This window comes from Pelecanus crispus, chromosome 7 (assembly GCF_030463565.1).
Source record: "Pelecanus crispus isolate bPelCri1 chromosome 7, bPelCri1.pri, whole genome shotgun sequence".
NCBI classification, from domain to species: domain Eukaryota; kingdom Metazoa; phylum Chordata; class Aves; order Pelecaniformes; family Pelecanidae; genus Pelecanus; species Pelecanus crispus.
Genome location: NC_134649.1, coordinates 31,687,810 through 32,264,525, shown reverse-complemented (window position 1 = coordinate 32,264,525; position 576,716 = coordinate 31,687,810). Strand labels below are relative to the sequence as shown.

At 41.2% G+C, this 576,716-nt stretch overlaps 7 protein-coding genes across 13 annotated transcripts; 5 read left to right on the top strand and 2 right to left on the bottom strand.

The window, feature by feature from the left end:
- Nucleotides 1-56,305: 56,305 nt before the first annotated feature.
- On the bottom strand, nucleotides 56,306-65,327 carry CISH (cytokine inducible SH2 containing protein). The gene is made up of 3 exons (XM_009479084.2): nucleotides 64,713-65,327; nucleotides 59,885-60,108; nucleotides 56,306-59,424 (listed from the first exon to the last, which is right to left on the bottom strand). Exons 1-3 carry the CDS (start codon nucleotides 64,757-64,759, stop codon nucleotides 58,922-58,924), a joined length of 774 nt encoding a protein of 257 aa, XP_009477359.1. The 5' UTR covers nucleotides 64,760-65,327; the 3' UTR covers nucleotides 56,306-58,921.
- A 9,608-nt stretch (nucleotides 65,328-74,935) lies between these two features.
- Nucleotides 74,936-123,970, top strand: MAPKAPK3 (MAPK activated protein kinase 3). 2 transcript variants are annotated; one of them, XM_075713977.1, is made up of 11 exons: nucleotides 74,936-75,172; nucleotides 110,175-110,314; nucleotides 111,158-111,222; nucleotides 113,432-113,511; nucleotides 115,285-115,411; nucleotides 116,922-116,997; nucleotides 117,177-117,301; nucleotides 119,370-119,455; nucleotides 122,159-122,239; nucleotides 122,751-122,865; nucleotides 123,737-123,780. In XM_075713977.1, exons 1-11 carry the CDS (start codon nucleotides 74,948-74,950, stop codon nucleotides 123,778-123,780), a joined length of 1,164 nt encoding a protein of 387 aa, XP_075570092.1. In that variant the 5' UTR covers nucleotides 74,936-74,947. The 2 variants fall into 2 exon arrangements, with proteins under 2 accessions (XP_075570092.1, XP_075570091.1); XM_075713976.1 differs by lacking the exon at nucleotides 122,751-122,865 and having other exon boundaries at nucleotides 123,737-123,970.
- Nucleotides 123,971-200,258: 76,288 nt separating this feature from the next.
- Nucleotides 200,259-405,450, top strand: DOCK3 (dedicator of cytokinesis 3). The gene is made up of 56 exons (XM_075714594.1): nucleotides 200,259-200,307; nucleotides 201,058-201,141; nucleotides 212,488-212,528; nucleotides 214,879-214,934; nucleotides 218,658-218,754; nucleotides 254,313-254,461; nucleotides 262,666-262,750; nucleotides 273,823-273,864; nucleotides 275,128-275,282; nucleotides 299,901-299,982; nucleotides 306,477-306,537; nucleotides 308,799-308,946; nucleotides 316,835-316,923; nucleotides 320,541-320,666; nucleotides 330,632-330,756; nucleotides 336,161-336,323; nucleotides 336,809-336,915; nucleotides 337,643-337,814; nucleotides 338,506-338,603; nucleotides 340,489-340,572; nucleotides 340,928-341,028; nucleotides 342,359-342,440; nucleotides 348,782-348,952; nucleotides 350,233-350,319; nucleotides 352,634-352,826; nucleotides 354,679-354,806; nucleotides 355,826-355,972; nucleotides 358,086-358,184; nucleotides 360,342-360,436; nucleotides 362,001-362,076; nucleotides 363,006-363,106; nucleotides 363,392-363,450; nucleotides 365,651-365,799; nucleotides 367,931-368,016; nucleotides 369,889-369,915; nucleotides 370,036-370,131; nucleotides 371,898-371,958; nucleotides 372,428-372,521; nucleotides 373,236-373,384; nucleotides 378,307-378,393; nucleotides 380,930-381,034; nucleotides 384,539-384,680; nucleotides 386,022-386,188; nucleotides 386,741-386,827; nucleotides 387,296-387,475; nucleotides 388,303-388,386; nucleotides 389,377-389,493; nucleotides 390,791-390,912; nucleotides 392,511-392,646; nucleotides 393,148-393,295; nucleotides 395,287-395,439; nucleotides 399,017-399,135; nucleotides 400,096-400,183; nucleotides 403,628-403,750; nucleotides 404,365-404,447; nucleotides 404,944-405,450. Exons 1-56 carry the CDS (start codon nucleotides 200,259-200,261, stop codon nucleotides 405,448-405,450), a joined length of 6,462 nt encoding a protein of 2,153 aa, XP_075570709.1.
- A 12,341-nt stretch (nucleotides 405,451-417,791) lies between these two features.
- Nucleotides 417,792-422,649, top strand: MANF (mesencephalic astrocyte derived neurotrophic factor). The gene is made up of 4 exons (XM_075714123.1): nucleotides 417,792-417,879; nucleotides 420,458-420,585; nucleotides 421,414-421,555; nucleotides 422,465-422,649. The coding sequence occupies exons 1-4, from the start codon at nucleotides 417,792-417,794 to the stop codon at nucleotides 422,647-422,649; spliced, it is 543 nt and encodes a 180-aa protein (XP_075570238.1).
- Nucleotides 422,650-423,162: 513 nt separating this feature from the next.
- Nucleotides 423,163-426,189, top strand: RBM15B (RNA binding motif protein 15B). Its single transcript, XM_075714061.1, is given in 3 exon segments — nucleotides 423,163-423,473; nucleotides 423,475-423,553; nucleotides 423,685-426,189. Coding segments are annotated over 3 exon segments (2,631 nt in total). The 3' UTR covers nucleotides 425,926-426,189.
- Nucleotides 426,190-431,944: 5,755 nt separating this feature from the next.
- On the bottom strand, nucleotides 431,945-486,791 carry DCAF1 (DDB1 and CUL4 associated factor 1). 6 transcript variants are annotated; one of them, XM_075714517.1, is made up of 25 exons: nucleotides 486,753-486,791; nucleotides 481,196-481,313; nucleotides 476,378-476,454; nucleotides 475,556-475,629; nucleotides 474,466-474,579; nucleotides 472,228-472,365; nucleotides 470,738-471,241; nucleotides 469,412-469,513; nucleotides 468,075-468,233; nucleotides 465,384-465,563; nucleotides 464,287-464,496; nucleotides 462,928-463,097; nucleotides 460,940-461,064; nucleotides 457,990-459,250; nucleotides 456,858-457,056; nucleotides 456,100-456,182; nucleotides 455,077-455,161; nucleotides 453,388-453,621; nucleotides 452,743-452,836; nucleotides 452,160-452,264; nucleotides 451,221-451,294; nucleotides 449,920-450,024; nucleotides 444,156-444,164; nucleotides 436,674-436,929; nucleotides 431,945-432,926 (listed from the first exon to the last, which is right to left on the bottom strand). In XM_075714517.1, exons 2-25 carry the CDS (start codon nucleotides 481,303-481,305, stop codon nucleotides 432,868-432,870), a joined length of 4,527 nt encoding a protein of 1,508 aa, XP_075570632.1. In that variant the 5' UTR covers nucleotides 481,306-481,313; nucleotides 486,753-486,791; the 3' UTR covers nucleotides 431,945-432,867. The 6 variants fall into 6 exon arrangements, 5 of the variants coding, with proteins under 5 accessions (XP_075570632.1, XP_075570630.1, XP_075570631.1 ...); XM_075714519.1 differs by lacking the exon at nucleotides 444,156-444,164 and adding an exon at nucleotides 433,780-433,835 and having other exon boundaries at nucleotides 432,889-432,926; XM_075714515.1 differs by lacking the exon at nucleotides 444,156-444,164.
- A 36,635-nt stretch (nucleotides 486,792-523,426) lies between these two features.
- RAD54L2 (RAD54 like 2) lies at nucleotides 523,427-576,456 on the top strand. The gene is made up of 23 exons (XM_075714521.1): nucleotides 523,427-523,457; nucleotides 531,725-531,928; nucleotides 542,989-542,996; nucleotides 557,407-557,594; nucleotides 559,042-559,181; nucleotides 560,855-560,986; nucleotides 561,749-561,981; nucleotides 562,711-562,893; nucleotides 563,175-563,308; nucleotides 564,579-564,775; nucleotides 565,308-565,650; nucleotides 567,347-567,524; nucleotides 568,126-568,377; nucleotides 568,988-569,106; nucleotides 569,403-569,518; nucleotides 570,540-570,639; nucleotides 570,981-571,186; nucleotides 572,440-572,615; nucleotides 573,387-573,583; nucleotides 573,699-573,895; nucleotides 574,373-574,462; nucleotides 575,001-575,093; nucleotides 575,299-576,456. Exons 2-23 carry the CDS (start codon nucleotides 531,781-531,783, stop codon nucleotides 576,285-576,287), a joined length of 4,419 nt encoding a protein of 1,472 aa, XP_075570636.1. The 5' UTR covers nucleotides 523,427-523,457; nucleotides 531,725-531,780; the 3' UTR covers nucleotides 576,288-576,456.
- Nucleotides 576,457-576,716: the final 260 nt, after the last annotated feature.

The following is a 576,716-nucleotide window of genomic DNA, read 5'->3' as shown; positions in this document are numbered from 1 at the left end:
TCAAGAAACTACAACTAAGATGAATCTGTCTCCTTCTGAGATCTTCCACAAATTCTTTTGTACTTTCTATCAATTTAACATAGAGGATAGTCTGTATGGGTGTCGTGGTTTAGCCCCAGCCAGCAACTAAGCACCACGCAGCCGCTCGCTCACTCCCCCTGCCCCAGTAGGATGGGGGAGAGAATCGGAGGAGTAAGAGTGAGAAACACTCCTGGGTTGAGATAAGAACAGTTTAATAATTGAAATAAAGTGAAATAGTAATGATAATAATAACAATATAATAATGATAGTAATAATAATATACAGAGCAAGTGATGCACAATGCAATTGCTCACCACCCGCCGACCAATACCCAGACAGTTCCCAAGCAGCGATCGCTGCTCCCCGGCCAACCCCCCCCCAGTTTCTATGCTGAGCATGACGTCATATGGTATGGAATAGCCCTTTGGTCAGTTTGGATCAACTGTCCTGGCTGTGCCCCCTCCCAGCTTCTTGTGCACCTGGCAGAGCATGGGAAGCTGAAAAGTCCTTGACTAGCATAAGCAGTACTTAGCAACAACTAAAACACCAGTGTGTTATCATCATTCTTCTCCTACTAAATCCAAAACACAGCACTATGCCTGCTACTAGGAAGAAAATTAACTCTATCCCAGCCAAAACCAGGACAATAGGATATAGTCAAAACAAATTTCTATATGTATTTCCATTTGTTTTCCTTTCTTCCTCTGCCACTTCATTCTTCTTTCCCTCACGGCTTAAATGAAACCAAATAAGGTGCCTGGTAAGTGTTTTACTGTTTTAATTCCTTTTCTTTGTAACTCTATTAGTTAATGTAAGAAGCTTTTGCACATTGAGGAGCTATTTTTTATTATATTAGTTCCAGCAAAACAGCAATAACAGAAACAAAGGGCTCAAATATCATTTGCCTTCCCTTTTTGTTATTGCTTACTCCAAACCAAAGCAGTGGATGTAATTGCAGTGGATGTAAAAGAGGACTGAAAGCATTCTGAAAAATGAGTAGTTGTAAACTTGCAAGTTTTGCCCTGAGTGCATGCTCAGTTTTGTAACTTTCATTTTTGTGAGGTGTTTGGGCTTAGAACAGTGGGTCCTCAAGAGTTTGTGTATTCCTGTAAATCATACTCAGAAGCTGTCTCAAGTATGGACATTCCAGAATAATGGAAATGTTTGGAAAATGTTTGCTGTGTCTTTTTACATTGTGTCACTGTCACATCTCCTCTCTGCTGCCTGTATGAGTTAGCCACAAAACCATGTTTAGCCTGGTTTACACAACCTCAAGGGCTGCCATATAGACTTGAGAAGCTTGTAAAAGCAAACAGTGGGTGTCAAACCCCACCCTCAGTTGGATGGAAAAGCAGACATCCATGGAGCAACCCAAGCCAGCTTCTGCAATAAGAAAAGAAAATTGAATGGTATTTGCTAGTTAGCAGAGATAGCTGGGTTGAAAGAAATTTTAAGGCGTTTTTTCTAATCAGGGTGTCCTTTTTCCACACACAAATGCACTCCTGCTTATCCTGTCAGAATGACACACTCAGCACCTCCCCCAAGCTGAGTTTCAGTCTTTTCACTTACTTATGCCCGTGGTGAGGGTCATTGCAAAGAGTTTCTTCTTGAACCTGTTCAGCTCTTGTTGCATTAGCTTCAGTCTGACAATAAGTAATAAAGGGTGGAGCATGTGAATCCCAAAGACTGTGTTCATAAATTCAGCCTGAAGAAACTGGTTGAGTTTGGAGTGTGTTGCACAAGATACATTGAAAAACCCAGCCACACTTTCTCTGTAATCTGAATGCTCCTATTCATGATTGTCAAGATTTTTCCACTAAAGGATAAGATCCCTGCACTGAATAATGAAAGGTCTTTATCCTAGAAGTTACATTCCCCACTTGTGGCTCACTTAGGACATTAGTGCAACTCTGATATAAAGGACACCCCATCTCCTGTCCTATCCTCCTACCAGTCGTTCCTGTCTCCACAATTAGCTTGGCAGCTGGGGTTATTCTTTGTGCCAGTGCAGCATGTTCGCTTGCGCTGAGATGGTTTCTTGCTGCCATGAAAGAAAAGGTTAAGAACTAAAATGAGCTCTGCCATCATCTGTAAGGCATTAGGAGCCCAGTGCTGCTTCTGCTTTGCAGAATTCCAGCACCTGATGGACTGAACCTTGCCGCCGTCTCTGAAAGACAAGCCAGCTACGAGGGATTTATAAATACCCTTCTATACGGCAGATGGGAAGCGTGGCAGGGCAGAACTCGGCACATCCCTGTGGCTTGGTTCACATTCAAGTGATGTGAGCCTGTTCTCGAAATATGTCAATGATAACCAGTGCCACGGCATCATATTTTGTACCACTTTGTCTAGAAGTATCTGAGGGGGCAAATCTTGGTCATTTTGGATGTGGAGGGCCTCCCATGCTCAGTTCAATCACTGCTTGCAGTCTCATTGTGCAGCAGATGAAAAGAGGGAGCAGATGGCATTAGAAGATGGATTAATAAAATGAGGAAGAAGGCTGCTGGCAGTGGGGATTACCCCCATCTTTCCCTTTTCCTGGCTAGGCGTCTGCTTCTAGAGTCTTTGTAATACAGAGCTCAGTGCCTAGCTGAGAAGTATGGTCCAACTATTGAGGTGGACGTAGTTTTTAATGTCCACTTCTCTATCTAGGATTATGGATAATGACACTTCTCTTCAACATCTGAATGAAAGGCAGTCTGCATTCTGTGCTGTCTGCTGCCCAAAGGTTAGATTTAAATGTAGCTTAACAGTCACGGAGTAGGAGAAAGGGATGTTTGTGTGATGCTGAAGTCTGTGTTCAAGGCAGTAGTGCCGAACTCTGGATAGGAAATCCACTTGAGGAAGTGAACTAACATGATGTACTGCTCTGAGAGAAACCTGTACAAATCAGCAACTACACTAGCCTTAGTGTTGTGCCTTTTGGTCTGGCTCTTCTGTGCTGCTGTTGACCAGGAGGAGCAATGCTAAACAGTCCCTACAGGTGATGAAGCATCAGCCTTTTATTTCACTGGGTCAGGGTAAAGGATATCATATAGACAGAGGACATCATCTAGTAAAAGTTAAGTTTGGCTGCAAATATCATGGTATATCACGGTGATATTTGTGTGAGGTGCTTCTCTTCTAACCTGTTACTATGAAGGTATAGTGCTCGTTTTAACCACTTTTCTGAAGTACTTACACCTTCACCATGCTTGAGCCATTCACACTGATGCCTTTTGGAAGTATCTGAAATGCAGACTGACCTGTTACACAACCTTGGTCTACAACACACCTGTAATTTTCCACCTTAAATCCTAATACTGCTGGGAGGGGTTAATGGCAGTGTGACTCATGACCTGCCTGTTGCCTGCCCAGCTCTGATAAAATCTCTGCAAAGAGGGTTTGGAGGATGACTTGCTGTGATCAGACCAGCTCATGTGGGTGCTTGTCTCCAAACTACTGTCTCTGCTGGCAGACATCTTACTTGAAGATTTGAAGTTGACAGCTCACATCAAGCTCATGGGCTTTTCAGTGACTTTAGCAGAAGGATATCCAAGAACTGTATTTATGATGTAACATATTGTGTCATAAGTTGTCGAATAGTTTGGGATTTTTTTTCATCCTCTTTGAAGTGACAAAAAAACCAGCGACCACATTATTTGAAATATTCTGGTTCTTGAGCCTGTGTCTGTTCAGTTCTGCCATGGCTGTGCAGAGCTTGGTCCATGTTGGGGATGGATAACCTCTGTGAAGTATTTAAGTGACTGGATTGGTAACTGGGGGACACCTGTGACAAATGGCCTTTTTACCTGGCTGGTGAGAGCTGCTAAGTGCTTGCCCTTCATGCAGGTGTCACTCAGAACCAGGCAGATGCTAGGTGTAAATCAGGAGTATGTCTCCTGCATAAAGCACATGGAGCAGCTTGAGCACAGGTCTGGTCTGCAGTAGTGCTTCTTTACATCTTTATGGCAGAGTAAGGTGTCTCAAAGTAGGCATGAATTAATTTTTCATCTGTCTGACCTCTTTTCCTCACTGACAGAGTAGTAGAGAGGCACTGTGACATGAGGATGAAGCAAATTGATCCGTTCTGGTCAGCATGATGGTGGTGATGAGGCTGCAACATTGTGCTGACAAAATGGCGCTGCATTAACGTTGTGTTGATTTATTCCAAATGCTAGCACTGTTTGTTCCCATGCAGTCAAGGAAGGAAGAAGTGGAGAATTGTGCTTAATATTCATATTCAGTGTTGCAGTTAATTGTAGAGTTCTGTGAAAAGTGAATATATTCCCTTTCCTAGTGTTCCCCCCTCTGTTAAACTTAGCATAGGTGAAAGCATCGGCTTCCCAAGGTAACTATATCAGCACAAGGTCATTTTTGTTTTGTCTCACTGTTCCATGTGTATTAAAAGGAAACAAATCCAGCCTTACTAGTGTTCTTGAAAGATGAGGCTTAAATATAGTTCTCACTTCTTTCTTTGGAAAAGGGAGTCAGACCAACCTGATAGCCTTTGAAAACTGAAATGTTTGGCTTTTAATATATGTAGAAAAGCAAAGGTTTTATGTAGATCTGCACAAGAAATGGAAAAATAACTATAGTCCTTAAAAATGCTGGGAGAAAAAATTATTTTCCACAGAATTGAAAACATTTGATTTGAATAAAAAGGCCATTCTTTAAGGCAACGTTCCAATTTAAATTTTTTACTTGAATTGATTCCATATTGTTGCTAATTTGCGGTTTGAAGAGCACATTATGCATGACACTTAACTGTAAGATGGTTATTGCAGCTTAGATCACTCAGAGCTCTGCTTATCTGTATGTCATATCTGTACCTCAGCCTGGTTCAGACTTGCAGCAGGTATTTATGTTTACTTGGTAGCTGAGATCAACTCTTTATTCTTTGTGATCTAATAGGAGATATAGAAGAGAAAGGATAGTGTGTAAAATAATAATATGCGTAGTACAGCTTTTATATAACAAAAATTGTATCAGGTAGACAGTGATCCACTTTACAGTGGAGCATGAAAATGGGCTATGCTGAAAGCTTTGGGAAAGGAGAAGTATCTGTAGGAGAAAGTAAACGCTTACCAGGATTGCATGACAAAGTTACCAATTTCACTTCTGTAGCAGTGGAATGACAATATAAGCAGCTATTTCTTTTCTTTGAACAGTGTTGCTGGGTTTTAACAGGCGAGCATGTTTTGTTTAGAAGGGTAGTGCCAGGTTTCAAATAATATCTCAGGTATCTGTGATAAAACGAGGACCTCTGAGCTGCTTATTTCCTGTCTTTGTTCAGATTAAACACTGTGGCCCGATAAATGTGGGCTGGCTCAGTCTTGTGCTCTGTAAAGTACAGTGCTGGGACCTAGTATCACTCACAAAAATGTATATAGTCCTTATATGGTTTGGTGGTGTATTGAATTTTGTTACTCAAAAGATGCACTGAGATGTAAAAGCAGGACTCTACATCACATTTGTTGCCCAAGAAAGTGTCTCTTTGTGCTCCAGGCTGCTATATATTCAGTGGTGTTCATGCCTGAAGCACACTAGTGAAACTCTTCCCCAGCGAGTGATCCAGCTGTGGCCTGAGCCCCTCCTGTCTTTCCACTTCCATATGTACCAGCACCTGTTCTCCGTGTTGTTTTCTTACCAAAGGCATCTGTAGATAAACTGTGGCTCTGAGCATTAGAGTCAAGTTTACAGGGTGTGGACTGAACAGGGAAACAAGGAAAGGCAAAGCACTTGAACAGTCCTGCACAGCGAGGCTTACAGGACTCTCATAAAAATGGGAAAACTTTTTTGGGTTTGATGGGCCTCCACAACAGTAGACAGCAGAGACCCTCTACTGACTCGGGAAGCTGCGTCATGCACAAAAGCCTTTGTGGTGGCCGTGAATGTGCAGCATTTAGTGATGCCACAGCGCAGAAGGCACTAAGTGTACCTGCCAGTGAACCACAGGGCTGGTCTCAGTGTGCCAGGGAGCAGGGACCACAGCTCTGAGCAGGAGTCGTCCATTCTTCACGCTGCCTGGGAAGTTGCCAAGTGTATCCTTTTAGGATTTCATCAGGCACAGCAGGGACAGAATGAGGGGGAAGGGGGAAGTTGGGGGTGTCATTCCAGAAGCACTGCAACTCCTGTGAAGCACATCAGAAGGTTCTCACCTTTGGAGTAGCAGCAGTTCCTGGTTCCCACTGAGTTCCTGCAAGGTCAGGAGCTGCTGCCTCACTGAGGAACAAGTGTTTCATTCTTTCCACTTTGAGGAATCAGCAAGAAAAGAGTGTGCTGGATTTCAAAATGGGGCAGTAGTCACTGTCCATATCATACAGCAAATTGCAATGTAAGTCCCCCCTACCTCCCAGTCCGGGGGGATTTATGAGCTCTAGAAAATGCAGAAGCAGGCAGTGAACAAGGAGCTGCTGAAAATGGGCTCAGCTGCCATGGAGAAAGGAGCAGAAAGAGGGTTAAAACCGTTTTTTGACTAACAGACTGGGTAGATCAAGCCCTTTGCCTCTGATCGTTGAAGGGCCAGCAGAATAAACTTGGTAGAGTCACAGAATATGAGCCTACAAACCTAAGAAATGATGGATCCTCCAGCAGAGCAATCTGGGCACTGACAAATTAGTATAAGTCAGATCCAGGTGGAATGTATCTTTCTGTTACCACTGACCCTCAAAGAAGCTCCTGTTGTAAGAATTTCAGTTAGATGTCTGCATTTAGCTGGGTCGATATAGGCAGCAAGGGCCTATACTAGTCTGTGCTGAATTAGTTTTTTAAAAAAAAAAGTCTGATGGGTTGTTTAGTGAATCATTTTTTCCTGGAAGAAGATATTCCTAAAGAGTGAGATTACCTATTTTTTGCTTTCTTTGTACCAGTTTCAATAGTGTGAATGGAGCCAAAGTGGTACACAAGTCCGGGCAGAATCCTCTATCAGATGTGAATTTCAAGCAAGGTAAGTCACTCCCCTGCTTTAAGATCGTTATGTGATCAGTGCCGTGCTTTGTGCCTTGTGGTAACTGTAAAACCTGCAGTACTGGGGCGAGAGAATAACACTTTTTTATGCCTTTTCTGTTCTGATGGGCCCAGCAGGCCTAAGATACCTTGGGGTACTGACCAAATGAAACACAGTGCTTGGCAGGAGCTCTGGCAGGTGGAAATTGCTGAGATTGTTTCTAATGTGAGGTACGGTGGGTACACAGCTCCTGCCCTACATGCTGCCCTCTGAGTTGGGGCTTGCTGGAAGGGGACTCCTAGGAGTGCCTTAAAAATAAGGGAAGGCCATGCAAGGAAATAGGAGGGGATGCCCAAGGGTCTCCCGTCCCCTTATGCTGTGTGCCAGGGGAGTTGTCTTTGGTTGTTGTCTCTTGCTTTGTTCTGCATCTGTGTTTTTTATAATGGGTTTTGTGAACATGCTTCCCTCAGAGTTTTTTCCTGTTGATATGACAATGAAGTAGAGAGACATGGATAAAACACAGATGTTCCTCCCAAAGTACTATTTCTGTGCACAGGAGAATTCAAGGCAGCAGCAAAGCATCATGAAACCCAGAAGGTACTGGTGCTATATTACAATATCAGCTGAACAGCGCTTGTTGGTTGTGTTTGGTTGGCTGAGGAGCCAGGAGTTAGCAGCAAGTGGTAAAAGCCAATCTGTTCCAAGGCTAATTGTTTAAAAAAAAAAAAAAAAAAAAAGAGCACTTATATGTGATTGGCTGGGATTTTTTTGGCTGAGAAAAAAATCAATTTACATTTAATAAATCTGTTTCCTCTCCCAGTTTCTCAAAAAGCTGTTAATTTTTAACAAATTCTGTGTGTACATGTAGAGGTAAAAAAGTGTAACGTTTATTTGAAGATGGAGTGTATATATTTAAGCTCTAATACTCTTGGGTATCTGGTAAATGGTGATGTAAATATCTCATGAACAAAATTTCATGAGAAGAACTTTTAGGAGTAGCTGCAGCTCTCAAGACTGCAGAGCTCCATGTGAGCAGGATGGATCAATGTGTGACAAGCTGAAGAAATGGGCCTTTTGGCTTTAGCCTGACTTCTCCGGATTGGTTAGTGAATACTGCTTAAAGAATCTTCCCCCTCTTAGAAGTCAGTTAGCATTTCAAGTTAAAACTTATTTCAGTTAACACAGAGTAATTTTAAATTAAAGAAAGGACTGTTCAGAAGGGACAGGCGAGGAAGGAGGGGTGGAGGCGTTGCCCTCTACGTAAAGAAATCAATACAGTGTGAAGAGCTGTCCCTGAAGAACAGCCATGAGCAGGTTCAAAGCTTATCGATAAGAATCAGAGACAGAGGCAACAAAGGGAACCTTGTGGTTGGTGTCTACTACAGGCCGCCTGATCAAGGGGAGCCTACTGATGAAGCCTTCTTCCTCCAGCTCCAGGAGGCTTCACGCTTGCATTCTCTCGTCCTGCTGGGGGACTTCAACCACCCTGACATTTGCTGGAAAAGCAACACAGTGAGATGTAGACCGTCCAGGAGATTCCTGGAATGCATAGACGAGAACTTCCTAAGCCAGGTAATAGACATCCCTACCTGAGGGGACGCAATACTGGACCTGATGGTCACCAATGCAAGTGAGCTCATTGGTGATGTCAAGACTGGAGGCAGCCTGGGCTGCAGTGAACACGCGTTGGTGGAGTTCACGCTCCCGACGGACATGGGAAAAGTGAGGAGTACAGTCAGGACACTAAATTTTAGAAAAGCAAACTTCCAGCTCTTCAAGGAGTTAGTCAGAAGGACCCCCTGGGAGACGGTCCTCAGGGACAGGCAAATGGAACAGAGCTGGCAAATCTTTAAGGACACCTTCCACAGAGCACAAGAGCTCTCAGTCCCCAAGTGTAAGAAATCAGGCAAGGAAGGGAAGAGACCAGCATGGCTGAGTCGAGACCTGCTGGTCAAACTAAAGAGTAAGAGGGAACTGCACAGGCAGTGGAAGCAGGGACAGGTGTCCTGGGAGGAATACAGGGAAACTGCCCGGTTGTGTAAGGAGGGGGTCAGGAAGGCCAAGGCGAGGATGGAGTTGAATTTGGCAAGCAATGTAAAGAATAACAAGAAGGGCTTCTACAGGTATGTCAGCCAGAAAAGGAAGGTTAAAGAAAACATACCCCCCCGATGAACAAGAATGGCAACCTTGTATCAATGGACGAGGAGAATGCCGAGGTACTCAACAACTTCTTTGCCTCAGTCTTCACCGGCAGCCTCTCTCCTCACCCCTCCCGAATCAATGGACCAAAAAATGGGGAGCAGGGGGGTAAAGCCCCTCCCACTGTAAGGGAAGATCAGGTTCGAGACCACCTGAGGAACCTGAATGTACACAAGTCTATGGGACCTGATGAGATGCCTCCCAGAGTCCTGAGGGAATTGGCTGATGTAGTTGCCAAGCCATTCTCCATGATATTGGCAAAGTCATGGCAGTCAGGTGAAGTCCCTGCTGACCGGAAGAAGGGGAATGTTGTGCCCATTTTTAAAAAGGGAAGAAAGGAGGACCCTGGGAACTACCGACCTGTCAGCCTCACCTCTGTGCCTGGGAAGACCATGGAACAGATCCTCCTAGAAGCTATGCTCAAGCACATGGAGGTGATTCAAGACAGCCAGCACGGCTTCACCAAGGGCAAGTCCTGCCTGACCAGCCTAGTGGCTTTCTATGAAGGAGTGACTGCATCAGTGGACAAGGGAAAAGCAAAGGATGTCATTTATTTGGACTTCTGTAAAGCGTTTGACACAGTCCCCCCCAACATCCTTCTCTCTAAATTGGAGAGATATGGGTTTGATGGGTGGACTGTTCAGTGGATAAGGAATTGGCTGGATGGTTGCATCCAGAGGGTTGTGGTCAGTGGCTCAATGTCCACATGGAGACCGGTGACAAGTGGAGTCCCTCAGGGCTTCGCACTGGGACTGGTGCTATTTAACATCTTCATCAATGACATAGACAGTGGGATCGAGTGCACCCTCAGCAAGTTTGCAGACGACACCAAGCTGAGTGGTGCGGTTGACATGCCAGAAGGACGAGATGTCATCCAAAGGGACCTGGACAAGCTGGAGAGGTGGGCCTGTGTGAACCTCATGAGGTTCAACAAGGCCAAGTGCAAGGTCCTGCACCTGGGACGGGGCAACCCCCGATATCAGTACAGGCTGGGGGATGAAGGGATTGAGAGCAGCCCTGCGGAGAAGGACTTGGGGGTACTGGTAGATGAAAAGCTGGACATGAGCCAACAATGTGCACTCGCAGCCCAGAAAGCCAACCGAATCCTGGGCTGCATCAAAAGCAGCGTGGCCAGCAGTTCAAGGGAGGTGATTCTGCCCCTCTACTCTACTTTGGTGAGACCTCACCTGGAGTACTGCGTCCAGCTCTGGAGCCCTCAGCACAAGAGGACATGGACCTGTTGGAGTGGGTCCAGAAGAGGGCCGCAAAAATGATCCGCAGGCTGGAGCACCTCTCCTACGAGGCCAGGCTGAGAGAGTTGGGGTTGTTCAGCCTGGAGAAGAGAAGGCTGTGAGGAGACCTTATTGCAGCCTTTCAGTACTTAAAGGGGGCCTACAGGAAAGATGGGGAGAATCTTTTTAGCAAGGCTTGTTGTGACAGAACAAGGAATAATGGATTTAAACTCAAGAAGAATAGATTTAGACTAGACATAAGAAAGAAATTTTTTACAATAAGGGTGGTCAGGCACTGGAACAGGTTGCCCAGAGAGGTAGTGGAGGCCCCATCCCTGGCAACATTCAAGGTGAGGTTGGATGGGGCTCTGAGCAACCTGATCTGGGTAAAGATGCACCTGCTCACTGCAGGAGGGGTGGGCTAGATGACCTCTAAAGGTCCCTTCCAACCCAAAGCATGATTCTATGACTGTGGCTGTCATTGCTGAAAGCTAAAAGTACAGCTAGAGCAGAAGTAAATAGTCACACACCCTAAAAGCTACATGCTGCAGCTCTATAAGCTCCCACAAAACCCACCTTTTCTCATAAATGGCTTTTTCTTCCCTGACTTCTCCTTCCTGAAAGCTTGAGTAAATAGGAGACTGTGCAGCATATCTTAAATTTTGTCACACCCAGTTACTCAGAAGAGAACAGGACAAGGTCCAGAAAGAAGGACAAAAGCTCTTTGGTTTCCTCAAAGAGGTTTCCCATTGTCGTGGTTTAGCCCCAGCCAGCAACTAAGCACCACGCAGCCGCTCGCTCACTCCCCCTACCCCGATGGGATGGGGGAGAGAATCGGAGGAGTAAGAGTGAGAAACACTCCTGGGTTGAGATAAGAACAGTTTAATAATTGAAATGAAGTAAAATAGTAATGATAATAATAACAATATAATAATAATAGTAATAATAATATACAAAGCAAGTGATGCACAATGCAATTGCTCACCACCCGCCGACCGATACCCAGACAGTTCCCAAGCAGCGATCGCTGCTCCCCGGCCAACCCCCCCAGTTTCTATACTGAGCATGACGTCATATGGTATGGAATAGCCCTTTGGCCAGTTTGGATCAACTATCCTGGCTGTGCCCCCTCCCAGTTTCTTGTGCACCTGGCAGAGCATGGGAAGCTGAAAAGTCCTTGACTAGCATAAGCAGTACTCAGCAACAACTAAAACATCAGTGTGTTATCAGCATTATTTTCATCCTAAATCCAAAACACAGCACTATGCCTGCTACTAGGAAGAAAATTAACTCTATCCCAGCCGAAACCAGGACACCCATTATGGCAAGCATTCTCACAGCCCCTCCTCTGAGTTCCCTCTGCACAGAAGAGAACCTAAGAAAGCATTGAAACTAATTGCCTTTCTCCTGGATGAAGGGTCAGGGTGCTGATCTAGAAAAACTTATCCACAAAGACTGCTTTTTACTCTGGGCAACAGCACAGAATCCCCTGATCACTGTTAATAGTGTTTCATTCCTGGAGACCTCTGTGGTCTATAATAACTAAGTCATGGCAGGTGAGGGGAAAGGGAAGATGCCTTGTGATTTTGTGGTGAATCTGACCAATGGTGAAAACAGCCCTTCATGTCTTATGGGGTGATGTCACTGCAAGTAAGGACGTATCACAAGTAATGTGTCAGCCAGCTGACCTGACCTGAGTGGTGGTTGCTTGCTAAACCCAGGCCATCATCAGAGTCTCAGAGATGAGGGGTGTTGGGCTTTTTAAGGCTTTGGAACAGACTTGTCTCAGATAAGAGAGGTTAAGTGAGACCCAAAAGGCATAAGCATTCCTCACGGTGTTTTTGTTGTGTAAATGAATGTTTCCAATAGATAGGAACAGCCCTGAGTACTATTGTTTCTGTTCATAGGTAGCTAGAAGAGCAGCATGTAGCTATCTTCATAGACACTGGTATTGCACAGTTACCCAGCTCCAAGTTACTCCGCTGCAAAGCATTGAATATGGGACCAGACACTGAAATCACTCTGAAACTGAAGCCAGCACAAAATAAGAGCTGCTTGTTGAGCAGTGCGTCATGGAGAGAACATGTGGCAACAGTTTCTCAGAACTCATATTGGCTTAAGTGGTATCAAAGAGGAATTCAGCCTGTGGTTGTAACCTGTGCCAAGGGTTCCCAGATTTGTGTTGCTGTAATGCACAGGCAGCAGCAATAGCAACCATAGGTATTGGCAACAGCCATCATTATCAGTACTGGAGACAAGGGCAGATCATGAGACAGCGGCCGCTGGAAAGGTGGTGTTTCATGCATATAGGAAGATGTGCCTCTCATTTCCTGTTTGCACCCACCTGTCGTATACTTTTCTAATCTTTAAGCTACCATATTCCAGAGGGACCCATCCTCCTTGTCCTGAGTCAAGACCTTCATTGCACCCTTTCGCTTATCAAACTCCATCTCCACCAGCTTTAACTGTGCCCATGGAGATGTTTGCCCTGTGGCCTGGGCACCTCGTCCTTCAGGGATTTCAATACGACAACTTAGGAACCGCTGGCATATGTGTTCATAAACATACTGAGATGATCTCTTTACCTCTTCACTTTGGGAGAGTACTTTCCCTGCAGCAGGTGGATCCAGCTGAGAGATGTTTCTCTGTGGGTTTTACACAGAGCCCTGGAGATAAGATTAACTTAGGAGGCCAGGCCATTGCTGAGAGGCACTAACCACTGACTGCCAGAAATGTGTCCCGTGTAAACTGCATTGCATTAGTAACAAATTAAATGAATTGCTGAAGTATCAAAACAGCGCAGGTTTGGGTGAAATATAATTTGTAAGTGGAAAAGACAGTGGTGAGTGAAAAAAATCTTCAAAATAAATCAAGCCACATTGCCCTTTCATGATTTTCTAGGGCTGTTTTGTTCTTTAACAGCTTTATTAGGTCTATACAGGTGAGCTGACTGCAGCACAGAATTGAAATAAAAACAGTGGATAGGCACTAGTGCCTAGTGCATTAGAATGTGAAGGTCATGACAGCTTTTTGAGTTTGCCTGTGTTCAACCAGTTTAAAGAAGATTGCAGTGGAGAAAACTTAAAATCTTCATAAAATACAGGCAAGCAATTGCATTTAGTAAAGCACAAAAGAATTACAGAAAATAAGGCAGGAAAGTCCGTCTCTCTTGCCCTAGGGCAAGACCAGATCTTTCCAGACAATCCCTGTCGAATCTCTGACCTTTTAACAGCCTCTGCTGCATAGGTGAAAAGTCTCGAGGACAGTCTTTAAGTGAAGAACCACGCATTGCAAAGCAGACTCCTCAGAGGAACACCTGCAGCTTCAAAATACCACAGGGTGAACGTCTCAGGTGTTTTGTGGTAAAGTAAACCTTATTTACTCTTCATAAAGTTACTCATGGGATACTGCGCTTGGTAGATCCTTGCTTCCAAAGGTAGAGTAGTGCAATGTTCTTCTCCATTTTCTTTTTTTTGTCCTTTTAAGGTTACCTTTGATAATGCAGGCAATCAAGCCAGAGAAGAGTGTTGTTCTAATAACTTGTGAGGCTAAATGACATCCCAAAAGAACTTGAAAATTTGAACTGAAGCACTGATAGGAAGCTAATGGATAATGACTGCAGGGCATACATACTGTAGGATGTACTTTGTGTGTGAGTGAACGTGTACAACATCCACAGAACATACCTGGGTGAACTGTGTGTAGAGGGAACTGGATGCTTTATCTTCTGCTGTACTTAATACTGTACTCAGTGCAGGGAATTAAAATCCCAAAGGAAAGTCTTACTTCTTGGCATCCATGGTTTTGGTAGTTTAGAGTCAGACTACAGTGTCACCAAACATGGGTTTATTTCTCCGCTTAGTTCTTCAGTAAAAAACTTTTGAAAACCAGACATATCAAGATGGTAGCAGATTTACTCACTGTTTAGAACATTTCTCCATTTGTGTAGTATAAGATGGAGCTGAAGAGGTTTTAAAAGAAATGCAATTGCATAGTATGTTAATCTGAGATAATTCTGTAGTGACTTCATGTTGTTTCTGTAACTCAGATGTATCTAGCATTGAAAAGACAAGCTTTCAATTTTATTTGATACTATATTATTGCCTGTGAGTGTAGTGTACCATTTGGAAACCACGTAAGGAAGCTAGAAGGTCATGAGGGAGCCCTTGGCTGTTCTCCCTGCTGGTAGGCTGCTCTCCACATCCAAGAGTAAGCACCAGTTTGGCTTTCAAGAATTGTGGTTGAACTGTTGTCCTGGTTTGTAGCAATACTTTACAAATGAGAAAAGCCCATTTGCAAATGCAGCAGTTTATTCCAGTATTTAGTCTATTCGTATATGTCTCCTTTTGTGGCCTAATTGCAGACCCTGTGTGTCAGAATTCGTATGGACAAAGACCTGAGCAACCTGGCCTACCTTGGAGGTTATCCCTGCTTTGAGCTAACTTGATGGACTAAATGAAACCCAGAGATCCCTTCCAACCCAATTTATGTTATGACAGACATATGGAATTGCTCTGATGCTGGTTGTAGCACTCACTTCTTAGTGGCTGGTCATGTAGTGAGAAGGCTGAGAGGCTTTGTTTAGCTGCTGACAACTGTCTTTACCTTTAAGTCTGAATCTTCTCCATGGTAGTTTTCAGCAAATGGGTGTATTCTGTGATCTTTGCTATATTCTTCAGGATCTGTCTTTGGGAATTCTTGTGCAAAACATGACAAGACAGGAGAGAGAGGGCTGGGGAAAGCAGAAGAGTCAAAGTCCTGGCACAAGACAAGCCTTCAAAAGAACCTCTTCCTTAATGCTACATAATGGATTTTTGTTTGTTTGGTTTTTACTTCATTTTGAAGTCTTGTGCACTGTCAGATGTAGGTAAGGATTTGGCTGGCTCATAGCATTGATCCTGTTTGGCAATTTTGGGGGGCAGTTTTTAAGCCACCCTGATTTTTGTGGTTAGTTCTGAACACACCAAGTACCTGAACTTCTTTAAGATCAAACCACTAATTTGCCCAGTGAGATTCCAAACCCAGGGTTTTTTTCTACCTCTTTCTACCCTTCTCCGAGACCAGAAAATGCAGCTCTTCAAAGAAGAACTTTGAAGAATCATTTCATACTCTGACCTAGGAATATTAGCAAGAGGTATTAGGCAAGTATCTTTTTCGGTTGGGGCCAGAAGTATTCCCACAGTGAGATTTAGTGGAAACCCCAGTTTCCTGGGCAGAAGGGCTGATGGGCCTGACTTCAGCCTGCTGGAGGTATCTTGTGCAGTTGGGGCTGGCCACTCAGAGGGGGTTTGTCTTTGGCTTTGCACGGGATGGTTCAGTGAAGGTGCCAGGAGGGAGCAGTTTGACCAAGCACTTAATCGAATGCTGAAAGCAACAATTTCTTGTTGAAGAGCATGAGATATCTGTGGTCTTAGAAGCTTTTAGCTTCTCAGTTTTTACTGAGTTATTTGTCTGACCCTTTTGCATTCTTATTTTTCTCCTCTGGGTTCCACCTAGAAGGGTTCTGCCCCAAAGAGAGACCCAATAAGGTATTTCTACTCCTTTCACTGATGTTCTCTTCTCTTGCCTTTCCTTTTGTCCTTGCTGGAGTCCCCCAGGGGCAGTGGCATCTCAATCCCTAGCTGTCAGCCTGCATCATGATCAGCACTGTGCAGAATTCAGGCTCTTTGTCCCGCTCTGGTATTTTCCAGCCATGAAATTTTTCATCCCTTTCTTTCACACCCATTTTGGGAGCACTTTTTTGAGGTCTAACTCTAAGCCCAGCACCCAGTCAAAGCAGCAGGAGGATGCTCTGCATGCCAAGGAGAGCAGAAATGTTCTCACTTGGTGGTGGGGGTGGAGGTGCATGTTAGTCCGTGCTGCCACATTGACTCAGTGGCTGTTGTGCAACTGGAGTCCAGGAGTCTTCATCCAGAGAAGACAACTGCATGATGGTTACACAAATCAGCAGGTGCAGTCTCTCAGAGTGGAAGGATTTATGTGCTGCTTGGCCTTCAATAAATCATTGAATAGTGTTTTAACAGACCCAGCACATCTGGGAGCAAAGGATTTCAGAGCTGGATTGGAAGTCGGTAGTATCTGCATGACTGCGACCTCATTAAAGATAAATATAAATAAAAAGGAGACTTTCTCAATGAATAATGTAACATATAATTTACCCAAAGTTAAAAGACTTTTTGAGTTAAACTTGGGGAGTGTTTTATAGGAAAAATTCTTTATGCATTAATAATGTGATAGAATTAGGTTTATGTTTCTTTAAGAACAGTGCATTATATGGCAAAGAACTGTGATTCTGCCCTCAGGAAAGAGGCATCTTCATAAAAGCTGATCATTGTTCAGTGGTGGAGACAGCATTAGGAACAAAAAAGTAACAGCAATGTGAAAGGGGAGGGAGAGTGGGGCGCAGTTAATATAAATTAGAAATGAAGTGCAGAAAAGTGGAAATGAAAAGGAAAATGTAAAATTATCCCTGGCTGCTATCTTCAAGGATGATAAAGAGTTTAAACATTCAGCTTGAAACGGAAAAAGAATTGTGTAAGGCCTCTTTGAAATGGAAATGGTGCAATTGTTAATGACGATGAAAATAAGTAGAAGTATTTGGTAAGTATTTCTGATCTGTGTTTGGATGACAGCAGAATAATATGCTAGAATCACAGGAGGATAATGAATTAATTTCTAAATTATTAGGCCTCAGGAAAAAAGTAGTATAAAACACTGACTAGTAATAAGCATTTTGGAAAGCATATATTCAGGTAACTTGCAGGCAAGAGCTCCAGCAGAGGTGCTAAGAAGATAGGTGGTTTGCAGGTGGCAATTTTTAATACTGGGAAAATCCAGAACACTGGATTTTTGGCTGAGGTTTCAATATGCCAAAAGGGAAACTGGATTAGTCAAGCAAAACAATAATGTGGGGAGTTTAGAGTGAAGGACTGCTTCCCTGGCTCCTTCTTTCTCTGTGGGCTTAGGGACAAGCCCTGGGGGAGATGATGCCTTTGTGTACCTGTCGGATTTAAGGCCTCTCATGACTCTTACAGGACAGAATGACACTTCAGCTTCTTTAGGAATAGGTCATTCAGAGCCATTGAATCAAAAAGAAAAAAGGCTCTGGGTCAAAAAAGGCCACAGAGTGCTGCTGGTTTGAGAGGGAAGTGAGCTGGCTGAGATTCAAAGCCATCATCCCCCAAAGCAGTATCAATTTTGGATTAACTGTCAGTGGGAGCTGGTAGCATGCTGGTTATTCTTGGATATTCTGTCCGCCGGTGAGTTAAGCTCCTGCTTACTCATGAATTAATTTCCTTTGGAAAGATTCAGCAGATGCTGAAACAGTAATTCCTCTTTTGATGGGCTAGGAAGGGAGCGTGGAGTCTGTACAGCTTTGAGCCTCCCTGCTAAAGAAGAGGTGTGCTCGCTGCTGAGCTTTTGCGCTTGCCATGAGACTGTACAGCTGCAGGGCTCAGATGCTCTGTGAGAGCATGCCTATGAGCTGAGGGAATTTTACCGCCTTTGCACCCACTCCAAAAAAGGATTTATAAGATTATAGGAAGGCCTTTCTACGTGCTGGCTCCCCTTGTCTCCACTAACAAGGGCTTGCCCGCTATGGGCTCAAGGGCTGGATGAGATGTGAAAGCCCAGACGGCTCCTACATAACAAATTGGAGCATGAAAGTGTGAGATGTTGCCCGAGGAAGCTCTTCAAAGGTACAGGAAAGACATGCCTGAGTGCCACTTACAGCCAGTGCCTTTGAGCTCCTCGAAGCAAAAGCATGCAGCAGTAAGGGGAAGCCTGTTCAAAGGAACAGCATGCCATTGGGGAGAAAAAGAAGGCAAGGCTAAGGGTGAAGTATTAAACTAGTTCACATGCTGATTCTGCTTTGAATTGTATGATAAGAGGTATTTATTGTCTATACACAGTCCCCCACCTCCCCATCAGCTTTGCCTCACAGCTTCTCATTCACCCTCTGTTACAGCTCTGCTGTCCTCAGCTTGAAGGGGTTCACCACAATGGCAGAGGCGGTAATTCCACTTCTATTTCCTTAATGTTGCCTTGATAGGAAGGTAACTTGGCTCTTCTTAAAACACTGGAGTGTGTTTCCCTGAATTGCATTTGACATGTATTTTTCAAATGCACTTACGTCTCCAGTTAGTGTCTCGTAATTTAAGAGTAAATGATTTCTTCTCGTTTTTTTTTCTAGGAAATGCTAGTATCTGTGAATATTGAGAGGCTTTGGTGTTATCAGGGTAACTTGGAGGTTAGGGCAGTCAGTTTCTGCACTCTCACACTCTGCAATTTGCACCTGATATTATTAGTCGCTATTCGTTATAAATAAGATTCTCTGCCTAATCTTTTGTTCCTACTATCAAGCTGGTATCTTTAATGATGATGTGAAAGCAATATTAATTATTAGATGAATGGAAGGAACGAAACTAGAAATGTAATTACAAATTGAATTATTAATATTTATGGAAATTTAATTATGCTATAATGTTTTGTAGACCTGCACTGAAAAAGATCTGCGCCATACAAGAAACACTTTCCCTAATGTGGCTTTACGTAATAAATTCTTAGTATCTGGAGCTTCAAGTGAGTGGTTTTTAAATTCAGTTTTAGAGCCAGTGCTGCTTTTCCACTGGAGGGTGACTGCAGGGAGAGGAGCTAGCTGAGCCCTTCCTTCTCAGCTGTCTTGCCTCAGGGTGAATCGAAGGCACAATGTCTGATATAAATTTTTGCTACTGTTGTCTCGTTCCCGTATCCTATTTCTGTCCTTACTTTCTCACTTTTTCTGCTCTGTCCTCACCTTCTGCCTCCCACAGTAACAGAGAGTGGGAATGCAGTATGTGAGACCAGTGCAAGGGAACTCTTTATCTTTCTACCTCATCTGTCTTGATCCAGTAGACATCCCATGTTATGCAGGAAAAATTTGCCAGGAGAAGTCAATAGCTTCTGCATGTGGGAAGTGAATTCAATCCTAAAACTTTTTTGGCAAAAGCTGTTTGGAGGATGTTTCTGGGGGCATACTCTCCGCGTGACAGGCTGTTCCATCTGTTTGCAGAACAGTTGCAGACAGTGAGAGCAGAAGAGATGGGGAGGTACAACTGACCTCTTCAAGGGTATTGCCAAAGCTAGAAAATACAACTCCAACATATTTAAAAAGACCTTCCTCTGACTTAGCTCTGCATTCATGTCTTTGCATGTCCTATCTGACAATGTGTGGCAGTGGCAGCTTGTGATGCTGATATTGTAGAAATGCATAAAGTAAAAATTAGAAGATTAAGAAGAAAAGGACAGAAAATGGAGTCTTCTAGTTTATTTTGTAAGTCCTATTAATAGTGAGTATGAATGAGCACAGTGCTGTGGGCTCCTGCCTTTCCTCGCTTTGTTGTTAAGTGCTGCTGCAGTATGATTGCTGCCCGTTTTATGCATTTTGCAGGTTGTACACTGGATTTGTCTTTCGGTCACTCCTTTCTATACCTGTTGCTGTTCACAAAAGTCGCTGACAGAAACAGATTAGCATTATTGCAGAAGTACCTCCGACCTGTCGCTTCCTTCATCTGTTAAGGGTAGGGGTCTGAGGACATTCTTATTATACAGTGGATTGCAGACAATAAAAGTTGTATCTGCTCAGTAATTCCTTGTACATGGGCTACGCACTCTGAAGTGTTTCATTCAATCCCTGGCCTGGGTCACTGTGAAGCCACATTTAATTTAAACAAGGGTACATTCAGCTGGCCAGAGTGTGTGTCTGGAGTTTAAACTCATGGTGGTTTCCTCTTGCCTCCATGGGGCTGATTACCACACATTCCTTTCTTTTAATTTCAGCCCTCTGCAGTTCTAGGAAAAGGTCCTTGATTAAGTACTGAGAAACCAGTCTATTTGTGGGTCTAATTTTGTTGCTTCAGTTACATTACTGTATGCTAAATATAGAAAGGCACCAAGCAAATCCCAGTTCCTGGACTGAACAGGGTGTTCAAGAGCACTGTTCAAATTTAAATGGTGTGGCTTGGGCCTCTGTTTAATCCTAGCTAATGAACCAATTTCTCACGGAGTGTAAATCAGCACATCTACATTGATTTATAGGCAAGTAGCTGGGTCATCACAGTTTTGCACAGCTAAAAATGAGCCCAGTGCCCAACTCTTCACTTCCTAACTGAAGGTAGCAGAGATAAATGGTGCATCATGCTGGTGGAGTTTAGAAGTCCCGGAGGGACAGCAAAGTGCTTCAATCTCTTAGCTGGTGTCTGAGGACCTAGAAATCAGCAAGTGGAAAATGCTCAACAACCTGTAAACTGGTCTTGTAGGTTGCTGCTGACTCTACGTTGCTTTCTGTGCTGTTCCCTGGGTGGGTTTTTTTTTTTATAGCCCTGAAATCCACAAAAGGTAACGATGAAGTCTGCTTGTCTTCTAAACATGTGCGTATGGCCTTGGCATTGCGGGGAACTTCAGAGTCCTGTGTAACCATGCGGATTGGCATTTTCCTTTTGTCCAGCGGGTGAAAAAACCACCCAACAAACAGAAAACCGCAGCATTTTAAGTGCATGGAACACTTGTAATAGGTGAGAGACTGATTGCGCTGGAGACAGACGTCTTATCTGCTGAACAGCTACTGTATATCTCAGGGAACAGCTTCTCCTGCCATGCCTCTGTGGCAGCATGCCATGGCCCTGTCCTGGGGTGACCAGTTGTTAGTCTGAGCTGCTTTGTGGCCCATTCATTCCTGGGACCGCTGGCCAAGACGCCTGACAAGGGAGCCAGTTTGCTGGGTGCTCGGTTGAGGCCTACCAACCGAGATGTCACAGGCTTTCTTTTATTTTTCTGCAGGGCCAGACTCGAGTCTGTATAAATGATGGTGCGAATTCTCATCCAGCCGTGCTGCTGACTGCAAACTTTGCACCAGGATTTCGTCCTCTATTCACAGCTCAGTTGCTGCTGCCTTGTATTTCAAGGGCAGTTTGCGGGGAACCGTGAAACAAACTCAGCCTGATTCCTGTTTTCCTTTTTGTGTGCCTTGAGGCTATCCTTACATTCCTCACAGCTGGTGACTGCTCTATTTCCCTGAATCTCCTTCAGAGTACTGTACCTACAAGCCAGATACTTGTCATCTCTAAAAGATGTTTGTTTCCACAGAAGAATAGCAACGAGGTTACTGTCTGCTCCCTTCACAGTCACCCAGGCTGGGAGAAGTCCAAATATCCAATCATCCCTTGGAATTCTTATTTCATGAAGATAAAGCAGCCAAAAATAGTTTCCATGAGCTGGATGGTTCTATAGCTTTCTGTGTTTATCTAACAGGAAAATGTTAAGAAGTACAGTAGGTCATGCACTAAACTGAACAAAATCATGGGGCATGTGGGAGCTCACTGAAATGAGCTTATCATTTATTTATTTGATTAACTTAACCTCTCTCTGCTTAAGAATTGCCTGCAGTTTTCTTATGTTGCTCTTATGTTTAATTGATAAAAGGAAAAACCAATCCAGCTGTACTGTGAGGAATTAGAGATACTGAAAGATGCTTTTGGGGAGGGGAGGAGGGAGAGAGGAGAGCTTGCACAGCTCTGCCAGAGCCTTATTTTTTCCTGCCTTCCAAGAACAGGGCTGTGTTCCATCCCCTGCCGCCCCCTCAGCTGGTGCTGGGAAGAGCAGCTGAGTTTAGCTCACTGTTCCTGGAAGTCACTGAGACACAGAGCATCGAGAAACCAGCATTTTTTGTAGCAGGCTGTGCTTCAATGGAAAAGATGAGCTGATCTTCATCCCACTGGTTCACTAGCCTGGATTAACCCTCACTGCACCAAGAGAGGCCACAGAGGCTACAAAATATGCCCTTATGGAAAGGGTCAAAGGCTTTCTACATTCTTTGAGGCCAGGTGTTTGGAAGCCACTCTGAAATATAATGTCACATCATCAGCCAAATGTATCCCTGATGTAACTCAGGTTCACTAGATTTATGCTAGGACCACCTTTTATTTTCTTATCTTGCCTATCAGAATTGAAGCATGAGCAGCTGTTCAGCCAAGCAGACTGCTCCAGTGGCCATGTCTTCCCTGGGCTCTGTGCTTCAGTAAGGAAAGTGCCTTTTGGAGTGCAAAGAACTTCTCGGCCACAGACTCCCCCAAAATTGTCCTGGTTCAGGTATGCCTTGAGAGGGTAGTTACAGCATGGTGCTGTGTACTGATGCACAACATGTTTGATAATGTGTTTTAAGAAGCATATAAAGACTGTGTGTGCCGTAGGGTAAATTCCAGTCAGATAAATGAAATTACTTATATGGAGGTCTGCATTTGTGTTACGGATAAGGAGGAGGAGTTTGTAGTTTATAATCTTGTAATTTGGGTTCTGTTTCTTGCTGCATGATTGGGGCCAAGCACTGTTCTCTGATGCCTCAGTTTCCCCTCTGTGTAGTATAGGATGTACTGATACTGTGGTTCAGTTGGGGATCATGAGGGTTTATTAATGCCTGTGGGGTCCCCAGGCAGAGAGCTCTCTGGAAACACAAACTATTACTAGGTCACTGGAAATGCACTGACTCATTTGCTTCTTTCTTCAGGCTGACTCAAAGCTTGTTATTCCACAGCTGTGACTGTCACAGCCATAGCCCCAGTGCCAAGTTTATCTGAGTCTGATGGCTGTGATGAATCTGATGAGATCCAGAAAACAGCTTAAGGCGACCAGAACATAGCACATGTAGGCATTTCCATTGCTATTTCCATGGATGCAATTAGCCAAAGATGAGTAGTCCAAAGGTTTTACTCTTTCAATGTTTTTGGCTTGCTTTATTCAGGGGAGAAAGAAAATCCCTTCCTTTCCCTCTGTGCCTAAAATTGGCTTAGGCTTCTCACTTGACACAGGTCGTCACATTGATTTTGGTCAGCCTGGGGGCTTTACTTTCTCAGTCGAGTTCTGATGAGGGCTGGCCCCTGATTTCAGCTCCTCAGTGCATTAGTCCAGGAAAGAAAACGAACCCACCCTGAATGCCAGCATAGGCATCTGTCAAAGTGCACATGAAGAAGGAGAGAATGAGAAGGGGTTGGGGTAACCTGGGATGTCAAATTCACTGTGTCTGAGCTGGCACTTGTAGTTGCGTGTAATGAGATGACGTTTTTTGAGATTATTTGTGCAGAGTTCATGGAAGTGACTGATTTTTTTTTCCTGGCATGGGGGGTGAAGAAAGAAAGGCTGAAGCACTGGGATCTTACGAGTCTCTGCTTTGCCCCATCCTGTCCTCTAAAGGAATTTAACTGCTGTTCAAGTTTCAGGCTTCGTAGTCAGCAACCTGTAGTACTGCAAGGCAGAGAAGAGGCTGTGGTGTGTGAATCCTGTCTGAGAGTATGGCCTCTTGTGAGGGAACTGAGTGAACAACCCTATCTCCTGCCTTCCCCCTGCCACCGCAGTGGAAGCACTGTGGTTTGGTTAGTTGCCTGGATAAACAGCAGTGGGGAGGTTTTTCTACTTGAGCACATATTCTGGGGAAGTGTAACCGCGTGGTGCTGGAGGCTGCCCGCCGCCTCTGGTGTCTGCAGAGGTGCTGAAGGTGCTGTTGTTGGCGGTTCCCTGCACACGCTGCTCAGCCCTTCTGTTGCGTGTGGTCTCATTTTGGTTTTTGCAAATTCTTGCTACAGCGTGGGAAGTTGCCAGAGCAGTGATGTTCATGCTGCTGATGAGCCTGTAAAAGTTTCTTTGTTCAACTGCCTCAGTTCTTGGAATTGATCTAGGCTGGGCAGCATCTTGAAAAACAGTAACTAGAAAAATGAACTCTTCCACCTGATACTTTCCTATTAGCACAGATTCAAAGGGAAAAACAGAGCCGCTGCAAAACAGTGCAGGCATCCTGTGTGATAAGGAGGTATCAGCAGCTGAGTCAGGCTCACAAAACATCATTTAAACAAAAATCCATGAATACCTGCTCAGCTGGACACGGCTTCATCCCTATACTGTGCCCGCAGGGTGGGTGAGTGTTTGCAGGGGGCAGAATAACTAACACATGCTTATAATGCAGAATAGCAATAGTTTCAGCCCTTGTACTGTGGCCTTACAGATACTGCCTACAGGAACAAAGTGTAGTTGTCCTATTTCTGAGTAACAGACTGATCATAGTGAAATAAGGAATTACAGTATAGGGTCTCACTGAACCATGATAACAATCACAAATTTCCAGCAAACTGGGTTTCCAGCAGCCTTGAATTTTCATGGGTGAGGAATAGGAATTTCCTTTGATTTGGGTTTTATGATAAAAATGTTACTTTTTTTGTTACCAGAAGTTGTAGGGTCAGTTGCCTGCTCCCCTGTGCACAGTTCTGATACACAGCTCCTCTTCCCAGGCTCGGTAGCTCTGGGACGTTAGGTCATACAAGCTGTGACAGTTGTCCTAGAAATACCAGGCTTGAAACTTAAAGTGCTTATTATTATTTCCATTACAGAAGCATTTAGCATTTTGCAGTCCGGGATGCATTTACGGGCGTATACTGTCCAGCAGCCAATGCCTAGGAAGCTTGCATTCGATACCAGCGAGGCAAACAAAGGGAGAAAAGGGACCCGGAGCCCAAGGACACACAGTGGTTTGTCCCAGGATAGCTGACAGGTTGGGGCAGAAATGGAAATAGGCTTTAGGTCTTCTGAGTCTCAGCCAGCACCTTCGCTGCCCTGCAGTTGAGTGTAAAAGTCTCTGAAATCGATGGTTTGATCAGTTCTGGCTTCTGACTCAAACATAAATAGCATAACAAATTTGCAGTTGAAAGACTGTATGGTATTTTTTAGTGCCATGTTGTGCACGGTTAGGACGCTGAAACAATGCCTGGAATACAGTTTAGATGTACTTCAGATGGACAGAGGCTCTGTGCAGCTGCAGCCCCAGAGCGTACCTGCATGCTGGAGCATGAAGTTCTCTGGGAAGCACAGAACAGTCCCTTCTGAAAATGATACTTCTTGAGAGTGAATTTCCTGAATAACCAGGCCTCCATTTCCCTAACTTGTGCTGTGTTCATGCTTGTTTAGTGGATTTTGACACTGGTGAGCTGGGATAGGACAGGGCCTTTTCTGACTCTGTGACAAGTTTTTGTGAAAGCCCGTGCGTAGCAGCAGCATGCGCTCTGGTCTGCGCGCATGCCAGCCGTGCCTGTGCTGGGACAGTGAGTGCTTCCTTCTCTCTTTGTTCACATTCAATAGTTTTTTTTTGCAAAAGCACTTTTGTAGGCATGGTTTTGTTTCCAGGGAGCAGAGGGTGGGAGTTGGAAGTTCAGCTGGCATCAAGCTCCCCGAGGTGCCTGGGAGCTTTCCTTGTACAGCAGAAATTGCCAGAAGCCTACTCATGTCCCAAGACCCTTTTGCACCAGGTGCTGTACTGACACAGGCAAAGGGCTGAGCTTGTGAGTGCTAACACTGCTTGTGCCTGCATTCATTGTGAGGAAACAAGGACAATCCTGTATGGCTGAAAAAGGGTGATTTTTTTGTATCTTGTTCCGGTCCCCTGCTTTAGGGCTCTGGTTGTTTTTCAGGAATGGCCCTTACACAGGTGAAGAGAGACCCAGAAATGCAAACTCTGGCTCTGGTGTGTACTGACAACTCAAAATGGATGGTGGCCTCTTTCCCTCAGTGTAATGTTTCTTTGCTTTCTCAGTCCCGGGGGCATTTAGGTTTTGCTGTACCTTCCTCATCACTCCCAAGCGTCTCTCCCTATGATCTTGCCTTCATTCTCTCTCTGCCCTCCTTGCTTCCCTTGCTTAGCATACACTCTTGGCTTATTTCCTCCCGGTATGTCATGTACCTCTCTCCCCAACTGTCCCCTCACCGGTCCTGACCACACAGACTGTTGCTTCCCCTCCTATTGCCACCACATTTGTCCTCTTCTTCTTTCTCAAATTCTCTCTTTCTTAAATCGTCTCCTCTGCTTTATGGCTGGTTCCTCTGTTGCTTTCAAGTACTTATGTCCCTACACTCTCTGTCTGTGAAAGAAGAACAAATAGACTAAACAAGAGGCTTGCCAGGTCTTTGCTGTGCTCTTGATAAATTCACTGCTTCTGTAGCTCCTTCTTGTCCTGACAGCACAGGCAGGGAGCCCAGCATCCCCCCGCCTGTGCGATGAGCTCACAGGGAGCTGTCACAGTTTATTCTAAGAAATCAGCTCATGTACAGTACTCAGCAGAGGCACCCCTCCCCTGGGAGGATCAGCAGAATTAGGATGTGCAGTAAATTATCTTGGGGATTACACAATCTTATCACCTCCTCCAGGGCACCGGGCAGCCTTGAGCACCGTGGGCTCTGAGTCACACTTCCCCTTGCGTCGCAGTACAGGTTTCCTGACTCGCTTCCTCCCAGGAGTTCTGTTTCCTTAGTTCTCTGCACCAACATCACAAGCAAAAAAAAATGTGACAGAGAGAGGGAAGTCAAGGCAGCCATGGCCTCCAAGCCATGGTAGTGCCTGCCCCGTGCTCCTTGCCTGTTCTGACTTTGGGTGGGAAGCCAGTGCTGCTCAGCAGGCAGTGCACAAAGAGCCACTCCCTGCTCAGTGCTGGGGAGGCAGCAGGAGTTTTATTTAGCTTGCTGAGACTTGGGACCTAGCTGAACATTTTCAGCTATGTGGCTGGTTTGTATTTTTTAACTCTGAAAACATCATACATGTGCACACGAAACACATACAGATGATCACCCTCCTGTGGTAGGCAACTTGTTCCTGTATCATCTGAATCTGGAAGGGAGAGAATGGGTGGGAGTTGGGAGATGAGATGCTGTGGCACAAATCCTGCCCTGGGAGCCAGCTGGTTGCTAAAAGCAGATCTTCTAGGCAGTGATGGTGGGCTTGCCTTGCTACTGGCTCTTTGCAAGCTGAAACTCTCCAGCATCAGGGGGATGTTCCAGTAGTTGTTAGCTCTCTGCATACTTACTGTTTGTCTTCAAGCCTCTGGCTCTGGATTCATAATTCTGTCTCGTGATGAGATAGTCTATGATTTTCTTTTTTTGTTTTTAAAAATAAGATTCTCAGCCCTTGTAGTGACAGGGAGAGCTTGGAAAGTATAATTCTCTAAAGGGTCAACAGTCTAAAGACCAATAACTAGCCACATGCAACCATTCTATCCTGACGCCCCTACTACTAGCATTTTAGTCCATTGATTTCTTGAGACCTGACTCAGGGTGCTTGGAACAAGCCTCGTGTCGCTCGCTCACCTACTTCGGTGGAGTGGGAGGGGAATGCTGAGTTACTGGAATAGCTGTCTCTTCAGTACCTGGAAATATTCTTTCTCTCTGCATCACAGTCTAGTTTTAGAGCACACCATGTGACATAAATTAAGTTCAAGTTGCTAGTGATCCCCAGGGCTCAATTTTGTCAAGCCTTTATCATAGAATCATAGAATGCTTTGGGTTGGAAGGGACCTTTAGAGATCATCTAGCCCAACCCCCCTGCAGTGAGCAGGGACAGCTTTAACCAGATCAGGTTGCTCAGAGCCCCGTCCAACCTGACCTTGAATGTTGCCAGGGATGGGGCCTCCACTGCCTCTCTGGGCAACCTGTTCCAGTGCTTCACCACCCTCATTGTAAAAACTTTCTTCCTTATGTCTAGTCTAAATCTATTCTTCTTTAGTTTATATTAGAGAAAGGATCTGTATGAAGCCTAAAAGGTCCTGCTTATCTCCACAGTGACCGGACTGGCAGTGTGCATTTCTAGGACACATTGATAGAAAGTCAGAGCCCAGTTTGGTGTAGCACTCCCATGCAGAGCTCTAGATCAGACTGTAGCAGCTGGTGGACTTCCTGACATCTGCCCCTGATACCACCCATGTGTGCTTTTAAGTCGGTAATATAAAGTCATCCTACTGACCTGCTAGCTTGTGTCTCCCTGCTGTTAGAGAACAAGTGAAAATGAACAGGCCTTTCCATTTTGTTTACTATGACTTCCCTGAAAACACTAGAAGGAGCTTAAAAGAGTAAATGTGACACCCAGTTCTCGTGTTTATTTGTGTGCTTGTAGTTCGGCTGAAAGACACGAGAGGGAAGTGTGACTGTGTGAGACTCCGCTTGGGACTCCTTCATCCTACCTGTGATGTGCATTGTTGAATGAAGATCTACTTGCACTAACTAGTGAATAAGTTGTCCCAGGGAACGGGACGTGGGTTACTTCTTTGGGAAGTTTGGCTTTCTGTACAGGTCAGTAGGACGGCATGGGATGACCAGGCTCTGCTGAAAAGCAGGCAACTTGCATTCTGCCTTGCAAATTAACACTGTACAAGGGATGAAACACTGGCCTGGATTGAGCATATCGTTTTCTGTTACTCTGACAGCAGAGATGATAGAAAGGTCTTTTTTTCTTCTTTCTGTCTGTCTGTCTTTTTCTTTTTACTAGCAGGAGCATATGCTGCTCATCTTGTTAGCTACTAATTACCCTAGGAATGCTGCGTCCCAGCAGTGATGGCCCTGTGCCTTAGCCAGGAGATAACAACAGTCCTGTTTTGCCACTCAATTACAGGTGTACAAAGCCAGGAACAGTGCTGATACAAGAATCACAAAGTCAAGTACTAGTTTGAGAGTCTTACAAGAAGGAAAGATACCAAAGGTTCCCCAGCTTCAAGCTTTCAGAAGGGGAAAAAAGAAGACCCTGAAGCACACCTACCTTTGGAAAACAGGAGTAAGAGCATTGGCCTCTGCTTTGGGTGGAGGGAGATGGGTTTGGGAGTCTCAGCAGCAGGGGAATAGGAGGGCCCTGTTGTGGAATATCCCAGTGAGTGTCAGGTTTATTGCTGTCAAAAGGAGGGATTACAAATGTGGTCAGACCTTAACTCTGAGCATGTGAGAAGACTGGCATCTCCTCTCGGAAGTACGTAGCAGCTGATTACCATGCCCAATTTTGTGTGTATTATGTGACTGCATTTTTCCATTTCTTTTTGCCCCCTATTTAGTGACCTACAATGTTTGGCCTTTAAACAAAAAAGCTGTAGGATATAATAGAGTGTTGAATTTATATTGAGTGACATAATTTTACTGTGACTGCTATAACTGTATCTTAAAGGGCCTCTTTAGCAGGAGAAGCCTGACCTAACACAGCTAGTTCTACTGCAGGCCCCTCTTCCCCTGTACACCCACAGGGTAGCTTGTGTTTTAGGACAGGTGGATGGATATAAAGGGCAAGGAATGGCTTGTATGTGCCCAAGGCATTGTGACTAGTGGAGGAGAAGCTCCTCTGCTAACTTTGGAAAACAACCAGTATGGCTCTAGCTGTCCCAAGTTCAGAGGGGTGGAAGGATTTCGTAAAAGCACCTGATCTCATTCTTCCTTTCCCCTCTGATATCCCTGAGTACTATCCTGGAACACTGGGAATTTATCCCCCTGTTTCTGCAAGGATTTTCTCCGAATATATCTGACAGTTAAAGAAGTAGTTTTACAGTCTTGTCTTATACTTATGGAAAGAGTCCTTGCTTGGCACCTCTTGCAATCTAAATAATGCAAGATAAAACTACAACAGATAAAACACAGGGCACAAATCGAAGGAAAGGTTAGCAAGAGGACAATTTAGATGTAAGCAAATTTAGACATACTGAACATCTCCCCCCCAGCACTGGAAAGGTTGAAATGAGTAATGTGAGTGTGAGGAGAGGACTTTCCTTGGAGGCTTGTGTTGAGTTTGCAGATCTGGCCAGAATAGAGCCCTTTGCCCAGCTGCTTCCATGCCTTGGTCGGCTAAACCTGCAAAAGGGGAAAGTCTGCGCAGCAAACAAAAGGCAGCTTTGACGTCAAGACCTGGGACCGTTGCCCTGACGCTGGGCGGTGGAGCGCAGAAAGGAATCCGCAGCTAATAGGCTCTGGACTGGAGTGCACTTTGGCAGAGGGACAGCTACTATCCCTTCTTTCCAGGAATAATATTGTTTATTTCTATCTCACTCTCTCTGGCTAAAGTTACCCTAGTCAGGTTTCACTTCACCTGTCTCTACCATAAAGTCATCAGAGCCCAGGAAAAATCTAATCTGCAGACTCCCCATTCTCCATACCCTCTTCCCTGAGGAGCTACACTGCGTATTTCTTTTGTTTCTTTGCTTTGACGAGTTCATAACTGTGACTTTCTCTTACTGAAGCTTTTGCTGGTACAATTTAATAACACATACATATGCAGTTTGCTGTGTTTGTGTATGGCTGCACACGTGTAGATGTTCAAGTAAGTATCATTCCTGCCTGCTAAGGAGGAATGGTCTCTGCAGCTGTGTGTACGTACATAGAATTCACTGTGTTAACAGCAGCGGCTATTTCTGGTTTGCGCAAATGGCTCTGTCCTGTGGACAAAAGCTTTGTTCTGGGAAGTTTCAAAATGTTGCAATGCAATGCGGTAACAACCTGAAGTTCAGTGGATTTGTTACATGGTTTTGATTGGCTCTGGATTTCTTAAAAGAGGCACTATTTTTACATCAGTTTCAGGTTGCCAGCCTTTCCTGGGCAGACTTTACAAACTGTTGAGTCATGGACCAAACCTTTAGTAAACTGTCCCGTATTTTCTGTTTTATTCATCTTTCCTAGCTCTGCAGCGCAGGTCAGTGAGTATTTGCCCTCTGTGCACTTATGAACACTGTGCAACCTTTGAAAGTTTAGGAGCTGAATCCCAGCCTGTGGACAGGATGGCAAAGGCATTCTCAGGTGTAGCTGTATTTGGCTGCGTAGGAACCAGGAGGAGATGAAGCTTTGGAAAGCTTCTCTCAGTAAATCAAATGCAAGTTTGTCTCAGAGTCCTATGAGTTGTAATCCCTGATCGCTTGTTCTTTAGGTTGGCAGCAGGGAGCAACCTGTACATAAGCATTCCCAACACTGCACAAGGCAGTACCGCTACTCAGACTGTTATAGTTACAGATTTTTTCACCAGCTCTCATTTAACCCTTCTGAGATTTAAGATCGTGAAAGTGCGTTGCCACTCTTTTTATGTATGCATACGATATGAATTAGAAGTATTGAAAATAGGTCTACAAGATATTAGAGGAGTGAGAGTTTATAGCTCTTTTTGGTTTTGATATTTTTGAGTTAAATTCACCCCTTTAAAATACATTTTTTCCATTCGCAGTCAGTTACTCTAGATTGTCCCTGGTGAGATCGGAGTTGCTTTGCTGTGTTGGCAGTCATTTGCTTTCCCCTTCCACCTCAAATCTGAGTGTTAAATCATGGTGATTATCTGTGTCCAAAAAAAAAAAAAAAAGTTTAACCTGAGTGTTCAGCAGCTTCTCAAATGGGAAGATTTAAAAGGGGTTGTTTTTTCCTCCTAGTTCTAGTACGAGCCTGTTGCTCTCATCTTATGACATGCGCTTGAGGATCTGCAAGATTTCAAGCTCGGTTCAGAGCTGTCTCCAGTTCTCTCTCTACTTCCCTAATCTGAATTCCTCACTGTGTACATGTTGTAAGAGTTTCTTTGTGTGTCATTCTACACAGAAGCCAGATCCTGAGAAGCAGTAAAAAGCTTCTTTTTAAAAAATGAGTTTCCGCTTACCATCTCTTGCCCCTGCTGTATGATCGGGTGGTTGGCAGATGAGTGATTCTGCTCTTGTCTTGTCTGATTTCCTGGAAGAGCCTGGCTGCTGGCTGAAGTGACCGCAGGAAAGAGGATGGGAGGGACTGTCTTGCAAAAAAGCTGGTGGCAGATGAGTGCTAACGGAGAAGAAAGAGCTCTTGGATCTAGTTTAATTTCCCTGGCCTTCCTAAGAAAGGGAGGAGAATGAGTGCAGCTTTCCAAGGCTGCACTGTTCCAGCTGCCTTCTGCCCTTCCAGATAGGCACTCGCTCAATTTTTCCACGTTGAGCAACAAAGGAGATGCTTCAGTCTGGACTTAAAGCATCTTAACACTTTAGATTATACTGTGGTTTCTCGCTCTGTTTTCCACTGCATTTTCATTAGACCTTATATTATGTTACTTAGAGCCTTTATCGTCTCTTTAGACTGCACTGTGTGAAGGGGCCACCCAGATGTTTCGGCAGCAGAGGAAGGCAAGGTGGGGCACTTGGAGACACAGGAGAGGACTTGAAAGATGAGCACGCTGGCTGGGTGGTTCTGATAAACTGACTGGCAGTGAAGTAATTGGCACTGGCACACTGCCATCACTGAGTATTGATGCAATTCGCTTGGATCAGGCTTTCAAGGTTTTTTGCCCAAGTCCTGGTCCTAGCAACCCCACTGGAGAACTGCAGTTTGTCACAGCAGAGGGGAAACTAGTGTGATAAATCGTATGGCTGCCCAGCTATGATAGTTGTAGCTGGGGGATGAAAACAGGCAAGTGGAGAATGTCTGAGTATTGATAAGGGCAAATCCTGGCAATCAAAACCCTGTTTGGAAACCAGCTCTGTGGGAAATGGCTTCGCATTTTATGCTAGCTGGGCAGAAATATGTGCTGATGATGTGTGTAGAATTAAGCCCTGATAGGTGAGCCTGTGACATGAGTGGTTTGCTGGAAAAATGCAGCAGTTACCTTAGCAGTGGCTGAAGAAGTTAATTGAGAAATGGGCTGTGTCTGTTTTGGACAGACTTTCAGTTGGTTTTGTGCTCAAACTCTGAGAACCCAGAAGAAATAGGGAGGGGCATGGAGAACAGCAAGAAAGGCAAAGATGCTATTTTGTTGGGGTTTTAATTTTTTTTTTTTTTTTAAACCATGCAGTGGTATGAGGTCAGGTAAATGACTGACTGCATTTGCAGTGGCTGTTCCTCTTAGTTTAGAATATGTTTCTGCATTTATCCTGGGACTAGAAGAAAACAGGGGCACATAATTGGGGGAAATAAAGGATATTGGAAGTCCCCTGTGGAAAATGGGTAAGATGGGGAGGGAATGTGTGATAAAAGAACCGAGGGACTCTGTGAAGTCTAGAAATCAACTGAGGAGCTACTTTCTTTTAAAAAGAAAGAGTGAAAACAATGCAGGGAGTGAAAACAATGCAGGGAGTGAAAAGGGTGAAAACAGCAACTCTGAAAGAAGAGACTGAGAGGAATATGGCCTGAATAAAACAGGGGGAAAGAAAGCAGCAAAAGCATGTGAATTGATATGGTTTTTACATTTGGTTCTGTATTTCATTGAATTTCTATGGCACCTGCTAATGTCAGACTGCTTACTCCTTTATGTACTTTACATTGCGTGCAAATGTGCAGGAGCTTTTTTGAAAACTGCCAGGCATACGGTACAACGTGGGTCACTTTGACCTCAGTGAATATTCAGGGCATCTTCCGGTTCTTGGCAGGGCTATGGAGGGCTGGTCGGGATGCGAGCAGCTCCATCCTCTGTGCTGGGGGCAAATTCTTCACTGGCTTGTCAGGAATTCAGGGTGTAGTTACTAAAACCTACTGCAGACCTGCTTTTTTCTCCTAGATGTTTCCTTTCTTACACCTCCATCACATGGGACATGGTATAAGAGGCAGGTGTCTGATGCTGTAGCAATAATGAGCAAGTTTAATCACCATCTTGAGGATTAGGTATTATTTATAGTTTATGCAGTTAGGCCTTGATGGCTGCAGAAACAGTATGTCCAGAATGAAGAAATGAGAAAGGAACATTTTGTTCAGCTAATCAGCCATTCTCTGAGAAAAGGTGGAAGCTCGGCGGTCCTGTTGTAGTCGAGGGAAAGCAGCAGCACAATTAAAGTTGCGGAGAAGGAATTAAGGACAGCCATTTCCCAGGCTTGAGTACAGCTGTGTGTGCAAATTGGCAGCAGTGATCGTATACTCTCTATTAAGAGGTCAATACACAAAGGAAGGGTTATGTGCTGGGTTTGTGCAGTTTTGCACTGCCTGGAGGGTGGAATCACATCTGTTTCGTTTTTCTTGTATTTTGCTGCTGGGATTCAAAACTTCACTGTTTTGGCTAGCTGAATTGGAGTGAAGGATAAAAAATAGCTGGTTTTCTAAATAGAAAGGAAAAATGGTTTTCTTGGAGAGCTTCCTGCATCTTTTTTCTTTCATATCAGTAAAATCACCTAACTTGCTTTGCCTGAGTGAGAGTTAATTTAGCTTTATTGTCTGTAACTTAATAGCCATTTGAGTTACAGCAACTGTAACGTAAAAAGCAGATTTAAGACGTTTTCTATGTAGCTGTATGCTTATTATAAATATTATATATTTATACCTCATATACCATACATTAATACTTAATGAGTAGATTTCTACTAGGCTCATCATAGTAGAGCTGAGAAGGCCCAGCTGCCACCTTCTGCCAAGAATTGTCCTTAAAGCTGTTGCCCAGCTCATTTGATGCTGTTCTCCTGTCGCTTGAAAAAGGATTCCTGCTCTATGTAATGTTGGTGCAGTCAGAGGGGGTTAAGAACACGGTTAACCTTTTCACGTATCTGCCATCTGGGAAGAGTTTAGGATCTGTTGTATTGTAGTCTCAGTTTTAGAGATGATTACTCAAGGAAGCTGCTTGGAATTTAACAGGAGGAGCTAAATTAGGAAGGAGTGAATATAACTCAGTATGTAGGTGGGAGGAGGAAGAACATCACCTGTCAGCCCCCACCCAAGGCATTCAAAGACTCAGAGAAACTGTCTGCAACTCATCACCTACGGTACCGGTTGTCATCATTTTCGACATGAATAACTCAAAACTTTCCATCAGAAAGTCGTTCTGACGGCAGGCTTCCTCTAATTAGTCATCTTTCATGGATGTCAGCACTAATTAATGGAAACCCCCCAAGTTCTGAGGACTGCAGCTTGAAAACCACTGGCGTAAGACAGCTTGATGATGCCTCTGGTGACATTGGTATGTTTCATCAAGTCTTTTCTTCTTCCCTTTCTGTGTCAGAAAGGGGCTTGGGTCTGAGGGAAGTCGGAATCTGCATTCCCATATGGTCACTGTAGTCATTGTGCTGCTGGGTCAAAGCCAGTGCAGGTTTGTCCAGAGACACTGTTGGTGGGACTTCAGCATCAGCTCATGTCCTTGCCTCTGGAGGTGTCTCAGGAGTGTGGAATTTTGCCGATTGTTCTCTGCTTGGGTAGGGAAGGATGGTTTTCTTTTGAGTTGTTCCTTCTGGAAAAGTGAGACCAAGTTGAGGACCAATGTCAGGCTCCCAATCCTCTTGATTTCCATCTGTTTCCGTGGCCACTACAAACAGAAAAAGGACTGTCACCAAATAGACTGTGGAGTTTGGGCATGTGGAGAGTAGGACAGAGCACCTTTTGGATAGTGTGCATGCTTGATGGCCTGTTTTTACAAACTATGGCACAGGGTGTGTAAGTACATGAAGTTCCAGCCTGTGGAGGTTTCCAGATAAAGTAAGCTGATAAGCCATGCCAGCGTTTTTTTGGCTCCCATGGAAAAGGCAGTGTTGCACATGACTTGCTTACTGCAGCTTCTGCCCACCTATTTAAAGTAGTACATGAGCACAGTAGCCCCAGGTATGTGATCCATAATAACAGTATCATAGAATCATAGAATAGTTTGGGTTGGAAGGGACCTTTAAAGGTCATCTAGTCCAACCCCCCCCTGCCATGAGCAGGGACATCTTCAACTAGATCAGGTTGCTTAACTGACATCTTCAACTAGGTCAGTGCTTATTGCTAGAATTCTTCTGCATAGATCAGCGTGAATAACTCCCTGGATGTGCCTGACTTGTCTGTGATAGGTGGCTTGAGAGGATCAGCAATGTGTTCTGGGAACATTGTAAAGTCAAGTCTAGATCTTGACTTTTTCTTCTTTTTCCTCTTGTGTGTAATAAATAATTTTTATAAAAGCTGTTGAGAAGGATGTGGCATGAGACTGAAAGCCTTCTGTCTTCCAAGAGCACCCCCCCACACTCTATATGTAAACAGAAGTAAATATTTTTCACTGCAACTATGCCATTTGGTTTAAGATCGCGAAGGTGAAAGTCCATAGTAAACTTTCTGTGTTACCCAAGTATGCTTCTTTGACCTTATGAAAACCAAATAAACACCCTGTATTGTGGCCTTGGGGACAGGCCAGGAAAAACTCTGTAAATGGAGCAATATCATCACCTTTCATTGCATTGCAGATGATTGAAGGAAAAACGTGTGCTGTCAGAACAGGGAAACCTATTTAGTTTATTTACTTTCTTTCAGCTCCTAATTTTCATCCACCATGTTCTGGGTTTTTCTGGCTGTTATTTTCCAGCCAGGTACTCTGAGAGCTTCCTTCTGAAAACCCTAAGTCTGTCTACAGCTAAATGCTGTGCTGAGGAAAAGCTGGACTGTGGGCCAAATTCTTTCTCCATCACCTTGGCACAGTTTTCTTGAAGCAAGAGAAATTGCATGTGATTAGCTAAGAAAAGAATTTGGTCCCAGACATGTCTGGCTCCCACTGTAGACATCTAGTAGATGTCTACTCTTCCCTAGGAATAGATTTCATAGGTAGGTGTGTGATGGGCTGTACACACAGCTGCTTAGAGCAGAGTTAGGAGCCAAGGTGGCTCCATGCAAATGCTTGAGAAAGCCATGATATAGAAAAGGTGTTACATAAAATGAGCACGCTGTCAGAAGTGTGATGACACGACTGCACTAGCACGCAGCCTTTGCACACAGCCGCCATACGGGGAGCTGGTAATGGAGATCATTCCCAGCGTAGATTGCCTGTGTTAGGCTCAACCTCATTTAAACGTCACTGTTGTGTGGCAAATTTCCTTCTTAATGATATTTGTTACCCCTGACGTTTCCTGATATAATGTGTGCTGACGCTTGGAAAGGAGTTTCGGTGTGATACCTAGGCATGGCTGCCGCCTCTTGCAGCGTCATTTTCAAATGCAGGAGCTGGAATTACTGAAAGCAAACCTGAGGAGCAGGGCCGCAGCACTGGGCAGAGGAGCTGGGGGAGAGGTGGGAGCTGCTGCTGCCAGCTGCCAGTCCAGATAGGCTGCACTGGGCTCATCCCGTGCTTGCCAGCACTTAAAAAGTAAGGTAAAAATAATCCTCCTGGGATTCACAGGAAAAAGGAGAGGAGGATGTCTGGAGTGCTGAAGGGTCTGCACAACGTGGTCTCTTTCCTGCCACCCTTCCTCCCCCTCCTCTTCCCCCCGTCCCCCTCAGCCCCGGGGGGGTGAGCGAAGGCCCGGTGGTTCTAGGAAGAGCTTGCCCGAGTCAGCAGCCAGCAGTTCTGGGAATTGCGGCCCCGGGCCCCGCGGGACGCTTCAGGGAATTCTCGCTGCCATTCCAAGGATGGCAAAAGAGCTCGTCCAGTGACCTGGGGCTCCCCAGTGGCAGGGGGCAAAAGTTTGGAGTCACGCCATGGGACTGGGAAAATTACCAGAGACGCAAGGGCCTGGAGATTTATGCCCCGCTCAGAACTGTACTACAGTAAGTTGTTTGGCTTCTTGGGGGAGAGGGAGAAAGAATTTGCTACACAGGAGATACCAGTAGTGACCACAGGAATTTAGAAAAGGGATATGGAGTTAAAAGGTCAAAATTTCCTGCCATCAGTCATCATCTCCTTGGTAGAAGTCGGAGAGGGTGCCAGATGCTCAGACAGAGATTCCAAGACCCTGAAACCTCCCACAACCACATGACCCTGAATAAATGAAACCAGAAGCAGCAAACTGGGGTTGAGCCGTGCTTGTGCTGCTGTCCCGCACTTTCTGCTTCCCAGTGCCGTGGCTCCCACCAGTCATTTGCCTGTTCTGGGTTCAGACCTGCGGCACGTCCCTTCCTTCCGCAGCAGGAGACGATGGGAACTTTTCTCCCAAGCCCTGCAGAGCTTCTAAGGGAAACACTCAGCATGACACTGACAAATTAATGTTATTCTTGCTGTCCATTTACAAGATAAAATTATTTCACATGCTGCTGGCAGCCTGGGAGGAGTGAATTTCTCACAGCCCCAGGCTTTAAATACATCTTCTAACATGTGGTTACTGAGTTGCTCTGGGTTGGCTTCAAATTGTCAGAGATCTGAGGAGAGGACATGTTGAAGTTGGATATTGGCTTCCAAGGTACTTCTATAAGTCACTGTAGCAATGCTGCAGGCTGCAGGTAGTGCCTGCTTTTTCTGGTTTTGTATAGTGCGCACATGGAAGGGTTGGTTTCCTGGAAGAGGTGGCCTAACCCACTATGAATTGTTCAAAGAGAGGAGGCAAGGAGTCACTTTTTCTGGCCTTCTCCTAGGCCAGACCAGATGGGTCCCTTAGGCCTTGACATCATCACTGCCATGAATTTTATTGGGATATTATCGTTCTGCACACTATTTTGAGTCTAGTCCTACTCTTTGAAAAATCCTATGAACTCTGTTCCCTCTCTGACCCTGAGTTTTGCTGCTCTTTTTTGACTTGAGCTGATAACCACAGCTCAGGTACGTGCTCCAGCCAGCAAGTTTGTTGTCTTCTGGTGGTGTTCATTTAATGCTGTCAGCTTTAGACATCATAGCAGATTGTTTCTTTGCTTTTACATTTAATGCCATTCTAAGGTATCAGTCAGCCCCAAAACCTCTTTCTTCCCATGTATTTATTGTCATTCTGCTTCTAGTGTTGGATCAGACTTTCTGATACTGCTTTTGTGCCTTTCCTCATTTCCTTTTTTTGGTTTTTTTTCCTGTGTATTTTTCCACTGTGGAGAAATTTTCATAAAATGAGAGCTAGCAAAATCTTTTTAACACGCATATGCCCTTGGTTTGGGAAGAAGCATATGCTCATGTTTGAGGTGGGAGGCAGCTGTTCTTGCTCTTCATGTAAAAGACATTAATGGATTCACATGATTATGCTGCTGGAGTTCCATCAAAGCCATAGCAACTTCCTTGTTGCCTTTCATTTTCTTACGCTATTAGATGTATTTGGGTTCTATGAACAACTAAATAAAATGCAGAAGAGTCGCTCTTTATTAAGGTTTTATTAACATTTAATTTGCTTTTTAGTTTTTGGTAGGAGATCAAAAAGCTTCGCTCTTTCCTAGAAAGATAACAAAAGGGTTGCAGTGCTGTACTAGGATAATCTCCCTCTAATAACTTCATGTGCTCTGCAAAGATATGGGCTGAGACCGCTGCCACCAGGGGTACATGAAAGGAAGGCACGGTGGGGTTGTGTGCCGGTGGCCAAACCAGAACCTGGGAATCCCCTGGTGCCACAGGCAGGAGCAGCTATGCCGGCTGCACTGAAAGTATCCTTCCTAGCTTCAGCATGGAGCAAGTCCTGCACACTTCTTGCTCACCTGGAAGCATGTGAAATCCTGAATTCAGACCCTCCAGAGTCCACCCTCCCTCAACCCATCTCCTGTACGTGTTGCTTCCCCCCTGTTGTGCTTTTGTACCACATGGGTGAATGCTTAGTAGAGGGTGATTCCTTGTCACAGCTCCTTCACGGTCTCCTGAGTTTTTGCTGGTGTGTAGTTGATGGCAGGGTCTGATGAATGAAAGTGCACATACTTAGCAGCCACCTTTCAAAGATTGCCTGTAGATTTTTCATCTGGAATCTTCTTTTTTCTCCTAACAGGTTCAGTTTCTTTTTAGTTACCTTTCTGTGCTAAGTCCTTGAGGGACTGGGAGAGCAGTATATTCGGGTTGTTTGTAGATGCTGTGCTTTAATGGAGTTATTCGCAAGCCTTTTAGGGTGTCTTCACTGTGCCTGAATGTAGCTAGAACAGCATAAATAGCTTTTTCTTTCATGTCTCCATTTTTCCCTCCTTCACCAAATATTCTCCTTTTGGAGGCAGGCACACGTTTAAAATACACAGGACTCCTTGGTTTTGTGACTTGTTTCTTTGCTGCAGCAAAGAGACAGGATGGAGCGGAGGGAAGCCAAGAAATTCTATACCAAGTTAAAAAAACAGCAATCTTTATTGCTTCTCTCTTTCCATTGCTGCAGCTGGCATAAATAGGTGCAGGTGCCACATGTTATTATTCACTCAGCTATATTCAATGTCAGCAGCTACTGCTTACGTGGATAGAACCTCCATTTCAGATGTTACTTACTGCCAAGATAGAGGGGTTTTTTTGATGACAGAAACTTCTTGCTGCCATCACAGATCAGTGGTATAGTAGTAGAGCAATTATGATTTTTGTTTGTGAAGTCTTGAGTGATTTTTGATCCATCCGTTGTTGCATTTTCTGTTTACTTTCCCTCTAGGAAAGGTATGGTTTGAAGTTTGCACAGAACTTGTTTATTATGTGCATCTCCAAAAGGTGAAACGAGTCTCAACGTTAGCTTTCAAACAACCTGTGCAATCATTCCTCAAAGTAGCTATCAATGAGTTAACTTTTCATTAATTTGTTACCTAATCTGGAGGATAAGGAAGATGATCAGCTTGCTTTTCCTGTGGGAAACTGGTATCCTAAAGCAAACAGACCCTACCCCTCCCTAAGCATACAGATATATTGCTATACTACTTCCTTTGTCTTGTCAGAGAAACCCTCTCTCTTCCAGACATTAAATGCATAGTTATTTCCTGCCTGAGCAAGTTTCCTTGCAAGTGATGAGCAATGCCTGGGATTGAGAATCTGAGCATGGTGGTGTTCTCTGCAATTTGGACTGGTTGTCCACGGCACGTTGGCTAACTGAATTGTGCCACGTGCTATTTTGGCTCCTAGACTAAAGCAGCTTTTGCCCTTCCTCCTCTTGGGTGTTCTCTGTGCCATGTTGTCATGCCAAGAGTTTCAGTGGAAAATCCTTGCTGGACTCCATGGAACCTGCAGGCTTGACAGTAGGAGCTGGCACAGCAGGGAGTTTGGAGCAGCTGGAAAGAAGTGGGAGTAGTTGCAGCATAATATTTAAAAACTGCACCTGTCTCTTTGTGGTGACCTAAGAAGGGTACAGAAGACATGAGACTCCTTGTTTTGTTAGTCATGGGAGACATCTGTCCAATCTGAAATTAGCGCTATCATTGGAGGAGGCTTTTCCCTGCAAACTGGCTCTCAGGTGGGGTTTGGGGAAAGCCTGTGCAGATTTCTTGCTCAGCCAGTGGGCAGGAAGCTTCCAAAGGTATTCACAGCACCATATCGTTGCAACATGCTCTAGTGCCAATGTATTAACTCCCTCCTGATACTGCATATCTCTCCCTATTTGTTTGCCTTCTCACTTGTTAGTTTATTCTCCTGTTGCATGAGACTGTCTGGGAGAAGGTTGGAGGGAACAGAGGCAGGTGTGAAAGGTTTAGGAACCTCACAATATCCTTGAGTAATGCATTAGCAGTTGTCTTTATTGGTGCTTCTCAGTCCAAAGGGGATGTTTAAGCAGCTCGAAGGCTGTGGAAACCATCTGTGATAACAGTAAATCACAATGCAGAGGCCGAACCCAAGCTGACACAGCCCTCACTAACCCCACAGCTGGAACCTCGGGTCCTGCATTTCGGTCCGGGTCCTGCACTTTGGGCACAACAACCCCATGCAACGCTACAGGCTTGGGGAAGAGTGACTGGAAAGCTGCCTGGCTGAAAAGGGCCTGGGGGTGTTGGTCGACAGCCGGCTGAACATGAGCCAGCAGTGTGCCCAGGTGGCCAAGAAGGCCAACAGCATCCTGGCTTGTATCAGGAATAGTGTGGCCAGCAGGAGCAGGGAGGTGATTGTTCCCCTGTACTCAGCGCTGGTAAGGCCACACCTTGAATACTGTGTCCAGTTTTGGGCCCCTCAATACAAGAAAGACATTGAGGTGCTGGGGCGTGTTCAGAGAAGGGCAACAAGGCTGGTGAAGGGTCTGGAGCACAGGCCTTATGAGGAGCGGCTGAGGGAACTGGGGTTGTTTAGTCTGGAGAAGAGGAGGCTGAGGGGAGACCTTATTGCTCTTTACAGCTACCTGAAGGGAGGTTGTAGTGAGGTGGGTGTTGGTCTCTTCTCCCAAGTAGTTAGTGATAGGACGAGAGGAAATGGGCTCAAGCTGTGTCAGGGGAGGTTTAGGTTGGATATTAGGACAAATTTTGTCATGGAAAGGGTAGTCAAGCATTGGAGCAGGCTGCCCAGAGAGGTGGTGGAGTCACCATCCCTGGAAGCATTCAAAAAATGGGTAGACATGGCACTTTGGGACATGGTTTAGTCTAGTCTGCCCTTGATTGGTTTAGTGTGGACTTGGTAGTGTAGGTTAATGGTTGGACTGGATGATCTTAAAGGTCTTTTCCAACCTAAACGATTCATGATTCTATGATTCTAAATGCTGAGCCTCTAAAACTGCCTGGATGCAAATGGGGTATGTTTGCATGATTTGCACCCTACCAGCAACAACTCACTTTGACAGGAGGACCTGCTGGTGCTCCACTGACATAGCTATGCTGCCTGCAGACCAGAGCAGGAGAGCACACGCAGAGCAGTGCCTTTGCAGCTGGATAATCTGCTACAGTGAGAACATTTGCACTGAACTCTCCTTCCCTGCTCCTAGGTCTTCCTGGGGAGAGCAGCCACATCTGCAGTGGGCCATTTGTGGTGTTTCCTGCTCAGAAATATTAGGAATTTGGTAACGCCGTTTTCTAGCTGCAACTGCTGGAGGAATTTAAATAGAATTCATGAATCTGGCAGCTACACAAGCCTTTGTGTGAATTTACTCCCATAAATCGAAGGTATCAGGGAGACATTGAAGAAGATGTCTCAACTCCGTTCATCCTTCAGCTTGATGATTATCTGCCTTTCAGCTGTGCCTGAGCCCTTCGGCTTGCACAGGATTGGGGATCCTCTGTTCAGATGTGAGAGATGAGCACTTACAGTCAAAAAGCCCAAGACAATATAATGTAAAAAAGTGAGCAATAATGTTTGCATCCTGCCCAGCCTACGTTTATGGATAATGTGTTTCACCTCCCTAAATTCCTTGTGAATACTTCCTGACTTCCAGTTCCAAACTGTGGTCTGGAGATGCTGCCTAGCAGTGAATTGCTGTCTTTGTTTTGTGGGATAGAGACGTATGGAGTAATTCCTATATATCCTTTAGTGACTTGTGCATCAATATGTGGATTAAGGATAAATTCTAGCCATGCTAAAATTACACCTATGCTGAATTTGGCACATTTTCTTAAAGCCTTGAGAAAACCTCAGGTTTCTACAGAAGAATCTGTAGAAAGCCAATTGCTATAAATAACTGTGGTATGTCACTATATTTCTATTTATCTTGCCACTGCAGTGAGAGCTATGACATGTATGAGGTTTCAAAGCTTGTTTCCTATCTGCTCCATCTTTACATCCACACCTGTGACCTACAGCAGTGAGCGACCTATTCTCTTTTTAAAGTCCAGAGAAATGTTTGCATACTGCACTAAGTCATGTTGCAGAGGTGCTCAAACCGGAGCTAACCTGAGCTTCTGTGTCCATTCAGTACACAGCCATGGTGATACCAGCTTGGGTCCCAAGAGCAGTGCAGCTCTCTGCGGGACCCTGTGTCCCCAAGCTCGTAAAACCATGGCCAGTGCCTGACAAGTGCCTTCCCATTCAGCCCCATGTGTGCTCTGGTTCCTTCTGAGATAGCCTTCCACATCTGAGTGGGATTGTAAAGAGTATAGGTGGGATTGAATGGGGTCATCTTGTATATCCCAGTGGTATATACCCTTGCACTTTTTAGGAGATCAAAGTATGACTCTCCCAACCTTGCAGTGCTCTATGTCCTTGTAATGTTGTGATTAATTTCAGAACCTTGGTGCCGCAGGAAGGTAGGTTGCTTTACGAGTTATTACAGTACAGAAAGGGCAATTAGAGCTCTGCAAATAAAGAGTGTGTGCTCAGTGTCCTTGGCCTTACTTCCACCACTTCGGTGTGCTAATCACTACTAATGGGTTTGTATAGTGAATAGCAGTTCCTGTCACGTAGTGAGTTCTGAGTCATTTTTTGCCCCACAGCTCGTGCTGAAAAGTGTGTGTAAAACTGCCACCTTTCCCCTTTTCCAGGCATTGGTCCCCAACCCGAGACACCCCTTTGACAAAGGTGTAAGGTGCAGGCCAGGTGTGGGCCTTGTATCCCTTCCAGACACCAGGTGAAGTTCATCGTCAGCTTTCTGTGGTTCCCTAAACAATATTTCCAGCTGATCCTGTGCCTAGCATCTTGCCCTCTGTGTTTTCTGTGTTTCGTAGAATTTGCCTGTAGTGCAAAGCGGTGGGTGTTGGTTATTTTTCTTTTCTTTTTCTTTTTTCTTTTTAATAAAACATGTTCAATTAGCTTCCTTAGAAAAACCTCCCTCAGTGCTCTGATTGGATGTCTGGCAGAGGAGGGACCGCTGTCAGCATGTCTGAGTTCCTGGAAGAGCTGAAGTGCAATGAAAATGACCCCAGGGAGCAATGGGCTTTCCACAGAAACCCGACAGTCTGGGGGAGGGCTGACTGAGACTGGACAGTTTTAGGAGCTCATTTAGTTTCCTTTCTGCAGCCTCACAGAGAAATGGAGGGAGTGACAGTGCTGCACACAGCCTCAATCACATCCTTCACAAGTAAGGTCTTAATGCTTCCTGCAGCATTGCGCATGGTAAAGGCATTGGGCCATCCTTCTGTGGCTTTTCTGTGTGCCGCAGGGCACCCTGCGCATACCGTCAGCATCCTTCTCATTTCTGGACACCCAAAAGCTCAGCAGATAACTTGTCCACTCCTTATTTACACTATAGATTTTTAGTTCTAGATCAGATTCCCATTTGTATGATGTTTTCCTTCACCTTTCACTATTTTACTTGCACTGTACTTGCTTCTCTGCTTTTAAAGAAAGAAACATGAATTGCAAATTTCATAGCTGTGATTTGGTCTTTTCCTTGGCTTGTACTTCTGGGCTGATCTGGTGGTAGGGCCTGTTCTCATCTTTTTGGATCATTGTCATCTCACAGATGTTCTGATATTTACAGAGTCATTTCAGGTTTGTATCTTCTTTTATCTGAACCAAATGCCCTTCGCCTAGTGTTTGAGGGCATTCAAGGAAGAAGGGAAAAATACCACCTCAGTCCTTATAGCAGAGGCCTAAGGGAATTAACATTAAATGAAAAATCTGCCTATGCTACAATCTGGAAATAGAACAGCAGTGGAAAGGAAAGCTCTGGCAGTTGCTTTCCATCCCTGCTTGCTTGCCTTTGAGTGCAGAGACCAGTGTCCTCTGGGTGCAGCCTGAGACGTGAGCAAGCAGGGGAAGGTGCTCCTGCTTTGGTGCTGTCAGACTGAAACTGCTGTGTAGGAAAATGCAGGCACCTGCTTTGCATGAGAGCAGTCTTGATTGCCACGTGTTGCAAAGCAGGAAGACAGCAAACCTTTGGAGCCTACAGCTTCAACTGCCCTGAGTTCAGGAGCTTGTCTTTATCAAGAAGTCAGAGTGCACTAAGCCAGTGCATGGCTTTATAGCGTGCTTGCTGCTCTCTGTGTATTCACAGTGTCTTCCAAGAGGTCGATTTTATGTAACTTAACTAACTCACTGAAATTATTTAAATACCTTGTGTCTGAAACTGAGACCAGAACTGTGGGGGGCTTGGGGTACTCTGGTGGTGCAGGGTTATGCCATCCTCCTGTGGGTTCTGCCAGGCTCTGAGCATGACAAACTATTACCCTGAAAAGTAACCCACTCAGGATTTATTCCCACTCCTTTAGTGTAGGGCAAGCATCATCTCAGACTGCAGGCCCCATTGGCACTAAGATCTAAATTGTTTTCTTGCCTGCATCGGTGGTTCTTCAAAGTTTAAGTAGAAGAAGGAGGCATGCTGCTATTGATGTTATTTATGCTTGATCTGTGGATGGATCCTGCTCAACCAACAGTAAATATAACTCTGCTTCTTGGCTAGTGAAAAATCAGAAATGGCTCTGCTTTTGTTTCCCACCCTAGGATGCATGAGCAGCCCAGTAACATGGGTTTCACCCACTGGTTCCTCCATTCCCACATCAAAGCCTTTTCTTAGGCTGTCTGCAGCCACTGCTGCACATAGTGGGTGTGACACTCCTTTCCCACACACTTGCATAGCTTGGGTGACTTAACTGGGAGCTGCACCAGGTTTACCACAACATGGGAGCAAAATCATGTCCAAAGTATTGTGCACAGGTTACAAAATATTAGTACACCATATGGAAGAGGCAAAAAGTACTTTTCCAAGTAGGGGAGGTTGAGTACAATTAAAAAATGATCTTTCCAAGCTCCTTTGGTCTGCTTCAGAGACTGAAAAAAATAAGTGTACACATAACAAAAGTACTTGACATTAACAGCACAGGGAAATGAAACTAATTAGATACGGTGTATGAAGACAGCAGGAGAGAAATGCTCTTTTGTAGTTGGTTTCTTTCCAAGCAAATCATCTTAGTCATCTTCTGTCAAGCAAACGCAGGGTGGAATAGGTGTTTGTTGTAAGAAGGGTGTAGCTAGATATAATTAGTAACAGAATCCAACTTTCCATGAAGAGCTTATCAGCTGACGTGAGGAGTCAGACCTGTTCAGGTACTCTAATGTTACACTGCTCCTGGTAAATCAGAGTGAGTTTCCAAAGAGCAACTGTGATTCACCACGGTCAGTAGTTGAGCTACCCACTACCACGATGGGGAAAGGGTGGGCTGTCTTTAGCATGCGGGCAAGCAGAGTGCCTGCGCTTGTGCAAGAGCAATAAAAACACAGGGTGCGAGCTGTCGGATGAGAGGTCAAGTCGGAGTGTTTTCCATTTGAGAGGGAAAGGACCAAGGGAAGACCTTATATGGTCAGGAGCCCAAGAGACAGCTTTAGTTCCCAAGCTTATAAAGCCAGGCTTAGAAATGTGGGTATTTTTCTCTGCATGGGGATATGTCATTGATTGCCCTAGGGACAAGAGAAAAGACTTAGTTAAGTCACTTGTGCTTTCCTTTATTGTCCTACCAGTCTGATGGACTTGTCTCTTCGCTGGCAGTGCTGGGGAGAAGGGAGGTTGGGCCGCTTACAAATAGTTCTCGCTAGGATTTGAGGCAGCATTGCAGAGGGCAAGAAAAAGTCACCTTTGTACAGAATAGCTTTGGGTCTGACTTTCTTTTTGTTAAGGTTACTCGTATCGGTTTGACCTCAGTGGAGGCGGTAGCGCAGGGAACCAACCCCTTTGTGCGCTGGCCGTAATCGTTTCTCCAGAATTGTTTTTGAGGTTGTTTTTAAATTGCACTGCAGGAGACTCTTCAGGCTTGGGTAGAGCCACATTAATTTTGGTGACGGGCTTTTTGCCCACTGCTTGTAAAGGGCATTCCCGTTGTGGCGGTTCCCAGCCGGGTGCATGGCCCGGGGCTCTGCACGAGGATTTGAGCTGAGGTTTCTGGTCAGAGAAGGAAGTCTGGAGGACTTGAGCTCAGTTTGGTCCCCTGCACCCCTCATCCACGGGACCTCCCCAGGCCACCCATGGGCAGCCCTTGTCTCTGCACCACCGCATGTAAATCCACTGACCAAATGTGAAGCACTGATGTAGTCCTCTGTCATCCCTGGGGATAAAGGAATAATTTGAACACCTCCTCTGTTCTTGGATTGTTCAAAGGATTTTGAATAAGGTGCAAAGAATTACTTTTAGCTTAAGATAGCAATAGGCACTGCCTGATAGCTAGAATAACTGGTGTAAGTGAACACAACTATGGTCTGTTTTGAATTTGACGTTGAAGAAATGACCTACTTTCTGCAGGGAGAGCTGTCATTTTAAAACAGACATTAAATTGTTACTTGGTAACTGTGTAGGCTTTGAAGGACCTTTAATAGTCCCACTTTGTCCTCAGCTGCTGAATTTTGTAGCTGCCTTTGTCTCTCTCAAGGTCAGGCTGGTCACTGCTGATAATTTTGTATCACTCCGATATTTTCTGATCATGTGGAAGCAGATCACCAGTACAGGGAACAGAAAAGAGAAATGACATGAAAACTCCGCTCATCCAGGCACTTCTGTCAAGTACCATGTAGGAGATGTACATGCAGTCCTTGTGTCCTCATGTGTCCTCAGCCTCTGAGTTCCTGCCTCCCCACTGGAGGCCATGCACACAACACACAAAGCCCCAACATCTCTCTGCCTCAGAGGAACAAGAAAGGAAACTTCCTTTATCTGCCAGTTTTTCTTACGCTCCATGTACGTGCACCAAAAAAAAAAAAAAAAAAAAAAAAAGTTGCTGGGGTTCATAGATTTAAATAATCAAATCTAAAAAAAGTTATCCAGAGACTTTTCTATGCAGATTGCTGATGTCTGCCATTTTGCTATACAGACTTCATTGCTTTAACTATTTACAGATTTGCTAGTATCCGTGTACCACCATCCTGTTCCTTGTTGCTGTTAGAAAGTGTCACAGCCATGGTTCTTTCAGGATAGGGGGCAAGTTAAGAGGTTTGTGTCCATGGAGTAAGACTTCAGAATGTGTTTCTTGTTGATTTTTAATGGAATCATCTCAGCACACATACTGATCCCAAAGTTTAGAAACTGGGGCTGGAAGGTGAAGCTGAAGAGAGCCTATGTGCACAATATTTGATCACTAGCATTATTCACACAAACACACACACACACAAACACACGTATGATTTTGGGTGTGTCTTCCACAGTAATGAGCTGGGCTATTTCTTTGGCAATGGTTCCAACTGGCATGAATGCCTTAATGACAGAGATGGTAAAGGGCCTATTTTTTCCCCTTTTCCTTTGGTTGATAGCATAATGTATAGGTCTCATTTGACTTTATCTCCCTTTGCATCAAAAAGCCATGTCTACAAGGCAAAAGATACATGAAAAATCAGTGTTTCCTGACATAATTTGAAGTGCTTCCTTTTGTAGGCTTTAATCATCCATTGCCTCCAAAACACCACTGCTCTACTGACTATGTCAGCCATAGGAAGGGCAAGGGTAAAAAAAAAAAAATTCCTTTACACTTTGTTTTCCTGAGATAGCGTCTTTTGAAGTGCCCGTCTTAGAAAGCAAACATACTGGAACAGCAAGGCATAGGGAATATTTATATCTCTGTAGCTGGTCAAGGTAAACCCTATGAGGAGTGTTGACCTCAGCTAGCTACGTCATCTGGTATTTGTTGGGTCATTACATGAGATTGCTGGCTACCTAGAATCCACCAGTGTCTGTAATGTGTTCCCTTTTCATTATCATTTGTTTTGTCAATAACTGCAAGAGAGAACTTCTGAGAGCTTTCTGTTTTGCTCCAGTAAGAATTAATGATGCTAGGTACAGGGATCACTATAGGATATACAGCATTTGCTGTAAGCCTTTGGGGTTTTAATTCCACCTAAGTAATAGGCTGAAAAGGGATGCTGGCTGCTGCTGCTAGGGGAATGGGAAGAGATAATTAAGAAACAGCTTCTTTGACAGTTACCTATTTCCCTTAATCCAAGCATAAGAAGAGAACGTTTCTTTTTGCTCACGGGAAAAGGATAGTCCTTGGTTTAAGAAGCTGTTTGAGAGGAGTATTGCTCTTCCATCAGCTAATTCTTCTAAGAGCTGAGACAAAGGAGGTGATTATTAGAGTGATAATAGGCCAAAAGGAAAATACAAAATAAACTGCAAAATTAACATCCAAAATCTTCTGCTTGTTGCCTCCTGCAAATGGGGTAAAAAGCATAAGCAACATAATAGATCTATTTTTATTGTTTATTAGTCAAGTAGGACTGGATTGATAATATGTGGCAGGGGTTATCTGATTGTGTTATAGAGTGGACCGTCTCTTTCTGAACTCACCTCTCTTCCCATCCAAAACTGAGTGGAGTATTTCCCTTTCCTGTAGTTGTGATGGATCCTCCCTTCGAAACCATGATTTATATGAAGAAGTAATACCAACATGATGTTCAATGCATATTTTCTGTCAAAATCTGCTAATACACTTCTATGTTTGGAAACAACAAAAGCCAGCATGTGACATTTTCATTTGCTACACAAGTCTGTGTCACACTGTGACTTCACACTAACGTGAGTTATTTTGTTTTCAGCTGCCTGCCTGATTTGTACTGTTTTGTGTAATAAAGGCTCATCTTTTCAGGTAAGAGAGGCTGTGTATTACCAGGCAGTAGAGAGCTAAGGGACATAAAAAATAACAGCCTTCAGGTACCTTCTTCATACAGCACATCCAGGCAAGAAGGACCTGCATACTAGGGAGTGTGCCGATCTGGCCTCCTCCCTGCCCAAAACACAGATTGGCAGGGCATGATGAAATTCTTTCCTTAACCCAGAGCCAAGCTAGAAGGTTGTATGCAGCCTGGGGGTGCACAAGTATGTCAGACGGAAAATTATGTGGATGAAGAGAGATGGACTGAATCGAGTAACAGGCAGCTGTAGGCGTGGCATACCAGTCCAGTTTGTTGTCACCTGAGTGGTCTGCATTGCAAGTGGAAAGTGCAGCTAATTCGTTTGGTAACAGAATCAACGACTTCTGCAGAAAAGTGTTTCCTCACTACCTTAATGACCAAACTCTTCCTCCCAGCTAGTTTTCAATATCCTGAGGCACTGAGGTTGTTACGACATTTGCACGCTCTTGCTTGGAACTGCTGTTTGTGAATACCCCTGAGTCAGCAGCATGGCAGGTCACACTGACCCCACTCCTCACTCCTAAGGATCTGACCAGCAAGAAAAGGTTTTGTATGCACAGGGAAGCCTTCAGCTGCCAATATTCTTGCAAAGAAAAGAGTAATATGGAGTCCCCATGTTGGCCCCGTATGGGGACCATTCAGACCGCAGCTGATCCACCTCATTCCAGCAGTTTTGCAGTGCTATTTTGTACGTGTTCTTTCCAAAATGTTGCCCGGTGCCTCTCAGCCAAGATGGCTTTCATAGCACAGGACTGGAGGGAAGGGAATTAGAGGGGTGAATTGAAAAGAGTTTTAGAAGAATGTAAGGAGTATTCCAAAACCAAAGGCTTAGAAAAAAAGGAGGTATTTTCAAAAAGAGTTAGAGATTTTTCCAAAAGGTTCCCTCAAAATAATATTAGGTCATGTTTTAGGCTTTTTCAGATTTACATTTTAATCATAACAACACCTTTTACTACTACTTAACACTTTCAGACATGTGCAAACACATAGCATGTGCACTGTGCAACATTTCTTAACATATTTACAGGCTTGGAGGTAGTGTTTTGAACTCTGCCTCTGCAGTGTTTGGCAATGACTGCGATGACACTTGCATGATGGGAAGAATCGTTGCCAAGTTGGGTAACTTCTGACAAGTATAAACACAGCTCTGCCTTCTGTAAACTAGATTTCAAACCATATTGCTGTTCTGGGGAAGAGACACTCCTGACATTAAAGAATATACAGTCTCTCCGATCAGCTAGTAAATCTCTCTGCCGGTTTGCATTGAGTGAGCCTATGAAGAACAAGCAGCAAGGGACAGTTGGATGGGATGGGTGCCCCAGGAGCTTAGCACTGGGTCTTGCTGTCTCTTCATCGCAAATATAACCCAGATCTATTGTTTTTAGGAGTTGTCATCACCGAAAGCTCTGTCTTAGCCAACGTGAAATGAGTTTGCTGAGATCAATCCAGGTTTGTCTGTTCAGTTTTCCACAGACTAATGTTTACATCCCGAAGTGGCATTGCAAATGTTCTGACTGGCATATCTGTAGGTGAACTCAAGTGAAGCCAGAACGTAACCATACAATGCACAATGAGCTTTCCTTTTGCTTTTAATAAAGAAATGTCCAGGTTAGGGTTTGTGCATGCTGGTGGGGCAGTGTGTGAAGGAAGGTTTTTCTTGTTAAGTAAGCTGCACTTCAGGGTTACAGTTTTCTCTAAAGCCAAATTCACGTCAGAATTACACCAGGGATAAAATCCTTGTCTGTGAAACCTGGAATATCAAGTGGACCAAATTCAGCCCTGAAGTGAGTGAGTTCCCATCACACTCAATGGGAAACGAACCTGGATTTAGTCCATTTTGTTTTACAGGTTTCACAAGCAGGGCTGTTTCGGTAAGAGCAGCACTTCTGACAGCCGCAATTCGAAAAGTTGCAGCATATCTTCTAGATCAAGGCAATCACATGATGGAGTTACGCAGACTGCCAGGCTGGAGTCCGAGAAACTCAAGTCCTGGCTGAGCTTTGCCACTGATTTTTGGTTGACCAGCTCTTCCTTTGTCCTTCCATCTGGCATATTTATATCTTAGGTCTTTGAGAAATACCAAGTCTCTGATTATATGTTTGGACAATCTAATGCTGCAGTAGCCAGTATTATTTCAAGTTTTTATTGTCGCTGTAGTTGCATGGTGGTACATTGGAGCAAATGCCTTTCTTGCCTAGATAGAGTGCACTCTCAAAATAGCTATTTTTACAAAAACTGACACTGTATTCATTTTTGCAACTCAAATATGAGCTGCTGCAAAGTGCAGTTACACTACATTTAGGAAGTAATGGCATTCAGGAGAAAACCCTTGCCAGTAAGGTCTGAGAAAGAGGAGCAAAAGGTTGAAAGTAGTTCCTGTTCGCAAAACTAAACCCTTTTCTGCAAATCTAGGTTGGTATGTCAGACTGGGAGCGGTTCTGACTGGATCCTTTCCTCTGCTGGGACAGGCTGCTTTCTGGTCTTTTCTACATTTAAATTATTCAAATGATGATTTTGCAAGAATGCAAGACCAGCTTTATGTGGAGCTGACCTGTGGGCCATCTAGTCCAACAACGTGTCTCCAGCTGTGACCACTACCACAGCTGGTTATTGCAAGGACGAAGCCACCAATGATTTGCAGTAAAATTTCCTTTTTCATTGAGTTTCCTCTTTAATGAATATTAGCTACAGTTCTGAAGCTTTGTTGTATTCCCTCCCCTTTCCCAATCCAAAAGCCCTCTAAATTATTATGTTAAGACTGTTACGTTATTATGTAAAACCCAAATTGCATTTTCCTTACAGGAATCCTTTTCATAGTTTCCCTTTGAACTTTATTGCCCAGGCTAACAGTGAAGCCGTTAGAATGATTTTTCTTCTATCTGGTCTACATTTTGCCTACCAGTATCCTTTTTCTTTGAACAATAAAACCTTTTTTTCAAGTCAAAAATCCCCATGTTCTTGCTAAAACTTGGAAGAGTATGTTTGCATATACTCATCGGTCTACATGATGTGAAAACTGAAAACCTCTAACCTAATTTTATTCCTAGGCCCACTTTGTCATTTTTCTTTAAACTTGTTTTTTGATGTATAGCAGAGGTGATGATGGATGTCTGATTAACGTTGCAGCATTATGTCTGCTCCCGAAGGCCACTTGCCTTACTTGTTTGTGCAGTGTGTAGCGGAAGCCACATGATTGTCATGTTTCTCAGGAAGCGTAAGTGGAAGATCAAAAGGGGGTTCACATGAGGCAGCATTAGCCTCCAGCTAAAACCATGCCTCCACGTGTTCCTATTCCCTGACACTCTGGCACCTGTGATTATTAAAAAAACCAATAAATAAGCAGGACTGGGTGTGGGCAGAAAATAGACATGTCTCAAAAGAAATTAGCCTGAGTCTGAACGTGTTATCAACACACTTAGCAACTGCATAGCCTTCGTTTTGCTGTCATGCTGTTAGGCAATACTGGCAGGACTGGGCTCCCTTGTACTCCCTCTTAAAAATTCAATGCTAGGTTGCTGTGAATAGAAAAAGGCAGAAGCATGAACGTTTCTGCCCAAGGACAGGGCAGATCTCTTTAAATAATACCTCATTTTTACCTTTGGCTGGTTTGTTTCATAAGGAGCTGCCTAGTCTGGTGGTTTTTTCTTTCATTTTCTCCTGTGAGTGATAGGTGGGGTTCACTGAAAATGAGACATAGATGTTGTGACAATGCTGCTAGGAACTGAGTTGGAAGATGTTACTTGGCATCCAGAGTTGCTCTGGCACATCTTTACTGGATATTGCTTTACCCCATGCTCCAGACCTTTGGACTGCTGATGAGTTCAGGGGTGGGAAAGAGGATAGTGCATTTCTGTGAGGACTGCAAGTGTTTCAGCAGTCATTAGGGAGAGACCAGAAAGGACTGGATAATTGGCTTCTGACAGATTTGACCATGAGAATGTGATTCAGCAGAGCAGAAGAGCCATACATAGAGTGTCCAGTTCATTTTTATTTTAATTTTCTTAATTTCATAGTTAGCAGGTAAGACTGACAATGGAATTTGGACTAGAAATGCCATGTAATATGTTGATAGCTGGAAACAGCTGACCCTGTCTGTTGTAAGAGAATTAAATACACTCTGCTGATTCACTTCATTTCTTGCTGGTTCATCTGGCTTGGGCTAAGGGAAGTTGTGCACTTGCGAGGGTCATGGGGAAAGGAATAAGATTTCAGTAAGTTTGAAAGGATAGGAATGTGTGCACATAAATGGGTTATTTTTCCCTTGCATGTGTTGCTATTTCAGAAGGCCGATTATTTAAGACAGAAAATGATACCATATGTGCCTGACAAACTGCAGGGTATTTCTGCTGTGGCAGTGAGCCATGGTAGCATGGTTTCAGTCACGGCCTGTGATTTCTATGCCCGATCCTATCAGTCTGCTTTTCAGACTCTCAAGTGAGGGCTCCACATCCATGTTTCTATCTGTAGTCAAGAGAGAATCAACCAAGTTGTCATGTATTGGCTCAGCAAACTATACAGGTGTTGCTGGGAGAGGTGTTGCAGCTGTACTTCAGTGATTGTAAAGGTCAGTCTGCATTTCCATGAATGCTCCTGTTTCCAGAGATGTGGAAATCAATTGTAAAAATCAGTTCAGTCTGCATGGATGTTTGGCACAGGAGTTCTCAGAACACAAACCTGTTTGCTTTAACAAAATGTGCTGAAGATGCAGGAGTGGGAGTCATTAAGGTAACAGCCGATGCAGTAAAAGCATGTGTGACTGCAGTTATGTATTGGCTTGACTCATGCCAATCGTTTCTGCCTTCAGTCTGTGGGAAGGGAGCAGCAGGGTTTCATATATGTAGCTAGGGAAAGAGTTTAGCCCAGCTAAGAAATTAAGAAATTACTTAATAATGTGTCAGAAATGCTGCATCTTTCTTTTCAGTATTTTCCAGGGTTTTCAAAGTTCCCTTTTAAAGATGGATGCAGCTTTTTCTTCCTTTTGTTTTCATTTTTCCATTTTGATTGTGTTTTGTTTCTACCCCGTCTAGCTCGCTTTCCACATTTCCCCTAAAACCAAGAGGGATGGGATTGTTTTTAACAACTTAAACTTGAGCAGATTATTCCGTTGCCAACATTTCCGGGTTGGTGTGCAATGGAAATCTACCCGTGGGCTCATGTTGATGAGGTGGTGGAAACAATGTTGGCTAGTGGATGCCAGCCCCGTGACTGGCATAGAAAGGACAGCACGTGCTTCAGAAATACTTTAAAGCAGTATTTTGAACTTTGAAGCTAGTGGATTCAGAAAGGGAGAATGATGGAGAGGAACTAGTTGAGCTTCTGTTTTTTGCTTGAGCATGTTTTATTGTTTCCAGTGGTTAAGAGCATGCTGTGCCTTGCTTTGGGCAGGATGGGGGGACTGTGCCATGAGCATCTCTCCTGGGAAGTAAGTGCAAAGGGGCCACAGTGGAGTCATGTGCCAGTAGTGGGGTTCCCTCAGTGTATTCCCCGCATTTCACAGAGGCAGGACAGATGGGGAGGCCTCTGACACCGTAGGGCAGATCCAGCTCCCTGGTGGTTTCCCTGCCTGCGGTGTCTGGAGTGTGAGGTGATGAGAAGGGGAAAGGGTGCTGGGCCAAACTGCAAATATGGGGAGACCGAGTCCCAGCAGCAGCAGAACATGAGGCAAAAGCTGATGCCATGAGTCTCGCATCCAAAGCATGGTCTGCCTTTCATGAACTCGTCTTTCAACACTGCCGTGAGCAGAATTTTTCTTTGGGGCCAACTTGAAGCCTGCTGTAAACAAGCTGACAAACTTCGACTTACATTCCATCTCCTTTCCCCTAGATTGTAATGGTTTTCTATGGCACACAGAAGCAACACAAAAATTATTCCTGTGTTTTTCTACATCATTAAAGAATGTTCCTTAAGCCCTTGGTAACTTGGGACTTAGGGTCTGCCGCTGCTCATCTGTATGCCGTAGAAACCGGGCCCACACTGATAATGATTTTGGTGTTAACTCTCCCAGTATCTGAAGGGCTTTTCTTTTTGTTAAATTTTTTTGTGTCTTGTTTGAAAAAAATGGTCAAGATTTTGTCTGTTCTTCTTGGGGAGAATTTCTGTGAATAGGAAATGTATTAATCCATTTGATTTTACCAAAGACTTCTACATCGGGCGGCTTTAAAATATATTTAAAATGTTTATTTAAAATCCAAGTCAAATGATTTTTAACAAATTGTCTCAAGATAGACGGAACTGACTTTTTGGAGTAATGGTATTGTTTATTCTTTGTATTGCAGTAGCACCTAGAGAACCCTATCGTGCTAGATGCAGAACAAACATGTAACAGAGATGGTCCCTGCCCACTTGAGCTTACAGCCTTCAGCTTGGCCTCTGCATCGTCCTGCTGGGGCATTAACCAGGCATTCATTCTTCTTACATGCTTCTGCCATTTTAGCTGGCATTTTAGCTGCCCCCTCTCCTGGGGCAATGAGGTCAAACCTGCAAGCCTGATTCCTTCAATACCCCCAACAGAGAAAAGGTCAAAGTAGGAGGCAAGTTTCAGAGAGCTGAACAACTTGCCTTATCCCACTGCACATTTCTCAAACTGATTCCTCACATGCTGTAGATACCAAGCCTGTGGCCGAGCCATGTGGGCTTCCTGAGATCACTGCTACTCCTTGAAGAGCTGTGGTTTCCTTGTTCCCAGTGTCCTCAGGTAGATAGAGGTGTTTGGATAAAAGGAAGCCTTTTCAGTGGTTTATGGTTTATATTATTTTTTTAAAAAAAGTTTTCTTGTTTGTTTTACCTTCTAAGTTTTCCTTCTCATTCAGTACCTTCCAACGGCTGCTGCCATTTGGTGCAAGGGGGAAGGATATAATAAAAAGCAAACCTGACATCACACATGCACACTGTCAATCATCAAAGTATCAAAAACAAAGCTTGCAAGAGCACAAACTTGTATAAATGTGGAGGGGGAAAAAAAAAGGACACTGACTAAGCACATCAGGCCAACTTGCCCCTTTTTTTGAGGTTGTCTCCTGGGTCACCATCCCATCCTTTCCACCCCCTCTCTCAACCCTCAGGTATACCTGGGCTTTGTCTCTTCTAATTCACAGAGCCTTGGAGAGACAGTCCCAGGGAGGGATGAGCGAGGAATCCTTAACATTGGTTCATGCTTGATCAAGTTATGGGGTCTTAGGGGCAAAAGAAGCCAAAAGGTAATTTCCCTAGATCTGTCTGTTCCCTTCTCTACTCTCACTCAGTGGCATGGACTGGCTCCTACAGGCTGGGAAGGTGATGGGATCATGTGAATGAAGAGGAATGGGCAACTTCTCTGTCTATGCTTGTTTTTGGGCAGATCCCATCTGCTGTTTATCCCTCCTATCCGCAAAAGAGCAAGGGAGAGCCATTGTGCTTCATTTGCAGGGGTGTGAAAGGGATGGGGTGCAAGACCTAAACCCAGAGAAAAAAAAATCTAATTAAGGATAACAAACATGTAACTCAGGGAAAGGGAGAGGAGAGGTCTGGACCTTGGCAAACAGAAAAGTTGAATTGTGGTTTCCAGTGTGTGCTAGAGCCTAGCTCTGATTGAAGCCACGTGGCTTGTGAATAACGCTGGCAGAAGCAGAGCAACTGGCACTTTGGCATTGTGTTAGCAGAGGGGAAGGACAGCTCTTTCTACTGAGGTGCTTCTAACTTGTTACCCCCAGAAATAAATAAATAAATATCCTGAAGCTGTGCATGTCTTTGGTGCAGCCCAGCAGAGCTGTCTCTGAACCCCTGGTCAAGGAGACCTCATTCTCGCCCCACGTCTTGCAAGGCAAGGGCAATGTCAGGGAACAGCACTTTCAAAACACAAGCCAAATGCAGAGTGCTCTGAAACCAAATCCCTCTGCTTGCAAATAAGAAAGTTGAGTTTCTAATTACTTGTTTCTAAATGGTTTCTCACAAACTTCCTTTGGAGATGGGGAAGATGAAAGAAAATGGGATGAGTGCTCCCTGGCCCAAGCTCAATATCCAGAATCTCTGCTTAGAGCTCTCAAGGAAGAGGGGCTTCCTCAAAGAAGTCTCCTGTCCAGAACCCATGATGCAGCATGCATCTCTGGGAGATGCGGAAGCTGCTACCAGCGTGCTTTGAGGTTACGATACCCAGCCCCCTGTGGCTAAGGAAGAAAAAAAAAATATTCTTTACCTCTGTAGAGGCGGGTCTAGATACAGTCATCTGAGTCCCACCTACCCCACAAGTCTGGGGGAGCTTGGATGTGGACTCCTGTGACCTGTTACAGGGACAGGCTCAAACAGGTACTACTTGGATGTGAATCCAAATCCAAATTCCCACAGATTTTTGGCTGCCAGTTGGCTGGGAGCCTTTATTCTATCTCTAATTCCACAAAAGAAAAAGAAACAAAAAACAATAAAGTAAAAGGTGCTTTTAAAATACCATGAGGAGAGAAACTGCAATGGAAATAAATAGTGAAAAAAACAATGTTAACATTTTCGGTGTCACAGCAACTCTGAAATTCAAGTAGTGTGCACATGCTACAGCACTTTCTCATGGCCACTATCGGCGCAGCCTGAGGTTCAGAGCTCAGATTGTGTCCCGTTGTTCACTGAAACAACCAACTCCTCCCTGGCGCTGGAATGGATTTAGAGAGAAGGGGAGAGGAAAGATGGATGCAGTCTCTGCTGATAATCAGGTCTTTCCTGTGTCCACCTGATGCTGCGCTTTAGCGGGACAAAGACACAAAGTTCTCTTATTTCTGTCCCTGTCTGTCATGCCTGAGATATAACGGCCACGCTTCAAAGTTGGAAAGGGTATTGCTTCAAATAGTCCCCCATCCGCCTAGGTAGAGGGAGCTGGTCCACGTCAGCTGTAGACTTGTTAATCCGTAGCCGGCACAGGTGCTGTAGACTGGGGATGTTGTCTTTGCGGCTGAGCGGCCGGATGAGTTTCAAGTGTACTGCAGCTGCTGCCATCTCTTTTTGCATGGGAGGTAGAGGAGACGGAGGTGGGTAAGGAGCCTCATTCTTGCTTTCCATTGTGCAGGACGTGACATAATGCTGGATAAGACTGACCACATCTGGGAAGGCCAGGATGCGAGGTTTAGACAAGTAGTTTGAGTCTAGGCGGAACTTGCTGTCAGCATATTCAATGCGCACGTTGGTGGGTCCTCGGTTTGTCTTGACAGAGAGTGTGAACAGGTAGCTGGGGTGGGTGCTGTCCCGTACCAGGAAGGTGCCTTCAGGCATCTTCTGGAGATGCTGTTTGGCCTCACTGGCAGTGATAGATCCCCAGTACCAACCTGGAAAAGCATCCCAGAAAGAACTTGTTAGGGAAAGAACATATTAAAGGACTGGCAGTGTATTTAGAGAAGCCTTGAAGCCTGCTGAGTTCAGGGCTTGGGAAGTAACCAGGGTTTCCTACCTATGCTTGTCATTGCTGTGCTGGGGCTTGGGATAGGGCTGAGTCCTTTTGCAGCTACTGCAGTTTACAGAGAAAGGGGACTTTTTGCAATTCTTTCCCCTGACTCAGCTATAAAAGACAAAGCTGTTGCTTACACTAGTAATAAATTACTTCATGATACAAGTTTGTAGAGACGGAAAACACACTTGCTGCATCCACAAGAGTCAGCCATGGCTGTGACAGGACCAGGTTCCTAGCTGAAGCGGGATCAAGAGATTCGTCCTGGAGCTCAGATTGCAGAGTTGGCTCCCTGCTCCCTGTAGCCTTCTGACCCCTTGACTTTGAGAGTTGAACCTTACCAGATTCTCGCAGATAGGAGAAGGTTTTTGCAATGCAGAGAAGGTCTTCTTCAGGGTCTCGTGTCTGAGGTGGGTTGCTGTCTGGAACTGGTACTGCAAAGGCAGGTGCAGACTCCTCCTGGAAGGCCATAACTGGGAGAGGCTGCATGATCGGCTCCGACAAATCCACAACACCCCTGAGTGACAATCTCCTGATCTTTTCCTCCGCCAGCAAAGGATGAGGTCTGAAATGAAGGACATACTCTGCTATTTTCCTTGCTTTGAAACAGGTTCCAGCATCTGTTCAGTGCATGCTACATTGTACTGTGACGTTATGTTTTGTCAACAGATCCTCAATATGATTATGTTTCAGAGAGGTGAGGGGGGAGAAACTACACAGCTAAAGATGAGCCCTTAGAAACAGGGAGAGAGAGTTGGCCTCTTTTGCCTTATAAAAGGTGGTCTATCTTGCAATTTAGGTTGCTTTGAAACCTGATATTTTTAGATGTTGCCTTTTAATATGTAGTTTTAGAGGCAATAAGTTTCATAGCAGCACTACAGCTTCACTTACATCATTACAACATTGGAGCATTTCTTTTTCTGCCAGTGAGTGTGTTAGTCATTTACTGTATTATAACAAGCAGAAAGGGGAGTAGCTTGGGTTTTGTCCTACCTGCTTTCTGCTCAAGGTTGACCTGATCCTAAATGTGTCTGTTGCAACTCACGGTGAGCTGCTGCTGTAGTACAATAATGGGTATTCTTGTTTTAGCCAAGCCTGTGCACTACACAAACACTAGCATTCAATGGCACGATGGAGATCTCAGTGCAACTGTAATCCCTGCAGGATTACGGCGGTAGGAGGTTCTGCCATGACTGGGCTGCTATGAACATTAATCCCTCTGTGACCCAAAGAGAGCATTAGTGTAGCCATTCAGCATCTAAGTGGAGTTTCACAAAGCCTGGAGCTCTTGTGGGCCATGGGTGCTCCTTCTGTGCAGCATGGAGATTTCTAAAGGCAGGCAGAGCTCCAGGGAGAGGATGGATGTTGGGGGTCTGGAAAGTCTTCATTCCCAAGCAACCTCCTGAGCAAAAATATTAGTTTCTGTCTTTTCTTCTAGGCTTTTTGCCTTTGTGTGCCCTATACTGCTGCATGTCCTGTGTTACATCACCCACATACACTCACTTGCTTGAGACATTCTTTCAGGCACTTAATATAAAAGATGGCTGAGTTTCCAGAGAAATACAACACAGTCCTCAACGTGAGACCATCACAGCACCATTGGAGCTGATGGTGATTGCAAAGGCAGCAGCCACCTCCTCCCGCATCACTGAAGAGAGAAGCGGAAGGAGACTCTGAAGTCATAAGCACTTCCCTTCTGATCTTCCTCCTTCTCAGTGCTTTATGTGAACAGTGACACTTTAGATACGTACATAAACGTGTTGTAAACTGATCTGCACTCCACCTTCTCAAACTGCCGAGTCTCAGGTATGGGATGGGGAGCAGGAAGAAGGCATTTGGCGAAAAAGTAGATTAGAGATAACCTCAAAATGACTTCACAATGATTTGTGAGAGCCATGATCAGTTCCATGACTCTGCATTTCTAATAGAACGATGTAAGTTTGGAGGAAGGTTTTTGTAAAACTGCTGGTAAAATTGAATCTATGGAGAGACACTTCTTGCCCATGCAATACACGGCAAAACCCCACTATTCTGTTGGTATTTAGAAAAGAACATTCTTCCTTTTTCCAAATGTCAAATCACATTTCAGAAGCAGGATATCTACTCGGCATTCATGGCATTTGATCCTCATTTCTTAATTTCTATTCATGGGTAGGAAGCCAAACCTAATGAAAGTGATTGCTGGCCCTTATCTTCACCAGGCACCCTTTATCGCAGGGACTGCGTTTTCAGTGGCTCTCACAGAACAGTGGATCTGAATATACTTTTATACCTGGCGATCACTGTTGGGAAACCTCTGAGTTCTCTTTTAAGTCCCACCTGAGCTACATTTGTAGGTGTTGAAGGCCACATTTTTAAAGATCTTTGGATGTCTCCCTCTTACTGTCATGGTCTCCATAAATGTCTAGCTACTTGCCTTCTTGGGGAAAGGAGACTCCTGATTCTCCATTTCCCCCCTTTTTGAGCAAGGAGGACTATAAACCAGATCCTTCACTGTACTGAACCTAACATAATAGTTCACGCTGTGCAAAGAGGGTGTTACACAGGACTGTTGGCAGAGCATTCTCTCTCAGGTGCGTTCTTATACCAACTCTTCACTGAGCTGAAAATGACTGTGACCAATGTTAAGTAAAATCAGTCCTGCGCCACTCACTGCCCGCTCGCTCCCCAGAACTTGAACACCGCAGTCCAAATTCCAAATCTCTCTGAACTTATTTTCTCCTGGAAAATTTTTCTGGCCTACCCTTTGGGAAAGGTTTTGAACACAAAGAAAACTTTTCTTGTTCCTAGCATGGAACTACTTTTTTTTTTCTTTTTATGTACCTACTTTGGAGAGGAAATTGGGAATTCGCTAAGAGACTGGGAAGGAAGGGAGAGATAGCAAAGCTATGTGGGGAAATGTACTCCTGTTTCATTGCAGAAAGTTTTTAATTTCAAGGGCTGTACCAGCTCACAGTTTGGTCCTCCAAAAGACGCATCAACTATGTGAATTTGTCAGTAGGTTTCTCATATAGAGCCACTGTGGGTCTCTCTGAAGCAGAGCCCATGTGCTTGAGATGAGGTTTCCCACCGTGCTTGCTCTCTGCTGCCTTACACTTTCTGCCACCTGAAGCTGAAGGAGCCCAAACCCCATGCAGTCGCTGCGGAGATTCTTCCACTGCAGCCAGAGAAGGGCCATGCTTATACTCTTCCTATTTTCCTTCTATATACTTGCCTAATGCCCCTGTCTTTCCCTACAAAACGTCCGAGCGCAGCTGTAGTCTCAAAGGAGCACTGTAGGATTAGAAATTCTCATAGACTGGGAGGTGCTGGTGTCCTAAACAACTTTGTACATAGGCTGAAGAAAAAAGAGCTGCTACCATGACCAGAGCGGCTCCAAGCACAGGAAGAGGAGAGCAGAGGGATCAGCGAGTAATGGCAGACTACTACTTTTAATGCAAGTACATTTGCAAGAGGGATAAAAAGAGTTTGCTGGGATAAGGACATGTTGAAAGAGGTATGCTGACATGAAAAAGTCAGCCCTTTAATGGGGCAAAGTAAGTATTTGAAAATAATTAGTGTTTGTAAGGAAGAAAGTAGAGGAGAGACACGTGAAGGATCAGGACTGAACAGAATGAAGTGTTAGTACAACAGCTGCGATGAGGAAGAAAATAAATATATAAAATTTGGCATGTCTAGCTGGTAGCCTATGTGGAGTCTCAAGAGAATCAGCAAATGAACTTCCCTGTGCTTTGGCAATTAGCATTTCAAAAAGCCTTGGAAAGCCAAGAAGGTTCAAGAGAATCAGGTATGTCTGATATCATTTAGTGTTAGCTTTGCAGTTACTTTGCTGATAAGCTAAACTTTGTAACACAGTACAAATAGCACAAGAAAAAGTGTGTTGAGCTGCTCTCCCTTCCATCAGCCATGTCCCAAGACTCCCATGGGAGCTTGGTCTGAATAGGAAGGAGAGTATGGAGTCCAGGATATATGAAATCCTAGAGGATAATGAGAAGTGAGCAATAAATGGTCATAAAAAAAAGGAATTAAGAGACAACCATCTACACATCTGGCTACATAACCCGTTCTTAGTGGGTGAAGGGAAGCAGTAGCTCTGGTATGTTAACACTGGAGAAAAGCTTCAGATAAGGGTTTCACAAAGACGAAGCTGAAAAATGAATTCCCTTTTGTGTTGGCTATAGGAACTGCAGCAGTAGGCTGAAAATAAGAGTGAAAAGAAACCCACTTTAGTAGGAAAGTATTGGTAAGCATGAGCTCCACTTGTCTGTGGAACAGATTTTGGGGGAAAATGGCAGAAAAATCCCCATGCTTTCGTCTTTTAAAGCAGACAAGGCAAATGCATTGCTTCTGAGGAAAATCCGCTGAGGGCAGGAGGGATGGGTAATACTGACATTACGGATCAGGCTGAATCAAATGCTGACACTTTCCAAATATGCAGCATATGTAAAAATGCTGGATGATTCCTGCAGACCAGGTATTTACGCGTGTTGATGACCTGAGCTGATCATACAGACACTGAAGCGCCAACACACCGGTACCAGACATCAGTACCGGAGAAGGGACTTGGACGTTACCTGTTTTACTAAACAAAGTTGGTGCAACTATATATGTGCCCCCTATGGCCTTCATTCTACAGAATGCTGTGTATGTGTAAGTCTGTATATATGTACATACACTTCATCTTACCCATAAAAGCAACAGAAAGAGGAAATGATGTGTTTAGCATAAATATTTACTTAGAAATGGACAACATCTGAAATCTGGGGAAGTTCTTCCCTGTAAGCAGTTTGTTTCCACCAGGACATTAGTGAACACCTACAGTCTCAAGTTTGTATCCCCGCTGGTGCTGCACGCGCACCACTGAACAACACACTCCGAGTTTTTACTATTTTTTACTCCCCCAAAGACTTTGAATAACATGTAGTTTTTCAGCAATAGAAAACACGGAAATCGGGAATACTTTACGGTCCTATGATTTTGGCCATGGAATCTCAAAAGCAGACACATAGGACACACACGGACAACTTAGTGCTCACCCAGCGTAAGTCATTCCCGTTCCTTTACAAGCACACATGGCAACTCACACGAGATGAAAAACTGTCCCGGAGAATCTTACCAATTACAATTATCAAACCACGGCTTTTAAAAGAAGGCTGCAAAGTATCTTACCCCTGAACACAGAGGATCATGTCACTCCTGGACCAAGGAAAAAGCATGAAGTCTTCAAGAAGGTGGGAAATGCTTTCTCCTCTTCTCTTTTTTTCTTCTCGTCTCCTTTTTCTTTGCTTCCCAGGAGGAGCAAGCTAGTTCCAGCGTCTAGTTAGGGGTTCACGGTGGGAGAAGGCTGGAGAGTCCCAGCAAACCCCTTCCGCAGTAGGTTGTGTTTCAGACGCAGAAAAAAACGAGCAGAAGGCGAATCAGGCTGTCCGAGAAAGACTTTGTGGATTGTTTAGCAACTTTGGCCAGGAAAATGTGTGCACTCTCAGTGCTTCAGGAAAGAATGTATTCTTGTTCTGCCTTTCAGAAAACGACGACAAGAAAAAGTTTTAAAAATAACCAGAGAAAAGGGAAATTACATATATTTAAAGAGAAAATAATCTTCCTTGAGAGCAATCTTTTAGAAAAAATATTCAGAGCACTCTGAAATAATAATAAATAGATACCAATAAATAATATCCCCCCGAATGCCTGGGGGGGGGGGGGGGGGAGAGAGCCGGCACAGCAGCAACCTGCTTTTTCACTGACTCCAGAAGTAATGAAGCTCCGAGGAAAAAACCCAACCTACTAAGTAATCTTTTGTTTGCCCCTTTTAATCTGTTCCAGGAAGTGAGGGATTCCTGGAATCGTATTGTATTCGCATCACTCTTCCGATATCAGCCACGCGGGGGGGGAGGAGAAAAAAAAAAAAAAAAAGAGAGCGTATAAATAGATGTGTCCATAACGGCCACGTTGATGTCAGCACCGCTCGCCGGGGGAGGGGAGGGGAGCGGAGCCCTCCCGGGAGGCCGGGGGGGGCGGGCAGGCTGCCGGCCGTGCGGAGCCGCCGCCGCCCCGCGTGTTCGCGGAAACGCCTTTGATCCATTTCCAAGAACTTTCCAGGAACGCGGGGCCGCCGCGGCGGGCGCTGCCAATGGGCGCTGCCGCCGCCGCCCGCCCGCCAATGGCCGCCGCCGCCGCCGCCCGCCCGCCAATGGCGGCCGCCGCCGCCACCGCCCGCCCGCCAATGGCCGCCGCCCCCGCCCTCCGCATGCGCGGGGCCGCGGAGGCAGCGCGGAGGGAGCGGCGGCAGCGGCGGCAGCGGGGCGAGGGCAGCGGGGTTCCCGGTTCCCGGTTCCCGGCTCCCACCGCCGCCGCCTGCCTGCGCTTACGCTGGGCTCCCCGCCTCGCCCTGCAATACATTTGCAACGCTCATTTATAGAATCATAGAATCATAGAATCGTTTATGTTGGAAAAGACCTTTAAGATCATCCAGTCCAACCATTAACCTACACTACCAAGTCCACACTAAACCAATCAAGGGTAGACTAGACTAAAATTTATTATTATTATTATTATTTTATTACTTTATTATTATTTATGCACATTTATGCCTTTCCGTCTGCTTTTCTGCATTTGCAGTTAACTATTTTCATTTTGTAATTTTTAAAATTTAGTTCTAACGCCCTCCTGGCATTTCCACGCTCTCCCCACGCCGGCAGCGTCTGTCGGGGTCGCAGGAGCGCTTTCGTGCTTGGGGGCCAAGGGATGTGGCAGGCCGTGGGGCTGGGGCACCTGGGTGCAACAAGGCAGTGTGGCTCACCTGGCGTGCCGCCTGCCCGCACGAGCAGGGGATGGGCCACGTTCCAGTGAACGCAGAGGACGGTGCGCTGAACCGTCTTGTAGTCTAGGCAGGGAAAATACACTTGTCACACTGCACAGGGTGGCCCCGTGCCTCGGGCATCTGGGAATCCCCTGTGAATTTGGATTTCAGCTCCGTTAAGTCTCCTGGAAAGGGTTGTACCACCACCAGTTTGTCCTGCGTTTATAGGTCATCGTCAAGTTAAAATTGGGGGACCCAGGAGGAAATATTTCAGTTACTTTTAGGGTTATTGAACCTTCTGTTCTTCAACACTTTATAACAAAAGCTTGATCATTCTTTTCTGGCCACGAGTTGCCACCTCTTCACATAGACGAGAGAAGAGAGAATGCAAGAGTGTGCTGTCTGGCACCTCCATTGAAGTAGACTGAATATTTTAAAATATTAGTAATCATTGTGCTGTTCAGAACCAAAGTGGATGGGGCCGTGGGGGGAGGGGAAGATGATGATAAGGGTAAGGTTAGAAGGATGTTCTCATGGGCAGGACATGAGCCTGAGAGCAGGAAGCCTATGCTCAGCTCCTGACTCAGCCTGTAACTCCCTGCTGTTTCATTTAGCAGCGGTTTGGCCTTCTGCATGCTTCCATGCATTGTCTTTACCACATCAGGGACAGTGCAGTAATGAGCACTGCTGATAATACTGAGCTATTCAGAGAGAGAGGTGCTGAGGGCTATCTAAGTACCTGGAGGGATGGGGAATGTCATCATGCATGCAGCCCTTGACCAGTTTGCTTCTGATCCTAAGATGGACTTTAGCTGACACTTCATCTGAATACGTGTAAATTCACAGGAGAAGCGAGGGGATAGCAGGGGAGAGAGGAATTTCAATCCTCACCTTTTCAGTGCACCCATGCACAACAGTCAGAAGATATTCAAAGGCTTACTTTTGCAGTTCTGGCACAGGGTTGCGGGGAGACGCCTGCATGTATGTGCTCCTTCAGATCTAAATTCTGCGTTATTTAAAACCTGTTGTTGTGTTGGTGGTGCAGCAGCATGATAGATTTGAACAGAGCTGGACTAGCGAGTAGGAAGTGGCTGCTGTCTCCTGCAAACTGTAGTTAACCTGCACATTCAGAAGGTATTTCATCTTCAGCCTTGGAGGGGGCACTGAGATCACAGCTGTAGGGTGCCGTAAGGCAGGAGTGCTGCAGCCCAGCACAGGCACTGAGAAGCTAGCTTTACATGTTCTTTTACTTAGAATTGGGCTCCATCTAGTGATCTTCTTCTGGAAAAGTCTTTGTGTGCAGGCTCTGTGCAGTTGTTCAAGTAGCCATTTGTATCTCCGGAGCAGGAATGCAATGCGAAGAACTGTACAGTGGAAACATCCCATGCAGAAACAGGTCTCAGTTGGCTGCTCTGTGGAAGCAGCATAAGTGTTCACACCAGTGCAGACACTATGTTGTTCAGTATGCATTGCATTCTGATGCAGTGGTTTTCCACCTGCAGTCACTAGATCCATGCCGCTCTTTTAATGAGTCCTACAGGACCCTGAAAGATGACTATTAAATTGAAGTATCTAATGTATATGAGAATTAATGAAAGGAGCTTTCATTTTCATTGGAAACTTTTTCAGGGGTCCACCTCAAAAACATATTCAGGCTAATGCCTGGGCTATTTTATCTACAAAAATTAGTGATCAGTTTTACGTCAGGAGTGTTCAGTAGTACTTCATCACTCTACCTGAGCATTTTGCCCCTCATTGGCATTTCTCACGCACATGGTAATGCCCTAAGTAGGAAACAGAACAGTGTGCCCAATTTGCCAATGCCCCAGGCCTTGTGCAGTGCATAGGCAGCATAAATTGCTGCCATTCCAACAAATCACTTGTTTAAACCCAGTTTGTACTAATATAAATGGCTCTCCAGGGTTCAGTGTTGCAGAGGCAGTTACAAGAAATATTGTTGAGCGATATCGTTGAGTGATAGGCTTTACTTATCAAAGGTACCAAAGAAAGCTCACAATAAAGTCAGGGAGGTAAGAAAATCGAGAAATCGTGAGCCAGTTAGTCCCTTAGGAAAGTTCACCAACACAACAGCACCATCTACTGATAAATGCGTGTTTGAGAAGCCAGGCGGCCAGAGTCCCCTCTCCCCTGAGGCTAAGTTATGCTGCTTCAGCTGTACAGTTCAACAGTTCCGTAATCTTGTAGAGTTGTTGTAAATGTAAAATGACATCCAAAATCATAACTCTTGAGAGAGGTCTGTGTGTCTGGAGACTAGATTTATCTTCACTATAAATTTGTATATGAAAGACTGAAAGAAAGTTGCCCCTCTGGCTGCTGTGTGGCCATAAGGTCATCTCTGACCCTTAATTCTGTGTTGTAATGTAAGAAATAGCATGCGACCAAACAAACATTAACAATAGTAAGCATCTATTCCTTGTTTAGATGGGCCATCTCGTTATTGGAGTAGGGCACACCTATTTCTGTAATCAACAAAACACAAGAAGGTGATGAACTTACTGTTGTGGTTTTGATTTTCTTTTTTTTTTTTTTTTTTTCTTTTCGAGAAGTCTGAGACAGACACCTCCAGAGCAGAACTGAAAGACAGGCGAAAAAACATGTATATAGTCTCTGTTTCAGACCATGTGTACATGACAGACTAAACTAAAGCTCCTACAAGAAGCTGCTTTTCTTCTCCTTCGTATCACAACATTGTTCTGTAGAACTGCCCTTTCTTTCTTTTAGTATCACAGCTTCTGAAGAACTTCCTGAGAGATTTAATAAGGTTGTTGCAACCACCTAGTCAGATGAAGCTGTGTCCTCACTTCAACCTGACATAAGCCTGACATAAGCCTGACATCTACACATCTATATAATGCATCCCAGAGAGTGGATTTTTCATAACATCAGAAGAAATATATAGCTGTTACTCAGAGGAAGCAATGTTTCAGAAAAACAAGTCACTATATTCTCAGCTGATGGTGATATTTTCTTTGTTGTAGCTGATACTGATTTCCACAAGACATGACTATCAAAGGACTAACTTCTGTGCAAATCATTTTTGTAAATAAACTCAGGTAACTGTAGCATTCAGGTAAGTATCGCTTCTGCAAAATACCCCATCCCTCAAAGAACGTTTGATGACATCAGCTTTCCTAGCTCTCCAGATGAGAGCGAACTCAGATGTTTAATTTTTGTTAAGAAATGAGATATTTGAAAGTCTGAAATGTCTTTGATCCCAAATATTACTGTTACTGAATTGCTACAGCATGGCAAAAAGGCACTGAAAATACCCAGTGGGATAGCCAAAATTAACCTTCTGTATTTAAACAGTAGTGCTCTCTGTGTAAACCAGGTATCTGTGATATCCAAGACACAACAAAATCAGGAACAGCGTATCCAGACTGCAAGCTGGCTAAAATACGAGGCTTCATGGGTTTAACGCACTAGCTTAGAGAGCCAGGGCTGCTGCCCCAAAGCTTACTACAAGATTAGGGCCTTATTGTTTCGTTATTTTTTCCTATAAGCTACTGTTCTAGTTTGGGGCAAGGCAGGCATAGCTGAGCTACTAAATTCTCTCCTGAAATAAGTTGTTTTGTGATGTTGCTGTTGGGGATTTTTGCTAAAAACAGGATTAATATTTAATTTACAGTTTTAGCAATTTTTGTGAGGATGAAAGAACTTTCGCCATAGTGGGCTCTTATCCTGTAATAGTACTGGTTTTTTTTGAAGACTTCAAAAAGCAAACATCAATAAATAAATAAAAACATCTTTTTCAATGAATAATGTCCCCTGGCACAATAAGCTGCAGCGGGCCTGTCAGCGTGTTCTCCATCAGCATCTCCAGAGGATGCTAACATGGCTCAACCTGCCATGAGCACAAAGAGAAGCCACAGGATCCACAGAGTAAGTTTTTGATCATATGAGATGTAATTCCCAGGGAGATCTAAAACTGGCATTTGAAAGCAGACATTGTGAGAAATGCTCCCAGAGCTAGACAGGGGCACAGCTGCAGCCAAGGTAACCGCACTGTGCTCGCTTGCCTTTAGGATGTCAGAGGTGTTGGGGCTATGTGGTTAACCCAGTTGATAACTCCAAGATGTGTGCCTGGACCCAGCATGCTTGTGCCTCCCGCAGAGCTTTTGAGAGAAATTATAAAACTTTAAGCAGCTTAAGAAAAGGATATTGTACAAATGACTGTTCTCAGCTCTGTACAAACTGCGTGTGGATTGCGAAGGCTGGGATTTACAAGTGCAGGAACTTCAGAGTGGGCACCTGTCCTGGTTTTGGCCGCGATAGAGTTAATTTTCTTCCTAGTAGCAGGCATAGTGCTGTGTTTTGGTTTTAGTAGGAGAAGAATGTTGATAACACACTGATGTTTTAGTTGTTGCTAAGTACTGCTTATGCTAGTCAAGGACTTTTCAGCTTCCCATGCTTTGCCAGGTGCACAAGAAACTGGGAGGGGGCACAGCCAGGATAGTTGATCCAAACTGGCCAAAGGGCTATTCCATACCATATGACGTCATGCTCAGTATATAAACTGGGGGCGGTTGGCTGGGGAGCAGCGATTGCTGCTCAGGAACTGTCTGGGTATCGGTCGGCGGGTGGTGAGCAATTGCATTGTGCATCGCTTGCTTTGTATATTATTATTATTATCATTATTATATTGTTATTATTATCATTACTATTTTACTTTATTTCAATTATTAAACTGTTCTTATCTCAACCCAGGAGTGTTTCTCACTCTTACTCCTCCGATTCTCTCCCCCATCCCACTGGGGCAGGGGGAGTGAGCGAGCGGCTGCGTGGTGCTTAGTTGCTGGCTGGGGCTAAACCACGACAGCACCCAACACGGGTTTGCAGGTACAGTCACCTAAGACTCCACACCGGCTCACTGGAGCAGAGTTGTTTCACTAGTGCAGCACCCAAACCAGACCGCTTTGGGTCTGCCCAGCGTGGTCGGAATAACATTCAATAAAAAGCATCAGCTAAGCAAAATCAGGGGAGAAGTCTGGTGGAAGAGATTTAGAAGTTTAGTACAAGAGCATGGGATACTTTCGGCTGTTACTTACAGTATCAGGTTGCCACCTTGCTACTTGTGAAACGGTCTGTTGCAAAGACTTTTAGATATTGAGAAATACTGTCTTTGTCACCAGTTTTAAGGATTTTCTGCATATGATATTCATGTTTTGCCTGGGGTAGAGATACGCTTTTTGCTCAGACAGCCTATCTAAGACAAAAAATGAAGACAAAAAGCACAGAGATATATTTGGGTTTTGTTCCTCAGCTGTGGTCATCCTTGTGTACAGTGAGGCTATTTGATACTTGGGCTGGTGCTGGAAAGGCTTTTTCAGAGTTTATGATGGGTGAAATTAGCAGAAGGTTGGTGTAAGGCCTTATTAACCATGAGTCACACCGGATTTTTAAGGTCTTTGCCCTGTTTAAACTTACTACTGGTTGCTGGTAAAACAGTGAACTTTGCTAAGAGCATATATAGACAATATCAAGTAGTGAACTCAAACAAGCTTAGCTTTCAGTAAGATATCATTTCAAACAGTGACTTGAAAAATGTGTTTTGTATCCTACCAGTTGAACTCTTCTCAGAATCCTGTCTTATTCCCTCATCTTTCCTCCTTACTTGCCTCACAAAGCTTATTTTGTAGAAACTCATTCTTGTAACAGTTAGAAAGAGTCATAATTTCTTAATGAAATTCCTTGCTTCTGACACACACTGTAAAAAATAGCAACCCCTTAAGTAGACATCTGTTTGGAATTTTTGCAATGTTTAATATTTCCCAGAATAGGGCCATAAATTGCCTTCTGCTAGCTTTAATGTGCTAGCCGTTGTAGCTGCTGTTTGCTTTGGTCAGCCATAGATTTTTGTGTACGAGTTACACGGAAATATCAGAAGTGGGGCTGTGAAGGGGAGCTACAAATCGGTGTGAGCAAGTCTATTTCTCACATTATGAAATACAGAAGAGAGCTGAGAGATTTAGAAGTTTTTTGAAGGGTCTGGCCCCGGGTGACTGTGAGCTGGGAAGAGGACTATAGTTACCTGTTGCAAAGAGAAGGAAATTGCCATCCAGGACAAATAGAACAGAAGCCATGGGAAGGAAAATAAGAGCAAGCTGCTGACTACAGAACAGTGTTATTGAAGGTCTGCAACCTGGGAGCTTACCGCTATGTATATGTTTCCCTGAGATTGCCACAGTGGGAGGTGGTGCAAAGCCTAAGGAGGCTGGAAGCCAAACCTGAGAAGGAAAGGTTGGAAATAGCTGTGTTCCTCTGGGATTTGATTCGCCCAGAATAGGTGAACTGAATCAGGGAACCAGGCTGTTCGGTAGCTGAACTGCTGAAAGCCTGGAAGGGAAACCTGAGGCAGAATAGCTGTAGCGTCACATCACGTGGCGATATACTGCAGATCTGCATCCTGCTAAGTTGAACTACTTTTTATCCCTTGGAGAAGGGACTCATTAGCCCTTTTAATTATTTTCCTAATGCTAGAACTCCAGATGCCATTGTGTTATGTAAAATGACAAATGTATTTTTAACTCGTAAAGCATGTGAACTTTAAGCTCTTTCCAGTGATACAAATACAGCTCCATTTCAATGCATGACTCATCTTCACATGTAGGAGAAACTCAGCATTTCACATCCTCATAACCACACTCTGTGCACCAGCCATGAGCGACAGTTGCTGTGGGAACCATCACTTTTAATATCCTGACTGTGCATGCAAAAGTGCAAGGAAATACTGACTGCTTCTTTGGCAGAAAAGGTCGCCTTTAGTAACAGCGGCGACTGTTTCGGTAGCCATAGTGCCTGAAGGATCAGTTTGGCCAGTACCGAGGCTCAATGCTTTGCTCCATAGCAATGGCTTTACTGGTTTAAAACAGGTTTTAGAGTGTACGTGTCAATCCTTTCCCCTGCGTTAAACGAGCGATCGGGGGGCAGGGGCCGGCGGTGCTCCCGGCCGGGCCGAGCCGGGCCGGGCCGGGCCGGGCCTCCCCGCCGGGCCCCGCCACCGCACAAGGCCGGAGCCGCCGAGGCAGCTTCGTCCCCCTCTGGCAGGGCCGTTTACCCTCACAAATTCATAACGCGGCCCGGTGCCTTCAAAACACCGCCCCTGCGCGGGGGATGTTCTCCGCCAGCCGCTCAGCCTTCCTCAGGGAACCTGCCGCCGGGCACCGCCCGCTCTGGCCCACGCAGCCGCGGGAGGGGGGATGAGGCAGCTCCCGCCGGGGCCTCCCCCTCCCCCTTTAGCCCATGCGTGGCCCGCACCGGCTCGACCCCGGGGGAACGGAGTTCCCCCGGGGTCGAGCCGGTGCGGACCACGCCGCGGGCGGCCGCCCCTCAGCGCAGGGGGGAGGCGGCGCGCACCTGCCCAGGGCGTCGGGGCGGGCCCAGGCAGACCCCGCCTTCCGGGACTCCGCACCGGGAAGCCTCGGCTGGGGCCGCGCCGCGCCGCCACAGGCAGGTAACCGTCCTCCGGCGGGGCCCGGCGGTGGAGCCCCCCCACGCCCCCCCTCCGCTACCGTCCCCCCGCCGCCGCCGCCCCCCTGCGCGCCGTGGGGTCCGCCTCGCCTCACTTCACCTCACCGCAGGGGTTTCCCGCCTCGGGGCTTTCCCGCCCTCCGCCTCGCAGTGCAGGGGGGCTGAGGGAGCTGCTCCCTCGCCCGGGGCGGCTGCCTGAGGGGCAGGCCTCGGGCCCGGCAGCCCCCCCCGGCGTGAGGAACGGCCCTCAGCTTCCCCGGGGCGCTTCGCTGGTGGCGTAGCCGTGTTAACGGGACTGGGAGGCCCTGGCACCTGTACCTCCCCCGGGGCTGCGCTCCTGCGAGGCCAGAGGCCCTCTGGTCCCCAGTGGTGTCAGGCAGCGCCTTGGCTTTAGGAGCCAACGCTGTTGCACCTCCGTGTACCTGAGTTTTTGGGTGGTTTGATGGTCCCCTAAGCAATGTCGCACCTGCCCCTCGCTCAGCGGACCATGGCGATTTGGTTAGCGCTGGGCTAGCATCAGGTCTGATGCCCGCCAAGGTGGTGCCCCTCTGCGGTTTAATCCAGGTATTTGTGGTTCCCTTGCATAACTTTGAGCGTTGGGATGAGGCAGAGGCACCACTGTGGAGATTTCTACACAAAATGCTGAGGCAACAAGTTGTTGATGCAGGCTTATAAGCTCCTCGAAGCAGAGGCCATCTCTGTTCTGTTGCGCAGAGCTTAGCTGAGTAAGACTTTAGTCCAAGACTTAGCACAGACACTTGTTGCAGTAGAAGCAGTAATTTGTAACTGTGGATTGGTAGCTGTGTGTATTGGAACTGGGGTGACTGGTCCGTAAAGCTAAACAAAGTGTGCTTTCCTGAGGTGAACCTCCACTTTTGGCCTCTCTAGCGCCTGGTCATCTTGTTAAGAAAGGAAGAGAGAAAAGTGGTTAGGTGAGAGAGCGGTTCGTTCACATCAATTGCTAATACTCGTTTACATTTTTACTCAGGACTAAATGGCAAGCAGATGGACTGTTTGAAGCACTGGGTTTGATCGCCTAAGAGGAGGGACTTCACTGAGGATACCCCACAGGGAATCTGTTGGGTATCTTTGTCATCTCAGACTCTTCCCTGCTATGGAACAAAGTGAAGGTGAACAGGAATCCCAGCCAGAGAGTCACGTGGATAGCAAGAGCAGTGTGAAATCCTTGCCTGGGGGAGCGGCCCATGTCAAACTAGAGATAAAAAAACATGCAGTTACAGATGACTACAAACTATCCAAACGGGTGCTAGGGTTAGGAATCAATGGCAAAGTACTGGAGTGTTTCAACAAGGAGACAGGCCAGAAATGTGCTCTGAAGGTATGTAGGCTTTTTCTTTTTTTCCCTTATTTATGGTTTGGAGGCCAGAGTTCACTTCCAAAGCTCTGTAAAAGCTACTTGTTCTGTTGCTTACATTTCACAGAGTGCTGCGTGAAGAATTTGAGTATGTGGAGACGTTTGCTATTACTTATAACACTGTAGTCCAAACTTGAGTCTTTTCCAGAATATTCTGTGTGAGTTTCCAGAAGAATGTTATTAGCTGTGAAATGCTCATGTTCGTATTTAAAAGACAAAAAAGCGGGGGAGAGAACAGTGTCTTGGTGTGTTCTGTGAGAAAGCTTGCTAGATTTTGAATGAACATATTATGCAATACTTGGGAAGGAAACTATTTTGGATCTTGTGCAATGAAATAGGCCTAAACTGGGAAGTATTTAAATGTTCATTGGTCTTCAGGCTTTCCTCCCTTTGAAGACTTTTCTTAAGGGGCATTTCTAGTTGTTTACTCACTTACTCTCTTTATTTTTGTGATTCATTTACAGAAGGGTATTAGCTGGGAAAGCACTGACTACACCAGTATTGGCAAGTAAGTTTAGTAGATATTTGTGGTGATAAGTACCACTTAAATAAATGGAGCAATAACCATTCATTAGAGACCGTAAAGCTTACCTGCCTTTTGCTCTGCAGCTTTTGAACTTGAAGATTTCCCTGATGCTTTTAAACCACATCGTTAGAAAAAAGCAGCTCAAATGAGAACCAGAATAGTTCTCTATGGTAAGACTGAAAACCAGCCAAAGTAATTGTCATGAGAATTACTTAAGAACATTGCCAAGTCCTTGCTGGTGTTAATCTGATTAGTTGGGATGTCTAAAAGGCTTTCAGGTACCCTTCCTTTTCTTAAACCTCACACTCCATGTTTGCTGACAGAAGGACAAATCTGCTAGTGGTCAGCTGGAAGGTCTGCCAAGGTCTGGATATGGTCTTACTAAGCTAGAACTGCTATCCCCAGCAAAGCCTTTGCACTTTGATAGACTAGAAATATCCGGTAGCTTTGTGTATTGAAGAGATTTTTGATAGAGGAACTAGAAAAGCTTATAATACAATAACATGCTGATGAATTCACATGTTTCCAACACACTCATTTTCTTTATCATGCTGTTTTTTGTATTAGCTTCATGTAGCTGACTCACAGAAGTTTATCATGGGGAAACTGGAGGTTTTGGCAAACAGACTGGAAGTACTGGGGGTTTGTGCCTGCACAGGGGAGTGTCAGGTTTTTACAACTCTGAGATGATCCTTCTGAAGTGCTATCAACATTAATTTCTATACTTAGCATACTGTGATGAAGGATAATAGTTAATACTGAAGCTGTTCTGCTGTTTCTGAAGAGTTGAGCGGCTTTGCTGGTTGTATACCATTCATACTTCAAAGGTTGTGCAGTGATAAGGGCTGGAAGCATTTTAAAATTGAAGTTGCCATTCCAGAGCACAATCCAGTGGCAACAGGTGTGCTCCAGAGCAAATTCTGTAGCTCTGGAATCAAATAGGAAATACATTCCTATGGATACTAGCATCTGTAAAGTATTTTTTTAATTCAGTGCTCAGAGTTGGGGAAGGGGAGAGGAGTGATAAAGTTGCTGTACCCTGACAGAATGTCCTCTGCCTGATGGGGAGGAGGAACCTATAGTAGATCCTCTAATACCAGTTTCTGTTTAGCACTAATTGAGTTGGCTGATTTTTTCAGAACTTTTAAAATATAATAAGGACCAAAGCACACCACCACCACCACCCCCCCCCACGCTTCCCAAACTGGAGTTTTGTCAGTAATGGCTAATATCTCGCTGAAATTACGTTATATATGTGTGTGTCATCCTCCCCCCCTGCCCCAGCTTTGGAATGTGTGCACTTTTCTTCTGAAAGGGACAGAAATATTAAGATGTTTACGAGTTCTCTAGGGAGTTTAAATGGCAGATAATAGTTTGCTGCTTGCGTGTATGTATTTCTCATCGTTATGAGTTTAAGTGCTGAATAAAAAGTTAAATACGCAATTAAGTAAAACTGCCAGCAGTCCAGAGAGAATCTGCTATTCTCTCCAAAGATGGTCTAATGAGAAGATTACCCAACAAGGAATGATAAAAACTGTGGTTGGTTAATTGGCAAGAATAGAAAGATCTTTCCCTAGCCCTGAAGATATTTGCAAGGATGAAAATATTCAGAAGTTTTTCCGTTGTTTCTCATAAAACCTGGGCTACGCAAGTCCCAAACCTGCTCCAGATGAAACTTCAGAGCAAACCATCCAGTCAAAACAGTTATGGAAAAGGGACAAGAAACTTGGAAAAAATGTTCAGAAACAGCTTTAGTGCAGAATTCTCTATGTAGGGACAATAGGGCCTTGGCGTTTCTGCCTTGCTACTGTTCATCCTTCCTAGGTGTGATGGCGGGGTTATCATTCACTTACAGGAATAGAATGTGGAGGCTGATGAAGCTGTCACAGAAAAAAACAACTGGTCTGCCAGGTAAAGAGAAATTTGAAGACTGAATTGCAAGTTGAACGGGAAAAAAGGGATGCTGGACGGATTTTTTTTTTTTCTGGAGGTTGCTTGTGCAGTATCCATTGAGATCTACGTATATTTGTGGACGAATACTTCAGGCGTGAGTATGCTCACTGTAACCTACTCCGGGGAAGGGAAAAACATCACTCCTGCTGCTGAAGATAAAGCGTAATAGTCTGTTCTCCTTCACACCAAACTTGCCCATTAAAGCAGCTTCTGACTTGGCAGATGGCACTGCTTTCTGCCTGCAGGTTTTCTTTTATATGGGAACAAAGCCAGCACAGCCAGGATCTGGGCAGAAATTACTCAACGGAAGGAATTTTAACTGAGGTACTCAAGAGGAAAGGGCTCGAACAGACAGAAACATTCATCCCCAGAGCCATGTGTCAGTCAAGCACTACATACTGTAATTGGGAGGTCCCTGTTGTCATCTTTATTCTGTGTCCATAATTGGAACTAGTTAGTATTTCACTAATCATTTTAGAGTGGGAAAACACAAGACATCCTCTCAGAGATACTGCATGGCTTTGGTTATTTTCCTAAAGTATTATGTGGCTTAGTTTACTCTGCTTGGCATTGTGATTTGCACACACTTTTACAATGTGCTGTCAGCTTTGTTTCTGTTAGATTGAAATGCCACACACATTGCTGTCCTGCTCCAGAAAATCTAATCTGGTTACTCAGATGCATAATGACATTTTGGCTCAACAGCACTGTTTCCAAATAGTGAGAATGCAGTGATTTAGAAAAGTAGAAGCATAAACAAAACTGCTGTGCAGGACTGTGGCCTTCTAGAAGGCAACTATATTTTAGTCTCTCTCTCCCTTGCAAATAGAAAACCTTCTCAGATCTCTTTCCATAGTTGATCTAGAAATAGCAGTCAAGTGAAGTCTAGTCACTCTTCTATTTTTATCTCCTCTTTGCCAGCCTGCCCCCTTCTGTTCACTTTACCTTTTGGGGCTAAAATTTAACCTCCACTCCTTTAACACTGTCATCAGCCTGAGCGTTCTCTGCTGGTTTTCACACTCCTCTCTGGTTTTAGGGAGAGGAGGAGACCAAAATAGCTGACTACCTGAGAGGATAAATGTGGACTCCTGGGACTTGCCTCCCATTAAAAAAAACCCAACGTGCAGTTCCTTGTTCTTTCTTTTTCCCTCACTCTTTTTTTTTTATTTTGGCACTAATTCCTGCTAAGTGGTGTCAAAATAATATTTCAATGGATTTGATGACCTACTTTATTTTTGTGAAAGATGGTAGAAAGGGCTCAGACAGAGTTGGGATCAAGAAAAGAGAGCTAGAGAGCATTTTGCTGGGGTATTGGGACTTCTCTGCATCTGCAGCTTCAGGATTTTGGTGTGGATGATTCAGGATGTAAAAACAGTGTTACATGTCATTGGCATACTATTCACCTTCAGTAAACAGATGTTGCGACTTTCTAGGAGAGGAAAAGGAAGCACAATTCAGGCATAGCAGCAAAACAAAGACCGTTGGAACTTCAGGAAAATGAAGTACATTGGTTCTGAGTGTATTAGTACTTTTGATATGAAAGCTCTCCTGAATGACAGTATAGCAGTTGTAAAGTGCTTCTCCCCTAAGCACTGTGCATGTCGCCGTATACTGCGTCTGCCTTCCGGTCATCTGAGACTTCTAGGTTAAGGTGGAGTATGTATCAATGGACCCGCTAGTTCATAGGTCTTATCCTCTACAATAAGTAATGAGTTAAGCCATGACCCTGCCTCATGGAAAATGTCCTGTGCTGTGAAGTGCCAACAATACAGTGTACATAACTTGCTGATTTGAAGACAAATAGGTGAAACCTGAATGTTAAATAAAGCAAAGAGCAAACACAAAAATGAACAGGCTCCTTGCCTTTTAGATTTAAGGAACTTTTGGTGAATGATATAAATGGTAATCATAGAGTAGGAGGCTCTACTGTTATCTGTAAGAGTATTAGCATTACTTTGTGCTCAGGAGGAAGGAAAGAAGGTAATGGAGAAAGAAATTTTGAAAAAAAAAAAAAAAAAAATTCCCAAAATGGTTCTTGGAAACCACACATGGGATTATATAGAGAATGTTGTTCTGCTTTCCAAAGTGGAGTTGCTGTGGAGAAAGATAGTCATTCTGCATCACCTTAATTTAGTTTCTGCCTCTCGCTCAATTTAATGTTTCTGATTATGTTAAATAATACTGCATCACCTAAGCTAATTGCTGGATAGTCAGTCCAAAGTATTTGTTTTGCAAGTTATCGAAATAGCTGATACTTTTAAAATACCTTGTTTATTGCCTGAAATAAGACGATGATCAAGGAAGAGAATACAGCAGTGGAGAAAGCAATGCATACAGTGAAAGCGAAGGTTATTTTAGGCTGATGATTGATTGTAGAATAGGAAATGTTAACAAGCTTCTTAGATGCTATAGATTGCATTTTTAGAAGAGAAGAAAATTATGCCAGATTAGGAATGAAACATTTCAATATTTTTAGAATAAGGAAGAATAATGTTGTACTAAGCTAGAACTCTGGTGGGAATTCAGGGGAGCCAAGTGTAATCGTTGGTTAGGTTTTGTGCAGGATGAAGGAGCTCTTGCTTTACTGGAGCAATTGCATGTTTCAGGAGGAAATTAGCGCTTTCTAGTGAAGGATTCTGTAGTTCCTTCTTACCTACCATGTTTCCTGCAACCTATTTATACTGGTTTATCTCATGCTACAGTAAATTCAGTGTCAGTAACACAGCTGAGTATGAGTAATAAACTCCAGGAGCTATGTGTTGTAGATCAAAGCCAGATACAGCATAGAATGAATATGAGTTCAGAAAAGTTCTAGTTAAATGGCAGCCCCCAGTGTATGGAGGAGTACCTAAAATACGGATGGCATGAGATTGGTCCTTGATTTTTATCCTTCAGCGCCAATCTTGGTAAGTATTACGTAAATATGCGTAAAATACCTAAAATAACATGCAGTTGATTAAAAAGTGGGTCGTTTCTACTGCTATAAGAATTGTTTTTAAACCAGTGAGTCATTCAAGACCCGAGTCTTTCAGCACTTTGTATGTATTTGGGCCAGAATGGCACCTTCCAGAGTGTCAACTGGACTAGTTAATTTGAAAAAGATGGACGTTATCAATTTACTTTGAAGATCTGACATTCTTGACCTTATTTGAAATACAGCAAATAATTTAAAACCAAACAACCAACCAAAACAAAAAGATGGGCTTGGTCTGAAATAATAAAACTCTGTTGTAGTACATTCTTACTAGGTTCAATGGCAGTTTATTAAGCCTATAAAGTGCAAACAGAAAGGCAAATGCTCTAAACTATTAAGTGATCTTGAAAGAACAAAACTATGTTGATGCAACTTTGCACCTTCTGTGTTCTCTTCCAGTCTGCTAGCAAGCTGGCACAAGTTATACCCTGACTTGTGTAGCAGCAAAGCTCAGGAAGATCAAGGTGTGTTCCCCTGCCTTCACCCAGGTTCAAAGATCTGAGAAAGTATTATAGATAAGTGTCTTATTTCAACTGTGAGGAAGGTGCTTAAAGGGAGAGCCTGTGTATGTATTGGTCAGGCACGATTAATCACTTGACACCCTCTTTAGACTAGAAGACCCTTCCCTTTGTCTCTCCCACCTCCCTTTACAGCCTAAATCCTCCTATTCCATTTAACTAAAGTAAAACCTCGCTGATTAATGCTAGCTGGGAGTCTCATTACAGATAACTGGATTTTGCAAATCATCTTTAGTGCAAGGGAACAATAAGCAAGAATTTTAAAGTTCATTTACAAGACAAGTGTACTTCAGCCTCATTTACTTACAGTAATACCATCTAGAGAGATGCCTAGACTGGAAAAACCTGATAACATCTTTTATAACTTGGGAAGAATCAAGGCCACACCTGAACGTCACGGCTCACACACATCTTTTTTTCCTTAGTATATGTTTCTCTGTCTGTGGTGGCACCCTCTGTAAGAGCAGCCTAGTCTGAGAATAAATGACTTCTCATGATAACTTGCTGCCAGTTAAGTCTCAACAGAAGAAAAAGATTATCTGCATGCTGTGATAAATTCACGGGAAGCATAGAGAAGGAAGATGTCACTGTCATTGGGGGCAAGAGCCAACATGAACTTGAGAAAGTTAATAGATTAATCTCTTGCATATAAAGACTGTTTTGTGTTAATCTCTTAGCTGTATACAGTGATTTTTTTTCCTAAAAAAAATGCAATCATTGATTTATTTACATAATCATATGCAACATGATAATTTCAGCCTCAAATGAAGCTGTGATCCTGCAAAACAAGAAGTGCTAGTGACTACTTGGATCTGCTAGAGATTTTCTTATTTCTCTCAGTTTTAATATGCCTGTCAGAGTTCAAGGAGCATCTGGACAATACTCTTAGTCATATGATTTAGTTTTAGGTAGTCCTGTGAGGAGCAGGGAGTTGGACTCGATGATCCTTATGGGGCCCTTCCAACTTGATATATTCTATGATTCTATCCCATTTCTCATATGATGTGCATGTGTTTCCTTGTTACGGAATTTTTTCCATGTTAAATATGTCTTTAGAATGCCAGACTTTAGGATCGTGTGTAATATTCCAATAGCAACGGTATAGCTGTCTGTGTAGCTATCCTCATTTCCTTGGGTACAGTGGAGTTGTTTGAACTGTTTGTGCTGTGGCTCTTACATTGTAAGAAGACGTGGTGACATTCATGAAAAGGAGAGTGGCAGAGATGTGGCCAGTGTTGAGGTGGAGAGTAGATGACCTGTTTATGTAATTGGAAAACCGTGAGAACTTCTTTCCATCATCACCAGTGAAAGCTGGTGGTGCAGTCTGTCTGGATTAGAGTGTATGAACTGTGTGTATTGTGGTATTTTACACAGGCTTCCTAAGTACTTAAGATGATTCAAAGCTCTGTAATTGAGATTAAGCTATAACGCTCCAGCATTTTAATACCTCAGGAGTGAAAGGGGAGAGAATTCTTGCTCAGCATGTAAATCATGCGTGGCCTCCTAGTTCCTGATTCTTTGTAATATATGGCATTTTGCACTGAAGCTTTCATGGCCTTTTTTAAGAGAAAAAGCAAATAATAAATGTGTGTAAAATTAATTTTTCTTCCAGAAAAGTTTGCTTGCTGAACTTAAAATAACAAAACAAACCACCCTGAATGTGCCATCTTTACAAGTAATTTCAGATGTTCTGGCTAAGGAGCCAGTCTTATTAAAGCTGCAGTGTTCACAGATCTTAAGTCTTGCCAGTTCAAACTCTGGCTCTCTGGCTCTTCTCCATGGCCTTTTTCCCAGGATTCCCCCCCCCCCCCCCCCCCCCCCCCCCCCCGCCCCTTGAATACTCTCTTAAGTACGCTGGCATTCCAAGTAACAGGGCCTAAGGCAGCTCCTGGGATCTGAGTCAGCTAGGGCTGAGGACAGACTTATTAAGCCCATTGTAAGGGGAAAGCTCAGAAAAACTTCTGAGTTTGTTTGTTTTTTTGGATGGCACTTCTAAAATATATAAACTGTTTGGAAACGGTAGGGGTTGGAGTGACTCATGCTCTTCATCCACTGAACTTTCTTGTGTGGTGAAATTTTGGCTGGGGCGAGGAGTTTGCCTAGGTGTGAATCAGCTGTAAGCCCTTATGAAAGCACTTGAGTAGTGATTTGTAACTGCAGTTGGTTTCTATTATCCTGTGGGGTTGATTTGATTTTTGGTTTTGTTTTCAAAGGAGAGAAGTTAAAAACTGGATAGGGAGCAGCCGCCTCGCACACCTGTGTTCTGCGTGGGACTCCTGTGTACCCCTTAGCATCACATCTACCTTGTATTTCAGGGATGAAGAGTCCTTAAAGTGCCATTTGCAGTGCCACAGGGCCTGGCATTTGCTACTGCCATAGCTGTAGCTCTGATGAGAAATACTATCCTTTACTTGCTTCACTTTTAACCAAAAATGTATTTATTTATTTTTCTTGTAAAGGATTAATTTATCTTGGGGCCTTATTCCATTTTCCCACATGTTGCTTTTAGTCAATGTGGCTTTGTCAAAAGCAGTCTGGTTTCCACAGCAACGGAGTTGTTAACACCAAAGATTCAGTGCTCAAAGGTAGGGAGGGGAGGGGGCTGCATTTTCTGGCTCAGCTGCCTCACCACGGTAGAGGCCCTTGCTACAGCCATGCTACAGTACAACGTCTCCATTGTCTTTATGAAGAGTAAAAGCCTTTCATTTTGTTCTACTCTTCCCTTTCCAATCAATTTACAGTCAAAATTTGACACTTGGGAGGGTGACGAGGCTTGATGGTTCCTTGATGCTTAGAAGCTTCCTGTTCTTTCAAGCCCTGTGTTCTGAAGGGCGCTGCTCTGTCATCTGCTTTTTGCAGAGTTTAATAGCACTTGCATACATGCAAAACCTGTAGCAGTAGATTTGTTATAAAGGAGAGTAGAGCGCTACTCTTTTTGAACCATGTTCAATGTCTGCTTATGAATGATAGCATGAAAAATGATCAGTCCTTTTACCTTGCCCAGTAATGTGAAACTTGCTCCAATTAAACCTGCTTGGATGGGTTTTCTGAGGCACCCATCCTCTTAGGGTGGGAACTAAGCCTTGCTTCTACTGACCTTGGAAAATTTCATTGTTTAAAAGTATTTTCTGAAACATAGTTAACCTGTGAAATTCATTGCCTCAGGAGCTTAGTGGTAGTGATGCTGTGAAGAACTTGAGAGAAAACAGCGCTTCTCTGAGTATTGCAAATGTGAAGAACCACCCTGTATTTTCAATATACTGTATAAATTTGGCTGTGGTCTTCTAGATCCTGTTGTTACAACTTATAATTACAAAACTGTCAGGATAAGTAATGAAACTTTGAGCTTCAGAAGGCATCTTATTGCTTCTCTTGTGGTAAGCGTATTGCTGCTGCAGGTGTAAATATCCTCCTGTCCAAGGAGAAGGAGGTAGAGTTTTGGTCTCAGCTTTGTAGATGGCTGTAGCTCTGGGTAATGTCCATCACTTGCATAATAGTTTCATGTAAGGGTGTGACTTCCTGGACAAGTTGTTCTTGTCTAAAGTAGGGTGTAAACATAAAGTGAAATAGATTTTTCACAACAGCTGTTCATATTTAGATCCTCCCCCCACCCCGCCCCCGCTTATGGAGGGGAGGTCAGGAAACCACTTTTACCAGACACGGCCCATGCAAATGCAAACAATGTAATGTTGTTGAAACTTCTTTTCGGGCATGTTCTACTGCTTATTTTCACCTTTAATAGAAATTATGGTAAAAAACAACTGCTGAAGACAGTTAAAACCAGAAGCTGAAACTTCAGAGAAATGGGAAGTTAATGCTTTAAACTGTCTCAAATACATGATGAAATCATGTATCCAAATGCAGATGTGGTTTTAATGCAATTTTTTGTATGCCTATTAATGACTTTTAAAGACTGAGCTTTGTATCTGCAACTTAGAATAGAATAGCAACCTGCTTTTGATAGCTGGTTGTATTCTCACTGTTTATTTCTGTCACTTTCTTAACAAGTATCTGGCTCTGTGTTGGAAGTTTATGGTATACAAGTCATTCTTACAAAGGGCAAAATCTCTGGAAGGCAGTGTCTTGTCTACTGGAATTAGGTGTTTTGCCAGGTTTAGTTGGGTGGTTTTTCAGTTTGTTTTCTTTGTTTGGAAACCTACACAGTAGCATCTCGCAGGATTTCCGGCACCAGAGTGCAGGGAAGCAGGCTGACAAAGTGAGAGTGGTGGATGAGGAAAGGTCAATTAATTTAGAAATGGTCTCAGTTCTGGTGGATTGGTATCAAGTGGAATTTTCCTCCAGTCTCTCAGCTCTGTAATAGCTTTTTCCTGTTGCTGAGATGCTGTGATTAATGGCCTCTTGAGGGTGGAGGGAGTGTGAGAGTGACTTTTAGTTCCAGTTGCATTTCAGAAACCCTGATTGCTGGGCACGCCTCTATTTTGGCAGGTGAGTGTGACTGCCTTGACTTGGGCTGGGGATTCTATGCCTGTTATGGTTGAAAAATAGGATATGACACTCAAGATCTACAAAAACTAACCTCTCACTGCAGTAGGGAGGAGGAGAAAACAGCAATGTATATTATTGATAAAAGGCTTTATACAAGAGCAATTAATTCTGAGTCTTTCCCACCTCTCTGCTGTCTGAATCACTGTTGTGGAGGTGTAAGGGAGGGTGAATGACTGCAATGTTGTGTGTTTGTGCACAAAAGCCAAGTCTCACAGGGGAAATATGGAGAAAGTTCTCAAAAGTGTTGGTTCAATAAAACATCCACACAGCAATAATAATTTTTTGTTAAATCAAAATACCCCAAACTGGTTCTTGGTGTCTGTGACAGTCTTGATTTTTTGGCAATATGAGCTAATAACTGTGTAGGACTGTTTAATTTAAAAACTAAAGCAGGAGTTTGCCTGCATCCTACAAGCAAAGGATCATGTTTCACAGGAGGGCAGTTCTGGGGAAGGGGAATGGTTTGAGCTCAGAGCCCAGGTAGAGTCAGTGTGTGAAAGGGCTGTGTGGCAGTCCTCTAAGGGTAGGATGGGAAAGCATCCATGACACTGCTGAATGTGAAGTTTCTCACATGTCATCTTTCCCATCTATCCCAAGCATCAGAGGTCGTGGGGAGATTGGTGTTCTCTGGTTTTGTTCATGTAAACCTTCTAAGTTCAAACATCTGAGCCTGTTCAGTGTGCTATGACTTTGCATTGTGTGCTGAACAACCATTTCCTAACGCAAGTCATGTGTGTTCCAGATATGATTTCTTCATCTCTCTTTCTTGAGGATGCTCTGACTCGGCAGACCAAAATGGTCATTTCTGTCTTTTAAAATGGATCTACTGACCTGCATTTGAGCAAGTTTAAAATAGGGATGACTTGGTGGGGGAAGGTATTGTTAATATCACTGCTAGTCAGCAACTTCTCGTGTGCACAACACACCACCTACGTCACTAAGGAACACTGCACTGTTTTATATTGACAATGAATAACACTAATGTGTTCCATCTTCACTTGGTTTCCTGCTGCGTAGGGGATTACCAGTGGACAACTGCATGTCGTTACTCCCTACTTTATGTGCACAAGAGCATTAAATGCTTAATCTCTTTGGTTGAGATTAACATTGTTAATATATTATTAATATGAATCAAGGTTCTGTTTTATGATTGCTTCTTATTACCCAAAGGTTCCTCTCCTTCTCTGAAGGATGATATCTTTCAAAGCTCCCTAGTACATCAGGTTTTTTTATAAAACAGTTCACCAGAGTAGAGCTCTCTCAATTTCAACTACTTAACTTGAAACAATTCAAAGGAGGAATTACTTTTCTAATGTGGTGACCCTACTGAGAAATCAGGCTGCATTGAGTTGTCTTAAGCTGTCTGTTCAAGCCTTCAAATAATACTTAAACTTTAATTAAAAAATAAATTAATTTTAATCAAGATAACTTACACTTTCATACCACATTTAATCTAAATCTGCAAATTATTCATCTAAATACCTTATAACTTTGGACTGTAGTCAAATCTTTAGATTCCTATGCACATTTTGTTGCACGATCATACAGAAATCTTGGGTGATGTTTTGCACTTCAGATTGCATCTATATAGTGATTGGTGTCCCTGCTACAAAACTTGTGGGGATTTTCTTTTCTATTTGCTTTTTAAAAATGGGTTAATTACAGAATTTTCCTAAATAAATAAATAGAATCCTATGCAGATTCTGAGCTGTGTGTTAGTGTGTATTGGTCACTAATTACTGCCACTGAGACATGAGGAGTAATGATCTTTTTTTCCAGTTCAGTATGACGGATTACCATTAATCGTTTGTAGCTGACTGCTTGTTCTGTAGGGAATATTTCTAGGGAGCCCAAAATCAGTATTCCTGGGACCTCTGACATCCTCCTCCATGCTTGGGAGAACTTCGTCTGCAAATACTTGTGGTTTTGTGCTTTCAGTCAGTTTATTCCATGCTTTTTAACTTTTTTCTTCTGTGTAATCAGGGCAGAAGTTGATTCCCTTCTCTTCCACCCCCACCCTTTTCCTGCTATTCATTCCCTGGAAGGATTACATTTTAACTGCTAAATGTCAGTAAATGTCAATTTTTCCTTCCACCCCAAAACTTCCATTTGATTATTAAAAATTATATGAGGGAAAAGTAATCTGTGAGACATCACTCTTCGCAATTTTTCCCTTTTTATTCTCTCAGGTCCATTTAGCATTCAATAAATAGAAACTGTACTTCGGAAGTATGATTAAATTTACTGTTAATCTTTTTCCAAACTACTATATTTGGAGTTTTCAGTATCAAATTTTTCATTTAATAAGGCATACATTGAAGAAGAAAAAAATAAAATTGCTTTAAAAATAAGTTTCTGCATTTGAATTTTTCCTGAGGCCAGGTAGAAGTATATTATCTCTCTACTCTGCTTTTTCTTTACAGTTGATATGCTGCCCAATTAGTTAGTTTTTAACTATTCCTAATTTTTTTTTTTTACTAGTTCTATAGAAATGTGAGCTCTGGTATATTATTTGCATGTTTCCTGTCTTCTGAAATCATAGAGCTTGTTAGCTCAAAATAAAATACATTGTTTTGCCCTTTTTGTATGTTTGTACGTATCTTTGTGTGAGAACATGAGACCCAAAATTTATATTATTTTAAAAAAGGGGAACAAATAAATATTAATTACTGGGAACTGTAGCCCCCTAGAAGCTTGTTAGCAACCACAAATATACAACAAAATCAAACTGGTAGGATGAGTCACTAAAACAAAAAATTAGATTCCTTTCTGCCTTTTTCCTGAAAAGTCTGTTGGAGTTTGGCTTGAATTAGGAATTCAGTTTTGGCCTTACATTTGTTTTCTCACTCACTGTGAAAATAGAAGTCAGTAAGCATTGCCATTTTTAGGAAATACTCAGGCTTCCGTACATAATATAAATCAAGGATATAGGAAAAAGTAGTCCCAAAATACATGGCATGCTACTTCTGCAGTTCAGCATAACTGTACTGCATTTATACTTCTCATGACCCTACAGTAACCCAAGTTTCTGCGATTTAACACCAGGCCCATGAGGTCTATGTTCCAATTTCAACATTTACATTTTCCTGTCTATCCACACAGGATTATAATTTACATCTTAAAATCTGTCAAATGTGTGAGGAGAAAAATTTGGATATATAAGGATTTTACTCAGCAGAATATACCAAAGTTTACCTAGTTATTTTGTTTAAGCACTCCTATGGGAGACTTGGAGAAGCTATGAGGCATATTTACCCAGTACTTCTACTGTTTGGCCAAAGTACTTTTCACATGCAACTGTTACTTTTATGTGCGATTTTTAAAAGGCTTGGAGAGCACTGGCGAAGCATCCTCTGTGCATGCTTCCTGCTAGGCTGTATTACAAGTTACATGTGTTGTGCTGCACAGCATGGCTGCCTACCTGCCTACAGAGCTGTTCCAGAGTAAATAGCACAGTCACTGCTCCCAGAATGACTCCCTGTGAAGGACAGGCTGTGATTACACGAGAACAAGGGAGTATTCTGGGATTTGTGTTCTTCCAATGCACATGCTCTCCGCTGATCTGAGTTTTCCTTAATACGTTGTCAGGTAGGTCTTCCAGGATGGCATCTCCCCTGTCACCTCCCAAATGGCTTCTCTGGTGAGGTGACCCAGGTACCAGAGTGGGAGCAGGTAAGTTGATGAGGATGATATGATATGATTATCCCACGGATGTGCCCTACTCAGGCTCTTAGTGTGAGGGCTGTAACGTGAAATTGAATACAGGTATCAAAGACTGTAGCCTCCTGTAACATGAAGTTACAGCATCTCATTCTGTGCTAGCAGTAACGATTTATATAGTGTCTGTAGCTAGCTGATTGAAAACATGAGCCAACTGTTAGCACTGCCTTCCAGGAAGCTTGGCTGCTCCAAGAGCTGCTTCTACACATTGTACATCAGCCTGTTTACCTTTTTCTTGCTGTTGCTGCTGAATTGGGGTGTCTCTGCTGGAGCAAGAGACATAAGTGTCATAAAAAGCCTAGCATAGAATTGGCCAAATACTCTCAGACTTCTTTAGCTTGACTACGTTTATTTAAAATTCTCTTCTATTCTTAAAATGTAATTTGTTGTTAATTGCCCCAAAAGTAAGGAAGCATGAAATAAATATCTTCTAACTTCACCCATGTTATTGTTAGTTTGAAATGGGAGAATAGGAGGCAGCAAATTACTTATCTGTAGACTTCGTATGACAAAGAAATAAGGCATGTGAATGATCTAGTGTTGCCCAGTAGAACTGAGGAAAATAAAAACAACTAATAAGTATACTGGGATTGAAAGACAGAGAGATAATGACCATTGCTGAAAGAGGAGAGCAATCAGATAAATGAGTCTAAGAATTATTGATTTTAATTAAAATACACCAAAATCAGAGTGGTAGAAAATTATGTATTTTTTAAAAAGCAATGTAGTGGCACAATTTTGTGCAATATAACAGTGAAATAAAGATAATGCTTAGTTTGGATTATTGGATTGGGCAGGCATTAATAAAGTTAGAAAGTCTTTTATTCAACTCTTTGTTTCTTTACTACACCCATCTTCCTAGAAAAATTAGACTGAATTTGAACAAAGCAAATGAAGAAGTTTACAGTAAATGGTGCTGAGGGTTGCAAGTCATTGATTCCTCTGTTTTTGTAAGTTATTTTCAAGCAGAAGTAAAAGGTACAGAATAATAACAGAGTAAAGTAATCAATATAATGTTGCAAAATCAAAATGAAGTAGAAGGCATGTAGCTCTCCAGAAGATGGGAGAAATAGGCAGAAGTAAAATATTGAGAATGATACTTGAGTACAAGTTTATTTCTTTTGGGGATGAATTAATGACGGCACAGCAGCATTTTAAAAAGTTAAAGAACTTTCTATGCAGCTGCACTTGGAGACCCTCAGTTACATTTGGTGCGTCAAGGTTCATGATTTGCTACAGTAGTGCTGGTGTTGGAACTAGTTAACATGTGGACGGAACTACCATCTGCACCCTGCAAATTTCAGCATCAAGTGACAGATACCGCCTATCAAGAAAGACAGGGAAATAGCAACTATCTGAATTGTTCCAAGAGTAGATCGTTCTGGATAATGGGTGTTTGCAAGGGTGAGCAATGATGAAAGCTGAATATATATGGTTTGAAGGCAGCATCAGGAAAAGGCATCAGATAAAATACTGATTACTTTTCTGATGTAATTAGCTTCTCGGGCAGTATCACAGTTAATTGTGGAAAGAAACAAAAATAACTGCCAAAGTCATTGTCCTTGCTCAGGCAAAATATCTGTTAAGTTAAGAGAGCACTTTATCTTGGTGAAGACATCAGGACTGTGACTAATGTGATAAATCTCGTGTAAAAAGAAAAAAGTAGACGTCAGGAAAAATGATGATACTGTGAGGTCAATGCTGTGAGTGCTCTTACCAGGGAACTCTACTGTGCCTCTGGAAAGATGCAGAATTGGGCTGGATAAAGCGCTTGCCTGTAGGCAGGGCTCATAGCTTAGCTTCCTGGTGGGATTGCCTTGCTCTACATGGCCTCTCTCATCTTAATATTCTGACAGACTTGAAGGATGGTATTCCCTGTGCTGACCAGAAATAGTTTGCAAGAGTTGTTCTGGCAGAAATTTTTCAACCATTTCCAGTAATAAGACTAGAGGAAATAATTGTTTTGCCTACATAAAATACACATTAATTTTCTAGTGATTTGCCTGTTACTTGGATTTGAAGTTTATTGAGGGCTCAGTTTTGTTCTAGGAGTGTCTTGCCCTGTCACCCTTAAAATCATCCCAAGTTCAGCCAAATTCTAAATCTTTAATGATCAATAGAGATGTGTTCAGTTTTAACAGCTGATTTTCCCAAAGGTGCATTTGTGCTGGGCATGCTGCGGACTACAGCACAGCAAGTATTTTCCAGGGATTGAATCCCTGTGCTCCTGAAATCTGTCCCGACTCTGGACACAGGTACTAAGAGAAGCAATCTCTAGTCTGGCCTTTGACTCTCCCAGTGTCCCCAAAAGCACAGAGGAACAGAGATCTGCTGGGTACCAGCAGAGAGAATGGGGAGCAGAGAAACTGGGACCTGGAGGTGATAGAGAATGAGATCTGCTGAGGAGGCGTAGCTGAAGGAGCAGGCAGGGTGCAGAGACAGGAGCAATAAGATGATGGATGGGTCGCAGAGGGTCAAGGCCAAATTTGGATGAGAGGAAGACACAGGGAGCCGAGGGGTGCAGAATGGGGAGGGGTAAAAAAAGTAGCTGGAGTCTTGGAGGTAGAGAAGCAGACCACAGGAACCAAGGAAGAGCTGACCAAGTAAGGGCTCTGGTACTAGTTTCAAGGGGTGTGAAAAGAACTCATTGGGTGAGTGGTGGACTTGGTAATGTTAGGTTAACGGTTGGACTGGATGATCTTAAAGGTCTTTTCCAACCTAAACAGTTCTATGAGGCTCGGTAGGGTTTTTTGCAGAAGATAAATAGAAAGCTGCCTAGCATAGTGCTCACCCCTCCAGGCAGGACTGCATCCCAGAATCTCTTAGTTTCCTGGTTTCTCTCCAGTCATCAAGTAGCTGTAAAACTCATTGGTATAAAATGTTTTACACCCTCTGGTTTATGCACAGTTGTTACATTCTGTTACTGTCATTAGCTACTTTTTTAGCTAACAGGCAGAGGTCTGCGCAGTCGATAGGTGAGCTTTAGCTCTGCAGAGAAGTCATGAGGGATATCAGTATGAAGATGTATAAGGGGATTTGTTATTTTCAGGGTTATTTTGCTGTTACTTTAAAAAAAACAACAAAAAAAACCCCACCAAAAATAACACGCCACAAAAACTAGACAATCTCTTTCACATTCACGAAGCTCCTTCTTAAAGTAGCAGTTTTGGGTTGGGAAACAGCATTCAGATGTAGTAAATGTCAGTATCCATGCTATGTATATACTTTGACTATCTTGCACTCTGTATTTTCTACCACACTTCAGCCTTTTTCAGTGCACAGACAAAATTATTAGATTGGTTTCAATAACGGGTTTCATTGTCGTTGTTCAGCATATGGACAAGGCTTCTTTACTTCAGGTTATTTTAGACCTACTCTGAAAATAGAGGTTTTTCGTTTCCTCCTGGTTGTGCTTTGTGGTGTTTTCACTATAATGGCTGGATCACTGTTATTTTCACAACATTGCTTTAAGATAAGTTTGTATCTTCACATATAGGGAGCAGAGAAATAGGGTAGACTTCTAAGAGTAGAAGTGTCCACTGAATTTTGGGACCTCAGTCTGAAATATCTCGGATGAGGGTGGCTTGGTTTTCGGACCACCTCCCCCCCACCCCCTCAGTGTACTGAGTAGCAGATTGCACTTTAACTCAAGCCAAGCTTTTTAGACCCCAGCTCTGTTACAGCTGGGACTGCCCAGAACTTCTGCAAATAAGGCTGCAGTTCAGGCTTCTAAGAAATGAGGTATAGGCAATTAGTGACTACCTGTTTGGCTCCGTTGACTTCTGAGCATTGCATAAGACATTGGAAAGGGACAAACATAGAATCCAGATTTTTGAGAGTAGCATTCAGCTGTGGTAACCACAAGACCCTTCTTTCTTACATTACGCTTTCCAGTTTCTATGTAAAATGAAGAGGAGGTGGAAGAGGCTACAGATAGCAGTTCCTGTCACTCTGCATCCTGACTTGCATCCCAATCAGGTTCAGGTTGTACTCTGGCTGTTGTAAGGATGAAGTTGAAGAGGGAAGAATACTGTGTTTAGTATACGCATACAAAGGGAGCAATATTCGGGTTACTCAGGCACCTTAATCCCGGAATTCACTAATGTTAGAAGGTCTAAAAGGGCAATTTTAATCGTATTATGAAATCTGTATTCTGTTTTTGTTAATTATCACAGAGGCCTGTTGATAGCAAGAACAAGACAGACTAATGGTTCTTTTACATCTGCAATATTTTATTCATTATGTATTTATTGAGGGGGGTATTAAATGGTTCCGAGAAAACAATTTAGAGAAACAACAGAATGATGAAGTTGCTAAGTTATGTTGTATGCCTCTGTCATCTCTGTGTTGGAGATTCTCAAACAATTTGTGCCAAAAGCACCCCGTTGCAGTAAAACGTGAGGGAAGTGACATCCAGAGACAGTTTTGGTTCCAAAAGAAGTCTGTGACCTAGAAAAGGATCTGAGATTCCTGAGTCCAGTCTCTTAATGCCAAAAGCATAGCCTCTTAACCATGCCATAGCAGTTCATATAGGCAACGTGTATGTAAATTACTCTGTCAGAACAATCCATGGTGTAATCTTACAGCCACTTTCCAGGGCCATGAGCTGCAGAAAACTTGCAACATGTAAAGACTGTATGGCACAACAGCTTTCAATAAACACTTCTCAGAAATTCAACTGCTGGTAGGGTTATTTTTAATTCTACTATCCATCACTTCCAATAAAGCATCACTATTCTTCCTCTCTTTCACTGAAGCCTTTTCAGTGAAAACTGCAACCTGGGCCTAAAAATTTGCTGCCTTTTTTTTTTTGGTCAGGAATATGCAAAGAAGACTCAGCTTTCATTTATTTTTCCTTGCTTTGTTTTACAAAAGTTACCTCATTTGCCTAGACTGGATCAGAACTTCAGGTTTTTGAACTGCTATGCAGTTTCTTTTACGGGTGCTTCTAGGTGTGTGTAGCAGTTACAAAACACTGCAAATGGTCCTGTTGGGAAAATAAGCTATTTAGGCTGTGTTTTAGTGGCATGGCTTTGACAGCTTAGCTATGTAAAAGAATATCAATGTATCTGACAAATCCAAACATCGCTTGGAGTTTTTAAACCTGCAGCCCTGTGTGTTCTAAGAAGTGAAAAGAGTTCGTGTTAGAGTATTTCAGGAGAGACAGGAGGCTCTACACGGGCTAAGACAGAGGGAGGGAATGGGAGGGAAGGCACAGGATTGCGCATGTGATGTCTGCTTTCTTTCATGTGTTAAATTGGTAGGACTACCACAGTGAGCTTCTATGCTAACTTTACCCAAATAATAAAAACTTAGGATGTCTAAGCTAAAGGTATAATAAATAATAAACACACACTGAACACAATAGATTATTGATAATAAGGAAATCTATGGCAACAGTATTTACAGGCTAACAGCATGGAGATCAGCAGAGATAGGAAGAACAACGTGACTATTGACTGGGTGTACTGAATTTCAGGACAGGCAACAACAAATGTTTTTTGGAAGGTTTGTGTAGTCAAAGGAGATGATGTTATCAAATGTGGCCTAGATGAAATCTGGACTGAGGAGTACTGCAGGAATCTACGACACTATAGAGTATTTATAATCTATAAATCTGAAATAGTTAAAATTGATAGTATCTTTGCAGAATGGAACCTTTAAAATTCACCTTTGAAGTGCCAGAGCGCACTGCTGGATCCTGGGATTTAAATATCTTTGTCTCTTAGGCTTCTGCCTGATATTAGTTGGGTTTTGTACCTTTTGCAAGGTATGTAAGACAACTGGGTGGCTATATCTATGAGAGAACAAAGTTACTGCATGTATTGCAAAACAGCAGGAGATTGATGGCCAAGGCCTGCAGGGTTGTCAAGGAGTAGAGCTCAAATGGGGTTAGTATTTATTTACAAGCTTCTAAAGACATGTAGGCTGTGCAGCTTTAAAAGTTGCAGTCAGGCCTTTTTTGGGCAGACCAAGAGGTGGGATTATGGGTTGTGGCTAAATGTCACAATTTCGAGTTTCCAGATGTGTCTCTAAAGGATGATGGTGAGCTCTGTTGCTCCCTTCATTTGATGCACATTCTTGGATTGGTTTTTGTTGAGTTTAGCTTCCCTAAATAATTGTGTTAATTCAAATCTGAAGTTGTATGCTTTATAACATTGCATCAGACTTGTAACTTGTGGGTGAATATGGGTCTCTCTTTAGCTATACTGAACCTATCAATAAGGTTGATTGCTTTTTGGGGTTTGTTTGGGTTTTTTGGTGCTAGTGTGGTGTAGCCAGAATTGGGGTAATGAAAAATAAATGCTTAGTCATTTGAGCAAGCATCCAGACTTCAGTCATGTTTCTGCAGCCAAGCCTTATTCCATCTCTCTCAAAGAGCAAGAGAATTTTTCTTTCTGATACAGAGGCTGAAAGACCCTTTATTAGAAATTGCCTTGGTAAGCATGTTGCAGAGTTATGAAAAGGCTTCACTTTCATATTCCGAGTCCCAAGTTCTTGTGGTCTTTTTGCCTAAGGTTCACAGGGATAACTGAGCAAAACAGGCATAGGTATTTATGTGACAGTCCTTTGGGAAATGAGCAATATTTTTCCAGTAGTGCTTGCTGTGTCAGTGTATGCTCTAGAAACCAAGTGCAGCTATTGCGTGGCATCCCCCAGAGACCCCCTGAGAGTCCTGGCGTGCAGCTCTCCAGTTCTGCCAGCATTCATGAAACTTGTCTTAGGGGTGTCTTGTTTTCTTGGGCTTTCTTCTGAATCCCCCTCATGCTGCATATAATGAGTGCATATACCCCCAAAGAGGTTTTCTTGCTAAGGCTCACCTTTTCCTTTCGTGATAGTTGTTTTTAGTAATACCTCCCTTAAAACTGAACAGCAAATGGTATTTTGACTGCATCAAATCAAATACAAAAATTGGTATTCCACACATTTAGAAGCGCCAAGGAACTTTTAAAACTCCTCATGAGAAATGAGAATAGCCATACCCAGCCCAAAATAGACAGTGGTTCCCACTCAGCTGGGATCTGAGAAATTCAGGGCTATGTCCCTACTTTGCTAACTTGTGTTTCAGTAGTGGAAACTGGGAGATACAGCACACTGTAGACAAGCAGAGTTCTCAGTAAGAGCTGTAAGGACACAGGTAGTGAAGTGGAAGACCCTGATCTAATTCAGGCAGAGCAAGGATCTGGAAGTGGATTTCTGCACCTGGACTTGATAGGCAAATAAGCTGTTGATTATCTGATATTGTCCTGGTTTTGGCTGGGATAGAGTTAATTTTCTTCCTAGTAGCAGGAATAGTGCTGTGTTTTGGATTTAGGATAAGAAGAATGCTGATAACACACTGATGTTTTAGTTGTTGCTAAGTACTGCTTATGCTGGTCAAGGACTTTTCAGCTTCCCATGCACTGCCAGGTGCACAACAAACTGGGAGGGAGCACAGCCAGGACAGTTGATCCAAACTGGCCAAAGGGCTATTCCATACCATATGACATCATGCTCAGTATAGAAACTGGGGGGAGTTGGCTGGGGGGCAGTGATTGCTGCTTGGGAACTGTCTGGGTATCGGTTGGCGGGTGGTGAGCAACTGCATTATGCATCGCTTGCTTTGTATATTATTATTACTGTTATTGTGATATTGTTATTATTACTACTACTATTTTACTTCATTTCAATTATTAAACTGTTCTTATCTCAACCCAGGAGTGTTTCTCACTCTTACTCCTCCGATTCTCTCCCCCATCCCACCGGGGCAGGGGGAGTGAGCAAGTGGCTGTGTGGTGCTTAGTTGCTGGCTGGGGTTAAACCACAACAGATATGTAAATGCAGGGTCTCTTGGTGGTTTTGAATGGTGGTTCTTTCCAGGACCTAAGAATGCTTTTCTATCAATCTGTTTTATATTTTCATGTGGAAACTTTTAGTTTTGACTAAAATATTTCTGATCTTGCAGTTGGAGCTACAGCTAGTGATGGATAATTATGAATTCTGGCAGAGCACCCCCCACGTTCAAAATATCACAGCTTCTTAGTTTAGAATAGTCAACTGCTAAGAAGAAAGCGAGACTTCAGGAGCTTTAAGGTTTAATGCATTAAGGTTTGAAAAATATCTCCAGATTGTGCAATAGTTGGTATAATCATTTAGTATGAAGAAGTGTTTTGAAAGTGATCACATTTGACCTGGTTGAGCTTGTACTGCATAGTTGTATGATGAGAATGATATACCACTGTCTTGATGTTCTTTCACCGGACCTTCAGGGGTTCTCATCCCTCACCCAAAACAGAGCAAATGAGAATCAAGAAGCTTGCGGTGGTAGGGATGCTGGCGTGCTCTTCAGAGCAGGTCTCTTGCTGGTTGTGAGCAGCCCTTATAACTTCCATTAGTAACTAATGGGGGGCAGGAGGGTCACAAGTGTGCCTGTCAACTTGGACAAATAACCTGTTCCTTCATCTTATGACACGTGATTATCAAATGGTGAAGAAAAACCAAGAGATGGTTTCTAGAGGTTTTCAAAGTGGCTGCTGCTTGGAAAAGTGTTATGTGGCCATATATAAATAAATACACAAGCATTTTTGGTGATAGGAGAAGGATTAACCCATGAAAGTTAAAATTACCACCACCTGACAGGCCTTGGACAAAATCCTGGATATTAAGCAGGTATCATCCAGGTCTTGTATCATCCAGGTCTTGCAGAATGCTGCATGATGTTCAAAATCTGCAAATTTCCCTTACCCTTCCTGTCTCCACTTAGGGATCTGTCTTCCCGACTGATGGGAAGAGCATCATGGCTGAGTGCCTTCTCCCCTTGCCACTGCCTGCTGTGAAGTGTTGAATCAGTGCTGTTGAGAGACCAGCAGCTGCACAGCTCAGGCAATCTGTTTCTCTGTTAACATGGCTTTAGTGCGGGTATGTTTTCCTGATTCCCTGATGCGTCATGTCTTGGAGAATGATACAGGATGGCACATTGCTTCTGTGAAATCATCACCCCAGAAGTCATTAACACTTTTGTGGGGCAGCTGCTTCCATGCTACTAATGTTAGTTGGAATCGGGCAGGTGACTTTAGGCCAGAAAAATCTTCTGAGTCCCTTTCCTCCATTGCCCCAGCTTTCTCACTCCCTCCTCCCCCTTCCTCAAGCCCAGACTTGTCTCTTTCAGGCATGCTGACTTGTGGAAATAAGCCAACGTTGCAGTGTACCACCAGCAGATACTGCTGCAGGGAGAGGGAGGAAAGCCCGGTGTCTTAAGAGAGGGAAACAGATGTATGTTTCAGCTTGGAAAGATGAAGAGGATTGAAATTCCTGGAATGATTTTTGTTCAGCAGTGCTTTTGCTACACCTCATTTTTCTGACCCCTGCACAGTCCTCAGCATGGTGCCACTTCAGCTGAGACATCAAAACATTAGACTTCCAAATATTTGTGGGATTCTCTTCCTCTTCCTTTTGCATGTGTAGTCATGAGGCAGCCAACACAACGCAGGAGCGGAGAGGAAATCTATTCAGGAATGTAAGGGAAATGCTCTTGATTTTGGCAAAAACCCACCCTTCCATTTAAGCTGCTCTGTTCTACCTTTGTGGTGTCTGACTGCTTTCTGTCATCTGCTTGCAGAGAATGTGAAGCAGTTCCTTCTAACGTCTATCAAAGAAATGGAATGTGGATGTTGAGGAGGGAGCCCTCTGCTCCCATCTCTCGCTCCACTGTGTATCCTGGTATAGGGAAAATCTTTAGAGGGAGGATAGGTGGCTAAAAACTGTAATAAAGTGGGCAGCAAAATGGAAAGATATTCCATACCCTCTGGATCTTAGGGGAAATACAGTCTGATTGCACAGAGTAGCTGGGAGCAGGGACTTGTCGGGGGCTAGCAGAAGTTCTCAGCTGCTAAAGGAGAGCCTCCAGGGGTTTGGTGCTCAACCAGGCAGGGTGGGAGTCTGGATGGGCAAATAACTGAACAGGTTTGGATGAAGAAGGGGAGCTGTGGCTCAGGATGGTTTTAGATTAGAAGGATGGGGCACTTATGTGGTGAGGGGATCTTCCTTAAAGGCAGCTTGCATGGTGTTCCTTGAAGGTTTCTGAAAGGAACTGGGAAGGACTGTTAGGCTGTGTGTGAACTAGCAGCTCCCAGTTGTGTTCTAAGAAGTGTGTGTTTTCCAGCGTCCTGGATATTAAAGACCACTTAATGAAGTAGTGAGTGCTGTAAGGCATTAGCTGCTCCAGGAGCGTGCTGTGGGGCTTGGGAGAAAAGTAATGTTTTTGATTGCTAGATTCTGATGCCGTTCTGGCAAAGCAGAGCTGTAACCCTGGGTGGCTAGGCTAGTGCACCAAGCAAAATGAATCAATGAGAATTGCAACATAAATAACAGTTTTACTGCATTGTCACTTGCTTATGTTGGCTCCATCTGTTGAATTTCCCCTTCCCCCAGTTTATTTCTTTTCTTTCCTATGTAATAGTTTACTTGGCTTTAGAATGTATATTCAGACAAAATAAGCACAAGAAGTCTTGGGAGAACAATTTGCTTTCCTCTTTGTCTTAATGGTTTCCTTTGCATTTCTAGCCTCTGCTGAATGCTGCATTGTTTTGTTTCCATTCACAGTCACACCATTTTCTTGTCATATCTTGGCTGTACACAATAAGCAGTTCCAGGGATCTTCATGCCTGATGGACCTTTAAACCATTAACTGCTGAGCTATCTACTGAGTTGTGACTTAGAAATAGAAGTATTTTTGCTTGAAAATGCTAACAGCAGAGCTTGCACAAACATTGAGTGTGAAAACATATATAGCAGTGATTTGAAGCACTAGAGAAATCTTACAGGTGTCCTTGCTGAAGATTTTAGGGCTTTGTTTTATTTTTGAAGACAAGTCAAGTTCCTACAGGTGACAGCTTTCAGGAGTGAGTGTTTGATGTTATGCTGGCCAGAGTCACTCCAGTTAGATTCCCAAGAACTGGGTGAAATCTCAGTATCTCTTCTGTGAGGGATGTGAGGCACAGTTGCTGTCAGTGCCACAGATGTCTGGGATTTAGCAAGTCTCCCCTTAAGGTAATGCTCAAAAGAAGTAGATGAGCCCTGTGGAATGGGAGACGGAAGATTTGAGAGTTCTTTGTTTATTTCTGGGTTCTTATGTTTGGATGATTTAGGAATACTTGAGATAGATGGTGCAACAGAGGAGAGAGACACTGCTTGGCCTGGTAGGTTATGTGACAGAAAGCGCAAATCATATGTGGGTGTAGAGAAAGGAAATGTGAAAGAAGAGGAAGAACAGCAATATATGAGAAAGAACTGGCCTGGGGTGGCATATTGTTTTGCATGCATGGATGACAATCTTAAATTCATGTGGAAGGGGAGGGGAAGTCAGCTAAAAGGGAGTTTAGGTGTGCAGGCAGTGGTATGAGAGGACGGTATCTTGATTCTGAATTCTGCTGCCAAGTGGTGGGGCTGTAGAGAAGAACATAGCTGCAGTTGTGGTGGGAAGCTCATTAAAGTATTAACTGTCAAAAAGTGGGCCTGGGGTGCAGAGCAGAGTGAAAAGACAGATGCATGGAAAGTGCCTACAGCACGAATCCGGCACGCACCCCAAAGAGCCTCTGTGTATTGGGGAAGGATGTCAAAGCCTTCCTGGGACTTCTTGAGTGATTTAATCATGACTGCAGTCACACGTGCAATAAATACAGAGAAAGGCTGGGGGGCAGCACGGGTTCCTCTTGGAGCTACTGTTATCTGTGGTTAATGAGATTAAACACGTTGCTAATTTTTGCTTCTACCTTGTTCAGTATTATCACTTCTGTGTTACTTTTGATACTGCTTATTAGCATGAAGATTAGGAAAGAGAACATCAGACTTTTTCTGGTCTGTGCCTTCTGTGACATTCTGCTCCAACAAAGGTGTGCCATGCCTCACTAATCTTGGTATCATTGTCCTGCTGTCCCACACAGCTGTACAGGTGGGTTTCATGTGGGTTAGCACTGAAAAGAGCATTAAGCACTCTGAATAACGTTTGTGATATTTGCTTTTTCCACTTCTTCCTGTGGAAAATGTGTGTAGAGTGCAATGGCTATTACTACTAGAGTAATTAGGTATGTTGTTGGGGGTTTTGTGTTTCTTTTTTTTAAAGAAAAACAAAAGTGTAAGACTATATATAAAACAAAAATGTCATCTCATTGGGAGTGGGGAGTGTTAGGGGTGGTTAAAATGGAATTTAGCAACTGTGGCTGTCAATATTGAGAAGCGTGTGAGAGGGTCACATCGTGGCAGACACACATTCCATCCCATTTCACGACCATGAAAAGTGCTAGTATGTTTTTTGGAGGTATTGCTGCATCACAGTCACTGCACAGGAGAAAGGCAAAGCTAAGAAAATACAACTGGCACTTAAAAAACAAATGGGAGAGTTTTTTTGTGATGGCCATAGTTCTTGTGGAAGTCTACTTCTCCATCTCAGATTGGGCCCCCAAGATGGGTCTGAGTCCTGTACAGGCAAGTTGTATCCTCATTGTGGGAAATTTCACTCTGGCAGGGTAGCATAACTGTTGGCCGTAGTGTATGTCTCAAAGTTTTAAGTGATCTTTTATGAGCTTTGATTCAAGCATATAAAGGTGTTAGATACCTAGAAGATCAAGATTATAGTCTTGAATTTGTTTTAGTGTTCTATGAGTAGTTAAAGTCAAAGCAGAGGGAAAGTTTGATGGGCTCATGATCTGAGGAGGTGCCACGGCATTTTGTACTGCTGGAATTTTCTTAAACAGCGAAGTTTCACAAGCAGGCTCTATTACTTTTGACCAGCCAAGGACTGAGATATATGAATTACTGAAGCCAAGTCACCTGAATCCTTGTTATCAGAATTTATGAGCTTATAGCTGGCAGGAGTGAACTTTTTTTGTTGAGGGGTTTTTTTCCTCCTTTTTTCTTTTCCCTCTCAAAGGCAAACCTCGTATCAGGCACTAGAGTGAAACTATAAAGTAAAAAGTATCATAATTTTCAGCTGGGATTTTCGATTTGCTTTTCCTCAGCTCAGAAATTTAGGAAGAGTAAAGGAAGTAGTGGTAGAGCTACGGATTATTTTATTTTAATCACAATCCCAATTTATTGTAGGTATTTATGGCGTACAAGATTTTGGAAAATTTGGCATTATTCTGGTAACCTGAGTATGCTGTAGGCAGAGCCATGTTGGCACATCAGGCTGCACAACCTGTGTTTTAGGTGCCGCAGCTGCTGGGCGTCCTGCACTGTGTGCATGCGGGCACTACAGTCAAAATCCTGCTCCAAGGAAGGAGATGATGGTTTGGTGGTGAAGAGCATCTCAGCATGGAGCAAAGCCATATCAAGGTCCTTGTCGTGATTTTGGCTGGGATAGAGTTAAATTTTATTCCTGCTAGCTGGCATAGTGCTGTGTTTTGGATTTAGTAGGAGAAGAATGCTGATAACACACTGATGTTTTAGTTGTTGCTAAGTACTGCTTATGCTAGTCAAGGATTTTTCAGCTTCTCGTGCTCTGCCAGGTGCACAAGAAGCTGGGAGGGGGCACAGCCAGGATAGTTGATCCAAACTGGCCAAAGGGCTATTCCATACCATATGATGTCATGCTCAGTATATAAACTGGGGGGGGGGTTGGCCGGGGAGCAGCGATCGCTGCTTGGGAACCGGGTGGTGAGCAATTGCATTGTGCATCGCTTGCTTTGTATATTATTATTACTGTTATTATGATATTGTTATTATTACTACTACTGTTTTACTTCAATTATTAAACTGTTCTGATCTCAACCCAGGAGTGTTTCTCACTCTTACTCCTCTGATTCTCTCCCCCATCCCACTGGGGCAGGGGGAGTGAGCGAGTGGCTGTGTGGTGCTTAGTTGCTGGCTGGGGCTAAACCACGACAGTCCTACAGACCAAAGATCAGACATCGGAAAAGTGTGAACACAAACTCTGTGGTTCATCGACTTGTCCTGCGTTTCTGCCTATCCCTGGAGAAAGGGAGGTTTTAAAATGAAGGGTGGAAAGACCTCTAGAGCACTTCCCAATTTTGTTTCATCTCAGATGGTCGTAATATGCACGTTAAAGAATCAAGGAAAGAAAGGATGTTTTGTAGTGTGTCTGGGTTTTGGCAAGGGCTTTGCAGCAGATCTCCCCAGATGCTGAATATTGACTGCAGGTATTGAATGCAGTTGTCAGTGCTGGCTAAACGGCAGCCGTTTATGGTAGAAGTTGTCCTAAGGACAAGGTAGAGAGAGGAAATGATCTCTAGGCCTTCTTGTATAAACAAGCATTCGAGGATGATCTTGTCTGGTAAGCATGTTAGTAGCTGTTGGTGATTTGTTTTTCTTTTAAAATGCAGCTGCGATATTTTGAATAAAATAGAAGCCACATGTAGCTGGTTTGTAGCCTGTCACAACTGAGTAGAACTGGAATCTTAAGGTGCCAGTTAAGAATTATTTTTCCATTCACACAGCAAAGCAAGCGCAGTATTAAAATGCGAAGTAATCTTATGGATGTAGCAAAATGCATAGCATGCTTTTTATTTAAATCTATATATACCCCATAGTACTGAATGTACAGTTGCATACTTCTGGCACTGCAGTTCAAATAAATTAATGTAATATTATCAGAGTATTTATCAGGACAGAGCTTTTCTTCATGGGCATTTTTTGCTCATTTTTGTGCCTGCCTTTTATGCTAACTTCACATGTGCAAGGGGGTACCTTTGAAATGTATACTGGCCCACTGCTTTGCCATTTCAGTTGTATTTGCCATATCACCACTAACATTTATGAACAAAGACAGTTGACCTTTGCAGAGCTAATGGCTAGATGCATGTGTAATTAGAGCATTAATAGTGTTATGTCTCATTTATTTACCTTAGGTTGTAGAGTCATATTGAGTGCCTGGTGGTGATTTGAATACTGCAACAATAAATAAAATTCAGAACCACACCAAAGCTATTTTTGAGAGACCTAGTTGATTCACTGTAGGAGAGAGGCTTGGAGCAAAATAATATTTATGTGGTGTGCGCTCTCTGGGGATGAAGAAGCAGGAGCGCTTGGAGAGCTAAATTCTTCAGTGGATTTGCTGTACATCCAGTGTGCAAACTCTTACAAAAGAGCACATCTCTCTGTTAACCTGTTCTTTTTATCTTTGTCCATTCTATTCTTTCCTCTTGTTTTCCCCTTAAAACGTGTGCTTAAGAAATTTGAAGCCTTGTGTGTCAGCAGGAAATTAGTTTCAGAGTGTGACTCTGACAACGACACGCAAGCGTCCTCTCTGAGTCCTCTTTGTTCTCGCTTATGCTGGCAAGATACCAAAGATCAGTTGTAGCTTTTGCCATTTCAAAAGATAAGCCAAGTAGAGATTAGAAGACCGGAGAGAAGAGGTGGATAGAGAAGGGTCCCTCAGTGCAGACAGTAAAACTCTGATAGTCAGTACGTTGAGTGAAAGGATTAGATACCACAGGCAGGAGTGTTGCAAAGTCACGCTACTTGACTGTGCTCTATTATTAACATGGAGAAACGCACCTCTGGGACTGGCTGTCTAACTGAGCACTGATGGAGATGCCAGTTAATGCCAACTGTGGTAGCAGCTTGGGCAGCTCTGCAGGAATTGGGATGACAGTTGGTTTCAATGAAGCCTCCAAGCAGATTTAATTTCTAATAGCATAAACTGGATTTGGAATAAAAGCAGAAAAGTGGAAGATTTAGTGATGACCCACCTGTGCCTACCCCGGTTGTATCCCTTGTCTGTAGATTGATGCTTCAATACTAAGTAATTCGAGCAGAAATGTGTTCTGTTTTTTATTTTAAGAGAAAATTCAATGCTTTCTTTGAGATTTGCATGTGTGGATTTCCCTGCTTGCTGGGCTGCCATTGCAAAAAGACACATGCTTCTTGCTGCAGCTTGACTGACTGGCGGTGCTGATGCGTGAAGAAGAAAACCTTGATAATTTCAATTCCTTTAGCGTTCTAACACAAAGGATGGCTTTATCCCTTATGAAGAGATCTGGAAACAGATAAAGATTGTTAAGATGGAATTAATAGATGTAGTGCAAGTAATCAGGATGTAATAAAAGACAAAATGTCCAAAGCCATAGTGATAGCTCTTTTTTCTTCCCCCCCCTCCCCCCCCCCCTTCTTTTTGTAGCATAGGGGAGGGAGGAGATGAAAGAAACATTATCCAAGCCTCCTTTTGCCATCAACCCCTCTTGAATAAAGAACGACTGGAAGAGCTGCTCTGCAGCAAATGGTGTTAGTTTCTGTGCATCAGCGTGAATTTAGATTCCAAGGCTTATTTGTAGGATTCAGCATTTTTGTAACAGCTACATGCACAGAGGAAAGAAAGCAAAAGAAGTTAGACATTTACCCACTTATGCCTGAGCAGAGACTTTTTTTCCCATCTAGAAAAATAAAATTATCTATATTAAAGTGCCTATATATTAGTATTACATGTTGAGGACCCCTAGGACTGAAAGTTTCTGCTGGTCCCGCTTCTGTTTTAATAATGGGAAGCCTTGCTGTGAGGAAAATAGCATAGAGATTATAAAACTGATTGTCTATTGAAGGAGAGTTCAGATTCCGGAACTGGTGCAAGTAAGTAAAAGATGCTTGCAGTGTCAGATGCTGCTTTAACGTGGCATGTGCAGTAGATGAGAACTGAGCCTGTAGCAGGTCTAATCCAAGCACTGCAACTGTTTGGAACTAGGAGGAATTGCTGAAGTTTAAAATAAATAAAAAAGCATATGTGGGGGTCTTAATCCCCTATGTAGGGAACAGGTAGCAGGGTAATAGTGATCTGTGTAATCTGCTAGTGCATATTAAAGAGAAAGTCACAAAGAAGTCAATGCTTGCTGTCCTCAGCCTGTTTCATACCTGTGCCCATGGGTATCTCCTCTCTCTGTTGTTACAATGTCAGAGTCCAGAAAATCACTTGCTGCTCCCTGGAGTCCTTAGAAGTCTATTTCCTCTACAGATCAGACCATTAAGGTATGAGGGTTCCTGCTATCCTTCCTTGCTTACACAACACTGAATCAATGGAAAAGCAATTAGAAGATACTGTGTCACTTTTTAGTCTCCATTTTTTTTCCTATCAAGAAATTCTGCACAGGGAGAAATTTCACAGAGCTGGCCTTCCAAGCTGCAGTTTAGAATTTGTTTTGTTTTGCAGGCTCTTGCTAACCTGAGTTAGGCCATTACCCCAGCACTTAATGTTCAGGCTTCCCTCCACCGCCAGGCCCTGAATTACCAGGGCATCCTGGAGCGTCTGCTGGCATCTTCCCTGTTCCTCCAACACAGGCAGAGCACACCCCATGGTGCAGCTCCCCTCTCCAGCTTTTTCAGATTATCGAGAAGAGTTGTGTGAATCACTAGGGGTTAGGGCTCTAGAGCTCTTGTACTTCCTTGCCTTCCATCACCTCTGTTTTTGTTGATCTCCCTGTGAATAACACTTAATACTTGCTTCACCTGCTTCTTTTAGGCAGTGGTTCGGTAATGCTGAACTCCAGCAAAAATAGAGTTTTGTATTGTGCAGCTCCTGTTCCAAACAGTGTTGCCTGACCACACACATGGGCATCCCCTCACTGTTATGCAAAGACTACTGTGCATTGTACATTGGATCATTGATCTGGCTTCATGAAAAATTGGGAGATGTGGCACGTTCCTTGGGTTTGTCTTGTTTTGAAGTTAAGGTGGTTCATGATCCTGCCCACAGCCCATCGTGACAAGCTGTGACTCAGCTGAACTGTGTGGGAACTCTAGGGGGATGACTGAGGGCTCCTTGAGCTGATACTGTTTGACAAAGCGGCTCTTTCCTCAAGCCAGCGTGAACCAGCAGTGCTGGAAAACTTACCTGAAACTCTGGCTTCGTTCACAACTACCTCTGCACTTTTGTAGAATGTCAGGGGAACCTGGTCATAGTCTTATCAAATCTATTGCAGCAGTAGAAGTGCAGTCTCTCTTCAGGTGCAGGAAGATGGCAGAATGTTCACTTACGGTTTTTTGCAAGTTTGTTATATTAACGCATACGGCCAGAATTTCAGTCTGTGTTTCTAAATCATCACCTAAATTTTATAGAAATTGGTGCTTTCAACCCTGCCTGGCTTTCGTTTTACAGGTGTCTCTGTCTCTAAGATGTCTTAAAAGGTATAGTTATGGCTTCTAGTTTTAGACATAAGGAAAAGATTTAATTTATTGTTAAGGCTCAGAAGGAGAAATCCAAAGGTTAACAGTTGGTTGATATATCAGATGTTGCTTGGTATGTGTATCTGCTCTTTATTTTTGCATTTCCTTTTCTCTGCTTCTCCAGGTGTCATCTTGACATAAGTACGTTCAAGCTTGGCACTAAGGAGTATATGAAACTTGCTTGTAGGGGTGGAGAAAAGAAACTGCAGCATCCTTGTGTGTATCAAAATGCCTTGTAAAAGCTCTTTAGCGAGTGAGAATTGAATTCTGTGAAACAATTTTCATAAGCACTTGGTACAAACATGAAAAAACATCTCTGCACACTGTGCAAGCACAAGATACACAGATTATAGTGCAGTTAACATTAGTAAAGAGAATGGTTATGTCTAATTAGTAGCACAGGATAGGTGAGAAGGTTTTTGAAGCATCGTGCTCAGAAGTGGCATTAATCCAGTAATATCCAAGCAGTAAACCCTGTAATGCTTTTCTAAATGGCCTGGTTAGTCCTGAGGGTGTTCAGGCTTTATTGTTGCACACGTAATTTAATGAACTTTTAAAGAGACCTCTAGGCAACAGCCCAAACTCAGAAGGGCAGAGGGGAAAATGCTGATAGACAGTCCTACTGAGCTAGAACACAGTGGCTGTGAAGGAAATGCTGCTGAATGGGCTGATGGCTGAAAGAAATAAAGCAACTGCATTTGGACTCGCTAGTGGGCTTTTCGTCCAAATTGGAGCCATCTCTTTCTTTAGGAAGTTATTTGTGTTGGAAATCAGGCCATAGCCAGGCTGGAGCAGGAAGGAAGAGGCGGATAGCTGGTGATCTCAAAAGGGTGTGCTCTGGGTGCAGAACGACAGCTGTGGAAGAAGTAGGTTGGCCGCGAGGGCATTGAACTTGGCAAGAAAGCTTCTTCAGCTCCTTGCGCTGCTGAAAATCTGGTGTCATGCTAGAGCCTTTGGAGTGGAGCTGAGGGAGCCTGGAGGGTGGGCATGGTGGTGAGGCTCGCTGCCCATTCAGCTAAGGAGCCAGCAGCCCTCCTGAGGCCACTCGTCCCTTCCTGCAACCTGTCTGTGCTTCACAAAAATACAAAAATGTGCACTCAGCAGAGGAGTACTGTTCCCAGTCTGGAAAAGAAGAGAAGCCTCTTACCTTCTGTCCAGTGGTTCCCGAGTACTTCCCCAGCATTTCATAAAGTGTTTACAGGCCTTTCCCACCATCTTACTGTGTCTGCTTTGCTGAAAGGGATGTTGAAGCAGCAAAGAAGTGTAAGCTTTTTTTTTCCAGTGATGCAAATTGTCTGTATTGGAGTCAATAAAGAAACCAGAATTTGTGACTGACTTCCTGTGACCTTTAAATCATGCATTTCCCTATACTGAGAGATGCCTCTGACACCATTTGTGCCTTAGTTAGGCAATTGGGTGGAAAAGCAATCTCATTTTCCTGGGCTGATTCATAGGTCCCTAATGACAGGTTACATGTTAATACTTGTTTTTAGCAATTATCATGCAGTTGTGTTTTGACTGGGACCTGATAGCAAACATGAGTGAGAAGAGCTTCAGGCTAAGGCCTAATAGTGCAGCAAGGATTCTTTTTGTTTGCCTGTTTGAAAACAGTTCCCCCCACAGTTGTTGTAGTCCTTTTCTAAGGTGACTAGATCAAAGGTGATTGCTCTTCACTTGTTTTTTATTCTGTTTCAATGCATTTGACAATGTTTTATATAGCACCAGTTTTGTTGTTCCTCGATCATTACAATGATTATTACTATAGGGCATAAAGTATCAAACTCAAATCACAGCTATATTGTGTAGGAACTGTATAAATGTGCAGTAAAGAGAGTCTCTGTCACAAAATGTTAGTGGTGTCTAGAGAGATGAGGCAAAGAACAAAAGGCATGATTCAGCAATGTGCCCCTGTTGCACAAAAGCTCAGTTGCAGTCTGATACAGAGCAGTTCTTCAAATGAGAAGGACACATTTCTTGTGTACGAGGTTGCAGGATCAGGAAAGATGACCTCTTGTCTGCCTTCTAGAGATTAGCGCCTTTAAAATAAACTGGTCTTGCATGTGACAGAGAAAGAAGTTCAAGCATCTAGATAGTCAAAGATCCCTTTCTGACCCTGATGGGGTCAGAAATTTGTGTAGTATTTAAGAAGCACATTTAGAGTCAGTGTGAAAGTCCGTATTGTTTTACATCTCACCAAACTTTAAGGATTTGCACTGCACCTAAAAGTCTCTTCTCCCAGCAGCTGGGGGGCAGGTGGGAGGGTTATTGTCCTTCGCAGAGGGATTCTTCTCTGTTTGCAAGTACTGCAGACAAGTAGGAAAAAAAAATTCCCATCCAGAGGTGGGTGAGATCGGTCTGTCTCCATCTCAGATTCAAAATCTCTCCTCACTGCCACTCAAGGTCCTTCCAGTTCAAAGGGACCAGTTGTTTCTGTATTCCTTCATCTAGGAAGTTGGTTAGCCCAGAGATAGTGAAAGTCTTGTGACGGACTGGGATCCTTTGCCTGAAGAAAGTGCTAAGAGTAGCCTTTGCCACCACCTTTGAGCTCAAATGCATGTAGGTGCCAATTTAAAGCAGAATGATGCTGGCTCACTGACGTTGCTCTCTCCCATTTCTTTACAGCTCCTGTATGACAACCCAAAAGCCCGTCAGGAAGTAGAATATCACTGGCGAGCGTCAGGGTGTCCCCACATTGTCCATGTCCTGGATGTTTATGAGAATATACATCATGGAAAGAGATGCCTCCTCATTGTCATGGAATGGTATGGACCAGCAGCAGCCCTCCACCAAGCATTGCTCTTTGAGGGGTTAGAGGGAGTGGGAGAATGTGTTAACTTAGATGAGAGTTAGGTGAGCTTTTTCAGCAGCACAATTTTAGTTTGCACAGCAAACCTTTTGTTGTCTTTATGGAAGTAGTAGGGAAATGTATAGCTGCTCCAGCCAACTTCTATGATGGAAGAATGAGGAACCTTAACCAGAAAATAAATTTTCCTTGTACTCCATGACAATTGCCCTCATTAAAGCATTGACTAATTAATGCAATCTCAAAAGATATGTCTCTACAAATATGATGAGCTTTGATTGTGATTGGCTTCCAACTTCAGGTGTAAATCCTATGATCTGACATGATCCTTTCTGCTGCTATTTTGACTCTAACTTTTCCTATTCTCTCCTTGATCCGTAATACCACAGTTATTGTCTTCTTCACTGGGGACAGATTAATAATCCTTTTCAGTATCTTTGCTTCCTTCTTTCTTTTTTCTTCATCTCCAACCCTTACATAAAACAAGATTACTGTCCCAGTGCTAGTGTATCTGACTTCCCAACTATGTGTGTCATGTTCCTTGTGACAGGGTACATTAAACTTGAAAGCATCAAAACTCCTTGGTCATTTTGCTTTCTAATTATTCCATATCAGAATGGCTTTGTGCATTGATTCAAATGAGTGTGATGTTTAGGAAGCATTAGCATAGGAGGCAGCCTGTAATCTCTTCTAGTCTGTTCCTGTCATGGTTCTGTGCGATTATATGGATGCACAGTCAGGTGTTAATTTGATCTTTTCTGCTCATGTAAGGTGGTGGTGGGGGTTGTGTTCTTTGTTTCAGCATGGAGGGTGGAGAGCTGTTCAGCAGGATCCAGGAGAGAGGAGATCAAGCTTTCACTGAGAGAGGTGAAAAATCACAAGTTTAATTTTAAAGTTTGTGAAAGATTGCTTCTCCCTTTCTCTGTCCCTTGGTTAGTTCCCTTACAGCAATTTTTCTTTGATTTGATTTTTGTTTGTAATTTTTTTTTCTATCCAACTCTGTATTAAACAGTTATTTTTAAAAGTTCCTGAAAATCAGGAATTACCAGAATTGGCCAAGTTCAGGCACAATGTGGAAGGTTTAGAGGAAAATTCCTCAAACAAATCTGCTCAGCTTCTTAATTTCTGAACCTCTCTTATTATATTATTCCTCTTATTCTAGTCACTGGTCTCCTGCCAGACCACCTCTAACATGATCAATGCAGCTCCTCCTGTAATTTCTCTTCTGGCTGTCCCTTAAGCAGTATCACTGTGCACAGCTATACTGTTAGGTGATGAATATAACAAGCAGCGCACAGCTATACTGTTAGGTGATGAATATAACAAGCAAATCACGTTTGATGAAACATGTCTTATTCAAGGGTTTTAAAGTACTACTTGAAAGGAAGTGTTATTAGCCACACTGTAAACAAGCCTGCTCATCTACAATAGGGACTATGTGCAAGTTTAAAGACCTGCTATGAGTCAGTGACAGAGCTTGCAATAGAATAGTCTTGCCATGTTTATTGTCTTCGCTATTTATTATTTGCAGAGTACCACAGGTGTGCTTGACTGTGGTTCTTCTTGCCCATTCACAACAGAAGAGAGTAAAAATGTTAGTGTTTGTAACTAGCATTCTGACAAAACCATGTGAAGAAGAAGAATTTATACCTGAGCTTGTAAATTACTGTGACTGGTTTGCAAGCCTGGTATAGAGGCCAGGCTTTTTTTTTTTTGATCCTGTGATCCTTTGTTTCCTAGCCTGGGATGAATCCTTTAAGTGGAATGAGAGACTCATGTAGGGAAAATGAGCATTTTCAGGAACTTTATTCGTCCCTCTCTAAAATACAAGATTCCAGGGAGGAAACTGTTCCCTGATCCTTAGTGACTCCACTCTGCTAAAAAACACGATTTTTCTACATTAAATACCATTGTATAACATTCTAAATACTTACTCAGAAATCATCTGGGAGTATCAAACAAGAAAAACCCCCTTCATTCTTTCCTGGGATAAATGAGCCCTGTTCCACTGGATTCCCCATGTTTGCTGACTGTTTATATATCAGCCACAACTTCCCATTAGGAGCCAGGGTTTTTGGTCTGGGCCAGGATGGAGGAGGTTGTGCAAGGTTTTCCTCAAAGAAGATGAGTGTTTCTGCCTTCTGATTGTCCTTGCCTGAGATTGTGTAATTTCAATCTCAAGCCATGTGAAAAAGGATTCCAGGTTACAGTACAATATTTTCTACTTTCTCTCTCACTACTGCAGTTGAGGTTTCTACCTATGCAAAAGAGAGGACTGGGCTGAAGTTGCTAATTCTGTTTCGCTGTCAATGGAGATGTAATACAGTGCTCACTTGGTACAATGGGAACATCACTCCTCCCTGCTCTGAAACCTCTCCCTATGTAACTGAACTCTTCCAGACTTCAAGAGTACTGCTGTTGCAAGGCAGCTCACCAACCACTAGAATTTCCCACTGGGGTTATGTTAAATTTTAGAAACATATTATTTCAAAGGTGGCAGTTTGGGCTTTGCAGAATAGAACTGTTGATTTTGTTTCTCCTGAGGAAAAACTTCTGAAGACAGTGAGGAATGAAGATGTGACCTATCCTAAAATTATTATATTGTTAAGTTGCTCTATTTTTAGAAAATCTGTTAGATCCTGCTATTACCCCTGAACTAGAAGCTGAAAGTTAAACTTCTGTCTCGGACAACCAAGGACATGTCCTGGACAATCAGATATGTCCTGGTTGGGGCTCCTTTCTCCACAGTCTTGCATGTTGCTTGTGTACCTGCTCTGCTCTTGCTGCTTTTCTGGTGAGCAAATTAAAGCACAAATTTACAAGCTCATAAGAACCAGGAGTCTCAACTGTTCAGTTGCAGTGCCTGCTCAGGAGGAGGGCTGAGCAGCTGGGGAAATGGGGGGTATGGTTGCCTGCAAAACCAAAACACAGCTGTTAAGGCTAATTTTAGGTTTTCTAGTCTTGACGCTAGCCCTGTATTCCAGCAAGCTGTTTGTAAGTCATAAGCATTCCCAAGCATGTCCCTGAGTTACAGTGGGAATGTTAATGTGACCTTTCTCTAAAATTGTATTTATAGAGGCCTCTGAAATAATGAGAGACATCGGAACAGCCATCCAGTATCTGCATTCAATGAACATTGCCCATAGGGATGTCAAGGTGAGGCCTGAAGGTGTGTGGGCAGGGAAAAAAGATCATAAGGCAGAAAAATAAATGGGTGGTAGTGGTTTAAATAGAACTAGGAGTACAATCAGATGGTCAGAGTGTTTCTATTCCTCTGCCAATGTGACAAGGGATCTGTTCACAACTAGTTTGCAACTAGTCAAAGGTCAGAATATTCATGTGTGCTAATGCCTTCCAGTTGCGTACGGAATACAGAAGAATCTGGTGATAGTCACGTGGTTAATTTAAGAGGTACTACCAACTAGCAATCCAGTTAATTAACAAGACAATAACACTGCCTGAAGTGAACTTATACTAGATGCTATACCTCTATGTACAGTCTTTGCCAGTTATTAGCTGTTTTCAGAATCATAGTTGCCTAAAAAAATAAAACCAAACCAACCAAACAAAAAACCTAAACAAACACCAAACCCCCCTTCAGAAACAGGAGAAACTGCACATGTGGCAGGAATAATACCAATTCCATGCATCCAACCCACTTTGATAGTATATGTAAATATCTGGGCAGATGGGAAGATCTCAGTTACTACCATGTGGAACAATGTGTTTTTATTAGCTAAAGTTTGTACCCAAATCTTGTTGTAGAGATTTGACAGGGTTTGTAGTATTGTATTTTGTTTTCGTTCTGTAAAGTGTGCAGCATAAGCAAAGACAATATAGCTGCAACAAGGCATTTCTGGTGCAGTGATACGGCAGTGTGATGGAATGTGCTGGAGAGCAGGTCACATAATGATAGACTGAGGCATCTGATTGATTCCGCAGTTCTGAGTTTGTGAATTTTCTACAGATGCTTCTGTGTGTTTAGCTGGAGGGAGAACTGCCATTCCTTGGTATCACCGAGGGGTATGTTTGAGGGTTCTTTAGGGTAGGAACTGGAGAATGACTTAACAGTTCAGAGACTGAAAATCTATTCACTGTTGTAGAGCTATGTGCCATTGCCTATCACCAGCACAGAAACGGAAGCACTTAGACCCAAACACCACCTACACACGCTCAGTGAACTAACATAGAAATGGTTCAAATTGCTTAATAGATCCTAAGTCCTGTTTTCTTTCAAGCCCTTCTTCCTAAACACTAGCACGAGGGAGGGCATAGCTTCCTTATGACTGAGAAACTGGAAAACAAGTTCAAACCATTGCAGATTCTGGAGATGTGCTGTTCTCCCTGTTCTTGTGCACAAGAGCTTGTACTTCCCTCTGTGCCACTTTTGGTTTTTGAGAGCCTTTATGGAGCATGGAGCAAGAATGGAATTAACTCAGGTTTCAGGAGATGGAGGGGGGGAGCAGGAAGGGAACTATGTCTGTATCAGTTAATTCTGATGGAATCATGTCAGTTGCTCATAGAGAGTTTGGCTGATGACTTCTCTTGTCTTCCACCTCAGCTACTTGAGTGCGGTACAGAGTGCTGTCAGATCAACTGGTGTTGATCAGGCAGAACAATCCTAGTAAGTGCAGTGAACTAGAGAGAGGTTCAAGAAGACATGTCAAGTTCACTTGACGCCCATTGGACCTGATGAGAGTCTTGTGATTTGCTCTCCTAAATACCGTGTTGAGAAGGATGTTGATCCTTAGTCCGAGCAAAGATGCTACTTGTTGGGAGGGAACTTTCTGGATGTTATGATGGGAATGTGAGAAAAGTAAGACCCACATGCTGGTGGTGATCCGGGCAAGCAGAAGTGGTTTGACCTTTCAGTTTATTAGAGACATCTCTTCATTGTCCAGTTTATCCTTTCTCTTGGTGGCCTTTCAGCCTGAAAACTTGCTTTACACCTCTAAAGAGAAGGATACTGTACTCAAGCTCACAGACTTCGGCTTTGCCAAAGAAACCACTGTACAAAATGCATTGCAGACCCCCTGTTACACTCCTTATTATGTGGGTAAGTTATCCAAGATGGATTTCTTTTGCGTTTCAGTCTGTCATCCCTCCCCTTATAGTGGGCCTATGGACTGTAGGAATGGATGGGAAATCTTCTATTTTGGATGTAATGCAAAGAGGTAGCCTGCAGAATTTAAACTGGCACCTAACCAAAACCTAGTCTGGTTCTGGTACAGTTCAGTGCTCCTGCTTTCTTCCTTGGTTGCAGAGGAAACAGCCTTAACGGGATGCAAATGAGGATCAAGGAGAGAGAACATGTTGCTTCTGATTACACTTGAAGTAATCCTGATGTTTCCTCTGAATGATGCAATAAAAGCCGTAATTTGAACTCAGCTTCATGATTATTTGGGTGTTTCCTTGCAAAACTTCCCTTAGCTTAACTAATGCAATAAAAGAGAACAGGGGGAGTATTGCCTCAGCTGTAAAGCTTCCTAAAGCTGGCAAATGGAGGAATTAGTAATAAAACACCAATGTGACTTAATCACAACTGAATTTTTGCCTGCGTTTTGTCCAAAGACAGAGCACTGTGTAATGAATGCCACAGTAGACTGTCCTTTATGCACTCATTTTACAGTACGTCCCTTTTGGTCTTTGAGTTAATAGTCATTCACCATATGGTATGACTGAGGCAGTCTGCGCTTGGAATTTCTTTGGAGGAAAAAGGGCTTAGTTTTTTGGAAGAATTAGTTCTCTTCTACAATGTAAGTTTTTTATAGTTTTTTTTGTATTGAAAGATACTGTTATTCATTGTTAGCAGAGAATTATGATAGCAATGTTTTTCTCTGATGCTTTCTTCTATATTTTTGTAAGCTGGGATTAGTGATAAAATGTTAAGGAATTTATGCATATATGTTTTTATGCCTTCATATTTGTACATAAAGATGCTGACATTCCCCTTCTCAACACCTTTTTATAAACCAGCATGATTGCTCATATGTTTAGAGAATCATTTTCCTTACAAAATCAAGACCCCTGCCAGTTCACCTGCCCCAGGGGGAAAAAAAAATCCCCTCTAAATGTATCTCTCCATAATGTTGTTACTTAGTGAAGAAATGTAATGCTCTAGAGGCCAAAGAAAAATACATTGCTCTGTAGTTGCTGGAGCTAAACACACTCTACCCAGGTACTGATCAAAATTTTATCACAGCTCAAGTAGGTCCTTTCTGTTCTGATTCTTGGAACATATGCTCCTGCCTCTTTCAGTGCAGTGTCTCCCTGTACACGTTTAACTATAGCTCCTTCTGCTTTTCTGTAATCTTAGTACTCTTGAGCAGAGAGACACTGAGGTGAAGAGTAGGGCATTTTGCCAGCTCCATTCCTCCTTTTTAAAGCTACATTAGATGTGTTTAGGGACTTGTCAATAGAAAATACTAGCCAGTTCCTGCAGTGAGTTGCATTTTTTTTTTAATGCCTCCAATATTTGTTGTTGAAGTGTGCTGCTACTTACAAGGTGATGGAGATGAAAGGAAATATCTGGTACTCTGTTAATTTCTGGTTTTAATCTTCTTCAGCCCCAGAAGTCCTTGGTCCTGAGAAGTATGACAAATCATGTGACATGTGGTCATTGGGTGTCATCACATATATTCTGTAAGTATTTGGAAAGAGGCTTGATGAACGGAAAAAGGACACACCTTATTAAATCTGCACTTAGAAGTAATTAGTCACTAGGATCATGTAACCTGCAGAAGAATATAAGCTTGTATGGGACTTTTTAAGAGATGAAAGGACTTTCCTAGTTATAATAGTTCTTTTGTCCACTCTTACAGCCTGTGTGGGTTCCCTCCATTCTACTCAAACACTGGTCAAGCCATTTCTCCAGGGATGAAGAGAAGAATTCGGATGGGGCAATATGGATTTCCCAATCCAGAGTGGGCTGAAGTATCAGAGGAAGGTAACAATGCTCACTGCCACTGATGAGTATGTGCATGGTGTGCAGTGGTGAAGTGCTTACAAGAGACTATTTCTAAAAACCTGTCTTAGTTTTTGTTTCCCTTTTTTTAGAATTCAAATTACTTTTTGTAAAGTGATACAGAGAACGACTGGGAGCTCAGACACTAGCCAGCCACCTAAGTACTACAGAAAGTAAATGACTACTGAAAACTTTCTTTCACATTCCAGCTAGTGCTAGTGAATGCTGAGATTAAACCCACTGGGAACAAAAGTCTTTAATCCTGAGAAAGGAGACTGCCAGGACAGCTGCAATGCAAGCTGAGTTGGAAGAAAGGCAAACTGTCTTAAGAACTCATTCAGTCTTTGCCCGCCTCGGTGATACAGCCAGCAAGGATGGCAAGTTTTCATGCTAGCTTTTTGTGATGTGGGAATTTGCCAGCCACCACTTAAATCAAGGTCAACAATTTATTTTGTATAAGTCATTGACCAAAAGCTGCTGCTGTTCAGCTGTGACCTAGATGGGCTCAAACCAGTGTCCTGAAAGTGGCTGGTTTTGATTCCCTCTTATTCTGACAGTCTCATAAGCTGGAATTCTCACCTGCCCGTCATATTAGAGAGAAAGGTTAGCAACCTCTGGGCACATCTTTTTTTCTAATAAGCCTTTTATACTGCTGTTGCTAGCATCCTATTATTGTCTGCTGTTTAGCAATAACAAATTATCATTGGGTAATACTGTGATCTGTGGCATTTTAACCCCTCATTGGATCTCATGGTTGCATGTGCAGCATAGACTACTGAACATTAATGATGAAAACTAACGTGAAGATGTTTTACCTATGGGTTGCTGGCTTAATATTTTGTCTGCCTTGGGTCTTGTTCATATTACAGCAGTTATTAAAATGCTAGGGGGACTTGATGAGAGAACATTCACTTGGAAAATCTGTAGGGCTTCCGTATGCTTGCCTGAATGAAGATAGGTGCCCTCTACCTTTGAACTTATTAAGGTCAGCTAGTTTATGTGCACTCTTTTAGGCTGATCAGGCACCTTCAGCAGACTGCTTCTTTTTGCCCTCCTTTATAGTGTTCTTGTCATGGTTTTCTTTGTCTAATCATTCCTTCATTACATCATCTATGGAGGCTTTGTGGAAATTCCCCACCAGCTTCCTGTAATTATCTTAATGGGCTTTATTTGTGGTCCCCTCCTTTTGTTTCCTTGTACATTTTAGACTCCAGGTAATCTCTTCTGTAAACCTTCTTTGCAGCCTCTCTTGACAAACTAAAGTATCAACTTGTACTTCTGGCAGCTTCTTACAAGCATTTAGTCATCTTGCATTCAATGTTTCTAAAAGAGAATTTCTATTCAAAAGTTTTTCTAGGTTCCCTCAAGGAAGTTCTGTTTAAGTCTTTCTAAATAATGTCCCTTGGATGTAGTGTTTCCTGTCTGTCCACCTGCATTAATGAAACTTTTGTCCAGACTCCCATCATCTCATATCTCAGTTAGTACTCTTGCTTTGGCAGATACCATGTTTACAGAAAGCTGCTACGGAGCCTGTTTGTGCAATCCATTTCTTTGACTTTGTTGTCCTTTTAGTGGCCTCTCAGTTGTCAAAGAGAAGTTTATTGTCTTTTTTTTTTTTTTCCCCACCAGTCTGTGCTAGTTTTTGTCTTCTGTCATTTCCCAAAACTTCAGCTTACACATTCATTCAGACCATAATGCCAAGCTTCTTGCCATCTTTCAGAGAGGCAGCTTGGCAGCTTTCTGTTCCTACGTTTCTTTTTTTCTCAAGTTCATGCTCTCAGAACAGTTGGTTTGGTGATGTAGATAGCATAGATGGAATCTCCTATCCTTTGTCTTTCCTTCTTACCTCTTGTTTGGATGTTTTCATGCTCTGCCTCTTTAAACATAATGACCGACCACACTGTACATGGCTTCTTAACATGGTAACAGCAATAGGTAGGTGTTTTGACTTCTGCAAAATTATTTTTCATTCAGCAGGTCTTTGTGTTCTCAAGGTTATTTGGGATCGCAGTAGTAGACTACAACATACCATGTTGGTCCTGTTTTTCAGCCAAGCAACTGATTCGCCATTTACTGAAGACTGACCCAACAGAGAGGATGACAGTTTCTCAATTTATGAATCACCCTTGGATTAATGTGAGTTTCATATCTCTTTTTACAAGGGAGCAAGACGAATTCTTACATGCAGAATTACATGTAGCTCTACATACCACAGCAAGAGAAGGATGATGATTACTGTTAATAACTTAATTAACCTACTGTGCCTCCCACAGAGGGTCATCTGCCTGTAGAACCGCAGTTCTTGGTGTTACCAGAGGACACACAGAGACACCCGCAATAGTGTCCTTGGAAGCAAAAGCTAAATGTATCTAGATACTCTGTGAGCAGGCAGTCCTGTTGACTCTGCAGCATATGCATGTGTTACTCTCTTTAAAAATATAAAAATAAACTGTATGTACTTACTTCATCGATGCAGGATTTAGAGAGAGCTATTATTAGTCATCTCAGGCACCATTGTGCATAGCTGTGTTAGTGTGAAGAGAGTCCTATGCTTAGTGGGAATTCTTATCCTTGGCAGAGTTTGGAAATGTGTGTGGGAGGAGCAAGGGTCTCGGCTTACTGCCCTGCAAGAGATTGGCAGATAGGGTGGTACACAGAGCTATTAATGGTCCCAGTTCAGGTTTCATTCTATGACTTGGTTGAATTTACTTTTCCTTAAAAAATACTTCTTGGGGAAAAAGACAAAAAGACTCTAATAATACAGTATTAATTATTTCAAACAAGAGACAAAAATCCCAGGAGTTATCCGGCTGTTTCAGGATATCATCTCTGCTCTGTAGGTGTCACTTAAAATAATAGATTATACTTCTCACATTTGTGCCTAAAAGGGCACCAGTCTTGTTCTTGCTGCCCAAAAAAATCATCAGCCAGGAACAGAATCACTTGTGCTGTAGAATGCCCTGTTCTCTCATAGTGCTTTGTCTGTGCTGATCCTCAGAGGAAGGGGCAGAAACAGAGGCATGACTAATAGTCAGCATTTTTATAATGCCTGTTTGAAGATCTGAAAGCCCTTACAATCATACAGAAATATAGCTGTATACCGTCCTGATGTCTTCATTTAGAGTTGTGAAAGCTGAGGAGTTAAGGTAAAGACTCTATAGAACTGGAACAGAACCTAGACAATGTTTCTAAGTCTTTTTTAACCAAATAAAAATGTAATCACTCTTCAGAATAAATACCTTCAGCTTTAAGTGTTTGAAGACCCAGGAAGGAGGTGTTCCAGAAGTCAGCAGGCGATGAATTTCACAGAATGAGTGCCTAATAGCTAAGGAAGCTACCACCTACAGCGACACATGTTACTTGAAATATGCATATAACCAATTAATAAGGAGGAGATTAGAGACAAGGTCTATAGACTCTGCTGCACCAAAGAGCCGTGCTAGAATACCTTTCCTGGAAGAATGTTCTAGGAGCTGCAGATTGGCATTTTTTTCTGCTGAACCTATTGTTCCCATGAGGCAGAGGGAGGGAGAGGGAAAGACCAACATAGTGAATGTCTCTGTTCTTCCTTTTTTTTTCCTAAATCCCTAAGTAGGAACACGTATGGGGAGATGCCTCACAGAAGCAGTGGAGGAGGGTGTTTGTCTCTCTTCTTTTTTTTTCTTTTTTTTTTTTTCTTTTTTTTTAATCACGTGGACGGCAGAAGTATTGTTGTGGATGATGCAAAAATTGTCAGTTTAGCTGGATCACATAATCCACTAGTTAGCTTGTGGGTAAGATTTATTTAAGAAGAAGTAGCTCACAGCAGATAGGAAGGCAACTTCAACACCTGCTCAGGGACACCACTAAAGCCAGCCTGCTGGTTTTCCACTTCCCTCCTCCTAGCTGTACTTGATAAAACTATACCCTGGCCAGCTAGGGTCCTTTTCCAGCAGATGCAGAGATGCAGGAGTCATGATTTCTGCTTCCACTTCTGTAACTACTGCAGTGGTGCTGTTAGCTTGGTGGAGAATAAGCACTGCTACAATGTAATGCTTATTTTACAAGGACATATACAGGGATCTCCTTAGACTTTGTTGACATGCAGCAGCCTCTGGTGTAGAATGCAACAGCAGTAGACAGCAAGTTTGAGTAGAAAGCATAAGGGAGATAGAATACGAATTTATAGTTTGGGTTATGGACTGGCAAGAAATACTGTGATTCTTGCTGAATTTAGCTAGGGAACTGTGCTTTCGTGCTTTAGAAATTGTACCTTATTCTAATTTAAAGTATCTACTGATCTTTCATGGCAGATGAGCATAGATCTCAATTTTATGTGGAAGAACATCTTAAGCGATTCACTGTCTTCTGAACTGTGCCTTACTCTGAATAATAGTATAATTTCCTCTTTGGGGCACACTTGCGATCTGATAAACTGGTAATCTCGGTTAATGTATATGTACAAGAAAATGTGTCCTACGACAAATCCTACAAGATAAAGGTCAAATGAACCACTTTCAAACATTGACTAATGAATAGGGAAATGGCAGTTAAAATCTAAAATGTACATAAAAATGTATCCAGCACAGTGTTATTGATTGGACTGGAAGGGAGCAGAGTGAAACAAACTCGGCACTGATTTCTCTCTCCTTGTTCTTCAAAGATACTGTCATGTGTGGACAGTCCTTTTCTACCTCACACGTGAATTAGCTTGTACAGTGAGTGAAAGCATGAATAATGAAGGCTGCTGAAGGATATTAGATAAACTTTTATGCCCTCCATAGACATAGAAGAGCAAGCAGTCACTTCCCAAACATGATTTTGCAGAACACTTCTTTTGGTATTTTTCACTTTTCTCAGAGATCAATGGCAGTGCCACCAACTCCTCTTCATACTGCACGGGTCCTGCAAGAGGATAAAGACCACTGGGATGAAGTTAAAGTGAGTTAATCATAGTTTAGATTTCTTGAAGTCAATTCTGATAAGAGATTAGATGGGCTAGCTTCTCTGCGTGTGCTTATTTCCTTGGAGATTATGGCTATTTTGAATACAGCCGTATTAAACAAGGGAAGCATAAACAGTCCTGGTTAGAACAGTAGTGTATATGATGACTGTTTAAAAAAGAATGCTATTTGAGCTTCATCCGACAGTCTTACATCTGTGCGAAATATCAACAAAGATTATGTTTATGATGAAAGTTATTAATGATGCTGCCTGCTGAGCCACTGTATGTAACCACAGAGGAGAAGGGACAGTGCTGAGGGAGCTTGAAATTCATTGAAGTGAAGAATATAATGAAAATGTAGGGGGATGGGGTGGAAGGGTTGAGCTGCATTCTGGTTTTCTACTCTGTTCTTGTATTGTAAAACAACGTTAAATAACCTTAGCCTTGTCTTGTGACATTTGGCAAGGGGAGATAAAAACGTATCTGTCTTTCCCTTAATCTAACCAGGTGCCTCACCTACTGTTTGTACTGATGACAGTTGAATGCTTCCTGCAAAGAGAAACTATAGGGCAGACTAAAAGTTGTTTGCAAGCTTTAACTCTTTCCTGCTGGCCTTTATCAGGTTGGCATGCTTTTACAATTAATTCTGAATTTTTTGCACTTACAATGCTTGGTATTTTGATAATTGCAACATTCCTGTAGTGTATTTTACTGATTACTGATTTTATTTAAATTACTGATGTATAGTCTCAGCTGTTGAACTATATAATGGTAAAATTTCATAGGACCTAGGCAACATTTGCCTCCCAAGTCAAAGAGATCAAACAGATAGTTTCACTTAGCATTCTTCATTTCCATGTTTCTGAGAACTTCTTATCCTTGTGCTTTTTATAGGTCCAGAGGTATTCCCCTGGGCCACCGGCATTCCCATAATATTTAATTGGTTTTCCTTTCCTGAACTAAATGCATAGACATTCATTTACTTGAGCAGATTTTTGCTCAAGTCCTTATTAAAAAGTTTAAAATTTGCCCACACTTAAAAATTAATTCAAACTAAGGAAGCATGTGAATTTGAAGCACATACTTTTAAACAATTTTGTGTGGATTCTTTATTTTAGTTCCTGCTAATCTAGTTTGGTAGCAGAGCAAGGAAAGCAGCAGTCTGCTGTAAGAAGCCCAGGCTCAGTAGCTGGTAAAGGCCCAGAGCCAGCCAGTAAGAAGTGCTGGGCATAGGGACAGAGTGGAATTTAGGCCAGCAGAGTGTGGTCCTGCATGCTCACATATGAAACACTGTGTGAATAGTTCCTCCTGAAAGAGTCCATGAGTAGAACGAAGCCTTTAGTCATAGTCCAGTGCAGCAGAAAGGGCTCAGCTATTTCTGGCCATAGTGTAACAGAGGGTTCCTTTTTGTACATTCATCTCCTGGCAGTAGTGTGGGGTGGTTGTGCACTCTCTGCCTCGGGGTTTTCAATAAATGGCTTCCTTGGTTTCAGGAGGAGATGACCAGCGCTTTGGCTACCATGAGGGTGGACTATGATCAGGTGAAAATCAAAGACTTGAAAACGTCCAACAACCGCCTCCTGAACAAACGCCGTAAGAAGCAGAAGCAGGCAGGCACCTCTTCTGCAGCCCCAGGGTGCAATAACCAATGAGAAGAGAAGCCGAGGACCTGTGGGTGGAGGGTAAAAATTGAAAGGAACACTTTAAAATCAACATGATTGACTCGGTCCGTACCACCAAGGCAATAAGACCGTGAAGAAGCTATCCTGCAAAAAGGGAGCAGTGTGAAAGATTACATTTTTATAACTTGGATCAGGGCTTTGCTTTTAAAGGCTGGTGTATATGACATGATTCTGCTGTATATTGCTAGGGAAGGTACAGGAATACCAGAAATGTTACGGGTTTTTGTTTTGGCTTTAAGTGTATCGGACAAGAGGAGAGAACAGGAGGCAGTCGCAGCATACTAATGCACTGAGGCTTTAACAGCCATCTAGAAGAGTAACTTCTGCTACCGTTTTAAACTTGGGAATAGAAAAAATGCCAAGTGTTCTGCTAGGAGTGTTTTAGTAGTTCAAACATGAGTAGTGAGTGAGGAGAAAAATGTCACCGCTCTTTATACAGGTTGCACATGTGTAGTTCTATTGTGGATGCATCTGGACGGCATTTCATGTTAGAATTGGTAATAGTCAGTATTTCCAAACTTACCTCCTATAGTTACAGAATATCACCTAAATAGTAAACAGTTATTCCTGTTACAGGAAATCCATCCATACATTTCCATTTTCATAAAGTCTTCATGTAGTCTCATGTGAAGATTTGAGTTTGCCATGGATTCTCATTTGATAACATATAAGTTTTCTAAACTGTAACCATTATGTGGTGTCTATGCCACTGTTGGATCCCTCTCTTGTAATGTTTTTAATTTAAATGGTACTTTATGTGATGAGTTTTAATAAGGATTTAATTAGTTGGAAGTATCCTAAAGAGAATATTGCTGTTCCTCTTGGATCCACAACTTCTAGGGCGTGCAACTGGACATGCAATTGTAAACAAGAGATTGCTCTAGAAGAGAGACTTCTGAAATTCGGGAAGAAGTGGCAAATGCGTGTTCTCTGAATGGACCTTGGTGTCTGCCAGCATCCCTTCTGGTAATTCTCTCCAGATCCTGTGCCTAAGATGTGCCAATAATAGCAAATTTTGGGGTGCTGGGGTTGGTTTGTTTCCTGGGGTCAGGGAGGGGGGAGGATGCTACTTTATTTGCAGTGTTTTGTCAGTGTTTCTGGATCCGAAGATTTTTCACCACCTAAGGGAGATTACCTAGAAGTGTACCCACCCATTGTTTTTTTCCTATTCTAATTCTTGTTTTATGGGATCCTAGCCTTGGTTTGCTAATTTGTTTTACTTTGTGATCAAAATATTTCCTCTCGCTGCATGTTGGGTTTTAGTTTTAGTTGAGGTGAAGCAAATATTTGTGAAAGTACTATCAGAGTCTAGGATGAAAATGATGTGCTTCCAGTGATGCAGGCAAAAACTACTTTATGGTAGGCACACAGAGAACTGGTGTGTTAATAGGCTGAGAAGAATGTTAAAAGACAAAAAGGAAAACAAGGCTCCAGAGAGGATCTTAATCGTCAAATCTGACTGCCACATAGATCTTGTAACCTCCAGCAAAGATCACCTCAAGGCTTTGGACCTTGCCTGGGGAGCCCTATTCCCATCTTCAAAGTGCTGGATGAGACCTCCATTCTTTGTGAACTGGTCCGAGGGTTTTATAAACTGATTTTAATAAATTGTGTTACAACATTGCTTCCTCCTGTCATCCCTGGTTTTTGTTGAGATGTTGCAGAGTTTGTATTGCTTTGTGAGGTACGTTTGTGTTGAAGGTGATGGGAAAAGGGAGAAGTGTTCAATGATGTCCACATTCAAAGGCTACCCAACTTTGAGCGTTTTTTAAGATTACAAGGGTTTGTTTTTAAATATCAATCTCTGCAAAGTTTTATTTTTAAATTATTTCATGTTTATCTAGGTAGCTGTATAATTATAACGTCTTGTATATATTTTATCATATTACTCTGATGAATTATGCAAATATTATTCACTACCTGTAAATGATAATACAACGAATGAAGAGTTGTGACGTGTTCAGGGTGCAACAGCTGGGATTAGAGCCAGATCCAAGTTTCTGTCCCTTTATCCAAAGTTTTTGAGGGAGCTGTGTACATCACCCCTACCTTCCCGTTTCTGTGCCCCATCAGGGTGACACCTGCTCCCACTATCCCAGTTAATAGGGCAACCTGTGTATAATGTGGCGATGTCCTGGCTGCCTTGGGTAGAGCGGTATTGAAACACTTGCAACGCACGTTTTTGCTTCTGTCCCGCCCAAAGTTTGAGCAGGAGTTCTCAGTTTCCAGCTGGCGCCTTCTTGCTTGCCAGTTCAGTTTGGAGCTTGAAGACACGTATCTGTTCCTGAGTAGTTTTCCACGGGGAATCCTAAAGCACATCTGGACCTGATTCCTTCCTGTGCGGTTCCAGTCTTTACCGCACTGCAGTTCAGAAGCTGGCGTGATGGCACTTGGGCACGGCACTTTCAGCTTCCAGTCCCTGTATAGTCGGACAATACCGTCTCGTTAAAATTGGGCTAATAATTCTTGCATTCTACCCTGCAGTGACAACGTCCAGGAATGCTGTAAAGCCCGGTGGGAACCTGAGGAGGGCCTCAAAATGGCAGACGCGGAAGTGTATGCAAGTATTGTACAGCAGCGCTTGTGCTTATTTTACAGAAGAAAGGAGGCAACTCCTTGGGAGCCGGGAGGCCGCTGACGCGCGGGGTGCCCGAGCTCCGCTCTGGTTTTAACCCTGCCCGAGTCAGCCGGAGCTGTGAGGGGCTGCCGGCGACCAGGCCCGGAGGCCGTGCTTGTTGCCGCCCCCGACGGTGGGGGGGTGGGGGGGCGCAGCCGCTGCCCCCGCAGCGCTGAGGGCGGGCGGAGCCGCGCGGCGCCCCCCGCCCCGGCTCCGCGGCGCCACCTGCTGGCCGCGGGGCTTTCTGTCCCCGCAGCTCCCGCGGTGCCGGGAGCGGGCGGCAGCTTAAAGCTAAAAGCTCAGGGGTCTCGGGGCCCGTGCCCCCCTTAGCGTTCGTGCCAAAGCCTGCGGGGAGCGCTGCCTGCTGCTAGGACGTGCGCTGTGCCCTGCAGGAGCCTGTGACGAGGTTCGGGTGCACGCCTGGCAGAGGAGGTCTCCTTCTGGCTGCTGGCTCTGCTGGAAGAAGGGCCCGCCTTCTAGCTGCATTCCCGCACGTTATAAAGCACTCTGGTGTGCTGGTGGTGGCATTTGGGTCTTGCCTCTTCCCCCAGCCATATAGTATAATAGTCTCTTTAGAACCCGCTGCTTAGGATCCAAATTTATAGCCTGTTTTTAGAAAGGATAGGCTATTAGAGAACTGATTATGCATTTGCATATTCATCAGCCATATAGAGGAGGTAAAGAGCAGGGAAGGGAAAGAAGAAATGAATGGTCAATAGAGAAGGCTTCGAGGAGAACACAGATTAAAAGGACTATTTATTTTTTTTACAGCAGAAGCTAAAAGAGGGCTGTGCCCAATTCCCCACCCCCATTCCTTTTCATAGCAATTGCTTATGGGCCGCTGCCTCCCCTTGTATTTCTCTGCACCATACTCCCCATACACATGTATTCTCGGTCGCTCACTGGCAAGTGCGCTTTCTGATTCACACGCAAGTGTGTACGCAAGCACAGGTAAAATTCCCTCCCTCCCTTTCCCGTTTCGTGCACTACGCGCTTCCTTACCTCTGACCACACGTGCCGTATGATGAACCTTTTTTTGACACACTACAATTAAAAACTAACATTAACGGTAAGCTCTTGGCCTACTTCTGTGTTTTTCTATTTGTCAAAACCCAGCATGCGGTCCTGGGATTGCTTTTCTCTCTTAACACTTCACTGCCTAGAGTCTAGTTACGTAACTGCTTCTGACTTGTCTGACATGAGGGATAATGAGAATGCTACATACTCAGTTTGATCTAATTTCCCGTCCTCTTTTCAATTCAGACTTTATTTGGCCCATGTTTAGACAAAGGTGCTTTTGAGAAAAAGGAAGATTTAGTGAGGAGGAGAGAACTGAAGCTTTTAATTACTTGCATATAGTCATGAGTACATGTACTGTTTGAAACCTCTGTTAAAGGTAGGGAAGAGAGCTTAATCTATGTCCAGCTGCTCTGATATATTTGCATGCGTAGCTTAAGGGTGAAGCCAGCCATGGGAGCCAGCTCAGCTGTACTTAATGGGAGGAAGACTTGCCCTTGAGGACGCACCCGCATGCCCTGGCTCATTCACCAGTGCCCTTTCACACTCACTAGCAAACCACAGGGACAAAGGGAGTGATGGCGAGCAGGGAACGAATTTGTATGTGGGAGAGCTCCTTTCTTCCAAGAGTGCATGTTTTGGAGGGGCTTTTGTGGAAATACCGGAATTCTCTTTTTCCTGGGTTCCAGTATTTCTCCTCTTCACCTGGCTGTTCTCAGTAGTGGAGCTGGTGTAGCTGTGAATAAACATAGTTAATTCTTTTTTAGAGAGCCTAAAGAGGATGAAGACAAGGAAGAAAACTTAGAAGGCAGAGAATACATAGTCAAAACCTCAAAGAAAAAAAAAAAATTTTTTAAATTCTTGCAAGCTAACAAGCAGGTTTACTTCAGGTACATACTTAAACACATCTCCCATCTGGAAAATTGCGGTTAGAGCAATCCTAGGTTATAGCATTTGCTGAAGAATTGTTTCCCTGAAATCTTTGCACTGGGTAAGAAAATGCTTTTTGAGTATTAAAAGTACAGCTTTAAAATAGGATTTATATATATATATTTTTTTTTTTTTTTTTTTAGTCTGTGTGGTTAGAAGAATTAAATGGGGCGAAGGGAGTAGAAATGGGGGATGATATGTCACATTGAAGAATAAGATAAGAAATGTCTGCTGTTGTATTCTACTCCAACTTATTTTTTTACTGCAGGTGCTCCCTCTGTACAGATATAACAGGAGAGATTCAACTTTTTATTAGTATTTTTTACTGCTGGAGGAGAATGATGTTGCTGCACTCTAGGGAAATGTGGAAGATAACCCTGTGACTGTAAATGAACACCTGTATTGGTAAATCTGTAAATGATGCCTAGCATTAACTTTATTTCCAAATTTCCTGCCTCATGAATCTACCAGGGGCCAAGATCTCATAGGTCTGCTCTAACTGCATAAAGGCACAGAGGCATCCTTGTCAGTAGGTTTCCTCATACTACTTGAAAGTGCAAAAAGAAGCACTTGCTGAAATGTACTGTAGTGTTTTTAGCTTCCAGGAGCCAAAAGAGAAAAAATGCAGCTTTCAAATAGCTGGAGGTGACATGAAGGGCCAGGCTATCTTTTGTCTGAGGAGGGGTGGTACTTGAAGATAGTATACAGGTATCTTGACCTTGCTTCAGTTCAGCTTCCAGATCTGATAATAAACATAGAATCATAGAATCGTTTAGGTTGGAAAAGACCTTTAAGATCATCCAGTCCAACCATTAACCTACACTACCAAGTCCACACTAAACCAATCAAGGGTAGACTAGACTAAACCGTGTCCCGAAGTGCCACATCTACCTGTTTTTTGAACACCTCCAGGGACGGTGACTCCACCACCTCTCTGGGCAGCCTGTTCCAATGCTTGACTACCCTTTCCATGACAAAATTTGTCCTAATATCCAACCTAAACCTCCCCTGACACAGTTTGAGGCCATTTCCTCTTGTCCTATCACTAACTACATGGGAGAAGACACCAACACCCACCTCACTACAACCTCCTTTCAGGTAGTTGTAGAGAGCGTCAAGGTCTCCCCTCAGCCTCTTCTTCTCTAAGCTAAACATGTTTCAGCTGTGTGGGGCTGCAGGCCCAAATTACAAGTCTCTGCTGCTTTGACAGCATGCTGAGTTTTTTCCACTGTTAGCTACTGAAATGTACTTATTTAGTCCATGGTTGCAAACCATTTAGTATTCTTGGTCCTGGGTCTGCACGGAAGCTGAATAATTCAAAAAAAGAGGAGTTACATAGTTTTCTTCCATGTTAAGCTTCTAAATTTATTTCTGTTGAATTTTACTGCATTCAAGTTAATTACCAGTATTGCTAGTGTAACAACTGTTTACTTTCTTTACTGGTTAACCATGAGCATAAGTGCTTCTTTTTGGGGGGTGTGTCTTTTTGTCTTTTTTTGTCTTAGGAGTTTTATTCCAGTTTTGAAATTAAATGGCATGGTTACTTTGCCTAATACTGTTCTCCCAAATCTTCCAGGCTAACCCATTTGGGAAACATGGAAGATGTTCTCAAGAGATATCTTATTGCTTAGCTACTGAAACACCTGCTAAAGCTGAGCTCTTTAAAAAAACTGAAAATTATTTAAATGTGAAAAAGAGTGGGTTGATCTGGAAAAGAAACTTCTCAAAAGCCTAAAATTAGAGTGGAATGTGTTAGAAGAGAAATACTGGTGGGGGAGGAGGACTAAGGTTTTTTAAAATAAAAATGCTACCACTTGAGTAATGATCAAGGAAATTCTGGTTAGGATATTAGCTGCTGCTCCAACCCAGAGCAGTTCCTGAATTCAGAAATAATTATGTTTCCCTAAAGATAGATATGCAATACAGACTCCATTTTTTTTTTCTGAGGTAGTCTAAAGCAAGGCTCAGCTTGATGTTTATAAATGAGACTTTTGAGTAAATGCTGTTAGTATACCAAATAAATGGCCCTTTTTTTAGAGTAACCAATAACTGAACAAATACACTTTGCAGATTAAGTTCTGCTCTCCCAAAGTTGCCTAGGTGAGCTCCCTTTCTGCTTGCAGAAACCTTGTCAAGGTGAAGTTAACTTTCTTTTTTGCTTTCAGAGATTTTGCATTTCTATCTTGCAGTTCATCACTGTGTGTTTGACACTTGTCTTGAGTAAAAATCTAATTTGTTGTCTCAAAGCTGACCTTCCATGATGCAGTGGTTTTTCTTTTTTGGCTCAATTACAGTTGTACCACCTCTTCTCTTATATCTGAACTTCTTTTAGTGCTGTAAAGTATTGGGAACATTTTCAAGGGATCCCACTGCCTGGCAGGAAACAAGAAACTACATTGTATGTAAACACTAAGGAGGAAAGATCCAAGCACTGGGTAATAGTAGGAAAGATATCCCTCTGAGGGTAATAGAAGATCTCTACAAAGAAATGAACCCAACTAGAACTTAATACTTTTTCTTACTGTTTGAGAATGAGTTGTGGGTATATTCTCCAATATTTATGTGTGCCTCCTTTAGAGATAACTGAAAGGATGCTGGTCTCCCTTCAGAGTCAGAGAAATCCCCTGTGTGATGGCGTGGCGAGCAGCTCTGCCATGCTTGCCTCACTGAGTCTTCTCCCAGAGGCTGATGCACTTCCTCCATCATCATTGCTCATACCCAAGGTGCGGTGGTGAATGGGGGGGTGTAAGTAGAGCCATCGGCCCTTTCAACTCCTGCACAGGATGTTTTAACCTTTGCTGTTTCTCAGCTTTGTTCAGAAGAAACATGTTTAAATTTCTTAGGAAATTGTTACTTTAAAATCCCATTTCCCATGGAAGTTTAGCTTTTTTCCAGTCAGCTCTGTAAAGCACTGTGCTAGTGTCCTGGGTCATAGAACTGTTATTCCAAAATCTCTCGGTGCTGGTTGTACATTATCTCACTGAGAAGTAGCCACTTAGAGCAGAAATACTTTTATTTCCTCCTCCTGGCTTTTAAGTCTTTGTGTGGAATACTTAGCTACAAAGAGTAAAATGAGGTGGACTAGTTATCTTCCTTTTAATACTTTGATTTTCTTCTCCTTAATTTTGTTAGATTGATGTATTTTACACTTTTTGGAAGTCATGAGTACTTCCTTTAGAGAGACTTGACTGCAGTATTTCAGTTTCTTCTCTAAACAAAAAAAAATCCTATTGAAGCTTTTTGCTATAGGATATTTAAAATCTGAGGAGTAGGAAGGAATTGAATTTCCTGATTTAAAGTGACTCAGCTAGGTCTGCCTACTTGTTTCGTAATAGATTCTCTGCACCCAACTCAAACCTTGGCTGGCACTCGGTAGAGCTATCAGATGTTTTCTCGATTAATTTGTTGTTCCTGCACAAAGTCAGTTTCTAAGCTGTTCTTCGAGGATCCTGGAACAACTATCTAGTAAGCAATCATTAGCTCCAAAAGTACACGACTGTGTCATAAGGCATCTGGTGCTATCACTTGAACTTTCCGTCATCTCAAGTTACAACAATTATGTGCCTGGCTAACAGGAACTCAGTAATAATAAGCGATTACTTTAGTTTGTTAATATTGTTTGCTTTCATAGCATGTCTACAGTCATTCACACACACAGACACACATGCATCAAGCCTTCTTCCCATAACTTCGGTCTAATATAAAGGGTTGCTTCGTTTCTATATGAAACCTAAATGGTGGTGGTATTCTCTACTAAGCAAATTAATTTTAAAGCATTTCTTTTAAGCCTGAAACTTTTCTTTGTGGGATTCCTGAGACTGAGTATTTCCCTTTGGAGTAGATTTTGTTCCCAACTTCAGAAAATTATTTCCAGTGAAAATTTAAAAAGAAAGTTCATATTTGTTAAAAAGAAAGTTGATATTTGTGTGCTATGTATGATTGCATATGTAGAAGTAATAGTGTGGAAGAATCTAATTAGTCCTATCCAGGCAACTGAAAACCTTGAGCTTGCTTGATTAGAATTAACTACTGCATACATGAAAGGAGAAATGTAATTCAAATTTCTATTAATCAGAAATATCATTCTGCCAAAGTGATTTTTTTTTTTAAAAAAAAGACATACTAGTCTTCTGTTTGTATGATGATGATTTCTATGTCAACAGTGACTTTGCATGCTTACATCTTTGAAGTTATAGATCCTGAAGTTCAGTACGCAAGAAAGTATTTCAAGTGTTGTGGTCCAAATGCTTTCAATTCAGAAGTACGAATCAAATAAGTATTTACATATGTAGAGAGATATACTCTGGCACGAAGCCTCAAAAAATTTAGTCTCAGCTTTTGTTGTCAAGTTCACTTATTTTCCCTCCTACAGCATCATTAAAGTAAGGTTCTCACTGCCAGTAAATGTGGTGTGGTTTCATGTCTCTCTCATCTCCTTCACATCTGCCACTGGACGTTGCTTAGTCCGAAGACGAGAAGGAGAGAAACGGTGGGGAAGAGCTCTAGCTGGAATTGCCTGTGTTACTCTACACACACAGATGAGGCATGGCAGGTCAGCTAAAGGGACATGGAGTTAGTTGTCTGTCTGTACTTATTGCTCAGTATCTGTACCCCAGCTCTGTAGGAAACTTCAGTTTTGTGGGAAGCTGCCTGGCAGATCATGTCCTATCACCCTCTCCCTGAGATCGGACCCAGTCCTAGTAGGCGTGTGTCAGAGGTTAGAAGGTATTAGCACAGAATGAGAACCTGTCCTGTCATATGAGCGGTGAGCAGGGGTGAGCAGTATGTCTGCTCTGAGGGTGGACCTCTCATGCTCATGGCACCTGGATGCAAGACCATCGTCCTCCAGCCAGGGTTACTAGCAGCCCTCCCCACGTATGGTCTACTGCACTATGTGGCAGAGGAGGGGGAAAATAGACTGTCTGTGATGGAGTGGTGGTTAGCACTTGGGTGACCACTTTTAACTCATACTCTTGGGCTTTTTTTTCTGTTTTTCCTAATACAATTGGATTTATAAGAAGAAAACTATGTTCTGTTGAAAGAGCCTTACAGAGAGTTAGGGAAAGGCTATTTTATTTGCAAATGCTAGCTTTGTGTTGATTTGTGTGTCACAAGCTATCAAGGAGCCTGGTAAAATACTAACTCTTGATCTGAAATGCTGCCAGCCACAAAGATGTCAGTATGTTTGTTGGGCAGGGCTCAGAGCAGGTGTGGAGGCTGCCTGCCTGTCTTTGTAAGTCCTGAGAAGTCCAGGTGACACAAGTCAATGTGTTGTGGCAATGTCTTAGACCAGTGATGTCCAGTCTTTCTGTCCAGCCCGGACAGCATGGACAACACATTCTCATCTACAAGGACACAGGGAAGTACACAGCAGTTTCTACAAGTGTTTGAACATACATTAACCAGGCACCTCTGTGTGACAATTGGCAGGGACAAAACCTCATATGTGACCAGTTGCCACAAAAGTGGAAATACACCACTCGCATGATGGGGACATGTACAAGCTGCTGTCCCATTATACAATGGGAGCAGGAAAAGAAATCATCAGGGAACGGCTGAATGTTGGATTTCATGTTCTGTTGGACTGTACGTTTAGCTCAGGGGTTGAACGTCAGCCCTCCTTGATACAGAAATTAATAGATTCTCTTTGAAAGCAGATCAGAGAAGAGTGTGTTCAACTATGTGCCGAAGTGCAGAAATATAAATGTTCTACTAAATTCCAAAATCTGAGCGTACGTAACAACAAAGGGGAAAGAGTGTATAAAGTGCACACGCAGAGCTAGCGTCATGCCTTATTTTGAAAATAATCCATAGTAATCTGAATGTTATTTAGAATGTGGGCATTAAATACGTGTTCTATGAAGAAAGTGTGCAATATTCCTATCCTTGAAAGTTGAAAGGGACTTATTAAACACCATACAGTGTTTAAAATAATAGTCCTAAGATTTAACTCTGTATATGCTTTTGAGGGAGGCAAGAAAAAGTTGATTCTGTGAATCCAAAAGGAACTGGGATGAAGCATGGGCTGCACCGAGCATCAGTTCATCTGTTTCTGTCTCTGCAGCTGTAGGACGGCAAGGGAGAGTAAAACCCAGGCTTCCATGATGGCAGAAGTTAGACCTTGAATTCCTGTAATTCCTGCATTGGAGGGCAAGACTGAGGCTACAGTAATTTGTTTCTCATTTAGCCCTTCATCTTCTATCTTTATTCATGTCGCTAGAGATAGGATCACTCTGACAGCTCTAAAGGAGGGAGCAGGACATTTCAGACAGTTGCCTGCCATATTTGTGATAAATGAAGAGCCCTATCCATGCGCACAGAGCGAACTGCAGAACTCAGAGCACATGCTAAGTCCCAGCACAGTGCATATAAGAGATCTGACCTTGTGCTGCTGGAGACGGGGTTCTGTGTCTGGCATCACAGCCCTTTCATGTTTCTCACACCTTCTTTTTAATCATTTTTTAATAGGAAAGGTGTGGTCATGTAAAAGCCCCCTGTGCTCTTTGTTTTCACTTGCATGTATGTTCCCTTCCACTGTTTTCCTGGACTTTCTATCACATTCACACTGTCATTGGGAGTGAACATTCAGAGATCATCCTCTGACCACGTAGTGTAATCACTGGCAGACCCGGGCAGCAGCTATTGACAAAGAGGAGATAATGTCCCTTTGAATGTCCCCAATTAGGATAATTCTGTTTTTTAGCTGTTCATTCATTAGCAGAGAAGTAAAGAGTGCAGACAGAAGGTTGTGAAGCAGGGTGTTTATTCACTTGTTTTCTAGCCTTCTCTGCGGATTAATGAAATGACTCATAGACAGTAATAACACGCTTGGAGGAGAAAAAAAAAAAGTAATAACTGGAGGTGGGACATGTGAGGCCAAATCTTTCCATCAGGACACTCATATCCTACCATACCGACATATATGATTTGACTCTTTTTGTTAAATGCAAAGAATGGGTCGGTTGTAAAGATAGCCAAAACCCCCAGGGCAAAAGAATCAAATGGGCATCTAGTAAGTGCAGGCTGGTTTAGATATGTGTGAAAGAAAAGGATTGCTGGTGAGAATGTAAGATTATGCAATTTCTTGTAAATGACTGTGCAAAATTACTTTTAAGTATTTTCCTACCTTCTCTTCTCTGCCTTTTTGACAAAGAGGATGAATGTTGTGCCTCACGTAGGTGAGTAATACCTGTTACATCTCTGCCTTTGTATGCTGCCAAACATATTTTCTGTGCTTTTTCTAAAATGCTCAAACCCTTACCAGTCTTACGAAATGGCGAAATTAGAATAGTGAGACTATTCTGATTTCAAAGATACTCAAGGACTTACTGACCTTTGAGAATCTGGAACTGAAAGACTTGGAAAGGTTACATGAATTGTGGGCAGAGGAGGAACCTGAACACAAAACTAGGTATCACAGATGCGCTTTCAGTGCCGGACCACCTCAGTCCTCTCTACTATAACCTCTCAAGGAACACTCAGACCCATCTTTGTGAAGATTATGTATCTGCTTTTGAATTGTTTACTAATAAAAAAATCTATGAAGTTTCCATATTAAAAGCTACATGAGTGATAAAGCACAGGTATGTTTTAGCTTAACAGCAGGATTCTTTAACAAGATTCAACAAACTGAAAGCAGGACAAGAGAGGGATAATAACTGTGGAAATCCTGAGAAGGATTAATTATAGCGTATACTACCAGGCAACTCTAATGTTGAAACAAATAAACTGAGATGCACCTATGTGATACTTTGACGTACAGAAAATACTGCTCAGCATTTGTATTAGATTCTGAATTAATAATTTCTAACTGTGTTATCTAAGGGAAAAAGTATGTATATAAAGACCTCTCTGAATATGGCTGTTTCTCCATGGGAGTACATACCACATGGAAACCTAAACCCCTCAGCCAGCTCCTACTCTTAAAACTGTTTAATTTATAAATTCTCCAAAAATTGGTATATAGCCAAGATGTTCTGCTATTTATAGTTACTTTATTTAAGACTGTTTATTGGTAGTTTCTGTGTTGTTTCATTTTGAGAGGAGCCAGTATATCTAGGGTGGCGATTTAAGCCACACAAGGCAAAAATGGGGATGAGGCTGGAGAAGGAAGAGGAATTTGTCAAAGCCTGTAGAGAAGAAGTGAGGATAATTAATCAGACAAATGGAGATGGAGAGCAGGTGTGCAGAGGGAATAGTCTGACGGAACAAAAGGCAGTGGAATGAAAATGAATGTCAGGAGAGGTGAGTTTTTCTCTATTTTATAAATTATAAACTGTAGTGACAAAAGTTTTCCTTGTCAGCCTGAATTTTTATTTTTTAAAAAATAGCCTTACGAATGTTAATCAAAGTAGTAGCATTTTAAATGTTTTTTAATAGCAAATTGTTTATTTAATATAAATCAATTGATTCAATGCTGACCATTTAAACAGTGGGTTATAAAGCCCACCCACAAGCCTATGAATTCCAGCAAATGACTAAAATATTTTATGTGAAAAAGTAATTTCTATAATATAGGTAAAGGGAATATATTAGAGATGCTAAACTGGGAAGAGAAAGGGAAATGTAGGGCAAGGGCAAAACCAGTTTTCCCTTGACATGTTTGTAAACCAAACATTGCAGTATTTAGGTCAGTACAAGAGGCAAAAAATACAGTTTATAAACTGAAGTCAAACTGAGCAGTTAAGGTTCATATCCAAGCAGACAGTCTAAGGTCAATCCTCCCATTTCCCTATGCAACAAAGTAGTGTCACCTACTTCTCCAGGGAGCGAGAGTGTGGCTGACAACCCCAAAGACCCTCAGAAATGGAAATTCATTCACTGCTTTTGCAAAGAGAAGCAGCTGGTATCGCTTACTGTTTTGAGATGGAAGGGAAATGCTCTCTGATTCTGTGTTTACTTTGCAGTTCCTACACGGAGCTGCTAAGGAGCCTGTTGCTGCATTAAGGCTTTTCAGGTCCTGTCTTCGCTTTTTCTCTTCTCAGGGCAGTACTGAAGTATTTTCTCACCACGTCATTTGTTGTTCCCAGGAGGCTAGAAGACTGGGAAGGGATGAGCACATACAGCAGGTTTGCAGAGCAGATCAAAAGGGTTGGCTTTCTTAGATGATCGAAAGGAAAAAATTGGAGGAATAATTTGGAATGAATAAAAAGAAAAAGGAAGGAAGGAAACTTGAGGGATGCAAAGACCATGATCCTACAGATTTGCAGATGGGATCATCTCAGATGATAACACACATGAGCTGCTTCTCTGGGGTTAGGCTGCCAAGACTAAAGAGAATGCCCACTTCTTTTCTTGCAGCTGGTCCTTCTTCTGACCAAGTTGACTAGGAAATGCTAACTGTAATGATGCAACAACAGCACAGCTGAAGAAATCAGTTGTTGCCGAAGGAATAAGGTTCTTTAGTAATAACTGTCTGAAATATCGTCCGAGTCTACCTGGAGCCTTTAGAATAAGCAGAAACAGAGATGCATGGATTGGGCCCTCTTGGGATGGTGGGGTACAGATAAGTGAATTCAGAGTACTGATTCAGATAATTTCTCCCTTTCATTTGATTGAAGTTATACCTTCACTATAACGTTTAAGCTGACACTAAATTTAAAAAAAAATATTGTCATGGTTTAGCCCCAGCCAGCAACTAAGCACCACGCAGCCGCTCGCTCACTCCCCCTGCCCCAGTAGGATGGGGGAGAGAATCGGAGGAGTAAGAGTGAGAAACACTCCTGGGTTGAGATAAGAACAGTTTAATAATTGAAATAAAGTAAAATAGTAATGATAATAATAACAATATAATAATGATAATAATAATAATATACAAAGCAAGTGATGCATAATGCAGTTGCTCACCACCCGCCGACCAATACCCAGACAGTTCCCAAGCAGCGATCGCTGCCCCCCAGCCAACTCCCCCCAGTTTATATTCTGAGCATGATGTCATATAGTATGGAATAGCCCTTTGGTCAGTTTGGATCAACTATTCTGGCTGTGCCCCCTCCCAGTTTCTTGTGCACCTGGCAGAGCATGGGAAGCTGAAAAGTCCTTGACCAGCATAAGCAGTACTTAGCAACAACTAAAACATCAGTGTGTTATCAGCATTATTTTCATCCTAAATCCAAAACACAGCACTATGCCTGCTACTAGGAAGAAAATTAATTCTATCCCAGCCGAAACCAGGACAGTATATTTTGAGCCAAGTGAATGTTAGTGTCTAGTAATTGCAATTTAATGGTGTGATTTACTGTTGCCACAAAGATGATGGCAAGGACCTAAGGTGGTCCTCTAGGTGTCCCCTTCCTTGCATAGAATTTTTATTTGTAAAAGTATTTGACTTACTAGTTCATCAGAGCTTTCCAATAATCATAAGCTAGTTTTTTGTGTGAGAAATCAAAGACTGTGTTCTAGGTATGTAGGAAAGAAAGTTAACAGAACTTTTCTGGTTTGGCTGCAGAGGAAGCAAACTACCATTGTTGCAGCAATTCTCAGCCTTCTTTTTCTTTCTTTTTTACAGAGTATTTTTTAACTTTTTTTTTTTTAAACTTAGAGGAAATATTAGCATACATTGGTCTGGACTTACAGTGAAGAAATTATTCTGTATGCAAGCTCAGCAAGGCAGACTGTCTTCACTCTTTCCTCTGTCCCTGTGGATTTAACCAAGATGCATGTTTAGGTCCAGGTTCAAAAAAAACCCCACCCCACAAAAAAACAAAAAAAAACCCAAAACAAAACACCAAAAAAAAACCCCACCAACAAAAGAGGGAAGAGGTGCAGTGGGATCAGAACTATGATATTTGCAGCAGTTTGCCTTCTCTTGGAAGTTCAGTGAGAGTTCTGCACAGAGATGGCAAAAGGTAAAATTGTCATTTCTTAGCAATAAAATAGAGTGGGCAACACAATTTTTCCAAGGTCATCACTGTTCTCGAACTCTTTGTACTGCAGCTTCTCTGCAAGTAGTTGAATTTTGTACTCTTCATTAGCTAGTAACCATACACAATACATTAAAAACAAACAAACAAACAAACAAACAAACCTTCCAGGCTCTGCATTCCTTTCATGGTAGATGCTTACTTAACCTCTGCCATGTCTAATCATGAACTTAAAACTATGCTGATGAACTTTCTGACTTGGGGGAACTTTTTAATGGTGTTTATTCCTGGAGTTTTTTTAAATAATTGGCCTGTGCATGCTGTGCTAATAAATACACATCCCTCTGAAGGGTTTCATCAGCTCCCAGTAATGTGAAAGTCCAGGAACATTTTTCCTGTATTAAAAATAAATAAAAAAGGAATTTAATCCATGTGAATTTAGTACTTGTGAAAGAAGCAGACTTGACAGCTTCAGAGTCTGAAGTCCACATCCAACCTTGACATCTGTAGTCATGGCCTGTATCAGTGATAACAGGACCTGTATCATGAGGTCTCTACAATGGCATTTAAAACTACCTTGTAGTGGGGTGACAGCTGTAGGAGCGGTAGGTTTGGGTCACGCTCATTTTGCACTGCAAGGGAATGCACTTATATTCTAAATAACTTTTTGCCTTATAGGCAAACCTATACATGGAGTTTGCAGTCCAGTTCCATTAAAAAAGCAAGTTGTATTAATAGCTTTTAGATTAGCACTTTTATGTTCACTTTATTATCAGTACCCAGATATTTGGTATGTTGTTCAAAAATTTGTCTGGATAATTAATTATTTATGTTTTACCCATAGGACATGCCCAAAAAACCCCAAACAAAATATAGAACTCATAAAGCCTGCATGTAGATGCTGGTGGGTCATCTTTTTTCTACTTTCCCAAAAGGAGGTTCTGAATTCCTTGTTATTGATCCAGTAAGTTAATAGTGCAAATGTTTAAAGCAGTCATGAATCATTAATTTAACAGGAACCCACAGAAAAATCGGAATAAATTTGTGAGAAAAATTACTCCCATAGAGAAATCTGTTGTCTGTCTCTTTTCATACATGGTATTTACCCTAATCCAAGGTGAATTTCTTTTCATCCTTTAGAGATTTAAAAACTAAGAATCATCTTTTATCCACTTGCTAAGAATAAAAATGTGCCTAGAATACTTTAGGGCTGCTGTGTTCCATAGGGTCCCTATTGTGCTTTGTGTAATGTACTCATAGCTCACCATGGGTGTTCTCATATGACTTCATTTTTTTTCTGTGCAGCCTTCTTATTTTTAGAATAAGCTTATGCTCTGCTGCTGGGTCCCAAATTTTTATGGATATACAAGTGGAAGAAAATTGCTACCATAAATCAATCTTAAAAGAAAGAGATTGCAAAAGTAGGTACCATCTTCAGATGTTAGAAGGGAAAAAAAAAAGAGGGGGGATTTGAATTAACCCTAAACTGACTGGCTAGCTGGTTGTTTGGATAAAGCGCCTCAGTGACTTTTGTTCAGAGAATAATATTTATATGTAATGCATTTCCATGGTGTGCATCAGGAAAAAAAAAAAAGTCAGCATTCAGTTATGAATGTTGACCTTGGGAGCATGACAACACAGCAAACACTTCAGGGATCATCTATGGAAAGTTGTGCAGAACAGTTTCTGGCAGGGAGGCATGCACCACTTCCAGCACGGCAAATCCTGTCGTCGTGTGTGGCATGGGTAGCAGCAGACTGTCATTACCAGGAAGAGAGTACATATACACATATTCCCCAGCTCATGGATTAGGAACACGCTTGCAAGAGGTGGAGGGAGATGGGGAGATGATGACACTGACAGTAAGCGTTGAGGGGAAGCAGTAGGCATGCCATCAGTGGTGGTGATTGTGATAGCAATTCATTGTTATTTGCAAGGACGAACTCCTATGTCAGTCACTTGCTTTTGATTCATACATAATGCATTGATATTTTTAGAATAGAGTTGTATTCGAGCTCAAAATTACTTTTTTTGTGATTTTATTTATTGTGGTTTTCATTTTATTTTTGTTTTAGATTTCATTTGATTTGGGGTAAAATTACCGATGGAAGTAATATTTTAAAGTTAGTTCTTATGCCACACTTGAAAATATATGAGTCTGCCATGCCTCTGTTGTTTTATCTGATTAGAATGGCTTTTCTTCTCTGGCCTGCTAATAGACTGGAGGTCTGTGTTACAGGCAACGCAGTGATGACCAGCCAAGTATAAAACATCATAGGACAGGCAGTGGTAGCACACAAATCTTGTAAATAATATCTAATAAATCTGAGGGAGCAAACAAGATTTGCTGGGTTTGTCTTGTAGACATGTGAAGTCGGAAGGCTCCTCACTGCTTGGTTCACTCTTTTCCCTCTGTGTCAGAGAGGGAAGATTTATCTGCATACTTACGAACACCAAGCAGTGATCTTACAGCATCACCTAGAAACGGAAGATATTGCCAGTTCCTCTTTCTCAAGCTTGTTTAACCAGTGAATCAAATGGAGAGTTGCTTTACAGTCTGGTAGACTGTGTTCATACTTGCAGGAAAGAAAACTTGCACAGATGAATGAGAATTGTGTTGTAAGCAATAGAAAGATGACATCCCAAGTTGTCTAAATTCTCTAAAATTAACACTAAAAAAAATTTAAAAAAGACCAGGCAGTCATGAGGGGCATCTAATGAGATTTGTGCAAACACAACGCAGGAGATCTTTACGCTGGACTGAGAGACACAATGTCTGTTTCCATCTGGTGCATAGATTTGGATAATGGCCAGTATATTTTTGTGTTGTTTTTCACAGATTTTAGATGTTTCTTTGTGTAACATGGGCAGCACTGTTCCCCTTAGCATCTCTTACTTTTTAACTTCCTCTGGTGTTGTAAGGTAAAATATTTGCAAAGTTTTCCTTTTTGTTTTATGATTTAAATTTATATCTCTAAGAATTTAGGAGTGTGGATTTTAGATTGTGTTGTATTTTTCTCACTAAAATACAAGAAACTGTGTGTTTGTATGTATGTATGCACATACAGTACACATATTTAAATCTGGGGACTTGAATACTTGCTGTGTCTATTTGTGTCTGGTAGAACCAAGCTAACAGCCGTATAAGCAGCCATAGCAGGTGAGCATTGTGTGTTCAATATTCGGCGAAAGAAGGTGACTTCTAGGGCTTAAGCAAATTTGTAGAAGTAGTCATAAAACACAGCATAGCTTAATTCGGGGACTCCATTACTGAGAATTCAGTAAGCCTTGTTCTTTTAGCTTAATTCTCTCTAAGTGAATTAAATTCTCCTGAAATAAGTGTGTGTAGGAACAGTTCTGCTTAAAATTCATACAGTATTTTAATCTGATTTAACTTGCTAGATAGACAACCAATAATTTTCCCCTTATCTTGAATAATTCTGTATGTGGATAACATTGTAGGGTGAAATAAATAAGATTACTTTTTTATTTGACTTTTTATTTTAGGATAAAAGGACAATTGTTACGAAAATACAGCATTCTAGCACCTTTCTGTGTTTAGCTTTCTGCATATTCCCCATCAACAGCATTAAAAGGAAATGACTATGGTTCCTTTTATGCTCCTTTTTCAGTGATTATTTAGAGCTAGCAGAGATTGTTATCTGGAAGACTCAGCCTGATAGTCATCCCTTCTTGCTAATCTGCTGTTCTTGAAAATGAATTAGGATTAGGAAAGCAACCGTTTATCGTGAGTATAAAGACCAAAAGGTCACAAGTAGGTTACCTAAAAACCTCTTTGTGGTCATTTCTTGTAGACAGTTTTGGCTGGAAGGATTTTGCTGTTACATTTTTCTGAGTCTGTTTTATTTGGCTTTTCTCTTATTCCTGCACCATAGCTCAAATAATCTGAAAATCTTTTCCACATTATTCTAATTATTCTTCTAAGTTTCTCTTCTCTTTCTCTTTTCTGTCCTCCTTCATTATGTCTGTCTCATCTTTATTAATAAGCATTTTGTAGCTTCAAAGTACTTTGAGGAGCACTAAGTTGTTTATAGAGTTCCTATTAGGCAAGTTGTACACCAATGAGGAAAATGAAATAAGAATAATTAAGTGATTTGCCTTGGGGGAAGTTTGGTGTGCAGACCAGGATCAGAAATCTGTTCCGAACATTCCATTTTGCGATTCAGGTGACACTTTCATCTTTCTTTCCTGCCTTCTCATCTTTATTTTTCTGACCTGTATTCTTTTTTCTCTCCTCCCTGCATAAATTCCTTTTGCATTCATTCAAAAAGCAGCACCTCTGACCAGGACCTTTGCCAGATAGGTTTATATACCAAACACAAGGCTGTTCGGGAAGCGCTGATTCAGCACAGGAAGAGGTAGCTTTGTGGCAGTGACAGTATTCAGTGGAAACTGTTGGAAGACATGCTAGAGCTGGACACAGCCACAATTCTTAACTAGCTGATGAGCCTGTCCAGAAGCTTTGCTTAATGAGGACATTACCCTTAGACGGGGACGTTTTCTGCAGCTGCTGTTGTGTGGTTATGATGAACTCAGATCCTGCAGAACTGCCAGTTTTCCTGTCCCTGCTGTGAAGGACTCTCAAAAACAGGATCCTAAGGACTAAAAACCCAGTTAGACTGCACTTTAACTTAGAGTTCTGTCATGTGTCCAGTGACAGATCTTCAGCCCTTATTCTGCCCACTGTGCACTACATGGAGTTTTTACAATCAGGTTTTGGATTTCTTTTTTTAACTTCAGCAGGTAACATTTTTACTAAAAAGTGAATGATTGTACTACCTATTGACATCAGCTGGTGATGGTAGTATCTGCTCATCTTTTCTTTCCCGTAAGAAATTAAGATTATGGTTAAAGAGGTCTCCTCTGGTGTAATTTTCTCTTGAAACATGAAGAGGTTTTTTTACTTATGCCAGGGAGACTAAGGGTTTGGGGAATTCAGAATTCCTTTATTCATGTTGGTTTCTTTGACATTTCACAAATCTAAAATAGAGGTTCCTTATGAAATGTAGTTTCTCCCATGTAGTTCCTGGACAATAGTATAAACTATCTTCCAGTTAAGTAGCATAAAAAGAGCAAAAAATTCAAGTATGCTTGAGCGTTGTTTATCTGTGTTTCTTCTACATATAGGCAGACAGTTCCATTCCTGTAAATCGGAGAGGGGAGGGAAAACTTTTAAATACATTTTATGGTCCAAATTCTGTGTTATTAACTAAAGTCCATATGGCAAGGAAAAAACCTATGAAGTACCACATAGCCTGTCTCTCATACTGTAAGGCAAAAAATACAAGAAATGATGTATGAATGTAGAGGTAATTCTACAGCTTTACAGCTAGAACTGACAGGTCTCAACTCAGTCAACCGAGAGAGAACAGTGGGGTGATTTAAAAAAGGAAATGCAATTGAGACAGGAAGCATGGGGATTGGAATTCTAGGGTCCCCTAACTTGAAAAAACGCTAGAACCAAATCCACTTCTTTTAAAGTGCAGCCTGACATAGGGCATCCTCCAGTGAAAACCACTGGAAGAGCTGCATAAGAACAGACATCAGAAAAATGACTGAGTGGAACAAGAACCCATCTTGTTTGTGTTTATTCTGTTTTTTACAGAATGTTTTAAGAAAGAAAATCCTTTATTTGATAGTAAATTTATAGATATTATTTACACTCAACGTTCTGTTCAGAGCACGCTGTGAAGAATTAGTATAGTGGCCAGTTTAAGTGTTCTGTGGAAGTTAGTCCAGCAACAAAGCAACTATTCGCTGTTAAAATTAATGAGTAAATGGAAGGACTCTATGAGGAGGAAGGAAATAATTTGGCATCATTTTCAGTCCCCAGTTCTCTAGCCTGAGGGTTCTAGAGATAGAGAAGAGACCATATTTTCTGAGTCAGAGGGGTTATCAGTTTGTGATCTGGAGATTTCCAGGGAGTCTCAGGACTGCTTTTAAGGGCCCTACTAAAAGAAAAGTTACTAGGTTATTGTAGGCCTAAATTCAACTAAGAGTTGTATTTCCATTGTAAAATATTTTAGTGGGAAAGTGTGTGGAAAGTATGTGTACACTCAGTGAGAAATGGGAGCTCCATCAATTAAGTAGCTGAGATGGACTCAAAAGGCACTAGATTCCTGATCACTAGAAATAACAGCTTTTCTCTTTCCTCTGGCTGAGCTGATTTAACTTGAACCTGGGACTCTATTTTGCTGCACTGAGGAAGGTGAGGTTGCACACGCATGAGGGCAGAACTGGCTTCTTGGGGACAGGTAGAAGGAAAGAAACCTTTTGTTCCTTCCTGCAGAACTCCCATTTAATTGTTAAGTTGGATTCTTTGGACACTTGTTGTGGCATATGTTTATGTGTTTTTACACTCTGCATGTAAAGAATTTTTACTTCTAGTTCTTTTTTAAAGCAAACCTGAATCTCCTATGCATTATCTGAAGAAAGAGATCTACCCAAATTCTGCCATTGGTTAGAAGATGACATTGAGTCTTCTTTGAGCTCTAATCCAAGAATATTATATAGTACAACTTCAGAAAGTTGTATATATATATATAATATATATACACATATATGTATGTATATACAATATATATACAATTATATATATATACACATATAAATGTATAATATGAACACAAGAGAGTGCTTCCTCTATAAACTACTGTGTCCTTTTTGGAAGTTGGGAAAAGAAAGCTGTGTAACTTCTTCTAGAATATAGTTTTTACTGATTCCTGGGTTTCCTGCATGGCATGTTCAGAACGTAAATGCATATAAAAAAGTCACCTACCAGCGTTCCTGAGAAACCACTGCTTACAAAAGAAGGATAGGAGTAGGGGAAGGGTATTGTAATTATAAGATGATCTCTCACTTCCTGAGAGAACTCCATGAAATCCAAAATAATTTGCCTAGTGCCCTGGTATGTAGTCATTTCCCTTTGGGATTAATAAACCCAGCTGTCTTTGTGGCCTCTGAGGTATCTGACCTTAGTGGGATGCATGCACAGACACCATTAAGATCAACATGAAGAAGTATCAAAGCAGAAAGGGAGAGCATGGTGATGAGTGCTCCATGTGGCAGTGGTAGATCTATGTTGTCTCTTCTGGGCTCCATGGAGTTCAAACCTTTGTCACTCATTTGCCAGGGAAGTGCTGTTGCCATGAGGTTAGAAATTTGCCAGTGGCTAGGGGGAAAAAAAAAAAAAAAAAAAAAGAAGAAGAAGATCTAAGGGGATGGAGAGAATGAATAAGAGGGAGAAAAAGTTCTATGGAGTAATAGGGAGACCATTCATGCAAGGTTTCAGTTCCCAGGGGTGTTGATATCTTGTGCCTTCTTTATCAGATAAAATACATAACCACTTTTCCACCATCAAAGCTAATTAGTGTTCATGCAACCCTTGCCTGACGTAGCTAATTGTTTCCAGTTCCAGCACTAGCTCAGTTGTTGTTAACATTGTGGGCCACTGTGTAGTGCAGATATATCCTTAATCCAGATCTCTCAGGTTTGAAATGCACATTTGTAATTGGGTGTGTTAGACCAGGGATGGATGTGATTTTGAGAAAAACTCTTCAGTCTTCACTGTTGGTTGGCTTAAGTGTTTGCACCGCTCTATGTATTACCTGTTGTGAAACCTGCTTTAAGGCGCCTGACTTTTTTTGCATGAATTGTGCAGGAAGCTGTATCCCAGCTGTGAGCTATGAAGTTCAAAGTGTGTCATGGTGTGATGACCCTTCGCATCACCCACAGCGCTCTCCTTATCTGGGTCCAGTCCGCTGGGTACTTTTATTAGTATCTCTCCTGTTGGTAGACTAAAATCAGTAAATTATTTCTGCAGGAATTAAATTGTGGCTGCATTGTATATTACACAATGGGTATGGGGTTTTGCAATTACCTAAGAATATATACAAGAAAAATATTTTACTGAAAAACTAATTTATACTGGGACATCAGAGAAGTAGTTCTGTAAGCACTGATATTAATAAAAACGTTATCTTCCTATGCATTCACGTCTCACTTGAGTGACCACAGTATCTAATATGGTGCAGGTTCAAAACATAATTCTTCTTTTCCATGTGGTGTTTATCTATCTGTTTATCAGGACTTGCTCTGCTGTTGCTAAGAAGGCATGTACATCAGTGTTTTCCCCTCTGACTGCCTATTTTGTGAATTTATAGCACCTAGATGACTTCTCAAATCAACCAACAGGTTGTGGGTGGAATAAAAGGAAAAGACAAGAGATAGGAATACTGTTTCAAGCAAAATCTGTTTTCATGGTTCATTGTTTTGATGGGAAAACAGGCTAAAAATGCCTGTTCATTATGTTTCCATAATGAAATTTTGGAATTTCATTTTTTCATTCTTTCCATTGAGATTTGAATGGAGTTTGTGTTTGGGGGGGGACATTGTGTGTATTTGTTCCTCTGTTTCAACAAAAACACAGAAAGGCAATTTTATTGTTTTAATGCTTAGGAGGCTATGAACTTAGAACAAGTAAACTATACCTAGTAGGAAACTACATGGGTTTTTTCTTTCCAGAACCTCCATTTGAAATCATGTTTTTCAAGCTCAAAAATGTGTTTTTATCTTTGTAATGACATTGGTAACCATCTGACTTTTCTATCTCCTCTGAAAATTGTTTTATTATCTGAACGAATGTGAATATACAACACCAGCGAAGTTCCTAAGCTACAGATACAGAAAGTGGCTTTGGTTGGTTTTAGTTCATTAATGTAGCCTATTGACGGTTTTACAGCAAAATGGCTTGTTTACTCTGTGCACTTTCTCAGAGTACAGATGTCTATGGCAACTAGAGTTTAACAAGTGTAATTTTCTTTCATAAATTTCTTTATTTCAGAAGATGCACATCATTTATTTTTCTTAGAGTTACCATGAAAAGTCAACTTCAAATCAAACCAAGGAGTTGTAACCTAGTAAGTCCCTTGATACTGAAATGCAGAAAGATGGCTTGATACACCAGGGAAAATGCAAGTAGCACACAACTTACATTTTGCACCCCATATCAAGATATACTAATCATATGATACATCATATTTTATATAGCTTTTATCTGAAGAACTCAGAGGGTTTGGCAGGTGAAATATTAATTCCTACTTCAAACACAAACACCTATAAGGTGAATTGATGTTTATCAGCTCAGTGTCTTATGTTAGGAGGACACCATGACCAACAGTGTATTTGGATAAAACTGTAAGTGAATTTAATGAGATGGAATGTAACCTTGCCAACCATTGCTTAAGTGAAAACCAAAATGCCAGAAAATCTTGACTGGACTTACTAACTAATTGGTATTAAAGTGATCGTACGATAAAAATTAAAGAATTCTGAGTAGTCAGTTATTTTGAAGTATTTCACTTCTGACAAACCTCTCTCAAATCTATTTTAAAAACTGCAGCCTGACTTTTGAAAGGAGTTTAAGAGGCTTCTAAAATTGCAGTGTATAATTAAAATTCCAGCCATGTGTCATCAGATTTGAAGGAACACATTGTTTTCTGTCTGATAACATGCACTGATACTATGCTAGCCCTGAGGAAATCCACTCTATGTTAAATCTCCAAGGAAACAGAGAGAAGAGGGACCTCCTGGGTCAAGAGTCCAAGCCATTTCTATCATAAGCAATCATATAAATCATATAAATCCCTTTGGCAAATGGATTAGGCTTAGTCTCAGAAACATAAGTTGTCCCTGAAACTCCTCTTGGAAGACTGTAACAGAATCTTATTCCAGCTTTCATTTTACTACAACCAGTTTCTGCCCATTGATTCGTGATGCAGATGTTATTTAGCCCAGATCATTGTTTTCTCCTTTCCTCCTCACTTGTCTGGGTATTTGTTCTCCTAAGGTACTTAAAGCAAATAATAATTCTCTTCCTGGCCTTTGTTTAGACAAGCCAACCCTACTAGTCTTCTTACAAAAAATAGGCTTTCAATTCCTCCTATTTTTATAGTAGTCCCTCAAACTGGTATTGGTGCAGGAAATTAGTACTTACAAAAACCCATTACCAGAGTTCTAAAGGAGGTAACTCACCCAATGGTATTGGTACTTCTCTACCTCCTTTTCTTACCTGATGGTATTGATACTTCTCTACCTCCTCTTGACCTTCCTTTCTAAGTCCTAGTATCGCACTGCCATGTTCATGTCCATGTTACACAGTTGACTTGGGATCAGCTTTAGACTTACTAATAAAGAGCAGGTTTTTTTCCTCTGTCACTTGCCACAGGTAAAGCTAAGGCTTATAGTAACCTTTCTGTTTTATTACTAGTAGCTATGTATTATTAAATTTTCATCTGTTTTGATTATTCTCTTAAGCAAGATCATCCACAAATAAAATTCCTGTGTAAAACCTAGCCTCTGCATATGCTGACTGTGCCTCCCTTATGTCATCAGGAACTCCCGCGAGTGCTCTCCTACTTTTTTGTACCAACACTATTAATTAAAGTACTAAATAAAAATGGTCCCAAATGCAAAGCTGAGGAACACCAGTAGTGATCATCTTCATGCACAGCACTTTCCCATTCAGAACAGACTGCTATCAGGTTTTTAGCCTTTTTTTTTTTTTAAACCAGCTTACAGTTTTTTTATACTGGTCTCTTTTCCATTTTCATCATTCCATTATTTCTCATATGGTTCCATATGGTCTGTTTTACAAAGGCACAGACTGTTTGTGTTGCACTCAGGTCATAACTTTCCTTAGATATAAATAAATTTTAAATTGCAAGCAAAGCTAAGTGCCTTAGACATTTCTTATCTGAGATTGCCTATGCCAATGTGTTCATAGCCCATCATAAAATCTAGGAAATTTAATGTTTTCCATGCTTCTAGTAGGGTTTTTTTTTTAACAGAATAAGAATAAATTAAGTTACTCAAAGATGAAAAATGCGGTAACTAAACCGATTCAACTAAGACTGAAACAATGAAATAATTCAAGTGAGTGTATCTACAAATTAATACACCGGTAATGAAGGCAAAGTATAAAGCTGCTATTAGACTTTTCTAGTCTCATTTAATAAGACACTGTCTAAAATAGAGGGAATGCAAGAAGCCACATTCTTTTTAGTCAGGTACCTCATCCACTGCTCTAGCCACTGAAGTCTAATGATTTAGCTACTGATATGCGTAAAGTAGGAGTGCCTCAATATACATATTTGTTCTGGTATTAAATCCTCTCAAAGAGAAACTGTTAACCCCGATGGTAAAGGCTGATTTGGATTGCCTTATGGCAACTTGGGGTTTTAATTTTTGTAGCATTGTTTTTGTTATCTGCAATCAGGTAGTGGAGTCTTAGTTAGGTATCATAAAGCATGTGTGATCTCATGTCCAATTAGACTAGTCAGCCTGGCCATATGAGTAACTCAGGTATTTCACCTTTTTCTTCTGGATGGCCTACGAAGAGAAGAAAGGAATATATACAGCCTCCAGAACTGTTGCATCATTCTAGATGCATTTTGCCTTCATCCAACCTTTGCATTTTATAGGTGTCATTTGCTTCAGGAACTATGCTCATGACTTCAAGATCAACTAAAGCACAGGTGTAATGGATTGTCAATCTGGTCTTCTCAGAGAGCAAAATCCTAAAGGTGAATCAGAAAAGATTTAATTCCAGAAATGTGAAATATGTGACTGGTTTCTGCTAGTAATGTTACAATACCAGACTTTTGACAGAATTAGTGAGAAGAATACCTGTGATCCGTAACCATAATTTCTTAGAATTTCTTAGAATAATTTCTTAGAATCTAATCCGCATATTCTTTCCATGCACGTTATTCTCATTGCAGTTATTTCTGTGTGTTCTTCCTCTCTCTCTCTTAAGCAGTTCCCCAAGACCCCTTTCTAAATAAAAATCTGGGAGCTACCATATCTTAATGCACAAACTCTTTTTACATTTTATGCAAAAATTATGTAAATAATATGCAAAATAACTTATGTAAAAAGAGACTATGCATATGTGATTAAAGGTTTCAGAGGCCCAGCTTAAATCAAACGTTGTGGTTCTCATCTGTTGAATCCCTTTTTCCATTGCTTGATTCCTGATCTTTGAATTTCTTGCTATGAATTACTGCTTGGCCTGACATGGCCACCTTTGTGAGAATTGACAAGACCTCAGGCAAGATAACAGGCTTCTTGGCTATAATTACACATCCTTTCTGCGAATATGCTGATAGAGATTTACATTTTGTCTATCTATTAATCTATAGATTAATTATCTATAATGCAATAATAAATGTATTACTATCACTATATAGTGAAGAAGAGCAGTGACTTCAAAGAATCAGACAGCTGTAGTAAGTCTGAAACTCACATGCTTGAAGAACTTATTCTGTCTTTAAGCATGGGCCATCTGAATTAAATTCTTTTACCTGGGAGAAAAATGAGTCTGTGCTTCTCTCAGTGTGTGTGCGGTTCCTGTCAGCATTAATTGGAGCGCTGAGTGAAATTCATAAAGAAAATAGACCCTGAACTGTTGTTTTTCAGAACCAGCAGCACAGCAGATTCTACAGTTGTGTATTTGTAATTGTGCCACGGTGGAACGAGCCCTGGAGCAAGCAAAGAGACTTGGAGATTTCCCACCTCCCTGGCAGCTTTTCTGATTAACTCAGCTGTGCTGGCAAGTACTCCCAGTTAGCTGCATGCTATTTTCAGAATAAAGTGTATCCAGCACCAGGCAAGAGGTGACAACAGTGAAATTCCCTCCTGTTTTTTCACAGAGGTGTGTTTAACCCTTCTGCCGTATGTAACGGCCATTATGTGGGTGTGACGTGACATCAAAGATCTTTTTGAGTATTAACAAAACATTGGCTTCTAGCTGCGCAGTTGATCTCTCCTTAAATTCTGACTCCGTGAGTTTAAAATACAAATACCTAAAGGCCTTTTTAGTAGTAGTTCTTCCCTTTTTGTAAGCATGTCTGAGAATCTTGCTAGCCTGGGAAAACAGCCTGTTTTGATGTATTAAGAAACAGACTGCTTTACCTGAAAGTTCTGTCTTCCTGTAGAGATTTCACTTCAGCTCCACCTCGCTCACCCCAGTTTACCCTGGCTCTGCCTTGGTGCAGTGGTTGTTCTCGAATGGGGCTTTCTCCAACCCACTGGCACTGGCTCTGTGCAGTCAGCAACTGGGCAGACCAAACTCTCTTGTCCATCTTGTGATGTCCCAGTGACATTCTAGCTTCCACCTGGCTCAAACTGGCACCTTCCAGCCCTGTCTCACGACGGGTGGTTGTGACTTCCCTTCTTTTGACAAGTCTCCAGAGGAAGTCTTGCTTTCTGCTCTCTTTCCCCGTTTGAAGTAGATCAATTTGAATCTCAGTGTGAAGGAAGTACAATAATAATATGAAGAAAGAATAAAGAATACCTACAGGATTATTTGGTTTGGTTTTGCTTAAGATATGGAGAAAACAGAAAAGGTTTATTTCAATGAGAAATCAATTTATGCTATAAAAAACAAATTAAAATATTCCTGCAGAAAGGTGCAATAAAGAGGTAATTTTTTATGCATAAAGATTACTGGAATATCTTGAGTGACCAGTCTGTTGACTTCTGGTTTATGCAAATTTTTTTATGCATCAAAAATTATTGCAGCTCCAATTTAGAGCCATTTTGACTATAAGACCATTCCTTTACATTCACTCTGGAGCCGCTAGATTCTTCTAAAGCTAACAGGAGAGGATTTTAGCTTATTCATTTGGAGCCCAGTGAAGGCTAGTTTTCTTGGTCTTTTTTTCTCCAGTTCTCTTGAGACTGTTCTCTAAATGTACGCCAAGGCAGTCATTGTTTTCTTTTAAGCAGAGAGAAGCCTGTAGGGTCCGTCTTCTGAAAGCTTCCCAGATAAGATGAAGTTAGAAAGTGGATGGACTTAGAATGTGAATTTCAGTAGCAGCGTAGTTATTGCCTAGCACTGAATGTTTGATGAAAATTGCATCAGTTGCTTTTCAAAAGTTGCCAGAACTTATTTTTTACGTTAGCAAAATAATGTATTTTCCCTATTCTAGCTTTGTTGTTAGAACAAACTAAACCATCTGTCTATAAGGGAAGAAAACAAATTACCCTGCAGGTGACATTCAGCATCAAAATGTTCAGGCTAAATAGATGAAGTTTGGCAAAATTATAACTAACTGAAAACTGAGTCTCCTGATGTCAAGTGTCAGGACAGCTTTAGTGAATAGTATTAGTTCTGCTTTTGCACATTTATAGCAGAATCCTCAGTGAGTCCTAGAAGGAAATAGAGTCTGTTTAATGTCTGTGAAAGTGAAAACTGAGGGTTTTTTCTTGTACTGTTTAAATGTCTCCTTGTGTTAGTATTGCACTACTCAGCATAAAAGTCTAAATGGATTTCCTCAGCTAACAGAGTAAAATAATATATAATATCCCACAGCTCCTGCAGCACTGTTGCCAGGTCTGCTGCTATTAGAAAGATGATAACTTACAGGAATAACCATAATTCAGTCAAATTTGAAATAAAAACTGTGGAAAATATGTTGCTTTTGGGGAGATGAAAATATACCAGCAACATTGATCTTAGTACCATATGATGTTCTTGCTGAATTCAAATTTGACAGGACAAAACAGATAAAAATGAAGAGCTGGCTGCCTATCACATGATTCAGCAGCCTTTTAGAGGCAGGGATATTGCTTTGTGTTTATCCTACCAGTTCCTCTCCCTTTATCTGGTTAGAAAGAGGTGCAAAAGGAGAGCCTCCTGGGTTTCTAGCTGTTTGCTTTGCTAAGAGAAGTTTTGGATTTGTTTGTTTTGAATAAAGAGTTATTCCTTGAGGCTAGGACATAAAAGAGATTTGATAGTGAAAGAGGTTGCTACTTAGAGTGGGCAATTCTTCTCTAAAAATGTAATTCTTTTGAAAGGTATGTAGGACCCTGTCCCCCTCTCCCTGAAATTTTTGCTTTCTCTTTTTTCTTTAGGAACAAGAGCGTTTTCATTCTCATATGCCAAGAACGAAGCTTAGACTCAGTGTAACCATGTTGACTGTATCAAAAAGTGATGAAACCTTAAGGGTAGTTGTATATAAAGATTCTTGTCTACTAGGGGAAAATATATAATCTATAAACAATTAATTGCTGAGTATTGAATTCATCTAAACCAAACACACACATCCCTAAACGTTATTCTCAGATTTCATTTACAAGCTTTGGGCAGAATTTTACAAGCAAAATTAATCCCTCTCTACAGCTAAAGACAAACCTATAACTTACTCTCAATACAGAAACTGTAACTGAAGGTGATTAAGCATGCTCCAATTTATTGTAGTTTACAAGCCAACAGCAAAATATATATATATATATCCTACAAATCCATATGGTGATATGCAAGCATTTCTCTCCAGTAGTATATGTTTAGAAAATGTTTATCTGTGCCAGTGCTTTAAGCAGTTTCAGGGTAAGCCTTTGACTAGCGTCAGAAAGATCTTATATTCTTCTCTGTTAAAAAATTCTGAAAACAGCTGCAGAACTGGAGCTGTGTCTGTGTGCCATACTCTTTAAGATCTTTTCTGGGGCAGAGGCCCAAGTGTCTCGGTTTTGTTATGCAGAAATACCAGCATTTCTTGCAGTCGGTTGCAGTGGAGTCTCGTTTGTTTATTTCAGCAGCCAGAATAGCTTTGTCTGCCTCTCTGGTTATGAATCCAGATCATGATAGCTTTATGGCTGATTGGACTATGTGCCTTTGCAGTTTTGAGCCGGCTCATTCTACCATTTACTATGAAGTTGGAAGCTAAGGCAATACAGATTCTGAAAAGGCAATTCAATGCTGAAAGGAATGCACAAATGCAAGTATTTTCTCTGTAGCCCTTTTGCCATGTTCTGGTGAATCTTTAAGCTCTTGCAGCTCTAGCATTGGCAGAAATTTATCTTCACATACTTGCTGTATTTGTGTGATACTCTAAACTGCATAGCATTTCCTTGATTATCATTTTCGTGTTTCTACTTGAATTTTGCATATAAGAGTTTTCTGTTAGAGAGGATTAGAAACCCTGAAACGTTTTTCCCCCCTATTACTAGGGTAAGATTGTGTGTAATAGCTTTCACCGTTCTGGCTACCAAGCTGTCGTCATCTACTTCAGTCGTGTTTGTGTCTGAGGACATGCTGCTGGCACCATTTTGTTTTATCTGTGCTAGAAGACTGCCTCTTCTCCTTCTGTTCTTGTGCTGATCTAACTCCCAGATTTTTCCTTAACAGGAAAGCGCATGTTATGTTTCTGTCATTGCAAATTCTCATTTTAGTTGAATAATCCTGTTTATAAATTTCCAATCCATCATTATAAGGTAACATAAAAGACTTTGGTGTGAATACGGTTGCGGCATGATCTGTGTTTCATCATGTCTCTTGAGAATGTGTGCAGCCACATAAACCCACTGGCTGCCTGATTCAAAGTGGGCCACTTCTAAGAATATGAGAAAGAAGCACACTTGGATTTGGGGCCAGGAGTGCTGGGGGCTGATGCTGGTTGTATTTTTGGTTTATTTTTATTTTTGTATAAGAAACAGAAGCTGGACAAATTGTTGGGAATGATGGTAGGTATGGCATACAGGAAGATTTCAGTACAGGCAGGTGGCTGTACTTAACAGATGATAGTGCCAGCTATAAGATTTTTATCTATATTTAAATTGCCTTAATGAACAGACTGGTTTGTATTCAAAACTGTTTTCACATTACACAAAAATGGCAGGAGAAGAAATATTACTTTGAGAAAAATTCAGTAATATCTGGTGAAAGACCTAAGTTTCATCTGTTTGTTCAATATGGATTATTTCCTATGTGTGATTTCCAGACGTTTTGTCCAATAGATAGCCTCTTGAGTAAATAAATGATGTACTTTTCTAACAATTCTGAAATTCTGATCTTCCATTTTTGTTCTCTCTTTCAATCACTTCAGTTCTGCAATGAAACAGAACATTATCCCCACATACGCCACATGAAGTCTTCAGTAAGTCTTTAATATTCTGTACAGCAAGGGAAATGTGGATGTTTGTCTTTCTTCTTTTTTTTTTTTTTTTTTTTTTTTGGTTGGAGATGGGATTCTTTGATAAAAAGTATCTTAGGCCTAAGTAAGCTTAATTTCATTTCAGACTCAATGTAACGAGACTCTTATCTTGTACTGTAGAATACGCAGATAAATTATAGCTTTGAAGATACTGTAGTCTGATAGAAGACAATTTATCTACTGAATGTATTAGGCCAGATCCTCTGCTGGTAATTATTTGGGTGGAGCTAAAGTAATTTATGCTAAAAATGTATGTGTTGCTGCTGTCTGAAGGAAACTGATGAGGAAATGTGCTGACTGAGACCTTGCTAGAACCAGAATTGGATATGCTGGAGAAGTCTTGTTCAGAAATGCAATGATGTTGTTTTTACATATTTCCATATGGAAAGGATCTCTCAGGACAGGATAATCAAGATGCATGAATAACAACTTAAGTGATTAAAAGAAAGTGTCTCAGAATGGGCCTGTTATGCTGTATATACAGTTAAAAAACCAAAACAAAACAAAACAAAAAAACCAACAAGCAAACATTGGGAATAATTGCAATTAATAGCAAAATGGCCTTTTTTTTTTCCCAAAGGAGGACAATCTATCTATACACTTCTTCCCATTTCCTTTATGCCTCTTTGCATGTTTTCTTGTTTCATTGCCAATATGCATGGAGTGAAACTTTTAAAAGCACATTCATCAAGAAATGTGTACACCAGGCAAATGCATGCAAAAGGATGCTGATTGTGAAATACTTCTTTCTCAAAAAAAAAAAAAAACAATGAGGTGAGGAAAGAATAGAAAGAACCAACATGCTTATACCTTTGAAATTTTCCAGGGTTGAGGACCTTGGGTCCTTGTTTACATACCATGGCTGTTTTCAAACCTAGAATTTTGTGAAACTTCTTGGATCAAAACCCTTGTTGTACACACATCAAATTCAGTCCTGTGCTGCCTCTTGAAAATGGTGCTCTTTTGAAGTTTGTGTAGCCCCTGTTTGTAAACTAGAGCATCTGACAGTTAACAGTGCTTGGGCCAGTCTCCAAAGACTGACTTTGGGATCTCTAACTCTCTTAAATCTCTCTAACTTCATGCACCAAGAGACATTCAACATCTTTTTCTGCACCTTCTCACAGTACAGCTGCCACTCCAGGGCCCACAGACGAACCCTTTCAGAAACAGATCTGTGAGCCGTGTTGCTGTTTCTGCACTGGAGTTCATCATATTTGCATATACACAGGACCCAAGCAAGTGAGAAGAACCTGTCTCTGACGAAGAACCTGTCTCTTAGGACTTTGATTCACTTAGGGAACAGCGCAATTCCAGTGCAAAGTGGCTGAAGTGATTACAGTTTTAGAGGAGTTTCTAAATGTTGAAAAAAAGATATCAGTGATGTTGACTAAGTGTTAACAAATAAACATGATGCATGCAGAGTGTGGTTACCTGGGGAAATGTAGCGAGTTTTAATCCTCAGCATGGAAATCAAAGCATTAGTACATCACTAGGGGAAGGTGATGGACCTTTTGTTTCCAAATGCTGCACATAGCTCAGGCTTTCTGGCAATGTTCCTGGGATTATATTCATTTCTTCTGAAGCTGCAAATTGATGAAATTAGATCAGTGAAAGGCCAAAATGACATGTTTTGGTTTTCTTTTTGTCGCAGCAGCATGTTAATCTTACATTTGGAATTTGAATCACATGGTAGCTGGTTGTTCAAAAGAGCAATTGGTCAGGGTATAGACATACACAGTACAGTGAAGCTTCTGACCACAGCTATTAAAAGAGAAAACAAAGGAAGGAAGTCCTACAATCCAGCCTCATACACACATTTAGAGTGGTGGAATAAGACTGCTTTGTTTCAGTCATTTTTCATAAATAGTTATGTGGAATTTTAATGATGTTCTTTAGCTGTAATGCTGATACATCTTTTCCAAAAAAATTGCTCTGTTTACTTCTGAATGTTTCAAAACCACTCTGCGTGTGTGTCACTGGTCCCTGGGTTTGCTGAAGCATTAGTACCCATTGATGAAACCATAGAGTTCCTGCCCTCCTTCCCCCCCCACCCCACCCCAAATACACATGCACACAGGAGACGGATTGCTCTGGCTCACTGGGACAGTATGGGGACTCCTGTCACACGCTTTCAGTGGAATCTCATCTGGTTTTATCCCTTAAATTCTCTTCAGCTGAAGTTTATATAATAGTTCTTTTTGCTCCCTTCTCACCCTCCCTCTTTCCTGAGCTATAGTGCAGCTTTTTGACACCTCAGAGCAGCTCTCCATCTCTTGAATCCTGTCCTTTCCTGGTGTCCCTCTGTCATCACACTGCTTCTAATTATAGCTCTGGACAGGTATCTTTTTCTCCTGGGTGGCAGTAGCAACTAATGTGGCTCAAATATATTTATTCCGTAGGGTACCCTTCGTCCACTTCCATCAATATCCCAAGTCCCTTTCACTTTTCTTTCCATTCAGTCATTTCTTACTTAAATGAACCCTTATATACAATGGAATTGATGCGATATTTTCCACCACTATATGTTGTTTATGTATCACAGCACTATCTCTAGCTTATGTCTCAATATTTGTGTAGATTGTAATTGCCTTGGGGTAGGCGCTGCTTCTGTGCATGTGCGCGTGTATGCATTGTACCTGTAACAGCAGCAACTCCTCTTCTGTCTGTTGAGAGCCAAAGGGAGCTGAATTATATACCATATCCTTAGTATGTTTTTAAAATATTTCAGATAGCCTGATCTGAATTAGTGGCAAAATAATTAAACAGCTACGCGGTCATACAATTCCCTTGACCTTAAATGAGATGTAGGCTTTACTTAAAGTTGCACCTTAAAAGTCTTTTTATCTCTAAAAGTTTTTTAATCAGGCTGAACTCAGTATTGTATCTAATTTAGTATAATTTACATTTTCTTCTCCCCATCTCCATATAAACCATAATTATTTAGGTTCCCATTTCAATACTTCCCAAAATGTGATTCACATCTCATTTATACGCTACTATTGGCATTTAATTAAATTAATTCTTACAACAGCCTCAGGTAACAGAACAGATATGTCTCAATTCTGAAAAGTCTTCACTGATTCAATCAGTTTTATTTAGTCACAGACAAGGTTTTCTGAAAAGCTTGTTTGCTGTGCAAGCACTATAAATGCTCTAAGCATTCAGTGTAGTGGATATTCAGCAGAGTAGCTAAGCATTTTGGAAAACTTGGCCGTAGTTGCTGGTGCCGAGCCATACAGTCTGTCTCAGAAAATTCTAGGGTTTTATTTTCTCAAGTTCTCGCAAAGTTGGGGGATGAGGAATCCCTTTGAAATATGCAACTAGGCTCTAGATAGCTCAGAAGTGAAGTGGATATTTCTGAAAATCTCTGTTGGGGGGTGTCTTGCCAATGTGGATCATAAGCAATGGCAAAGCTAGAGTTGCAATAACAAGAGAAAAATAGAAATTGCCTTTGAAACAGGATTTGAGATTAAATTACAAAAATTAGGCTTCTTTAAAGCTGTTGAGGTTAAATATCAGGTCATTTTGCTAGTCAGCTACATACTTGTGCATGTATTTTGAAATGCAGTTATACAAGTTTAGTATTTGATATATATATTTTATTTTTTAACATCAATTTTCACAGCAGGAGTAAAATTGAGAGAGCAGAACCACAACCTCTGAAAATTGCCTTTTCATAGGAACTTCATACTGAAATTTCTCCTGTTATTAGCTATTCTGGAAACACAATCATCCTTAAATAAACTGCACTTCTTTTAAGCCGTGTGAATGATTGTCCCTGTAGTAGTAAAAGCTGCAATTTTTTTTCCTTGAGGAATTCCTTTGTATCTGTTCCTTCCTATGAGGTTCTTGAAGCCCATTTTTTGTATAAATCAGCTTTAGTCTGTCAAGCAACAGAGTCACAGGAAACCAAGGCTCCAGAAATCCTGTAGGGTCCTCCCACTCAATATTGCCTGGCAAGCCAATTAGCTTGATATTTTTATCTCTAACCTGATTTGGAACTAATTGTAAATTACTATTTTACCATTCTGTTTTCTGTGATAAATGCCCTACTCAATTATTATTAGATCTGCTCCTAGGACAGCTAAATCTCCTTATATCTATGCCATACCTTTGTGGCTCTGCAATCCATGGAGGGTACAGAAGCAACCAGAAGCCACATCTCATCCTACTTCACTGATTCTTGATCTTGGCCCAGAGAACAGGGAAATGTGTTCACTCTTTGAGATGGTGCAGGATTTCCTAGCACACCCTTCACTGTGGTAAAAGTACCTTTCTGTATGAAGGTTCATGTCAGTTGTTATCTAATTAATATCTAATATCTAATTGTTATGTAATATCTGCCAAGTTGGCTTCAAAGCAAAGCCTGATTCTCAGGGTCTAAAATGAGATAATATTTATTTTAAAGCTTGAGATGCAGTTTTTAGCACAGAGTACATCTACCTTTGGTGCAATTTTGAAGTAAATCTCTCAGTCATTCCCATTTAACTGCACTTTGCCTCACATCACTAAGTGGTGTCAGAGCACATGAATTGGATTCCTTCTGGTTAAAACTAAACTAGATTAAACTAGATTATGTACTCCAGGAACACCCTTATGCCCATTAAGCAGTTGGAGAACATTAGTTCCTGGGTCCACACCACAGCTTATCCAAAGTGACATATATTGTGGATGCTGGGTTCTCAGCACCAACTGTTTTGCTGTGCAGGTGTTCTCCTGTCTGACTTCACAGTGCAGGAACATTGAGGTGATGGTATGCGCATGTGAATCTTGAACAGAAAGTAGTGCTCTGGTCTAAGGCGGCTCTTGCTTGCCCCAGTTTTGGGAAGTTCGTTGGAGACGGAGAATTAGGATCAGAGAAGTAAATAGCTCTGCTCACTACTGTCTTTCCTCTTTTCCATTTCTGTTCCTGCTCTGTACTCAGGGAACGAGAAGATCTTGCCAACTGTTTCAGTTAAGGCTACTGAACAGGCATGCACCTCTTACTGTGTCTTAGATAAATTACCTGGATCCCGAGACTACAGTGTACAGGCCACTGACAGAAGAATCAGAGGAGCAGTTTGCAGTCTGACTTAGTGTGTGCCTAAGTAACAGTATCTGTCTAGCTACAGCTACTGGGAAACGTCAGACTCACAATCAACTGGAAAGACCCCTGAGGAAGGATGTGTTGCATTGGCAATCGCAAGTACTTCCCAAGTCTGCTGCTTCCCTGCAAATCTTAGCTACCTTGCTTCATATAACTACTGAAAGAAAATGCAAGATTCATCTATCTAAATTTGTGCTTTTCATCCAACTCCAATGCAGTCATTCAGACAAGCAATTCTCTTCCACAGGCAGCTGAGTTCATGGAGGCAGGTATTGGAAAGTCTCACACAGAAATGAACTTTGTGCCCCAAGTCACTGAGGTGATGCCTTTTCCATTAGCACATTAATCAAGGCCTTTGCTACAGTAAATGTTTAGCACTGTAGTTGGTAAAGACTGCTGACCTGATAATACTGTCGTAGGTTCAGCCTAATCTGAAAACAATCCCCTAAAATATTTAGTGACCTGACGAATCATCAAAAAAGCAAAGCATAATCTGAATATTGTGCGCAGCAAGTAGCAGTATGTCCGCAACATTTCACAAGGGCAACACTGAGAAGAAACAAAAAAGGTGGCTCAAAGTGGAGCATTTTCTGCACACTGTTCCGTGGGAGCTGCCACACAGAGACCCCCTCAGTCTGCTTCTGAATATCCCTTTTGCAACAGGAACCACTCTACAGGTCTGAAAATACTGTGACTGCTTTTAGCATCATAAAGGCTTTTTTTTTTTTTAATTGGAAAGTGTGCACAAAGTCATGATTTCATTGGAAATTCATTGTCTACATTCTGAACTTCTGAGTCTTAACCACTTGATAACTGATTGAAGGATTGTATGATTCAAAAGAAGTACATGGTTAGGAAAGCTGTTAGAGATTATACAGTGTTAAGAAGTCCTTTTCCTTTTCTCTGAACAAAGAGAAACTTGAGGAGGCGATGGAAGGCTGGTCGTCTTAGCAAAGAGCAGGTGAGTGCGAAGGCTGGAGCAGAAGCCAGGGGACTTGTTTCGCAGTTAGATTCATTTGCTTGGGAATGAGTCTCGGGCTGAGAGCCCTTGGGTGCCACCCCTGCCCAGCGCTCCGTTCCACCAGCGAGACAGGAACGTCATTACAAACCGTATGCCAAAGGGTGTGGGGCCCCGTCAGCCTCACGCCCCGTGGCACAGGAATCAAGACTGAGGACAGTTGATGGGCAGAGAGGAGAGAGCAAATGTATGAATAGCCAGATAGCAAAATAAACATAAGTAATGGTTAAGTAGATATCATTAGAGTTGTGTATTTTAAAACCTGCTATTATCTGTGAATTTCACTGGTCAGTATTGACCATCTTACTGACACCCTACTCGCGAAGCCATCATTTCCAGGATTTATTCAGCCATTCCAAATCTCTGAGCAGATTCAGACAGCTGCATTTCTTAAATGAACAGATAAACCTGTAGTTCTCTCTTTAATACCAAATGTAGATGGTATTGCTCACTGAGACTAAGCATAGTCTCTCAACATGCCAGTGAGAGTTGTCGTGTCTTTTGGTTTATTGAGCCTGGAAGGAACTTTTGAACTACAAAAATAAGAAAACTCAGAGGATCCTAACAGCTACAACTTTTTTTTTTTTTTCCTGGCTGTGAAAATTCCAAAGAATTCATGTTTTGTGGTGATCTTTTTTATCTTTAGACTGTTTCAGGCAATATATAATGAGGCTTCTCTCCTTTGACTCATGCTCAAATGAAATTCTGTTTGGAAAAGGATAAAAAGATGGTTTTAATTTTTTAAAAAGGTTTGTTTCCATAAAATAGGCATCATAAAACCACATGTAGCATCTAGTGATGTAATTTTAAAATAAGACCTATATGTGCTAGTATATTTATATAAATATATTTTAATTTTCAATAATGAAGATAGATTTGAGTGAGGATCACCTACTTAATAAATTGTTCTATAGAAAATGGTAACAATAACTTACCTTGAAAAATAGGAGTCCAAGAATTTCACCTAAGAATTAATTACCTCAAGACTGCCCTTTCTGGTTGAGCTAATGAATACTTCTTCAAGTGATAGCCAACCTAGAGTAAAAAGCTGAAGCAATGAAGAATCTTTTACATCTTCTGGTAAGTTGTACCAATTTACTCCTGTGATTAAAAATCTGCACCTATTCCAGTCTGAATAGGTCATCAGCATCCAGCCTTTTGATCTTTTTTGCAAATTAGTTAGAAATAATTGTTTCCCTTTTCATCTGAATCCATCCAAGCTCTATGTTGCTCTCACTGAGACTTGTAAGAGTATGAGGTTTGTTATGATTAATTATATAGCTGATTATGGTCTGATTGCTTCATTCAAGTTGTCTGGACTGAGCTACTCCTAGTAACAGTAGTAAAATCTTCAGAGTGTTGTATTAATCTTTAATAGATCTGTAATGCCCAGGATGCACATCGATGGTATTTTAGGAATGACAATTACCATTATATTTTTCAATATTACAATACTTCTGTCCCAAAAGCATTTTAGCTAACACATTTATATGACATTAAGTAGGAAGCCTCCTATGATTCATATTCATTGTAAATAGAAAACTTTTTTAATATTTCAGTGAATAATCCTAGAGAAATTAGGCATCTGTGGATGGTAAAGATCTGAATTAGTGAAAGTAATTTCTGAAAGTGTATCAGATGTCTTACAGCTTCAGAATCTTACACCTGTGTAGGATTCATCACTATTTTATAGCTTGCTTGAGTAAATCATATGGCCTTGGTTGGCCTCAAATAGTTCCTAGGCTGCAATTCCCATAAACATGTATTTAGACTAAACCATAAAAACGTGACTTCTTAGCTTCAAGTAGCTCAACCTGTCTTTCTGTCCTTATTCTAAGCAAGGTAACTTACTATGTACATATTTCTTGTAGTTCACTGTATCACCCATGGGATCACTTCTAGGATAATATTTGTAATATTATGAAGAGTTCACAACTGCTCTTGGCTATGATCAGTAGATAGTATATTGGTTTCAAAATTATTTTCTAATATTGTGCTAAATTTCTCCTGAAGTGTCTGTAAGAGGATGTTCTTTGCATCAGTCATGTTCTGTTTGGGAAGAACAAGTAGGCTCCCATACAAACTGGTTAATGTACATTTCAGGTACATGATTTGGATCCTGGACCTAATCTATATCCCCTTACAGCAGCAAAAAGTCAGGCAGGTTGATACTTCTTTTTCTCTGTTTTTATCATGGTTACATGATATGTAACTTTTCATCCCTCCAAAGGAAAACAGTGATAAAAGTATTTAATGAAAAAATGGGGGGAAATGCTCTGAGTAAAGTATTTATTTTAATACAATAGCAATCTAATACTAGATGAAACTTTTTACTGTATAACAAGGTCCTTCTAATGGACATTGGACTGGCAATGATGTCCTAACAGTAACTGTGTCTTCTCTTTGTTTTTCTCAGCTACGCAAGTGAAGTTTCTTCTCTTCATCTCTTATGTGATAGAACTTCCATTTCCCTAACTGTTCTAATAGCCTTTCTTTATACTCACATTAATCTTGCTGGACGATGGGTGATACAATTACATAAAGTAATCCCAAGTTTTCACTAAGCATTTTTACCGAGGCTTAGTTGAGTGTTCTGTTTTCAATGAAAAGATTTGTCCTGTTTCATCCCAGTATCATGCTTGCTTTTTTCCCCTTGGTTGCACCGCAAATCAGGCTGTTAGCCGTCCTATGATCAGCCACACACAGGCTTTTTCCCTCCTCAGTCATTTTCAACGAATGAATCTTAAGCTTACAGCAGACATGTAATTTCTGAGAGCATGATCTTCTGCTTCGAACTACTAGCACGTATCCCATATGATTGCTCTGTCATTAAAATTATCCATTTCTTCCCAAGATACTCTGATCTTCCACATTGTTTCGCAGTCAGTTTATATTAATATAGTTTCTGAGTTTTGTGGAAATGCTGTTAACGTAAACACTATGTGAAAATACGATCTCAGAAAGAACCCTTGGGGGCCTCCACACCCACTGGCATCTCTAAAGTAGTCAGCTCCCTTACTAAGATCTTTGTGCTCTATCTTGTGTACTGCTTAGTTTCATTGAATCCTAGGTAGGATTACCTGTAGGTTATCATATATATATATAGTTTTATCTAGAAAAGTAGTGTTTTATATTTAAATAAAACTTATATTTTGTGACATTTTCTGTTTTCCCTTTAGCATTTCATTCAAAATGTTTGAGAACTTTGCATGGTGCAGATGTTTGACTAACAGGGAAATAGTTGCTTGGATCACCTGTTCTGCCTTCTAAATGCAAGTAATGAACCTGTCTCATTTTACGGCTGGAATCAAAAGATTAAATATATTACAAATTTCTGATTTCAGGACAGGATACTAAAGGTATGGAGATATTTTAGAATTTGGAGCTGTATACTGTGAAGTTCCTAATTAGGTTGAGTTGAACTCTTTGACCTTTGCCGCCTACACATGATTCTTTTCACATGTACCAAATGACTGGTGTTCATTTGCCATTCAGCACGTGAACCTGCCACACACCCTCACTGCAAATTGAAAAAGAAAGGGATTTTTCTCTAGATTACCTTTAATCTCTGTCTCATTCTCACTGCAACGTAGTCCCACTTTTGCCTTTTTAAAAAAATCTTGTTGTCCTTTTTATGATTTAGTTAAAATTGATTTCTGGAAGTTCTGACTTTCTCCCTTCACATTTTACACTTGTAAGTTGTACCTATCTCTTCTGACTTCATACCTTTTTAAAGACCTTTTATGTTTCATTTGCACTATTAACTTTCTTTGGGGTGGTTATTCCTTTGGATCCCATTTTTACTGAAGTCTCTTTGCTTGGTATTCAAGTTTTAGAAATAGTAATCTATTTACAAATTAAATAAATTCTAGATCTCCATGTTCAAGTTAATAAGTTTTTCAGCCCAATTATTTTCAGTAAATAGTTACCATAGTTACTCAAAGAATCTTCTAAAATCAAGATTGAGCCCAGTGTTTGTTTACCATTCCCTTTAATTTAAATTGAATCATCTTATGTGCATTCACTCCAAGGTTACTTGATCAACTCTTTTGTAATGTCCTTGTTGCAAATCAAAATCACATTCACAATAGTATCACTTCATGTGAATTTGCTAAACATTTGGAAAAGAAACCTGTCAGTGGACAAGGGAAAAGCAATGGACGTCATCTGTTTGGGCTTCTGTAAAGCATTCAACACAGTCCCCCACAACATCCTTCTCTCTAAATTGGGGAGATAGGGATTTGATGGGTGGACTGTTCAGTGGATAAGGAATTGGCTGGATGGTTGCATCCAGAGGGTTGCGGTCAATGGCTCTATGTCCACATGGAGACTGGTGACAAGTGGGGTTCCTCAGGGCTCCATACTGGGACCAGTGCTGTTTAACATAGAATCAATGACATAGACACTGGGATCGAGTGCACCCTCAGCAAGTTTGCAGACGACACCAAGCTGAGTGGTGCGGTTGACGTGCCAGGAGGACGAGATGTCATCCAAAGGGACCTGGACAAGCTGGAGAGGTGGGCCTGTGTGAACCTCATGAGGTTCAACAAGGCCAAGTGCAAGGTCCTGCACCTGGGACGGGGCAACCCCCGATATCAATACAGGCTGGGGGATGAAGGGATTGAGAGCAGCCCTGCGGAGAAGGGCTTGGGGGTACTGGTAGATGAAAAGCTGGACATGAGCCAACAATGTGCACTCACAGCCCAGAAAGCCAACCATATCCTGGGCTGCATCAAAAGAAGCGTGGCCAGCAGCTCGAGGGAGGTGATTCTGCCTCTCTACTCTGCTCTGGTGAGACCTCACCTGGAGTGCTGCGTCCAGCTCTGGAGCCCTCAGCACAAGAAGGACATGGACCTGTTGGAGCGGGTCCAGAGGAGGGCCGCAAAAATGATCCAAAGGCTGGAGCACCTCTCCTATGAGGCCAGGCTGAGAGAGTTGGGGTTGTTCAGCCTGGAGAAGAGAAGGCTGTGAGGAGACCTTATTGCGGCCTTTCAGTACTTAAAGGGGGCCTATAGGAAGGATGGGGAGAATCTTTTTAGCAAGGCCTGTTGTGACAGGACAAGGAATAATGGATTTAAACTAAAGAAGAATAGATTTAGACTAGACACAAGGAAGAGATTTTTTACAATGAGGGTGGTGAAGCACTGGAACAGATTTCCTAGAGAGGTAGTGAAGGCCCCATCCCTGGAAACATTCAAGGTCAGGTTGGACGGGGCTCTGAGCAACCTGATCTGGTTAAAGCTGTCCCTGCTCACTGCAGGGGGGTTGGGCTAGATGATCTCTAAAGGTCCCTTCCAACCCAAAGCATTCTATGATTCTAGGTCTCACACTAATGAGTATATGAATGCTACCACTAACAGGAACATTTATTTTCCCATCTCTGTCTGGAAAGTTAGTTCCTATATTGATACAATTCCTAGAAGCAATAAAATAAAAAAAAAAAAATCAAAGAAAATTGAATCCTAGAATGCTCTTGAAAATCTTGTGTGAACTCATCTTTTTGCTCATCATTCCCCAAAAGTATTTGGGCTCAAATTCTCTTTTGTCTGTGCTACCTACATTTCTTTAACCTATTGTCTCCTTGTTTCATAACACTAGTGTATCTGTATTTCTGCACTTTATTTCTGTAATTTAATCACTTTTCATTATCATTATCCTTAGATATTTTCATCAGAGTCTTTTAACTGATGCATTAGACATATGGGCTAATTACTAGTTATTCAGACAGCAATCTCACACACAACAGTAAAATATTTCACTTGCATCATATTGCTATATATTCTTTTTAATTTTTTTTCTTTTATTAGTTATATTTTGTATATTTTATTCTTTAGGGATAAGCTGTATTTCATAATTCCAACTATAAAATGTTATATTTGTGTAATAAATTCCAGTCCTTGCCTCATTATATGCACTGGTAGTAATTTTAATAACATTATTTCTTCAGTGGCTTGTGTGCCCAAAAATGTGTCTGTTTCTTCCCTCAAAGTTACATGAGTTGATCTAATAAAAGATACTTACACTGGCTTCATTATTTATGATAGAATGAGCAGTTTGCAAACTGCAACAATTAATAGGAATTCCAAACTAACTAGTAAGGAATAGTAAATTTATTTTAGTGGGTCAACAACAGACTTTATCAGGTTGCAATAGAATTAGTATTAGTGGAAGATTACCTGTCCTCTAGAAATCCTGCCATTAGCCCCTCCAGACAGCAGCTTGAAATCTCAAATCTCTGCTGGATGCATCCTGTCTAGAGGGTGACAAGAAACAGCTGTCACGGTTCGACTCAAGCTAATACAGTCAAGCATTTTGAGAACAAAACAGTATTTTGAACTGCAGTAGGGAATGAGAGATACATCAGACACCAAAAGAAAATATTTCATATTAATAGGAAAATGTAGTAATTGCATCAAAATTTGCACTCTTCTATTTCTGAACAGTAAAACATTTGTAGCAGTGTATGCTGAGTCTAAATTCCTGGAGATCCTTCTCTATTAGCAATAGGGAGAAAAAAGTGGATTGTTAAAAACAGTCTGAATTTTATCTTCATAATCCTAACAGGTTCAATTAGTCAAGCAATCTGTTTGCAGTGTATATTTGCACTTTGCTTGACAGGCATGTTATATTTTTATATTGGTTGCTGGGTTTAGTACTACTAAACTAATATGTAAGTTTGTGTAGGAAGGTTGCAGTGGCCATAGCCAATCCAAAACCTGACAGTAATCCACCTGATGGTGGATAATTTATAAATCATAAATGAAAAATAAGTATTCTAACTAAATCTATCCTTCACTGTGTGTCATGCCTTGTAGGTAGAAGTATGCCTGTAAAAAATAGCTTTTGCAAACTCTTCTTCAGGTTTTCCCTTCCCTTTGAAGGAATAAATGGGTTTAATAAAGTCTTCAAATTTACACTTCTGTGGCTGAAACACTACTTGGATCATAGCTGGTTTCTAAGTGATCATTTTAGGCTTCTTTCTTCATTACTTTTCTTCTGTGTGAGATTTTGTGCCTGTCATCGACCCCTTTGCAATATGGGTATACTTTCCTCTTTCAGTGGCCTGCCTTCGAATGGAATGTTTCTATGGGAGCTTTTGTGCAGAACTCTGCACTTCTGCTTCTGACAGATGGTTATGTTGATTAATGTTGCTATTTACTTAGTATGTTAATGGCAACATAAAGAATTAATTTCTTATTGTGTAGCTTTACAGGAGATAAAGAACATATTCTTTGCCTTTACATAGCACCTGCACAATCTTAGATGGTGCTTTTTCTCTGTGTGGAAGACAGCCTGCTTAATCTAGGCTTTTTCTCCTGTTGACTGATTCGATCACCTGATTCAGTCACTTCATGATATGAGGACATTTCTTGGTGGTTTTCAGGCAGGTCTCATACAGACTGAGCTGTTTGCATGTCTGTAACAGCTAGACAGCGTCTTGAGGAGCTCTAGGCTAAGTCTTTACTGCTTGAGTTTACATGAGAGTTGTTCACTGAGCTGGGGTGGGGGGAATGACTTGAATCCATATTCTTTTTGCTTGGTGAACAACTATCAGGAATGTACTTATTCTATTGCTAAAGTGTCAAGAACACCATTAAGGAAAAGTGAATATTCAACACCCTTGAGAAGACGTGTGGATGTCATCTAACTCTCTGTGCTTCTGAGCAGAAGATAGCTGGATATATTAAGAGCTCTTTGCCAGTTTGACTGTACTACATTATGGCAGGAGAGTGTATTTATGTAATTATTGATTACTTCCTTGTGGTGATAGCTGATGAGGTGTTCATGCTTTTGTTATTTAGATGAATCAGCTGCTGGTCACTTTGTGCTGATTCATGCTCAGAGCTGGATATAAGTATTTGGATGGCTTTACAGTAACTTCATCCTTTTTACTCAGAGGCATACCAGTCTGTGTAATTGTTGTACTTGACTAATTGTTCTGCTGCATCAGGTAACAGAATATTCTATTTTCTTTTATTCTGCTCAAGAAGATCTTGGTTTCATTACATAGGTCAAAGCTCTTAAATTAAATGTCTGTAAATTTTTTTCTTCAGTTAACCTAAGTGACACAGTTAAGTGTCTTTGGATGTAGCTGTGATTTAGGCATGCATGAAACAAAGTTTCAAAAGTTTGTTCTATAGAAGACTGAAGTGGTTTTGGCATGCTGGGAACACAAGTAGAAGATATCTCTTTCTCTTAAACATGAGAATACTGTAATGTCTTTCACAGGGATTATATTTCAATTTCATTGAGGAATCTGAAGCTTATATGAAGACTTAACTATTGTCTACTTGTTAAGTGGAGAATCTCACTCTGGGCACATGACACTAGCAGTTAGAAACTTGATTTGGCTACCTATTGAACTGATCACATTTTAATTTTTCCAGTCTTAAAAACAATTTTTTAAAGCTTGCTAATATTTATATACTATCAAAATACATTTTTTATTTATTTTGAGTAGACATATATACAATACTAAATTATTCTAGATAAAAATAATGAAATAATTTTACAGTAAAACATACAGGATGTTTATCTTTTTAAAATGTAAATATGTCATTACTGTGGACAGTATGATAGTAGGGAATGTTAAACAGCGTTTCTTGGATATGGAGCACCTTGCCATAACTGAATATTGCCATAATCACTCTTTTCAGTGGTTAAACTGGAATATTATGCCCACAGCTAAACTGTGTGCACTAGCATTCCTGTAAGAAAAGCTGGGATGAATGTAGATAGGTCCAGCATGACTTCAAATTATCCACCTCAGTACTGCTAAATTCCGGTTGTTCCAATTGTTTATGCTAGTGTTAGTTTTATTTCCAGATGACAACATATTCTGTGTACAGGTCAAAAGGTAATGGCTAGATAAAAAGCAGTCTGCTGGTCCTTGAGTTCACGGGTTGACCAGCGTGGCCAGCTAGCTCTCATTGGCAGCTCATGGCTTGGATGGGAGTAGTCTTCGCTGGGTAAAGAACTGGTTGGGTGGCCGAGCCCAGAGAGTAGTTGTAAATCTATGATTCTATGATTCTATTTCATAAAAATGCTGAGGTCTGGGGGAGGTTGACTTGAAGTGATAGAATCATAGAATCGTTTAGGTTGGAAAAGGCCTTTAAGATCATCCAGTCCAACCATTAACCCACACTACCAAGTCCACTCTAAACCAATCAAGGGTAGACTAGACTAAACCATGTCCCGAAGTGCCACGTATACCCGTCTTTTGAACACAAAAATGTATGCTGTATGACAGAGGAAGACCTTGAACTCTTGAATGCAGTAGGTCCCTGATCATAGCCCAGGAGCGGCGACACAAGGTGCAGCCATGACAGCCGCGGGCGGGGCATGCCGCCATTTCCGCAGCGTGGGCGGGCGCTGGCCCCCGGGCAGCACCACGGACAGCGCCGCCACGGCGCCCGCGCCCCCTGCCCGCGGCCAGCAGGGCAGCGCAGCCTGGCTCTCACCTATTCTACGCCTTGCCAAACGGACGGTGCACCAAACAGTCTAAGGAGAGATTCTTCTGAAAACAGCAATATTTAGCTTGGCAGTGAGGCTGCTGTGACTAACACGTGGAACAGAGAGGCTGTGCGGTAAGTGAAAGCACACTAATAAGAAGGTATTCCTGCTTTGAGCTTTCAGCCAGTTCAAAATGAAATACACCTGCTCACTACTTCTTTTCACAGATCAACACAATGTATGATTCTATGTAAATAAAGGTATAGAACCGTTCAGCCCTCAGCCACTGTTCCCTGGAGGTGTGTCAGGCCGTTCTCTACGAACCAACGCTCAATTGACCCTGAAACAAAGCAAAAACACTAGAGAGAGCACTTCAACCAACCAACCAACCAACCAACCCAACAAACCAACAAAACTCTGCATTCACTTGTAGAGATTTGGCTAGGGATTGATTAAGTAAATAGCTAAAATCAGCTAAGGCAGCCTCTGGAATGGCAGCCCTGTGGCATTTCTATGAGTGATGAAACCAGTTCTCTGATGTTTTCTGTCAATGGTATAAACTTCTTAGCATCAAAGAAATCTCTTTCAAGGCAGTAAATAAATGTATGATAAGAAATACGTAAGGTCAGAAATTAAAAAAGAAGAAAAAAAGCATGTTCACAAGAAGAGTTCACAAATGTTTCTGAACTCTCATTTCAAAAAATAAGACGGGAGCTAATTATTACTTCTGTAGGGTTTCTTATATCCTGAACATTAAAAGAAATTAATAGGAAAAGGTATCAATTTGTCACAACAGTGCTAATTAACATTCCATGATTTTTCAGTCTTTTAATAGGTAATTTGCTGTAGTGAGAACATTAGGGATAAGCAAGAATGAGGCTGCAGTAGTATTTTTCTCAAATTTCCTAATTATTTATGAAACATGAAGATTCAAATGAATCTCTTCCATTTTTACTAATTGAAGAACAAAATACTCTGTTTCTTTAGCACCAGGAAAACATGTAGAAAAGGAGGTAACTTAACCAAATAAATTGACTGTCAGAGGGAGTTAAGATTCATCCCTGATTTTTTTTCTGATAGCAGGGGTTCTGGGCCGTGTTTCTAAAACAGAGGTTTGAAGTAATAATGGATGTAGAAGTACCAGCATCTATAGACCTGAGAATGGGGAGAAAGGGTAAAGTATGGGGATGCTCTTACTGGAAAGAGAGGGCAAGAGGGTGATATGTTCCATGGTACCTTAAGGCTGAGAGAACTGAGAAAAATTTGCTTGCAGGGAGGTATAAGAGTCTCTCTGCTTTCTGCACTCTGACCTTCCATTGTCCCTTGCAGAGCATTTGAAAGGATTGTGCAGTTCCCTTGATCTATTTAAGAGCAAGAAACTGTGTCAAATCTCTCCATTCCCTAGCCAGCTGTCTTTCAGATCACATCTATATTATGGCAAGATAGTATGATATAAGATGAACTGTCTAATGTATTTTAATTAATACTGTGTCAAACATTCATGCGTATTCTGTTTGGATAAGGACAATTGTGTTTGCAGTAACTTAACCATAAGCAACTCACAATACTTCTGACATAACAGCTCCTGTACACAGTGGACATTAAGTAACTTTTAACAGTGTTATTCAAAGTGATTAGTGCTTTCCTTCTGACTTGTCTTGTTCATTTAAATAAGGTCTCGAAGTGTGTATTTGCCTTTATTTCCATATGGTGCAACACAGAAGTTTAGTGACAAAGACTCAGAATGGCAGCTGAGAAGACTTCTGCAAGGGGAGCCCACTTCTCTCTGAAAAGCATTAGCATTTGGGACCCATGATGTCCACCAACAGAAGTTCTTCTTGTAGGTGCTCTGATATTTACAGCAAATTTTAAAATTTAGTTTGATTGCTGAAGTTAATTTTAGAACTTCTTAACAAAACCTTAAAACCATTTAAATCATCTAATGAAGTAGGCATTGGATGCCAATTTTGTGGTGGTGGTTTTTAAATGTGCAAGCTTTATGATAAGGAAAAATAAAAACAGCTCTGGGGGAAAAAAAACCCCAAACCAAACCCAAAACAAAAAAACTGGGGCATATAACCCTCAGAATTTCTTGTTTATGCTTGTACAATACTGCTATGCTTTTCCCATGCTATACAGAATACTATCAATGTTGAGGTTGGCAGGAGTGAGCTCTGTTAAGAGAGAAAATAGACAGAAGAAATAGTTGGTTTGCAGCCCTGCGCAATAGTTGCTGTTTCCTTTGGTCTCTCTCTTGCACATGGCTGATCCCGAATACCTACTTGCTGCCTGGGAGATTAGTGCCTCTGCCTCCTTTACAGGATGAGATGTTTGTTCTATGCTACACTTAAGCTAAGAATATTTACTAAAGCAATCAGTATTTATGTAGAGGTGATAGGAGACTCATTAAACTGGTGAATGCATATATCAGAGGAAGAGGTGTAAATATATGTGGTGACTTTAAGTTATGCAAACTTGCATTCCACTGACTCTGCAGTAAAATACACTGATAATTTTTTTCTGAAGTGGGTCATATGCCCCTCTAGTGACTCTCTCTGTCTGAAAATAGGTATCACCAGAAGCAGTGCAGAAAAGTGTTGGGAGTAAATATGTAATAATACGTACTATATTTCAAATAAAAGTATCATCAATATAGCTGTACCTGTTAATGCTATCATTTATACATCCACGATCAGGAAATACAAATGGCATAGTTCCCTTTAAACAAAATGTTTCTTGTATCCTATTAGTTCCTTGCAGGTCCCATTGTGTCAACTATTTTGGTGTCGTCCTCAGAGTTTATCTAACCTTGCAAGGTTCTCACCTTGTCTTCCCAAGTTAACCTTCATTCCATATTTACTTTAATGTTAAGAGTCAACTCAGACATGGTTGCATTTTGAAGAAAATTCCGTTGTGTTTTTTCTTAGGCAGGAAAAGTATCTGTTTCACTACTGGTCAACTTGGCAGCCAGAAGAATCCATGAAGTGCTGAGGCTGTAGAATGAAGAGGCAGAGAGCTGGAAGAATTAACCAGTTCCTGTCACTATGGTGGTTTTCTGCTCCCAAAGTACTAGTAAGAGATGAAGAGGTATTTATTATTGAAATAACATATATTAAAACCCCAAATTCTCAAACCCAGCAGCAGCCTATCTCCAACAGATGCAACTCAATGACTTTGTCAGGTTTTGTCCCTTCAAAAAGCTATTTCTGCATGCTGTGGGAGTGCCTCAGGAAGGAAAGTAATGAAGCTATTGTAAATATATATGCCTAAATGTGAATATGAATTAAGGTGTGATTGAATAATTTGTTTTTTCTAAATCAATAATGTACAAACCTGCTTACTTATTGGCCACTTTCTGTTTGCACTCTAGACAGGAAAGCAAAAACCAACAGCCCAAAACCAAACAAAAAAGCAAACACAAAGCTGCCCATGTTCAGTGTTGAAACATAAGTTGCACATGTTAAAAAAATAAATAATGAAGGTTTCCACAGCAACCTAAGTTCTGTAGTGCAAATTGGTGACTTTCATTCTGTTTTATTATATAATGATAGAACAGATATTCTATAAAAAGTGTTGGGTACATCTGAAGTTATATTATTAAAAAGTTTAGTGTAATCCTAAAACTTTACATGAAGTAAGTTATTTACAAAGGTCTGTGAAAATGCTGTCTAAAAAGTGTTCTTTTCTGCCTTTAGCTTTGGGAAGGCTCTGACTGGAGAAAAATCGCTAGTCTGGCAGAATATTTGCAGTGATCAAAATTTCAGTTACAGAAAAAGTTTTTAATTACATGTTTCAGCTTTTAATTTGCTGTGAGGAACTCAAATTTAGGTTTTATGGAAAGAGTAGAAATAAAAGATTAACTCAGAGATGAAATCTAAAAACTATTTCAAATTTTGGATAACTGTTCATTGTGCAACCTGTACAAATTTTGCCAGCTCCTTAGAAGCTTTGGAAATTAATTTAAAAAAAATTAAATCACAGTATTAGACAAATTTTGATTTCACTAAGGGCTGGTGGTTTCACCAGTTAGAGTGCCGACAGCATTTCCTGATTCTTTTTCTACTCAAATGCCAACCTTGAATGCTGCCACTGTACACTTAGGTAAAAAAAAAAATAAATTGGAGAAATAATGGATTTTACTAATAATGCATTAAACAATTTAAGTATGCTTACTTTAATTTTTACCATTCGAAATGATTTGATGTGGTTTCCATGAAAGCAGTAGGTGAGCTACAAATCTTAAAGTCCCGTTTGGACAACAGGGTTCAAAGTAGGATATAGTGAGGTGGGTGTTGCTCTCTTCTCCCATGTAGTTAGCCATAGGACGAGAGGGAATGGGCTCAAGCTGCGCCAGGGGAGGTTTAGGCTGGAAATTAGGAGAAATTTCTTCACGGAAAGGGTGGTCAAGCATTGGAACAGGCTGCCCAGAGAGGTGGTGGAGTCACCATCCCTGGAGGTGTTCAAAAAACGGGTAGATGTGGCACTTTGGGACATGGCTTAGTCTAGTCTACCCTTGATTGGTTTAGTGTGGATTTGGTGGTGTAGGTTAATGGTTGGACTGGATGATCTTAAAGGTCTTTTCCAACCTAAACGATTCTATGATTCTATGATTCTATCTCTGTGTGCAGCGGCGGATATGTACAGAAGGACATCCACTGGTGAGGTTTGTAACAAGGGAACACATAACGGGGTTTTTTCCTTTCACCTGGACTCTGAACTTGGATTTTTCTAGTTTTTAAAACACGCTCCTGCCCCAGCCCTATGTTCTGGTGGTTTCCACGTGTGCAGTGCGAAGCAGCTGCTGTCCTCTGCTGCAGGCTGGGATTATTGGGGGGGGGGGGGGGTGTCCCTCTACTCATCTCCCACCCGCCCTCCTTGGTGCAGATTCACTTTCTCCGTTTTCTTAAAAGAATGTTCTTCTTTTTTTTAAAAAAAGACGCCTGCCCAACTGGAGGATGAAGTTCGAGTGCGCGCTCCGAGGGGGTTTCGGCAGAGGAACCTCACGAAACCGCCCAGGCCTAGTTCTGCCAGCAGCCCTGACAGCCCGGTGGGGGGGGGTCAGGCTCCCCCCGGTGCTCACAAACACCGCGGCGGAGCCGCTCGGTGCTGCGCTGCGGGGCCGCGGCTGCGGGGCCGCCGCCGTGGGCGCCCCGGCCCGCTAAGGGGCCTGCGGGCCTCGCCCCGCCGTGGGGCGGCGGGGGGGGGGGGGGCACCACCGCTGCTGCGGGCCCCGCCACGCGCCGCCACCCCCGCGCCTCGCGCCCGCGCGCGCCTCGTGCGGCCGCGCGGGGCGGAGGGAGGCGGTGCGAGCCGCGCATGCGCGCCGCGCTCCACCGGGGTGGCGGGGGGGGGAGGGGGGGGGGCGCGGCAGCCCGAGTCCTTCGGCGGTGGCGGCAGGAGCGGCGGTGGCGAGGAGGAGGAGGCGGCTGGGGGCCGCCGAGCTCCGCAGGGCCGCCGCGTCGGCAGGGCGGGAGCGCGGTGGGGCCGCGCTAGGAGAGCCGCTGGGCCGGCGGCGAGCGCCTGCCGGGCGCTGAGGGGAGCGGCGGCTGCTGCAGCTGCCCGGGCGGGCGACCGCCCGCCCCCCGCCCCCCGGCAGCGGCGAAGGGACCCTCAGCGCAGCCCCGGCCGGGGCGTGAGGCGGGGGCTGCCGGCGCGGCGGCGGCGGAGCGGCGCCCCCGCTGAGGCGGGGGGGGCGGGAAGAGGAGGAGAAGCTGCCCTCGCTCCATGAGCGGCGCTCGCCCGCCTCGCTCTGCCCAGGGGATCCGCGGCCGTGGCCGGCTGCCGCCGCCGCAGCAGCATGTGGAGTCCGACCGAGGAGGAGAAATACGGCGTGGGTAGGTGCCGCCGCCTCCCCTCCCCTCCCCCGCCCCGCCGCCCCCTCCCCGCGACTCCCCGCAGCGGCCGGACCCGGGGGGCTGCCCCCCCCCCCCCCCGCCGCCCCCGGCCGCCGCTGACGGTCGCCTCCGCGGGCCCCCGGCGGCGCTGCCCCTCAGGTACAGAGCGGGGGGCCAGGCGAGGGGGGCGGGCGCTCCCCCCTCTCCCCGCGGGGCCGTGGGTGGATGCCGGCGGGGGAGAGCGGGCACCGGCCGCGCCGCTGCGTGCCCGCTGCCTTCCCCGGCCCGCGGCTGCCCGCATAGCCCGGCATCCAGCGGACGTGTCTGCTGCGTTCGGGGCTTCGGGTGATTTCCGTGAGTTTTTCCCCTGCGAAGCAACGGGCGGCAAGAAAAAAAAAAAAAAAGTCGACTTTCGGGCTCCGCGCTCAGGTCCCGATTGCGCAAATAATCAGGAAACGAGTCGCTGAGCCCTTAATCTACTTAAGCGTGCGATTCCTTTTTTTTCTCCGTTGTAATCTGTGGCTTGTGGGGATGCTGTTTGTATGGAGTTTAGGGAAAGGGAACGGCTATGGCGCGGTGTCATTAGGGGGCGTCGGTGATGCACCTGTTCCGAGCGGCGGGGCCCCCCCGGGACGGGCACCGACGGGCGAAGGAGGGAACGCGGGAGAGCTGGCTTTGGCCTGGGCCCTGCTGATCGCCTTGAAAATGGAGGGCTTGCCTCGACGGCAGCGGCGTTGACTGCTAAGAAGCCAGAGTTGCAGTGTTCGCGGTGCGTTGCGTTCAGTAAAAACGACTCGCGTGTTTCTGTAAACGCGTAGCGTTGTTACATTTCGTTGTTTATGGCAGATCAGGCGTCACTGTCATCTTGAATCGTGTTTGCTCTAATTTGAGAGGTCATCATTGGTGGCTTGGTTTTTTTTTTTTTATTTTAGTGTACAGTCATTTCTGATAAGAGCAGAAATGTTATGCCTAATGAAAGGAAGACAGACTTTCTTTAACTTTGCTTTTGTGCATTTTATTTTTTTTTATTCTTTAAAAACTGTTGATATGTACAATAATAAAAGTAGGTAGTCTGCCCTGATTACTTACCTAAATGCTTCATTACATTTCTACTTATCAATTGTTCATATTGATTTTTAAGTCCCACAGTGTGTAGTAATGATCAATTTCTGCAAATATTTAAAAAAATATGAACAAACTTGCTACAAAGATCTGTTAACCTGGAATTTTGACAGTTGACTTGTGAGCAATTAAAAGCCTTAATGCCACTAATATTTAAGAAAAGACTAAAAAGAAATACTATATAAATAAAAAGAAATTTTGAGCATGTAGTCAACAAACAACAAAATGTAGCAGTACTTTAGTTTTTGTTAATTTTTCATCTTGTGCAACAAATATTTTGCTTAGTACGTTCCACATATCTTCACAATGAATAGAAGTAGTAAGGAATTCACTTTTGTTTAAAGAAAAATGCCATCAAATACAGTGTGTTAGATGGGAAGCTGTAAGAGTAGGGCAATATACACAAGTGGTGGTTTGTCAGTCACTGGGAGTATATGAAGTTGACAAGCTTTGTTACGTCTCAGCTGGATGTTCAGAGAATACGAAGTATCCAGACTTGCTCATACCCTAACTGTTGGTGAAAGACCACCTCTGTTGTCCTAGTACTAAAATTGCTGGTATAGCTGTAATAGATGCTTCAGAAAAAAATTATACATTTTTCAAGTCTTGTTGGTTTTCCCCGTTTATGTAGTCATTTTTCTTTCCTGTGTTGCAGGGTTTGATATATTCAGAGTTTCGTTTGTTTGTGTTTGGCCTCTCAAATAAGAAAATATGTATGCTACCTTAATTGAAAAGTAGGTGAACTAATTTTTTTTTTGCAGATGTATGGGAGGAAAAGATAGGAAATCTCCATTCAGGTTGTAAACAAGTCTGGAAGATGCATCCAGAAGAGAGAGTAGTGAATGAAAACAAGTGTTATTTCAATTAATATTCTGTAGTCTTTTTCAGACAATGCACAAGTAGGTAGGTCTGAGATAATGGCTAAGTCTTAAGAATTTTGGTGATCTCTAGGCAAGTGGTTGTGGGTTTGGTTTTTTTTTTTTTAAATTCTTGAGCAGCTTTAATTACTTCTCCTGTTATTCAAATTGGTTAATAATCCTCCAGGGAGGGAGAATAGGTGAAAAATGCTACTTATGTCTTGATTTAGTTATGATAGGTGGGGAGAGGAGTACTAGTTTTTCAGAAGGAGATCTGTCATTGCTTGCTGGAGTGGTCATTTTTGTGCATTTTGGAGAAACTAGTCTATATAAGGTGTGGACCTAAGGTTTTACTGTTACAATATGCACTAGCAAAAAAAAAAAGGGGGGGGGGGGGGGGGGAAGACTTTTTTTTTTTTCCTGATATAAGTTATCCTGATTTCACAAATAAAATAATATGTGCAAAAATAATTTTCTTGGCATGAATTGCTGGTATGAGGTTATGCCTTGGGCTTTAGTAGTTTGTTTTTATTTTGAGCACTGTCTATCCAAAAAAACCCCTGTGTGTTTTCTCTGTGCTCTTGTTAAACCATGAAAAGTTTTTGATGCGCCTTTGGATTAAGGCAATAGACTATGTCCCTGTCGATGTAATTTGTGTGGGGAAAAAAAATCAGTTATTTCTGCAACTGGAATACCTCAAAGAGCTTTCTGGTGAAATAAAGGTACGTCTGGGCGCCCAGGCCCTGTACATACCTGTTCGTGTGTGGCAAGGAAAGTGAAAGTATCACATAAAGTAGTTAATTCTGATGCTCTGCTCTTTGTTGAAAGTAAATCGTGATCTAGGTAGTTGGCTGAGAGATGATAACTTCTAGAAACTGTTCCTTCAGAAAGACATCACGTTGCCTCTCTCAACACATGGGTATAGAAGGGCTTTGTATTCTGCATTGGCTTTCAAAGAGTTTAAGACAAAGACATTTCTTATGTGCTTACTGGAGCCCCTTTACAGATACCCCTTTACAGCTACACAGACTCTTGACTGCAAGAGAACATGTTAAATTTACCGATGTAAACATCTGTGGCTTTTTGGTGGTTCCAAAGTTCTCTTTGCCTGTCTAGCTGCAATTAAAAGAAGTTTTCAGTGCTTACAGTTGTGGAATGCTGTTGTATTGCCCGGTTCTCATACAAGTCATTGTATACTTCTGCAAGAAGGATATTAAAGGATTGCTCAGGATATTTCTAAATAAATAATGAAATCAAACACTCCCCTGACAACACCGAAGTTCCTCCTTGACTGTTTTTCTCAGCTGTTATAGCATAGCAACTACCTGGTAGCTGTTGTGAATAACTCCCTTCTGTTCTATTTAGAAATACCTACGTTCGGTGGCTCTAATCCGAACTACACTTTTAAAACTTTAGACTCACTGTTGAAAGGCAAACAGTTCTTCCAGAGATGCTTAAGATGACCAGTTATGAAAACAATTAGTGAGATTTCTAAACGGATTATTGAAGATAACTAGCTCTCTAGCCCTCTAGTGTTTTAATATTTTTAAAGCAGTCTCTGTCTCTGAGAAAATATTTATTAAAGTGATCTGATTAGTTACATTAGTCTTCTAAAGCAAGTATTAAATAATAATGAATTAAAAGAAAAAGCTAAGCAGAGAGAACTCTTTAGTAAATAACTGTTAATTAAAATTTGGCAAATGTGTGAGAGCTGATTATGTATTTCATTAGGCTGTCAGTTTCTGCTGCTTTATTTTTGTGCAACGAGCATGTTTAGGTGGTTCTCAAGAAAGGTGGGGTTTTTTTTGGTTTTTTAATGTAGTTAATCCTGTACTTTGTGTGGCTCACCATGTTAAATATGTATGTATTAAATCATGGAGAAGAAGGAAAACCTGCCTGCATAAACAGCACCTGTTCTTAGTTTATTCAAAGAACTAGTGTTAAAATCTGTTGTTTCATTTAAAATTAATATTTTATCTTTATTTTCACTACTGAATTGGTAACAATGAAAAATAAATCCATAAGCACAAATACATATAACTAATATTTCCCTTGCTTCTACTAAGAAAGGATGGAACATCATAATGTCCTAGTTACAGTTCTGTACTGCAGCTTTTGCTTTCTGATAAGTAGCTTGATTTTTGACTTTTTCCTGTCACTAAACCCTGGCTTGCACATTGCCCAGTTCATATTTGTGTTTCAAAAAACAGGACTGTAAAACTTAAAAAAGTCTGCCTTCCTTCACCAAGTCTCTTGGAATACTACTCTATTCTTACCTGTTTACATAGAAGGGAGCTGCTAAACGGAGTGCTTTGAGTCGATTGATATTGCGGTTTCTCTGTATCACTGAAGTGGTTTGTTACAGGTTTAAAATGAAAACTTTCAGAGAGATAGAAAAAAGTCCCTCCCCCAAATTAGGAAAAAAGTCCATCTTTGGTAGTCTGGGAAGCAATAGCAATCATTGCACCTGGGTTCTGTGTTATGGGACGGATATTATATTTCATCTTTTCTTTCATACCTTATTGCCAGAAACTGTAATTGTCTGGCAGCAGGAGGGAGGTGGCTAAGGATATTCTTTAGTGATCTGTCCTGGAACCAAAGCTATATGGAAGGATGTACTGAACTTTCTGTGCAATGCTGTTTTGGGAGGTGGTGGTAGTACCTGGGGACTTGCTCTTTAGTCAGGAAAACTAGGCGGTCTGTGGATTGGAATAATTTTTGGTTCCATTCAGTATTTTGCCCCTGAGGGCCTTTTTTTACCCTTAGGACTTAAGAATGAACAAAGGAATATGTCAGTCAGGGGTCATAAAGGAAATGTATATGTGTTATTTGACTGAATGAGAAATGAATCACACTTTGAAATGCCTGTGGAAAAGAGCAACTCCCAGGATGCACCCAACTGGAGACTTTCCGTACAGATAGGAAAGTTTAGTGAAGTGTCATTTAACATAGTGGGCAGTTTTAGTTTCAGTCTAGTGTAAATCTGTATTTCGGCTGTTGCTGAGATAACTTGGAGATTAAATATACTGTTTTGTGGGAAGAGATTAACATATCTTGGCTTATTTATCCTAGAAAAGACTGGCATTGTGGTTATTCTTGTGAATACCTGGTCGCAGAACTGAATGAGAATTAATTTATAAGATATTACTAGCTCGGGATCATCTAAATACTAGTTGTCCACAAATACATTTACAGTAGAAATTAGCCAAAACTTTCTAAATACAGGAGGAATGAAGTTGAGAAACAGTTTTTCAAATTGCTTGCAAAGGCAAGGAATCAGATGTGAATGTGCAGCAGTTAATTGCATGGTTTGTATGGGAATGTAGGTGTGATCTTAGAGTAAGAAGTGATAGTATTGCAATATGGGTTTTAGGTTTTGATGCTTTGATGATTTTGAAAGCAATTTTCTCCATTTATTGGTATTTATGCCATATTATTTGTTCAGTTAAGACCTTCAGGAATAGGGTGGGGGCAGAAGTGGTTCCTCTCTGACCTTATCTGTGGTGCAGAATGCATTTTGTATTTAGACTGATTTCCTAAGGGTGGAAATCTTCAAGTGTTCAGGCTTTCTGTCCTCACCTAACAATACCTCTCATCCAGTAATGAGCGACATTACATGACAAGAGTTGGCAGTCTCAGGCATACATTTCCTACAGATTTAATGAAAATTGGTGGCTGGGTGGGGAAGAAAGAACTCACTAGTGTTCCTGTGGACAGAACTGCAGATCAGTAGCTACTGACTTGCTGAAAAGAATGGATAATAATGGATAATAAGGTTCTGTTCCTAATACAACTTTTTTGTTTGCTTGTTGGAGAATGCGAAGGGGAAGCTGTTAATGTGAGCATGGGAGTGGCTTGAGGGTGCATTGTAGACAGGAGTGCTCAGGAACAGGACTGAGGACAGCGAAAGATTAAAAGGCCTGCTTTTAATTTGGTGTGTCATGGGGCTGTTGGTGAAACGGCGGGAATGGGAACATGAATACCCACTGGTAGGAAACAAGGCTTTTCATCTTTATTCAAGGAACAAGTTATTTTGCTTTCTTTTTTAATGCAGCAGGTATCAATTACAATTAAAACCAGGGTATATTACAACATGTCTTGAATGCTCCTAGTTCTTGGAAAGATTTAGGTAATTTTTTGGTGTTTCTTATTTGTATGCTTTAAGTTTAAATTCATTGTCAAGCCTGTAGGACAGGAAGGGAGATTCTTCAGAGTGAAATTAGTAAGGAAGCTTTAAATTTGTTTCTCTTTTGAACAATTTAAGGCATAGTAAGTTGGTATGTGACTATGGGGTGATGGTGCAGGTCATGGTTTGCAGCTGTATCTAGGAGGAAGAGAGGAAAGTTGGCATTTTTATTAATCCTTCTGACAGTAGCTTTCTTAGTTTACAATCAATGGCATAGTGCAGCTGGACTTGAGTCTCACTATCTTGTAAAGCCTTTCTTTTCAGCGATTCTGTACTTAAAAAGTCAGAGCCCAATAAAAACATCAGAGAAACATGTAAGGACTATTACCAGAACTTGTGACCTAGAAGATTCTCTACCACATATTTGGTGGCATTTGAAAGCCCACGAAAAAGGAATAATTGGGAATGAGGACATGCATGCACAGTGACATGTAGATACACAAGCTTTTCTGATTAGTATGTTAAAACAATTATTTGGAACATAGTTCTTATATGGAAGAGCTATAACTCCCTGGTGACCTCCAGCAACTTGCGTTATAGGTAGCCATACACATTTCATAGATTTGTTCTTCTGAGAAATGGGAGCTCTTTTCAGGCATGGATGTGGAAACACAGACCAAAGAATGGAAAGTCTTTGGAAGAGTATTCAGCTGTTAAAGAGTCTGATGCAACTTTTTCTCCTGCTTCAGAGAAATTTTTGTTAATTTGTATAGTGAATTAATTTTATTGTGTTCTTTTCTCAGCTGTGGTATTTCACTGAGGAAGAGGCTAAAGGAAGCATACAGTGGGATCTTAGTTCAAAACCAGTTGCGATTGACAGCAGTCTTTCCACTGATTGTTTTTAAGTTATGAATTAGCCTTAATATCACTACATTTTAATCTTTTCTTCTGTGTCAAAATCTGTATGCTCACTGAACCTCAAGGTAAAAAGATGAACTATCTCACTCAAGTGACCGATGTTAAAATCAAACCTTTGTTCAGGTTTTTTCGTGTCAAAATGAACTTTATGACCTCTTCAGAGATCCTGAAAGCATCTCTTAATTTTTTTTTAGCTGTAATTCCTTCCTCTTAGACATATTTTAGTGTTTGTTTAAACATCGAGTCTTTAGTCAAAACTTACTGAAGGTATTAGGAAGACTGGTAACTGTGGGTTTGAACAGATTAAGTGCTTTCCAGTATAGTTGTGAGGTGATTACTTACTACAAGGATAAGACTCCCCTCTTGTCCCACTTTACCATTTGACTTAATTTTCTTTTCTTGAGTCTTTCTGGATATTAAGCCTTAAGGAAAGCTTACAAGTGGTGCCAGCTAACTCTTGGTGATTAAAAGCAGGTCATTCTCTGTTACTCTCTGAAACAAAAATAAAAGTTTGTCTAGATGTTACAATGTAAGGAAGCTTGCGCACTAAACACTTTTAGTCTTGACAGTAGGTAGTTGATGGAGCGGTGAATTATTTTATTTCTTTATTTTGAATATAAGTCTGTGAGCTACCCAGCATGCTGGAGCGTTGTTCAGTGTGCTTTGGCAGGTGGCTTACACAGAAACAAGAGATTTCTAAACAGTATTTGAACAGCAGGGGACTCTTCCCTCTAAATAGGTTTATGAATGAGATTGTTTATGTTTATGCTAACCATCAAGTAAGTATACCTACCCCTTCAGTCTTCTGATCTTCATAATTAAGCCTTGTATACATGTTGGAGAAACCCAGAACTGTTAAACAGAAGCCAACTGAAAGCAATATATAACTTCTTACAGGCCTGTTTGGGTATTGGGTTGCATACAGTCTTTTGTCTTGCTGGAGTGTCTACCCAAACAAGTTGTAAAGGTAGTGGAAAACCTTTCATAGGAGAATATCACAGTCAGTGTTAAATAGTCCCTGTAGGGAGCGATGTCTGTGTTTCCAGTGACCGGGTCTGGATCTGGGAGGGTAGGAGATGTTTCTATTTCACCCATCTCCTCCTTTGTAGAGAAAAATGTCGATGGAAATGTCTGTGTAAAGTTGCCCACTTCACCTAGGCACATGTTCTCATTTATCTAAGTTTATGTATATATGGCTGTACTGTATACATGGACAGAGAGTGTAGGCACAAGTGAGAAAGTGTCAGCCAATGTGAGATAAATAATCAAAAAATATATGAATTATTGTAAAAGAAGGTGTCGTGGTTTAGCCCCAGCCAGCAACTAAGCACCACGCAGCCGCTCGCTCACTCCCCCTACCCCGATGGGATGGGGGAGAGAATCAGAGGAGTACAAGTGGAAAAAAACACTCCTGGGTTGAGATAAGAACAGTTTAATAACTGAAATAAAATAAAGTAAAATAATAATGATAATAGTAACAATATAATAATAATAACAATATATAAAGCAAGTGACGCACAATGCAATTGCTCACCGCCTGCCGACCGATACCCAGACAGTTCCCGAGCAGCGATCGCTGCTCCCCGGCCACCCCCCCCCCCCCAGTTTATATACTGAGCATGACATCATATGGTATGGAATAGCCCTTTGGCCAGTTTGGATCAACTATCCTGGCTGTGCCCCCTCCCAGCTTCTTGTGTACCTGGCAGAGCATGGGAAGCTGAAAAGTCCTTGACTAGCATAAGCAGTACTCAGCAACAACTAAAACATCAGTGTGTTATCAGCATTCTTCTCCTACTAAATCCAAAACACAGCACTGTGCCTGCTACTAGGAAGAAAATTAACTCTATCCCAGCCGAAACCAGGACAGAAGGTTATTGAAAACTGTGGTTTGAACTTTGATGTTTCTTTGTGTGTTTTTTCTCTCTAAATGCACATGAGCTGGATGATTGGTGACTCAATTTGTGACAAACCAAAGAGGCAGCAGTCTAGTTTCACTGTATTTAGTGAAGCAGGATGAACACTTTTGTGAGATAATTTTGCCCTGACATCTGCTGTTTTATACTGTACAAAATGGAGCTACATGCTACCTGTGTACCTGACCTTGCACGAAGAGAGCAACTAGGTGAATCATCTATGTGGCTGCATTTGTTTAAAGGTTATACTGACTGGCTGTTCCTCTGGCAATGACTTGTTAATATGGGAAGAGCTGGCCTGGGGCACAGAAAGACCAGCTCTGTGAGCTGATGTGCTTGGGCCTGCTGTCTGCTGACCGCGCAGCTAAGCATCCGCTTGGAACAGCTTGTGCTGCTGCTGTCAGTACTGCTCCCTCATCGCTCTGTCATGCGCACAGTAATTTGCAGCTATCCATTCTGCCTGCTTGCTGTTTGGTTTCAGCCTTTCCGAGGACATTGATCTGATTGGAATTATGAACAAAGTTGCTCTGCTGTGTTGGGGTTTTTGTTTGTTTGTTTGTTTTCTGATAAGTATTTGGTTATCTCTGTGGTCCAAGGGTTTTACCCCAAGGAAGATTGCTTTTGAAGCATTGGTCTTGCAGAAGCAGCTTTTCTTTTGTCTCTGGGGACGTGGAGGTAGAAAATAGGCTTCTCTCTCTAACCTTCTTCATCACAGCAAGGCCGTAAACTGCAACTTCTGACCTTGTATTTTTCAATTCTGAAGTGACTACATTTCAGGTTGCTGTCACAAGACAGTCTTCTTCTTTTAATAATGAAAAAGAAAAGTTAATTATTTCAACCTGGGTGGAGGATGCAATTAGAGAAAAAGATCATTTTCCCGGTGTTTCAGATGATGTTGATAGCTTTAAATGATGCGTGTTTGCTTAAGATTAGAAGAGGTAAAAATTCTTTAGATCTCAAAAAAGAAAAAAATCATCTTCAATTATGCTAGGCAAGTATTTCATTTTTTGGTATTTTAGTAGCAAACAGTTTACCAAAAAGGACAAAGTTCTCATGTGTGGGTTCAAAGCTTTTTTAGCAGTCTTGTAAGCTGCCTTCAGGTGTCCACAAAAAGTTGTTGTGTGGCAGACAGTATAGGCTAAAATACAGAGTTTTCAACTAAGATGCAGGAGGTGCTATGCTGATAAATGCACTTTTATAAATCTGCCCTATTCTTCCCTTCCTGCTCCTCATAGGAAATGTGCAAACAGACCGTAAATGCCAAGGTAACTTTAGCATGTTATGAACTTATTTAGCAGTTAGATGGGAGACTAAGTGTTTTCTAATGTAGTCAGTGTAAAATGGGATAGGATGTAAAATGCTGTGGGATGATACCTATGTTTTTGCATGTGCAACATGAATCAGTGGTGCTCTCTTGCAGCTAGCTGCATAGCAGGCTGCGTTCCTGTATAACCAGGATGTTGGTGGAAGTGATCATTTCCTCCTTTGGGGAATCACTCTTGGGGCTGCATCTAGAGCGCTGTATCTCACAGTAAGAGGGGTGAGATCAGGAGATGGTTAGGAGGCTGGAGCACATGATGAGAGAGGAGGGTCTGCGAGGTCTAGGGTGGCACAGCCTGTAGAAGAGGAGGATAAGAAGGGGTCTAGTGTGTGGTTAGCTACTTTTTAGGGAGCTGTGGGGAAGACACAGCCAGACGCTTTTCAGAGTTGCTCAGTGAAAGGAGAAGGAGCAATGGTAGCAAATTACAGTAAGGGATGTTGATTTCCAGAATGCATATGGTAAAGCACTGGAGCACGTTGCCTGGGGAGGTGGTGCAATCTCCATTCTCCAGGATATTCAAAACTTGAACATTAGGAAACAAAATAAGAAACCAGTCAACAGTAAAGTGTAGCCATTTCTGGCTCACATTTGCAGTCTGCGGAACACAGCAGTGCAGAACGGCTCCGCACTCCTCTGTGCATAGTGTGGTATGGTCAGTGTTTTTCTCCTCATTGCAAGTTAGGTATTGGAAAGAGGGAAAAGGGTTTCAGCAACAACAGCTGCCTTCCTGCTTAAAAGGGAGAAGAAGAAACTGCTGCATTTACTTCCCGCATAGAGGGAATGATGTATGGGTGAGGGACTTCTCTAATGCCAGAGTGAAAGTCGAATGAACTGATAGCGAGGGAATAGATTTACAGGAAGGGGATGAGTAACTGGGATAGATGTCTGCAAAGCTAGAAGCTCAAAATCAGTTCCTTAATGTAGCTAAGCTAGTGGACAACGCTGTGGGCTTTTGATTTGTTTCTTCAATTCTACCTCATGTCACCAGGATGTGCAAAACTACTTTAAAACAGCTCATGATTTTTGAGCCTAAACTATTTTTATCTTGGAGGGTAGGGGAAGGATGCTAGCAATAATTCACTTTGCTAGTGAATGATCACCTTTCTTCTCAGGCATCTGTTTCTTTTTTTACATGAATATTTTCATAGTGACGGTATGACTCAGTAGAAAGAGGCGGTGTTGCTAGGCAGCAGTTTGAGCACTTTGCAGATGCCATGTGATGGCAGTAAGCTGCCTTGTAATAATCCATTGGAGGCAGTATTCCTGGCTGAGCTTCTGTATTGCACAAAGAAAAAAGCATCTCTGACAGGAGCAGATGCTGCCTAGCAACTGCCAGTGCTCCTGGACCAGCCTGAAATACCTTCACTTAATTGTAGGGTAATTTTGGTAATATACAAAACCTTAAGTGTAACAGATTGCTTTCAATTCTGAAGTATATTTTTCTTCCTCAAGGTTTTGCATAAAAGTTCATGAAGACCATTAATAAGGCCAAAAAAATTCTTTAGCCCTCTTCTAAATCATGTCTTTTGTTTAATCCCTACTCTTCGATTGTAATGTTTGGATGCCTTTTAATCAGCTCTTGATAATCTTTTTTTTTGGGGGGGGTGTGGTAGGGGGGGTGTATGTATTACATTAGTGCCTGGCAATTCCAATCAGATTAGAGCCCTATTCTGTCATGTGCACCAGTATACTCTGCAAGAAATGCCCCTTGCTGCAAAAACCTTGTGTTGTTTTATTTGGATAGTTGTGGGTTTAGGTTGTAATTGGATATGTCCTCTCCTTTGTACCTAAAATCTTTTTATTGTCCATCCTGTTTAAACAGCAGAATGTTTTGGAAGCACTAGATCTGCTTTTTGTTCTCTGTTTTCTTTGTAAACATACTTGCTGAAAGTGGCCTGAACTTGCAAATAAATTTGCATGTCTCTAATTAATTTCTGGCAAATAATTGACACCCTCACCCACAATTAATAATTTAAATACTTGGAAGGTATACTGTGAAGGTGAAAACATTCTTCTAGGTATTTGTAGAATAAAATGAAAATGTTTTCATTTTAATTTCCTTGTGGTTCTGTACCTTGTCAAATACCATCAGAGTCTAACTGTGCAATCTATGAAGCCGCCAGGTTTAATCAAGTAGTTTCACAAAAATGTAATCATATTGGCCTTTAATTTTGTTATAAAAATGTGAGACTTTTTTTTTTTTCCTTTATAAGCTACTTTTTGGTCTTTAAATTATTAAACCCACAATTTTTCTGCTTGCAAGAACTACTCCTTTTTGCTGGAAAAAGGTTTGTAGTTCTGAGAGAGGCTCAGACTGGGGAAGGTACATGGTTATTTGGGAAGTATTAATTCTTTGCTGCTTGTAGGCGTGATTGTGCAACACAGTTTCCTCACAAAAAGGTAAAGCTAAATCTTGACTCTTAGCTGTCTTTTCTTTTATGTGGTAACTTGTATCAACGTTGTTTGTTTTCTTGTGCAGTCACATTGCTGCAGCTTAGAGACCTTTCCCTGACTGCCATATGTAAATACAAAGAATTAAAGTCTGTCACCCTTCTTGGAAAATAAATTATTAAGAAAAGGTAATTTGGAAGATTCTAAAACCATAAATACTGTGGAGTGGAAGAATAGAAAATGATTGTTCACTCTTTTTATTTTAATATAATTCCCAGAGGGCATTCATGATGCAGGATCTGAACAACTAAAAAATACTTTCTATATAGAATCATAGAATCATAGAATCGTTTAGGTTGGAAAAGACCTTTAAGATCATCCAGTCCAACCATTAACCTACACTACCAAGTCTACTCTAAGCCAATCAAGGGTAGACTAGACTAAACCATGTCCCAAAGTGCCACATCTACCTGTTTTTTGAACGCTTCCAGGGATGGGGACTCCACCACCTCTCTGGGCAGCCTGTTCCAATGCTTGACCACCCTTTCCGTAAAGAAATTTTTCCTAATTTCCAACCTAAACCTCCCCTGGCGCAGCTTAAGCCCATTTCCTCTCGTCCTATCGCTAACTACTTGGGAGAAGAGACCAACACCCACCTCACTACAACCTCCTTTCAGGTAGTTGTAGAGAGCGACAAGGTCTCCCCTCAGCCTCCTCTTCTCCAGACTAAACAACCCCAGTTCCCTCAGCTGCTCCTCATAAGACTTGTGCTCCAGACCCTTCAACCAGCCTTGTTGCCCTTTTCTGAACACGCTCCAGCACCTCAATGTCTTTCTTGTATTGAGGGGCCCAAAAGTGGACACAGTATTCCAGGTGCAGCCTCACCAGTGCCGAGTACAGGGGCACAATCACCTCCCTGCTCCTGCTGGCCACTCTATTCCTGATACAAGCCAGGACGCTGTTGGCTGCCTTGGCCACCTGGGCACACTGCTGGCTCATGTTCAGCCGGCTGTCGACCAACACCCCCAGGTCCTTTTCGGCCAGGCAGCTTTCCAGCCACTCTTCCCCAAGCCTGTAGCATTGCATGGGGTTGTTGTGCCCAAAGTGCAGGACCCGGCACTTGGCCTTGTTAAACCTCATACAGTTGGCTTCGGCCCATCAGTCCAGCCTGTCCAGGTCCCTCTGCAGGGCCATCCTACCCTCCAGCAGATTGACACTCCCACCCAGTTTGGTGTTGTCTGCAAACTTACTGAGGGTGCACTCAATCCCCTCATCCAGGTCATTGATAAAGATATTAAACAAGGCTGGCCCCAAAACAGAGCCCTGGGGAACACCGCTCGTGACCGGCTGCCAACAATATGATGCATAAGTGAAGCATGGAGTTCTGGGGTGATGTGGATGTTAAAAGTTGATGTGCTTCAAAAACATATGGGTGGCTCTGTAGAAGAAAACGTATAGAGTGCACTATTAAATACATATATAAAATTTATTAAATACATATATAAAATTAATACTAATAAAAACTTCTACTTTAGGAAGTCCCAATCCACAGATGGCTCAAGTTGGGGAAAGCGACATCATTGCCCTGTTCAAATACCCTTCCTTCACCTCCTTGTTTTTAGCCTCTGTTAGGGAAAAGGTATTGCATTTAGAGCCATCTTTGGTCTCACCTACTACAGTGACTCTTAAATTATGTTACGTGGAGCCTTTATTGTCACTTAGGTACTACAGGCAGGAAAATCAAGTTAATCTTATTCAGCTGTTAAAACTAGCTTATACTGTTTGATACTAGATGCTTTTAATAGATGGATTAATATAAAAAGGCATTTTAAGGAAAGATACATCCTTATCATAAACATTAATTTATCAGTCTGGAGTAATAACATTATTTTCTTAAAGATCAATCAATATCAATCAATCTTAGGCTCAGAGATTGACTTAAATTCCATGTTAACTAGTAATAGTGATAGCTAGTAGTAGTTGAATATGAAATTAAAACTCTACAATCTTGCAGTCATATATATAAGATTATTTAAGAAATCACAGTAATTCATTATGCGTGGTGAGAACTGGGGTAGGAAGGGATCTTTAGTGCAGGGGGGGGTGGTGATATGGGTAAATATCACTTAGAATATCACTTTGTTTAGGAACCTTCCCCAAATTTGGAAATAAACTATAAGATATAAAAGTTAGTCTGGAATTCAGGTAATAGCTTTTACCAGTATACCTCTGTTCATGTAATTACTGATTTTCAGAGTGACCCACTCTGGTAGTTTTAAAATAAAAAAGATATCAAAAACACTTCAGGCAAACAAAGCTTACTGTCACATTGGCAAATTAAGCAAATGTGACATATTTTTTGTAAAATTAATTGTATTATACTCCTTTATAAGGACTGTGAAATTTAAGAGTTTGTTATGTGTGTTTACCCAAAGTAAACATGAACTCCAGATTTTTTGCTGGTGTGATAGAGGTGTGAGTTTAAAATAAGGTTATGTGTTAAAGCATGAATTACACCATCAGAAAACTTAAGAACTTTGACATTTGTAGCACAACACAATTCAGTGTCTGCTCAGTGTGATTATAAATTGGTAGGGTATGGAGCGAAGTAATTTGGGTATAGAGCAACAGAACTGCAGCTATGGTTCTATGCATTATCCTTGCCATCTCTTCTGAAATTAGTTTGGTTGAAGATAGGCTTAGAGCATGATTAGTGCGTAACCTGAGTAACTGCAAATCGACTGTATTATGAAGGATTTATAAAAATTAAATGGCATACTTTAACCTGAAACACTTGTCTTATGTTCTGCTGGTGTCGTCAAAAAATATTGCAAGTTACCAGAATTTTAGTAAGACAGATAATAAAAATGAGTTGAGAACTGCAAAAAACTGTCACAAAGGCCAAGAAGACTTGTCTTTTGAAGCCATAAGTAAACAGAGATATGTTGAAAGTTTGCAGAATTATGATTGCTACAGTGGAAGGAATTTAAAAATTTTGTTTCTTTTGTCACATTATGCAACTAAAAAAGACCCAGTGAGACTTAAAAAAAAAAAAAAAAAAAGCATGTTCATAGCTGATAATACAAAATGTTGTGGGTTTTTAACCCACAGAATTCATTAAATCTTGACCTCACCAACATCTCAGGATAAAGAAAAACAAAAAATGTGTTTTAGCATATTGGTTATGTTCAACAGCAATGTTTTCTATTGTGGAAGAGAAAACATGAGGAATAAATAAATAATAATTTTAGAAAGCCCAGCTTTATGATTAGAGAAACATAATTTAGGTTTGGAGAAGGAAAAGGGGACAATGTAAACATGGAAACCTCTTGAACTGGTTTTGTTTCTCAGCCTTCATTTAAATAAATACTTTCAATTTTCATTGGTATACCTTGAAAGGTGGGGAGGGAAAGGGCAGGAAAAGGCTCTGTTCCTTTATGAAAATAAACAAATTACTTATGGGCTGAACTGATATTTTATATTGTAAATAGATGTCCTGGTTTTGGCTGGGACAGAGTTAATTTTCTTCCTAGTGGCAGGCATAGTGCTGTGTTTTGGATTTAGTAGGAGAAGAATGTTGGTAACACACTGATGTTTTAGTTGTTGCTGAGTACTGCTTATGCTAGTCAAGGACTTTTCAGCTTCCCATGCTCTGCCAGGTGCACAAGAAACTGGGAGGGGGCACAGCCAGGACAGTTGATCCAAACTGGCCAAAGGGCTATTCCATACCATGTGACATCATGCTCAGTATAGATACTGGGGGGAGTTGGCTGGGGGGCAGTGATTGCTGCTTGGGAACTGTCTGGGTATCGGTCGGCGGGTGGTGAGCAATTGCATTGTGCATCGCTTGCTTTGTATATTATTATTATTATCATTATTATATTGTTGTTATTATCATTACTATTTTAGTTTATTTCAATTATTAAACTGTTCTTATCTCAACCCAGGAGTGTTTCTCACTCTTACTCCTCCAGTTCTCCCCCCCATCCCACCGGGGCAGGGGGAGTGAGCGAGCGGCTGCGTGGTGCTTAGTTGCTGGCTGGGGCTAAACCATGACAATAGAACATTATGCAATGTTAAAATATTTTTGTAGGCTTTAATACCATGTATAGGATAGGTTGAAAAAATTAGAAAATATATGAGAAGGCATATATCTATGCCAGTTCATTATGCTGCATAGTATTTTTATGTATAAGCTAAGAAAAAAATGATGTTTCAGGGGAATTAGCAGCTAGATGCTACATGATCTTTATGTGGCTGTATTGTCCTGGACAGTACTCTAGCATTTTCCTGTTCTTGTTTTGGGTTTTCCCCGCTGTTCATGTATAAGTGTGACACATTTCTATTACTATGTTTATCATGTAATTGATATAATCTATTTGAGAAGAAAAATAATCTGTGTAGGCATTGTGACCCAGGTGAAGCTGGGTGGGGAAGTTGGGACATAGGAAATTGAATTAGAAGGGATTACAAAAGGAAGATACATTTTAAATTATACTACAGCAAAAATGAAAACAGCTCTGTTATTTAGGTGCACAGCAGAAAGTAATAATGACAAGCATGAAATCTAATTTAGCATTTCTCTGTGAATTGTATCCTCTCTTTTTGTCATAATAGTGTTCAGATGAGGTCACAAGTCGATAGATAGCAAAGGACAACAGAAGCTCAGGCTGCGATTCCATAATAACAGTGTGAGAGAGATGGTAACAGTCCAGCTGCATACCCATCCCGTTCAGTGTCCTGCCCCTGACTGGGACCAGTAGGAGGTGTTTACAGTATAGCAGCACAGCAGGAGAAGTGTACAGGATGCTTTCCCAAGACTTAAGTCCTTTCTGGGTCAGGGACTTGCTGAGCCTAAGGTGGTGCACATCCATGAATCTGCCCTATTTGCTTTTGAACTTGAGTGCTTGATCTATTTTTCTTTATCACCCACAGCATCTCGTGAGGAGTTTCACAGTTTATGCACTGTGTGGAAAAGTACTTTATTACATAAAGACCTGAACTCTTCTCTGCTGTTTCATTTGACACTGCTCTGCTTCTTGTACTGGAAAGGAGGATTAGCAATTGTTCCCTGTTCACCTTCGCCATGCAACTTATCAATTATACTCTCTCCACCCCTTTCAGCTGTCAGTCTTACTGGTGGAAGAGTCCTATCTTGGTTCATAATTAATCATACAAAAGCCCTTGTACAGTCCTTGGTATCTCTTGTCTCACTTCTTTCTACCTTTCCTTATGCTGTTCTGTCCTTTTTGACAAAGGATACATTTTTGACAAAGGGGAAGGAAGGGGGAAAACTGGCACATGGGGGTTCATTGTGAATTGTATACAGTACTGTAGGTAATAGTGTCTTCCCTTTTTTCCCAAAGATAATATTCTGCTGTGATGTGGTGGTGATGAGGGGGGTGGTGCTTGACAGTGGCTGAGCATTGAGCTTACGACAAAACCTCTGAATAACATTCCAGGGTTTCACTCAGCGTGGTAATAGCAAGGGGAGAGACGAGTGTTTTGTATGCGACATTAGGATTGTTCATCGCTCATGAAATACCATGTAGATGAACTAAATGGTGTACATCTGCCAGTTCTACTTGGGGTACTTAGGTCCATCTGCAAGTGTTTATCACCCTGAATAGCTTGAGTGGCTTCACAATCTTTGTCACTTTTCTAAATGATCAGCTTTTCTGGATCATTTAGGAATACTTTAAACGGACAAGGCTCTAACAGAGATCCTTTTAGAGTTTGCTGGTCAATCTGTCTTCGCTAAGAAAACTAGCTACTTTTTTCTATTTCATATCTCTCTGCTAGTTATTTATCCGTGCAAATGCCTTCCCACTTTATCACAGCCAAGCTCAGTTTCTGCAAGAGCTTTTGACAGGGGCTGTTTCAGAATAGATTTTGTAAAACCTACTGGATTGTATCAACTGGATCTTCTTTGTCCATATAGCAAGTGGCTCCTTTAGACATTGTCATGGTTTAGCCCCAGCCAGCAACTAAGCACCACGCAGTCGCTCGCTCACTCCCCCTGCCCCGGTGGGATGGGGGAGAGAATCGGAGGAGTAAGAGTGAGAAAACTCCTGGGTTGAGATAAGAACAGTTTAATAACTGAAATAAAATAAAGTAAAATAGTAGTAGTAATAATAACAATACCATAATAACAGTAATAATAATATACAAAGGAAGTGATGCACAATGCAATTGCTCACCACCCGCTGACTGATACCCAGCCAGTCCCTGAGCAGCGATCGCTGCTCCCCGGCCACCCCCCCCCCCCCAGTTTATATACTGAGCATGACATCATATGGTATGGAATAGCCCTTTGGCCAGTTTGGGTCAGCTGTCCTGGCTGTGCCCCCTCCCAGCTTCTTGTGCACCTGGCAGAGCATGGGAAGCTGAAAAATCCTTGACTAGCATAAGCAGTACTTGGCAACAACTAAAACATCAGTGTGTTATCAGCATTATTTTCATCCTAAATCCAAAACACAGCATTATGCCTGCTACTAGGAAGAAAATTATCCCAGACGAAACCAGGACAGGTATCTAACACATGAGGAATCAGTAAGCTATGCACAGATGCATTGACCCTTTCTTAAAATGTCATGTTTATCTGTGTACCCTTATTCTTTTGAAGCAGTTTCTCTTACTGCTGGTGACTTACAATGCAGCTGCTTATACTGTGTCAGGGCATGTCTGTAGACAAGGAAAACACTTCTGAATCTGTCCACTCCTGGATCTTTGACTTTCCAAACTGTTATTCCAGTGCCGTCTGTTCTTATTTGTTATAACCCCCAATCTCTTCATACTGTCTGCTGCAGCTTGAGAGTAACTGCCTATGTGAACTGTTTGTGCCTTTCTCATTAATAAATTACAAAGGTGCAGAGGGAAGGGTTTCTTTTGCTGTGGCCCACTTTGATACAGTTCAAGTACCACAGTTAAGGAACCTCCGACTTGGAGATAATTCCTCAAAGTGGCGCGTGGTGTTTTTTCAAAGCATTCCTCTTTGGCAGAATGTTGGGCTTAAGTGCTGGCTGAAATTATGTTTTGTGAGGGGGAACTATGACCTCCTTATAAACCTGAGTGTGGCAAGGGGGTTTAATACTAGAGAAGTGATGTCAAATATTTCAGCAGTCTGTCCTGGAATCCAAGAGGGATAGTTCAGATCTGTTAACTCGTGGGTAAAAGTTTTGCTGTATGCCTGTTGTGATGATGCATTACTTCTGTGTTCTGGTGACTGAGGGGATGACTCTTGTAAGAAATGGTCACTTGTTGATTGATGGACAGTTTGTAGATGATCATATGCTATAAAGAATGTCTCTGTGGGAAGGACAGAAATCAGTAGAATCCTTTTATAAATGGACAGTTTGCATACATAAACTAACAGATCTATTAGAATTACTTCTTGTAAGCCTAAATATGTCAAAGTCATTATTCTTGGCCATAATTTTCAAATTTATTTTATCAGCAGTTGAAAAAAACCAGTATTTTCTCTTCCTGATACCTTTCCTTTACCTGTCATTCCAAGCTCACTTTTTGTTGTTATGTAATAGGCAAGTATCTGATGACCAAAGAACTAATAGTTGCATCAAATCCAGTTTCTTTCCTGGTTGCATCCTTGCTTCAGTAGTTTTCATATAGTAAATAATTGTCATAGGAAGCCAGCTTTTGTTTGCTAATTCAAAACTTGTAATGCAGTGTTCACATGCAATAATGTTTTTCAGACTATTACTTATTGGACTCAACTGAGTAAGACCAGTCAGTCGTTAATTTCTCTACAGTTCGAACTACTTCTTTGTCTACAACCACTAATACTCATGTGTCTTGTGACTGGTGTGTCTGTCATGATAATTTTGGCACATTCAGAGAAGTTGAAAATGGCCTGGAAATTTGATTTAATATTATCATATATATATATTTAATAATCGTGTATCTAGAATTACTCTCATAAATGAATGTATCTTGTTACTGTATTACCATTTCTCCATTGTTCTGGTGTTTTCAATAGTAGCTTTTCACTCAGGATTTTTGAAATCCTGTGGTTTTGAGACATACTTGAATTTTTTAATATTTTTGTTGGTCTGAATGGAAAAGTTGTGCTATGCTAATATAGAACTGTATTTTGCAAAGCAACTTAAAAATAAAAGATGTCTGTACCTTCTTGTTTTGGTAAAATTGTCTATTAGGAAAAAAAAAATTCTGCATTTAAAGGATACTACTATCTAAAATACTGGAGGGGCAAGGAGAAGCCATTAGAGGTTTGATTATGGCCTGCCAGTTAAGCGTTTGGCAATTGTCAGTGTTCCTGCACTTTGGGAGATGCATTAAGTAGTTATTCTTTGGTTGAAATCTGTATTTATGATTTCTTCATGGGTGAAGAATGAATCCAGAATGCTGACAAGTTTAGTGTTTTTCTTGGATTATGTTGTCTGCATGGCTCCAGTCTGGAGCCAGTTGTTATGTTTCTCCTGTCTCTGATGTAAACAAGAATTTAAAACCTCATTTAACCAGAATTCTGCTGGGTCTTACAATCTGAGAGAACAGCTTAGGTTTGTTCATGGAATCCCTAGTTTTTCCCTTGTCGTGGTTTAACCCCAGTGGGCAACTAAGCATCACACAGCTGCTCGCTCACCCTTCCTGTCCCCAGTGGGATAGGGAAGAGGATTTGGGGGGAAGTAAAACCTGTGGGTTGGGGGGAAGAAAAAATTAAAACCTGTGGGTTGAGATAAAGGCAGTTTAATAGGACAGCAGAGGAAGAGAAAATAATAATAATGCTAAAGGAATATACAAAGCAAGTGATGCGCAATGCACTTGCTCACCACCCGCTGACTGATGCCCAGCCAGTTCCTGAGCAGTGATTGCTGCCTCCTGCCCAACTCCCTCCAGTTTATATACTGAGCATGACGTCATATGGTATGGAATAGCCCTTTGGTCAGTTTGGATCAACTGTCCTGGCTGTGCCCCCTCCCAGCTTCTTGTGCACCTGGCAGAGCATGGGAAGCTGAAAAGTCCTTGACTAGCATAAGCACTACCTAGCAACACCTAAAACATCAGTGTGTTATCAGCATTCTTCTCATCCTAAATCCAAAACACAGCACTATGCCTGCCACTAGGAAGAAAATCAACTCTATCCCAGCCAAAACCAGGACATTCCTCTTTAATTAAACATTGCATTGAGTCTCACTGTGGAAGAGGAAACATTTGATGCTGTTTGGTCCTCTTCAGGTTTTGATTCAAATTCTTTCTCATATTACTCTCATCTGTGTGGGTGTTTGCCTGGTGTATGTAGTTTGTTCTTTCTTGCCCTTTCCCTTAATGAAATATGTATATATGGTTGAAACTGTGTTTTATTTTGGTGGAGGTTTTTTCTATACTTTTCTCATTATTTCTTGGAAATTCAAGGTTCAAGAAACATACCTTGTGGTAGATGGTGCAGATGATGGTCTTCGTTTCCATGGCATTCTTCCCCCGGACTTCAGACTTTCTGGTTAACTGCTTTAAGTTATGCACAGAGAGTCTTTAGTCATGAGGGATTCCGTGGCTTTGACATAAAAAGATATTCAGGGAGATGAAATGCAGCTATGTCACCTGGGAACATCTTAACCGTAGCTTGAGTGTTTGCATTTAAAGGAGAGTGTTCTCTTAAATTGGAAAAAAGGACGATGCCCACTGGAGGTCACTATTTCAACTCATGGAATTTCACTTGTAGTGCTCCAGTGTGTGTGTAGGTGACATACAGGGTGTACTCTGTGACTGAGCGTGTATTTACTTAGAACAAGGTACTTGAATGATTAAATTAAATCTGTGCCTGAGTGAGTTTTTAAATGGTGACGAACAGGTATTACGGCACTGGGTGGGGAGGATGGACCTTATTTACAGTTCATTCTTTGTTTTGACATGTCATGTTTCAGGTACCTACCCATATCCCTATTGTATTTTGATAAATATGGTTAAAGAATATATCATTACACACTACAGTTTTTTTTGGGGAAAAAAAATTTAAATTGAGGTTTATTTTGTAATTTTTTGATTGTATTCATATTTTCTGAAACTTTAAGATGGGTTCTTATTTCCCCTGGTTAATGAAAACTAAAGATACCTAGAAAAATATTTAAGATATGTGTCATGTTAGTGTATGCTTGTGAAAAGTACAGATTCTTATGTATTCTTTTATATATCTACTTAAATATAATAATGTATGGTAATACAGGATTTTTGCAGTGTATTAGTTGCACAGATGGTACTGCAAATAGTTCCAACTTGGAGGAAAGTAATTCCTGCAGTTGACTTCCTATTATAATCTTTGCAGTTAGGATTGCCTATTCCATTGATGAATTGTGTAGTAGAGTAAGAATTGTGAGACAAGGAAATCTTTGTATGCAATATGAATCAGGGCTTGGTGATTAAAGTGATTACAAGCCTTGCTTAATTAAAAAAGTCTTTTAAAAAGCACAGCTTTTATGTTGCTGCTGAACTTAACTTCTGATAAGGGCCGAAATAAAGATATCTGATGAGGAAAAGTTGACTGACAGGTTTTCTGGGCAACTATGTAATAGCTATTTTTATGTAAGGAGTGAGCTAAAATGCTATGCTTAGAAGAAAAATTCACACAAAGATTCAACCCTCATACGTCTGTCTCTCTCTTTTTCCCCACCCTCTAGTGATATGCAGCTTCCGAGGAGCTGTACCGCAAGGCTTGGTCCTGGAACTAGGTGAAACTGTCCAGATCCTAGAGAAATGTGAAGGTAAGTGTGATATCCAAGAAGAAATCCCAATTTCTATATCACAATATACAAATATCTTAATCTAGCAGATTTTAAGTTGTTTAGAAATCATGATGCATCAAATAAAAGCACTTGAATAAAACCTAATCTGACCCACTTTCCATAGGAAAGGCTGAGTGCTGTTGGCACTAATCCAGTCTGATAGGGGGTCAGTGTGTTTTAAGTTAACCATCTGTCCAGAAAATCTTGAACCGTGACCTGATTGTTGTATTGTAATTGGGTCTTACAGTGAATTTTCATCATGTAAAGTATATAACCAGTATCTTTTTTTACTATATTTTCTCAGTGTTACTGCTATGCATTTCAATTAAGTATATCAGTGTTTATTATTTAGAAACATCTGAACACATGAAAAATATTAGGTATGAAATAAATTAGCAAATCATTTGGGAGCAATACTAGAAAAAATGTAAAGAATATGGGTTTAGGGGGAATTGCTTTGCATTTATCTTCATGTGGTTTTTTTTTTTTTTTTTTTGTACCTAACGGAAAATGCCATTGTAAATGTTATTTGTAACTGTAGTTCTTATATGGCTGGAGATGTCTGTGTGTGAATAACTTGAATGTCCTAATCATCTGCTTTATTCACATGAATAGCATGGTTGAAGTTGTATTTCAAAGGAGAATGATTTTTATCCTAATGTTCAGAGTAAGCAAGTGGTGTAAAACACGTCTATTGAGAAGTAGGTTGACTTCTGGTCATGGTATGAGAACATGTTTCAGTATAGTCTGAGGTGGAATAATGTAACCGTAATCCTGAAGCGTCAAAACAAACAAATTCAAAACCAGATCCACAAATTTGAATTCCAAATTAACATTCCACAAAGCTGTAGGTCTGCTTTTGTGTTTGTTCAGTTTACAGTCATTTTTCATCTCCAGTGTTAATGTTGCTACACAAACCTTCTGCATGCTTGTCAAAAGACAGGTTTTCTTCTCTCATGCCCAGAACAGTCTTTTGCTCTTGATGCTTTTTCTTGTACTGAGGTGTTTTGTTTGTTTACCTACTGACTTAACTCTTCATGAAAAAGTGACCTCTTACATGCTAATTTTTCTACGGAAGTGGTAGCTTCTTCACCTACACTTGTAAAAATTTTCCATTGAATGAGAGTTTTGCAGTACAATAGCGACATTTAATCCATGAAGCAACATGCTGTAAACAATACCTGTAGTATTATACCAGCAAATGATAATGTTTTTTTAAAAAAACATACATGGTGTAATGGGCTAAGCTTCACTTGAGCACTGAGTGTTGATTGTAGTCATTCTACCAGGTCTTGTGAATTAGTACATGGTGCAAGCTCAGGAAAAATTTATTACTTTACATAGGATAATATAACTCTAAGGTAAACCAGTGTATATTGCTGAAAGCAGTCGTGGTATTTTCAAACCATTTGTGGTAATCAAGGAAACTTTCAAAACTCTGCAAAATAAAAGCAAAATCTTGAAGGAGCAGGTTGCTTAGAGAAAATCAAAAGGATAATCCAATGTCTCTTTACAGCGTTATAATAATTAGGCTTTGTATATTTCCTTTGCCAGTAGTTTTGAGGGTGATTCCTCAAAGGCAATTCATGCCAGTCTTCAAATTGCTGAGAAAGGAGGCCCTCAAACAAAGTGTTTTCCTGGGTGGAAGGAGGTGTTCGTACAGAGGTTTTTTTTAAATTTTGTTTTTTAAGCCCTCTATCCTGTCATTTTGGTTGAGGTGACTCTACCATGGACTTTACATATATAAAAGCATATATTAATTTTTATAATAACATCTGGAACTCCACAATATGAAACTCATCTGAATATTCAGATGGTCTGTGCTGCAGCTTCTGCATGTGTGAATTGTGCAAAAAAGCACACTAAACGTGCGAAGAACGTTCTTAAAAGAAAAAAAAGTAGTAGTTGTTTAAAAGTGGTTGTTTAACACCATCCTTGGTTTGCCTTGCAAATGTAGAATGCAACATATCTCATCTTTTGCTTCTGCATTACTTGCTGGGGATTCTTTTGTCCAGACAAACTGGATAAATTAATGTTAACCCGTGCAAATAAGGGTCACTACTGTGGGAATCAACAGAAGATACATTACTGTTTCAGCTTCACTTAGAATAGTTTGTGAAAATTCTCTACATTAGGGACTTTGCTGTCTGGGTTAAAAGGTTTCACATACATACAAACCTTCTAGTGATGTGAAGAATGATTTTGGAGACTTGCTGAAGAATTCAAGGCTGACAGATTCAAATACTAGCTATACTTCTGAATGTGCTTATTTTTATTCATAATGACTTATTGAATAACTGTAGTATTATTACAGAAGAGCAAGTGCTCTTTTGTAGTGACTGGTGTAAAAAGCAGTTACTGCATTTAGAGCAATTAAATGAAAGAGTAGGGAATTTTCTATATCAAGTTCTCGGGTACCTCTGCAGCTGTTTTATACGTATTTGCAGAGTAAAAGAACAAATATATACGCATACACACATATATACATACACACATATTTGTGTCTTTAAGGCTAATAAATATGAATACAATTGTATCAATATAGGAACTAACTTTCCAGACAGAGATGGGAAAATAAATGTTCCTGTTAGTGGTAGCATTCATATACTCATTAGTGTGAGACCTAGAATCATAGCATGCTTTGGGTTGGAAGGGACCTTTAGAGGTCATCTAGCCCAACCCCCCTGCAGATGTTACTAGGGTGGTTTTATAGTTACTGTTTGCACAAAGGACTCTGAGATCCTTGACTGATCTCAGTCAAAGGTAACATTCTTCAAGATACCAGTTGTACATATGCTTGTCTTTCCAGCTTTCCCCTCTCTGAGTCCTTCCACTTACGGTCTTGCCACTGTGTGGTGTTCTCTGCTTTACATGCCACACATTGAGGAGGTGAAAGGGTATGGCAATAATATACCACCTATAAATTCTGAAAGACAAACTTTTCTTTTGTCAAGTGACAAAGCATGAGCATGCTGATTGTTTGAAATACACAAGTGGACTGTGAGTTCTAAAGAACACCCTATTTTTCAAGTCATATGTATATCGCCCTGCCACTGGCAGTAGCTGTGAGTAACTACTGGCATTTAGAGTAAATTTAAAATGTCTGTTTTGTCCATTTATTTTTATTGCTAGGGAGCAGTTTTCTTTAGATGAAAAATGCTACAACTTCAGTGACTTTAATTATTACCTTGAGACTTTTACATATTCACTGAAGAAAAGAAACACTAGCTGATGCCTGAAGCACTAGTTAAAAGAATATTATCTTACCCATGCAAATTCTGGTATACACACAAGTATTTATTTACAAGGTTTTAATGTATGTGTATGTTAATAATAGCATTCTTAAGCCATGCTTGTAATATATTTAAAGTTTCCCACTGTTATTCCAGCAGTGTCAGTATGGTCAAATGAAGGCTTTCCAGTATTTGGGACACTTAAGCAGCAGATACATCTTGCAATTAGTTTTTTTCTTAAATTTTTGAAGAGTTCAATGTGCTTGAAGTGATATCTTTGCTATGCTTCCAAGTTGTACCTTACAGATGAATGAGGAATCACACTTGACACTATCACTGCTCTGGGAGCAATGCAGGTTTCCTTCCACCCGGAGTCGGGAGCTGTCCTGTGGCTGGCTGGACCAGATTGACTCAATCCCAGTAATTTGCGTTTACCCTGAAACAGATGTCTCCAGTGAGACGTCCCTTTTCCTCTTTGCCATTTTTCCCTTTTTATCCCTTTTCTTCTTTACCTTTTGTGGAGTGTGCCAGTGGAACTGAAGTCTGTTGGACCCACACAGCTGCTGTGGAAGATCTTGCCTGGCTATTGAAACTAGTCTTTTGGAGCACAGGAATGGCTTCTTTGATGGCCCTCTACTTGGCTAACACCAAGATAAAACACACTGTATCTCCTCTTCTTTTGTTGTGGCATCTCTCTGACTGCATTATTAGCATATTCCTGTGGCTCTGCTGGCATGAGGCTGCTCCATGACATGGTGTTGGCAGGCTGGGTTCAGTATTCATCTGCTGCTTGTCCTGTCCTGGCACTGCTCAGAGCATCAAGCTCGGAACAAGGTGGTCTTGGCGTTTAGTGGTTTTAGCGTCAAGAAGCTTCTGCTAAGCACTGTTACCGTCCCTCCTCTGGGTCACTTTTAGTACCTTCAGCTCTGCACAAAGATACTCTGCAAGCAGCTTATATGCAGATTCAAAGGTAAAAGTAATTGTTTATTGGCTAGTATATGCAAAAGATAGCTTTCCTGCAGATTAAGCGTTACTTGCAATACTGCAAAGTATACATATTTTTGTAGGACAAAGAAGGTTTGAGTTCCTGTAGCGTATTCTACTAGCAGTGCTTTCTTTAAGAACCAAGTTTGGCTTTAGGACTTACCATAAATACTTACATAATTTATTTTCAGAATCCTGTTTGTCAAGAAATTATGTGGAATTTGTTTTTTCCTACAGTCTGCAGCTGATGCTACTTTATTCAACGCAGATATTTGAGCTTTTTTTTTCTGAAAACTAGATCAATAGCTTTCAGTTAGGACCCTTTTGTTTTTCTGCTACTGTGTACTCAAAAGGGATGATTTTTTTCCATGTGACAGACCTCTTGTTGATTAAGTGGAAACCTGAAAAGGGTTATGAGGTGGCTCTTAGAAAGAATATCCTGTTTCGTTCAAGGCACTTTCAAGTAAAGATCAAAAAACATTGGTAGCTCTTCTAATCGCTCAGATTAAGAGATTGAGATGTGCAGGCCTGCCACAGAGCTCCTTTTGCAATTTAACTGGGATCTCACTATTGCTGAACCTTCTGAGTGTGATACATCTTTGGAAAGACTGTTTTTCAGTCTTTATCTAAGAGTATGCAGGTTTCTGTAATATGGCTTCAGGTTTCCCACACTGTGAATTTCCATATGTACAGGTAGTTGTAGGTGAAAGATATGTTACTTACCTAGGCGTTTTTTTGGTGTGGTGTTGGTATATACATTCCCACTCCATTTTTCTGTCCTGCTTCTGCAGAGGCCTTGTTGAATTCTAGGGTTCAGAGGAGCTAAGCAGGAAGCCTAATACTTACAGCTGAAAAAGCCATAGAAACAAAGGGAAGGACAGGCAAACATTCTTGCATATACTGCTAAGTAATTTAGCTTTTATTGCTGGCCTGCAAGTAACCTGCAGTGTGAAGGTATATATGTATAGACATTGTATGTGTATATGTATAGACAATGCATTTTGAAGAAAAAGTTATGAGCAAGTAGTGGTCTTAATATGCAGGGGGAACAGGCATAATGGGGTACTTTTCCTTTTGTTTTTCTCCAGTTTTATTGCCATGGAAGTAATCTTTGATGGATTATTTGCTGTGCAAGGTATACAGAGGGCAGAGCTGTAGGTCAGCCTACTCTTCACTTTTCAATCATTGTTAGATGGTATTGAAAAAAACAGCTGTAAAGGATTGTGTTTTTTCCTGGATTTTATGTTTCACCTTTGAAACGTGTTTAGACTTTATGGTAGGTTTAGCTGGCATGGATCACTGCAGCGTGGCTGTATTGCTTCAGGTAGCCTGCTTGGTTTACCTACTACACTACGCAGCAGAGTCCATGTAAAAGCAAAATTGGAATAGGGCTTTAAGATACAGTGACTTGTCTAGAACACACTGGAATGGATATGATTCATTCATTTTCTTCTACAGTACTTAGATTAAACCTTTGCCTTGGGCATACTGGGAATGTAAACCATGAGGTGTTCAAAATCAGTTAGATTAGGAATGTGTATGTAATTCCTGCACTGACAGTTTCTGTTTTACTAAGGCATTATATCTAATATACTGTCAGTTTCTTTAAAACAAACAAAAAGCTTTGTACCTCCATTCATGAAAATTTATCAAGTATGTGGCTTTGTCATGACACTTACCCAGAAATACACATCAATGCAACATTAAGATGCAGTCCAAATGGCTGGATTCATCCCCAGCTTCTCACACGTGTTCAGACGTAACAATGCTTTCTTCAGTTTTAATTGTGCTACGGTGTAAGCAGTAGGCTAATCCTGTACCTATCTTCCTGTGTGGTTAAAGAAAAAAAGTTTGCTTGCAGTGTCATCTGTATCACTGAAGGTATTTTTGCCTGTTCTAGGATGTCTTCATCACTTGATCTACTTTATTTTGACTATGATATATACTTGAAATTCATCAGACTTGTTTGGGATATATTTAGTGTTCTCCTTCTGATCCTGAATAGGACATTGGTGCTTCTAATATTCTGGTTTTTGGTTTTCTTACAGCAAATGATGTTATATATTAAGAAATATCCCTTTGGCTGATTCAGGTCAGCTGTCCCAGCTATGTCCCCTTCCAACTTCTTGCCTACCCCTAGCCTACTCACTGGGGGTGGCACACTGGGAAAAAGAGAAAGCCTTGATGTTATACAAGCATGTACAAGCACTGTTCAGCAATAGCCAAAATGTTGGTCTCTTACCAGTACTGTTTCAGCCACAAATCCAAAACACAGGACCAGACAGGCTGCTGTGGGGAAAGTAAACTCCATCCAAGCGAGACCCAGTACGTTGATTAATTTTTTGAAAAACAGTTAGAATTATCTGTCTTCCTTTCCCTAGGTCATCCGCTAGGTCAAGCAGTTTGAGAATATTCTTAGCTGTCAGAAAAGGAAATGGGGGGAGGCATTGTGTGCATGAAGTACAGTCTTTCTCTGTAGAGATTTGTAGGTGTTCTAGCTGTGGTCTTATGCCTTAACTTCATCAGTCCTCAAATTCTTATTAGTTACTGATCATTACTAGGCAGTTAATCTGTTCAAATTGTGGATACTCATGATTGTTGTTTCACATTAACTTACTGACAAAATTCTTGTCACTTCATAGCTACGTTTTTTTGTTTCTTAATTTTAAATCTCATCTTTTCAGCATTTTCTTGAAGTCAGTACCCTTTAAAGGCCATGTATCACTAGAAGATGAATGCCATAATGCTAAAGTATTAACAATTAGTTATTTGTAGTACAGTAACATCTAAAAACATTAGTCAATATTGAGGTCTAACCATGTGGTGCATGTTGTGATCACAATTAGCTGAAGCACCTGCCTGGATTTGATGACTATCGTGATTAAATCCTCCAAAATAACTGTTCTTTAGAATGTATGATTAGATCAATATTAATCTATTCAAGACTAATTCCAGAATAAAGGTTTAGTTCATTTTAGTGAATAATGCAGAAGCAATTTTCTAAATGTGTTTTTTAAAAAAAAGCATTGTACCTCTTCTCACCTCAATTTTACTTTGAGATACCGAATGAGTTTTTGATGATGTTCATTGTAAGCAAATAAGGAATTACATTTTGCAATTTAGTGCTTTCAGGTTCTGGTGAGCTTTTCTTTCTCCTGTATCTTGCTTGCATGGAGTTGGAGGGAACTTAGAAAAAGGTGGTTCTAAAAATACTTTACCACACTGAAAAAGGAAAGAGACAAGAAAGGAAAACTTAAGATATGGAGAGCACAATCTATAAGATTAAAGGGAAATATACCAGTTTTCAAATGTGTAAAAGAACCTACAAAACAGAAGTCAACAAAATGTTTTCCCTGTTCTCCAAAAGAAAAAATCCTGGATTCAAATAGCAGCAAGGGAAGTTCAGGTTATAAAGTGCATGTATGTTGTCTGAGCCAATGAAATAGGTTGCCCAGTGAGGATTTGCCATCTCCGCTTGACATAAATATTCTAGATTTTCAAGTACTATACCAAAATATTAGTTACATGCAGTTTTCTTGGCTGATGTTGATCAGTGGAAGAAATTTCTTCTGAAAAGATGCCTGTGTAACACCACCATTTTCAAACTGGTCTGTGTGGAGTAGCAGAAATATACTCTGTTTCCTTGGAATACTGTGCAGAAATACCTTGGAATTTAGTTTTTGCAGAAGTTGTATGGATCATTTTCCACAGGCAAGGAGTGCTGTGTCATTCAGTCCTGATGATAAATTATCGGATACTGTTAAAAACAGGCTAAACATCGCTTGGATGAGCTAGATGATTTCTCACGGGTCCTTCCATTCCTGTTTTTTACGACTCTGTAAACACATACCTTTTAAGCTTTGAAGATTCGTTTTAGGATTAAAACCAGGAAACTCAGAAATAAGGTAGTTCTTTGGAAACATGTTTCATCCCCCACCCTGCACATCTAAATCATTAATAGACACCTGCTTTATCGTTTTTTGTTCTAACTTTTACAGTTCTGTTCACAAACTTAGATAAAACGGCTTTTTTCCGTATTTACTGAGATGTTTGCCATTCTGTTTATCTTAAAATGTATGTTTATTTCTAAGGTACAGAGTCTATGAATACAAAAGTTAGCAGCATGCTGTATTTAATATTGGTAGCAATGAATCACAGGATAAATGCATTTATTTTTTTTCTGTGGCCTTAAAAATATGTGGCAACTCAAAAGCAGGTGTTGAAGACAGTTTTATGGAGTTTTAGAAATTACTCATTTGAAGGATCTGTTTTTGCATATATGTTTATATTGATATGATTGCCATGAAGTTTGATCAACTGTATTGGGTTTGTGTGGCAAGGTTTTGGTAGTGGGGGCCTACAGGGGTGGCTTCTGTGAGAAGCTGCTAGAAGCTTCCCCTATGTCTGACAGAGCCAATGCCAGCCGGCTCCAAGATGGACCCGCCACTGGCCAAGGCCGAGCCCATCAGCGACAGTGGTAGCACCTCTGTAGTAACATATTTAAGAAGGCGGGGGAGGGAAAAAAGAACCCAAAACACCAGCACACCAACTGCAGCTGGAGTGAGGGGTGAGAATATGTGAGAGGAACGACTCTGCAGACACCAGGGTCAGTGAAGAAGGAGGGGAGGAGGTGCTCCAGGCACCGGAGCAGAGATTCCCCTGCAGCCCCTGGTGCAGACCATGGGGAGGCAGCTGTGCCCCTGCAGCCCATGGAGGCCCACGGTGGAGCAGATATCCATCTGCAGCCCGGGGAGGACCCCCTGCCGGAGCAGGTGGATGTGCCCAAAGGAGGCTGTGACCCTGTGGGAAGCCCACGCTGGAGCAGGCTCCTGGCAGGAGCTGTGGACCCGCGGAGAGAGGAGCCCACCCTGGAGCAGGTTTGCTGGCAGGACTTGTGACCCCGTGGGGGACCCACGCTGGAGCAGTTCATGAAGAACTGCAGCCTGTGGGAAGGACCCACGTTGGAGAAGTTCGTGGAGGACTGTCTCCCGTGGGAGGGACCCCACGCTGGAGGAGAGGAAGAGTGTGAGGAGTCCTCCCCTGGAGAGGAAGGAGCAGCAGAGACAGCACGTGATGAACTGACCGCAACCCCCATTCCCCGTTCCCCTGCACTGCTTGGGGGGAGGAGGTAGAGAAAAATCAGGAGTGAAGTTGAGCCCAGGAAGAAGGAGGGGTGGGGGGAAGGTGTTTTAAGATTTGATTTTATTTCTCATTACCCTACTCAGTTTTGATTGGCAATAAATTAAACTGATTTTTCCGCAAGTTGAGTCTGTTTTGCCTGTGATAGTAATTGATGAGTGATTTCCCTGTCCTTATCTTGACCCACGACCTTTTTTCGTTACATTTTCTCTCCCCTGTCCACTTGAGAAGGGGAATGATAGAGCAGCTTTGGTGGGCACTTGGCATCCAGCCAGGGTCAACACACCACATCAACTAAGAAATAAATTGAATACAGCATTTTATTTCTTAATATAAGCAATAATTTAATGGGAAAATAATCTTTGTGTTACATCTTGTCTTCATGAGAAATTTGTATAATAAAGAAGATTGGTTTTAATTTTTCCATACTAAGATTTGCAAATGTCTTGAATTCATCAATTATTTTCTTTTAGATTGACTCAGATTTCCTTAAAAAAAATTCTAGACTAGCAGGCTGTCTTTAAAACAAAATCAAGGCCCTCTTCCCCACTTTTGAGCCTCTAAATGAGACTTATGTCATAATTCAGCCAAATATGAAGTCCTTTTTCTGAGAGAGACAAAATGCACAGTTACTTTGTTCTGTTCTTCTCTATTCTCTGTAGGAAATTACTGACAAGTTCTCCTAGTGCTGTTTTAAGTGCTGCAGACACTAAACTATATCTGTCCTCTGTAGGGGGAAGAAAAAAAATCAGAAGTAGGAAGTTGCTGGAAAAATAAGAGGAATTTTTATGGAAAGTGCATTTAGATTATGTGAAATTTTTGGGTTTGGGCAAGTTTGGCTGGTTGCCTGTCTGAATACTGGGCTGCAGTAGATAGAAGAGTGATAAGCAGGCAGTTGAACTCATTGCTTGTGTAGTAGCTGGGCCTGGCCAACTTTGCCCACAGATTTCTGATGTCCAGGGATGGCCAGGTGTCTTCCTCAGAACTTGCACCCTGGCACTCTTCTTTGCCCATGCGCCTATGGGGTTTTCCAGGCTCAGGTCTTAAGGTTTAGCTTTATGTTCTGGGGCTGAAGCATTAGACGCAGACATGAAGAGAGCAGTGTATTTTTAACAACAATTCAAGGTAGGTTTGTGCGTCTTATGGAGTAGAAGAGCAGATCATCTACTGTGATGACTGAAGTGTGCTCCTTTTCCATTGTTAAACTGGATGGTGTTTTCAGCACTTTTTTTCCTGATGAATTTTGTGTGGGGTGACATTACTTTCACCTGTGTAAAAAAGGAGTAATTGGGTTCTTCTGTTTAACTTGTAGCTTTCGCAGCTTTGGGTTTTACTCCTGATTTATTGTCCTGTCTGGGGCTGTTAACTGATGGGTGATACAAGAATAATGATTGGGTTTGTGAAATTAGGTCTTAAAGTCTGTTCTCTAGACTCACAGACAATGTATGACCAGACACATGCAAAGGATTTATATTTGTTTAAACAATATTAGAAATGTATGATAATGGCTTTTCCTGTCTTTAAAAGGATAGGTTTTGAAGTCTTGAGATTTTGTTAAGATAAACACTCTGAAGAGACTCATGTACCAGCATGTAAGAAAAGCGTTCAGTACAGATTCTTTGAGAGCTGAACGCATCTTTGCCACAGCGGCTAATGATTGTGAGTACAGTGACTAAGTATACTAAGCTGCTTTTATTCCTGGTGGGAATAAACAGGAGCATTCCAGGTTCTTAACTGCTTGTCATCATTGCAGAGCAAAAGAATTAAAAACAAACCAACCCACCCAAAAAACCCAAACAAACAAAAAAAAAACCAAAACCCCACAAAACAACCTTGAAAAAAATTGACCTATGTGAGGCACAGCTGGTTTTTGAGATGATCTCAGTAACTGCATAGTTTTCAGTCAGTTTGCTTCTGTGTAAAGTAAGCAATGCCACAAATTAATATAGTGTGTTTTATCTGGTTTTAGGCTGGTACAGAGGTGTTTCCATTAAGAAGCCCAATGTAAAGGTAAGTGTGAGTACTTTTTTTTTTTTTTCAATCTAGTGGGAGATTATATCTATTTTGCTGTTGCAACCCAGTAAACTTTCCGTTTTCCTTTACCTTAGGATTTTACTTCTCTAACTTGTTTCCTGTGGGAGGATTGGATTTATTTTCTAAATTGAGAGAACAATTCTCATTAGTCACCCAAAGGATCAGAAACCTTCCTACACATGTAACATATAATCTTTCCAACATTTATAAATCTCATCCTATGTGATCCTCTCCACCTTACTCCCCTAAGAAAACTATAGATGGGTGATCTTGCATTGCTTAATTTGGGATTTTTAGAGAACACATTTAATAATTTGCATTATTAGTCTAAGACAACTTTGTAAAAAATCTGATGAAAAAGGATATTGTAAGTTTGTTCTTTTTTCCGATTTTTACAGTTTAACCACTGCATTTGGTTATTTTCCAGTCATATCCCTGTTTTGTTCTTGGAGAACTTTTTTGAGTGTTCTGATACGAATTTTTTGCGAGTGCATTTTGTAAATGTATGTATCCAAACATGTAAATAGTTGCTTCTATGTAAAGCGTCACTTCATTGTCTTTTGGTTTAAATGTAGGTTCTATTTAAAAAGAAAAGAGTCAGATTCCTCATGTTTACCTGTATTATGGAATATAATATTACTTGTATTATGTTTTCATGACTATATTACTCTTTTAATGGAAGAGCCTACATTCATTGTGCCTGTGGTGGTATATCTTCTGCTTGTGTATATGGTCAGTTTTGATAGAACAGCCCTTCAAACCTTCCTTGGTTTCTTAGGTAACCAGCACAGGATCACAGAAATAAACAGCATTAATTGGAAGTGAACCAAACAAGAAACTGAAGTAGCATTTCTTCCTTTTCCAGGTTTTCATGTGGCTGAAAGCACACACATTTACTTCTTTTCCTGATGAAGCCATTCCTGTTAGACACATTTTTCTTTTCCTTCTGCAATTTCAGTCTTGTCTATGAAAAAGAAGGAATTTTTCTTAGCAGTTTCAATTATCTTTGCTTAGTATTCCTTTCAGTCCCCCCCATGAAAGTTGTTCTTCCTAAATTGTACTGGTTTAAAGCTCTAAAAGTTTAAAGCCCACGCTTGATTACTGACATTTTTGTCAGAGGCTGTCAGCTGGTTTTTATCCTGAAGGTTACCAATGCTGATCCTGTATTCCCCCCTGAAGTGCAGGCTTACTGTTCTTACACACTGACTGAGTTTGCTCTGAGGATTCAGGGCCGTGTGTTTTACAGAGATAATGAAAATCTATGAAAAGTTTGGTTTAAACTACCTTTTTCCCCATGTCTCATCACACAAGAACACAATGGCACAGGCAAGGTTAGAATCCAGAATACAGCAAAAGGCAAATAACCAGAGCTATCCCAAGTGGGTTTAAACAGCTTTTTGTTGGAAAGAGGGAAGAAAAAGGATAGTTCAGGATATACAAGTAATAGAATATTTGTTTCCTTAGTGAAAGACTGGTATGGGGTCTAGACACAAATTTGATGGTGGGCTTTTTGTTTTGGTTTTGTTTGTTGGGTTTTTTTGTTTGTTTGTTTGTTTTTTAAACCTATGTCCTTGTCATCTAATGTAATGTAGCATACCAGTAGAGGCTTGGTCTGGAAGCATACTGATGCCATGCTGCAAACTGCACGATAGCCTCTTTTCTGGCTGTCCTGGCTAGCTTACATCTCTCCAGTAAAATGTTCCTGGTAGTTATTTCTGTTATTCATTTCTTTCTGCTAACTGCAAGCTGTTCTCTGAACTCTTCCTACTTGTCATACCTTTTTCCTGCTTGCTCATCACCCGATAGTAGATTATTGGGCTCACAGAGTCTTTGCAGTAGGAAGACAATTGGCTGAACTTAAATGTTTTCTTTTAAATCAGTCTTTCGTTCCTTCCAAGGCAGCTGTGTAGGATTAGAGTGACACCTCTGCATTTGGTCCTAGGTGATTTACATAATTTTTATACCAGAGCATATTTCCCATACAACAGTGTTTCTGAACACTGCCGTAGCTTTTGGGAATGAAAAGCACTCAGCTTTAATCTTTCTATGAATTTTTTATTGAATAGACTTGCAAAACTTCCTTATTAAGAAATTGATCTTTCAAGATGAAGGTTTGATTCAGTGTGCTGGCCTGTTCTAAGATGGACTGAAATGATCAATTGTGACTAATTTGAGTGTTGACTTTTGACTGCAGTAGCTTCTTTGACACAGGTTTAGGATTTTTTTTTTTTAATAGATATATTGGCAATTATTTATTGTGGCTTAGGATATAAATGCTAAAAAACTACAAGTGTATTTTTCTAACTTACAGACTTTTCTCTTGCAGGGGATTTTTCCTGCAAACTATATTCACTTGAAAAAGGCAATCGTCAGTAACAGAGGGTGAGTATTTTTCCTTCTCTTGAAGAAGCTGCAGTGCTTCTCATCTAGAACGGAATCTAAGAAATAGTTATTAAAATTTATAGAGTGGTTTTAGTTCATTTTATCTTTTGGTGTGTACTAGGGTTTGAAAATTAAATTAATTCTGCAGAACTTTGGGTTTTTCTGTTTTTTAATATAGCAAGAATCAATTCTGTTGGTTACTTCTGTTCACTTTTGCTCATAAAATTGTAACTCTAGAGGTATCATCTGAAACACGCATTTTAAAGAACTCTATATTTTTCATTTCTGCTTGTTCCTCACTGGCAAAATTCTGTATGTTCCTGTTTGTTACGGAGGCACCGACATGTAGACAGCCCACCTCGTTTATCCATAGATTTTCACTGAGACATAGCTGACAAGGTAGCTATGTTACTGTGAAACTTTTCAAAAAGGTCCAACCCTCCACACCTCAAGCCAAAGAATGACTGAAGTACGCTCTGCTGAAAATATTTTACCTTCAGTGTCTTTATACGTAGCTTGTATGTTGCTAGAGGTAGGTTTAATTTAGTTCATGTGAATAGCAGTACTGATGACAACATGTCAGATATTTTACTGTGTGTAAGCTCTGTAACCTGCAAAGTTTCCTGTGAGGTTGACTGAGACTTCTGAAATTGGTATCTTGTGTCTTCACCACTGCTCTTACCTGCTTTTTCTAGACTAAGGCCACTGTGGGGAGATTTATAAGTGCAGCATTTTAGACAGTCACCCAAGGCAACAAATTAAATGTGGAAGATAAAACATATTAAATGACATTTAGCGAAGTACCTGTAGAAAAATATGTGACTTCTGATAGTCTTGAATTGTGTGTTTATCCTCAAAGGGACTGAGTAAAGATTGTAAGGGCAACTGTAATACTGGTGCTTCCTAACTTTGGGGTGTAATAAAATTATATATATTGAATAGAATGACTACTCCTAACATGTACTCTCTTTAGGGAGAAGACCAGTTTCCTGCAATCTGTAGTTAATTAGTACTTGATGTTAGTTCAGAATTTGTAAAGGGCAACCAGTTCAGGATATTTAGATACTTACTAGGAAATCTGATGCACTGTATTTTAAAATAAAGTATCAAAGACTGGTATACCAATTGATAAAACAGAACATAGTACAATTCTGAACCAGAGGCCATAGTTGTTTCATGTTTTGGTAAAAGAAATTCTGCCCTTGTATTTAAGAATATATTCAAAGTGCTAGTATAAACACTTGTGAAATAATAGAGCATGGTATATAATGTTCTTATGAGTCATAGACCAAATGTAATGTCATTAATATGTAGGAATCATGGAGGAAGTGCAGGGTTAGAGGAATGCAAAGCATTGTATTTACATGGTTAAATGTAGTCCTAATGTGCATTCTCTTTAAATCTAGCCATACTGTTGGAGGCTGATCTTCCGAAATGTTTTATTTTTCACTGATGCCAAAGTTTGTAAATCCATTTCCAAAAATAATCTCTAGAAACCCAAAACCCCAACCAAAACCACTAAAACCCAAAACCAAAAACATTGTAGGAGTAGAATAGAGCACAATCTCAGATGCCAAGTGTCTGTCACTGTTTCACTTTCTCACAACAAATTGTGGGAATGATAAGGTCATTGACATAATTAAAAAAAAAAAAAAAATTGTGATCTGTCTTAGTCTCCTGGTATGTATACATGTGAATCGGTGCTTTCCAGTCCCAGCTTTAGTGGGTTGAATGCATACCTAATATGACCATGCCAGGTTTTTAAGATAGTGATGTTTCTAACATGTATATTTTGGACCTTAATATAAGATTTACTTATGCCATTGATACGAATATGAGTTTTTGGTAGCTTGGAAATGAAGAATTGAAGCTTTTGTTTGGTAAGTTTTCCACCCCAATACATAGACACATCCAGTGACTTAACTTCATCATCCTCTCCCCCATTGCTTGTTACTTTTGGCTTCAGCTAATGTGGCACAATTATTAATAGTAAGAATTTTCAAAGGGGAAATATTGCCCTGAAAGTGTGTGGGGTTTTTTTAATGATTGACTGTGGTATCTTTTTTAAAAAAAACAAAACAGAAACGAAACCAAAACAAAGACCCCGAAACTTTTTTGGAATTAATTACATCTCATTGTTCATGTATTTACTTGTTAGCACTCTGCACAAAGGACAGAAGAAGTAGCGTGAACGTGTTATGGAATGGGGAGTTTGTTGCTTCCCTTCAGGAGAATTTCAAAATAGCTGTGCACACAGTTGTACTGCTGAAAAAGAAGGGATCAGTGTCCTTCATGGTTGTTGGATGTGCTACAGAGGCTGTCTCTCACTTGACACTACTTGGCCCAAATCACCTTTTGAGACAGTGTTTTTCAGTACTGCTACTTTAGGACCTATGGAAAATTATTCCAACAGGATGTTTTTCAGAAACATGCTGGTTTGGGGTTTGGTGTTTGGTTGTTTTTTTTTTTTTTCTTTTTAAAATTCTCCTCCTTTTTAAAAAATTCCTGAAAGAACAGAAGCCTGAAATAGACCTTATTTTTACAATCTGGTGCTTGTTTCAGTAATAGCATTCAACATAAAGGGCAAATCAAGGCACTACTGGCTCAGATAATATAATGGTATTACAATACATACATTACTTAGCACGTTCTTGCATTTCAGTGTGATGAAAGAGAGAGCTATGCTTGCCTGACATGGACCTGTTGGAGAGGGTCCAGAGGAGGGCCACAAAAATTATCAGAGGGCTGGAGCACCTCTCCTATGAGGCCAGGCTGAGAGAGTTGGGGTTGTTCAGCCTGGAGAAGAGAAGGCTGCGGGGAGACCTTATTGCAGTCTTTCAGTACTTAAATGGGACTTATGAGAAAGATGGGGACAAACTTTTTAGTAGGGCCTGTTGCGATAGGACAAGGGGTAATGGTTTTAAACTAAAAGAAGGTGGATTTAGACTGGATATAAGGAAGAAATTTTTTATGTTGAGGGCGGTGAAATGTGGGAACAGGTTGTCCAGAGAGGCTGTAGAAGCCCCATCCCTGGAAACATTCAAGGTCAGGTTGGACGGGGCTCTGAGCAACCTGATCTAGTTGAAGATGTCCCTGCTCACTGCAGGGGGGTTGGACTAGATGACCTTTAAAGGTCCCTTCCAACCTAAACTATTCTGTGATTCTCCTTTAATGGGTACAGAGGACATTGACCACAAAGGGATAATTCCTATTCTTTTGATTAGAGGATAGCTCACTCAGGTTTCATGTCCAATATTGAAAAAGTCTTCTGGATAGGAACAGTTAATAGATGGTAGACCTTTTGGGTAGTTAATGATATTGGCTAACATATTAATTGGAGGGAAAAGAGGGTTGGACTGGCTTAGAGAGAAGGGACACAAAGTGCGAAGGACCCCACTTTACAGGCAAGTTAATTTAACATGTTATAATCATGAAAAGTGTTTTCATTGACTTGATTAGAATGAAATTATGTATTTTGAACAGGTAACTAGGAAACATAAGCTGATTCTTGTGGAACGTAATGGAGGAACAGTTGATATGACTCTGGAGTTGCTTCAGTGTTACAACAGAGAAAATGTTGCTCTTAAGATATTTTCCTTTATGTTGAACAAATTCGAACAAATTCATATTCTAGCATTGTACAAATTACTGTGCTGACACTTATTTCTTTCTCTACCTTTTCCAGGGTACCTTTCCTAATTCTTTTCCCCTCTTCTTGTATAGGCAATATGAAACAGTTGTTCCGCTTGAAGATTCTGTTGTGACTGAAGTCACAGCAACACTGCAGGAATGGGCTGTGCTCTGGAAACAGCTGTATGTGGTAAGAACAGTACTCTTCCCATTGTACTGTATTTCTCAAATATCTTGGGAGATACATTGCCTGCATTTCAGTCCATTAAGCAAAAATCATAATCAATAAAAGAATTGTTAGATTCATTTCACCTACTGGGGGGTTTGCTAAGTGCAGAATCACTGATCATATGAGGTTCACGTGGACTATGTTGAAAATTTCAGCAGTTTTGAAATTTTGCCTTCAGAGCTGAAAGCTTCATTGTTTAAAAACCCAAATTTTAAGTGTTCTTAAATACGTAAGAAATAGTATGTGTTTAATAACAGAAAATGGAAGATTAATGTAAGTCCCATCAAAGACTTCAGAATTGAGCATTTGTTTTAGCATCTAGAGTTTGAAGAGGAAGAACTCAAACAGAAGTCTTTTCATATGATTGTTCCTTCCTCTGTTAAAAATAAAAACTCAAGATAAGTGTTTTGAGTTTTATACTCGTCTATTTTATATAATTTTCAGTTGCTGCCACATAATGCCGCTACCTCTGCTTTCATTTTTGTTCTCTTTTTTAGTGGACAAATCCCATGGAACAGCAAATAAAAAACTGGCACATTTGAAAGTATTTTTTTCCTGTTTTTTCTTTTTCTTTTAGCTTTTTAGCTTAGTAATTACAAGCCATAACTGTAGGATTAAGATCAAGAACTGTAGGTGGTACAAGCATGAATTTCTTTTCTTTCCGTACTTCAGAGAAATACCTCTACATAGAGCTGCAGCAGCTTTGTTTCCCAGTGACGTGACAGTAGTTAGATATCTAGGAAATAAGACTGGAAAAGATCCGATTAAATGAGTCTAACATATCTCTAGCATCACCAGCCATGTTCTGTACTCCTTTCAAAAAGCAATCAAGTCTATTATGAAATCAGTTTTACTTTTGTTGCTCCTACTTCTTCTGTGGGGATCATATGTCTCTGAAGAAATTTTCTTGGAAAGTAGCATCCAATCTAATTGGGGGGAGGGGACATGGCACATGGTGTATACGCTTTTTTTCTTTATACCACTTTTACACCTAGTAGTCCTAGCAATCTTTTTTGTTCTCTTCCTGTAAAATTTTCTCTCTCCCCAGTGTCAGATAGAGAAGGCAACAGTAATACTGACAATGGTATTGAATTGGAGAAATGGGAATAATTTTACCTACAAATGAGTTACACTTCCTTTCTACTAAACCATTTCTTTCTTATTGTTAAAACTAGTTCCTTGAGGGAGAGAAAGCTCTAGCTATAAACTTTCACTTAGTGATTTTCGTTCCAGGACTGCTTTCTATTCTAGCTCATTATACTTATTATAACATTGCACACAACATTATTGTATTGGCAGAGTTTGAGTAGAAAATAAATTGTTTTGTGGTGGGTTTCTCCAGAAATTATTAAAAACCACCACCAACAACAACAAAACCCAACCCCAAAACCAACAATGAACCAAACCAACCCAACCAAAAAAAACCCAAAACCCCAAACCAAGCCCAATTATTTTCTAATATAGAAATAATCAGAGAATTGTTTAGGTTGGAAGGAACGTCTTGAGATCATCTAGTACAACTGCCTTCTCAAGTAGGGTTGGGTAGAGTAGCTTGTCCAGCACTGCATCAACTCAGGTGTTGCGTTTCTTGTGAATGGAGACTCCACAACTTCCCTGCACAAAGCTGTCGGTGTTTGACCACCTTCAGTCTTATGTTCACAACTGCTGATGTAGTACTGTAGCTCTTCTGACATGAAAGAACAATCTACACTATTTTTAGGTGGGTAGCAGAAATTTGTCCCATTTCCAAAGTATAAATCTGAAGCCTGAGGAAGTGTACATAGGTGCACAAATGGATGTGGCAGAGCTGCGATTTGGATTTTATAATTGGTATTTAGGCTAGAAGCTATGCTGTAAGGTCATATCTTAAAATTGAGAGACTAAATCGAAATATTTGCTTGTTGTTGGAACGGCACCAGCAGAATTTTTTTTTATTATTCCCAAACTGTAATATGAATCATCTAAGAAATCTAATTAATGTTATTTATCATGCTACTGTGCCTAGTCAGCTTTGTAGAAAAGCTCTTACTGTAGTGAAAGTTCAAATCCTAGTTGTTACTGCAGATGTTTTCAGTAGGTCAGTACCTACAAATGGTTACAGTAGGCACTTCATTGTTTAGTAGTATTGCACTGTAAGACAACTGCCAAACAAAATGTACAGCATCTCTTAATATCTCTGAACAGGCTGAAATGTTCATCTCATGGTTTTTGGCAAACTTCTTATTTGGATTATGGTTTGAAAGACCAAGTTTGTTTCAATTAAAAATCTCAAGGAATTGCTGTAGTAATGTCATTGAGATACACTGTAAGGTTTGTATTTGCCTTTCAGTTAAACAATAGGAACTGGAATGCAATACCCAGGAAGCCTGAAGCAATTAAAACACTGAAGAGGGATGCTATGTTGTTCCAAGATAAAACAGCTCAGCTGAAAAAAAAATGGAGGGAGGAGGAGAACAGTGAGAAATGGAAGGGCGAAGTGAAGCACAACTTTGAGAGACGGTTGTAGAAAATTAGTTCCTGTAAAATATTGGCAAACTTCCTCAGTTCCTTCTGACCACAGAGAATCCATGCTATTACTAGGAAGAAACTGTGTACGGGGAAGCTTGAATAGGTTTGAGTTATAAGAGTTGAGCAGTAACTTTAGTTTGTAGATCTGAGAAATATATATTGGAAAGATTAGCCTGGGTTCACTGTAGTAACGCAGGACTGTGATACTCTCATAATTATTGCTGTCAAGGTGAAAGCCAAGTGATAGTCTTAGTAGAACTGGAAGCTGAGACTGTGGAGAAAAAGGCTTTTGTGTGCAATGAGTTCTTAAAGGAAGGGCTGTGCCTAAAATGAATTTGAAATAGAAAGATGTATGGTGTTTTCTTTGCTTTACTGTAATATCATGTTATGCTCTGACTAGTTGGGTTCTGATATAACCCTTTAAATGCTAACAAAACAATAAGAATTTTGAAAATGCGGGAGGTTTTCTCAAATTGGAAAGGGAAGGGGATACAAATAATATTGGTATGGAAGCTATCAGAAAATTTATTCAGGGTTTTTTTTATTTATATTGGGTAGTTTTTGTAGTAGTAATGATAATCTAGTTAAAGAAATCTATCTAAAAATCACCTTTATTTGTTGCTGAGTAATCAGTAATAGGATTTAAATATTTAATATTTTTAAAGGAGTAAAGATGATATCACTTTTATGGTTCTGGGATACAAAAGAGCACATTTTTCCCCCTATTTGAATGTGTTGTTTGTGTGCAGATAGATAGTGTCATGACACTGGAAAATAAAAAGCCAGTTCTTTGCTTTCCAATCTGCCTGTATCCAGGCTTCTAAGATGAGCACAGAAACAGTAAGATTTGGTAACTCCTTCTGTCAAAAAAGGTCACTGTCTATTTAACCTGCTTGGTTTGGATTTTCCTGATTTTTCACTGCCATTGTACAAAGTCTTTGGGAGGGAGTTTGCAGGAACTGAGTGTTTAAAATCTGTACTATGTAGACACTGTATACTGATTCGCTCATAATGTGGGTAGAGTTTCTGATCACGGTAGCTGACCAGATGTGTGTGTACACATGTGCATGAGTGTATATATACACATACACACACATATGTACGTATATTGTCATTAAGTGTATGGACCCTGTATCTTGTACTATTGTTTTGTCTAGCTCAAATAATTCATATTGTTATTTAGATTAATTTGGACAAGATATGTGTTTTGTTTTGTGGGAAGCCTAAGAAATTTAAAAGAAGGTTCTACTTATCCTTTCTCAGTATTACAAAGACTTAAAAACAAAAGATGCCAGTGATTCCTTTCCCCAATATTATACTTAATATGGAGTGGAAGAGGAAAGAAAAATAAGATGATTATTGGTACCACTATGGGAAGCTGAGCTTGTTCTTGTGAATACTCCAAAGGGGCGAGGAAGAGAGAGCAGAAAAGCAAGAACAAACCTTGGAGAGACTTCTGTAGGCACAGAGGTGGATGAAGATGCAAAATTGCATTGTTATGGTGAAATGCATGTGTGTGGCTTTCATGTAGCTGCCCAGACCAGTGTCTGACTTCCACTGAGACAGAAAAATAATACAAAAAAGGTAGATAACTTTCTCTCTTACCTTGTATGTGTTGCTAAGATTTGTTATTTTTATACTACTTCTAAATAAAGGATCTGCAAGTTCTCTGTGAGCTTTAGTTAATTAGGTCATACAGGACTCCTGTGAGTTGTTAAGTCAGCTAAAGAGATCACTGAAACTCACAGCTGGATCATAGTAGCTATTTTAATAGTAAAAAAAAATTCCTCAGAGTTTAAGATGTGATGCGAGGACTGTTTCTGTTGAAATAGCAGATGACTGTAGAGAGACCAAACGTAATTGCCCAATTTAGAATTTGGTCAGATCAATAACGGCAATTTGCTACTTTTACGCAGAAGGGGAGCGGGCGGAAGAGTGTGGAGTGACTTCTCATTTAGTTTTAGGAGTAAGACCTAATGGCATTGGGAATAAATGGAATTTTTGCCAGCTAAGTCTGAAACAAATCTCCTATTGGCTCCTTTTAAATTTTCTGAGGAGCCCATCAAGTAAAAGAGAGTGGATAAAAGGACTTGGTGCAATTAAAGCTATCTGATTTGGGTGGTTTAGGGTGTCCCTAAAATTGAAGCATTAGTTCAAAATGCATCTTAAAAAAAATGCCATTCGTCGAATCACGAATGTAGTTCAGTCTTGTTTTGGAGTATTTTATGAGACATTTTTACTTAGTGAGGTGCCTTTTGATTCATACTTGATAAAACATGGAACTGCTGATGCATTTTCTAAACTAGTACACAGAAAAAAGGTATAGTGTGATCTAAAGCAGACATGCTGCACCTGAGCTCTACTTCAGAAGGTCTCCCATGAAGGAGTAGGATGGAAAGTCAAGGCTGAGCGTGTCATACACATGGAGTTCTGTGCAAGCAGACTCCTGGAAAGATGAAGTATTTGTAATGACACATATGTACAGAGATGGTGTTGTGCACATATGTGGGTCCTCTTCCTTTTTCTGAGTCACTTCCAAGATTACCTGCAAATAGGAAAATCCTTTAGGGTGATTGTTCAGGCACTGTGAAAGAGACATCTAAAAAGAATCTTAAGAGTTTGGCCCCAGTTGACACTAACAGAGAGACTCAAAGTTATCACTATATTATCCCTAGTCCTATATTCTAATGTTGGCAGTATTATGGATATTTTTATATCTTTCTGTGGTTGGAATGAAGGATGGGATCTTCATGGAGTGGCCGGAAGCTCAGATAGGAGTTTGAGGCAGCTGATAGTCTTTTTAAGCGCTGCACAGAATATAAGGGAAACTAAGAGTAAATATTTCCACTTTCAGTAGCATGTAGTTCTTCAGTTTCTCAAAAGGAACAGTGCACTAGGAAAACGTCTGATTTCTTAGCAACCTAATCAGAGGCTTTTAGCAGATTTGTCATTTGATTACTAGAAAATACTTGAACATTTTTCTTGATTGGGTTGTGAAGGTGCAGAGTGATTTGGAGAATGCAGAATGATGAAAACTTCAGCATTGTATGTGTAAGGTGTATATTTTTATAATTTGGTATGTTCAGTCAGGGAAGGGGAAGCTGGAGCTAAATCACACAATCATAGAATAGCCCAGGTTGGAAGGGGCCTCGAAAAATCATCCGGTCCAACCTTCCTTGGGAAAGGGAGCCTAGATGAGATTATCTAGCACCATGTCTAATTGCATCTTGAAAACGTCCAGTGATGGGGACTCGGCCATGTCCCTGGGGAGGTTGTTCCAGTGAATGATTGTTCTTACTGTAAGAAATTTCTTTCTCATGTTGAGATGAAACCTCTCCTGGTGCAATTTATACCCGTTGCCCCTTGTTGTCTCTGTGTGGCTCCTTGTGAACAGAGCACCTCCATCCTCTTTGTAGCTGCCCTTTAAGTACTAGAATACTGTGACGAGGTCCCCTTGAACCTTCTTCTCCAGGGAGAAAAGACGGAACTCCTTTTGCCTTTCGTCATAAGGCAGGTTCTCCAGCCCTTTGATCATCTTTGTGGCCCTCCTTTGGAGCTCTCCAGTCTTTCCGCATCTTTCTTGAATTGTGGGGATCAGAATAAGGACTGCAATATGGAAGTGTCACAGTGTGATTTATGTCTACTCATTACCTTAGGCAGTTAGAAGTTTTTGTACCTAAAATCGTAGGCTTTTATGCTGCTTAGATATGTTGTCTTTGGAAAGTTGAGTAAAAGTCCTTCTCATGCTTTGTTAAATTGAGACTTGCATTTACATAAATTTATTAGCTATGGTTTCTTGGAGGTCTTTAGTGGGTGTCATGACCTCTACATTTCTTCTTTGGTGAAACAGTCCTAATGTAGAATCTACACTTAATATTTATTAGGTCACTGCCTTAAAATGCAATCCATTTCAGTACATCTTCCCCCTTAGCACTAACTTGCTGACGTTCAGTTAAGTGCCTCTTATTTTAAGATTAAAAAGGATTCCCATAATTATTACTTTTCCCTTCCCTATTTTTAAGAGATTTAATGCAATTGGTCTCATAAAGATTTGTGGAAGTCAGTGAGCTTTATGGAATTAGAAGTCGGCATCAATTTTTAGGAGAGTAAAATCAGATTAGTTTGTAAGCAAATCTGATATCGTAAAATTTGAAAAATTATGATAATGGGTTTGAAAGTTACTTTCCTTTGAAGACTGCAGAACTTACAGCTAGTTTATTGGATTTAAAGAACAGTATAACAAGTAACAATATATGCAGTACACTTCACTTTTCGTTTACTTCCACATACAGATTCATGATATCCTTTAAGATTATTAAGATCAACTAGACAGTTCTTACGTATTTTCAAACAAACAAAAGGTTGACTAGAACACAAAAACTACAAAGTATTAATCAGACTGTATGCAAGGAATTTATGTTTTGAGTTACCATGGAGATGGATAGATCTCAATAGATTTTAAAAATAAAGACAGAATTAAATGTAAGTCACCTTCTGGTGTCCTTGGCAAGTCCTACTGTGACAAACTATGTGCACGGTGGTTTTATAATTTCTTGCTTTGTAGGAGAATGTTACTTGGTTATTGATATGGGAGTTCATAATATGCTCTTTTACTTTGGTAAACAGAAGAGAATAGCTGCCTTCCTGATACTGAAATTCATAGCAAATTGTGGGGGGATTTGGAGGGAGTTTTTTTGAGATCAGTTTTAGGGTTTTAAAGTATTAACTAGTTTGTAGTTAACAAAGAGCTCTTTCCTTCTAGAACAATATCCAGTCTACCGCATGCCAAAACCTGTGTTACAGTATGCGTGGAAAGTACATGTGCAATATTAAAACATGGGAATTTGATTTTATTGAATGTTAGTTTAACACTAGCTTTGAACAGACAACCAAGAAGGAGACAGAACAGAATTTACTCCGGGGAAACCAGTGGTTGACCTGCAGATGCTTTCAAACTATTTATTTAATACTGTAAACATACTGAACACTTAATTACATCAGACTAGGGAAAGAAGGTTTTAATCCAAAAATCCAAACAGGAGTTTGAGCATTTCTTCATCTGTAACTGGAGAGACTCACCTGGGTTGTTCCCAATATGATGTTATGACAGAACTGCATTTGAAATAGAGGCAAATGGTAGTCTGGTTTGATTTTAGTCTTCCAAAGATGTATTTTGAGGACATATGGCAGTTTGTTTTGGTTTTGTTTTGTTTTAAAGAACAGAAAATTAGAGAAGAGGGGGGAAAAAAGGGTGTGGGGGGGAAACTGGCAATCTGGCTTTTTGGAGTGAGTGAGCAAGCTTGTATGCATGTATAGAGCTTAGAAGGAAAAAGACTGATCATCCCTAGTGGGTATTTATTGGAACTAAAAAGACAGTTTGTTGGATTTCATTTTATAGAAGACAGGGTTTTTTTTTAATAGAAAAGCAAAGAACATCTGTCCTTTTGGCAGCCTGTATGGCACTGTTGTCCATGTGGTATCAAGAAGTGTCCTTCAGTCTTATCCTGATTTATATTACTTTCTGTTGTTTCTATCATTAAGACATAGAGAGGAAAAGGTAACTAACATATAATAATTTTAATTATTAATAATTATTGTAATTTTGATGTCTACATATAACACAATTATATATGTTTTCTAAGGGGAGTGGATAACAGAAAATGTCATGGGTGGGAGCGGTAGAAAATCAGCGTTATGAGAATTAGTGTGTGCACAGGCATAGTAAAAACCTTGTGGCTGGAGTGACAGATAACACTGTAGCTGCAGCAGTGGACAGCCAGCACTTGGCCTGCCAAATTTGATTACTCTCTGCATTGTTGCATTTGGCTGGGCAGGAGGTAATGGTTGATTATTGTGTCCTTCTAAACAAACAGGAATAAAAATGCATATTAATTTAAAAACTCAGTGGTAAGTCTGGCAATGGATAGATACTTAATTTTACATAAGATATTAAGGTGAAATTAAAACATTTAACAAGATTATTAACGACCTCCTGCTTTTCTCTTATTTTAACCTCCAGCCACATGATTGTGGATATACTGTAGAGATAATTGGTAAATAAATCTGTTCTAAAAGTATGGGTAGGGTTGCAAAGGCAAGCATTCAAGAACCAGGGAAACACCTGTGTTCTCAGTTTAGTCTCCTTTTTCCTGTAAGAGTCATGATAAGACCTTTAATTTTGTGGTCACTTACCGTATGGTATATGGTAATGAGGCTGTAAATCCCCTTCCTTCTTCGTATGTTTCAACTATTCTCCAGTGAATAGCGAGTGTGACAAAGACTTCCAGAAAGAAGGAGACCCACTCTGAAAATGAAGAAAATGCAATGCTGTCCCTCAGACAGGGTTGTGACCTTCTGTCTTCCATGTTGATATTATAGGAGTTATGACAAGCTAGTTGCACAAAATCAGGGGACACTTTTATACTTCAGTCTCTCTGTAAAACCAAGATAATATTATCTCTAGTCTTGCATGTATTTTCACAAAAATGCTGTAGGTTTGAAGCACTTGGATACTGAATGTTATGTAGAAATCATTAGGAATGGGGAATATCTGCCTTCATGGTAAGGCTTGAATAATTTTTAGTAAACTTAGCCCTAAAAACCATACATTGAGCCACAGATGATAATGAAAATCTGGATTTTCATTAATTGGTCAAAATAAAGAAGGGGTTCTGCATGTGGTCACACATTTAAAAACTATTGTAAAGCATATGTACAGGAGCCAGGGCTAATTTCAGTTATTGTTTATGCTCATTTTCCTGAGTGCTTGACTTTCTCTTTGAGTAATTTTCTCATAACATATGTTTTTTGTGAATGTTGGAATGAAAAAGGGGGAAAGAAATACAGATTTTATCTTTGGAAACCAATTACATAATTGTTTGAATTGGTTGCATCTTAGTTTTGAGCTAACAGTGATTCATGGCCTTTGGAGAATTGTTTTCTCCTTTCAGAAATTCTTCTGCTGGTTTCCTCAAGTTTTATTGTTTAACAGAAGTTATCGTACTATGTTTTACACATACAGATTGCTTAAAATAGAAGGAATACAAAGAAGCAAAAATAAAGAAATTGGGAGAGGTTTCTGTGAGAGAGCTGTAAATTCTCGCATTTTTTGTGTTCGCCTTCCTATAAATTTCATGGTAGTTTTGTTTAATTTTTAATTTAGAAGCAGAGCCTTCTGCTCACTGATTGTTCATAGGTACAGCTTTGGTTTTACTCATAAACATTGATTAAATATAAAAAAATTACTGATTGCCAAGTTTGACTTCAAAGTCTTTAGATGCTATCCCTGCTGTCGCTGTACTGTGTAGTAAGAGCCTCCTTCAGGTAGTGAAGATAGTTTATGATTGTACATTTACCTTTAAAAATAACATACTGCCTTTGAGGGGAAAAAAAAAAAAATCCATCAGATGATATGAAAAGTTAATTCAAAAAGATGAATGAATTTAGGGCACCCCCAATGCCTTATAAAACAAATACCCATTTCTTTTTAGTGCCAGTACTCACTGCCACTAATAGCTCCAGATCCAATGTGTTTAGATGAGATCCAGTACATATTACAGAAAAAACTGTTGCTGAAATGATGGAAAACATAAATCAAGTGTAGGATTATATTATTTTCTGATAATAGCCACTGATATACATATGCCTCTTTGTATCAGTGTCTTCCTGTTGATGTGGTCTCTAGTTTGTTTTCCTTCAACACAAATGCATGCTGCTGCGGGTAGTTCCGAAGGGAACAGCAAATGCTAAAGGTACACGAACACAACTCAGCCAAATACCGCATCTCACGTTGTCCTGGTTTCGGCTGGGATAGAGTTAATTTTCTTCCTAGTAGCAGGCATAGTGCTGTGTTTTGGATTTAGGATAAGAAGAATGTTGATAACACACTGATGTTTTAGTTGTTGCTGAGTACTGCTTATGCTGGTCAAGGACTTTTCAGCTTCCCATGCTCTGCCAGGTGCACAAGAAAGTGGGAGGGGGCACAGCCAGGATAGTTGATCCAAACTGATCAAAGGGCTCTTCCATACCATATGATGTCATGCCCAGTATATAAACTGGGGGGGGGGGGGGGGCGGGGCGGGTTGGACAGGGAGCAGCGATCGCTGCTCGGGAGCTGTCTGGGTATCGGTCGGCGGGTGGTGACCAATTGCATTGTGCATCACTTGCTTTTTATATTATTATTGTCATTATCATTATTATATTGTTATTATTATCATTACTATTTTACTTCATTTCAATTATTAAACTGTTCTTATCTCAACCCAGGAGTGTTTCTCACTCTTACTTCTCTGATTCTCCCCCCCATCCCACCGGGGCAGGGGGAGTGAGCGAGCGGCTGCGTGGTGCTGAGTTGCTGGCTGGGGCTAAACCACGACACACGTGTGTGGCCGAGAGTAGTTTCTGTGGCCGTTGTGCAAGCAAGTGCAGAGATCCAGGAAATTTAGGAACCCTGTACCGGAGGTGAGGGGGGAAGTAATAGCTTTGGGTCCAAAGAAATTTAATTGCTTTTTAAAAATGTTATTTAAAGTCCACTCTTTTGCTCAAAGTTTTATCCTCAGCAGTTGAGATTGCATGCACGTGTGACTTGTCACAGGGCTTTCTAGGGCTAATATAACTATATTAATTCTTCTTTTCACTGTGTTTTGCTGAGCTGTGTGTGAATTTCGGAATGTCATTGAATCGTAGAATCATTGAGGTTGGAAAAGACCCTTAAGATCATTGAGTCTAACCGTTAACCTAACACTACCAAGTCCACCACTAAACTATGTCCCTAAGTGCCACATCCACACGTCTTTTAAATACCTCCAGGGATGGCGAGTCAACTGCTTCCCTGGGCAGCCTGTTCCAATGCTTGACAACCCTTTTGGTGAAGGGTCCCTGAGCTGAAAGGACTTTCATAAATTTGGAAGATCCTGAGTCCCAAGTTCTTTATCTGAAAGGTGGTGGGGTTTTGTTTGTTTTCAGTAAAATGACTGTAGTCTGAATTCAAAGACCTTTACATAGCAGGGGAAATAGTGGTATCTTTATGTTCTTTGCCATTCGAGCATTAGCTGTTTGATGTAAATTAAATTGCAGTTGATGGAGCAGATTTCAGTTTATTCTTTCACATATGTCCTGAGAGGTGATGGGGAATTTGTGAATGCTTGCTCTGTAGTCTGTGCAAGAGCAGGCATTCAGAAATCAAGCCGAGATTGCATCCTTTCAGAAAGAAAGGGAGACTGTTATCTAATACCTCTCTGGACTTTCCAAGCTGATGTGAGCTGGCCCTGCTGCTGAAAAAGGCAGTTTGTCTCCTGCCTGCCCCCTCCCACCATGACCCGTTTCCACCCTGTCCTTTCTGGCAGCAGCGGCAGTTGTGCAGGCAGCGAGTGAGTGGACTGAGGAGCTGCGTGTTCCTGTGCTCTCACTCAGCAGCTGATTAGGGGGAGTTTGAGCTACAGGTGCATGTATTGTCAGTGTTTTCTAATACAACAGTTAAAGTACAGTAGCGATCCTAGTGCTATTACTTTTCCACATCTTCTATTACTGACAGCATTTAATATTTTCTTTTGACCCAGGGTAGGCCAGTAAAGGGTTGAAGGGAGTTATTTTATTTTGGGAATCCATCTGCATCTTCCTCCTTCATTTTTCCTGATAGCCTCAGAACTTGAAGTAATAGTTAATAAAGTCTTTTTGTTCTATATGGCAATCTTAGCCATCTTGCAGAGTGCATACTGAAGAAGCACTGAGTTACCATTTTTAAGGACTGAGGTAGTAACATTTTTGGTCTCAGAATTTTTGTTTTGACCCTAATAGCTTAAGTTTAATTTGAAGTGCACAGGGTCAGTTACCTTCCACAGTGAGATAAATTTCTGCAGTTTCTCTGCAGATGAGATTTCTACCTAGTGAGTATCTAGTGATTGTAAGTGGTTTTACTAGTACTATCAAATGGACTTGTTATTTTCTTATTAGAGGGATGTGCTTGGAAACCTGCTTAGATAGGATTTAATGAATTTCTGAAATGTAGCATAGAATACTGGCTCATAATACTAAAAGAAAGTTGACTTATTTCCAGAAGGGAAAACTGAGAAAGAACAGCAGCAGAGGTTTCTTTCTAATGCTGTTTTCTGTGTGTTTACTAATGGAAAGGAAGGTGTAGAGAAACAGGTGTATGGCAGGTTTTCATGAATGTGTTGATAGAGCTAATGGAGTTAATTAAATTACTATAAATAAAAACATTAATTATGGACAATATGGTAGAATCGAAGAGAGGGAAGAAGAAAATAAGATCTTAACCACTGTGTTGGGTGGTTTTTGGGTTTTTTTTTTAACCACCAAATAACTCCAGGTTATTTTATATAGATATTACTAGTATCTTCATTGCATTTAAATGTATGTGGTGCCAGAAACTTTTGCTCTTGGGAGTTACTGGTCCATGTGCTGGATCCTTAGGTAAATGTGGTATATTTTAGTATTTCAAAAATATTTTTTTTTAAGTAACATCCTGTCACTTTGAATAGGGAGATGCATATTACTTAAACACTGTGTGGTTTTTTAGAAGACATCACACCCTGTCGTCTTTCTCCTGCTCAGTCAAAAGGACCTGTACAATGTGGCAGATCAGTTCGGAATGGGCACAGCACTGTGCTCTGAAGACTAGCCCTAAGTTTCTCAGAACTCATGTCTGTTATTGAATGGACCTCAGATTTTAAAACAAAGAAACCAACCCCCCACCGAAAACATTGGGAAACTTCGATTTGTAGTTTTATACAGGGAGCTCAGCTACCCCATTTGTTCCATCTAACTCTTCTCCCATCATTCATCTGCTTTTGTCTCATTCTTTTTCAGGATCCCAATCTCAGCTTCTCATTAACTCCTCATCTCCCTTTCCCTGGTTCCTTGTCAGTTACTTCCCAGTCAGTCCCAGTGATGCATGTACTAGTCTTTATTTTGATGAAACCTTAGTATGTTTTCTTCTGTTTCCTGAATTTTATCAGGTACTTGCTGCTTTCCTAAATTACTTTTTTTGTTTGTTTGTTTAATTGTTAGTCTAACTGTTATGAAAGGGAACAAGTAGAATAAGTGTTTACTTCACTTTTCCTCCAATTAAAAAATTCTCTGGATGATTCATTTAGCTGACAGAAAGTGATATACAGAGGTATTTTAGTTATTACTTGAAGAGGCACTGAAGATAGTGAAATGGGGATATCCTGTTGCCTTTCAAAAGAGGAAAATACTGCAACCAATCCAGTGCTAAGAAGATACAAACCAAAGATAAGTTTTCTGTCAATTTTTGGTCCTTGTGTCACAGAATGTAAACAGAATGGCAGTTTGTTTTAGGGGAGCTAGCAGCATCACTGACAAGTTTAGAATCAGGAGGATGATTTTAATGAGCTGGTTAGGCTTGTTGTTGGATTTTGGTGTCATACTCTGAAATAGCTGCTGAGTTTGCTGTCTCACATCTGACAATAATTGCAGGCATGTCAGCTCTCACTGTAATACTGTTGGCTGTCATCATGTAAATTTGCATTAGAAACACATCTAAATGCAAGTATTCTATTTAAGAGTTATTCCGTTACCAGCATAGCAGTCTAGAAATAACATAATTGTGATTGAATATTTCTGTTGAAACCAATGGTATTGCCGTGTTAGATAAAGCACAGAACAGTAGTATTGAAATAGTTGCAGAAAGAGGACAGGCAGACATTAGGCACATTTCCTTTTTTTAAAAAAATTTTCCCATGTGAAACAATCTAAAATAAATCTTCTCTAGCTGTCAGTTTTATTTATCCTAGAAAAGCCTTACTCTGTTTTAAGATACAGGTTTTAATACCTTAGTTCTTCATTTCACTACCATCTTCCATGTTCTTTTTGTAGATAGATCTGGGAAATACATAACTGGGTAGCTGTTGTGGTTTAGCCTCTGTCGGCAACCAAGCACCACACAGCCGCTTGCTCACCTTCCACCCCCGCAGTGGGATGGGGGAGGAAGGAAGGGCAAAAGTAAGAAAACTAATGGCTTGAGATAAGAACAGTTTAATACTTGAAACAAAATAATAGTAATAAAAATTGTAATGAAAAGGAGAACAATGAGAGAGAGAAACAAAACCTGGGGGAAAAAGAAAAAAAGTGATGCAACTGCTCACTACCTGCTGACCAATGCCCGGACAGCTCCCGAGCAGCGATCCCTGTCCCCTAGCCAACTCCCCCCGATTTATATACTGAGCATGATGTTGTATGGTATGGAAAAGCCTTGGTCAGCTGTCCTGGCTGTGCCCCCTCCCAGTTTTTTTGTGTGCCTGGCAGAGCATGGGAAGCTGAAAAAGTCCATGACTAGTGTAGACACTACTTAACAACAACTAAAACATCAGTGTGTTATCAGCATTTTTGTCATCCTAAATCCACAACACAGCACTATGCCAGCTGCTAGGAAGAAAATTAACTCTATCCCAGCCAAAACCAGGGCAGTAGCTCACAGGCATCACCAAAAAAAGCCAGAATTTTCTTACATGGACAATAAGCTGAAACATTTATACATTGTGTGTGACTTTCTGATGCAAATAGTGGTACTATCTTAGTGTATTGTTACAAGATGATGCTAACCTTGATACTGTTGCGCTTTTTTGGTTTTTGGAGGACACTATTGTGCAGTGAAAAACACTGATGGAGCTCTCCCATTTTATTAGAGGAAATCCGAAAGCTATAACTTATGAACCATCTTTTGTTAGAGGTCCTCAAATTGGCCTGGCCAGGGCCTTCTGATGGGTGTCCCTTTGAATATTCTAGACAGTCCCCTTTCCTTTCATTCTTTCTTCTACCCCACCCCGCCCTATTATGTTGAATCTCTTTACCAGTTCTAACTCGGCCCAACCAAAAAATTAATTTTCTTGGAAATAAGTGGCAATGTAGAGAGAAGAAATGCAATTTTATTGCTCCTGCCATAGGAAGGACTGCAGTGCGATTTCAGCCATATTGTGAAGCAGAAGGTAATTCAGACAGGAATGAGCTTTGAGAAGCCAGGCTTCATAATGTATGCTGCTTATTGCACTTATGCACACACTAGGGTCTGTGTGGCTATGCAGTGGGAATTAGGGAATTATCTGGCTGAATGCTAACCATCTTTAATTCTGTTGCTGTTTTTTCTGGCAGATTAGATTCTTGATGGGGCTTACTGTACAAGTGCCAGTCATAGTGCATGGAAAGGAGACAATAGGTTCAGACAATGAGGAGTTTTGAGACTACTTGCTTTTCTCAGCAACATGTATTTCTGGTGGATTAATCTGGCTGAGCTGCCACAGTGTTATGCTTTAATGTAATAAATGAGTGGTTACTAATAAAAAGATGTTTTATGCTATTGGTAATAGTCTAATGGCAGGGGTTATCATTATCACTTATTGCAAACTCTTCTATTGTGGAATTTGATTATTGCTGTGCTTGTTATCTTCATCTTCAGTTTTGCCTTAAAAATCAGACAGAACCAGGCAAAGAATCTTCTCATGGCTCACAGGGAGTTTTACTGCTGCGTCTTAAGTTTTACAAGCACAGAATCATAGAATCCTGTATATTGGAAGGAGCTTCTGGGGATCTCCAGTACAACCCCCTCCTCAAAGCAGAACCTATTAAAGCACGTTGTTGGGGATCTTGTACAGTTGAGTTTTGAATATTTGTGAAGATCCCACAACCTCGCTGAGCAAAAATCTTTTCTACATTTTGACCACCCACAAGGGAAAAACGTTTTCCTTTTATCTAGTTGGAATTTCCAGTGTCTGTTGCCTTTATTCCTATTCTGGTGCACCTCTGAGAAGGATGTGGATTCCTCTTTTCTAAATATTCCCATCTACGGGTTGTACATGGTAAATAAGTACTCCAGATGTCTCATGACTACTGAACAGAGGGGAAGAATTGCCTCCTGTGACCTGCAGGCTACCTTCTTGCTAATACAGCCTAGTACATGGCTGGTCTTTGCTGCAAGGACAGCATTGCTGGTTCATGTTCTGCTTTGTGACCAGCATCACCAGGTTGCCTTCCGTAAAGCTGCTGCCTGCTCTTGTTGCATAAGGTTATTCTATCCCAGATGAGGATGACTTTGTATTTGCCTTGGAAGAACTTTGTGAGGTTCTTGTTGGTCTGTTTTTCCAGCCTGTTGAGGAAGCTACTCTGAATAGCAGCCTCAAGTGTGGTGACTGCTCTCCCAAGCTTGGTATCATCTGTGAAGTGTGAGACTGCACTCTATTCAAGTATCAAGGTTGTTAATAAAGATGTTGGTACACTGAGGGGTGCCACTAGGAACCAGCCACGAGTTGGTCTGTGTACTGTTGATGACCACGCTCTGAGCCTGACAGTCCAGCCAACTTTACATCCAACTTACAATCCATTTGTCCAGTCCATATCTCACCAATATGACTTATAGCATATGTTCTCCAGAAGATGTGCCCTGGCCGTCCCAGGGCGATTATCTTTTCTGACCTCAAACCTTAAAACTTCATAGCTGAGTTTCCCTGTTTTCTAGTGCTAGTCTTCACTTCAGAAATTGTCAACCATGTCAGAGATAGAAACTGTGCACATCCGTAAGTCTGATTACAAGTTGCATTGATAAAGTTAACCATAAATGTAGGACTTCTGCAGGCATTAACTAACCCTCCCTTGACTCTGTGGTTATCGAAATTAACAGTGCAGAATTAAATGTAGCATTTACTAAATGGTTTAAAAACAGATGAATTGATAACAAAGAAGTTGAAAATGGAGAATTGTTATTCTGATGTGCTGCTTGTAATAGGACCTGCAGGGATCTGTTCTTGTCTCTGTTATTCACTATTCTCATAATAGGAATCAGCAAAAAATTGGTGCAATCTCATAAAATTTGCTGATGATGCAGAAGTAGGAAGTTAAATAATGATTAGTTCAGAAACTGTACGGTTTTTGTCAGATACTTGGCTCATTTAAACAGCATCTATTCTAATACATCCAAATATAGAAAGGATCTACAGATGGTGTTTGTGTCCTGAGGTGCAATGACACTTAACATGATGAAACATTATTATGGCTAACCAATTGAACATCAGCCTCTTTCTTGATTTTGATAGCTAAGAGGATAAGAATTCTTGCCTTTATAGGCAGGGGGCCATCTTGGGGGCCAGAGGAGGAGAGTAATTGAAAATCTCTCTGTATAGACTAAATGAGGTGATTGTTGAGCAATTGCTACTGATTCTGCAGTGTCCTCTTCCGAATAAATGTGGAAAAGCTAGAAAGATTCAATACTTCATTCTTGCAAGGCAAGGAGTGATAGGAGGGGGAACCTAGAATGGGAGGGGAGAACCTATCTTGAGGTCAGAAAAGATAATTAGGCCTGGGACAGCCAGGGCACATCTCCTGGAGAACACATGCTATATCTATCTGTTTAACTCCTTTAAGGCAAGTTAATTTCTAACTATGGCATTTTCAACATGCGCTTGTCTTGCCTGTTATAAAAAAAAAAAGTCTGTAACGATGGATATTTTGCAACTTCTCAAAAAGTTCAGTACTTTTTGGCTCATACTGTTAAAGACTTTTTCTGAAGCATATGCTGAATCTCCTTACTGCTTGTTATTTCTTATTCTACTTGCCATGAACAAGGAGAAAAGATTATTCCATTCCTCTTTCCTGCACGTTTTTGATTTAATTTTTGATCAACTTGTTTTCCTAATTCTTGTCATTTCTAAAGTAAACAGCCAAACCCAATCTTTAGAATATATCATGTCTTCTGGATATTCTCATTATTGCTTTAAAGAATTACCTGTTTATCACCACCTTCTCAAAGTATAGTAGATAAAAATATATATCTAGAGAAGTAAATATATAAAAGTGAGAATAATATTCCAGCAGAAGCCTGATGAATAGAGTGAAGAAATTACTTTGTACATTTATTCAGACAAACTGCAGAAGTTCAGTGAGGAGTTAGCCTATTTATGACTTATAAATGGGTAAATGGAGAAAGGTTTCACGTAGACGATTGCTAATTGAGGTAACCTGTCAAAAATGTGTCTCAGTCTGTCAGTTTTGTCGAAAGAAAAAAAAAAAAAAGTCCAGTATCTACAAACTGGAGCCATGCAAATTCAGAATAGAAATGAAGCCACTGCCACTTTTTAATAATTAGGGTACTTAACAATAAATTAATCAGGGAAAGCAGTTGCTTTATTACTGATATCTTTAAAACAAGGTTGGATTGTATTTTAAATGATCTGTTGCCACATTATCTTAGAGGAAGTATGTTGCAGCAATCTGTGAGCGAGTTTCTATGGCATGTGCCCTGCAGGAAGTCAGACTAGATAATCACAATAATCCTTTATAGTCTTGGAATTGATGAATCTTTAAATCTGTTTAGTCAGTACCAGCTGTGTTGAAAAACAGCATTACTAAAATTAAAAAGCTAAGAAGAAGTGTATATACTGCACTGATGTGTGTTATATTCTTTCAGGCAAGAGAATTGTATGCAAAAGTCCAACAGGTTTTTAGGAGTCTTTCTCTAGTGATGTCTTTCAGAGATATGCTAATTCTTGTACCCCTTGAAACATACTCTTTGTGGTTTTTGATGACTTTTATCTACTTGGCAAACACGCTTTTCAGCTATTTATATATAAACTGTGGAAAAGATTGACATTCAATACTTTTTCTGGTTTACGTTTCAAGCACTATAGAGAACAGCAGATATTTTGGATATCTTTGAGTGGGAGATCACCAGAAATTGTTCAGATGCTCTGTAAAGGTGTAAGGGTGAGTCAATAGCTAGTTCTTTTGCTTTTGAGACTGTACTGATTTGGCAGTTGAGAATCAGTTGTGTACTTGAGGGTACTGCATTGCCAGATGTGCTGTGTTTCAGTCAAGAAATAATGCTGAAATAATGCTTGACTGTTATTTATTAACTGGAGTTTTCAACCATTGTACCTAAGCTGTGTGTTAGCCTGTGTAATGATATTTTTCTTCCTTTCCTTTTGGCTTTTGTGTATGGAGCATGCTATTACATTTTAAGCGCTAGTGAAAACACCCAACTTCTATCTCAGGAAGTGACCCTATTTAAAATAGATAAAAAAAAAAAATCTCAATATTCTCACAGTAACAGGAATGCTTTGATACTTGTTTTTTATAATAATGAGGTGCCCTAAGTGGAAAAACATGGTTTTGTTCTGATGTTATTGGGATCTTTCTTTTAAAATCTGCAGTTTTAACAGCTGCCAGCCACGGGTCCTTTACAAATATTTGCAGTGTTATTGTCACATACATGGAACAAACATTTTTAAATTGAAGAGGTTTGAGTTAATTCTTTATCCTAAGAGTTGTACCTGTTTTCTCTTAGCTTTTTATTTGCAGCTCTGCCTCTTATCTTTTAACTATTTTAATTTTTTGTTTACCAAAAGCTTGCATATTTTACAAAACAAGTAAAACCAGGTATTTGAAAACAGGCTTTATTTATAATTTACATTCTACTTGCTGCATTCTACTTTTTTTTTGTGCTTTTTGTTTAACTACTAAGCTGTAGTTGTATTTTCAGTCCTGCTGTATTATGAGGTGGGTATCAGTTCAGTGCCAGAGTTTACAGCTAATCTGCTTCGCTCACTCTTTCATAGGGTGAAGGAGCTTATCTTTAGCTTGCATTTGAATCAGTTATTATTTTACCAGTATTCTTCCTGGGGCCATATGTGGTGCCGCATTTACTGTCAAGGCAGAAGAAATTACTTGTTTATGTAAGTCTTAGTTTGATGGATCAGGCTCTTCTTAACATTTCTGGCTGTTCTGAAAGCCAAACCATCTTGTCACAGAGTATCTGAGTTGATCATACAGTGCATTTCCATTTGCTATTAGCTATCCGAAAGCATCTTCCCTGAAACATAGAGATACTCTGCACCTAAGCATAGCCAACACTGCCTGTGTGGTTCAGAGATGTCAGTATCAGCAGGCTTGCCACATAAAACAAATTCTGCTTTTACTAGCTTTGTCCTTGACCTGGCAGCCAAGGCAGAGGCTTCAGCCAAATGGGACTAGTCATTGACACAACCGGTATTCTTTGGATCTGTCTCTTTAGGAAAAATTTTGTTCGTCATTTATAAACATTAAAATCTGAACTTGAGCACATAAGGACAGTTATTTAGTCAGTAGTAACAGTTTTTCTTTTAAGTGTGAGGATCCCATGACCTGCCCTTTATTTCTCTTCTGTCAAGCTCTGAAGTAGGAGTATCATAGATACTTTGCATAAATAAGAGCTGTGGCTCCTGCATTCATTTCCCTTTTTTGTAATAGTAGGGGGAGGCATATAATATGTCTGAGGCACTAATGAGCATTACTGTTAAAAATGTTGATACATCAATATGAGTTTGCAGAGATTGAAATAGCTGAAAGAACCACAAAGAATCATTACTCTCAGTAAGGAGGAAATACTCTTGTATAAGGGAATTCTGATTTTCATTTTCTCACAATTTTATATTTTATATCTGGTGTTTGAATAAAAATAATTGCATTATAATGCAGAAGAGAAGCAGAAAATTTGAAAATCTGAAGATTTTTAAGTAAAAAGATCAATTTGGGTGATCAGCTTGCCTTCCAAAAAAAAAAAAAAAAATTCTGAACTTAAAAGTAAAATGTAAATAATTTCACTTCCTCCTGGTCTTCACTGTAGAACAAAAGCTGTGTTATTTTCTGAACTCTGCCAAGTAATTATTTTGTGTAGACAAAATGAAGACTTCCACAGTTGTACTAAACATCTGTGTGAAGTAGTAGAAATGGATTGATTCTCTATTTAAATTGCTAGGTAAATGGGCTATATTCTTCTCCTGTAAAGTATTTTCCTCTGCTGGACAGTAGTCTCTGATTTTGGAAGCTTCTTCAGTTAAGGTTCAGTATTAGAACTTTCTAATAATTTAGGGAGCTATTTTGGTTTTTCATCTTGCTCTTTTCCCCCCCTCTTCTTAAAAAAAGGATTAGGATTAATGTTTTTAATGTGTGTAAAGCAGTTGTGATTTTATCAGTAGCATTGGTTCAGTTGCCACCCCACCCCACCCCCCCCTCCCCCGCGACAGAAATGTAAATTTTATAAACCCTAGCTCATCTTGGTTTTCAATGTATCAGGTAAATCTGGTGGATTCAGTCCATCCAGCCTATAAAAAGATACATTGTATTGCCTACGCAGCCTTTAACTGCACAAGAATAAATGCTACACGTAAAATGTGAATGTAAGCTTTTACTTCCTGCTAATCTCTACCTAAACAGCATGATACTCCTAATCTAAAGTCAAGATTTTAAGAACAAGTGGAATTTTGTAATTACAGTTATGTAATTTTTAATTTCTTATTGTAATTTAAGGAAGCTATGCTGAATACTTATGCATATAGAAATGTGGGAATTATAGTAAAAGTTGTTATTGATATTACTAAGTAGTTCTTTGCAGAACAAATATTATACAATAAAAACATGATTTTCATGTTTTTCGCTGACTCTGAAACAGATCTTTGTGACCAAAATCATAAACAAAATGACAGATGCTATCACAGGTTAAGGCATGAGAAACCAATATGCTCTTTTAATTGAACTGTTCCTCTGAAGTTGAAATTGTCTCTTTTGGAGAAATAAAATTTACTGGAACCTGTCTGTGAGAAGCATAGCTGAAATGTTTTTGCAGTTGAACAATATTAAAATGTCTTTACTTTTTTAAAATTTACATAGTTGGAAAACTGTTGGAATACATTCAGCCATTTTCTTTAGGGATTCACGGAAATGTTGCAGGACAAATGGTGGCACCATGCCCAGGATCATTAATTACAAAATGCACTAATCAAACCAGTCTGCAAATAATGGTCTATGTTCTATATTTTATTGGAATAATAGTGTGTGTTTTGCTTGTGGGGTTTTTTCCATAACATTTTTGGTGCTCCTAATACAACTTTAAAACCTGGCTTTTGGCAAGATCTTCTCTAACATAATTAACTTGTATTGCATGACCTGCATGAGCATCCTAAAAGAGACAAAGAATTGTTAGAGACATTGAAGATTACATATATTAACCCAGTTCTACAGACCCTGTGATTTCTTCTGAAATTTTTTCTCTTACTGTTGTGTTTGTCAGGTCCAAAGTAGTAGTACTACTTCTAGACCACTCCACGTGTGTGAATAATACTAATTTTGTGTACTGTGTGACACTGTATAAGAGAAGCTGGAAAAAGGATGAAAGTATCAGGTTATACAGTCGAACTCCACTGAATGTTAAGTTTCCTGTTAGGTATGTAAATAGCATTGAAAGAGCAGATGTTTAACTTAAATGCAATGGAAATGCTTTGGGGAGAAAGTATTTTTCAACTTTAGAGTTTGGCACACCAGTGTACAGCACTGCTAAGGGGAAAATACTTATCTGACAACATTTATTATATACTGTAATCAGTCTGAATTTCTTGATATTTATCATGCAAGTTGTAATGTAGACAGTTTGACTGTTGTTAATTAGTGTGAATATTATTATTTATTAATATACCTTCTAATAAAGATATCGTGTTTTTTCAAAGTGGAAACAAAAGCATTTAATTCTACTTTAAAACTGATGTGAAAGGGTAATATAATTTCTCTGCCATGCAGAAAATGACCTTAAAATACTGATTTATGGGGGGGATATATTGTATTTGCAAAGAATGTAGCCATTTAGTCATGGGTGAGAAGCTTTCTTCTGTATGTTAGAAGTTCTTTTGCATTTAAATAATGGTAAAAAGCCTACTGAAAGTATGAAATGTAGAGGCTTCCACACTTACTCAATACTGCTTCAGTTTTTCAGAGCAAAATGTTTTCATTTATTACTTCTCTGACAGGTAAATACTGCCAGTTAGTATTGAATGCAGTGTCGTCTTCCTCAAATCCTCCATACTGATAGCTTCCCCTTTTCTAATACATCAGAGGATAAGTGGCTTCTGCTGGCACTCAAAGGCAGTGGTTCCAGCAGGAGGCATTTTGAATGACTGTAACAGAAATGGCAGCAGGAGGTTGAAAGTCTTCCTCTGTCAGCCAGATTTACCAATATTCCAAGCTTTGTGGGACCAGAACTTCCGGGGGAAAAAGAAATATACTTGCTGTGGATCAAGATAATCAGTTCTCCCTCTGGAAAAACATGTAATTCAGCAAATGTATTTTGGGATGTGAAGTACCATTATGACTGTGATTTTTATGTAAATAGAGGACACAAGTCTACAAGGAAAATGAAAGGTGATGATGTGAGCAGGAAACATTTGATACCAATTTTAGATCCACTTATTAAAGCTTATTCACTGCTGGGACCTCATATTTACATGCAAGGAAGGGCAGGTTGGGGATGTGAAGGTCAAAGGCATCCTTAGGTGCAGTGACCTTGAGATGGTAGAGCTCAGAATCCTGAGAGGAGGGGGCAGGGCAAAAAGCAGGATCATAACCCTGAACTTCAAGAGAGCAGAGTCTGACTTCTTCAGAGATCTGCTTGAAATAGTCCCATGGGATAAGGCCCTGGAAGGAAGAGGGATCTGAGAAACTTGCCTGTTGCAAGAATCACCTCATCCAAGCTCAAGCGAGGATAGTCCATCCCCAAGAGCAGCAAGTCAAGCAGAGATGCCAGGAGGCTTGCATGGATGAACAAGGAGCTCCTGGCAAAACTCAAACACAAAAAGGAAGTATAGAGAAGGTGGAAGCAGCGACAAGGAATCTGGGAGGAATAGAGAGACACTGTCCAAGCGTGCAGAGACCAGGGTTAGGAGAGCAAAAACCGCACCTGGATCTACACCTGGCAAGGGGTGTCAAAGGAACAAGAGGGGCTTCTTATGTACTTATGTACATAAACAGCAAAAGAAAAAACAGAGAAAATGTAGGCTAGCTGCTGAGTGAGGCAGGAGCCCTGGGGATGCAGGATATGGAAAGGGTAAGGTGCTGAATGCCTTTTTCACCTCAGTCTTCACCAGCCGTCAGAAATCCAAGGTCCCAGAGGCCAGGGGAAAGTCTCAAGCAAGGAGGACTTACCCTTTGTAGAAGAGGATCATGCTTGGGAGTACTTAAGCAAACTAGACGTACGTAAGTCCATGGGCCCTGATGGGGTATACCAACGAGTGCTGAGGGAGCTGGCAGATGTCATTGTGAGGCCACTGTCAGTCATCTTTGAGAGATCATGGCAATCAGGACAGGTGCCTGAGGACTGGAGGAAAGCAAATATCAATCCTGTCTTCACAAAGGGCAAGGAGAACCCAGCAAAATACAGGCTGGTCAGCCTCACCTTGGTCCCTGGGAAGGTGATGGAATCCTGGAAAATATTTCCAGGCACATGAAGGACAAGATGGTGACTGAGAGGAGTCAGCATGGATTCACAAAGGGGAAGTCACACCAACCTGAAAACCTTCTATGAAGAAATGGCTGGCTTGGCAGATGAGGAGAGAGCAGAGGATATTGTCTACCTTGACATTAGGAAGGCTTTTCAATACTGTCTCCCATCAGATCCTCACAGAGAAGCTGATGAAATTTGGACTGGGTTAGTAGACAGTGAGATAGATTGAAGCTAGATGGCCAGGCTCAGAGGGTGGTGATCAGTAGAAGAAAGTCTGGTTGGAAGCCAGTAACTAGTGGAGGCACCCCAGGGGTTAATACTGGGTCCAATCCTGTTCAACATGTTCGTTAATGATCTAGGTGACTGTACCCTCAGCAGGTTCACTGATGATACAAAACTGGGAGGAGTGGCTCATACACCAGAGGGTTGTGCTTCCATCCAGAGGAACCTGGACAAGCTGGAGAAATGGGCTGATAGGAACCTCATGAAGTTCAACGAAGGAAAGTGCAGAGTCCTGCCACTGGGGAGGAATACCCCCAGGCAGAAGAGTATGCTGAGAGCCAACCTGCTAGAAAGCAGCTTTGCAGAAAAGGCCCTGGGAGTCCTGGGGGACACCAAGTTGACCATGAGGCAGCAATGCACCCTTGCAGCAAAGAAGGCTAACTGTGCCCTGGGCTGTATTAGGAAGAATGTTGCCAGCAGATCGAGGGAGGTGAACCTTCCCTTCCATTCAGCACTGGTAAGGCCACACCTGGAGTATTGTGTCCAGTTCTGGGATCCCCAGTACAAGAGAAAGATGGAACTACTGGACAGAGTCCAGAAAAGGGCCACTAAGATGACTGAGGGACTGGAGCATCTCACATAAAAGGCAAGGCTGAGAGAGTTGGGACTGCTTGGCCTGGAGAAGAGAAGGCTCAGGGGGCGTATCAGCAAAATATATACATACCTGAAGGGAGGGTGTGAAGAAGACAGAGACAGGCTCTTATTAGTGGTGCCCAGTGACAGGGCAAGAGGCAGTGGGCACAAACTGAAATACAGAAGGTTCTGTCTGACCGTAAGTGAAACACCTTTACTGTGAGGGTGACCAAGTATTGGAACAGGTCGCCCAGAGAGGTCATGGAGCCTCCATTTTTGGAGATACTCAAAAGCTGTCTGGATGACATGGTCCTGAGCAATCTGCTCTGGGTGACCCTGCTTGAGTAGGAGTGTTGGACCAAATGACTTCCTGAGGTCCCTGCCAGTCTCAATCATTCTGTAATTCTGTCTACAGAATAACCAAAGGTCCATGTAGGTGGTGCAATGAGGGTAATGGTCTTTGTCAAAAGCAGCACTTCATCGCTTGCAGTGGTTCTGCCTTTTGTGGAGAGAATGGTGTTGAACATGACTAGCAACATGCTTGAAGAGGTATTTTCTGTGTTACTCAATTTGGAGATCTTATCACAAGTCTCATGCTATTTCTGGTTGTTCTCAAACCTCCAAACTCTACAGTCTTGCAATCAGGATAATTTATTCTTCATGTAAAAGAGGAAAATTATGCTTTTCAAGCTCAGAGAGGGTCTTGAAAAACGTAACCTGTGAATACTTGACACAGAACATCTTCATATGTCTCCCAGAGGCATAACAGAATTATCAGCTGCAAAAGTGAGCTATATGTATGTCAGCGATTTCCCCCCCCCCCCCCCGACCTTTAGTTGGTTTACAGACCTTTCTCCTTCACTCATATTTCTGTTTTACTTGTGCTGATCTTATTCAGATAGATATTTGGGGCCACATGCTGGGAAAAGGGAAGCTTCTTTTATGTTCTTGGGCTCTTTTCTTACTGTATTATCTTTCAGAAGGTTGACTTACATTTATCTAGTTTAGTTAGTAATACTTCTGAAGAAATATGATAAAGCAAAATGTATTGTCTTCTTGTGTCCTTTAAAAGTTATATGACATGATAAAGCCATTCAAAAATGGGGATAGACACCAGGAAACTAAAACCCAAGAAATCATCCTTGATTAAATAGCAAAAACCTTGCATGCATTTTTTTTTCCTCAGATGGGAAAATAAACTTAAAATGTATGTTCTTACATTTCAAAATGAAAACAATTTAAGTACATTTAATATGCAAAGGATTTGGAACTGGCTTCAACACATGTAATATGGATTGAAAAGGGGTGGGAGTGTTAATGTCACTTGTTTTTACAGTATTAGAAATTAAGAATGAAGAATTAAACCTCTAAGTTTTTCAGAATAATTATCCCCTTCAATTCCATTTCCTTAAACTTTGTTAAAAGTTTATTATGACTTTATGAAAGGAGGTTAATGTTGCTGTTACTCCTGAAGAATTAGGAACTTCAACTGAATTTCAACAAAATAAGGGTGAGCTGCAGTCTCTTCCACAGTCTCATGATGTAGGTTTTTCCAGCCCTCAGCTGCCACCAGTGGCAGCCAGGATCAGGGTGGGCTGGAGACAGAGAGACACTTCAGAGTTTTTCTTCAACCAAATTTTTCTTCTCAGGGTAATTATCCTTATTTTTCCTGGAGAAGACCAACCTCCCTTCTTTGCCTCCCTATTTTTCTGTTAACCAAAAAACCTAAACACCACTAATTTACACCCAGAATACCTGTCTCGTTCTGGCCAAATTGCATTTCTTGATCATACAGAGCCTAAAAGTAACAAAAGCATATGAATACTAATAGCATGAAGTCAGACACCAAAGCAGTGTCAGATTTGTTTAAAATTGTTTCTGTAACTGTTAAATGTTGTCATCTGTTACTTGTCCTAAGTTGCTGTATTAGACAACCAGGTATCTGAAGTTCTAAGTAAGGAAAAGATACGAGAATCAAGACACATCTTGACTGCTAGTGAGTGTAATAACTTGTACTTGGAGTTATTTACATATGTGGTATAACTGATTTTTAAAGTGGAAAAGTTTTTTATAAAGGAAATTGAAAAATACAATTTTCTTTGTACCATACTGCATTACTATAAATAAAAATAGGTTCTGAATTGCATCTTTAAGTTAGACATTTAAGGTCTGTGAGGTGATATAAACAAATAGGAAAAAACCTCCCTTCTTGAAGAAGGGCAGTAGCCCAGTACTAACCCTTCATAAATATATTTTTCTTCATAATATTCTCTGGAGAGCTCTGAACTTGAGATGGGTTGATTTGTTAAATACAGAGGATTGTGATAACAGGTTCACATATTACCTACTGTCCTTCATAGACAGTAAAGGAGATCCTGGGAAAAAAACCAGCCCTTTTCAAGAAAAAATAGCTTTGATAACATTACGAAGACTTGTCTTCCTCTCTGTTGTGTTATTACCTTAAGTGTTGCTACTGCTGTAATGTTCATAGAATCATAGAATGAGTCACAGAATGCTTTGGCTTGGAAGGGACCTTTAGAGATCATCTAGCCCAACCCCCCTGCAGTGAGCAGGGACAGCTTTAACCAGATCAGGTTGCTCAGAGCCCCAGCCAACCTGACTTTGAATGCTTCCAGGGATGGGGCATCTACAGCCTCTCTGGGAAACCTGTTCCAGTGTTTCACCGCCCTCATTGTAAAAAATGTCTTCCTTATATCCAGTCTAAATCTACCCTCCTTTAGTTTAAAACCATTACTCCTTGTCCTGTCACAACAGGCCTTGCTAAAAAGATTCTCCCCATCCTTCCTATAGGCCCTCTTTAAGTACTGAAAGGCTGCAATAAGGTCTCCCTGCAGCCTTCTCTTCTCCAGGCTGAACAACCCCAACTCTCTCAGCCTTTCTTTACAGGAGAGGTGTTCCAGCCCTCGGATGATTTTTGCGGCCCTCCTCTGGACCCGCTCCAACAGGTCCATGTCCTCTTGTGCTGAGGGCCCCAGAGCTGGACGCAGCACTCCAGATGAGGTCTCACCAGAGCAGAGCAGAGGGGCAGAATCACCTCCCTCGAACTGCTGGCCACGCTGCTTTTGATGCAGCCCAGGATTCGGTTGGCCTTCTGGGCTGTGAGTGCACATTGTTGGCTCATGTCCAGCTTGTCATGTACCAGTACCCCCAAGTCCTTCTCCGCAGGGCTGCTCTCAATCCCTTCATCCCCCAGCCTGTATTGATATTGGGGGTTGCCCCGTCCCAGGTGCAGGACCTTGCACTTGGCCTTGTTGAACCTCATGAGGTTCACACAGGCTCACCTCTCCAGCTTGTCCAGGTCCCTTTGGATGACATCTCATCCTCCTGGTGTGTCAACCGCACCACTCAGCTTGTTGTCATCTGCAAACTTGCTGAGGGTGCACTTGATCCCACTGTCTGTGTCACTGATGAAGATATTAAACATCAATGAAGATATTAAAGGGGTGTCTATTACTTGGCTTAGGAAGTTATCCTCAATGCATTCTAGGAATCTCCTGGATTGCCTACAGCTCACTGTGTTGCTTTTCCAGCAGATGTTGGGGTGGTTGAAGTCCCCCAGTAGGATGAGAGTCTGCAAGCGCGAAGCCTCCTGGAGCTGGAGGAAGAAGGCTTCGTCAGCAGGCTCCCCTTGATCAGGCAGCCTGTAGTGGACACCAGCCACCAGGTTCCCTTTGTTGCCTCTGTCTCTGATTCTTACCCATAAGTTTTTGACCTGCTCGTGGCTGTTCTTCAGGGACAGCTTTTCACACTGAATTGATTTCTTTATGTAGAGGGCAACACCTCCACCCCTCCTTCCTTGTCTGTCCCTTCTGAACAGCCTGTAGCCATCAATAGCCACATTCCAGTCATGGAATTCATCCCACCAAGTTTCAGTTATGGCAATCAGGTCATAGCTTTCTAGTAGCATAGTAGCTTCCAACTTGTCCTGTTTATTCCCCATGCTGTGTGCATTTGTGCAGAGGCATTTCATCTGGGCTGTTGGCCGTGTCACCTTCTTAGTGGAACATCCCTTGTTTCCCCTGAGGTGTTTCATGGAGGTTTCCTTCTTGGCTCCTACTACCTCAGGTTTCATTCTTTTGAGATTTTTTTTTTTTTTTTTTTTTGCGACTCAGGGAAAGCCAGAATTCTTGTAGTTTCTACTTGGATTGTTGCCAAGAGTGGCAAGGAACCTTTTCATGAAGTTACTGATGAAAATTCAATGTATCTTTTAGCTCTTAGGTCAAGGATTTCACTGTTTGGAAGAAGCATATGGACATAATATATCCAAAAAAAAGTTACTGTACTACTTAAGTATGCTACACAGTAATTCATATATGTCATTTAATCTATTATAAAGGAAAAGCTTGTAGCAATATCTCTGCTTATCTTGTAAAGGCTTTATTTTGTTGTCTTGCTCTGCTTTTGCTTTCTTTATTGATGTTCCGTCATTCTTTTTACTGCTTAAGTTTTCCCTTTGTCATGTATCAGTATTTTAAGCTATTTTAGACACTTTCATTGGCAAAAGAATCTGAAGAATTTACTAGTAACAATGTGAGACAGTCTTTTTCTGTCACTCTGATTTACTTTGCTCTAATACACACTGTAAATTGAAATTCCCTCTGTGAATACAATAGAGAATCAATTTAAAACAGATTTATATTAGAGTAAAAAATTTCTGTTTGAAGCTAAAAGCTATGAATATTCATAGGAGAGAATAAATACTATTCATATTAATGCATTCTTACAAATAAATAGATAGAAGGATAGAAGAATGGAAATAAACCAAAACTGAGGTGCCCTCCTCTCTCAGTCTGTTACTTGTTTGAAAGACTAATGTTGTTCATTGAATGTTCAATGGTGCGCTGTCAAAGAAGCGTGAGCTCAACCCCAGACTCTTGTCAAAACTCCAGGATGGTACCACAAGCCTTTGTAAAGGTACTTTGTAGTTTTAATTGGGAGATGCTGTAGTTCAGTTAACTTTATTCTTGTTTGATGTTACTTTTCCCTATTTGTTTTCTCTATTTTTAAACTGTTACTGAAGTCCAAATTAGTTCTGTAATAGAACAGGACTAGATGTCCAGGCATACATGTAGAACACAAGAATACGTGCAAGTATTGTGTTCTCGAATTCCTTTGCTTTTCTGTGGGTGCCAGTCTTGATACCTGCATACTACCCACATCTCCCACACAAGCTTTACTTCAGTTCCTTTCCCTGAGACATCCTTGTATTGACCTGTAAAGTCTGACCTTTATTCGTCAACAGGCACTTGATGAATACTGTCTAATTTGGTAGGTGGTGTTTAGGGTTTGCATGGTAATGATATTAGAGATTTTGGGTAAGATTAAACTATAAATATTGCACAAATCTATAAATTCCAGCAGAGCTTTACTATAAAATAATTTGCTTAATTAAAAAATACAGACAAAACTGAAAAGAAAGGAATGAGTTTTGTGTTGTTTCCAGCTTTGCTGTTTCCTTTCATGTGCTGCTGATGCTTGCAGGCTTTAATATCTAATTTAGATACTGAAATCCATAACAGGGAACCTGGGAAAAGCTACTCACTTGCTTTTATAAGGAAAATAAGTTTTTGTGCCCTCTCCGCCATTATAGCCTAAGGCAATTCTATAGGAAATGTCTTAAGGGACTGCTCTTGAGAGAGGCAAAATCCTGACGTCTTTACAGTAGTGTTAAATGAAGTAATGGTAACAAAATGACCACGAATAGGTCATCTTTCATAATATACCAGTCATTTATATATTTTCATATTATGTGGTATTTATTTAGAGAAGAACGACAAAGGCAGCCTTAGTATTTCACTGCCACCATAGGCATGAAACGGGGAGTCTGTGTTATTGCACTGAAGCATGAAACAGGTTTGTGTTCATGTGAATGCAGGTTTATTTTCTGTGATTACCTGTTTAAAAACCCCAAAACACCTGTGTTGGGTGCTGTGCCCAGGTGTTGGCAGTGGGGATGTCTCTGTGGGAAGAGGCCAGTTCCAGCTGGTTCCACAAGAGACCTACTACAGGGCACAGCTGAGCATATTAGCAAAGCTGGTGATGCCTCTGGGAGAGCATATTTAAGAAAGGGCAAGTGGCCACAGAGGCAATGAGGATGAGGGAAAAAAGAGTGAGAAACAGCCCTATGAACACCTGGGCCAGAGCAGGGGAGGTGAACAGGTGGCGGAGCAGGTGTCCACGCTGCAGGTGTCCACGCTGCAGGTGTCCACACTGCAGTCTGTGGGGAGGACCACAGCAGAGCAGGTTTATCCTGAAGGACTGCAGTCCATGGGCAGGACCATGCTGGACCAGGGGAGAAGTGTGAGGAGGGAGGAGCTGCTATGGACTGACCACCCCACCCCACCCCCACCCCCCAGTTCGTGTGCAGGCGGGGAGTAAGGGTGGAAGAGTTGGGCATGAAGGAGTGAAGTTGGGCCTGGGAAGAAGGGATGTGGGCCAAGGTGTTTTAGGGTTTTTTGTCTTTGTTTCTCACCACCCAATTCTATTTTAGTTGGCAATAAAGTAAATTAATTTCCCCCAAGTCAAGTCTGTTTTGCTGGGATGGTAATTAGTAAGTGATCTCCCTGTCTTTATTGCAACCCACAAATATTTTCATTTCATTCCCACTGACCCTGGCCTGTTGAAGAGGGGGAATGAGAGAGTGGCTGGGTGGGGGCCTGGCAACTGGTAAGTGTCAACCCACTACAACACCAAAACTATCTTTTGACTTTGGATCTCCATAGATCCGTAGAGTTAATATGGAGTCATTAAAAGGAGAAAAAAAGAAAAAATTAATGCCAGAATTCTACTGTTTGATGTGTAGCTGTATATATGAAGATTATCCAAGCACTGGTAAGTGGGACTTGTTAGTAGTAACAGATCAAAGAAACACAGCAAATGTATTTGTATCTGGGGATAGTAAAATAAGGCAAAAAGAGGTGCTAGAGGACAGACTTGTGCCGCTTGTAAGAAGAGAATCCTGAATTCATTAAGGCTATCCAGGTGCTTTGTCCCTGACATACCTTAATTATTACCATAGAAATTTTTGCATAAATATTTTGAAGTTCTTCTTTTTCTTGAAAGAGAGAAGGTGGAGGAAAGTCATTAAAATACATGCATCTCCCTCCATCCCTCTCTCCTAAATGGAACTTAATAGTCACTAGACTCTTGTGGTGTGAGGAGGGGTGTTATAAACTATTGTTTGACTGCTTCAAACTTTACTGCCCTCAAGCCTGGAATTAAGCTACCTTCAGGTCTGTTCTAGCTCTTCTTTCTCTCACACAAGTATTTTCCTTCACTTTCATGGGTCTTGCATCTATGGTTCACTTCAAAACTGTCAGAGATCACAGCTACGGCTTCTTTGGTTTTCCACTTTCTGATACCTGTTCTTCCTTCCTCATAGGGGACCTTGTATTTTCTGAAGAGGACACTGTATGTTTAGCTCTCTGTCTATCAATACTTGCTCATTCTGTTTAAAGCAGATGACATTTTTTGAATAATAAGTCTGAGAATTAAAGCTGAAAAGGGCATATTGTCATGATCATGTAACACGAGAGGGGTGTTTGGGGTTCAAGAGAGGTTTGAGTTTGAGGGGTTTTGTTTTTTTCAGATCATTGCGTAGGACCTAATGTGACTAGCTTTTACAAAATTGCATTTTACATTCTCGTTTCTCATTTATTTGTATTTAAAGTAACGACTTCTGATACTTATGTAAAAAACAACTGTGTAAAAATAACTCCACAACATATAGTAATTTAACCAGCATAGTGTTCTGGAATTGAATTCATTGATAGCCTTGAACCATCGTTACAAGAATGAGGGTGTGGCTCTTTCAGCAGGCTTATTTGGGAAGTCTGAATATGATGATTTTGGAGCTGATTCTCATGATCATTTCATTGCCAACTGTTTTATTGATAGATATGCCTAATTTGCTTATTTGATAGTCCCAAACTCTGTTGTCTTTATCGTGTGTTAAGAAGAACTTACAACCCTTTCTTGTTCTTGTAAATAGCATATAAAAATTGATATTTCCTATACTTACTGTCTTCTTCAGCTTATATAGGACTTACTTTGGGCCATATTTAGTGAGAAAACCTAAACACAAATCTAGTCATTTTATACTTAACAGCTATGCATGATTATCTTCCTAGAATAAGTATTTTCAGCCCTGGAAATGTATGTCTTTCTGTAGAATCTTGTGTCTGTATTTCATTTTTTCAGGGGGGACCACAACCAATGTTGATACATAGTTGAAAGATGGTGCATCTTTTAATCTCAAAATTGTTTGATAAGAACAGCAGATGATTCCATCTGTGCTTAGCCTGCTTCAGCAAAACAGATGTGTAATCAGGTTCAGAGAAATTAACAAATTGGTGATCAAAATGGAGTGCATCAAAATCTGTTTTCCTAAGTCGCACAAATCTAGTGGTCTCGTAGGAAAACAAACTCAAGTAGATGGAAATCCTTTTTTCATCTCATCTTACCTATTTTTGGTAATACAAGTGAAAAATATTTTTTCTGATAATATGATGCAATAGAAAACATTTATGTTTTTGTTTATGGGTGTTACTCTATCAGATCTAGTCTTGATAAGTGCAGGTATCTTTATTTAGAGAGCTTTGATAAAACACTCATTTACCAGCAGAAATGCGATGAAGACAATGCTAGCTTGTGAAGTCTCAGTTTCAGTCCATCTAGTCAGTGTTTTCCCCAAGTGAGACTCAAACGTTTTGAGTTTTGCATACAGGTAGGAATGGAGCTTAGCTGTTTAAAAAAACAGCATTGAATTGCAACCGGAGTTTTTTTGGTTTTTTTTTTTCTTTTTTCTTCTTGGGATCCTCATTCATTGCACATTGGCCATTTTATGCAGTATGAGACATGACTGTGTAGACAAGAGCTGCCTTGACACAGATCTTGGAGTAGTTTTGACAAGCTTCCTTATCTCATGGGTGCTTATAGGTGGCCTTGGTTGTTAGCACCAGACTTTACTTTTTGTGGACTTCCCATATAGTTATTTCCTGCAGGGGAAAAAAGTATTTCCGCTTCTGTCTGTGTTTTGGGGGTTTGATTTGGGGTGTTTTTTTCTTTTTTTTCATATTTGAAGAATACTAGTCCTTTTGGAAAGGATTGTGGTGTTAGTTGTTTAGATTTGATTGTGGTGTTAGTTGTTTAGATTTGTTTGTTTGTTTGGCTGGTGGTGGTAGTGTGGGCTTGTTTTAATGTTTATGGTAACTTTCTTCTTTTAAAGTTATTTTGCAGGTGGACTTTATCATTAATTGCTTTAGTCCCTTTTAGAGTGCAGATAATGAATATTCATATCCCCCCACCTAATATAGATGCCTGGGTAAATTTTAGTAATTGGAGTATCAAAAATATTAAAAGTTATTTTCTGTTGTGGTGAATCATTGTTGCTAACTCTTCAGAACCATTAAGTTAGCTGCTGACAGAAAACTAGATTTTTCACCTGTTACTTTAAATCTAAAACTTTGAATTTATTGTATGATTGGAATAAGTGATCCCTGCTGCACATAATGAATCCTCTTATCTGTAGCATTAGGTTCCATCAGAAAATGGACCCCTTAACAGATTGAGACTAAACTTTAGAAATAAAAATATATTCAATTTAAATAGCATCAGTTAACACTACTTCTTGATATAAATATTTTAAAGCTTGTACAAACTGGATTAATGTTCCTCTAGGGTAATTAAATGAAAATTTGGTAACTTATTAATATCTCTCTCTTTCTTCTTTCTCACACTCTTTATCTTTCCAAACTTATTAATCTCTCTCTCCTCCCCTCTTTCTCTCCCCCTTTTCTCCCCCCCCCCCCCTTCTGTTTCTTTCTTTCTCACTCTTTTCCCCTCTCCTCCCAAAAATATGCCTTTACAGAAACATAAGGTAGATCTTTTCTACAAACTGCGCCATGTGATGAATGAACTCATTGACCTACGTAGACAGCTGCTGTCAGGTCACTTGACACAGGATCAGGTGCGAGAGGTCAAGAGACACCTCACAGTGAGGCTGGACTGGGGCAATGAGTAAGTACAGGTACCAGCTGGGTACTGTTTGTTCTAATTATTTTTAAATAGCTTTTATTAAAAAAAAAAACCAAAACAACAACAACTTTTTCCTTCCAATAGTATTTGCCCACAGGTAGAACATTTGATTATCTGGAAATCAAATACAACTTTGTACAGTGAGCTTATTGCATAGTTCTTCTATTTCTATAAAATGAGCTGTTTGCTTATTAGTAGGTCTTTTCTAAGGCTATCTGCACTTTTAAAAGGTTTAGGTCAATTTACTTACTTTGTATCAATATCGTGAATATTAGGCCTGGGAGTACGTGTTCACAGATACTAAAAACTCATTTGTCAATTGAAGAAGTATTTTAATGGTTAGTGCAATAGCTAGAGAATCTCACTGTCAACAGTGACATTGGAGCTAAGGCTGTGATATTTAGACTTTTTAAATACTTATAATACATAATCTATGTATTTGGCTGTTGGTGACATTTCTCAGACGTCAGTTCCATGGTGAATTTGTGGAGAGTTTTTGTTTTGAGCCAAAGACGACTGCAATTCAGATAGAAGCTGAAATGGTAATAAATTGCCATTAGACAAAAACTAGCCCTTCACCAGAACTGGCTTTGTTCTGAGATATAGTATATCAGACAGGTAAGTTTTGCATGACATGCATATGACCTTTTCAAAGGAAATATCACCGTCCTCAGGCATTTAGTGACTGCTTTTCAAATAGGAGTTGCTAATTAACATATTGGGGGGGAGGAATTCTGTAAGTTGACAACTAAGGAAGAAAGTCAAATGTTTTTCACTAACATATCTGTGTTATGACTCCGCTCCTTAGTCACCTACTTCAGGACTCTCTCTGAGAGACACACTTGAATACATTCATGAAGATATAGCTAGCCCCCATGCTACATTTCATTTCTCTCTTGTTGAAAGAAAGCTCTGAAGGACATAGACGAATAGATTGCATCAAGTCATTGTTCTGCAGTGCAGAGTTACAGATATTTTCCATTATCATTCCCTGTAGACTAAATGGGAACCAAGAGACCGTTTTTGAACATTATGCCTAGACGATTTTGCTCAAAGAGTGTATGGATGAAATTAGCAACAGGAAGCTGCAAAAATGTGGTAGGGAAAAAAAAAAAGATGAGGAGGGTAGACAGCAGTGAAGAGAATAGGCTGTTCAATCACTTCTTTTTTTAAAAAATAAATGTACAATCATTAAGTATGAAGTACATTAAAACTATAAAGGTAAATCTAATGCATGAAAATTACAGAGAAGCATCAGTGAAATCAGTAAATATAAATATGTTGATGATTAAATTCATCTGCTCAGGATGCTTTTGAGGAAAAAAAAAATTCTGTGTTTCTTACTACGTAAGAACAGGTACTGACCTCCCTAGAGAAAAAAGTACGTGATATCAGAGATACATGCTTAAACAGAAGAGGGTATCAATAAAGGAACTGTATAAAAAGGCATATGATTGAAAAGATACTTAATTTAATCTGTATGTTATGCAGTATTTAATTATAAATGTCTGGGAGTTTGGAAGGTCTTTCTGCAACAGCACTCTTTTCCATAGAATTTCTGGGAAAGTTCCGTTACTTTCTTTTATCTCCTGTCTCTGAGTTTTGTCATGAAATGTGTGACCACATGTCTTAATCTGTTAAAAAAATCTAATGATTTTTGTATATGTATTCACATAGTACTGCCCTTTCTCAAATAATGTAATAATGTTCATTGCTTATTCTGTCATACTCAAGATTTACAAATAAACTAAATGAAAAATACTCGTTTTAATATGCATTAATGTTTACTGAGAAGCTTAAATACATGCAATTTGAGCAGGTCTGTATTATTCAAGATAGTACAATCTAAGAGGAGACATTCTATGACCAGTAGCTTTCAGGAAACAGGTAATCTTACACATCTAGTATGTAGCATGTATGCTTATTTAGTGTAAAGCTACTTTCATCCTGACCTTGATCATTAATGCATTCTATTATTTGGGAAGGAGTGGTGCAAACATGAAATTCATGCTTCCTGTCACCACCCGTTAGGTTTTTTCAGTTTGTTGAACTGGTATCATTTTTCCTTAAATACACTGGCAGCGGTTCTGGTAGTCATCCCTTGTGTTCTCGTAGGAGTTCATGGAAATCAAGGGACAGATAGATACACTCCTTGGATTAATAGTTACAGATTCTTTTTGTGGAAGAAGTCATTTAGACTGTTTTCAGAACTACTACAGTGAACTTCTTATGCTTATTTTTTGTATACTTAGTCTAAATATTAAGAAATTTTGCTCTGTAGTTTGGTCTGTTAAAAATATAAGAATATAATTTATTTTACAACTATTGCTGCTAACCTTTTGTATTGTTTCTAGTCATTCTCGTAATGCAATACTGATTTCCACTTAGTGTAGCAATTTAATTTTCTGTTGCTTACACATTCTTTCTCCCCAATACAAAAATACGATCCTGGATGCATCCCTTTTGTGATGCTTTGTTACCTCTCCTAGTTTCCCACAGTTAGCCTGTTTTTGTATGCATACAGTGACTGGTATTCCTGCTATATAGGTTTTTGTATTTCCCAGTTGCTCAAAAGAGCAGAATTTACTACCTTCATATAAGCATCTTAGTGGTTTTAGACTTCCAGTTTTAATCATCCTTCTGTGTATTTTTGCACAGCTGAAATCTCATCTGTTGTCTTTTTTCCTGCATATCTTGCTAGGTTTTATAGAGAATGTTACAAATATTTTTGTGTTTAAAAAATGTTTCACTCTAATACAATTTATTAGAATATTGATCTATTGAAGTCTGAAATGCTATTGGAAGTGTCCAATGGTCCATAAATAACAAAAAAAAATTTGTAGAGCTGGAAACAAACATTATAAAACTGAAGTCTGCAATTCATCATCTTACTTTAAATCATCTTATGAAGTGAAATCTGCGGTTCATCGTCTTGTTTTAAATCATGTTGCAAGTAAAATAGAAACTTGATTTTTAAATATTTGTTTAGGTTTTTTTAAATGAATGGGTGAGTTTTTCAACTTCTACTAGTGCCTAGAATGGAAAACCAGAACTAAACTTTTTTACTAACAAAAACCTGTTTCATTCCAGAGTCTTTTGCATCAAAAACAGATGAAGGAATCTGCCTTACAGAGCTTCTATTTGAAATGTGAATGCTCTGCTTCTGATCCAGTACAAAAACTTAATTGCAGCAGTATGTGCGTACCTTTTTCACCAAAAAAGCAGATGAAGATTTCTTCAAAGTAATTTAACTTAAAAATCAGAGGTCATCTTAAATGATCTTCAGGATTGAGTCTTTCAGAATTATGTAATGTCTGTCAGATGAACAGAAAGCATCCAAGTTTCTAGGCACAGAATTTTCCCTTTCATACTGAGGGAAGATACTTCCTTCCCTATAAGTGTGAGATAAATACTCTATGTTTAGGATCAGAAACAGAGTAGGGGACGGGGAGCCACCAATACTTTGAGATTTTGGACAGATAAAAGCCATAAACAAGATGAGTTTGTGGGCTTATGTTACTTTTTAGTCAAAGGTTATTCTTTTTCATATAAAATGTTATTAAAATCATTGCATTAAAATAAATTTTCCAAATAGTTGCCATAAATTCTGCACAGAAATATCCAGATAGCTGAAAGTTACAAATTAATGTTTAAAAAGAAAAACAGAGGAAAAAATGTTAGAAATAAATCTTTCACGCTGTCATACAAATAAAACGAAACACTGTTTTAAAGTCATGGTCTTTCTCTTACCTCAAAATTCCAGTTGGAAAGCAAGTGGCAGATGCAAATGTTAGTACCTACTAACTACTAACATGCATAACACTGTAGAGGGAATAGTGTGATCCAATGAAGTAAGCATAGTCTTAAAAAGTCCTAAATTTCAGTGCTCACATTCTTAGATTATTTTTGGACTCTGAGTGACTTACCGTCTTGTTGCACTTTTCTTGATATAAAAGGAATAATAATTACTTCCTGGTAGTATTGCAAAATTATCTCAAAGTTCATAAAATGCATTTGGAGATATGTATCAAATGCACATATGAGGTTGTAATATCTGGAAATCAGTTTGAGAATTAGACAAAATCTTACTACAGTTGCGTCAAAGGTGATCAAAGTAGGAGTGAACAATTCAAACAAATATAATGAAATGCTTTTAAGAAGGTTGCAGAAAGAATAGTTGCCATTTCTGTCTAAATATTTTTTTCCCTCTCCTGAATAAACCTGTAGTAATGGTTGAATAGGGATTAAAACTGTAAGGAACTCTCTTGGATGTCAGTCTTTGAGGAAAACCTTAATAACCTCTCTCTGTAGTCTGATATTCCATGCTCAGAAGTATTCACTGCCATTTCCCTTTTCAGTTCCTTACTAAGATTACTTACCTTCATCTCATTACCTTAATTCTAAGAAATAATTTCCCGTGTAGCATTACATCAGTGCTTTAATAATTTCTTTATAGATTACAGCCTCTGCAGTTTCTTTGTATACAAAATAACTTAATTCCGTCAAAGAAAAGTATAACGTTGTATTAGCAGTCTAATTTTCCCAAACGTGTTTTTTCATATATTTCATTTTCCATGGATTTCTATATTGTATTTCCTTTGAGGTCTTTTTGAAGTCTGCACATTGTTTATGTGAATCACTGTCAGGATAATTTCCTTTCCCTTCACCACCTTCATAAATGTATTTGTGTAAGAGAAATATGAATGATATTAAATGAGGCTTTGATGCAGTGAGAGAAGGAATGCAAGGAAAATTGGTGGCTGCAAAATTAAAGCTGAAAAGAGTAAAGGTAAAGCGTGCATTTTGGAGCAAAGGGGATGAGATCTTGCACATCCTAGAGATGTGATGAGTTCTCCCAATCTGTTCTTCAAATTTGGATGTGCATCTTAAAGACTTTTTTTTAGTCCAATGACATTTCTGCAAGGTTCTTCTAGGAAGAGTTGTTATGACTTGCAGTTTTATGAATTCTAAATTGTGTAGCATTTGTATTATAAATAAATGAAAATATTAAAAATTAAGATCAGTCTTTGAAATTACCATTAAAACCAAGTTGATTTTCTCTAGGAGCCCAGTTGACCTGAAGTAGAGTAGTATGTTCATCCCTTTCAGCATTAAAAATGCTAGTATTTTTGTCTTATCGGCTTGTTTTCCTATTACTTGAGAGAAAAGTATCCAGAGATTTTGGGTGGTGGATTCCTTCCCTCCGTCCCCCTCCCAGGAAAGGAAAATTCTGAAGACTTCTATGTGGAAGAGGAGGAATATGTAAATGTCAGCTGGAGTTATCCCAGCCATATGCTATCAAGAAGCAGTTGATAGGCTTGGGGATATTTTGTAGGTATACTGGGGAAATAGTTTTGAAAGGCAGTTCAGTGTTAAGGCAGAATAAAAAGAGCACATGAATTTGCTTGTAAAAGAAAGTATTGTGGAGAGAGGAACTGTCAAATAAACAAAACAGCACATTATCTAATTTTTATGCATGCTATGTTTTGGAGAAATACTGCTTGGCAGCTGGTGCTCTTATATTCCCACAGTATTTGATAATAGAGAGTGAAAGTGGGCCGTTGACTATCATTGCCATTTCAAGCATTATGTTGTCAGTCCTTCACGGACAAAAAATAATTGATACAAATTAAATGCATAAACCTGAACTTCCACCTGCATAATAAATGCCAGCATGTTAGGACTAAAGCAAAAGACACCTTTATTTGCTGGGAGCAAGTATTGTGCAGGATTAACATAGTATTAGAGAATGAGAATCTTCTGGGCTGGAAATCCATGGTGTTAAGGGATTTATCTGGTATCCTATTTTTAGTTAAGTTTCGCAGGGATGCTACTGCAGTTGTGTTGCACATTATTAAGTAGGAGATAATACCTTTGTCATCTATTGAGTAATGAGTCCAACCACTGTTTGACCTCAGTTCTCTAGAGAGTTGAAATTATGAGACTACAGTAATATCAGGCTATGATGAGCTTTGACAGTTTTTTCTGTAAAACTTTAATAGTGCTTTGTAACTGTAATGCACTTAAAAGGGGTTTTGATAATGTCATTAGAAAATAATTTGTTAATATCTGTATGTTGAGGAGAAATTCCTTTATGAATATACTTTAGGAGTGGGTGTGTGTACACATGTGAGTGACTGGGTATTTTGGAGGAGGTTTAAATATTCTGATTCAGGAAAACTTCTGTGAATGAATATGATGAGCATTAACTTTTTTTAAAAAACTTCAAAATGGACTCTTTGCATATTACTAGTTTTACCTGTTACCATTTTTTTTCTGTTCTATTTTTGGACTTTCTATTATAAGTAGGCTCAAATGGCAGCTGCAGTTAAGGATTACCTAGTGCATTCTTATTTTAATCTTTTTCATTGGGTAAATAGATAAAGTAATTTTCATCTTTGCAGCTGCAATTGTGAGATACTGGTTTTGGGCCAGGAATAACTTGTGTTTGATAGGTTTAATCGAAGCAAAGTATGTAAAAGATGTATAACTATCACTTTCACAATTAGCCTTAGTGTTTAGAAACTGGCATTTGGCATGAAAACTGCATTGAAGAAGGAAAATTGTTCTTTTTTCCATTGAAAATATAATTGGTTTTGGCAAAGAACTAAGAATGTGGGAATTCCAGTTTGTCAGTACAATATTTTAATGGCACTTATAGTACTGCCTAACAGTTGTTTGCTAGCAAGTGGATGAGGGCTAAGCTATATTTTTGAGATATGATGGTTTAGGGATATAATTAAAGAAGGATAACCTGATTAAGCAAAGTTTCAAAAAGAATTATAGAGTTGGGAAACTTATGGGAAATTATTAAAAGTATAGTGGTCAGCAAAGGTAACTGGGCGTCGTACAGACCACTGCTTCTTCCTTGCTGTTGTTTTAAGTTAATTGCTCAGAAAGAGATGCTGTATTGCCTGGAGGCTTCTGTTTATTGCATCGTACAATTATTCTGTGATACCTGAGAGGTTTTTTCAAATAAAATTTTTCATTTGCCATCAGGAACAAGTCTGTGCAGAATGTTTCCCTCTCTGAATACAAGACTAAATTGACTTTTGCTTTTGTTTTATAGTTAGTGACAGGAAGAGTGCAAAGGTACTCCACAAGGGCACCTCTTCTGATTTTTTTTTTTTTTCTTTAAGACTATTAAGCATTTCAATATAAAATATCTGTAAATGAAGTATCAAAGTTATGTAAGAAGCAAGCAGGAAAATGGTGTATTCGTGTGCTTCTTTAATTTTACTCCTAATATGTGTGTTTGGAATAGCTTTTTATTGTAATGCTTGGAACACTTTATGCCTCAGAACCTGAAGATCTACGGAGCAAAAGTTGGTTTTCGACACCTTTTATGTTGTCTTGTTCTGCAGTCTACAATTATTAATTAGTTGTTAATAGTTGTTCATTCATTTGTCTGGATGCAAAATAGCTTATTCTGTCTGCTACTCACATGCAGCTGTCTGTGACCTGAACTGCCTTCTTTACTACAGAATTTCTTAACTAGTCATCCTCTGTGTGCTGGTATACTTTTTTAAAAATATTTTTTTTAAAAAAATTTATATATTTGATTTGAGTCAAAATATTATTTCAGTTTAGAGTAATTAAAAGGTTTTTTTTGTATGTGTGTATAACAAATACAGGTTAAAATTCTTGTTGGTATCGCAGTTGTTGTTTATTTTAAAAAAATACTATGTTTATACAGTGATAAAGTTGGGGGTTTAGTTGCATGAACACCAGGAATTTCAAAGCAGCTTTCCAAGGCACAGTGTCTAGTTGCACACTTGAACAGGGTTACTAATGGAACTTTTTCATTATGTAGTGAAGGAACCTACTGAAATACTGCAGCAGAAACCAGAGTACTAACTTGATTTGTCTACTACATTTCTGTGTATGAAATGAACTTGTTCTGGATACTGCACCAACATATTGGCCAAAAGTTTCAACTAGCATTAATTGCTATAGTTCCACTGAAGTCAGTGAACAAAAAGTAACAATTTCACAGTGTTTTTTGGTTTGATATTTGCATTTAATTTTATTTAGAAGAATTATCTGTTTAATGATTAACAGTTGCAAAAATACTTAAATAGTTCAGTATTTCTTGTGTCCTTGCCCTTGACTAAGCACATGTAGTAGATAATAGTGAACACTCTACTGTATTATACTTACCATTGTTCCTTCCTTCTCTTTTGCAGACATTTGGGCCTAGATTTAGTTCCTCGGAAGGACTTTGAAGTTGTGGATTCAGATCAGATCAGTGTTTCAGATCTTTATAAAATGGTAAGAAATCTGTGGGAGATTTCTTTGAGTTTTTGCTTTGGGAGAGAAAGAAGGGAAGAAGTTTTTATTCTTCATATTTTCTTTATTAGTAGTGTCATAAGCTGAATGTCTTTATTTGCACCCTGACTACCAGAGTAGTCAGTGTCTCTAGTACCCTGAGTTTAGTAAGAATGAACCAACTTTCTTTCGGAAATGGCATGCTTATATACGTTTTAATTTCAGTTGACAAAGTAACATGGTATGAAAACTGGAGAAGGTAACTTGGAATGTTGTTTTTTCCTACAATTTTCTTGTTTTTAAAATCTGTTGTTTCAGAAGCAGCAAAAGAAGTTCTAAAGAATTAGATCCATCCTATACAGCTAATGGGAATCCTTTTAAACTTTGATCTTTGTTGCTAAAATCAATATACTGGCATTAAATGAAGTAGCAATAATCTTTTTTCATTTATTTGTAGAATTAAAGAAAAATAGGGCTGGAAAATCTTAAGAGGTCATCCAGTCCATTCTCCTGCATAATGTCAGGATCAGCTGTCTGTCATTTATGACAATTGTTTCTAAAAGTCTTCAGTGGTTAAGACTACACAACCTACCCAGGCAATCTTTTTGCTCAGTTCACTGTTCTTACAGTTTGGAAGTTTATTAATGGTGGTCTTAGACATAGAGATTTCTTGCTGCAGGTTAAGCTTCACATCTTCCTGTCATGTCCACAGAGAAACAGATTACTCCTGTCTGTTTGCACCACCCTTTATGTACTTGAAGACTTGTTAAGTCCCATTCAGTCTTCTCTCCCTTAGGCTAAAGAATCCCATTTCTTTATGTTTTTCTTTATAGGTCAGGTTTTCTAGACCCCTGGTTCCTGCATGTACTCTGCAGATGTTCTGTTGCATAATGTGCAGTTTGCCACTGCCTTTTGCAAGCGTACAGTTGAATTCTGTCAGGTGGGAAAAAATAGAAAATCTTGGAAGCTCCAGAGATTAACTGTGGTGATATCTTGCAGAGGTCTATTCATTTGAAAGCACTGTGAGCCAGGCAAATTTTCTTGACTTAAGAAGGCTAACAGATTGACATGCTTTTGGGTTACTTGATCCTTACTTTGAACAGCAATTGTTAACTTGCTGGGAGAAATAGAACTGCTTCTTTTTGTAGGATCTAGTGTTGATCAGCGTACTTCTTCCATTAATTAAAGCTTCTCAAGCCTGGAGTCCATCAACATTTTGCATGAGTCCAGAAAGTCTCTGAGAGCCACTGTTTGATTCTTTCAGGAGAGTCTGCAGATGCAAATGAAGAATACTCAAGTGAAAAGTCTGCTTCTAGGAGTTGCATAGATAATAAACATCTTTGCCCTGTTTCAAAGATTTTTGAGCTCACAAAAAAGGGGAGGAAGGGGGGAGACCAGTGAATAAGTTAATTTAAGCAAAACTAATCCTTGAACATTAAGGCCATTTCTGTTGTGTGGCAATGTCCCTTAGAAAACATATGTGGTGCATTTGAATAAGAACGTTAGGATTTTCAGGAAAAGTAGTACAATTCCTTCATTGCAGTGAGTTCCAACTTCTACTGTTATTAGTCACTAGTACAGTCATATTAGTACATAGCAAGGTGAAAGTTGTTTTAGAAATGTGAATTGTGCCATTAATGAACTGTAAAGCCACTAATATATTTCACAATTTAACTGTGTTTGGATTCTTTTTTGTTAGTAGGTCTATGTAATATAGTTAACTTTGTTTTGGATCATGATGTAATGGGAAAGGGAGAAACAGCATGTAATGTTCAGTGGAAAGTGAACGAAGACCTTTCCTGAGATGCTACTTTATTTAAAAAACAAATGAAAGAAATAAAACCCCAGCAATTACTTTAGTACAACTTCTTAGCTTAATATCTTTCCAAAGAAAATAGTGGGTTTTCTATATAAATATTGTTAGAGTTTCACTCACTTCTATTAAACTTTTCATTTTCTATTTTAAAATGTTTTTGGCTTTCAGCTAAGCTTACGGAGTGATAGGCCCATGTCTAGTTGGGGTTTTTTGATATGCAAGATGTACTTCTCCCCCCAAAAAAGGCATGTTTTATAAACAGGCCATATGCTGTTGCTGTTTTGGATTATTTGCACCATATAACAGTGGACTTCATGGAAAAAAATAAAAACTGTTACATAAGAAATATTGAACTACATCACTCTGTAGTACTAATTTTTAATGTTTGTTTCCTGATTTGCCATAGTCTGAGGAGAGTTTGGTGCTATTACAGCAGTTTTCTTTCAAATCCAGTATAGAAATAACTCAGTACAAAATTAAATCAGTAATGGCTCAGAGAATGCAAGATGCTTAGAGAATAGCAGAAATCTTGCATTCGCTAGCCCTTGTTCTTGTGGGGGACTTCAACTTGCCGGACATCTGCTGGAAATACAACACAGCAGAGAGACAACAGTCTAGGAAGTTCCTAGAATGTGTGGAGGATAACTTCCTGACGCAGCTGGTAAGCAAGCCTACCGGGGAGGTGCCTCACTTGACTTGCTGTTTACAAACAGAGAAGGACTCGTGGGAGATGTCATGGTTGAAGGCCATCTTGGGCTTAGCAACCGTGATATGATAGAGTTTTCGATTCTTGGTGATGTATAGAGGAGGGGCAGCAAAACTGTTACCATGGACTTTCAGAGGGTAGACTTTGGCCTCTTCAGGACACTGGTTAGGAAAGTCCCTTGGGAGGCAGTCCTGAAGGGCAAAGGGGTCCAGGAAGGCTGGGCCTTCTTCAAGAAGGAAGTCTTAAAGGCGCAGGATTGAGCTGTCCCCGTGTGCCATAAGACCAACCGGCCTAGCTGAACAGGGAGCTTTTGTGGGGACTCAGGGAAAAAAAGGAGAGTCTACCGCCTTTGGAAGAAGGGGTGGGCAACTCAGGAGGAGTACAGGGATCTTGTTAGGTCCTGCAGGGAGAAAATTAGAAAGGCAAAGGCCCAGCTAGAACTCAATCTGGCCACTGCTGTAAGAGATAAGAAAAAATGTTTTCACAAGTACGTCAACAATAAAAAGAGAGCCAAAGAGAATCTCCAGCCTTTGCTGGACGTGGGGGGAACATTGTCACCAAGGATGAGGAAAAGGCTGAAGTACTTAATGCCTTCTTTGCCTCTGTCTTTAATAGCCAGACCAGTTATCCCCAGGGTTTTCAGCCCCCTGAGCTGGAAGACAGGGACGGGGAGCAGAATGGAGCCCCCATAATCCAGGAGGAAGCAGTTAATGACCTGCTATGCCATCTGGATGCTCACAAGTCTATGGGGCTGGATGAGATTCACCCGAGAGTATTGAGGGAGCTGGCAAAGGAGCTTACCAAGCCACTTCCCATCAGCAGTCCTGGTTAACAGGGGAGGTCCCTGATGACTGGAGGCTTGCCAATGTGACGCCCATCTACAAGAAGGACCAGAAGGAGGATCCGGGGAACTACAGGCCTGTCAGCCTGACCTCAGTGCCAGGAAAGATTATGGAGTGGTTCATATTGAGTGAACTCAACAGGCATGTGGAGGTCAACCAGGGGACCAGGCCCAGCCAGCATGGGTTCATGAAAGGCAGGTCCTGCTTGACCAAGCTGATCTCCTTCTATGACCTGGTGACCCACCTGGTGGATGAAGGAAAGGCTGTGGACGTCATCTACCTGGACTTCACTAAAGCCTTTGACACCGTCTCCCATAGCATTCTCCTTAGGAAGCTGGCGGCTCATGGCTTGGACAGGCGTAGTCTTCGCTGGGTAAAAAACTGGTTGGGTAGCCGAGCCCAGAGAGTAGTGGTAAATGGAGTTAAGCCCAATTGGTGGCCAGTCACAAGCGGTGTTCCCCGGGGCTCTGTTTTGGGGCCAGTCTCGTTTAATATCTTTATCAATGACCTGGATGAGGGGATTGAATGCACCCTCAGTAAGTTTGCAGACAACACCAAAGTGGGTGGGAGTGTCAATCTGCTGGAGGGTAGGATGGCCCTGCAGAGGGACCTGGACAGGCTGGACTGATGGGCTGAGGCCAACTGTATGAGGTTCAACAAGGCCAAGTGCCGGGTCCTGCACTTGGGTCACAACAACCCCATGCAATGCTACAGGCTTGGGGAAGAATGACTTGGGGAAGCTGCCTGGCCGAAAAGGGCCTGGGGGTGTTGGTTGACAGCTGCCTGAACATGAGCCAGCAGTGTGCCCAGGTGGCCAAGGCAGCCAACAGCATCCTGGCTTGTATCAGGAATAGTGTGGCCAGCAGGAGCAGGGAAGTGATCGTCCCCCTCTACTCGGCACTGGTGAGGCCGCACCTGGAATACTGTGTCCACTTTTGGGCCCCTCAATACAAGAAAGACATTGAATTGCTGGAGTGTGTCCAGAGAAGGGCAATGAAGCTGGTGAAGGGTCTAGAGAACAAGTCTTATGAGGAGCAGCTGAGGGAACTGGGATTGTTTAGCCTGGAGAAGAGGAGGCTGAGGGGAGACCTTGTCGCTCTCTACAACTACCTGAAAGGAGGTTGTAGTGAGGTGGGTGTTGGTCTCTTCTCCCAAGTAGCTAGCGATAGGACAAGAGGAAATGGGCTCAAGCTGTGTCAGGGGCAGGTTTAGATTGGATATTAAGAAAAATTTCTTCACGGAAGGGGTAGTCAAGCATTGGAACAGGCTGCCCAGAGAGGTGGTGGAGTCACCATCCCTGGAAGTGTTCAAAAAATGGTAGACATGGCCCTGTGGGACGTGGTTTAGTGGGCATGGTGGTGTTGAGTTGATGGTTGGACTGATGATCTTAGAGGTCCTTTCCAATCTTAATGATTCCTAGTTTTTACTTTCATTAAGAAATAATCCAGCCACCAAGCCAGGAAACGTGAAACTATTACTCTACCCTTAATTGGTTTAGTGGTAGACTTGGTAGTATTAGGTTAATGGTTGGACTGGATGATCTTAAAGGTCTTTTCCAACCTAAATGATTCTATGATTCTATAAGTTGCTAACAGGATTGCTTTATTACCCTGTGTTTCATTCTGAAGATTTTTTTACACTGAACTCTTATAGTACAGCTAATATTTAATTGTCAGAGTCGTCTCATTTTGTCACCCATCTTAGTCCTGAAGAAAATGTCCACAGCACAGTTTGCTGCTCAGACCTGTGCTGGTATTGGGACATGACCATTAGTCAGTTCACGCTTCAAAGTTGCTTTAGTTTCTAGATTCAGGAAGACAGTGCTGTCTAATCATATCTAGATCATAGTCAGAAAGCAATTTCAGAAACCGAAACAGCTGAAAACCTGTTATTTTTTAAACAAATTTGGCAGAAATTGAAGGAGTGGGGTATTGGTGGGTTTTTGTGTTTGGTTTAGGTTTTTTTTTTCTGTGAGTTTGTGTTTGTTTTTATTATTTAACAAAAATCTGGGGATAGAATCCTCCTTACTCCTGGCAAAATACTTAATGGGTTCTCAAATGAGCAATGAGGTTTTACGTTGTAAAATAATCTTGTGGGAGTAGTTGTGAGAACCCAATTACTTTCTCATATTTGCTGGACTGTAGAATGTTAAATGTACCATAGAAAACAGTCTCGTATTAGCAGAACAATGGGCGAGGTAACACATTAGACTTTCCTATCTGTGGCAACAAATTCAGGCATTTTATACAAAGTCATTAGACTTAGCATTACTTTTTTGGTAATTTTAAATTTTAAAATTTGAGCATCTTTTTTAGCTCTCATTTTTCATTGCTAAGTATATTTGTGACTACTGTATGACTACTATTTTAATCTTCGTCAGAACTGTTGTGCTTTGAGGCCTTGTACATCCTTTTTCTCCAGGTTACTCATTATGAAGCTAAATACTAGTGGCTTCAGGATGTGCAGCATTTGTCAGAAATCATTGCTTTACTCCTGAAGGAAACCAAATTGCCATTTCCTTATGACAGTGTTTGTGATTTTGACTGATATGATGGAACACTTTTTTAAAATTTACATTACTTTTGAAATTGGGAAAATCTGTTGTCAGAATTCTGCCATAGAGCTCAGTGCTGGAGTTGCCACTAGATTGAAACTGTCATTTAGCAACACAAGTCCAGCAGAATGTCAGAAACACTTGGATAGCACTTTTTAGTGAAAGGGGTTACAAGACACAAATGCCTGGAGTCATTTGCTAAAATCAGAAATGTTCAGACCTGGCGATTAAATATGTTTTGCTTTTCTATAAATTTATTGATTTGTGTACATGTCTTCAGGATGAATTTAAGAGGTGCATGAAAGGCACAACTACTGGCTATGTTACTGCTAGGTCTTAGCCATTTCTTTCAACTATCTGAAAAAAATACCACAAGTTTACCAGTCTAATAAATAGACAAGTTTCAAACTAATGGTGCCATCACCTCATAATTGCTTATTCTTTATTCAGATGGAAAATGAGATTGATAAGAATAAGTAGTTATAAAACTTGAAAATGGAGACTTCGAATGTCCAGAACTCTGCTAGAAAAGGAAAACAACTGGACACAGACTGTGTAGGAAATTCATAAAATATCTGTGATTTGTTTGTTTGTTTAACAAAGCAGATTGTTGGAGGACAGATTTGTGTACATTTAGTTCTAAACCCTAGTAGGAAGTCAGTTGAGAACATGAAGATAGAAAGCAGTTTGTTTGAGACTGACTTGGTGTAATGATAGGATTGACTTATCAAGCATGGTTAGGAAAAGAGGGAAGAAGGACAGCAATAAAAACTAATATTGGTAGACAAGATATCATGAGAAGCAAGTTTGATGGGAAAAAAGAGGTAAGAAGAATTGATAGCTCTTTCAGTAAATTAAAAACAAAACCACAAGTTATTCACTAAGAAGCCAAGTTGGATAAATTAAGAATTCTTCATTGCCTTCAGTCACTAGAGTGAAAGAAAGGGAAATTAAGATTTCCAGGAGCAAGTATAGAATAACAGAGGTATAGAAAAGTATAATAGAATAGCATAAATGCATAAATAGAAAAATTAGAAAGGCAATGCACAAATTATGATAGAACAAGCAAATATTGTATCAAGAAACAGTTTTATATAAATAAACTGATAGGAACTGGGAAACTAAAGAAAAGGTTTTATGCTAGGGGGAAACCAATTGGCACATGATGCAAGAAAATAACGTGGCATTTAATGTCCTTTTTGCTCCCCTCAAGCTGTGGTAAGGTGGTAAACTGTGTCAAATCGCTAACAATACCTGTGGAAAAGTGAAAGGAGTCACACCTGAATGGGGGGAAAAGTTTATAAAGTAGTTATCTGTTTCAGGGCATTTAGAACTACATACATTTCATTTGGGATGTCTAGAGAAGCTGTATCAGACATGTTACTGGTAATCATTGGAAAGATGGGTAAGGTTCCAGAATACCGACAAAGAGCAAGCATACTTCACACCTTTAAAAAAGATGATGGAGGAGGAGCTAGTAATCATTCTCTCTCTGTAAAAAATGCTGGAAGAGAAAAAAAAAATCCAATTATTTGCAACAAGGAGGTGAGTAATAGTGGCTGTGAACTTGTTCAGAATAGGCAATTTTTAAAAGTTCCAATTTGCTTCCAGAATATAAATGAGTCTAGTGGATAGAGGAAAAGCAGCTGATGCCATATTTAGATTTTCATAAAGATTTTAATTGTTTTTTTAATTGAAATTCTCCTAAGGTCATTAGTTCTAGATGAAATTACTGTAAAGTAAACACAAAGCTAATTAGAAAACTCATACTCAAAAAAAAAATGGTGAAGAATGGTTGTCAATAATTTGGTTAAATAGGAGGAGGGATGAATCAGCTTAACTGCTTGTGGTCATCGTCCATTTTGTAGTGCTTCATTTTCATTAATGACTGGATGATGAAATAATGCTTACTAAATATGCAAATACCACAAAATTGGAAGTGGTAATACATGGGAGGAAAGGCTCAGAATTCAAAGTAATGTAGAGAAATTGAAGAAATTATCTGAAAAGTGTAGGATACAGGTGAGAAACATAAATGCAAGGTTTTAACTTCTGCAGTCAATTGTTGCTTCTGAAGTACAGGTTGGGATGCTACAAGCTTAGGTGGTGTTGTAGAAGATTTGAATATTGTAATGGAATCACAAGCTGAATTAATTAATCTTTTCATGCTAATGATGGATAATACAAGAATCAGTGGGTCTAGGTTACAATGACAAGGATTCCATTTAAGCATCAGAAAGCACTTTGAAGAAGAAAGATCTACTGAAATGGATCATCTTATCTGTTAAAGTTTGCACAACCTTAACAGGCAACTGTCTTTTGGGATTTTTTTTTTTTTTTTTTTTTTTTAAAGAAAGATGGATAACTTCTTAGCAGTCCTGTTTTTGTATCATCTCACAAGGCTTTTCAGGTTGGAAGGGGCCTCACAGGAGATCTAGTCAAACTTCCTGCTCAATGGAATGTCAATACTGAATTTAGGCCAGGCTGCTCAGAGCTTTCGGCAGCTGGATCTTGAAATTCTTCAAGGAAAAAGATTGCGTCCCTGCTCTAATGCTTGACTGCCTTGATGGAGGTTTTTTTTTGCCTTGTTGGAAAGTTGGGATATCCCATGTTGTAGTTTATGACCACATTATTTTGTCCTCCTGCTGTGCAGCTCTGTAAAGAGCCTGGCTGTGTCATCTTGATGATAACTTCACAGTTATTGGAAGGCTGCCATCAGGTCTCTTCCAAACCTTCTCTTCTCCAGACTAAAAAAGCTGCATTCCTTCTGTCTGTTCTCATGCAGCATGTGCTCCAGCTCCCAGCTGCTTTGGTGGTCCTTTGCTGAATGGGGTGCCGTTATTTCAGATGTGGTTTACTGAATGCTGAGTAAAAAGGAATAAATGTTATTCTCAATCTACTGGCTATGTTCCTGTTAATAGAAACAGTAAATTGTTAAACGTCCTTGCTACCAGAGTGCTCTCCTGACTTACGTTTGGTTTGCTTTTTAGCAGGACCCTCCCAGTCCATTCCCAGCCTATACCGTGGAAGGATTAGCCTGTTCCAGGTGTAGACTTGTATTTGTACTTGCTGTATTTCATAAGGTTCCTTTTAACTAATTCCCCTGGATTGGCTAGATCCCTCTGAATGGAGGCTGCCTACTTGAATACACTGACTGCTGCCCCCCAATTTAGGATCATCAGTGGATTTATTAGAATGCATAGCTCTCAGAATAGACCTCTGAAGAATACAAGCCATCAACCACTACCTTTTGAGCCTGACAATCCAACTGTTTGTTGAGGTTTTTTTACCAGTATGGTTAGTCTACCCATCCAGGTGTAACTTCACAACTTGGGTACAAGGATGCTGTGGGAGACTGTGGTGAAGGCCTTGCTGAACTCAAGATAGACAATAGCCATTAGTCTTCCCGCATCTGCAGATGTGGTCATTTTACCCTAGAGGGCAATTAGGTTGATCAAGCATGATTTACCCCTGGCAAATCCATGTTGGCTATTTTCAGTCACCCTTTCATTCATGTACCCAAAAATGGCTTCCAAGAGAGCACATACACTTTGGGCACTTTGCCTAGCCAGAGGCAAAGGTATGTAAAATTAACTCAAGTCTGTGGTTGTCTGTATTGTAATAGCGTGGTCCTGAAGCATAAAAGCAGACAGTTAGTGAAATCTAGTCTTTTGATTGTGAAAAATTGAAAACCAGATTTTTGGCCGCTTATTGTTACAGGTTTACCTAAATGTGCACTCTGTAAGCAGCTGTGTTCGCTGAGGAAACTGTAGCTCTTTGAACCACCTCTCACATTCCTGTTGCTTGAGTTTATCTCCCACTTTCTTGCGTGGATTTAGAGATAAATTTTAGTCAAAAGAAGCCAGGATACCTTGAGCAGCTTAAATAACTGGTTTCTTCTATGCCAGCTGATTCCGAGTGGTTGCAGGTGACAAAAAGATTAAATAGGCAACTCAGCTACCTAAACCTAGAGGGTTTCAGCATTCAGAAGACAGTGCAGTAGTTAGACAAACAGTGGAGCTGGAGATCATTATTTCTTCTGCTGACAGTGTTAAAGAGGCCATTTTTATAACTGTGAATGCAAACGGATGTCAAAATATGCCATTTAATTTAATATCTTGATTTAGTCTCATTATGAAGATTATCTCTCCTTTTGTGGTAAAAGGTCTTATTTTTGTTCTGCATGAAAGGCAGTGGCATAGTTTGGAAAAAGTATTGCTGAATACATTTCTGTGGTCTATTTTTTACTTTCACCTTCAACAGATTGTGCTGGTCCTGCTACAGAGTGTGTATGTTTGGTCAGAATAAGATACTGAGTATGTAGTAAAAAGATAGATATGGGGGCAAATTAAGAGAATGTTTATTAACATGTGGTAGTGTTAATGTTAATATTGCAGTTTAAAATGCTAATGTTAAGATGAATGTGTGTAGAACAGGCATGGCAGAATCAATGGTATGGTTTTTAAAGCTCTCTGAAACCTTTTCAATTTAGATTAGTATTTAAATCTCACTTTGGAGATTAAATTGGTTCACTGAGACTTGCAGTCCATTTTCTGATTATAACATCTCCTTCTAGCATAAAGGGCTTTAAATACAGGATCATCTTCTGAGTTCTGTTTCAGAGATGTAGCTCTTCATACTGGTGTTTCTTTATAGGTGTTGGCCAGCTGAAATTGTAGAAGAGTCTTTAACCATGTATCAGGATTTCATTTTCTAATCAGAGCGAAAAGTTTAAAAGTCTAAAATCCCATCCTTCTTTCTGATGTCTGTGTTTTTTAACAAGTGCACCCTTGCATAGACAACATACTGGTAGATGAGGATTAGTGGTGAGGTATCTCCTCCTCCCCCCCCCCCCCCCCCCCCCCCCATTTAGCAAGAGAACACATAGATCATACAGTATAGGGTGATGGACTTTTCAAAAAGGTAAATACCACCTGCAAATTCAAGTAGTTAGGCTAAGAAATGGCTTAACTGAGAAGAGCCTTTAGGAAACCTAGTGGTCTTGTGAGTGATGACATACTGTGAAAAAAGGCCGTGAAAAGTTGGTAATCTTGAACAGTCAAATTTTAAAATTGATGTTCTAATGCTTCACAGATACAATGTAAATATTTCTTACTTTCAAAAAGGTTTAAATTTTACTATTTTGTATCTCCACAGCATTTGTCAAGTAGACACAGTGTCCAGCAGAGCACATCACAGGTAAACATCATCTACACATGAATTTTTTATTGTCTTTAAGTTGTTTGGTAATGTAGGTAAAGGTATGATGAGATTATTGGGTAAGTCCATACCCATAGAACACTTCCTCAGAAGAAGATCCCCAAGTAATTAACTTATTACAGTCCTTCAGCTTCCATTTAGGCCTCTTTTCCTTAGCTCTAACTGTTGTTCTTAAAAGGTCAACTTCTGTAGTGATATCAAAAGCCTCAGTCCACCCATGTGAGTCTTCTTTCCACCTGCTAACAACGTGGCTTAGGCTTCTGTTTCACATATCCTTTATGTAGTAATGTAATCCTTTCCTGGTCATGGAATCTGGGTCTAATCTTTCTGGGAGAACCATGCTTCCACAGGTACCTGTCTTTAAAGGATGAGGATTTACTTGGATTTAATTTGAAATCCAGAACAAAATTCATTTTAACCTCTATTTTTTAAGCTAGGACGAATCTGGGTTGAAAGTCTGAAAATGTTAAGATTTTCTTTTTTAGTATGTACCTGTCTATGCATACAAAGGAGACTAGCCTAGCAAGCTTAGGATATTCATGCAGCCTGTTTATTAAGATCAGCATACAATGCATATAAAGGGCTATAAAAATTAAAGAATAATTTTATTTCTAATTATACTTCTTTCTTTTCTGCACCCCAGTTTTCACTGTTGTAAATAGGTCTTGATATACTGAGTCAAAATGTAAACTTTTCTGCTATTTGACTTTATTCATTGCTCATGTTATCAACCATTGTTAAGATTTCTTTTTGTATACCTGCAGGGCATATTAGCCTGTGAAGCCTGGTTCTAAATGACCTCCATAAATGAATTGCAGCTGCTGAAAAGAAATAACATAACAAATGTTATTCTTAAAAATGCTTTGAAGTCCATCTGCTTTAGATGGAAATCATCAAGAACCACCCTAGCACCATCTTATTATAGTTCATTTTCAGTACCAGAATCAAGACATATTTGAGAAATAGGATTGACTTGGTTTACTGGATAAAAATAGATTTCAAATGCATAAATCATTTATCTCATATTTACTCGGTTATCGTGGTTTCTCACAATACTCAAATTAAAAGTTGAAAACATAGAGGAAGAAAACCATCTGGCATGTATCTCTAAGGTAGAATATATTTGAGATTAAGCTTTTACTGATGGAGAAAGGAGAGCAGAATCTCAGTTAAAATTATCAAGTTGGTCACACGTCTTTTATTTGTGAAGAACTAAAAAACATTTTCATTGTTTTTAATCAGGTGGATACAATTCGTCAGCGTCATGGGGAAGCTTGCCGTATGCCAGTGCCTCATCACTTCTTCCTCAGTCTAAAGAGCTTTACCTACAATACAATTGGAGAAGACACGGATGTCTTTTTTTCTTTGTACGATGTTCGAGAAGGCAAGCAGATCAGGTAGGACTGCCATCAAATAACTGAAAAGCTTCCTAGGAAAAAAATTGTGAACAAAGCAAATACATTGGAGAAAACCATGTGAGCTATTCTTGTGACACAACTGAAAGGAGAAAGCTGATAAATCATAAGTTGACAGCCCTGCAATGCATAGATGAGAATATCAGTAATACTAATTATTGTATATGAAATTTAGTGCCTCCGTATAAGCAAAGCATTAAAGGCACAGAATAGTGGAATTTTGTTTAGGTTTCTGACTTGCCCTCCACACATTACTGAAGGTCTTAGTTTACTACTACTGAAGGTTTAGTAGCTGCCTTCTTAGGGCTCTTGTTTAAGGAGTACTAATAATGGCAGGGCCACACTGTACGAGTGTTTTGAAAAGAGGACTGCTGTGTGTTTGGGTGCTGAATTGAGTCTGTTGAACTCTCATCCACTCCTTGCTTTACAGTCATGTTACAGTATAGCTTGTTTTCATTACTGTTGCTATCAGTATAAACTAAAGTATCCATATTCATCCCTGTGTCTAGGCTGGACAACTGTGCTGCTCAGTACGTTGAGGTAATTGGTACTAATGTTAGCAAATATGAAATGTGCTGTATTTTTCCTTTACAAGCATGTGTTTTGAAAACATCACAATATGTAGAAGAGTATTGCAGCATATCCATTGTGTCTTGGAAACTAAGTAAGTGTATCTTGGTCCGATCTAAAGTACAGTATGTTTGTGGGGTTTTTTTGAGTTTTGATTAAGGCATGTCCTGACAGTTGGCACAGACCACGTTTGCTACCGTCGTCAAAACTGTCCTACTTTTCAGCAGATTAGATTTAGATTTGTTCCAAATGGAGAAAAGAGACCCAAACTGTTCTTTCCTCTCTTTGGAAGAACATTATTATGGGAATAATGTTCATCCAAGAAAGTTCAGAGTAGAGTGTTAACAGTTTTGTAGCTCTTCAGAATACATCCCACGAAAAAAGTGGTCTAGATTGGAAAGCTCTGATGACTTGATTGCATCCTATAAATATGTGTCTGCCAACGTTTAGTTAGGCAACTTAAAGATCATTTTGCAGAATATGGCAAGAATGCCTAATCTGATACTACATCATGTTTATTTCGCCCCCACTAAGTGAGAAATGCTTGTTTTGGTGTGGTTAGGAGGACATGCCTACAATTCCTGTATTGAGAGAATTAACAGAAAATAGCTGTTAAGAGGTGAAGGTGGAAATGGCAAATCAAACAAACCCAAATTACTCACAATTAATTATCTCATAGCAAAAAGCAGTAAAATATCAAATTATTTAGATTAGGAAAGCTGCCGGGAAGAGGAAGGGACAAGCTGATGCCATGACTGTGGAAGGCCTCAGAAATCGCTTCAAAAGGAGATGAATTGTCTTGGGCTGCAGTTTGCATAGTATGTAAACATTGAGTGGGAAAGCCTTAAGGAAGGGGTTTTGCCAGTGATAAAAAAAAGAAAATAGTTATAATGAGAAAAAGTACAAAGAGTGGTTCAGGCATATTTAAATATATATAATAATGCTTTGATGTGCAAACAGTTGTTATTACTTAGCTCTTTCTATTACGCATCAGTGATCTGCTGCAGTGAAAACAGCACAATTTTTATGTTTTCTTACGTCCCAAAGAGTGGTGGGGAGGAAGTGTGTAATGAGGCTGAGCTCTGTTTTAGAGAAGAAACTTAAAAGCAAAAAACAGACAAACACATTTAGAATGATGTTTTTATATCTACTTTAAAAGATTAACTTTCTTTCCTCTTCTGTATGCCTCAGGAAATAGTACATTGAGGTAAAAAACAAGCAAAGCTTCTGCACGCTGCATTCTAAATGGAAAGGACAAATTGACTTTTCTGAAATGGTTTTGAGGCTGATAAATTTCTAATCTGAACAGTTCACACTGGAGGTTGACTGGCTTTCGATGTTAGTCCTTTGGACATATAGTAGATTACAAACCTCATTGAACATGTTGGTTGCAATAGTTATTTCCCGGTTGGGTTAAGTGAAGAATTGGTGAAAGTTCCAGTGTTTTTCAAGAGCTGAAGTAATAGCATGTACCAATTATGGATTAGCAATCAGAAGGTTGGAGCAGCAGCTGAAATACAGTTTGGGATGTATTCCCAGGTCCTGAATACAAATATGGTACGGTACCATGTTTAGTGGTTTGTGCTGTCTAAAAATGAGAAGCAGACAAAAGATGACAGTGGGGAGATATGGACAGCAAGAATAACAATGCTGCTATCAGAGGGGTAAGACCTAGAGGTAAAAACAAGGAAAAAGTGACATAATTTTTACTCTGACAGAATTATAAAAAGAAATACTTGGAAGTAAATAGAACTAGATCGATGAATGGCTGCCTCAGTAACTTGTTTCAGCCCACAACAGAAACAACCTGTCAATCTGAGTATTAGGTAATGGCTCAGATCAAAAGGGATGAAGGTCTATTTGTATGTTTTAAAGTATTTGGGATTTTTTGTTGCAAAAATTGTCTCATATTTTTACATACAAAAGACATTAGTCTAGCCAAAAAATCTTTGTTACTAAACTTTAATACCTCAGTTTGTTTGCCATGAGGAATTTAGCAGAAAACAATGAGAAAATTGATCTCGTTTGATTACAGCCAATGGGGAAGTACAGCCCCATTGTGAAAAGTACCTTGGGATGGGTAATCATGAAATGATAGAGGTGATAGTAACTAGGAAAGGAAAGAAAGAAAATATTAACATAAAGGTGGTGAATTCAATAAAGCAGGTGTCAATAAACATCAAAAAAGATAGGTAAACTGCTATGGGGGAAAGAAATTTTGAGAGTTGTCAGTTCCTTAACAATGCTATTGAAAAGCACAAAAGCAAATTGTTTCAGTGTGAAGGAAAGATTAAATATATGGCAACAACAGAAAGCCTGTATCACGTATTCTTTGGTGAAATGCAGTCTGGAAGGAAATATAAAAAAGGAGAAACTATGAAATTGCACAAACAGAGATAGGAAGAGACAGGAACTCGATGAAAAATGCAATTAGCAAAAGACATCAAGGACAAAAAAAAAGAATAATTCTATAATGCTTTAGTAGCAAAAATTTTTTTTACAAAATCAAGAAATAACAGATTAAAGGGGACATTAAGCTATCAGCAGATGTTACTAAGAGAGCTGGAGTATTTAATAGCTGTTTTGCTTCAGTCTCCCTAAGAAGGTCAACTGCAATCAGATGACAAATGCAAAAAGTTCTGGAACAAATAAATAGTTTATTAGCACTTAGAAGCTAACAAGACAATAAGTAAAAGTCAACATAGATTTGTCAAGCACAAGTCACGTCAGAGCCAACTAATTTTGTTCTATTATATGGGAATGTGCCTTATGCCTCAACAGAAGAGAAGTATTAAACTTGATATGGTAAAGTGGGGAGATACAGACTAGATGAAACTACTGTAAAGGGGCTGGAAAACCAGTGGAAAAAATGATCCAGAGTGTTATCTGTGCTGGAAGGATGCAATGAATAAGATTTTATTCTAATTTTTTAAAAAAAACATTTTTTCAGCATTATTTTAATGGGTGGAAATAAACTAAATTCAGTAAAGCAGTGAGGTTTAGCTACCTTTACAATAGCTCTTTTTTACTAATAAATGCATAAAATTGTACATAACTTCAAAAATTACACATTCAAAAGCATGATATCAATTTTTTCTGGAAATGAGCCTGAAGAATCCACTAAGTATGAAAAAAGATAAATAAATTTCAGTATGATTTTTCTTCATAAAGTTTATGTTTAAACTTGTAAAGTTTTTTTATTCTGACTGCATCTTAAACCAGAATTGATGTCTCTAGCACTGTTTTACCAGTTACCCTATTTTCACAGAATCATAGAATTGTTTAGGTTGGAAAAGACCTTTAAGATCATCAAGTCCAGCCGTTAACCTAACACTACCAAATCCACCGCTAGACCATATACCTAAGTGCTACATCTACACGTCTTTTAAATACCTCCAGGGATGGTGACTCAACCACTTCCCTGGGCAGCCTGTTCCAATGCTTGACAACCCTTTCAGTGAAGAAGTTTTTCCTAATATCCAATCTGAACCTCCCCTGGCACAACTTGAGGCTGTTTCCTCTTATCCTATCACTTGTTACTTGGGAAAAGAGACCAACACCCACCTCACTGCAACCTGCTTTCAGGTAGTTGTGGAGTGATAAGGTTTCCTTTCAGCCTCCTCTTCTCCAGACTCAACAACCCCAGTTCCCTCAGTCACTCATAGGACTTTTCTCTAGACCCTTCACCAGCTTCGTTGCCCTTCTTTGGACATGCTCCAGCACCTCAGCGTCTTTCTTGTAGTGAGGGGCCCAAAACTGGACACAGTATTCCAGGTGCGGCCTCACCAGCGCCCAGTAGGACAATTATTCCCCTGCTCCTGCTAGCCACACTATTTCTGATAGAAGCCAGGATGCTGTTGGCCTTCTTGGCCACCTGAGCACGCTGCCAACTCATATTCAACCAGCTCTTGACCAATATTCCTAGGTCCTTTTCCACCAAGCAGCTTTCCAACCACTCTTCCCCAAGCCTGTAGCATTGCATGGGGTTGTTGTGACCCACGTGCAGGACCCGGCACTTGGCCTTGTTGAACCTCATACAGTTGGCCTTGGCCCATCGGTCCAGCCTGTCCAGATCCCTCTGTAGAGTCTTTCTACCCTCAAGCAGATTACCACTCCCACAAAACTTGATGTTGTCTGCAAACTTACAGAGGTTGCACTCAATCCCCTTGTCCAGATCGTTGATGAAGATATTAAACAGAACCATTCCCAGTACTGAGCCCTGGGGAACACCACTTGTGACTGGCCTCTCTGTTAGTCAGGCCAGTCTTCTTCCTCACTGGCTTGTCTCTCCACACATGGGGACGGCCTGCTCCTGCGCCTTTAAGATTTCCGTCTTGAAGAACATCCAGCCTTTCTGGACTCCTTTGCCCTTCAGGACTGCCTCCCAAGGGACTCTGTCAACCAGGCTCCTAAAAACGCCAAAGTCTGCCCTCCAGAAGTCCAAGGTAGCTGTTCTGCTGACCCCCCGAACTTACTTCTCCGAGAATCAAAAACTCAAGTCATGTCACGATCACTGTGCCCAACTATCATACCACCCACAAGTCCTTGTCTGTTCGCAAACAATGGGTCCAGTAGGGTGCTTTCCCTAGTTGGCTCACTCACTGGCTATGTCAGGAAGTTATCTTCCACATGCTCCAGTAACCTCCTAGACTGTTTCCTCTCTGCTGTATGTATTTCCAGCAGACATCAGGTAGGTTGAAGTCCTCCATGAGAACAAGGGCTAGCAATTGTGAGACTTCTCCCAGCTGCCTATAGAATATTTTGTGTGCCTCTTCATCCTGGTTGGGCGGTCTATAACAGACTCCCATCATGATAACTGTCTTGTTGGCAGTTCCCCTGATTCTTACCCATAAACGCTCAACCCTATCGTCACAATCTTCAAGCTCTAGACAGTCAAAACATTCTCTAACATACAGAGCTGCCTCACCGCCTCTCCTTCCTTGCCTATCCCTTCTGAAGAGTTTATAGCCATCCAGTGCAGCACTCCAGTTGTGCAAGTCATCCCACCATGTTTCTGTGATGGCAACTATATCATAGTTTTCCCACTGCCCAATGGCTTCCAGCTCCTCCTATTTGTTGCCCATGCTGCGTGCATTGGTGTAGATGCACTTCACTTGGGCTATTGATCCTGCCACCTTTTTGCAGGGAGAACCCCTAATTCCTATGTGACCATTCTCAGGCACTTCAGTGGTTTCTAACACATCCATATCCCATGCTTGCTGCCGCATGGATCTCCATCCCCTACCTCCATTGAGATGGCAGACTGAAGGACCTTGCTAGCACACTGTCCCTCAAACCTTGGCATGCTGTCCCTAGGCTTATCTCTAGCAAGCCTAGTTTTATCCCTTTCCCCCTTTGAATCTAGCTTTTTTTTTTTTACTCTATTGAGGCTTCAAAGTTTCTTGTCATCTAGAAATATCTTTAATTATTGAGACTGAATATAGAACAAAAAAGAAATTCTGATGTGATTTAATTTGAAAAACTGGAGCCTAATCAGTAATTATGCATGGAAAATAGTGTCATGCGTATTTCTGCTTGTAACTCCCCCGTCTGCCTACTTACTGTGCCTTTACCATACCTGTTATAATAGACCTCCTCATGACTGGAGATTTTGGAAGGTGTGGTAAGTATCCATGGTAGTGTTGATAGCTTTGACAGAGGAAGTCCATGAATACATTTCTCATACAGAATATACTCAAGACCTTTTTGCTGTGAGACCAGATATTCTCTGTGGTGTCTGTAGAAGGCATACATTTACTGATGATCTCCTCTCTTTAATACATAGCATTATGAGAAGGCCTTACAATCTTTCAGCTTGTTTGTTGAGTCAGAATGCAGCACTACCTGGGGTTTTGTGTTTGTTTCTTTCTGCATAGTGTCTTTTCTTGCTGTCAGTTTATCTTGGTACTGCATTCTATGGAGTACAAGGATGGCCCATTCCAACATGCAGACAGTCAAGCAGATGCATCAGATTAGCTACCTGGGAGAAATAAGAAATTGCCTGGGCATGCAGAGACAATTAGAAAAGCAAAAGCTCAGCTGGAGTTGAATGTAGAGAGGGAAAGATACACACATACACATACGCGCACACGGCTTCTGTAGTTACATTGGCAGCAAATGGAAGACAAAGGAAAACATGGCCCAGATGCTCAGCAGGGCAATATATGATGTGGCATGAGGAAAAGGTAACGAAGAACAGTGGCTGTTCTAAGCAACGAATGTTTTCAGCTTAAACAATTGTAGTAGTAGCAACAGGTGGCTGTACATATTTTTAGATGTAAATTTACAGTGGAGTTTGGCAGCTAAGAACATTTACAATGACATGGTAATGAAACTCTTAAGATTTTGTCACTGATGATGCTTTTTTGTAATATGTGCATGAAGACAGACATTTAAAGTACATTCTTTGGTTTGAATTGTGCAGTACTCAGAAGTTTAGTTGCTCCTAATTTGCTGCTCTTGTGCCATCTGCCTTATAATCAACTCTTCACTTACAAGATCACATACTCACCATAGTGCACATTATATTTTCTCCTTCCTGTTTATATGACTCTTTTTTTATTATTAGCATTTATTATTCCATTCTAATTCGAAAATTTATAAAACTATTTTCACAATATCTTAATGGTATTATTTTTATTTTGGTTTTGGAAACAAAGAAACAGAGGAATTCCTTAGCAATTTTTCAGAACATTGCATTCTTTTTCTTCAATTCATGTGTAACAAGGTTACACAGAAGTGATCGCACAGAACAAATTCAGAAAGTATGGATGGATAGGTAGATGTTACTCAATTTAAGAACTGCTCTCTCTTCTACTCTGTGCAATTGTAGTGTTTCTGTGTATGATGCTCCCAACACATCTTGTTAAGAGATTGATACAATTATATTCTCAGAAATATTAAATGTACAGTGTGTCTAAAAAGCCTATATTATAGACAAGCAAGCTAAAGCTAGAAAAGTTTAAAGGTAGTGAAAATGTACTCTGGAAATGTTACTCGGAACCATGAAGGATGGGAAGTACAGTAATACACTCTTCCCCACATTATCATGTAGTGCCCCAGGAAACAAGTGAGAAAGCTTACTTAAGCTAAAAATTAACCAAAAAAAAAAAAAAAAAAAAAAAAAAAAAGGATGGGATGCAATAGAGAAAAAGATGTTACTTTTTATTCTGTGGTTTTTGCCTTGGGAAGATGGCAGAGAAGAGGAAAGAAGAGGCAGCAACTATCCTAAGCAAAGTTATTCCTATCAGAAATTAAGATTCCAATTTACCCAGAGAAAGGTGGAAGCTAACTGAGATGCTGACAAAGCTGTGGGGAATACTTAGTATGATCTTTGTGGTGCATTCTGTGGATCTGTATTATTGTAACTTTTTCAGTACTGCAGATGTTTTTAATTAGGCATCTTATTTTATCCATAAATTCTGTCTAGGTAAAAATGATTGTTAGTGATCAGAATCCAAACTTGTCTCACCCAAAAGTGTAGCAGATATTTAAAACTAGAGTACTTAGCATTTTTAGTGGCTGTCTGGTTCCTCAGCACTTTGTTAGTAGGGTATGCAAGGGGAATAGAGCATTCATCCAGAGAAGCTACGCAAACAGAAGAATTGGGAGGAGAAGAAATGTATTCCACTGGCAGAGGAAAGTTTTATGGCGTATGCAGTATGGTAGTGGTGAGTAGGTCTACACTCAAAAGGTCACCAGGGAATTTGCATTATATCCAACTCCCTATTTTATCACATAAAAAGATAAGTTTAGGTTTGTCAATTTTTCCCGCACATTTTTTTTCCTGTGGAGAATCCTTAGGATGCTCTGAATCCTGAAATAATCATCAAGAAGTCTTCAAAGCCTCTATTATTATCTGACTTGGTATACAAGAATTATTTTGAAGATTAAGAGTTTGGATTCAGATGTCTATGACTGAACTGGAAGCCTATCTGTATCACTCTCCAACAATACTGAGTTTGTTCTAATAAGTGTGATTCTCCATTAAATAAGAAGGATCAAATAGTGTTACAAAAGGCACCACTTTCACTGATCCATTTAATTATTTTCTACCTGCCAACTATGCCTTGGATTTTTTTCAATGCTGTAGAGAAGGCAAAACAAGATAGGTGTATCTTCTATTGAAATGCAACTGGAATGATGCTTATCAAACAAAAGATATTAAAAAAAAAAATCATGTAATTGACATATCTTATATGGGGCCTGTCCCAATAACAGAAAGATAAGAAAAATCCAGGATGAAAGGATGTAAAACTGGGGAAAAAAAATGGGTGGTTGTTCAGTGTTGGTAAGGTCTACTGTCTGTTCCTCATGTCAGGGTACACAAAGATGCATCAGGTAGATCTTGTCTTCTGTGTGTTTCAATATGATTTTGTTTGACTATTTTGTAGTGTCTAGGCAGCTTTGAGAGAATTTATGAATGCTGTCAGTTAGAGGTGGGGGAGTTAACTTTTTATGGAGAAGCAGAGAAATAAATGCACCTGAAAATGTAGAACCACATATTGGTTCTGCTTAAGTACATCCCAACTGGACTCTTAAGACTCTTAATGCATGGGAAATTTCTGGGGATCATAGATGACGATCAGGTTTAAAGGGTATATATAAATCTGTATACTGATGACCCAGTTATCTTACAGTACAGTGAAATGAGAGGGAAGATCCTGCATAGTTATTGACCTTGAAAGCTATGACGAGTTCTCATGTATGCAAATTCCACTTTTTTGGGGGGGTGGGGTGGGGGGGTCTCATTTCCATAATGCGTCTCTGAGTGCACTAGTACAGAACACAATATTATGCGTACTGAGTTTTTTCATATTTGCCTTTTTTTTTTTTTTTAAATTCGGTTTCTCCAGGATCCAATCAAATAGTTATCTAAGCTTTTCACCTTTCGACATGTTGTTTTCTTCTCTCAAACCATTCCTTTCATTTCCTTTTGCAGGCGTCCATCTTTCAATAATTTATTGTTAAGTTAAATTGTTTTTTTTTCTTCAGATCTTAATTCTTTCTCTTTGTTGTCAGTATAAGAGAAACATCCAGGTGGAATTAGTAGAATTTCTTCCTCTGATTATCATTTAAAAAAAAAATATTTGGAAAATAAAATACTCATTTTTTTAAGGGGGAAGAGAAAGAAAAAAAGAGTAATGGAATTAAAATCATTCATGAGAACCAATTTGTGGTAGTGTGAAGCACTGCAATGAGAGGGGAATGTAGGAAAGGCACAGTAACAGTGTAGTAATAATTTGGGTGGTTATTAACTTGGACCGATTAGCATTTCACACCTTTGTTTTTTTACTCTATACTGAATTGTGCCTTTGGGCTTTATCTAAATGGCATTGTGCTGTATAACTATAACCTTACACAATGAGCACATACCATGTTGTTATGATATTTTTTCTTAATACTTAAGTGATAAATGTAGACGTGACTGAAGATAGTGCACTCAGACTTTCAGGTATGGGGGCAGGGTATGATTTGCTACCAAGAGATGTTTGCTGTAATGTGAGATGCCTGTCCAAAATTTTGTATTGAAATACTGTGTACTACCAGAGTGTACATCATTCTTTTACACTATAGGTTGATGTCCTGATATGCATCATCATAATTTAAGGAAAGAGACAGCAAATGCTCATACAAAAAACAATCAGAAAGTATGGAATTAAAACAGAAATAACAACACATATTTTTATAAGCCGAACATCTGCCTCGGCCCCTCCCTCTCCCTCCTTAAAACAAACAAACAAACCCAAAGGTATATATTAACATAAATGGTGTATGGTTTGTGTTACATAGTAGACAAGATTGAATTATTATAATGATCCCATCTGCTCTTAAAATTAATTCACTAGAGAGAAGTCTTTTCTACTATATTGTATCAGCTGGTAGTTTCCTAGCAGCATCATGATGGAAGCTGATCTTGACTAGAGATTGCAATTAGGAAAAGATATGTTGGCAGAATATTTTTCCCCCCAAAGATTCTGCTTTAGAATTCCAAATTTCACACTGTTCCTCTTTGCCTAGGACAATAAGATAGAGGGTGGAGAAGCATGGGTCTGCTCTGAAGCAAGATTTTATCCTTCAGTGGTTAATTTCTAACTGCTTGTAGCAAATCAACATTTATTGGTTAGGTGCATTACAGAGAAAGTCCTTGTTCCTTTAAAAAAAAAAAACCAAACCTCTTCTGAAATTCATGAAGTCAGATTCATTGCCTCATTCTTTTATCTTGCTTCTTTGATTCTTACCTCAGAGTATGTGGAGGTATTAAGAAGGTTAACATCTAGCCCTTTATAAAACATCTCATTGTGTGTTGTTGAGATGCCTTTTCATATTCTGCTCCTTCTCACTGAAGGATAAAATTGTAATCCATTGTTTCTCAGCAGATGGCTAGGTAAAACACATGCAGAAATGTGAGAAAACAGACCCACAGTGATTTTAAAATACTAGACATGTAGAAGCGTATCTTCCACCCAGCTGCCAATTTTCAGTACAATGCTAGGAATTTGGTAATTTTGAAGCATCTATTCCTGTGTTAAAATGGAAAAGCAATAGGCAAAATGAGAGAAAACACAACCTTGCTCTTTAATACTATTGCTAATAGGTGGTATAGAAAGATGGTTTTCATGGAAGTGTTCTGAATTTGTGGGTGGATGTTGGGGAGGATGTGAGTAGTACAGTCCGTCTCACATCTTCTGTCTTAGGAATTTAGCATCATTGACAAAGCAGCTCTCAGGAGAGAGATATGATTTGGAAACATAATTCTGGACTAAAAAATGCTGGTGGTTAACATCGTGATAGTTGCATTTAGCTGTTCTAAAGTTGTCTAACATAAAATCATCTGCCCCTTTTTTCAAGGCTGAATCAAAAAAATTTAAGTGGCAATGTTTTGTTGTTAATACTACTCTACAGTTCTGTATGAGTGGTAACTGCAGAAGTAATGTAGATAATGATTTCCCATTTGTAACTCATCTCATGATCTTGAAATACTTCCCAATCAAATTCTTTTACCTGATAAAAATTAGCCGACAAGTATATAAAAGTTTAAGTTATTAAAGGTGTAAAAATATTAGAGAACAACATGATCATTATTTTAAATGTATTGTCTCCTTGGCCTCGTAAACAGGTTAACTTCCACTGCATGATCAAACTGGTTTTGGTTTGACACCTCCCTCTCTCCCTCCCTCCCCCCCTCCCCGCCCCCCCCCCTCGTTTTCTCAAGCTACTACTCATTTGTACAGTCTTGTCCTATTTTAGTATCTCTAAACTTCCATTACTTCTCATAGGTGTTATTGAAGTGATAGAGGTCACGATACTGCCTTTTTGGGGGGGGCTGTAAAAAGAAAATGTTTGTGGCCGTGTTTAGAGTAGAATAAAATTCACCACTTTGAAACACTGGATTTAGAAATGTTGAATTTGTAGGGGAATCGATGCAGTATTCCTAATTCAGATGTCAGAATACAAATCTGTATACCAAGTTGCTGAAGGTAACCTTGACAAATTTGACAGCAATCCTTCATCTCTTTGTGTATTTATTGATGACAGTTAGCTCCATGGTTCTTATCATCATTTAGTCATATTTTCTTGACTTTTAAACTGTCAATAGGAATGGGTATCAGCTGCTCAAAAATATTAGCAAGAACAGGGTAGATAAAATTACATCACGTTTACACATTTCTTCTTGAATAATTTTCTTGTGACACTTTCTAATGTAGACAATTATCATCATCTGGAACTTTTGTTTTAAACACTAAGCAAACTTCTGAAAAAGTGATAGCAAATTTTCCACAAGTTCTGTCTGAGTAGGGGTTTGAGTCCTCTCAAAGCTCTGATGTGCAAGATCAGCATGCTTAATGGGAGAACACCTGTACAAAGCAACTCTACATGCTCCAAACCAGAGTTGTAGAAACTGTATGCATTCTAGAAATTGGATGCTGCTTGGGTAGAGGGAGGCTTAGCAGCTGAGAATGGCAGAGGGCTTGGAGAGATATGGACAAGTGAAGAATAAACAGGAAGATAGGCATTAATACGGTCAGAAGAAAGGAAGACAGGATCACTGGGTAAATGAATATGGTTGAAGTTGAATAGCTGAAAAAGAAATGAAGTTGGTTAATGTGGAAAGATACGCATTAAAAGTTGTGGCAAAAAAGTCTGACTGCATTCTCTCCCAGACTATGGAACTGACCTTAAGATCCCTTTTTCTGCATTGCTTCTCTCTTTAGCTAATAGCTCTGGGAGTGTGGTGACAATGCGTGTGTATTTATCCCCTGTTAATTGCTTTAAAATATTATCCTGTTCCACTATTGCTAGTTACTATGTTAGGAAACAGAAAATTATTTTACTTTTATTGTGCAATTACATGCTAAACTTTCCATTTGTTATGGTTTTTTAATAGCAGCCTTCTCATAGTTATTTTAAAATAGAAAAGTTATCTCATTTACTGTCAGTATAATGATTTGTCTACTGGGAAAGAATAACTTTGTATCGTTCAGAATGATTTCTTTAATATTCAGAGAATTTTCCTAGGGATTAGGCTTACCAAGTAATGAGGTTTTTCTTCTGCTTAGTCATGAAAAAAATCCATCTTTCTAATTTTTACCTCTTTTCCAGCAATCTGATCTGTTGTGATAGCTAATCCTCCATCAGTTCCTCCCATACTTTAGTTTATTGTGTTCTCAGTATTTCAAGGAAAGTATTTTTCTGACTTTTGTGCAATAGATAATCCATAGTAGTAGTAGCAAGGAGGATATTAGTTCTTGATTCTGCTCAAGATGAATTTCCTTAAAAACATCATCCAGTAAGCAAACATTAAGGAATATTGCCATCCACAGCAATGGCCCTTGTTCTGGTCACTCTAGTTAACATGGAAAACACACAGGTCTCTGAAGCCTACTGCACACATGTGGCAGGGGATGAAGAGCCTTTCTGATATAATATATAACTTTTAGAAAATACAGGTTTGATGATCACTGGAGACAGATGTAACCTATGGAGTATTTTATAAGGGTTTTTTTAAATGTGTGTAGATTTTTAAAAAGGGCGAAGAGGAGTAACACCTTTTCATTTGCTCTACCAGTTGCTTCAGCTGACTTTCATTCCCTAGATCTCTCTCCCAAATCTGCATTTACTTGGTTTTCCTATTTATCCCCTTTCCTGTTAATATTATAATTTTAAAGAAATTATTACTATCTGGATTTGTATATGAAAGTTGCTGTAGAGAGGTAAGTGGTGTTACTAGAGATGTTCATTCTTTCCTGCAAAATTATTAATATGAAGCTGTGATATAACAGGACCTTTTACAAAAATCAGTCATATCTCATATCTCTCACCACCACCCCTCCCCTTCCCAAAAATTTTTTTTTCAAGTTGGGGATCAGATATGACATATCAACAGGCAGGGACACAGATCTTTCTACAGGGGTATTTTGGTTTTTTAGTTGTTAACAGGAAGAAATCAATTAGTTGCAGGTATTCAAAGTTCTTCTTCCCTTTTCCTACTCAGAACAAAAATGTATCATGAACACATACAGCTAGAAGAGATTTTGCTGTCTCAACTGGCAGGGTGCAAATACACGTTGTTAAAACGTTTAGGTGAACTACATAGCTCAGAAAAGGCAATTACAAGTAATCTTCTGTCTGTAGGAAGTATAATGAATAATACTCTTCATACTTGAGCTCTTTCTGTTGCAAAGTTCACTGTCAAAACTCCATTCTGTGTCTCTGACTGGAATTGTCATGTGCAAAGCCAACTAACAGGGATACGTGGCTTGTAGAGCAAGAATTAAAGGAGACAGCTGCTCTATTAGACCTCAGAACCATTAGCTTCTCCCAGGTTAGAGATGGTGATAAAATACTTATTCCATAAAATAACTGTAATCCAAAATTAGAAGTCTTCCCTACAGTTACGGTCAAAGCATTTCATACCTACCACCTGGCAGGGTCGGTCTGGCTTTCTTTTCATTAGTTAAAATCACGATCACTGGAAGGGGCTAAGGAATCACACTGTATGACTAATGCCTCTTTTTTTGGAAATAGAAACTTTTTCTAGCTAATGGAGAGGATTCCTTTCAGGAACATAAATACGTACCTTTCATGATGTAAATTACAAAAAAATACTAACGACAGTGTCAATTGTTCAAGTGTGGCAGACTCATGAGAACCCAAGGAGAGTGTAATTGGTGCTTAGCTACATTTCTCCTGCAAGCTTTAATAATGTCTTTAACATTGTGGTTGTTTTACCTTGATGTGGTAGAGAAGAATGACAGGTACTTATTTTCACTATTTTCTGTTTCTATGGAAACCCAGTGTTTGCAGTAACAGTCTTACTGTAAGCCCTGTAATCCTCCCCCGTGCCTTCTAGCCAATGTGGTAACTTAATAATTCATGAGCATTAAGTCTGAATTTGCTGGGAAGCAAACTGCGTTGCTTGGAGCCGTTTTCTCAGAGCCAGATTAATTTCCCTCACAGATTTGGTGTTCTTTTCTCTAAGATGTCTTTATAAAATACACTCCATAAACCAAAGCAGTGTACTTTTCTTCACTTGGTTTTGAAACTGGGGTTATTGCAGATCATCTGGATAAGGCAGCTCAATAAAGAATCCCCCTCTCTGCTTGCCTCCCTGCCTTAAAAAAAAAGGGGGGGGGGGAACGACAACAGGACATCAAGCACACACCATGAGCACTTGCCTGAAAAGGGAGATTTTAAATAGTCTGTGAATCATTGTTCAGACAATATGCAAACTGAAAGTTCAGCAGAGGTGATCTTTGTCTCAGGGGTTCGGGAGTGACCCCAGTCGATGATGGATTGCTCAAATACTGCTGTGCCATGGGATCTAGTATATGCTGTCGGGTTACATTATAAATGGGAATTCAGTTAGTGTCATTCTGTATGTATGCTTTGACACTCTCACCCTTAAACTGAGAACTGAAGACTCATTCTGTGGAGCACTGGGAGATTTTATTACTAGGTCAGTCATACAGCAGCTGTAAGGGCTTAGATTTTTTTCCCAAGAGAATGAACAAAAATTAGCAACTCTAAAAGGTAAGCATGATTAACAGAAAATAAACTTGAAGAGCTTTTTACAGAGGATACTCCTAAATTGACTGCAAACAAGTTGCTTAATCATCTCAAGAGTTCTGCCTTTTAAAGTGCAATGGCAATATGTAGATGCATTGTGAAATATTTTCACAGAAAGGAAACTTAAAAGTATTTTGTGACCTTTCCACAAAGTAGTGTTTACAAGGGACTTCAGCCCTTAGGAGGAGCCAAAATTATTTACTGTGTGATCATTACTTTACTTTTTCAGTTCTTCACATACTTATGTAGGTGTCATGAACAGTTGTACTTCATTAGAAACCCTTTCTCCTATTGCTTAAATCATCTTTCAAGTGAAAAGTCAATCCAGTATTTATGACAGTGGGAAGTGACTGAAATGTTGATATGTATGCATGCTTTATTCATGAATATGAGACCATCCAGCTGAAATAAAAGTTCAGAAGTCCTCATGTGAAACTTGTTTCCTTTTTAGAAAGTTTCTACATGGTGTTCTCAAAAACATCAGAATACGATGTGTCCCATAGTGACCCATTTTGATCACTGAGCATAGTAATGTTTTTGCAGTTGACAAACATGAGAAAGATTTTGATGAATTTGGCAAATGGAATGAAAATAAAATTCTGTGTTTTCCCTAATCTTATGTAAAGTTGTACAAGCACATATGAGAAGCCTCGTGTTGTTATTGTTAACTGTAGTACATGATGCAGCACAAATGGAAATCAAGGGCAATACAGCCAGATTCTTTTCCTCTGCCACCACACAGGCAACTGGAAAGCAATAATTGCTTTCCTGAAAAACTAGCTAATGCTGCTGCATTGGGGCTCTAAAACATCTGGTGTGCTGGTTCAGCGTACTTCCTCTCTGATACAGAGAACAGTTTCCCAAGTTAATTCATGCAAATATTAGCTTGTGGAGACTGTAAGGTTTAGAGACTGTAGTTCAGTTATCTCCCCCTCCTGCCCTCCCAAACCTCAGGAATCTCTTTCATGGTGTTTCTTTGCTAACTTACGGATGTTTTGAAACAACCACCCTTTTTTTGCAGCTTTAAGAAAAGATGTTGGTCATATACCAGCAATTCCTAACATAATTCCATTCACTTGGTCAACATACTGTCCTTGTAGACCTTGTACACACAGCGGTAGAAAGAATGCAGTATCTCATGGTGTTGATGAAATAAGCTGCCTGAAATGTGGTGTGCACAGCAAGACTGCAATGTTTTGAAGGCAAATGTTGGCAAGGTTTCTGTTGTCATAGAGAATGACTAGCTCATCCTGTGGGCTATCCTGGTTGACCTGGGCTTGCAGTGTATAGAGCTTATTCTTGAGATTTATCTAGGACAAAAAGTGGTGCTTTTACAGTAATGTTTTAAAATGCTTATGATATTCATATGCCAACTCAAATTTTATTCTAGAATTATTGTCAGACATATTAGCATTTATTAAAAGAAGAGACTAGAAGAGGGTTTGGGGTTTTTTTTGTGTGTGTGTGTGAGAAATTAAATAACATCATGCTTATCACCATTTCTTACATGATAGGACTGAGTATGATGAAAGGAGGTGAACTGTGCTGGTTAGGCAGGTCTTTGTATGTAGCTTATTCCTGCTAGCTTCTGTGACAGCATTTTCAGATTTTTGTTCCTGAAATTTTATTTTGTATGCAGGTAGGGATTTACATGATACTAGAAGAGTGAGAAAGCAAGCTAGGGAGACACTGAAAGATCAAGGACTAAAATACAAGTTATTATATGTTATATGACCTTCTCCACTACTGTATGACCCTTTTCCCTATGCACTGCTGCATACATCATGGGACCAATACATATTTTAAAAATAACCTTTATTCTTAGAAGGGACCAGTCAAATGCTAGATTCTGGAAACCCAGATAAATAACAGCTTTTGAGAAATGACTGAGGTATTTGTAACAATATTGGCGTTTTTCAGTGTTCCTCCAGTTGTTCTCTGGAAATAAGAAGCACTGAGGAAAATAAGAACAATGAGGGAACAGATTTGTGCCTTTTACCTTTTAGTGGCATATTGGAATGGAGAGGATGAAGGAGGCATTTGTTTCTTGGAGAAATGGCTACCGAACCATTATTTAAGGCAAGGGAAAGGTACAAGATGTGAGGTTTCTGCCTAGGGGGATTGACATCCTAATGTGTCACTGTCTCTGCTCCAGAAAACCAATCTCCTGTGCATTGTTAAAGAAGTTTTTTAAATCTGTGTTCTTTATCATCAGTTTCCAATTCAAATAGAAGATTGGTCTGCAGTCTCTCTACAGGCTACCGTTGCTTCAGCACTATGCATTTATTAATGCTGTACCTACAGTAATAAATTGATACACAGTCAGGATTTTTGCCTCACAACCCCACACTAATTAAACCTGCCAGTGAGTTAATACAAGGGAGCTCACTAATCCATTCCAAGCTCTTTGCCAGGCTTTTTGTTGTCATCTTTGCATGTTATGCAAAAAAAAGCCCCACAACCAACCAACCTCAATAACAAAAGCTCCCTACAGGCATAATGCCACTCCTGCTCACCCAACAGTAAATTTTGTCCCTGTTTGCCCCTTCTTTCATGCTGAAAATGTCCCAAACCATTGATCGCTTCCTTCCTTTTTGCAGAAACAGATGCCAGTTCAGTATGGTCCTGCTTTTCAGACAGTTGAAGGAAGCCAAGAAGTGAGACACTATGCTTTTCATTTTTCTTCAAGTAGAACAAGAGGCTATTTGATTTTGCAATGTTTCTTATATTCGAGTAGCTTTAGCAATTACTAATCATGCAAGTGATTGTAAAACCTGACTTATTGCTGCACAAGAGGTGGTTTCAGTATGATGTGAGTTAGCACAGGAGGAGATCTTGCAGTTAGAGTAATTGAAGATTGCTGATAGCATGTAGGAGCAAGAGGAATAAATAAGCTTTTGTTTAAGATACTGCTACTGCTGTGGCATGTCTTAGGTCTGAACTTTTTTCTCTGTTTTGGTGCGTTTCTTATCTCTGATTTTATGCAAGAGAGAACTGGTTTTGGTGTATTTTCAGAATAACTGAATTTTTTTTTTTTTTTCTGAACAGTAGTTTATCAAGCAGTCAGATTGCATCAAATACTCAGTACCTCCCCATAGTTAATTTCCACCACTCATTTGGCAATTGTAACTACTGGGTTTTTAAATTTTCCTTGTGATGTATTTGAGGGTTTTTTTAAAAGAGTAGCATGTGTCTGTTTTCTTTAAGCAATTAGAGCATATTCAATTACAATAAAAATAATGCTTAATGCATGCAAACACAGGCATATATTTCCATTATAATCCATTTTGGGATTGTTTAGCCTGGAGAAGAGGAGGCTGAGGGGAGACCTTATCGCTCTCTATAACTATCTGAAAGGAGGTTGCAGTGAGGTGCGTGTTGGTCTCTTCTCCCAAGTAGTTAGTGATAGGATGAGAGGAAATGGCCTCAAGCTACATCAGGGGAGGAAAAATTTCTTCATGGAAAGAGCAGTCAAGCATTGGAACAGGCTGCCCAGAGAGGTGGTGGAGTCACCATCCCTGGAGGTGTTCAAGAAACAGGTAGACCTGGCACTTTGGGACATGGTTTAGTGGGCATGGTGGTGTTGGGTTGATGATTGGACTGATGATCTTAGAGGTCCTTTCCAGCTTTAATGATTCCTAGTTTTTACTTTCATTAAGAAATAATCCAGCACCAAGCCAGGAAACATGAAATTATTACTCTACCCTTAACTGGTTCAGTGGTAGACTTGGTAGTGTTAGGTTAATGGTTGGACTGGATGATCTTAAAGGTCTTTTCCAATCTAACCGATTCTATGATTCTATATGGAGTTTACTCAGATTTGATATTTTTGTCTTACTAAACTGGACTTTAATGTTGTCTAGATTCTATGCAAGCTCTTGTCTTTGTGCAGAAGATAAGCTTGAGGAATAGACACACTGAAGACTGAACTCTTTCAAAGGAAGTCGCTCCCAAAATAAGAAATTGACTGAATTCCTATTAAGTTTCTTGACCCTTAATGTGTGTATCTTTGTCTAAAAAAGGAGCTATAATGACAGCTGAAGCCAATGGATCTTCAGATTATTGAAAACAGGGTTATTCTTCCTGGCTTCCTTTGACATAGAAATGAATTTGCAGTTGTAGAATGGGGAGGATCTGACTAACTAGTTCATAATACGGGTCAACAGCGTAAAAAGGTTCAAGTCCCATTCCAGGATATACCAACATTATCAGCACTAGTGAGACCATAGTGGAATATTTAGACTAGTGTCTGTAAACTGTTCCTGAACATAATACCAAAAATTAGAGAAATTGTGGAGTTGAGAAACAAAACTGTAAGTTTAGGAGAAATGACCTACAAGGAAAGGTGGAAGAACTTGAGGTGGCTTAGTCTTTTAAGATTGCCTATTAGCACTGCTGTCTTTTCATTCTCCTTGTCCTGTCGGTGGATCTCTCCTTTGACAGAATGCCTCTGCATGTTCCACGGTTCTCAAATGCTGAGGATGCCTCGAAGTCCCCTTAATTATTTAGTGACACAAGCTCAAGAGGTCTCAAGGGAGGACTGGAAATTAAAGGAAGGAATTTAAAAGTTGTTACTGAGGTAGTGCTAGGATAAGGGAACAATTGATGAATAGACAGGTGAAAAAGATGGTCTGCTTCATTTCTTGAAAAGCACTGGAGTATGGGGACAGGAACCAGATTTTCTCTGTGGCTGTAACAAGAAAAAGTGTGAATTGCAAATTTTAAAAGATTTCCACTTGTTAATGGAATAAAACTTTGCAAGGAGCTATTAAATGAGCCTCCAGAATATCTCTCTTTGGATGTTTTGAAAGCAGACTAAGCAATACAACTTTGATAATGAATCAAGTATAAATAGACTATCTCAGCTCAAAGACTTGACAGTCCCTTCTCTGCCATTGTCAGAGGGACAGCCTGCACAGGATTCTGTGGCATACAGTATTGTATTCAACTTCAGTTATGAAAATGAAATGCTCATTAGTGCTGAAATAATTTTTCAGAGAAAACCTGTGTTGGAAGTTCAAAAATATAGAACTTACTGGAGATTTAAAATATAATATGTAATGTTATTATTGAGATCAATGGAGGTAAAAGAGCAGTTATAACATTATTTCTTGATGAACTTCGATTTAAGAGGTTTTAATTCTTAAATTCTTAAGTTATGTTATATAATGCATATATATATGTATTTGTATGGTACACAGATATATTATAAATTACTATAAAGATCATTCTCTAATAATAACTCTGTAAATGGCTAGTGAGAATTTTTTAAGCACGACAGCCTGAATACTTTCCTGGGTTTGATATATCCAGGACTATTAAACTCAAAGATACTGCTGCTATTCTTGAGCTTCACTTTGGTGTAAGCTGATAGTACATATCAGCAGAGTATTACTGTATGCTTTCTTTATTCTTCTGTTGTTTCCCTAATTATCCTACTGGACATCATTGGAGACAGAATAGTAGGTTAAGAGGGACCTTTCATATGGAGGGCAGTTGTTACGATTTGTCTATTTTTGACCTCACCTCAGTTTATCTGTGGACCAGCATCTTCTGCTTCTATAATATGGGACAGTAGTATATTTTTCCTGTATTTTTATCCCAGAATTTGAAAATACTCTTAGTCAGCAGTACTTTTTCAAATTTCTGTTTTCCCTTTCTGTAAATAATTCTTCGTCTTGAGGAAGAGTTTGGTGCTCTGCTCGTGGTTTGGTTTCACTTCAAAACATCAGTCAACCTCTGAATTAAGAGAACCAGCCTTGATCTGACCACTGCAATGAAAATGAAGATATCACAGGTGTTTATTATATAGGGTATAATACCTTCCAAGGATTTGCAATCAAATATGAGTGAGCCAGCTTTGATTTATGGTTTGATTTTGGATGGACATCTTTACCAGTGAACACATTTTCCCCTGCAGACATGATTTATATTGCTCATAGTCTTCTACTGGCAGGCTGCTTGTGGTCTTGTTTCTTCCTGATCCTAGGCTGTATGTATTAGCTTTGTGTTCATACTTGCACCCCTGTTTGGTGGCTGGATTACATTCCCAGCAGCAGAAGTGAAAGAATAGGTTGACAGAGATCTTGTTTGTGTAGTATGCATCTATTTTATGCTCTTATCCTTAGAAATGGGACACAGTTAATATGCATAAGGCATAGTAATTATTTTTCAGTGTACTAGTAGAGGGTGTTGGCAAATTTACATTTAACAAATAAACTACAATCATTTGATTATCATTGTTTCAAGTTCAGTTTTAAAGAGGTCTGGTGTTTATGAAAGTAGCTTTCATAGATCTGTAGGTCACAATAGTTTTTTGTTTGTTTTCTTTAAGGAATTTTACTTTATGGAATGGGACATGTTTTACAAATTATGCTTGTAACAGAAATTAAATATATGTTACCTCCTAATCTTTCTAAATGAAAGAGTGTAAAATTAAACTGAATCAAGGATTAAAATTAAATGGATTTATTAAAATTAAAGTTTCCCTAAACAGTGTTTTTGATGTTTATTGCTGTGGCTTGGAAAGAACATGGCTATAAGTTGATATCTCTTTAAATTAGTACGTATTTTTAATGATACAAAGCATGATTCCTGTTTGGAAATTGATAGTATAAAAGTTAGTTATCTTCTGCTTTATTCCCTGTATTAACCAGAGCTTACCTGTGGGCATCATTGTAGCTGTCCTGCGTGCTCCTCTTCTGAAATTCATTGAGTAGGGAGAGCTGAAATGCCAGCAACTGTAACTGCTGCTAAACTAACACCTATTTCAGTTTATGTTACTTTATAGAGTTCTACAATGTAATTGTTCAGGTAGTGTTGCAGGTCTTGTTTGTGTGGCCCTTTTGCAGGAGCAACAAAGGACTGAGGCAAACAGCTGGGAGAAGCAACAGCTTTGGCCATCCTGCTTGAATTGCTTGCTACTATGTGTTTTCACAACCTTAATTAGTTACCAGCAAAATAATGGGCACAAGGCTCAGTTAATTTTAAAGGTTAAGAATATAATTAATGTGTTTTTATTAAAAATAGGTCTTGTTTTGAAAATTCTGACTCCATTTTTTGTGATTTATGTATTAGAGGTAGATATGAAGACGTAAGATTGTTGTTGTAATGTAACTGTTACTGTAATGTACTGAAGTTGTAATACTGTACTGCACTCCACTTAATACATCATAAAATTCTTACTAAAAGATTAGATTATACCATGTCATTAAAGCATTTGCTGAAACATTCTTAACTTACTAATTGACATCTCAGAAAGTAGTTGTAGGTAAAGAATCATCAAATATCTGTTTCTTGTGGGTTTCTTTGGGGCATTTTAGCAATCTCTGAGCTTATAAGCATCTGCTGCAAATTAATTAAAATTTTCGCTGAATGAAGTTGTGGGATACATAGAGATTGGAGTAATAGTGTGTAATAGGGAGAGTGAAGCAGTGAGAGAGGATGATCTGGATTGCTTAGCAAGATAAACTTAAGCAAATAAACATGCAGAGGTGTATAACAAGATGTATGCATCATGCTTAAAGAATTAGGGACCATTCCAACAAAAGTAGCAATTCTGAAAATCTACCAGTATTTAGAATGGACAGGTTGCTTCAAATGAACTCACAGCGTAATGTTGTAAGTAAAAAGGGTAACATGTTGGATAAGTTACAGTTAGGATTAGTAGGGACTTGATTACATATGTGTGAAGTACACATATGTGTGTATTTATGATGTAGGTGGTACCAGTACAAGACTCTTGCAAACTTAGATTTTTAGAACTGTTCATGAAATGGCATTGAAAAATCACAGTATGGGTAAGTTCCATAAAGCGATTCCAGCACTTTTTCTTGAATTTCTTAACAGCGTTAAATTGCTTACTTGTTTGGAGAGATATTTGACTACCTGATATAATTAATGACTGATATCACTACCCTGTAAGAAATTAGCTTTTCAGAAGGGCTCTTTAACATACAGCAGAAAGTGTAACAAAAAGCAGTGGCTGAACACTAGAACCGGACATTTCCAAGCTGATGTTAACCCATGAGTTTTAACAGTAGGGCTGAATAGCCTTTTGGAGCAAGCTACCAAAGCAAGTAGCGCGTACTCTACGTTTTCATATTTTTCAGGCCAACAGTGGATGATATGCTGGAAGATGTGTTTTAGTCAAATAAAGGTTACTGGAGTTGATACAGTCATACTGGATAAAATTGAAAGGATCTGTGATATAATGGAAATGTAACTAGAAGATTTAATAGTGTGCTCTTGCTTTATTTCTATGACTCTGTAGGAAGAAAATTCTGGTCAATACTTAGTGTGTTGTCACGCATCTAGTAAATAAGTTACTCTTACTCATCTAATTTATTTGTATACATAAATTCTCTGTCTTAAGAAATAATATCAATGTCTGTGGCTCACCATCAATAGTAAGGATTATGTATTTTGCAGTCTGGCTATACACACTGTTTTTGCTGGTAAAAGGAGTGTTTCATTTGGTTGATAAGCAGTTCTATCAATTGAATCTTAATGTGTTTGAATTAGTATATTGCTTCTATAAATAGTCTATGTTGAAGGAGATTGTTTAATTGGTATTCTTGTTACTTTTAGTTTTGAGTGGATTTTAATGAACTCAGTTTTGCTACAGGCAGTGTATGCCTCAGCAAGTGTGCCTTAGCCTTTGCCTGAAGTAATGTGTTCAAATCCTGTGCTTCATATATTCACATTATTTTAATGTTATTGCATCATGAATATGCATCAACATGATGTTTTCACATGCAGAATACTTGCTATTGAAAGTCTTCTGTGCTATTCCAAGGAATTTTATCTAGATCAGTGAGTACTGTTTCATATGCTTTGGGAATTAAAAAAAATTATAATACCTAGTGCATCTTTTTTAAAAAAACATATCTACCTGTATTTTTATGTTGAAGTGTGTACATGAAACTCTTGTTTATTTTTTTAATATTGTTTGCTTTTTAGTGAGAGGTTTATGGTGAGGTTAAACAAGAATGGAGGCCCCAGGAATCCAGAGAAGATAGATCGAATGTGTGCACTTTTCACAGTACGTGTCTGTTCCCTTTCTTCTTCCCTTACAGTAGTATGATTGTAGATGTAGTCACCCTGAGGGGAAAAAACCTAATTCTTCCTTTCCAATATACTGAGTAGAACAGAAGCTGTTTCTAAGTTCTGTTATGGTTATAACTAAATGTTAGCATAAGAAAATGGACGTACTTCTAAATTATTTTTATGGCTAAGTAAATATTCTGAAGTATTTCCTTTTAAGTGCATTTCTTCCTGCTTAAATTTTGAATATTTTCATTGCGGGGACTGTGCTCTTAGATAACAGGGCACAGGAAAAAGCTGCGTTGGCCTGACCATAAAGCAAGGCACTTTTTTCAGAATGGAAGTTAGAAAAACAACTACAACACCACACACACACACGCAGAAAAACAGAAAATTCTCCAAACAGATTTTTGTCATGGCCCATTCAAGAGTCCGTGTAGCAGCCCCAGGTAGATGGTGCAGCAGTAGCCTCCCAGGTTGGCAGCACAATGTGTGTGATGGAACAGAAAGACCGGGATGTGCTGCAGAAGCAGCGGCCAAGTTGAGCTAGAGAGTTGGTTGTAATAAAGGAAACACTGTGACTTCCTAAGTTTCTACAGCAGGTCTGTGCAAATAGCTACCCAGTCCTGATGCAAAGCAGATATGACCAACTATCTGTGCCAGAAAGACAGGATAAGTAATAACCATCTGTGGCTTCTACCAGATAATACCTCAGTTGGGAGTGAAATAGCCAGCTAAGATTTACTTCCTTTTAATTCTTCAGACTCGCCTCTCACCTAACTGCCTCCTTGTTTTATAGTTTTGGTTATACCAAAATAGTAGTTTCAGAACACTCAAGCTTTAATATCCATTCTGCACTGGTTTTAAGTTCTGTTAAAAATTGCCTCAGAATCATGTGTCAGACCATGATTCTATCTGTCACTTCTCAGAAAGAATATGGAAATCTAAAGACACTGAAACTTAACAGCTCATCACAGAATAACTGTAAGGAATTTCAGATCCCAAGCGTGATAAACACCTTCCATCGTGACTCACCTTTAGCTGGTGCACATGCTAGAAGTTCTGTGACAGAAGTATTTTTACCTCCTGTGAAGAAAAAAAATGGCAGCTTTGGTATAAGCTTTAGTTCTGGCAGTGAAACCCTCTAAGGTCAAGCAGGGCAGGACACTGAAATAGGCACGGTTCCCAGCCCCATTCCCGTTTCTCTTTTGAGAAGATAGCTGAATTTTTCCTCTTAAAGAACAGAACATATCTAGCCAGGTGTAAAGATGCTCAGTTCTGCCTCTGTCTACATAGGAGAGATGCAGGTCAATCCAAAATTAGCACTGACACTGATGCTGACATCAGTAGCAGTTCTGGTTTTGGCACCAGCAGTGAAGTGCTACCAGCTGATTAAATGTCAGCAGAGGTAGCAGTGTCTTAGTGTTGCCATTGGCACTGATGACTCCACTGTTGGTAACTCAAAACCAAGTATCTTTCTCTTCTAAGAGAAAGGTGGCCAGGGAGCAAGCTTCAGCACTGGTGTCTGGATCATGCAAGAGGGCTGAGTGCAGGATTAAGAATTGTTCTAAGGATTGCTCCCAAAAGGCAGCATAGACTGGTTCATATCAAGTTTGGCTCTTTCTGGCCTCTGAGGTTCATCATTCTTAAAAAGATTTTCACCATCAAACTTTCCCACCTACACTGATGCCACACTACTTAAGGTCATGCAACAACTGGCCTGTTTCACACTGTTCAGAGTGAAACAGTTTTGTTCTGGTGTCTTGCAAACCAAAAAAATACAAAAAGAGTAATGACATGCTGCAGCCAGGGGCATAACATAGTTCCAGAAGAGACCTGCTGCATATTATGAGTGGGGCCAGCCTAGTCTAAAAGAGGCCAGCCCAGAGTATTTCAGACATGTGCCACTCTATAGCACCTATCCTTCTGACCAGAGCTCACTCCCAAGCGACCTTTATATTTAACTATACAAAAATAGCAAAGCTGCCTCAGTATCAGCTCTGAGAGGTGCTTAGACTTGTCTGTCACTCTCTCCGGTAGAATGTATACTCTGTATAGCAGGAATTGTGATAATTGGGAAAATTACCTGTGCAAAAAATTGCACACTTCTGATACAATATTTTTCATCAACATATTCAAAGAACTTTCCAAATTACATAGCAAAGGAGCAGCAAATAAAAGCTTTTTGAATAACCATTTTATCTGCAATGGTTCTATCTTACCATAATTTCTTAATTATTAAATGCTTCCAAAATAAGGTAGTTCTGTGATTTTCAGGTTTGTTCCCAAGTTTATGTTAGTCTTGCCTGTAAATCTAGTTATTATTTCCTTGCCCTCTCCTGCACCCTGCAGGATCTTTCTAAAAGCCTAATCTTTCCTAGAGGCAAGAATTCCCATATCTTAGATAATTCAAGGTATCCCTGTCTTTTCCTGCTATCTCTCTTGCTTCTAGGGGTTCAGCTGTCTCCTTGTGTAAGATATCAAAATTACTTAGGTTTTGGTTTTGAATCTGCTATCATATCTTACTAAAGGTGAGAAACTGCTTTCTCTGAAGATTAAAGCTCACTCAAGCAAACCTCAGCATATGCAGGCTTTAGAAACATTCCTGTGTCTGAATTAAAACATAACGACACAGTATAAGCTTGCTGTTTTTCTTAAACACCTTACTCTCTGTGGCCTAGGAGGTTGGCAACTGAATTTGGTAAAGCAGTTTAAATAACTAATTAGTGGCAGTCAGGTGTCCTTGATTCCACTGCTTTGGGGGGGGTGGGAGGGGGGATGGTGTTTGGGTTTTTTTAACTTGCAATTAGACCTTTATAGAAACCAGCATTGTAAAGAACTAACCCTTATTATAGAGTAACTCTTTTCCATACCTGATATGGGGGAAAAGAAATTAGGGGTGATTTTCTAAAAAGCCATGCAATTAGAATTATTATGAAATTATTTTGTTTATCAACCAGTATCACTTAAGAAGCTCAGAAGGATGTGCGAAATAACCCCCCTGTGGATGCAGTGCTAAGAACACCTTCCTGGAAACTGATTTATTTATATCGCACACAAGCAAATAATAAACATAGTTTGTCCTCTTCTGGGTCCTAAGTCGTGTGCAGGCATTCTCTGCAGAGAAATTATCTGAAGACTTCCTCACAGGGGTTGGAGGGTTTGATTGTTTGGTCCATGTTGTAGTCGGAATTTGTCCCCTTGCAAAAAGCCTCTGCTGTACAAAATGAAATACAAGGCCATCTGGGCCCACATTTTTTTTGCCTTTTGACTGTGACACAGTATATTTTTTGTGAAATTGAGAAGCGACTGAAGTGTGAACCCATCAATATGTGCATGCCCTACCATTTTCTGATATTTTGACAGCTGCCCTTTGAAAAAACAGTTCTCTAAATTGCTGTTAATTAGAACTGGTAGTCTGATAGCATAGTAAAATTCCCCCTGTCAAATCACAGATATTTTCAAAAATCTATTGCTCTCCAGGGTATTAAGTACTACCTCCAAGGTTTTTTTGCTTTTTGAAATGTATTGTCAGGCACTAAACCTACGTCAAAGCCCTTCTTATCACGGAACTTCAATTTCTCCAAGACATGCAAGATAGAGCCTACCATATGCTACACTGGTATGTTAGGTGATGAAGAAAGCCTAGAAAGTATGTTCCCTTATTCATGCAGCAGCAAAATAAGACTTGAAGAGAAAACGCTAAGGAAGATTTATATAGCTTAATTCTTTGGCTTCAGAGATACATGATCTGCTAGCTGGAAAGCATACCAAACAGCATATTTGCAACTCACTGCATATGCTGCCCAGGGAAGTACAGTGCTCCTTTTAAACTGAGTAAGAAGATACAGCCATGAATTTATTACTTGCCTCCTGTAATTTAGCAATATAGAGCTATTTGAAAGGAACTGAAGCTTCTCCTTAGAATAAATTCTCTTTATGCCTAGTTCTCAGGCACTGTGCCCAGATTTTATTGTGCTATATGTCACCATAATCTGAAGTTCAATGTTTATGTGCATTGCCATCATAATCTCAGTTGTTGAGATTTGGTTTCTCAAGTCACATGGGAAAGAAATTTGCTGTGTGAATTAAAGTTCATGTTTTAGCTTTTGCAAAATACTAAATTGGTTCAAACTAGGAATGACAGAACTTAGATGTTCACAGTTTAAAATTTCCCCCCTTTATAAATAATTGCATTATTTCCTTTTACAGTGGTTTTAAACCCCACTTAGTTGGGTTTTTTTTTAAAAAAGAAAAATACAAGATTTTATCTGAATGTGTGTTACTGAGATTCTTCCAGTTGATTTTTGCATTGTATTTTCAAAAAAATGTAGTATTAGAAGGCCAAGCTGCATTTGTTCATAAACAAATCCACCAGTGTTGTTCTGCCCACACAAGTGTACCTTTTAGAAGTTATTATTACCACTGGGATGGATATCTTTATTCAATTGAAAAGGAAAAAACAAAAGTGAAGAAACATGAACACATAGGTATCATCTCAAGTTGTTTGTAAAGTCATATATAAAGCCCTAGAGCTGTTTTGAAAAAGCATCATGTTGAAAACACTTTGTACAAACAAAAAAAAATCGTTTTAGAATTATGTGAGGTGATGTCCATTGCTTCAGTGTGTAAGGGCAGGAGTGAAGTGAACAACAGTGAGCTTAAAACCTTCTTTTTGGATGTTTCACATGCACACACTTCACTCACTCGCCCACATTCTTAGGAAGAATATATTAATCATTTTGCATTTCCAGTTGCTCTTCTGAGAAATGACTAGAGCGATGCCCTTTATGTTTGGAGAATTTGGAGGCTGTATGGTGTAAGCCAGTACATAACAATAAGATGATAGTGCTTAGTAGAGTGGAGAGAGAGAGAGACACCAGCTGTTGCTGTAGAGCACAAGGAGCCTTTTTGCATGAGTCTAAAACATGAATATTCTCACAGTACGTATTACCTGTTTAAAATCTTCTTGTCTTGGAGTTTAGTAACATGAGGAAAACTTGTTGAACAATGGTAATATTTTTAGAAAGAAATGATTCTTAGATCTTTCCTCTAATTAAAAAAAAAAAAAAACCAGTGGGGGGAATGTCTTAGAAGTTGATCTTTGTTTATAATGTATCAGAAGAAAATGTAACATGCCAAGGAAGTTGCAATTAAGACAGCTTCTAACGCGTTAATGCAAAATGCCAGAGTAATGAATTATTGACAAGTACTCTATACATATTTTCTTAATTTATTTTATTTATTATTAAAGGTTTGTCAAGGTCAATAATAGTTTTTTGTCTTCATTAGCTTCAACTTTCCTTTTGCTCTTCTGTAGGTTCTCCTTTTCCCATTTTTTTGGCTTTTCTTCAAGCTCATTTTTAAAAGTTTTGACCTGCTGTTCTGTGACGTGGAATTTCAGAGTTTTCATCCATGTATATAGTTGCTTGCCATAAAATAACTTTTGGGAGATCTTAAGGTCCTATGTTTTACCAAGCAATTACCTCATCTTAAGACTGAGTTTGTTTCTTAGTTTTCCTAATACCCTATCACTGCTTCTAACATACTAAAAATAAGTGCCATCCATGCTACTTAAACCGTTAGAATGTATTTAGCCAAATGTGGCCCTTTCCAACTACCATGCTCCCCAAATAATCTCTTGGCATGTTTCAGCAGTTAGAAGGGCGCAGAAAGCATCTGCAGTCAGCAGTTTGCATGCGGCTTACCCTGGTTTTGGACTTCTAAGAAGGTTAGCTATGAACTAGCTGCCCTTGGCTCCCGTCAACTCATATAGATAGAGTAGGTTCTATACATGGTTGAGATGCTACCTTGCTGCTTTCATAAAGTAATGAACATATATCATATGAAACAGGATTAAAGCTGCATATTTAAAAGCATTCAAATAGACCAATGAATATAAGTCTCCTACCTTTTTTCCTCTTCAGACTTTTGCTTGTTCTGACAATTGCACCTATCCACTTACAAAATAAAACACACTTGAAGTTTTATCTAGACTACACAGTGAGAAGTCAAAAGCCAAAAAAGGAAAGTAGAAGCAAAGGAACAGGGTTGGGGACAGGTCTGTGACCTGCAGTCAGGGGATGGGGTGAAGGAAGCCAGGATGAGTTGCAGCTGAGGTAACTCAGGGGTTTAAATTTACTTTGTAAATTTAATAGTCTAATAATGTGTTTGCATTAAGGATTAAATGAGCATTTTAAATGTTTGCTAGAATTTTGATACAGCATCACTAGTCAGTGGAGTCAAAAATCTTTCATTTCTTTTCCTTCTAAAGAACATTCCAACCAAATATAATCCTTCTATGCTTTATTTTTCTTGTCTGTAAATTAGAAATAATAATACTTTCTCTTATTTAAAGATACAGGAGCTAAATGAATGGAGAGTAATACTCTGTAATCCTTATTATAGTTTGGGGGGATTTTGCAGGCACTTATTTTGGAAGCGCAGCGTGTTCTTTTTTTTTAATGTCTATATTTTTTCCCAATCTTTTAGGATCTCAGCAGCAAGGACATGAAGAGAGATTTGTACATAGTTGCCCATGTAATTCGAATAGGTACAGTATGATTTATTACTTGAAATATATGCAATTAACAATGTTTTTACATATTTTTAAATGTATGTTTTACTTAACTGACATTATAATGATTTAACCAGTTAGAAAACTCAGTCATAGGCCATGCCTGTCTGCTGAGATTAATATTCAGACAATATGTAACTAAGTGTTAAAAGGTTACTGATGACTGTTTAACAGTGATTTTTTTTTTTTTTTCTCAGTCTGAAAGAAAATATTTGATTAAACACCACATTTGAGGAAGGAGGGAAGAACTAAAAGGCTTTTTGTTTAATGTTCCAAAATTTCAAATGAGGTCTTTTTACTAATTATATATAGCTAGTTTATAGGTCAGGACATCAGCATAGCTAGCCATTCACATCTAGTAAATCAGAAGCTGTTAGACAATTACATACAGAGATCTGTTTTCTGCTGTAGGAGTCTGCAGTGCATCCAAGAACCCACACTCGAGTTTAGGGAGATGCCCATAAAACATAAGAGCAGGGAAGCTGTCACACCTGTCGGGTGTTCTTTCTACCTGCTGATGCCAAAAAAGGAGCATCAGCAGCAGTACCTGCCTGCTGGAAGCCTATCAAGCTTGCAGCCCAACATCTAGCAGCGTACACTTGCTTCTTTCCAGGTTCGCTTGGCTCCTCACATAGAGCTATCCAAAGGAGAGATCTGGATGCGTAGTACCTAGACCTGACTCTACCCAAGGAAGAGAGCCCTTCCTTGTGAATTCCCTTGACTAGTCACACTTTATAAAGTGGGTTTCTCTGACTATTTGTAGGCCAGGCTAGGCTTCATTTATTCTTTTTACGATTTGCAGTAGTAAGAATGGAAAGTGTTTATGATCAAAGTTGAATTTAGAATGTGTCTTGCACGGTATAGTACAGTGCTCGAAGTAGTTCATGAATAGCTAGATGAATTTTTTAGCCCAGCCGTGTGTTTAAGTGACGTGACTGTGTGACTTCTGGTACATGAATTAAATTGCTAGAATCTCTTCTAGATGGAACATGCTGGACAGAGAAAAACCTCTAGTTAATAAAGATATAATTAGTTAGTAACAGGGAGTTAAATGGTTCTAAACTATGAGTGTGTGTACTTTCACTAGGAAATTAGCAAGTAAATATTTTACCTATGTTAGGTATAACTTATTTCAAATAAGTTAACAACATATAGTAGGAATAACAGACAGTCTCTTCAGTTGTATTACTCTAAACAACGGAGTAGTACACCATCTTTCATGTTTTCCAGGTTTTCTGTTAACTGAAAAATGGCTAGGTAGTGTTTGCAATGAAAGGGTATTTAACCCTATTTCCAGCCCATTCACTACCAACATCCATTAGCAGCCACAGATACCTTTTCTGAAGTACAGAAGGTCTAAACAGTTTAGTGAAACCATAGCTTTGGTGCGTTGTCCTGTGAATGACAATATGCCTTCTAAGTCACAGATGTGTTAGATGGATCAGGTTATCATTATCTGACTTCACTGTGTCACAAAGTATCTAAAAGTTAGAATTACTCTGTATCACTTGAGATGATAAATGAAGCTTGTAGAAAGATACGATGTAGTTCAAGCTCAGATTCTTAACCTTGATGCAAGAAGTGCTGGACAAATTATTATGTGTAATATTACAAGTTGTCTTAGGTTATCATAGTGATTTTTCTGGTCTTGGCATTTTTTACTCTATTAGAAAAATGCTTTAGCAATACGAAGTTAATCATTGAGCAGCTTCGTATCTCAGAATTCTCCTTTATGCACTCCAAGACAAACATAATAAATGACGCAATATATAATACATTCCCTTAAAGCAATCGTATAAAGTGAAGATTTGTGTAAGTACTGGACTATAATGAAGGGACCACAGTGAATCTTTGTGTGAATGCAGAGAGGTGAGTACAAACCATATTCTTGGCTCATTCAACAGAGGATTTGTAGTCAACCCAGCTGGATGCAGATATGTGTCATGGGTCTGCACATCAAAGGTGGCCAGACATGATGCTGTTCACTTTGCCCTTGAGTGTTCTGTTAGCTAAATGAGGTGATGGGCCTTAATGAGAGTAGCCCAGTGGGTCATGTAGGTTCAAATGGACCTCTGGATTTGAAACTGTGTAAGAAGAAGAAAAAAGAGTGAGAACTACAAGAAAGACTGCAAGCTGTAGTCTTACTGTAGGTATGCATACTCAGAGGGATAATAGAACAGAACAGACAAAATAGCTGCATGTGAATCTCTAATGTTTTAATTTTCTGTTAATTTTAGGTCGCATGTTGCTAAATGATTCAAAAAAAGGGCCCCCTCATTTACACTATCGCCGCCCCTATGGCTGTGCAGTATTGAGTATCATGGATGTCCTTCAGTCAATCTCTGAAATAAAAGAAGAGAAGGATTTTGTTCTCAAAGTTTACACGTGAGTAACTCCTAGAAGGGAAAGAATAGGAAAAACACTGTATATGTTGGGTCATGAGATACTAAAGAGATATTAAATATCACGGTGCCATAAACTGCATTTGCTGCTTTATCCTCTTCACAAGGTTAACTATTGCTGTTGACACTTGGTTTTGCTCCTTTGTTATTCCAGAAGCTCATAGAAACTAATTAATATTATCACAGATGTTTCAGGTGTGTGAAATGCTTCAGAAATTATTTAATATTGCCCAAATCTATGTGACATGCAAAGCTGCGCTTTTATTAGTATGATTTATTTTAAATCTGCTAAGCTCAAAACTAAAGAAATAGTCTGTATTTCACCTGGTGATGGGCATAGTCTCTCATGCCTCATCTCCTATTCCTTATCGGTCATGGTGACCAACAAAAGAAGTAGAAAACAGCTGAAGTCAACAGTGTGTGACCAGAAAACTCAAAACAAGTCAACGTTTTTTGAGCAAGAATATATCTTCAGTTATTTGTGATTTTGAACTTTGAACTAACAAATTCTTATTATGAAATGTGGTCTCACAGTCATAATAAAGAGGCCACAGACAAACTGTCTGGAGACTGCAGGGAATATTTAAATCTCTTGTCAGTGAGGATAAATACTGGCAAGATCTGTTTTGCAGATGGGCTGAGATACAGCTGACATGACTTTGTGGTCTGTGGCTGCTATCCGAGTAATAAGATAATTTAAGGGGTTACAGAACTTTGCTATTCTCTGAGAAGTGCATTCAGCAGCAGAAAATCTGACATTCAAGGGAAACTATAAAGGAAAAAATGGCTTTCGGTGTTCACTGAAAGATTCTTGGATATCTCTTCATACATTAGAAATCTGTAAGTCTCCCAGAGTCAGCTCTTCCATTCTTCTTTTGTTAACAGTTACGAAAACTGTAGCAAAAATGTCAAGTTAGAGGGAAGAAAATGGTCTTCTTTCTTCTCTTTGCCAATAGAATCTGGATAATCTTGGCATTTTGTCACCATTCAGTTTCAGCTTATCTCAAACCAGTGGGTTTTGGTTACATGGTTTATGTTAATATTGCCTTGTAGATATGTGTTAATATGTTGCAACTGCAATATTTTGAATGTTTACAGTAATGGAATATCAGATTTCTGTTTTGATGCCCTTTTAATGCATCTTTGGCTTCTTATTCACTGAAAAATAGGATCAAAAAACCCCTATAAAATACTGGACTTCTCCATTTGTCAGTGACAAATAAAGTCATGCAGCCAGATCATGCAGAGCAATCCAAAGTCCTAGTCCTATGATCAAAAAAAATCACAGGATAGAGAGCTTCCCTTTTCTTCCTCTTAAGCTGAAGTGTTTTGTAAATGTGGATTCCCTTCACACCACCCAAAGTACCAGATCTATCTACCTAAATATTTAAGCAAGTTTATATCAGCTGTTGTTCTTCATGTCTGCTTCCCCACACCCTGTGTTCTTAACATCCATTCACACCCATTACTGCCTTCACAGAGAGGAAGTAGAACCCATAACAGAATTCAACTCTGTAATCGGATGCTTGTAATTTTTTTATCACTATTAGCACTTGCTTGAGTTGTTGTAAGTCTTGTGCATCATTATTTTATGCTACTGCTGTTTGGGGTGTTCTCTGTAAACCTCCAACAAAGGCTTCAGAAGGGAAGATGGGTATATCTAAAGGGCACCAGCTTATCACTTTTTCAGCTTTAATAGCTGTTGGTCTTCCATGACAGAATGTTTTCACAGGTTTATCTGCTTGCATCTTCTCTTTGCACATTCTTTTAGCTAACCTACCTTTTCTTGCTTTGTAGACTAAAATTGAAATGACAGATTTTTGTCCTCTGTAAGTTTAAAATTGTATATGAATGCTTAAACAACACTGAACTGATTTTTCTTACCTGCTGCTCTCATTTTGATTATTGTTAAAATGCCTCAAGCCAACACAGAAACATCATAAAGATGAAATAAGAAGCAGGGTGTGTTTGTATTTTTAAAGGAGCAGTAAAAACCATTCTCTTTGTAGCTATCTGGCTAAAGCTAAAGCTTACAGCTGCCACAAATGAGGCAGTCAGCATACAGCCAGCAAAGCCGTTTCACGGGGAGAAGCTGGAAGAAAATTGAGAGACTGAAAACCTAACAAAGGCTGAAACAAATACATGGTGTTTCAATGGAGACTTTTGCAGGATCCAGAAGAGAGAATGCTTGGGGGGGGGGGGGGGAGGGATCCATTTACTTCACCGGTCTTTCTCAGCTTGCCTTATTATTGTTAAAGATTTATGTCTGAAAAATACTTCTTTCTCACAATCCAGATTTTCCTGTTTGTTAATCCCGCAGTCATGTTATAATCTTACTAAGAGGATATAGTACCACAGCTCTAGTTATAAGCTCATTATGTAAAAGCATGAAGGTTTACTTTTATAATTCTTTTTGATAATATACATGTAGAATATGTAAAGGTGAGATGGAAACTAAATTCTCAATTTGTTTTCTGAGATCACTTGTTTTCATATTTTTATCTTTAATGGAGTTTTTTTGCTCATTGAACATTACTTATTGTGTCAATCTTCCCATTCCCCTAAAAACTTCATGTATTTCTCATTCATGTTATCTTTTTCAGTTTTATTTTTTGTTCTGTTTTCTCTCAATCCTTTTTTTCCCTCCTTCTCCAGCACTAGCTCTTAAAATTCCTACATCTTAATGTGGTGTATTGCCTGACTGCCTTTCCCTTTTGATATTCAGTTGTTGCTATTTGCCCAGCTGGACGAGAGCGTACATTACATTTCTGTCCCCATCTGTCTGACATCAGGGTCTGATGTAGTATGCCAAACATTCCAAATGGTAAATTTACTGTAGAACCAACCAACCTGAAAAGGTGATGGATGGCTCAGGAGAAAATTCTTATTTAAACTAGAAATATATTTTGTAACATATTTGGTATTTAGACAAGGAAAACGTTAACACATTAAAATGCATTACAGGCAAGTGTTTTCAGGCCAGCATTTCATACTTGGGGAGAATATTCTCCTTTGTGTTCAGGAAATGTAAAGTGCAGCTTACATTGTTAGTTGGTACAAAACTAGCTTTAAGCTACAGTCCATTGATTTGGGGATAACTTTGTTCCAGGTTAATGTGCAGGCGTAAGTCATTGGAGGCCTAAATCTATTTTAACTTGCACTCCAGAGGCTGCTACAGCAACTAAAAAGTTATCAGAGGTTAGAAATTTTCTGTAGTCTCAACTATGAGGACGGAGGATGGTATAGAATTTGTCCTATTGGTTATCTTTGGGAATATTATTTGCAGTAGGGTAAATGACTTTGAATGTCTCGGCAAGAGAAGTAAACACAAATATAATTCACAAAAAAATGGGAAGATAGTTTGATAATTTTTTTTTTTTCCCTGATGAGTAAGCTGATATTGGTTAAAGTTCGGAGTTGGCACAGAACACCACCATTGTTGAAAGGGTTTTTGTACTGTTCATTAATGTCTTAGCTCTGTTGTGTTTTGGTTTTGAGAGATTGTTTTGGAGAGTGCAAATGTAGTCAGTTTGCCATACTGTTAAGTTCTATCTTGAGTTACTGTGTGCACATCTGATCTCTCCTCCCAAAACCGATAGTTACAGAAGGTATGGAGTAGAGCAACTAAAATGTTTAACTGAGACAGATTTATGTTTATGAGACATTTATTTTCTGTTTATGAGACAGATTGAGAAGGTGGGGAGCTTCAGTTTGAAGAGGAGAAAAGTGGTAATGGGAAGCGATATGACCAGGACTTACAAAAACCATGGTGGAGGGTAAACTGTTGTTCATGGAATACAACAGTACAAGAATTAGGGATGCTCGATGAAATTGGTAGATGACGACATTAAAAAAGATGGAAGAAAGTACCTCTTTAGAAAGCAGGTAATGATCTTCTGGGTTTTATTGCCACAGGATGTTGTAAGGACAGGCGGTATTAGCAGGTCCACAGGAGATTAGACAAGTTTATGAACAACAGGTCCACAAACAGAGGAATAGGAACAGACAGGGGTGTACACTCCAACATCCCTAATCCAACAACCTCAGGGCGGGGTACATGAGCCTGACTGGTCGTGTAGCCTGCCCAGGTAGCTTCTCCTATTGCCAGTGTGGGAAGCTTTTTTTTTATGTTTATATGTTCTTAACAATCAGCTGAGATGTCTGATAGCTAAACCCATTGCAGTGAAAGGAGGAATGTTGAGATAGGTGGAGCTAAGATTTCAGGTGGGATAATCCCAGTCTAACTGGACCAGATAACCTAGGAATGCAGCCTGATCAGCGTTTTAATTAAATGAATATTTTTGGATAGCATGCTGGGAGGAAGTAACTTTTAATGGTTTTTCTCCATTTTTTTCCTTTTTTACTGTCTATGCTTCATGTTTAATTTATTCCAAGTTTTCTATGTTCCTTTTGCTTTTATGATAATCAACACTTGCAGGGGGTGTCAGTAAGTGTGCCATAACAGGGTTTGTGGGTTATCTCATTATTCTTGGCAGTATATGGTTTTGTAATACTGAAGCTGTAGAAAATTACCAGCTACTACTTGTTCTAAAATAGCCTTAATTCCTTTTGCCATGCTATTCTTCAGTTACATAATGCAGCAGACAAAAAAAATCCCTACTGTCTTCACAGTAGCTGGTTTGTATCGTACCCTAATTTTGCCAACTTTATATACTCTTGGGGTGAAACAAAAAAAGGGAAAAAATGTTAATATACTTGGGAGAAGTCTCATGAAGTGACTTATTTCTCAAGACTCCTGTCTTGCTAGGAGCTGAAGGCTTACAGTCTTCAGTTCTTTTTTTTCTTTTCTTTTTTTTTTTTAACTTTTAAGAGTCAATAGGACAGACGTTTAATTTAATTGTTTAATTCAGTTGCACTTCAGGAGAAATAAAATTCACTATTGCTACTGAGTTAAAAATTGCTGACTGCATGGGGAATGTTTAAATCTTGCAGTTGTCATTTAAATAAAGCACAATTGAATTTAAAAGGTAATTAGACTTGATCAACATACTGTTTTCTTTTTTCTTTTCCTTTTTTTTTTTTCATTTTTAACAAATAGCACTGTTTGTGGTAAAGGTTCCATATTATTATACTGGTAAAATTGTCATTTCAGCTGTGCTTACACTAGTGTAAAGTACTTCATAACATTTATCGTGTGTCCCTTCGTTTTGTGGTAACAAGCGGTATAGCACTGATGACACCTCTTTCCTGCTATGATTCAGTTCAAGCTTAGTGAGTTCAGCAGGTTGGTTATACAGCTTTAGATATACTAGTGCAAATTAAGTCATGTGACTTTGACGTTAAGATGAATAAGAATCCTAACTAAGGTTGATAGAGACCTCTCTAGTCCAACCTCTCTAGTCCAACCTCCTTGTCAGAGCAAGGCCAGCTATGAGATCAGACCAGGCTGCTCAGGGCTTTATCCAGTCGTGTCTCAATAATGTCCAAGGATGGAGATTGCACAGCCTCTCTGATCAACCTGTTCCAATAATGCTTGACTGTCCTCATGGAAAAGCTTTTTCTAATATCCAGCCTGAACTTTTCTTGGTTTGTTTATGCCTGTTGCTTTACATCATCATCTTGCTATGCACCACTGAAGAATCTGGCTGGCTCTTTTGTCTTAGTAACTGCTGGTAGGCCTTGCTGTTAATGTTCCCCCTCTTGCCTTGTTTTCTCCAGGCTGAAAAAGCCCAGGTCTCTAAGCCTCTCCTCCTAACAGCACATGCTCCAGCCACCTGCTCATGCACAGGTCTTTCTCCAATCGGCTGGTTTGCATTAGAGAGCCCAAAACTGAGCACAGTATTCTAGATGAAGATTACCAACCGCCAAGTAATGTCTTTTCCCAATTGACAGTAGAAACATATAACCAAATACTAGTTAAATATTGATATGTTGTGTAAACAGGAATTTACAAAATATAGCTCTGTATATATCTTATCACTGGAGAAAGTTTTCTCTGACTTTGGATCCTAAACAGAAGTATGGCACTTCTGACTTCAGTGCGCAAGATCCGGAATGAAACAAGCATCCAGGTGTGCTCTTGTTCTGTTTCCTGCTTTGCTGACTCTCTGATCATGTGATGATTTTTTTGTGAGTTATCATTAAAAGGTATCTGTATTTCTTCATAACTGGAAAGGAAACTGAAACATCTGTTTCTGGTGCTCATAGGTGTCTCAGCTATGTCTATCACAATGTAATTTCCAAATGTTGCAGTGTCCCTAATTTCTCTCTTCCAGAATCTTGCCATCAGAGAATTGAGAATATCTATAGAGCTATAGATAAGAGGTAGTGATTGAAAGAGGATTTTTTTTTTAAATGTTGCTCCACTTGAAAATGTTTATACATAAATCATGGAATGGAGCAGTAGGAGGTACTGGTTTTGACTTTCCTCTACACAGTTACACAGTGTGATTTTGTTGCGATGGAATAGCATCATGCTGCAGTAGAGAGTGTAGCTCCATGCCCACAGGTCCAGCCAGGTTCAAGGCTGAGCCTGTGTTCCACATGTGTACGCACACATGATACATACACATACAGCTGGCCACGCAGATCAACACAGACAGAACATACAAACACTTACAGCACCAAAGGCCTCATTCCATTTTCCTCTCTGGTTTATCAGGGTAAAAACTTGTTAGTGGAAAACATATATACATGCATATGCACACTACAGATCCCTCCAGTCCCTGGTTTTAGATGCTCACTTCAGGCACAGGGCATGACCAGACAAGCATACTGACAGCAACCTATTTACACCACTGGGCCATTTTATACCCTTAAACCTCTATTTCCCTGCAATTCATGTTAAGTCTTGAACAATCCCAAAATGCTTTTCCCCAGCATCCCATTATCACCAAAGGCAGTAACCCATTTCAGTCTTTAAAGCGACCCAGAGAGCCTTTCTGGTTGACTCATCTTGACAGGTTTCGCACCTGGACAATGTGCTGAACCTCCTCCTGCGCCTTTCTGGTTGACTCATCTTGACAGGTTTCACACCTGGACAATGTGCTGAACCTCCTCCTGCTGCAGCCCTGGCATGAGCAGGGTCAGGGTGCTGTCTTTTCTCTGATGGGGTTAGCAGGCTTCCCCCGCCTGCCATTGTTCCTCTTCTTTGTGTTCAAGATGATGGGCCTTTAACTGCATAACCTAATAGGAAAGATACATTGTCATTTCAGTCCTAGAATTTTGCTGATGATTTACAGATGGTAATGTAACTAAAATGAAATATAACAATATTTACAAATACTTGTAAAAATTCCATATAGATGAATAAACAATTGTGAAATGCTCTTTCAGAAGATGATATACATACAGAGGCATACTTTGTGTTGTTATATATTCTTGTCCTACAATTTGGGGGGGGGGGGGGGGCATCATGTTTCAAAGTGTTCTGTAAAATATGTAGGAAAGCAAAAGTCTTGTTGTAAATGTCTGAGATGCTAAAAATCAGGAGTATATTTAGTCTTTCAAATTTCATTTTTTATTTCTTGGTTCTAACTTTTTTTTTTAATTAAGCACAAAAAAGTAATATGTGGCAACAGTTAATTTCAGCTTAAAATTAGTTTTCTATGTGCACAGAATTCAACTAAAGATGTCCAGAGCTTGCTTTGTTCTGTTGTAATATGAACAGTGAAACAATGGCTTTGATGACAGAAAAGTCACCACAGGCTCCAAAGTGTCCATAAAAAGGAGGTAACCATTAGGGAATATTTTGTTTCCTTCCGCTTTTAAAAACAAGAGCTATGTGGGATTTCTCTCATTCATCAAAACCCCACAACCTTTCATGTTATCTCTACAGCAAAGTTGACTTTCCTGTCCTAAGATGGTTCAGCAGAAAGCTTTTAACATGAATTAGTGTTCTTTTCTTTTAGGTGTAACAATGAAAATGAATGGTGCCAGATCCATGAAAATATTATTCGCAAGTCCAGCACCAAATACACAGCACCCAGCTCAAACTATGGTAAATATTTGCTTGTACTTTTTTTTCATAATAACAGCTGAAGATTTCCTTTAGGAAACTGCTAATTATTTATAGCAGAGAAATTCAGTGAGATGTGAGATTATGCATAGCTGAATTTCGCTACTTGTGATGATTGGAAAGTTTAGCTAAAATTCATTCACGTTCAGTTTACAGGTGAAAATCTGTATTGTGTCTGCCAAATTAACCAGGAATTAAAAAAAAAGACACCTGATATCTTTCCTTCTCAGATACAGCTGACAATAATATCAATTCAGCATGCTAAATTTCCTTCATCGTTGTATCTGTAGTGTTATTTTATATCGAGAGGTCAGCAGTGGAGACAGCTAGTGACCTGCTATAGTGTTAGCTTACTCTGTGAGTCTTCATTTATTGGCTGTTACAGTTACTGCATATATCTATGCTTGTGAAAATTGCTAGCCCATGGGGGGATACAACATAAGCAGCAATCAGCATTGGCAGAACTCCTTCAGAAGTTTTTTTGTGTCACTGGCTTACGTTACTGTCACCAGACTTGGCTGCACAGGAAGTGAAGAAGTTAAATTTTATTCATCAGAATTTCCCTGAGTAAAACTGTCTTCCTTTTTATCCTGTATTCCCTTGAGAATTCCAGGTATAACACGTATCTAAGGCTTGCTCTCATGAGGATACCATGCATCCTTGTCAACAGAAGCAAAGCCAGAGGTTAAATTTGTCAAACATATTTGTCTGACTGTTCAGAAAATTCTGACTGTCCAGAAAATAAGCAGTGTTTTCGTACCTACAAATTAATTAACAAGAAGACTCTCTGTGATAGTTTCAGTACTAAATGTTTCATTACCTCGTTGAGGAGAATAACTGTCTTGGCAGAGTTTTTGCCACCTTTCAAATCCATTTTTATTCTCCTAGTTGATGACAGATAAATATAGAAAGTAAATCGTGTTCTATCTTGTTACCTCATTTAATGATTTCTGTAGTTTCACTAATTCAGAGATATCATTACTAGTCCATTCCAAGTGAACCAGCCAACAGGATGCAGTTCTGCTTCGTTACAGCTAGTTTTGCATTCATTACCGAGTGCGTGATTCATCGGCATGCTGATGTCCAAATACTGATATTGTCTTAATTTCACTTGTTCGCATATTGAGATGTTGTAGTGGAATATGCAGTTCACACTCCCATAGAAGATACTAAGCACAACAATAAGCAAATAAAACAGTTTTCAGGTTTGGAATTTTACTATATGCAAAGCTGGTCTCCTCCCCTTCTGTTCCTACTGTTACAGTTAAGGTCATCCACCACTTATCATTAAAACATTTTCCTGAATTGTTTATAACTTTGAAAACTTGGACTATTTGCCTTTATTTCTAATGCCAGGTGACTGCCTAAAACTCTTTTTTTTCCAAGCGTGAGCTTTTTTGAAGAGCAGAAAGAAAGGGAAATAGATAGCTTTTTACCCTTCCCTTTGGCTTTTTAAAATAATTATTTCAAACATTTCATTAAGATCAGGGCATCTCTGGAATAGAAGGTTGAAACTTGGCAGAGGTGTTGTCCTGGTGGGAGGGGCTATATTGCAGACTGACGTGATTTAAGCATAGGTAATACAATTTAGGCCTCTGAGAACCTGCTCTGACAGTGAGAAAATGCTCACATCAGAAGTGAGATTTTTCCCTGAAGAAAAGCTCTCTGGTTGTTTCTCTCCCCACCTTCCCAGGTCCTGTGTAAAATTAGTCCTTCAGATCTGCTGCAGGGAACAGAAAAAAAATGGAAGGATTGACTGGGTAGAAAAAGAAGACTGGAGAGTAGATTTACAAACCTCTTGGGGAGAGCAAGGAGCTAGGCAGAATTTTTTGGGGGTGGAATATGTGGGAGGGTATCACATAAGTAATATATGTTAATACCACGCTGGAAAATTACATATTCTCTTACCTCTAGTAACTGATTTTTATAGATAATAGTTTAATTCTGATACCGTTGTTTAAGTACTAGGGGTGTTGGGTGTGGGGAGGTCTGAACTTCCAAATTTACTCCAGTCCTTTATGCTGGGAGTTTTTAAATTTATTTTCATTTGTTTGTTTTTAATAGCAAAAGAGGATATAAAATGAACAAGTTTTTCTGTAAGTGGCAAAAATAGTCAAGGCTGGTTTCTAATGAACTTGTCTCCTGTGTTCTGTTAAACCTTCTGTAGTGCACACACACACAGATGTACACTCATACATGGTATTCAAAGGGGTTGAATATTTTTCCTTTGTTATAAAGCCTCTGTTTTACCTGCAGTGCTTTGCAGTGCGCTTCTGTCTACTTAGCTGGACAGTTGCAAGTCTATGTTTTGGCAGCTTTTGAGTACATACATGCTGCTTGTCCAGCTGGCTGGTTGGCCTCCCTTTTGCTTTGTTATAAGGCTTTATGCTCTTTTTTCATCCCAACTCCCAGTATTCATACAACTTACACGATCTTCATGTTATCTAAATATCTACTTATTTGCCAGATTTGGCTGAGGGCAAACAACAGGCTTGAAAATTATTTCAAGGGAAGAGAGCAGAAACTGGGTGGGAGGTATGTGGTTACATTCCCCTAGTAACTTGTCTAACAAAATGGCAACTGAATATTGTTCACAAAGCCAATATATAAAATAGCAGAACGTGCAAGAATATGCATACAAGGCAATGTTTGTTTTCGTATGTGTTGTTCCAGCGAGTGAACAGAGAGGATAGAAAGAACTGTTGACGAACTGTCATTCATTGAATTGAGATAAAGATTGTGGACAATTACTATGTGAACATAATTCGCATTGATATGTGAAGCTGGTAAAATATGCTCAGCAGATGAGACTAAGGTTACATGGTTGAGTTTAATCCTGGCATTTTCTGGTATCTTAATGCTTGACTTTGTAACTTTACCAATACATTATCCTGATTTTAGGGGTGTAGGATGCTATAAATTAAAAGCAACTAGAGAACGCAGTTGGACTGAGATTAACTGTGTATTTATACCTAGTCAAGCTGTTGAGTTGCTAGACTGAACAAAGGGTCGCACTGAAGGAGCTAGCTGCTGAGCCTTTCTTACTCTTGTTTTCTGAAGTCAGTTTGACCAGTTGGCACTCTTGAAACATGTTGAGGTACTGAAGGGAATTTCATTAAAATCAATATTCTTGTAGGAAGTAGTTAAAGAAACAAGTGGAACAGATACGCTTTGAGGTTTGGGGTTTTTTAATGGTATTAAGTGGGATTAAAGGTACTTTCGAGATGTTCTACAGCATTGTGTGCTGTGGTCGTTCAGATGGATGTGGCATTACTCATACACGTGTTGTAACCTGGTGTATGTGAGGGATAGAAATAATGCTAAGTAGTTTACTGTAACTTGTGACATCTTTGCAAAATTAAATATTCTGATTTTTTAAAATTGTGTTTTTATATATTATTATGCTCTTAACTGATCCCTTAAAGCAGATTTGTTTCTTCCACTTCACTTTTAAGTTACTCCAAGGGAGGAAAGAATATGTATATATATTTGTATTAAATTAACTTGTGGAGCAAAGCATTATTTTACCTGCACACCTTGTATATACAGACATCTATTTCTTAGGTCTGAAAAAATGAACATCTTATTGTTTTTTCCAGGACTTATAATATCTCTTCAGCTTCTACGTGGTGACATGGAGCAGATTCGAAGGGAAAACCCCATGATCTTTAACAGAGGTGTTTCTGTTACCAGGAAGCTGGGTTTTCCTGATGTTATAATGCCAGGTAAACATAACAGCTCTAATCTTAAAATATGGGTCATTTTTTTTTCTCATAGTCTTCTAGACAAGTGTCACTGGGATTGGTGCTTTCCTCGAAGACTAATAGTAGAAGAGTTGCCTTACCACTAAATGCCAATTCCAGATTCAGAGAGGCATGCTAAAACATTTTAATCAATGAACATTATAGTAATAGAAGGTGTTAAATTCACATGTGTAGAAGGTGATCTGGAAAGATTGCTTTGATATTCCCCCTGCCCGAACCCCCAATTAGATACCCCTCATGTGTGCTAAGCGTAGAGATGTTTCTTTTAAAATGCATGAAATTTCTTCTTTCAAATAATCCAAAGCCTGGAAAAAGAGTTTCTACTTTGCCACCTTGATTTTCATAGTTAGTATGATCTTTTTGCATTGCTTGACAATACATGAGGCTGCAAATCTGGTCTGATTTTCCAGCTGGCCTTACAGACCAGCTAGTCCGTGCAACAGTTGCCTTGGCTGAAGCATTGCTGTACTTCATTTGCTCCTTACTTCTGGAATAGCAGCTGGAGATGCTTCTTGTTTTGGCAGAAGTTGAGGTAGCCTGAGCATAGCCAAAACTTCATTTAGGGAGGAAACCGGAACCTAGCCAGTCATGCAATCAATAGATATAAAACCTGGCATTATACTGTCTTGATTTTCAGAGTGTAGTAAGAAATGGGCTTACTTAATTATATTGCACGTATAGCATTTGAAATACTACCTCATTGCTATGCATTATAACCAAGACCAAGGATGACTTTGCAGACATGGGAGACTTTATGAAAGCATAATGGGAAAAGTATCAGATTTTATTACTCGAAAGGCACAGTGACACATCAGTATCAAAAGTAGTTGCTGTAGCCTCATTATGGAGGCTCTTCAGAAAGCACAATAAAAATAGGGTGTAGGTGGGAGGACTCTCTAGAAACTAAAGCAGAAGGATTTAGAACAGTATGTGTTTTATTTACTAACGGACTTGAAAATGACAGTAATACAGGAGCAGAGGATGTGGGCTTTAAAGCCAATTAGAAATTTTAGTTTTTAGTGACCTTATAGCAGTTCCAGTCTTAACCCAAAGCAATCAAATAGAGAAAAGATTAAATATTGTATGTTGATATGCAGACACAGCTGCTGCAAGGTGATCTGCTGTAATTGAGATCACAGCTGGATGTGTCAGCTAGAATAGCTAGATCACAGTTAGAAAAGTCAACATCAAAAATAACATTTACTTACCTGTATAAGTGAACTGATTCTCCTACAAGAATTGCTTTATTCTCCATTTTCATGGGTAGAGCTGTCCCTCAAGTGCTTCCGACCGCTGAATTTTAGCAAGCTTAAGGAATAGCTTTATGGCCTCAGTGTTCCCCCTAATTGTTTTTTCATTTTCTGGGCCCTAGCCTCTTTGTGCAAGCTGGTATAGTGGGCCTGGCTTTCCATCTACTTCTGCTACTTTTGGGCAATGCTTTTGCCTGGCGGTTGAACAAGCAGGTTAGCAGTTTTCATGTGAAAAGTGCTCCTATCCTAAACTTTAAAAATTATCTATTCATTGCAGCTAATTCAAATTTCCAAACTTACTTTCTCTCTCTAATTAAGAACTCTAGCGAAAACATTGCCTCAGTGCAAAAGATGTCCACCAAATCATAAGTATATTAATTATGATTTTTGTGATATTCAGCCTGGAGACCTTGGACATTTAAGTAAATTAAAACCAGATTCCACAGCGTATGTTTGCAGCACTCCCATTGTGAGGCTGGCTACACATGTACAGTAGTGATCTTCCCAGCTCTCTTGTCTTGGCCCATCAGTTTTTCAAATGGTATTCTTCAAAAGATCACAGTTGGTTGGTAGTCTCATTTTTGTGGGAACGACAATTCTTGTTGGAGAAAACACAGGGATTTTAAGATGATAATCTATTTGGAATTGATCTCATATATATATAGATCTGCTCAAAATACTGATTGATACAAACAAATTTGTGAAAGGACCACCATTCTGCTATTAAATGCTTACTGCCTCTCTGGAGATGCTGGACACCCAAAACTTCTCGATTCAGAGGGGGCTACAAGAGGTCTGCATATATAGAGTTTAGATGCAAAGCTTTAGGCATTTGTATTTGGAAAAAAAATGGCTAAAATTTGTGGAGAAAGGCAGTTTATAAACGTCTTTAAACACCAGGTGAGAAAAGAAAGGCAGCTGTGGAAGTGTGAATAGACTTCCACTGTAATGATAAATTAGGACATTGCCAGAGTAGAGATGAGATGTGAAGAGAGAGGTAGCCATGAATGGTGCTTTAAACAAAATTTTCATTATCCTGCATATTCTCCAGGAAAATGAAATCTCTGAAAAATCAGGAGATTAAAGTATAATGTAACTTCACTGATGCAGTGAACAGTGTTCATTCTAATTACTTACCAATTTTTTTAGCAATGAAAATATGTTTGACATTACACAAGCCACAGCAGATATTTGCCTGTTGTTTGCTTTTAGAACAATAGATGTGGTTTGAGTTTACCCAATGTCCGAGATAGAACATTTGGGTAGAGTAAGTTATCTTTCAGGTGGATTAGCCAAGCTACATGAACAAGGAATGTCCATGAATTTACTTCATGCTTATGTTGTTACAACCAGAATGAAACATTCTTTTTTAGCTTTACTAGTGTTGTCTAAAGTTAGAAAATACTTCATTTTTGAAAAAACGAAACAAAACAAACAAAAACCCAACCTTGTTATGCATGTTAACAGTTCTCAACCATGTCTGCTGCTTTAATTGTCTTTGTCAAACTACCTTTTCCTTGCTTTGCTTCAGAACTGTTCCTTTCTCATTATAGACAGGGTCTCCTCTTTCAGAAAAGACCACAGAAAGTTCATGACTTGTATTTTGCAGGTGGATGCAGATTTTTTCAAGGCAGTGTGATTTAAAAATGTTTTTTATGAATAAATTAATAAAGGCTAGGTCACCTAGTATTGTTAAAATATGCAGTGATCATTCTGCTGAACCAAGAAATCCATTTTTTAAAAAGTATATAGCTCTAGCATTTCAAATGAATCTTCTTGGTCACAGGTTTTAACATTTTCACTTTCTTTTTTAATAGGAAATCGTTTCACATGTAGACATCTTAACCATTAAAATTCTGTAGCTGTGTCTTATCACACAGTTTTCTTATCCCATTGTTTTCTAAACAGTAGCATTAGTTCCTGTATCCAGCTCTCTTTTTCCCTCACTGAGATATGAGAAACGTGAGTGGTAGCTGGTCATCTTTAAGAAATAAAGTGAAACCGGTCTTTATGTGCTTGTATCTTGCATGGTTATGCAGAACAAGATTAATGTCCTACAAAATAACCATGCCTGTCTTCATTTCTAAAGATAAAATGTTCTTTGTTTCCTACTGTGTTGCAATCTGAGAAGAGCATCATAAAGACTTTAATTATCTTTTTTGTCCGCATCAGAAGGGATTCAGTCAAACCAGCCTCATGAAGAGGTGTGGTGGGTTTTTGTTCATTTGTGGGTTTTTTTTCTTTTCTAAATTGCTACTGGGTTTAAGACCGTCCATCTGATCCTGACAATTTTACCTTTCCCCAGAGATAAAAGCAATGAGGCATGTGCTGCTTGCCTTTTGGATTGCAACTTTATTTGTATACAGAACTTGCTGATCAGAAATCTATTGCATAGGCATGGCGTTTGTCAGTTCCCCAAAGGACATCCCTTCCCTTCCCCATGTGCTGATAAGTATTCTGTCTTTTACTTTGATCCTCTGATGAAAAGTGCATGCTTCATCTTCTACTTGTGAGTGATGTTTCTTTCTCTTTTTTCTCTCTCCTTGTCTTAATTTCCTGGCTTCTCTCCCTTTCCTTTCCCTTTATTCTCTCCCCTTTCTTTCTGATGCAGAGATGAAGATAGTTGGGTGTAAGTTTGTTTTTCTGTGTAATGTCTGCTTATTGCTTGCTTTTTCTCATTTCATATCTTTCATGGAATGTTGGGGATTGGTAAAGATAGCCAATCATGACATCATAGGGAAACTTTGGTAACAGAGACGTAGGATTTGTCTTACCAGTCTCTCTTCATACCACAGTGTTTCAGACAAATTTAGTAGCTATGACAGATGAATCAGTAGCAAAGGTGAGAAACACCTCAGCATCTGTTCTGTCAGTGAGCACAAAGTCATGGCAAAAACACATTAAGAAACGGACGTGGCAAAATCCATCAGCTGTTCTCAGAATGCTCATGGCAAGAGAGTCAATGAGACTAAAAGACACAATTATGTAAGTTATCCCCCAAAAGCGTTTACAAGGAGAATAAAAAATATTTTTTATTAATAAACTTGCAGAAATGGAAAGTTAAAATGCTAAGCCGGAGGAGATAAGAAAAAAATACATTAAAAATCAACTCACCACTACTGAAAGGAAACTGTTTCAGGGCAATCGTTGAATTTAAAAAGAGTGTTGTATAAATTCTTTTCTAGACATAGAAGTTGAATGATGGATACCAAATACTGTAGTAAATATTGTTTGTTCCCTTCCCTTGAAACAACTGAGTGCTCTGTTCACAAAAAGCCAGAGGAACACACAGAGTTAAACTTGGATAATGTTCTCTTTATAGAAGAAAAAAAAGTTAATTTAATTTGCCATACAGGCAGTAGATAAAAACTCTGTTTCCCCTTGCTGCTGTAATATTACTCACAATAATGTTAATAATTGTATGCTATAACTATTTCAAGAATATAGGCCTTAAAAAAATTAGTGACCGACTGGTGAAGGGGCAGAGAAATAAACTGCTGAAATGGATCTAATGTGATTCGCAGAGGCTGTCTGATCATACCAGGCTTCTTAATTTTAACAGGCAAGTAGTAATACTGTGGGCAATACAGTAGATTTTTACACCAGTGTCAAAGGTGACTTCACTGTTAAAGCAAGGGAAATCATGCGGTGTGAGGCATGTCTGTCTTAATCTTTTGAGACATGATTGAGAACAAGTCCCTAATGGTCAGCCAGAAAGAAGGCCAGAGAGCGTTTGAGACACTTCCCATACCGTGCACTTTGTCATTTTTTTCCTTTAGTCCGTTTGTTTAAAAAAATAACGTGATGATCACAAAGCTGATTGTGGGCCTCGTTCTGTTAACCTCTTCTGTGTTGAAGTTACTGCACTTAAGAAGTAGCTGCATGTTTTTCATTTGGAGAAAGTTAGAACTTCAAGTAAGGGTGTAGTATGCTGTTTGAGATCAGAATCCAGTTACTGGCACCCTGCTCTTGTGCAGTGGCCTCCAAAGCTACTGCAGAGAAGAGCTGTCCCTCAAGGGAATGTCTGGTCTACTATGGTACTCTTGGCCAGAAAGGAGAGCAGTTACTGTTGTAAAGAGCTAGAACAAATACAGCCAAAGCACATTCTAACACTATCCATAAGTGTAAGTATTCTACATTTTATAGTTTGTCTCAAAGATTTTAATTACTTGCTGGACCGAGTCTCTTACAGAGTCAACCCCTTAGTGGTTTGAATTGCTGTAACTTCACTGAAGTCAGTGGGGTGACGCTGATTTGCTCTAGTTATGGGGATGTTCATTTATAAATAGCACATAAATGTATGGATTTGGTTTGGCTTTTCGTCGTAAGCCATTGTGGAAGATACTCTGAGTGTCCTTCTTGCCCATTGACGCTCTGGGGGTTATTGGCACTCTTCTATAAAATGCCGGTATTTTCAAAAAAGATGCTAAACCCAGTGATGTTAGAGAGACGAGTAGACAGGATATCACAGTGTTGGGCCCTAAGTAAATAGGACCATCTCAACAATTTAACAAATATTGGCATAAATACTAATTTTTGTAGATACATAGTTTTTCATATCCTTGCCTGCTTAAATTGTAGAAGACTAAACTTTCAGTTTAAAAAATCCAGTGAAGATTATCTGGATAAATACAGTTATTTTACTAAGTTACCTGCAACTAGACGTGCACATCCTGAATGTTGTGAGCTGCCACTTTTCCCCAGTTTGCAGGGATATGTTACATGTCCTTTACAGGTTCACAAAGTCATAGAAAATTGACCTCTTAGAAAACAAATTTTCTAGAATCAAGATGTCAGTGATTTGTTTGACTCTTTCTCCCATAGGAACTTATGTGAATTATGTAACCTTTTTTTGACACGGTATTCACCTGTATAAAACGGGCACCATTCTTGTCCTCAGTGTACAAAATCTTTTAGGATCCCTTAGTAAAAGGTGTTAGATTAAATGCAGATGGTTTCTGTAAATTGTTACTACATTCCAGTTAAAGTAACTGGTTAGTCTTCTAGTGGAAAACCCACAAATCTTATCAGGATAAATATCCTACTTATTCTAATAGATACTAGACAATTATTGGCCATTGGACTACTTAATGTTATTAAGTCTTTAAAATTATAAATAAGTATTTGGAAGTCTTCCAGTACATTTCTTTAAACTGTAAACACAAAATCGATATACAGCTCATGTAGCCTATTCCACCACTTCTTTTTTTCCCCATTACTATTAAAATAGTTTCAGGTGATAGGAGAAAGGATTTCATTTCAATAAAGCGAACCCCCCCCAAAGCTCTAATTTATAGTTTAAACAATTGTTCATTTGACATAAGGCTTTGTAAATAGGTTAAAACAAATAAACAAAACAAAAGCCCCATAAAGGTGAAAGGAGGGTAAAGGAAGAGCTACATAAAACATCAGAAAATAATTCTTTTTTTAATATTGTGAAAAATATTATATTTCAAGACATTTCATAACGAATTATGAATTAGTAACTGCATATGTTAGAACTACATGTATTTTATGCTAAAAAGCAGTTTACATTTGGTTTTAACTTGAAAACAATTGCAGAGAGATGAGCTTTAAAACAAATACCATTCTGAAAACTCTCATTAGGTTTTCAGTTCATCCTTGGCAGCCATCTAACACAAAGAGACATCAGTTTAAAATGTCATCTGCAGGTTTTAGTCTATAAATACTTTGGCCCACTAGCCTTCTAGCACTTTTTTATTTCTGTACTAATGATAGGAGGCCACAGCTAACCCAGTTTTATAATCTTCACTGCTCTATTTTTGAAGATGTGAGGCCTAAGTGATCCAAGCTGGTGTAGCACGCTGTTTTTCTCTCAAAATGCAAGAGTTACTGTCACTTCAGAGCCAGTACCAATGCACAGTAGTTTGCCATGCAGAGGGCATGAATTGTCTGGTTTGTTAGACAAGTTCTTTATTTATCTTTTTCTTTTTGCAATGGAATTAAATACGGGAAAAGCTCTATCTGCCAAGATTTTTGACTTGATATGTAGCTGCCATTCTGTGTTAGAGCTGACGACGATCACTTCTTGATCGTACTGATCACACTTCGTTTAATCACGTGCAAGCTGCACTGCGCTGCCTGTTCGTGCACTTGTGTGCTGTTGCGCAGAATGTTTTCTCTAGCCTTGCAATTTGCATACTCCAAATGTTTAGTAAAATGCTCTGTGTTCAAGCGTTTGCTCTAGTTTCTGTGCAGCCCATTAGTGCATCTGAGCTCAAACCCCTCAAAACCAGTAGCAGTTGGAGAAAAAAATGCCTTGCAAGGACTCAGCAAGAGATATGGTTAACTAATATGCTGGGAAAAGGAGATACTTCTTTGTAGTAAGGTTATTTTCACTGAAATAAACAGAAGTGTTTGCGTTTGTAGTTTAAACTCCAGATTTTCAAGAAACTGATGGGCTCCATACCTGATAGTTAAATGTTTTTTGTCTTTTCTAGATACACTTACTTTCCTATTTTTACTATACATAATGACCTTTTCTATTTCTTTTAAGATTCAATAAACAATATTTTTACAAGAGAAGGGGAACCATTATACTTCACTAAAATACTTTTTCCCTTCTTTTTTCTTCATTTTGATGCAAATCCACTGTTTTTTAGATTCCTCTACCTCCCACCCCAAAGGCATTTTTTTTTTAATTAGCGAAGTAATATCCCTCCTGTTAAGCTTAAATGGAAGATAAGATGCTATATATAACCAAATTCTGCCTTTAATTTGGGCTGGAAAATTATTTGCTATCTGACATTGGACTTTGTGTAGCCAGACTGTCTTCCAGAAAAGGGGTCATAAATAGGAAGCTCCAAAAGGCTAATTATAATGAGTACAATTAATTTCTATTAAGAGTTATAGCATACAAATTGAAACTTTTTTCCTCATTGTGCAAACTGCTAAGAAAAAAGGATGGAGTCTGTTAAGCAGGAGGATTTTCAAAACAAAAGTCACTACTTAAACTGTCTTTTGCGGTGGGTTTTGTATTTCCTTGATATTCCTATAGTCAACATACAGGTAGCTTAGCTTGATTTTGAACAGCAAGATAATTTTCTCTTTTGTTGTGGACCGTGGAGTGTTACATTTGATGACTATTGTTTGATGAGGAAAAACAGATCAAATATTTGAGGTCTTTCACCAGCCTCTTGCTGTCATCTTTTTCCCGTTAATGAACCATAGTGTTTTCAGACCTCTAACTGTGAGGTGTTTCAAGCAGTCAACTCTGTGTGAATCCACAGTGAGAGTGAGCTTGATGGAAAAGGGAGGACATTTTGCATACAGATTTCCATTCATAAAGAGTTCCTAGCAGAAAGCACTGACTGTCAACTACAGAGCTGTATTTTCTGTGCTTAAAAAGTTGTACTTATGTCCAGAAATAAAAATGAAAGTAAAGACAGGACTGAAAGCTTCTATTGTTTGTCCCTACAGTAGATTAAGGAACAAATTCTGTGGGGTTATAGACTTCAAGAAGAATTTGAAGTGCTGCTTTGACAGACACAAAAGGATATCCCTCACTGCCTGAAAGCAAATGTTGCCTATTTCATTGTGCTTCTGATTAATAAACAGATTTAACTGCATCAGCTTCTCCAAGTACTGGGGTGGAAGAAATCAGACATTCAAGGAGTCTCTGCTTTGCTGGATAACCATTCCATTACTTCATTATTTAGTCTCTTGAGGCTGCTTAACAAAATACTTGCCTTGAAAGGGTTTCATTTTTTATTTTTTTAATTTTTTGTATTTTTATATATTGCCCTTTAGTATGTTTGCCTTTGTGGCAAGTAAATAAAAAGAAGTTGTAAGTGAGCCATCATGAAATGGTGACAGTAACTAAATCTTACAGAAAAATAGGTGCTACCTGCTCTCCTTTTGGTGCATGCTTTAGTTCTGAAAGCAGTTTCCCAAATCAGATTCTTTAAAAAAAAAAAAAAAAGTGAGCTAGAATCTGTCAAATGCAGGATAACAAGATGCTGAGATAGATGCTAGCATTTGTATTTCTGAATATAGTCATTTGCCCTGAAAGCTCTTGAAAATGAGGTAGTGAGAAATTGGCAAGTATCCATACTGACCGCAGTCTTATATTCATGCATATGGATACCAGAGGCTAGCCAAAAATCTAGCAAAAAAAAAAAAAAAATTCCTTCTTAATCCATCTGAACTGGATTACAACCAGGTTTCCAAAAAGGCTGCTTTTATTTTGTTGTTATGTTAAAAAGAAATTATGAAAATACAGAAAACACTTGAAGAGCTAATTGAACATAATTTTATGCTGATCATCACAAAAACTTACTTATTTTTCTTAAAATACATTGGAAATGGGAAGTCTGACATTAATGATGTTTTGTCAGGTTTAGCCTGATACTTCCAAATCAGCTAACTAGACAAAGTAGTAGATTTTTTTTCCCTTCCCTGCTTACACACAATAAAAGCAAGTATTGATTCTGAGTTCACAGTTAATGAAAGCATTACTAACAATGGCCTGATTTTATGCACTGTTACTGAAATGTTCATCTTTATTAACAATTAACTTGCTGCTTGGAATGATTTGGGCATTAGCCATAGTCTTGCAGAACACAGAAAATGGTTTGCAGAATCAAAATATGTTGCACACAAGCACTGAGTCTTCCGTGTTGAATTTAAGCACGTGACTCCACTCTTTTACTGTAGGTGATATACGCAATGACTTATACCTGACATTAGAAAAGGGAGACTTTGAAAGAGGTGGGAAAAGTGTGCAGAAGAACATTGAAGTGACCATGTATGTGCTCTATGCGGATGGAGAAATCTTGAAGGTAAGTGCTTATTTCCTCTGAGCTGCAGGTGCCATTTGCTTGCTCCATAGACATGTTCTCTTGTTTTGTTGTCTCTGATGCAAGGGAAGTGCTAAACTAAAACTAGATCTTACCTCGCCAGCCCCCACCCCCTAGGTTTTTAAACTGTATATTATGATGAAGGAAGTGGTCAGTTAAGAATTGGAGCACTTCCCCTCTATGGGAATAGGGGACTTGGAGAAAATGTTCATAAACTGAAAAGTTTATGTAATTTCAAAATGTGATGTCAGTGGCTATAGTAAAAAGAAAATTTTAGAGTAACTGTAGTCAGAAAGAACTGAAGACTATATAACAAATGTCTAAAATTAAATAATGTGTGCTGTACAACATGATGAAATATGATTACGAGAGAGACTTTTAAAACTGAGTTGTTGAAGTTATGGTACTGAATGTAGTTTTGGAAAATAAATTTGAGTAGCCATATTTCCAAGATCTTGGCTTTCACCCTGGGATGGCTCCATTCCAGCTGTGGATGGTAATGTTTAATGTTTTTCTTTTTTCCTCTGTTCTAGCTTCTAGTATTATTGAAGAGAAGAAGGTTGATAAGTCAGCTTTGTGTGGGGTGGGAGGTGTGAGGATAAAGAAGTAAATGGAAAGTATTTCAACATAAACGTCTGTCAGAAATGGAGAAATGGCTGCATTGAAATGCATTAATCATAACTTCCCCCTACCTTTTTTTTTCACCTCCACTGCAATAAAATGGCCTTTGTAGCCATTATCATAGGAGAGTCTAAACACCAAAGTGCTTGTGTACCAAACTCATCGCCACAGTCTGTTTTTTTTTAATTGAAAGGATAACTTTTCCTTTATTACTGCAATTGCTTGTGATTTCATTAAAGGTAAAATATCGCTCTTGTAAGGAACTGGTTTGTGCTCATAGCTGTTGCAGGAAGATCACAATCCTTTTCTGTTTAATTGCATTAGCCATACCTTTCAAACTGAGTGACATACTTCTAATCATTGCTTTATTTCACAGCAGTCTGCCAAAGACCAATGTAGGTCTTTACTCTCCAAACTGCAGTATCAGCATCTTCAAATGCTAATGTACATAATGGTAGCTAATTATAATGTAACCGTGGCTAATGATTAAGTATAAAAGCCATATAATTTCTAGACATTACCAGTCTTCACTACTGTGGTTTTGGTTAGAATGGTCATCCACAGATACTAAGTTATCTTTTTCTTACCCTTGCCTGTTACTACTACTGTAACAGTACTTTAGGGCTTTACGTGGGATAGTGGAATAGACCTGGTACAAACAAAGACTAGTAAAAGGTAGCCAATCTGATTAGAAAAAATTCAGATGAACATTTGTCATAAAGGAGAGACTTTAAATATAAATGATCCTTTGTGGTTTTTAAATTTAAGCCACATATTTAAAAGAAAATCTTTATACCGTTTTTTATGTTACTGTTCCTCTGTATAGTTGCAGTCAAAGCAACAAAGATACTTGGCTTATGTCAGGGAGATCTTTGGTTCATGACGTCTAACGATGCCTAAGACCCACTGTATTTCAAACATGCAGACAGTAGAATTTTTCTACATAGGAAATACTCAAAGGTATAAGCTATCATATCTACTGGGGAAAAAAAAAAAAAAGGCCATCAAGGATAATAGAAGTTGAACTCCCCTTTAATTTGAACTCCTCCTCACTGCTTTGGTACATTTGTGTTCTCTTTTAACGGCAGAATAGAACTAGAAAAATAACATATAAAACTGAATATCAGTTGAACTGAATGTAGAGGCATAGTTCAAAAGTGCTAAATGACAATTTGAAGGAACAATCACATGCGCATAAGAGAAAGAAGCAGCTACTTAGAATTGAGTTTGCAAACTAATCATGTCTCCTCTTTTTTTGTCACTGCCATAGTTTCTACATGATTTAAAAATTCTGCAAATTCATCTACGAAGTTAAAGCAAATGAGACAGCCATCTGGAATTACTTCTAGCTTAGTGGGTTATCTTACCATTCAATGGTAACGTCCTTGTAGAAGACAGTTCACCCTATTAAGTATATATGGCTGCTCTAAGTCTATAGAAATGCCCTGAAAAGTATAAGGATTCAGCTCCTTAAAAAGTAGATTTGCAGTTTGTCTCAACTTTCAGAATGCAGATTTTGGTTGTAAAATACAGGCAAAGTTTGTGCTCAGAATCTTCCCATGCTTCAGGTGAAAAGCCTTAAGAACAAAGAGCTCCATCAGTTCCAACCATCCCACCTGCGCATTGGGAGGTCTAGGCATCCATTTGTCTAAAAGTCAACACAGGTCTGTTAGTCTGGGTTATTTTAGTATGCCACTAAATGTATACTGGTTTACCTTTTATATTAAAAATTGACTTTTAAACCCTAGATGGCTTTTTCATTGCAACCATCTGGTTTATTTAATCTTTGGTATGGACACCTAGAGCAGTGTGTGGTGGCCTGCCATTTCCTATTAGGAGGGAGCTGGTTTCACCCAAAGACAGAATATAATTTCATGATGAAGCAGCTGTAAAGAGACTGCTAGATCAGGACTTTCATTTCTGTCATTCAGGATAATCTAAAAGAAAATACTGAAGGCGGCAACATGAGGAGTCTAGTAACTTTTTAATATAAATGTTAAGAATAAGGTGTGTGTTGGACAGGGCTTGGTGCAGTACTGATGAAGGGAATTGCTTTGCTTGGGTTCCCTGTCCCCTGAATGGTCACTTGCATGACCTGAGGTTGCTTTCACAGTCAAGTGTAGCTATTTTCTTTCTTCTATTTTATTTGTCTAATTATGATGTTAATCTGATGACATTCAGTAGGTGATATAGTACAGAAGGTAATAAAAAACTCCAAGTTTACAATAGTATGGGCAGAATACTGAAAGATCAGTAATTGACCCCAAAGCACTGCTGTTCTTGGTTGAAAGATCCTTTACTGTTCCTGACCTATGGCCTTTCCAAAGCAGAGACTGCCAAATGAGAAAGCATGTGCCAAGTTACACAGTACAGTGAGGAAATTGCCACAAAATTTTCATCTGATATTAGAATAAAATCTCTAAACTTTTCCTGACCGGCAGCACAATCCGAATCTGAATTATGCCTTTGTGAAGACTTTAGCAGAACCATACGCAGCATTAATGAGAATATTCTGTCTCTCAAATCCTTACTGCTGTTGAGTATGTCATGGTCCAGGAATAGTCCTATTAAAAGCAGTGAAATTATTCCCAGAATACAGTGATGTTCAAAATGAAAATGAGTATTTCCTTTTCAGAATGGTCTTACTCAATTGTTAGTATTGTTCAATATAGTCTGAAAAATAAAAAACCTTGACACATTTCTCACTTATTCTTCTTTCTGTTCCAGTAGCAGGAACATCTTATTAATTGCCAGGTATACCTTAAACGATAAAATTATTACCTGATACTTTGTCTAGTTTAGCTTCCCTTACTTGCCTCTGCCCTCCAATTCACCTACATATTTGTGTCTCATGGTAAGTAGGTGTAGGGAGACTAGTTTCATGTTTATATTTTGCAGATCATAATTCAGAATTAAGAATTAAACAATCCTCCCTCCTCAGACTATAGATTGTAGTATAAATGCATAGAAACTAAGTTAACAACCAGAAGGAAAGATTCCCTACCTGTTCATTTATTTAAAGTTAATAACATGAAACAGCATTCAAAGACTGACCATTTGTCTGCCAAGGCAGGTAATTTTTTGAGGCAGCAGAAAAAAGCTCACCTTAAAATTTGAATTTTTACTGTACCTTACAGAAGAAATGCAAATACTATTTTACTTTCTCCTAAGAACCTAATGCAGAATGATGTTTCGTAATTGCTGTGTTGAAGCCCAACAAGAAGCCCAACAAGTTATTCTTATTACTGGGATATTGCAGGCATTCTGGTTTTTAGTACTGGCACCACTACTCTCACTCCAACCTGCTAATATCGCCAACAGTTAATTCTTGGTGCTGTGTTAAAAAAAAATCACCTTTATGCCGGGGTTGTGGCACATACTGTATGGTTACTAAGACTTACTTGAGAGGACTGAGTTTCGTGAGTATATGCTACCGTCACTCAGTTTGGATTAGAGCCTTTGCAATGAATCTCTGCCCGGGGAGGCTGTTCTTGCATTGAATCCCAAAACTCCAGAGAACTTTTCTTTCTTTTTGGGCTCCGTCACAAATTCTTAACTTTTTTGAAGCCAGAAGGATACTACCACAGGCCAAACCAACTGAGTCTGGTTAGTGGGATATACTTGACTGGATAGTCCCTTGATTACAGGTGAAAAAATCAAATTACCATTGTCAGTATTTTCTTGGGATAGAATTTAGAGATGCCTTGGGGAAATGACCAGTAGTTCTTCTTGTCATGATACTGTTCCATGTGGGGTGTTTTTGCATCAGAATTTGTATTGCATGTGTCATTCTGGGTCTGCTTAGCTTCTGTTTCTTCCTGAATTCATTATCCTTAGAGTTGCTACAAGTGAAGAATCTCTGAGCTGTCTTTTTTCCGTATGGTTTTATAAGATGTCGTATCTTTTGGGTCACTCCGTAAGTGCTAGGTCTAGAACATGGGTTAGTGCTCACATAAAAAAATGTGCTTCCTGCTCCATGTCTTCATTACAAAGGACCTTTTACTGTACTTATTTCAGGACTTCAGTATTTCTCCTAACTTCCTTCGCTCATGTTCTGACTAAGGATTTCTGTATTTCCTAAATAATATCAATTCATGTTTTTCTTCATCTGTATTTTGAGAACACATGGATTGGTCAAGACCTCTGAGCTTTTTATATCTAAAAGCAGAAATTTAGATCCCATTATATTTTTAGATGATGGCTATTCAAGAGAAATTCTTTGCTGCCACTAATGAAGTAAATCAATCAGAATTTTCTGGGACACTCGGTGAGGTTGGATGGTTGTAGTTTCAAAAGACCAACATTTTTTAAGAGCTTGAAAAGTTCAGGTATCACTTCTGAACTGAGATATTGAAGCAGAAATCTGATTAAATGATATTTTCAGAACAGTCTAATATTACAAGTGATGGTCTCATTAGGTCCTTTTTGGGGGGGTCATCTTTATATATTTGGACTTATGTGTTTATTGTATCTATTCTATGCTTGATAGAAAACTTAAATAATAACTTATCTTAACATAAATAATAACTTAAGGCACTGGAATTCATCCAGTATCATAGGTCTCCTAGCTTATCCTTTGACCCAAAACACAGTTTAAAGATCTCTTCAGAAATTTCAGATTTCATTGTGTCTGAGTTTCTGCTTGACTCTTCTTTTACGTCTACAGAACGATATGAATTATATAAAGGTTATCACCATGTAATAAAATGACTCATCTGTCCTGATGTGATGTCTTTTAATCTTAAATTGTTTTCTTTTGTTCCAGGACTGCATCAGCCTGGGCTCAGGAGAGCCAAGCAGGAGTGCATACCACTCTTTTGTCCTTTACCACAATAACAGCCCTCGATGGGGGGAAATCATCAAGTTGCCCATCCCTATAGACAGGTTCCGTGGGTCTCACCTCCGGTTTGAGTTCAGACATTGCTCCAGTGAGTGCAAAATATAACCAAGAGAAATCCAAAAAAGCTGAGGTCTTTCCGTTGTCAGTTTATATTTGGATGAGGCTATTACTGGGCAGAAAGCAAGAAAGGGGTGCCAACCTAAAATACAGTGAAGGCGCACTGCTAATTAGGCAGTTGCTACATTTATTAAACAGCACATTAAAAACATCGTGAACGATCAGTGCAGGGGAAAACATTTTGTAGTACAAACATTTTTCTCCCTTGCTGTGTTTTCCTGTAGAATGTTTTCTTTACAGCATGTACATTTTATATTTTACTATATTCGGCATGTTTGAGTTTGGTTTGAGGCTTGTCGATCATTTGCATAGAATTAGACGTATTATATGTTGTTTCTTATGTAGCCTGCATGCTTTTTGTTAGGCATGCAGAGAAGTTAGTGAATAACCTTGTGGTATATATGGATGGAAAGAATATGTACAGATATGATTCCTTATTTCTATCTCTTGCTACAGCAAAAGACAAGGGAGAAAAGAAGCTCTTTGGTTTTGCATTCACTCCACTGATGAGAGATGATGGCACTACCTTGTCAGATGATGTCCATGAGCTTTATGTTTATAAGGTACCAATTCTTCTCTGCAGACTTTTCACCTACTCATCTCTACTTCAGTTTAAATAAGTAATGGTCATTACATTATTCCCCCCCCCCCGCCCCCCCCATTAGAAGTATGTGAGGAACAGATTAATAGTAGTTTCAAAATTTTAAAAATTCCAGATCACATGACTAGGTATGGATACAGCCTTCTATGCTAGGTACAGCTCACCTTTTCCCTTCAGATAATGAACAGATAATCTTCTGTTAATCCTATCCATTTGGAATTCAAACATACCAGTGTTTGTGAGCATTCAGCAGTTTCACTAGCCTATGGCATTACTCTATACCTTTATGTTATGAAATTGCGCTGTGCTTCAAATGCATTATGTCACAATGCTACACCTTGGCAACCCTGTAGCAAAGGGGTTGAGGCGGGGGTGTTTGGTTTTTTTCCTTCCTGCTGATTTACCTTGGTTTATTTCTTCAGTATGATTTTCAGACAGCAGCACTAAGTGGTACAGTTGGAAGATTGTGGTAAGTTCTAAAGTCGGTGGTTAGGAGACCACACTTTCTAGAGCTGGGTCTGGTTTGTGTATGTACAGGTCCCAAAGGTGGTAAGCGCAGCTTTTTCTTAGAAGTGTTTCTGTGCACGCAAAAGGTCAATAAAAGTAATGTTAGGCAATTGCTGTCAGGGTGTGAGTATGTGGAATGAGATAGACTAGGTACAATTCCATTTCTTGTCCCGTACCTGCAGTGTGATGAGAACAGCACTTTTAACAATCACGCGCTGTACCTGGGGCTGCCTTGCTGCAAAGAGGACTACAATGGCTGCCCCAACATCCCTTCCAGCCTCATTTTCCAGCGCAGCACCAAAGAGACCTTTTCAGTCTCCACACAGCTTTCTTCTACCAAACTGACCCAGAATGGTAAGTAGCTGATCCTTTAAAATTGGCCAAGGCAACAGGGATTATGAAAAAGAGAGATAAGATGGGTATGCTTGTGCTCGATTTATTTTACTAAAATACTCCTTTGTTATAATTTCTGTATATGTATGCTTTTTTTTTTTTTTATTAACACCATTGAAATGAGCAGAAACTGTTTTTTGGAGGAAATAAGGATATTGACAGATGGCAGAGAAATTACAGACATAACTGCAGGTGCAAGAGAAGGGTAATATGTTAAAGCAAAGGTAATTTTCTTTAAATGGTTGAAGAACAAAAAATTGAATGTTACCACTTCGACAAATCCACAGTTTGTTTTGTTTGGCTTTTACAGAGTTACTAAGTAAATAAAAATTTGTTATGTCAACATCCCTGAAGCATGGGAAGACAAAATTGGATTGTCCAGAGTGCAGTGTCAAGTTGTATAGGGAAAAATGCAGTTTTTACTCTTTTTAAAGTACTTTACCATTCCTCCATTCATTTCTTTGTTAGTAGTACTGGACTTACTTCATATTTTCCTTCTTGTTTTCCCTTTTTTTTTTTTTTTTTTTTCCCCCCCGAGAAGTGTGAACTGCAACAAGAGCAGAAGTGTAACATGTAATGAATCTGGTGGGTCTGGGGTTGCCATTCTTCCCTCTGCGTATGGATTCTAGCTCTTTCTCTCACTGTTCTGCAGTGGATTTGCTTGCCCTACTGAAATGGAAAGCTTACCCAGATCGTGTGATGGATATTCTAGGAAGACTGAGACATGTCAGTGGCGAGGAAATTGTTAAGGTACAACGTGAAATAACAGTGTTTGGATGTATCTGTGATAGCAAGTGAATTCAGACCTGCAGTGCACTTCTGAATGTTCCCTCTTATTGTACTTTTTGAGTTGTGCTGTGAATTCTCAGACTGTATGAATTGGGATTTATTTTGACATGCAACCGGATAAGAAGATACACTCCAAAAATTAATGGATAATTAGTCCGTGGGATCAAAATAGAGCTAATCCTTAGTAAAATTCCCTCACCCGCACGTGCTGTATCAAGTCCTCAGCACCAATTGTTCCACTCCCGAGGCCCGCTCCTGTTAAACCGCACTGCTTGCTGATGTAGACATAGCCACCAGTAGTGGTGTTTTGTGCAGACTTGTCTGTTCCAATAGTATTTTCTAAAGGACATTCTCTGAAATTGCATAAGTGTGGTTGGTCATTTCTAGAGTGAAGAAAACGGAGCTGACTCAGAAAACTTGGCCTTTTCAAGCAGCTAGTAAAGTTGATCTATATTTCTATTTTGCAAATGTGTTCCAAACGTCTGTGTAGAGGGGAAAGAAATGTGAAACCTTGAAAGTTAAATTTTGCTCAATGGCCAGTGAACCATCCTGCAAACCCATTTTCCTGTCCCAGCACTGTGAAGTGGAGCTGTTGCCTAGAGCACCAGTTGCTCTCTAGCGTGTCTAACCTATAAGTAATCTGTCTCCTATCTGATAATTTCATCATGGTTCTGTAACCACTGTTGCTCTACATGCCAGTACTTTGTGTGACGTGAACTTTCTTAGGTCAAAGGAACTTCAAAATGCATCTGAATACTTGTGGTCTCAGCAAAACCAAAGTGCATTCCAGATATCCCTTGATAATTTTAGGTGTGCTGAGAACTCTCCCTAGAATTTATTTCTATAAATCTAGAAGTAAAAGGAGATAATTTGTAACGACAAACAACCAAAGAGAAGAAACCAAAGAGAAATCCCATCACTTAATTAGTAGATTATGATTAAAGCCACTTCACTGTAACTCATTTGAATGTTGCCATATCTTCAATGTTAATCCTCATGATAACTTCATAACAGTACCAGAAGAGGACAGTACCCTGTTTATATTGGAATTCTTCAAGAATGTCATGTTTTGTATGCTTTGTTTGCAGGGCAGTAGACGTATCTGTTTTCTGCAGAGAAAAGCATAAAAAGATAGGGATTAAATTATTCCAAGGGAAGAAGTAATTGATTCCCTCCCTAAATCAGCTGCCATTTGGCATTGGGATATGAAGAACAGAATGCAATAATTCAGAAAAAAAGAAATTTTATCCTTTCAGAAACTTCATAAATTGTTATATTTGATTTTTTGTTTTCCACATCAGAAATTTAATTAGAATAGATTAAAAATCATGAGGGAATGTGCAGTTGACTTGATCTTCAGCATTCTTCTTCACAGTATGTGAAGCTTTACTTTCTGCCGCATAACAAAAGTTTTCAATATTAAACATAATTTGGAGCACCAATTAATGCACTTCCAAGTCTTAAATTCGATGATGAACAGTATCTGATACACTCTAATGATATGAGAATGAAAGTAAGTTGTTTTGCCACTGTTGTTAGGCAGCACTTTTAGTCAGCTTACAGTGAAAGGAACACTCAGTTATATTTACAGATCAGGCATGTACTACATATTTCTTATTTTTTGTTTTTCTGTCATTTTTGTTTAGATATATTCCTTGTAAAGAGAAAAATCCTTATTAGTAAAAACACATGAAAATCTGTTGCATCATATGAGCCTGAAGTGGTTTGTCCTTGGCAAGTGTTTCACAAAGATACCAACATGTATGAAATAATTAAAGCGGGGGGAAATAACCTTCTTTTGAATACAATTGAATTTGAAATTCTTTTTTTATTCATGTCATTGTAGTTCCTACAAGATATTCTTGACACGTTGTTTGTAGTTTTGGATGACAACACAGAAAAGTATGGTCTGTTGGTCTTTCAGTCTTTGGTAAGCTGCTGAATTGTTACTTTTCTTTATCTCATGATCAGTGAGTTTTAAATTTCTTATTCTCATGTTGCTAGTATTTTACTTCCATGAAATATGAAATATTTGGCTGGATCCAGCCTTATGTTTTCTGTAATAATCTTGGGTGAGGAGGGCGGGATAGCCTCAACAGATCTAAGGACAGCAATATTTGCTATCACTTGAGAGAGGCAAACAATAACATCTAGTAACACAACTACTGACTGTTTAAAGAAACTCATGTATTTGTTTGTTCCTTAGCTTGTGTAACTTGTTTACAGAAACCTAGCAACAATGTGCAGTTTCCTTTAGTATAGGTTCACTTTTTCATCTCCCACAGGTATTCATCATAAATCTGCTGCGTGACAGCAAGTATTTTCATTTTCGACCTGTGATGGACACTTATATTCAGAAGCACTTTGCAGGAGCGCTGGCTTACAAGTACGTTTTGTTTATCCATCACTTCAAGAGATGGTATTAGCAAGCTTTTGAGTGATGTCACCATCAGAATCAACCTTCATGTTAGCAGTGCTTTCCAAAAGTAGACCTACTCAGATGAAAGTTTTCCAGCACAGTTATAGAGATAAGCTGCTGTGTCACCTGTGGCTAAAAATGAGCAGACTTTGGAATTTACCTTGCCTTTCTGAACTGGCAAATCTTACTTTCTCTTTTTTTAACTGAAGAGACACTGTCACTCAATAACAACTCATTATCAGTCTATACTAATGAGCTACCAAGACCATATACATTTCTTGTCTTAAGGATGTTGGGTTATAATACTTGTGTGAAAGCTTAGAGAACTAATTGTAATTTCCTCTTCCAAAGTAGACAGTTATTCACATAAGAAGATGTTCTATTCGATTACAGTAAATGTATAATTTCAGTAGATCAGAAACTTAATTTTCACTGGCACTTTAAAGATTCTGCCTCATTTTCTAGTATTCTTTTTTGAGTTTTGCATTGGAGAATAAGACAGATTTTTGAAAGCAGTAACAGTTATCATTCAGGGTATTGTTTTTCCTTTCTTTTAGATCGTTTCTTGTGTATGTTTGAGCATATTCTATCCTTGGACACAATAAACTATTAAAAACAGCTTATAATTGGTTTTCATTGTTTTAAGCCATTCACATTTTAGTGTAATTAAAAAAATATATAAAAATCTTCTGTCAATGGCAGGTAAAAAACTGTAGATACTATACAACACTAGAAGGCATAGTCATGTTCAGAGGGTAAAAACACCTGCTTTGTGTTCATTATCATCTCTTTCAGACAAAACAAATTATTTTTGGAAGTCTGATGTCTAAAATAAAACATTTTTTTAGTACAACTCTAAGTTAGTCCAAATGGTATTGTGTACTTAGGAAAATAGATACATGTGTTTTCTTTGTGAATTTAGTTTCTAAAAACTTCTTACTTAGAGGAGATCTGGAGTTTCTTTTTAAAAAAAAAAAAAAAGAGTATGTTTTGGACTTAGAACTATATTGCATGCCTTTATCAAAGCTATCTCTTTAATAACATCTTTTTTATGTTCTCTTAGCATTCCTCATGATCTAAGTCAATTACAGAGAAGAAATTATTTTCTGTTTTGAAACTTAAATAAACCTATATATTATGTAAGTTCAGTAGCTAGGACAGCTATAGCTGACCACTGAATTGGAGTGAAATGAGACTGTTTTATAGATTTCTCCCTAAAACCAAAAATGTTTGTTGCCTGACTAACTTTAAAATAGTGCTGAAGGTTCCTCTTCTTTTCACTGTTTGTTATATTCAGAGAACTGATCCGATGTTTGAAGTGGTACATGGACCGTTCAGCTGAGCTTGTACGCCAAGACCACATCCAGGAAGCAATGAGAGTATGTATTCCATAAAAGTATTTGTGTGTCTGTTCCGTGTGTGACTACAAAAGGGCTGGGGAAGCTGTAAATAAAATCAAGGATGGTCTGGTACTGACTTCTTATTTGTTTAACCAGAATTTTTTTTGTTCATATTTTGCCAAAATTTTAATTTTAGGGGGAGATGTATTCTTGTGCAGAAAAAAATGGAAGAATCGTGTCTCCTTAAGTCCTTTTGAAGCCCTATGGAGAACTTAAGTGGGACTTACATGGAGTATATATGCACTGGCCATTTATATATGTGGTCCACACCTTGCACTTGAAGAAGCAGTTATTTTAAATGTATTAGGCACAGGTGCTGTGGATCAAGGATGTGTTTTTCATTTCTGGCTGTCATACAGCTTCATTGTATTACTGGTTGAAGTTCTGGAGTATTTTACAAAGTACAAAGCAGATAAATGAGCCTTTAAGTGGATGGAGATTCTAACAACTATCATTGCACAGGATCTGAATCACAGTTCTGTGATGAGAATATGATCTCACAGGAAGGCACAGCTTTTCAGTGGTGTGTGAAACAAAGGGTATATTTTTGGTGGTATAACAGAGAAATCAGAGTATAAATAAAGTATTAGTTTTACCATGTGTAACTGTAAAACAGAAAGAGTGTGTCAAGTACATAAATACAAGATTCCAAAATTTGCAGGAAGTTATTTTTCTTTGAGTGAATGTCCATCTGTACCTTCTTACTCTGAGTAGGCTTATGTCCAAACTTTTGAGTCTGGGCACTTTTAGAACTAGTAGCAGTGTCAGAGATTAGCACTTTCTTTTTCTCACTTTTTCATGTCAGTACAAATAGGTGAAGCATCCCACAGGTGAAGCACACACACATACATAGAGTACTCCTTTAATTTCTGGCTGCCATGTGGGAAAGTTAGAGGTTGTTCCTTGTAAATGTATTCATGCTTGTGTCTTGGCATATGTTTTAGCCTTTATTATGGCTTTTTCTTTCTTCTTGTGATATTTTTGTTCTTTGTTTTGCTCCTTTAGTCTAATTTAGTCAGTATTTTTGAGGAAGTAATTTTTATTCTTCGAGAATCCTTGTTCCATTTGAATGGTATGGCATTACTGCCATCAACTAGCTTTTAAGATCTCCTGTTAAGATCATATCCTGATACTTAGAAGGGCATTATACCAGTGTTTACTTTGTCTTTTGTAGATATTTACATACTTAGAAACTACTTCTTTGTAATACTTTTCAACCACAGATTCATAGGGAATGGTAAAAATGAGGCAAAGATGTCTTTTCAAGAAATTACTAACTTTCTCATTCTTTTGTTTCCATCCTTATCCTTCCTTTTTTCTTTAATTACAAAGAAACCTATTAAAATTACGAGATGAGAGGAAGATCTCTAGCTGGAATGACTTCTAGAAGGTTTTCTTCCCTCTCAAACCACTCATTAGTGCTATATGCAATGCAGCAAGTAGAGATGTATGATATTGTCCCTATGCGATCTGCTTTTTTTGAACCTCATAGTAGTCCTCTTCAGAAATACTAAAAATATGAATCCTGGAATGTCTTTCAGAAGAAACCGTTCACAACTGTTTGTGAATAAGGTACATTCTTCCAAGGATTTAAAGGCAGCTCTTTGCTTGCTGGGAATCTCAAGTGCTTGCCTAGAAAGTAGCTGTTCACTCTGTGAGTGTGAGGTCAATTTGAAGACCTGACAGACCAAGCCTTTCCAAGCACAGGAATTGTAATTACCACCAGAGTTTCTGCAGACCTAACAGTGCATCCTCTACCACTGACACTGCTGTTACACCTTATTCAGACAGTTGCCTTTGCAGGTATGTCTTGGAGGCCCAAATTAAGGTCTTTATCTTCTTCCATTATAGGAAAGTGATTGATTTCCTTCTTTGTTTCCAGATTCTATTTCAGGCATTTGGAGCAAGTTTGTACCAAAACCATTATCATTGCTAATGTGTCATTAATAGTACTATATTCTACTGGGAATTTCTGTGGTCTTGGATGCCTTCACTACATTCCTTGCATTAGTAGTTCTTCAGCTGTGAGAAAAGAGGATAGCTCTCTATCCCTTTTTCCCTGAATTGGCTGTTAAATGTAGCACCCTAAAGCAGGTGTTGAAATATTTCTGCACTCTTTTTTGGCTTTTGACTGCCCATGTATATTCGTGATGGATATCCAGACGTCTCATAGGATTCTGATTTTCAACCTTGGCATTAGCAAGTGGTGCTCTGGACTATTTCTAAAATTACTTACCCCCCTCAAGACTGCTCTTAATTCTCAAAAAACTTCTATGAAACCTGGAGGAACTGTAACCAAAAGGACATCTCTACCTGTGCTAGAACACATGGCATCATGTTCCTTTATTATGCCCTGTCACAAGCCCTATGTAAGCTGCATCCAGATACAGCAGCCTGTACCTCCCTGGAAAATTCTGTAACAAAGTGCCTGTGTATGGCTCCACAGTTAGTTTTAATTTCCCTACTAGTCATGGCAAAACTTAGAAGTGTCTCTAGGAGATGCCTTTTCAGCTTCAGTTATCTTCCAGTAGTAGAATCACAGGTGGGTTTTGCCTAGATTGAGGAACCCACTGAAAAAGCAAGACCTTTTCTTCCTCAGGAAGTCACATCTTCATATCAGTGTTGTGGAGCTGAACCACACGGAACACGCATCAGACTTTTTTAGAGACTTTGAGGTACTGCATACCATTACTATGGGGCTTTACATGAATCAGTGATATGGAAAGGGTCAGTCTTCCCAGTTGATGTCTTCAAAACCCCTACTTTCTGAGCCATGCCAACCAGAGAGCTAGTGAATGAGAGGTTTGGAATTACATTCTCAGCCTGCCTTTTGAGACTGGGGTCTCCTCCAAATTGTTTTCTTCACCCTGAATTTAAAAAAGAAATATCGGTCTGTTGCTTTTGAGACCACTCTGTCTCTGGACTTATTAATTACCTATTAATTCAGAAATAATTACCTTATTTGGTGGTTTAAATTTTCTACAGTCTTGCTTTTTCTAAGAATACCAGAAACTTGCTAATGTAATTATAATTGTTCCACCCTGGTCAGCCCGTTTGTGGGACTTGCTGATGCCTTGAACTTTGCCCTAGGTCTTTTATCTGTTCTCACAAGACTTAAATTGGTACGTTCTTGAACCTTTGCACTTTTCTTCTTAAAACTGCATACTAGATGCTTCTTGTACTTGAAGCAAGTATGCTGTTCTCTGGAAAAAACACATTGACAGTAGCAGAAAGAAGTTTGCTAGCTGCTCGTGAATGGTGAAGTTGATAATCAGAGACTACTAAAAATGGCTTTTACTCTCTTTGGTTAGGACAGTGAAAGAGATTCAGACCTTCAGAGCTAATCCTCTTTACATACACTGTACTTATGATAAGGTTACCCATTCTATATACTCCAGATTCTTTCGTAAAGTAATCTTTGGGTTTCTTGAGTTAGGAAACTAATCTGTGCTTTTTCTTAAAGCAGCTCTATACAAGGTTGATTTATCTGTTCATACTCTGAACATCAGGCATGGTTTGCCTTTTGTTTGAATTGAACAGACTGTTCATCTCTACAGCAGATGAGTCCAGATGTGCAGCTGTGCTGTCCCCAAGACTGTCCACTGAATTTATGAATGTAAAACCATCAAATGTTGTCTGAGCATAATCCCTGAAGGCTCAAGCAACACTAGTGTCTCTGAAGAGTATCTTTATCCATTAGACCTGCAGAATAACCACAGAGATTTATCCACTTTTTTACCTGTGTTATCATAGAAGCTTCTAACTGATGCTGCCTTTGTCATAGTGGTCTTCTGGTTTTAATTCTTCTGGGACATTGCAACCACCCACCAGGTAATCTGTGCAAGTTGAGATGTGCTGTTCCTGTTCAGAGTGAACATGCATATGGACAGTCACTCAGAGAAGAAAGGAAAGTTACTCATTAGTAAGTGGAAGTTCTTTGAGATGCACTATCTATATGCACATTTCTTACTCCTTTTCTTGTCTCTCCTGAAGTACCACTGGTAGAATTTGGGGATTGTTTGGTTGAGAGGAAATAAGGTTATGATGCTGTTTGTCCATTTAAGTTTTATATGTGATGTACCATGAGTCTTTAGGCTGCTGGTCACAGGTGAGTAGTGGGTGTTCACCTATGGTGTGAACATGCATCCAGACTACGTTTTTAAGAAACTTCCTTTAATTCAATACTGATTTTTTATATCATGCCAAACATAATATAAGGCTTGAATTTTATTTCAGCGTGCTTCTATGTCTTTAGGCACATACATGCATCATATCTGTGATTTTGTAAGCAGTAAGAGTCAAAGTCAGTCCAAGTGCTGTTTTCTGCTAACAAGACTTGGTTTGTGTTTTTACCATCTGAGCCATGTATCTGCAAACACACTGAACTCTTCAGTTAACTGTTTTTGTGGGTTCATTCTAGACAACAGTTTAGGTTGTCTGTGCTAAGGACGTGGAGTGTCTCTGAAAGCCTGCCATTTCACTTTCAATAGAGAATTATAGAATATACACAAATCCTCTGATTCATTGCAAAAGATAATCTTCACATTAAAGTTATGAGCTTTCAGGTTAAAATTATGGTTGTCTATACCAAACCTCTAAAACTTGACTTGCTGTATTTGGTGTTAGCAGCAGAGATTTTAACCTTAAAGAGCTGACTCTTGTGAACCAATTGACCTTTGTCTGGAAACTGTCCAGAAATATAAAACGCTATTTCCTGATGAAGTTCTTTGGTCTAAGGAAGCTTCGCTGGGAGACGTTTTAGTAGAGAAGTATAAATAACGTACTGCCAAATTACCGAAGTTGCCTTCATTCCTGAAAAAAGAAATGGCTGTAAGTATCAGTGGCATTTTGAAATCTGTGATGGCTTTATGAGAAATTGTCTATCCTTAAAGCTGTAGCATCTGAAGCTTACAACATAACATTGCATATTTGTGCATATAGTGTGGTGGTTCAATGAGGGGCATCTTATGGATGCAAAAATATCTGATGAGGGCAAAATTTGTATTTGAATTAACTTTCAGTTTCCAAACAGTGAAGCAAGACAAGAATATTTTCCAGCAAATACAGTGAAATATTACTAATGTTTCTGTATAGACTATGATTACTGAAGCTCCAGCCTGTTTGTTTCTTGTGCTGAATTTTGAGGATATCATCAAACTATGCATCACATCTTCCCTTAATCCTACTTTAATGGTGTATCATGCACTAAGGGAAGGAGTGAAGTCTAAATATCACTGATAGTTAGTATATTTCAGTGTTGACAGTTGTGTACACCAAATCATCAAAAAGGCCTTGTTGTTGTGTTGAATAGTAACATTGCTATATTAGTGTCTGTGAGAACCTTTGATAGATTGATAAGCTTGTTAAAGGCTGCACAGAACAATGTATTTTTCTTCATTGACACTGCTGCCAAACAAATGGAGTTTTGAATAATGCCATTTACAAAATTTTAGTTAAAGATGCTTAGGTTGCCAATTCAGACTTAATCTAGACATGTCATAGAGCAAATTATCATTCTACTACAAAAAGATCCTATGTGCTAGTCCCTCAGGGCTGTGGCATCTATCACCCATAGTATAACAGTGCTAAGTGCTGTCTTCTGTGCAGACTATTCTCCCTCTGCTGGGTGCTCTCCAAGTTTCACGTGTGATGATAAAAGATAGACACTAACTTATCACAGCTCGAAGTAAAAAGATACTCACTACAGTACTGCTGCTTGCTACTGTTATGCGCTGCCAGAGGGCTTCACATGCTGCTCTTGTCTTCTATTTCTGCATCTGCATTTATTTCTGTTTGTACGTGTAGCTGCCAGAAATAAAGGTGAACCTTGCTGTTGTGTTCATATTGAAAAGTAGATTCTAATTTTTCCAGGTAACCCTTCTGTTCCACTGACAGTCCACTTACCTTGATCTAGATTAGCTAACTCAAGTAATTAAAGATAATATTTGAATGAAAACAGAAGAATAGGTTCTTCAGACACTTACAGTCATTGTGCCAAGTCATGAGAAAACTAGAATTCTCTTATCTTCACCAAGATTTTCCTCAAATTATGCAACTGAAGTTTGTCTATTTGACTTAACTGCATACTTTTTTTTTTAGTGGGACATACTAGTAACAAAGATTATTGGTTGAGAATGGGTACTTGCCTATGAGTAGCTCTTCCTTAACTGAATTATACAAAACCTGTTTTTCTTTCTCCTTTCTAAAGCTGAAGAATTTAGTTATTATGCACCTAGAATCTTTCCTGGTTCTCTTTAAAGCTCCTTTATTTTTCTTTCTCTCTTTTTCTCTGTCTTAATCTTCCTCTCCTGCTCCTTAAGGCCTTGGAATATCTTTTCAAGTTCATTGTCCAATCTCGGATCCTTTACTCCAGAGCTACTTGTGGAATGGAGGAGGAACAGTTCCGCTCCAGCATCCAGGAGCTTTTCCAGTCCATCAGATTTGTGCTCAGCTTGGACAGCAGGAGCTCTGAGACTCTCATCTTCACACAGGTTTGCTATTTTCTACACTTAACTGGCAAACCAAACGGCAGCGCACAGGTAGTATGGGCACATGACGATTAAATGCAGGTTAGTAGAGTTTTCCCCCCTAACAAGCTGATGATACTGGAAAACGACACAGCCAATTAATGTTATTAGACAGTAGCTTTCCACCACTTCAGAGATACAGGCAAGCTGAACTGTGGACTCTCAAGAAGAAAGTGACTTATCACATGAGAATACAATTTTTGCTCTTCGCAAAAGTAAACTGCATTTTCAAGTCTCTCATTCATATGTCTTATGGTTTGCCTCAAGAAATTTTAAATCCTTAATTGTAGTAGCTCAAGTCGATACTTAGGGTCATAGCAACATTACAGTAGAGAAGTTGAATTGATGTGCTCACCATCAGATAAACTTAATTCGAGCATACTCTAAAATTGCGGTCAGAATCATATGCAGCCTGACTGCAAACACTGTGATACCCACACTCACATTTAATACATTATTTTGGATAAGTCCCATATGACTTCATGAAGACTTTCATGTGGGCTTAGGATACTACTCAAAGTGAGTAAGGATGCTGCTAAGTTTTGTTTCATATTTTAAAGACCACTGTACTAAACTACATACTTCTGTGTTTAAAAGTTTTAAATAGTACTGTCAAATGTGTTGTGTGTGCCTCAGCTCAGAGAATGTCAAAATGGTAGAACTTCCTAGAACTTCCTGGGAATATGAAGGTGATTTGTAATCACTAATTTACTATTTACGGATGTTTTGAACACCTCCTGTAGTTTGCCAAAGAAGCAGTTGCTGTGAATGTTGCAACAAAACAGAGCGACTCCACTGGTTAGGGAAGCTGTCAGTAATGTTATCTCTTTCTTAAGAAGCTGCTCTGAAAAATTTTGAGAACAGCTGCTCTAATCTTTTATTTAATCACCCATTAGTCGGTATAATAAGATGAGCCAGGAACATGAGAAGTCGGCACATAGAATTTTGCAGGCAAAGTGACAGTGAGTTGAAACAGCATCTTATGAATGCAGGCTGTTTAGGGTTGGTTCTTTGTTTTTTCAGTCGTGTTGATCACAAATGCAGAGGGAGACTAGATTTGAGGATGGGGTATTTTCCCTTTTTCTCTTTGTCTCTTTCTTTTTTTTCCCTCCTTTCTCTCACTGTGGTATTTCTTACTTTGGACTTTTGTAATTTGTAAAGCCTGTCCTTGTTTAATCTTTGAAAGTTTACTTTTTGTTTCCCCCTTGCCACTATGTTGCCCCTTGATCCCAATTGCCCCATAGGCCTCTCAGCCTGGAGGGCAGGCGAGCGGAGCTGGGACATGTGCCCCACAAAAATGTGGTGGTACTTCAAGGCCGTCATTTAATTCTGTAAGTAATGATCCCCAGAACTGCACAAGTATTTCATCAAGGATGTTCCCAATTAATCCCTTTTCCCTACCCCAAACCCTCTTTTCCTGCATATAAACTGGAATTTAATGTTTAACTGTCTGGTACTTTAAAACTACGAAATGTGAAATATTTCAGTAATTAATGGAACAGCTTTTGGCATCCACACACTGAAAAGACGGTACTGAGGGTGTATACAAGATTATATATGTCAGAATTGTTCAGGAGAGCCAAGGAGATTATGTACTAGTTCTGGAAATCTGGACAACTGCTAAATATCTACGGAAATGCTTGAGGCCCTAGCAAACATAATTTTCTTCACACTTGTCCTCTTATTCAGGATATTAGAGAGGTCTCAATATAGTTCTTTCCAGCAATGAGATTAAAACTGATTATGTCCTTCCTTCCAGGCAATTACTTTGACATGAGTAATGTTCCAGCATATTTTAGGGTGTTGTACAAAAAAGGGCCATTCAAGGAACTGATGAAACAATGTAGCTGTTCCTCAAGACGGCTCCAAAGCTTCCTGAAGAGATCCCATGCATATCCTTAGATTGCTACTGGATATCCTAAATCACCACAGAAATCCTTCTGCTTTATAGTAACAGTTAGAAGTAAGTTTAGGAAAACTCCTGTAAGGATTTGTTGGGCCAATATTGTAATTTCACTTGTATTATCCCAAAGATAAAGATGATGACGGGATTTGCAGTTGTTATAGCCTTCCAAGAGTACCATGAGCTATTTAAATGATTCATATTTGTTTATTTTGTTAGTACATTGTATGTATGTAGCAACAAATAGGTGACAACACCCAGGAGGCTGTGTGGGGTTTTGTGTAATCTGAATTGATTGTAACAGGACAAGATGTTGAGAGAGAGAACGAGCACGAAGAAGAGGTAAATTTATATTCAGAATAATTTAACAGGCTCTACAGTGTTAGTTGTAAAAATAACTTAGACTTTGCTCAAAGACTATTAAATAGATATCACTGTTGTTTGAAGGAAAAGATACTTTGAGGAAAGACTTGGCAAAGAAGGAAGCTGTATATTATACAGGATTAGGATAGGCGTGCCAAGTGTTAGAACCAGCATGGGAGAGGTGCAGAAATGTTTATGCAATGAGAAAACAAAAAAGTCTATGAGGAAAGGGAGAACTTGCAGAATAGAAGAAAATACCGATAGGTAGAGAGACTCTGGAAGGGCAAAGCTGAACAGAGATCTGCAACCAAGTTTGGTAAATCTGAACTTCTGCAGGAAATCGGTGTGGTTTGCATGGAGAGCTTCAGACAAGGGAGGTGAAAACAGCAAGAAGGGAAGTGTGCGGGGGTAGGGGGCTGTGGCTGGGGTGGCTGGGACTAAGGCAGCTGAATCAAAACCAGACTGTGCAGCAGTTCAAGAAAGCAACCATCTAGGAATTTAAGTAGTTCTAATGAGGAAACAGGTATGGACCTTGGGTAGGATGTAGAGGAAGAAAGAGAAGAATTTTAAAACATTAGAGGTGTGTGGCAGTTGTTAGGCATGACACCAAGTCTGTGGAACTTGAGGATAGGGCGATGCATGGAATTTTCTATACTTACAAAGAAATTAATTGGAAGACTGTGAAATAAGAGATAAAGAGTTTGATTTTGTTGTTGTTGTGCTGTTATTGTTTCTGCACTTTAAGAAACACCTTCAAGGATAGCTTCAGGTTACTGGAAATATCCGTTATAGCAAGAATCACATGCACACTTACTTGCATGATGTGATACCTCTTTCACATGAAATTGCACCCCACCCCTGTTGCAGAAGTACTGTGATGTCACATGACAGTGCTGCTATGGTTAAGGGTCTGTCAAAATGTTCTTCAGAATGTTTTCTGAAGATTTCTAACTGTCTTAGGTAGTTGCTTGGTACAAACAATTGGTATGGAACTCTCTAATCAGAAGCAAGTTTTACATTTATTGAAAAGAGTAAATCAACAAAAATGGACTATTTTCTGTTCTCTGGTACCTCAGTTTTTTCTGTTTTGTAAGCTGTGTCCTAAAATACAGCCTTTTGAAGCCTACGGTATGTACGTGTTCAACTTGTAAGACTTAGTATTGCAGCAGCACTTGATTTTGATATGTCTTTATTTTTAGATATACTATCTGCGATTTGTTCACTGTCAACTTTAGGTATTGCAAAACATTAACACAAGTGCACTATTTAGTAGCTTTCTGCAGACCCTTACTTCAGTTTTACTGTTGTTTCTCTTTTCACTGCATTTAGCTGCAGTTACAGAATTGAAAATTTTCAGTTTCTTCATGTACTTTTTTCAGGCTGCTTTGCTGAACTCCTTCCCCGCTATCTTTGATGAGCTGTTGCAGATGTTCACTGTGCAGGAAGTAGCAGAGTTCGTGAGGGGTACTCTGGGCAGCATGCCCAGTACAGTACACATTGGGCAATCAATGGATGTTGTTAAGCTACAGTCTATTGCACGCACTGTTGACAGCCGCCTGTTCTCTTTCTCAGGTAAGACAGCGGTATCTGAGGCTAAGTCTTGCTGCTAACTAAGAGTAGGAACACGTTACATTTATTTTGCAAGTTGCTTTGTTGCAAACAATTCATTGCTGAATGCCAATAATCTTGGTAATTATTTATCTTGGTGGCAGTGTTGTTACATATATTCACTGCAGGTCCTTTGTAAGTTTCGTTATGGTAGAAAATGTTTATAAATCCATCATGGATAAATTGTAGTTACTAAAGGTTGATAAAAATACGCACATTAACAAATCAAGTCAATTATTAAAACTGCCCAGTCTCACTTGATACTGTATTACTCTTCTGTCATTGTCATGGATAGGCAGATAACCTCCTTTCCAGCAAGCTTATTGTCTGAGAAACAGGGAGATAAAGTTATGTGAGAAACCCACCACATTCTTTTAAAGTATGTTTAATCTTTACATTATAACTTTAATATTTCTTTAGCTCAACATATTAGTAATTCTTTAAGAATTAATTGAATGAAGAAGGGTTGAAGATTGTGAGTTTATTTCATACATAAAGGTCTAAATGAAAGAAGTTATGAAGGTAATAGTGGAAGATAAAAAGCACCATTGGGCTTATCTTCCCTGTAGTGAGGATCTCAAGTTAGTGCACTCAAATTATTCTACTCAGTGCAAGGTGAGAATGATAACAACACAGAATCATGTTTAAACCATCCATTGTAATTGTTTATAAACATTTTTTTTCTTAAATTTGAAATTCAACTCAACAAATATGAAAGAGTGTAGAGAATGAGTAGATCAGTCCAAAGGTGGCTGTGAAACAGGCAGTGAATTTTATCTAATTATAATGTTTTGAACCTATTGCTAAAAACATTTGTCTTTGTGGATGCCAGTTCATGGGCAAAAACCTCCTGTTCTGTATACTCAGTAAAGCCAGGTGTAACTTTACCCACAGGGTCCAGGGCTTTAGTCCTTCCCATTAACCTTCATTTCTCCTTTACAATGATACTGGCAACTAGTGATGCTTTTGGCTGCTGCACAGCACCATGACTTCTCACTCACAGCATCAAAACCAGAAAGAAAGCTTCAATGTTGCAAGGCAGCTATGACTGTATAGATGCCACATTTTCCACCCAGCATAATGGTAGACCCCTATTCTGTTCCTTCCCATGGAAGCATGACCCGATACTCCCAGGTCAAAAATCTCTCCCATGTCCTATCTGCACCTGGGAAGATGAATCTAGTTTCCAAAGTTATCTTTTGGCTGCCTACTCTGCCTACTCTTCAGGTCTTGCAATTAAGGGAAGATACATTCTCTTTTTCTTGCCTCCCATATGGTGATGACTCGTTTTCCTTTTATCACTCCTATCAGTCCATTTGCTGACATCTTGCCACTTTTTTCCCTGTCTTTTTTTTACTGTTTTGGCTACTGTTTTCTGCAGCTGCTACCTGCTCTCCCTTCTTTAACAAGATTAAAGTTTGTAAGCCAGCTAAAAGTGAAGAATTAGCCAGCTTCCAAGAGGCATATATTTGAGAGGGTCTATTAGCTGTGACAATAGAGCTGGAAAGCAACGTGAAGTGGGGAAGGGTTTGCACAAAGAAAATCAATATTAGAAAGTATCAGTTCACAACTGTTGTTTCCAAGCTGTATCACTATTGAGAACATAACATATACTGCATTTATGAGCTTTCGAAACAAGATGCACTACAGTTCTTGGAAATGTGGTGTGCTACAACCTGTACAGTAGAAGTTGCACCAATTAATCAAACGTGCTGTATATCAGTAGGCTAGTTTGGATACCAAAAAGCTGTTGATTGGGATGGTTGAAATTTAATTTTCTTTCGGAAGACCTGTGACCTGATTTTCCTTCTTTCAGAGTCCCGGCGCATCCTGCTACCTGTAGTTCTTCACCACATTCACCTTCACCTACGACAGCAGAAGGAGCTACTTATCTGTTCTGGGATCCTCAGTAGTATTTTCTCCATAATCAAGACCAGCTCTTTGGTAATCTGCTGCTTGATTTTTTTTTTTTTTTTAATTGCACCACGAATTTAGTAAAATGAAGACTGAGGGATTTTTATAGGTTAACCCAGGTTTTTCAAAGATCCTTTTAAAATTAAGTTCTGCTAACTTTCTGTCAGCAGGAGGACATCCAAAATGAGGGTCTGCTTTTGTGTGTCTGACTCAGAGCATTCTGATTACACAGTGTTCTTGCTGTTAGGAGGGGGGAAAAAAGCATACTCATTTACTAGGTTTGACACTGTTTAATTTTCTTCATCCAAGCCCAGAACTTAGATGTCAATGGAGTTCAAAAGCTCTACACAGCTCTAGGACTTGCAGTTCTGCAAGAGACATTAACTAGCACTTTGTGATTCCTATTAAGAGAATACTCTAAAATTATCCAATCAATGAAATCACACTTACTTCTGGAAATTGCTGCTGAGTTTAAACACCCAGCTTTGATGATCATAATACTCTGATCTCAAATGGTAACTTGATCATTTAAAGCAATGCTCACAAGGCAGAGGGTGGTGAAGTTTCCCCACCTGACTCTAAAGGAGGAAGCTCATGGTGCTAAATATAATTCATACCAATAAGTATTTCCAATTACAAGTTACAGTTTTGTGTGAAAGGAATGAGAGGAAAGGTATCATGGTAATAACCTAAATTAATGCTGCCATAGAATCAAGGTTCCTAAATAATGCTGCCATAGAATCAAGGTTCCTGAACATAATTTGATCCCATTGTGTTCTAGAGTGTATGCAGACCTTTGATTATAGATTAACCTTTATGGCTGTGACCCCGAACGTTTCCATCAGAGACTGACGAGGTAACACACACACACACACTGGCATCACCACAGTATCTGGTACCAATGATGAATTTAGTTGTACTTCTTTGAACGTCTGTTACGGAGCTCTCTGTCAAAATGAGTTTGTGGTATGGCTGACTCAGCAGAACTGTCTTTGCCAATTCTGTTCTCTCCAGTTTCTAACTGTCTGTTTGCTCACCTCTTACTGTAGGAGGGAGATGTTGTGGAGGAGGTTGAGATGATGGTGGAGAGCCTCCTGGATGTGCTTTTACAAACTCTGCTTACAATCATGAGTAAATCGCAGTCTCAGGAGGCGGTAAGAGGGCAGCGTTGCCCGCAGTGCACAGCAGAAATCACTGTTAGTAACTAACAATCAGTTTCTATTTCCTGCTTCTCTAACCTTTGGTTCAGTCCCTCACCACCACCAGCACCTCATTATCATCTCTGCTGCATGAATGCCCAAGGCTTTGTCTCTTTCCCTTAATAAGCCACAAATCCATTCCTTCCTCTGTGCAGTAGTGAGGTCTGCAGGAAGCAGTGGCATTCAGGAAGCTTTTGTGGATTTCCAGGTTGTTTTCTTGTTTGTCTTTGCAGCTGTGATTGAGAGATATTGTTTAGAACTTGAGGCATATGCTAGCTGGGTAGCTGCCTAGGGCTTCACCCCTAAATAGGTGTCACCAAGGGTTATATGAGTATCAGGCTTCATTCCTATGACTGAGGATACCATAATGCTCAGTGGACAAGTCCCTTTACTGAACACCGTGGAGAGCTTCTGTCCAGGTTCACTGGTTATTTCATGCAAATGAAACACAGCACACTTTTGAAAAAGAAATTAACAGATCCTAAGTCAAGTGAGCTGTTGAGCTTGGTGGGAGAAGAGGGAAAAGCCACCACTTTGTCCAGACCATCAGCATAAACCTAGGGAAAGAAATATTTTTCTTGGACGTGCAATGAAAGAGGAGAAAAAGAATAGAATTTTGCTGTTCAGCTTTATTCTTTTCTGGATTTGTTGCTCTTTTCTGTTCTAGCCTATTTTATTGTAATTGTGCTTGTCAGAGTCTCTAGTGCAGCTTTTGCACAAAGTATAATGTTAAGCTGTTGTTCAGAACATCCCTTTTTTTAGACTTGTTTTTTTATCAAATGGCTGAAACCTCAGAGGTATTGTTGGGGGCAGATGTACACTAAGGTATGCTTCTCACACTAGAGAAGAGGTTGTATCTTTCCATGTTAGCTCAGATAAATTAACAAATTGTAGAATCCTAACCAAGGCATTTAATAGTTTTCAGAGATGTTCTTTCATACAAAACAAGAAAGCTGCTAGCTTGCAAATGTCCAGTAACATCTCAATTTGTTTTTACTCCCACCATTTGACTTAGTGTTACTTATCACATGCCACATCACACATAAGAGCACACCTTTTTGCCTAATGAAGTTCAGCCCTGTAAAGTTTATTGGAACAACCTATGTCAAAGCTTCTGTGTAGATGCTTGAGACAATTAGAAAAAAAAATTAAAATGGAATGGACGGTCTCAAGTGTAAAATCCCCTTGTATTTGTTCCTGAATTTATATTTCACAGCACAGTGATATGTGGAATCTTATTAGATACTGCTTAGAAAGTAGTTTGTATATTTTCCAACTTAATTTCTCATTGTCACAGAAAAAAATAGTGTTTTGCAAGGGACTGGCAGCCAAAAGACATAGTCCTTACGTTCTTGGCACTGCCTTGCTTGTTATCTTGGACAGATGGCTTAACTTCTCTGTGCTTTGCTTTCAGATATGTAAAAAGGGGGAGCTCATCTTTGGAAAACACTTTGGGATACTGTGGTAACTGGTTAGGGTGCATCTGCTTTGCAGGCCAGAAATGTAATTGTAGCTCATGTAGGCTTACCCAAACTATATTCAGAATATCTTACTGGAATACTGTTAGTACTGTAGCTATGACAGCACATAACTCGGTGAACACTAATAAGCCAAATATTTACAAGATTCCAGACACCTTTTGTAGCCCATACTGATCCCATGCTGTCATCGCTATACTGTTTTGAGTATCTGAGCCAATTATTTTAAATAATTCCTGGTATGTCTGCATGAGCTTCAGTCACACCTTTGATAGACATAGTATATTAAGTAACTGAAAAAGGTGATTGTCAAAAACTGCATGCTTGGAGGGCGATTCATTAATGTCTGTATTAATAATTTTAAATTATTTTTATTTAGACTACAACATTGGTTAAAAGACCTTTAAAACTGGCATCTGTGGAGGAGCCTCTAAGAGGTGTATTCCTATGTATGAACAATAATGCAAGAATTGTTAACATGCAGTATTTTTAATCTCTGTGCATGTCAGCTTTCCTCTCATAGGCATTGGGGCCATTTCAGACCCCTCCCTTTATACCTTACCCCAGGTTGAGTTGTATATTTATGAAATTTCAGACCGTCCGAATGAAATAGTTTCTCATTTGGTCAACAGGGAGAATATGTCTCCTGCCTTTTATCTTTGCTTCGTCAGATGTCAGACACTCATTTCCAGCACTTACTAGACAACTTCCAAAGCAAGGATGAACTAAAGGTACAACAGAACATCACGTATGTATGGTGATTCACTCAGAATGGGAGAGCAGAGGGGAATCCTTCCAGCATTATTTGCTCTGCTAATCATTCACATTCACTGGCACTCTATTCATAGACCTTCCTTTCACTTTTATAATAATAGGTGTTGTGTTACAACAATGTTTCAGACCACAGGGCACTGAATTATCTTCATAACAGCAAATAAAGTCCCAAGATAGATGTTATTAGACATAAAAGGATATCATTGTTGTACCATATAGAACATAGTCAGAGGAACAGGGGTCTTCTATCCTGTGAATGTAAAGTCAGTTGTTCTGTAGCATTTTACTTGATGTTCATTGTGCATTGGAGCTTACTTATGAAGGGTGTTGATTTTATGCCAAAAGATACAAATGTCTCTAGCAGATGAAATCTTTTTTGGGAAAGCAGTAACCTCAATACTCCACTTTCTGCATGCCTCCCAAATTTGTGAACGTTAAATTATGGCTCTTCTTGAACAGAAGGGGCTGGTGAGGGGTACAGGCCTCTCTGATGGCTTTTTTGCCACTGACATTTTGAAATGGCACATCTCAAAACAGCAGAAACTAACTTTTTATCTCAACTTCCATAGGAAAGAGGAGTCTTTCTGACAACAGTCTGTTTAAAAGGCAGAATAATTTGATAAATAAAGACAAGATTTTATACAAAATGCTTTTGATTAGCTTGGCACTCAATAAAACATGGACAATAAGAAGAATGTAATGTGGCAGGAACTTATGTTGCATTAACAAATGAAATGGAGAAACAGTGAGAAGTCCTCTCTGAATAGGCTTTCAGCTTCTAAATATTTCATGTGCATATAGAGAGGCTGAATAAATCAGGGAGATAAATTTAGGATGATACAATTCCTACCTTTAGGTTACAGGGTTCAGTGTATCTCAGGTTGATAGTTATCTCAGATTACTACCCTTCAGGTAACTTTCGAATTGCTCATGGGAAAATTATTTGGTAAATTAATTCATATTAATTTTTAATAGATATTTTTTAAAGCTATCTATAGTTCTTATGTCAGACCAGTGAAAAGGTTTGTCATTGAACTGAAATTTGGCTTTACACCCATAAGAACAAACACTGTTGTATCTCTGATATTATAAAGGATATGTTTCAGGAGTATCACAGAGGCTGAAGATTTTATACCCAACTTTTATTCCATCTATCAGTTGACCTAATAAAATATATTACTTTTTTTTCCCCTTCAAATATTGCTGTAATAGTATTTACAGTACTTTTTCTTGGCTGGAAAGGCACTATATTTACTCACCAGTGTTACATCTAGGCCAAAATGAGCCCAAAAGCCAAAGAGCTTCTGATGCTTTACTCTCAGCTCAGTTATACCAAGATATTAATCTCTTCCTCCCCCCCTGCAATTAAGGCATAATGGCAGGACAATTTTGAAGAAACCTTGCACTGCCACTTTCCATGCTGTCTTGACTTTGTGTAGAAGAAAAACAAAACAATAAAATCCTAGTTTGCAAGGCCAACAACTTGGAATATTTTATCATTGCTGTTGTTCTTTATAGACATAGAGGTGCAGGTAGTCAAAAACCAGAAATGTCTTCAGGTTTGAGGATTTTTTTGGAAAGCAAATATTCAGCTGAATGTGTTCAAGAGATCTCTTCTGCTGCATATTGCCAGAAATGGGATTTTCTGTTACTGTCTTAAAAAGCGTGTAGGAGTTTTATTGGGCTTGGGTGTGTGGTTTTTTGTCAAATTTGTGACATAAGTGCAAAGAAATTTGGACAGATACATTAATTAAATGAAGGCATAAATAAATTATTATAATTCCAGTATATTTGAAAATAGCTGCAAATTGACATTGGAACTCTGGATGATAATATGAGAAGTCATATACAATTATGCACATAAGTAAGGTTTTCATCTCACTGAGAAGTTAAGATTTAAAAGACAGCTGCAACTTGTTTAGTATGTATTAGATGCATACAAAAGGAATAGAGCCTTATCCCAATATATGTTGTTTCCATGTTGTCAGGTGAATGCCTTAGTAACACAAAGCTCAAGTGGAGCATACTTAGCTGAATTGTCTTTCTTATAATCAAGAAAATAGATTAATCTGCAGCTCCTGGTGATTTTTTTATTTTTTTCCCCTATGCAATAGGAATTCCTTCTGAAGATTTTCTGTGTATTTCGGAACCTGATGAAAATGAGTGTCTTTCCTCGAGACTGGATGGTGATGAGGTTGCTCACCAGCAAGTAAGTAGAGAAGCAGGTATAAACTGTTGACATTCTGTATTGGAATTTTTTCTTCTTAGCTGGGCAGTTAGAACCTGTGATGCAGTGTGTTTCATCAGTCTGAGATGTGGTGATTAAGACAGGAATTCTGGAGTGCTCATCTTCATTCTGCAGTTATTTTAACACTCTGGACCAAACTGGGACTTCTGTATTCGTTCTGTTTCTTAAACTCTACCAGTATGTACAGGTATCAAAGAGAAGTTTAAACCCAAAGCTGAAATAGCTGCATTGAGGGTAAGAGTGGACAGCAGCTCTTACAATGCACGGCAAGGAACAGCTACCCACACCACGTGGCAGGCCTCTCCACTCCTTTTCTCAGTAAATTACTACATTAAACATCTGTCTCTTCCCATAAACATCACTCCTTAACCCACCTAGGAGGAGGACTCAGTTATTTTAGAAAAGGAGGAGCAGACCCTAGTGATGACACCAAGTGCATTACATACAGAGTTATTTCTCAATTAAATTGTCATCTACCATTTTAATGCTTAATTTTACCTAATCTTCTTGCTTCTGATGGGTTAACTGCTATGCTGTTTGGAATGGCAGTGGTGTGATGAACACAGGGTGGCTGGAATTATTTACTAGTTTCTTCAGATAAACTAGCTATAGAATTACTACTGACTGACTGACAACTGGGGGGGTTCCCATTACCAGAAGACACCATGGCAGTTTTCCTAAAGGGCTGACTGCTCAGCTGAGCTGTATGCTCTGCGAGTTCACTGAGCTAATGAAAAGTGAAAGAAGTGGATTTCAGTATTTCAAGCACAAAGACTAAATGAAGTTCTGTAAGAAGAGAAAAATCCACATGAAGGAGTAGTTACCTCAGATGCTATAGGTCACCTAGTTTTCTTTGGCATAATTTTGCCATAAACCTTTAGACTGATAGGCATGTTTAGCAGTGTTACTGGAAGTATTGCTTTCATGTGAATCGGAGATGTGCTGTTTCTTTTGATACTGATGTTGCCTTATCTACTTGCTATTTATTAATTCCTGAATTTATCACGTGCCTTGATTGCCTTTCACTAAGGTGTATTTAGCCACCTACAAAAAAATACCAGAGAATCCAGAATTGGCAAAATACTCACAAATATATTGAGTTGAAGTGGGAGCTAGATGAAGGACCATTGTATAGCCAAGAACAAAAATAGCTCAAACTGTTTGAGTTGCTCTTCTCTGAGGAAAAAAAAAAAAATCTGCTTAAAATAGGAGGAAGGTGGGTGTATTCTTTCGTTTCACTGGAGGTAATACGGGCCAGCCATGCAAAATAGATGGGATTTTAAATGCTCCTGAGTAAATTCCAAAAATTACAATAATGGTGAAAATTCTTAAACTTGTATCACTTAGTACAAATTGTTTATTAAAACATCTTTCGATATGTGACTTCTGTGCAAATCTAGCAGTGATTACATGAAGTATGCCCATCTCTGTATAGTAAAATCAGCACCACAAATCACTGTAATATGTTATACTCCAGATTCAAATGTTCTTTTTTTGTTTTCTTTTTTTTTGTTTTTGACTGCAGTATCATAGTTACAACAGTTCAGTACCTGTCTTCTGCACTGCATAAGAATTTCACGGAAACGGACTTTGATTTTAAAGTAAGAACTGATACTCAGAAAATGTTATGACATCTTTTTAAACTAGCAGTAACAAAGGAACAAGAGCTGTTCTCTACATCAGCTGATTATATTTGCAGCATTTATTTGAATATCTGTGAGGAAGATGACCTAGCTGATAAAAGACAGAAATTTGAATCTGCTGTGGAATTGAGGGGAAGTAGAACAGATACACTGTGAGATCAAATCAAGAAAATTGAGCCCCTCATAAAGGAAACAAGTATCTTCATACGCAGCGGAGCTAACGAAGCATGCTGTCTTACAGATTCACGGCTAATAAAATGTAAACTCAGGCAGTGCTTTTCCTGAAGTTGGGACATTCGTGATCTTCCTCTCCCAGAGGTCTCTCTTTCTGGCTGCTGACTTAAAACTTGGAGGAATGCAGTATCTTAGAGAGTGTTTTCCCTGTGTCTGGTGTAGTTGAAAATGAGCAACAAGTTGTGTTACTAAGGAAAAACTGCCAGACATGTACCTAGGCGCGTGTACACACAGCATGATGGCAAAAGCCTCATTTCTTTGAGAAAACTGACTAAATCATAGGGCTCTCATTCATCATATAATGTAATGTCTGGGGATTTTTGAGGGATAAAATCTGTTTAGCCTACAGAAAAAACTATTTAAAACTTCACATCAAGTTCATTCATTTTTCAACTCTGGTGCTAAGAGGAAAGCCCAGTGGCATTACCTTCTTCAGGTTTTTAATTTTAGTTCCTACCACGTTTTAAATAATCCATTGGTATCCTTAAGAGTTTAGTATCTCAATAGTTAAGATACATATTGAATAAGTTACGTCCTCATTACAAAGAGCAACAGCTTGATTCTACATATAAAGGAACATGTGTCTTCCTACACTTGGCTTAAAACTTATTCCTTGGAGTGTAATGTCGTAAAACTTCCTTCCTGTGTCACAGGTGTGGAACTCTTATTTCAGCCTGGCAGTTTTGTTTATAAACCAGCCAAGTCTCCAACTAGAAAATGCCACACCAGCTAAGAGGAAGAAGATTCTGGATAAGTAAGAACATGTTTTGTTGGGTTCCCAGCCTTTTCTGCCACCTCAAAAATGAGACTTCATTTTCCACCACAAGTCTCTGTGATTTATTACGGACCTTGGGGTGTGGAAATGCTTGGGAAATAAATAAGTAGATCTCCTAATAGTGTTCAGTGATTAGTCGACTTTTTTGACATTCTTATGTTGACTTAAATGTGATTTTTTTTTTTTTTTTTTTTTTTTTTTAAAAACATCACTGCCTTGCCAGTTTTTGTTCCATTAGGCAGTTGTCTATCTCCTCTCTTTCAGATACGGTGATATGAGAGTGATGATGGCATATGAGCTCTTCAGCATGTGGCAGAACCTGGGTATGTCTCTTCCTTCTCTGTCCTAACAGCCAAAGTAACCCTAGATTTCTGTTGGAAGTTTTTGGGTTTTTTTTACTTCTTGTAGTATCATGGAATACTTAGATTCTCTTAAGAGAAGCACTTCTCCCACCAAAAACTCTCTTCTGCACTGTCTTATCATGCTTTTTTATTTGAAATAATACATTTCTATGAATTTGAATGCTTTCTTTTCAAATGTGACAGTGGCAGATTTTGGTTGTTTTGACACATCAGTGACAGTTTTTATGTATTTGCAAATATAAAATCAGCTTTTTCTAATCCCTTCAACTGTGCTGCAGTCAGGTTCATATGGAGATATACTGTTACTCTCTCACTTCTGTCTGATCCATGCCTTAAATTTTCACAGCTATAACCAACTTTATAATTTTGTAGATGATTCAAAAGCCAAAGTTGTCATGATTCAAAATTATGGAATCATTTAGGTTGGAAAAGACACTTAAGATCATCGAGCCTAACCATAAACCTAACACTACCAAGTCCACCACTAAACCATAGAGCTATGTGTGTTTGATATTAAAGCCCGGAAGGGGCATTCAGTAAAGCTGCTTTTTTGGTGTCTTCAGGTATCTAGTATGCATAACTGCATACATAAAATTCTGCATTACTACTTTAAAAAGAAAAAAAAAAAACAAAAAAAAAAAAACAAACCCAAAACAGAGAACCCAAACCAAAACCCACAAAATGGAGATTTTTCGTCTAGGACTTGTGCTTTTAGAAGTGTGCTGCAGCAGTCTTGGGTTTAGGTAATTCAGGATTTTATTAATAGAAGAGCCAAATAATATCTGTACTGCATCAGAGCAAGTCCAGCTAGGCCAGTATCCTGTCTCCATCAGGGTCCAAAAATGAATACTTATGGGAATGTTTGAGGACAAAGGAAGCATATAGCATTCTAGAGGAATATAAAAAAATGTTTTCTGATAGAGACCTGTTCTGAGAACAGGTAAATCATTAAGAGGGCAAAGGAGTGATACAGATCAGATTGGATAACTTGATAATGTGGCTGCAAGCACATATTTAAAAAGCCAAGTTGAACATTTTATTTGTAGGAATATAGGTAGGAGTGCTGTTCAAGAAAACAAAGACTACAAATGTATCATGCTGATAATCAGCTGAATGGGAGCTACCTGTAAAATTCCATGAGTAAAAAAGATACCATAATCTTTGAGAAAATATGTAAGAATCTTGAGTAAGAAAAGAGGGACAATATTACTGCCATAGTTTTTTCATAAGTGTACTTGATTCTAGAGTAGTTTGCCTGGTCCTGCTTTCTACAGCTTTAAAAAAACAAAAAACATAAACCAAAAAACAAGACAAATTGGACAGAGTTCAGAGAACAGTCAGGAAGATGTCTACAGAAGTAAGAAAATGCCTTCTTATAAAATACTGAATAAGCCTGACCCATCTTGCACAACTAAGATGATACAGCCAGACTTGAGCACAGTTTCTAAGCATCTGTGTGGAGAATAGAAGGCTCTCCAATATAACAGAGATCAAATAGCCAGAAAATCATGCTAGACAAATTCAAGTGAGAAGTGAGAAGCCCATTTTAGATATGTAGATACAGATATTTACCACTGAATGTTGTTCCAAACATGGCTATTTTGATTTATTCTCTGTGACTGCACAGTAAGCATGCCACAGAAGAGATTGTTAGCAAAATGCCTTGAGTTTCTGTTGCTGAGAAGCAATGCCATTTGGTCCTAAGTCAAGGTCAGTTATGAAATTGAGACTTCCATAGCACTGAGGATGAAGAGCTCTACAGTTCTTTGAAATCTAAATCAGTTCTATTAAATACCATTGTTCTCACCAGCCCTTTCACAATCTTTTTCTTCATAAATTAGAAGTATCTGTGGCCTCTTTTCCCCCTAGTTAGTATGTTTTGGTTTGGTTATTTTTGACAGTTTGAATTCCTTTGCAAGTAAAATGCACTGACAATTTTTGCTGAAGGCTCTCACAGTGAAATTAAAAATGCTCTTAGAGACTTTGCAAGGAATGGTGTAAAGCAAATACTGTTTTTTGAGTCCTTTCAGGAAAAGACTATATTTGGTTTTCTAATGCTTATGCCTTCTACTTTGTATATGTCATTATTGCAGGGGTTCCCTATTTTCTGTGACAGATGACAAAGGCTTTTATTTAATTACAGTTGCTTTGTGTTGTACAGGTGAGCATAAGATTCACTTTATTCCGGGAATGATTGGCCCCTTTCTTGGTGTTACACTTGTTCCACAACCAGAAGTCCGGAATATCATGATCCCTATCTTCCATGACATGATGGACTGGGAGCAGAGAAAGAATGGCAACTTCAAACAGGTGAAGTCACTTCCCAAGCATTTGCAGTATTGTTTTTCTTGCTCTGTCTAGCTGCAATGTCCAGCTGGAGGCAAGGAGTTTGTATCTGTTGATCCGTTTCTGATTGTGAAGAAGATGTTGTGTAAATATGTAAAAACAGAAAATTTGAAGCATATTTCACAAAACTATTACAAGACTCCCAAGATTATGTAAACAGTGCATTTTACACCAAGCTACATTTCCTGTGAACATAGAGATGAGGAGCAATGTGCTCATCACATCGGAAATGAAGAAAAGAAGAATTTTGTAAGTGCTGGGCTCTCACTGCTCCCCTTCGCTTCACTTAGATTATTAGTCAACCGTTAAATGGGTCAGACTGAGAGCCAAAAATGGAGATGTAAAGATTTAGACAGTGTTTGTGAAAACAGTGGTCCTTGCTTCTCTGTCTTCAATTTCCAGCTAGAAACTGGTATTGTATAATTAAATAATTATACCATGCTTTGAAACAGACTTTGTGACTGTATATTTTTTAAGAAATTGTAGCAGCTATCCTGAAATGGTTATGCCCTACAACAGTTCTGTAGTTTCCACCTGCTGTGAGCTCTGATTGCAAAACAGGGAGAGGAGTCTTCATCATTTTGTTGCCCAGTCATGCTCAGAGAATTGCTTAAATTTTCCACTGCAAAACAGATCCCTGAAGTGCAAAGTATTAATAACGAAGGATTGGTTTGGACTGGATCCTCAGATGGCAGTGCTTCATTGTCATTGTGTTTGGGGCAGTACTGGGCCAAGTATCTGCAGATAAGTGCTCTGAAATAGTAAATCCTTTTATTTAAATTATCATAATTCATGTCATTATTTAGTATCCACAAACTCATTAAAATGCCAGATCTAATCTGTCGTTCCAGGAGAATAACAGACCTTTTCCATAACCTGACCTAGTAAAGGCTGAGTGGAAAAGTATTACCAGGAGCTTATGTTTTTCTTCCTCTTGAACTCCCTTTATTATTATTTACTACTGTTATTATTATTACAGTAGCATTTGATCATGGTCCTCTTTTTGCTTGTTTTAGCATAACAATAGAACAGTCTCTGCTCTGGCATTTACAGTTATAAGTACCTACAGTCATCCTCAAGTTTCTGGACCTGTTTATACTTTCTGTATTGAGATGAACTCTTCATAATCTTAATTTAATTTTTATACTCACTAATGTATTGTAAACTCGAGCTCCAAGAATATTTCTTAAATTACCTGTGGAGCAAATTTCCACACTGTTTTATGAAGCATATATCGTAACTTTCTAAGATTAAAGACAGAATAATCATCTGTATTAGTGAGAATTAAATAAATATTTAAATAGCACAAGATCTATTAAACCTTATTAACATTAGCTGCTGGAACCAGGAAGTTATTTGTTGTCCAGTATTATGCTAGATAGCTGGACAGATGCGTTACTGATTTCTGTCAAGTCACTGTAGATCACAAGCAAAGAGAGGGTATTTTGTTTGAATTTTGAGCTTCTCTTTACTTTTTGAATACTAAATTGGTTGTCAGAAAATATAAGAATCCTGGAAATTCATTTTCAAGCCCTTTTTTTATTTTCTTCAGTAGCTCATGTTTTAGCAAGGTTAATTTTTCAGCGATACTGGATAACGATGCGGTCTGATTCATGGACTAAATCAGGTCTCCCTTTAATGATTTCAGCAACAAGAGCACCAACTCCATTTGTGTGCCACTGGGTGATTTGCTTTTCCTTCTCATCTTTACTTTCTTTGCAAAGTTGGATATTCTGTTACAGTACAGGATATAGTTTATCTGATATACTGTTTCACAGAAAGTGTGTATGATTGATTTATTTGATAAGAGAATAAACTTCAGAAAGTCCTGTGAAGAAGCAGCATTACCTCCCCTGGTATGTTCATTTAGACCCTGATAAGCAAAAGGATAATTTAGTTTTAGTCGTCTTATTTCACTGAAAAATGAGAAAAGTGTGTCCATTTAACTGAGCCACAGAGAAATAAATCACTCTACACATAGAAGTGGGCAGCCCCAGGGCATGAGAAATAAAATATTCTTCCAGTCTTCCTAGTGTTTGGAACTCCTGTCTTCTACATGAACAGCTAATTTGTAACCAATCGCTTCTTCATCCAGGTGGAAGCTGAGTTGATCGATAAGCTGGACAGCCTGGTATCCGAAGGAAAAGGTGATGAGAACTACAGGGAACTCTTCAGCCTGCTGTAAGCTATGCCAGTTTCTGCTCACTGTGTTGTGCAGGGTCATTGAAAGAGTCCAAGTAGTGTCTGTGCAGCCGCAGCTACAGCGCTGACCCTCAGAGAAAGCAGTAACGGGCTTTCTGGCAGGTTTTCATGACGTGGTTCAGTGAAATAGAAATACATCACTCTCATTCTCAAAAGAATATAAAGACCTAAATTCTTCTTTGCCTTCTTTCTGTGAAATCTAATATAAGGCTGCACAGGTAAGTAGTTATCATCCTCCTATCAAAAATTGATTTGCTAGAGGAGCCAGTGCCTTTCTTTTTACATAGCAATAAGTGAAATCATGGCCTTGGGATTGTTTAGAGAAACAGTCCTATCTAGCAAGTCAGGCCTTGTTAGAGCAAAACAGATTTTCCTCAGCATTTTCCTTTGCTTCTTCCAATTTTTGAAGGTCATGTTTTGGTTGGCTCAACAGCTGCAAGTTGCTTCCTCCAGAGTCCATCATGACACTGTATTTCCACTCCCTTTCATACCAGAAATCTGTACTCATAAGGATAAACTTAAAGACTTTACATCTGACTTTCCACTTTGATTACTGATCTGTCTCCAAATTTCATTTCCAGTGATGGTAGTTTATTTCAGAAAGACTTATTTTGAACTCTGAGAGTCCAGAGCATTTAACCCTAAGTCTTTTAATATTCCAGTGAGCCATAGAGATCATTAGCAGAATTTTAGCCATATATTCCAGACAATTTTATGTGCCCCCCCCCCAGCATGCTGGCAGTTTGAGGCATAAACCTTTGTTTTGCTAGAACCAATACTTGTATTTCTGAGTTACAATTGCACATTCAATCATTTTCAAGATAGATAAGCCTGCCCATCCTGTATGATTATCCTTAGGAAGCATGTAAATGTATTCAGTTTTGATTTGTGTATATTCAGCCTTGGGAAGTCTGGCACATTATGTGTACAGATAAGATAAGTCTATTTCAGAGATAAAGGAAAGAAAATATCTATCCTTTTTTTTTTACATTCATCTGGCAAGAGGAATACTGTGCATTTCCTTTGCTCCAGTTGAAGACATTTGTTACCCAAAATGTTAAGAATTCAGGGACTATAGCTTGTTACTTATTTTTAGATGATAGTGCCAGAATGTATTACCAAGAAACACAGCCTGGAAGTCCAGCAACCTTTTAGTGTATATTTGCTACTGACTTTTCTGAGAACAACGTGAACTTTGAGGAAACACTTCCACAAAGTTAATAAATGCTATGTGAAGTAAACAGTTGACCTTGTATTCTACTGTCTCAACTATACTGCTGAAATGTGAATTGGCCCCCTCAGCTGGAAATCATTCCAGTACAGAAGAGTTTGCCTCTTCTGAGGACATGTATGACACCCAACAGAGTTTCTTTCCTCTTGCCATTATAGAAGTGGCAAGTTCTGGAGATCCAGTTTCAGGAAACTAGCTTGTAAATTTGCTTCTTTTTTCACTTTTTAAATGTGATTTTCAGTGCTCTCGCTCTAGCTTTCTCTCAGCTCTCACAGTTGTCTCAGTGAGATGCTCGCTGTATTGTCTAGTTTGCTGAGTAGGAACAGATTGCCTTTATTTATTTACAGTTTAAATAAATTGTGATTCAAGGTTGGTTGGTTGCTGATGAGAGATGAAAATGTATGTAGGGATGAGCAAAGAAGAGGTATTTGCAGTAGGTTTAGACTCCCAACTTCTGACTGCCGTTAGCAGTGCTTAAGCTACAGGTAATAATGTGGGAATCAGCTGTTGCCATGAGCATTGCTCTTTTTCATATATTTTAAGTGGCAATGTGAAGATATGTTTCCTTCTCCTGTCAATTCTGTAATTTCCTTGTCTTTACTTCATGCTGCCTGGAGTAGAACCCAGCTCTTTGGGCCTTATCCCAGGTAAGATAGTAAGTCTATGAATTTGTTTTATGAGGGAGAAACCAAGTTGTCCACAGCTGTCTGCATGCACTATACTGTTTCCCTGGAAGCCTGATCTACTGTCTTTCCATCTCCAAACAGTTTGCTGGAGAAGATTGAGCAGGAAACATGGCGGGAGACTGGAATCTCTTTTGTTACATCAGTTACTCGTCTCATGGAGCGTCTGCTTGACTATAGGTATCTGGCAACAACAGTACTATATTCTAAGTATAAGAAGTTTGTAAGGAGGAAGTACCAAATTTCTTTTCTACAGGGAATATTTTTATTCTTTACTGAGCTGCGTGCTTCTCTGATGGCAAGTATCATGTAAGCAAGCCTAACTCATTTCTGCTGGGTTCTGAGCAAAAATCCGAAGTCCTTATCTCTAGAACCCTAATTCTCATTCTTGTATGCTCATTCCTGATAACAGCAAAGATACAGAATTTTTTTAATTCATAGTTTTGTACTAAGGTTTATTCAGGTTGTTAAATGATTAATTCCTTCTGTCATTGAAATGATCTCACCTAATTCAGCAAAATAGATGCTAAATGCAAGAATGATCTCAAAATGTCTTGCTGAACCAAGATGTGCTGAATGCCTCATCTAGACATGCAGGGTTGGAAAACTTTTCATCTGAGGAAAGTCTGACATGTCAGCTGGTGACTCATGTGTGCAAGACTCTACTATAAATTAGGCATCCTTTGTTTAGTTTTAGACTAAAGTTTGCAGGATGATAGTGTCAATACAGCTGAGCTTTGATTCAGTTACAAGAAAATATTTTAACTTCATATATACACACACACACACTCTCTCAGAGTTGTTTTTATGGAATGATAGACAATTTGAAACTATATAGAACTGCCCCAAATATTTCTATCTTTACCCTACTGACAAGAGTTCAAATAATTTTTTCTTCTGCTGCTGCTCATTATAGGTGAAAACCTGTGACTAGGCTGGGTATTCTGCAATCCCAAATCCTTTTCCGTGCTTTTTAGTTTGCTCTTTTTGTCATCCTTACCTGTTTGATCAAATCTCCTGTTTGTTTCCAGACAACAGCTGCTGTACAACTACTAAGACCAGGTATCTGAGACATATTTAAAGGGAATGCAAGGGACCTGATTTTTTTTTTTAATGAAATTTGCTATCAGCACAACTTTGATACACAGATACACATTTAATTCAGGAACAGATACCAGTGTTTAATCGAGTTTTAATACACAGCAGATTTTTTTTTTCATTCCCAGAGCAGAACAGAATAGGCAGCCACATCGGAATTTGGAAATACACAGGCATCTCTTGGAGTCCAGCTGCCAGTTAGTTGACACAGCAGTTCTCAAGACAGTTTGCTGTGTCACTGCTTTAAAAATTTTGTCTCTTTTTCACAACTTAATGTGATGTTCTCAAGTCAAGATTAGTAGTTTCTGAAGCCTTTAACTTTTTGTACTGCTTGAATAGAAATAATTTCTAAAATATTCCAGAAACTAAGGAGAAATTTTGTGATTTAACTTACCTATGAAAAAGTAATCTAGTCCAGATTACTCTGGTTGTATGTTTCAGCATGCCAATGCTACATTGGATAGCTGAATTTATGAAAGCTAATCCTTTGACTATGAAACCACTAAATATTTACACCTGGATAAATAATAGTTTTTGACTTTTATAGTAGATATTTCGTTCAGAGGATTTTTGGCCACTATTACCTGATCTTTGCTCAGATTCTTGTAAGAAATTAAGTAGCAATCATTGCGGGTGCTTGTTCTCAGGCACAGACATGTAAGAGGACACTCAGTTCTCATACCATTTAATCCATAATACAGAAGTTTTTCTTAGAGGAACTTCATAGAAGTCTATGATTAACCGTTGTTTGTGATCCAAGGAAACTCTGGGGGATAAGATAGCTTCAAATTTATTGTAAAAGGACTTTTTTTACAGATGGTTGTGTCAACATTGCTCTGCTTTCTTAGGGACTGTATGAAAGGAGATGAAACAGAAAACAAGAAAATTGGCTGCACTGTTAACCTTATGGTAAAGATGTTTCCTTTATCTCTTTGTGATACTGTGCAATGTAGTCGAAACTGGGAAAGGTTGGGATAGGAATCTGTGTCAGGCAAGTGTAGCTTCAGAATCTGAGCACTGGCATAACAGAACAGAATGTCAGGGATTGTGAGGATCCCCTGGAGGTCTCTGGTCCAACTCTGTGGTTAACACAGAGGTCAGGTTCCTCATGGCCTTGTCCAGCTGAGTTCTGAGTATCCTTGTGACAGAGGTTCTGCAACCTCTCTCACCTTTTCTTTCAGCTTTTGACTACCTTCATTTAAAAAAAAAAAGACACGGTAAAATTAGTGGGTTAAATCAGTGTGGATGTGAAAAGGATTATTACTTTTCTTTTACACTAATAATGTATTCTCTTTTCAATACCTTTATACGTACACAGATGCTGCTGATTGTCTTGAAAGAGTCTCAGTAAGAATAAAAACTCTTTTTTCTTTCACAGAATTTCTATAAATCTGAAATCAACAAGGAAGAGATGTACATCCGCTATATCCACAAGCTGTGTGACATGCACTTACAGGCTGAGAACTATACAGGTTAGGAAGACATCATATGGGGTCTGCTTGAAATCCTGGTGAAAGTTTTTGATTCTCCCAATGTTATACTCTTAACACCTGATTCATTCTTTTGGAAAAAATTTGTATGAATCAGTTATGGCAGTTGGGAAGATAAGAAGCTGAGGTCCAGCTCACTTGTCAGGTCAAATAATGTATGTCTATGCCCAACACAACCATATGACTATTCTGTTACACTCTGAATTTTACATTAAAGTGTTCTCTAAGGAAGATTGATCAAAAAAATCACAACAGTGGAATGAAATTTAGAGGAAGATTAAAATCACAAAACCACTATTATATTGTCATTTGCCGTATTTCTTTGCATTGTAGTATTTAGGGAGCACTTAAAAAGTGTATAGACTCTAATTCTGTGTTGTCCAAGCTCTGTTTACACCTGCAGGCCCCAAATCTAGTTGCATATCTGAGTATCTGACTGTGTACTTCAGTCAAGTAGCTAGTAAAAAGAAACTTGACAGATTTGTACCTAAAAATCAGGTTCATAGGAAACAGCCTTGTGCTGCTGTTTTAAGTAATGGAATAATTGAATGCTCATCTAAGACTTCAGAATTGTTTCTCAAATTGTAAATCAGGAATTCCAGACTGGTTAAGAAGCAGGTCTAGTGACCTTTCAACCTATTGGCTGTATTTATTTGTTGTCATTGATTCAGTGTTCAATAATTGCATTTCCAACAGAGGCTGCATTTACTTTGCTTTTGTACTGTGAGTTGCTTCAGTGGGAGGACAGACCTCTGAGAGAGTTCCTGCATTATCCATCTCAGTCAGAGTGGCAACGTAAGGAAGGTCTGTGCCGTAAGATTATCCATTACTTCAACAAAGGGAAGGTATGCCAACTTCTTCTCTCTTCCCAGCAGCTTCCTTCCCTTTTCCTGACTTACTTAGGGCTTGCAAGCCTATCACTTCAGTAGTCTGGAAGTAAATTTGTATCAAAGGGGTTTTATAACTTGACAATTGCTTCTTGGCTCCCTGGGTGAAAAAAACAGATGAGAAAATGGGTATGGTATTTCATTATGCACAACATTTGGTACTAGTTTAGGTAGGCCAACAGGAAAAACACCAAAACGTTTTTATACCTTTAAACCAAACTTTGGATCACCTGATATGGCAGAAAGCTCTATGAATGCCACTTCCTTAGTTTTTGGGGGGCGAGATTGCATTTTGCAGTTGTCTATGCAAATTGCTGTGTTATGACTCACTTTAGGACTTGTTTTGTTTCTAACCTATAGAAGTAAATGGCAGGCAATGCACTGTAGGAGTCCCTTTATTAAAAAAGATTTGTGTATTTTCAGTGTCACTTATTTTAAAGTAGCTTTCAATTAACGTGCAGTTCCATCCATCGCACAAGAAGAAAATCAATGTATTTCAATTTCACATCTTTGGTATGTTTTTCCTACAATACATATTTTTTTTACATTACTGCAGAGGTAGGTGTTATAGTTCCTTGTGTCGTGGCATTTTGGGAACATTTCAGACGTGAACCTTAAAGTGGTTTCATCTGTCAGAATATTTTCAAATTTTTCCCATCTCTAGAAGAACTCCTACAGCTTACATTATTGGAAGATAACGCGTGTATGTGCACCTCGGGGTTGGTTTTGCCTGATGGCAACGACAGTGGCATTAAATCCAAATGTGATATGGTTCATATGGGGTTGCCATTGCAGATAATTCTTTCCTATCCCTGATAACAGAAAGTTGCATATGGCAGAAACATTCTCTGCAGAACCTGCAAAAGGAGTCAGATTCCTGTGTGTAGAAAGAAATTACCTATTTATGAGGAAGTGATTAATTAAGAAGAAATTTTTTTTTTTTTTTTTTCCAGAATTGTTCTTTTGTAATAATACTGCAAATGGTTCTCTTTCTAGTTTCAGAAATTTTCAGGGTTTTTCAGACTGCACTTAAAAAAAAATAAATTACTGACTTGTGCAAATGTTGCAGTACTGTACTGTCTGACTAGACAAAGATGATATAGAGACTATGTAAAACAAGTGAGCCTGTATTTTTGACAAAAACAGGCAATCCGTGTATGCACTGAAGGGGAGTAGAAACTTGACGGATGTAATTTTGCTATAAAACTCCTAACAGATTATAGAGTGTTAACCTCTTGAGGTTTTTTCCCCACTGGATGTTTTTGGAGTTACTTGACTTTGTGTTTTAATCCTCCTTTGTTATAAATGGTAGCTGAATGACAAAATAATCCACTTAAGCAGTATGTATGTCACTCAAACTGTGGAAGTGAAAGATGCTAAGAAGCCAAATCCTCCTGCTGCTTTTCAGCACTCTTTCTGTTGCTGTGTAACAGGGAACAGCTCAGGGAATGGAAGAAACTTGCTTCCCTCAATTTGTCTGATAGTTTCTTTCTGCACTGCCCTAAGATGGTCCCTCCTCAGGTCCTGAAGAGTGGAATTTGTTGTTCTGTGTCCTTCAGTTGCATTTCTGGAGCTGCTCCTGGCATCTTCCACTAAGGACGGGGGGTCAAAGCAGCATAAAAAGGGTGTAAAAGTTCTGCATTTATTAATGGCAAAATTTTCTCAGCACAGGAATGGGGGAAAACTACGGCCACAAGACTGTCTTGTGAGTTTGACATAAAGGGCGTGCCAGTGGAGGGCAAGGAGTGGTGGCACGGCCGATGGCAGGCGTGGAGCGCTGCAGTGGGGTGCAGAATTGAGTAACTCCCATTCTCAATATTGTTGGTAGCAGCCCGGTGCTGGGAAGGAACAAGGTGTTCCAAAGCCCTTTTAGCCTTCACTCTGGTTGTGTGCTCCTTCCTACTGATTTCTGCTATGCTTTGAATTGGTTTATGGCTCAGTCGGCAGTGTGTGCAAGTGCATAACTTGAAGATTTGTTTTTTTTTCTTTTAACTCAGAGTTACAATTTTGTCTGTTAAAACCCAAGGTTTTCTAGGAGAAGAGAACTGTGAATGGAACAGTTTGAAGCCGATTGATCATGCTTCTCGACAGCAGTAGCACGAAAACTACACAACCCTTTTCTGTCCAGTTCACTGCTAGATTTTATTAACTAAAAATTCTGACCAGCTCCCTTCACAGCATCACAGTGTGTGCTCTCCTTAGTGCTAGCCAAGTGCTGTGAGAGACCCAAAGCTGTATTTCCAAAGCAGTTCATTTTTAGATCATGTACTCCATAGCCAACATTTGAACTAATTTCTTTTGTGCACTCTCATGTGAATCATATTTCCAAAAGAAATCTGCACATTGGGATATGAGTAAATAAAGGTTGCCATTCATAAATGTTGATTGTCTCTATCTGTGCCTCCTTGTGTGCAGTCAGTAGCGCTCAACTGAGAGTTGCTGGTGCCATAGGAGAAAGCTGCAGTGTCATATGAATGTGTTTTTCAAGTGAAGCACATAATACAGAACATGCAAACAGATCAGACATCAGCAAAACAGAAAAGAAAGCTATAATGAGGGAAATTAACAGTGGAGACATTAGGAAATTATTTGAAGGGGGGAAGAATGATGCTGTAGAGGGAAGTGACGCTTAGCACATGGAATTACATATTAAATTTCTACACTGTGAAGATGGTACTCATTAACATCACAGATTTTAAAACTGAGGATCCCAGTGACTCAGATATCCATTCATTCTCTTTTCCTTTCAAATACCCGCAAACTCTCTTTTCTCTCTAAGAAGTTACCTGTATATTGCGTTTCTTCACTTCTCTGTCTCGTCTGGTATCTACAGAATACTCAGCTAGCACAGTGGAATTTCTCTGTGTGGAAATCTAACTGAAACAAAGAGAGAAAGCCTGAGTTGAGTTAGCATTACAGGAATAGGATCAGGATATATGTAGAAGAGCTGGTATAAAGAGAAATAAGATGTGGTTACATGTTGTTAATTTAATTCACATCAGAAAAGGAGCATGAAAAGGTTACATCTTTAGGATCACCTCAAGGGAAGACAGCCAGCTAGCTTTCTGCTTCTATCCAGAACACAGATTAGAGAATTACGTAGGCTTTAGCCACAGCATCCCATTTGGAAGTGAGACTCTGCTCATACTCTGTGTGACAAAAGCCACTTATTCCTGGCCAGATATCATAGATGTTTTAGAAGAGACTTTTTCATTCTTTCAAGTAAATATAGATCAGCTAAGGACTGAAAATCTATGTACAGTATCCCTGTAAAGAATGTTGAAACCTATAAAAAAATGCAATGCTGTTTGTATTTGCACATACAAACACTTAACTGGTCAATGTTGTTGATCCCAGTTCAATGTATCCATTTGTACATCGTGGACTTTGACAACCCACAGCAAAAATCCTGTTAATTTGAGATCACAAAAACCTGAGTAATATTCTGAGAAGTCAAGTAACTGGTCTTTCAGGTCATTTCCTATTGTATGTGTTGTATTTATCTAACTAAATCTCAGGCTTCCCATCATCCCAAACTACTAATGCTATCAGAATATCCAAATTGATTCTGAAAGAATCTTTTATTTAGCAAGTTCTTATGTAAGTTTTTGTACTTAACTGAAGCTAAAGAGATGTAGGATCATTATTTTTGCCTTTTTAATTCTTACAACTATACCTTCTTTTAATAAAAAAGTTCTTACACTTCCTGGTTTTGCTATTCAGAGAAAAAAAGCTTTGCTGGTATTAAGGATGAGAGAACAGACACTACATATGTGTGTGCATAAAGGGAAGCATTGTAAAGTACCTATTACGCTAAATCAGACACTTCTTAATGTGAAGGTACATGTAATTGGAAAAACTATTTCCATATTAAGTGCTAATATTTTACATAATTACAGTTAATTACTGTTGCCAATAATTTACAGTATTGCTAGTAGTATTCTTAAAACTTAAGGTGATAGTGTAACTCGCACAAAACTACAACAGGGTCCCAGTTAAAACAACTGGCAAGTTAGTCCAGTAGTGCATAAAAGTTAATCCAATAAAGTTTCAACTGAGACCTTGGTGTTCTAGATCCTTTACATAAGTATGGTAAGAAACAGCCGTTCCCCTAAAAGGCTTCCAATCTATGCAAGTAAAAGATGATGAGAGAGGAGATTGCGGTTCAAGGGTGTAAAATGAGCACTCTAGAAAGCTAAGTGAGGTAACGGGGGAGTCTTTCTCTGAATGTGGGCGTGCCCAAACACAGTCTCTTCCTTCGTTACCTCAGAAGGTGATGAGTACGGTGTGCTAGAAAAGATTTCTTGTATGCAGGCTGTAAGTTGAAGAAATGAGTTTTGCTTTCAGTTCTGAATATGGATATGCACTCAGTGCAATAAAGCAGCTCAGTTCTGAGGATGTTTTGTTTCTGTATTTGAGTGTTTCCCACTACTTGACAGTTTTGTGCTTTCAGTAGGAAGTAGCAGCCCTGGGAAGGGGAGCACTTTGCTGGGGAGCTAAGCCCTAACTCTTTACTCCAGGGAGTTTTAGTGCAGAAAGCAAAGGAGATACTGGGGGTGGGTTGAAGGGGTGTCTGACAAGAAGAAAAACTTGTTAGTTGTATTATATTTCTCCAGGTAAGTTCCCAGTCTCATGAGTGAACTGTCAGTAACAAGCAGTATGTGTGTATAATTTCAATGGAACATATGCCTCCATTACTATCGTGAAGAAGGAATTAATCTGATATTTAATGGAAACTGTTTCATCGCATTGCATTTTCACATCTCATCCCTGGCATTTCATGAAAAATGAATTCCCAAAATTGAATTTCCATATTCCTCTCAGCTGAGTTGGCAATAACAGTCTGTTTGCTGTGAGTGTGATTTGCTTTGGTTTTGCAGAGCTGGGAGTTTGGAATACCGCTGTGCAGAGAACTGGCCATACAATACGAAAGTCTCTATGATTATCAGAGCCTCAGCTGGATTCGGGTAAGTGCAGCAGTTCCTCTCCTTGCAGACTCTCATGTCATTCCTCAGGGAATTTTACTGTCGTGTCAGAACATTCCGAATTTTAAAAATAATCATATTCCCTATACAGCTCCATGCATTTACAGTCACTCCTTTGCCATTGATTGATTTTGATGACTTTGTATCTCCACTGAAGTAATTCCTAAGTCTGCTAGCAGTAAACTCCTATGAGTATATGGAGACAGCACACACATCAGAGCTGGGCTTGCTATTGCAATTGCATATTTATATATATTTTTGCATAAAATATCTTTTTTTGTCTTTTAAAAAAAATACTGATATTTCATTTTCATTCCAAAAATATCAAGGACAGCTTGTGCCTCAGTTGACATAAGAGGAACAAGAAAGAAAGAATGGAGAAGGCAAACAGTCATGGCATTCTTGTCAATTTACAAGAATCTGGTCCTCCAGTAAAATCAAACACTTCATGAAATCAGGGCACATTTGCAGCATCATGCTTTAATCAGAAGTAGTCAAAGTTCTGGTTATTATTTAAAAGCTTTATGAATGTGAAAATAGTTCATCTGCTTTTGTCCCCTGGGGTAGCATGCATATATTCAAATTTAATATTTATGCTATGTGGATGTTGTCCTGGTTTCAGCTGGGATAGAGTTAATTTTCTTCCTAACAGCTGGCATAGTGCTGTGTTTTGGATTTAGTATGAGAATGATGTTGATAACACACTGATGTTTTCAGTTGTTGCTAAGTAGTGCTTACACTAGTCAAGGACTTTTCAGCTTCCCATGCCCCGCCAGCAAGAAGCTGGGAGGGGGCACAGCCAGGCCAGTTGACCCAAACTGGCCAAAGGGCTGTTCTATACCATATGACGTCATGCTCAGTATATAAACGGGGGGGAGTTGGCCGGGGGTGGGAGGGTACCGTTGCTTGGGAACTGGCTGGGCATTGGTCGGCAGGTGGTGAGCAAATGCATTGTGCATCGCTTATTTTGTATATTCCATTATTATTATTACCATTTTCCCTTCCTTTTCTGTCCTATTAAACTGTCTTTATTTCAAACCATGAATTTTACTACTTTTTTTTTTTCTTTTTTCTCTGATTCTCTCCCCCATTCCACTGAGGAGGTAGGGGAGCGAGCGAATGGCTGTATGGTGTTTAGCTGCCTGCCAGGTTAAACCACAACAGATGTATTCTTATACACAGTGGTTTAAATTCTCTTTAGAAGTCAAATTTATTCTCATCTGAAGATACCTGTCTGACTAGGTCTCATGAACTGCACTTCTGAAGAACCCGTTTTCTTCAAAGTGGCCCTAAAGAGAGTATGGGTGACCATCTTGGTTGTGCACTTGTGTATTGTACACATCTAAAATAGAGCAGTGTGAAAATTTATTCTGGTGTACGGGAAATACCATATCGGTAAAGTGATCATGAATGATGACCAAACAAACTTATTAAAGGCTTAGTCAAGTTGTGCATCAAGACTTTCTTTCCTGAAACATCAGTAAATTAGGTATTTTTGCTGCCTCTTTATTATTTGGAGTTAATTGGCTGGCAGGTGAAGAGCATCTCAGCTGATCAGTATAACCCATTCATCTCATCCTTTTGCTCACCTGTGTGTGATCTGTTTTCTGTTCAAGTTTCCTAAATCTGTGTTGACCTGAACTGACTTGAATTTCTCCCCACTCTAACAGTTTTTCTCTATGCCATTTGCATAAATCAACGCATTCCTTTATTCTTCCTGTAATGACTTTGGGACCTTCTCCATTTTAGAAAAGGAGTGAATATGTGTGGGAACAAGAACAAAACCTTGATGCAGTATTCCAAGTCGAAGTTGCTGTTAGGGTTCCCTGCAGTGGAAACAATGATGTCAAACTGATTCTTCTCTTCAGAAAGCTATCTTTTTGCTACAGTGAAATTCCTGTGAGCGTTTCAAATGAGATTGAGTTTGGCAAGGGGTCTTGAAATCCCACTCTTGATATAAATGCTAGCACAGTGCCACAAAACTAATAATTGGAACTACAGAAAAGTCCTTTTACTTTTTCCAACCCCTTTTTTTACTTCCATGTTAAACCCACTGGTGCACAGAGCTGTAGAAGATTTAATTTTACTTCATCCTTTTTCATGCCCCTCAACTCAGTTAAGGCAAACCCCGTTGAATTGGTATAATTTTCCAGACAGTGGTGTAGATTTTGAGCTGTAGGAGAGAATAGGACACTCTGGGCCAGGCAACGTAGATCTTAATCTCAGCTTTGCCATTAATTCTGCAATGCAAAGAAAATTACATGCAAGACCTGTTTAATTTAAAATGAGATACAACAGAAAAATTTTCATATGTCATCTCCAAAAATGTAAAATGAGTATGATAATACTATAGTCTGTTCCACCATGTAGACTGTTTAATTAATAATTTTTATTTTTAGAAGAATTTCAGTCTTTTCATAAAAAATTGTGGGGGAAAGATATTTCAATGTGTCTTGAGATTCTGAAGTTTTAAGTGCAGCTTTAAGTGTCTGATAGCAGCTATCTTTTTCCTCCACAGAAAATGGAAGCTACCTATTATGATAATATCATGGAACAGCAGCGCTTAGAACCTGAGTTTTTCAGAGTTGGTTTTTATGGTCGGAAATTCCCATTTTTCCTGCGGGTAAGCCAGACTTACACAAAATATGACAAAGTGACCAGGCTCAGAGTAGCATTGTATTTTTGTCGGGGAGATACGATGTCTGCCATTCAGCTTATTTTTTTACACCTGCACAAGTAGAAACAGCTTTCTGGCTGAACTGAAGGATGTGGTCCATTGGGAATGTTTTTAGGAACAGAGATCAGAAATTTGACTCATGATGCCTATGTGTATTTTTGACGATCTGCAGATGCAGCACAAATTGCCTCTATATTAAGCAAAATGCTGTATTGCAGCAATGTTGGGTCATTAGTCAACTAATTTTCATCATCTCAAATTATCACGCTTTAAAAAGTTTCACATGACAGAATGATTCTAATACCAGACTGATGACTCTCTTATGATATCTACAAGCAAAAATTTCCTCTCTCTTCAACAAAAAGCCTAGCAGCTTCTCTGGACATGTCCACACTTTGAGCTTATTGTCTGCTGATGTATACAGGATCAGCTGGGTCTGCAATCCATTAAAAAGTGAAATTATCTTCTTTTCCTAATGAGGAATCAAACTTAATATTATATTTGTTCATACAATGTATTGTTGCTCGTTCAGAGCAAGGAAGGAATATAATCCGACAACTGCTTTAAGAGCTGTCTGAAAATTGATGGTAGATGCCATCTAGCTTGACAGGACAAGCTAACTTGAAGCGTGCTTTCAAGGACTGGAAGTACATGTTCTGTGTTCTCTTTAAAGAAATGGTTTGACAAGAGGTGGCACCACTCTTGAGTTATACATTAAGAAGCTACAAAAAGCCAAACTGTGTACCGTTTTGAAAATTGCACTCTTCAATTTCCCTCTGATTACGAAGTTTGTTGGGGTTTTTGGGTTTTGGTTTGTTTTTTTTTTTTTAAACTAGGATTTAAACATTGGTGTTTAATTACAGTCTTTTAATGGAAACACGGGCGGGGGAAGTAAAGCCAAGTTGGAATTAATCAAGGTGAAAATACCAGTGGATAAAGCGTGGCTTCATGTTATTCAAAGGTGAAGCTGAAGAGTGGCATAATGTTGCAGCCTGAATCAGTGTGTAGAATACACCTGCAGAGGAATGTGAGGAAATGACAAAGCAGTAGCTACCCTTTCATGAAGATCTCCAGAGGAAACTGACAATCTCTTTTTTTATATCTAACAACAGATGTTTCAGAAAATGAATGACAACAAAGTCATGATGGCATATAAGCATTCCTACATTTGAAGTAGTATCAGTGAATCTAGCTTAGCTTATTATATTATGGATCCTACAGTTTTATCTTGGATCCTGCATGGCCTGTGTGTTTTAACACTGCACGAGTTCTCAGTGCACAGCCCTTACTCTTTGCGAAATGGTGTAACAATATGGATACTTGGCTGGAGACACTAACAGCGAACATGTGCGTACATAATTATAATCCTTGTTAATTCTGCAATTATATTTGGTAGCAGTACTTCTGATAGCAGATTACTAATGTAGCAATCTCGTTAAAAGTCATCCTCCTCCTTTCTCTCTCTAATGATCCATACAGCATACACATTGCAAAGCACAGATTAAGCCCATTAGCAATCACATCAGCATGGATCACACTGTAAAGAGATGGGAAGCAGCTATTCTAGAGAAGAAAAAGATTTACATGGATTTAAAATTTTCAAATGGATATAGGAGTGATTTAAAGTGATCAAATAACTCCATGCCCTTTTCTCATTTCTTTTTCTATTGCTGTATAACTTAAGACAGAAAATAACCATTTCTTTCTACATCTTTGATTTTGAAGACCCTTTGTCTAGAAAAGTCATTGGTCATGTTTCTATGAATTCTGCATCTATTTCCAGCCTTCCTACATAAGTAAGTTAAAACTGTCCATGTCTTCCACCTACCAGAAGTTCAAGTAAGGCCTGACAAGCTGTGTTCTGAGATCTTGTGTTGGTATCTGTCTGAAGAGTCTATGAAATTTAGCTTTGAGGTGTTTTCAGGGCATTATTTTTAGAATCACAATAACTTTATTTATAGGCTTACAGTTTTCTGGATTGCTGCAATCAAAAGCTAAAATAGAGAATGCAGGAAGTGTCATGAAGGGATGCACCTTCAAATACAGACTCACTCCAGATTTAATAATAGCTGCAAAGTTTGGGCATTACAGACTGAACTGTCAAGATTCATCATACAGTTTTTCTCACAGTTCATTGGTTGCTGTGACTGATGCATACAAAGTGACGCATGTCGCAGCTGGAACATGAGATCTGTTCCATAAAGTTGAAATGCAAAGCCAAAGAGAACTGCACTCCTTGGCTGTGTTTTGTGATCAGGTTTTGCTGCTTTCTCTTTGATTTTGCTACAAGATCAAGAACTGGTCAGCCAGAACCCTTTTGCAGAGCAATTAACAAAACATTATTGCGTATACTGCAGCTTCTAAATGCAAGAAATAGAAGGGGGAGAACTGTTCTTGTTTGCTGGGATTCCTTCTTTGTTTTACGAAGGTGAAAATCTCCCTGTACTTCTAGGGAACATGTTATGTGTATGAGAGCTAAAACTAACAGAATTAGAGAATTTGCCTGCTTTGATTGGTCTTGCATCAGGAGACATGAACACCAGTCAGAATTGTGTTTTGTGGCAATACAGTTAAAGACACTGGGATACAATCTTTATGACACTGAAGACTTCAGAAATCCTGTATCTTGCTGTTCAAAGTTTGAGATGGCTCACAAAGCATCCAACAACTCTGCACAAGTGATTAAATGCCTCAAGAGGCATATCTAAATGCAAGCTTTCCATTAGTAGCAGAAATGAAATTTTGTTCATCAAGAGGAAAGTGCTTTTAGGGCTGAAGGGGAATTTGCTAAGTGGCCACTGAGAATTCTTGGTAAGGCTTTTCCATTACTCCACTATAGACAGGGCATTTCCTGAAGATGTATTGTTCAGCATGATCAGAGGTGGATTGTATGGCTATGACAATACAGCAATGATTAAACAATGATTTTTGTGAACAGTTTGTTATGACTTGTCTCTAAGTCTGATAAATTGATAAACATATATCTCCCTCTGTTCTATGAAATCCTCAGGACTTTTATCCATCTGGTGTAAACTGTATTTGACAGCAGCTTTCCCAGTGTAGAACAACTGAACTGGTGACTTAGTAAGTTTTGGTTGATGTCTCAGTATAGCCCAATTAAAAAATAGTCCCTTTTCAGCAGTCTGAAAAGCAAATAAGAAAAGACAACAGGGCTGAATGCTACGTATTCTATGTATTCACAGGCATCTTTCTGTTGAGAGATCAGTGGAATAATCTACTTATTCATCACTTCTTGATGAAATACATTGTACAGAAAAAGGAAGGAGTAAAATATATCAGCTGTGTTAAATGCACATTTTACTCTCACATTAGCATACTGACATTGTAATTTATCTTTGTTTTTGAAGCAGTAACATTTAAAGTGAGATAAAAGCCGATAGAATTTAAGTTACTTTTAAGGAGACTAATTTATGCTTGTCCTTCTTGCAGAACAAAGAATATGTATGTCGGGGCCACGACTATGAGAGGCTGGAAGCCTTCCAGCAGAGGATGCTGAGTGAGTTCCCACAAGCCATTGCAATGCAGCATCCAAACCACCCAGATGACTCTATATTGCAGTGTGATGCCCAGTGTATCCTTCAGTGAAAGGGCAAACTATGATTAGAAGAACTGTGGTAGAGGAGGACAGAGGAGGAAGTTATTAAAAAGGTCATCAACTTGGATACCTCTGTTCCTAAGTGTCTTAGGTAGAGCTGGATATGGACAAAACCACACACCTGTCTACAGTAGGCATTAACTGGTTCACTGCGCTATGTATTGTTGGAGAGAACTGTCACTTTTTACTCAGGCCGTGATGCAGGTCATCTTCAGTGTGTAAGGGAAATAGCTGTGCTTGGTCACATCTGCTTGGTCACATCCGTGTTTTAACCTTTTCCAACAGCATTGCCATGATGCATGCTTTGTGTCATTAAAAGTATTCCCGATACCTTCTTTTGGAGAACATTTTGTTGGGAACAGATATTCATTCCAAAGTGTTATTTTTCCATTGTGTTTATTTTTCACTTTTTTTTTTTTTTCACTTCCCCTTTCTTTTAAACTACTGAACTCTTTTATACCTAAGGCTTTGAATCTCATTCCTCTCATTGGTAACCTGTACTGTGATTTGATGCAACCAATACAATGTTATATACATTTAAGGACTGAACCACATAACATTTAATGGGTCTGTGGAGACTTTTGGAGATTTTAGTCATGAGAATACCACTGTTTGGCTTGCGTGACAACAACAAAGATATTGCACAGGACTTTAGCCATAAGGACAATGTCAGCAAGTGAAATCTCCTGAAGTTGGTTGGTGTTTCCCACTTGCCTTTCGTAACACGTGCTTTTCACTCTTCTTTGCTATATAACACTGATACTTTCATAGACAGAGGGGTTGTTGGTATGTGTATTTTGGCTGGTTTGTTTATGCCTGCAGAGATCTTGTCTAACATTGAGGTTAAACCAGTTTAATAAAACTGGACTGTAAATTGATGAAATTAGGACCACTTTGGCCTGTTGACAAAGCAGAATTATCTAAAGCAAAATTTATCAAAGGTAAGTATTAGATATTTAGGTACCTAAACACATCAAGGTCTACTAAAGTGCCTGCACAAATGAGGCACCTAGCTCTAATTAAAGCTAATAGGAACTGGATATTTTGCCTGCTGTAGGTAATTTTGGATGTCTTACTACATACTCTCTGCATCCTCAGGTATCTTCCTCTTTGGTTCATCTGGCTGTGAGGTACTATAACTCTGTAGACTCTCCTAGTAGTTCTAGTCTAGTGTTCTGTTGTTTCACTTGCAAAAGAAGAGTGTTGGAAAACAAAGAGGAGCATGACATTCTGAATTCACTATCCTGTTTATTTCCACAGTAGAGATAGTCTTCCTGTTTGATGTCCCGTGGCTTTCTTTAACTACATAATTTACAGATTTACAGATCTATGCAGTGACTCCCATCCCAGACAATATAGACGTGCTGCAAATGGACCGTGTCCCTGATCGCATAAAGAGCTTTTACCGAGTCAACAACATCCGGAAATTCCGCTATGACAGGCCTTTCCACAAAGGGCCAAAGGACAAGGAGAATGAATTTAAGGTAGAAGTAGCAAATAAGCAGTGTTAAAGTGTTAATCTCTTCAAGGCGAATACTGTCTTATTATTTTATGCTGATAGAGCCTTTCAGGTAATCCTGATTTGATGGCCAAAGATACTGTAGTAACTCAAATAACAAGTAGCTGTTGAGGCCGGTGGTTACACATCTGACCTGAATAAAGCATTGTCCAGTTTAAAGGTGAGTTATTTTAGTGCCAGGAGAGAGGCATTTTGAAGCAAGGATGGGGTTTTTTGTTTGGCTGGGATTTTTTTCTTACTGCCATATATGTCCACACTGTCTTCTTGGTTCGCAAGACAGAATTGATGGTCAACCTTTAAAAATTAATAGAAATGTTGAATGTGTTGCTTTAGAGCATACTGAATTCTGGTTTTGTCGTCCAAGTGACTTTCAGCATGACATTCTGCAAAGTAAGTTAATGCTCAGGAGTTTAATATATTCTTTTCTGAACTTTGCCCCCTTAGCACCTGTAGTAAAAGTACAGATGATGTGATTGTGATTCACTGTGTACCTCACATCCTCAATTACTCTTTGCAGAGCTTGTGGATTGAACGTACCACTCTGACCTTGACTCACAGTTTGCCTGGAATCTCTCGTTGGTTTGAAGTGGAGAGAAGAGAACTGGTAACATTCATAGTTCTTGTAATTGGGGTTTGAAATTATGTTACTGAGGACATGGGACAGGCAACTTAAAACTCCTTTGGCTGAAATCTTGCAGTTTAAAATGATTAAGTTTACCATTAAGTTTACTATTACCATTATGTCCTTTTTCCACCACTTAGTCTAAATAATTCCTGAATATAACCAGAGGAATTATATGAGCAAACATGACAGTATAATGGAGACAGTGCCAAAAAGATGGAATAACTGCATTGTTGACATGTCTTCGCTATACAGAGAGAAGTTTTCACAACTCAGTGACCTGAAATACAGCATTACTAACAGTAAACTTTGTTAATGTAGCTAATTTTCTACAAAGCGGTAAAAACTAAGAGAATACTAAACAATCCTAGAGTATCATTTCATTACAAGGAAGATAATGAATCTCAGTGAAGTGTCCGTGGAATTAAAGTATGTTTTATTGCCTTTGAGGTTGAAGTAAGTCCTTTGGAAAATGCCATTCAAGTGGTTGAGAACAAAAACCAGGAGCTGAGAACACTGATAAGCCAGTACCAGCATAAACAAATGCATGGTAACATTAATCTTCTCAGCATGTGTCTGAATGGAGTGATTGATGCAGCTGTTAATGGGGGAATTGCACGATACCAGGAGGTAAGCCAGGCTCTGCTTCTGAATTTAGTGTCATCTTTTTTTCAATTTTATTTCTATTTCTCTTTGAAAGAAAGTATGACTTGATAAGATAAGGCATTTTCATACATGTTATCTAAATATGAGGTTAAAACCCCTACTTGGTTATTCTGCATCTGTGCTTGCATAGCCACACGTCAACAGGAGAATCCAAAGGTGGAGTTGGGGATATCGCACTGAAGTAGGTACGGTTGACAGTGGGGTTTCTCAAGAATGAAACTTGGCTTACCTGGAAATCCTGACTTGGCAGGTAAAAGAGTGAAGCAGATTTTTTTTTTTTTTGTACTGCTTACATTATAAATCCATTTTGGAATAGAGGCAGTGGGACTCATAGTAATTGAGACTGGATTGGGTCTGTAATCAGGAAAACCCACTAATTTGTGCTACTCAACCATTATCTTTGCTAGCCTAATTTCAGACTCACTGTAACCCTAAAATGATTGTATATGCAGTATGTTATCTAGTATAATCTTTGGCAAGCTGTTACTTAAACTCTGCATTGCAACAGGTAAGTCTAGGGTGAAATACTGAAAAATGGCAGCAGCAGTCCAGGGGTGTAGGAACATGTGTTCCCTACAAAGCCATGAAGAGAACACTCTTCATGGTTTACATTAGTTACCACTTTACTCACTTAATTCCTTTAACTTTAGGCAGTTATGTCAAGGAAACTATATAAAATACAAATAACTAAGATTTTTGGATCTTTTCCTCTCATCATTTGACACCAAGTTACGATGAGATAGATGAAATATCTCCTAGTAAGCAGAACGCTTTTTTTTTTTTCCCTACAGGCCTTTTTTGATAAAGATTATATCACAAAGCACCCTGGAGACGCAGAGAAGATCACACAGCTCAAGGAACTCATGCAGGAACAGGTACTGTTTTTCAGATACAAAAGAACATTGCTGCAGCGTCTGGATTCATCAGCAGTCAGTCTAAACAGATCTCACTGATTCATTCAGAAACAAAGAATTTTGGTACAGGAGATCTAAAGTACATAAACATAAAAGAGAGGGGAGAGGGCCAAGGAGTTTATGAACAAGCCATGCACTTTACGGGACATGAGATGAAGCTCAGCTAAAAGTATATTAATTTTGTTGTCTCATTTATTATCCAATAGACATCTTGTCACGTTTGAAGCCTGCCATTCATTTCTTCAACAAATCACTTAACTGCATTTCAGATTTCCCATCTGTAAAATAAAAATAATGCTTATCCCCCTTCAATCCTCAAGAGGATGTTTGAAGATTAATTAGTTATTGTTTGTACAGACTTTGGATCATGTAGGGAATTATATACATCTTAAGCCTGCTGTCACTACTATTTTCTTTCATCCAAGAGCTTATGTAATCTCATTCCATCACTAATGCTATACGTTTGACCTTTGAAAAAGTGACCTTTAAAAATAAATAATGAGTAACAGAAAGAGTGACTATGCATGCCACACTGCCACTGTTCAGCTCAATTATCAGAAACTCCTTTTAGAAATCTCTATTGGCAACTTTGACCCCTTCTCTGACACTGGGTGGAAGGAATTTTCTTTGTCACAATGAATTATCTGTGTGAGGACGTAATGCTGTTCACTCTGGAGAGAGAATGAATCTGGTAATTTTTTACAGTTATCTCTTAACAGAAGTAATCCAACATGACATAAATGTACTTGTCTCACACTTAAAGTACTTGTTGAAGTAATATGAACTTGCCAGGTCTCCTAGGCTTGCTTAATTATCAGCAGTCTTGTAAATGAACAGTGGCCTATTTTACAGTACTTTCTTGCACATTGACAGAACTGCGGGACAGGCTTCTATTCTGTCTCTTAGACATGATTTATTTGGTTTTGTGATGTTACATTTTCTTTTTAACAGGTACATGTCTTAGGAGTGGGTCTGGCAGTCCATGAGAAATTTGTACACCCAGAGATGCGTCCCCTGCATAAGAAACTGATAGACCAGTTCCAGATGATGCGATCCAGTCTGTACCATGTAAGCTGACAGTCTTCTTTCCCATTTTGAATCATTCAGAGTTATGATTAAACTTCTACCAGTGGCAGTAAGGTTCACAAAAGAACTGGGCTGATACAGCATTGATTGAACCTACTGGATCGCCAAATTATCAAAACAATTCTTGACTTCTGTGCAAGAAGGAAGTCCTAGTAAGTCTGTTAACTTAGCCTTTAATTCAAACTAGAATTTTTAATATTTGTATATTCTTTGTCATATCACAAAACAATTGTAAAGCTTAATTTTCAATTACTGTCTCACGTAGTAGAAAATGATGTAAAACAGAGGAAGAAAGATTCACAGAAAATGTTAGATGTTGAGCTCTTCAAAAGAACTGCTGTGATTTGGAGTAACATGACATGGATTAGGTCCTCCAGAAGTGTTTTTATATAGGCAGCGACAGAAATTCCTGTTCGTTACTTTAGGCATCCAACTCTGGTGATCAGGACACACACTGTTATGGGTCTGTAGCTCCTACGTAGTCAACGGAACTGCCTCCAGAGCATGGTTCACACCACCTGTTATATACCAGAAGTACAAATGTCATCCTCTAGGAATGATACCTTTCCTTCTGTGTGTCCCCTGCCTGTACATTACTATTCCGTGGCAACTATACTTGAGACACCTTTGCCAGGTGGGTCTCAGAAATTTGCAGTGCATTCTCCTCTTCCTGGTATAGTGAAATCTTTATGGATACCTAGAGACTATCTTGAACGTTATCAGAACCAAACTAAAGGATATCTTTCTATAATGTGAAAGTATTATTTGGAATATGTGTGTTAGCACTTTACTTTCCAACTGGAGTATGTATTTTCTAAGGTAGCTTCTAACTTGAAGGCTTTTTCCTCCACTCTTAGGTGTGAACACTATGCAAGGATGGCCAGAAATAACAGCACCACTATTTTAAAATATCGCCTTTCTCTTTCAAAGCAGATGAGAGCCGTACAGGTCACAGTTGTCAGTTTGAGTTCACTACCTTTCTTGAGAGTTTGGACAAGATCTGTATTTTTGAGTCCGCATTTCTTTTTTGAAAAATGTAAGTGGCTGTAATTTCGGCCACACTATGCCTCTGTTTTCCTCCCAAATTCCTGAAATAGTGGCTAGAAAGTGTCATTGGAAATAGAGAATAGGGTTGTAAAGCACTGAAGCTCTTTATCCTGTGGAAATGCAGGGTAACTGAGGATAAGCGTAGAGAACATGGAAACAGATCAGGATTTTCCTGAGAAGAAAACCTGTAATTTTCCATGACCAACTTAACTAAAGTATGTTTCCTTTGCAGGAGTTACCTGGTTTGGATAAGCTGAGTCCAGCCTGTTCTGGCACTAGTACCCCACGCAGCAATGTTCTTGTTTCTCATGGACCTATGAGCCCAGAGAGCATAAAGCTGGTGCATCGACACAGGTACCCTGTTTTTTCCTACTGAAATATCTAGGATCTCTGCACACTGTTGCATTAAGATTCCAGGATCTAAGAAGTGGTTAACAGTACTGCAGGAAGAACAGGATGAGTTTTGGCAGAAGTGTCTTTCGTCTTCATTCACTGCTAGTTATTAAAAGTTTGATTGAGGATTGGAATCAAAAAGTTGAGAAATCCAGTTTGCAGCAAATGCTAAACACCTCCAGGTGTTACTCCATCACTTTACTTACTGTAGAGGCAGAAACACACATCTGCCACTCAGATCTCCAGATTCAATCTGACTTTGGAGGTTCCAACTTCTCCTACTTCTGTTATGCAAACAGCAAATAAATGGTCCCTACCTACCATAAAAGGAAAATGTTAATGGTTGTTTTAGAACCCAACACAGTATGTACCCATTTTTAAGCATCAAAAAATGTTCACATCATTGTTTTTTAATAATTCTGATCAAATCACAACCCAAATATAAGAAAGGCTGCCAAGGTGTTTTGATCAGAATACCAAAAAATGGCGCAGCTTTCACAGAAGCATCTGAAAATGTGGATGCTTATTCAAACTGAATACCCATCTATGAAAACTATGAGATAATGATTGAGGATAAAAATTGTGATTTTCAGGGCAAGACAGTGTTTTTGTATCCAGCCAAAATTACTTGTTTGAAAATGTACATATCCATGCCAGTATGAAAAACAGTGACAGGAATGTCACTGAAGTTAGGAAATTGTAATTGTTCTTCCGTGTTTATTTCTCTTGGTGGGTCCACATAGCTTAGCTGTTTCTAAAGCCTGGCATGAAAAGCTGAGGAAAATTGGTCTTTAGTACATGAATCCAGGATAGTGACATGCTTTTTACTATTGAGTAGCTCTTATACTACCTTAGTGGCTTGGCAGTTGACAACTGGTGTCTGGGTGATAAAAGTTTTTTCCTCAAAACTCCTCACTTTGTAAAGCCATTTTTAGTTCTTAGGGCAAACTAGGGAGATTCTTTAGTGTACAAAATATGTATTTGTGTATGTGATTCAGAGTGACAAAGAAAAAATTAATTTCATGGGTGAGATCAGGATGCAGCCTGCAAAGCAGCTGGGCTGTATTAATTTACTGTCAGCCACAAAGTTGCCTTCAACTGTAATGCTGAGATCCAACAGCTGCAATAAGGAAAACTGCATTTTGACCTGTGTCTCTCGTGCTTGGCTTCCTTTGCAATGTCTTTTTAAGCTGCTCCCACTCATTGTAGTTCAGCATTAAAAATGAGAGTGGTTTCAGAATGTTCTGTTATAAACAAAACAAATACGCACCCAGCGTCATGACACAATGTTAACCTGGCTTTGGATTCTGAAATTCTGCCTCCTACATACTATGTTGTCTTACATGTAGCCTTATTGTCCCTTCTTTCACATTTACTCACATTTATGGATTTGTTTAAGCTTATTCAGCCTGATTTTTCAAGTGTTTGACATCTAGAAGTGACCAGAAGCAGTAGGTAACTGCAGATACTTACTAGCTTGGAAAAGATCAGGCTTCACAAATTAAAACACAGGTTCAAAAAATAATGACGCCCTTGTTCTGTCTCTGTTTTTATTCCAGCCCGCTGAACTTGCTTGGTTCGGTCCGACACTCCTCATCCTCTCTGTCGTCCCACACCTCCAGCGAAACAGGAAACCTGGTTATCCTAACAGACAGTTCTGTGGGAGAGACTGCTGAGGATATGTACCACATGCAGGTACAGCTCCAGCACAGCCAGGAGCGGTTGTTAGGAACAGCACTGAACATGCTCTGGAGGGTTATGCTTAGGAGGAGTACACTTTACCTATGCACATGCTTAGATCTGTCCTGTGATATTTTTCTCAAAGAACCGAATAGGTAGAATCTAACATTGTTCATGAAAGATGAGAAAGTAATTCAGCTGGGTTTACCTTGGGAAGAAATCTTCTGTATTTGTACAGTTAAAGGTGCTACTGTGGTTCAAGATCATACTGTTGCTTTCAGAAAGTGAGATTTTAGCCAGCGTGTTATTTATATGACCTGTTCAACATACGCAGTTAGTATTGCTCTTGGTTTGTGGGAAGGTGAAATGAGCCCCACAGTCCCGAGTGCAGATTTATAGTGGCCTGTGCTGAAGCTATTTCCTAGACAGAGGCTGCAGTGGGTGATCTGAGACAGGTAAATATCTAATGCACTGATCCGGTCAGTTCTCCCTTGATGATTTCTCTGCCTCCTCCAGCTTGTTTACCCTAACTCCAGGTACCAAGGCTCAGTCACCAATATCTCTGTTTTATCCTCGTCCCAGGCTAGCCCTTCCACCTCAAGCCTGAGCTCTACTCACTCAGCACCATCCCAGATGATTAACTCTGCCCCTTCCAGTGCTCGAGGTAAGAATAGATGGACCCAAATGAAGGGTTAACTGGACCTGCAGGCATCCCCTAAACTTGGCAACGTTGTTGACTTATTGCTGAAAGACCACCTACACTGAAATATACCACTGTTTCTCTTCTGGAGCTGTAAATGCCTCTTCAAAAATTATTTCTTAAAAAGTGTTTTTCATTCTCCAGACATGGATTTAATCATTATTTTCAATAGTATTTGGAATGTGTCTCTAATACATGCTGGTTTCAGGCAGCTGAATTTCATAATGATTTCCATTGTTCCGCCATAAAATTGCAGCAGGCAATCTAGAGGAAAACAAGAATAGTCTTTGGTGTACAGTACTTAAGAGAGATCAATCATGAAGACAAAGGCAAAAAAATAATTTTACATGTTTAATGAAATTACGGCACAAAAAAGAACTTGAGGCAGCTTAGCAGAAATGTATGTATACAAAAGCATATGTATGCGATGAATGTTGAAAGATATGAATTCTAAGTACTGGAGTTAAAGAAGGGCTTCCCTGCTGGGAAATTCTTGAAGGAAAAATGTAAAAACAGACTCTAGGGGTACTCATATTGCCTTTGCTGTTACAGTAGCTGGTCTCGATATTGCTAATCATTTTCTTCCCAAGCCTCAGAGCCGAAGCAGAACCACTCCATGCAATCTCCTGACTTTGGTAACTTCTATTCAAGTTTTTTTTTCCCTCTCATTGTGGATTCTCAGGTGCAGATTCACAAATTTCTACACCTCTTTTCACACGTGTCTGAAGAAGGTATCCAGGATATAGTCAGAGATAGAGGCTGATATTTAAATCCTACCCCTTTTTCACATACAGGGGAACTGTATGTCTCCTTATGGACAGAGAATATAGACAAGGGCCCTTTCTCTCGGGCCAGATTGGAGCTTTTTTGCTCAATCTTGCAGTAAAATCTTAATTGACTGGCTGTTGTTACAACGCAGATGCATCGAAGTGGTTTAATTGAAGGATCAGATGAAGTAGGAAGGTGAGAAGTGGACATCTGCAATTAAAGGCAAATAGCTTCACTAATTACTAAGGGCTGGAAGGCAAATACTGACAATTCAAAGAGTAAAGTAACCAGATGAAAATGGCGTAACAGGAGAGGGAAGATGGAACTGAGTACAGGGCTATCATGTCAGGAAGATGTCCTTAAATGGATGTGCCTCAGCTGGCATGTGAGGTCTGAATCTTCTGGGGGATTTGCGGGGTTTTGGTGCTCGTAGAGTTTCAGGCTATTTTCCACTTTAAAAGTCCAGTGCTCACAGTGACAGGCTGTGCCAGTCTTTCTGAGCTTGATGACTTCACAGCATCACCAGCTTCCCTCTTTACCGTATTCTTTGCTGTTGCTTAGAAACCAAAGTGATGAATGCTACAAAGGGTATGGTGCTGATGGATGAGCCAACAGCACCTCCCACAGATGAGAACTAGACAGTGTAAATGACCACAAATAAGGAAACAGTAAGAGAAGTAATGATTTTGAAAAATACTGCAAGATATATCTGTTTTACTCTTCCCTCTTACTAACATGTTTTGATAGCCTATGATACAACATTTCTTCTCTGCTAATTTTGTTCACTTTTAAATTAGGTGAGCACAGCATTCAGACATTTTACCCACTGATTACGGGATTTCACTTCTAGTAAAGTCCCAGGTGCTCTCTGTGTTTCACAGTGTGCAAGTCACTATTCTGGTTATTACAACACCGCGGTCTGGAATGAAGTTGTTCATAACGAGAAAAAGCCCTTACATTTATGTTCCACTGTGGTAATACAGCTTTGTTTTTCTCCTTGATGATTTTTCCTTTTGTTTTGTTTTTTAATTGGGTGAATTTGATGCTTGTGAAAATGAGAGACCAGTATCACTGGTTGGAGCAAGGTACTTCACAAACATTACATGTGCAGCTCTGCCAATGCACCTCTATCCTTTTTTTTTTTTTATCCTTTTTTTTGGTATTTATTTATATTCTTTTTAATTTAGTGCTGGTGAAAGGTGCTGGATTGACAACACTGGAGGCTGAAGCCCTCTATTTATCCACAGAACAGATACAGCATGGGCGGCAGCCGTGCAAGCTTCCCCACGCTGCCCCCACCAATGTGCCTCATCTCTGTCCTGGAGGGACCACCTCTAGAGGTGAGAGGATAGTTCAGTTGCCATGACCCATCCAATCTTTGGCCTTTCTGCTGAGACTGCCAACAAAGCTACGATAGTCACGATGCTGCAGTTAACCACTTTTCAGATGGGAAGTACACAAAGGCCAAGAATACATTTTGGACAGGCCACCTAAATTTATCAACTTAGCATCTTTGTCACCTGTGGCTTTAACCTGAGCATGGCTGTCGAGGATTTCTAGGGTTTTGTCATATGTTTAAATGCTTCTCTCAGTGATTCAAACATTAATGCAGAGGTGAAAAACCACTATCCCATTATCCAGACACTTACACCACCTTCACTGTTTGACTGCAGAGTCCTTTCTGGAGCTCAGCTACTAGCACTGTTCTGAGGAGATGGGTATCTTTATAATATAGATCAGTTCCATTAGTGACCAAAGGAAGCCATGGCCATTTGTATTAAGAATCCAGCAGGAATTAAAATCTTATTTCCAATTTTCCACTTCCAAAAAAATTACCCTTTCAGTGATGTTTAAAACAGGAACACAAGTAAATTATTTGGCTTGTCTAAAGAAAATAATAAAGCCATTAATCCAAAATTTTTTTAAAGGACAGTCATCAAGACAGTAGATTAATGATTTGATCATATCACTGAACAGTAGATTAAAGCAGCAAACCTTACACTAGTTATAACAGACCCAAGTTAGAGCAAAAGTCTTAAACAGAATTGTAATCAGAATGCGGTAAGAATTTTATAATTCTGTGCCAACGATAAAGACATTACTAGTTACTCTATTTTTCAGATTAACAACTATGTATCTTTCAGTTTTCACCTGGCTTGACCCTTGTGTAGTTTCTTCCTTATCAAGAAAGCAACACCGTTTTTGTATGGAGGATCAGTAAGAAATTCAGAGTTTGTTCTGGCTTCATTTGAGATGACTCATGAGGCACTGCTCTAACCTCACTGGAGTTAAAAGATTATGTAAACTGATGTTCTTTAAGCAGAAATTGTAAGGCAAAAAGGCCTGGAAAGAGCTAGGAGCGGGTTAGGGTTTTTTCAGTAATTTCATTTAAAATATGGTTGGGACACCTCCAATGCACTCTAAAACCAACTCCCACTTGACACTTGACAACTCACCTCTTAAGGCACCCCTACTGCTTCCTCAACACAGCCCCCTTTTTAAGGTGTAGAAAATGAGTCCTGGTGTCTTATTCAGCACTTTGCAAGAACCCATGTACTTACATTAAAAAATTCCTTCTTAAAGCAAAGAAGTTACGATTTGGTGCAGGAACGAACTGTTTTCATAACAGTAATGAAAATGATGAATTGGGAGAAAAGATTCATTGAGTTTGGAGTTTAACTACATTAATTTTCAGTTTCATTCCTTAAAACTAATACGTGTCACAAGTGGATTTTCATTTTCATAATTAAAAAAGAGAAACTACCTCTGGCTCCAGCATAGGTTTTCCTTTCTCATTAATAGTCCGTACAGTGCTGCACACATCAAGTGTACCAAGCTACAGGCTAAAAGGAATAAACCCTGATACATGCTGCAGTGTTTTATATGGCCACTGGCTGCTCTGGAAGCTTTTAAAAACTTTTTTTGACTTTGTTATTTAAGTTTTCCCAGTCCCTGAAAGGAGCCATGGTGATTGTGCTCTCCATCTGTCCAAAGAAGCAGGCCTCGTTATTAATAAAAGCTTCAGTTATAGCCACTCCTCTTGTGGCCCACAGTTCAGAGGTATCAGGACTTAATTTTCTTTGCGGACTGGATACTTGGCATAATCAGTTATAATCTTTACAGCTATAGTTATTCACAAATTTAGGGTACCAAACAGCAGAGCTGTTTCGTAAACTGGACTCTGCCACCATATTTAGCACGTTGGATTTTTCAGGTCATACAATGCAAGGTCTGTGGAAACTATAATCCCATATAAACTGATGGCACATTAGAGGTGGTCTGCATCTTGGATATAAAAGAACAAGGATGACAAGATAAATAAAAGGGAAAAGTTTACAGTGTAGATTGTGCTGTCACATGGTTCTGGGCACACCTAGAAGTTCAGCATCCTTACATTTGTCATGCAGAAACAGGACTACCTGTGATGTGTGAGTAAAAGAGACTCAGCATAAAGCGTTAACACTGTGTTTTCCAAGCTGATGTATAGAAGAGCAAATAATGTTGTCGAATTATGTTTCTGTTTTATGTCTGGGGAGAAAATGAGTTCGGAACTAGAATGCAGATACTCTGCGGCTGTTCATGTCGGGGTGGGGGTGTAGATTAATCTGGGATCTGACACCCCTGATGGAATTGTTGCAATTGTAGGACCTTATCCTGCATTCTGCTGGACACATTGTTCCTTCCACTGTGTGCTGAATATCAGTCCCAAAAACTGCATGTTTGCTTTTGCTGGGGTAAAAGCTGCATTAACCAGCACCAATGCCTTTGCTCATACGTTGGAGTGCTGTTCAGGTAATGTGTGTGGTTGTGGAAAGTTTGCAAAAGGGGGCATGTATTCCCCAAAAGCCGGCATGGCTCTGTAATGCGCTGTGTGCTGCCATCTGTTAAGTGCGTGTTTGTGACGCAATGAAATAATCAGTGCAAATTAAAGCTCACTCCAGCAGCTTCAGAACATCAACTCCTGCCTCATATTCTGCATCCCAAGGGATGCATATATCAGTAGTATCAGACTTTAGGAAGTCACTAATGGGAATCATTCTTATGGCAAATCTATTGTCAGCTGTTGCATATCAGAAGGTACATTGTTATGCGGCACTCATCTTGAAGGACATGAGTCCCAAATAATTTCACGCGCCAGGAAGCTGTTTACGTGAAATATCCCAGCATCTTAAATGACAACTATACAGATAACTAATAGTTAGGTCAAGCATATTCCTACTGTATGACTCCAAGCATTGGTAAATGTCCTGTTGTCATAAAATGGCTCAGTATACCAACACGCTCAGTAGTAATCATACATTACCCAGCAGCATTATAAGCAAAGTGCCACCCACACTTACAGAAAATTCTGTTTATTATTGGGTTTTGTTTTGCTTTAACGAAGAGGAAGCTAACCAAAGTATCACTCACTAAATGGCAACGCCTCAGGCTCTCTCTGCCAGAACTGAGGAATGAAGTAGCTTCCTGCTTTAACTGAATGGTGTATCTCAAGCTTTTATCCCTTTCTTCCACGTTCAGTCCTAAAATGCACAATTTTCTGACATTTCTATAACTTTACAGTACTTGATGGGGCGAGGGAGCAGTAGACACTGTACACAGCCAATTTCCACACAGATGCCCGCTTTTTGTTTGTTTGTTTGAAGAGGAAGCACTTTGCAACATACAACTAGGGACGCATACATCTTATACACCTTACATGGTATGTCCTTAATTGCATATAACAAGTCAGTTCTTATTTCATCCTTGTGCTATGCACCCCACCAACAGTTAGCTGCTTAGTGAGCTCGGCACCGTGTTTTCTTGAGTCCTGTAAGATCATCCGTCTCAACAAATTGCAAAGGAGGACTAGATCCCTGGGCATGCAGAGACATGGCTGTTGTTTGTCACGTGTACGTGATTATTCTCACTTGTTTACAGGCTCTCCCTCTCTACCAGATAAGTACCGCCACTCTCGGGAGATGATGATGTTGCTGCCAACCCATCGGGACCGACCTAGCAGCGCCATGTATCCCGCAGCTATCATGGAAAACGGACAGGTAGCACATCTAATGTCTTTTATGTCAGTTCAACCACCTGAAACTGTGACTTTACTATTTTTGATCACTTTAAAGTTTCCCTTTTTATTTTTGGAAAGCACAACAACTTACATAGGATCATTTTCAGAGGCAACCCAGAACTTTTCATATTAATAGCCCCACAGAGCCACCCACTTTCATAGTCAAGTCAATTGTAATGGCTGTTAAAATTGCAGATACATGCTGTAAGCATGGATGCTTCTTACTTCCCAACTTTGTCCTGTGAGCCCTGGTCCACTGCAAGTAGTCATACCATTTTATTTATTCATTTTTTCTAGAACCGTGGCCATCCTGCAGTCTAGCCTCAAAGTTGATTCTAAATAGCTTTATGGTGATTTCCAGACGTATCAAAAACCGTGAGAGGCTGAAATAATATACTGATACAGGGTCTCAAAAGAATCTGTGCCTGTATCTACTACTTTCTCTGGACAAATTGAAAAATTTAGAGTGTTGCCTACATGTAAGCATTTTAATCTGGCCCTTGCAAGCACTTTTGAAGGGAATCGCCTGATCATGCCCACTTATCACACTGCAGTTCAACTCAGAGAACTGTCTTGGAGCATGCAAACTCAATTCTTTCAAATTAAACCAAAGCAAAAGGTAAGCTCCAGAGGGCACATGATGCATTCGAGCTGATAATGGGCATGAGATTAGGCTACAGTTAGTTTGAAATAACTCCTCCAGAGAACACAAGCAACATCAATTGTGGGTCCTCAGCACTGTTACGCTCTGGAGATCCACTAGTATTGCACTGCAGTACTTGCTAATGTAGACACAGCCTAAGGTTCCCATGAATTTTTTAGTTAAAAAACTTTCTTTGCTTAAAAAAAGCAAATAGAAAGCCCCAGGGGTTTGCACCAGCTGTTCTATAACTTTTTTTTTTTTTTTTACTTTTCTGTGCTAACTTTTCTTCTCCCTTAGCCTCCAAATTTCCAGCGCGCCTTGATCCAGCAAATGATTGGACCATGCAAACCTTGCAGTGATCCCAACCTGTCTGTGGCTGAGAAAGGTACTCTCCTTCCTAGTTAGCATGCATGCTTTCCAAAATACGGTCATGCTGCAGCAAGTAACGAATGGGCTTCTACATTTCCTGGCAGAGTGCATTCTCTCACATTTTTTTAATTAACAGTTTAATTAACTGGGCCTTCTGCCAACCTATAGTCATTTCAGATCATTCACAGAAGGGTGGAGTTGCACAAACCTCTTTATTTCAGAAAGCTTTCTGAGGTTAGCATTTTGTTATTGAAACAAATCCTGCAGCCTTTATCAAGGAAAACTTCCAAAGCAGCAAATGAGAAGTTATCCGAAGAGTGCAAGATTTGGATCGTATTTTTAAATAATGAGATATACTGCTTTCTTGAATGTGCATTTGTTGTTCAAAATATTAACATTTCTTGTAATCCCTCTGTGGGGTAGTTTTATATTTATTTAAGTTTATCATTATGGATGTATGCTTTTTCAACGCACTGCTTTGAAAAAAAATAGGCAGAGCCCCTGCAGAAAAAAACATGAAAGAAGAGGAGGAGTGAGTTTGTTTGGTGTAACAGAAAATGAGGAGTTTGCGAAAGGGGTGCCATGGACAAAGCGATGGGCTCAAAATATTATCTGAAAGGCAGCATTTTGAAAAAGCAGAAGTGGGCAAAGTTCATGAGTCAAAATCTGACACAAGGAGGCTGCCTAAGCAAGGAACAGTCATGTATAAGGCTAGGAAAAATAGTATCTTAAAAGATTTTTTAAGGCCAGGAAAGACCATGGCAATTCTCTAGTCTGACATACATAATGCACTCCATTAGACTTTTATCAGTATTTTTGTTTCAGTAGCTGTGCCTGAACTAAATTGTATCTTTCTGGAAAAAAATCCAAATTTTATTTTAGAATTTCTAATAAATCAGAATACACTACTTCAACAACATGACAGCCTTACAGAGCAGTCCAGATTGAAACCAAAAGCCAATGTACAGTTCTGAGTAAATGGCAGAATGATGACTTGATGACAATACGAATGATGACAACACAGAATTAAGACTAGGGGATGAAGGATTAAGAGCTCCATCTTAGCCATGTTAGTTTGAACTGAACATATCACAGAGGTGGTGAGATCTTTATACGGGACAGGAGAAAGATCTGAAAAGGAAGGTAGATAAATATTTGTATTACCTGTCTAGGAAAAATACTTGAATTTGTATTTGTGGGCAATGTTATGCAAGAGTGTAGTATACAGCACAAACAGAAAGGGATCAAAGATGGAATCCCTTCCAGAGGCCCAAAGGAGCCATGAAAGACACATACGATGTTCAGTAATTGTTCTTAGGGGATGGTGGGATGGGAATCCCAGCCCTTCAGCCAGGTTGGTAACATAAATGCAGTTATGGGTGGTTTTTGCAGCCCTTGAACCCTCATCATTCTTTGTAAGTCAGGATGCCGCCTGCCTTGGATTTTGTTAACAGTCATGCCCCGTGAATTTACCCACCCCCTTCCCTGCCATGTCAGAAGCTCTGCTCAGTAATTCTCATTGACAGCAGTATGACATCAGTCGCCCAGAGCAGAATGGTTCAAATGCAGCGTCCCTGCTAATTAAACTTGGCCACGGAGCCACTGAACACTGTTTTGGAGAGAGAGGGAGATAGGCTAGGACAGAGCACTAAGAGCTCCCTGGGCAGGTTCTTCCCCGAAGCGTTTTCGGTAAAACACTGGGTTTAGCAGGCAACAGCCACTCTCAAAAAATCACCTGACCTCAGGATGATTTCCGGCAGTCCTAAATACTCAAAAGGCCATGAATAAGGGAACACTGAGAATGTATAAATGGATTATGCACTGGGGTACCATGTTCTCTTCTTCACATTCTTGTACTGCATCTCAGTGTTTATAAAGAAAAACCCAAAACCCCCAGAAAACAACAACAAAAAAAGCACAACAATCATCGTACAGGTCAAGCAGATCAGATTTTATTCTGTCCTCTTCACTTGATGCTGGTATATTGCAGGAGAGACTAGTGTGGCTGGCATTGTTATGCATCTTGTCCCTCTGTTTTAGCCTTTTGACACCAACTGCAGTAGTGCAAATTGGAGCACTCTGGTAAGTGGGTGCAGGGGTGCTCAGAAAATTCATCTGAAGCCACATTACCTGTGTTGAGGTGCATCCCTTGGTTTGAACTTGTTCTCTGTCAAGATTCTTCTATCTTCTTTGTACGCCTTTCTCAGTTTGGGGGTGTCTCTTTAAAAAAACATTTATATTTTTATGGCTTTTGTTCTGTCTTAGGAAGCTGTCACTCTGCGATCTTTTTTTACTTTAGGGAATTTTAGGTCTTGGGGAGCCTGGGTTCAGGCTAACTCATGAGCAAGGAGAAAAAAAAAAAACTTAAAGAAACCTTTCAAAGTCATTTTAGAAAAGAAATGCACCAAAAATGGCTGCAGGCATTTTAATTAAGCAGAAATCCTCTTCAGATGTCAAACTCCCATGTTTATTTCTCCAGGCTTCCATTTTCCAAACTGAAGATGGAAAAAGCTATTTTTTTTCTCAGTTTTCTTTGCTAGGCTCTCTTAATTACTTTGTTTTCCTTGCTAATCTGAAGAAATTGCTTATTTGTTTTTAAATAAACATACACTTATTCCATGCCTGTCTTCTCAGAATGAATCAAGTCTTGCAGTGTGTTTGGAAGAAAGGAAGGTGCATTTTAATAATGTTTAAGGTTGACAGAATTCTCAAGATCTTGAAAAATGTTCATGTTAGAAAGCAGAAGCTTTTATTTCTATAAAAAAACAAAAAAGCCACGAAGATCATATTCTCTCTATCCTTCCTGATCAACAAAGACTTGATCTCTTCAGGTGACTTTATAATACAAGGAGTCCAAACTGCTGTCTTAAAAAATTTTGGTCATAAAATATTTAATCAACTCTGTAGATTAGTAAGTTGGGGTTTTGAAGTCATGATTTCTTTTGTAACAGACTGAGGTGTAATTGTCTTCATGTCTTTTATTCGGTCTTCACTTAGCCACTGTTGTGCAGCAACAGGCCATCCTGTGTTTCATGAGGGTTCTGCCACACATCCCCTTCTGCTCTGTCATCATTTACCACCAAGCGGAACAGCTCACAACTGAGATCTAGCTGCTGTTCCATCAGTGAGATTTCACTTTTACTTACTCACAGGTTTGCAAAAAAAACCTGAGCAGTTCTACTGCTCTTCAGATTTGCTAGGAATGAGCCGAGGGGGTCATGGAGGGGAGATGGGCAGACTAACACTATGATCACCTAACTCCCGCTTCCTTAACAAAGCAACCTATAAACTTAACACACTGTAGACTAGACTGATGTCTTTGTATGCCTTCAATCCTACCATTCACTAAGTCCCTAGAATCTGTCTCTTTACTACTAAAGAGCACACCGGAAAGCCAGTCTTTCTGGCCCCACAAACTCCCTGTTGTGTTACCCAAGTTAAATCTGTTTCAATCCTTCAGCTGTGCCAGCAGCACCCAGTAGTTGGAGCCTAGACAGCGGAACCAGAGAGGCCCTGCCATTCCTGTCTGCCCACGTTGGGAGCATCTTGGCCCCACCAGTACCTCCCCGAAGCCTGCCCCATGGTAAGGAATTGCCCAGTAGGCCTGCTGCATAATGCCTGCAGTCATGCACAGATAAAGTTAGACCACCTGAAAGCTGACCTTAGCCCTTTTTTCCCCTATAAAAACAATCAGAAACAAAAACCCAAAGTCTTTCCTGGTCTGCTAGGTTAGCACTGGACAAAGTTTTCAATTTTTTTCTTCTTTTCCCAAAATCTTCACATTCTTTTACAGTCCTTACAGTAATATGGGATTGCGTGTATTTTGGGACTAGAATTAGGTGCGTGAGTGTTGAAGCTTGGCCTGGCTTCTTGCCAGCGACCATCTTCAGTGGTAATTTAAGGTTACAAAGCTATTAAATGAAACTTCAAATGTTCATTGTTTATGAGCCTGTTGCCTTGCCATGAGATCCTTGATGACAGGGGTGGGTGGACATCTATCACTGCACTGCACTTAACTTCTTGTTAGCATTTTGTGATGTGACAGATGCACTCCACAGTACCTATCAGAAAGGAAGCCCTAGATTGCAGTGATCAGCATTTGGAGCTGTTACCTGGCATTACAAAGTCTAAAACCCCAGCTCTTTCACTGCAGCGAGGCAGCACAAGTCTGCATTTCTGATCCTTGTCTCATTCCAGGACACTACTCACTGCACTTTGATGCCTTCCATCACCAGCTCAGTGATGCTCCTCCGGCACTGCCTGCACGAACGTTGCGCAAGGTAAAAAGGAAGCAGCAGGAGAGCAGAGGGATGTAGAAGGAAAATAATAGGCTCCCGAAGGAACACCCCCCCACCCTCCATTCCCACCAAGCAGCTTTTGAATACAGAAACACTATTTTTAACATGAGAAAATCCACTGAAAGCTCATAACCTATTCCAGAGCTGAATTCTATAGAAATAACTTACATGTGTTGTAGGCCCTTCCACTTTCCTTCTTGGCTTCATATGCTGTGGTTTCAGGCACCCTGATTATCACCTCAGCTACTGTTTCTTTAACAGCTCTGGTGTTGTTAAGTGCTCTTGCCTGCCCACAAGAGGTACTTCCATACAAGTCAGGGAAGTGCACATATAAACCAATAGTCATTGACATTTTGAACGCAAGTGGAACTGCACCATTGTTAACATCACTGTCAAAAGCTGAAATGTGGAACACCACACAAAATGCAGTGTTGCCTCCTTTGTCAATTTTAACCTGGTTTTGTTTTTCTCCAAACAGTCCCCTCTTCATCCTATCCCTGCATCACCCACCAGTCCGCAGTCTGGTCTAGATGGAAGTAACTCCACTTTATCCGGCAGTGCCAGCAGTGGCGTCTCGTCCTTGAGCGAGAGTAATTTTGGACATTCTTCTGAACCGCCTCCTCGCACAGACACCATGGATTCTGTCCCCAGCCAGGCCTGGAACACTGATGAAGATCTAGAGACACCCTACCTCCCTGTCAGGTACAGTCTCTCTGAGCCTGATGTCCTAGAGTCGCTCAAATCCCAGCCATGCCGAAGCCACTCTGCTCCATCTGGAGTCATTCCTCAGGACACCATGGACCCTCCTGCTCTACCCCCCAAACCTTACCATTCCCGGCTGCCAAACATAGAGAACGAGGAGGGGATGATAATGGAAGATGATGACAAACACCGCCCATTGCATCGTAAAGTGTCCCAACCAGTGAGTGGTGGAAAGGAAGAACAGGCCAGGGTAGCATGGGAGCATGGCATCAGCGAGCAGTAGGGACAATTCCTGGTAAGCAGCTTGCATCATCATTCCAGGTCTGACTACAAAGGAGAGAGATAAGGACTCGGAGAACAGCAAACCGATTTTCTACTGCCGCAAGTTTATGTCTGGAGCCCACAAAAGCAACTGGGCCAGCATGGGAGGTTGCTGCTTTCCTTTTTAATTTCTTTTTACACCTTTCCGTTACGTTTTTTAACTTTCTGTGCAGTGGACAGTTTATTCCTTCTGCAGTTTCTTAACCACATCAAATGGCAGACAAGCCATAGAGACTTGCAGAAGCTGAAAAATACAATTTTAAGTGGAGGGAGAAAAAAGGGGGGAACATGGCAAGTTGATTTTGAAACTGCTTTCCTCCCAGTTCTGAGACGCACACGAGTAGAAGCAGTTGCACTAGGGACATATTTCTTTGCTGTACAGAAGTGAAAGCGCATTGCGGAAATCAGGGATTCTATGAACTGTCAGGCTGGAAGGTGCATGAGCTGCAGGCAGTGGAAAGATGGCAATTCTAAGAAGAAATTGGCTCTTTTGAGAGCAGGATTGTACATATCTGTGCAGTGATCTCCCTGCATTGGTTCAGAGGTGCTGAGGCAATCTAACCAGTGCTGATGCACTGATTTCCAAGATATCATTTCCAACAAACTCTGCCTCCTTTGTTTTTTATGTACTGTTTGATTTCTTAAATTTTGCTTTCACTGGCTAAACCAACCTGCTTTCTCATTGGAACCATACACTATTCATCTGTGCTACAGGATGAGAGGAGGTTAGTAGCCATTGGAGATGCAACCTAATTGTAGGCCTTTCCCACGCCCAACTTTGGGCGGGCTGTTGACACCAGCATTTCTATTCCAGTTTAAAAAAAAAAAAAAAAACAAACCACAAACAAAAAAAACCCCATGCAACCAAATTGAGTTTCTCATGCCACAGCTGGTTGATGACCCAGCCAGTAAAGAAAAGGTGGCTTAAATGCATCATATCCAACAATCCTTGCCTCAGGGCTGAACATCACAATTCTCACCAACTTCCATCACCCAGGAGCTGAGACTCATTCCCTGTTAACATAATGTCCTCAGTCCCTCCCAAAAACTCACTGCAGCTGGTGTGCAGAAAGAATCTCCATCTCTCACAGTAGACAGAAAACACTAAGATTCAAGAAATGCCCAGTATATAGTGTACACCCTAGAGTCAGGGACCTTAAAGGCAACCTGTAAAGAAGAAATGTTTGTTTCCTCTTTTGCTTCTTTAGAATGTATAAAGAAGCTTTAAGAGCTTCTTCTTCGCTCTTCTGGAAGGTTGATTTCTCTTCCCCTTCAGGCAGCAATACAGCCTTCCCCCCACCCCGGTTTTTTTTATTTATTTATTTACCAGCTCCAGAAAGGGCTGAAGAACATTTTAAAACAAACAAACAAACAAAAACCCAGGAAACAGAACTATGCAGAGGTGAAGACAGTACAACTCTGTGAACACAAAACAGGCCTTTTAATCAGTATTTGCTTAGTTCAGTACATGACAAACCAGGAAAAAATTCTGTGGTTAATAGTCAAGATCTGTTCTTTGAAAAGAACAGTAAGAAATCTTTTATCCGTATTCTCAGTATTTTTCAAGAAACATTCAATCAAGAGAGTTATCAAATATTTAATGTTTTTAGATAAACAATGTTCCTACCCCCTACCATGCCCACATAGATTTTAGCCTTCCCTTATAACCCCTTCCGCCTGCAGATTGCAAAGCACACTCCAGAGGATGGTAACAGACCACCTTCTTTCTTACCACTGAAAAATCTGAAGCACATTCAAATAAAAGACTTACCTCCACCATATGAATTAGTGTCAGAAACAGGAATAGCACTCAACTTTCATATTCAATTCTTGCCCTAACCACTCAGTTTCTCATGCTACAAACAGCATAAAGAAGCAAAAAAGGGTATTATGAGTCTTTTACAGGTCACCTTTAGCACTACCTCTAAATACAGTGACTGGGCAGAGTACATTGCTTCTGAACTCTCCTAGAAATGGTCTGTCTGTACAAAGTCTGGACTCAGTGGTTGTATGAAGGGGATTTTAAGAGGATTTGTTTCTTTTCTTTCTCAAGCTCTAACCCATGCAAAACTACTAAGTTGTGGATTTGTTTCTTAAATGGCCTATTTGGCTGGAACAAAATCTCTCTTGCTTCCTCTATTTTGTTATTAACACAGGCTGCTTGTAATCATTATATCCTTCACAATTAAGACAATGGTAATAAAACCTGGCCTATAGTGGACATTTCATCTCTAGCAGGAAGGAGAGTTTTCCAATACTAGGACAGTACTAACTATTAATGAACCAAGATGGATCTCTGGTGTAGAACACATGTATGAAAACTCAAAATTATGTTTTTGGTAAAGGTAAGTCAAGGTAATTCCTTAGAAATGAGTGAAATATTTTCATATATGCTATTCTCCAATCTGACTGAGATTCTTCAAGTGAAGTTTTTAAGAGAACTAAGTATTCAATTCCATCTCCCCTGCCCCCTTTTTTTTGGCAGGAAGATTAAAAGTGGTAGAAGTAGTGACTTACTGAGCTTCCTTAATGCAAGAAACAGCAGGTCTTGCAAATAAAACTTTGCAAAAACAAGAATGCAACAAACATGGGAGTAAGTCCCAGTCAGCTGGAAGACCTGCCCACTGGAGCTCTAATCAGTCTCTCAAAACGTATCATCCTGCTTTGATTAGAGACACTGTACAACAGCAGTGAGTCCATTTTGGGAGTCTGACGTTACTATGTATTTGTAAAGGCTTGAAGATCAATCAGATGATGTATACAAATACCCAGTTTATGGCAGGTCCACACAGAGAAGAATGGAATAAATTGCTGAATCTACCAAATTTAAGCCTCTCTGGAGTTAAATTTCTGTTACTGTTCTGATATCTACCAAGTATTGTCTCCCTTTTCAGCGCTTGCCTTAAAGGGAGCAGAAGATAGAAAGACTATTAAGATTTTCTGAATGTTGGAACTAATGCTTCTTGGAACTAATACTTCTCTGTAGGGTGGGGTGTCTTATAGCATAGTACAACTCCAACATCAAGCTCAGTCCTGGAGTAGGTGGAAGCAACAGCAGTTGTTGCACTTGCCCAGCAGGATTTGAAGATTCCTTGTATAAACCACAGCAGCAGGATGTTTTAAACAGGACCTTGTCATTCTATACTTAACTCTAATTCAAACTTAATATGTACTTGCCTTCATTGGGTTTTCTTTGCGTAACAAAATAGCATGTGCATTCCTGAGAAAATTGGTGGAATTCTGCTACAAATCTCTCCATCGTCAGTGTACCTGCTGGCCCCATCTGAAACAAAATTGAGAAGGAACTACAGTAGTAGAAGAAAAGCAATTAAAACAATTTCTCTGAATCCTACAGGGTGGGGTTTTTTTCCCAGTGGTTGGGTTGGTTTTATTACTGTGTGCAAGACTAAGATTCTTTTCTGTCTTTTCCTCTGTTTGCTTTTTAGCTTACTTACCCCTTTTTTAGGTAAGGGATATTGCATATTCCTTCTGTGGGAGAATCAGCCAAAACTGGGGAGGCTGGAGAGAGCAAGAGCCTTTGGGAAACAAATTATGTGATATTTAAAATTTCCTCTGATCATGCTTCTTTGTAAATATCCCCATTTGAATGCTGTGTATTTGTACAGGAAATTGAGCAAAAAATGTATAGATTGTGATGTCTGACTGGTATTCTGCCCTGTAAATGTGTTTTTAACCTCTGGCATTCTGTGCTTATTTAAAAAAGGCAAAAACCTCTAATCACTTCTCTTTTGTGTATTCATGTTTAAAATAAAATGAAAACAGCTATCTTATCTATAATGGAAATCAAATTTAAAAGGAAAAAAATAATTTGTACAAGTGTCCTAAAGGTACTTCATTGTATATATTGTGATAGCATGTTTCCAGAACCAACAAATAAGTGGTGTGAATTTTAGATGTAAATATCTGCCGTTTGTTTTGGGTTTCTTTCCCTTACCCATTCACTCGACTGCTGTGATGTGAAATTAAAGATTAATACCTGATATTAAAATGGTACAGCTGTATGTTCATTGCTGTCCTCCAGACAGGGTTATCCTCAGGCTGCTCCAAACATTCACGAGGTACGCAGAAACAGCTATCGCTTCCCACTTTTGTGTGAGTGAGGAAAATGGGGGGCAACCAAAAGGATCTTGTGGCTATTATGTGTGGTGAGGGAACAGCTTCCACATTATTCTCTTAGCTGAGTACACTATTTTATTTAATATCAACTTCTTAAAGCAAGCATCAGGCATATCGACCAGCTAGTCTAATAATTTAGGTAGATTTATATGACACATGCAACAGCAGTCTGAGACACCTGCTTGTCTATCACAAGCTTTAATACACAGTTTTGAAACAATGCTTTCAAAGACTACTGAATTGGTGATTAGTTCCTCCAATATGTACCTCACTGCGTAGATTGCTATTTGATGAGTGATGGCTTATTTCACTTTTTTTATTGTAATAGCATGACATTTTAGCAGTGATTTAAGTTCTCAATTTTAAGGATTTAAATACCAATCATTTTAAAATAACGGATGTGAAAGAACAGTAATTAAGACATGTAGGAACACACAGGATTTGGGAATTAAGAGCTACAGTGACTTCTACATGCGTGTAATCTCCAAAATGTGCATTTTCTTCCATTGCCACTAATAAACCATGTCAAGGTGCAGGAGAAAGAAAAAGTAACCCATTTTTCCCGTCTTGTCTTGAAAAACCAACAAAAAAAATTTGTGAAACTTGTCAAAAAAACCCATTTAGCAGTGAAATATAGTAAGCTGGCTCTGGGGTGTACACAGACTACCAAGCCCCCCTTTTCATTAACTACATACCACATACAAATACTGAGATGAACTGTACAAGGTACTTCAAAGTGCATCTAAAATATCAAAATGTGACTTAGCTAAAGCATTCGCCTGACACCTGAAAAAGATCTGTATAAATCAGACCCTTTGAGACTATTCCTAGCCCAACTTACCAAATCTTAGTTAAGCAAATATTTTTTTTATTCAGCTGAAAAAACATTTATTAACCAAGCATAGGAAATAAAAAGCATATTTGACACAACAAAACATGTTAAGCTCTCAGCTTTAAACAAGAGTTAAAAAAAAATCTTCCAGTTTCTGTTGAAACCAACAGAACAATTTTTCCATGCATGTCAAATACTTTATTTAAGCTAAGGCCACATGAGTCAGATTGAAATCTAAATACCCCATTCAAATACCTCTCCTTATCTAAATAAGACAGCTTCAGCACAGTTTCAATATATGACTTGTGCGACTCAGTATGAATTTCATTATAAAGCTGATAAGAGGAGAAATTAAACCTCTAGAAAGGACTATAACCTAGCCGATAAAGATTCAGCCCTCTACACCTTTGCATAAATATGCCTCTACTTGTAGAGTCTTCTTAACAAACCATGGACAGAGAGAGACAGTGTTCAGAAGGATACACACACGCACTGCATTACAGCCCAATGCCAGGAGGTCCTAGCTACAGGTCTTCTCTTTCCTATTATGAGACAATTCACATACCACTTCTCCCTTTTCACAGGCTTTACTATCAATCCCACATAAATTAAAAACAAATTTGGAATAGTAGTTCTACTACACTTCTGCTTCTATTCAGCATTTGCTCACAGCAGTATTGCATTACATTTTTCCACCAAAATAACCTGGCTTCACCTCCACCCTGACAGCACACATTTCATTGTTCTCAGACTAACACCTGAAGCTGAACCCCTTTCATCCACTCCAGTAGCTCTACACAGACTTGTCTTCTCTGACTGCAGAGCCAGCAAAGGTCCAGCCCACACAGCAGCCTCACCACAAGCACACAGCTTCCGCAATTTACGTAACTTAAACCTCCCAACACCACCACCAGCTGTAATCCCCACAGATCTACCAAGCCCAATTAACTATGCTGCTCACTTTTAATATGCTGCCCTTGCCCCGTTAGCCTGTAGTGATTGGTTGACTAGCCCAGAGAAGAGAAGGCTCCAGGCAGACCTTAGAGCAGCCTTCCAGTACTTAAAGGGGGGCCTACAAAAAAGATGAGGAGGGACTCTTTATCAGGGCATGTAGTAATAGGACAAGGGAGTACTGGTTTTAAACTGAAAGAGGGTAGATTTAGATTAGATATTAGGAAGAAACTCTTTACTGTGAGGGTAGTGAGGCACTGGAACAGGTTGCCCAGAGAAGTTGTGGATGTCCCCTCCCTGGCAGTGTTTAAAGCCAGGTTGGATGGGGCTTTGAGCAACCTCGTCTAGTGGAAGGTGTCCCACGGGGGCTGGAACTAGATGATCTTTAAGGTGCCTTCCAAACCAAACCATTCGATGATTCTATGACCTCTTCTTATCAGACCACTATTAGAGCTGATCATATTCCAACTCCCCTATAAGCCCAACCCTGCTCACATCTTCCCTTTGTACTATTAGCCCACCAAAACCATACACTGCAGGAGCCCCCAGCACAAAACCAAACGTTTATAGCTACAGGGTTCCTCCTCTTTTATTTTTTTTTTTTTTAACCCTTCCCAATTAGAGCATTTTCAGCTATAGAAATTGCCTGGTGAGAAACAACCTCAATCCCAGCTTTGGTGGTTATCAATGGCAAAAACAAGCAAACCATTTAAATGCTGAAATCAATTTCTGATTCTCACTGATGGCTCCCTCTCTCTAACCATCACTCTTTTCCACATGCAAAATTGAAAAGGGATGTTCTATATAGGTATTCTTTAGATTACCCACCTTTCCCTCTGTTGTGGTTTAGCCCCAGCCAGCAACTAAGCACCACGCAGCCGCTCACTCACTCCCCCTACCCCAATGGGATGGGGGAGAGAATCAGAGGAGTAAGAGTGAGGAAAACTCCTGGGTTGAGATAAGAACAGTTTAATAATTGAAAAAAAAAGTAAAATAGTAATGATAACAATAACAATATAATAACGATAATAACAATAATAATATACAAAGCAAGTGATGCACAATGCAATTGCTCACCACCCGCCGACCGATACCCAGACAGTTCCCGAGCAGTGATCGCTGCTCCCTGGCCAACCCCCCCCAGTTTATATTCTGAGCATGACGTCATATGGTATGGAATAGCCCTTTGGCCAGTTTGGATCAACTATTCTGGCTGTGCCCCCTCCCAGTTTCTTGTGTACCTGGCAGAGCATGGAAGCTGAAAAGTCCTTGACTAGTGTAAGCAGTACTTAACAACAACTAAAACATCAGTCTGTTACCAGCATTCTTCTCATCCTAAATACAAAACACAGCACTATGCCAGCTACTAGGAAGAAACTTAACTCTATCCCAGCCAAAACCAGGACAGTACTCACTCACACATGCCCAGATACAATGCAATAATGCCTAACCTTCACTGTAAAACCACCCATGTCCTGGAGAATAGTGTCACACACAACACTAAATTCCTAGCAGACTACCCATCCATAATCATGGCACTCTGCGCTATCATCATAACTAGCTCCGAAAGCGTGCAAAAAACTGACCAGAAGTCACTAGAGGTTTACTCCTCACCCTGCCACATGCTCCAGCTCTAAGTCTGTGATCATTCACTGGCACAGTAACTCTCCTATCTCCCAGCACTTTGCTTCTTCAGTACCATTTGGCTTAGCCAATACTACAACCAAATCCACAGCCAAACACTTCCACAAGCATGGGTAACAAGCACAACCACCCCTATCCCTCACAGCATCCTATTGAATATAGCAACTGTAATGGACATAGCACTAGCAACATCCCCAGAAGAGCTAATACTTTGTTTCATCAGTCTAACAACTGCACAACTTAGAAGGGGACTAGAAACCCTCATCCCTGGCTCCTACACCCTTTGCATCTCCCTAATAACAATGTAAAACTCTACCCACATTTTGCCTATCTCAAATCCTCACCTACAAGATTTCACCTCCCTCCTTGTTCTTGTCAGATTCCTCTTAATTCCAAAGAGGGAATTAATTGATGAATATCCTCCTGCAGCTATAGTTTTAACTCAAACTGTGAAAGTAAAACAGGAGCTAAAGCTTCCCTAACAACTGAGGGACTTCTAAACAATAAAAACAACCAACTTCTGCATCCAAAACTAAATTCTCATCCCAGTCACTTTTATGAGACAAAACACCAGGAACCATGAATCTTGATGCAACTCAAAGTATCCTGAGCATGTCACTGTCGTGGTTTAGCCCCAGCCAGCAACTAAGCACCACGCAGTCGCTTGCTCACTCCCCCTGCCCCGATGGGATGGAGGAGAGAATTGGAGGAGTAGGAGTGAGAAACACTCCTGGGTTGAGATAAGAACAGTTTAATAACTGAAATAAAGTAAAATAGTAATGATAATAGTAACAATATAATAATAATAATATACAAAGCAAGTGATGCGCAATGCAATTGCTCACCACCCACCAACCAATACCCAGACAGCTCCCAGGCAGCGATCACTGCTCCCTGGCCAACGCGCGCCCCCCCCCCCCCCCCCCCAGCTTATACACTGAGCATGACATCATATGGTATGGAATAGCCCTTTGATCAGTTTGGATCAACTATTCTGGCTGTGCCCCCTCCCAGTTTCTTGTTTACCTGGCAAAGCACGGGAAGCTGAGAAGTCCTTGACTAGCACAAGCAGTACTTAGCAACAACTAAAACATCAGTGTGTTATCAGCATTCTTCTCATCCTAAATCCAAAACACAGCACTATGTCTGCTACTAGGAAGAAAATTAACTCTATCCCAGCCAAAACCAGGACAGTAACACAGTCAGTCTTCTGAGTATTACCACTTACTGCTTCTGAGTATTACCACTTACTGCTTATACATATGGAAATTAAGGACTGCATTTAAGAATTAGAAAGAAGAAAAAAAGGTTTTTACTTTTTCAACACCCATCCAACTTAGAGGGGTAACAGTCAGAATGTCCCAACACCACTGAGAACCAGCACAAGCTGTCCAGCACCCAGGTTTCAGACATGACAAATCCCTAACACTCCAGAGGGTCAGTGGCTGGAGGGTGGTAAAATGAACAGAATGCTAGAAACCTCACCATGGATCAAAAAAGAAGCAGAAGGTAAAATGAAGGCAATCCTCCCTAGCTGCTGGAATGCTGGAAAATAAACTATAAATAAAAAGAAGGGAGTAGGGGGGGAGGGATCAGAAGGACTCTTTGTTCTTCCTCAGAGCCATTTGAGGACCCCATATTGAAAGATATAGGGGAGATACGGATTTGATGGGTGGACTGTTCAGTGGATAAGGAATTGGCTGGATGGTCGCATCCAGAGGGTAGCAGTTAACAGCTCGATGTCCACATGGAGACTGGTGACAAGTGGAGTCCCTCAGGGCTCCGTACTGGGACCGCTGCTGTTTAACATCTTCATCAGTGACAGACACTGGGATTGAGTGCACCCTCAGCAAGTTTGCAGATGACACCAAGCTGAGTGGAGTGGTTGACACACCAGGAGGACAAGATGTCATCCAAAGGGACCTGGACAAGCTGGAGAGGTGGGCCTGTGTGAACCTCATGAGGTTCAACAAGGCCAAGTGCAAGGTCCTGCATCTGGGACAGGGCAACCCCTGATATCAATACATATACCAATACAATACCAATCCCAGCTGGGGGATGAAGGGATTGAGAGCAGCCCTGCGGAGAAGGACTTGGGGGTACTGGTAGATGAAGAGCTGGACATGAGCCAACAATGTGCACTCACAGCCCAGAAAGCCAACCATATCCTGGGCTGCATCAAAAGAAGCGTGGCCAGCAGGTCGAGGGAGGTGATTCTGCCCCTCTGCTCTGCTCTGGTGAGACCTCACCTGGAGTACTGCGTCCAGCTCTGGGGCCCTCGGCACAAGAAGGACATGGACCTGTTGGAGGGGGTCCAGAGGAGGGCCACAAAAATGATCCAAAGGCTGGAGCACCTCTCCTGTGAGGACAGGCTGAGAGAGTTGGGGTTGTTCAACCTGAAGAAGAGAAGGCTGCAGAGAGACCTTATTGCAGCCTTTCAGTACTTAAAGAGGGCCTATAGGAAGAATGGGGACAATCCTTTTAGCAAGGCCTGTTGTGACAGGACAAGGAATAATGGATTTAAACTAAAGAAGAATAGATTTAGACTAGACATAAGGAAGAGATTTTTTACAATGAGGGTGGTGAAGCACTGGAACAGGTTGCCCAGAGAGGTAGTGGAAGCCCCATCCCTAGAAACATTCAAGGTCAGGTTGGATGGGGCTCTGAGCAACCTGATCTGGTTAAAGATGCACCTGCTCACTACAGGGGGGTTGGGCTAGATGACCTCTAAAGGTCCCTTCCAACCCAAAGCATTCTATGATTCATTTCCCAATCCAAACCCAAATAAAACCAATCCTATCCTGTCACACACTCTGTTCTATAAAAATGTATAAAATTCTTACTTTCATTGAAGATCTGTTTCATAACTACACTCCTTAGATAGTTAAACTTCCTCCTTATTGTGAAGCTCCTAAATCCTCCTAATTCTGAATTTATGCCCTACTTTCACCTAATTAATAAACCACTTCATCTTGCAGCTCTTTTGGACACTATACTGCTAAGAAACAAGGGCAATCTAAGTAACCACTTCTCTGAACAATTAAGTGACTTTAGTGGGCAATCAACAGAAATTTAGAAAAGCCAATAATCTTCCTAAAGTACATTGATATTGAGTAATTCTGGGAATCATTATGGACCAATTAAAAAAAAAAAGACAATAATATCATTACCAATCTCAATACACATTTTGAGGGATAACAAGATCTAGAAAGAACAAGTAGCTTTTCCCCTATCTGATAAACACCCATGTGATAATACATTGTGATGTATTCACAATGGCATGATACAGTGTTGTAATTACTACTCACCTGCTACGTGACCTTTGCTTGAACCAGGTTGCTCCTCCTCCCCATCCTGCCGGTCTCACCTCATCAGGCTTATAATTTGCAGCTGATGACCTGCAAGAAAATTCAGACTTAGACACTAAAAAATTCCCCAAAGCTCCTATCATGGCTTTGCTAGGGGCAGGCAGAACTAGGCTGCCTCATTAGTCTTCCTGCACTAAGAGACCCCACCAAGCTGATGCACGCTCCCTTGCTGCAGCACAGGGCTAGATGACTTTGCCTCTACCTTCTTTTACTAGAATGATATCCTAGAACACGTACAGTTAAACATATAGCCCTGCAAGACAAGAAACAACCAACAATATGTTTTCCTCCCCCAAACAGCCTCCAACCTCAAAAGGATTGAAGTGATAAGCTCACAGGGTCAGTGTTTGTTCAAGGCAGTTCCCAGCACATCCTGTGAGGGCTTTGGGAACAACAGGTGATAGGCACTGTGCTGGGATAGGCATTAAAAAAAAAAAAAAACCAACAACAAAAACCCCACTTTTTTTCTTGGCTCTACAAAATCCACCAGCAAAAAAGCCAGAAACAAGCCACTCACAAGTTCTTAATTTAACCAGTCAGCTTTCAGCTGTCCCACCTCAAAGAATTCAGGCCTTATAATTCATAGGGTGTACAAGCATAACCAAAAGCCACCTGCGCGCGGCTTTCTCAGTGTTGAAAGCAAGGCTGAAGAGAAGCCTGTCCCTGCCGCACCTGCTCCACCACCCCTCGTAGGAGGCAGGGCCCTCCCAATGGCCGCCCACCCAGGCAGCTCTGCCTCTGCCCTGCCAAGCTCCCTCCCTCGACCTCAAGCCACACACCCTCAGCCCACGGCAACCCAGAAAAACAGAACCCCGACGGCCTGAAGCTCCCATGGCACCAAACCCTGCACTGCTCGCGGGCCTCAGGCAGCCGCCTCAAGCATCTCTTCGGCCTCACCTCAGCGAGCCCTCGCGGCCGCCCTGCCCCAGCCAGCAGACGAAGGCACACCCCGCGCTGCCCGCCTGCTCCCGACGCCCACCCTGAGCCCTTGGGTGCCGCTCAGCCCGGCTTCAAGGAAGGGGCGGACCCATCCACGCAGCCCAGCTGCAGGTGTGAGAATCTGCCCCTTTAGAAGATGGCGCCCGCAGACAACCGTTCGGAAGCGCAGGAGAACGTTTTTCCCTTAACAAAAATGGCGGCTAAGGGAGGCGGGGAAACTCGCCGCGCGCCGGCGTTCCGCCGCCTCCCCCAATCAGCGGCCGCCAACTCTCCCGTGGAGGCCGCAGAACGGCCAATGGGAGGGGGCAGCGTGGAAGCCGGGCGGGGAGAGGGCCAATGGGGCGACAGCGGCGGGGGGGAGCCGGCGCGAGGGCGGCGGTGCCGGTGCCGGTGCGGCGGGTGCAGAGCGCGCGGGCTGCCGAGCGAGGCGGGATGCGGGCGGCCCACGGGCTCTGGGCGGCGCTGGCCCTGCTCCTGCTGCCGGCCGGCAGCCGGGCCCTGCGCGATGGGGAGTGCGAGGGTGAGTGGGGCCGGGCCGGAGGGGGGGGCGGGCCCGGCTGGCGGGCCCGGCGAGGTGAGGCCGCTCCTGCCGCCGCGTCCCGCAGCCCGGCCCGCCCGCTGGTGCGAGGGGCCAGGACGCGGAGCAGCCCCGCGGCGGGCATCGGGGCTGGGCTCCGGTCGCCCCCCGCCCCGCCGACGGAGGGCAGTGACAGCCCTGCGCCGCCGGGGCTGGGGCCGGGCCGGCGGGAGCGGTTCCTCTCGGGGCAGGAAAAGTCTCCGAAGTCCGCCCAAGTGCCGCCGGGCCGGGCCGGGCCGGGCCGGGCGCGCTGCTCGGAGATGGCCGGCCCGCCGGCGCGATACGCAGGCGGCGGCTGAGCGGCTCGGGGAGCTGGCGGCCCGCGGGGGAGCGGCGGCGCGGGGCGGGGCTGCCGGCGGTGCCCCGCTCCCCCGCGCTGGGGCCCGTCCGTCCCGCGGGAGGGGGCGGGACCTCCCTGCCGGAGGCTCCGTAGCCGCGTCGAGAAGTTGCCGGTCTCTCCTCAGCCGGGTTAGCGGTAGCGCGGAGCTCCCGCGGGAAAGGAAGGCACCGACCCCGGGAGACCGGATCGCCTCCTCCTCAGGCTGGGGAGGTCAGCGCCTCGCAGCTCGGCGTGTGCGAGCCGGGGCGCGGGGGAGCGCTCGCCCCGTCTCCTTTCCGAGGCGGGTGACGGTGACTGGAGCACCGAAGCAGGGAGCCGCTGCGAGGCAGCAAACGGGAGGAAGCGAGTGCAGTTACTCACCTGGCCCCCCCCATGCTCATCAGTGTTGGCTTTGCCTCGGTTTTCTCCACTGACTGCTGGGGTATCGGGTGTCCTCTCTTCGGTGCGTACAGCCAGAAGCGGTGTTCAGCTGATCTAAGCCAAACTGGGTTGCTTTGTGTACCACCTAAATACAAAAGCCTCTCGGGTGGAAGCTGTTGAGCTGCACAGCAAACCAAACGGCTCGTGCATGGTGGAACGGAACAGATTCCCCAGGTGAAGCGAGAGAAACTTGAGGTGGGGCTATAGTAACTGCTTGGGAGTTTGTGGTACTAATGCTCACCCCTTCCTCCTTTTTGTAGGGAGAGAAACAGTAAGACAGAAGGAGGGGGAGGGAACATAGTAAATCAAAACTTTCGGCCGCTGTCCCAGCACTAGGTTGGAAACTTGTTTCAACTGTACTGTAGTCATCGGTACCACTGCCTGCAGCATCTTTATTCTTTCCAAAGGTTTTCACTTCCAAACAGCGCACAGTGGACATCAGTGTGTGTCTGTGACTGGGGACAAACTGATGTGAGGTAAATGATGGTGTTGTATGCATACAAAAAAATGCTTTCCTAAATGGCCCAGCTTATAATTACATCTAGTTTTAATATAACGAGAGTAAGTTTCTACTTGGCTTTGTAATGGTCACACTCGATTTCCAGTATTTGCCCGTTTCCTGTGCCGTGGCTTGTGTTCAGAGTTGAATACAAGTTGCTAATGACAATAATATTTGCCAATCCCTTCCCGTTGGGGTAAACAAATCACATAAAAGACATACCTTGTACCTTTCCTCCAGAGGCAGGCCAGTGCCTGGCACTGGTCTCGCACCTGGAAGTCACGAAAACCCACAGGTCCTGCTGCAGGGATTGGTGGGGCCACAGAGCTCTTGGTCCAGGCGGTGCTGATGTTCACAGGCGAGTTGTGTGAGCAGCAGAATGAGCGAAATCTGACACTGTGCAAACTCGCAGTGTCTCTCTCAGTCGCCCTGTCGCACAGATCCCGCGTGCTGTGGTACCCATAGCTGTCCGCCCTCCTCCCCAGCAACACGTGGGTGTGCTGTGCTTAGTCTGGAGCGTGTGCGGAGTGACTGCTGCCAAAGGGAAAGTGTAATGACTAAGTTGTACCTGCCCTCCCCACAGGCAGGAGCTTGGATCTGTCCTCTCAACTGCTGGTGCACTGGTGGGAGTTTCATTATCTTTAAGACTCCTCTTTCAATCTGAAACCGATTCAGAAGCTTGTGGGAATGAAGAGAGGAGAAACACACCAAGTGGACATAGCGTGTGATCACATAATTTCTTTTTCTCTTGGAAATAACTTACTTAAGAACTGAACCAACTTGATAATCAGTGATACCATATTACTAAAACCAGCACACATGGAGTCTGTAACGGGATTATGTAGAAAGAGTTGGTTTGCAATCAGAACTGGTTTTGAAGCCTATGGTCTGACAAGTTGCTTCCCAACGCAGCAAGAATAACACAGAAAATTAAGTTTACATTTTTGCATGGGCACTGTTTTGTGTTGTATCCCTCAGCTGAATCCTGCTGCTCACTCAGGACAGTGTACAGAAGCCACTGGACACTTCCATGGATCTGGTTTCTCAGATTGACAAAAATCCACCAAAAATACCGGGGCGTATTGCTGATTCACATATGCTCTGAAAGACTTACTGAAATATGTGTGAAGTCACTGACTGCTAATGCAGCTTCTAGAAGTTCTGTTCTCCAAGCCCCTTATTCTGTCTCCCTACAAGTGCCCCCTAAGAGGTGCCACAAGATTACTGCAGTGGCAGGTAACTCCATCCATCTTCCCTTCCAGTGTGTGTTACGTTCCTGGGAAGGTTCTACCAGAGTCTAAAGGACAACGATGTTGAGTTCACACCTGCCAGTATTGAAAAGGAGCTCTTGAAATCCTGCAAAGAAGCAAAAGGCAAAGAGAACCGCCTGGTAAGTAGTAGTAGTCAATGAGGGGAGTAAGATGTAGAATACTTGGCAAATGAGGGGAAACTGGTGCTTCTGAGTTTGTATGATACGGCTTCCCAGGGGCTGTTCTTCCTAGCTCTGCGGCCACAATTGGTCCTGTATTCTTTATAAGAGAAGCCTTAAGGAGTTCGACCTCTTCACCTTAAAAAAGAAAAAAAAAAAAAGAAAGAAAAAACCCCCCAATTTGTCAACAGATGTCTTACTGGCTGACCTTGTTTCTCCCTGTTACTGAAGCACTGTGGATTGCAAAGCTTTTATTTGCTGTAGGACTTCCTTGTCCCTTAAACTGTGTTTGGGGTGCTACATAAGCTGTTAAAATACTTGCACTCTTCGGCTGATTAGCTGAAAACTAAATAAAGGAAAACCAAATTGCCCTAACTAAAACCAGAAGGCAATCTGCAAATGAAAAGCCCCAAGGAAAAGGCCCTGAACTCTCCTAAGAAGAAAATTGCAGAGAGACACCATCAGAAATGCAGAGGGGGGACACACTTCAGAAAGTCCTTCTCCTTGAATGAAGAAGACTTTATTCTTAATCCAATTCAATTTTTTAAAAAGTTGAGAAACAAGACAACCAGCCTCAAGAACTTTAAAAGCAGTGCGATGGGAAACGTCTGCTCAGTACCCTGGGCTCCAAGTTAGGCTTCCTTTTGCCTGTATGTAGTGGTACTTGGAAAGGTTCTGTAACAGTACACATCTAGCTGCAAACCAAGTGAGGAGGGAAGATGGATAGGAAATTCTCCTTTTAGAAGCATTTTTCCATGCATCCCCATCTCATTCTTTTCTTCCCTCTAGTGCTATTATGTTGGGGCCACAAGTGATGCAGCCACTAAAATAATTAACGAGGTATCAAAGCCCATGAGTCATCACATCCCCGTGGAAAAGATCTGTGAGAAACTAAAGAAGAAAGACAGTCAGATCTGTGAACTAAAATACGGTGAGTTGCCAGCATAAGGGGAAATGCCCATGCTTTTCTGGGGTACGGATCATTTGGGGTAAAACAGCATGCTAAAACTACTCAGTCCTAAGTTCTGTAGCAAGATCGCTAGCCTAATTAGGGTGCACAACCTGGGCTGCTCTCTGTGAACATCCTAGAGAGTTTTAGGGAGATGCTCAGGTAAGATTATTGGCTACTGACCCTTTTTAGCTCCTGCAGAGCCACTGATCTGTCTTGAAATAAGTAACTCCCAGGCGTATCAGCACTCTGTTTCTTACCACCTTCCTTGAACTCTCGCGTTCCTAGATGACGTACTCTTCCTGAAAAGATTAATATGAAGAACAGTCTTGGAAATGCCTCCTCTTGACTGCTTTCCTCTCTCTCTGCCCTTACATTCCCCGGAGACACCCCTTGGATTGTGGGTCTTTATACTTCTCATTTCTCGTATTAATGTCCTGTTGCTTCCTAAAAAGCTTTTCTGTTGTTGTCACTTGCCTATCTTTCCTCTGAAATCAGTCTGCTACCTTTTATTTATCCCGTGGAAGAGAGAATTAAAGTATTTCTGCTCATATAATAAAGGGGCTTTCAGGGCCATTGTGGAACTCCTAAGCTGCAACCAAACTTTCTGGCTTCTAATGACTTTTAGTGTTAAAAACCTTATCTGCTGTCAAAAGCCTAACTTAGACGTTCCTTCCACCCCCGGGGAGCCCGGCGCCTCTCTCCCTCTTGCGTTTTGGCTTCCTCGCCTCCCGTACCGGCCTCCGCAGCAGCCGCCGTCGCACCCCTCGCCGCCGGGCTCCTTCTCCTCGCCGTCTCCGCACACAAACGCAGCGGCCCCCCCGGGCGGAGGCGGCGGCCGCGGCCGGCCCCCCCCCCGCCCCGCTGAGCGCGGCTCTGCTCTCCCCGCAGACAAGCAGATCGACCTGAGCACCGCCGACCTGCGCAAGCTGCGCGTCAGGGAGCTGCGGCGGATCCTGGACGACTGGGGCGAGGCGTGCAAGGGCTGCGCCGAGAAGTCCGACTTCATCCGCCGGATCCACGAACTGATGCCCAAGTACGCGCCGCGGGCCGCCGGCGCCCGCGCGGACCTCTGAGGGGCGGCGGCCGGGGCGGGCCCGGCGCTGAGGCGGCCGAGGCGCGCGCCCCCGGCGGCGGTAGCTGAGGCGGCGCGCGCTGTACGGGACGTTCATTAAAATACAACGGTCTCTACCGGGCGGACACGTGCCGTGTGACGTGCTTGCGGGGCGCACCCACCCCACCCCACCCGACCCCGCCTCGCCGGCGGGGGCGCCCCCGCGGGCGCCGTTCTCCCGCGCGCGCGCGCACCCCTTCCGCCCAGCAGGGGGCGGGGCTTTGGCGGGCGCGCGCCGCCGCCCTTCGTGATTGGTCGTCCGCCGTCACGTGCGGCCGGCCGTCCCGGCGGCGGGAGGCGCTCTTGCGTCACGTCGCTGTGCGGCGCCATCGCGCCCCTGACGCCGCCATGCGGCGGGACGCGGGGCGATGACGTAGAGCCCGCGCGGCGCGGCGGCCGGAGCCGCCTTCGTTCCCTTTTGTCCAAGATGGCGGCGGCCGCCGGAGGCGTCTCCTGAGCCGCGGGCCCCGGCGCCATGAAGCGGGGCAGCGAACGGGACTCCAGCCCGCCGGGGGCCGGGGGAGGCCGCGCCGCCGCCGCCAAGCGGCCCCGCGAACGCGAACGCGAGAGCAGCAGCCGGCGCGGCCCGCACCGGAGCTCGGGCGCCTCCCGCAGCAGCCGGGACAAGTCCACGCCCGGCGGCGGCAGCGGCGGAGGCGGCGGCACCACCAGCGGCGGCAGCGGCGGAGGCGGCTCCAGCTCCCGCAGCCACCGCGGCGATGAGCGCGCCGGCGGCGGCGGCGGCGGCGGCGGCGGCGACTCGAACCACCGCCCGGCGGGGAGCGGCTCGGCCTCGGGCGCCCGCGGCGGCAGCCAGGCCGCCCCCTCGTCCTCCTCCTCCTCCTCGTCCTCGTCCCGGGCCCTCGGCGTGCCCAAGGCCAAGGCCCTGCCGGGCGCCGTGGTGGCCCCCTCGCTGCTGCTGGCCGGGCCGCCGCCGGGCGCCGCGCCCTCGCTGCTGCTGGCGCCGCTGGGGGGTTCGGCGGGCCTGGCCGGGGAGCCGCCCGGCTCCTGTGAGTACAAGACGCTGCTGGTGAGCGGGCTGAGCGCGGCCCTGCCCGACCAGCTGCTGGAGGACGGCCTGTTCCGCCTCTTCCAGCGCTTCGCGGGGGGGGGCGCCGGGGACATCAGTGTCAAACTCTCCCACACGCCCGAGCTCGGCCGCGTCGCCTACGTCAACTTCCGACACCCCGGGGACGCCCGCGACGCCCGCCGGCACGCCCGAGCTCGGCAGCTGCTCCTCTACGATCGGCCCCTCAAGGTGGAGCCGGTGTATCTGCGCGGGGGCCGGAGGAGCCGCACGCCGCCCCCCGCGCCCTCTCCGGAGCCCCTGGGGTACCTGCCACCCATCCACAGCACCTACCAGTACAAGCAGAGATCGCTCTCTCCTGTCACCAGCCCCTTGCTGCGGGAGCCACGGCCCAGGCACGCTCACGCTGCGGCCGCCGCCTTCGCTTTGGAAGCGGCTGCCATCGGGCTCTCCCGGGAGCGGGAGAGGGCCCTGGATTACTACGGGCTGTACGACGAGCGCGGCCGCCCTTACACTTACCCCATCGTGGCTGAGGAAGACCTGATGCCGGAGGATGATCAGAGGGCGACCCGCAACCTCTTCATTGGCAACCTGGACCACAACGTCTCGGAGGTGGAGCTGAGACGTGCCTTCGAGAAGTACGGCATCATCGAAGAAGTGGTGATCAAGCGCCCTGCCCGGGGCCAAGGCGGGGCTTACGCTTTCCTCAAGTTCCAAAACTTGGACATGGCACATCGGGCCAAGGTTGCCATGTCGGGCCGCGTTGTCGGCAGGAACCCTATCAAAATTGGCTATGGGAAAGCCAACCCTACTACCAGGCTGTGGGTGGGTGGTCTTGGTCCAAGTACTTCCTTGGCTGCCCTGGCGAGGGAGTTCGACCGCTTCGGCAGCATCAGGACTATTGACTACGTGAAGGGAGACAGCTTCGCTTACATCCAGTACGAAAGCTTGGATGCTGCCCAGGCTGCCTGCGCGCAGATGAGGGGCTTTCCTTTGGGCGGACCAGAGAGGAGACTCCGAGTGGATTTTGCCAAAGCAGAAGAGACAAGATACCCGCAGCAGTACCAGCCCGCACCGCTCCCCGTGCACTACGAACTGCTAGCTGATGGGTACAGCAGACACAGAAGCCTAGAGCAAGACTTGAGGGTGCGAGATAGGACTCCTCCGCATCTCCTGTACTCGGACAGAGACAGGAGCTTTGCAGAGGCAGACTGGGCCAGCCCTGCCAAAAATGCTGAACGCAGAAACAACTTGGAAAGCTACAGCCGATCAGTGCGTAGCCGGAGCGGAGAGCGCTGGGGCAGCGACAGCGATCGCAGCGTGCCCAAACCGTGGGAAGAGAGGCGGAAACGCCGGAGCCTTTCCAGTGATCGCGGGAGGACTACTCACTCGCCTTACGAGGATAGAAGCAGGACAAAGGCCAGTGGGCCAGCTTTAGACCGCAGCCCAGACAGGGCTCGCAAGGAGAATCACACTACAGAATCCGGAGCTGAGAAAGAGCAGAGTAACTCCCTTCAGAACAATCGTCATGCAACTGAGGAGAAACCCCATCGTGAGGCATCCGATGCTCCCCAGCCTAAAAAAAGGGACAGCGAACGCAATCATCGAACTGGTGAATCGGAATCAAAAACTCACGAGGAGCCAAAATCTGAGACCAAAAAGCTAAAGAATTTATCGGAATATGCTCAGACACTGCAGCTTGCTTGGAATGGGCTTCTTGTGCTAAAAAACAGCTGCTTCCCCACCTCTATGCACATCCTGGAGGGAGACCTCGGTGTCATCAACGGACTCCTTAAAGACCATTCATCCGGCGGGAAGTTAACGCAGCTCAAAATTGCTCAGAGACTTCGGCTCGACCAGCCCAAGCTGGATGAAGTAACTCGCCGTATCAAACAAGGCAGCCCCAACGGCTACGCTGTGCTCCTGGCGACCCAGTCCACCCCGGCAGGGGCTGAGGGGACCTTCCCTGTTGTAGAGCCTGGCTTGCAGCGACGGCTTCTCAGGAATCTGGTCTCCTACTTGAAACAGAAGCAGGCTGCTGGGGTTATCAGCCTGCCCGTGGGAGGGGCGAAGGGCAGAGACAGCACAGGCATGCTTTACGCGTTCCCTCCTTGTGAATTCTCTCAGCAGTACCTCCAGTCAGCACTAAGGACATTGGGAAAGTTAGAAGAAGAACATATGGTGATAGTTATAGTCAAAGACACTGCCTAGCCCACACTGTCTTTTCAAATTCCATGTTTTCTTTGTGTGTCACACAACCCAGTTGTTTTTAAGGCCGAACATTTTGGTGGAGGCTCAAAATACCTCAACCAAAGTGGTAAGATTTTTAGTTTCTAATTAATTTTAATACCATTTAAATAGAGCCCATTTTATTCGTTTTTAATATGTGACACTGTCCGCTGTTGTTCTGTATTTTTATTTTTTAACTGTATGAAAAGTTGTCAGTAAAGCCTTGTTCACTGATGGATTTCTAAATTTGTGCGGTATCCTAGTTTTTATGGCCCAGGAAAGGCTGGTTGCCTGTGCTGTCAAGAGCTGGAAGGTGATGGTCCCAACCCATTTCAGTTTCTCAGACCCCAGCCTCCTGCACATCCTCTGTCTCTTTATACGTGTCCTGCAAGGTGGGAGGGGGAAGGGGGGTTCTTCTTTGTGCTGTATGAGAGACTGAAAGGTTGGTTCTGTATCTTTTTTTTTTTTTTTTTTGTCCTGTTTGCTTTTTATTTCATAAATTTGAGTCTGGATGCATTCCTGTTGATTCTCTATTTGAGGATAGAAGCTTCCCAGGAAGCCAGCTGCCAAGAAAGCAAATCCTGATGAAGAATCAAAGTGGTTTTGATACAACAAAAAAATTACAGTTAATATTTGGCAAAAAGTTTGCAACTAAGGAGTCAACTCTCTATTCAGTTCTATGAGGCTTGAGAGCATCGGATACATGTCTCAGTCAGAAGTTCCTGGGTAAAACAAAAATGAGGCTTGACATTCCCAGTTTTTATAAACAAACAAAAAAAAACAAGCAGGAGAAAAAAAAAAAAGTCATTTAAGGGGGAACCCTCTTGGGCCTGTATTAGGTGTAGGACAAGCAAATAAAGGGCACAAAGGTTTTGGTGAACTGTAGGTGCCCATTTGCGTAGTCGATCAAGTTGCACTATCTGAAATCCTTTATTGGAAGACAAGCAGCAAAGTTGAAACTTGTTTGCAGGCTTACAAAAAAAGAGATAAACATGTCTGGCTGTCTGAAAAAGTGTTATGTTACCGCAAGTAACCTGTCTATTACTGTAGGAAACTCTGGAGATCAAAATTTTAAATTTAAGATGCAATGGTTCTGTCACCTTTTCTATCTGTGGTATGAGACAGTTGTTCAGGAGAGAAGCCAGGACATCTGCACTTCTGATTGCTCAGTAATGTAAGGATGCGGTAACTAGTTCAGATTCGAGTTAAAATCCACACTGTTCAGTTTGGGGATATTTTTATTTTTTAAAATGATGCCTGTAGATTTTAGGAGGCTTACAGAAAATTGTGTGGGATTAAAAACACTAAATTTAAAAGTTTCTTTAGATTTGCAGGTGGTTTTGTTTGTTTGTTTGTTTGTTTGTTTTGGTGGTAAGCAAGTGAACAAAATCTTGAGAGAACCAGAGTCTTTCTTGCACCAGTGTCTGACCAAGCAGACTCACTTGCTGACAGCTGCCAAAGGCCCTTCTAAAACTGTGCTCTCAGGTATGATTGGTATCAAAACCTATATAGCAGGGAGCATAACTCAGTCTAATGATGCTCTTATTCTTTTTTTATTTTTTAACCCTGCAATTTCACAGTAGGGACATCATCAGCTGATGATGTATGAGCAGTTGCTTAATTTAATAACGTGTTGGTATCAACAAGTATGAGTTGGTTTGTTGTTTTTTTTTTTTTTTAACATTTAATACTGTGATTATATTAAAAGTAAATCTGATGAGTTAGTGTGATCATGGGGGGGGGGGGGGTAGTATTTCACTTGATGATGCATCTTCTGTACCCCAGAAAACGTTAATTCTGTCCGTAAGGGCCCGAGGACAGCTACAAGGCCATGGAGGGTTTTGTCCATGGTGTGCAGGCACAGTTCAGTGAGAGGTGAGCTGGCTCGTCTGCTGGGAGTGGCAGGGCTCCGGGAAAGCGGATTTATGCTGTGGGAGCAGAGGAGCAACTCCGCTGCTCCCAGCAGCCAAGCCGTGTCTCCAGGCTCACTGCGCTGGGTTGCACTGGGCAGCGCAGATGTACCCTTCACAACACCACGGCTGCACGGCATAGGGTAGCTGGACTGCCCCTGGTTTTACACGGTTACAGGGACGCCGACTTTTTTTAACCTTGTGACTGAGTCCCCAATGCTGTTGTAATGTAGACAGTGCCAAATGTCAACAATTGTAACCGTTAAGTGTTATCTGAAACCAAGTGCTATTAAATACCCCTTATGGCCAGAGTCATAGAGTGATTAGAGCTTTTTGTCAGAGTATCCTACGTGTTGGAGATGTCCGGTCAGTCTGAGGCGGAGTGCATGGTGGTGCAGTAACGAATGCCTAGCTGGCGTCTTGCTGGCAGGGAGCTGTAGCTCGTGCTGCTGTGGAGTGGCCTCGTGTGCGTGTGGCTGTGTGTTACAGCGTGCGAACGTGAGGGATCGGAAGGGAGGGAAAAAAAAAAAAAAAAAATCAATACATGATAAAAGCTGCAACTGCCTGATGGCAAAGCCAGGGAACTACTAGAAATTGCCTATCTCCCACTTTCCTTTTGAGGCAAGTAAATAATAATGGAGGGTGTTGTTTTTTTTTTTTTTTTTAGAAGAAAGATGAACATTGTCATGCTTTGGGTTGGATAAGATTTTTAATGATGGGATTTTCTGTTTCCAGAGAGGTGGCTGACAGTTGTGAGCATGTGTGCATGAATGGGGGAACCAACAAATCTCCCTCTTACAAACAAATTAACAGGTGTAAATAAGAAATCAGAGAGTTTAAGGAAAAAAATACTTCGGAGAGTCTCTCAGCTCCCCAGGGTGCAAGTGAGCCACAGATGTTGCTTGAACAGACAGACTGTGCTGAGGCCAAAGGCCCCTGTAGTCCTGTCCCCAGTCCCCTCACACGTGCATCCAGGCTGCTTCTGAAAGAAACAAGCCTCAAAAAGGATAGGTAGGCAGAGCAAAATTAATGCTACAACTGTACCTTACAGCTTGCAAGACTTGGCCCTTAAACTGGGCTGGGATGCAGTTCTGGGGAGAAGATCCATGATGGGGGCTGGGAGGAGCACCACAGCCCTAGTTGGGAGGCGCAAGCCGCTCAGCGATGCTGGAAGATGCTGGGTGTAACAGTGCTGGGGGGGTGCTGTTGGGTGTAGGGGGGGTGGGGTGTCTGTCAGCCAAGTACAACAGTGGCAGCAAGATAATCACAACAGGGTAATGGTCTCTGTCTCTTTGAGGGTGATCTGAAACTCACAGTGGAACCAGGGTACGGGACGGTGGATTTCATGGTCTGACAACATTAGCATTTAGACTGAGTTGCACTTTTTTTTTTTTTTTTTTTTTTAAAACACCCACTCAGTAAATATTCTGACTTACAAAACCTCTTTTTAACATCTGTTGTTAGCTGTCTTTACTACAACGGAAACATGGACAGGAGGGCTAGCCCTAGGCCATCCCAGGTGGCCAGCATGCGCATATGACCAGTGCCGATCATACCTTGATTACTACCCTTAGCTAACACACAGGTTAAGCTACTGACCAGCCCTGAGGTTTCTACCCTGCCCTCCAAGCCATGGCCTACATGCGAATTTTTTTTTTTTTTTTTTTTGGAACCACTGTGCTGCAGGGATATACGTGCAGCCTCCCAGGGTGCTAGCAGGATGGTTACATAGCCTGTACTCCATGGCACTGTGTTGCAGCACAGCAAATGGGCTGAGCAAGTTACTCATGGTCCAGTCACAGAGTGAAGAGGACCCTGCTGATATGAGGGCACAGGCTGGGGCTGAGCTAGTATCTGCTCACATCATAGCAGGGAATTGCAGCATCTTTCCTGCAAAGGCTCCCCTCCATTGCAGAGAGGGGTAGGTATATGTCTTCACCAGCTGGCAGGACATATAAATGCCCCTTCCACACACCTCCCCCCCCCCCCCCCAAGCCAAGGTCTGTAACGTCTGCATAGGAGAAGAAATATTGTATGGCATCACATCAGCAACATGCTGTGTGTATGCAGGAAGATTATAGGCCTTTTTCCAAACACAATACTTTTAAATAGATCAAAACATGATGCCAGGGGAAGAGGTGATTTTCCAAACACTGAAATTCCATCCCCCCCATCCCAACTAGTTACAGAATTACAGCCTGACAAAAACAAACAAACAAAAAACCAAATCCCTGCTAGTGTTCAGTTCTGAATCCCCATTTTGCACCGAGCCTGTTACAGTCACCCTATTCCCCAGCACTCTTAAAATGATGCCCTGCAAGAACAAAGGAGGTAGCACAGGGTGCAGGCAGCCTCCCCCACGGTTGCACATTTAACTTCGGCAGCTCCACAATCAGCAGAGAGACCAAGAGTCTGCCCAGGGCAGGCAGAGGGGGCTGCTTTAGCAGGTTTTGGTGGGTGACCTGCAGGCTGCAGCAGCCGAGCCCTGCCTCCTTTAGCCACAGGCTAAGGCCCCAGCACGCTCCCTTTGGCTCTATTCAGTAGAGTAGGATAGGTGTGGGAGGGGAGGAATTGCACATAATACTTACAGTGGCCCGGTTTCAAGTCAAATTTATAAATAGGACCTCCATTCTAGATGTTTTGGTTCTGTCTTACAGAACTAGTTGGCAAATTTCTCCAAGATAGCCAGGCCCAAAACAGCAACAGATGCAGCTGATTATAGCTGTGGTGTAATGCCAGAACAAGATAGGGACATCTGGCACAGTATCGCCCTCTGTTATTAGTTGTTGAGTACATGCTGCGCTTTTTTTTTTTTTTTCCCCTCCACCCTCCTCCTGAGCAGCACATTTTCTAAGGTAAAGTTGCATAAGATGTTTTTTGGTAAGGCAGAGGCTGGCTTCCACAGCTGTCTGGACAGCATATCCCATTCTCAATCCCCTCATTTAATCAGAATGCCGCTCCAATTGCTGGTCTTAAATGCTGTAGTAATCGCAACTTGTTCATCTTTATCGACTCTGTAGGGTACAATTATCCATTATAAGTTGCAGCAGAAACTTTCATTTTAATTATTAACAAGCAGCCCTGGGTAAGTGCATTAAGTAGATGTGATCCTGGAAGGAAGAAAAGATATCCCTTTTCTTGGTTAAAAAGAAAATCCTTCCTCTTCAAGCAGTGAAACCTTGAGCCTTAGTTGAAATGAGCACAGTTCTTGGAGGAAAACTTGCTGTAGTGTCAAGGAGTGAGAAGCCTCCAGCTACCTACTCTGCCTCAAACCCTATTATGAAAGCGGCCAAAACAGAGAAAGGGTAAAAAGTTGAGTGGATGTTATCTGAACACCTGGGGATAAATAGCACATTTAGTGGCCTTGTCCAAGCAAGCTGTGAGCACACTTACCTTCCAGTTCTGACTCACAGAACTAACCTGTGCAGTTGTGTGCTGTACAGTGAAATCAAACACTCAACTGCAATTTTTTTTATCCCCTTCTAAGGGCAGGGCCTCTTGTCATGTACAAACAGGAACACCTAATTTGCTTTCTGCCAGTATAGCCACAAGGCAGCCTATGTAATGCCAAACCACATATGGATGAGGAGGCCCAATGCTGCTCCCGCCTTCTGACACACACCAGCAAGGTGGCGAGAGCTCCCTGCAGCTCACCACGCTTCGGGTAGCTGAACCGGAGAGTGGATGTTCTGGTGCATCTTTAAACAAAAATCACAGCCTGGCATTAGCAGCATCTTCCAAGTCCCACACAGCGCAGTAAGGATGCGATGCCATACTGCCCACAACCCCAATGAGAATTCAAGGTTGTCAGGCAAACCAACAAGTCAGATTTGAACCCACAGGTGCTGTGAAATGTCATGCAGCTCTGGGAGTCCCCTTGGACTGGAGCAGCAGGTGGAGCCTGCACTCTTAGAAATCTTGCCCCTTGTTTACTTTGCCCTTCCTTATTGCAGCCAAGCCACTAGCTACACCAAGCTGCTCTCCTCTACAGGGCTGCACTCCTCAGGTGCACAGAGCACCGCTTTTGCATGGGTGGCAGAGGAATGCATGGCTACAATTCACAGCCATAAACAGAGACAGGATTTGTATTTAATTTTTTAATAAATACACTTTACATTAAAGAAAAAAGGCCTTCAATTTGCAGTTTCCACACAGAGGGCAAGAGGCGGGGGGGAAATTAAAAAACTTGAACCACAAAGGGCAGAGGGGAGAAAGAGGGCTCAAACTTTTATCCCAGATCTCCATGTCTTCAGGAATACCAGGCTCTGACCGGACCAAGCCAGGATTTCAGCCTTCCACTATAGCTGGTATCACAGTGAGAATCTCTGCTTTAAACAGCCTGTAGGTTCAGTTACCAAACACCCCCAGGGCTCTTCCCTAGAGGACAAAAGCATCTGAAACACACTGGCGCATTAGCAGGTGTTAACACCTGCTGCTTTTTTTTTTAAAAATAAAATCATATTTAAAATAAAAATATTCTCACTCCTCAACAATTTTAGAAACCATGATCCTCTTATTTCATTTAGTAGTTGCATAAAAATGCCTCTTCTTTTAAACAATTTTTCTCCCCCGAACCTACCCCATTGTAACAAGATCCTACAGGAATACAAAGTTCATCCCCTCTTTACCAGAACACCTGCCTTTTTTTTTTTTTTTTTTGTTTTATATAAAACTATTTCTGTTCTTTAGGAAAGAACTTTATACAAAGAAAATATATTGTGAAATATCTTCAGAAGTTTCCTTGAAGAGGAGAGTCATCTCAGCCTAAAATAAAAAATAAAAAAAAAAAGGCAGAGAGAAAAGAGGCCTAACCCCAGGTCTCTTTATTGTAGAGCCTCGGACTTGGCCCCGAGCCTCAAACTGACTCAAACCAACACAGCGGATGGGCTGGAGTTCCTCAGGTTTTCCCAGGAGAAAAAGGGCTGGGGTGGTCAGAATCCGTTTCCAATTTGGTCTCCGGTCTTCTGCTGGGAAGGGAGTGTCTCCTCCCAACACCCCACCTCGCAGTCACTCCTCACTCATTCAGAGACAGGATTATGTCGTCCTCCAAGTCAGAGTTATCTGAGCTGTCGGCTGAAAAGGAGACATGTAGGTTATGTTTGGTTTATAGAAGAACACAGTTGTCAGGGCTGCTAAGCAAGGCAACACATTCACAGCTACAAGAGATGGCCACCACCTGCTTGAGACCAGCAGCTCTCCAGCAATGACCGAGGCAGCTAGCACTCAAGTTAATCAAAAGCAGTTAGCAAATCTGCACCAGAGCTTTCTTTCCCTGGTTAAAAAAGAGGGTCAAGAGGAGAGCAGTTTTAGCAAGTGCAGTTTCTATTAGCTGGCAGGTTTTTTTCCCATGACAAGATGGGGAGAAGGACACCAGCAGCAAGTTACCTGCATGTGAGCTGCCTGCACAACTTACTGTGCCCGTCTAAGTGCAATAGCTCTTCATGCTGGGGGCTGGACAGATCTGGCAGTCATTCCTCACAGCTGTTATTTGAAAGCAAGCTTGACAATTCCACCAACCCGATGTGGTGCAATATGGCCTCTGTATAATGTGCATGGGGCTAATTCATTACGCAGTAAGTTATAAGACTCAGACTTTCTCAGTACTAGGTTCTTATTAGCCTGTCACTCTTCTCTGCACAGCACAGCAGGAGAAGAAATCCATACACTTACAACTAGAACTTTCCTCTAGCAACCTGAAGGCTTCTGTAATGAATTTATCTACATGGCACTCACTAAAGGTGACCTGAAAACTGTGCTTTTCCTGGGTTTCTTCATTGTGGTACAGAAAAAAAGACATGAAAGGATTTGCCAGAAGCACTCACACACACACACTTGCTTTTTCTCTTAAAACATAAGATCTCTCCTCCCTCAGTTGTGCAAGACGGAAGTGGTAGCAGCTCTGGCAGCAAGAGGTCTCCTGCCTTACCTTAGAGGTGACGTTGGTTCTTTTTCATATATGAATTCATTGGATGCTGCAGTTAACTGGTGTTAAAAATATTAAAAAAAAAAAAAAAAAAAAAGACACCAAGACTTCCTCTTAGCCATCTCAGTTACACAGGATCTCTAAAATGCCTATCAAGGTAAGCAAGGCCTTCTGGAAGGTTCACCCCTTCTCAGATGCTTTCCTTAGGGAAAAAAAAAAAAAACAAAACAAAAAAACACAGGCAAGCAGCAGAGGGCACAAACCCTTTCTTCCAACCCTCTTCCCTGAAGATCAGCCAGCTGCCCTTCCACTGTGATCAGCAAGGGACGCTCCAGTCTCACCATCCATCATACTGAGCCTAAGCTGAGGAGTCATCACTGCTCCCAGAACAGCTACAGCCATGTAAGGGGAGTTGGAAAACACCAGCCAGTGCTGCAGCAGCTATACTTAGGCAGTAAGAGGGAAAGAAGCACAAGCAAGAGAACAATCCAGCAACTCTGGAGAAGAAGCTGAAAAAGTTGTTGCTTTTTTTAAAACACCAGAGGAAAGCTTTGAAAAGGGATCTCCTAACTCTTTATTCTGCAGTCCACGACACAACCTTCCAATTTTGAGCTCCATGTCAATAAGTAAACTTGACTGCAGTTAACTGCTTGGCAGAAACTTACAAACTTGCCCAGGAAGTTGCCATTTTTGATTACAGAAGAAAAGAGGAAACAAGAGTCAGCCATGCTGCTGGTAAGAATTCCATATATTTCTTCCATCCTATGTCACCTGTGCATTTCAAAAAGGACACCTCACCGGCCAGGAACAAGCTCATGGAAGGTCTGCACTATGCATAAACTGGTTTGGACAAGACAAACAGATCCACCCTCCCCAAGGTGGTGACAAAGGAGGGGGAAGACAAATTTATACTTGAAAGGTTCTCCATGGATTATTCCCGAAAAGGAAACAAAACCTCTTCTAAAGCACAAGGAACCAAAGCCACTCACTCCCCTGTTTCAACTGTTCTTTGAATTATTTTGTTTTGAAGCACACCCACTGTATGTTACAGAGGTTCATCCAAAATACGACAAGGGTCTGCAGTAGGAAGCACTCTAAATACATCACCATGCCACAGATCTGTACTTTGCAACAGTGTCAGTACCCTTACAACTTTTAATTCTGGTGCACAGCATAAGCAAAGGAGAAGGAAATTTTACTTGCTTTTGCTGGGTGAGAAACAAAAGCAAGCCAGATGATGTTGCAGTCACAAAGAAGAAGCCACAGAACCCCACTCACCAAACCCTGTGTGAGGGCCACGCATACATCAGCCTAGCAGAGATGCATTCCCTGCTTTAAGTTCCCAGAGATGCTGCCAAGCAACCTAACTGCCACAGGATGGGCTGGCTGCAGCTCCACAGCGATACCAGATCAAAGTTCTGATCAAGTGGTTCTACCCATGAACAGTGTACAGGTCTGGCCATCTCATAATACACAGTGTTCTGCAGAGCACACTTGAAATAACTAAGTGTCAAGTAGCACCAATTTTTTTACAGGAATAGTTATTGAAATGGCCTGAACTTCCCCTCCGTTCTGCCCCTTGGACAATTCAAGTTACAGCACACCAGGTGCTCTCTTAATAGCTTCTGGTCCTGCACTCCCTGAGGAAACAGAAGTGGAGTTGCGTCAAGAAGGTCCTGCCAGCTACTGGGAGAGGCAGAAGCTATCCGCAATCCCAAAATGTTGAACTGCAATATGCTATTAATGAATTTGAGCTATGTAAATGCCCTATATGGCCCTGCATTGTATACCTACTACCTTCGAGAGAACAGCAGACTGACCCCACAGGTCTGGCAACCTGATGTGGCTGCATCCTTAAAAACGACTAAGCTGCATTCTAACAGAAAAGAGGGATATGAATGAGTCTGCCAGCCACATTAGTGCCAAAACAGAGGCCTGGCATGCTTCATCCTCCAGCGCATTGGCAGAGAAGATTGATTCCCACCTCAGCTCTCATATTAATCTCCTATCATTGCCGGACTTCAAACACCTTGCACACTGTAATTACTTATCCCTACCAACCTTTTAACCTAAGGTAACTATATTATCCCCATTTTACAGCTTGGAAATTAAAAAGAACCATGTAGCTTGGCCACACATACTCAAAAACTGTGCTGCAAAAAAGGGAACCGAATCTGGTGTCAGAAATCCCAAGCCTGATGCTATCCTACTCACCTTCTCTTTCTTGTGAAGCTTTTTTCCAAATTAAGTTGCTACATATAAAGTTCAGACCTTTCTTTCTTATACACACACACACACACACACACTTTGTTAACTTTTCAAGTCTCTGTATCTGTGGAATGCCAGAAAAAGAGAATAATTTAAATTCTATCCCAAAAGTTATGTTAGCTTCAGAACAGTCTGAAAAAGGAAGTGATGTCAGAAATGCCATGTTGTTTTTGCACTTTAAACAATCACAAAAGAGAAAGAATAGCACCAAGGAGAAAAAATGCTTCTCTGTCCTTACAGGTACAAATAAGGCAGAGAAGACAGGTGAGGTAACAGTTCAACCAGTGTTCCCTTGAAGGGCAGGACAGGCAAGCAATCAGACAAAGCTTCTTCACATGGAGTTTTTGGCCTGCCTTTAAGTTCTCACACACACACCTGGGAGCATTTGAAGAAAGGAGATACCTTCTTTTCCAGAACTCACAGTTCTCTCAGATAAGAGCTGGTTTTACCCATAGATTACTTTGAGAGGCCACAGGTAAACAAGCATGATGATTTGTGCCTTTCATACCAGCAAGGAGGAAAGCCAGCTAAGTCATTTCAGGGAAGTCTTAGATGTTGCATATTTGTCAGGACATTAAACAGAGGACAAGGTCACCTGTGGTGAGATACCAAGCTGGACACACACTTACTATCTCCAAGAATCAGCTCAACTTCCTCATCAGCATCAGAATCTTCATCTTCACCCTCATCTCCCTCTTCCAGGAGGTTGGCAAGCTCCTCATCATCGGAGGGAGAAAAGTCATTTTCTCCATCCTCACCAGCATTCTCATTGTTCTCATCCTCCTCCAGCTCAGCCTCCAGCAGCTGGTCTGTATCTAGTTCATCAAGGTCATCTGTATCATCATCATCTTCATCATCATCTTCTTCCTCTTGCTCTTCTTCCTCCTATAAAGACAGCAAAAATAGTCCGTTGCAGACATTAAAAGAAATGTAAAATGGAATAAGAATAATTGAAGAAAACATACCTACAGTTTTCACTTCTCCCCATATCCAGACATCATACATTATAAACACTTTCCCGTCACCCATATAAACACTTTCTCTCCACAACTACAGAACATGACACATGCTACATCATTTGCAGGCCTGCAAAGTCTTATCTGCAAAACGCTGGTGCAACACAGGTACCACTGGCTCAAGCTCCTCACCAATACTGGCCATCAACATGTGTCACCACAGCGCACTCTTAAGAAGGACATGCAGTAAGACCTGTTAATCCATGGCTTTGTTGCTAGTCTTGTACAAACTGCTTTAGTTTCAACTGGACCAAAACCTCTACTTTGCATCAAACAGCATGCAGCATAGGATGTTCAGTCTCTCAGTCATTCCTGATTTAGATGAGAGGTAAAAAGTAGGGAAGGATGCTATTAGCCTAAACCAATCCCTGAATCACCCAGCTTCAGATTATAGAACTGTTTAAAGCAGCTCAGAAGTCTCATCTTTGGCATTGATCTGTGGATCAAGATCTTTCTCTATCAAACTGTAAGAATTTGCATTCAATAAGGCAACTGAATTTCTCATGGTACAGATCAAATCCAGAAATTCATGTCTAGCAGATAAAACTGAGTGGGAAGAAGCTGTTACAGTGCTATTATTCTTCCAGAAAAATGAGAGGCCAAAAAGTGCCATCACAAGCCAAGCTCCAGGAATTCTTCAAGACTCAACGAAAGGCTTCAATATACCTGCACGTCTCCTCAGACTCACACCCTTTTTCTCTAACAGAACGCTCTCATGTGGCAGGAAGGCAGCTCTCCAGTCATTCACTCTTAACTGCCCCTTTGTTTTGGGAGGGAACACATTTTGCAAAATTATGAAGCAGTTAAGATAGATATTTAACAACCTATTTCATGCGTTAGTTTGGTCCTCAAGCTCACCACACTCACACTGTGCTGTTTAGACTGCTGCATTTTCAGATCTAAAAGGACAGAGGAAAAAGACCTTACTGTCATCTCCCCAACCTACTTTTTCTTCAGTGAGCGCTATAAAAAAAATCCACCACACCTACACAAATCCAACATCTGTCATAGGCAAAAGAAACACGGAATGCCAGAAAGCCTGGGCAAATTTTATTGTTTCTTCACTTGCAAAAGGCAGCCAAGTCTCCTCTACTGACCAGAAGTGCTGTGTTATTTAAATGGAGATTACAGTATAAAAGCATTGGTTTGCTACACACAGTTTGCTTTCTGAAAGAGCTTATATTAAGTATAAAATTAAAACAACCTGTATTAAAGTCTATGCTTACTTTAGGCAATTACAAACTTTACTTTGAGTCAATGAGTCCCCAAATAAACAGACATTACTTTTTGAACTGTATACACACTGGGAGGGAAAATATCTTACTTGCAGTTCATGGTTTTAAACTGGAGTGCCATATTGAGTATAATTTTCCATAAAATATATTGAACTGAGTAGAAAAGCTTTTGCCTTAATAACTTTTACTTTTGTTCTATGCAGTATCTGCAGAGACACCAATGTCTTAAACTTTAATAAAGTTTATTCAGAATTACTTTAATTCAGAATTGAAAAACTGATTAAAAACTGAAAAGGCAGGAGAGGTCATTTTCCTTTTTCAGTTTCTAAAGAACTCTGAAGATGGAAAGGAGGAGATCAAGTTATTTTAAAAGCTTGGAAAAATTAAGCCAAGTTTTTCAGTGTTTGGAGATAGAGGCACAACTGTAGACATTAGGAAAAAAGTGTATTGTCTACGAGATTCATTTAGAGTCTGTGTAGTTGAAACCTAAAGGATCCTGAAATTAGTTAGGTACCTTCTTATTTTCCACATCTGTGGAATTTCTGAAAGCATTTTATTCCTAAATATCCAGCCCACAATGACTTAAGAGAACATGTCAAAACTACTGAATTTTGTTTCACATTTAATGTATTTACTGGAAATGGAAATACTATTTTACCAACTTTTTCATTCAAGCTTAAGGCATGGCATATATAGCAAGATCATCCTTCAAATACAGGATGAAATGAAATATAGTTGTATAAAGCTAAATATTTCTTCTAGCTGACAAGAGTAAGCACCAAATTACACAGAAAGGATGTATATTTAGCTGCAAATTACCTTTGAAGGATTATACCAACCAGTGAGGAAAAAATTCTTTGGGAAAATATAAATTGCAACAGATACTAGAGAACTGAAATCAATGAAACCACCTTTCCAGTTTAAATTACTTAATCTGAAGTAGGCAACTAGAATCAGGCCACACTCATTTAAAAAACACCTAAGAACAGTAAGATATGATCTAAATTATACTTGTCCTTGGTAAACCAGAAAATAGTGTGAAAACCATGCTACAAGCAGTCATGTGTGCATGTGACAGAGAGAGCATGACATGCACACAGTGCACATCCTTACCGAGCTGAATGAGTGACACCGAACACAGTTCAAGAGGAGTGATGTTAATTAGTGAAAAATCTGTACTTCATCATGTTTTAAAGAACACAAACGAACCTGGAAACTGTGATACTTCTGCTAAGTAACAGGCTAATTCTGCATTAGCTTCTGAACAATCTCCAAGCACAAACCTCTTGCACTGCAATACTCCAGTCTAGAAACATGAGGCTTGCATGTACGTGGTGAGATCTCTCTTGAGAAAGCACACTGAGCTTCTGCACCCAAAACCAATCTGTGGGACATACAGCTGAGAAAGACTGCACCTGGTATTTCCTCACACCTAACACCATCATATGTAAGTGATATCCAGCCTGTTAATGGTTATCTAGGCTGTATCCTCATCAGATACCACAATGTCTCACATAAGGGATCCATATACAGATAAAAAATGGCATGCCTTCCCCAATGACTCATTCAGTATGCTTGCGTAAGAGCAGTGAAAAAAATCCTTGTGCAATGTCACAAGGGAAGATAGGCAGAACAGTTATTCCAAACCATATCTGGACTTTTGAAGGAAAAACCTGCAAAAGCAAGCTTCTACCTACTCATCAGTAGTTCCCAAGAGCTTTGGGCAATGACACAGGTGCTGCTAGAAGAAAGAACCAGCATGCACATCTATGCAAAACAAGGATGCACCTGTGCTTATCTTCCTCATGGGAGTAAACTGATCCACAGAACCCATAGACCAGCACACTCCATATGACTTAAACAATATCAAGAAATTGTTTTAGCCATCACTAACTCCTTTAGATGCCTAAAGATATGCTTCTATTTGGATTGTTCTCTGTAAAAGCTGCTTAGATCAAAACTTCAACTGTTCATGGAGTCCTCACATTCCTCCTCTGCTTCCTTAGAAAATATTCTCTTCCTTCTCCAGCAGAAGCCACTTCACAGCTGCCAGTTATCTTTACAGAAGGCACCAGGGTAGTATTGTAGAATTACAAACTGACCATCTCATAACCTTCCCTGTGTAGAACATTTTACCTCACTATCAGCTGACTTACTGCCTGATATTTCTGTGTGCCTGCTCTACAGCCAGGTAGACTATTATTACAATACAGCCAGACCAAAACCTTATATTCCTATGTAATTCATGTAAGATTACAAACAATCCCAACCTAAGGCTATGATGGAGGAAAAAAGAAAAAAGATCTAATGTTCCCTTTTAAATAGAGTAGGCAACATTCAGAGGGACATGATGGAGCCCAGGTTTTGAATTAAGGATGTCACATTGCTACCCATTTTAGTTACACTGTGATTCAGGTATATTGATTGCTTGTAGATAACCTAATCTTTGGATTAACTTAAGGGAGCTTTACCTCGAAGACTGCAAGAGTAGAACAGTTTAAAGTAGAGTATGCATTGACCCCTAATGAGACTCAAATTTGTAATTTTATATTATATACATATGTATTAATTTTATTATTATATATTAACAGGAATACAAACACTAGGGGTTTTCTGTATTGTCTTCACAATACTGTACCAGTGTTACTCTTCTTCATCTCCAGCATACACAGATGTCACTACATAACAGCTGCAGGGCAGAGGTCATTACAGTATCAATATACCTGGATGGCCAAGTCTTTCTGCTCTTCAAAAACACAGTATCACAATTATAATAAAGGAATTTTAATCTAGGAAACACCCACACTGTTTCATACACAAAATGGCTTCCTGGCCCCACTTCTCTGCCTAAATACTTACAGTGCTGACTTCACCCCAGTTAAAGCAAGAAGACTGCAAAAAAAAGGCAATGAACAAAGACAAAGCTGACAAGTTAAAGTGAACAAGAGAACAAAACAAAACCCTAGTTATAAGGGGATAGCAAAGAAGGAGGCCGCAACTTCAATGTGGAATAGGTATCCACAGATGCAAGTAGGATGTCCACACAGGGACAGGCCCCAGTTTAACTTAGAAATTGTTTGACTCAACTAAAGAGTTAATTTGACTCAACTAATAAAGACTAGTTTAGGCTGAAAAAGGCCATCTATACAAAGGGTTTGTATCAGCTTAACTCAAAAAGTCTTAAGAATGTCAGTCAGTAATGTATAGTATCATCAGTTATACACTTTAAACACATATAAAGGATGCAGGAACCACCAGTTGTTCTAGGATAAGACTGCCAAATGGGACAATTAATTTAAGTGTGCATCTTGGAGAGATCCTTCAACACTCACTAACTCACCAAAATTCACTAATTCACACAGTAACACATAAATAACTTCAACACATAGTCTATGACCCTGGAACTATTTTGAGGATGATTAAGAGTGCAAAAGTGATTCACGTCAGCTTTTTAACATGCCTGCATAGAGGCAGGTTTACAGAGATGTAGTAGTACAAGAAAAGCTGGACTTTAACTTACAGAATCAGAAAAGTTGATTACATAGCAAAGGATTATCTCAAGATCATCTCAAAGCAAATTACTGGTAATTTACTACCAGTTTGCAATGTTATGTAAAGATTCAGAAAGCTGAATAGATTTGGTTCAATTATTTATCATTTATAATTACAAAGGAAAAAAATAAACAATATCCCCTAAAGGAATGGCATATATAGGAGTGGCAGCACTAACAAAAAAAATGCTTGACCTAACTCTTCATGTTGCCTGTATTTACAGCCCATTCAGAGCTTAGTAAATACCCTTTGCTCTTGTTCAAGCATTACACATTTTCTTCTACACTGTTCTTTGATGCACGTTTGCATGCATTTCATAGACTTTCATCATCATCATAGACTTTCTTACTGTTCCCCTTTACCCATTCTTTTTGCACATACAAAATTCACAAAATCGGTCTTTTTGGGTAGTACAGGTTATTTGGTTAGAATTTCTTAACATATTCACCAGTGTTCATCTCAAAAAACTTTCAAAGGCTCAGGAAAACCCGTCTTTCACTTACTCAAACTCTGATGCAAAATACATGTTAACTAGGCAGAACTTTCATTTATTGATTTTAACATTTCTGCACTGTATTTTAACATTAAATCAGCATATATACAAAATGCTTTCAGGAAGTATGGCTTACAGCACTGCAGATCTGCAGTATATAAAAATATACCAGCTTACTTCATAAGCACTCTTAAAGCTTTTTATAGAGCTTTCTTACATTCCTTGACTCCCAAAATTTTTTATGACCAGATGAACAGAATTTGAGACTTCTCAACTACAGATTACATACTCTTTCAAATTTACACTAGGCTGGCTGTTAGCTGCCAAGAGAGGATCCCACAGGTCTTAATTGTCGATACTAGGTTTGGAAACCTTAACTCAGTTTTGAGATTTACAGGTCACTGATTTTTTGCTTATTTGACATGGTTTCAGCTGTTACAAAAAGCTTCATCTTTTCATCTAACACCTCATCCACTTTTTCTTCCTCTACTAGGATTTGATTCACAGTCCAAAACAACTATTTACGTCAACAGTTCTCTGCCCAACTTCCTCTGTTACTGCTCTATGAACTCTTCAGCTGGCATCATCTCACAGCTGCTCCTTCCCCAGCCCCATGCTCACCTTCTATTATCACTTCCAAGTCAACACCTCTCACCTGCAGATGCTTTCCAGCAACAGTCTCTCCCTCTGAAAACACAATGTCTATTGCATCTCTCAGTCTGAATCATGTTATATGGTATTACTCTACTCTAACTATTCTTATTTCCATCTATGAGGCTGCCTTTTCTCTACCGGCAAAACAGTTAATCAAATGTCAGTGAAGCTTTTCCCACTTTTTCAAATCTTTCAGCTCATATTTAATTCACTTCGGGCTATTTGTAGCTAAGTCGAATCATCTGCTGGTAAGCATCTGCTTCTATAAACTTTTTTCTCTAGTCTTTTTAGGGTTTGTTTTTTTTTGGGGGGGGGGGTGGGGTGGTAAAGAAATTCATGTTTCCCAGAGTCTCATTATTTTGGTCAATTTATTCGCTTTTGCAAGAAACCACTTACTAGTTTACTTCGCCCTCTCTTTCACCCTCCTCCCCCAAGCTTCTCCTAGAGAAAAGCAAACTCATTTTTAGTAATCTGGTCTCTTCCAAATTATCAGTATTATTTTAATTGCTACCTATTTCCAGCATGAGAAGGGGCTTTGCTTTCATAAAAAAGAACACATGATCATTGTTCAAATACAAATTCACTGAAGAATGTTTCACTCCAGAGAACTAAGTGTATCCTTGTTTTAGTAATTTATCTTCTTCCACATACAATCCCCTTGTCATACCTTCTGACAACTGTTCTCTTTGCTTCCAAAGCATCTGTGCAGCATATTGGTACTTTCTGATCCTTTGTTATGCAATTCTCAGGAGTGACAAAGTGACAATGTCTGGTTTTTGGTCACTTAAGAGTTTCTACGCAGTTCCTCCCCCACACACTTCTTAACACTTCCTGAACAATGAGCAGTGGAAAAAGCTTAAATATAGCCAACATGCCTTCTAGGGGGTCAAGCATGTAAGGAATTTTACATCCTAGATTACCTAGTCTCCATCCTTCCCCTCAACTAGCAAGCCCAAACTCACTTCCTATTATCATCCCATTAAATTAATTCTAAGTATTCATCTCCTTCACACTATAGTGCTGCACCTACTTTTACCTTCTTGCCTACTTCAGTGTTAGAATTTCTACTTCTTCATAGCCGTTAATGAGGTCACAGAGCTAAAAACATAGAAGCCTGGGAATGTGCAGAAGTTACTCTATGTAACAAGCAAGGAATCTTACCATAGGCTTCTATGCAGATGTAGGTATGTGCAGATTTAATACAGGAAACAGCACACAGCATACAGTATGTCACAGAGGCAAAACATGGAGTGAAGAAATAAAAAAGCAGTTATTCTCTTAGTCCGTGTAAGCAGGTTTAGCTTGTCTAACAACGACTACTTACCTGTGATGAATGAAAAAGCATCCATGACACAGATAAACAAAAACTTTAAAGTAACTGGGCCCCTATTGGACTGGCATGTTCAGCTGGGACTCTTTTGACCAATACTCTGGTTTTGCCTATGAAATGTTTTCATTTTAACATGACTGTATGTACCTGTTGATAATCAGTCTAACTCCAGAGTCACTGTCCTCTCTGAGGCATGTGCAAGTTATCATTTCATAGCTGATACATTCCTTAATGCTAGGGATAAATGTGTTCTAATGTGACTATTGTATTCTGTAATGTAGGGCTCAGAAATAATATAAGGAGTCTAGAACTAGGTGCAATTTGTGAATCTGCTTCTCTTCCTTCCTCTCACTGATCTCACACTTACAAAAATACACCCATTCCTTTAACTGCATGACAAAAAACAACAGCGTGTAAAGGAATTTCAAAATTTGGCAGGTAAATGAACTCTCCCTCTATGGATGAGAATTTGTTCCTTTATTTTCTCAAGCTTCTGACTGACATTTCTTGTCACAGCTAAGGCAGCTTTTGTTTTCTTGGATGCCCACTACTCTGGGAATTCTAGAAAGATGTGTTAGGTGAGAGGAAGTCAACTTTTGATTTCTGTCACTGAACAGGCAGAATATGCTTTTATCTCTGCTGAAGCTGTTTTACTCTATAATACTAGGTGTAGCCTTCTGAAAACTCCAATTACTTTTTCCTTTCCCAGAATTTCCTCTGTTTGCACTGACAGCTAGTGAAACTAGATTCTGAAACAGCAGAATAGGCTGAAGCAGCCACAGTTATTTGCTACTATCTAAAAACACGGTAAGAAGTGCAGGTACTAGGAAAACTTTTTTAAAAAAAAAAAAATCTGTTTTGGAGGATTCCTGTTCAAAAGATGTGCCTGTTATGTAAACAGGTCTTTGATGGAAACCACTCTTTACTTAGCCTCCCTGGCTGCAACTAAGTTCAAAGATTCCTATTAAGGTGTGCAATAAACACATGTATATTATTATCAGTTGAGACATTTGTCTGAAAATAGTTGTTCCCAGCTACTACCCTGTAAACCATTTCATCTCCACCAAGATTTCAAAACAAACCTATCTTCAAATGTTACAGGAACAGCTCCTGAAAAACTAAGGGTCCCTGATGACATCAATAATTCTAGGCAGCTTGTAGTGACAAAGCATCACCATGGTCTGACAGTTCTCAAATACATGTGTCAATATGGATTAAGGTTTGTGGGTTTTTTCCTCAGCAAATAAATATCCACATAAAAACAAACCTATATCAAACCAACAGCAGTAAAACTACTGTGGAACTGCTGTTGCAGGCAGACAGGGGGAAAAGTCCTAATGTAAAAGTAGAAACTGGGATCACAAAGACCACATAGAAAGCTGAGGAAAAACGTTCTCCATCCTGGCTAAACCACATGTTAGAATAGTGATTGTCTTCTGAGTCTTTATTGTCTTATCTCAAAAGCTTTCATTTCACATGACCTAGAATTTTCTAAACCAATGCAAAAAGACAAATTACACACCTACCATCACCATTTCGATAGCCCAGAAGCACTGCAGGATAATTAACAGTTCTTCAGTTCTGGCAAAAAAAGTAGAACACACTTTATAGGACAGGGACAGCTAGGTGAAGCAATCTGCTGCTGAAGCCATAAATCCCTCTGAACATGACAATAACTGAGAATACTACTTGAGCCTCACAGATGCAATATCATCTACATCATATACCACAGAGAGAAAAATACACCTTAAAGAACTAATATGGAAAGAAAAACTAAAATAAAGACGTGAAAATGCACAGACTGAAATTCCTGTAACCCACTCAGAAGATAACATCATCCAGACTTAACTTTCACAGTTTTGAGTCTACTCTGTGGTCAGCCGGTTCCCTTGGTTTTAGCTTTTCTGACCACTTAATATTTCTGAAGTCTCCTTTTCTAGCCCATAGCAATTGCCATGCTCCTTTTCTAGGCCAGATCAGTATGTTCACTTTCCTTTGCACTATTTCCTCTGAAATTCCTTGTCTGCCTCACTACAGAAGGCAGTAGATTACTGAGTGAAACAGGGGATACTAATCAGCCAAGAAAGGGAAATAAGAATTAAGCAAGATAACATCTAAAAGATGGTCCAGCATCTGTACCAGTAGCTCAGACACCCATCTTATTTTTGCTATGTCTAAGTCTGAAGGAGTGTATCAAAACAGGGGCAAATACAGGAGGAAGAGGAGAAGGATCTTGCTGCAGGACTGAAGAATGGGAAACTCTGCCTATTTCCCCATAGACTGAACATAGTTTTGCAAATACTTGTGAGTGAGACTGTCAGGTCACTGACAGACCTGTTTAGATAGTCACCCAGCAGTGAAATAATACACAAAACTCATGAAAGTTCAAGGCAGAAAGACTAGTATTTTTGGAGTAAAACATCCAACCAAAAAAGCTCACAAACCAGCTCTTGCTAAGCATGTTACATCTTCACTTTCCCTCAGTTATCGTAGTAAGTACAGACCACCAGAGTACCAATATCCATTTAGCATTTGTTCTGTTTAACAAGGCTTGACAGCTCTGGATTACTGGCCATAACTAGGAAAAGACAGCTTTCCAGAGATCTCATATGAAAGGCTAGTATAACAGCCAAGGAAGAACCCAGCTACAGTGCTGCTGTTCTCAAGTATCTCAAACAAAACCATAAACATTTACTGCAGCAGTACCATACACAAACCAGCTAAGTCAGCCCGATCACTTAATTTGAGGGTAATTTATGTAACAGATCAGTTGATTTTACAAGGTTTGGTTTGAGAAAGGGGGAGTAATATAGTTGTTTTGTTTCTTCACTTAAATAAGAGAAGGAATTGAAAAATATCTATAGGCCAAATACCTCTGCTAGGTTCATTTTACGGACTCTCAGTCTTTTGCTTTTCAAAAATCTGTCACAGAGCTATCAGTTGACAGTTGTCAAAACTGACATCACTAGGCATCAAAGTTTAAAGTAAAAATGTCAGGCAGATATTTTTCTCCACAGTTCTTAACTTGCCTCAAGCACAATTTTTAAAGCAATTTTATTCTGCATCACATGACTTCCAAGCAAGGCTTGCCCATCAAGTATGCTTCTACTGGAGTACTTACTACTTTCTGTACAGGCAAAAACTGTACTTGTGGACTCATGTAGATCGTATACAGAAATACATATATGCACAAAGTCAAGGGGTGAAGATACAGAGGCCAGACAGATTAGTATCTGCTCTAAAAATCTTGACCAAGAGATTTGAGATTAATGTTGATTCACATGGATTTCCCCACACACCATTTTCATGAAAAAGATCAGAAAGCATCTTCTTTTATCCAGAAGGTGTTTTAGAATATCTGTGAGAAGTCCCAATAAGTTTGAAAGTTTATTTCCAGTTTTTCAAAGCCTAAATCACAGAAACTAACTAGTAAACACCTACATATGTGTGAGTGTATGTATACACAGAAAACTGTTCATCAGGAAACAAACTACTCTTGTTGGCCTTAAGAGACAAGTGTGCAAGAGAGATTCTGTCTTTACTCTTGAAAACCTGTACTCATTCTAGCTCGATGCTGGACATCTCTATGGAGACAAAAGTTGTATTTTGTAAGCCTAAAACTAGAACAAACCTGGAGGAACAGCAGTGAACAGCTATGTGACAGAGAGCAAGGGGTTTAATTTATGGTTTTCTAATAGACTGAATTGAATTTGGGTTCTTAAATGTTGTTTATATTAAAACCAAATCTCTCTTAACAAAGAAACTTGATTGTAACCATCCCTAAAAGTTACTGTCTAGGAAACATCTATACACCACAGAAATGAAGACCATAAAAAGCAGCGATTATGCAATATTAACTAGTCACTCTTAGCTTGCACATCGATCCCAAAGCAGCTGTTTGAACACACTATAAGCTTTACAGAAAAGCTTTTAGCATACTTAAATTCTTCCTGGGGCCACGTCCATTTGTAAGACAGGAAGTGTCCCCAGTCACATTTGATGGATGACAGATACTTTATCTCTGCTTGGTACCTAGTGTTACCACCTGAAACCAAGAGCATTCAGACTGCGTCCTCTTATACAAATACAGATCTCCACTTAAGTCAACACTTACCAGCAATAACACAAAACAGTGTCTTGATAGCTGCTAGTTAATCATTGTACAATGCAAAATCAATTTCTGCTACAAACTATTTTTTGAGATTTTATAAAGAAAATGTGAATAAGCTTACTAGAGTATACTGAATGTGAACAAAAACAGTGGAAGCAGAGACAAGAATAGAAACTATTGCCTGAGGCAAGCACTGGATGGCTAGAAAGTAGAAACACTTTGGAAGGAACGGTAATTCCTGCCCACCAACCCTGGTCATTGCTTCCCAAGGAATTATACTCTTCACCCATCCTAAAAGTTCCTAAACTGAATCCATCCAATCTAGGGATAGAAAGAGTGATCAATGATTTCATAAGAATGCCAAGACTTCAACTGCAACCTTGTAGCACATTGAGAGGACAGGACAGCAAACAGTATATGCAAAACAGAGCTACTGCTTTATCTTCAGAATTACAGTGAAATTGTAATAACTAACTGCAAAGAAAATTACTCTTTCGTAGGATCTGCTATCCAGTCTTCTGAACTAGAAAGTAAAAGTTTTAACCCAGCAACAGGAAAATTCAGAGACAAAAAGAGTAGCAGAAATCCAGCTTTCCACAGAGTCTGGAAAAAAAACCCCACCAAAATATTGCCTTCTGGCATTCTTTGGAAAAAGGTGAAGCCAGCTTTTCTCACAGGAGATATAAATGTATGATTTACTAGAATGCAGACACCAAAGAGCAGAGAATAATGCATTTAAAATCTTTAGGGAATTGAAGCATAAGGTCTTTGCCTGTTAAAAAAAAAAAAAACCAAAACCCAAAACAAAACCAAACACCTGACACCCAAAAAGCTACAAATTTGTCTTTAATTCTCATTGTACTATAGTAAGCATTCTGTGCTACTGTGTATTCCACCAACTGCACCCTGAGGAGCACTTACTGCAGTTCTTGGCTCTTTTGTCAAGTTGCCAGAGATCAAATGGCTGATCTCAGAAGGAAAACCAACACATCCCAATGCAAACCTACAGCTTTCTTTAAAATTCTTAAAAGATTTTGCTATGTAGAAGTACTGTACAGTTTCACTGCATTAGTCACAAATTGTCTCGTTCAGAAGTTGGTGACAAGTTATGCCCAAATATGAGACTTGGAATTGAAAAAAGGAAAACCTCAAAACACTACTATCTCTATTGGGTGTCAAAATATTTTTTAAAAAACAAGCAGAACAAACAGCAAAGTGTCTGATCAAGATTGAAACACTTAGGGAAACTAATAAACAAACTATATTATCATGTCAGTTTACTGCATGTGCACAAAGTTACTGTTCGCACAGGTTCTGCATAGATAGTCTTAGTTTACACTGACAGTAAAGTGATCTATTTCGCATTAGGTGAGACCAAACAAGGCATTTGTACTTTATGGGTAATAAATGAACACCTGTGGCCTCTCACATGTAGATGACTAACAGCTACTCTTGAACAACCAGGTTAATGCTATACTTCTCACCTGATCTTCTTCTTCATCCTCTTCATCTTCTGCTAAACGCTGCCTGCCCACTTCATACAGTCTGCAAACTGTATCCATGTTCATGGCATCCATGCTCCCTTGATTCTGAAGACAAGAGGCCCACACAGCAGTTAGCCCCAGGAATTAAGCTCAGCATTCATATTCATCTACTACATCTACTACACTACACCTGATCTCAATTACAGAAACATTACCAAAATCCTTCCGTCCCATTTACTAGCAGCAGTACAATCAGCACTAAAAATAAGAGTCTTTTTGGTTTTAAGGACCAGACCAAGAGTGATGTAAATATATACTTTCTGCTTCTTTCATCCACAAGTTACACTCTTACTAGTAGACTTAACAAAACCTTTACTGGATCCTTAACATGCTTTGCTTTAGTTCTCACCTAACCGCACATAATTTCCTTTCAAATTTGCCTCCCTATTATGTCATTGAGCCATATGCCTTGAGAGAATGCTAAAAGCTGTCATAAGCAAGAGTTCCAGAAAACAGCAGTCTGATACTCCAGCAACCACTGCTGCCACATGCCAGGAATTAACATTTCTAATGACTCCTATAACAGAAAATTTTTGTATCTTGGCCTCACAACCTTAGCAACTCCAACTTCAGTGGTTAAACATGAAGCTTGCCCTACTACAAATTCTTGACTCGCTTTTTTTGGTCTGTCAGGATCAGTGGTTTACAGAGTACTAAGTAGACAGGATTTTAAATTAGTCACTACACTTACATAGTCAGGTTCAAGACCCGTTAGTTTAATTTGACTTCCCCCTTAACAGACCAAAAGTTTCACTTAGTAATTTTTGCTTCAAATCCTTAGCTTCTGGGATTTTGCTAGGAAAGCAAGTGAAAAAGGAACAATAAGAATCATTCACAGAAAAGCTCCATGGGAAGCTCCAGGAAGATTGCATTTCCCAGTTATTCGATACAGTGCAAATTTTAATAGGGAATTATTGCTATAAATAGGAAAAAAACACGTTTCTCCCTATGCTTATGAGAAGGAAAACCTCTGCACATTTTAAAGTGGGAAGCGTTTGAAGAAGAGAGGCAAATATGTTTGGAAGTTTAAGGAATCAGAGGCAGAAAAACAAGACTGCTGTGGGTGGACAACAAAAAACTAACAGCATCTTTACTATCATCAAAACACCACCACCGCTTAGGACATGAGTTTAACAGTAGGAACTCTAGAATCATCAGTTCTGAAGGTTTTAAAAAAAACCAAAAAGCATTGCACTCAAACCACAGCTATAGAGACCAGAATTTATTCTTAGCTCTTTTACCTCAATGACAGCCAGATAGCAGTCCTTGCTGTCTGTGCACAAGTCAAAGATATTCCGCTTTACGTCTATGGTGGCTGGAAAACATCACAAAACAAACTCAGTGGTTAACTGCATATTACTTAATGCTCGCTGAAAGGAAAGACCTAACAATATATGTCTAAAAGCAGATAAAAATGTTGGGACAAGAAACAACAGCTGAAATAAAAGTGAAATGAACATTTGTAACTGATTCAACCTGTAATAAAGAATAGAAATACTGGAGACTGTCATAAAAAATAGCCAGATAAATTCTTAACCTGCTCTGCACAGTGCCTTCTCCCTTGATAATACATTTATTGGCTTCTTGAAGCACAGTAAACAACAGATAATCTTCCAGGATAGGTGGCAACCAAGGGACTGAGTTGTGAGCCATGTCTCCTTTCAATAGCAAAAGCCACATTTGCTTATGTCTGTAGCAGCAATTAGCTTAGCTCCAGGAGCTTTGCAAGCTGGAGGCCAAACTGACAGCATTTTGAACAACCAGCCTGGGGAAATGCTGTTGGGAAAAGGAAAAAAAAATGGGGAGGGGAAAGAGGGAGGGGAAAAAAATTCAAAAAAAGGAAAAAAAAGGGAAAAAAAAAAAAGCAGCCCTTCCTGAAATGAGACCAATGACATCTTGGCCAAATGACCCAGATCTCAGATTATGCCCTACTTAGAAAGAAGAAAGGAAAATAAAGCCAGAACTGCTGAACAGTAGCAAATAAAGCAATCACACACTGAACAGGATATGATACTTGAACCTATTTCAGTGTTAAACCCAACTCTCATGCTTCAATCAGAACAGGTCATAGAACAATTTTTTTGTCATACATGCAAAGGGGAGGAGGAAGTGGATGTTACTAAGCAGAACTTTCAGTAAACCTTCAAACCTCCAGACCAAGCTATTTGTTCCTCTCTTACCTATAGGTTTATAATCAGTTGCATTAAATGTCCTGAAAGAAGAGCCAAAGGGACTTCTCATTCTCTCCTCCAGAAGGTCATCTTCATCATCTGCCTGCAACATAGCTGATACAGGGAGTGATTATTCCACAAATCCACCTTCCATTTGTCACTATCATTAATCAACTTAAGATCAAATCAGACTCTGACATGAATTTTCTTTTTATTTAATTGCTTGGCAAGACCCATTTAATATCTACTCTTCCAGAGCTGCCATTATTAATATTGCAGATCACTGAAACTTAATACAGAGGACAAAATTATTTTCTCAAGCATCATCAGATCTGCCATTATACACATTTTCTTTTTCAATAGGTTGATTTTTAATCTCTCAAATGAGTTGCAATATTGCTGATGTTAAAGAAAACTGTCTTTGTCAGCAACACACGTAGCACAAACTTCCTGAAAAAAATCTAGTTCACACATGCCAGTAAGGCCTGGAGTTAGATAGACTCTCTGAAGCGTCCAGTTTTACTGAACAAGCATCTACTTATCTCAAACCAGAGGTGACCAAGAAGAGTAATATAAGACTGAAAAGTCCTACCTCCATACATAACTGTGCCAGTATAGTTGAAGACCACACGACACTGATCCAGTGCAGGTACTGTGTGTAACAAATGGAAAGTTCGGAGGTCCCACTGAAAAAATACAGGCTAAGGCACAACAAACAACTGTAAGTTTCTATTTTCTTTTCAGCAGAGTGGCAAACAACCGATTAATTGCATTCAAGAAACCTCACTGCCACCCTCTTGCAAATGTGACCGAACCGGAGTCGGCAGAGTCAGATTCCAGCACCACAATCCCTTCCACGTCTTCAAAATGAAAAAGCTCTTATTCAAAATGTCATTCCCAGTCATGAGAGGTTACTGCAGTAGCTTCAAGGTTGATTTTGGTAAGGGACGGGAAGAGAGCAGAGGTACCACAGAGTATATTAGAAAAGAAAATCTCTCTTGCTCTCTCTGCGTGTTAAGTGTTTCCTCTAGGCCATATCAGAGGCAGAATCTAGATTTAAATTAGCTAGCTGTCTGACAGTCCCTATTTAGTTGATTCACACACAAAAAACTGTTGTTACCATACATAACCTGTAACACAGCAGACCATTAATACAACTTCTGCAAACAGCTACTTGTTTATCAGTACAAATTCTTTAGGTCCCTGCACATCAGTTACCACAGTAGCCAAAGGATACAATTTCTGTGTTGACTATGACCTCTAGCCCATTGGGATGGAAAACACCACTGATGGTCATGTTGAATTTGTCAAACTTGTGGATGGCTTGTGCCGATCTGACATCCCAGAGGACACCATCATTTAGGACAAGGTCATCGGTGGGGTTAAAGGTGGCAGAGTTCTTCTTGTAGTTGTTGGCAAGATCTGGGTTAAACAGAGTCAATAGCTTGTTGCCAGTCTGAATATCATAGATCTTTTAGATTAAAAAGAAAAAGAAAGATTAGTCACAATTTGTAATGTACCTGTGCCTAAGATCACCCCATGTTCCCCCTTCTAGATTGTTTCCAGAATCACCCATTTCCCATTTTGCTTTTTCATTTCAAGTGAGAGCGTTGCAAAGACAACCCTTCCTGCCAGTCCTTTAATAGTTTTTCACAGCTGGAACCAAGTCTCAAAACATGTTTTGGCCAGTACTTGGCTTACTGCAGGTTCCCTGATATATTTCAGTACAATCAGGATTAGTTCCAAAGAAGCTAACCCCACTATGAAAAGTGGACTGGGAAGCTACAGTCACAAGGTACCACTTGGCCAGAAACTGTTTCACAAATGAAAGTGCTTTCAGAGCAGATGGTATTTACAAACATAAAAACTCCAAAGCACACAGTGAGGGCAAAAAAAACCCAGAAACTATAGAAAATTAGTTAAAATTCCTGCCATTTAGACAGAAGGGCAACTTCCTCAGCTTTGCTCCAACAAACTGTTGGAAGATAAAAAGATAAAAAGGGCTTTAGCTAGTACGAAGGGTTTATGACCATCTTCTCAGATAAATTTGATATGTAATATCCCTCAAAGCCTAGCTTTCGTTCAAACTTACACAGAAGAAAAAATTCTCTAGAACTGGAAAACAAATCTGTTTACCAGATAAACACAATATACAAATTGATCTGACTTCCAGATAAATCCAAGTTAAAAACTGGGCAGGAATGGACAATTTGCTTAAACAAATCAAGACCAATAAATAAAATCACAAGTAATTTGAATAAGTTATGTTTCATGACAATTTTTATGCAAACACTCTTTCAAAAGAGACAGTGCATATAATGAATGCAAATTAACACTGAAAAGAAGCAGCACTCTGAAGCTTGTGTCTGTCAAATTTGCAGGTATTCATACAAAACACTACAACAGCATTCTCTGAAAATATATTGGTAAAATTAAACTACCCAAAAGCAAGCTGCAAATCTGGAGGGGCACAAGGAGGACACTTTTAAGAAGGACACTTAATAGGCTATTTCCCACAGCTGTTGACTGAGCCACTGTTTACAGTGGAACTTCTATTATTATTAGCATTATTATTATTATTACTATTACTGGAAAATAAGGCAAAGGAGGTAACTTTGGCAGCAGGGGGGGAAGTCCTGCATGACCTCTCTGAAATGAACAAAATAAAGCAGATTCTACAATTGCTCAGAATACTAACCACAGAGGCAAAACTCTGAACACTGCTTGTGCTACAGTTGGTTTGGAATGGTTGAGTTTATACCCTTAGACACAGGGAGAAGTTATTTGACACTTTCAAAGCTTTCCTCTAAAGCCTCTCAGTTCATCAGTTACACAGCATTATAGCACCCAGATCTGTTAATAAATGTCCTATGAAGAATAATATTCTTGTCACAGCTTCACAACCATGACTTTTACTAGTACTTACATGGGCGATGTCTCCTTTTGTGCCAATGACCCTATCCTGAGAGTGCTTGCTGAACTCCACATAGTGGTCATCAGGGAAGGAATGCCTGTAGATACAATCAGTGAAAAAGTCAAGGAACTGCCAATTCAAACCGCCTGTGTGAACCAAACACTACTGCAACACCTCCAGCGAAGGTTTCAGCAATGCAGAAAACTAAAAATGTAGAAAAGACTTTCCTTTGCCATTGACCACGGCATATTACAATGCTAAAATGCTCCACTGGCATTTGCAGGAAAATATGTTACAGACACAGCCTTTACAGCAGACCAGTGAAAAACCAAGCAACAAATTCACAGACTTGTCATCAAATTAGTACCGCAACAGGGTCTGCCATAAACATAACACTATTTAGAGGAGTGAGCAATGAATGGCATCATGAATGTTCAAATGCACATGCAGGCCTGAGGCACGTTAAACTTTTCATCTGAAGAATGCCCTCAACTGACCTAAAACAGGTCATGCCAAAACTGCTGCTTACAACTAAGGTAGACAACAGTCAAACCTTTTAAATACAAAGAGCCTTCCACCCATTTTTTATGGGAAGGAACAATTGTAAATAGTGAAATCAATTTTAAATAGCTCTATCCAGGTCTGAAATAGCTTGTATCCAGGTCTGAAAATTTCACCATGCAAATCACCATGCTAGTAAAACTCTAACTGGCTAGAGAAAGATTGTCAAGATAATTTACAAACATGAGAATAAAAATACAAATGTCTGTCTGTGCCTTCAAGGACAACAGTGCTTTTACTGATCTATCTTGCATTAAATAGGACTTTAGATAGTTAGAATTTAGCAAAGCTGTCTGTACCAGTAAAATAGGGAAGATACTAAACATAAGGGAGCACATTTGTTTTTTTCACAACAGGCATTGTGAGAGCTGTGCTGTACTGTTCTTTCATAGAGTTTGTTCTTAGGGTTTCTGCCTATATTGAATGGTTCTTCTAACTGCAACATACCCCACAGCTGGATCAGAGTATACCTACTTCATATCAAAGACAGACTTCATTCCCCACAATGCAGACAGAGGTTGGCTCCACGTAGCAGATGTCAGCAATAAAGATCCATCCTGTATTTCCAGATGGGAGTGGAGGGGGAGGAAGGGAAAAGAACACCACTTTAACTTACACTTACAAGATGAATTTAGGAACTATAGCAGATTTTGTGCTTACTAAACTACTCCTATGGGGATAAAGTCTAGGTATCTAACCCTACGTATAATATAAAGAGCCCTCAGCAGACGAAGAAAACGTTACTGATAACAATGGGAACGATGTATGATGTTAATAGCAGATAAAATCAGGATAATCCATGCCTAAACTTTGATGCCCTGTGAGTAGAGTTCATTCTGCTTATAAATCAGTTACCTTTTATTTCTTCCTAGAATCATCCCCCAAAAGATTTCTTTCTCCTACAAAGGGAGGTTATATAAACTCCAATATCTTAGCTCACATTTATCTTAAATACATAGTCAATTTAAGTATTTTTCCACTTCCAGACATATATATTCATTACTTATGAAGGCACACAGCCACCATCATCTTCTCTATTATCTTGGGAAGAAAAAAATAATTGTAGAACTCACAGAGAGGGAGTATGTAACTATTACAAGTACTATAATGACAGGCATGGCAGGCCAGCCAGTAGGTGCACTTTAGATGTACATATCCAGACAGGCCCAAAACATACCAGGGCTTAGGCTGTGAGAACTTCTAGAACTCAGAACAGGTCTTTGGTTACTTACCCTGGATGGCTCAAGGTGCGTGATGGCGGAGTTATGGCAGTTGTAACTGGCCTCTTCCTGTCCACTGAATACGTTATAGAGTTTCAACTGCCCCGTGCAAGTACCCAGCATTAAGAATCGTTCTCTGGCAGAAAACGCGCAACAGGTAAAGCCACTCTCATCCTCATTTGCTTCCCTGAACACAGAAATTGGACGGAACCTAGAGAAGGTAGAGAGACAAGGGTCACCCAAAAGAGAGAAGAAAGGCAAAACTGAAATGCTGCATGATGATATTAAATCCAGTCCTTAAGAGTCATGTAGGTACAAGTTATAGCTTTCTTCTAGGACAAGCTATGTGTCAGTTGTAAGACTAGTGCTCAAGTGAGTGTATTACAACAATGTTAGCAAAACAAACCCTGAAATGTTGCAAAGTACTTCTGTTAAAGCACATCATTAAGTTGAAGTACTTGGAGTCTGTCTTCAAAGTTGGATTGATGGAAAACCTGTAATGCCATCACCTGGATAAGTACTGACAGCTAGTAAAAAATTTTCTAACAGTTCTGAAACACTCAACGCAAGAAGGCACAGCACATCAGCCAAATAACTTCCTGTCATCATAATTTCCCAAGGTGATAGTGGTTTCACTGTGAAGATCCTTTCATTTACGTGTCATCTTTATTTTTATAAACTTTACATCATCTTCCTACTTAACCTCAGCAAAGAAAGGCCACATAAAAAGGCTAGCAACTTGTGCTGCGGATTCAGCTGCAAGAGCAAAATATGGATTCTGCTGTCCTGCATCTGTCAGCCAACCATCCTGAAGGCTATGCTACAGTCTCGTGTAAAACTGATGTTACATACGTACCTTCCAAAGAACAAAGAGCTATGAGCTTCATTAGTCAATGTTGCTAATGAATTAACAAGATACTGAAAATAAAGTGTGCTTTATACACTAAGGGTCAGTACTAAGGACAAGAGAAACAGAACAACTTCTAAAAATGCCTTTCAATGTTCTCCCACTTGTCACTGTTGACTTAAAACACTTTTCTCTCCAAGGATACTCTGCTGTGGAACTGCACAGCCTGAACCCAGGTAAGGCTTTTTGGCACAGGGTACATCCTGAGAGGGATCAAGAAACATTTTTCTTCCTTACCTGCTAAATATAAGGTGTCTATCAAAGCAGCCACCATCCACCCCTCCATACTTCGGAAAGGCTGCCCTGCGGGTCAGCCGTGAGGTAAAGTTAGTTGGCGCTTGGCGCCTCTGTTTTGGCTCAGGACACTGGTGGGGAGTAAAGAGAGAGAAAGGGGGACAGGTGGCAACAGGGTTCTTGCAGCGGGCATGCTGCTCCCTAAGGTACTCTGTGATTATACTGTCCAGTGTGGGTGGGGAAGGAAGGTGTCTGTCCAGCTGCTTTTTGATAGCTGGGCTCTGGCTGTAGGCGCCATGGTCCGATTTTTGTCGCAACACTCTGATTTTTCTGCCGTTGCAGGGAGATGGCCTCTCCCTGACAAAGCTAATCCTGCCAATCAGAGGAGAGTTGCTAGCATAAGAAGGGCCTGGAAGGGCAAGTGGACCTTGGGCTGCAGATGGCCTTGCCTGAGCATGGACAGAGGTGGCAGTGGAACCTACAGAAGTGTGGCTACTCAAACGGGCTGAGATGCCATTAGCTATGCGAGGAGTGCGAGGCAGGGTCACAGGAGAGGCAGCAGCCGCAACAGGGGTGAAGGCAGATGAATGAGATGCTGCAGTCATGGGTAGGTCAGCCTCTTTAGTAAGGACAGATGCAGTTTCTCCTAGGCCCTTAGAGATGAGATGGTTCCGAATCAGGAGCAGCAGCTCCTTCTCTGGAAACGTGATCCTTGACTGGGCCACCACATCCGCTTTCTGCAACCGAGCCAGAGAGACATCTGTGCCAATCAGCAATGGCTTCCCCGAGACACGCTCTATCAGCTCAGCAGCGTATTTGCAGAACTTCACATGCTCACTGCGCTTGTCCTGAAGCACTGGCTCTTTCATCAGCTGCTGAATTTGACAGCTGCTGAAGAGGGGGAGCTTGCTGATAATCTGCCGGACAGTACTGCTGCGTGAGAGCCCCACCAAGGCTTTGCAGGCTAATGCTCGGATCTGATCTGCATCTGTGATCGGCATCTTTATAGACAGCAATGACAGCAGCACTTTGATGCCATTGTTAGACTGTACCACATTCCACATCTTAGCTAATGTGTGCTCACTGCTCTTGGGGGCCTGAGGAAGCTTTCGCCGAGGAGTTCCAGAGATGAATTTGCCAATACTGGAGATCCGATTATCTGGGCCACATACACAATTGATGATGATCTGAAGGGCTGATTTCTGAATTTCGGCATCATGGATGAAAAATTCACCCTCAGCAACTCCAAGGATGATACTAATACCTAGTGAGGGAAAGAAACAGTTTCTTTAGCGCTCTAAAATGTATCTTACATGGTTCATCGGGCTAGTAAGGGAGTCTTCAACAAATCTGAGGAAAATCAACAATTCTCTTCATTCTGGGAATTTCCGAGTTCTGCTAACTAGTGTAAGAGGTATTCTTCTACCTCCCTGGAAAAATGTTTTCCTACACTGATGTTCCTCCACTTCATCATCAGTAAGCAAGGAGTCAAACAATCTTTCAGAGAAGGTGATCAGGCATGGCCCAGGAACACAAAATCTGAGATACCTGGCTGTCCTGGTTTCGGCTGGGATAGAGTTAATTCTCTTCCTAGTAGCTGACATAGTTCTGTGTTTTGGATTTAGTAGGAGAAGAACATGGATAACACACTGATGTTTTTAGTTGTTGCTGAGTACTGCTTATGCTAGTCAAGGACTTTTCAGCTTCCCATGCTCTGCCAGGTCCACAAGGAAACTGGGAGGGGGCACAGCCAGAATAGTTGATCCAAACTGGCCAAAGGGCTATTCCACACCATATGACGTCATGCTCAGTATATAAACTGGGGGGAGTTGGCCGGGGAGCAGCGATCGCTGCTCGGGAACTGTCTGGGTATCGGTCAGCAGGTGGTGAGCAATTGCATTGTGCATCACTTGCTTTGTATATTATTATTACTATTATTATTATATTGTTATTATTATTATTATTTTACTTTATTTTATTTCAATTATTAAACTGTTCTTATCTCAACCCAGGAGTGTTTCTCAGTCTTGCTCCTCCGATTCTCTCCCCCATCCCATCGGGGTAGGGGGAGTGAGCGAGCAGCTGCGTGGTGCTTAGTTGCTGGCTGGGGCTAAACCACAACACTGGCACAGGGAAAGATGCACAGGCATACCTCTGATTCTTACTTCAGAAAGCAACTGTCTTGTATAAATACTAACAAAGTGGAAAAAGAGAGGAAGGAAGGGACCATGTTATGAAGGGAAAAAAATAAATCATATCACAGCTTCCAAAAGGAGTCGGGCAAAAATGAAACTTTGGGTTTGTTCTTTTTTCCCCTTCAGATAGAGTTCCTGTTAGTTTCATGTCCTCTTCAGAAGATCAAAACCCTCATTTAAGAAAGAATTGGTGTTTTGTCTAGAGAAAGGTTTTGTACAAAAGAAATTGTCTTTTGCCTATATCTAGTACTCTGCCCACCTTTTATTCTTCTTTTCTTAAAAAACAGTCATGCCCCATTTAATGCATAAGCCTTAGGTCTGATTCAGGCACATCTTGTTCATTTGCATACTGAATCTGCGGTACCCAGTTAGAGCATAACTCAAATAAATAGCAATAATTGTTCCTCTCCCATATCCTCAAATACATCCCCAGGAGACCCGAATTTCTGAGAAGTTGAGGGAACCTAACAGTCCCATTACAAAAGTAGATTTGCCTCCATCTGTGTTTAATGAGCTCTTGAAAACAAGTGTGAGTCAAAGACCATGCCTTCAAATTTGTACTCCAGCCACAGCACTAATCATGACACAATTTTAACCACAGTCTACACTCCCATTTATTTGCATCCCTGACAATAACTCTGAATACATGAATTATTTTAACCCTTGTCTCACTGTAGGTGAGAAACAGCCAAGTGGAAAACCATGCAGCAGAAGACAATTGGTAAGGGCTTAAGTCATCAGGACCATATTCAGCTTACCCACAGTGGAAACAGTAGATCCAGCTTCATCTAACACATCCACAGGTTCTGCCAGCTGCAACTGGATTTTAGGAACCACAGTCAGGATGGCTAGTACATCCAAAGCATATCGTACTGTGTCATTCCTGGAAGACAACAGAAGAACTTCTTAGAGGTGTACATACAGAGTTGTTTTAATAACATAAAATAGCATTCAATCTACTCTACTCCAACAAATAGGAGTAAATCAGTCACATCTGATGTATTTGATGGTGCCTTTTGATTTTAGAGTGTTCCACTCTTAAAGGGCTGGTCTCCACAGAAGGCAGTGTTCACATGCACACCATTGCCTGCAGTCTGTCAACATTTATCCCACCCTGCCCACAGGCTCCTAAAAGCACTGTAATTTTGTATTTATAAAAATAAGAATGTTAAGACTTATCCACAAAATCATTCTAAATTAAGCTTCTCAATCTAATCTAATTCTACATCTTAGCTGGGAAACACTGCTGTCTAAAATACTCTGTCACTCATCAACTAGAAAGGAAGCTTTTCTGAAGTGAACTGTTTAGCAGTAAAACAGACAATTGTGATAGGGAAAAAGGCATCAACTCAGGCACCAGTTTAAGAGACACACAGGTGTGTGGAAGATGAAAACGGCTGTTAAGCAAGAGGTGGAAGAGCAGAACAATGCAAGAAACAGGGGGAAGGTTTGTAAGCCTGCATGGAAAAGTAGGAGTTAACCCAGCTAGCAATTAGGAAACAGCTGCAGAGAGTAAGAAACAGGGAAGGGTTTGTAAGCCTGTACAGAAAGGTAGGAGTTAACCCAGCTAGCAATTAGGAAACAGCTGCAGAGAATAAGAAACAGGAGAACAGAAACTACCTAGGAGAGTGCAATCTGAGAGAGAGGGGGGGAGGCAGGGGATTGCAGAAGCAAAACAGATTTCAAAGTTCTTTCAAGTTAAGTTAGGCAAGGAGCTTCTGCAGGCAGCAGAAATAAGGAGGGAGTCCTGGTGACAAGAATGCAGCTGATGACAACTACTTACAGCAGAGAGTGACTCACCATGAACATATCTCTAGAGAGGACTACAGCTTCACTCTGGGGAGCAGATGGTGATTAGGATAAACAGAGGCTGGAACTTTGCACCCATCCTCCTTTTGAACTGGGGACAGGATCCTAATGGTATCCTATCAGACCCTGGTGGCAGTTCCCTTTCTTTTTTAACAGTAAGGGTGCTGCAGATTTTTTTGGGGTGGGGAGGTGGAGGGAAGAGGTGCCATAGAAAGGTAACAGAATATCGTGGTGCCGCCACAGCTTGGCCAAGACAAGGGAGAAACTTAAAAGTGGCATTACAAGGCGAGTCCCTCTACCAACATGTTGAGTTTAACAGGTGGTGGTGTATCATCTAGGGACATGAACCTGAGCAATGCACAGTAACAATCTTCAGTCTTTTTCCTCTCTCAAATGCTGGCTTGTTGCATGTTCACACAACTCCTTTGCACAGTTACATCTGCTCAGTAAAATTCAAATACCAACAAATCAACAAAGTGATACAGTGTCCTCTCTTGAGTCAGCTAAACTTATTACATCCAAATAGATATTCCACCTCTTTCCAGGATTAAGATATGTCTTGATTTTACCCTCCACTTTGAAGGTTTTCTAGCCTATCTCTAACAAAAAGGTAAACACATTTTGAGACAGATAGAAAGTGGCACAAAATTGCGATTAAGCTCTACTACAATGCTGATTTCTCTGAGATCCAAAGCCTGAGGCATTTTGGCTCTTCAGAAATCTCATGATATCCCTCTCTACCTCAAGATTTTAGTCCTGCTTCCATGGTGTTAACTTTCACAAGCACTGTGTAGCCACAGCACAAGCCCTAACAGCATTAACCAGCATGTGCCTGTTTTAAATGCTATCAGAGAGGTAGAAAATCTAGAAATTTAACATCCGGCCTAAGAGTCACAACTTACTGCACTAAAATACAGTACTACAGCAAACAGCTCACCTTGCATAGTATGTCTTCCAGTTGCACGCTATTGAAATGAGCTGAAGCATGAGCTGGACACAAGACAATTTGAGAAAAACCTCTGCTGGCTCCCAGTAGAGCTGTGCTGGACCATACTCAATCAGGAACTCCATCATCTCTACAATCTGCTCATGAGTATACGAACAGGCCTGCAGGGAATCGAGTTGGAAGCATTGAAGAGAGGTCACAGGGGTGACAGACTTGCACATCAAGTCCCCCACTGCTAGGATTTAGCTGAAAACTGTATCCGCAAAGATTAGATTACCATTGTTCCTTGCGGATTAAGTATTTACTTTCTGTTTTATTTCCCAAATATAAAAGAATACAGCAATTGTCACTATAATATACAATAACAAGCTTAATAATAATATCCTTTAAGTTTCTTTGCAGCCCTAGAAGGCTTAGGCCAATTTAAGAAGAAAAAAGTTACATAAAATTAAAATTCTACTCTGCTTTTAAGCTACTAATCTAGTAGTTACTAGACCATCATTCAAAATAAATTTATGCTAAAGTATTAAAAAAGACTGCAAAAAATATCCATTTACAGTTTCTAAGTTCTGACTACAAAACATACTAAAGAAAAACAGAAATTCCTAACACACTTGCCTTTCAATAATTTCTTTTTAAATTACATAAGGTGGCAATAGCTTATACACATTTCTTTAGTTACTGAAAATAAGTGATTTTTGCAGAAGCAAAAAAACCGTTATGTTTTCTCATTTCAGCTCTTCTAGAAAACCATCATAAATTAAACCAGAAACCACAGGCGGATGTGCTCCCTCAAAACAAGCAGCAATAAAACTCAGTTTTAAAAAAAAAAAAAAAAAAAAAATCACTTTGCAGAGAGAAAGTAGGAAAAAAAAAATCATGGCCAACACAAGAATCTCCCAGGTAATTCCTAGAAACTATGGTTTCCAAAAGATACATATCAATTGTCATTATCAAATCAAACTTATTTCCAAGTTTTTCAACATTATGCACTTTTCTATACATATAGATTTTGTCCTTTCAGAGATTAAAAGCACAGAAAACCCCACAAGTATCAAAAACAACCTGCCTTTAATTTAAGTTTGAGAGGTGGAAGGGGAACCACAGCAGATGAGCAGGAACCTTGATCAAATGTAGTTCACATGAACCTCAAAGGCTCTTCTGTATTTTTCTATTGCAGTGTCATGCCACAAGGCAGGAAAAAAGTACAAATAAAAAAATCCCTATCCCTATAAATTGCACATTGCCTAGTTATTCCACTGGCTTCAAAGGACATCCACATATTTCTGCAGCTTGGATTTGCTTGAAAAATGCAATCACCATGTTAAAAGCTTGCAACATGGCACTTACCTTGTAGGGGGGCTGCGGATGGACCAGAATGCCACCTTCAGTGCGCTGGAGTGACTGCTTCACCTGTTCAAGTTTGATAGCAAGGTGAGCCTCAAAGTATCTACGCAAGGCCATACAGGTGTGTTTCCCAGTCTGGCGACTGGCAAAGATCTCATCATCACTCAAGAGGGCTCCTTGGTCTTCCAGGTTTAAGATCTCAAGTGTGCTTATCTTCAGAAAGAGGTTGGGTAGGGGGAAAAAAAAAGTTGCATCAGCTCACTCTTCAGGAAAAAAAAGCACCTACAATTCTCAGATGCACTTGTACTAAATTCAAACAAACTTACTTTGCTATACTAGACATACAAGCACGCTCTCTAAGAGCTGACAAAAGCTGTCTGAACAGAAAAGGCTATCTGCGTGGATAAATAGTTAAGTCTAAAAAGAACCATTCCCCCTCCTTCACTACCTATGGGAAAAAAAAAAAATAATCCAGAAGTTACATCAATGTTGATCTGGCAGCAACGTTGTGCCTAATACTATTAGGCATTATATTACACAACACAAAGTGCGCTTACACCTTGCAGTGCTGACATCCTCGAGTTAGTACCAACCCAAGCTATTAGGACTGCACAGCAATACCATGCAGACATACCAGCTTTTGTACATGAACAGTGTAATTTGTGCTCATAAGGTACTGCAGTTACCCCAGCAAAAACACAGCTGTACCCCTCCTGGAACAAGGGTGGATGTATCTGCATCCAAAAGGGTGCATGGCAATACCACACGTGTGTGGAATGGCAAGAAACGTTTTAACTACTGCTAAGCCACCACTGTGTGAGTAAGTGCTCCTTAACTCAAGAGTTGCACCAAAAAGCTCTCAAAGGGTAGCAAGTCTCTGGACAATGATCACAATAATAAGAAAAAGAATAAAGATGAAGGGATCCACTTGTCTGTTGCTTCAAAAACTCACCCCACCTCTCGATCTCTGGGAATTTAGGAGGAAAAAAACCCAACAAACAAAACAAAAAAAAAAGAACAGAATTCTCCCCAGTTGTACTGTAAGGGGTGCAAAACCTGACATTAAAACCCTGTTCATCACATAAAACTACAAGCCTTACCAGGTTAACCAGACGTCGAAGGCCATCATGCCTGTCAAAGAGCTCCAGGACAGCACGGAAGGAGAAGCAAATGGAAAAAAACATGGTAGCATGGCAGCAGCCTGAGGCATGGGAGCACTCCATTAGCCATAAGGTGTAGTTTACTACATCTGAAAGCACATTATGAGGGTGCATGCACACCTAGAAAGCAAAAGAACATTCTTGAGAAGGACTTCAAACAGATTGCTGAAGAGAATTTGTCCAAAGAGAATGAGGGTTCTTTGAGGGGCAAACAGACAGAGGATAAATTATCAGTTACTCCCAGCTTGACTTGGGACATTTTATTTCATGTCTTGGATATACCATTTCCCGACCAGTAAAAAAACCACCCCAGTGAGACTAATAAAGGGCATGATGTGGCAATGCAGGACTAGCAATTGGTCCATTCCCAGACCTAAACACAGTAAATACAGCGGTCTTAATGTAGTATAATTCCAGAGAGTCCTTCTCTGTAACACTTCAAGCTATCCAAAGAATGATTTACTAGAGGCAGAGAGGAAGAAAAGTTTCCACTGAAGAAACAAAAATTATTCTCACTGTAACAGTATCATATGCTAGGTTGAAGTTCTAGCAAACTCTGGTAGCACTGAAGTCTACGGGAATTGCAAGAATCATCAAATGCAAACCTAAAGCTTGACTTTTTCTGGAAATAGACAACGGAGCTGGTCTTTTTCTTTTCTGATGTGCAGACCACGTACTCAGAGCTGCACTTTTGCATACATTTGTTAGCTTCTAATGATGAGGAACTCTGAACCCTTCGCCAGGGTCAGCGCCAAGAGGAACAGCACAGGGAACTAAAGCACTGACACCAGCTGTTATATGCCAAGTTAGCAGATTTTTTCATCTCTTCTCTGCTGGTGTTGGACATACTCAGAAAATACAGTGCTATCAGCTCCAGCCTTGCTTCCACCCCAAGACCCGACACTTGGCATGGATTAAGTGACAAGGGACTGCCCCTTGAAACTGGCTTCCTCTGAAATCCAAAGACAAGAATGTACCACAGAAACCTGCTCTACCTGGTATCTGTAGATATTGGGGATAACATCTGGCAGATGAGACAGTGTCACTGCAAAACAGCTGCATGGTTTTATGACATGGCCTGAGGACATCAAGCAGAATGAATCCTCATACAGCACCCTGTCATGGCTTTTCATTTTCCTTTTAAACAACCATGCAAGCAGGAAGTGGAATCAGGGAAGAAAAAAAAAAAAAAACCAGAAGGAAAAAAGGGAACGTAGAGAGTTTTCTCATGACAAAGTTCAGAGAAACACCAAAGCAGCTCAATATGCAGCCAGGGTCCATCTTTCTGACATAACAGGCAAAAAGAAGCGGAGGGAACGTTACACTCATTTCACCTTTCTTGCCTTCATGAGGCAGATGTTGTACAGGGCACAGACAGCCCTGATCAACCGTGATTACCAAAAGGTTTTTGAACTCGCTCATGGAAATACTGGCAGAATACAAATGGCAGCTGGATCCATACAGATACGGCCTTAAACAACCACTACCAGTCCAGCCTCTAGATGCTCAAGAGTGTTAAGCACATTAAATCACAACACACATTCAGATAGCATCAAAAACTAGGAAAGAATAAGCAGAAACATACAGTTACTAGTTTAACTGCTTCCATTTTCAGCTACAAAAAAAGTACTAGACAATGCCAGGGACAGACCAGGAATCAAAAGCCATCATTCAAAGCAGAGCAGAGTTGGGAGGCTTAAAGCTACAACTTCGCAGTTGCTTTGAATGAATCTTAGAGCAGGATGCTCCCATATGCCAGTACTAATGCTCACAAGCTGAAAGTTCATCTTTTTTTCTTGAATAGTAGCAACTTTATAATAAACCAGATCAGTTCCTAGATTTGGCTCAGCACCTACGTGTTACTGCCAGTACAAAAAATAAAAAAGGAAATAGAATCACTGCTTCAAGTACCTGTGAAGCTGAAGCTTAAGCATGGACTGCCATATCAACCTGCCCGAAGGGATGCCTGCTGGAGGAATGCTACTGAGCTGAGAGGAGGATTTAAGAATTTTTTTCTATGTTAAAATATTGAGGTGAAGAACTTTACCTTCATTATCAGCTGTTTTAATATTTATAAGCTCAGGCCACAGAGAACCCTTACAGTCATTTAATTTGATTTTCTGCACAATGCAGACCAGAGCTGCATTAGTCTTCTGCTGCATTCTAACACCACCACAGAAGCTGTGCTGCTGCCTGGAATCTGACTGAGGTATAGTGTAACACTGAAGCTATCCACACTGGGACTGTGCATGGAAAAAAATAATCTCAGGTATAGGAGTCCATTGGAACAGACAGAAAACGAAAGACAAATGAGACTGTAAGAATTTTTCCTTTTTTTTTTTGAGGGAAAGAGGGAATAATAGGATGAAAAGGGTGATGGAAGTATTGAGACAATGCCGACATGACATGAGGTCTTCAGTTAATTCCCTAGGAACTGAAATCCACACCCTTGAAACAAAACACTGAAATACACCATTATTTATATACTTCCTATTGCCTCTGCACATACCAAAGTCTTCCATATAAATTTGCTTTTTAGCTTAGGAGATGTTTATTCACTGTTTGAACACAGGTAGAAACACTAAGAAATGAGGGGAATCACTACAGTTATATTAAAAGGATGCCTCTTACCCTCTCCATGGCATCTTGATTGTAAGACAAATAATATAAGCACATGGAGACCCCTGTTGCTGCCATGGAAGGACGAGGAATCTCCAGCAACTTTTGCACTCCTCCATGAGCAACAAACTCCGTTGCAAACTTGTTGTGCAGCAGCAATGATGCCAAATGCTAAGGAAGGATAAAAGCTGATTAGACTGGAATTCTTCAGACTGTCATCAATTCCATCCCTCGCCCCACAGAAAAACAGATGGCAGAAAAAACAAGCACTCCGTGCTTTGTCCACCTTATTTCCTCCTCCCATTATGTTTAACTGCAGAACATAGTATTTATCCCAATGACAAAAGCAAAAAAGGCATTATCACTTTGTTTTACACATATTACAAAAGAAATACAAGAAAAGCAGAGCAACTCAGAAGTTATCCAATAGGCCACATTAAGTCTTCCTATTCTTTTCACATTAACACTATCTATGATCACTAAGAAATATTTAAATTTGCATTCAAACTTCGTGTGTGCCATATTGCTGGCAAGAAGAATTTTACAAAATTAAGTTTAAAGGCTATTGTTAAAACTGAAGTCTGCAGCTGCACTGAAGTTTACTACACTTTTCTGTATTACCAACACCTTAAGAGGAAACAGTAAGAACCACTGTAAACCCCACCCCACTCCCAAACTGAGGTAACCTACACGTTTTGTAGGAACACTGCTCTTTGGAAAGAAATTCTCAGACAAATGACAATGAAACAGAGAGAAAGATGACACTGGAGGACCAGAGGCAGAGAAGTTACTGTGAAAGATAGAAACAACACACAGAAAAATGTAGCTTGTGCTGCTGCACTGCAGGTTTGGTTTGAATAAGGTTATTTTGTGTGGTTTCGTGCCTCGGAGAGGTAACCTAAAGACTACTCACACAAAGCTATTGTATTTCAAACATTAAGCTCAAAGATGTCATGCTGGGGCTTCTGGGAGTAAGATGCTTATGCTTCTTACACAAATGTCCCTTGAGATGACAGGCAGTGGAACAACTCAGGAATGCCATCTAAGGGCAGCAGGAACACAAGCATTTGACAGAAAAAGGGATTTTTATCATCTTCAGATAGGTAGGTGACAGGTGAAATTAATGACACTTATCCCCTCCCCCTTTTTTTTGTTTTAAATATTTGAGAGTTATAAAAAGAAAACTGCAATACATTCAAGTTGAGCAAAAGCCAATTCCAATCCCAGGGAATGCTGCAAGACACACAGGCCTAAAGAAGGTGAGCATTTGCCTTTGACACATGCAGCAAACATATTCAATGCTTTTACAATGTTTATGGTATGTTTTATGCATTATGAAAGTAATTTACCTTAAGGGCTTCAAAAGTGAGCAGCACGTCGTTGGTTCGCTTCAAATCGATGTAGTACATCATCAGCTCCCTTGATCCCAGTTGCATAAAGATGGGCAGTAGCTGAGAAAAATAAAAATGGGAAACTAGCTGAACGTTTCATGGGAAATACAAGGTCTGTTTTGGTTTTTACTCTCTCAAACCCCCAATTTTTCCCCTATTGGCAGATACCTGTTATGAGAGGTCAGTGGTAACCAGCTCCATCCATAGGAAGCAATAAAGGTTAACAGACCTCTTGTAATACATCTGCTGACTGCAGCAAGGTGCATGACAGCTGCCACATGGAAATCTTAAGACTCTCCTTCAAGTGCGGCTATGGCAAGTCCACACAGATACCACCCTGGAGATAGGTTCCACTTTCCATCTGTGCAAAGACAACTACCCAACAACTGAACAGAAAAAACAGGAGAGCAGGGCAACAAACCAAAACCCTTCGCATAATTCTTTGTCTAACAGCTTTATTGTATTAATTCCTATTTTTATATCCTATTATTGCTGGCATATGAAGTGATCCAGTCAGCATGCAGGGTATTAGGGGGATAATGGTTTCTTTGGCTCTCACAGAAGCAAGGCACACACACATAACATATAACACAAAGCAAAACTGTGTTGCTTTGTTCTATTTCAAATTAAGTTAAACCACCTAAAAAAAGATTAGGTAGAGATAAAGGTGGCCTGCAGACCTATGCTAATTTGAGTGTTATGTTTTTTAAAAAAAAAAAAAAAAAAAAGGGAACACACTTGGGTAAATCTGACGCTGCCCAACTACTTTGTCCACGTAAGTAACAACAGCTCTCAAAAGCATCTGCATAACATGGGCACTGCCGTTTCTCGTCAGAACTACTGCAGAGTAAACACAAACCACTTCATTTAGAATTTCAAGTTCATTATTTCCTCAGACTTTTAATTGAGGGAGTCTATCACATCCCCCAGAGGAAACGGGAAAAATGTCTGTATTTCAAACAAAGTGACTTGCCCTGTGGCATGTAAACAATCACCAAATTTAACACAAACCAGAAATAAAATTCCTAGTCCCATGCTCCAACTACTAGACCACACACCTGCTAGGTTCAGGGTTTGAGTATTACCTACTAGGTAATATTCAAACTAATGACTTCATCAATTTGAAAGTCATCAACAACTCAGGAAAGGTTACTGATCTTAATCATATTAGGAAACATCAGAGAGCGATATAACAGTTCTGCAATTTTTTCCCCACAGTACCACTCATAGTTTTGTAAGCAGAATTCAAGCACAGAGTGCTTCCTCCCACCTTCATATGCTCACCTCTTGGTACTCCCCTAAGGGAGTCAGGTACTGAAGAATTAGCCTCTGCTCTATGGCAGGAGTCAAAGGGTAAAGTGTATAATTAGTGCCAATCACCCACGGGGACATTTCTGACCAGCTGCTGTTGGACAGTTCAACAAACATCCGCTCTGGTTCTGAAGCAGAGAAGCCCAGCTTTTGCTTGGCCTTCCGGAAGCCATCTCTTTCATGCTGTTTCCCTGATTTGCTTTTTCTCAGTCCCCCATCATCTAGCTTTGTAGCAGAGTTTACTCTGCTACTGGTCTTGTGACTTGAATCAAGATGAAAGGAGATCTCCATATCCCCAGAAACTTCCTCTTGCTCTCCATCTACTGCCATCTCCCCGTAATCCATATCCACAGCCTCTTCATCTAGAGGCAGCAGAGGATCTGATGGCACTTTCCGAGGACTGGGACGCTTGTTTTCTTGTTTTGTAGTCATTTCAGTAACCTGTAATTCTCGTAGCCGTCGAAGCACCAAAGCCACCTGTTTCAGAAAAGAATGCATGAGAATACACTTCCGACTTTGGTCATGCATCTCACATTGTCCATATTTTTTGTCCTTATCATATAACCAACTCCACAGCATTAAGTGTCAAGCATGCTGTGGTGTACATTTGCCCAGAGAAATAATGATTTCAAAGTGAATAAGAAAACCCAATCCTTTTTGCTACAGCTACTTTCATTCTAAAATACCAGCACCTAGTCTCCTGAATGAGAAAGACGTGGCTTAAAAGCCATTAAGAGCAGATGAGCTGTATTTGTGCTAACAGAACCACATACCTTCTTCCACCATTCTTCCATCATCTCTCCCTAGCCTAGAAGAAAGGCAACATCCCCTTCTGAAGCAGCAGCTTTGATAAATTGCAGTTCCACAAAAGCTAAAGCCATGCTTTTACTTTTAAAGGCCTTATCTGTGCAAGAATTAAAATTCACACCTATGCTTCAACACACTATACACCATCCTGGGAGACAAATTTGCCTATCCTACCTTCTTCCAAAAGTCATCTCAATTGCTGATAAACATCACACAGAATCAACACTAAGCTGGTGAAAGGTTTACAACAGAAGTGAATGCAATTTCATATTAAGTTGTCCCCATGCTGATTTACCTTTCATTTTAAGATCTCTGTCCAGTATGTAAATCACAATGTGCAACAGTTATGGATGTAAAGCTTCTGAAAATTTTTCTTTAAGGGAGCTATGAATATGAGTCCCATTAAAAAGTATAGTATTTGCCGCCTTAGGTTTCCATTGGCATTTTTAACACAACTGGTATAACAGAATAATCAGGCCGCAGCCTCAGCAAATGCATGGTCAGGAGAGGATGGAAAGCATGAGCTACGGACTCTTACAGATATTATTATAACCACTGTAAGACCCATATATAAACTCATGAATGTGAGCTCCCCACAAAAAAAAAGGTAAAGGTATCTGCCCTCTAAAAAAGGAAAGTGATTGATAGATCATTACCAATTGTGAGTTCTCGTCCCTGTAATTTGCAGCAATATCTTGGTTTTCCATAGCTCCTCCTAATAGCCCCGTTGCATATGTCCGTAGCGGCTGATCAGCCTCCCGTGCCCACTTAAAGAGATTTTCAACTATGCCTTCCTAGAATGAAGAAAATAAGAAAACAATTCCAACAGTTATATTTCATTTTTAACTTCTCAGTCCCAGTAAAAGCACCTTGTAGTAACAATTCTCCCGATCTCTAGTAATGAGCAGGCTAGATTTTCCTACCAATTACGTAATGAATCAAGATTTTAAAATATCGGGGGGGGGGGGGGGGCACGGAATCTAACATTTCAAGCAGCATAAAACTATTCCCAAGCATCAGATATTTGGAATCAGGATTTACACACCTGCAAAAATCTTCTGAAATGGCCAGTCAACCTACTGACTAGGAAGTAGCAAAACACTACAGGTATAAACAAACAAGCCCAAAGCTCCTGTGAGTTTCACTAATATAAATCTCCAGCAACTTACCAGATTTCAAAGAAGCCGTGTTGAACTTACACCAGGTAGAATGGAATTTGGCTAAATTTCTTCCATTTCACTAAAAGCTTACTAGGGCTAAACTGAAGAGTCACTTAAATAAGCAAGCTACCTGGTGCCAGAGGAACTCTTTACACTAATGACTACTCACCAACCAAAAGAACGATTCTCAACATAGAAATCCATAATGTTTGGAGAAGAGAGAAATGCATGCAAGTATACCAATCTGCACATATGCAAATCTTAATGTTAAATATGGTTAATATTTTCAATAGTAACAAAATCAGCAGTGTTTGAACACAGACTGCCATGCAATTTTTCTTAATAAGGCTGGATAAGTGTTAATTAAAATTAAAACAGTCAATTAAAAGACAATGGGTTAGAACAAAAGATTCTTTTTTTTCCCCTCTAAATCACTACTGGATTTTGAAACACCATACAACAACACATCATTATGACAGGAATCTTGCACATAATTTGTATCATAGATACAATACAATAAAAGGTCAGTTAAAGGTAATAATGAAGAGACATACATTTCAATGAGAACTCTCAGCTTACAAATTTTTAAAGAGCTGCCTGTTACATATTTAAAGAAAATTGCATTATTATTTAAATGCTCTTATGTCATTAAAAAAAAAAAAAAAAAAAAATCGATGCAATGTGAAATACCTTGGCCGCTAGAGGACCTCTTTATGACCAGAACAGTATCCTCTCCAAACGGATTTGTGAGCTATCCTAAAGCCTCCTACATACAGGAACCCAAAGTGCCATAACAGAACTCTATATATTCTCAAGTCAAAAGAAAAAAAGTCCTTAAGCGCAAAACTTGACTTAAAAATTTAATTTCAGTTTACAGAGAGATTTAGTTTCTGAAAAAAAGCTGTATCCTCCAAAAATAGGGAACCATTGTTTTGCTTTGAATTTTTTTTTTGATCAAAGTCTCACAGCCTTAGCCTTTGGACAGATCACAAAGATCTCAAACTAAATTAAATCCTTCACAAGGGGAGCACATAATTCTCTCCTTTTATCATACTTTAGAGTTCATATCCATATTTCCAATAGTAAAGAAACTAATTTGGAACTTTTATATAAAGCCCTACCTGATTTCCAAACATCAGAAAAACATTACATTAATTTTTACAGATGAGGGAACTGGGGCTCAGGAGTGAAACCAACTTTCTCCTCACTTTCAACACTGTGCATTCCTTCAGAAAACCACATTTGTCAACATAAAGAAATCTGATTCAGCTGTCCATCACGGTTCCAGATAATCCCCACAAAGCATGCAGATTTTAGACTGCTTAGTTAAAGTATGACTTGCTTATCAGCTAGCTCTAATAATGCTATCGCTCTGCTGTAGCTGGTGATTACTGGGCAAGACGACTACAGCAAGTCTTCACATCCTATACAGCCTAATCCATTCACAAGCCTATGAAATAAGAATTCAAAGTATAACATTTCCCAAAACACTACATCAAGTTCTAGCTCCTCTGTTTGAATCAGTCCCGTTATACCTTACAAGCTGCAAAATACCCAAGACTTAATCAGCTGAACAAGCCAACATCAAAAAGTCCCAAACCATTAGTAAGATTGAATAGGTTGTCTCCCAGAGACAGGATTTCAATATGGCTTTTTACTGTTTCCCCTGTGGGAAGAACTGTTGGAGTACATAACACACCAAACTTAAAAACCAAGCCTTAGTATAGATGATACCTTTTCCTGAAAGACAACAGCTGTTTCCAGTCCCGGCATGATATCCAGAAGAAGTCGGCAGGCAGCAGTGTTTAATGGAGGTTCTCTGCTTGTCATCACATAAGCATTCACTAGCTAGAGAAGATCAGGAACAGCATTGGTTTGAAATTCAACTCTGACCAAAACCAGCGCAGTGAAAGCCTTACAACTCCCACAGCAGCAAAAAGAGTAAAGAAATGTCAGTATGTAAGCCCTGGATCTAAAGACAACTAGCCTTTAACCTGCTCCCTCCAGTGCCTCAGAAGTTGAAATTACTTGTCAGAGAAACAGAATTCTCCTCTGATCTGCTGTTCACTGACTAAATATCTATCTTGAACTGATTTGTAAAGACAAATGCCTAAAAAAATCCTACAGTTCAGTAACAGTGTAAACATGAAAAGGTAATAGCTGAAAAAAATTAACATAAAAAATGCACATTTTTAATGCCATCTGTGTTTGCTTATTGCTTGCAGTTTAAGACAGAAAGCTACATGCAAGCAATCCGTCAGAATCCTTACAGCAATGTGTACGGATACAGGTACCTGCAGGGAGCTGAGGGTAACAAAAATTCTAGCTATTAACTCATGTTAGAGGACAACAGTGCAAAAGGAAAGCCAGACTCTTGCCTCTTAATCCTCTGCCTGAGTCTTCTAGAGCTGACATACTCCTCTGCTCCTACAGGCAGTCCAGCATTTCCAAGTAGTCAGAGACAAGGCATTGGAATTAGTGGTATTAATTTCCATTACAGAAATTAATTATGCTTTTAAACTTGTATTAGAGGAGCTACATTTTCTTTAAAGAGACTGATAAACCTTGAAAAGAACTAATTCAATTCTTACTACACATATTCCAGCACTCCTGAACAGTTCATAAAGTCCCCTTTCCTTAGTGGCTTTAACAGTGGCAAATGAGTTGCACTTAAACCCATTTTAAAAACCACTACTATGGAAGAGATAGTCCCTACACCAGTAAAATAAATATTAAACAAGTACTGAGGTCAACCAGCACAAGTAAACAAAAACCATAAGAAGGTGTCACAAACTGAGAGATACAGTTCTCAGAGCAAACCTACCGCATTCATGAAATCATCATTCTTGAAAAGTATCCTCAGTAAGTGACCAAGCATGCACTCTGGGTCCGCTCGACCTGTGGGAGAAACAGGAAAAGACTTACCTACCTACCTCAAGATGTCAAGAGTAATACTGAACTGCTGTCTTCAAATTGATTGTGGAATACTCTAGTTAGCAGGACCTTTCTCAGAAGGAAAATTACTGAAGAAATCGTATGAATTATTCACTGACTTAACATTTTTTCTAGTAGGCATTACCTCCCTAGAATTCCTACCAGTCAAAGCACAACACATTTTAGTGGTCCAATAGTATTGAACTGTCATTTTTGTAGACAGTGAAGATGCAGACACCAAGCAAACTGTTCCAGTAACTTGGAAATAAGTCATCTCAAAAAAAAAAAAAAAAAAAGAAATTCAAGGATAACAAGATAAAAAGCATCAGTGGCTATATGTAACTGTTCTAAAGCACTGCACTTACTCAACAGCAAATTCAAGATAATGTGAGACAGATTGTCTTCTCTGTCCATCTAACACCTACTACTTCACATTAACTACAACTTGTTAACATGATCATACCCTTATGTCATAAATCAGCCTCTGAAACGCTCTTCCAAAACTCTACCCAGGCCCTCAAAATCTTGTAGCAAACATCAAAACTGCCAGATATCAGCACTACAGAGCACAATTATCCACTGCAAAAAGTAGTATCAGACCTTGATCAGCAGTGGGCACATTCAGGCTAAAAATTGCTTACTCTTAAATATGAATTACCAGGTATCCATTGTGACAGAGTTGGTGCTGCCAAAACCATTCAGGACATCTTACCTGGGTGTCGGTCATCAAATGGGTCTGGATCCCCTTTACGGTATTCTTCAGTCTCCTTCTCAATCAGCTCGGACATTCTGCAGAAGGAATGACAACAAATGAGCAGAATTCATACTCAGTCTTCTCCTAGTACACAGCTCCTCACAATAGCCTATGTGTCAAAGTACTATAAAACAGCTCATCAGCTTTCATTTGAACGGTGTTCAGTGCCACCAGAGGATCTCAGACTGTTCACAACAGATAGATGAGAAAACAGACTTGGCTCTAATATCTTATGCCTCCCTGCCATGCTCCAAAACACACTGAACCCGCACCAACGTCCCAGTGATGTACAAGCATGACGTTCTGGAGGAGCCAATATATTTTATTTACTCATGTCAGAGTCCTGGCGCTGTTCTACAACACATACTGTAGAGAACTAAAGTAAATAAAAGGGCTTCAGTAGTACTTTTCACCATCACATAGTCTTTCTTTCGCAGTAGAATAAGTCTTGAACAGGTGACTTAGTCCTCCTTCCTATTCAGTCTGTGCAGGGGCAGTCACTCAAACTGCAAACATAATTTTTTGTTATTTTTACCTATTAAATTTTAAGAATATTGTGTAACAATAAAAGTATTTCATATTTAATGAAGTCTTCTGTAATCTCTATTCATCTTATCCCAACAGCTCCATCAAAGCTCAACTTTTTAGCATGTGTCAGTTAACACAATGGATAGACAAGGAGAAACTCAGCCAGCTCCCTATTCATAGGCCTTCAAAATACCTTAAAATGCTCCTCCGTATCAGACAAAAATTGAAGGTTGTTTTGAAGTTATGTCTTCCCCTAAACTGAGAAGCAGCCTCAGCAGACACAAGAAATACTGTGCTCTAATTCATTTAGAATGAGCAGTAAGAGAATTAATTATTATTTTTATGCAAACAAAATCAAAAAGAGGGAGATTATCTCATGGTCAAGCAATAAATAATTCCATAGTCATCCACTGTCTTTCTCCGTGAAGTACTACAGCAGAAATATACACAGTTTGAGGTGAAATAAAAAGCAGTATTCAAAAAACATTAGCAAATTAAGTCTTATTTCCTTGGTATAAAACCTGATTCCCTCCCCTCTACTGAGGTCTAGGGTGGGGTGCAGAATCTATGTGCAGCAAAGCAGTTTAAAACAAGGTCTTAATACCTCAGGGTAGTGATCTAGGCAGCGTTTATTATAGGAGAGGGAAAACTGCTGGAAGGCTGCAGTAATCCCTGGAAAAATATTTGTCTTTCACAGGGGATTTGCCTTCCAGAATGCCACCGATTTCTACTCCATTCCTGTTACTTTCCAGAAAATATCCTCTATTCCCAGGGACAACTGCAAAAGCAAAAAGGTACTTAGTTCTGCCTCTGTGAACTACACTGACTTGCCAGTATGACAGAGGATGATGTTATGAAGCCTGCCTAGATTGTAGGAACAGCAAATTAGGTTATCAGGAATGAGCAGAGAACTTTCCTGCTTCTCTCTGATCTGACAATTACCTTCCAGCAAACTGTTTATCCTGTGGGATTCTAATATTTACTTTTAGTAAGCCTGAATGTGAAGAGATGCAAATTGTGTCCCTTGCTAACAGGTGGCACAGCTTGAGCTCTCATGAATTTCTGGCAAAAGCAAGTTTACTTAAATACTCCACTGCCAGCTCCTCAGTTTTTTCCATGAGAACTAATAGCTTGAGGGGTGCCTGCTGACAGCAACTGGGATAAATGGGAAGGTGAGAAGCTGCACCCTAGACTTGTCAGGTCTTTTTAAGTGATAATCAGCATTTTGATTGTGTGCCAGAAAGGACTGACAAGCACGCATGGAAAGTGAGAATAACATTCTCATCAGTCCATCCTCTTTAGGTAGGCAGCCAAACAGCATGCCAGCTGAAGCTGCCGAGTGGTTTCAGGGACGACAGCATTATCACAGCTTAGATGAAACAGGCACATGAATCACCGATCACAGGGGATTTTGAGACAATTAGTCACAATTGTTTGACCAAAATTAAAAAACCCACTGCCTCTTTAAAATTTACTTTCAAAAAGGGGGAGAGGGGGAGCATGAGGAATCAAGCTTGCTTATAATACCCTTCTTTTAAGTAATGCATACAAAGGTGGTTTGTGAAGTGACTTGGATGAATCTATCTAGATCAACAGCTTTGTCAGTTCTCAGCTGAAGCAACAGGAGAGTCAAAAAACAAACAAAGCTCATTTCTGCCTCATAACATAGGCACGTGGTACACAGGGCTTTAAAAAAAAAAACAATTCACAAAAGCATGGAACTTTTATTCAGGTTTCGAGATTTCCTTCATTCACTTGGATTATATTGGTTCTCTAGCCACTTCACAGTTTGCAGAGAAGATCTAGGTTTTACACAGGGGTAGGGGTTCTTTCCCCCCACTTCTGACTGATTTTTTTTCTCTTTACAACTGTCTTTGCAATCATCTTTGGAAAGTTAGTCAGATCTTCATTTTCACTTGCCACAAACTAAGCTCACCTTAGGGGTGAGGAAGGAAGGGGCAGTGGTATACACAAAAGTACATCAGCTTTGCATGGCTCCCACTGATCTAGAAAGCGTAATATAAAGCCATCCTAGTACTGCTCTATGCCATCATTTGGCATTAATAACCAACCTGAGCCTTTATAACAGATTGCAACAGCGTAAGATGTTCTAGGATCCCATACCACAACATGCTTGGTTTGTGGAGATGAAGTATGGTGTTGAGCTGCTGATTTATTCCCTTTATGAAAGAGGCTCTTGCAATGCAGTGAAGGATCTGACTCCCAGGATTTGCCAGACTGGTTGAACATAACTTGCATCCACACTATGAACTTATGCTCTTGCACGATCATTTCAATTTGCTATTTTTTTTAAAAAACCATATATATAAGTACCTGTTGTTTGCTGACATACTTTCCAAGCAATTTCTTCAGTTCATACCTTCTGACACTCCAGAGTTTGTAAGTCCAGAAAACTATCTTATTTAGAAGTGACAATTCAGCTGTGGCCTGTAAGCCACACTGTTGCTGTTCTTGTCCTATTGCTGTTTAAACACGCACTACTGCACTCTTACATATGCTGCCTCGGCATCACATTTAACGGGCCTCCATCCACACAGGGAAGTCTTCTTCCCTTTAGTTCAGAAGAAGGAAGGAAGTAGAAAAACGTCACTCACCAACAAGCATGACCACAGCTTCCTCTGCCTTAAGTCTAAAACAACATGCAAAGGCACTACTCTGCCTCAGGACATCAGCTAACACAAGCTCCAGTTTGTAAGGATTCCTAGCACCTCTTCCAGCAAATTCCTTTAAACCTATGCTGTACCTAAAACCCTCTACTCCAAACAGATGTATGGCTTTCATTGATACCTGGAGCACTGTAAATCCAACTTCTGCCAGAGCCAGTAGATCCCCTTGCTATTGACCTTAAATAAATCTGTATTATCTCCACTAAAGCCAAAATACCCAAGCTTTCACCATCCATAACCACTCTGCCTGCTGCACAGAAACCTTGAGGAACGAAGACTTATCAGACTTGTCTGGGCATAAATAACGTAGGGAACTCGAGGAGCTGAGGGGGAGCAAGAAGTAGCAGACTGCTATAAACACAAAAAAAAGACATGTTTAATGCAAATTTCTTTAAATTTCTTAGAATATAGTAAATTTCTGCTGTTTATGCCTGCAAGAAAAAAGCCTTGAAATAGCACATATGTTTCCTTCAACACAAATCAGACAATACACAAAGATACACCAAAACATGTCTCATGATTTTTGAGAGACCTACTCATTTTCAAGTGTTTAGGACTGGCTTTCTGCTGTTCATCTCCCTCTTCTGTGCTGCTATTTTTAAAACATAGCAAGAACAGCAAAAAAAGTTGTGCCCACTAGGTGAGGCATGGCACAGATCTGTGCAAAGAAGCTCCACCAGATTCCTGTTGTTTCCACACAGTGCCAGCTCAGAATCTGTGCACTGACTGGCTGACCCAACAACACAGAGCAATGCAGTACAGAAACCTGGATTGCTCTCCATGTACAAGTGCAGTAAGTCCTTCCGCATATACTAAGCAGGCCACAGCTCTGCCAGCAGAGGTGTGAGGAGGAATTGGGTGGAATTTCTGTGATTCTCCTGTTAAAGCAAGAGTATTATCAGTTTACCCAAGAGAGGCCTGGCTTGGAAAACCACAAAAGCAATAGATAATTCAAACGTTTCTCTTGTAGTAGAAGATGTCTTATAATTAATGGTGTTACTAGTACCTACACATCTCCTAAAATAATTTATTGGTCCAGGGAATATTTTCCTCACACATACAATACAACGCCAGTCAATCAACACCTAGTTTTAAAAAAATTAATCACGTTTTAAAATTTCACTTTAAACATGCCCTATGCACTTCAATAAAATCTTCTCAATACAATCCCCTCGATTCATCCCATGAGTCACACTCATCCTTTCATTTAATCTTACCAATGTTACTACAATCACAAACTACACACCACCACTCTGATGGAACCACATTCTCATAGCTTTTGATCTTGATCAACATTTTACAATCTTCAAGTGAAGATACCAAAGTTATTCCAACTATTTAATGATTCCCCTGACTTCTATTACTTCAGAGAATTAATTCATGTTTTAGAGACAGTCTGTGTAAGATCTTTGCAATATAAATTACTTACTAAAAACTGTCTTTAAATACCACACTTATAGTTCAACTTCCAAACCAACAGACCTCAAGCAAAAACATGGTAAAAGCTGCTGTCAAGTAGCTTCAGATATTTAGATTTAGGAATTTATTTAATAGATCTTACCTGGTGAGGATAGGGACCATGTCTTGCCCACTGCCATGTTCTTTCTCCCATTGCTCAAGCAAAGCAGTGAGCTCAGCCTTGGAGTCCACATGCCCAGATCCTGAAGTCATGGCTTAGCCTAAGGCAGAGGTAACAAGCAAAGAAGAAAAAAAAAAAAAAAAGGCAGAAAAATGAGGAAGAAATCCCACACAGTTTTGCCATTTCATCAAAATAATCTAAATCAAAGATTACAAGGCATTTGGAAGAGGCAAGTAAATACTCAGCAACAAGGAGTGAGAAAGAGATTAAGTGACAGAATGCTGCTGAACTTCACATTAAAAGTTGGAAGTTTCTTTTTGGTCCTTTGCCTGAAGAATAAAGAACATGCGCACACTCCGAACACAAGTCTTAACTGGTGTATGACAACCCTGACCATGATGGGAAGTATGCACACCTAACCACAAGTGTGTTCAGTATTGAAGCTTTTTAAAAGTCTACCTCAACTCCATGAGCAGACCTGAGTTAGTCCTTTGCTGTTGCTCAAGTATTTACTCAAAAAACAACAAAGCTAGGGCAGCAAGATTATGATCAGCGTCATTACTCCAGTTTAACACCCTCCAGACAGCAGTGAAAGTGCCAAGAATTGTATTAGCTTCACACTGCCAAGGAGGCAGAAGGCAGCGGCACTGAGCCACTGTGAGCAGTGGAAGAAGCACCAAAGAGGGGTAGTTGGGAAAGCGAGCAGGTTGCCGCATTGCTACTTGTTCAAGGATTCCAAGAATAGTCAGTGGCTCTAGTAAGGGGGAAGAACGATCACTGGAGGGAGCACTGGAGCAGTTACTTCAGATTTATCAGCCTTTACTTGCAAGACAGCAGCTGACAGAAGATTTATCTTCCCATCCTCAAAAGTGAGATCCCCCTACAGTACTGAGTGAGTTGTTAAGGTACCATTTAAGGAAAGGAACTATCACTCCAGATTTCATCTAAGTCTCTAAATTTCCAGGCGTTGATTTTTGTCAGTCTGATAACAAACTACTAGGAATATTAACAGACCAAACTAGAACACAGTCTGTCTCAAAACACTGCCATGTCCTTAGTTACCAATCTGACAGACTGTGATTGCTGTGAAGAGTTGTAACTTCTGGAGGAAGGAACACCCAATCCCAATTTATAAATTGACCTTGTGGAGATGGGGGGTAGAAATCAAAGCAAAAGAAATTCCTTCATCCAAAAATGCACAAAAGTTTCCAGCATTTCATTAGCCATAACGCAGCCAATATCCATCCGCCATAAGATTAAACATCTATTTGTCATAACTGACCCAGAGAAGGAACTTTCCAAAACAAGGTTAAATACAGATATGTTTAAGACAGCAACATACACATCAACTCCTGAAATACACACTCAGGAATCAGTCAAATGACAGACTATAAAGGGAGCCATAGGTCAACATCGATTACATAAGCATTTATAGCCCAAGTTCATTCTGAAAAACGTTGCCATGCTTAACTGAGTGCTGGATACTTCTAATTGATTCAAAACCTTTTCTCACTCAGGAAACGGATGAACGACCCTGCAGCTTTATCTCCTGTCTCATAGGTGCTTTCGAATTTAACATATTGTGACTAGTTAGTTAACTGGGAGACAGCAAGTGAAGATCACCTGACCAAAGATGAAACTGGCAGAAACTGCCCAAAAATCATCACCCGAAGACTATGGAAAAATAAACCTGTGACTATGAGACACCCAGTCTGAGGAACACCATTTTGATAAGTACTATACAAAGTGAGCGCATGCTAACAAAAAACCTACCTAAGCATAAAGAAAGATGATGTTTTCTAAATGACAAGTAATTATGATTTTATCTAGAGCATTCATTATTCATTCATCGCAGGACTAGACGGGGGAAATTTGATACAAATGCATAAATGGCTTTGGAAAAAACACTACCTAAATGCAGAAAACAAAACATAATGAGATTGTACACAGACACACACACCCCTCCCAAACACTTCTGAAAAGTAAAACTATTCCAAGCTCATAAAGCTCCATCCCCTTTTTCATTAACTGAACAATACTTGCCAGCAGCACTTCTGAGCTTTTAAGTATCACAGATAAACATTCAGACAAATCTACTCTGAGCTTCAGAATGCAAGTGCTGTAACGGTATCTGCATTCAACCATTTCAGACATCTCCACCTTGATTCTATACCCAAGGGATACAGAAAAAAGTGCCTTGTGACCCCAGAGGTTGTATAAGGCCTGTACAGGCTCTCCTGCAATCTGAAGAATAGTTTACTTCCCCTAACAACCCTTAATTATTCCAGGTAGAAAATAAGAAAGGCTTAGCAATACCTGCAACAGGTCAACAAAGTTCCAGTCACGAAAACCACAGGAACTGCTCACATTGCCCTCTGGGACACCCAGCACTATCCCATAACAAAGGGAAAATAGAAAGATCCCAGCTGTCCCTAAAACCCGGAGTATTACCTCACTTAAAGTACATTATAGGTCTAAATAACTGGTGCCGACACACAACTACTTTCCTGAAATAAAGTTAAAACATAAAAACGCCACCCTTTTTATAGGTACACAGCAATGAAAGTAAATGTCTCTCCAAGGCATCTCATCTATTCCAAACACTTATCCCTCCCAACCTATTCAAATAAATTTGACTACTGTACATGGCGTTGCAAAGAGCAGCCACAATAAAAATTACCCCAAAGCATCTACTTCCACAGTTCTCATACCAGTGCTCATTAGGAGTAAAATATATGTGGACGGAATATCACGGCAGGTGAATGACTTCTTAAATACAAGAACCAAAGCAATTGCTACTGTGCTCACTTTTTTCCAAGGATTGCATCTTAAATCAAAGTGAAGAACTCTGCAGAAAGGACAAGATCATAAGCGGGATGAACTAAACCGTCACTGTCAGAAACACACCCAGCCTGTTGGAGAGGAAGGCCTGTGAGAGCAACTCTGACTTTCACTGTTTCCCTTGGACAAGCTGTTGAACAAATTCAATCTTAAATTGCTCTCCAGGAACTAGCAGAACAGGGAGCAGCTATCTCATTGTGGATTTAAATCTGGGGAAGGGGCATGGGATGGAGGGGTAATTTTTTTTAATAAGTGTTGAAAATCATGGCCTACTACAGATTTCACTATATATTATTTTATAATATCTAATAAGATAAGGAATGGAGTATTTTTTCCAAACACCACTATTGTCCAAATATTCATATTTAGAATCAATACAACTGATATAAACAAAGCATAAAGCACTTACTCAAAGGATTTGACTTTGAAACACAAGTATTCACAACGTAACTATCACTCACTGTGAACACTCCCACTGAAAATCCACACATGCATGTTTCAGCACACAGTGGTGCACACGCTATTGCTTTAATATCAAACACTGCTTAGTATTCCAATATCATAGCAAAGGTTTTGTGAGCATTTTACTCTTCTGAACTTAGATGTAAAAATGTGACAGAAAAGGGAAACCCAAAGAAGTATTCAGGCACAAATACCTAAAAGTACTCACATGTTTTTGAAATCTCAGCTACCTTACTGCCTGAGTCACCTTCCTCAGACACCTCTGAACAACGAAGAAATACAAGTCCCACTGACATCTAACTGCAAACCTTGGTAAGTGCAGGCTACAGTTCAAGCAGTTCAGCTTCACCCTTTGGTTCCTTGACATATTTGAGCGTCACACTGACTGCAACACTGTTACAGGTCATTCACTTATTGATTCTGTGTTGTGTTCATGAAAAGGATTATGAGGTTCTGAACTCACTGACTTCAATTACAGATATGCATTTTAAAGTATGAAACCTCCTAGGTGAAAATGATTCTATTAGTAAAATCTGAAAAACAACTATTTGGTTACTTGGGAAACAAGTACAAAATCCATATCTTAACAATTTAAACGGAAAATGAAAGAGCCACATAACAAAAATCAGACCTTGGGGGGGAAAAAAGAATCAATTTTAATCAACTTTGTAGAACGATTGCACATTTAAATTCATGTGGACAAAAATTACAAGACAATTTCCAAATCCACATATGTAGAGCCGACTCAAATTCTAATAACTACACTTTGACCTAGCTTAAATACTCAAGTTTGATATTGTTCCTAAACATGATTCTAAGTATGGCTGAGGACACAATGTAGATGAGAAGCCTAACATAATACTGTAACACCATAAGGGAAAATCAAGAACTCATGAGTTAGAATCTAGTTAAATACTAGCAAGCTGAGCAGTGTATCTGTATATTCTTCCATATTTATGTTCCTTTAAAAAAAAAAAAAAACACTCCCTCTCATCACAGTTATTCTTTAAACAGATGAGATACCAGACAGCTATTTGCCTAAACCTGTTGAGTCTGAAATAACCATGCCAAAGTTAATGCTGAAGCATAACGAACTGTCAACACTGAAGTTCCCTTGTGGAAGAAAGCATGTCACAAGCTAACAAAATCTTCACAATCCACGGAGAATAAAATCATGTTTTGGTATCATACGCGAGTGAAGCTCTGAGGGAAGTCCTCATTTGTTCAACTTCCCATTTTAACCCCTAGCAGGACTCCAGTTTGGCTATTACTACAGAACACGTTCCTAATGTTGCCTTAAATATTTTGTTAAAAATTCATAGTTTTTTATAGTTAGAATATTTTTAAGTCCGAGGAAAACCACGAAGTTACTTAGCTTCCTGGAATTTCTGCTTTTACAAAACAAACCTGCAACTATCTGCTGATCTGCCAGGACAAGCCCAAAAAAAACCAGGAACAAACTTCTGCTGTCTACAAAGGAAGGTAAAAAAGCGACGCTCCGTTTCAACACCAATTCCTCTTTAGGCTGCCAGAAAGAAAAACACGAGGGCCCTACCTCCCCAGAGGAGCACCGAGACCCGACCTGGCCAGGGGAGCGCGCAGCTGATGACAGCTCGAACAGGCTCCAGCACGGCCCCAGCGTGCAGGCGCTCGCCGCGGTGCGCCCCGCGGGAGCGGACCGTTCGCCCCCACCCAACGGGAGCAACCGCCGGCGCTGCCCGTTCGAACCGAAGGTTTAAGGTCGGCGAAGGGGGCGGGGGGGACCCCCCAAGCCGGAGAGCCTCGCTCCCCGAGCAGGCCCGGCGGAGCCCCGCGCGGAGCGGCGCCTCCGCAGGCCCCGCCGCAGGAGGAAGAGCAGCCCCGGAGGCGGGGGCGGGCCGGCCGGCGGAGGACCGGGGCGGGCGGGGCCGGCGCGGCGCAGGCCCGCCCCCCCGCCGGGAGGCTGACAGGCCGCGGGGGGGGGGGGGGGGAAACGAGGCGCAGCGCCCCGCCGGGCCCCCGCCGCCCCGCGCCCCGGCGGCGCGCCGGAGGGCGCCCCCTAGCGCGGGGGCGGGCGCGCAGGCCAACCCACCCGCCCCCACCCCGGCGGCTCCCTCGGGGCCTGAGGCGACCCCCTCCCCCTCCCCCTGCCCCTGCCCGGCGCGGAGGCCGCGGCCGCCAGCCGGCCCGGCCCGGCCCGGCCCGCCCGGGGGAAGCGCGGCTGCGGCGCGGCGCGGCCCCGCCCGGCGCCCCGTACCTGCCCGATGTCCCGCTGGGTCACCGCCGCTGCCCCCCGGCCCCTGCGCTCGGCCCCGCACACCCCGCGGCGGCCGCGATTGCTATGGCGGGCACACACTTTGCGCGTCACCACGCTGGGGGCCGCGTCACAGCGCGCGAGGCGGTGTTGCGAGAAGCGGTGAGGGAGGGGGAGGGGCGGCAAAGGGCCTCGCGCTCGGCCTCCCGGGAAACGGAGTTCGCGGGCGGTGAGCCCTCTGCGCGTGCGCCGCGGGGCAGGCTGGGAGCTGTAGTTCCAGGCGGGCGCCGCCATTGCGGCTCCCTCCGGCCCCCCCCCCCCAGCCCAGCCCAGCCCAGCCCAGAGCACGGCGGCTGCGGCGGCTCGTAGGCGAAGGGGTGTTTTCCCGGGAGAGAGGCGAGACCATTTACTCTGCTTTTTCCAAGCTGGCACTGAGGAGCCACCGAGAGGCGGCTGCCGGCCCCGATAGCCGGGTGTCTGTCCCGATAGCGGCATAGCGACGGACACGCCGCCACCCCGTCCTCCAGCCCCAACGAGCAGGGCAGGGACTGTCGGCAGCTGTGTCTTTTTCTGCCTTTCTCACGTCAAGGCTGAACGCTCACTTGTGCATTATGATTTACCTGCTTAATGTCACTTCCAGGTAGACAGCGGGGTGTTTTAGCGAGAGGGCAGCTTGAAGATGAGCTTAGATGACGAGCATGCCTGCCTCCATTCCCTCTCCAGAGTGGTTTCTCCTCTTGTTATCTGCAAGACAGGAACATCATCCTATTTCTTCCCAGTTATACGGGGACCGTTTTTGGCAGTGGGAGCTGAACACCCAGCTCCACCTCTGCCCTGGGCCGTGCCCAACAGCAGGAAGAGGAGGCTGAACTGAAGCATTTCTCAGGCTCTCCTGGGCCTCTGGGGCAATCTCCTCTTCCCACCGACCCCCCTCCTCCCAGCTGCTAGAGTTCATCCTCTCCCCAGTCCTTTCCTCTAACACCCCCCAGGAGAAGCTACATGCATGCATGCAGTGACAGAGAGTCTGTGTGCAGAGAAACCCTTCAGCATTGCGTAGCCCCATCCCAGTTTGCTTTCTGCATGCAAAGTCTTCCATTCCTCTGGGATTTTTTTTTGTCCTTGCCTGTTGGCTCCACGGTGGAAGTAGCCCAGCTCTTTGTGGGGGCACTGTGTGCTTTTACAGAGGTAATAAATTGTTATTCTGCACTGTCCTTTGCCCCTGGCATATTGAGTTACCCATGGAGAAGATCTACACGCTCTCAGCAAGTTTATGGTTTCTGAGGGGGAGGAAGACCTAGAAGGGTGCACTTCTCACCCACACCCCCACGCCTGGTTGGAGAATCAAAGGTGTCAGACCTGCCTGCAGCATTATTATACAGGGAAGAGCAGCACATCCACAGCTGCACCTTCTTCTCCCCCTGCAAGGCATCTGGCAGCCTCTAGGCCAGCCACAGAGCTGTTTGGGATGAGGCAGCAGAGGTTAGCACTCCCATCTTCTCATCACCTAAGTTCAAAGGGCTAAGAGCAAAATTAAGGTTTCCAGTTCCTGCCACATCTATGGTGCAGTGGAGATAGGGTCACTTCTCAGAGAAAGTGGGGTTCAGTCCCCAGGCTCACCTGAACAAGTTAGGAGGCTTGGAGCCTGCTGCTTCATTGCAAGAGCCTGGTACATTGTCGGAGTAGGACAGCTTGCAGCTACCCCCTGGCAGCTCCACCGCAGCCTCCTATACAAGCTGCCTGAAGTGCTCAGGCCTCCAGCTCCTGCATTTCCAGGCTTCAGGAGATATTTGGGAAGGACTCAGTCTAACACCCTTGTTCCCCACAGGGCAGTTGAGAGTCCTACTGGCTCACTTTGCAGGGCCAAGACAGTATGAGCTCTCCTTTAATTTGGCTTCTCTTTAAAAGCAATGAAACCCCAGCTTGCACTGCAGTCCTCTAGTAATTGCCCAGGTACTGGCAGAAGCTCTTCTCTTAAAAGAATAAATAGGAGTAAATAAGAAGAAACAGGGTCCTCCCTCTCAGGGAAAGGCTTTATAAGCACTGGCACCATTCCTAGCTAAGATGCTTCCTGCCCTTCAGTGTCCACATTAACCCCTTTCTTACACTGCAACTCTATAAAACCCTGCCCTAGGCAGTGTTTGAACAGGTGCAGACTCTGCTACCACACTTATAATATTTGACTGTGAGGTCTTGATTAACTGGAGGATAATGACTGCAGCAGTGACAATCCTGCAGCAGAAATCCCCCTGAGCACTGGACATAGTGAGCGAGCCCCCACCCTCACACCAACATTTTGCTTTAATAGGGCAATTGAAGGGGAAAAAACACCCAACACATCACTGTGGATTGCAGAGCAATAAAAACAAGAGGCCGGCAATAAGCTTACACCTCTTGCCCTGTGGGACCTTGTGGCTGAGAGGTGGCAGAGAGAGAGGCCTGTGGTGTGCAAGGAGGGTAAGGTTATCTCTGCATGTTCACCTCCATGGGCTCCCCAGCCAGAAAGACAACATACTCATGTACGATGGTCAACTGATAGCAATGATGACTTAAGGCTGAATCAAAGCATGAACTCCCTTGAACCACTTCTCGCCATTGCTGTCATATCCCAGACCAGCTCACAATACTGTGGTAAGATCAGCAATTTATAAGGAGAGCGTAAAACCACTTCACCAGACTCTAATAAGCTTCTAGACTTAAGGACAATTAAGAATTGAAGGAAAAATGGCACTGGTAGGAGAACCCAGGGAGACACAAACTGTGTTTCCAGAGGATGCCTCAAGTACAGCTAGGAGTGGAAGTATGTGGCTGGAATCCCTTGCCCACTCACAGCTGCTGACAAAGGCAGAGAGCCCCAGACCCAGCCTCCAGGCAGCAGCTTCACCTTCCTGCCCGCTTAGGCCTTTGCTCTGAGAATGAGAAAAAGGTTTGTGATCAGGAAGCTCGCAACATTCAGGGAGACTCCACACCAGTGGCTGCCCTACAAGGAGAGAAAGAACCCTCTAGGCTTTCAGGAGAGTTAATTGCTTACCTTGACCTCTAACACAGATCTACACTGACAAAGTTTATTGACTTCCTACATTTCACCTTTTATTAATTGCCCCATCTGCTTGTGGGAGTCAGTTTGCTCATCACCAGGTTTCTACTTGCAATAGAGTTTCTGTTGTAGGTTAGCCGAGATGGTAGTTACTGACTTAGCAGCTACCAAGTTCTGCAGCATAATTTTGCTGCATGACTCATAGCAGGTGAGTAGTAAGTCCAGTAATAAAGTTAAGTCCCTTCTCAGCACTTGTGTGCTGCAACTACACCCAGCTGGATTCCCTAGCAACATCTAGGGAAGGGTACAATGCCAGGAACTGAACTCTTGGGAGGGTCTGAACCTGCCCTGCTAAGATGCTTCTAAACTTAAGGTTGTTTCTTTACAACTCCCATGCCCCAGGGGACTGCAGAAACCAGGCAGGAGGCCAGATGTCTGGGGAGATGCACCTGGGAACAGGGGACATTTTCCAGGAGTGCAGTGGAGGTCCATATGCCTGCGCACTGGTTCAGCTGTGATGCACTCCTCTGCAGAGTGCTTTCCTCCCTTCCACCCTGCCAGGCTCCTGCAGTGCTCGTGGGTACCTGGGGAGTGAGCAGTGGACACAAAGCTCTCCCAGGAAGGCCTCAGCTCCAGCCTTGGTACCATGTATCACTCTTCCAGCTTGATCTGCCCAAATAGTTCAGAAGTTGTTTTATGAGGTGCGATGCAGTACTGTGGCAGCTAATATTTGCAATGATATCCCTCGTGCTGCAAGGGCTTTTAACACTGTCTAGGCTCCCCAAGAGCACTTGCTTGCCACGTATATAATGCTAAATTTTCACATGCTGTGCAAAAATACTGCTTAATGGATTAGATTATGGCCATGGGTGACCTGCAAGCTGGTAGCCAGCACAGCAGCAAATTGCCTGCTCCCATTTCTCGCCTACACCTGAGAGGAGGCAGATACTACAGTAGAAAGATGGGAGAAAAGAGACAGAAAGCGGGAGTAAGGAGGGGAAAGCAGTGCAGTGGTATCCTCCCTGCCTGGACAGACTGAGCAGAGTGGAAGGGCTGCAGGCATTGCCACAGGTTACCTGCAATCCAGGTGACTGTGGGCAAATGGGGCCAAAATATGTGCACTCAGTGCCCATGATAAATGATGCATGACAAGGGAATAGTCCAATCACTAGGTGGCACACCAGGATCATCACACCAGACCAGCATCCTCTTGGGAGGAGAGGAAAGAGAGCAAAATAGCCCAAAGCTCAAATTAACAAGCTATCATCTGGGGCTGGTGTGCTTAGAAGGAACCATTGCTGTGCACACACATAGAGCAAAAACATCCAACAACTGGATGGAGGAATAAAATGTAAAAAAGTACAGACAAAATTTGTTCATTCAGTCAAATTCTGCCTGATCTCCTTTGCTATTTCTGAGTGGAGTGACAGTGGGTAAGGCGGGGGAGACCAACTCATGAATGGAGTGTGAAGAGGCAACAGCACAGAGTGCAGCAGAGTTGCTCCAGGGAATGCCGTTACCACCTCTTCTGAGAGCTAAGCCTGCTCCTGTGTGTGGAGAGGGCATTTGGGTTTTCCTTCCAGCAGAAAAGGCTAAGCAAAGTGCAAAGAGATGTTACTTGCAGCAGATAAAACTTCTGTGTTTCCCAGATGGAGACCGAGTGAGGCACAGTGGCAGCAGGCCGACATTCTCTATGCAAAAGGAATTCAAGGGTAGTTATTTGTGGGGAGAGAGAAGAGTGATAAAAGAAGAGTGATAGCATGGTTTCTGGGGCAGGTTTTTTTCTGGGCTGGAGCTTACAAAGCAACACAAGCTAAAACCAACTAAGGTATTTATGAGGAGGGGCCAGGGAGAGAAATACATTTTGGCAGAGGCACAGCTACCATTGTGTATTGTTCCACTACTGTAGATCAGTAGAAGCAGTTCACTCTTGAAAGCATCAAGGACTGTTTCATGGCCAACTACACTAACTCCTCCGGACACTCACAGGGTCTGCAGGACTTGCCATCAGGCAGACAGTGCACCTCAGGCTCTCTCGGTGTCTGCATGAATTCAGCAGTGCAGACACAGGCTCACCAGCCAGCTCCCCCCGAGCAATGGCTTGGCTGAGAATTTAGCCCAGACTGAAAAGAGAAGCCAGATCTATATCTAGGAACATAGAAATGCAGAAGAATGTAGCTCATCAGCTCAGATACTAATGAGAAAATGAGCAGGCAAGCAGCTTCCTTCCAAACAGACTAGTGCCAAAACCCTCCATTCAGACACTCAGTCTGATGCCAAGAGCACATAACTCTGCCTAGCTGAGCATCTGAATGACAGCACATCTGAGTTGGCAAGCTAAAAGTCAACAGGAAAGTTAAATAATACAAAGTGATCACTGTTGTGTGAAGTAGGTGTTCATGCACTGGCATAAACCTTTTGCTTTCCAGTAGCATGACACCTGAATCCTGACCATGTTGCAGTAATGCTGCACAGTAGCTAGTACTGGGCAGAGTCTTTATGCTCATCTTCTTACAGGCATCTAGCAGCTTCAAGCAGATATTCATACCTCTCCTCTCTCCCCAGTCACTGTCAAGTGGGGTTATTGATGCGTTCTGTGATGTATGGGCTGTGAGTAATAACTCAGGGAGATGCAGCCATGATCCAGCAATTGGAAAAGAGCCTTTAGGGAAGTGGAAGTACACAGAATATACAAGGGAGAACATGAAAAAAGTAAGGGATGGTAAGTATACGGAAAGTGGCATTATGGCAATGAGACATGGTTTTCCGACTAAACTAATTTCTCTAACTGGGAATGAGTTAAAAGTTCATTTCAGGCACTACACAAAATCCCTTGCTAGTTTTTGTGGTTTAACAAGGGTTTTCCTTTTTTATCTGTTTTGTTACTATAGGAAACAGCCACTCAACCAGCAAAGAAAAATCTTCATACAGGAGGAAGCAAGAAACACAGCACGCTGTGAAATGCCTGCAAGACACACACTGGGAATAGAAACAAATTCCTGTAATGTTTTCCAGCAACAAGGATCTTAGGGATTGCTTGTTACAGCAGCAGCTTTAAAAAACAAAGGCTAAACAAAACCAGGAAAAAGTATGGGTTTAAGACAACTATCCTTTTTAAGAGGAGGGAGGGGTTTGTTTTGGTTTTTTCTCCTTTTTAAGAGAGATTATCAGGCTGTAAGTGCAGGTTATACATCTGTTCTCTTCATGACTTCTCTCTACAGAAGTTAATTGGGTCAAGTGTCTGTATGTGACAGTTTTGATGCATGGGGAAACAATAAGCAAATTGGTGAAGACGAGCTATAATGATTTACAGGCACTGTAGATGTGTGTAAACATGTTAATTTTGGATTCATGAGTTGTTTTATCACTGAGGGACTCCATCAAGGGTCTTAGTAACAGCTATATGATGTTTATCATATGTAGCTTCTTCAGTATTTGGTAATCCTAATCTGTAGCATGACAGTGGTTACAGCTTTCAAAGCTCTGCAGATATCGGCTCCAAGGAGCCACGTGTGCTTGCTACCGCTGCAATCACCATGACATTTGGAACTGGACCACTGTAAAGTCTGAACACAGATCACTTTACTCTCACTTAAATTCAGCCACACCTAGGAAGAAGCCCTGAAGCTGCCCTAGCAGCATAGAGCATTCAACAGCTTTTGACGCAGGAAAAATCATCAGCTGAAGGGAGGTAATGTAATGCTGCGAAAAGGGACAGGCTGCAGGAGCTTGTGCTGGGATTTACCCAAGACACTTGCCCTAAGTTTCCCTCTCCCATGAAACAGTTCATGTTTTTTCACCCAAAAGGAATGACTTCCTCTGGCAACACCTCTCTTTGTGCTGCCCTGACCCCAAATGGCCTCTGCGGCCCCAGAAATGCTCCAGTTTCAGGGCAGCTTACTGAAACACTGAGCATCACCAAGCCCACATACCTTGGAAATGCAGGTGGACCTCAGCGCATGATGTTAATGGTGGCAGACCCAGACCCCCGCTGTCATGGGTGACTTCATAAAGTGCTGGTTCTGCTGCTGAACTCAAAGTGCTGAGTCAAGACGGCAGCACTGGCTGGAGGCCCATTCCCCTCCCTCTTCCACTCACCCCATCATACAGACGACAGTGTCTTATCTTTCTTCCAGGTGCTTTGTAGCCCTAGTCAGTGAGGAGGGAATATAGCAAGCACAAGTTTCATAAATATCTTTGCATGAACAAAACAGAAGCATGTGAAGACAGGGCAGAAGGGGAAGGAAACATCACTGAATTTTTAGAAATTCAGACTGGTGCCAACAAAATCCCACTGCTTCGTGGGGCATGGTGTACTGTGTTAGCAACTGCAGAGACATACTCATGAGCTTTGCTTTCCAGGAAGCTTTGTTTGTGAACATTTAGTTGCATTTATAGGAATGCAGGGTATTTTATATAGCGGTCTGTTCCTTTTGGGACGCAGATCCTTATCCTTATTCTAAAACCAGCATTGGTAAGTGATAACCAGAAAAGCATCTGAATGTCCTCTCTGCTTCTGGAGCTGGGGTTAAGAGCAGTTCGGATGTCCAGTAACAAATGCAAGTGATAATAAATGGGTAAAGCTCTGCATTATCATTCAACCTGAAAGCCCAGTGTATTCTGTGTAACACACACACGTCTTGCTCTGTAATGGAAGATGTTTCTCAGAAAGACACATTTTTACCACTTCTGGACACAAAGGAACAATAAACTATAGAAATACCAATTTTAGTACAGAGCATTTACGTGTAAGTGTGTATCATCCAGAGACTGTGAGTACACTTGACTTGCAACAACATTGCAAGTTGCATTTGCATGGCAAACAATTTTGTCTAAAAAGTGGTACATTACTCCAGGCCTAATTGCCATCTCTTAGGTCTACGTATCTACCTACTGCAATATGATTCTTAAATTGTGATAAAATGCAATTAATTGTGAACTAGGGGCATTCTGGAGGGATAATTCTGGCATTCCCAACTGAGAAGAATTAATATATCTTTTTTTTGAGAGTTTTTCTCTTGATTCTTTCTGCCTCAAGTGTCCTTCAGAGAAAAAGATCCTTTTGAGCTGTTGGACATAGCAAATCACCTGTACAGCTGGACAGGACTGACAAGAATTTTCCCTGTATTACCTTATTTGACAGTCTACATTTTGTGTTGTCCTGGTTTCGGCTGGGATAGAGCTAATTCTCTTCCTAGTAGCAGGCATAGTGCTGTGTTTTGGATTTAGTAGGAGAAGAACATGGATAACACACTGATGTTTTAGTTGTTGCTGAGTACTGCTTATGCTAGTCAAGGACTTTTCAGCTTCCCATGCTCTGCCAGGCGCACAAGAAAGTGGGAGGGGGCGCAGCCAGAATAGTTGATCCAAACTGACCAAAGGGCTATCCCATACCATGTGACGTCATGCTCAGTATAGAAACTGGGGGGAGTTGGCCGGGGAGCAGCAATTGCTGCTCAGGAACTGTCTGGGTATCGGTCAGCAGGTGGTGAGCAATTGCATTGTGCGTCACTTGCTTTGTATATTATTATTATCATTATTATATTGTTGTTATTATTTTTTACCTTATTTCAATTATTAAACTGTTCTTATCTCAACCCAGGAGTGTTTTTTTTCATTCTTACTCCTCCGATTCTCTCCCCCATCCCATCGGGGTAGGGGGAGTGAGCGAGCGGCCGCGTGGTGCTTAGTTGCTGGCTGGGGCTAAACCACATGTGTTTAATGTAATGTTTGTATGCTTATCATAATACAACATTACATTTAATGTAGTGCCTGGGCAGTAATCTTCAGTGTAGGCTGGGAAGGAAACACTGCTTTAGCCCAAAGAGAAGTTAAAAAGATGGGAGGAAGCGATGAGAGATGTTTGTGGCTTTTACAGGCTGTTTGGACAGCAGAACTCACAGGAGATTTTAGCAATACAGATACAGAGCTTTGAGCCAGGAAGGAAGAAGGAGGCATATTTAGCCACTTTTTGAGGCTAGGATGCTATTTTCCATAATGCAGAGTTTTGCATTGTGGCTGTGAGTACCAAGGTTTATTTTATTTTGTCTTTGGATCGTGGGAGTAAAATGCTGGTCTCCTTGAAATATGTGGGATGTTAGTGAGTAAAATAATAAAGGCAAGATTTCACCATAGACATTTTGAATCATCTCCATCCCAGCCTCTCCCAGCGTGCTGGCTGGAATCATTCCCAGACAGTTCTGTAGCAGACAGGTGCATCAGGCCATACTACCTGCCTGATGAGCTCCTTGTGATACAAAACCTTCTCCCGCTAGTTACTGTTAACTAGGGTTATGTTCTCCTGGGCTACAGAAAACTGCCCATGAGCAATGGGAGAATCTCCTGGAAGATGAATCCCCAAGGGAGAGCTGCAGGGAACAACACTGCCTGCTGTGGAAAGTTTTACAAACCAGCCATGGTTACACACCATCCAGGAGATTAATATTTAGTGTTTGCTTTAGAGCAGCGCCTCCAGATCTAACTACGCAACTCCCCATACCTCCCTTTCACAAAGGGCAACCAGCTAAAAAGGGAATGCTGAGGTCTCACAGCTCCAGCTCTTCTGAACTAGTTCCCTCCTTGTCTGCAGTTGATCAGCATTACTCTCCCAAGAGCCTTGCAAAATGGGAGAGGAGGAAGAAACTAGCTTTCTTGCAGCCAGGCAAGTTCACAAAACCATTTGGCTTGCCGGACTGGCTGCAGAGACTCCCCACACTTGTAGAGAAAGGTTTTGCTCCTGTTCCCAATGCTGCTTTTCTCTCTTGGTCCTCCCTGGCTGAATCTTTACCAAGACTTTGGTAACACATGGATTTTGTAGTCAGTTATACCCCTTACCCTATGCATGTAAAAGAATGTATCACCCTGCAGAGACTATCACACTCCACAGTTTATATCTTCCTTCCTCAGGAAACAGTACCTGATGTTGGGAATTTGCTCAGTTAGGAATAATCCCCAGGAGGGATCTGCAGCTGGCTGAGGGTGGTTTGCTAGAAGGGCTATGGCTGCCCTCTTCCCCATGTATGTCAGATGCAGCACTCTCATCCCCAAGCTGTGTTTTCTGGAAGGACTCTTTGGCTTCACCCTGTGCTTCTGCCAGTCACAGCATCCAGGTCTGCAAGCTCTACTCAGCGCCTCTCATCCTATCTCCAACTGCTTGATGGTGGGGAACTACTGGGAGCACTTGTGCCCCAAACCTTTCTTGGGAATTCAGCAGTCTTCTTCACATGCAGGCACCAGCTGGGAGCAATCCATTCCTGCTCAGCTCTGCACCCAGACTGTATGCAAGCAATTTTAAACCCAGGGCGTGGACAAGTTGAACATGACTAAGAAAATGAAAGATGACTAAGAAAAACAAGTTTGTGTGCTGTGGAATACATCTCCAGCCTGAAACAGCTGAAGAGCTCTGCAGTTCTGCAAAGCCCCAAGAAGTGCACAGATCTCCTGATAACATCAAAGCACCCTGAGAGCCAGAGTCCCTGCCTCCTCATCTCCCAATAGAGCAGAGAGCATGGCACCCATGTTCAGAAACACCTCCTCTGCCTGGTGGTCTTCCAAGAGTCTGTATCAGTGGAATAACCTTCTCTGCCCATTGCTTTTCACTCCTGTGGAGCAAGCAGCTGTGCAAAGGAGCAACCAGGGCTGTCACCTCCTGCTGCAGCCCTCTGCCCCATGTCCTGTCCATTTGTGGCTCCGTGTCAAAGCACACCAGGGTCACTGTGTCCGTGGAAGCTGTTGGCAGGTATATACAAACTTGTCTGGGTAAACTTCACTCCTATTACTTGGCTGATTTCTAACTCTCTGCAGTTATAGTTCCAGTCATTCTCTGGCTTCTTCTGTCTTTTGTGGTTTTTCTTTAATTTCCCCCTAATAATTCACATAATTTTGGTTGCTATGCAGTGTTTCCAGGCTCAGCCATCTGTAACAATCCCCTACCATGGGTGTGTGCAGCTTGGCTGCAACATGGATGCTTTGCTGATTAATTTGCCTTTTTTTACATAGTTATTTTGGATGCTTGGAAATAAACTGAAAATAAAACTGTTACTAATACCTTCCCTCTCCTAGCACCAATTAACTTCAACAAATTAATCTTTTTCAACATCATCCTTTGTGTTGTCTAGACCAGGGTACAGCCGGTAATATAAACTGTATAGCTTAATTTACTCTCCATTTTTGTTCTCACCAGTGCCACACAGACGAGGAAGGTGGGTAGAGGGGAGCAAGGAAGTGGCACAGTACAATTGCAAGGCAGAAAGAGTACATTTGGACATCTACATGGGTCCTGTGCTGGGTGATGAGGGGAATCCCAGAGGCTACTGCCTCTACCAGAAGCTGGAGAAAGAGAAGGATCCGAGTCCTGTTGCCCCACATGCTGAACACATGTCCCAGTCCCTGGACTATTAAAAGGCAACCATTTGCTGTTTCATAACCCTTTGGTAGTACCTCAAAGGGAGTGCTGTACAGTTCCCAAAGCTGTTCCAACAGGTATGTTGTCACCTTAACTGCTTTCCTGATCTGTACACAGTAAGTTTCCAAAAATAATTGCCCTGCCTCTTGATTGCATTGTCCTCCCCTCCTTTCTGCCAATGGCCTGGCTGGGCAGGTCAGGTTGCATTTGAGCAAGGAAGGTCATTCACCTGCCCAGGCTCCAGCCATACAGGGGAAGGAATAACACATTAATGTTACTTCCCATTTTACGCATCAAGACATTTTATGCATACAAGCAGCCCCAAGGTTACCTCCTTCATACATACAGTTCCATACTTTCCCTACTTAAATACATTCACCATCAAAACTATTTTGTTAAATCATGCCCCAGAGATCGAGAGCCTTGCAGGAATGAAGATGTGCTTTTGAAACAGATGTTTCCTTAAGCTTCTGAATCTCAGAAACAATTATAAAGCCAGGAGTCAATGAAAGGAAGAAATGCTGTTTAATGTAGTTTCAATGGTTGTTGTTTAGGGGTTGTTTTTCAAATGAGTAAAATCACCTATTGTAGGGGAAAAGCAGACTAGAATGATGTTAGATTATTCCAAAATTCAGATACCACCCACTGCAGGACAGAGACTACAGAGAGCATTGAATTATGCCAGTATATTCCTACTGAGTGAGAAAGCAAGATTAACTGCTGTGAAGATCCCTTCCCAAAGACAGGGCATGCTGGGATGGCAGACCATAATGAATTGTGGATTTTAAGCACATCAATTTCTGCCACTAGCATGATTACGTTCATCTTCAACTCCACCAATGTTTTAGAATGATTTTTTGGCATCACAAAAAATGTGACTAGTATCTACCGGTAATAAAACAAGGGAGAACAGAGTAGCAACAAAGAAAATACAAGTACAAATCGGGAGATGCTACAGCTTGCATTTAGTTGTATGGCATTTTAAACATTAAAATGCTATTTGAAACACATAGGGTGTTGGGGAAACCTCTCTAGTACAACAGGCTCTGCACAGTGGATAGTGGGCAATGGCTGCAGTGCTCTGGTTGGGATGCAACCATGGATACCAGTGGAGTGTCAGGAAAGGAGCAGCTCCTGGTGACACTAACATTTCATTACCTGAACAAGCAGACATGTGTATGACCAAGGAGTCTCACATGGTGCATCGCCTCAGGATTATGAGGCTAAAAAGGAAGCATTACTATTAATAAATAAAAAGTGAAATCAACACTAATCCGTACATATGGGCTGCTTAAATCAAAGAATTTGCAGTGATTACAGGTGTTCTAATGAACAAAAATTAGCTCCCACATGAAGAACAAAAAAAAAAAAAAGAGTGGAAAGCATACTGAAGAGCAAAGAGAAAAGCTATCTATCTTGTTTTATGACTGCAGATTAATAGTAAGGCCTGGATGAGTCTACAGAATGAAGAAGCAAATGTAGGTCTTACCAGCATTAATATGAAAGTGCATTAAATTCTCTTCTCAAACCTTGATAATCCACCCATAGTCCATCTGCCTGTTGTATATCTGCTCAAAACCACAAAGTCTGTTATTAGACATTTAATTTCACATATCCTCCCCCCTCCCAAAACAAACTCCTTCCTTTGCCATCCTCATCTGTGCAGATAAACTTCAGGGTAAACAATTAAAATACAGTTGTGAAATAAGCAAAACAGAAAAACCTTGCTGTTTCTAGCTGGTCTATAGCCATTCTACCTATTAACATCATTCACACACAGCCCATAGTCATGGTAAAGCCCCAGGGTCTTCATCAACAAACAGTCTGAGGGTAGAGGCCAACAGCTTCAACCACAGGGAAAAGAGCAGGGATTGAGTAGTCCCTCACTTCTCTATCAACAGCAAATAACTACTGCTTTTAAAGGGACAAGAAGCTAGGAGCCAAGGGGACCCTAGGACCATGGTCTCACCAGTCAGCTCTCATACCACAGTACCTGAGTTGAGTGAGCCAGGCAGGCTGAGGGACAGCAGTCAACATCAACTAAGAACCCAGATCATCAGGCAACCTCACAGTGATAAGGCAGAACCAGGAAACCAGACCACATTCAGTAACAACAACCAGAATAGGATATAACCCAAGACTAAGTGCCCAGGGCTGAGTTTAAAAAGAGCCCCTGTGCTAATGGGCAGGGGGGTGTGAGGGGAAGCCCCAGGTGAGGCTGTTCAGGGCTATTAAGGCCCACTAGGGCCCTGACATCTGCAGCCCAACACAGGGACAGCGTTACCACACAGGGGAAACCCCCTTGTATAGAGAGTTATCAAAGTTAATTCCCCAAGAGAAAGCCTATGGTAGCATTGGAAAGGAGGTCTTGGCAGAGGAGTGGCAGGGAAAACCTATTCACATGGGTCATGGATCGTGTCATCTTCTCTGCCCCACAGCTAGTGACAGAAAAGTAGAGCTAGTTATAGGCAAAAGCAAAGCAGACACCAGCCTCCCCCAGCTCTGTGACCCAGCTCCTCTCTTGGCAGAAGGAGGTTGCCTTGTCAGTTTGGAGTGGCATAAAAGTTGGTTGTACCTCCGATAAGTACAAGCAAAGAGCTTTCTACTGGAAAGACATAACTCGTTGGTGCCTTCTCCTTGTAGCTCCCAAAGCACAGCTGGGATCAGGGCAGTCCTGACCAGCCACTGGGTTTATTTTCCACTAAGGAAGGTGAGGAGGTGATTTTTTACCCTATGCCCTCCTGTTGCCCTAGGTGAGTGAAATGCCCTAGGATGCAGAAAGCCCATGGTGGCCAGGAAAGGGTCAGTGCATTTTGGGGGTGGCGTGGGGGTGGATGTTGTTGTGCTCACCTTGCTGCACCTGTTGTAACCAACTGGCTTGGAAGGAGTGCTTAAAAGGAGTGAGCTGAACCTACGAGAGAGTATGGAGATGTCTGGTTTCTCAGGCTGGGCTTAGAAGCAAACAAGAATCTGGTAATGCCTTATTGTAAGACTGTGTTTTGCTTGCAAGAGAGCAAGAAGAAAACTATCTAACTTCAAAATGTTTTTGACCTAGCTGTGAATTTGCTCATGGGCCTTCACAGGTAATTCAATGATGTACTTGCATGCGCTGGAGCTGCAGGTTTAACTTTGCTCCCCTCCATAGGAGGTCTGAGCACAACAGGTCTCTGTGGGCTCTGCAGGTAGGCTTTGCTGCTGGCCTCATGGTTCTTGTCCTTGCAGTAGGTGGCTAAGCAAGGTGATCCCTACATTTAGTCAGGTACCCTGCTGTGGGGATTGCCAGAAGCAACTGCGTGACCCTTGCTAATAAGGTGTTGCCTTGCATTAGTTCTTAAATTCGTTACTTTTGTTTCTTTAAATATATCACCACCACGCCTATGAGCAAAGCACACTACCTTTCCCTTACTCCGTCCTGTTACTTTGTATATCACCACACCTTTGGTTCTTCCTTTCCTGACCTGAAACTGTAAACCCTTCCACCTTCCTCCAGAAGAAGTGGTGCCTTGTTTTACCTTCATGCTGCCTTCTCTAGGTGGCTGCACCCAACTCTATCACGCAGTGTTTGGGAATGGGATGTTGAAGGCTGAAGAGTGTTTAAAGTGAGCTGTGCTGAGTTATGCAATGGCATTACAACATTTCAATACTATAATCCTTCGCAAAGCAGCTCACCATAGGGTTAAGAAAGCAAAATAAATGCCTGCTCTCCAAGCAGAGAGATCTTGCTCTGTAGTGATGCTGAATCTATTCTGGATTGGGCTAGTGCAGAGCCTAACATGCAGAGGAAGCATTCAAGTTGTATCATGTAATGAGGATTGCCTTTAATTTGTCAATAATGAACCCCCCTTGATTCTGTTCTCCAGTGTCTGGTTCTTAGCACCTTCTAGTGGGGAAAGGAGAAGGCTGCAGAATGAGTGTTGAGGTGCAAGTGAAATCCAAGCTGAATATCATGATGCTAGTTAAATATCCATGAATCTGACCACCATAAACTTAACAGGCTCCTCAGAGATGAGGCTCCCTGGTAACTTCTTGACCAAGTCCTTCAGCACAATGCTTAATGTTCCATTAAATGTGATGTTAAAAATAGGGTGAACTTCTGTTTCTGATTTTTCACTTTCCTTACCTCTGCATGACTGCTTGAGTCCTCTCAGGATGGAAACAGCTTGGCAGGCAGCACCTGCTGGTTTCCCCTCCCATGGTTTGGATGTGCCTGCTGTGAGTGAGGGATGGCGTAGCAGCAAGAAAAGAGAACAGTGAACCGCATCCAGAGCAAGAACCAAATGAAGAAATGGGGAAAATTGGAGATGAGTAAAGGCATGTGGAAAAGGAGGCAACACAGATGTGGTTAAGCAGGTGAATGGTGGTGTGATGCAGAGCTCTGTGTAGCACTGCTGGCCAGGGAAGGTCTGCAGGAAGCATGAGTAGTGTCACCATGCCACATTGATGACTCTGCCTCCTCCGTGTCAGGTAAAGTTACACAGATTAGGCCCAACACTTGAAAGAGAAGGATCTAAGAAAGGGCATGTCCACCAGCAGTAGGAGTTATGCTGTAGCAGTTGTAATGCTGTCACTAAAGTACTTAAGAAACAATTGTTGTGATTTATGGTTCTATCAAACCCAACACATTTGTGCCAGTGATGAGGTTAGTGATCTATTAATTGCTTTGAATGGGGTGTCATATGCTGTCTCCCAGCTGCTTGGGTTGTAGAGTGAAAATCAGATCTGCTCCTTTGACTGTGTCTGTGGACTGCACCTTGATAGTATCTGCTTTGTTTCCAAGCATCCCATCACAGGCTTTCAGTTTCCTGAACGCTTGGACAGAGCTTAGGATACAAAAATCCAGAGGTATTCTAGCGTTAGGGCACTGAAGGCAAAGCTCCGTTATCCTCCTGATGGGATGTGTATTTTTCTCCTGCTCTAGAGACAACCTTCACAGAGCCTTGTCCCCTATGGCAGTATAAGTAGGTTTAGGAGATGCTTCTATAACTTTCATGGAAAGCTTTTGCAAGGGCATTTCATCTCCTTACATGTCCTGTGGATTACACATTTCAGAGGTCATTTATTCAGAGGTCAGAGACCTTCCCAAATCCTGCCTTTCACCTCTTTTAAAGACCCTGGCATGGAAAGAGAGCCTAGAGTATCTAAGGCAGCGCTGACCTCCCAGTCAGGACACTGAGCATCAGTGCAGCAGAGTTACCTGATGGACACTTTTATCTGTACTCAAAACTGAGGTCTGATGGCTCTATGTATTGAGATCTAACTTGAAGGTCTGATCAGAAAAGCTGTGAAAGGTAACACTTTGAAAGTGCCTTTTTCAAGTAGCATAAAACTTCATAAATTGTGCTCTGCTGGACAAGAATGACATAGCCAAGTGCAGAAGTGCTCATGGTTATGAGAGAATCAATTACGGCATGTTGATGAATAATGCATGTGCAGCTTAAGAGGGATGGATGACATCGGTTTTATTTTTGTACTGCTAATTGAGAGAGATTCTAGGACAGAAAAAAGCACAAAGGAAAGATGGGGAGCTTTGGGGGAGATTCTGGTCGGAGTGTCAGAAGCCAGAGGCTCACCAGCAACACTTCCTGTCCATTAAGCTGTAAAAACTTCAGGAAGAGGAATTGTACTAATGTCCTCTACAGCTCCTAATCCATGTAACTGATACTGCCCAGGAACCCAATTCAGACTGTAAATGATATGAGCATTTAAAGAGATAGAAGTTGAAGCTGTTGCTTTGAAATCTGATGGCCTTTCCTTTATTAAGATAATGTCTGCCTTGTTCTTTTGGGACACAGTTGTAGGATATCAGTCAGCTCTATTTATCCCTAGAGATGAGGCTCCACTGTACCTTGGCTGTGAAGGGCTCTCTAAGGGAGAACTGGTGCAGTGGGGTGTTGGAGGAAGCCTGGGACCCTGGTGGGACATGATCTGTTGCTGCTCACATGTGCCAAAGTTCCCTGCATACTGGTGTGCAGCTCTGTCATGAGAAGACCGGGTCAAAATCAACTGCTCTACACATCTTATGGGTCTCCCCTTGGGCCTGTGCACTGGCTGGGTTTGCAAAAGCCAGGGGTCCTGTGTCAGCCCTGGGACTGGCATAACTGCTGCGGGCTAGAGCAGGAGTCTGGCGAAGGAGGACCAGTGCTCCACATCCCTTTGCTTTGGTTTCCCAACACCCAGGTAAGGGAATTTCCCTGTGCTTGGGTGCCTGCCCAGCTCAGAGCAAAGCCTGCTGCAGGTGCCCAGTAGTATTCACTCAAGGCAAAGAATGTGAGGGAAGGACAGAAGGCACACTGCTGTGATGAGCAATCAGCCACTGGCCCGAGGAACCATGTCAATTTGTTGTCTGTATAGTGCTTTTGGTGATGGTTGATGTATGTGTGAAAGGCTGTGAAGGGACTTGGAGGGTTGTGTGGATGGCTGCTCCACTCAAGCTGGGTGGGAGCCACTGATCCCACTTGGAAGATTTCAGACCATTTCTTAATTTGTTTACTCTGGGAGGGATCACTCCTTCAACCTAATCTTCCACAGTGATGGTAAAGGACAGCTGGTACCTGCTTAAGGAGCCAGAGCTGCCATGTGCGGCAGAACTTGAGGGTACTTATGTTTCCTTGAGGAATAACACCTGAGCTTTCTACCCCAGTTCTATCAGGATGGTGTAACTCCAGCCTCAGTGTTGCAAATCAGCAGTAATAACTCACACTTGCTGCTCAGACTGAATGTTGGTGGTGGTGTGAGTTCCTGGTGGCATCTGCTTCAGTGTGGTGAATGTGGGTGTCTTGAGGCTGGACTGCGAGCTACCTGCTGAGAAAGCATGAGTGATGTGGAGCTGTGTGAAGGGGGCAGACACTGCAGCGGGACTGTGCAGGCAGCTCACCTGTGTCAAATCCAGCCCAACACATCCACTGGTTGACATGGATGTCTGATCGCAAAGATTCATTGACTTTGAAAGAGAGTGGTCATACATCTACAGAAGCCAAGACTGATTTTCTAGGTCTATTTTAGCTGCCTTAGTTAACCTCACAGAAACAAGGAGAAGGTGCTAGCTGCTGGAGTGCTTACAGGAATGGCCCCTGGAGCACCCACACTTAGCTGGATGGTGCTTATCAATGCTACTGTGGAGCAAATGCCTGAAGCATGACTTCTTTTTTAATGTTGTAATGTGGAATAAAAGCCAGTAAGAACTCCCCACTGCTCTGCTGGGGGCTCCTCTGCCTGCTTTAACTTGCATTTGTTCCACTCTGCCTCTGAGGCCGCTGCTGTTGTTCCTCTCTCTGAATGTCTCCTCTGTGTGACAGGCTGGGGCAGGGAAAGAAAACCTGGAATTTCATGTCAGATTTAACAGAAGAAGATCCCATGGAGGATTTGGATGTGTCTAGGTGGGGAGGAGTGTGAAGGTTTTCTGTGATACCTCATGCCTTTGCAAAGTCCCCGGTGGCATACCGTTTGTGAGATCGGTCTGCAGTGCTATGGTCCTTTTAGACAGGATCAGCTCTGGCTTCCCTGAAATCCAGGAGACCCCTAGGACTAAGGGTTGAGTTACACTGATTACACCCAGGCTGCCACTGCATATCCAGAGTCAGATACCCATGTCCCACTTGTATTTTTCAGGCTCTCGGTATTTGAGTACCAGCCTGGGGAACCAGACAGGCAGTGTCTCTGCTGGTTTTGTTCTTTTTCTTCCCTTTAACAAAAGGAAACACCAGGCTCCTGCTGTTGTACAGGGTGAGCAGCATGCTCTCAGTGCAGTGTCAGCAGTGTGTCCTGGCAGCGACAAAGGCTATCGGCACGCTGGGCCACGTCCGTGGGACCACGGCCAGCTGGCGGAGGCGAGTGATGAGCTCACCTTTTACTCAGCACTCATCTGAAATGCTGCGTGCAATTTCGGATGCCCCCAGTATGTGAAAGAGGCCGATTTAAGCGAGTCCTGTGGAGGCTGTGAAAGGGCTGGGACACAACAGGAACTGGGTGGGTTGAGCCGGAGAAGGGTTTGGGTTGACTCAGTGGTGGTTGTCCAGTACCAATGGGGAGGGTATGGAGGCAGCAGAGCCAGGTTCACGGCAGAACGAGAAGCAGTGGTTGCAAACATAAATGTGTCTGGTATCAGACTGGATATGAGGGAGGAGTTCTCTCTTGTGAAGAAGTCCAGCGCTGGAGTGCGGGGCTCAGTCTGATGATGGAGCTTCATATGTGGAGGGTTTTAAGACCTGACAGGGCAAGGCCTAGAGCTGAGCTCTGTGTTGTCCCTGCCGTGAGGGAGAGGCTGGAGGAGAGACCCCCTGAGGCCCCTCAACCTTAATTACCATGGGACCCTGTGGCTAATTAACAGCATCTCGCGGGGGGTCGTTACCCCCACGCTCTATGCAGTAGCTCTTCTCGCAGCCGACAGCACCGGCAGAAGCAGCCGAGGCTCCCGCCGGTGAGCGAGGCGGCCGGGCAGGCCCCGCATCCCCCGGCAACGCCGCCGGGGCGCGGCTCCCGCCGTTACCCGCTCCAGCCCCTAGGTGGGCTGCCGGTCCCGCCGGTCCCGCTCCCGGGCCTGCCCGGGCGGCGGACGGGGCCCGCGGGGCTGGGGCGGGCCCTGGCGGCGCGGAGCAGCCCCGTCCCGCGGCGAGCGGGCCCTGAGGCCGCCGAGGGGCGCGGGGCCCCCTCAGGGCCGGGCCGCCCTGTCCCCACCGCGCGGCTCCCGCCGCCTTCCCGCCCTCTGGGGCGAGGAGGAACCTTTCTCCGCCCTGCGGAACCTTTGCGGCGGAGGCGCCTGTTGCTGCCCGGGGGATCCTGCGGCTGCTCCGGCGGGGGGTGGGGGGGCCGGACGCTGGGTGATGCGGCCCCCGAGCGGCGGCTGAGCGCCGAGGCCGGGACGGAGGCGGGCGGGCGGCTGGCCGCCAGCTCCCGGGGCCCGCCGCGGCCCGCAGCCCCCCGTAGCCCCCCGTCCTCCGCCGAGGTGAGAGCTCGGCGGTGCGGCGCGGTGGGGGCGCCGCCGCCACAATGGGAGCGGGCCGGGAAGGGGCGCGCCGGCGGAGGCCCGCGGCCGCCCGCCCCGCCCCACCGGGGGTGTGTGGGGAGCGGCGTGGGGCGACGGCCGCCCGGCCCGGGGGAGCTATAGCGGTGGGCGAGTGGACACCCGGGCTGCGGGGGGTTGGCGGGGCAACGGCTGCCGGGCGCGGGGAGGACGGAGCGGGGGCGGCGGGGAAATAGCCGCCCGGTCTGAGGGGGCTGGGGGTTGTTCCGGCCTGGGGGCGGGAGGGCGGCGGGGGGACGGCCCCGGCTCTTGTGGGGCGGCGGGGCAGCGCCGGCGGGCCGGGGGGGGCGGGTCCCGATGCCGGCGCGGCGGTGTGAGGGAGCCGGGGGCTGTGCGGCTGCCGGCCTGGGCCCGGGGTTGAGCCTGGGGGCGAGGGTCGGGCCGAGGCTGCGCCCGCCCCCCGGGCCCCGCTGGCTACCGTGGGAGCGGGGCGGCCGGCCCGGGGACCGCCGAGCCCGGGCTTCGGCGCCGGCAGGGCAGCGTGGCTCTCGCCTCGCCTCCCTCAGCCTCCCGCCGAGTTTCGGTCGGTGCACGCCGCGTTTCGGGGCCTAAGCGAGTTTCTGATTTTGGGGGCGGTGGGCGGGCCGCCGCGGGGGCTGCACCAGCCTCCCGTGGGGGGTCGTGGCTCCTCGGGTGTCGGCCCGTGCTGGAAGGAGGGTACTGAGGCAGAGGGGCCTGACGGAGTCCGGCTGTGCCAGCGTGCAGTGGTTGTCACGCTCCTGCTGTGACTGAACAGCAGTGATCTGTAGGACTGGTAAACAGACATGAGTAATAATTTGGTGTCTGTGTGAGACTTGTGGTGAGCTTTGGAGGGAGAATGCTCTGTTTGTTGAGCTGTTACTTCTCGCTTGATCCTGTCTCACTGCTTTTTAATTTTTTCCTTCCATGCAATAGTTTATGGGCTACTTTTTGCAGGTGGTTATGCTGGTGACTGGATGTTTTGTTGCTCGCATTTGTAAGATACTTGTAAACTCCATTGATTTCCTCTCCTGCCCCTTCATTGATTTGTACAGAACTGGTGCTTTAAGAAGTTCTTAGTACGTCACTTTAGTATATATGCAGGTGTGGAATTTTTATTGGGGAAAAAAATCTTTAAAAGGAAGTAATGGAGCTCTTTTTTCCCCTTTTAATTCTAATTAGATGCTAATGATCACATTGCTTGTCTTTTTAACTTTCTTAATGTTGCATATTCTTCTACGGTTATACAAGCATTGTGCCTAGTGAATAATCACTTAGCCCATAGGAAATCGCTGCAGAAACTTCTCTATTGGTTTAGGATGTTCCTGCTCCCTGGTTGAAGGTGGTAACTCCCCTCCCCTCTCTGACTTAGAGTAAGGGACCTTGTGAGCACTCTCTGTCTGCTTCAATGCAAAATCAATTAGTTTAGAATAATCAGCCTTTGTTTTGGTAGTTGTGCTCTAGGGGGAGTAGCACCCATCAGAGGGATGAAAACAAAACAGCCTGCTTGGTTTACTGAATGAGGCTTCTTTCCCCAGGTGTGAAGCTATACATCCTGAATATACAGAGCGAACAACATAGCTTCTTATCCTGTGACTTTATCAGCGTCAGAGTATAGGGGTTGTTCATTAACGGTAGGTGCTGAATGTGAAATTTCCAAGAAAAATGCAGTTGGTCCTTTAAGGAAGACCTGTGTGGATGTGTGATGTTTTCTCAGTTAACACTGCCTCAGACTGAATACCACCTTCTCCTCCCAGAAAAAAGCTGAATGTTTAGCCACTGTGTTCCACTTGTACTACACTTCTGTAACTGGTAAATTCTGCATCCCTAAAATCTCTTGAAATTCCAATTTTGGTATTCAAGAGTATTGCAGATCCTGGATGGGGACATCATATGGTGTTTTGAGAAGAACCAAACAACATGTTTTCTGTCTCATCTCAATGTTGGTTGTGTTTCAGTGGAGATGTGAAGGTATAATCTGGCATAGAAAATTGTAACAGGCCATTATAGTGTTCTCCAGGATCCAAGTTAATGTCATAGAATAATTCAGGTTGGAAATTACCTCAGGAGTTGTCTAGTCCAACCTGCTGCTCAAAGTGGGATCAACAGCAGGTTCAGACCAGGGCTTTGTTCATTCAGGTCTTAAACCCTCCAGAGACAAAGATTCATCAGTCTCTGTGTCCTTGTTCCAGTGCTTGACTGTCATCACAGGGAAAAACCTTTTCTTTATGTCAGGTCACAACCTCCGCTGTTGCAGTTTGTCTCGTGTCCTCCTGCCACATGCCTCTGTGCAGAGCCTGTGCACAGCCTTCCTTCTGTCTTCTTGATAACGTCTGTGTAGATATGGGAGATCTGCTGTCAGCTCCCCAAATCCTTTTCTTCTCCAGTCTGGACAACCCTAGCTCTCACAGCCTCTCCTCACACAGCGAGTGGTCTGTCCCCCTGAGCATCTTGGTAGCCCTCTACTGAACTCACTCTGGTTTATCTGTGTCTTTCTTGTACTGGGGGTGTCCAAAACTGCATGTGGTATTTCAGATGGGTCTGAAAAGTGCCAAGTGAAAGGGAGTGATTGCTTCCCTTGATCAGGCAGGCTATGGCTCCTGCTGATACAGCCCAGCGTGCTGTTAGCTTGCATCATTGCCAGGGCCCACTGCTGACTCATGTTTAGCTTGCTGTCCACCGTGTGTTACATTTTGTGTTTGTGTGCACGTATGCATATATGTGCATGTATGTATTTGTATACACATGCACACAACCATTGTCTCTTATCCTTCTGCCATGCATCTCTGAAAAGAGCCTTGTTAATGTGCATGTCTGCACATATATGTGTGTATGTATACACATGTGCATCAAATTGCACCTTCTGCAGCACTGAGGAGTAGTTTTTCCATCCTTTCCCACACATTCCAGTTGTTGCTAGTGGTGACTGTTGGTTTACCTGGCCTTTCCTAACTCTTCTACTGTCACACATACCCTGATGGGTTGTGCCTCCCAGACAGTAGGTCTGCCTGTTGCATTGCCTTGACTTTGTTTCTCAAAATTATGGTCTTTCAAATACCTCTTTGAGATATATCAGGTTACTAGGCTAAGAAGGAAGTGGCAGTGGAGTGAGACTTTTCCCATGAGGATTGAGTTGAATCCCATTTGATCAAATTCAAACCCAGAATATAATAATGTAGGAAGTGTGTTTTCAAATAATGGTGTTTATGGGTATGAGTTAAATGAAACATTTAGATGCAATATTTTTAAGAATGCAGTTAGTTGCAGTGCAGTTATGTTCATGTAACTTCTTTGAACTTGTTTCCTTCAGGTTTTTGGGAGATAATACCCTGTAGGATAAATATTCTCTGCTAACAAAGTTTCTGACTTTAAACTTAATTCTGGAGAACGTAGTTCCTGCAGGGGTTAAGTACCGTTTGATATTCCTAGATACTTGGTACAGATATAATTTTGAGACGTGTTTTCTGTTTACACAAAATAACTTCTACGTAATATTTTCCTGATTGTCAAGTAAGTTGAGTTAATTACAACTGGGTTTGTTTCAGAGAATGCTCCTTGCATGACAGGAATTTATTGTGTTTAAGCAACATTTTTAGCTATATAAAAATAAAAGAATTTATAGAAAGCTGTGGTTACCCCTGCCCCCCAAATTGGTGTTTATTAAGTACTTGCACCAACATAGAAGAAGCAGAAATCAGTATTTGGGTTTGGACTTGTAGAATAGCATGGGTAGAATCTGATATTTAGGTAATTTGAAATAATGAATGAAAATTTAATTTCTTGTTAACTTTTAGAAACCTTAAGTTTTAGTTTCTAGGGTTTTATGTTTATTAAGAAACACAATCTTAAAGATGAAGGGGAATGATAAAGTAACACCATTTGTTGTTTGAGAAAGGGGCAGAATTAGTTGATGAAATCAAGTGTCATTACATGCTGTGAGAAAGAAGAATTACAGGTTTTTCCTGTATTTCCAGGAAATTTCCAGGAAATTCCAGGAAATCCAGAAAAAATTCCACCACAAATCCCGGTGGAATTACAGGTAGTCATGAGAGGGGAAAAATTGTTGCACACGCACCTTTAGAAGCTGGCTGGACTTCTGAGAATACAGTGGTGGTGTTTTGTTGTTGGGGTTTAAGTCATTGTTCTCTTAAACTAGCTATGTCGTGACTTCTCATTTTAAATAATACGAAGAAAGTTACTGATCAATATTTTGTATGTGGTAACCAGCAAATGCTAATTGTACATATTTGGTAACAGAATTAGTGTATCTGAAGTTGAAAGAAGTTTGGGGGGGGGGGGGGGGGGGGAATGAAAAAGTACATATTGTTTTCAGCCATGCAGATATAAAACTTACCAAGAATTGTTGCTTTGAAAAACACCTCAAAGTATAGAAAATAGGCTTTTAAAATTCTTGAAGGTCAGACATATCATTGACTCAATTTCATGTCTGAAGTGGAATAGCAGAATGCCAGTTTAGTCCTGCAAGTGAGACTGATTCAGTGCTATTGTAATCTCAAAGTAGCTGTGATAATTTTTGTTCTTGCTCAGTGGTAATGCTGGAGTTGGGGTCAGTCTGACACCTCCAAAAATCTTGTGGCATTTTGGAGGTAACAAGAACTTACTTGGGGGGAAGTATTACATCACTTAAATTTAATAACAACATTTTCAGCATGCTCTAAAATGTGTAAGTAGGAGCAGTGATTTGAAGCGCTCTGTGGTGGCCTGTCAGGTTGTCCCAAAGCTGTTACTCTGCAGGTGTATCTGCAAGTTTTGAATGCAGAAACAAAGAAAGGAAGAATGAACCAGCTTGGGTATTAGCGAGAGTCAATTATTCAAACATCAGAAAAGATGTAAAGGCTGGTATGCACCTGTCTGGAGGAAGTATTGATTCTGTGCTTGAGAAGTGCTGAATAACTTCACAGCTGAAGATATCATTCAAGGATGCAGAAATCTTAAGGGGAAGGCTTTTAGCCAGTTCCTCCAAAATGAGGCTGAAGAAATGTTAAATGCTGTCAGTGTGGCTTGTAGTATAAACATGGAGTACAGCACTCAAACCTTATAAACAGTGCCTGTTACTACTGTCCTAAATCCTAGGAGGAGTTTTTTGAGCTGCGAAGTGCGCCTACCGTTAGCTTCTTGAATACCTGTTTGAAAAGAAGAGTTGATGAAATGAACTAGCTGCTTGCTGATATATCTTGATGTGACTCTGTCTTCTTTGTCCTCCTCCTCTACATGTGTAAGTGCAGTGGTACTGGTAGAAGCTTTAGTAGGTGCAATACACTAGCACAAAACACTTTGTACTGCTGTAACTGAAATTTCTAGCCAAGTGTGCTGGTTTTGGCTGGGGTAGTTTTCTTCATAGTAGCTAGTATGGGGCTATGTTTTGGATTTGTGCTCAAAACAGTGTTGATAACACAGGGATGGTTTTGTTTTTGCTGAGCAGTGCTTACATGGAGTCAAGGCGTTTTCTGCTCCTCACACTACCCCACCAGTGAGTAGGCTGGGGGTGCACAAGAAGTTGGGAGGGGACACAGCTGGGACAGCTGACCCCAACTGACCAAAGGGATATTCCACACCATATGACATCATGCTCAGCATATAAAGCTGGGGAAAGAAGGAGGAAGGGTGGGGGAGTGTTCAGAGCGATGGCATTTTGTCTTCCCAAGTAACTGTTACGCATGATGGAGCCCAGCTTTCCTGAACAGCTGCCTGCAGATGGGAAGTAGTGAATGAATTCCTTGTTTTGCTTTGCTTGTGTGCATGGCTTTTACTTTACTTATTAAACTGTCTTTATCTCAACCCATGAGTTTTCTCACTCTTACCCTTCTGAATCTCTCCCCCATCCCACTGGGGGGGAGGGAAGGAGTGAGGGAGTGGCTGTGTGGTGCTTAGTTGCTGGCTGTGGTTAAACCACAACACCAAGGATTAAGCATATTAACAGAAGCTCTCTTCTGCCACTGTAATTGGTTCTACGCTGGTGGACTTTTGCTGGCAGATAAGTAGAAAATCAAAGCTGGAAAAGCTCAATATACCCACATGCTTTCTTGTGTTACAAATACATCAAAACTTATGCTGAACACGAGGAGGACTTTGATCGAGGCCTAACATGCAAAACAATGCACTTTACATAACGAGTGCCTTAAGAGAGGCACTAAACTTATAAAAGCAATTAAAGAGGTTTTGTAGTGATTTGGCAGATTACAGGCAGATAACTTTACTCTGGCATTCTCTGTGGAAAGCTAGCTTGATCTAATTAACAAAGAACTGGAGCCATACGAGGGCAGAATTGATTAACAGGAACTACAGAACCTTTCTGTTAGCCAATATGGCTGATCAGGTATAAAGAGTTTGTAGAGCAAACACAGTATGGGAAATAATTGAAACATGGTGGAGGTAATATAAAATCACAGGATGGTTTAGGTTGGAAGGGACCTTTAAAGGTCATCTAGTCCAACCCCCATGCAATGAGCAGGGAGATCTTCAACTAGATCAGGTTGCGCAGAGCCCCGTCCAACCTGACCTTGAATGTTTCCAGGGATGGGGCATCTACCACTTCTCTGGGCAACCTGTTCTATAATCTTGACTTGTACTTCCTTCCCTTGACAATGAAAATTTTTACCTAAATTTTTTTGCTTGTGACGAAAGCTTTTCTAGCCCATCAGAACCATGGAAATGATGTTTTAGAAACATGATAATTCATCAAAGATTTTCTCCAGTCTCTGAGAAACTCAAGTCTTATCCAGGATATCAACATCAATTAAGTGTGTGTTGTTATATTTGGAGTTGTTGAATCTGGAATAAATAGGTTGTTAAAGTGTATTCATTTCATGTGAATTGCTCTAGCTGTGTGTTGCATCCAAAAGCTAATACAACAACCAACCAATCAAACCCCAAACCAAACAAAATCTATGAACCTGAAAAAGCCTGGAAATGGATTGTGGGGTGGAGGTGCTCACACAGCCTGCTGAGTCAACTTGGAAAACGGAATGTTACTCAAAAAGGAATTGATTACGGAGGGCTGGTGGTAGGATTTACTCAAAATTAGTGAAGTAAAGGAAACTACTACATGGCTGGTGAGTCTCAGTGCTCTGGAAGATAAAAAAATTATAGTTAAAGCTCCTGTATCAAGCATATACTTACGTATGGGATTTGTGTGATAGTTATATTCCCATTCCTCCTTTAATGCTAATCAATGAGGGTATTGTTGAAAAGTGAATCTTGTTCAACGGATACAGTTTCATGTATGGTCAGTGAGTCAAAACCTACATTAAAAATAGTAGATGTGGGAAACAGAATATGAATGGAGGATTTTTCAGGGATTTATAGTAGTCTAGTGCTTTGTAGTATTTTGATCAGTGGCCTGGAAGAAAACATGAAATTAGAGCTGATCAAATTTGTGGATTATGTAAAGGTTGTGCTGAGTGGCAAAGCATGAAGAAGGAATGGCAGCTGTACAGTGTCCTCTGAATTGTTTGGGTAACTGGGTCTAATATGGCCAAATATGTTTTTATAGAGCTGGAGCACAAAGTTATGCATGTTGTGGGAAAAACTGGAGGCTGTAGGTCTAGAATAAAGAATTGTGCTTCCAGAAGCCGGTGACCTTGCAAAGGATGGCAGGAGCAGAGCAGATGTATGGCAATATGTGAGTCCTCAGAGTAACACTGTGGATATAAGGGCTACTAAAATAAGCTAATTCCTTTTTTAATACTAATGTGCATCCATAACAACAGGGAATACTGAATGAGGACAGAGGGGAAATCAGTTTGGGAATATTTTGACCAGGTTTAATGTTAGTGTTTTTAAAGAGATGTTCAAAAGCAATGAAGATGTTGTAGTGTTCAATGTTGCTTGGGTGATTAAGTCACTCATTATAAAACTTTTCCTTAAAGTGCTCAATTGGTTTAGCTTATCACAAGGTATTTAAAAGTTTCTCAATTTTCTTTGGGCAAAATAGGCTGTGTACCAACAGGCTCTTTAATTTAGTGGAAAAAGATATGATAGCATCCAGCACCTGGAAGTTAAAAAGATTATTTCAAAAATTAGGAAAAAGGCACAGATTGTTAACAGTGAATGTGATTAACACTGAAGGCATTAGGAAGATGCTTGTCACTATTAAGGGAAATTTGGATGTCTCCATCTCTCAAAGTCATCAAGTCAGGATGAAATATCACTTGAAAGATATGCATGAAGAGTATTTGCACGTGTACGCTGTACATATATTTATAAATGTACAAGTGTACATGCTACCACACAAGTACAGGAGTATTTGCACATGCCAAACAGATCTCACCCAGTTGAGTTCAGACTAGGTCTCTCTTGCCCAAACTGGAGTTAGCCAAATGATCTGATTATGGTAGTTGTGCATTTATAGCAATCCTTTAAATCTATTAAGTATACATTTTGTGTCAAGGGAATAAATGTGATTGTACTTAAATGAAAACGAATGTGATCTCTTTTTTTTGGGAAGCACTGTCATTTTTGAGGATGGGTAAGGAAAGGGGCTGTATGGGGAAGGACAGGGATGGCTGTTTCATTTCCTGAACAAACTGGAATATCTGCCCCAGACTTTTTCCTCAAAAGTCTGATAACATGCTCTTGAGAAGTCTCTTCAACAGTAGTGAGAGGTAAACTTTATATTGTCCATGTTGGTGGCTAGGTCATGACATTCTGTAAAAATGACTTCTTAATTGGGGGAAGAAGTTGCACATGGTTATGGTGGCAGAGGTAGTTTTGAGTGTGAATGCATAAGGATGCAGTGTCTTGTATTTCTCTGTCAGTATGAAATCAGCGTGTTTCTTGTCCACCAAAAGAAATGGTTTCTGTTGTGTCCTATCTGCCAAAGTGGTGAAGGATGTAGAGAGGAAAAAAAAAAAAAGTTGAGTCCTCTCTTGGCCATTATGGAGATGATTGATTGCCTGTGAGTTCTCAGTGGCCCATCAGAGCAGTTGGTTTGGAATGTTTTCCTAAACTCTTTTGGGAGTGTGATGAGAACTAGTCCAGTTGTGACAGCAGCTTACTCCCGGCAGGCACCTTTCTAGACATCTTGATCTTTCCCCATCACAGGATGAGTGCATACCCAGTCATGTGAATGGAGGAAGGGCTGTGGGAAATACAGCCTGCAGGAGCTGGATGCTTTGCTTGTGGCAGATTGCTGCTAGATGGCCTTTTCCCCAGGTGCTCCCTTGACTTCGGTAGGAAATGGGTGTGTACCCTGAACAGCTATTGTGCAGGAAAGATGTTTCCAGCAAGCATCAGTGTATATATGTATTTTATATATATACAATACACATATATATAATATGTGTATTCAGTAGCTCTGGCTTTGGGGAAGGGCAGGTGCTATAGCAAATGACTTTCTTATCACTGAAAGAGACTGTCTTGCTGGAAGAAGTCACCTCCTCGGAGATTTTCCAGCCAAGTGCTACCTTTCCCCTTCTATTGCTTATATTGTTATTTCATCAAGATAGGCAAGGTCTTGTATTCTTTTCTTTGCACTCTTGGACTGTCCTGTGATGGAAGACTTAGATAAAATCCTTTTGTTGGGGGAAGCTGTTTATATTTTAACCTTTGAATTTCCTTGCTTCTTGGAGGGGGTGTGTCTCTCCTTTTGTATCTCTTGCTGTCCTTACTGTTACCTTGTCTGACCCATCTTGCTGACAAAGAGAAGGCAGTAAAGAGAGAGACAGAAGTCATCAGAAGTGAAGTTTCTTTACTTGCGGTCTTACAATTACTCCCTTTAAAAAAAAAAAAAGTGATCTTCTGGCTTCTCTTTACAGTTGCTTTTGCTCTAGGAGTGTTTTAAGTTAGAAAGTCCTTCCCCACGTGTGCATTTTTCTCCTTGCCTGTGTGTCGTGGTTTAGCCCCAGCCAGCAACTAAGCACCACGCAGCCACTCGCTCACTCCCCCTACCCCGATGGGATGGGGGAGAGAATCGGAGAAGTAAGAGTGAGAAACACTCCTGGGTTGAGATAAGAACAGTTTAATAATTGAAATAAAATAAAGTAAAATAATAACAATAACAATATAATAATAGTAATAATAATATACAAAGCAAGTGATGCACAATGCAATTGCTCACCACCTGCTGACCGATACCCAGACAGTTCCCGAGCAGCGATCGCTGCTCCCCGGCCAACTCCCCCCAGTTTCTATACTGAGCATGACGTCATATGGTATGGAATAGCCCTTTGGTCAGTTTGGATCAACTATTCTGGCTGTGCCCCCTCCCAGTTTCTTGTGTACCTGGCAGAGCATGGGAAGCTGAAAAGTCCTTGACTAGCATAAGCAGTATTTAGCAACAACAAAAAACATCAGCGTGTTATCAACATTCTTCTCCTACTAAATCCAAAACACAGCACTGTGCCCGCTACTAGGAAGAAAATGAACTCTATCCCAGCCGAAACCAGGACACTGTGGCTGTTGTAGGCAGTTGTGTCACTGAAGGGCTGGTGGAGTTTTGCATCTGGCCCCGGGGGCTAATGCCCCAATGCAAGCTTTGGAGAGTTAATATAACTCGTTGTGTAGCCCTGAGAGTTTGGTGATTGGCAAGAGCAAGGCAGCAATGGTGAGTTATAATCATAGTCTAGACAACATTTTTGAGCTCTATTTGTCATTCTGGAGGGATGTCAGCCTCCACATCAGACAAGATTTGGGAGGACACAAAGCTTAAACTCAAGGCTTCTTTCTCTTTTTTTTCCTTTTAAAGGTAATCATTGTGAATTTGAATGGTTCTGAAAGTAATGACCCTTCTATTTCTAAATCTGTTGCTGGTCTCAGTTTTTAAATGTTTTGGAATACAGTTTTCCTTAAAATATACTGTCATGTACTTTTAATGGAATACTCTAGTTTTTCAAGTCTTGCTGCTTTAACTACAACTGTTATTATTGTGGAAAATTTGCACCACAAGAACTGGAGTAGAGTGAGACAGGAAAATGAAGAACCTGCAATTTAGCTAACATTTTGTCCTGATTTCCTTAAGGAAACTCCAGACTGGTACAAAAAAAAAAGCCCCCTTGACTACAGATGGTCTTTCTAGATTTCTAGAAATAATGAATTTTCCTTTTAAACTTGGTGGGTTTTTTTTCCCCCCAACTTAATAAAAAAACCCCTCACCTTTACCTTACAGAAGATGGATATGAAAGTTGAAATTTATGATGTCTTTTCCTTGAATAAAAATAATATTTCTCTCTCACCTTCATTTTTTATTGTTTCAGGTTAGCTAGGTAGTACTTCTTATGTGCTAGCCAGAAGAAATTCAAGCCTACCCTTTAATGGGCTTTTTGAACTCTTACAGATTCTAGTTTTTGTTTTCTTCATGGGGTGGCTTTTTGATTTGTGTTTAATGTCTTAAAAAGTAAAAAAGCACAATAAAAAAAGATGGGGCAGAGGGGAAGCAAACAATTTTTCGCTGTTCCTCTGTGAAATCCCATCAGTTTCATGCTGCTGCTCCCCATGAGTATTATCAGCTAACTCCACCTCTCTCATTATTTATGGCAGAGAAGAATGAGGGGGAACAGAGTTAATTGTCTAGGAGTCTGGATGAGATTTTGGGGATGGGGGGAGGATTGTGGAACTGAGGAGATAAAGATTCAATTTTTTTCTACTTTGTTTTGTGCTACTATGCTGGAACTCCCTACATCCTGTACCAGACAGGTGTCTTCCTCAGGGCTGCTGAGTGGACCTGTCTCTTCTCTCCTTACCCATATCTTCACATGTCTGTGACATTATTTAGTATGAGTTTGTAAAATGTGGAAGGGGTTACCTGTGGCCTGGGTCAGAAAATGGAGACCAAGAGTAACAGTTTCTGGAGTGGCAACTTCATTTCTCTCAGGAGAAGGGATGAGAGAAGGCTCTTAGGACTTCATGACAAAGATGGTTATGCCCCCTTGAGCAGTTTGGGTGAAGTTCAAATGTTGAGTGAAACAAGCACAAAGCAAGCAGGGAACATGCATGAGAGGCTACGTATACCAGTTTGTATTTATGGCCAGAACTCCACAGTGGCCCTTGGTTGCATAGGATGGGTTGGGGGGCCCTGCTCTTGTGGGAAGGTTAGTCCTCAAGTGGAGAAGGCAGTGCATGCCAGGAGCCATGCTTTTTAAGCAGGCAACAAGGTATAGTGTAGATTGGGAGCAAAGCAAAGGTTTTTGAGATCAAGAATAAAATAAAGATTCCCTGAAAAAGATCTCGGGAAGAGGTCTGTGTTCTAGGACAGCTCAGCAATATCCACATATCCCAGACATAAGAAGACAGAACGTGAAAACAAAGAAAGGTAGAGGACTCTAGCAAGTGATTTTCTATTATTCAGGTACTAAAAATTAGCCCTTGATCTCAGGCAAGGGTATCATGGCCAAAGCAAATTCCTCTTCTTGAGGTTAAAGAAATTACCCATTTGTTCTCATGGTGCAGATTGCATCACTTCCCTTTGTTACCACGTAGAGGTGTTCCTTTCATGAGTCCTACTTGAGTGCATTTAGGAGAGGACCTGCCCTGACCTAGAGAAATTTCTGTCAGTACTAGTTACCAGTTTCTCTAGGTCAGGGCAACTTATCTTTCTGCTCCCCAGAACAGAGCCTTATCCTTTCTTTGCCCATTTAATGCTAGTACCCATGTGTAATTGCAAGGAGCTATTCACAGAAGCTATCATTAAATATGTTAAATGTTAAGGACTTATATGAAGATGTCTATCGGTATTTTGCTTTGAGCTCTGGGCAGTTTAAAAGTATTTGCTGTTGGGAGAGATGCATGCAGCAAGGGTGTCTAACTGCATGATATAATTTATGGTACTTTTGCCCTTTGAGTGGCAACTGCATTGATTTTTCAATTAAAAAAACCAAACAAACAACAAAATGAACTTCAGACAGATACCTCTTCACACAAGCCACATAGTGATGCCATGACTATTTAAAGCAAAAGACAATTCAGAGGATTAAGCATGCAAATGTTCATGTCTCGTCTCTGATATGTGCACCATCTTTTTGATTGGTGTTTGTAACAAAGGTAAGGAAGCTTTCACACAAGGACTATCTCAATTTCTCAAATCAAAACACTGTCTGTCCGCTGTACTGGAGCAGCATTCTGGCTGCTAAGACCATGGCCCTGTGGACAGTGATGCCAGCTTGGTCAGGCCATACCCAGGGCTGCTTGTTCCCACCCTCTGACTGTTTTTTCCTTTGTGCCTGCACAGCTGTTCATGCAACTTTGTAGTAAATTGCATTTGGGAACTGAATTTTGCTTCCAGGTCGTTTTTCTTTGCTGGCCAGTCACACAGGTAGTTGTGCTGGCACAATATGGGAGTGGTGTGCTAGTGGGAAAGAGCAGCTGCTGCAGAGAGTGTGGTCGAGGCCTGAGAAGCTGCTATCAGCAAGAGGGAAAATGGGTAATTTAATCAAGGCCAAATGTTTATTACCCTTCTGGTGCCTGTGAAAGCTGAAAAAGAGTCTGTCAATGTCAGGGCATGTCACTGTCTCTCTAATTGGTGGGATCAGCATCAGATTTTGGTTGCTATCTTCTGTTTATCACTCTCTTGTATTTAGTCTTTGCATTTATTATTTGCATCACTTGCTGATGAAAGTGAAAGAAACAGCATTCGTAGTGTAATTTAACTGTCCAGAGATTTAGATTACTCTTGCAGCATCGCTACTTAACACTTGTGTGAAAAGGTAGCTGGCTGTGGCTTCTCCTTTCCAGCAGTAGTGCAAGAGTTGTATATTCCTTCCTTAAAAAAGTGCTAGGTTTGTGGAGCGCACCTCAGCAACCTCAAACACAAGCTTCCAGGCATAGGAAATAAGAAAAGTCAGATTGTTTTTGCAGGGGATGTTGAGGTGTGGGAGATAGCAGGAACAAAGAATATTTTCTTAAATCAATAAGTTGTTGTAGGAGTGGTGTTATCGGTTGGGTTTTAAGTTTCTTGTCCATAGGTGTCAACAAATTGAGGGAACAGGACCAAAAAATAAACCTTACAAAATCAGTGCCTTTCAACACTTCGTGTATGAAGTGTACAGCAAGCTCTAAACAGGGTGAAGCAATTGCCTTGAAAACTGGATGGCAAGATGACTATTGCATAGAATAGAGAAGAGATGGGGTTGAACAAGTTGGCTGCTTTTGAGATGAGATATTGGGGAAAGCTGTTATCCCAGAAGAGGGTTGGTTTTGGGTTGGTTTTTTTTTTTTTTCCCCCTTGATTTTCCCTCAGTCCTGGGATGTAGTCCTGTTATCTCTGGAGGAGAATTTCCTGTTTTGTTTTAGGTTTGGGTTTGTTTTTGTGTGTGTGTGTGTGTGGTTGGTTGGTTTTTTTTTTTGGGGGGGGGGGGGGGGGGGGGAAGCTCTTAACTTGGGACAATGCATAGTAAGATTTACCCTAGCCAGCATTTTTAAGTTTCTGTCCACTGTAACTTCACATCCTGTTCTCCAAGGAATGTGAGTAGCTAAGGCCTTTATTATGTGATCTGAATTTGTTTATTCTATAATGACAATAGTTAACTATTTGAGAGAAATAAGACCCAGATAATGAGTAGAGAACACTGAGGAAATGGGTGATCTGCTTAGTCATGCACACTCTGTAAATAATTGTTTTTTTTCTGACTTTCCCTTAAAAAAATTGTTTAGAGGTGCCTTTTTCTTCCTCCTGTACTTATCATAGCACTCATGAACAACAAGAGAGGAGATCTTATATTTCAAGTAAATCAATACCTCTGGTCAGTGAAATGCTTATTTTAACAGAATGAGATACAGAGCTGTTAGCCTCTGCTGCTAGTGTGGAATATATATTCTTTTTGTGAATATATGCTTTTATTGTGATGAGAAGGTGCATCCTCTGGAAAGTCTTTAACTTCTATCACTTGTTTCCTTCATTCCTAACAGAGAGAGAACTATGGATGAATTTGAGTGAGATTTTACAGCATTGCCAGTAAATCTGCTCTGGAAGTGCCATGTAACTAGTTTTCTCTGCTAAAGAATGCTATTAATTGTACCCAAGAACTCCCCATCAAAAGAAGAGTTATAGGACTATTCAAATTTCTGAGTTCAGCCCAGATCAATAATGATCAAGAACTCCTACCATTAGACAAATGGGTAGTTTGAGTAAAATGACTTGGCCACCTTGATTCAAGACTAATAATTCAATAATCCAACTAGTAATTCAAGAGGAGGGGAGGAAAAATGGAGACGGGACAAGAAATTCCATTCCTGTTATGTTTTGGGAGATATCAGCAGCTGAGGATAGGGATATTGACTTCTTACAACCTATGATCCCCTTTGCTTGGGATGGTAACATGTCAACATGATGCTAGAAGAACTGGCTTGCCTGCAGTTCCTTCTGTATTTGCTTGCTGGGTACAGCAGCCAGTCAAGCAGCATTTACAAACGCTAAATGAGCTTCGATAGAAAAAGTGGTCACTTGGCGAAGGCAGTTGACTGAAACTTGCACTTAACTTCGAGAGAAAGAATACGCAAAAGGCTATGCAGTTTTGAAGATCACAGTTGAATGCTCTTTATCATTCTGCTTCTGAATCTTGGAAACATAGCATTTGGATTCCGCATGGGTATGAATATCTACACAGTATTGTCTGTTCAGTAAGAACCAGTACTACAGAAGACATTCCTAGCATTTATGAAGGTTAAGTGAATTTATACATTTGGGAGATAGTGACATTTTTACTCTAAAATTGTGTCTAATAGCCAGCAGCTACTTCTGTAGATGACTGTTGTGGTGCTTATTCACCATACAGTGGTTTTTAATAATTTGCTAGTATGTCCCTTTTCAATTGCACCTTCCTATCTTAGCATTGGATATGCTTGTGTCTATTCATAAGGGTAATTAATGTCCTGTTTAACATACGTTGGGACTGGACAGTTGTGTATCTTTACCAAAAGGGTATGGTGACCTGCAGGGTATGTTATCTTTATGTTAATATTTGTATATCTCCTCATCCAAACTTGCATTGTGCTGCTTATAAAGCTCTTTTGAAAGTAAGCTCAAGTATGTAGAGTTGTATGCTCACATTTTTATAAGCTAAAAATGTAGTATGTATATCATGAGACTCATAGCTTAGTTTCTTTTGTGAAATAATACTTATCTCTAATTGGGGTGGTTTGTGTGTGGATATGCAAATGATCCCCTGAACAGTGCGTTGGATTGTTTGTGCTGTATGGTGAGAGGCAGTAAGCTGCATTCTTTTCCCTTGCAGGCCTGTCCAAACCATTGGGAGGTTTTGAGCCAGCGAAACACAACCAAAGTGGCGATTCCATTACTAAGGACAAAACCACGGGAGGCTATTTCATCAAGTTGCTTTCCATGTGAGCTGCCTATAGTGTCAATCCTAAGTGTTATCAAAACAAATGTATTTGTGCAGGATAGATAAGGATTGATGTGACTGTTTTATTTTGACCTGTTCAGTGGGAAAGGCAAAGATCTACAGGTTTTGGTGACTTTGTTCTTAAAACCAGCAGAAAAGCGACCTTTATAAGTGGTGTTTACTGTAAATTTTTCCAGCACTGTGCAAGTAGAATGTTCTGTTGGAGGGAATGACTCTGAAAGAAACCCATGTTTCTGACAGTTTTTAATCCTTTAATGGATTTTTAATCTACAGTGGAATCCAATAAAAATTAGTTTAAAGTCTGATTGCTTGACAGACTGGAGCAACTTGGGTCTAACATATGCTAATTGTCATCTTTGTATCATGTGAGTTCAAAACTGTTTATTTCCATTTCCTCCTACTTCAGGATTTTTTGGTTTTCGTCTTTCTTTTTTCGCGTGTGTTCAAGTTTCTTTGGTAAACTGTAGGTGGCATAAGTAACGCTTTTTTGTTGCTAGTGTAATTATCATTGCTGGAGGTGGGGTAGGGAATAAAGAGGAACAAAACCACGTTGAATTCTTCATTTTTCTAAAAACTGCATAAACCAAAACGCCAGTTTTTTAGTCCAGTTCTGAAGAGGAAGAAGGATGAAGCATCGAAAACAAACTCCCAGTCCTCTGCAACTCTTTGTAGTGAAATGCAGACATAGGACCAACGGAAGAGTTAAGTTGTGTTTACTTTGTGATCTGTTGATGACAGTGTGTAATGTGACTGGCGTCTGTCTCATAGGGGATGGTGGGTTGCCCTGGACCGCTGCTGATGGGAAAGCTTGTTTCCTGAGCAGAGACACAGTCAAAGGCAGTGAATCATTCCCCGGTAATGAAATGTGTTTCTCTGGGAGGCAAAGAAAGAAGGGTGTGTGGACGGGGTGATACTGAGAAAACAGGATAGATCAACTAGGCCTTTCAGCATCGGGAAGACATGCAATTTTCCTCATTCTGAAAGATGAAAACGTTGTTTATGAGCTATATCAGTCTGTTTCTGTGGGATACTCTTCAAGGAGGTAAGCCATGATGTTAGCATATCTCAATGACCAAAGCCATAGCTTGTCTTTATAGAGTGACAGTGACTGATCTATACATGAGAGGGGATTAGCTCTTTACCTTTTTGCTCCTCTCTGTTCCACTGCTTCTGTTCATGTAATTTATTCTTGCTTTATTACATAACTTCTTCTCTGGCACCTATGTATAACAAGAGCTTAACTCCTGGAGGGATCTTTCGATTATCTGGATCTTCCTTGCTTGTGGGAATTGGCTCACCTCTTGCCATAGTTTGGATACTCACAAAGAGAAGGCGTGGCATACCTCTCCCATGAGCTGATTTTTAAAATCTATCTTTTGGAACTTGAGAATGGTTGTCATTAATGCAGGGTAGGCAAATTTGCCCCAAGTTAATCTGCTATATAAAATGTATTGAATATAATTTGGAATCCTGACATGCCGTGCCCTACTATTGAGTCTTCCCCATCATTCGAAATCTTTTCTCAGGATTTTATTCCTCTCACAGGTACTGGTTTTTCTATAGCTATAGCACCATGGCAAAACCTGTAAAAGCACACTTGGAAGTGGCTTTTATATTGAAATGCTGTTTGCTTGAAAGCAGAAACAGTGATCAGGAAAGGAAAGTTTCCTTTTCTCAACTTCTTTAGCAGGGAATGCAAGTGCCATTTATACAGCAGTTGCCAGAGCTAAAAACATAAATGGGGTTTCTGTGAAGTAAGAGACAAAATTTCTGTTCATTTGTGATGGTGTTAATCCAGATGAGTATCAGTAATTACTGGAAGCAAAAACAATCACATGCTTCTTACCTCACATAGCCTGAAATTTTATGCAGTGCAAAACAAACTGCTCTTCTAGATAGGGCAGCTCACTGGTGAGGACATTCTGAGTATTTCAAAGGAAAGAGTTGATTTACAGGAAGCCAGCTGCTACTTTAATGTGATCAAATAAAATTGCTTTTAAAAGCAATGCAACATTGTTTGGGCAAATAATTATGTACGTACATATATACAAACACAAAAATAGTTTGCCTGTTTCCGCTGGCTCTGTCCAGAGGTGAAGAGCTTGTCAGTGCCTTACAAAATCTGTGTGGAAGTGAGCGCTGATATCTTATGAAGAGTATTCAGGATTTTTTCTTTAAAGGTTACAAAATGTTTACACTATCGGTAGGGTGTACTCGTATCCCTTCTGAAACGCAGGAGAGAAAGGACCCTGTGGCAAGGAGGTTCCCACAGCAGTTGATGGATGACACCGGTGTGTGCTGCTGCCACCAGTCCGGGTTGTGTAATGATCTGCAGATGCTGCCATTGACTCGTGCTAGCTCTTTTTGTTCGGGATCTTAGTGGGAGCCAGGCCTTATGTAATGTTCATTGTCATGTTCTCCGTTCCAGCACTGTCATGTCAACAGAGGGGAAGGATTAGCTCTCCCTTTTCTTTCTTTATGAGTTGGTTTTAGGGTTTTTTTTTTGCTTCCTCCCCCCATTCTTGCAGCAGCTTTTGTTGGTTTCGTTGTCAGGGAACAACCAGTTTCAGGCTGGTTTTAGTATTCTGGTGCCTTTTAGGAAGGAGATTATTACTCTAGAGAGAATAAACAAGCAGGTCCTGCAATTCTCCCAAAACTGATATATGGAAGTGTTTTTTAAAGGACACTTTTTTTTTTTTTTTTTTGGGCTCCTTAATACTCACATCAAATGTAGGCGAAGACTAGACACGTTGTGCCTGTGTTTGCCTGGGGTGGGGAGAAGCACACTTGCCTTCCTCAGACGGGTGGTCCAGTGCAAGCAGATACTCTCCAATTTATGTTTTACAGTTTGCTGCTTTTTCCTTTCTTCAGTTTAATATTCCTGTAGTAAACACATACGCATCACCTAGAGAGGGGATCAATGCTGCTTAGTTTTGTTGCAATTTGAACAAGAGGAAATGAAGGAGGAGAATTGTTTTCTTCCTTCCCAGCTAGCAGTGTATGGACACCGTGAATCACAGCTGCAAAACTGTGTTGCTTGAGTCTTAATAGTTTCAGACTGCAAAGGATGAAAGGATTTAAATCATGAAATAATCAATTAAGGATGGCTTTAAATGCAATTTGTGGGGGTTATCGCTGGGGGAAAGAAGATCCTGTTGATTTTTCAGTAAATGCTTAAGTTTGCTTTGTTAAAAATGTATAGAGGATCTGCTAGACTAGTATTGGTCAGTAACACTGTTGGCTCTTTTTTGAGAAAACACTTATCCTTTTAAGTGATTCCCCCCTCCCCTACCATTTTTTACATTATAACGTAAAATAGATATGTTAATACATTACATAATGTAAATTAGAGAAGTTCTAATGTTTGTTAGAATCAAACTGTCCAAATCCACTGATCTCACATTTATTTCGTATTAGGTTTTTAAATTGAACAAAAAAGTATTCATTGTTATTTTGCAATAACATTGCAAGTTATTACTTGCAAACTGTTACAAGATTCTTTTATCTTGCAGAGAAGCTTAAGCTCATGACCTCTTTAGCGATCCATGTGTATGCTTTATATAATTTTCCATTAGTTACTGAAGGCTACCTATAAGATACCAAAGCTATGCTAGCATGCGATCTAGCAAAATGATGAAATTTCTCCCGAGGAGCCAGCAGTTACCTTCATATACATCCAGTTTGTGTGTGAGCTGAGTGTGTAAGGGAAATCTTATGGCCCCAACCAACCAACCATTTTGCTGTTTTGCTCCCAAACAAAAAAAGATAAAGGAAATTATTACCATAAAACATGACTGTATAGCAGAAACTGAAGAGCGTTATGCAGCACTGACTTTGAAACACCTGGTTTTATTAAACTGTCTGTGCAAATCCTCTTGTGATTTGCCAGCATGCTTGATCCTGTTTCTATAGCCAAACACCACAATGAGCAATGTGAAGTCGTGGTTACAAAACAGGCTTTAAGGGACAAATCTTGATGAGTCCCAGATACTGGGCTTGGCTGGAGGTTGGGGAGGTGATGGAATCCTCTTTGCTATTCAGCACCATAGTAGCATTAGTGTTAAACCTGCCCTTTCTGAAGGGATTTGTATGAGATGGGTGTGTACTCAGGAATGAGTATGTCCTGTGCCTAAATCACTTGTGTCATGGCAGGCCAAGAGTTTCTGTAAAGCCACATTGGCTTCTGTGGCTTCCTGGAGGTACAGGGGAATCCTGCTCCTCCTTCCTCAAGTGTGGAAGGACTCCAGTCTGCCCTGTCCTGCATCCTTCCTTTTTACTTGTTTGTGTTTGTAATAGTTAAATAAAGCGGTCATGTTGTACAGAAATGGGCAAAGTTGCCAGATCCCATGATGTTTGCTGTTTCACTTAATAGTTTGGCTCATGGCATGTGTGACCCTGTGGTGAAAAACTATCTATGGGGAAAAAGTTTGTTTTCACATTTCTCTCTAACTTCATATGTAAGAAGAAATGGTGATTTTAAGAACCTTTGCAGAGTGAAAGAAAAACACGGGGACAACAGAAATGTGTCCAAATTTGCAAGCCCTTGAAGTTTCCTCATCCAGAACTGGGCCTCCTTTCTGTGCAGGCTGGGAGGAGGCAGTCGTCACCACATGGCATTTACGCACTATCTGAAATGTTCTACCTTAAAAAAGCAAAGCCCCAAAAACTTTGGAACTATTTTTATCTTTGTTGAAAGACAGGACATAATACATGAGAGAGGCTGTCTTGGATGTTAATTTGATGTGCAGCTGATTGCAGGGTTTAACTTCCTGGGTAGGATAAACATGACAGCTCTTTTCTCTTTCCTGAGTAAGCAAGAGGAATTTTTCAAAGTGTTTTCACCTAATAACCCACCCCGTTTTCTCAGCAACCTCACCATGTATTGAACTGGGCGCTGTACTGTATGGACCTCTGGCTTCCTGTTGTAAACTGTGGTGCAGCAGGTTTGGTTTGTATTCTTTGTTCTGGTAGCCCTCCTTACCGCATACTGCTTGGGGTGCAGCTTCCCTTTTTGCAGCAGGGCAGGGGGCTTGCAGGTTTGTCCAATGTGGGACAGACGGACAAACGGTAACTTTGATTAGTTGAAGGTAATCTGTTTATCTCTTGCAAAGCGCACTTCCTGCAGCAATTACATGTTGAGCATGGTGCGCCTGTGTGTGCAAAGGCAAGAGATGGGGCAGGTTGGAATAACTCGGCCATAAAACAGTAGCAGTAGCTACACTCTGGGCCTGTTGTGTAATTCCCCTTGGTGGAAGGCTCCGAACTGGGTCAGATCAGTGTGAGAAACGAGGGCAGTCTCGCAGCTGTGTAATGTGTATAATGCCTACCTGCCTGTCGTGCCGTGTCCCTGCTGCGTGCTCCCTGTGCCACCAGGCAGGGTGGGAGCCCTCCCGAGACCTGGGGCTTACACAAGGGAGAGCGGCTGCTGCAAAGCCGAGGAGGAGAATGGGAAGGAGGAAGACAGACAGCAGCATGACAATAGGCACAGAGGAGTTAACCATCTTTCTTTCATCCAGCTTCTGCGAGATTTAATTAAGTCTTTTCAAAAGCTTCTGTTTAACTCCCCTGCATATGGCTGGGGCTGCTGAGCGGGTGTCAAGAATTAGCTTATAAAGAACATGTACTTACTGCTAAAACAAAAATAAAGCTTAGATTAGAGCCCTTTTGTACTCCAGTCTGAGCGATAGCTACTCTCCACTGGATTGCATTTCATTTATAGAAAGAGAAGAACCCATATCCTTTCCTTTAAACAATTTTCAGAAAGTGTTTTGTGGTGGTTTTTTTTTTTTTTTAAGGTTCTGTGACAAACAGTGAAACATGAGAGATGATACACAGGAGGATACTGTTGAGAGAAACTGTATCATGTGTCAGTCTTTGACCTGGAGTGTTTAGTGGCATTATGGCACTTCTGCTTTTCCTGTTTGTAGATGAGAATTCATTCCTGCCATTTTAGTAGTGTTTGTAATTCTTCTTTTTTTAGGGGTTGGGGTTTTGGGGTTTGGGTTTTTTTTGGTGGTGTTTAGTTTGCTGGGATAGTAAAACAACGAGTTTTTTTTAATATGCTTCTGTTGATATAGATTCTGGCAGATATCATGGAAGGTGCTTTATAGCACAGTGTGGATAGCATGGGAATAAATAAATCTCCTTGAAATCCCAGGGAACCAGTAGAGACCTATGAAGGTAACACTAGTGACTATCTCCTTCTGAAATGTAAAGAAATGCAGCTTTACAGTTATAGGCCTGAGTAGAACCTCTGAAGAGGATTGGAACAATGTTTGTTTTCCTTAGGGCTGAATATCAGCTGGAAGGGAACATTGTTGCTATTTAAAAGCAAAAATAAGCTGCTGTTTTGAAATACACATAGACTTTAGAAGGCATTTGTCAGGAAAAACTTCTGATGATAGATTGCTTTGCGTCTGCAGTCCTTGACTGAAGTCACCAGACATCAGAAAATAAGCAGTGCTGGACCTTGCAGTGCCCGGCGGTCACCATATGACAGCAACAGGGCTCGGTACTCGCCTACCAGCAGACCACGGAAGCTGAATAAATCTGTTTGGCTTGTGTAAACTGGCACAGTTCCACTTGAGCTAATTTAGATTTTGGCCTTTTCTACTATCTGCTTGACTAAGCCAACTTATTTTGTGTGACACGTGTAATAGTGTAGGGACTTCAGTTGTCTCTGCCTGCTGGTAAAGTGCTCCTGGGACCTTGTGGTGAAAGGCTTCCTATTCCAATACCAATCTCCACAAAGCCTGTTCTTCACTTGTGTTTATTTTCTTTCAGACACTCTTCAATGTTACTGAGGAGCTGAGAGAGGCAAAGCAGGAACTGATGACTTCAGCTGGAATAATTCAGCATACTTGACAGTTAGATTTTCAGCCCTGCTACAGGGGTGTTGAGTTGTGTCTTTAACCTTCAAGTTTCTGAGCTTATCTAGTTACTGCTGAAACACAGCTGAAAATGAATTTTTTTCTGTTTCTTGAAGTGTTGGTAGATATGTATGCTGCCTTATCTGCTTTAAAGTTTTTAGTTTAGTTTTGGGGTTTTTTTAAAGTGACTGATTAGTTCTCAAACATTTTATAGTTTACTCTGGAAGCGTGGTTAAGTAGGGGGCAGTGGAAAATGAGTGATGAGGAAACGTTTACCTCTTCTTCCTTTAAAGCTTTCTGGGGAATGTGTGGGTAGTAATTCTTCTGAGGCATGATTTTGAACACATCCTTTGCTTTATGTTCCTTGAGATCAAGATGCCTTCTTTATTTTCCTTTCTTGGCTGTGTGAGTTTCTTTTCATCCATCTTACACAGCTCCTTTATGGTAGTTCTTTGTGTATGGAAGAGGAGCACCCATCACTGTTCAGAAGTGATAGTGCATGATCTGAACAGATAAACTTGTGACTTTGTGATTGCCCTGGCCATCTCTTTAGGCTTTATTATTGTTTTGTACCATGATTTCTGCTGTGATGCACTGGAGTAGCTAACAGAGGAATTATGCACAGCCAGCTCTGGTCTTGTCCTTTAGAGGAAGGAAATGCAAATTCTCTCTGATCCATCCTTCCTTTGTGTTTACTTTTCTTCTTACCCTGCTTTACAAAGGGTTGTACAACCTTTGAAAACTGGATCTTTGTTGTCTTCTGTCCATACTGTTATTAAGGTAACTCTGTCTCTGTCCTGTTGGTTGGAACAGAGACTTCAGACAGTCTGTGATGAGTAACTGGGTGACCTTCGCAGCAGGTACAGCTAAGTCAGGAGGATGGTTTCTGTCTGCGACCCACAGTCTGCATACTCCGATGATGTTTGCAGTGCTCAGGGATCAGGGTAACAGGTATCTGTAAGGGATTGACTGATCCTTTTTTCTGTGCTTCATGTTTGGATGGTAGTATTCTGAAATTCTTCACGTAATTTATTTATTTTTGCATCTTTGTATAATCAGACATTGATACTAGGAATCTTTCTGCTGTGTACATGTCAAGGGTACCAAGAAAGAGGTGGGGTTTTGAGTGATTAGTTAATATATTGGTTCTGATACTGATTCTACGATATAGATTCTACGTCTATAGCATTACGATACATTGCTTATGGCATCCATTTTCTACACAGGATTTTGTGCACAGTCTGATATAACTGTTATTTAAAAGACTGATGGCAGATTTGTGTTTTTATATGCAGTAATCCTGCTATCATTTTGAGCCTTGAGGCTCAAAGGTTGGGATTTACTAGAGTCATTATGTACCTCTTCTCTTTTCTCACAGGGCTGCCTCACGGTAGAACATGAGCAGGTAATGCACAAGGAGCACCACTGGGAATCATGTCAGACGAGTCAATCTCAGGGAGTGATCCGGACCTGGACCCGGACTTGGAGCAGGAGGATATGGAAGAGGAGGAGGAGGAAGATGAGGAGGAGGCGATGGAGGAGGATAACGATGGGGATGATGAGGAGGACTTACTTGATGAGAGTGGTAAGTGAATAGGGTTGTGAATCTCTGCATACATTTGTTATACAAAACTGGCATTACTAATTTTGGTGAGCAACGCCTTGGTATGTAGCAGAAGGGTTAGGATTTGTCCAGCGCTTGGTAGACAGAAGTGTTTATGTGGGTGTTTAGTTTAAATAGGGATTTAATGTAGGTTAAATTTGGACTCCTGGCCAAAAAAAATTTCCATCATGAAAACAAGCCACAAGCATAAACTGTAAGGAGGATAGAATTTTTAAAATAGCTACAGATTCGGGGGAAGCAATTATAGAAAGAAGTAAATAAATCAATTTACAAATACTTGTATTATTAAAAGGATCCGGTGAAATTAAATATATTTACATCACTGGCTTGCCCATAGGTAAACAATTTAATGGATGCTATGGGCAATTATTGCTCACTTACAATAATCATCTTTAACAACTGGAAGATGTTCTGACAGCATAGAGGTTGAGTTTATTTGTTTGTTTTACAATATGAATGGTGGCAGTGCTGACTAAGTAAGGTGTCACCTTCTATCCTCACCTACTTATAACTGCCCCACCGTCCTCTTCAGTTAGGACCAATATAGCTGTGGACCTGTGCTGTGCAGGTTACATTTAAGCAAGATTAGGTAACTGTTCCGGTTCATGGCATGATCCTAGAAATATGTTGTTTGGTCCAGCAGAAGGGCTGATGTTCTAGGGCATGTAAACAGGAGTGCATGGCTCAGGTGGGAATTCTATGTGCTGTATTTGCCACCAAACTCCTTGTATCATAAAACTACAGCCCAAGCCTAAAGGAATGCTGTATTTGCTTCCTTTAAAATTGTAATTTTTAGTAATTTCAAAGGGTGTGCAGATTTTTGAATGCACCTACATTGACCTACTGAGAATGGTCTTCATTTTCTTAGCATAGAATGTGTTAAAGACAGATACTTTTCTCTGTTCTTCTAGTTAGTAAAGTATTTTTGGTTTCAAAGTACATTGTTGTCCTCAAGTGTTGTTTGGGTTTTTTTATATTCTTTCAGCTACGTGCTACTTGAAGATGCTGTTTTGATTTAAAATGCTTATAAAATGTTTACACAAATTAATTTTATTCCTCTGGTTTTATTCATGTGATGGCTTTTTCTAATGAGAAAGCAGCAGAAATGGAAGTGTTAGTTCAGGTAAGAAACAAGGGAACTCCCAGGAGATAGAGTTATAGGGCCACAGATTACTTTGTCTCAAAGAGACTGGCAGTGACCTTGTCACTTTGTTCATGGGAACCTGCATGGGAACCTGCACCCAGTGGAGCAATAAGAAGCATGATGTTGCAGACAAACTTTTATTAACAGAGAGGAGTGGCTGTATGTCATGTCCACGTGGGTCATTGCCCATGGTTATTTTGTCATAGACCTATGTGTTTTATCATCTACATCTATATTATTGTGGCTGAATACTCATAATTGTTTATCAGGATTATTCTTTCCAAAGCAAACAAAATTAATGTAGGTATATCAGAACATCACTAACCATTAATGACAGCTGTTTATTTTCATCTTAAAACACTAGAAACGTTTATGCTTTACATTTCTTTAGTGGCTAATTAAAATTAAATTTTAACAAATGTAGGAAATAATGAGAGAGAGTAAAAAGACAATTTATATGTAACTAACATAAAATGTTTTTATAGTTGTTCATTAGGTACAGGAGAAACTCTTTCTTACACAATCTGAGCAAAGCTAGATTGCCTTTGACGTTTCAGATTGTTTCAGCTTTAATTCTGTCTGCCAGAATATCAGGATGCTTTCTGTGTGCTTAGCTGTATAACTATTGTTTTCTGTGGAGGTGTCCGCTCTGCTTTTCCTGATACCTCTTCAGAGGTACATACTGCCTCAGAAATGTCATTTGACATCTATATTACCTTAAATCTAATCTAAAACTGGTCTCCTGCTGTTTGGCCTATGAAATATAGCTAACTTCAGAATTAAGAGGATCATTTTATTTGCTCATCTGATGTTTAAAGTCCCATCTCTTTGTACGTGGCCCTCATTCGTAAAAATCCTCTTAGGAACAGACAGTTACTCTTATTCACAAGAAGGAACTAAGTGCTCTAATGTTTATACTATGAAGCTTTTTAAAAGCTTAATTTTAATAATTTCTGTTAAAAGTTTGTTCTCCCTGTTCCCAGCTGTGGTGTTCTCCTCCCCTCCTGCTATTGTGGTTGTTCTGTCGATGTTCCATTGGGGATCCTGGGGGGATTCTTCCCTTGTGGATGGGCTCTTGCATATTTCTAGCACTTCAAGATTTAGACTATTATTTATCTTTCACAGTTATTTCCTTGGAAGGGTGACAGGCTGCATATACGTTTTCTCCAAACTGAAACATTACTTGTTTTAAATAATAGTGATTAGAACAATTCTAAAACTAACACTTTTACTGCTTGCTTGCAAAATAGTGGCTTTGTTTTGGGAACATAGGTTTTCAATGTTTTGATGGTTACTCAGATTACTTATGAACCTTCCAGGGTTAATGTAGTATTACCCACACCTGTTGGTGGTGGATAGTCTGGTCTCAGACTTAGCAGTGACTTGTGTTTTGCCCATTTAACCTGTTTTTGTCTTTTTGATAGATGTTGTGTGTGGAATTAATACCTGTGGTGGTCTCAGTTTCAGACTTGTCTTCGTGTTCTTTTACATTCTGGTAATTAAGAGTGCTGTCTTCAGTTTTGGTGCAGTTTTTCTCATTTCTGCTCTGAGAACCTGAAATTTTGTTTCCATTTAGTACAGGGTGTCCCTAGATGGTCTAGAGCTTACTTTAGTTTGGACTTTTATGGTACAAACTTTCAGTCTTGATGAAAGCACTTCTTAAACCTTTTCCCCCTGCCCTCAAGGAAAAAAAAAGAGCACAGAAGGCTAGTTTTCTGAATATTTCTGAATAACTGAGCGTTAATAACCACATAGCTTACATACTTTGTACATTTCTTCAGTGGTGGTCAGTTGATGAATCTTAGCATCATGTGTAGGAGCTCTTATAGCTTTAGTCTTTTTTTTTTCTAGAACACTTCTTCCAGGACATACCTACCCTGACACTTACAACTGCTTCTCAGTGGCTGCCAGACTGCACACCCATCCTAGCAGCAACTTCAATCCTAGCCAGAGGCTTCCACTGCTTTTCCAGCCTTGTTATTCCTGCCCACTGCATCTGTTTTCTCATCACTTGTGGGTAGCAGCAGTTGTTTTATCATGTTCGATTTTGTGATATCAGTGTGTGACTGCTAAGAACTTTTTTCATTAACTCCCTAATCCTTTTCACTAGAAATGTGATGTACTGATGACTGTAGAGATAAAGGGCTGTTTCAAGTCCTGCACTTTTTCTCTGATCCTGGTAGTTGCTCAGGGCTGTGTAGAGCTCCATAGGAATAAAAGCTACTTTGAGCAAAGAGGAAACAAACCTCCAATATGGATTTTACAGATAATTTCAAATGCAGGGACTGTTCATACCTCAGAGCTTTCCTGAGGAAAGCTGTTCAGTATTTGAACAAATCCCAGTGTAGTTCTCTGGTTTTTCACTTTCTGAATGTCTTTGGATTATTCTTATTGAAGTCTCTGGAATTCATTGTCTTCTACTCATACATATTGCTGTAATTCTGCTATTAATTGTGATGTTTTTTTACCTCTGAGTATATGAGTTAAACACTTTTTTAAAGTGTAACTCTGGGTAAAAGTGTAAAGAGCTGGTTGTTTCAGTTCTCTGAAAGATGCCTTTATGAGCACAGGCATTCAGACACTGTTCTCAGAGGTAACTAGTTGTGTTTGCATTATAGGGTGTACAGCAGACAGGGATTGGAATCAGTACTTCTCGGGTCTGACAGTGGACAATTTTCCAGTACCACGGTAGTACTGCAATTCTTAATGTACAGATGCACTGGGCAACACCAAGTAATAGCGTATTAGATGCTACTACTGTGATATGACAATCTCCACACAACTAGCCTTGTCTTCTGCCTTCTGTTGTCCACTTTACCTGTTTTCTCCTGTCCCATCCCCTCTTTCTTTCCCCAGGGCTCAGGGTGTGCTAGCTCCGTGGCATCTGTTTGACTAGTGGAGAACAGAAGATGGAGGGAGTCTGCACTCCCTCTTCCTACCTTGGACTCATACTGTTACTCCTCCTCCCTGACAAAGTGCTGGAGCAAAACACAACTGCTTTGTGTGGGCTTTCTATGGACATATGGACCCTAAGAGAGGAGTCAGTAAGGAGCACAGTTGTGTTGGTGGTACAGAATCACAAGTCCCAGGAGAGTGGAGGACACACAGGTGCCTGTGCTCTTTTTCACTGCAGCTTCTTAGTAGGGTGAAGGCACCAGGGCCAAGTCTCATAACCTCTGAAGGACTGGCACAGGAGGTTAGTGAGGGGAAAGAGAGACCATTTTCCTCACCCTAGCCTCTTAAAACTGTGCTTATCCCTGTCTATGATATTTGATAGCATCATGACAGATTCAGAGTTGCCTCTTGTTTCTGGAGCATGATCCAGAATGTATTTCAATGGCTGCTTTTTGTTTGAATTTGAGTATGCCACTTGGTAATCACAGTTTTGAGTTGTCCCAAGATACCAGGGCAGGAGTACTTGACTTCAGATGACGGCCACTGTCGATTCAGGTTTGAAAAGCTCTTTGCTTTCCTTGAACTCTTGCTAGAGGAAAGCCTGTTTAGGTAAAGGGGTACTGCTAGATCAGCTTTGCGTACAATTTTCACTTGGTGGTTTGGGAAAAAAATGTTGGCATGAAATTATAGCAAGAATGGATTTGGTTTAATGTGATGTTCCTTTGTGGCTCTTTGTGGCTAATCATCATACTGCATGCAGCAAGGGGTACAATTACATTGAAAGTGAGATCGATTTGTACCTGCCTGGATAATTTCCTTGTCTAACCTGAGGGGAAAAAATCAGTAGTTAACGCCATACTTACTAGAAAGTTCATTAGAACCTGGAATTATTAAAGTTGAAATTATTTTGGAAATCTGTTTTTAAAGTCATGTGGAAGTGTGGGTTAATATTTTTTTGAATGATACTTGAATGCATCCTTGAGGTGCAGGGAGCTGCTGCTTATCTTGGGGGGTCATGTTATTCATGTGCTTCCCCCCGCAAAGTCATTCCATCTTTTCTTCTCCCCAGCAAAGCGCTGGAACAAAACAACACTGTGGTGTGGGGGGGAGTCCCCAGCTGGATGTGTGGTGTTGGGAGTAGAGCAAATTTCTGTCCTTACAGGGGAAGAGAGGAAAGTGTTTGGTGTAAATCTGTTCATTTAGCAGGCTCCTCCTGCTCATGTGCATGAGTTTTTTTGCTTTTCATCTGAAGTTATTCTTATAAATTAGGTCATGTTATACTCACCTGTATGAAACTGAGAGGCAGTGTGGAGACAGTCTCCTGAATAATACCCTGCTAAATGATGTCCTATTCTTTATCATTTTATATCTAGATTTAGAAAGGCCCATACTGCTGGAGGAAAAAAGAAAAAAAAAGGGGGGGGGGGCACCCTGCTGTTAGGAAGTCATTTACCTGCACTTTTTATTTGAATTGGATGGTTCTGCTTGTATTGGTAAATCAAGATTAGTCCCAGCAACCTGAAATCTTTTTGCTGTCTACTTTTGACCAGGCTGCACACCATTTTCTCTTAGGAAACACTGGTTTTAAGTTGTCCTCCCTTTCTACAAGAAAATGAAATGCATTCCTTAAGAAGAGGAGGAGCAAATACATACTTATTTCTTTAATCTCTCAACTCCTTTTAGAAAGCAGCTTTTCACAGCTGTGTCTTCGGATGGTATCAAGGGTAGATGGGCATCCCAAGGTCGAGGCAGCCTCAGAGACTATAGCTGTTCTTTGAGGAACCCTTTAATGAGATGCTTCCATCTGCTGCAGTATCTGGGCACAGTGGACTTGATTGCTTCTTGCTTTCTGCCTCAGACTGGTTATACACATGCTTTGATCTCTTGTCCTTGTTGTTTAGCTGGAGGCTGGTGGCAGGGACTAAGAAAAGGCACAGGCCTGTCAGAGTAAGCTTGGAGTGGAGAGGAGGCTCTTTTTGTTGATTGAAAGTGGATGAGTTGGAGAAAAAGGTGTGGAAGGAAACAGAAGTCAGCACTTCCCTAAATCTAGAAAAGCACTGAAGACAATCAGGAGGGTTCCTTTAATTTTAAGCTCTGCTGTATTCTGTGTGTACGTATGCCAGAGTGGTGGGTTCCAGTAAGTAATAATCCTATAATTTAATCTGCAAGTTACTGTTTGCGGAGTGCAAGGTGGACTTCTTGGGGGGAAGAGTGGTGATTGACATCTTTCCATTTTTTCCTTCTTGATGGACTTTCCGGTCTTGATTCTTTTATTTTGGTTACTTGTGGCTGGATACAGCTCCCTCTAGAGTCCACCAGTGCTATTTCTAAAGAAACTAGAAAGGCGTATCCTGGGGGAAGCAAACCTCTTCTCGACAATAAGTTTGTTACCTCCACAATGGCCCTGATCTTTGTAAACCTGGGAAACCAAATCTGAACTTCTATGTACCACTGTGCATTTTGCTGTTCTTAAACAACCAGTTAGATTTTAATGCTTATAGTGACTTTTTGTAGACTGTCTTCCAAGCCAATAGGTGCACGCAAAGAGGATGGCACATGTGGTATCACAGAGATACGAAAGTAATTGCTACATGTGAAAGAATTTACTTGTGAATTAATACTCTGCATATTAGCATGTGTTTAAACCGTATCAAACTGTAATAGGAAACTACATTACTTCAGAAAATGATCCTTATGGATCAGAGTGTTTAAATATACTTTATCATATGGGTGCATGTGGGGCTCAACCTCAGGTCAGCTGGTTGTGGATAACTCAGTCAGCAAACCTGCGTCTAACTGCAGATATTGGATGCATTTCGCAGGTGACTTGCTATAACTAAGAAGTTGAGGGGGATTTATTGTTTTCTTAGTTCCTGAAGGGGATAAGAGCATCTCCCAAGTTGCTTTGTGTCTGTTAAGCATACGCTCTCTCCTCCGCAAATCTTACATTCGAGACTTGTGTTGGGTTCCTAAGACTCGGAAAGTTAGGAGCTGACTGTCTTCTATGTTTCCACAATCCAGCTGAATAAAACACAAAAGATATAGTTAGTATCAAAGGTGAAAAGTGACTGGATGCTTGCAGATTTAGCAATCCTGGTTACTCAGTAGTGCAGAAAGGTTACATTGAAATAGCAGGGAATAAGTTTTGCCTCTTATATTTAGGTAAAAGCCCCACTGATTTCTCTGAGAACTTTGCTTTGTTACAGAAGGCTGCATATTTTACTCATTATTTTTATTCTGGCAGTTTCCCTGTAGTACAGTCTGTCTTTCAGAACAAATGGTGTTTCTGTGTGCAGTCTGAGGGGTTTGGACCTGCCCAGCTAGCAAGTGTCTGCGTACCCAGCACATTGTATGGGAGCTGCTAATGCCTGTGCAGACCCCATGGCAGGCACCCAGGTCCCTTGAAGTGGCTCTACTGGACTCACTAAATGGTGACATTAAAAAAAAAAATCTTCTTGGGTGCTTTGCTGGGAACAGCCAGTACTATACACTTTGTTATCTCCCTTTCTACTGACCCCAAAGCTGCAGATTGCCTTGCTGGGCATTTTTTTTTTTTTTGTGTTGGAGCAGTTTTGGTTGTCGGAGGGTGATAGAGGCAGGTGGAAGTCCCTTGTCTTCAGGCTCTTTGCCCATAAATCTGGGAGGAATAGGGGAAGGTAACAGGAATGGAGAGCAGCGTGGGAGGAGGGTGCCTGGGGTTTGTGGGGGTTTTATTGACTGATTCTAGCATTTTAACTAACCCTGTGAACTAGGTTATTCTCAGTGGGGTGAGGTGTGGCTTGACGGCTGCTGTGGGAAGGAGGGATGAGATCCTGACAAGTGCTGTCCCCCCAGCCCCCTTCGCAGGGAATTACAGACTGGCGATGTTGCAGGTCAGCCGCTGAGCCTTTCACCGTCTGCCTGCTCTGTCCGAAGGTGCGGACTCTTTCCCGGTCTCCTCTGCTTATCCTAAGCAGGGGGAAGCCCCAAATGAAAACATTCGTGACTCCTGTGCCCCGCTCCCAGGCTCTCTGACAGCGGCTTACTTTTTGAGAGGGTGGCACAAAGTCTGGCATAGTCTCAGTCTTATATAACCTGGAGTAGTGACTTGCTTTACTTCTTTAAAAGGAGGCGATGACGCCAGAGCTCTGCTTCCTTCAGACCCGCCGACTGGGCGCAGGGACTGGCTGATCTCGTGAAATCATGTGGTATTATAACTAGCTATGCTTTTTTTTTTTTGTCTTTTCTTCTTCCTTCCCTTTGATCTATTGTGTATGATGGAATACAAAATAGAAATCCTATGCAGTTGAAGAACAGCCCACGTCCATGGCTCTGCATTTTCTATATATATGTATATGGGTATTTTTCAAATGTTTTTTTACCTGTAGCTACATACTCTCTTTTCTTAAAGCTGCCACAAACGTGAGAGTAGCATGAATGCACAGGGAGCAGGGTCGGTGAGCAAGTAGTTATTAGCTGAACAAAGAATTGCTCCAAGTCTACCAGGGAGAGGGGAAGTATCTTGTTTCTTCCTGCTTGTTCTGATAGGCTTTGCAGGATGTGGGGGTTGTGCTTTATTGGCCAAAAACTTGCTTTTCTCTTTTCACAAAGCAGCCAGAGAATCTCTAACAAGGGACAGTCACGCTTACTTCTCTGTCACGTTTGGTACCTTTTCCCCCATGTACGTTTTCAATAGTCAGCTTTGTACCACACCTAGTCATTGCTTATAGATACCATACTCTGTAATCTACAGCTTCTGAACCCATGACAAAATCACAAGGAAACTAATTAGCCAATTTGTAATGTGGTATTTTCCCTCTTGAACAGGTAAGGAGTAGCAAAGTAACTTTGCCAAGGTCCCCTGATGAGTACGATGAAGCCAAAGTCAAAATCCTCTGCTTTACATTTTAGGCACTGCCCCTTTTATTTTCAGATTTACTGGGTGAAACACTTCTCTGTTTTGCATTTGAGTTTAAACTATGCAAGGGGTCCTTATTTTCATTTTTCCTTAATTTATTTGGTATTGTGCTCTTTTTAATGAATGGTTAAGTAAAATGTGCAGGTAACTATATGTTGTACAGGTATAATATTTTTAGCCAAGAAGCAGCATCTAGTTTGGAAGGATGGGGAAGTGTTTTAATTAAATTAGAGGTATTCTTCAGATTTTAAAACACAATTTCACATCACAGTTATTTGCTTTATTTGTCGTTTTAATTTCCTGCTTAGGCTTTATAGAAAACTGAATTTTCAGAAGTGTCTAGCTCATTATTTGGATCAAAATTTTTTGATGCAATACCCTTTTTTTTATTTTTTATTTTAATAATGGTAGTTTGTACTATAGATGTTGAAAATGTCTTGTTCACATTTTCTTCAACATGAAGTTCACTGACTCAGTCTCAAAAAAATTCTAAGTAGGAGTCAGAAGACATTATTTTCACTTGCAAATATGCAAATAGGAATGAGACAGGAGAAAGCTACAAGATTAAATCTTCTTGGGCTAGGTGAACACAAACTTCTAGTTTAAATGTCCGTTAAAACAAATTTTGCAATTAAAACATCTATAGGTAATCTTCATCTATGTAAAATATTTAAATACTTGAACTGTTAGAAGCAATTTTAAAATGTCACTTTTGTGTACTCTTAGCTTGTGATTTATGTCAAATACTCAGATGAAAACTGGAATGAAATTGAAGTGCAAAATCACTCTTCTATGGTGCACAAACACATTGTGTCATCTTCAGCAGCAGACGTGTAGCAAGTTATAGGACGAGATGAGAATCGGTTTCTTGAATATAACTGGGATTGTAACTCAATGGATTTGATTAAGATGATGATAAATATCTATATATAAATCTTTCGACCTAAAATCGTTACAGCTGGTCTAATAACAGCTTGTTTTCTTCAATACATTTCAACAATCTTTGAAAGCCTGGGACTAAGTCTGAAGCAGTATATGTTTTGCTATAGTCAGAGTCTGAAAAGCCTTTGCAGAAGGCAGTGCTTTTCATCACTACCTGTATTTTGTATGATTAGATTTTTGTTATGTTATGTACAATTTCCCCCCTAGTTATGATTTAGATGAGTGTGGGAAAGAAAATAAACCAAGATTTATATGAATACAAATAAAATGAGAAAAAACAAATTGATCAAATTTTACACCTTATGGCTCAGTCCGAAATTCACTAAAATCAATGGAAAGAGTACTCTGGTTTTCCATGGTTGGTTTAGATCTTACTCATAAAGAGTTTTTATTTACAGTGCAGTGTTTGTTTAAAAGCAAATTAGTCTCAAAGCCTAGCAATACTCAGTTGCCAACAAATAGTGTTGTGGAGTTTGATTGTGTGTGAACTGTTTTAGGTTGATAAACACCACCTATACCATAAACAACTAAAACTCCATACTCTTGTGTGTTTTCCATGTTGCTAAAACAACAGAGAAAACAGGACAGGGAAGGGAGCCCTAATGATGTTTGTATGTGCTACTAGCAGCTGATAATCAAGAGTGAAATTTGTCTGTCAAGCCTAGTTTGTGTTTGATAACTTACAAACAATTCAGATTTGTAGGCAACTTCTCTACTTGTTGGTGATCAGTGGGGTGTGCAGAAGCAGCTGGTGGACATGGAGCACACCTGTGAGAAAGCTGTGGGATGGGGAAGGGACTGCACAGCCAGTGTGGAGCAGTCGGGCACAGGCAAGGAACGTCTATTCTGTTCTGCAGGAAGGCTGTGAGGGTGAACAGCATGTGGGGCAGTCACTACAGAGAAGGGAACCACCTCAGCTTGCAGGGACCAAGAGCGTGGTGGCACATTATGGATCCAGTGTTTCTCACCTGCACTGTACTTGGTGAGCTTGGATCAGGTCAACGTTGAGCGGTCCTGGAGCTGCTTGGCCCACAGAGCTCAGCAAGGGGAGCAGTGGGTTGAGAGAACCAGGTTCAAGGTGGAGAACAGGCATGGGGGTGGGGAAGCAGCTTTGTCCAGCTTTAAAGGTTGGGGAAGGAGAGTCACTTGTGATATATTTCAGGATATTTTATTGAAACTTTTTAGTTGAACTGGAGATGGGGGGAATCAAACTAAACTCAATGTTCTCTGCTATACAGAGGAGCTAGTGTCCTGAAAAACTTTATGATTGAGCTTCTTGTGTATGTAGGCAGATTTAGGTGTGAGTTTTAACCCTTATGAATTTGCAGTGTTCAGGGATGCTGACATTGCTGCTGAAAAGACTTGTCAGTTGAATAAAAAACATGTTCTGAAGGGCCTTTATCTTGATATTCTATGAAAATACAAATTTTATAGTGATTTTTTTTTTTTAACAGGGGAATCTCCTATGTTGTTTGCAAGGGAACCTCTCAAGTGACAACAGTTTCTTGAGAAGCCTCTTCTGATGTATAGGACAGTCATACAATTGCAAAGAGCTTGTGGTTTGAGCATGAGGTAGGTAAGGTATGACAGCTAGGTAAGATTTCAGACCCTGTAGGGGAGGGAGAACATTCTTCCTTACTGGCAAGGCTGGCCTCACAGAAAAGCTATTCAGTAAATGGGCTTATCTATAACAAGATTACCTTCCATGAGGAGATCATTTTATAAACTGACTGTTTCTGGCAGGTCTAATTCTTGGCTGTGTTGAATACGTATTTATCGTGGCTAACAGTGATGGCCTCACCAGTAGGCTGTTGTGAGTAGAAAAGCTAGAAAAATTCCTTTCCGTTTTGCACGCTAAGATGAAGAAGGAAATTCCTTTTTATTGCTGTGTGCAGAAGGACAGGTATAGGTTGCCTGTTTCCCCCAGTGTATTGAACTTCCATTTTCCTTGTGCTTGATTGCTGTAATAAGCATGCCTTGGAAAGTACCCAGTTGTATTTACACAAATACTTGTCTTTAAATCTTGCTTTCCAGTTTCATAAATCTGTTAGGTCAGATGCTGAGGTCATGTTTTGTTATTTATTCCAACCCTACAAAGTCCTTATAAGGCCTGCTGCAAGATCCTCAGCTATGTACTTTTCTTAATATATTTGTCCCTCTTTTCCCTCTTGATAAACACTGTTAGTTCTTGTGTACCAGACAGGCTATTTGAATCTGTGACATAGGTGAAAAGCTGTCTTTTACTGAGCCTCTTCGTTTTAATACAGTTCATCTTTTTTTTCAGTAAAATTTATATGGCTCTAATTATGAAAATAGCACCTTGGGTTTGTTTCAAAGTTGCAATGTACCCTGAAGCACCAAGGATATTTTGATGGTAGCAAGCATTCACTGTGTGCTCTGCCACCCTCTTGAATGAAAGGTCTGATAAGAATGTCTGGAGTCACACAAAGGGTAACTGGGCTCTGCCCTGGCTGTGTTTGCAGGCCTCTAGAACAACCTTTACTGTTACGAATGTAGCACATTGTCCTGGAATCCTGCAGATCTGTGCCAGAGCTGTTGAGACACAGCCTGTTTCAGCTTCTTGTGCCTGTCCTGGTTTTCCTGACTCTCACTTCCCAGTTGTTTCTAGCAAAGAGCTGACTTCATTACGTGGACAAATGCTTGCTAGGAGCGAGATGATTTCATTACGTGTCTATCAGCCTAGGTTTGCTGTTTGTTACTGGCATTGGGTATGCCTGTGAAGGGAATCGGGCATATGGAAAAGGTCTCTGTAGCATTGAAGAAGGCCAGGCATGATGGTTAGCCTTTAGGGGTTCAACTGCAGCTTTAAAGTACTTACTCTCCTGTACTTATTCTCTCCTCTACCTGTCCTTCTGGTGCAGATAGATGATGGGGAGGAAGGCTTGCTTAGAATAAGCTTGCACTCCACAAATTCTGAAAGGTTGTTTCCTAAAACCTGGGAAATCTCATTCATAGTCCATTTGCTCCACTGAGAGCCTTCTGCAGAGTAGCAGTGCTGTACAAGCTGCTGATTTAAAGAAGTGAACGGGATGCTCTTTTGCCTATTATTGTGCAAACAGGTTACCAGCTCCCAAGGAATTCCTCAGGTTTCAGTCTCAGTTGTCCAGGTTTCTTGAAAGTTAGCAGGTGTCATGCAAATAATTCATAAAATCACAGATACCAAGATTGTTTTCAAAGCCAAAAAGGCTGTATTTCTTTTTGCAACTCATTCCCCTCCTCTTTTCCTTTTGTGCTGTGAAACTTGGAAGCGCGATTACGGTCCCATGTGTCCCCTGCTCTGAACGTCCTGTTGTCTGTTGGGATTCCCCTTGCGCGGGGCCCCGCCGGAGCCTGAATGGTTATGTAAGGATTTTTATTTTATTCTCAGTCTTGGTCTCTGCCACTAGTTGAACTGGATCACAGGCTGAGTGAATGGGATCTGATCCGAATGGTGTGCAGCCTTGCCGCTCGAGAGGAGAGACCTCCCCCATACACACCCACTCAGCCTCCCTGCTCTTCCCTCTTTTAAAACTCTTTTCCCAGGCATAAGTGAGGTTGCTCCCGCTGATCGGGAACACGTACGGAAGGCAAACAGGCAGCGCAGCTCCAGGCATCAGGCCCCCAGTGGACCAGCAGCTACTGCGGGCAGGGCTGTGTTGTTTGACTCTCCAAACAGGGGAGGAGATAGTGACAATTTTTCTTTAGGCTGAACACGAGGCATATTTAACAAGTTATATAACAGTGACCCTGGACCGTCTTGGCTGGGTGCAGGGAGGATATATGCGTACTGATTCCTGTCACACCAGCTGGGTGGATTCAAGCACTAGAAGCTATTTACCAAAGTTATTTTCAGAAACCGTAAGTGCAGGTTTCCCTGCCTGTACCCTGGACTGTTTTATCAGGAGGCATTTCCCGCTTGCGAACTGGACAGCCAGTGAGAGTGGATTTAGTGCTCGCTGGGCTGTAGGCAGAGATAACAAGTTGTCGGGAGTGACTGGAAACTTTCGTCCTGAAGACCCTGAGACAAGAATAGCAGAGGGGCTGAGAGTGTGTGGCTCCATTGAACAAGTGTTGGGGCAGAGTCGCGGGCAGAGGTCTTGTCTCAGTGCACTGAGCAGCATGTTACTCTTGGATGAGTCTCAGCAGTTTCCAGGTAGGACACAAGTTTTTGTGGGTTTTTTTTGTTTGGTCCCTGCCCTCGCCGCCCCCCCCCCCCCCCCCCCCCCCCCCCCCCCCCCCGCCAGTTTTCTGTTCCCTCTTGCCTTCCTGTTACAGATCATTCATTCTTCCTCCCCTGTGCAGGAATACCCTACTCAGTGGCTCGCAAAGTGCATCAGGAACTGAGACTCAGGGGCTCAGGTTTCAATTTGCTACCTACCTGGCAGGGATGGAAATGGTTGCATTTTCAGAGTCTTGCAGTGCTTGTTGGTTTGATGGAGGGGATATGAGAAGGAAGCTCTTTCTTTCTGTGTGCTTTTAATCTGAAGACTTTGGTGATGTGACATTCTGGGCCTGGCTGTTATTGTTTCTGCTGCTGTCGTATTGTAATGCTGCAGAAGTAATTTTTAGCAAGAGAGGAGGCAGCTGCTAATATCAGTATGATTTTTATATCCAGTGTCCCCCTTCAACTTTTTGTGTATACTTTCCCTTAATATCCTACTTGATAAGAGTTTTGAGAGTTTCTTTTGTTAGTGAAATATTTGGTGACTTGCTGACTGGGCAGCAGTGTGGGCACCAGGCAGAGCTGTTGGTGCTTGCTCCAGATCCCCTAATTAGTGCCTAATAGACTAAGAGCTACTTAGTCTACTAGCTACTCTACCCCCCCAATCAAATGGAAGATGCTGGTGAAACCCTAATACAAGTTTACAGTTTTGGGATGGGTGCCACTTAGTTTGCTTGCTGGTGGGAGGACGTTATCTGCTGGAGAAAAAGCTTTGTTCAGATATGAAGAACTTTCTAAATTTGTAATTTAACTTGTTACTTAGAGGTCAGGTACTCAGGACGCCAAGCTGCTTCCACCTTGTTCATGTGGCAAATACCTCCAGAGTTCATGTGATGAACATAGACTGGTCAAAAAAGGTCCCCAGGAGTTCTAGCTCTGGGTTCCTGGTTTATTATAGGAGTCCAGTGCAGTGTGGTCTTTGTGAGGAGTTTTTACAGAAATAAACCATGCAGTATTTGTTGTCCATTAGTGGGAGGGGTGGATTCTAGAAAAAAAAAAAAAATCCATCTTTTCTTGCTTTCTTAGTTCTCTGGTTGTGGTGGCAGGACAAAGAAGCTAATTCTGGGAGAGTGTGAGCTGAGAAGAGAAAGGAATTATGATGCAAAATGAGTTTGGATAAATGAGGAATCTGGGTGATACAAGTGGCTTATGTAACTCAGTCTAGATAATAGGTATAAAAAGAGAAGACAGTGGAGGGGAAGATGCTTTTGGAAATGAGACTGTAGGTCATAGGTGGAGAACGCAAGGTTAGAGGCCTTCCAGAAATTTTGGGTGGAAAGGTATTTTGGGGTCATTTGTACAAACATAAGAGAGCAAGAGTGCAAATGAACTCTTTGTACAGCATTGCTTGTCAAGTTATAAAGTTTGGGGCAAGGTTTATCACAGTCTGCTCTACCAGTGGGAAAATTATCTCTATTTGAGAAAGCATTTGTAACTGATCTAACATGGTTGTGCTCTTGCTGGTGGATCCAGGAGAGTCTCCACCCCAATTCTCCATAGCCGCCTTGTCCCCAGAGAGGATGATAAAACTGCACAAGGTCACAGAGGGAATCTGGGGCAGAACTGAGGCATCATGTTCTTCCCTGCCTTTGTGCTTCAACCACTAGTCAATATTTCTTTTCCTCTCTGGTTTACGTGGTTTTTTTCTCACTCTAGGTGCCTGAATGCTTTTTTGGGTGTTCAAAGGAGCAGGCGCTTGTGTATGCAATGCTGTGCTATCTGTTTATTATTTTATAAATGTTTCTGGAAAGTTAGAGAGGATTTTAGTTATTTTTATGGTAGCACCCACCAGCTAGTAAATCAAGGTTTGTTGCAGTACACTACCTATCCCCTGTTTGAAAAGAGGCTGTTGTCCTGCAAGAAAAATGTCTCTTATTTAAAGAGCCCCGTCTCTTCCCCATATACACATATGCTTCTTTTTTCACCATAGAGGTAGCTGTAATTTTAGCATCCTTCTGAAGGAAACAGTATTTGTCTTTTTTCCAGTCTGTAATGGGCTTAGCTTTTGGGGTGTTATGTATTTTGGATGGGGGTGTCCTTGTGACATTGTGGGTTCAATTTGTGTGAGTCTGATTGCAATGAACAACTTTGCAGCCCTTTGTCAAACTGCTTTAGCAGCACCAATATTTTGAAAAGGAAAACTAAAACAGATTGTTCCTTGAGTGATGGTGTTTCATCCTGGTCTTATTAGCTTTCTCCAGTGCTCTCGGTCACTTTTCTGGCTGCACTTGATGGGAGAAGTGCCAGTGGAATGCGGTGGCACACAGGCTCAAACTCAACAATTCGCATTTTTCTCCCAAGTGATGCCTCCCTCATTAAACAGAGTCCTTAAAAGTTCTTCTGAAATTACTTTAGAGACTGAAGCAGAAAAAGGGAATGTGGCTGAAGATCTGTGCTTTGTTACAGTTCTAAAAAAATCCACAACTATGTTTTGTTTTTCCAAGTAGGAAATTATATTCAAGGAAAGAAGCCTGTTCATTGGAGCATAGGACAGGGAGCCAACAACTTGAGAGTTATTCAGTACTCGATGCCTACCTGATTTCTTTGCCTTAGTTTCCTCCTCTGCAAGGTGGACAGGAGGCTGTTTCACAGGTTATTGTGAGGACTGTGTCATGCTTGTGAACTCCTTTGACGCTGAAGTGGAGCGCAAATGCCAGGTATTATAATTTTGAAATCTCTCCTCTCTTATCCCATTGCCATCATGAGCAACAACAAAGGAGCACCCAGATGCTGCTGAAGGATGCTTTACGCTGAGATTATTTCCCATGCTGCTCTTAAATTAGGAGTGAGTATCAGATGTCTTCTCCCCCCTCCCTGTTAACAGGTCCTGAACGAAGCTAGGGTGAGGGCTTGAGGCAGAGATTAAAGTTTGGCTTGTGCTCGTTGTTTGTTTGCTATTTTGGTGGCCTTGGAAGCGTGTGGCAGCAATAATCCCTTCTTTATTATTTCTCATTGCTCTGAGGGTATCCTGGTATAAAGCTAATACCACAACTCCCAGCTACCTAGTGTAAACTAATGCTTATGTAATCATTGCATAATGCAGAATGCTTGCTCCCCTACTCGTCCTCTTTTCTTAGTCCCTGAAATTTATCCCTAGAAGAGTCATGGTAGCAGCCAGCTGGATTCACTGTGCTGAGAACATGTCAAGCCCCCGTATGTATCTATTTTCTGAAGTTGGGAGGGGAAATTTATCTTTGTTACCCAAATCAATTATTTATCCACCTTAATAAAATGGAACTTTTTTTTAAAAAAGTTTTGAACTATTGTGAAAATAGGTAAGGTCTGATGGTTAAATCTGATTACTTGTGTTTAAATCGCTATGGTAATTTTTGTAATCTGGCTGGCAAAATTATATTATGGGTTACTAGTTAACTGGGATAACAAGAAACGGGAGGTTTCAGTTCCCTCCTGCACACAGCTTGTTAAAAACTTCCCAGCACTCGAGCCTGAAACACTTCCCAACTCTGGTGCAGTAGTTTTATGTAACTCGGTTGCGCTTGCACACCCCTGGCTAAAGGACAAACGTAACCCATCCCGCTTCACTTCTTCACTCGCTGCCTTAATGGGTGCAATTCCTGCCTTTGTTTCCCTGTCTTGGCGAATACCCGCAGTGTCTGCACGAGAGTGGGGGGGCTCATGAGGAGGAGGCGGTTTACATTTTAGGTTTGAGGACTTTTATTAGGAAAAGTAATTTTGATTAGGTATCTAGAAGAGGGATGCCAGGTAGCAGTGTTCTGCATTTCTCCGGTTCTTGCCACCTCAAAGCACTATGAAAATGTTTGATTTGAAATTTCACAACCCTCCTTAGAGTGTATCAGAGCCTGAAACGGACATGAGATTGCCCGGTGCTCTGGAGTAACCATCAACCTCTCCTCCGTGGTGCCTGCGAGAGGGAGGACAACCTGAGGGGCACCCCACCTGGACTGCATTTTGGGGGGCTTGTGTGAGGTCCCGGAGGGGCTGGGCGCAGCTGCCCTGGCGCAGGGCTGGCGGGAGCAGCTACCTGCCGCGCTCCGGTGGCGCGGGGTGCCGGTGGCTGCAAGCCCATGCCATACAACGGTTATATAAGTGCTCTTTGGTGTTTATGTAACCCGGGTCTCGGCGTCCGCAGCGTTGAGGCCTGGCCAGAACAAGAGCTCTTGGGTATTTGGGGCCTGGTTCTCCTTGCATAATCCCAGGGTTAGAACATATATTGTCTGTCACCAAAGTTGGCTGATGTTCCAGTTTGCCTCTCAGCACTTCTTGGCTGCTTCCTTTCCCTTTGGTTTTTGAGTGGTATCTTCCTTGCTCCTGCCCTTCAATTCTGCTGCCTTTTGCTCCTGAAGGATTCCTTCAGGCCAGGAAAGGAGTTTTATTCTGCAGCATAACCTCATCAGTAACCGATACTCTGAAAGATCTCTGAAGGAAAAAAAGAAGGGCAGTGCTGCCTTGTAATTTATCTTCTGAAGTTTTCCATCGACTGGGGCTTACTTCCTCCCCAAGAAGGAGTCTGGAGATGGGTTTGGCTTTTGTGTGTCCCTGGCCTGGCTCCCTCCCCATGCGCTGGCCCGTAGAGCCTGTGCTGGTGGTCTTTTCTTCAGAGCTCGTTCCACATCTCTCCCCTCCGTCCTCTGGTCTTGGGCTGGGGATGGAGGCAGCCTGCCATCTCTCACATACAATTTGCAGATTTCACGTAGGTGTCTTGAGCCCACAGCAACCGATCACTACACAGATACCTAAAGAAATGAAAAACGTTACTCAGACTTCAAGCAGCGCTATTTGTTATACCAATATGACAGTCTGTGTGTCTGGTTAAAGTGACAAGTATGAACGACAGACCTGAGGTGGTTAACTCCTAGATAAATCAGCAACAGGAATGAAGATGTTAGAATTGATGTATGTGCCATTTGACAGGTGGGGGAAGCTCCCCCTGGGAGCAGGCAAGATTTGGGGCTGGGCAGGCTCAGCCAGAACGATGCCTTTGTGTCTCACAGTGCCGTGGCTGTGACTCAGCAGGACACCAACCATCGCAGCCGGCGGTGGAGCCGGGCTGAAAGCAACAGTGGAAATCGGTCATTCCTCTGATCAGTGGGCTGCATTTTGTTGGGAGTTGAGCAGGGCCAGCATGCAGAGAGGGGCTGGGAGCTGCAGGTCCCACTGCCCGAGGCACATGGCATGGCTGCCCTCTCGGCCGGGGCGCAGCACGCCAGGCCTGGGAGCTCCCCACAGCCATGGCCCTGGCGAGGAGAGGCCGTCCACGAGGGGCACCCGGGCAAGCACAGGAGTGCCCCGTGCACGCAGAGAAACCACCAGCCTAGACAAAAGGCCGATCCCAGCTCGGTGCTGTCTCTCGTGTTGTCAGCGAGTGGGCGGCTGCTCGTGGCTGGAGGGGGCCGAGGGGCGCCCGGTGTGCTGGGCCCCGGCGTGCTGGCGGGGCGCGCGGCCAAGCGGGTGCTGCGGCGTGGGGGGGGGTAGGTGTGCCGGGTTATATAATGCTTACATAATTAGGGCTTTGTTAAGCAGTTGTGGCTGGGAGGGGCGTCCTGCCGCCGAAGAGTGAGCCCGATTATTTTCTGAGGAGAACAAAGTCTTGTTGCTAATTAGCTGCCCTGATAGGAGCTACAGGGGGTAGCCACAGCCTTGAGACCCCGGAGGGGCTGCATCCACCTCCGTCCCCCCTGCATGGTGGCTTTCCCGGTGATTCAGGAGGAAGGAACCGGGCGTTGATGTGTGTCAAACTCCGGGAAGGGGCTTTGTGGCTCTCCTGGGTGTTGCAGCAGGTAGGGCCTGGAGGAAGGGAGCCTGAGCTGTCCTCGTGCTTTCGCCTATGCTGTCCTTGAGGGGTTTCACAATGAATTTCCTGCCTCCAGCCTTGGGGTGCTCGAGTGTTTTCATAGTGCCGCCTCTATGAGAGGGTGCTCTGTGCAGACACCTCTCCTCCCTTCTTGCATGGCATCTGTGCAACAGCTGCACCAGTTGCATACAGAGAAAGAATATTCTGAAAATATTTTATTTTCTGCTTCATCTGAATACAGGATGAGCCAGAGCACTCCGGCTGTTGTCAGCCTCTGAGATAATTGCTGTGCCACAATGTGTTAGAGAGCTGCTGTTCTTCAGGTGCCAAGTACAGTTGAACTCTGGCATCACCTACACACCTCTCTAGTGCCCAGCACGCTGAGAAAACACCACGTAACCCCAGAGAACATCTTCCAGCCTGTCAATGCCTTTGCAGTTGGGCTTGCTCTGCAGAGTCGCTTCTCTAGCCTTTGGCACAGTTGTAGTTCAGTGTGTCAGTGACTGTGAGTATTGCAGCTGGAGCTGTGCAATTAGTCTTCCTTGTGCCATCCTTCAGTGCTCCTCCCATTCTTGTTTTGACAGCTCAGTACTGGCTGTAGTAGTACTAGCTAGTACTAGCTAGTCTCTGACAAGCTATTGCCCACAAACTGCATGGAAGTTCCCAGAATGCCTGCAATAATATTTAACTGAGCCTTGCTCTTTGTGCAGGACGAAAGAGAGTTCCCAAAGCAAGAATTAACTCCTTGCTGCTCTGCACGCTGCTACCTTCCTCACCATGCATGCACATTCCTGTCTTTAGGGTAGGAAATAATGCTGAAAGACTCAGCAAAATAGTGCTATCTGGCATCCTGAGTTTCCATAGTGAAATGATTTTAGAAATAAACAAGTGTCTGGTTTTCAGTGGTATGCCTTCCCTGGAGTCATTGGAGTTACCCTGGCAGAGAAGTTGGCCTCCCAGGAGGAGGGTGAACCTCTAGCTAGCCACATTAGCTAGCTAGTAACTGAGGAGGCAAGGAACTAATCATCTTGCACAATGTTTTGTCTACTGAGGGGTCTCTTGCACCTTCTTGTGCAAGAGCGTCAGGTAGATGACCCTCAGGTCTTATCCTGAATGGCAATTTCTATACTTCTAGGAGTGTTGGACTGTTGGTAGAGCCGTGGATGTTTGCTTGTGTGTGCACAGACATTTGGACTTAACTGGTGTTTGCCTTGGAGCGTGGAGATTGGATGCATCTATAACACTCTTTCTCACACACCTTGGTGTCAGGAGAAGACTGTGTTAGTTACAGAAGTCTCACACCCCAAAAAATGTACCTGCTGCTTCATGACACTTCACAGCAACCTGAGCCCCCTTGCAGAGCAGGCTGTATGTCAAGAGCAATTCACCCCTGAATCGAAGATGCTAGAGAATATTCTCCAGCCTGCATCCCATGCTGTTTTATGGGAAGTTTGAGAATATTCTGCAAGAAGGAGATGATGAGCTGTATTTTATAAGCTTGGGTGCAATAGGAAGTGCCCCACTGTGGGACAGATCTTTGGCTATGTTATGCATCATGAGTCACACCTGTATGTGGTGTTTAGGGGCAGCTCTGGCAGTCATACCACAGGGAGCATTTGAAGCAGAGTTATACAGAGCAGTCACGACTCTTCCTTACAGAGACTTCTAAACTGTAATATGCAAGTGCTGGTCGAGAAGCCAAACACCTCCCCCTACTTGCATATACAGCTGGGGGTGGTGGTTGCTGCTTAGTGAGCAAAGAAAACTGGTAACCTCTGGTCTGCAGCACAAACCAGAGTCATGCTGTAATCAGGTCTAATGGGTTTTGATATCGCAGGCATATTTTAAACCTCTGAGATGCATGAGAAAGGATAGTCATGCCCCTCTTGGTGTTCAGGGTACCTTGCAGGACAGAGTGTCTGGGTGTGTGCAGATGCCCATAACAGAGGACCAGCGGGAACTCCTTGGGGACCTGTCAGCCGGAGAGCTGTAACCCACCCAAAGGACCAGCTGCTTGACAAGCTTGCAGTCTGCACTGGTGCTATCACCACTACTCCCACGAGACTGTCTTTGTGCCTATTCTGGTGAGCACAGTGCAAAACATGCAACAGAGCTGGTGTGAACCCAGCAGTTGGTGTTCCAACTAATTCTCAGTGCCCACAGTGTGTAGGCGTGGGATGGGTTTATATCCTCATTGGCGACCACAACTGACCTGTGGCTGTCTTCTGCTGAGTGGACGTGGGCCTGCTTTTCCCCCAGCTGTGTATGTGGCTGATCTCCCTGTGCAAGGCTGTGCTGGGATGTTACCCATGGGCTGGTGGCAATGCTTTTCTCATTGAGGCAATGTGGATAACTGCCCAGGTCTTCCTAGAGTGCGCTAACACCTTAAGCATGATCAGGCAATTGTCAACATGCAAACATGGCTGACGAATTTTTGTGTTGTGTAAAAAGCTACTTCTATAGCCATGTCAGAGTAGTGTGTTGAGCTCCTGTTACAAAACTATAATTGCATTTCTGTTGTAGATGTAGGGTTGGCAGAATTGGGGCAGGAGTTATTCCATTGATTACCTGCTAGGACCTGTTCAGCGAGGCTGTTCCCACACTCCCTCCAACCCAAAGACCAAACCTGTTCTTGTACAAAATAGATTTTTATGTGTGTAGCTATTGTTTCTTAATGCGTTTCTGTCCCAGTATGGGTCCCAGTTACACAGCTTGGAGCAAACCATGCTGGAGCGCAGCCACATGGCTTCAGCAGGGAGTCTCGCTTTTCACATGCGGTAAGATTTAGGCTGTGTACACAATCAGGAGTTTAATACAAAACAGCAACAAAACAATTCCTACTTGTAACTGCCAGCTCGTGTCATAGGTGTGGTGGGAGCTGTTGCATGGTTAGATGGAAGTGCCTTGTGATTTTATCAGTGTTAGTTAGGCTTTGTGAAAAGCAGTTTTATTCATTCTAGTGGCAAGGATGAGGACTAGCCTCAGGAAGCCGGCTGTCCTCTGAATCCCACTGCGGCTGAAGCAGTGTGATGTTTGGTAATGTTGCCAGTGTGGAAGAGATCTCAGTATCTAGATACATATGTGTCAGGAATGTGGGCTGAGGCACAGATTGTGTTCCTCACCTCAGAACTTGTATTGGCAGGACAAACACCATCCTGAGCAGACATGGCTGTGGTGGATGAGGGCCTCTACTCAGTGCAGGGCCAGATTTATCATCAGATTTTAGGCTTCAGGCTCCTGCTCAGATGAGAATTACCTTTTAAAAAAAAAACTGATCCAGCTGTGTATGTCTCACCAGAGCTTGTATTACACGTGGTTAAGAGGAAAGAAAAGTAAAATGTAGAGGTGGAATGAGCATACATAGGGATTGCACAACAAATATGAAAACATACAGAGAAGACATGTTGTGGCCTCACCTTTGGGCTGCTGAGCCTTTGAATTTTGTTAGCATCACCCTTGTCCTGAAGGCACCCTTTCCTGGCACGATGCAGGTGGCAGAGTCACTGCCAAAGGAGGTGACGTTGGTAATTGCTGGGGTGTGGGGAGAGAAGTGCTTCCTCTTCCAAACAAGCATGACTTTGTGCTCTCTGATGCCTTGTCAAGGTCCCCTGGGCCCAGGGTGAGATGGCAGCAGTGTAACCATGGCACTGTTTGTCTCTGGGATAGTCACTGGTTTAATGACTCATCCCGGAGAATGTGATCATGTGTGCAGCCTCCCTGCTTCCCTTTGCCCTATTTCATCCAATCTTTTGATCTAGTTATGTAACCAGGAGTCAAGAGGGGTAGGGGGAAGGAAACACTGCTGAAGAATTGCAGGTAATGTGACCAAAACATGTCTGTAGCTCAAATAGCAGAGCTGTTGTCTGGGAAGCCTGGGAAACTGGGTTTATTCCCAGCACAGTTCTCTGTCTGCAAGTGAATGTGATGTGTGATGTCTGAGCTTGTAAGTTTAAGGAGGCATAGTGGGAGGACAGGGCTTCAAGACCTTGGCTGTGGTAGGAGAACTACTGTGACTGTAGCAGCAAACTCCTTTGGCTTTATCTTCACGTGCAACATAACTCTTCCCTACATTCATCATGAGCTCTGTTGAATCACATAAGTTGTGGACACCTGTTTTTCTAGTATGTGTAAGACTTGCTGAGACTGATGTTCACAGAAATGTTTGAGGTGCTCTGCTGTTATTGGCTCATGGTGGGGCAAGCCCTGAAGTCCTGAATGGATTCTGACATAGGCTTCGAGCAAATGCTGGGGCAGGTCTGGTGGGATGTTTGGAGAGGAAGCTTGTAAAGTTGGTGCTTTTGACCAAGGTGTGAATCTAGTTCTTGTCATCTCAATTTTAAGAGGTGATATTGGTGGTAAGGTTAATTTAATAAGCATATTAACGTGGCAGCTGTAGAAGTGCCTGTACATGCAACATGCTGTACTGAAGCATCCTTCATTTAAGCTCCCAGCTTTTTGAGAAGGGGTGCTCTTTGTCTCCAGATCCCACGGAGTCACAATGTGATGCTTGTTGGTTCTGTATTACTTCATCTGCCACATTCTTCTGCGCTGATGTCTGCTTTCCTTCTTCCCTTCAAAGTTCTGTCTAAGTGTCCTTTCAGTTCAGTCATTAGCTCAGATACATAGTATAAGCAAGAAAGCTGATTATGAGATGAGGTTCAGGGTATCTCTTTGCCTGACACGAGGGGACAAGATGCTTCAAAGAAGCTATTACAAGGCTTGTCAGAAACAGTTTACTTCAGGGGAAGCTTTTGAACAGAAACATTTCCTTTCTGTGCTCTGCAAGCATTAGCTTGGTCACTGGCAGCCTGTTGAAGAGCAAAATGTCACATAGAACAAGGTGTCATTTCACATAGTGCTTTAAGACTGAAATCAGCCATTAATGCAAGTCTGAAAATAGGAGAATGTAGAGAAAAAGAAGTGCATGTGGTTTATAATGTGGAAAGAGCATTGCCACTTACTTTTTGTTTTTAAAAAAGCTTGCCAGAAGTTACCATTTAAATCATGAGTGTGGAGCCTGGTGATAAAACCACTGAGCTGCCTGCTAAGCCAAGACCCAGTGTTTGAACCAGATAACCTCTTGCATGGTATGTTCTGTTAACTTGGAAGATGGTTACACAGGTGTCATATAAATGGAAATTTCTGCCCCACTTGAATGTTGTGAAACAAAGAAAAAGAGATTTGAGTTCCTTGTTTCAGTTGGAGCTCATTGAGCCCATGTAGGAAAACAGGCTCTTAGGGACAGCAAGTGCTCTGTGTGGACTGAAATAATTTTGTCTTGTTTTCTTGTCAGGACACTTTTGGGCTGTGTTGAGTGGTGTTAGTCTTGGCTTTCACTGGGAACAGACCATTCACCATAAAACTTTTTAACACTCTGAGTGGCACTGTCGGAAAGTACCCCAGTTTTGACCCTCAGAGAAACATGCTTGCAAACAAGTGAGAATAGGGATTGTTGGTTCCCATTCAGCTCAAATCCTGATGAATACTCGTGTAAAAGCCAGCTGCCAGCCTGGCACAGTTGTTCTCATGTCATTGCCTCCTTTCCTTTTCAGACCAACCCCAGGAAGCCGTGTTCAGCGGTGACCATGTTGAACACGCAGAGGATGGAGAATGGCAGCGCTCTACTTCAACTACCTCATCTCAGAGTGAGCGGGCAGAGCGACTCTTGCAGAACCAGCACAAGAGCCTGGCCTCTGAGGACACCAAAAAGAAGAGGGCTCAGAAACCATCTCACATGCGGAGGAACATAAGGTAAGCAGCAGCAGGACAGAAAGAGCTAGGGTCCTATATAGCCTTTTGAGTAAAAACGGAATCTCTGGACTTTGCTTCTGAGCTACATTTTGCCACTGCTGGCAAACCAGATGGTTTTTCTTTTCCAAAACCTTAGGATTTCACCAGTGGGAGTAGTATGATCTCAGACTGGAGTGCTGCATGTGGGAGAGACTTGTTTGGTATTTCAGAAGAGCGAATATTTGGTTATGGAATATATTGCAAAAATTGTGTACTTGCTGCTGGCTTTTAAGACATGTAATTGAAAAATAGCACCACCATTAAGTAAATATCCAGTTTCAGATATCTGCTGATGAGGATCCTATTGCAAACAGCCTAAAATGCAGTCCTTCCCTCTACTATCCTGGGTACGTGCTGGCAGGAATGCTGATGCTGTGACTGGTGGCTGAAATGTTGGAAATCAGTTTCACCTGAATTTTATAAAGCAGTAATTGTTTGATTGTATAAGTCACCACATATATTCTGGGACAGGTTGTGAGGTGGTAATTCACTATGAAATTTTGTTCAAGGGGATCTAAAATGCTCTGAGGAATCATAACGGAGCAGGAACTCCTGTGGCAGCAAGTGGCTCTCTTGCCCTGTGTATAACGTGCTGGTGGTCTTTGGTTCATATTTAAGCTTGTGCAGACTGATTTTCTTAAAGCCAAAGGAATGAGCGTTGAGTAGGGCTTGGAAACTGAGACTTCATCAGGTGGAGTAGATGTCCCTGCAGTGTGGGGTTGGGTGGATTTAAAGGCTAGTTTGCGGGAGCTGGATTTTACCACTCCTTGTACTTCACCTCTCCTCTGCCAAAAGAGCCTTCATTTCCAGGGCTGCACATGTGAAACTGAAGTGGGGGAAGAGCAATTTTTGGAAGTAATGAAAATTACCTGTAAAAGTAAGGTGTTTCAAGAGCATCCTTTGAAACAATTGTTAAAGCCATTAGAGTTCCTAGTTCCTGAAAATACTATGTCAGAGGAGAATCAAGGTGATGACTTTTTGTGGGGGAAATTGATGCCTTTTCTTCCCATATATCTTCTTTGCATGACTTTGTGCATTTTCTGTTTATAAACTACATAGCAATAAATAACATCCCTTCAGATAGAAGAACTATGATAGTCTATGGTAACCTAGCTTAAGTATATACTTGCCCACTTATGTTTTTCCTCCTTTCATTGTTTTGCTTCTGTCAAACTTCTGTCTTTTCCTTGAGTAATAGTAGTGTTACCTGTAGTTGGTAAGCACAGTCTTGAAATAGCTGTAGAAATTGTCTATAGCTTTTGGTGATGATGTTCCTAGTCTGTGTAGCTGACAGACTACGTGGAGCTTGTCAATCATCTTTCAAGCTAGTTGTACAGCCATTCAGGTTTTTTGAAGAAATTGTTTAGGTGTAACCAAATCATGTTTCTCTGTTTGTTCCTGTGTTCAGAAAGCTCTTGCGTGAGGACCAACTGGAAGCCGTGACAAAAGCAGCCCAGCAGGAAGAGTTGGAGAGAAGGAAAAGGCTAGAGCAGCAGCGGAAGGATTATCCAGCCACTATCCCAACTGTACCCCTAGAGTTTCTTCCTGGTAAGCAGTGGGAAGTGCCAAGCAGTGGGAAGTGCCACCTGAAGCAAGATTTTTAAGGATAGAAGATGAATCAAGAAGAAGGTAGTGCCATGCTTGTCCACAACAGGACAAGGGGTAACAGTTTTAAACTAAAGAACGTAGATTCAGACTAGATATAAGGAAGAAATTTTTTACAATGAGGGTGGTGAAACACGGGAACAGGTTGCCCAGAGAGACTGTAGATGCCCCATTCCGGGAAATATTTGAGGTCAGGTTGGACGGGGCTCTGAGCAACCTGATCTAATTGAAGATGTCCCTGCTTATTGCCAGGGGGGTTGGACTAGATGGACTTTAAATGTCCCTTCCAACCCAAACCATTCTGTGATTTTTATGCTGCACTTGGACTTTCAAGTGTAAACTCTTGAAATGGCAGTTCCAAACCACTTGTCGGTTCGGTGTAGTCAGTTCCACTTCTGAGCTAGCTCTGAATCAAGATGCTGTGGCTGCATGGTGAAAGGTGCCAGGTAACTTTTGTTGAAGATATTTTGACAAGTTAGTTGTGTGTAAGCGGGATGCTGGAACAGGTCTCTCTTATCTTTCCAACCAGTACAGAAGCTTAAGCCAACAGACTTGACAGAAAGCCATGTCCTTGACCCAGATCAAATTTGTACTGTGAATGGTCTGGTAATGCATGGGTCTGGTACTAGGGATAGTGGAACAGTAGACTGGGTGTACATATGTTCATGATGTTAGACTGGGTACACATATGTTCATGATGTAACCATGTCCTTTCTTGCATGTTTCAGCAAGCAGTGAAATAGCAGGCAGTATAAATGGTTAAGCATCACCCTTGTGTTCCGGTGAACATGTCATCTTGCATTGTCTTCTAACCTGGATCATTTCAGTGATCTAGTTTATAGCACAGCCTCTCAGACTGGTGTAAAGGGCAGAGAAGTGCAGTTGGAAGGTGTGTCGGGGGTAAGGAGTTCTTGAGTTGACTTTGCCTCTTGAGAAAATGTATATTCTCCCTTAAATGCAAGTGTTCAAAACATTTTTGCATGGGGGGGAAGGAATAAGAGCTATTTAAAACACTTTTAACTGTTGCAGAGTAGGTTGCAGCCCCAGAAGATGGTCATTGCTTGCTGAGTCACTGCAGCGGTACTTATTTGGCCCTGTTGGCTAGCCTCTCTCCCCACATGGCAATACTTAAACAGACAAACAAATGGTCTTGATCAGCAAAAGTTGTTTATGGTATGTGGGATATAATTATTACAGTGTCCCTACTAACAAAGGACAGTTATCATCCCTTCAGCAGTTGGTACTTTCTCTGCTGGATGAAAACCAGCTTTTACTTCTGAGACACGGCCCCCTTGCCCCTCCCCCCACCCCCCAAAAAAAGGGTGGGGGTGGGGACGGGACTTTAGCATGTTGCATGGTCAGTGTGCCCCAGCTAGGGCATGCAATAGAGAGGGTGCCATCAGCAATGGGCTATTGTTTCGGCATACTGAGAAAGATGATTGTGACCCAGGAAGCTGAGTCATAGCAGTATTGTAGACAGTGAGAGTCTGTTATGGAAAATTCCAGGGCTAAGTTATTGGAGCAAAAGTGGAAGGAAATACTGTCTGGTTTCTGAAAAGTTTTGTCATCTTCCCCATTATTATGAATTACTTATTGTTTGTAATTTATGTTTGTAGAAGACATTGTTTTCAGAACAGCAGAGGCTACCCAGCTCCCTCCTCAGGTCCTGGCTGAGGAAGTGATCTGCTTAGATAGTACCAGCAGTGGCAGTGAAGATGATGCTAAAGGAAAAAATAGCATTAAAGATGGTAAGTGACCAATTGCCTCACCCTGGTCTTCTCACAATATGCTATTTATTAGCCACAAGTCTCCTGGTTTTGTCTAGTCAGATGCTCCAGTAGTGAATCACTTCAGATTCTTGTAGGCCTATTGGTTTCCAAATATATGGCCAGTTCTGGCCTTTGAGTCCTAAACTGACATTTATGACCTGGCCTATCAGGCACTCTTGAGAACTTGTTTTTATTTCTGCTTTATAAATGTACTTAATTTTGCTCAGTGCTCTGCTGAAGAATGCTTACATGAGTTGTGACGTCATCTGCTGTGTATAAAAGAAGCATCTAGGTATTCAGATCTGCAACTGAAAGTGGGTTTTGTGTCCCTTGTCCCAAACGGATCTAAACCAACTCCTTTATATCACTCCAGTAGAGTGCCTGATTTCCGTGGTGGTCCTTAGACATTGTATCATCAGATAAAAATGCACGTCTGGGTTTGGGAATTAAGAAGACACATGGAGGAGAACATAAAACACAGAAATTGTCTCATGTTCTGTTTGGATCAGCACAAATTAATGTTCTCTGAAACACAGGGAAACTCATGCTTTTATATGCTGGCCTGAGGGGCCTAGTGTGTGCCTGTATTGTGCCCACTTGTTCAGAATAGGTCATTAGGCCAGTGTGGAATTGCAAAAGGTGATAGCCTTATTTAGATATGAGGTTTTTTTCCATGCATGATAAACCCTGATGTCAAGGTAACCTTTGCCCTTATTCTCTCCTGTTTTGGTTACTTTACAGAAGTGATTGAGCTGAGTTCAGGAGAGGATGATGCCCTCCAAATTGTGGACAGCAGCGACTCTGGCAATGAAGGGGAGGAGGATGGCAGTGAAGAGAGCAGTGGCTCTCATGTGAATGATGCCTTAAATCAGTCAGATGCTCTGGGGCAAGTCATTGTCAACATCAATCATCCACCAAATGAGGAGGACATTTTCCTGGCTCCCCAGCTTGCACATGCAGTAAAACCCCATCAGGTAGGTTTTATTAGCCTTGAAAATACAATTAATTCAGGCAAGCCTGCCTTGTAATCTCAGAAGAACTTCTTTGGTGAGATTAGTGACCAGTCTGGTTGTGGTGATGGCTGTTGTGGACAGTCAAATGATAAGGACAAATTAAAGGAGGGTCAGGGCTATGTATAACTTTGGCTATTGTTATCATATGATAACCAGAGTATTTAGCTCTTGCTTCAAGAGCGTGTAATCATCTTCAGTGACAAGATAAGAGATGAGAATGTGCTGCTTGTTTCTGGCTGTACTTGTAACAAAATTCTTTCAGCTCTCAAAGGCAAAATATTCTATAACAACTAGAGTTCATTGTGATGCCCAAGAAGTTTTTTACCTGGGTCTCCTGGTGATGGACAGGGTGGTGACATCTGGCGCAGACAGGAATGTTTTCCTTTGTATATTTAGATGAACATTTTAAAAATAAAATTATATTTATAAACAAAGTAATCAATCCCAATTCAGATTCTCTGGCTACAAATGAATTTTGATTTGTTGTTATATTCTCAGAAAGTTTTATGAGTATCTAAAAATACTGTCTTCCTGAGTCTTCCCTAGATTAGAATACTGTAGTGAACTTGAAACATCCCCTTTATATTTTCATGGTTTATGCAATACTAATGTGCTTGCCACTCTGTCAATACATACCCATCTTGTTGTTTTCTCCCACCGTTCTAATACCTTTTCTTCTTTTCTGTCTAGATTGGTGGGATCCGATTCCTGTATGACAACTTGGTTGAGTCCTTGGAGAGATTTAAAACCAGCAGTGGGTTTGGGTGTATTTTAGCGCATAGCATGGGCCTGGGCAAGACCATACAAGTCATCTCTTTCTTGGATGTACTTTTTCGGCACACAGAGGCAAAGACTGTTCTTGCCATTGTACCTGTAAGTAGCTCATGTGAAGGGCTGGCTGAGGGGCTTCCTTGCACTACTTCTTTCTTTGCATAGAGGAGATTGATTAGTGTCCTGTCTCACATCAAGCTCTATCATACCCTTGCTCTTCTTCTCCCTCTCATTCCCCGTGTCCCTGAGTTTGCATGCTGTGGTCTGTTCCTTCTGTCTGGGCCTAGCTGGGTGTCATTCCATATTCTCATTTCCGCTCTTCCTGAGCAGAATCCTGAGTAACTCAATTGGGTTTTTAACCCTTCTATGGCTAATTTTTTCAGGTGAATACGCTCCAAAACTGGCTAGCAGAATTCAACATGTGGCTCCCAGCACCTGAAAACCTTCCTGCTGATTATAACCCCAAAGACGTCCAGCCCCGCACCTTCAAAGTCCACATCCTGAATGATGAACACAAGTAGGTGCCAGTAAAAGCCCTTTAGAGCTCTTCGACTGCGTCTTATGGAACTGTTATCAGAATTGCCGTTGCAGACTGTTTAGTTTGGGCTAATTCTGTGCCCTCAACTCCCAGATCTTTCCCACTCTGCATGTGTTGTGGATGCTGTCTTGAGAGGAGGATTTTGGTACCTAGGAGAGCTTTACTGTCTCTTTCATTCAGTATTTATATCTTGTACTTCCTTCTCACACTGCTGACACACCTTGTTCTTCCATATATGCTGAGATCGGGAACCCAGTTCCAGAGACAGAGTTACTTCTGCAGAGAGGAGCAGGGGTCCTATGGTTTGTTTCTGGTGGTACACTGCTAGTCCTGTCAGAATCCTGGGACTCATAAGGCACGTGCCCCCTATACCACGTCTCTTGTATTTTAAATGTTGGGTTTTTTCTCCTGAGATTTTTCATGCACTTAGGGATTCCTCTACCCAACACTGTGACTATCTGTGAATTGTGTTGTCCTTGAGGGATTCTGGCAAGTTATACAGAGCCTCCTTGTCCAGAAGGGAGAGATCAGTGATTGCAGTTACAGCCTGGTGTGAAGTGTATTCTTGGCTCGTGGATCTCTGCTTCTCTCTGGGTCATTTGTCTTGCATGGATCAGGACAGTATAGTGAACCTAGGGAACTCTCAGTTCATCAGCTGTGTTCATACACTTATCTGTTGAGGTCTTCACCTCCTGGGTGGAACGTACTTTGAATCTGCTAATGTTACTCCAGCCATGTGTTTACTATTGGATGTGATCTGGTGTGTTCTGGGAGGATTAAGTGAGGACAGTGTCTTGATCTGAACCAATTCTGAGCAGGCTAGCAGGGAAGGAATAATTGAGGGGTGCTAGCATTGGCAACAACAAGGGATAAACGACTAGATGATTACAAGTATGTACATTGGCAGCTCATCCCAAAAATTGTTTTTGTGGCAGTCTCCTGAACAGCTCTTTAAAAAGGTTGCTTTCAAGTTTGATATGCTTTTGTACGTGACAAACTTCTACAGCTCAGTTCCTGTAAGGATTTGTCATTCTCAACCCTGCTACCTGTGGCACATAAAAGGTTTTTTTCTTTTCCTCTGTACAGATTGTCTCCTAAAAAAAATTCTTTGTATTCCTCTGTCTGGTTTGTTGCGAGAAAGTGCTTTAATTGGACGGGTCTTTTTTCTCAGCAGACTCCAATCCAGTGGTTCAAACTGAAACTGGAGAGAAGGCTTACAGTTCATTTGGTTGGTTTGTTTGTTTTGCAGGACAACAGCTGCACGTGCAAAGGTGGTGAATGACTGGGTGATAGAGGGTGGTGTGCTGCTGATGGGATATGAGATGTACCGTCTCCTCTCACTGAAGAAGTCCTTTGCCACTGGCAGGAAGAAGAAAACAAAGAAACAAGCTGGCCCTGTCATCATTGACTTGGATGAGGAAGACCGGCAGCAAGAGCTTCTGAAAGGTGGGAGGCCAGTCCTTGAGAGAGAGTGTGTGATCCTGTTGTCCAGCTGGCTATCAACTCTGGCAGCACAGGGAAACAACCTATAACTTGTTTTTAGCATCCCTGACATGATCAAACTTTGGGCAGGATTGTGTCTTTGGAGACAGAAAGCTGTTGAGCTTTGGTTGAGTCTTTCATTTCTCGTAATAGCTGCAAGTAAGCATGGAAGTCAGCACACCGAACTTGGGGATTTGTCTGTGTGAGATTTACCAGTCTGATCTGATGCAAGACACTGAACTTGATGCAATGCAGGTCATTAAGCAGAAATCAAGGGACAGTCATGTCTGGTCATTACCACGTTATGCTAAATTGGAGCTGGTGTCTAGTCACATCCTATTTCCTGAATCAGCCTTGCTCTCTGCCACCCATGAACACTGCTTTTTTTTTGTATTTCAGAACCACCCCTGTTTTCTTTTATGAAGTTGGTGACCATATAAAATCAGAACTTTGTCTTATTCATCTCTAACTAACGTTTAATGTTCCTTGTCCTCAGGGATTGAGAAAGCTTTGTCTCGCCCTGGCCCAGATGTGGTTATTTGTGATGAGGGACACCGGATAAAGAACTGCCATGCCAGCACTTCGCAGGCCCTGAAGAACATCCGCTCCCGCCGGCGGGTGGTGCTGACTGGCTACCCACTCCAGAACAACCTCATTGAGTATTGGTGCATGGTAGACTTTGTCCGACCTGACTTTCTAGGCTCACGGCAGGAATTCAGCAACATGTTTGAGCGCCCTATCTTGAATGGGCAGTGTATTGACAGCACCCCTCAAGATGTCCGTCTCATGAGGTATCGCAGTCATGTCCTGCATAGCCTGCTGGAAGGCTTTGTGCAGCGGTGAGTCCACAAGGAGTTCTTAACGGTGTAGTCTATGCAAACAGCTCCTTCATCCGAAATTAGTATGCTTGTTTGGTGAGTTTATGCAGTACAGTTAATCACGCTGCCTTATAGAATCATAGAATCATTTAGGTTGGAAAAGACCCTTAAGATCATCGAGTCCAACCATTAACCTCACACTACCAAGTCCACTGCTAAACCATGTCCTTAGGTGCCACCTCTACACAGCTTTTAAATACTTCCAGGGATGGTGATTCAACCACTTCCCTGGGCAATGCTTGATAACCCTTTCAGTGAAGAAATTTTTCCTAATATCCAGTCTAAACCTCCACTGGCACAACTTGAGGCTGTTTCCTCTCATCCTATCACTTGTTACTTGGGAGAAGAGACCAACACCCACCTCACTACAACCTTCTTTCAGGTAGTTGTGGAGAGCAATAAGGTCTCTTCTCAGCCTCCTTTTCTCCAGACTCAACAACCCCAGTTCCCCCAGTTGCTTCTCACAGGACGTTTTCTCTAGATCCTTCACCAGCTTTGTTGACCTTCTTTGGGCACGCTCCAACACCTCAATGTGTCTCTTATAGTGAGGGGCCCAAAACTGAATACAGTATTTGAGGTGCAGCCTCACCAGTGTGAGTCTGGGGGGACAATCACTGCCCTAGTCCTGCTGGCCACACTATTTCTGATACAAGCCAGGATGCTGTTGGCCTTTTTGGCCATCTGAGCACACTGCCAGCTCATATTCAGCCAGCTGTCAACCAACACCCCCAGGTCTTTTTCTGCCGGGCAGCTTTCCAGCCAGTCTTCCTCAAGCCTGTAGCATTGCATGCGGTTGTTATGACCCAACTGCAGGACCCAGCACTTAGCCTTGTTGAACCTCATACAATTTAATTGGCCTTGGCCCATCGATCCAGCTTCTTAGGCTTGAGTTTTAAACAGGTACCTTATCTGTCTTTGCGGAAGGATCTTAAGCATACAGAGAAAACCACAGAGGAGATCCTTAGGTTAGCAGCTCCATATTTCTCTCAGAGTCTCTGTCTTGTTGAACCTGTCAACTGCAAAGTGGTCCTTATGTCTCTGTTTTGCCTTGGGTGTAGAAGTAAAGTTGGTTTGCTTTGGTACCATGGACTCTGATAATAGAGAACAACGCTTCTAACTGCACCAGAGTGACCTCAGGTTTATTTTGATGTCCTAATACTTAATTTGAATGTGCACTTTCTGACATCCTCTACCCAAGGATCTGAAAGTGTTTCACGAACCCTCAGTTATGAAAAGTGACAGTGTCTCCACCACTCTGGAAACAAATCAGCTTTGTTTCTCAGATGAGGATTTTAAGATGCTGGACCAGTGATTTGGATGGAATATCTTAGTCATTGGCAGAGCTAAAAAGAGACCTTAGGTCTTATTTCTGTTTTTTGACTGCCATGGAAAACAGGACTTTCATCACCCTCTTAACACTGTGACCTGTGCTAGAAGATTTCAACATTTGAGATCTCTGTAATTGTGCTTACAGTTGGTATTTGGCTGCAGGGAGAGTATCTCAGAAGCGTCGTGCATTAGAGAAGCATGCAGCTAGAGGTCTTTCTCCCTGCAGCCAGGTGGGCAAGAAGTCAAAATCTTACCCTACAGGCAGCCACAGAGAGATCAGATTGGGAAATTCCCTTCCCTCTGTTTATCTCTCTTATTTCCTCCACAGGCGAGGCCACAATGTGCTGAAGGTTCAGCTCCCATCTAAGGAAGAGCATGTAATTTTGGTACGTCTTTCAAAGATCCAGCGGGCCCTTTATACGGAGTTCATGAACCGGTTCCGAGATGCAGGCAACAGTGGCTGGCTGGGACTGAACCCACTCAAAGCTTTCTGTGTCTGTTGTAAGGTAGGTTTTGGCAGGAGCTACAAAGAAATATTCTAGTGTGTAAGGGAAGGGCAGGAATATGAGCAGAAAAAAACCCAGGAGATTGGTTGGTGAGGCACATCTTCTCTCTCCAGAGTGACCTGCAATGGCCCAGCAGAATTGTTATCCCCACTTCCAGAACTGGGGTGCAGGCACGTTAAATGTTCAAATTTGTACAAGAACTCTGCAGCCATCAGCTGAACCGGTACTGGGCTGATACCTTAACCATTTACCTGCTGCAATGGAAACAAGCAGCTTCCTCCTGTGTTTGTGCTGTGTGGGGTGTATAGTGGCCTTCTGTTTTGTTCTCAAGGAAAGAATTCAACAGTTTTGAAGTCAGGAGAGCCTTGGTTAAGATGGTTTATACCTTGTGTCATGGCAGAGTCGTGTTTTCTGTTTTCACTACTTAATGCAGTCAGACTAGCTTTCTCTGCAGCGCCTTACAGTTCCATGTGGGGATGGTGGTGAGGTGATTGACGTATTAGTTCTTTCCTTTGAATAGCTGTGGGGGCTTTCAGTCCACAGTCATTGGCAGGCAGCCGGCCAGTGCGGGCCTAACCACTGTCTTTTCTTACTCCTTCAGATCTGGAACCATCCAGATGTGTTGTATGAAGCTCTGCAAAAGGAGAATCTGGCAAACGAGCAGGATTTGGACGTGGATGACCTTGGCACAGCAAGTACTAATTCCCGCTGCCAGCCTCAGGGAATTAAAGTCAAAACAGAGAGTAATGCTTTGGCATCACCGGTTGGAGAAGCTACCAATAGCAAGTTCCTCCAGAGCGTTGGCTTCAACCCCTTTCAGGAGAGAGCAAATCAGGTCGTTACTTATGAGTGGGTGAGTACCACTGCTGGAAAACTCTTAATTTGCAGAGCTGTGATAAACAGACTAGATACTTTGCGAGACGGTACCTCTTTTTGTTAGGGCAGTTTTCTGAACTAGAGCAAAGAAAAAACTCTTCTGTTTAAGAGTTGGGGATTTCTCATCCATTTTGTCTGCCACAGAGCATCTTGACAAGCATGTCTGCTTGGCACTGGGTAGAGATTTTGGGACTCTTGTGAGGCTGGAGTGCAGGCAACACATACCATTGTTTTCATCTGACCAAAAAGGCTGTGGACTCTGTTATTCCAAAAAAAGTATTAGGGTGAAGTTTAATCTAGGTAAGATGGTGGTAAATCTAATGGGCTGGAAGAGAGGTCTTGAGGTAGAGTAGAGAGTCATGCGAGGCTAAGAGGATGCTCATTCATCCATACTCCAAGTAGTTTGTTATTTGGAGCTTCTGGAATGGGAGGTAGCAGCAGCAGTTGGGAGTAACATTGTCAGCTGGACCTGGCTGGATGTATGTAATCCCTCTGTAATGAATTATTTCTCTCAACTTGAGACTGGATTGTTGAACTAAACAGGGAATGAGCAACTCGGCCTGTAATAGTCTCCCATTTCTCGGTAGGCCAAAGACATCTTGTGTGATTACCAGACGGGAGTCTTGGAGAACTCACCCAAGATGGTGTTACTGTTCCACTTAATTGAGGAAAGTGTGAAGCTTGGAGACAAGATCTTGGTCTTCAGGTAAGCAAAGCATCAACAGCTGATCCTACAGTCACTAAATGCTAAGTAGTTGAACCCCTCTGTTACTAGGTTGTTACACGGGGTGAGTGGTGTGGCAGCTCCCCTTTTCTCCTTTATTGTATTAGATCTTGGTTTTCCTCCACGGATTTTATACTTCTGCCACTATCAAGTGAGAGGTGTGCTGCCACAAATAGGGTTTGACAACTGTCAGTGCTGTCATGGTTGGGGAAGAGTTCTAGTACTCTACTTTTGCTGCTGTGGGGACTTTCTCCTGAACAGATATCTTGGTTTTGCAGCCAGAGCTTGTCCACGTTATCTGTCATTGAAGAGTTTTTGGCAAAGAGACCAATGCCGAGTCCTCCAGGCTCAGCTGGAGGAGTTCACAACTGGGTTCGAAACATCAACTATTACAGTGAGTGCAGCCAAATCCTCCTGTCTTCTGGTGTGACACTTTGATCCTCTGTGACAGACTAATTCCTGAAAGTCACCTACCATCTTCTTGTAGTTGTTCCTGGGTGTGAAAATGCTCTTCTGAAGCATTCTTCTGATTAAGTCTCTTTCAGATTGTTCTTTAGTTGCTTGGGAAGACAGTGTCAGTTTGATAGCAGCTAACCCATAATTTCTAAATCGTCTTTTTGACAACTTACTCAGAAGATGTTAGACATCTTTAACAGCTCACTTACACACTAGTGCTTTCTTAAGTTGTAAAAGATACTTTTTGCTTCCCACTTGGCTATTTTCTAGATCGTGCTTCCCAAACCAGAATCACTGTGGAATGCTTTCGCTAGCTCAGAGCTGTGAATTCATCTCCCCCTCTTCCCCAGCTTTAAATCTTGTTCTGTCATGGGTCATTGCTTTGTGTGGCTACTTTACAGGCAAGGACTGAGAGGAGCGGTGGATATGGTGTTCCTGATTTTTGCAGAACTGCCAGAAGCAAGCTGCTCCTCAGGAACAGAGACATGATACCCCCCTGCACTTCTTTAGACCAGTACTCTCTGTGCTCAGATCCAGTCTATGGGGTTTTGCCAAAGGCTTTCACAGTTTTGCTTTCTCTTGGTTCCTCAAGCTTCCAGCATACATGAGGCCTTTGTGCCTTCTGCTCTTGCTTGCTGTCTGTCTTGCCTAATATGGAGCCTTAATGGGCTAGATGTGCTGTAACACTCCTGGTCTTGGCCTTGCCAAGCTTGAGTAATGTTTTGCTTGATCTTTCAGTTGAACAAATCCCAACCTGGCTGGCTGCATTGCACCTGCCTGGCTGGGCAAATTAGAAGTACAGAGTTGTCCAGTTGAGGTCCTGGGGTGCATGACTTCAGGAAGACCTAGAATTGGTTGGGAACCAGTACCAAAGCTCAGTGTTTGGGAAGTGGTTTTGGTCTGATGGGATTCCCCCAAACATACAGAACTTTTAAATGTGTCCTTGATTTCCTTCTCAGGACTGGATGGCAGCACCTCTGCCTCGGAAAGGGAACGACTGATTAACCAGTTCAATGACCCCAGCAACACCTCTGTTTGGCTCTTCCTTTTGTCCACACGGTAAGTTGGCTGGAGCAGAATGGCACAGTGGAGGACTCACACTGATGCTCTGTATGCATATGGGGTTTCAGTTCTTAACTTCCTTTGTAACGTGCTCTCAAGCCTCTGGGCTGATAGTGCCATCTGCTTCTGAATTCCCTAGGGGCGTAGAATTTTAGCCTTAGTCCTCTGCAGCAACTTAACAACAGTCTTGGAAATCAAACATGGGTTTGAAGTTGCCTGTATGACTGGAGGGAATGTTCCATAGACACCTCATGGACTCTTGGCTGTGATGGCTGTCCTGCCTAGAAGCTTTGAAAATTGGTCAAGGCAGCAATTTGAAATTTGCCTTTAATTTCCAGTGCTGGGTGTTTGGGTGTCAACCTCATTGGAGCAAACAGAGTGGTGGTGTTTGATGCTTCTTGGAACCCATGCCATGATGCCCAGGCCGTGTGCCGAGTGTACCGCTACGGGCAGAAGAAGCCATGCCACATTTACAGATTGGTTTCTGATTACACCCTCGAGAAGAAGATTTATGATCGTCAGATCTCCAAGCAGGGCATGTCGGGTAAGTGTGGATGGACATGGCAATCCACCCTTGGCTTTCACTCCTTTTAGCTCCTTTAAGTCCTGTTTCTGTGGTTTTTGTAACTCCTTTTTTTAAGGTTGAAAACCAGACAGCCAAAGAAGTGACAGAGACACTATCTTAGGGCTATGTTTGATGTTTATGAGTTGGCAGTGACATAAGACCCTGTAAGAAATTAGTGGCAGAGCGGTAGGGGTTGTAGAGCCAACATCCTGCAGCAGGGCGGTGCTACCAGTCCAATGCAGTGACATTTACCTTCTCTGCTATGCTCCTGGCTGCTACAAGAGACTGGAGACTTGGGGGGTGGTCATCCTGTTTCCCCCTGTGCCTGGGCATTACTTGTCTTAAACTGGGTATTACTTATTAAATAGCTCTGTACCTCCATTTCTCCAGCAGCAAGAGAGGCAAAATAGCGAAATTAAAATATATTGATACCTTTGACTGATAGTGCTTACTTAGGAGCCAAGAATAATTAATTCATTCCAGTTCTGCCCTGCCTTTGTACCAAAAGTATCTTTTGTGCTGGCTGGTGCCAGGTGTCAAGCTGCTCTCATAGAGCATGAGGGCTGTGGTGACACAAAAAGAGTTCTGCTGCCTCTGTCTCGAAACCCAACTCCAGAGGCAGCAGCCCAGCATGATCAGCTCAGTATGCCGTTTTGCACTTGAGGTGGAGTCCCCTGGCAGCTGGCCTGGCTCCCAAGAGAGTCCTGGATATAGATGTTTTCTCCATGTGCTCCTATGCAGGAAGGAACGTCCAAGAAAAACTTTCAGGCTCTTGTGACGGAGCTGCTTTTCTGAGCTTTTGACTCAACGGAGTTCTGTAAATTTCAGCACCTGGTTATTAACTTGAGCCTTTTTGGTGGGATTTGTGGGAGGGCACATACTGATGTGGCTGCAGTTCTGTCCCAGGGATTGTATGTTTTCAGCCTTGCGATGTGAGGTGGGACACCATGTGTAATTAGCTTCATGTTCTTGCATGCCAGGAGCTCAGTGACCTGCACTGCATTGCTGTGCAGTCTGGAGCACAGGCGTTTGTCAGCCTGACTTGGTCAAACAGGCTCATCTCTGAACATGGCTGATGATTTTTCTCCCTGCCCTGACATTTACAGAGGGCTTCTGAGAATCATGCAGATTGCAAGGAGGGAGCTCTATTAGGACAGGAGTATAGGAAGGACAGCAAGGAGCAGTACCCATCTCTTCCTTTCTCTGCTGACTTCCTTCCCTCTCTTTTCCAGATCGGGTGGTGGATGATCTGAACCCAGTGCTGAATTTCACCCGACGGGAGGTGGAGAACCTGCTGCATTTTGTGGAAGAGGAATCTGACCCTGCTCAGCTCTCCCTCAATCCAAGCAAGATGAAGGAGTCTGTTCTACAGTTAGCCTGTCTCAAGTATCCTCACCTCATCACCAAGGTAAAACTAACCTGCTTCCTAGCTGGCACAGCAGTGCACAGGCAGGAAGGAGGTCTGGATGAGCCTGGCTTTGTGATGGGGACATGGTGGCAAGAAGGACGCATCTGTGTGCTGGTGGGAATAGGTAAAAAATCGTCTAGAGAGGGCAGTAAGAGCCCTGCCCTTCCCTGCAATATCTTCTATGTGTTCAGAGCCATGTCTGTCCTGGACAGGTTTGAGGGCAGGTTGTAGGACACCCTTTTCTTCAACTTGGTGCTGTGCCAGGAAGGTGGCAGTGGCATATCCCAACTTGCTGCCAGCTCTCTTCCTGGGGTGGCTTTAAAACAAAGCTGGGATAGCCAGCACTCGCCTGTGTTGTGAAGAGTTTCACTGGGTAAGGTGGTGCTGCAGAGTGGGCCTGTGGTTGGGTGCCATGGTGCTCTGCTGGCTGTGTGACATCTCAGCAGGCTCTGTGCTTGTACTCTTAGCCTTTGACTCAAGAGTTTTGCTGTGTGCTCCTGGTAAGCGATGGCCTTGGCTGGGCAAGCTTAGCGATGGTGAGTGATGGCTTAGCTGACTCTGTCACTCTTCAAGCTGAGCCTTGGTCACATCCACAGTGTTGTCCCATACATGCTTTGCCATGACCAGCTCTGCCTCCCAACTTCCCTTTCCCCTGCTCCAACCTGGGGTGGAGATAGTGTTGATGCAGGGACTGGGTGGCTGCCATTTGGGGCATGTTGGTTCCCTCTTGTGGTGTGTTGGTGTCAAAACCTCAGTGCTGTGGGGTTGCAGGAGCCTTTTCAACATGAGTCACTGCTGATAGACCGGAAGGAGCACAAGCTGACCAAGGCAGAGAAGAAAGCAGCTAAGAAGAGCTATGAGGAGGAAAAGCGAGCATCCGTCCCCTACACCCGGCCGTCCTACGCACAGTATTACCCAGCCAGTGACCAGAGTCTGACGAGCATCCCTGCCTTTAGTCAGAGGAACTGGTGAGTACCTGCTTCTATCCCCTTCTTCCCATGCTGTAGACATAGAATGAAGGGGTAGAGGATGCTTAGCCCTGTCAGTGGGGGCACTGCACTTTCCTCCCTCCTCTCTCACTAGGCGACCAGCCCTCAAGGGTGAGGACAAGCCAGTGGCAAGCGTCCGCCCAGTTCAATCCACCCCCATTCCTATGATGCCCCGGCATGTCCCCATGGGCAGCACAGGATCAACCTCAAGTTCCAACCCTGCTGTCAACTTCCCTATCAACTATCTACAGCGAGCTGGTGTCTTGGTGCAGAAGATTGTCACCACCACAGGTGAGTTGCTGGTGCTCACAGTGAGTTGTGATGCCCATGGTGAATTGAGCAGCAGGGTGAGTTGTTGATGCCCACATGGCCTGTGGGCAGGCATGCATCAGAGCCACTGATAGTGCCTCTCTGCATTTGAGTGGTTTCCTTGTACCTGGAAGACTTTCTCTGCAGGTGTGTAAGGGGCATGGGCCTGGTAGGTTGTTGGGAGTGAACTCCCTGTGAAAGGGCCTGCAATACTGTTGCTAGTTGTCCTTTTTGGGATAGGGGAGATGCTGTGCTAGAGCTGCGTGGCTTTTGCTTCCTTGTAGCCTCTGCTGCCTTCCTATGCTGCTCAGAAATAAACCCAGGGCTTAGTTCTAGCACAGCGCATAGGAGAGACAACTGCACTGCAAGCAAAAGGGTTTGGTGGTGCACTTCCCCGCTTCTGACTATATCTAGCCTGTAATTTCACCAACACTGTTCTGTTTCTTCCGCCACTGCCAGATATTGTGATTCCGGGTACAAATACATCCACTGATGTACAGGCAAGAATCAGTGCTGGTGAGAGCATCCACATCATCCGAGGGACAAAAGGTAAGTCTCTCTCTGTCTTGGTTAGACTTGTGGATAGGGTCCTAGCCATAGCCAGTTAGTAAAGAAAAGGATGTAAAAGCATGAATCAGTCCCTTGAGAGGAAAAGAAACAAGAAGGGGAGGAGATCTGGACTCTGCAGTGGCTCTCTTGCAACCCATGCTTTGGGTGTGCTGTTGTAGCTGATGCTTCAGGGCTATTGCCTCTGAGAGGAGCTGTTGAACTTTGTAGCTGGGTGTCTCATTCTCACAACACCCACTGCATGCACTGGGGCAGTCCAACGCTTCCCAGTGCTCCCAGATCAAACTTAGTCCCAAGCATGAAGTCCCACATTTCCCACTGGCAGCACATTTGAGGGGGGTGAGCTGCAGTCCAGAAAAGCTGAAGGGGTGGAAATGAGGAGTGAGGAAGGGGGCAGAAGCCCCCCACTGATCTCCCTGCGTGACCTGTGCTGCCTTATGCAGCACTGCTGTCCTATTCCTGCCTGGGCAGCCTCATGGGCTCACAGAAACCGTGAATAAAGTTGTTCTGCCTGTTTCAGGGACGTATATCCGGACCAGCGACGGGCGGATTTTTGCTATCCGGACCACTGGGAAGCCAAAGGGCAATGAAGACCGTCGGACAGCTGCCTCAGGTAGGGGCTTGTGAGTGGTGTGTGTGGCTTGCTCATGTGCTTTCCTACCCAAGTGTCTGGGGCAGTGTTCCCTGGCTGCCTTCCATCACGCTTGTGTTCAGAGCTGACCCCACAACCCCTCACCTTCCTTTCCACTGTTGTTTCTTGGCCCCCAGGTTTTTCTCCAAGGTTGTCTTTCTCACCAGCTCCATCTCCTTGTTTCCAGGCTCCCAGAGCTCTTCACTGGAGTCCACAAGCAATGGCAGACACAGTGCCTCATCACCGCAGCTCCCCAGTGCAGAGGAGCTCACTCGGCCCATATCCCCCGACAGCCCCGAGATCATCAGCGAGCTGCAGCAGTACGCGGAGGCAGCAGCTGCCCGGGAGTCCCGGCACAGCTCTCCCAGCACCAACGCAGTGCAAGGCCACCCTGCTCGCACAGACAATGCGCCTGGCTTAGCAGCCCGAGGAGCCGAGCAGCGCGTGGGGATTCACTGTATGGCTCCCTCTGTGTCTTCAGCCCTGCCGGCCACCAGCCAGCATGTTGATGCCCACTCAGTGTTGGACTTACGGGGCAACAAGCGCAAGTCGACCTCACCGTCGGCTCCAGAGGAGCAAGCCCGCAGGCAGCAGAAGAAGCGCCAGTTGCCATCGTCCGTGCAGCCGTACGAACACGGGTACCCCGTCTCTGGTGGGTTCGCCATGCCTCCTGTCTCTTTAAACCACAACCTAACCCATCCATTTGCCTCCCAACCAGGAAACTCCTTGTACATGGGCACTGGCTCCTCTTACTACCAGCTGCCCAATTTACTCCCAGACCCTCATCTGGTGTTCCCTGTGACTACTGACCCTCTGCTGACAGCCGGCACCGCCAGCTCTTCTGCTGCTACCTCAGCCACCGCCAGCGTCCCCTCATTCATGCTAAACCCTTCTCTGACGGGGGTGCTGCCCAATTACTCGCTTCCCTTCACACAGTCACTCCTGCCCGAGCCCAGGATGTTTGCTCCTTTCCCAGCCCCCGTCTTGCCTAGCAGCCTTCCCAGGAGCATGGCATCTGCCTACCCTGGCTACATGTCCCCTCACTCGGGCTACCCGGCTGGGGGCCTCCTTCGGTCCCAGGTGCCTCAGTTTGAACCCCAGGAGGTCCCAGAGGTGGGATGCAGCTCTAATGACGAGGACAAAGACGACGATGTTATAGAGATCACAGGGAAATAATGGGCCCAGCTCCTGCTTGGTCTCAGCTCTGCCAGGAGGCAAAAATTGCAGGACCTTTTTGGGAGTCAGGATTTCCCCTCTGGGCCACAGCAGTGGGTGGAGAAGGATGCGAAGGGTGTGGCATGGGGGTTGTTTTGTTCTTTTCATTTTGTTTTGTCGTTTTTTAGCTGTCAAGGATCTGAATTGTATTAGGGGCTGGGAGATGGGAGGGGGATAGAGTGGACCTGCGAGGGCTAGGGGAGCAAGAGCCAGGGGAGGAGGGAAGCAGCAATGCAAAAAACATAGGAGTGCCTCCCTCCCACGCTCTGTCTGTCTGTCTGTCTCTGTTCTCTGTCTTGTCTGGAAGGGGGAAGCTTGGTGGTGCGAGTCACTGCCCTTCTCAGGCCTGGAGGCATGGGCTTGACCACTGGCAGGGCCGAGCTCCCTCTC

Coding starts and splice junctions, on each gene's coding strand:
- CISH (XM_009479084.2), bottom strand. CDS start 64,759: ATGCTTTTTCCTTGGTCCAGGAGTGACATGATCCTCTGTGTTCAGGG. Junction 60,109..64,712: donor ATGATCCTCTGTGTTCAGGG/GTAAGATACTTT, acceptor CCTTCATTTCAG/ACCTCATCCTTTGCTGGCGG. Junction 59,425..59,884: donor CTCCTATCTGCGAGAATCTG/GTAAGGTTCAAC, acceptor ATGCTTTTCCAG/GTTGGTACTGGGGATCTATC.
- MAPKAPK3 (XM_075713976.1), top strand. CDS start 74,948: ATGGAACAAAGTGAAGGTGAACAGGAATCCCAGCCAGAGAGTCACGTG. Junction 113,512..115,284: donor TTGCCCATAGGGATGTCAAG/GTGAGGCCTGAA, acceptor GTGGCCTTTCAG/CCTGAAAACTTGCTTTACAC. Junction 122,240..123,736: donor ACCACTGGGATGAAGTTAAA/GTGAGTTAATCA, acceptor CCTTGGTTTCAG/GAGGAGATGACCAGCGCTTT.
- DOCK3 (XM_075714594.1), top strand. CDS start 200,259: ATGGACCTTATTTACAGTTCATTCTTTGTTTTGACATGTCATGTTTCA. Junction 336,916..337,642: donor ATGAGCTTTATGTTTATAAG/GTACCAATTCTT, acceptor CCGTACCTGCAG/TGTGATGAGAACAGCACTTT. Junction 395,440..399,016: donor TGGAGGGACCACCTCTAGAG/GTGAGAGGATAG, acceptor ACTTGTTTACAG/GCTCTCCCTCTCTACCAGAT.
- MANF (XM_075714123.1), top strand. CDS start 417,792: ATGCGGGCGGCCCACGGGCTCTGGGCGGCGCTGGCCCTGCTCCTGCTG. Junction 417,880..420,457: donor GCGCGATGGGGAGTGCGAGG/GTGAGTGGGGCC, acceptor CTTCCCTTCCAG/TGTGTGTTACGTTCCTGGGA. Junction 421,556..422,464: donor GATCTGTGAACTAAAATACG/GTGAGTTGCCAG, acceptor CTCTCCCCGCAG/ACAAGCAGATCGACCTGAGC.
- DCAF1 (XM_075714517.1), bottom strand. CDS start 481,305: ATGACTTCAGGATCTGGGCATGTGGACTCCAAGGCTGAGCTCACTGCT. Junction 463,098..464,286: donor ATCCGCAGCCCCCCTACAAG/GTAAGTGCCATG, acceptor GATTCCCTGCAG/GCCTGTTCGTATACTCATGA. Junction 452,837..453,387: donor TCATAGTCAACACAGAAATT/GTATCCTTTGGC, acceptor GTATTTTTTCAG/TGGGACCTCCGAACTTTCCA.
- RAD54L2 (XM_075714521.1), top strand. CDS start 531,781: ATGTCAGACGAGTCAATCTCAGGGAGTGATCCGGACCTGGACCCGGAC. Junction 567,525..568,125: donor CTTTCTGTGTCTGTTGTAAG/GTAGGTTTTGGC, acceptor TTACTCCTTCAG/ATCTGGAACCATCCAGATGT. Junction 569,107..569,402: donor GACAAGATCTTGGTCTTCAG/GTAAGCAAAGCA, acceptor TTGGTTTTGCAG/CCAGAGCTTGTCCACGTTAT.